General features: G+C 39.9%; 2 protein-coding genes, 1 long non-coding RNA gene and 2 other non-coding genes across 5 annotated transcripts; 4 read left to right on the plus strand and 1 right to left on the minus strand.

The window, feature by feature from the left end:
• Positions 1–51,065: 51,065 nt before the first annotated feature.
• LOC141658774 (uncharacterized) lies at positions 51,066–51,570 on the minus strand. Its single transcript, XR_012549414.1, has 3 exons — positions 51,483–51,570; positions 51,258–51,387; positions 51,066–51,150 (listed from the first exon to the last, which is right to left on the minus strand). It is a non-coding gene; the product is annotated as an uncharacterized LOC141658774 (long non-coding RNA).
• Positions 51,571–53,151: 1,581 nt separating this feature from the next.
• Positions 53,152–55,359, plus strand: LOC141588183 (protein FAR1-RELATED SEQUENCE 5-like). The gene is made up of 4 exons (XM_074409638.1): positions 53,152–53,194; positions 53,503–53,987; positions 54,590–55,053; positions 55,176–55,359. Exons 1-4 carry the CDS (start codon positions 53,152–53,154, stop codon positions 55,357–55,359), a joined length of 1,176 nt encoding a protein of 391 aa, XP_074265739.1.
• A 10-nt stretch (positions 55,360–55,369) lies between these two features.
• On the plus strand, positions 55,370–56,672 carry LOC141588184 (protein FAR1-RELATED SEQUENCE 1-like). The gene is made up of 2 exons (XM_074409639.1): positions 55,370–55,742; positions 56,032–56,672. The coding sequence occupies exons 1-2, from the start codon at positions 55,370–55,372 to the stop codon at positions 56,670–56,672; spliced, it is 1,014 nt and encodes a 337-aa protein (XP_074265740.1).
• A 249,949-nt stretch (positions 56,673–306,621) lies between these two features.
• On the plus strand, positions 306,622–306,730 carry LOC141588950 (small nucleolar RNA R71). The gene has a single exon (XR_012519915.1). It is a non-coding gene; the product is annotated as a small nucleolar RNA R71 (small nucleolar RNA).
• Positions 306,731–388,056: 81,326 nt separating this feature from the next.
• Positions 388,057–388,163, plus strand: LOC141588865 (small nucleolar RNA R71). Its single transcript, XR_012519832.1, has one exon. It is a non-coding gene; the product is annotated as a small nucleolar RNA R71 (small nucleolar RNA).
• Positions 388,164–576,716: the final 188,553 nt, after the last annotated feature.

Genomic DNA, 576,716 nt, shown 5'->3' on the forward strand with positions numbered 1-576,716 from the left:
CAACTCATTAAACATATCACTATATTATATCTCTACCTAAGGGTTCAGGGATCAGAAAGCCGCATGCATATCATCATATAATTCATAATTCACAACTCATGTCATCCATACACTAAAATTTCACTCAATTATTCAAATAAGTCAGCATGCCAATATCAACCATATTCTTTCATTGCACATCTTTAACCATGTATCACATCATTACTTACCTCATTCCGCTCCTGCAAAACTGTTAGTATAATATAGGCAAGGTCTGATCCTTTATTTTGTTACTACCCACTCTCTGCATCACTCAAGGTTTACCAGGTTAGACTGAAAGGGCCAGTGGCTTGGTTTGAGGGGGCCCCTAACTCATTCCAATCCTGGGGCTCCTAACAGTTACTAGCCTGGGTTCATTTTATTTGACTCTTCCTATGTTCATTATTTTTGTTCATTTGTTTTTAGGCCTGAGGATCGTTCGCTCTGATACCACTTTGTAACACCCCCATTTATTTAAGGGCCTGGACTAGGACTCCTCAGATAAAGAAGGGTGTTACCATCTCGGAAACCCGAGGCAGTAGATAACAAAGGAAAAATAAACAGTACTTTAAATAGAAAGTTATAAATGTTTACAACTCAAATGGAACATGTCTCAAAACTGAAAATAAGTCTGATAGCTAAACTGAAATAAAAATGGGCTAGCTCTAAGTCAGGTGATCCATGCTCGCTCCCCTGCCAGCTCTGTATGTCTCAACAACCTGTCAATCTGCTCCCCAGTAAATGGATCATCACAGGCGTACACGAATACACAGGGTCAACCGCGAGGTTGAGTAGGTAATACGATATAATAAAGAATGCAATTATATGATTCTCCAATCTCAACTCCATCACACACATCCCCGGAACGCCCAGCCATACCGATCCCCGGCAGACTATATCAATCGACCGTCGTCGATATACCAGCTCGTAGCTGAGGACACCAGGGCAAGTCCTGCAGAACCCGCCTGGGCCTTAATCGCAATAATCTCATCTCCTCCAACTCCAACTCCGATGCAAATGCAATGTATGAAACGTATGAAACAATAATGCTCAACAAGATAAATAAGATAATCAGATATGTCATATAATCACCGAACATGCCAACTCTTTATAATCGTAAGAACTCAATCAGTGTATTCCCTACCTCAAGATCTTGCAGTCAAATAGTCGGTGCTCAGTAATATTCCACAACAAACTCGCCCTCTCGATATATAGCAATAAGAATTTAATCCAGCAGCTCAGAAATACTTGACTCGGAAATCACCACCTAATATTAATAGCATACGATTACTAAACCGAAAAGAAACTTAACCCATTTTATCAATTAATCATGCACCTAAACAAGACTCATCATAACTCAATAGAAACTTTAACTTATAGGGCAAATTCGACTTTTCTTATTTTCCAGAACCGGACAGACTTGCTATAAAATACATAACTAATTCTAGGAAAATTAAATCGATGCGAGGCCAATTGGGTTGGAACCATAACACTCTAATCTACAGTTCTTATCTCATATACTTTTCCCAAATCCAAACATATCGATGGTTTCCAGACTGATTTCCAAAGGCTGACATAATTCGTCGCATAAAAAGTAAAGACTCATAAAACGAGTTTGAGAAATGATTTTTAAGTAAAACCAACGCCTAACTCATCTAAACTCTTTGAATGAAATATATGAAAAAGACCCAGCACCAACTCAATATCTAAATTATGTTTTAGAAGTAATCTTCTAGCCTCTACTGATTCGCGGACCTTTTAGATAGACGTTCACAAATAATTTATTCAGGAAAAAATACACGGTAAAATGCTACCAATTTTCACAGGCATAAACTAGGCTTGGAATAAACATGAGTCTCTTCTTTAACTTTTTGCATCCGACGATTTTAAGATAGGTAAAACACTCAAATAACACAGACCAACGAATCTGGAAATTGCTGTAACTATTTTATTCATTTATCTCATACAATTTATAATCAAAACCCCCAAACCAATTTCTAGGGTTACAAAAATTATTCCAATACTACTATAATTATTAATTATGCTAATAATTGAATAAAGAGGTAATAGGATAGTCTACTTACGAAAAATGATGAGAATAGGCTGAGAAATCGCCTCGCAATGCCTCACGAGTTCTTCACACACGGCTCCCTCTTCTCTCTTTTCTCTCTTTTCTCATGGTTAAAGTGAATATGGTGATAGGGAGATTAGGGTTTGGTTAGATGAGTTATACGTATAGAATAGGTGCTATTAAGACGATATGGGCCTAGCCTAGTTAGATTAATTAAAACCCGAGTCACATAGTTACCCGAGTCACAAATACACTACACGACCCAGCTGGTAACTCGGCCTAATATAATATCATATTAAAATACCGGGTATTACAGTCTACCCTCCTTAAAAGAAACTTCGTCCCGAAGTTTACCCTCTCCTACCAACCAACGCAAACGAATTATGAAACGCATATACAATAGTATGTAAGGCACCCACCAAATTGAATATTAAACGCAGTATTACATTCCACCCTCCTTAAAATAAACTTCGTCCCCGAAGTTTAACCATAACAGAAACCCATCATGAAACACTCCAACATAACCCACACAACGCATAACCAATATAGCCAAACTGAGAAATCACACATGAAGGTATAAAAATTTTACAATCCTACCCTCTTTAACATGGTTACGTCTTCGTAACCTTCATTATTATAACAAAAGTTCTCAAACTACTGCTAACAACTGAATGAGGATAAAAGATTCACAACTCACGCTCAAGTTAACTAATCCCTACTAAAGACAATCAATATACAAGCTCTCTCAAGGAAGCTACGATTCTTCTTTAAAGACATCGCCACGGATCGGAGCAAAAGCCACGTTGAATAACTTAAGACATTTCAGTATTAATCTAGACACTCTTCATACCAATCAATACATGCAATAACATTCACAGGATCTGCTTGTCAATCTAATTTATACATTACTACTCAGGTTACCAAGATGAAGATGCCTAGGTGCTCACATATGGTTCATGTCAAATAACATCGTTTCATTAAGGTTACTAAGCAAGATCACTAACGTAACATACCACGATAATCCTATCCGGCGTATTCTCGTGGCAGCATATTTTTCAAGAAATATTGGTAACATTTATTCATGTGAATAATCAAATTATGAATGGAACAATGCTTTACAAGGTTACCAGTAAAATCATTAGTAATTATTCATTTCACTAATCATTGTAATCTCATACCTTAGAAACATAGGGAATCAATCAACATAAGAAAAGAATTAGGGTCAAAACTTAATAAATCGATTTATGAAAATTTGTAACCTAATAGGTCCGATCGACTTTCCTTTACATAATCGTACGATTTAGGCCAAGACACGTAATCACCAATAAAATGAAGACAACCGCCAGTAGTACTTATCATCCTAGAAATATTTTTAATCCTCATAACAAAGGGTTTGGGATTTATTCACGAATGACGAATGCACATTGATTGGCAAATTTTACAAACTTATTGGTCGAATCAATCAAGCGAGTAAACAGCGATATTAGAAAGTTAACATACAAGACTATCATACATAAAATTTTGTTCTTGGTGTTAAATATATTTAAACTGCACCCAACACAATGACATAAAAGATTAAATGTATTTAACTACACCAATTTTACAAATATTCATTACATATCATGCTAATATCAACATACCATGTTAACACATAACTCACTTAAGTCACCACATTATATTTCCCGTTTTGACATTCGTAACTAACCACAACCCACCAATTCACTACATGAACGAACAACATGACTAAATTAACCCACTATTTGTGACTCCGTTCTAGCTTAATTCCTCCAGACTAGCAAATATCATGAAACCATACAACCGGATTAATCGGCCGGAAATCTCATTCTGAATTTATACTCACACGACAAAATTTAACTTCATTTTCAAAACTTTTACTTTCATCTTTGGACGGTGAATAACTTCTTAACATAAATCTTATAATGAGTCGTCCATAGAATCCATTTCTGACTTACTACGAAACTCAAAATCGATAAACTTAATTCAATTCCTTCAAACAATACAAGCTTAGGTGTCGACTCATATTTCATAATTTACAGGTTCATCTTATTCATTTCAGTCCTATCTTTACTAATGAACGACTATTACCTCAACATCGGGATTTTAGTTGCACTTCTTTACTCAGTTATATTCACGGCTAACACGACTACACCATTTAATCAGAGACCTTTTAGATAGTACACATTCCCTGGTGACGTCTCATCAAACCATACGATTCGTACCATAATGTAAAGCAAGTAACTACAAATTAACTGTGTTCAATCAAAATTTTACCTCTTTATTACAGATCTATTTATCACAGGTTGCATGGTCACACAAAAGTATAAGTACCAACTCAATCACATGTTAAATTTTAAAACGGTTTATCACGTCATAAGAACTAGACAAGAGTCTAACCATATAGTCAATATAAGAAGATTATTAGTTTAGATCGGAGGCACATTATAAAATTCCCAGTTAAACTCCTTACGGAACCATCGACAGTGCGTCATGAGTAATTAACTTAATAATGTAGAAGTCAAACAACTGAAATTCCAATTGAGTATTAATAGTTATATTACACATACTTACTTAATACAACTTAGTTCTTTGTTGCTTCACGGTATCTTATAACGATCACAATTATCAATTCGAAACATGGTATACTATTGGTATACAAATTAATCAGTTTGACTCGTGACTCACGGTTTGCTCTTCTCTACACTCTATTTTCACTGTCCATGTCAAACATTTTATCAAATAAATCCAAGATTAACATTCCTCATTACTTCATATAAATTTATAACCAACCAAGCTGCTTTAACATCCACATCACAATTGACAAGTTTCGAGGTCTCTAAACTAGCTAAACATCCTTAATATACACAAAATAAAGTTATCTCTCGGGATTAATTATGCATACTCATATTTAATAATCACACCAATCAGAATAGCTACTACCTTTAGACCAGAACCCAACACCTTGAGCCAACAAACATCCAAACATTTTTCATCATTTCCAATATCAAGCTTTATTCTTAAACTCTGAAATTCATTATTAGGTGATATCTAATCCTTCATGTCAGGGAACTATCCCGCATTTAATGTGCCACATCTTAAGCATACAATTTAAATAATATATTAACAACGAAACATCACACATTCACTCAATCCTACACCATATGCCAATTCATGTCCTCCTTAAAACATGGTTACATCACATAATTCATATTTGATTAACTTTTATATGAAACTCACATAACTTACAATTTCAACAATCAAACATCATGCAACAACTTTCAAAATTCATAACTAAATAACCGCTTAGCTATTTCGCGAGCTATTATCGTTTTTAGGAAATATAATGAATTAACTAATCATAGGAAAGAGAATCAATTACAAAGCTTAAGAAATTTATTTATAACAAATTTTACAACTCAGTTGGTCGGGACAAAAACTTTACAGCAATTAGACAGAAAATTGGGCAACTTGTAAAAATCACTATTAAATAACGACTCGTTAAGATTTTACGTGGCTTATCATTTTGAAAACGTGAATGAATATTCTAAACAGTAGAGTTGGAATTATGCATATACAATAAACACGTTTTAAATGGTTTCTTTCTCAAAAACATGGGTCGAAACAGAACTGTGCAGTAACAATCTGACCACTGTCAACTAAAATATTTATTTCTCTCAAAATATAATTCATATTAGCATGAAACTAAAAGCATTGGAAAGCTAAATCAGAATGTTATCACACATAAAATTTTCACCATCATATAGAGAACACATTTTAGATGGCAGCCTGTACAAACAAGGTAACATTCTGGAATTTATTAAAATTTTTGGTTCCTTTAAATTACTTCACATTATCACACAACCATTCTTCCTCCAACACATGTTACATATCATTTGAAGCATAGAAATCACGTTGCACCATATACACGTAATTGCGTTCTAGAAAACGGTAAAGATTGCGAAACCGAAAATAAAATCAACTAAATAACTCAATAATCATGTATGTATAGACAATGCATTAGTTTCTCATCGTAACAATCACAACTTATTTAAATACGAAAATATATCCTAGAAATCACTAAGGCGTCACTTATTGAATACTAACCTTATAACTAAATTAAATGTATATAATTAGACGTAAAAAAAATTGGCATGAAATTTTCAACACACAACTATATAACATTCATGGCTTAGGGCAACTCATTCCACATACCACTAGACATGGATTGCTAAGGCAATTAGTAAAATAATAACAATCATAAATCTCAAAATTCGATCACATTTGCCTAGTAAGCAAAACAGTAAACTCTTGCAAAGAATAAGACATTCAACAAGAAGTATATACACACTTAGAATAACAGCAAAACAATTATCAACGGACACGACACCCGTTTCGGTCTACTAGCTTTACACATAGGACTTAACTTGATTCTTCATCCTCAGAACAACATAGCCTGGTTGGCTCTACTAACCATTCCAGTCAATCAGGGTCATATCCCTCCTACATCTAACCTCTTAGGTAGCTATAGCTTATGGTGCCTCTATGATCAACTCATTAAACATATCACTATATTATATCTCTACCTAAGGGTTCAGGGATCAGAAAGCCGCATGCATATCATCATATAATTCATAATTCACAACTCATGTCATCCATACACTAAAATTTCACTCAATTATTCTAATAAGTCAGCATGCCAATATCAACCATATTCTTTCATTGCACATCTTTAACCATGTATCACATCATTACTTACCTCATTCCGCTCCCGCAAAACCGTTAGTATAATATAGGCAAGGTCGATCCTTTATTTTGTTACTACCCACTCTCTCGCATCACTCAAGGTTTACCAGTTAGACTGAAAGGGCCGGTGGCTTGGTTTGAGGGGGCCCCTAACTCATTCCAATCCTCGGGGCTCCTAACGATTTACTAGCCACGGGTTCATTTTATTTGACTCTTCCTATGTTCATTATTTTTGTTCATTTGTTTTTAGGCCTGAGGATCGTTCGCTCTGATACCACTTTGTAACACCCCCATTTATTTAAGGGCCTGGACTAGGACTCCTCAGATAAAGAAGGGTGTTACCATCTCGGAACCCGAGGCAGTAGATAACAAAGGAAAAATAAACAGTACTTTAAATAGAAAGTTATAAATGTTTACAACTCAAATGGAACATGTCTCAAAACTGAAAATAAGTCTGATAGCTAAACTGAAATAAAAATGGGCTAGCTCTAAGTCAGGTGATCCATGCTCGCTCGCCCCGCCCATTTCTGTATGTCTCAACAACTTGTCAATCTGCTCCCCAAGAAATGGATCATCACAGGCGTACACGAATACACAGGGTCAACCGCGAGGTTGAGTAGGTAATACGATATAATAAAGAATGCAATGATATGATCCTCCAATCTCAACTCCATCACACACATCCCCGGAACGCCCAGCCATACCGATCCCCGACAGACTATATCAATCGACCGTCGTCGATATACCAGCTCGTAGCTGAGGACACCAGGGCAAGTCCTGCAGAACCCGCCTGGGCCTTAATCGCAATAATCTCATCTCCTCCAACTCCAACTCCGATGCAAATGCAATGTATGAAACGTATGAAACAATAATGCTCAACAAGATAAATAAAATAAGCAGATATGTCATATAATCACCGAACATGCTAACTCTTTATAATCGTAAGAACTCAATCAGTGTATTCACCTACCTCAGTACTGCAGTCAAATAGTCGGTGCTCAGTAATATTCCACAACAAACTCGCCCTCTCGATATATAGCAATAAGAATTTAATCCAGCAGCTCAGAAATACTCGACTCGGAAATCACCACCTAATATTAATAGCATACGATTACTAAACCGACAAGAAACTTAACCCATTTTATCAATTAATCATGCACCTAAACAAGACTCATCATAACTCAATAGAAACCTTAATTTATAGGGCAAATTCGACTTTTCTTATTTTCTAGAACCGGACAGACTTGCTATAAAATACATAACTAATTCTAGGAAAATTAAATCGATGCGAGGCAAATTGGGTTGGAACCATAACACTCTAATCTACAGTTCTTATCTGATATACTTTTCCCAAATCCAAACATATCGATGGTTTCCAGACTGATTTCCAGAGGCTGACATAATTCGTCGCATAAAAAGTAAAGACTCATAAAACGAGTTTGACAAATGATTTTTAAGTAAAACCAATGCCTAACTCATCTAAACTCTTTGAATTAAATATATGAAAAAGACCCAGCACCAACTCAATATCTAAATTATGTTTTAGAAGTAATCTTCTAGCCTCTACTGATTCGCGGACTTTTTAGATAGACGTTCACAAATAATTTATTCAGGAAAAACTACATGGTGAAATGCTACCAATTTTCATAGGCATAAACTAGGCTTGGAATAAACATGAGTCTCTTCTTTAACTTTTTACATCCAACGAATTTAAGACAGGTAAAACACTCAAATAACACAGACCAACGAATCTGTAAATTGCTATAACTATTTTATTCATTTATCTCATACAATTTATAATCAAAACCCCCAAACCAATTTCTAGGGTTACAAAAATTATTCCAATACTACTATAATTATGCTAATAATTGAATAAAGAGGTAATAGGATAGACTACTTACGAAAAAGGATGAGAATAGGCTGAGAAATCGCCTCGCAATGCCTCACGAGTTCTTCACACACGGCTGCCACTTCTCTCTTTTCTCTCTTTTCTCATGGTTAAAGTGAATATGGTGATAGGGAGATTAGGGTTTGGTTAGATGAGTTATACGTATAGAATAGGTGCTATTAAGACGATACGGGCCTACCTAGTTACATTAATTAAAACCCGAGTCACATAGTTAATCGAGTCACAAATACACTACACGACCCAGCTGGTAACTCGGCCTAATATAATATCATATTAAAATACCGGGTATTACACTATGGCTCTCGATCGAACAATTCCAAAATAGCTCACTTCGATCGAGTACAGCAGGGACTCGATAGAACAACTTCAACTGCCAAATATACTCGATCGACCTCAAAACCTCTCGATCAAGAAAATAGCCACTAAAAACAGCACGGGCTCGTTTGGTTAGCTTCTAAGGACCTCCTTCACGCTTCCCGAGGTACGGCATTCTGCTCTAAATCTCCGTCTCCTCAAAATGCATGCTAAGAGGAACGAATATGGTACGATATCGCTACTTTAAGGTCCATTCCGGCAAATGAGACAAAACGAACAAAAGTAGCCAATTCGGGGCATTTTTCAATACAAAGCAATGAAATTGATATAGATATGCGTGCAATAAAAGGCCAAAAAGACTATATAAATTGCACGTATCATGTGTCCGGGTGGGTTGTCGCTGATGCTGTTCAGCATCAGTGTGCTATGTATGGGGATTTATACGCGGCAACTGGTTATGGTTTCCTTCCCTTCTCTTTCTATTCGCTTAGAGAACAAGGTTCGGATGCTGTTGTCTCGTTCAAGCGGATCCAGAAATTCTCGGTATCTCAGGATGTAGGGGCTCCGGTGGCCGCTTTTATTTTTACTAGACTTAGCTTTGCTGTTGCTAAGGGGGTGGGGGCCCAGATTGTCTCTCGGCTCCCCACCAATTTCATGTAAAATTTTATTTTTCTATCTATAAAAGCTGCGCGCATCCTTATAAAAAAAAAAGAAAAAAAAGAAAAAAAGAAGAAAAAAAAGAAAAAAAAAAGAAGAAAAAAAAAAATAATAATAATAATAAATTAGAACAGGCAGAGAATTAAACTAAGATTAAAGAGAAGGGAAAGATTACAAAGTTCGAAATCGGAAAAGAGAGACAAGCAAGAATTCCCAGCAGTAATTAGGAGTAAAGCAAAGTATGGTAAAGTGTAATTAAGATGTAAAACAGTATGTGTTAACCTAATGACGACTTCCTTTATATAGGGAAGCGTTTTATTAACATAAATAAATCTAACACGGAATAGAAATCCCGAGTATATAAGCTAGTCACTCGATCGAGGCATTTCATTCCTCTCGATCGAGTGATTCTTCAGCAATTCTTCTTGATCAAGCAACTATGGCTCTCGATCGAAAAATTCCAAAATAGCTCACTTCGATCGAGTACAGCAGGGACTCGATCGAACAACTTCAACTGCTAAATATACTCGATCGACCTCAAAACCTCTCGATCAAGAAAATAGCCACTAGAAACAGCACGGGCTCGTTTGGTTAGCTTCTAAGGACCTCCTTCACGCTTCCCGAGGTACGGCATTCTGCTCTAAATCTCCGTCTCCTCAAAATGCATGCTAAGAGGAACGAATATGGTACGATATCGCCACTTTAAGGTCCATTCATGCAAATGAGACAAAACGAACAAAAGTAGCCAATTCGGGGCATTTTGTAATACAAAGCAATGAAATTGATACAGAAATGCGTGCAAAAAAAGGCCAAAAAGACTATATAAAATGCACGTATCATGTGTCCAGGCAGGTTGTCGCTGATGCTGCTCAGCATAAGTGTGCTAAGTATGAGGATTAATGCGCGACAACTGGTTATGGTTTCCTTCCCTTCTCTTTCTCTTCGCTTGGAGAGCTGGGTTCGGATGCTGTTGTCTTGCTCAAGCGGATCCAGAAATTCTCGGTAACTCAGGATGCGGGAGCTCCGGTGGCCGCTTATATTTTTATTAGACTTAGCTTTGCTGTTGCTAAGGGGGTGGGGCCCAAATTCTCTCTCGGCTCCCCACCAATTTCAAGTAAACTTTTATTTTTCTATCTATGAAAGCCGCACGCATCCTTATAAAAAAAATAAACAAAAGAAAAATAAAATAAAAAATAAAATAAAATAAAAATAATAATAATAATAATAATAATAATAATAATAATAATAATAATAATAATAATAATAATAATAAATTAGAACAAGCAGAGAAATAAATTAAGATTAAAGAGAAGGGAAAGATTACAAAGTTCGAAATCGGAAAAGAGAGACAAGCAAGAATTCCCAACATTAATTAGGAGTAAAGCAAAGTATGGTAAAGTGTAATTAAGATGTAAAAAAGTATGTGTTAACCTAATGACGACTTCCTTTATATAGGGAAGCGTTTTATTAACATAAATAAATTTAACACGGAATAGAAATCCCGAGTATATAAGCTAGTCACTCGATCGAGGCATTTCATTCCTCTCGATCGAGTGATTCTTCAACAATTCTTCTCGATCAAGCAACTATGGCTCTCGATCGAACAATTCCAAAATAGCTCACTTCGATCGAGTACAGCAGGGACTCGATCGAACAACTTCAACTGCCAAATATACTCGATCGACCTCGAAACCTCTCGATCAAGAAAATAGCCACTAAAAACAGCACGGGCTCGTTTGGTTAGCTTCTAAGGACCACCTTCACGCTTCCCGAGGTACGGCATTCTGCTCTAAATCTCCGTCTCCTCAAAATGCATGCTAAGAGGAACGAATATGGTACGATATCGCCACTTTAAGGTCCATTCATGCAAATGAGACAAAACGAACAAAAGTAGCCAATTCGGGGCATTTTGCAATACAAAGCAATGAAATTGATAAAGATATGCGTGCAATAAAAGGCGAAAAAGACTCTATAAATTGCACGTATCATGTGTCTGGGCGGGTTGTCGCTGATGCTGCTCAGCATCAGTGTGCTAAGTATGGGGATTTATACGCGGCAACTGGTTATGGTTTCCTTCCCTTCTCTTTCTATTCGCTTGGAGAACTGGGTTCGGATGCTGTTGTCTCGTTCAAGCGGATCCAGAAATTCTCGGTATCTCAGGATGTGGGGGCTCTGGTGGCCGCTTATATTTTTACTAGACTTAGCTTTGCTGTTGCTAAGGGGGTGGGGGCTCAGATTGTCTCTCGGCTCCCCACCAATTTCATGTAAACTTTTATTTTTCTATCTATAAAAGTTGCGCGCATCCTTATAAAAAAAATAAAAAAAAAAAAAAAAAAAAAAAAAAAAAAAAAATAATAATAATAATAATAATAATAATAATAAAAAATTAGAACAGGCAGAGAATTAAATTAAGATTAAATAGAAGGGAAAGATTACAAAGTTCGAAATCGGAAAAGAGAGACAAGCAAGAATTCCCAGCAGTAATTAGGAGTAAAGCAAAGTATGGTAAAGTGTAATTAATATGTAAAATAGTATGTGTTAACCTAATGACGACTTCCTTTATATAGGGAAGCGTTTTATTAACATAAATAAATTTAACACGGAATAGAAATCCCGAGTATATAAGCTAGTCACTCGATCGAGGCATTTCATTCCTCTCGATCGAGTGATTCTTCAACAATTCTTCTCGATCAAGCAACTATGGCTCTCGATCGAACAATTCCAAAATAGCTCACTTCGATCGAGTACAGCAGGGACTCGATCGAACAATTTCAACTTCCAAATCTACCCGATCGACCTCAAAACCTCTCGATCGAGCAAATAGCCACTGAAAACAGCACGAACTCGTTTAGTTAGCTTCTAAGGACATCCTTCACGCTTCCCGAGGTACGACATTCTGCTCTAAATCTCCATCTCCTCAAAATGCATGCTAAGAGGAACGAATAAGGTACGATATCGCCACTTTAAGGTCCATTCCTGCAAATGAGACAAAAGAACAAAAGTAGCCAATTCGGAGCATTTTGCAATACAAAGAAATGAAATTGATACAGAAATGCGTGCAATAAAAGGCCAAAAAGATTATATTAATTGCACGTATCATGTGTCCGGGCGGGTTGTCGCTGATGCTGCTCAGCATCAGTGTGCTAAGTATGGGGATTTATACGCGGCAACTGGTTATGGTTTCCTTCCCTTCTCTTTCTCTTCGCTTGGAGAGCTGGGTTCGGATGCTGTTGTCTTGCTCAAGCGGATCCAGAAATTCTCGGTAACTCAGGATGCGGGAGCTCCGGTGGCCGCTTATATTTTTACTAGACTTCGCTTTGCTGTTGCTAAGGGGGTGGGGGCCCAGATTCTCTCTCGGCTCCCCACCAATTTCAAGTAAACTTTTATTTTTCTATCTATGAAAGCCGCACGCATCCTTATAAAAAAAATAAACAAAAGAAAAATAAAATAAAAAATAAAATAAAATAAAAATAATAAAAATAATAAAAATAAAAATAATAATAATAAATTAGAACAAGCAGAGAAATAAATAAAGATTAAAGAGAAAGGAAAGATTACAAAGTTCGAAATCGGAAAAGAGAGACAAGCAAGAATTCCTAACAGTAATTAGGAGTAAAGCAAAGTATGGTAAAGTGTAATTAAGATGTAAAATAGTATGTGTTAACCTAATGACGACTTTCTTTATATAGGGAAGCGTTTTATTAACATAAATAAATCTAACACGGAATAGAAATCCCGAGTATATAAGCTAGTCACTCGATCGAGGCATTTCATTCCTCTCGATCGAGTGATTCTTCAACAATTCTTCTCGATCAAGCAACTATGGCTCTCGATCGAACAATTCCAAAATAGCTCACTTCGATCGAGAACAGCAGGGACTCGATCGAACAACTTCAACTGCCAAATCTACTCGATCGACCTCAAAACCTCTCGATCGAGCAAATAGCCACTGAAAACAGCACGCACTCGTTTGGTTAGCTTCTAAGGACCTCCTTCACGCTTCCCGAGGTACGACATTCTGCTCTAAATCTCCATCTGCTCAAAATGCATGCTAAAGGAACGAATAAGGTACGATATCGCCACTTTAAGGCCCATTCCTGCAAATGAGACAAAAGAACAAAAGTAGCCAATTCGGAGCATTTTGCAATACAAAGAAATGAAATTGATACAGAAATGCGTGCAATAAAAGGCCAAAAAGACTATATAAAATGCACGTATCATGTGTCCGGGCAGGTTGTCGCTGATGCTGCTCAGCATATGTGTGCTAAGTATGGGGATTTATGCGCGACAACTGGTTATGGTTTCCTTCCCTTCTCTTTCTCTTCGCTTGGAGAGCTGGGTTCGGATGCTGTTGTCTTGCTCAAGCGGATCCAGAAATTCTCGGTAACTTAAGATGCGGGGGCTCTGGTGGCCGCTTATATTTTTACTAGACTTAGCTTTGCTATTGCTAAGAGGGTAGAGGCCCAGATTGTCTCTCGGCTCCCCACCAATTTCAAGTAAACTGTTATTTTTCTATCTATGAAAGCCGCGCGCATCCTTATAAAAAAAAAAAATAAACAAAAAAAAAAAAAAAAAATAATAATAATAATAATAACAATAAAAAAATAGAACAAGCAGAGAATTAAATTAAGATTAAAGAGAATGGAAAGATTACAAAGTTCGAAATCGGAAAAGAGAGACAAGCAAGAATTCCCAGCAGTAATTAGGAGTAAAGAAAAGTATGGTAAAGTGTAATTAATATGTAAAATAGTATGTGTTAACCTAATGGCGACTTCCTTTATATAGGCAAGCGTTTTATTAACATAAATAAATCTAACACGGAATAGAAATCCCGAGTATATAAGCTAGTCACTCGATCGAGGCATTTCATTCCTCTCGATCGAGTGATTCTTCAACAATTCTTCTCGATCAAGCAACTATGGTTCTCGATCGAACAATTCCAAAATAGCTCACTTCGTTCGAGTACAACAGGGACTCGATCGAACAACTTCAACTGCCAAATCTACTCGATCGACCTCAAAACCTCTCGATCGATCAAATAGCCACTGAAAACAGCACGGACTCGTTTGGTTAGCTTCTAAGGACCTCCTTCACGCTTCCCGAGGTACGACATTCTGCTCTAAATCTCCATCTCCTCAAAATGCATGCTAAGAGGAACGAATAAGGTACGATATCGCCACTTTAAGGTCCATTCCTGTAAATGAGACAGAACGAACAAAAGTAGCCAATTCGGGGCATTTTGCATACCAAGCAATGAAATTGATATGGAAATGCGTGCAATAAAAGGCCAAAAAGACTATATAAATTGCACGTATCATGTGTCCGGGCGGGTTGTCGCTGATGCTGCTCAGCATAAGTGTGCTAAGTATGGGGATTTATGCGCGGCAACTAGTTATGGTTTCCTTCCTTTCTCTTTCTCTTCGCTTGGAGAGCTGGGTTCGGATGTTGTTGTCTTGCTCAAGTGGATCCAGAAATTCTCGGTATCTCAGGACGCGGGGGCTTTGGTGGCCGCTTATATTTTTACTAGACTTAGCTTTGCTGTTGCTAAGGGCATGTGGGCCCAGATTGTCTCTCGATTCCCCACCAATTTCATGTAAACTTTTATTTTTCTATCTATGAAAGTTGCGCGCATCCTTATAAAAAAAAAAGAAAAAAAGAAAAAAAAGAAAAAAAGAAAAAAAAAGAAAATAATAATAATAATAATAATAATAATAATAATAATAATAATAATAATAATAATAATAATAATAATAATAATAATAACAACAACAGTAATAATAACAACAACAACAATAACAACAATAACAATAACAAGAATAACAATAATAATAACAATACTAATAACAATAATAATAATAATAATAATAATAATAATTTAATAATAATAATAATAATAATAATAATAATAATAACAATAATAACAATAACAATAATAATAAATATAACAATAACAATAAATATAACAATAACAATAACAATAACAATAACAATAACAATAACAATAACAATAACAATAATAATAATAACAATAACAATAATAATAATAAAAAAAAAAAAAAAAAAAAAAAATAATAATAATAATAATAATAATACATCTTAATGTCTCAAAGACGGAGGTCTTTTGTCCTGTTGAGGATCCTCGGAGCCGACTTCCCGGGGTTTTCCTCTCCTTCTATTGCTCGGCCCTTGCGTGGTGTTTCGGTTTTGAGTGGACCTGTCAGTAGTTGCCCTATTTTTGTCAGTGAGATTGTGGCGAAGAGAGTGACTAAGACCATTAAGCTTATGGACTTGGTTGCGAGGATTGAGGACCCGCAATGTGAGTTGCTTCTGCTTAGAGCTTGTACTGGTATTTCTAAGCTCTATTTCTCTCTTCGTACTTGCTCCCCCATTGTTTTTGGGTCGGTCCATCTTCCTTTCGATGCTGCTCTTTGTTCCAACTTGGAACGTATTGTTACCGCGTCTGGCCCGGGTTTTGGGGATTGGCAGTGGCGCCTTGCTACATTCTCTTTTCATCTTGGTGGTCTTGGTGTCTATGCGGCGGGAGATGTTTTACACTATGCTTTTATTGTGTCCCGTTTGCAGTCTGTTGATTTGCAAGCTAAGCTCCTCGGACCTTCTGGTATTGTAGATGCTGGCCCTGCTTTCGACGATGCCGCACGGGTGTTTTCTGCGACTACAGGTTCTGATATCTTATGTAAACCTAGTGAAATTGCTGCCCCCAAACATATGATGAAATTGGCAGATATATATTTAGCGACGGTTGCTATTGCTTCAGAGTCTGTTTTCTCTTTGACACCACGCCAGCTTGCTTTGTGGAAGTCTCAGCAGGGTGCCCACTCCTCTGATTGGTTGCGTGCGGTTCCTATCTCGGGGTTGGGTCAGACTATGAACGGGAGGACTTACCGGAGTGTGCTTGGGTATCGACTGGGTGTTCCGTTATTCACGGTATCTAGGCCTTGTCTTGCTTGCTCTCGGGTTTTTGCTGATGATGTTTTCGGGGACCACGCTATTTCTTGTACTGGTACTGTGGGAGTTAAGCTTCGGCACAACCTCGTTCGTGACACTCTATTCGACATCTGCTATAGAGCTGGTATTTCTGCGGGTAAGGAGGTTGATATCGGTTTAGTTGACGAGCATGGTGGTTCTCTTCGTCCTGCGGATTTGCTGCTATATTCCTGGGACAGAGGGCGTGATGTGTCCGTTGGCTTGACAGGGTCTTCTCCTTTGACTCAGACTGAGATGATGGATTTTGTGCCCGGCCAGGTTGTCGTTGATGCTGCTCAGCGTAAGTGTGCTAAGTACGGGGATTTGTGCGCGACAGCTAGTTATGGTTTCCTTTCCTTCTCTTTCTCTTCACTTGGGAGAGGGTCTAAGTCGTTGTTGCCTTGCTCAAGCGGATCCAGAAATTCTCGGTATCTCGGGATGCGGAGGCTCGGGTAGTCGCTTACATTTTTACTAGACTTAGCTTTGTGGCTAAGGTGTGGGAGCCAGATTGTCTCTCGGCTCCCACCAATTTCATGTAAACCTTTTATTTTTATTATAATGAAAGCTGCGCGCATTTTAAAAAAAAAAAAAAAAAAAAAAAAAAAAAAAAAAAAATAATAATAATTGATTGGGGCATATTCTGCACGATCCGACCAAGTCAACACATTGAGCAAGGTCAAGGATATCCACAAAGAAAGTCAACGACTTAGACAAATTTAGCCGATGAAGCCCGTCACTGTCACCTGGTCTCGGCGTGGCAACCACCAGCAGGACACATATCCGCGTACTCATATCCAAGACCCTCGGCCGGCCTGCCATGGGTCCAGCGGCCGAGGGTAGAACGGTCTTTCCACCTGCTAGCCACTTGGCCACTTGGCCACTACGTGACAAAAGGTGAAAGTCTATAAATACTCCTCAACCTTCATTGAGGAAAGGATCCAAGAATTAACCTAAGAATCACTATTCATCTGGTAATATCTTCCTTATCTCTCTACAATACATCCTTTGCCAAGTAACAACAACTTACCCCTCTAAGTTTACTGACTTGAGCGTCGGAGTGAGTACGCTTGGCACAAAGCCAAGCCCTCAGTTCGTTCATTGTTGCAGGAGAGGCCGAGAGGAACGATAGAGACGAAGAATCCAACTCAAGACATCATTCTACAAGCCACGGGTGGTAACAATACTTGCTCTGGAATTACACCCGGAACAATTGGCGCCGTCTGTGGGAAAAGACACTAGAAGCTAGTCACATTCATTCCCAAACAAAAAAAACAAACACAAAAAAAAACCCACCCCAAAAGCTAAGAAGATGTCGAAACAAGAAGAGGCGTTCGTGACTGACGAAACCGAATTCTACCAAGAGGATGCCGTCCACAATTCCGGAGTTGTGCAGCCCTCCACCGGCGGAGAAATCCAACCGGAATTCGGGATGCCGATGATACCAGACACGTCGCTGCCTGCCAACCAGGTCACCATCATGGGACACGTGGTTGACGTAGCAAGACTGAAGATGCTCCTGGACCTAATTGGTAGTACGCCTGCTCACACTGTCACGCCGACAAGAGCGGCGGAAACCGTCCAGGAGACCAGGGCCCAAAATGTGACCCCAAGAAACTTGGACGGAGCATTAGGAGAAGCTGACCCTGCCAAGACACCGGAGAAGCCCAAAGTGGTCGTGGTAGACCTAAGTCCTTCTCGCACTCGTGAGAAGGCGGCGTCGCCGCGGCACGAACGAGGCACACCCCGGAGGAGCGAAAGAAGCCCAACCCGTCAGAGTTGGAGAAGAAGCCCGACTCACCAGAGTCGTAGGAGAAGTCCTTCTCGCCACGAGGAGAGAGGCCGGACCAGGAATGTGAGGAGCCGATCGCCGCGTGTCGTTCGACATGTGGTCAGACAGCCCCTTAGCGCCTACGTCCTAGAAATCCAGGTGCCAACTAAGCTGAAGTTACCACCTATAGCATACAAAGGGGAAGGTGACCCGACCGACCACGTCGAGGCTTACGAGTCTCACATGTCAGTATGGGAGCAACCCGATGAGGTTTGGTGTCGAATTTTCCCAACGACACTGCATGGGATGGCACAGAGTTGGTACAAGGGGCTACCCGACGGTCGGATATCTTGTTACGCCCGATCCGAAGGACACGTTCCTAGCCCAAAGTATTCCGCAACAAGAGGAGGGCCGTGGAGACGTCGGACCTCCCGACTATCGACAGAGGGAGGCGAGTCTCTCCGGGTTATGTGAAGAGGTTCGACGCCAAGGTCCAAAGAAATTCGTGAGTGAACAATGAAATGGGCACCTTCGCGCTGATGAAAGGCCTCCCGAGGGGAGACCGAAAAACGAGCTCATCAAAAGCGGCGGCCGACCTTGACGCCGCAGAAAATGGCCGATCAAGCCATTAAAGTGGAGGACTATCACAAAACCTGGGTAGGCCCTAGCGAGGCAAAACCCTCAGAAAAGAAGAGCCGCCGGGAGGACAACCCGGATGAAGGACGCCATGACAATAATCGCTCACGGTCTGGTGAAAGACGCCGCGACAATAATAGGTCACGGTATGACAAGCCCGCCAGGAAACAGAGCTCGGCAGGCGCCGGGGGGAGATCGGTACCGTACTATCGAAAGCAGACAATAATCACACCCCCCGGTCGATCTCGCCGCCGAGGTCTTCGCCCTGAGCAAAAACGAAGGTCAAAAGTGGGAAAGGCCCCCTAGGGCGAGGAGCGACGTTGACACGAGCCGGTACTGTGAGTACCACGGCCACACCGGCCACTTAACAAACGACTGCCGGCACTTGAAAAATGCCATTGAAGATTTGATCCGAACGGGGAGTCTCGGCAAATACATAGCCGGAGGCCGAAAAACAGATGCCGACGGGTCAAATAGGAAATCCGTTTTTGAGCGGGTAGGAGTAGTCAATGTCGTCGTCAGGGACAACGAGAACGGTGGGTCCGCTCATGGGCACAAACGGCACCTGAATGAGCTATGTCAGGCCATCAACTTTGTGCCCAACACAGCAACCCCCGCTTCCAATATCACCGATATGACCATTGGGAAGAAAGACTACGAGGGAGTCATCGCTCCTCAGAGCGACCCAATTGTGGTCCACCTGGACGTAGCCAACCACTTGGTGAAGAGATGCCTGATTGACACGGGCGCCTACACAAACATTATGTACAGAGAATGTTTCCTCGGCCTCGGTCTGAAGGTTGAAGACTTGAGCCCCTACACCAAACCATTATACAGTTTTTCTGGGGCCGGCCTGGTACCCCTGGGATCAATCAAGCTACCAGTAACGTTCGGCGAGGGAAGTGCGGCCAAGAAAGTTACGTCCGAGTTCGTGGTTATTGACGGCTCGTCCGCCTACAACGTCCTCATAGGCCGGGTCACTTTAAGCGAAGCCGACGCTGTGATGTCCATCCGGGCCCTGACATTAATGTATGTCGCGGACCGGGGGGAAGCGCATAAGCTCGTCTCGAAGAAAGAGGAGGATCCCGGCGTATGGGAGGTTTACACTAACGGCCCTTCCAAGACGAATAGCTCGAAGGCCGGCATCGTTATTATCAGCCCAAACAGAGACGTGTTTGAGCACACCTTGAATCTTACCTCATCGGCCCCAAACAATGGATCCAAGTACGAGGCGGTGATAACCGGAGTTGAGCTAGCTAAAGCGGCCGGGGCGGAGCGTGTCATGGTAAAAACAGATTCGCTCTTAGTGACCAACCAGATCAGAGGAGAGTACGAGGCTCGGGACTACAGGACGATAAATTATCTAGAGAGGGTGAGAGCTGGCGCTTCAAAATTAAAATCCTTCCAGATACAGTACACCCCCAGACCCGGAAACAACCGGACCATTGGCATGGTCGAAGGAGCAGAGACCGAGGAGGTAGAGATTGATCCGGGCCGCACCGTAACTGTCGGTGTCAACCTGGAACCAAAATTCAGAGCCGACCTCCTGGACTCGCCGAGGAAGAATAAAGATGTTTTCGCCTACTCGCGGCCGAGATGCCAGCGTGAGGCGGGAGGTGATTGTTCACAAGCTGAATGTACTATCCACCGCCGCCCGATCAAGCGAGAGAATGAGGAACTCCTCGGCCGAGAAGGATGAGGCCATCAAAGCCGAAGTAGATAAATTACTAGCGGCGGGCTTCATCATGCCTTGTACTTATCCTGAGTGGTTAGCCAATGTTGTAATGGTGAAGAAGTCATCGGGGGCATGGAGAATGTGTGTAGACTTTACCAACCTTAATAAAGCATGCCCCAAAGATTGTTATCCCTTGCCTCGAATAGACAGTTTAATTGACGCCACCACGGCAGCTACACCATCGAGCCGCTGGACGCCTTCTCGGGTATCACCAGGTATTCATGGCCGAGGAAGACATGCCTAAATGCGCATTTATCACTGCTAACGGCACATACATGTACAAAATGATGCCGTTCGGTTTGAAGAACGCCGGAGCAACGTACACAAGGCTGGTGGACAAAGTGTTCCAAAATCAAAAAGGACGAAACATTGAGGCTTACGTCGACGATGCTATTGTAAAAAGCAAGTCTGACAGCGAGCACTTGGCCGATTTACACGAGACATTTTGTTCACTAAGGAAATACAAGATGAAGCTCAACCCAATAAAATGCAACTTCGGTGTCCGGGCAGGTAAATTCCTAGGTGTACTTGTCGATGCCGCAGGCATAGATGCCAATCCGACAAAGTCCGAGCAATCCTAGACCTGCCGGAACCAAGGAATCGAAAAGAGGTTATGATGCTGACCGGGAGAATGGCGGCCCTCGCCCGTTTCATCTCTCGGTCAGCCGACAAAAGCACTCCATTCTTCAAAGTGTTGAAGGGGAATAAAGACTTCAGCTGGGGGGAGGAACATAGCACAGCTTTCAAGCAACTGAAAGCTCATCTTCAGACTCTCCCAACTCGTCTGTGCCGGTCTTTGGGGAGACGCTATACCTATATATAGAAGATTACCTCGGCCACGGGTCTTTGTGATCATCAGGGAAGAGGACAAACAGCAACACCCAATCTACTTTGTCAGCCATACGCTGTTGCCCGCCGAGAGAAATTACCCACTAATTGAAAAAGCAGCTTTCGCCGTCGTCGTCGCCGCGAGGAAGTTAAAACCCTACTTCGACGCACACCCCGTGGCGGTCCTAACCGATCAGCCATTGGAGAAACCTTTGGAAAAATTCGAACAATCCGGTAGGCTCATCAAATGGGTAGTGGAACTCTCTGGCTTCGGCATTCAGTACAAACTAAGGCCTTCGATAAAGGGGCAAGCACTTGCAGATTTCCTGGCCGAATGCACATATCAAGAAGAGCCAAACCCAGGTGTATGGGAGGGTTACACGACGGCTCCTCCACGACGAACACTCAGAGCCAGCATCCTTATCATCGGCCCAAACGGGACGAGTTTGAGTATGCTTTGAAATTCACCTTCTCGGCCTCGAACAACGAATCCGAATACGAGGCGGTGATAACCGGAGTCGAGCTAGCTAGGGTCTCTGGAGCAGAACACATTGTGTTGAAGACAGACTCACCGTTGGTTACTAACCAAATCGAGGGGAGTTTGAGGCTCGGGACGACGGAATGGTAAGGTACCTAGAAAGGGTAAAAGCGACACATAGCAAAATTGAAATCTTTCCAAATCCAATGCGTTCCCAGATCCGAGAACAACCGGCCGACGCCTCTCGAAACTTGCCACCAACCATAAAAATGTCACCAACCGTCTTTGGTAGACATCAGAATGCAAAGAGCATCACCGAGACCGTCGGCATGGTGGGCAACATAGAGACCGAGACAACGTGGATGACTCCGATAATGAAATACAAACTTACAAATGAGTTCACGGGAGGACCGCAATCTCTCGGCCAAGATAAAAAGGATCGCCGCCAGGTACTTGGTGTTCGAAGGGGAACGTATGTAAGTTCCGTAATAAGACCACTCTTGAAGTGTGTCGGTCCACCCGACGCAGAGCCGATGAGCATCGACAGAGATTCACGAAGGCATCCGTGGACACCACATGGGGGCAAGAACACTAGCCCACAAAGCTCTCCGAGTGGCTACGGCCCACCATGCTTCAAGATTCAGAACAAAGACCAAGAAATGCACGAGTCAGATGCATTCCCCGGTTATACACGCTCCCTCCCGGACCTACAACCGGTGCTTAGTCCCCTTCCTTTCGCACAATGGGGGATGGACATGCTAGGGCCGTTCCCAACGGCCTCCGGAGGAAGGAAGTTCTTGATCGTCGCCATTGATTACTTCACCAAATGGGTTGAAGTCGTAGCGATCGGCGAAGACCACAATGCCGTCGAAAGGTAACTGGGAAAATGTTGTAACTCGTTTCGGATTACCCCAAGTTATGGTATTTGACCACGGCCGAGAGTTTTGGAGTGACTGATAATGAAGCTGGTTAGAAGAGCTTGGCATCAAGTTCGCATACTCCTCCGTATGCCACCCACAGAGCAACGGCAAAGTGAGGCAACCAACAAAACAATCCTCAACGGTTTGAAGAAGACAGTTGAAGACCTTAAGGGAAGGTAGGCCGATGAACTACCGGTGTCCCGTGGTCCTTCGGACCACGGAGAAAGAAGCAACGGATACACCCCTTCCACTTAGTCTACGGCCCGGCGATCCCGCAATTGAAGCGACGGTGCCAACATTCGTAACGGCTACCTTTAACCCAGTTGAAAACGAGGAAGGCCTGAGAGCCTCCCTAGACCTGGTCGAAGAAAGTCGAGATACGGCACGCCTCAACTTGGCAGTATACCAAAACCGGATGAAAAGAGCCTACAACCGAAGAGTCCACAAAAGGAACTTAAAAGTAGGAGATCTAGTACTAAGAAAGTCGGCCGCCACCAACAAAGGAAATATTCATGGTAAGTTAACGGCCAACTGGGAGGGACCCTACAAAGTAGTTGAAGAGATGAGGCCGGGTACATACCGGCTAACAGACATGGGGGGCGTGCCTTTGATGAGCCACTGGAACACTAACAACCTAAGAAAGTACTTTGTATAAGCGGCGGAGGTGTCCAAAACCATTGTCGGCACCCCAGCGCGTGTTTATATCTAGTGAAGAAACATCCAAGTTTTCCGTCGGTATTTATCCCCTCCGTGGTTGAGACGCAAGAATAAACGTATACTCAGTGCAGTTGAGACGCAAATCTAGCGATCAATATGCCTACACAGTTACGAACGCTGTCGAACCTCAACCCCGATTACCTCGGCCAAAGCCGAGAGCGACGGGGATACGTCGGTCGATACGCTATAAGAAACGTATACTCAGTACAGTTGAGACGCAAATCTAGCGATCAATATGCCTACACAGCGATTTTAATATTTGTCGAACCGCAACCCCGATTACCTCGGCCAAAGCCGAGAGCGACGGGGATACGTCGGTCGATACGCTAGAAGAAACGTACACTCAGTGTAGTTGAGACGCAAATCTAGCGATCAATATGCCTACACAGTTACGAACGCTGTCGAACCGCAACCCCGATTACCTCGGCCAAAGCCGAGAGCGACGGGGATACGTCGGTCGATACGCTAGAAGAAACTTATACTCAGTGCAGTTGAGACGCAAATCTAGCGATCAATATGCCTACACAGTTACGAACGCTGTCGAACCGCAACCCCGATTACCTCGGCCAAAGCCGAGAGCGACGGGGATACGTCGGTCGATACGCTAGAAGAAACGTATACCGGTGCGATTGAGACGCAAATCTAGCGATCAATATGCCTACACGATTCTGATTTAACGCTGTCGAACCGCAACCCCGATTACCTCGGCCAAAGCCGAGAGCGACGGGAACACGTCGGTCGACACGCTAAAGACGTTAAACACAGTTGGGATATGCATTCAAACTGCCTCGGTCATACCGAAGGTAAAAAAGAAGGCACTCAATTAATAACGCAAGAAGTCAAGTGAGAGATTGTGATCAAAGCCCCGGCCAAGCCGAAGGCCAATAAGACGAATTTCATTGAAAACAATTACAAAGAGAGTACAGACGACGGCCGTCCCCATAGGGATAAGCCTAGACACAACCTACCAAGAGTTTTACTGACAAAACAAGGGAAAGAAAAGCAAAAGATTACAAACATATCATTTGAAGCGCCAAAAATGGCAGGGAGGAAAGGCTCAATAGTTGGCTCCCGAACAGCTAAAACTATCCGAGATGCCGGGTGAGTCTGGAGACGACCGCCCGTCCCCTATGCCTTCGCCCTCCATCGTAGCAAAGCATCATCGGTGGCCGGCTCGAAGAGGGCTCGACGTTTTCAAGTGCCTTTAGCCTCTCGACCTCCTTCACCTTTGCATCATAGGCCACCCCGGCCTCGGCCTATCCGAGCCGCCTTCGCCGCCTCTCGCCTTCTCTCGCACAGCCGCTTCCGCAAAGATCGCCATCTCATCCAGGTTTGTTCAAATCTATCCCACGGGAAGGAGCCGTCGGGGATGAGCTTCTTGATTACCTCCCTGGTCGCCTCCTCGGCCTGGTCCCGGAATTGGGCGCACATTTTAGGGAGGAGAACATCTTGAAGCATTTCAATATCCTTCTCCCTTTGAGCAAGGGAGGCCTGCGTGTCCCTGAGCGCCCCCGCCTGGTTATGGAACAGATCCTTCCACTCTTCCCTCTTGGCAACCACGGCGTCATAAGCGCCCTTATACCTGTCCCGCTCCTCCATCATCTTGGCAGTGGCGGCATCAGCGTCCTCAACTTTGGCCCTCTCGGCCTCCAGCAGCTTCTCAGCTTCCTCCACACGCTTCTTGGCAGCAAAAAGGTCCAGCTTAGCCTTCCCGGCTTCCCCCTTTGCAGCGGAGAGATCAAGCTTAAGTTTTGCGATTAGCGGCGCAGCTTGGGCCACGGCCTTTTCCTGCTCCATGATGTGGGAGTTGGCTAGACGGGTCCACTTCGCCAGCCTCTTATATATTCTCTCAACCTCCGCCACGAGCTCGGTGGAAGGAATCTTCTGAACTGAGGAGTCAACGGTGACATTTCTATCACCCGTCTTCTCAGGCTGCTTCTCGAGCTGCCGCTCAGTGAGAACGGCACGCTCGCCAGGCGGATCTACAAAAAATTTACACGAGCATCCACGTCAACATGCATCGACACGTCGAGAGTCGGTCATCGGGAATGCCCAACGAACAGGCCTAAGTCCGAACCGCAAGTTAGATCCGTACTCGTCCAGGACCCTCTTAGGCGGAGGGACGGTTGGGGCGATCTTCTCCCGGCAACGGTGGAAGCAGGCGGTGGCACTTTTCTCTTCTTCAGAGGAGAAGGGTCCTTAGCAACGGTCACCACCCCCTCAGTAATATCGATGACCTCCAAATGACCCTTCTGGACCGCTGGAGTCGAAGAGGGGGTTGGCATTGATGCCGCCGCCAATTTGGACGCTGCCTTCTTTGTTCTCTTCGGCACGCCTCCGAGAACCCGTGCCTCGGGCCGCCTCCGGATCCAATGCCTTCTTGTTGCTTGTCCATCGCCTCCTTGGGAGCCCGTCTGCGATCACGCGTCACCGTAGGATGCCGTTGAACAACCTTCCCGTCCTTATCAAGCCCTAACCTCTTTAAGGTCCTCTCAGGCATCCTGGCCAAACCGGTCTGCAAGAAATCAAACAAGAGTTACATAAAGGAAGCAAAACAAAGCGCTAAAACAGGAGTACAACAGGAATACAACAGGCAAAGATGGGCCTCACACCGACCCCACTCACCCTGATTGAGGGCCGGTATGAGGCCGACGCGGCAAAGCAGCTCATCCTCGAAGGATAACCGAGTCGGGGGCCATCCCTTCTCAAAGATCAAACAATTTGCAGATCGCCGTTTCTCCTCCGTAGTAAGAGGGACCATCGAAGCGTCCATCTTAACCTTACCCCGGGAAATACATTTCTCATATTCTTCCTGGTTCTCACACCGCAAGTAAACAGGGCTCTGGAAGGACCGAGGCAATGGGTAGTCCTCCGGCACTTGGACGTACACCCATCGCCGCTGCCAGTCCTTACAAGAAGTAAGCTTGGACGCGGAGACGGCCTCGGCTCCCGTCCGCACGCGTACCACCCCACTTTACCGGGGATTGACGGCCGTAGATGATGAAGGCGGCGGAATAAGTTAACTGTCGGGACCTCCCCCCTAAAGAGACAGAGCCACACAAAGCCGATAATCGTCCTCATGGCCAACGGATGCAGTTGGGCCACAGCGACGTTCATAGCTTTGATGATAGCCAGGACGTATTCATTCAAAGGAAACCGGAGCCCATACTCCAGGTGCCTGATATACACGCCGATGTGACCCGGGGGAGGGCAACAGACCGCCTGACCCTCCTCAGGGATAACGATCTTGTACCCCTCGCCGAAGAAGAAATGACCTCCGAAAAGAGTCCCACCGGAACAGCTGGCGAATTTATTAGTCCAGACACGGTCAAGACTGGTCGTGCAGGCCTCGCCATGATCCGGGATAGACGGCCTCTCACCACCAGAAGGAGTCCTCTCACCACCATAAAGAGCCCTCTCATCATCACCAACATCATCATCCTCATCCTCCAACTCCTCCAAAATTGGTGGATCAACTACAGGAGAAGGAGACCTAGGGCCCCCAAACCTTATCGGGATGGCATCTAGTATCCCCTCCCCATCAAGACGCGACGGGGAACCCCCCGGCGCAGAAGTGCTAGTCCCAGCGTCAGCAGAAGACATGATAGCAATGATTATTTAACAAAATAAGAAGTGAGGAAATGTGTGTGTTTACCTTGAAGAAAAACACTCGCCGGAGTAACAACTCTGAAAATTAGAAGACAAAGAAGCCCTTGAAAGTTTAGAGAAGAAAATTTTAGAGAGAATGAAATTGGTGGCCAATTTCACGGAGTAACTGCCCTATTTATAGGGAAAAGCCCATGAAGAAGGACCAATCGAGAATGACCCATGAAGCGCCAAACCAATCAAGAAAGAGACACGTGTCGGACATGCAACCATGGAAAGTCAATCGTCGCAACAGCCAAACGTCAATCAATGCAACAGTGATCAAGTGTCTTCAACACGCCCCTTCACCTCTCTTCGCCTATTCATCTTCCTCAACAAACTCCTAGGTATCTGCTATCCGCCGGCCACATGATCAACCAAGCTAGGAAGGACCGGCCTGGGGGCAATCAAAAACAACCGGCGCTCCCAACCCTGGTCTCGGCCAGCGTCACTTTCTCTTCCACATCGGATGTCCTTTAAACACCCATGCGGAGGGGGAATATATATGGTACGGCCTAAAAAGAACCAGGCCGAGGTAGAAGAATCCGACACCAAAAAGAGTTTCAGAAATTACTTGCGCAGAATATACGCTCAGCATACATCGGAGCCCATACCACGGCATAGACTACGCTGGGGGCAAATTGATGGGGCATATTCCGCACCGCTGACCAAGTCAACACATTGAGCAAGGTCAAGGATATCCACATCAAAGTCAACGACTTAGACAACCTAGCCGATGAAGCCTATCGGCCTGTCACCTCGGTCTCGGCGTGGCAACCCGCCAGCCGGGACACATATCCGCGTACTCATATCCAAGACTCTCGGCCGGCCTGCCATGGGTCCAGCGGCCGAGGGTAGAACGGTCTTTCCACCCGCTAGCCACTTGGCCACTTGGCCACTACGTGACAAAAGGTGAAAGTCTATAAATACTCCTCAACCTTCCTTGAGGAAAGTATCCAAGAATTAACCTAAGAATCACTATTCATCTGGTAATATCTTCCTTATCTCTCTACAATACATCCTTTGCCAAGTAACAACAACTTACCCCTCTAAGTTTACTGACTTGAGCGTCGGAGTGAGTACGCTTGGCACAAAGCCAAGCCCTCAGTTCGTTCATTGTTGCAGGAGAGGCCGAGAGGAACGATAGAGACGAAGAATCCAACTCAAGACATCATTCTACAAGCCACGGGTGGTAACAATACTTGCTCTGGAATTACACCCGGAACAATAATAATAATAATAATAATAATAATAAGAGAAATTTACAAACAACCACCTCGTATTTGCGTATTTTTACAAATAACCACCATGTATTTCTATTTTTACAAATAACCCCCAAGTTTTTATGTATACTCCCCAATCACCACCGTATATTTGACCCAAGACTCATTTTTCATATTTTTCGACTCTTTAATTAACAATTTATCTGAAATACCCATATTACCCCTCATTAACTTAAAACAATACAACAAATCCCATTCTTTTTTCCCCAAATCATTCCCTTAACTCTAAATCCCGAAATTGTTTCAGCTAATCTCGATCTCCCCCTCCCTCTTTCTGGCAATTCATACGAACACATTAATACCCAATTCATCAAATTCCAAGGTTTATGCAATGCCAAATGATGATCGTCAAACCACATATAAGATAAATTTGAATGAGTATATGGTAAATTTAGAGAAACCCCTTGGAATTTATCTTGCTCTCTCTCTCTCTCTCTCTCTCTCTCTCTCTCTCTCTCTCTCTCGGGCAATGTCTTCGTCCACGCTCTCCGTATACTCATTGCCATGGAGAGAGGCCACATTAAGCTTAAAACGGTCTAATTTTTGAGTTTTATCTACTGCCATCACATTGAATTCTGATGGTTTTATATTGTTCTTGAAGATATTCTTGAGCTATCTAGTTGAGAGATTTTCATTTTTCTTGTAAATTGTCAGGAAAATGCAGACAAGTCTAGAATAGTTATGGTAGGTTGCCTTTTATGTTTCGTATGAATTGCCAAGGAGAAAGAGAGAGAGGGAGGGAGGGGGAGAAGGAGATTGCGATTAGCTGAAACAATTTGGGGATTTAGGGTTTAGGGGGGATGATTTGGAAAAGAAAGAATAGATAGGATATGTTGTATTGTTTTAAGTTAATGAGGGGTAATATGGGTATTTCAGATAAATTGTTAATTAAAGAGTCGAAAAATATGAAAAACGAGTCTTGGGTTAAATATACGGGTTATTTCATAAGAATAATCCAAACTATACCTCACCTTCTCATATTAATCCAAACTACAGTTTAACTCAGAATAATCCCAACTAATGCACGTCTCTACCCAAAACGCACCAAGTAACCAATTACCTGTGAATCAGGTCAACCCCTTCAATAAAAAAAAAACATTCCAAATAATAATGACTCCATCTATTTCTTCAACTTCTAAACTCCTACCGTCATCAACTCACCGCCATTCACCAAACACAAAAATCACCGCCACCCACACCTCCCCCTCATCACCGTCCTCACCACTATCTCCACCGCCCTCCTCCAATATGCATCCACTCTAATTACCAGTCCACGCATGTCCCCTTCCGAATGCACCACCATCGCATCCCCCCTCCTCTACCACTGCCACCCAAACTTCACTGACATCCACTTACTATGTCAACCATAACAACCGCCATCACTTTCGCACCGCCACCAATTTCCGCCGGCAAATTCTTCGCATTCCCCGATTGTTCCTCACCATTAATATGCAACCTTTTCAAATCATCTTCCTTATTACACCCTTTAAATCCCACCTTTCTGATTATCAATTTGATAAACAAGAGAGTGATTAGTTTTAATTATTGGGTTTTCGACTTTTCGCATCTAGATAATTCTCAAATTAATATCTTCCAAAAGAGGCTGCTATTTTGGTATGTATAAGAATGGCGGTGGTGTGAGGGTGCTGTTTTGGCGGATCATCGGTGGTGTGAAGGTGGATAGGGTGATGTTATGGCAAATTGGTGCGTGGGTAGGTGGTGGTAGTGTGGAGAAGTGAATGAGTGAATTGTGAGATTGTTGGGCGAATTGGAGTTGGAAAGATTTTTTTATTTTTATTTTTCTTTATTATAATTATTTTCATGCCACGTCATTAGCAGGTCATTTTTAACCTGATATAACAGGTTAAAATTAGCCGAGTCTATTTTGAGCAAAGAGTAAGTAAAGTTGGGATTATTCTCAGTTAAACTGTAGTTTGGATTAATATGAGAAGGTGAGGTATAGGTTGGATTATTTCTATGAAATAACCCTAAATATACGGTGGTGATTGGAGAGTATACATAAAAATCTGGGTGTTATTAGTAAAAACAGATATACATGATGATTATTTGTAAAAATACGCAAATAAAAGGGGGTGGTTTGTAATTTTTCCTAATAATAAATATCATACCCCCTCACCTCCAATTATAACCGACAAACCCAAAACAAAAGGGAGTATATACGGGTTGAACAAATCCAATAAAGAGAAAAACGGTAAAGAAATCAAAACGCAGCAGGGTTGCAGGAGCCGGCTAACCGGCTGCCGGTGGGGCGACTGTCTAGAAGTACTCTGGAAACTTCAATGAATTTGATGCGTGCTGTGAGCCGGTGGGGGTGTCGGCAGCCGGTGGCCCGACTGGGAGAACAAGATGATGCGACACGAGGGGTAGGCAGCCGGGTACCCGGCTGGGAGTACCTATGATGCAAATAAAGCGGGAACAAAATTATGCCGTGTTGAATGATAATGTTAATGGAGGTGCGGGTCTGTGGTGGTCGATTTGAAGGATGGTGACGGCTGAGTGGAGGATGATGGGTTGATGGCGACGGAGTTGCAATTGATGAGGATGGAGCTCGATTGATGGATGTTGATGTTGTTGCAATTGTGCATTGCAGGTGAGAAGACGGTGGATTTATGGGTTGAGGTTGAGGAGGAAACCACAGTGGTTCATTGTTGTTGTTGCTGCTGCCGATTATGGTGAATGACGGAGCAGCAGTTCAGGCGAATATGGGTGGTGATAGATTTTAGAAGGGGAGAGTATTTCATAAACGTACTTTGTTATTGATAATCTTGTATTATGATATGAATACATAAGACCGTATTTATAATACTAGCTCAAACCTTAACCCTAAATCTAGAATATTGTCCGTACTAACTTATTATGCAAGATAGTAATATAATACTTCTATAACTTATACGATAAGATATATGGTATATTCTCATATTATACCATATCTCTTATTTCCTTCCTAATACCCTCCCTCAAACTTATGGTAATTTGACCCAAATTTCCATGAGTTTGAAATTACAATACAATAATTAATAAGAAAAAAAATGTCGACTTTTCTTCGTCTTCATTATCTTCTTCTTCATCGGTGCGTATACGAACCGCCGGCCACGATAATGCGTAATCGACTCGCCAGTCAAGATAATTGCGTAACTCGCCAGTACATACGAGGGGTAACAACCTACCACTCAATTCAATATGTGCGTAACTCGCCAGTACTTTTGTGCGTAATCGACTCGCCAGTCAATACGTGCGTAACTCGCCAGTACATATGACTATACGAGGGGGTAACAACCTACCCACTCATATAAAGAAATACTCTTGTCTTACGACAAATAGATAAAAAATACGCCTCGTCTCACGACACGAGAAGAGCCGAAAACAATGGTTTATGGGTCAAAACCCACCAGCGATTTGTACGGACATTGAGTAACATACTCAATTATATATAGCAGAAACTTTAAGGCAAATATAGCACATGAACGAGATGAGCACTAACATCATCACACCATCATCTTTGTTTTCTTTCTTTACTTGTACAAATTCAAACGTACGAACGGCAAACACAATAAGGGTAACGTAGTTTTACTTTTCCTTTTTTTTGCTTTTTTTTTTTAAAGATAAATTTGACAGTAAATAACGAAATCCCGCCGGTAGGTCTCTTACGACATTATTAACCTACCGGCGAGGTAGCGGAAGCGATTTTTCTAGAGTCCTCCGGAAAGAGGCTCTGATACCATGATAGATTTTAGAAGGGGAGAGTATTTCATAAACGTACTTTGTTATTGATAAACTTGTATTATGATATGAATACATAAGACCGTATTTATAATACTAGCTCAAACCTTAACCCTAAATCTAGAATATTGTCCGTACTAACTTATTATGCAAGATAGTAATATAATACTTCTATAACTTATACGATAAGATATATGGTATATTCTCATATTATACCATATCTCTTATTTCCTTCCTAATAGGTGGCGAATTCGAGGCTAGTGACGGAGCAGGGGAGTGAAAATGGTGGTGGTCGTTGATGCTGCTGCTGCTGGCGGTTTAATGGAGGAGGTGATAGTGAATGATAATGGTGACTGGTGGTAATTGATGGAGGGAAAATATGGTGATGGATGATGGTAGCCATGGTGGTTGATTGAATGTTGTGAAGGATTTCTTGGGTCGTCTTTCTGATTGAAGTGCAGGGAAGCAAGTAGCGGACCATGGTGGTCGAATTGATGCAATATCAGGATGGTGGTCTTGAACTGGATTCGATTGTTGGCTGCTCGGAACTCCGACAAGGCAAACGGAGGAGCAGAGGAGTCGTGATGGTTGTGTGTGGCGATGTTGGTGTCGCCGCTGCTGGTGGATGCGTAAGGGCGAGGCAGAGGACGGAAATTATGGGGGTGGTTGAATTTGGAATTGGTTGTTTGTGTATGAAAGCTGAGAATGGTGATTGAATTGCTGTTGCAGGGTGTCGATGATAGTGATTGTATGGATGGGTTGATGGTGTTGGGTGAATATGGGGTCTTGACTGATAAGGTCAAATATTGACCTTCATTCTTTAATTTCCATTGACTTGCCTCCTTTCTAATTAACTCCCCGATCCGTATTGCCTTATTTAACCTCTCTCGCTTCTCGATCTTATTTCCTGTCACGAACTCGAACCTACAAATCAATCTAACAAAAAGTAGTACCAATTCTACTAGTATAATAATTATTTATAATAAATATAATTAAATTACTAATTAAGATAACAAAATGAGCTATTTAATCATAAAAGCACACAAAATCGAGTTAAAATAAGAGAATAAGACGGGGCTAAATCATCCAAAATTAGGACGATATGACTATAGAACACCCCGGTGTCATCTCCCGTTCCCTGCACCATACCGGCTGTGCAAGATCAGTCCCCACCCCCTTCTGATATGCCATCTTATGCATGTTCCTCAATACCAGCGTGGTAGATATCCGCTTCGTAAGCTCACTAATCTGCATACTAGAGTCCTGGACCGTAGGATAGGGCCAGTACTGCGTCGGGTAGAAGCTGGTGTGGTTAACGAAGGCCTAGTCTCTACCTCTCCGGTCATCCTACCTCCGCGGTGCTCGCAAGGTGACGGGACAGCCGTTTGCTTACCAGAAGCAGTGACCGGCTCAGGGAAGTCTAAAAGGATCTCGAGGTTGATCAGATAAAACTGGGGCTCAGGCCGGGGGTCTACACTACACGAGTCATACTCCTCTAAGTAGTTAATCACCGGCAAGTTCTCCGGATCAGGAAGTCTCATCCACTTGGTCCCCTTTACCCTCCAAGCTAAGGTCCCATCATCTAGATTCCTAAGACACTTAATGTGGCACCAGTAGTGCTCATCCATGGTGGGAGCAGTCTCAAACAAGGCAGTTCTCGACGCCGAAGGAGCTTCAAAGTCGGTCAGACTCTGGGCTAGGCGGGTCACTATGGCTCCACAACTAAGATAGCGGCTCTTGGAGCGAGCCATAAGTGCCAAATTGGCAAACACCACACCGAGAGCACCGTGGTAGAAGCGCTCCCTCCGAAGAGGGTTAAGGTAAGACACTAAGAGCATCACCTCATGGGAGTTCAACTTACTTACATTGTTCCGACCAAACAGCAAACAAGTCATCATCCTCAAAAACATGCGAAGAGACACATGTTGGACATCATTAATCAACTTGGCACTCAAGGTCGGGGTGGGTCGGCCGGTAAGATAAGGTAGGTAGTGAGGTGCCCCACTCTCATTCGCTACATCACTGATGTACTCATTCTTCTCAGGCTCTAGCCCTAGATGTTCATCAAACTGGTCGACAGTTAAATCATGGTCAATGTTCAAAAGATGGAATCTAACTGCTTTTCCATTCATATCATACTTTAAATAACTCGGAAATTTTAGAGCAAGGAACGGATAAAACTTTTTACGAAGGTGGTACAACCCATCCATCCCCAAAATCTCGAATATATGAGATATATCCGATTCTACACCCAAGTCCTTCAAGATCTCCAGGTCAACAGATCGGCTCGGCCTCATGGTACGACCCATTAGGGCTACGAAGCAGACCGCTGTTCCAAGTTAGCGAACATTATCGATGGATACTTGTCAACTTGAGGGACAAGTGGCTCCTCGCTCGATTGGCCTTCTTTGATCACAACATTAGCGCAAGTCCTGTTCTTAGGAGATGCTCTAGCTTTCGGCATGTTGCAAAAATACAAGTTCAACAAGAATTTTCTGGAAATTATATCATAATAAGTGGCATTTTTCAGTTTATACACTTTTAAGACGGAGTTTTAAGACGAATTTTTCTATCAAATGGCATGAAATATCCAACTTGGTAGAGCATTAACACTATGCATTGAACCTCTTAGAACATCCTATAAGCAATCTAACTGACCAAAATCAAAATTTTGGGGCAAAACATTAGAATTTTTCGGTACCAAATCTGAAGTTTTCGAGCTTAGAAACCATCTTTTGCATATGTAAATCAACTAATAAGAGCAATTACTACCAAATTAACACCATACAAACATGAATCTTTTAATTAAAAGAGTAGAAAATTTCAAATTTGGGGAAAATTACTCAATAGCTTTGATTGAAAGTAAGGAGCGCTTGAAAGTTGCATTACCTTAAGTCGGAAGTTGATTTGAAATAACGAAGGCAAGAAAAAATCTGAGAACAAAAGTATCACAAATCACCCAAGTTTATATTGAGAGATAAAATTTTGAGAAGTATGTGTGTAAAATAAGTGATATGAGGAGTGAAATAGAATCAAAAGGAGGTTATAGGGTTTCCGGAAAAGTAGAGCCGAACTGCGAAACGTTGGGGTACTCGGTCGAGTACTGGGCCTACTCGGTCGAGTACTTCGTCTACTCGGTCGAGTACTCAGAATTGGATTTTTAAATCAGCTACTGGCCTCTTAAGTACTCGGCGGAGTGCCTACATACTCGGTTGAGTTGCTCGTACGCGGTGGAGTACCCATGGTACTCGGTCGAGTACACCTGCACAGTAAAGAAAATTGAAGATTTTATGAATAATTTCCCTGCAAAACAACAAACATTGTTCGGAGTCCAACTCATTCGGAGCTCGTCACACTTAGAGGCTACTTCTATCATACACTAGGCAACTTATCAACTACACACCTCTACAAATTACTTGCACAACACATATCCTATTCACGAAATTCCTGTAACGGTAACTAACCATGTTACATGAACACATAACCTACTGAAGATCGATTATATCACCAACAATGTATAAGCAAGGTCATACGCATACAAGCATCTACTCCTTTTATACATATAATACCAACTCAAGTCATTCATACACCTTGTCATATCGTTACATGTTAAACCGTTACTATCTACCATCACTTCCTTTTTCATATCCAACCATACATAAAAATTTTAACCAACCACACAACTCATCCGTAAACACAAGCACACATCATCTCTTGCACCCTAGCTACTTCAACTTTTGACATCAAACACAAAGTATGGACACAGCCACCTACACGCTGAGCCGATCTATCGGACGTATAACGGTCTTTTTGAAAGCCACGCTCGGTGGCGTAAAAATGCTTTCGACCGGATCGTTCTAGATCGGTCGGTTTTATCTCGGTAAGGGTCTCGAAACGATTAAGAGTTTTTCAGAGTCGCCACCAAGCATTTGTGGGATGCTTGGAACCCGTACGAATCCACTTTATACCTCGGTCAAACGAAGCACAAAGCAGTGTTTGACATAGGTACTAAAGATAAGGAATCGTCCCTCTTTAGCATCCTATCTCTAGAATGACTCTCGTACGCCCTGGATAAGGTCGTCCACTATCCAAAGTTTCTGAGTAAGAGGTGAAGGTACGTATTGGGAAGCCCTTTAATCAGACACCCAATCCCGCCCGCGGTAGCTGCCTCTACTGATCGATCATGGTTGGTTGAATGCAAAAATTGATAAAACGGTTTAAATGCATGAATGCACATCCAGTAATTTTAAACCTAACATGTGAGAGCTTTCTAAGTCGGTTGATTTAATCCAAGTATCAAGTATAAGATGTCAAGTTGGATTTATGGTTTATTTGCATGCAAGACGGAAACTAAACATCCATTTACCGTATTAGGTTTATGGTGCATAACGTGATCCATTTGTCTTAGTAGGGCATTTTATAAATATGATTTTTGAATGAGCAAATAGTCATCTGATCCGTCCTATATCCGGGTTAATCGGAGTCGGGATCGTCCTAGACTAGTGCTGGAAGGGGAACAGACCCTGCTCCAGGCAGCCACATGAGGCGCGAGCATGCCGGCGGTGTAAGAGGGCCTCCCCTGGTTTTGAAAATGAAAAAGAAAAGGGCTGTTTAGGCACGGGTTAGTCAACGGTTATATGCCGTGCTCTGACCATTTGAAAAATGTTTATAAAACGCATTGAAAAATGGGTATTTGAACCCGTCTTGGCTTGAAAGGACCGTTTAGGTCGTATTTGTGTTGATTTGAGGAACGAGACTTGAATAATCATCATTGTTTTGACGATATTCGATGTCGGGTTCGACTTTATGAGCTTGACATGAATAGTATTGAAAATAATTATGAACTAATTTTTTTAAGTTCATTTGAATATAATTAGTCGATACTCGTCATCGTACTCGGGTTAAAATCCGACATGGTATGTAGAACTAAAGATGACTTCGTGTTGGTGACTAATACTTATTTTGGAAATATAAAGAAATGATGAAAGGCTTTAAAATACCTTCCAAAGTGTAAAGAAATGAAATAAAAGGCTTTAAAATACCTTTTAAATGTAATTAACCAAATATTATCACCGAAACACGGATTAAACCGTCATGGTATTAAGAACCAAGGATGAAAAATGTTTCATGGTTAAAACTTGTAAAAATAAATAAAAGAGTTTGAAAACATTCGAAATGGTAAAACCCGATTACAAATATGAAAATAGATTAAAGGGAAAAGGCGAGAACAAACACGGTTGAGTTCTGACCTGCACACCCCATTCAGGCGCGGGCCTCTGTGCAGCACAAGGGGCTTCTGTCTCAGACCAAAACTCAGTTTTGGCTCGTTTATCCTATGTTTTGGATCGTATTATACATGTTTTAGCATGTTATAGTCATAAAACAAGTAAAGACATGATAAAAGAAGGATTTTTAGACCCTCATACTTACATGTTTGGTTATGGCGAGAAACCGACGTAAGTGTAACAACTCGTTTGGTCGGAAAAAGACTCGGTTTAAAACCGTTTTGGTAAGTAAAAAGAGTGTTTTATTAAGTTTAGTGACGGTGTAGTGGTCAAAGTGGTCGGTCAAGTGATTTAATGCACGATGACGGTACCAAAAAATGTGTAAGACTTGTATTTACGATCGGTAGGTCGTAAATACGCGTCGGATTGTGACTTAGGAAGTCGAGTCGAGAATTTTAAGGGAGACAAGAGGGGGCGGACACTCGCGTAAGTTCTCAAATGGGGGCATTTGAGGGGTATTTATAGGAAAATGAGTGGTTGTGTGAGTTTTGAGCGACGTGGCCACCTGGGCTGCTCAAAGAGGCGCGAGCCACGTCACGGGTCTTCTAGTTGTCCTGTCACTTTCACACAAGTGCAATCATGACTTGTTCTATCCTAAGATTTTTAGTCATATGTTTGGTACTTGACCATTCATAAATCCAGAAAATCTTAGTATAGAAGGTTTGAAATGGTTTGTTTTTTGTGGTTGACTCGGTTTGACTCGTTTTTGGAGTCGGGATTTGAATTTTTGAGTCGGTTTTTGGTCCGGTGTCGGTTTTGACTCTAGTTAGTATCATTTCGACCCCGTCGTCATGCATTAAACACTCCAGGTACTTTCGAAAAGTTTTGAAAAGTTTTATTTTTGAAATCGTTTTAAGTTTTCCGACGTAAAGTTGTACACAAACTGTCGATCAAATGCCGCGATTCCAAAGCATGTTATAGTCCGATAATCATCGGGTGTTTGTTGGAGTCTCAGCAGATACTGGGTATCCACAGAGCCCCCACTTTGACTGAGGCTTGGACAGGGCGAAAGTCAAAGTAGAGCCCCCAGGTCAATCGAAGATTACAACCCAGAGACCCAAGCGACGTCAAGGCGTCTCGAAAGGATTCGGGCCAAGGACCTGCCTTCGGGAAGGGCGACGCCAAGGGGACTCAAGGGTACGAGCCAATGACCTGTCGTCGGGAACAGTTTAGAGTCTGTCGACTGTCCTGCGGGTCGTTTAAAGTACGTTAGACTACGTACAAAGGCTCGCCAGCCATAAGAAGGAGTCATACCTGAGGCATCTTCGGATATGTCCTCGCACGTTTGCGGACAAAGGCTCACCAGTTGTGGTGCGTACATGAGGAGGGCTCGCCAGCCGCGATGCATAGTAAGGCTCACCAGCCATGGTGCGTATCTGAGGAGGGCTCGCCAGCCGCGACGCATTGTAAGGCTCGCCAGCCATGGGGCGTATATGAGGAGGGCTCGGCAGCCGCGATGCGTAGTAAGGCTCGCCGGTCATGGGGCGTATATGAGGAGGGCTCGCCAGCCGCGATGCGTAGTAAAGCTCGCCAGCCATGGGGCGTATATGAGGAGGCCTCGCCAGCCGCGTTGCATAGTAAGGCTCGCCAGCCATGGTGCATATCTGAGGAGGGCTCGTTAGTCGCGATGCATAGTAAGGCTCACCAGCCATGGGGCGTATATTAGGAGGGCTCGCCAGGCGCGATGCGTATTAAGGCTCGCCAGCCATGGGGCGTATATGAGGAGGGCTCGCCAGCCGCAATGCGTAGTAAGGCTCGCCAGCCATGGGGCGTATATAAGGAGGGCTCGCCAGCCGCGATGCGTAGTAAGGCTTGCCAGCCATGGTGCGGTCGGTTGATCGACCGTGAGAGTATTCGTGTTGGATGGGCTTTTTTTGGAAATAGCGGACTCTTGATGCCGCCGTGGAAGTAGTGAATTTGAATTTTCACTACCGTTGTTTTTGAAATAAGCGGGTTCCGCGAGGGAGCCCCCTGTTGACATTTGAAGGAATAGCGAATTTTTAATCTTCACTACCCCGTTTTTTGAACTTGTAATGGCTGTATTAATCGCCGTTTGTTTGAATTTTGAAAGAAATAGCGAATTTTGAATTTTCGCTATTACGTTTGAGGTGACGGTTTATGTTGCCGCCGTTGACATGTGTGGTGAAAATAGTGGAATTTAATTTGCAACTATTATTTTGAAAATGACGGTTTGAAGAAATAGTGAATTTTGAATTTTCACTACTATTTTTGAAAATTGACGGTTTTAATTGCCGTCGTTTGAAATTTGAAGAAATAGTGAATTTGAATTTTCACTATTATTTTTGAAATTGAAAATGGCGGTTTTGATCGCCGTTTGCTTGAATTTTGAAAGGAAAATAGCGAAATTTGATTTCACTATTTGTTTTTGTATTTGAAGAATGACGGTCCTCAACGTCGTCATTGAAAACTTGAAGTTTGTTACGGGAAATTGGGCCAAAGCCCAAAATTTCGCTGAAAGAGCAGGGAGCACCTCATTGAAGCGCGAGCAACCTGGCGAGTTAAGGGAGCTTCCCTATTTTTCTGTAAAAGACGTGAGAATGGTTCGCATACCATTCACATATCGTCTTTAACCTTTCGACAAAACACAATAATCCGCCATTCTTGGACCTCTGCTCGCTTCCATTCGTGCCATTATCAACAATGTCAACTCAAGGTATGTATTTCCTCTTGAATCCATTTGAATTTGTTGGTCCTTTAGCTAAATTAAAATTGGGGCGAAAATTTTACCCTAGAAAATTGATTTGGGCGTTTTTGATTGAGCCCATTTCGAGTGAAATTGATGATTGCGGTAGGTTAGAAACCTGTTTAGGAGTATAGGGGTGCTTTTAGTTTGTATTTTGGTCCCCGTTCCCGCTCCCTATGCTCGAAAAATGTGAGTGAGCTGGAGAAACCGTCTCATCTCACAATGCCAAGTTTATTTGTTTGGGTAATGGGTCCCACTAGGTTGCATTGTAGTCGGAAAAGACCGTATTTGCCATTGTGGACCTTTGTTGAGTATTGTGGGCAAAATTGGAATTTTTGTCTTTTGTGACGGTCTTATGTCTGACAGAGTAAGCGTATGTTTGAGCTTGAATTGAGTCAGTTTGCCTTGAAATGGACCTTATTGATAGTTTAGGTCGCTTTGAGGCGTGATAAAATCACGTTGCCTTTTGTGGTCGTATTTTGAAATTTTGACCGGCTTGTGCTCAAATTGGTGTAAAAATTCCCTTTTTGAGTTGTAGAAAAATATCTCATTGTATTGGGAATGTATTTTGGTTTGTTGGCGGACCTTGTATGGGTCTTGGGGTACCGTTCTTTTTGTTGTGGTTGTTTTGACTCGTCTTTTGATTGAAAAGAACGACGGGTCGTTTTTTTGTAAATTTTTGTTTGTAAATTTTTTTGTTGTTTTTTTATGTGAATTGTTTTTGTCTGGTTGGGTTTGGGCGGGATTGCCCTTGTTCTACTTTGCAGGTTTTTTTTTTTTTTTGGATTTGCCCATTTTACGCCGTCGTAATGCCGAAATTTCTGCTGACGTTCTTTGTTTGCCTTTGGTTGCAGGGGACCATTTGGGACCTATGGGGTCTGTTGTGGAGGCCTTGGAGGAGGAGGATGATCCCGGAGGAGGAGAGACGACAGTGTTTTTTTACAGGCTTGGTTGTGTTTCTCCCTGGCGGCCTTTGCCCGGTCAATGATCGGGCATCGTTCGTTGGTCTGTGTCTGCAGATGTTCGGATGTCCGATGAGTGGTGTTCAGTACGGGCGTGTTATCCCATGTTGCCACTTTTGATCGTTGCTGAGTTCTGGTGATTGGGGGTCAACATCGGGGTGGCGTCCGTTGTCGTGGTCCCCTTTCATCCTTGAATGCTAACGATTGGAGGTCAACGTTGGGGTGACGCGCTAAGCTGCAATCCTCGGTTGTCGCGTCGTCCAAAATCTGCCAGGCATTATTTTTGTTTTTGTTATGGAGGAGGAGCGCGGTGTTCTCGTCATGGTAACCACCTCTGCTTCCGCTGTTGCTCCTTTGTTTCCCATGTTGCTCCTTTTCTTTTCCGATTGGAAGGATAAGGAGTGCTTAGTTCGATACGTGGCGGATAGCCCCCAGTTTGTTATCTTAGGCCAGTGTCTGTATGATAAATGTATGTACTGGATCCTGTTTGTATGGTCAGTCGTTTGTATTAAACGTGTGTCGATGTATTTTGCGTGAGGCGGTTTGTATATATGTGTTTTTGGATTGTGGTTCATTTTGTGATTTTTGGCTTTTTCTTGTTGTGTTTCGGAGAAGCGTTGTCGGCTGTTAATTCCCCTTCTGCTTTGCACTAGTTCCTGCATCGTTAGTGTAGAAAAACAAGCAACAGGTAGCATGTATACATAAACACAAACACGTAAAAGCATTTGATTGAAAACAAAATTTAACCGCGAAGACACGAAGTTAAAATTGAAATTTGGAATGAATTTTGAAAATTTTCGCGACAAGTCGTCACGTTTGGACTTCAAAAGGAATTAATTTGAAAATTTGAGCAATTAACTCGTGTTGTGAATAAAATTGCGTCGGAATTGTTGAGATTGATTTGTGACTCGAAAAATTCAAACTCAAACCGTCAGGGATGAATTTTTGGAAAAGAATTTTACGAGTGTATTTGATTTGATTTTTTTGTGAGATCAAGACTCGAATTTGTTAGTGCTTGAAATTTTGAGGAAAACTGATGTCGTGTTATCAATTTTCGATTTTTATTTTTGCTGGGAAAACTGCGAAAAAGCCAAAAATTTTCGGAATTTTGATTGACATGGAAACGATCCGTCACGGATTGGGGCGACTAGCCCTTCCCCCTTTAAAAAAAAGAAAGAAAAATATGTATGTTTAAAGTTGCGTCATGGAAACCGCGTCGGATTTCGTAAAACGCGAAAACAAGGAAATGTGAGTGTGTGGAAACACAAAATGTCCCGGACCGTACCGAAGAGGCGCGAGCGTTCTGGCGGGAGGTTTGAGGTGTCAGGAGAAAATACAACTTGAAAGTGACAAGTCAAAGCGAGAATCCTGGGAGAGGGCCTAAAGAGGCGCGAGCGGCCTGGCGATGGGAGCCAACTCCCTTTTTTTTCTGAAAAACACGCTGATTGTTTTTGTATAAATAGTGATGTTTGTGCTTCATTGTTTCATCATCCGAAACACAAAAACATCTCTACAAAACTTCTTCTTCTTCTTCCACAAAAATATTTCATGGATGCCTTTGAGAATGCGTTGCGACAATGGTGCCGGGATTTGTCGACTCTCGAAAAGTATCAACTCATTTGCATGGGAGTTGGTCAATTGTTGGTGCTTCGTCAAGTCAAGGTGCAACCCTTATTTCTTGAAGCATGCTCTCAGTTTTGGGATTCGAAACACCACGTTTTCGTTTTCCCGAAAGGTGAAATTTGTCCTCTTGCCGAAGAAGTTGGAGCCATTGGAGGGTGGCCGGGTTGTGTTCCGGTGCTTCCTCCGACCCGGTTGTGCTACAAGGAGAAATTCTGTTCAATGTTGGGTTTGTCGACAAGTCAAGTCAACTTCCTCCTTGCTCCACATGATGTGGATATGGTGGCTCTTATCAACATCTTTTCAAACCGATTAGATGCCAATGTTTCGGAGGTGGCTAGGAGAAGGGCTCTTGCCTTTTGCCTTGTCCATGTATACCTCTTTGTTGTTGCTTTGAAGAAGGAGGGGCCAAAATGCTATGGTAGGCCTTTATACATGTGGTTGAGCAAATGGAGCATGGTAGAGATCCGTTATGGTTGGTGCTTGGCGAGATTATCCAAGCTTTGGACAAGGAAGGCTCTTGTGGAGAAGCTCCTTCATTTGGCTCCCCAAGGATCCTCCAAGTGTGGTTATTGAAGAGGCTAAGGTATGTAGAGCCTCCGGTTGATTCTTCTTCTTATTCATTCCGTCACCTTACTATGAGGAAAAAGTTGTACTCGGATAGCTTTGCTTCTACCGAGGCGTATTGGGCCGCAAGATTGGCGGAGGAGGGTGGCCCTCACATCCGTTGGGTGGTGCCATGGTGGCACTTAAGGTCCTTCACGGGGTTGCCCGCTTCGGGTGCTAGTCCTCGTTCTTTGATGGTGGTGAATTTGAAGGTTGCTTCCTTCATTTATCCCGAAAGGCTTATGAGGTAAATGGGGCGTCAACAAAAGGTGCCCGCTCAAGATACCCTTGTCCAAGAGAATGTTTTCCGGAAATCCGAGCTTGAGGAGGTCTTCGAAAGGTGGTGGGCCACTCGGCCGCTTTGGGAGGTACCAAACCCCGTTGCTACGACATGGGTGACTCCCGCTTATGTCAAGTGGTCAAGAGCTCCGTCCTTGGAAGAGAGGTCCAAATCCCGTAAGGACGAGGTTGTCGACTTGAAGTATCGAGAGGTTGGCAAGGCCAACCGAGCCTTCTTTGAGGAGTATGTTGATGGAGCTAGCCCGGAAGTGATGAGGCCACCAAAGAGGAGAAGCTCGGGTCCCAAGAATATGGTGGGCCGTGCATGGGCTCGTTTCGGGCCGAACATGGGGTCTTGTGCTAGACCGGAGGCCGTTACCGTCTTAGATCCGTTGAGGATCCGTTCCGAGGAGGAAATCTATGCTAGGTGGGCCAACAAGAAGAACAAGGGGAAGATGTACCCCGAGGGAGAAGGCAAGGGTAGAATGGAAGAGTGAAGACCTCCATTACCCACTTTATTATTATGTTGTATTAGTGTTGTGAGTTTTTATTATGTTGTACTAGCTATGTTTTGTGTGTTTTGTGCTAGTTTTATTATGTGAGGTGTTTTAGCTGACACCTTAGCTTTGACAAGTGGTAGACTCGTCGAGCTTTATTTGTTGTTGAAATTGTAATCCCTCCCATTATTAATTAAATAAGAGGATTGCTCGTGTCGAAATCGTGAACGCTTGTTTCTTCCATCCATTTTGTAAAGGCAATTCGGCTTGAATCGTCCTAAACATTTGCACTTGGGAAGGTGGAATTTTTTTAGAAAAGGAGAAAGGCTTATCTCTGTATTTGATACGTGCATGTTATATAGTCTTTTTAGCCTATTTTAGCACGTATTTCTTTGCCTTTTTGTACTGTTTATATAGTATTATGCCCCGAATTGGCTACTTTGGTTCGTTTTGTCCATTTTGTAGAAATGAACGCGAAAGTAGTAGAATCGTACCCTTTTTTTGTCCTTTTTGCATGCATTTAGAGGAGACGGGATTTTCCTGAGTGAGATACTGCATTGGGAAGCGTGAAGGCACGGATTATGAGGCAGTCGGGCGTGGATTTGAGCTGAATTGAAGGCAGAAGACTCGATCGAGTAGTTTTACCACTCGATCGAGTGGTTTTCATGGCCCTAGTTGGTCGATCGAGTGCTTTTCTACTCGATCCAGAAGTGTTATAAAGAGGGGTTACTCGATCGAGTCATTATTCTACTCGATCGAGTAGATTATGCTGAGTTTTGCTCGATCGAGTGGCTTTATTCCACTCGATCGAGAGGTTTCTGTTTTCATGGGCTTTAATTAGCCCGTGAGTTGATTTATTTCGATAAAATTATTTATTTTCCTATTTAAGCACGCATTAGCTAGGTCATTAGTATCTATTCATTACTTAGCTTTTATCTAATTTTCATACTATCAGTTTATCTTTCATTCAAGACTGCGTACTTCTTCCTCTTTCACTGTAACTTTGCTTTGGGATTTATTTCGCTCGGATTTGATTGTTCTTTACGCCGGATTCGCACGATTGTAATCTCTTTCTCTTCTCTTAATAATAATCAATCGTTTGTTTTCTTTAATCTTTGTTTTACTTCGTTTATTTCTTTTGCCCTAATTTACTTTTTATGCGATTTAATCATTGTTTAAGTATTTTGAATGCTGGTTATTTATCTGCTGTTAGTTTCGATAGTTTAATTAGCGATATGAGTAGCTAAACTTCTTTCATGTTGGGATTAGGGGATCTACGGTAGAAATGTGACGATGTAGTAAATAGGTTAGATGAATTAATTGTGAGATTCTGTCACCATAGCAATTTAATTTATTTTACCGACTTAGTTGAGTGCACGCTTCTGAGTCATCCCTTTAATCTGGCTAAAATTAATCCTAGATCGAAAGATTGGACTAAATAGGCCTGCTATGAACAGTAGACTACCCTGACGAGGATGAAAGTTAAGTTAGTGGTATTTTAGGATAGAAAGTGGACCGAAAGGACCTTTCCGTATCCGTCTCGCATTAATCTGTCTAAGTTGTTTACCGTTGAGTCACTGGACTACCGTAGTGAACCGAAATCCTGACATGACCTCTCTCTATTTGATAGTTTAAATCTATTTTTCTGCTTTTACTGCTCTTTTCTCTACTTCTCTTCCTTTAAACCTTTAGTTTAGAAAACAATTCAAACAACCCCCCCCCCCCCCACCCCATTTGTGACCAAATAGACGGACTTTTACAGATATCTTGCCTCCCTGAGGAGATCGACCTGACTTCCCTAGCTATATAGTTAGTTTAGTGAGTTTATTTTTGATAGGTACACGACAGACGTTTCAAATTTTGGCTCCGTTGCCGGGGAGGCAATTGCCCTATCTGTCTTTGTTTCGTTTATTTTATCCGTCTCAGGGAATTTTATTCCTTGAGGCAGTTCTTATTTATTTTCTTTCAGTGTTGTTTATACCCAGGTCAGACAGGTTTGAGTTAGTTTCGCCGATTGAGCCGAGAGACTATCGGGCATAGACTCAGTCTTCAGAGAAAATCACGAAAGGAAGACTTAAGTACTTTCGAGCCAGAGCTACATCATTCTCTTTTCACAGAAGACATTCCTATTTTTGCCGATCAACAAGTAAAGATGCCAAAACTTTCCAGTCATTCGGTACCTAAAGCATCTTCAATTCCAAAGGGTTTGAATCTCCAGACTGAGGATGGGAATACATTCGACATCCGTCCTTTCTATATCAATCTGGTGGAGATAAATCTTTATAGAGGTGTGGCAGGTGAAGACCCGAGGAAGCACATGGAGATCTTTACAGACTACTGTTCTACTATCCCCGCCACAAAGGGGGTAACTCAAGACAAGATTAAGGAAGTTCTGTTTCCTTTCTCTTTGACCGACTCAGCCAGGGAGTGGCTGACTGATTTGGACCGCACATCTGCAGGGGTTACAGATTGGGAGTCTCTTGCTCTTGCCTTTTACAAGAGATATTTTCCTCCACGCACCAATCACCGAGGGCCAAGATTACCAGTTTCAAGCAGGCTCCCGATGAGACTTTATATGAGGCGTGGTCCCGATTCAAGAAATTGGTGAGGTCTATTCCTCACCATGGTTTTGACCCATGGTTTATATCTAACCAGTTCTACAATGGGCTGTATGATTACCACAGAGCCATACTTGATGCGTCATATAATGGGAGATTCCAGGAAAATACCGACGATGATAAGGGATGGGCCCTTATTGAATAGATGGCGAATCATAGTGCTGAGTATGGAAACCCGAGGGATGGTATTAGAACAGTTCATGCGGTTGATAAGCGAGGTTGTAGCTGTTTGGAAGCCATTAATGCTAGATTTGACAAGCTGGAGTTACATTCTGCTGGGGAGCCTCAGACGGTCCATGAGCTTACTAGAGGGGAGACCGTCACATGTGAGAGGTGTGGGAGCAATGATAGCCACACTACTGTTGGTTGTCTTATGGAGAAGGAACAAGTCCTTGCCTTTCAACAATATAGGCAAGGAGAGGGTTCCTATTACAACAACCAAGGGGCAGTCCATCCCAATTTGAGGTGGACTAGTCAAAATGTGCTCAATCCTATCCTTCCTCCGCACCAGCAACAACCGTATGTTCCTCCACATAAGAATCAACAAGGCTTTCAGAAGCCTCCTTCCTTCCCTCCTCCCAATCATGGAGCATCATCTTCTGGAGGGGTGAGTGAGATTGGTGAGCTAAAGACTATGCTGCAGTCTTTTACAAAGCAGTGGAAATTGAGTGATCAACAGAAAGATGCATCCATCAAGGCACTTGAAACTCAAGTTGCCCAATTAGCCGCGAACCAATCTACAAGGAAACCGGGTCATTTACCGTCACAAACTGATAAAAACCACATGAGACGGTAAAGTTAATCAATTTGAGAAGCGGTCGTTCATATGAGGGACCAGAAGTGTTGAAATCAGACCCGAGGAAGGAAATAATAGCTGATGAACAGTGTTCTGTCGAAGGAAATGAGCTGACGGCTAAGAAAGTGCTCGATCGACTAGTTTCTGGAGGTCGATCGAGCAGATTTGATGATGAAAGTACTCAATCGAGTAGAATTTCTACTTGATCGAGTGAACAGGAAAAGACAACTGCTCGATCGAGTGATTTTTCTACTCGATCGAGTGATGCTATTGAAGAAACTACTTGATCGAATGGGAATTTTGGTCGATCGAGTAGTATGGATGACGGACAGCTTGATCGAGAGCCTGCTAGTGCTCGATTAAGTGAGAAATCGCCTGAAAGACCTCGTTCGAGAGGAAAGAAGCGTCCAAAGGATACATAGCTTGATCCGGCTGACACATTGGAAGAGAGAAACAAAGGACTCGAGATACCCATCACGGTTCCCTTCCTGAGGCGTCTACAGAATACTAAAGCTAATCCACAATTCGGCAAATTTGCCGAAATCCTGAGAAGCTTGCAGGTCACTGTACCATTCGCCGAACTGCTGACACAGGTACCCTCTTACCTTAAATTTATGAAAGAAATTTTATCGCGTAAGAGGCATATTAGTGATAATGAGACGGTAGCCTTGATCGAGGTGGGGACAGCCCTAGTTTGAGAATAAGTTACCTCCCAAACAAGCAGTCGAGACCTGGTAGTTTTTCGATTCCGTGTCATATCGGTACCCATTTGATTGATAATGCGTTATGCGATCTAGGCGCTAGCGTGAGTGTCTTACCGTTGTCTCTAGCTAAGAGACTTGGTTTGACAAAGTTTAATTGCACCAACATGACTGTCCAGATGGCCGACCGTAGTATATCACGGCCACTAGGTGTAATAGAAGACGTGCCTGTTAAGATCGGGAGGTTCTTTATTCCCGTTGATTTCGTTGTACTTGACATCCCTGAAGATGCACATACCCCTATTATTTTAGGGAGACCATTTTTGTCATCGCCCCGTGCGGTAATAGACGTCGGGGTAAGACATTGACTTTTCGGGTTGGGGACGAGGAGCCGATATTCCATCGTCTAAGTTCGGAGGGCTCCCATGCAAGCTCGGCCTTGCAATGCCCTCTCTTCTATTGACCCTATTATTGACACTCCAAATGAAAATTTGGAGTATTGTGCTGCTATTGTTACCCCTCCGCCTCAGATTGAGAGCAAAAAGGAGGAAAGTTCGTCTGTTTTCCTTGCTGCAGGTACAGATGAAAACAATGAAGGAGCTGTCGAAGGGAATTGTGCAATTAACGTCGGTCAAGCTGGGAGTGATAGTGTTACAGCCGGTGAGAAAGGAGCAAGGGTGAGAAAAGTTCGAGCATATGTGGATGTGAACTATTCTCCTCCGAATGATTCAAGTTCAAGCTCATGAAAGCTGAAGAGGACGATCAATGTTGCTGAGGTGACGCACTACAAAATAAACACGGAAAACTGACGGAAAAAAACCGTTAGAACAGCCCCTTTTCCGTCAGGAATAGCCATTCCTGACGGTTTTTCCGTCAGGAATCAAGCGTCACTACAAATGGTCACAGAAAACAAGATTCTGAAGGCATTTCCGTCAGAAGTTGCATTACTGACGGTTATTCCGTCAAAACAGAACATTTAGGGGTGACGTAGCAAGTCAACATTTTGTTGACCAAACTGACGAAAAAACCGTCAAGAGATGGCATTCCTGACGGAATTTCCGTCAGATAAGTCAACAAATTGTTGACTTATCTGACGGAAATTCCGTCAGGAATGGCCATATCCTGACGGTTTTTCCGTCAGCTTGGTCAACAAAATGTTGACCTCTGTGATGCTATTTCCGTCAGATATTGCTCAATGCTGACGGTTTTTCCGTCAGGACTTATCTGGGCAGTAGCTAAAAACAGCAACTTGCTGGCCAGCCACAATGCGGATTTTGCATTGTTTTTATGCACCAAACCTGCAAAAACCAAATACAACCGTCGACCGCCAAGCGGGAATCCATTATCATGTCGACCGCATGAGCAGGAATCAAGAGTAGACAACGAAAGCATCGAAAGAAAAGCAAACACGATTGGAAGACCGAAGTTATTACATAAAAGCTAAAGGTCAAATTTTTACATGTCTCATAAAATAATGTCTTTTACATACCAACTAAACTACTAAAATCCATAATCATAAGTGTCCTAAGGTAGCCTTAACTAAACTACCAACATAAGATCATAGACGACGGTACTAATAATTACCTAGAGGCTCAATAAAGTCACTACCAAAGCCATGCCCGCCATCCTCATTGTCTTCTCTACGGAAAGGGCGGGCGAAACTGGAGCACGAGGGAGGGGGTTGAGATGCGCGCATCACAGCCATTGCTTGTTTCATTTCTGCCATTTGCTGAGCTTGGAGACGGACTGTTTCTTAAGTGGCGCGCATTTCTTCCTCAAGACTTTGTCGTGCGGCTTGCTCATTGTTTATTTGGGTGGCAAATTAAGTATACTGGGTAGGAGTGTAAGAGAAGGATCGACGAGTACCTTTGTTACACGGACGTTCATACCATTGTTCGGCCGCTACATCACCGTTCGCAAAAAATCTTCCACGATTGTCAAAACCATCGACCGCTGTGTAGAACGAACGGTACTCGTCTGGAGCCTCTCCGGGGGGCGTTGGTCGACTTATCTCTTCCTGATAAATGGCCTAAAAGAAAAACAAATAAGGAAAAAATGATGTTATATTTAAAAATGAGGAAAATATAATAAATATTAACATTATGAATTAGAGAAATACAATAAATATTAACTTACGTCGGTCTTAGCGGATCGAGGATTAACCCACTCCCCCTTCTTGTTTTTCTTGGTCTTTGTAAACAACTTGTATGGTGTGGCCGACTCACCCTGAAAGTAGCATAAAAACGTAAATTGATTATATTCGGCAATCAATACTTGTAACCAATTTGTGAAAAATAATAAATTTGGAGGGAGTATAATACTTACCAATTCCTTGAAAGCATCAGAGCAACTCTTAAGGCCTAGAGTATGAGTGCCTAGTGCTTTCCCGTCCTTAGCACCCGACATTCTATTTGCCTTATTTGTCTTAGAACCTTTGGCAAATTCAGGGTCTTTTTCTTCTCTTTCCTTCAGATTCACCCACCATGAGAGCGGTACCCAATCAGGTTTGTTCTTTAAATACTTGAGTCCATTAATAAGCTTGGTAATCCGCCTCGTGACCTCCTTTTGCCAATCGGGCTTAGGGTTATACTCTTTATCGACGGACTTCACATGTTTCTATTTCAAAAACAAGTATTTAATTAGTAATATAAGATGACTTTAATTAATAAAAATAGAATAAAAATTATTAACGTAAAGTAAATAATAGGTAACTTTTAAATTACCCTAAACCAATTCCACATCTTCAAACGCTGCGCTTGGCTCGCCTCACTCCATTTGGTGAAGTACTCTTCATCTGAAATGTTATTTGTGAATGACCAACTGACATATTTTTTTATGCACTTGTCACTCCACCTGAAAATTAAAACAAACATATATTGAAAATTTAAATAAAATGATTTGAATGATATATATTTCATAAAGCTAAAAATAAATTTTAGAACACTTACCATTTACCATCTGGTTTGTTTTGTGATAGAATTATCTGCATATTATCCATTTCCGGATTAAATGTCTGAACACCCTCGTCATCATCATTATCAATCTAATCGTTCTCCTCGTTACGGCGACTTCCCCCACTACTGCTCCCTATCAACTTTCGAATGAAACCTGCCATATACTAATCATAAACAACTGAAATTGTCAGTTGAATAAAAATCGTTAGTACAAATTGGAGTGTCATGAACAATATAATAAATAAATAATTAACACCGCAAATTGGTAGTCCAACAAAAATGAAAACAAAAATGAAGTGTCATGATTAAAATGCTTCAATTTGATTCAATGATTAAAATTCATACATAAAAATGCTTTCATTAAAATTCATACATTAATATAGTAGAATTACAACAACTCCCATCACTCATCACTATCACTATCACTATGAATCAAAAGAGGTTCATCATCATCTGAAAAAAGCATTCCAACTTCTTCATCTTCTTCCCCATTTTCCTCTATTCTATTTTCTTCAACTTCAACTTCATTATCCTCTTCTTCTCCGACATCCCCGTCATATTCCCTTTCACTCATTTCCACAACCACTTCATATTCATCTTCAGTTTCTGACTCTTCCACCAAAATTGGTGAAGATGTGTGATCATTGACAACCACATCCTCTTGGAAGACAATTTCGTCAACAGGAGCATCAACATGTGATCTTGCCTTGATTTTAAAAACCGCGGACCATTGCTTATTACCTTTCTTAGTGGTTGGATAAGGAGCATAACAAACTTGATTGACTTGAAAAGCTGCCACGAATGGGTTATGTCCACGAAACTTCTTTTTCTCATTTACATCTACAAGCCCGTATGCCTTATGGATATTAAGTCCTAGTTGAGAATTATCAAACCAATCACATTTAAACAATATCACCCTATAAACCCTTTTCTCGGTATAATAACCAAGCTCAATTACTTCATTTAGGGTTCCATAGTAGTCCAAACCTTCTGTAGAATTCACACAAACCCCATTACTTGAGATAGCTTTCGAAAGATCAACTCCCTCCTTAGAAGCTCGAAATTTATAGCCATTGATAGAATATCGTCTCCACGTCTTCACCTTGCTACTAGGACCTAATGCTAGAGCTACTATTAAAGGGTCCTTTAATCTATAAGACTATCAATAAAACAATATGTTAATTAATGTGTTATATATATATATATATATATATATATATATATATATATATATATATATATATATATATATATATATATAGAGAGAGAGAGAGAGAGAGAGAGAGAGCCAAGTTCAAATGAGTCCACTCAAATATATGAGTCCCTAAGTCCTTTTTTTGGCCCTTGGATTAGGTGAAACAAAGGGCTGAGATTTGTTTGAGCTTTACGTTAAAAAAAAAAAAGAAATCAAGTAATAATCATAATGAATACACTTTTTATTCTCCCAACACTGATTACCTCGTATTCATTAGCACAACTGTAATATCCCTTTCACGTTCAACTGTATCCTTCTCTCTAACCCTTTCTTCTTCCTCATATTACTCCCTAAAAAATAATTCTTCATACTGGTTTAATAACATCCTTTCATCCTTACTTAGTTCTTTAATATTTTCTTAAATTTTCGACCATATTCATCCTCTATTTTGTTCATCACTTATATTTCATGGCTGATATGGAGATTGTGGCTTATGAGGCTGTTGAGAACGGTAAGATGAGTACGTGTAATTTAATTGTTCTATAGAGATATTTTACTACTTATCATTGTTTAACGTTGTATAGTTAAACGGCTTATGAGGTTACAGATATTTTTTTTTTTAGACGATGGAGGGGAGACGAGTAGTCTTTTGCTTTAGTTTTTGGTTTAGGGTTATTAAAGTTTCAGTTGTTGTACATTAGGGTTTTTTTAGCAGATTTTTGGTAATGATATGTTTGTACGTTGGTTTAGTTTACTTTGATTAATGTTTTTTTTTTTTTGTACTGAACTTTTTTTTATTTGATTATTTTGTGTCGTCAGTTATAGCTGATGTAGATGATGAAACAATTCCACCGGTGTCAGAGGAAGACTTTTGTAAGCAGTTGGAGGATGTATTTACACCATACATTGGGATGGAGTTTGGGGATATTGAGGAAGCTATAACATTTTATAAGGTGTACGCACTTGGGGTTGGGTTCGATGTGAGAAAATACACGACTAAAAAGTGGCGTGACGGTACTATAAAATCAAAACTATTGGTTTGTAATAGGGAGGGGTTTACAAAATCAAGTAACGAAAGTCCGGGTAAGGAAGAAGATGGAAGTAAGCAGGAGAGAAGAAATAAGCTTAAGAGGATTGGTTGTAAAGCTCGGATGAGGTTATTTTTGAAGAATGGTGTGCTTTTAGTGGACCGGTTTCATGAAGAACATAATCACGAGCTTGTTGCTGTCAAAGATAGGGAGTTTCAAAAATTATCCAAAAACATTTCCAAGTATCACATGGGACTAATTGTCTCAAATTCAAGGGTTAGTAGCTTAAAGTTTTAAAATTTACGTTTAAAGTTTCACAATGTACTTTTAAAGTTTCAATAGCGAGTGTGTGTTATGGTGTCATAGTTTTTATGTTGTAAGTTGTTGATGTTTTAATTTTTGTATATTACAATTTCGTAGTTCACGCATAAAGTTCCATTACTGAAATATGTAGTTGAATTTCCGGAAATAGATTTAATGTTTCACAAAATGTGAATTAGAGTTTCAAAATTGCCTTTAAAAGTTTCAGTGCTATATGTGGCAGTTTGCAGACATGAACTGTGTTGAAGTTGCAAAATTTGTCGTTAAAATTTTAAAGTTAACCTCTAAAGTTTTAGTGCTCAGCTTGGGTGTTAAAAGTCAGGAAAGATAATGTTGTTATTTTTTTTTCCATGACCTCAGTTAAAGTTTCAGAAAAGAGTGTTGAAATTTTGAATGGAACGGTTAAAGTTTCATTGACAGTTACATTTGTGAGAGTGAATTTTACTTAACAGGGTTAAAGTTTGTACAACTGATAGGTAGAAATTATTAGTAGACGTTTGAATGTTCGAGTGTGAATTTAATTTCTGTTTTGAGGTTGGTTTGTTAATTCATTGCAGCTGAATATTGGAGCAACAAGGACTTACAGAATGTGTAAGGAGGTTGTTAACGGGTACCACAATATAGGGGCTAGTTTGAACGACTTCAAAAAATTTCAAAGAGACATAAAGTGTTTTATTCATGAAAGAGACGGACAACTTTTCATTGATCACTTCAAGAACATGGCAGAGACTCGGCCAGACTTCTACTTTGACTATGATGTTGACGTAGATGGTAGCCTACGACGCGCAATTTGGGCGGATGGCATTGCTAGGAGGAACTACTCTGTCTTTGGAGATGCGGTTTCTTACGACCCTACTTACTCCACTAACAAGTACAAGATGGTTTTCACTCCCTTCACAGGGATTGACAACCATAAACGATCAATAACTTTCTGTTGTGCCCTTATAGCAAAAGAAACTACGGAATCGTTTAATTGGGTGTTCGAGAGGTTTTTGATTGTTATGCGGGGAAAGGAACCACAGTACATAATAACAGATCAAGATCCTGGAATAATTGCGTCGATGCCGAAAAATTCAAGACAAAGACAAGACCTAGGTTCTGCATGTGGCACATTATGAATAAGGTTCCCTGTAATTATGGTAGCAAAAGGAAAGATTACCAGGTATTTCTAAAAAAGTTAAATGCTATTGTATGGGACGAGGAACTTGAAGCAGAGGAGTTCGACAGTAGATGGTCAGCAATAATGGAGGAACACGTACCCCGTGACATTGAATGGTTTACTGTTTGCTATGATATAAGGAGGCGATGGGTGATGGCGCCTTTGTAAGGACTTGAGAATGGGTGGTATTATGAGGGCGACACAGCGGTCGGAAAGTGAAAACAGTTTTTTAAAGAGGTTTGAGGCGAGAAATGGTACTCTTGTTGAGTTTTGGATGCGCTTTGAAAGTGCTTTGGACCAACAAAGACACAACCAGAAGAGGCTTGATAACGAAAACCGTCATTCAAACCCAAAGTTATGCAGTAAGTTGGCAATAGAGACTGATGGTGCGAAGATTTACACACATGATATTTTCGAGGAGTTTCAAGAGGAGTTAAAGAATGCAATTGGTGGATTTAGTTGCAAGGGTTTCTTGGAGTCGAACAACTTAGAGGTTACTACCTTGAAGGATTCATTGGGAGGCCGTAATTTTGATGTTCAGTATAACTCAGGTATGAGTAATTTAATGCGTAGCAGATTTATTACTTGTTAAGAAGCGTTTTACATAGTTGAAGTATTAGAATTTCATGAAATTGTCTTAAAGTTTCAAAGTTTAAATTTCATAAAACCATGTTTAAAGTTTTACATAGTTGAAGTATTAGTACGTTGATTTATTACTTGATAAGAATTGTTTTAGATAGTTGAAGTATTAGAATTTCATGAAATTGTCTTAAAGTTTCAAAGTGTAAGTAATAAAGTTTCTTTTAGTCATGAAAGTTTCAATTTCATTTGCTAACTCAGGGACTTTTGAGGCGAGCTGTTCCTGTAAACTTTTTGAGAGGAAGGGAGTACTCTGCAGACACATAATTTGGATTTATTCCGGTAATGGGGTAAATGAAATTCCGGAATCTGCGATTGCTAGGAGATGGACAAAGGATGCATTGCGAAGTGGTGACTATAGTACCGGGGAGTGTACAGATGACATGGATATTGTAGACACTAAGCAACTTCAGATGACAAAATTGTGGTCGGAAATTCACGAAACAATTGGAGTGCTTGTTGATAAGCAAAAGGAAGACGTTGAAGGTCTTACTAATTTAATAAGGGAATTTAGAGAGAAGCTAACACCGGTAGGTGAGAAGTTGAATAAACAACAGGAAATGGAGAAATTACTTGGTTGTAAAGCAAGTAAGGAGATTTCTATACTGCCACCTAAATATTCCAAAAACAAGGGGAGTGGGAAAAGGATTTTGTCTAGTAAGACGAAGGCCATTGTAATTGCCAGTAAGCCGAAACGCATGTGCAATAATTGCAAGCAAATGGCACACCATGACAAGAGGAACTGTCCTAACCCTTTTGCTGAGCATCCACCGCAATTGTCGGAATCATCTGAAGAAGAGGAGGAGGAAGAGGAAGAAGTAGAAGACTTGTCGGAGGAGTAGGAATTTTTTTTATATTAAAATGTATTCGTGAAGTTAATGTCCTAGTTTTTTTGGTAAAACTTTGAAGTTAATCTGTTGTATGCAACGGAAGTAGATGTTTGTGTAGTGAGGGTCTATGTTCGATTTTTTTTATTTTAAAATTCTGAAGTTTATGGTGAAATTTAAGGTAGCCAATTTTTGGATTGAAAAATTCCATGCAATGTAGAAGTTTCACAGTTATTCTTTTACAATTTCCAGGTTCAGGCATGAATTTTTAAAAATATTGCTTTGAAGTTTCAACATGAGTGAGTTGAAGTTTCACTGTTGGTGCATAAAGTTTCAGAATATGAAACTTTCTCATGAAATTGAAATATTATTGTCTGATTGTTTGAAATTTGTGAGGTGAAATTTCAAAATACTTCCTAAAAGTTTAAAGAGTTAATAGTTGAATTTAAAAAATATCTACATAGTTGAAGATTTAACATGAGGCAGTTGAAATTTCAAAGGTGAGGATTAAAGTTTCAGATTGTCGACAATTGAAATGGAATTTAAATATTATTGGATGGAGTTTCAAAGTTTGTGAGTTAAAATTTCGAAAAGCGTCGTCAAAGTTTCAGAAGATGTCTTTGAGATTTTATTATTGTATCTTTGATTGAAGTTTCAACTTGAGTAAATTGAAAATTCGAAGTTGATGTTTAAAGTTTCAGAATCTGGAGGAGTAACTTGAAATGTGAATAGCTTAGGTTAAAGTTTCAACAGTTATGAGTTAAAATTTCAGAAAGTGTCCTCAAAGTTTCAAAAAGTTACTTTGGATTTTTTTTTCATACGTTTGGTTGAAGTTTCAACTTCAGTGAGTTGAAATTTCAATGTTGACGGTTAAAGTTTCACAATGTGGAGAATTCACTTGGAAGTGAAATATTTTAGGTTGAAATTACAAAAGTTGTGAATTAAAATTTCAAAATGTGCAGTCAAAGTTTCAGTATTTGAAATTGGAATTTAAATATTTTAAATTTAAATATTGTTGGCTGAAATTTGAAAATTTCTGATTTAAAGTTTTAAAATTTCTGATTTAAAGTGAAATATCTTTGATTGAAGTTTCAACTTGAGTAAATTGAAATTTCGAAGTTGATGTTTAAAGTTTCAGAATCTGGAGGAGTCACTTGAAATGTGAATAGCTTAGGTTAAAGTTTCAACAGTTATGAGTTAAAATTTCAGAAAGTGTCCTCAAAGTTTCAAAAAGTGACTTTGGATTTTTTATTTTCATCCGTTTGGTTGAAGTTTCAACTTCAGTGAGTTGAAATTTCAATTTTATCGGTTAAAGTTTCACAATGTGGAGAATTAACTTGGAAGTGAAATATTTTAGGTTGAAATTACAAAAGTTGGGAATTAAAATTTCAAAATGTGCTGTCAAAGTTTCAGTATTTAAAATTGGAATTTAAATATTGTTGGCTGAAATTTGAAAATTTCTAATTTAAAGTTTTAAAATCTTTCGTCAAATATTCAGAAGTTTAGTTTGGAATTTTATTATTACATGCTTAGTTGAAGTTTCAACATGACTCAGTTGACATTTCAAAGTAGAGGCTTAAAATTTCAGACTGGAAAATTTAATAAAGTTACAAAAATTTTAAACTAACATTTCAAAAGATGGCCAAAAAGTTTCAACTGAAAACTTGCAGACTTTTTTCATTTAATGTTGATCCTGCTAGAAAAGTATAGCTAGTACAAATTTAAGTACATTCAAAACAGTACACAAGTTCAAACAGTAGTAGGCTACATGAAATATTAATAAAACATTGTTATTTTTTATTCAAGATCTTCGAAACTTTACGCCTAGCATATACGACTTGCCATAAGCTTTCCTTTTCAGCAATAAATTTCTTCTCATTGTCCATGGTTTCTGCTCGAACTTTGTTCATATCGGATAATACAAGGGTCGCAACCAGTTGGATACACAGAAAGCGCCGGCCAATCTTCTTCGGAAGGTCTTCGTGCTCGAAAGGGGCACCCTCGTAACATAACATGTGCATCATTGTAAATAATCCAGACTCGACTTCGTTAGGTTTTGGACTCTGCCAACTTAATTTGATCTGGCGGTGCCTAAACTTAGCAACCTCTTCTGCTCCGGATACGCCTCTTGATTCGAGGTAGTCACTCATTACCGGATCTGCACATAAGTAAGATGTAGTCATAAGTTAAGTTACATATTAGTTGCGTCGATATTCATCGTAGATATAGTAAGAAACTTACAATGATTTGAGACACCTTGAAGACTTTGGAATTCTTAAATTGCAGGTATAGCTGATGGTCAAGGACATCGATAGTACTTGCAATGAAATTGATACATATGCAAGCAAAATGATCGTCAATATTAACTGGTACGAAGATGAGCTCTGCATTCAAGTTGAAGGTATGACCACAGTGCTTGATGTACAAGTCCCAAATATGGAACAACGTATCGTAATACGCACTAGTCTGCGTCTCTTGTGTACCGTCTTCTTGGTTTTCCAACCATCGCATAACCACGTCCTGCGAAATATTTGTTCTTATAACTGGTTACAGAATATTTCCATTTGAATTATATAAATTTCATCCGCTAAATGTCATATGAATTTAAAAGTAGATGCGTACCGTGTGGCGTATGCCTAGGAAAGCCATTCTTGGTACTTCGTTTGCATCTGACTCTATCCGATTCAACAACTTGGACCAACATTCAATAACAGTTGAGGACATTTTGCTATCAGGTAGCATTGACATGATCCCATCCCTACAAAGGACGGCATTGACTCCGCAATCTGCCAATTGTTCCCTGCATGTGAAATAAATGCGTCGTAAAAGTTGACTTTGGGATATTAATATTATCTGCTTGGTTGAAGTTTGAACTTGAGTGAATTGAAAATTCAAAGTTGATGCTTAAAGTTTCAGAATGTGGAAGAGTCACTTGAAATGTGAATAGTTTAGATTAAAATTTCAAAAGTTGTGAGTTAGAATTTCAGAATCTGTTGTCAAAGTTTCAAAAAGTGAATTTGGTTTTTATTTTCAGCAGTTTGGTTGAAGTTTCAACTTGAAATAAAAATAATCAACCAATGCAACTTATATGGTGAGTGTGTACTCACATTACAAATATACTTTAATTGGCTATATGAACCAATACAGGTTAGACACCAAACTTACCTCGGGTCCAAATCGTGGTCGTCAAGGAAGCAGTAATCTGCTACGTGATTCCTTAGTGTGGTCATATCCTTCAATAGCAATTGGATGCACCTTAGAGTCTTAGATATGACAAGGGTAGTCAAATCAGCAACACCGCAGTCGAGAGAGCAACCAAGACCATCACCGCTCCCCCTAGGACGACTTTTAACAGCTGATAACTCAGTTGTCAGAGAATGAGCTAATGGGGTTGTTGGTTGAGGGGTAGTTGGATCAGGTACACTTAAACGGGGACGCTTGGATCCTTCAACTAGTGGTTGACTACTTCTTTTAGGGCCGATAGATTTAGAAGCTGATTTTTTGGACGTAAGTTTACCTTCTTTGAAGGATTTAGCCGCAGAAATAACCTCTTCCCTCGACTTGTTAATGTCACTAAGTACAAGCGTCGCAGCAATTTCAGCCCTGTACAAGTTCATTGCGTCCATGGTGCCTAGCCCATGATCAAAGGGTTTGCCATTATAAAGGAGCATGTGAATCATCATATAGGTACCACAGTCATTGGCTGAGTATCCTAGACCTTGCCATGCAAAGTTAATGTTAACAAGTTTAAACTCGGATACTGACTTGCCTTTGTCTAACCCTTTGGAAACCAAATACTTGCCCATTTCGATTGCCTGTATGTATTTGAAAATGGAAATGAATATAGATAATAAGCATTATATGTAGAAGGCAGATATATGAAATTCCTCAACAGCTTAAAGTTTTAAAAAAAACCAATTAAACTTTCATGAATAACAGTTAAAGTTTCTTTGAATTTGAGTTAAAGTTAAACTTTCATGAATAACAGTTAAAGTTTCAAATTTTGGGGGTCAGGTTTAGTTTCTGTATATTAGAATTTCTGGGAACAAGTTAAAGTTTCAAATATCATACTTAAAGTTTCAAAGTTCACGTTTAAAGTTTCAGTTTCAAGATTGGGTGTTAAAATCATTGGTAATTGTTAAAGTTTCATATTGTTGAATATAACATTTCAAAGTTGGCGGTTAAAGTTTTTGAGTCAAGTTTTGTTAGTGCAGTTTCAAACTAGTGGTTTAAAGTTTAAGAAAATGTCAGTTAAAATTGGAAGTTTCAGAAAATGTCAGTTAAAATTTTGAAGATGAGGTTTGAAGTTTCAGTAAATGTGAGTTAAAAGTGCAAAGTTCAGGTTTTAATTTTTTGTAGACTAGAATGTATGTCAACTGGTTTAAAGTTTCAAAAATTGTAGTTAAAATTTCAAATTCCACGTTTAGAGTTTCACTATTAAGATTATGTTAAAATCCATGTAGACTCTTGAAGTTTCATTTATTGGGGTATAAAATTTCAAAGTTCGCAGTTAAAGTTTCTAAACTAAATGTTGATTAAAGTTATCAAGCCTTTGGTTAAAGTTTGGACAATGTGTGTTAAAATTTGGAGTTGGACGTTTAAAGTTTTAATATCGTGTTTTTGCTAAATTTTCAAAAGTTGATGAATGACTTAAAGTTTTAATACTGTTATAGGAGTAGAATTAAAAGTACAAAGCTTGGGTGGAATGACTTACAGTTATAAATGCAATATTTGAGATACGTAAAGTATCAAAATCATCGCTATATGAACGGTTGTCAAGGTATTCAACCTGCTTTGCGGGGAAATTTATACATACACAACTATAGTGAGGCGAACCACCTGATAACCCAGGAATGAAGACCTGAGGAAATTGAACATAAACCTATTAATAAAACTTACAATTAAGAATATTAAAATTATAAATCGAGATAATAATGGGTTTAAAAAGGTTACACATACCAAATCAGAATCTAGCTGAAATTGAGATACACAATCACTGACCCAAATGTCTCATGTTGTGAATATATCTTTAGTTAGGTCTAGCACTTCCCCCTTTTGTTTGGCTTCCCAAATTTGGAGTACAAGACTCTGTCATAAGATAGGGAACAAGTAAAAATTTGACACTTTGTTGTGAAAAGTAAGTAACTGTAAAAAATGCGCACATACAGTGTGGGTAAGCCCAAAGAAACAGCGGGAAGTTGGGACTGGGGCAGTTGTATCAGTCATGATCTTGTTGAGTAACAGAGACCAGCAATCGATAACATTGTTCGTGATCTCAAGACCGGGTTCTAACGACTGAATGTCCTCCCTCGGAATGAAGTACAGTCTTGTGTAGGATACGATTGTTTCCCTACAAAGAATGTGCAACTAGGACGTCAATACAACAAAATAAAGGGTATACAGTTCTTATAAGTAAAACAATATCAACTAATATAAAGTTCTTATAGGTGACTTACAGTTTACTATAGTTCTCCGATTTATTGAAGATGTAATCCATTACATCCTTCCTCCTGCTAAAAACGGATGTGAATAGTGCATTTGTTGCGGCGTAAAACATCGACACAAAAACCTGGCTCGGATCGGGTCCACCACAATCAAAAGAGCAACCGAGGTTCTCAGGGACAATAGACTTGCAAGAAAGTTTGGTTTTTGAATGAAATAGGAATGGATGGTGAACACCATCAGTTTGAGGGACATATATTGCAGGAGCCTCTTTATTTGCCTCATCCAAACCTTGCACCATATCACCGAACGCTTTGTTGAGTCGTCTTTGCAACAACGGCCGCAACCACATCCCCCGGAGAAAGCAACTCAATCGGAATCTCTTCTTCTCGCACCTCCTGGAGAATGGCATTTACTTCAGCAGTAGTATAAACCGGCGCAGAACCAATTACTTGTGTAATAGACAAATCCGTTACTTTTTGTTGAATTCCTTGGACATCCCCAACAGCTTATACATCCATCAAATCGATAGCATTATCCTTGTTTTGAATGGGTGTAGAAATTTCTATGTTGTTCAAGTGTTGGTCTGATGAGTTTTCAAGGAACTCACCATCAGCTTCACCTTCCATCGTATCAACCCCTTCCTCTACACTTGCAGAATGGTGTATGTCTTTATCTCCCGAAGTAGTATAATAGTCATTGGTGATCATATGAAAGGGCGATAATTCTTTTTCAGCAGTAACAGACACTTCAACATTTTTGTCAGCAGAAAGTACAACAGCGAGGTCACATAAAACGCCACTAATCTGCTCCATTGATTTAGAAGCCTCATCTTGTCGATTTGGATTGGCCACAGGATCTTGCTTAAACACAGGTGCGTTGTCAAATACATCTTTCATTCGAACGGATATATCAGCTACCTCATCAACATGAAATTGAAGCTCATCCGATTGAAAGAAGGGTTGTGTTAATTTGTGAAGGAACAAGCTTGGTTGGATCAATCTCTGGAGTTGTTAGACGCTTAATCTTGAAATCGCATCGAGTACCATGCATGGAAGACGATTGAGTTCGTTTGCATCTGTAGGTAAAGCTCATGTACAGCCTGCAATGCAACAATACAATCCAAATGTATTATTAGAATTGCAAAGTTAAGGTTTCAAATTCTGTATACTAGAATTTATGCCACAGTGGTTTAAAGTTTCAGATAATGTTGTTAAAATTTCAAAGTACACAGTTAAACTTTCAGATAATGTTGTTAAAATTTCAAGTACACATTTAAACTTCAGTAGGAAGTTTGGGTGTTAAAATGAATGAAAATTGTTGAAGTTTCATATTGTGGTTATAACATTTCAAAGTTGATGGCTAAAGTTTCTAATGAATGCCCAAAGTTATCTGAAACTTTAAACCACCTGGCATAAATGAATACACATAGTTTTAATGAATGCTCATCAGATTTACTCATTTCTAATTAAACAGAACGATAGATTGACAAGCTTGACTTACATCCACGGCTCTAGCATGCAACTCCTGGTCATCCTCAACACCTGAAGGTAGTTCGATCTGAATGAACTTCTTCTCGTTATCAGAATGACGTGTGGAAGCCAACAACAACGGACGGGTGGCATTACTTGAGATGAGATTATTATTATAGGTAGGGTCAAGGCAGCGAGGATAGACAACTGGTGAAAATGTCAGCCGACCCAAAGACCCACCAACCAGCTCCCCATCTAATCTAGAATTAATACTACTTTGATCCCAATATTTTATCAGTGGGAGCTCATGAGGTGAACTTTTGCCGCGGAAGACAAACCTCTGGAAATAGGTAATCATAAGAAAAGGAAGACAACCACGTAAGCAGGTCTTATTATTCCTGGACTCGAGACCTAAGCGGTGGCAATGCCATCTAGCACATATGAACACCAGTCATATTGATTAATAAGACTAACATCTTCAACAACTGAGAGAAGCTTCCAGTCGACACCGTTTGAGGTAGGGGCTAGGAATTCCGACATACTGAACAATACAAACAGTCTAATAAAGTCGTCCCCCCCGTCCTTGTCTGCCCTCATATCATCATATAGCTTACCTAAAGGGATGTATTGAGATGCAGTTGTCACATTATATCTTTTCCTCCATCGTTCCTTCAATTGCTTATTTAAAAGCTCAGACGACTCCTTCTTACGACCAGTCACTACTAAATCAAGATCCCTAGGACCTAATGGTAATAGGAAGCAGTCGTGTACATCATGCTTCGACACAACAAACTCTTTAGATTCAGAAGCCCTAAACACATGTGAGCCGTCATTAAAAGCTTCTACAAACAGGTGCACATGATCACGAGGGTACTTGTCAAGACGTAACTCGAGCAACCCACCAAACCCGACTCTCTTTACCGCTTCTCTTTGTGCATTAGTAAGCTTAGATATCAATTTCACAAGCCTCTTACCTCGACATTTTACGATTGTGGAGGGGGTAGGTTTAACAGCGGCTTCTACGACCTCACAATCACCTTCACCATCCATCTGAATGGAAATTAAAAAAAATGGGTTAAAGTTAAATTTCTTTACAAATTGGTGTATTGAAGTTAAGTAATTGATGATGATTTATTTAAAAAAATTCTAAAACTTTAAGCCTCAAATTTGAAATTTCAACACACTCAAGTTGAAACTTCAACTAAGCAGATGGTATATTCAATTATGAAACTTTAAAACTTTAAGCCTCAATTTTGAAACTTTAATCCTTTAACTTTGAAATTTCAACTCACACACGTTCAAACTTCAACTAAGCAGATAATATTTAAATTCTAATTCAAACCCTTGAAACTTCAACTAACAAATTTAGGAACTTCAAACAATAATAAATCTATTTCAATACTTGATTAATAAATTCACAATATCAAAATCAATAGGGCATGAAAACTACGAATGCAGGTGAAGACAAAGATGGGCATGCGAGTTGAATAAAATGATGAAGAAGACAATAGAACTATGAAGGAGTTATGAAGATGAAACCTTTCAAGTTTTTGGCATGCAAAAATCGAGTTTTGAAGATGAAGATGAAGACAAAAACAGAAAAAAACAACAACGATAACAACAACAAAAACAACAAAAACAACAACAACAACAAAACAAAGACGATAAAATAATAATACAAGGATGAGGATTAATATAGAGTTAATGCAATTAAAAATAGAAGAAATTGAAGAATGATTAAGTATACCTGAAATAGGATGATAATGAATTTGCGAAGCGAGTTGATTGGGAGTTCACGGGATTAAGCAGACGGAATTTTTTCAAATTAATCGACGGTTTTTGAAATGCGAGAGGATGAAGAAGTTGAAACGTTGAAGAAAGTAAGAAAAAAAGAAAGAAAGAAAGAAGAAGAGTAAAAATTAATCAACGGTTTTGGTAAAATTAAAATTTAGTAAAGTGTGAGGTAATGTTTATGGGGAAGGGGTTATTTTGTTTTTCATCATTACTGCTGTGCATAGAAAATTGAGTTGGGTAATTATTTTGTTTTTCATCTTAGCCATTGATTTATTATGATCCAAGGGTGAGAAATACGACTTAGGGACTCATCTAAGGTAAGTGGACTTAGATGAACCTAATTCTATATAGAGCCAGGTTCAAATGAGTCCACTCAAATCAACAAAAACAACAAATCAACAACACCACAGTCGAGAGAGCAACCAAGACCATCACCGCTCCCCCTAGGACGACTTTTAACAACTGATAACTCAGTTGTCGGAGAATGAGCTAATAGGGTTGTTGGTTGAGGGGTAGTTGGATCAGGTACACTTAAACGGGGACGCTTGGATCCTTCAACTAGTGGTTGACTACTTCTTTTAGGGCCGATAGATTTAGAAGCTGATTTTCTGGACGTAAGTTTACCTTCTTTGAAGGATTTAGTCGCAGAAATAACCTCTTCCCTCGACTTGTTAATGTCACTAAGTACAAGCGTCGCAGCAATTTCAGCCCTGTACAAGTTCATTGCGTCCATGGTGCCTAGCCCGCAGTCAAAGGGTTTGCCATTATAAAGGAGCATGTGAATCATCATATAGGTACCACAGTCATTGGCTGAGTATCCTAGACCTTGCCATGCAAAGTTAATGTTAACAAGTTTAAACTCGGATACTGACTTGCCTTTGTCTAACCCTTTGGAAACCAAATACTTGCCCATTTCGATTGCCTGTATGTATTTGAAAATGGAAATGAATATAGATAATAAGCAAACATGTGAGCATTATATGTAGAAGGCAGATATATCAAATTCCTCAACAGCTTAAAGTTTTAAAAAAAACCAATTAAACTTTCATGAATAACAGTTAAAGTTTCTTTGAATTTGAGTTAAAGTTAAACTTTCATGAATAACAGTTAAAGTTTCAAATTTTGGGGTCGAGGTTTAGTTTTAGTAGATTAGAATTCTGGGAACAAGTTAAAGTTTCAAATATCATACTTAAAGTTTCAAAGTTCACGTTTAAAGTTTGGTTTCAAGATTGGGTGTTAAAATCATTGGTAATTGTTAAAGTTTCATATTGTTGAATATAACATTTCAAAGTTGGCGGTTAAAGTTTTTGAGTCAAGTTTTGTTAGTGCAGTTTCAAACTAGTGGTTTAAAGTTTAAGAAAATGTCAGTTAAAATTGGAAGTTTCAGAAAATGTCGGTTAAAATTTTGAAGATGAGGTTTGAAGTTTGGTAAATGTGAGTTAAAAGTGCAAAGTTCGGGTTTTAATTTTTGTAGACTAGAATGTATGTCAACTGGTTTAAAGTTTTAGAAATTGTAGTTAAAATTTCAAATTCCACGTTTAGAGTTTCACTATTAAGATTATGTTAAAATCCATGTAGACTCTTGAAGTTTCATTTATTGGGGTATAAAATTTCAAAGTTCGCAGTTAAAGTTTCTAAACTAAATGTTGATTAAAGTTATCAAGCCTTTGGTTAAAGTTTGGACAATGTGTGTTAAAATTTGGAGTTGGACGTTTAAAGTTTTAATATCGTGTTTTTGCTAAATTTTCAAAAGTTGATGAATGACTTAAAGTTTTAATACTGTTATAGGAGTAGAATTAAAAGTACAAAGCTTGGGTGGAATGACTTACAGTTATAAATGCAATATTTGAGATACGTAAAGTATCAAAATCATCGCTATATGAACGGTTGTCAAGGTATTCAACCTGCTTTGCGGGGAAATTTATACATACACAACTATAGTGAGGCGAACCACCTGATAACCCAGGAATGAAGACCTGAGGAAATTCAACATAAACCTATTAATAAAACTTACAATTAAGAATATTAAAATTATAAATCGAGATAATAATGGGTTTAAAAAGGTTACACATACCAAATCAGAATCTAGCTGAAATTGAGATATACAATCACTGACCCAAATGTCCCATGTTGTGAATATATCTTTAGTTAGGTCTAGCACTTCCCCCTTTTGTTTGGCTTCCCAAATTTGGAGTACAAGTGATACCTGTCGAAGTGAGTATCAAAAATAATATTTATAATTTCCAAACTACAACTAGCAAGCGGTAGTAAGGGTCGATCCGCAGGGAGGTAGGGAGTTCTAATTGTCTTATTTGATCTATGAATTTTACGGGGGTTTTGATTTGGATTATTTCTAAGTCTAAATGCATAAATAAAAGGCAAGTAATAAAAAGAGATGTAAACAATAATAAAAAGAATGCTAAGACGGTCGGTTCACTGCAGCTACGACGATGGTATCTAAGTAAGTCTGATAAATCACGATAGGTGGGAAAATAAGAAGTCCTCTCGGTCCATTCTTAACTAGTAGCGCCTCTCGGCCTATACTCTTTGGTCCCTAGGTCTCACTAATACTAGCTCTCGCCCTGAAAAGTGATTCCTAATGCCTAAATTACTTATCTTTCGATCTTAGCAATTTAGTCGTCTAAATTTATTAATCTATTTTCCCTCCCCTATCTCTCGATCTTGTTGGTCGGTTAAATACTAAGCATTTAACAAGTCTCCTCTCGGTCTCGTTGTCAAATATTGCAATTAAAACATTGAAACGGTGCTAATCTATCGCGCGTCAGTCGATCGACCAGCTAAGCCGATCTATCGACCAACGAGTCGATCGATCGGTGACTAATCGATCGATCGACCAAAGGCCGACATCAGGTTTACTAATCTACGTCGTCTTCGCTACAGCTCCCCTCACATCTTAGCAAAGGTACTTAGCTGCTCATAATAATTCTAACTACAACTACGAAAGCAATTAAAACAGTAAACGAAAGCATGATTAAAACGATTTAACGGTGAATTCGCAATAATAAAAATTACGGCTTTAGGGAACTAATCTAGCAATTCTAACTACGAAGATAATAAACTTAAAGACTGAAATTATGATTGAAAACCAAAATCAAGGCCGAAAGGAAATCCAGATGCAAAATAGCGAACTTTATTGAGAAACTAAAGTATTTCAATTGAATGTAAACTATGCTAAAATCGAGACCTAATGTCTCTCCTAAAAACTGATGATTATTCTGAAAACATAGGTTAGTTTATATAGGAAAAATCCTGCGTAACCTTTATTCCTAAACCTAATCACAATGGGCTTTGGAATTCTCGATCTTTTAATTTGCGCATCAGACCCGTTGTTCGGTCGATCGACCTTAAGCATCAGTCGATCGAATAAGTAGCAGCGAACAGTAGCTACTGGAACCCGTGGGGTGGTCGATCGACCACTTGGACCAGTCGATCGACCAACAACATTGTCTGTGCATTCGACGAATTCTGCATCGCGCACCGATCTTAAAACAGATGCCATTTCTTTGTTCCTAGGTCAAATTAGGCGTTCTACGCGGCGTTGGAAAGCTAAGAGGATAAGCTTTCACCTCCAATTGGAATCACTCGATTATCAGGTATAGAACTCAAGATATAGCCATCTGAAGCAGGCTGCAATGTCGAGAAGCACTTCTTTGCTTGTTAAACTCGTACGCACCCATGCTTTTGCTATCTTTAGGCCTTGAAATGCGCACCAAGCTCATTCCTCGAGTCAATACTTCATGTCAAATGCAATGTCAATTACTTAGGGATGGATTCGGCTCGATTTCCGCTCAATTCTTCATATTTTACGCAATAATAGACAAAAACACAAAAGTAGAGGAAAATAGGGAAATAATGGCATATATTGCACATTTGAGCTCTGAAATGCGTGTAGAATAAAGTGTGAAACATCATATTTTAGACACGCATGAAATCTCCCCAAACCAAACCTTGCTTGTCCCCAAGCAAGAACTAGACTCGATCTAATGACCTAATGGAACGAGTCAAATCTCAGAGCGAATTGTCAACTGTAAAGCCTAAACCAGTTTAATGCATAGCCAACAATCAACTAGTGTGTGAATCATGCAAACGAATTATAAAGTCGTTAAAAACTGCTGAACCGTCAACTGTAGAGACTTATCAAATTGGACTCTCGCGGGTCGCTCAAATCTCTCATAAGAACAGGTGAATATGTGAAAGATAGAAAGAATTAAATTTGTAAAGACTCTCACCTAACTACGACCTATGAAAACATGCCAGCAATAAAATATGAAAATGATCTCTATAACCGTACATATGCGTTCCAACCAACAGATGACCAATGACACATGCCGAGGTATAAATATGGAAATGTGAGGTATGGGTAAGAAGAGGCAAAACGTTTTATGGTAAAGTGGAGGTACAGGTGATCAAGCTAGTACCAAAACGGAACCAAATGGCAACATCCAACTTCTTGCTCATAATCAAACGAAACGGTGCTATAGCAAGCACAAGACTCACAATCTCCAAACTAACAAATCACTAAACTCCCCATAGGATATAAATGAAACATGGGAGCAAAAATCGCCAAAAGATAAGGATTAAATTATGCGAATTGATTTCTTTCTCGGATCTTCAGTCGATCGACTATAATTGCGATCGATCGATTTGCCTTGAAAAAGATCTGAGAGGTCTTTTTTTCTTTTTTCTTTTTTTTTCTTTTTCGAATCTTTTCTCATTTTTTTTTCCACTTTGTTTCTTTCCCTCCTTTATTTCATCTTCCCAATAACGTCTCAACAGAGCATATGCCACCAAAAATGAGTAACAACCCCAAGAAAACAGACTACTAGCTTGACAAAGGACAGGCTAAATGTAGGATGTAGTAAATGGGACAAAAAGGATATTTTTGGCAGTGTGGAGTTTATGGGCAAAATGAATAAAGGGAAACCTCTACCACATGTGTCGACAATCCACAAACCGAACGCATACAGGTATTAAGTAGATCAAGTTCATATTTATGCAAATTAAGGAAACATGTCTCATAAGGAGTACTACTCACATTCCTAGATAAACCGGTCATGAATGTCACCAGTTATAGGCTCTAAAACTCAGAAATATGATGTAGCTTGCCAATTTTCAAAGTCAAGTCTCAAGTCCAGCAAATGATTTAACGAAAACTCGTAGATATGCAATTACGATTCCACTAATAACATGATGATAAGCAAGGCTCAGGCAAAACAGGTGCAAATGCAAAATCATCATAGAAATACTACCGTTACGACTCGACCTATATGCTAAAATAAACGTGCATTTTATGGAATTTTTTTGAAATTTTTTTTGAATTTTTGTATATATAAGAGAAATGAAATAAAACAATGCAAAACAAAATTAAACGTGAATGCAAACAAATGAAATGCGACGCAAAACCCTTCCCCAAACCAAATCACACAATGTCCCCATTGTGCAAAATCATGTAATGAAGAAAAGAGAAATGGGAATTTGCGAGAAAATGAAGTAAATAAGACATGAAGTAAAGAAATCAGGAACTCACAAGACTTTAAGCGCAGCAAAAAGGAAACCTCCCCAAACCAGCGTGAGCTAGGAGGTTTCGGTAGCCAGCAGTGCTACTAAAAAGTACCTAAAAAGACAAACAAAACCACGCATAAAATCGAGAAAACAATTTTGGGACGGTAAAATTATGTGCAAAATGAAGAATATGGAAGAAATCGGAAATAAGACGGAAAATAAAGTGGAGGAAGACTCCTTAATTCCGCAAAATGATCAAACTCAGCGGGGAATGATCGCGAGCAGTGCACAAGCGACGAACTTGGTCGATCGACCACATCACCCGATCGATCGACCAAGGTGAAAGGAACAGTAGCTCCGGAAGCTGCAGACGATCGATCGACCATAGAAGCGATCGATCGACCGGGAAAACCATTGTAACTTCAGATTTCTTGAATTAGCTTAATTACTCGAGCTAATGAGGTCTACAAGCCTGCAAATGCACAATAATATGCGCCCAAAATTGCGCAAAACCCAAAGTAAAAGTCTATAGACGGAAATTAAACTAAGCACACACTAAGAGTTTTTATTTCTAAATAACTATGAGGTTTTATTCAAAACAAAAACAAAACACATCCGGGTTGCCTCCCGGCTAAGCCGGTTTGAGACAGTCCCGCTCGACCTCTTTTTCTTCAGCAGCTCACTCTAATTGAGCCCAATCAAAACAACTCAAGGCTCTCAGTAACCTATCATACATCTGCGCATGTGCTACACAAAACTGTAAGTAGCACCATAAGATAGAAATAACATAGGAAATCAAAATGTAAAAACATTTAAGCCTAACAAATTTCCTATGACAGCTCCTAAAATTGTCCACAAAATAATTCTGCCCTCCAGCTAAGGGCGGAATATAAAAGCTCAAGTTAACCACAGGTGATAAACAAAGGAGCTCTATAGCATTTGACTCAAAAACAACGCGAGTAGAATCCAGATGCTCAGACGGGTAAGAACTGTGAGATGGAGGAGTCTGGTCAACTAAGGGAGAAGGTGGATAATCGTCCCAAATGCATGGGGCGGTAAAGTCAAATGGGTCAATCGGGTCCTCTATAATAGGTTCATCTATAATATCATCATACACATCCCAATTAACCTCAAGACTGTCAAAATTTTCCTCCTCACTCTCCTTATCGCTAGACTCGTCAAGTTGGAGATTCTCAAAGAGATCCTCCAAATCGACCTCACTATCAGTGCCAGAATCATAAAGGGGTTCTAAACTATCCTCATAAAAAGGATTGTCAACCACGCTAATGGTCTCCTCTATGTCTCCGTCAGCATTTCCTAGATCGGTTTCTAAGGTCTCACCCACCCCCTCATCTGAGTCAACATGAAGAGAAAAAGTAGGTTTAAGAGATTCAGTAGCAAACCAATTAAAGAATTCTAATACCTCAATGACGGGGATTCCTTCGAAATCCCACTTACCTATAGACTCGAGGTATGCTCGCGTAGGGTCATTCATTTGCCGGAAAATGGTGCAGCATATTTGGAGATCAGAGAAGGCATCTCGTCTGGGCTCAATAAACTCCCAAAGTCTGGCTAAATAAACACCAAAGATTTCGTTCTCTTCCTGCGGAAAACTCAGAAGGAACGACATGAGAACGGTCTCAAGGAACCGAAGTTCCCTGAGACTAAAGAAAGAAAGACTAAAATTAAAGACAACTAAAACTAGCGCTGCCTCCCAGGCAACGGCGCCAAAATTTGATACCTGTCGAAGTGAGTATCAAAAATAATATTTATAATTTCCAAACTACAACTAGCAAGCGGTAGTAAGGGTCGATCCGCAGGGAGGTAGGGAGTTCTAATTGTCTTATTTGTCTATGAATTTTACGGGGGTTTTGATTTGGATTATTTCTAACTCTAAATGCATAAATAAAAGGCAAGTAATAAAAAGAGATGTAAACAATAATAAAAAGAATGCTAAGACGGTCGGTTCACTGCAGCTACGACGATGGTATCTAAGTAAGTCTGATAAATCACGATAGGTGGGAAAATAAGAAGTCCTCTCGGTCCATTCTTAACTAGTAGCGCCTCTCAGCCTATGCTACTGGTCCCTAGGTCTCACTAATACTAGCTCTCGCCCTGAAAAGTGATTCCTAATGCCTAAATTACTTATCTTTCGATCTTAGCAATTTAGTCGTCTCAATTTATTAATCTATTTTCCCTCCCCTATCTCTCGATCTTGTGGGTCGGTTAAATACTAAGCATTTAACAAGTCTCCTCTCGGTCTCGTTGTCAAATATTGCAATTAAAACATTGAAACGGTGCTAATCTATCGCATAGCGTCGTCGATCGACCAGCTAAGCGATCGATCGACCAACAATCGATCGATCGATCGACTAATCGATCGATCGACCAAAGGCGACATCAGGTTTACTAATCTCGTCGTCTTCGCTCTGGCTCCCCTCACATCTTAGCAAAGGTACTTAGCTGCTCATAATAATTCTAACTACAACTACGAAAGCAATTAAAACAGTAAACGAAAGCATGATTAAAACGATTTAACGGTGAATTCGCAATAATAAAAATTACGGCTTTAGGGAACTAATCTAGCAATTCTAACTACGAAGATAATAAACTTAAAGACTGAAATTATGATTGAGAAATACCGAAACTGAAGGCCGAAAGGAAATCCAGATGCAAAATAGCGAACTTTATTGAGAAACTAAAGTATTTGAATTGAATGTAAACTATGGTAAAATCGAGACCTAATGTCTCTCCTAAAAACTGATGATTATTCTGAAAACATAGGTTAGTTTATATAGGAAAAATCCTGCGTAACCTTTATTCCTAAACCTAATCACAATGGGCTTTGGAATTCTCGATCTTTTAATTTGCGCATCAGACCCGTTGTTCAGTCGATCGACCATAAGCATCAGTCGATCGACTAAGTAGCAGCGAACAGTAGCTACTGGAACCCGTGGGGTGGTCGATCGACCACTTGGACCAGTCGATCGACCAACAACGCGCTATCTGAATTGCATTCGACGAATTCGCATCGCGCACCGATCTTAAAACAGCTGCCATTTCTTCGTTCCTTGGTCAAATCAGGCGTTCTACGCGGCGTTGGAAAGCTAAGAGGATAAGCTTTCACCTCCAATTGGAATCACTCGATTATCAGGTTTAGAACGCAAGATATAGCCATCTGAAGCAGGCTGCAATGTCGAGAAGCACTTCTTTGCTTGTTAAACTCGTACGCACCCATGCTTTTGCTATCTTTAGGCCTTGAAATGCGCACCAAGCTCATTCCTCGAGTCAATACTTCATGTCAAATGCAATGTCAATTAATTAGGGATGGATTCGGCTCGATTTCCGCTCAATTCTTCATATTTCTGCAATAATAGACAAAAACACAAAAGTAGAGGAAAATAGGGAAATAATGGCATATATTGCACATTTGAGCTCTGAAATGCGTGTAGAATAAAGTGTGAAACATCATATTTTAGACACGCATCAACAAGACTCTGTCATAAAATAGGGAACAAGTAAAAATTTGACACTTTGTTGTGAAAAGTAAGTAACTGTGAAAAATGCGCACATACAATGTGGGTAAGCCCAAAGAAACAGCGGGAAGTTGGGACTGGGGCAGTTGTATCAGTCATGATCTTGTTGAGTAATAGAGACCAGCAATCGATAACATTGTTCATGATCTCAAGACCGGGTTCTAACGACCGAATGTCCTCCCTCGGAATGAAGTACAGTCTTGTGTAGGATACGATTGTTTCCCTACATAGAATGTGCAACTAGGAAGTCAATACAACAAAATAAAGGGTATACAGTTCTTATAGGTAAAACAATATCAACTAATATAAAGTTCTTATAGGTGACTTACAGTTTACTATAGTTCTCCGATTTATTGAAGATGTAATCCATTACATCCTTCCTCCTGCTAAAAACGGATGTGAATAGTCTGTTGTTGCGGCGTAAAACATCAGACACAAAAACCTGGCTCGGATCGGGTCCACCACAATCAAAAGAGCAACCGAGGTTCTCAGGGACAATAGACATGCAAGAAAGTTTGGTTTTTGAATGAAATAGGAATGGATGGTGAACACCATCAGTTTGAGGGACATATATTGCAGGAGCCTCTTTATTTGCCTCATCCAAACCTTGCACCATATCACCTGAACGCTGTTCAGGTACGTCTGCTGCAACAACAGCCGCAACCACATCCCCCGGAGAAAACAACTCAATCGGAATCTCTTCTTCTCGCACCTCCTGGAGAATGGCATTTACTTCAGCAGTAGTATAAACAGGCGCATTACCAATTAGTTGTGTAATAGACAAATCCGGTACTTTTTGTTGAATTCCTTGGACATCCCCAACAGCTTGTACATCCATCAAATCGATAGCATTATCCTTGTTTTGAATGGGTGTAGAAATTTCTATGTTGTTCAAGTGTTGGTCTGATGAGTTTTCAAGGAACTCACCATCAGCTTCACCTTCCATCGTATCAACCCTTTCCTCTACACTTGCAGAATGGTGTATGTCTTTATCTCCCGAAGTAGTATAATAGTCATTGGTGATCATATGAAGGGGCGATAATTCTTTTTCAGCAGTAACAGACACTTCATCATTTTTGTCGTGAGAAAGTACAATGACCGGAGTCACATAAAACGCCACTAATCTGCTCCATTGATTTAGAAGCCTCATCTTGTCGATTTGGATTGGCCACAAGATCTTGCTTAAACACAGGTGCGTTGTCAAATACATCTTTCATTCGAACGGATATATCAGCTACCTCCTCAACATGAAATTGAAGCTCATCAGATTGAAAGAAGGCTTGTGTGGACTGTGAAGGAACAAGCTTGGTTGGATCAATCTCTGGAGTTGTTAGACGCTTAATCTTCGAAATCGCATCTGATTACCATGCATGGAAGACGATTGAGTTACGCTGCATCTGTAGGTAAAGCTCATGTACAGCCTGCAATGCAACAATACAATCCAAATGTATTATTAGAATTGCAAAGTTACGGTTTCAAATTCTGTATCCTAGAATTTATGCCAAAGTGGTTGAAAGTTTCAGATAATGTTGTTAAAATTTCAAAGTACACAGTTAAACTTTCAGATAATGTTGTTAAAATTTCAAGTACACATTTAAACTTCAGTAGGAAGTTTGGGTGTTAAAATCAATGAAAATTGTTGAAGTTTCATATTGTGGTTATAACATTTCAAAGTTGACGGCTAAAGTTTCTAATGAATGCCCAAAGTTATCTGAAACTTTAAACCACCTGGCATAAATGAATGCACATAGTTTTAATGAATGCTCATCAGATTTACTCGTTTCTAATTAAACAGAATGATAGATTGACAAGCTTGACTTACATCCACGGCTCTAGCATGCAACTCCTGGTCATCCTCAACACCTGAAGGTAGTTCGATCTGAATGAACTTCTTCTCGTTATCAGAATGAGGTGTGGAAGCCAACAACAACGGACGGGTGGCATTACTTGAGATGAGATTATTATTATAGGTAGGGTCAAGGCAGCGAGGATAGACAACTGGTGAAAATGTCAGCCGTCCCAAAGACCCACCAACCACTCACCATCTAATCTAGAATTAATACTACTTTGATCCCAATATTTTATCAGTGGGAGCTCATGAGGTGAACTTTTGCCGCGGAAGACAAACCTCTGGAAATAGGTAATCATAAGAAAAGGAAGACAACCACGTAAGCAGGTCTTATTATTCCTGGACTCGAGACCAGCGTGGCAATGCCATCTAGCACATATGAACACCGGTCATATTGATTAATAAGACTAACATCTTCAACAAGCGAGAGAAGCTTCCGGTCGACACCGTTTGAGGTAGGGGCTAGGAATTCGACATCTTGAACAATACAAACAGTCTAATAAAGTCGTCCCCCCGTCCTTGTGTCGCCCTCATATCATCATATAGCTTACCTAAAGGGATGTATTGAGATGCAGTTGTCACATTATATCTTTTCCTCCATCGTTCCTTCAATTGCTTATTTAAAAGCTCAGACGACTCCTTCTTACGACCAGTCACTACTAAATCAAGTTCCCTAGGACCTAATGGTAATAGGAAGCAGTCGTGTACATCATGCTTCGACACAACAAACTCTTTAGATTCAGAAGCCCTAAACACATGTGAGCCGTCATTAAAAGCTTCTACAAACAGGTGCACATGATCAAAAGGGTACTTGTCAAGACGTAACTCGAGCAACCCACCGAACCCGACTCTCTTTACCGCTTCTCTTTGTGCATTAGTAAGCTTAGATATCAATTTCACAAGCCTCTTACCTCGACATTTTACGATTGTGGAGGGGGTAGGTTTAACAGCGGCTTCTACGACCTCACAATCACCTTCACCATCCATCTGAATAGAAATTAAAAAAAATGGGTTAAAGTTAAATTTCTTTACAAATTGGTGTATTGAAGTTAAGTAATTGATGATGATTTATTTAAAAAAATTCTAAAACTTTAAGCCTCAAATTTGAAATTTCAACACACTCAAGTTGAAACTTCAACTAAGCAGATGGTATATTCAATTATGAAACTTTGAAACTTTAAGCCTCAATTTTGAAACTTTAATCCTTTAACTTTGAAATTTCAACTCACACACGTTCAAACTTCAACTAAGCAGATAATATTTAAATTCTAATTCAAACCCTTGAAACTTCAACTAACAAATTTAGGAACTTCAAACAATAATAAATCTATTTCAATACTTGATTAATAAATTCACAATAACAAAATCAATAAGGCATGAAAACTACGAATGCAGGTGAAGACAAAGATGGGCATGCGAGTTGAATAAAATGATGAAGAAGACAATAGAACTATGAAGGAGTTATGAAGATGAAACCTTTCAAGTTTTTGGCATGCAAAAATCGAGTTTTGAAGATGAAGACAAAAACAGAAAAAAACAACAACGATAACAACAACAAAAACAACAAAAACAACAACAACAACAAAACAAAGACGATAAAATAATAATACAAGGATGAGGATTAATATAGAGTTAATGCAATTAAAAATAGAAGAAATAGAAGAATGATTAAGTATACCGAAATAGGATGATAATGAATTTGCGAAGCGAGTTGATTGGGAGTTCACGAGGATTAAACAGACGGAATTTTTCAAATTAATCAGACGGTTTTTTGAAATGCATAGGATGAAGAAGTTGAAACGTTGAAGAAAGTAAGAAAAAAAGAAAGAAAGAAAGAAAGAAGAAGAGTAAAAATTAATCAACGGTTTTGGTAAAATTAAAATTTAGTAAAGTGTGAGGTAATGTTTATGGGGAAGGGGTTATTTTGTTTTTCATCATTACTGCTGTGCATAGAAAATTGAGTTGGGTAATTATTTTGTTTTTCATCTTAGCCATTGATTTATTATGATCCAAGGGTGGGAAATAGGACTTAGGGACTCATCTAAGGTAAGTGGACTTAGATGAACCTAATTATATATATATATATATATATATATATATATATATATATATATATATATATATATATATATATATATATATATATATATATATATATATATATATATATAATCTCCATAACTAATGATATGGACAAACAAAATAAATGGATTGGTATATGAAAGTATGAGTCAAACGTATTACTTACTTTATTTCGGAACCATTTCGGATAACTTTTGTCATGTTTGCTCCAAACATCATCAGAGGACATGACATCAGGAAATGTGAGTTTGATATGTGTCTCAAATTCCCTATATATAGCAAGAAAATGTTTTAATTATGTATTACCAATAATTTTGATCTTATTTGATAATTAAAAATGTATTGAGTAATGACGAAATAATAACTTACTTTTCATAAGGCTCTAACAATTTCCCACAATTCCTTAGCACATAAAAATGAGAATCTTCATACTCTTTCTGACTAAAGTGCCTCTGAATACATTTCCCAGTTGTAGTTCCCATGTCAGCATTGAATAACTCGGGTAATTTCATTGAATCTATGTCGTCATCGGAATTCACACCAACATCTAAATCTTTCGCTTTTGTGTCAATGTGACTTTCAAAATATTGGGAACAAAAATTTGCAATTTCCTCTAACAAAAAAGAATTGCATATGGAACCCTCCACCCGAGCTTTGTTGCCAATCTTTCTTTTTATATGATTAAGAAATCTCTCAAATGGATACATCCATCAATATTGAACAGGTCCTCCAACCTTCGCTTCATAAGGTAAGTGAATTGGCAAATGCTCCATGGAATTGAAAAAAGATGGGGGAAATATCTTCTCTAACTTGTATATTATCTCCGCAATGTTATTATCTAGACGTTCCATAGAATCAAATCTAATCGTAGAAGTACACAGGTCTCTAAAAAATTAGCTGATCTCAGTTATTGCATTCCAAGATTTAGTTGGGAGCAACTCTCTCAAGGCAACAGGGAGTAGCCGTTCCATAAAGACATGATAGTCATGACTTTTCATGGAATGCAACACCTTATTTTTATGGTCAACACACCGACTCAAATCTGAAGCATAACCATCCGGGAATTTCAATTTAGCAACCCATTCACATAGAGCCTTTTTCTCTGCAGTTTCTAAAACAAACCTAGATGATATTTGTCGTTTATTACAAAGTTCATTAAAGTGTAGTTTTTCCTTAGGGCCAAATTTAGTTTTACCTGGTACATCCATCATCGTGTTGATAAGTTGTTCGAAAAAGTTGTTCTCAATGTGCATAACGTCTTTAGCTTGTAACATTTTTCTGTATCGTGTCCCTTACCTCTATGATATTTGCAGTATGAATTCTCGTCCCAGGACTTGGATTTCTTTTCTGGTTCAGGTGTAGGCCCTATGGTTTGGAGCTTACCTTGTTTCATCAATCTCTTTAGAGCGTTGGAGTATGTATCCCTAATGTTTGTGAATTTTCTTTGTGGGTTATTCTTCTTTGACGGTTCGAGAAGGTTAACCTCATCAGTCTTGCTAGTAGAGCCGTAAGAACGACTTGTTGAGCCTTGATATCCACGACCTACCATTTTGGACAAGAGTCCCTTACGGATGTCATCTTCGATCCTTGTTCCTAGTACAGTTAAGTCCTTGACGGTTTTGATGTTTTGGTACCTCAAATGACTTGCATAAATAGGCTTCAAGTTGTCCACGAATTTTTCCACGAGGGTAGCTTCATCTGGACGCTCGACGAGTTGGATACTAGTCTTCCTCCACCTACTTAGGAAGTCGGTGAAACCTTCTTTCTCATTTTGGGTAAGAACCTCTAAGGTGCGCATATTGACTTGGATCTCAGCATTATCCGCATATTATTTAGCGAACTCAATTGCGGCGTCATTCCATGTAGCAATCTTCTTATGCTCTAGGGAATAGAACCACTTCTTAGGGATGGTGTCAAGATATGAAGGAAAGATCCTTAATAACATCTCGGGTTTGATGCCTTTGATAGACATGTAATCCTTGAAAGCACGGATATGGTTCAAAGGGTTTTCATGCCCCTTGAATTTCGGGATATCCATCATGTTGAACTTGGTTGGCAATTTGGAACTCACGGCCTCATACTTGGGATTGTTTCCCTTATAGATATCATCCCCTTTGAGGTACATCAATTGTTCTTCCAAATATTTCAGTTGTTTTTCAGCTTCAGTCAGACCTACGGGAGGGTTGACTTCTTGTGGTCCCATATAAGGTGGAGGGTTGTCATTCACGAAATCATTCACAAATTCATGAGGCACTTCATTTTCTGCGGGAGGTCGCCTAGTTTCTACAGCAACAATTCGGCCCTCGATTGTGTTGAGGCGATCATACACTTGGTCTTGGCTAGCTTAGAGACGAGTTAGCGCGGCTAAGATTAGATCATTACCATTCGGTGGTTGTCCATTGACACTTGCGTGACTAGTTCCAGGCATCTTGGAAACTGGATAAGAGATCGACGATGAATCAAAACACGATCGACCATTCTACCACACTTACTGAAAGAAAGGTTTGACTCATGAAGTGGGAGTGTGCAACTTGTGTCAAGTGAGGTTTGAAGAAATGACAAAGTTTGGAAATGTTGGTCCTAGTCAACTATAGCGTAGTTGTAGGAGTGGACTCGAAGTGAGGTTTTGAAATAGGCTTTGGGGCCCGAATTTTTACTTGACAATTGGACAGAGTTTCGACTGGCTTTGCGCTAAATGTGGCATTTTTCGAAAATTTTACATTTTTAAAAGAGGTTTTGATTTTATAAAATTCGTCATGGTTTCGTTTAGAAAATGGCGATCACATATAATACAAGCATTATAACGGGATGCTGAGTGCATTTAAAAGGGTTTTGGTTTAAAGGGTGGGTTGCCATACCGAACAATCAAACCCGGGGTCTGTGGAGAGGCTCGTACCAAATAGGAGTAAGGCCGATTCCTAGTCCATTTCCTCGAGTAGTGAAAGCCCTTGATACAAACAGGAGTAAGCACCATGGTATGGTTGACGTTAATCGCTATCCATCCTTAGGCCCAAATAAGAATTTGGACTGTCCAGACGGGATGATTGGTCGAATGGGTTGGGTTGGGCCTAGGAAGGCCGAATAAAACGATCTAGGAAGACCGAGTTATGAAAACCAACAACTGTCTCATATAAACTATTCCCTAACCTAGTTCAAGTTTCACCCTTGGCAACACGTACGCCAAACTGCGGACGCGGGCCCACGGGTTCGCTTGGGAAAAACAAGCGTTTGCATTTGTGGAGTCGCCATCAATTTATTGTGGAAAATTGGAAACCGTTCGAATCCTTCGTGTCATGTCAAGACACAAAGTAATGACATAGACACTAAGAACCCGTTACCCTTAGCGTTCTATGTCTAGAATGACTCTCGTGGATGCCAATGAACGCGGATGTTCACGGAGATCTGGAGTAAGGGGTGAGGGTACGTATTAGGAAGTCCTTTTAATGAACACCTAATCCCGCCCGCCTCGATAGCGACCTCTACTAATGATTAGGGAAAATCATCTATACTTGATATGTTGTCGATTATATGCATGCAATGCAACAAACAAATAGATTAATCCTAGCATGTGAGAATTAACTAAGTCGGTGAACATGTAATTTAACATACAATTGGGTCGAAGTAGGAATTTAATGTAATACTACGAATGTCTTGAGTTATTGTTGTGATACTTTATGATAAGATTGGCGTGGTTGATAATTGTAAATGGATGATTGTGGATGATTATGTTTGATGGTGCTTAGTTGTGAGGATGTTAATAAGTGTTGTGGTAGAAGTTGTGGGCGAACTTCGGGATGAAGTTCATTTTAAGGGGGGAAGACTGTAATACCCCGTATTTTGATAGTAATTTATGAGAATAATTTATGTAATTTAATAATTAGTTAAAGGCATTTCTAATAATAATTTCAAGTAAGACGATAATTAATTAATAAATTAATAATCCAAGTCATGAATTGGGCTTAGTTGATAATCGAGTGTGGGCCGTGTGCCATTGTTAATTGGACCGAAACTTATTAAATTGGTATGAGTGTAATCAGGATTTATATCGGAAATTAATAATAATATGATACAGAAATAATAATAATTATATTAATAATTATCCTAATAATATTTGTGTATGGCAATAATTAAATTAGTAAAAGAGATATATGGTAATCCTAGTTATGGTAAGACTAGTAACATATGATAATAATAATAATAATAATAATAATAATAATAATAATAATAATAATAATAATAATAATAATAATAATAATAATAATAATAATAATAATAATAATAATAATAATAACAATAATAATAATAATAATAATAATAATAATAATAATAATAATAATAATAATAATAATAATAATAATAATAATAATAATAATTACCTTAAAGACGGTTTCCTAAAATAATACGGACAAGCCTAAGCCTACTCTATAAAAGGGGAGCAATCTACCATCCTATCTTACCTTTCAATTCTGAAAATTTACATAAAGAGAGAGAGAGGGAGATTAAGAAAGTTTAAGAAAGTAGTGGTGACGGAAGTAGCAAGCGATAATTAATTCAAGGTAACAACTTCTAATCTCGCTTTTTATTTTCTTATTAAGCTGAATGTGAGACGTTCTTAAGACGCTTAGAAACTGACCCAAACCTTGACGGAATCGGACCAAACTTTGGGAAGTGGTACGTGGGATTGCAAGGCTTGGATTAGGTGTGGTGGTGGTGTTAGGGAAGGCTTAGGGCAGCGGTGGCAGGCGGGTTTCGAGGGCTGTGGAGGCGGGTTGAAAACAGGGGAGTAGTGGACTTCGACCCTAATAGGACCCTTATTCGGGTTCGCCTTGACCTTGGGAAGGTGGGGTTGGGTCCTGGTGTTTGTGTCGACCAAGGTGTAGGTGTTGTGGCGGTTGTTGGTGGTGGTTCGTGACGATGATGGCCGTTTTAGCGTGAAACAGTGGAGGGGGTGTCGATTGTGTTGCTGCCGGTGTTGGGTAGTTCTGGGGTGGTGTTGGGATGAGTAAGGGCGGTCAATGGTGGCGTGTGGTGGTGTCGTGGTTGTGCTGGTGGGGTGTGTCGTGTGGTGTGTTGTTGTGGGTGTCGGGTTTTCGGTAATTGGTAGGTTATGATTATTGTTACTAGGGCATGAATTTGCAGGCTATAGGGGGTTGGGTGGTGGTGTTGGTGGTTTGTAATTTCGGGAAAGAATGGGTTTAGAAGGGGTGTTGGTGAGGGGTTTACACGGGTAATGGAGGGAGCTTGTCGTGGTTTTTTTTGGGGAATTTGGGTATGGGTTGGTTATTTAATCATTCATACGGGTGTTACGTAATAATTTGTGCGGGAAATATTTAATTTGAATATAATAAATAATTAAATTGGCTGAATTAATGTAATGAGTTAAATAATAAATAATTGAATTGAATTATAATATTTTGAGTAGGTGACGGTTGTGAAGAATTATAATCGGATCGGATTGCTTTATTTATTGGATTGCTTGAGCTGCTTAATTGAAATTGCTTATCAGGTAGGGATAAATCCTACTCAACTTTTACACGAAAATATTCGGTTTGTTGTATGACACTTTGTGCTGGAATATATGTTGGATGAATTTAAGCCTTTGGTTGGTTGGATTAGTTATGATGGAGTTACTGTTATTGCATTGGTTATTCAATTTAATACTGGCAGACATCCCTTCGTGGTGATGTAGATTATTATTGAGGTTATTTTGGCAGACGTCATGGTAAGAGCCTTCGGGTGACGTATTTCAGATTTATTATGGCAGACAATTTTAAATCGTGATTTCTCGAGGCAGGCCCCAGATTGGTCTGCAGGCCATCTGTTGGAAATTAATCAACTATATGTTGAGGCAGGCATTACCTTTGGTAATGTAGTGTGTGTTTACTTACCTTCGGGGTGAGGCTGCCCCGGCCAGGGATTGGCGGGATGATTAGTGTAACGATTAAGTAAAAGAAAGGAGCACGTTGTCAGGGGGTTGTGCAATGAAAAAGGAAATTGGATTATTTATCGTATGTTTTTGTTGTTAGTATTTATTCATACTCAACCTCGCGGTTGACTGTGTATTCATGAACACCTGCGGTGAACCATTTTATGGGGAGATGATTTGACAGGTACTAAAGATTAGTTGACTTGGGAGCATTGGGAGGAGAGCTCGACTTGGACCATAGTTGAAGTCTAGATCACCTAGAACAATTACATCACTTTATTTATTTCCGCTGCGAGATGTATTCTATTTTATATTAAGTTTTAGTTGGTTAAGTTGTAATAAACATGTAATCATTCAGTTTTAATTTAAAGTACTTTGGTGAGTTGGACTTTGTTATTCACTACCTCGGGAAACCGAGATGGTAACTGTCCTTTTTATTTGGGAATGTCTAGCTAAAGGCTCCTAAATAAATGAGGGTGTTACAAAGTGGTATCAGAGCAAAACGATCCTCAGGCCTAACTAATGAATAATAATGAACTTAGGATGTGTCTAAACAAAATGAACCCCGGGTAGAAATTGTTAGGAGCCCCTCTTAATGCGGTTAAGAAGCGCGCCTTAATTCGTACCTTGGCCCTTCCAGTTTTGAACTGGGAACCCTGGGAGAATACTTGAGATTGTGGGTAATTTAAAATGAATATAGTATATTTCTCTTAGGAATTTTGTTTGTCTTGGTTGCATATGTTGCTACGTGGACGTAACTTTGCTTTTACGGTGAAGGGATGTGATATGATTTTCTTTTAAGCATTGGTATAAGAATATTGATATGGGGAAAGTATGTTGGCTTGTATGTGGGAGGTGTGAGTATGATTAACATTAATTATTGTGTGAAATTGTGAAGGATGTGGTTTTGGTTGATTTCGCAATAATTTACCCTTGATTGTTTTGGCTGCCATTAACTACCTGTTTGAAGTCCTTGTACGAATATTTTACGAGAAATAGCTTTGTGAGTTAGTTTGCATATGCCACTGGTTTCATGTTCAAATAATATACGGTTTAGGAGAAATAAATATTTTAGTGGACAGTGGTCGAAGTTTTCCTGTACAGTGATGTTTCCGAGCCATGTTTTTGTAAAATTTGTTTTTTAAAAACTACTTATCGATTTGGTGTAATTCCAACTCCACTGTTTAAAAGATTCATATATGTTTCTTAATTGATAAGCCACGTTGCAAGGAAAAGTTCTAACAATTAATAGTGCTTTTTACAAGTTGACCTAAGTTTCTGACAAGTTGCTGTGAAATTTCTGTTTCGACCATATAAATTGTAAAATGCATTATAAATTGACCTTATGAGTTTTTGACTTGATTCTTTCTCTCATGCGTTTTTAACTCTCTATATTTTCTAAAACGTATAAATGCTCAAGAATTAATTATGTTATTATTTATTTATGATTTTTAGAAGTTATAACATGTTTTTCCTAGCCTTGAAGAGTATAAGTTTTGATTCTTATCTCTTGTACATTATATTTAATGTTGCAACTATGTGAAGTAGGATGATATGTCTAGTGATATGCGGAATGTGTTTTCCTAAGCCTATATATATGATTACAATAATTGCATCCATGTTTAAGTTAGATATCATTATTAAGAAAAGATTAACTAAATAATTATGCGTATTTTTGTTGTGAATTATTATTTATCTTGGCAATGTATTCGCAAATAGTTAAGTAAGGAAGTTGAAGTTCAAATAAAAATTAGTTGGAATATAGGTTTTGCTATTTGGAAGTAAATCAAAGGTTTTGTTATTCATTTAACCATTAATTCGTGTTGGAAACAATAATTGTTTTATATTACAACGTGTGTTTTATGTTTTATGACATTACAATAATGATTTGATTATTCCTATTACTGATATTTTAAACTTCGAGGATAAAGTTTATTTTTAGGGGGAAGGAATGTAATACTACGAATGTTTTGAGTTATGGTTGTGATAAGATTGGTGTGGTTGATAATTGTAAATGGATGATAGTGGATGATAGTGGAATTTGGGTATGGGTTGGTTATTTAATCATTAATATGGGTTTTACGTAATAATAATTTGTGCGGGAAATAATTAATATAATTAATTTATATTTGAAATAATAAATAATTAATTTGAATATAATAAATAATTAAATTGGCTGAATTAATGTAATGAGTTAAATAATAAATAATTGAATTAAATTATAATATTTTGAGTAGGTGATGGTTGTGAAGAATTATAATCGGATCGGATTGCTTTATTTATTGGATTGCTTGAGATGCTTAATTGGAATTGCTTATCAGGTAGGGATAAATCCTACTCAACTTTTACTCGATAATATTCGGTTTGTTGTATGACATTTTGTGCTGGAATATATGTTGGATGAATTTAAGCCTTTGGTTGGTTGGATTAGTTATGATGGAGTTACTGTTATTGGATTGGTTATTCAGTTTAATACTGGAAGACATCCCTTCGTGGTGGTGTAGATTATTATTGAGGTTATTTTGGCAGACGTCATGGTAAGAGCCTTCGGGTGACGTATTTAAGATTTATTCTGGCAGACGATTTTAAATCGTGATTTCTCGAGGCAGGCCCCAGATTGGTCTGCAGGCCATCTGGTGGATATTAATCAACTATATGTTGAGGCAGGCATTACCTTTGGTAATGTAGTGTGTGTTTACTCACCTTCGGGCTGAGGCTGCCCCGGCCAGGGATTGGCGGGATGATTAGTGTAACGAGTAAGTAAAACAAAGGAGCACGTTGTCAGGGGGTTGTGCAATGAAAAAGGAAATTGGATTATTTATCGTATTTTTTTGTTGTTAGTATTTATTCCTACTCAACCTCGCGGTTGACTATGTATTCGTGAACACCTGCGGTGAACCATTTTATGGGGAGCAGATTTGACAGGTACTAAAGATTAGCTGACTTGGGAGCATTAGGAGGAGAGCTCGACTTGGACCATAGTTGAAGTCTAGATCACCTAGAACAATTACATCACTTTATTTATTTCCGCTGCGAGATGTATTGTATTTTATATTAAGTTTTAGTTGGTTAAGTTGTAATAAACATGTAATCATTAAGTTTTAATTTAACGTACTTTGGTGAGTTGGACTTTGTTATTCACTACCTCGGGAAACCGAGATGGTAACAGTCCTATTTATTTGGGAATGTCTAGATAAAGGCTCCTAAATAAATGGGGGTGTTACAAAGTGGTATCAGAGCAAAACGATCCTCAGGCCTAACTAATGAATAATAATGAACTTAGGATGTGTCTAAACAAAATGAACCCCGGGTAGAAATTGTTAGGAGCCCCTCTTAGTGCGGTTAAGAAGCGCGCCTTAATTCGTACCTTGGCCCTTCCAGTTTTGAACCGGGAGCCCTGAAAGAATACTTGAGATTGTGGGTAATTTAAAATTAATATAGTATATTTCTCTTAGGAATTTTGTTTGTCTTGGTTGCATATGTTGCTACGTGGACGTAACTTTGCTTTTACGGTGAAGGGTTGTGATATGATTTTCTTTTAAGCATTGGTATAAGCATCTTGATATGGGGAAAGTATGTTGGCTTGTATGTGGGAGGTGTGAGTATGATTAACATTAATTATTGTGTGGAATTGTGAAGGATATGATTTTGGTTGATTTCGCAAAAATTTACCCTTGATTATTTTGGTTGCCATTTACTACCTGTTTGAAGTCCTTGTACGAATATTTTACGAGAAATATCTTTGTGATTTAGTTTGCATATGCCACTAGTCTCATGTTCAAATAATATACGGTTTAGGAGAAATAAATATTTTAGTGGACAGTGGTCGACGTTTTCCTGTACAGTGATGTTTCCGCGCCATGTTTTTGTAAAATTTGTTTTTTAAAAACCACTTATCGATTTGGTGTAATTCCAACTCCACTGTTTAAAATATTTGTATATGTTTCTAAATTGATAAGCCACGTTTCAAGGTAAATTTCTAACAATTAATAGTGATTTTTACAAGTTGACCTAAGTTTCTGACAAGTTGCTGTAAACTTTCTGTTTCGACCAAATAAATTGTAAAATGCATTATAAATTGGCCTTATGAGTTTTTGACTTGATTCTTTCTCTCATGCGTTGTTAACTCTCTATATTTTATAAAAAAGTATAAATGCTCAAGAATTAATTACGTTATTATTTATTTATGATTTTTAGAAGTTATAACATGTGTTTCCTAGCCTTGAAGAGTATAAGTTTTGTTTCTTATCTCTTGTACATTATATTTAATGTTGCAACTATGTGAAGTAGGATGATATGTCTAGTGATATGCGGAATGTGTTTTCCTAAGCTTATATATATGATTACAATAATTGCATCCATGTTTAAGTTAGATATCATTATTAAGAAAACATTAACTAAACAATTATGCGTATTTTTGTTGTGAATTATTATTTATCTTGGCAATGTATTCGCAAATAGTTAAGTAAGGAAGTTGAAGTTCAAATAAAAATTAGTTGGAATATAGGTTTTGCTATTTGGAAGTAAATCAAAGGTTTTGTTATTCATTTAACCATTAATTTGTGTTGGAAACAATAATTGTTTTATATTACAACGTGTGTTTTATGTTTTATGACATTACAATAATGATTTGGTTATTCCTATTACTGATATTCTAAACTTCGAGGACAAAGTTTATTTTTAGGGGGAAGGAATGTAATACTACGAATGTTTTGAGTTATTGTTGTGATAAGATTGGTGTGGTTGATAATCGTAAATGGATGATAGTGGATGATTGTGTTTGATGGTGCTTAGTTGTGAGGGTGTTTATAAGTGTTGTGGTAGAAGCTGTGGGCGAACTTCAGGACGAAGTTCATTTTAAGGGGGTAAGACTGTAATACCCCGTATTTTGATAGTAATTTCTGAGAATAATTTATGTAATTTAATAATTAGTTAAAGACATTTCTAATAATAATTACAAGTAAGACGATAATTAATTAATAAATTAATAATCCAAGTCGTGAGTTGGGCTTAGTTGATAATCGAGTGTGGGCCATGTGCCATTGTTAATTTGACCAAAACTTATTAAATTGGTATGAGTGTAATCGGGATTTATATCGGAAATTAATAATAATATAATACGGAAATAATAATAATTATATTAATAATTATCCTAATAATATATGTGTATGGCAATAATTAAATTAGTAAAAGAGATATATGGTAATCCTAGTTATGGTAAGGCTAGTAATATATAATAATAATAATAATAATAATAATAATAATAATAATAATAATAATAATAATAATAATAATAATAATAATAATAATAATAATAATAATAAGAGAAAATTGTTGATTACAGCCTTTTATAAATCTCATTTTGAAAATTACAGCCTTATATAATTTTTTTTGAAAATTACATACAAAATATTACTTTTCTTCTAAAATTGCACCAACTTGAGGTTTTTGGTGATTTTTGATGATGTTTTTTATGATGTACCCTTTATTATTTGAGAGCCTACTTACCCAAATTTCTTACCTCTCCTTAACACAAACCAATTAATCACCCCAAACATCATAAAAACATCATAAAAATTCACCGGAAAACTCAAGTTGGTGCAATTTTAGAAGAAAAGTAATATTTTGGATTTAATTTTCAAAAAAAATTATATAAGGCTGTAATTTTCAAAATGAGGTTTATAAAAGGCTGTAATCAACAATTTTGTCTAATAATAATAATAATTGGGAGCCCAGATTGTCTCTCGGCTCCCCACCAATTTCATGTAAACTATTATTTTTATTTTAATGAAAGCTGCGCGCATCCTTCTATAAATAATAATAATAATAATAATAATAATAATAATAATAATAATAATAATAATAATAATAATTATAATAATTACCTTAAAGACGGTTTCCTAAAATAATACGGACAAGCCTAAGCCTACTCTATAAAAGGGGAGCAATCTACCATCTTATCTTACCTTTCAATTCTGAAAATTTACATAAAGAGAGAGAGGAAGATTAAGAAAGTTTAAGAAAGTAGTGGTGACGGAATTAGAAAGCGATAACTAATTCAAGGTAACAACTTCTAATCTTGCTTTTTATTTTCTTATTAAGCTGAATGTGAGACGATCTTAAGACGCTTAGAAACTGACCCAAACCTTGACGGAATCGGACCACACTTTGGGAAGTGGTACGTGGGATTGCAAAGCTTGGATTGGGTGTAGTGGTGGTGTCAGGGAAGGCTTAGGGTGGCGGTGGCAGGCGGGTTTCGAGGGCTGTGGAGGCGGGTTGAAAATAGGGAAGTAGTGGACTTCGACCCTAATAGGACCCTTATTCGGGTTCGCCTTGACCTGGGTAAGGTGGGGTTGGGTCCTGGTGTTTGTGTCGACCAAGGTGGAGGTGTTGTGGCGGTTATTGGTGGTGGTTCGTGACGATGATGGCCGTTTTAGCGTGAAACAGGGGAGGGGGTGTCGATTGTGTTGCTGCCGGTGTTGGGTAGTTCTAGGGTGGTGTTGGGATGAGTAAGGGCGGTCAATGGTGGCGTGTGGTGGTGTCGTGGTTGTGCTGGTGGGGTGTGTCGTGTGATGTGTTGTTGTGGGTGTCGGGTTTTCGATAATTGGTAGGTTGTGATTATTGTTGCTAGGGCATGAATTTGCAGGCTATAGGGGACGGTTGGGATGGTGGTTTGTGGTTGTACGTAGTTGTGGTATTGGGGGTTGTTGGTGACGGGGTTGGGTGGTGGTGTTGGTGGTTTGTAATGCCGGGAAAGAATGGGTTTAGAAGGGGTGTTGGTGAGGGGTTTACACGGGTAATGGAGGGAGCTTGTCGTGGTTTTTTTTGGGAATTTGGGTATGGGTTGGTTATTTAATCATTAATACGGGTTTTACGTAATAATAATTTGTGCGGGAAATAATTAATATAATTAATTTATATTTGAAATAATAATTAATTAATTTGAATATAATAAATAATTAAATTGGCTGAATTAATGTAATGAGTTAAATAATAAATAATTGAATTAAATTATAATATTTTGAGTAGGTGATGGTTGTGAAGAATTATAATCGGATCGGATTGCTTTATTTATTGGATTGCTTGAGATGCTTAATTGGAATTGCTTATCAGGTAGGGATAAATCCTACTCAACTTTTACTCGATAATATTCGGTTTGTTGTATGACATTTTGTGCTGGAATATATGTTGGATGAATTTAAGCCTTTGGTTGGTTGGATTAGTTATGATGGAGTTACTGTTATAGCATTGGTTATTCAGTTTAATACTGGCAGACATCCCTTCGTGGTGATGTAGATTATTATTGAGGTTATTTTGGCAGACGTCATGGTAAGAGCCTTCGGGTGACGTATTTAAGATTTATTCTGGCAGACGATTTTAAATCGTGATTTCTCGAGGCAGGCCCCAGATTGGTCTGCAGGCCATCTGGTGGATATTAATCAACTATATGTTGAGGCAGGCATTACCTTTGGTAATGTAGTGTGTGTTTACTCACCTTCGGGTTGAGGCTGCCCCGGCCAGGGATTGGCGGGATGATTAGTGTAACGAGTAAGTAAAAGAAAGGAGCACGTTGCCAGGGGGTTGTGTAATGAAAAAGGAAATTGGATTATTTATCGTATGTTTTTGTTGTTAGTATTTATTCCTACTCAACCTCGCGGTTGACTGTGTATTCATGAACACCTGCGGTGAACCATTTTATGGGGAGCAGATTTGACAGGTACTAAAGATTAGCTTGTAATACTCCGTATTTATATGTCTTGGGGTACTCTATCGAGTAGCCCTTACTCTGTCGAGTAAGGGTAAGTTGCGAAATAAAATAGTTTCTGACCTGTTGGGTACTCGATCGAGTAGTTGGGGTACTCGATCGAGTATGGGGGTACTCGATCGAGTACCTTGGGTACTCGATCGAGTGTCCGGTTTTACGGGGAGTTTTCTCGGGTTTTGTTAATTATGCGATTAAGGTATTTAAACATACTCGTCATTGTTTTAAATCACTTTTACAAAACCTAAAACCCTGTTTAAGAGAGAAAGCAGCCACTTCATCTTCCTAATCGCATTCTTAGCAATTCCCGGAGTTCAGACGGTCAGTTCTTGTCGTAATTCGTATCGTTGAGTTCCTTGCGTCAAGGGTAAGCTTTTAACATAATTTTTATAATGCTTTGTTAAGATTGGTTAAACCCTAATTTAGGGATTGGGGGTTTTGTGTGTAGTATGTGATGTGTAGTCTCTATGTGTTATGTGATAGGAGGAGGATTCGTAGAAGAGGCGTTTTGATACTTTGTAGATACCGTCTGCTTGTTGTGCTTTCGGGTAGGATTTCTACTCGTATTAGTCCCATAATGGGATATTGGTGATGTCTTGTAGTTAGTTGTTTGATGTGATGATTGTATTGTGTTTGTGGTTGTGATTCTTTGTTGATGGTTCTCGAGATGCGTTCTCGGCTGAGTGGGGTCACTTGCGGGAGTGACTTCACGCCCTAGTTTCGCCCTTCGTGGAACCCGCCACGGGAGGGGATGTGCACATTAATGGGACAAGGTTATCGCTCGGTATGATGAGCGGGGCTTAGGTGGGAACGGTGCGGTCCCCCATTTGGCGGTATGGGTCCAGTGGACGGTCGGTGTTGAGATGATGGGAGTTGGTGGTGTGTGTGTGTGTGTGTGTGATTTAATTTGTCTGTTTATCTTATTGTTGTTATCTATATTGATTGTGTGATTAGTACCGACCCCGGTGTTGTTTTGTAAACCTGCGGTGATCCATTCGGGGATGGTGAGCGGATATTGAGCGAGTATTGAGATGAGTACTTGGGATAGCTGGGATGCCACGACATGACGATAGGAGTCTTCATTCGTAGCCTTAGTTTATTTACTTTTGATTAGACAGTCATTTGAGAATAATGTATCGCACTTTTAGTTGGTTTCATGGATTGTAACTATTCGTTAAACTATTTATAATAAATGTTGTTTCTTTATTGTTGTTTGATTATCATTGCCTCGGGTAACCGAGATGGTAATGTCTTCATACCTGAGTGGTCCTGGTAAGGCACTTGGAGTATGGGGGTGTTACAAATGGTATCAGAGCCACGATCCTGAAACCTGTAACCAATGAACTTAATGAACATAGGGAGTCAATTAAAATGAACCCGGGGTAAAAGTTGTAGGAGCTAGTGCAAAGGCTTGGGAGACGTCCTAAAGTCGCGGGGGTCGCCCTACAACTTTGAACCGGTCACATGGGGGAAGTGTTTGTCGAGTCGTATGTGTGTTTGGTTAACTTGTTTACAAATGTGATGGGATGTGTTGATTGTTGGATGTTCGAATTGGAAGTTGAGGAGGTGAAAGAAAAGTGATGATGTATATAGAAACTGTTGATGAAATGATAGCATGTTGAATGTTTTACAACGTGGCAATTAATAGCATGATTGTTATGATATAATATGTGATTTATAAAGTTAGCATGTTAGCATATGACGTAATATGCGGGTAGCTCTTACGAGTTAGTGTTACTCGATCGAGTGAGACTGACTCGATCGGGTGCGTTTTTGGCGAGTTTGAGTCCAGAATCGAGTTTTGGGACACTCGATCGAGTAACTAGGGGTACTCGATCGAGTAGGGGGTCACTCGATCGAGTAGCCTAGATACTCGATCGAGTAGGAAAGAGATCAGAAGGTCTGTTTGGTTCTGGAGTTTGGGTACTCGATCGAGTACGTGGGGCACTCGATCGAGTGGGTTTGGAAACTCGATCGAGTAGGTTCTGGGGGTCGCGTCTTCGTGTTTTGAAGTTTAGTACGTATGTTTATATCTACCCCTTTTCTTATATATGTATAGTTTCAAGATGCCGCCCAAGAGAACTGCTTTGTACGCGAGAGCTGAGCTTATGACCGTGGATGACATCGTTAAGATGTTAGAGCACCAGGATGCTCTTACTGAGACCCTGAAGAGAGTGAATGAGGACAAGGATAAGAGTAAGGAGAAGGAGGTTGATCATTCAAAAATCAGCCTCTACATTGCGAGGTTTAACCCGAAGGAATACAAAGGGGTTGGGGAACCTAACCTTCTTGATAGTTGGCTGAGAGAGATGGAGAACATCTTAGACTTGGTTCATTGTCCTGATGAGATGAGAGTGGAACATGCTGCGTTCTACCTGAGGGAGGCAGTAGGCAAGTGGTGGGATTCAGTGAAGGTGAGTGCTAAGGAGATATACACCAACCAAGGCTTACCTGTTATACCTTGGGAGGAGTTTCGTAGGGCTGTGAGGAAGGAGTTCGTACCGGAGCATGTGAGGAGTAAGTTGAGGGAAGAGTTTGATAAGTTTAAGATGACCATTTGAGATGTCGGTAGCCGAGTACTACGAGACAAGTTCAATGAGAAGTCCAGGTATCGAGGATATGGGCTTGAGTGAGGAGAACACGGCATTGAGGTTTGAAAGAGGGTTGACTACCACGATTATGGATAAGTTACCCGTGGGGATCCTTACCGATGTTAAGGAAGCTTATGAGAGGGTGGAAGAGCGAGAGGTTGGTGGAGATGGCTCGGGAGAGGTCGGTGGTGAGAAGAGGAAGTCCGAGAGCGAGGGTGGTGGCCAATCGAATCACAAGAAAGGCAACCACGGTCGTCTAAGGGATTTTCTGCTGGTGGGTTTAGTCTTTGGGGCTTCCTTTGGGCGTGGCCGTGGGAGTGTGAGTAATAGTTGGGGAGTGACTGCTTTGGTTGTGGTGTTGTAGGCCACAAGAGACATGAGTGCACGAGCGCACCGGGATCTTTTCGAGAGACGCACGAGCTTCGCAAGCAATAGACCGGCTGGATCATGGCCAAACCGGGAAGTCGAGTTACAGAGTGAAGGAAACCGCAACGGCGGTAATTCTTATCGAAGACACCGACGAACAACAACAACAATCAAGGGTCGGGTGCTAAGCCGACCGCATCGCCCGCAATCTTGTCCGGGGAGGTGGGCGAGAACACCGATGGCAAGTTGTTCATGATGGAGAAGAAGGCGACTTAGGAGGATGCGCACGTTATCACCGGTACATTCCTTGTTAACGGTATTCCTACGTTTGTTTTGTTTGATTCGGGGGCTTCTCGGTCGTTTGTGTCTTCGAGTCATGTTAAACAGTTGGGTTTGAGAGTATATGAGTGCACGTTAGCGAGCAAGTTTTCATACCTTCGGGTGAGTCCGTATCGTGTGGGAGGTTGTTTAGAGATGTATCTTTGATAGTTGGGCAAGTTGATTTCCTGTAGACTTGCTAGAGTTTCCTTTTAATGGTTTTGAGATGATAGTTGGGATGGATTGGTTAGGAAAGTATAAAGCTAAGATAGATTGTCATCAAAAGAAAGTGTCCTTACGAGGTCCTAAGGGTGTTAGTGTGTCTTATCGTGGGTTTCTAGTCAAACCCAAAGTTAAGTTGATTGCATCTGTCACCTTGAAGTCTTATCTGAGGAAGGGATGTCCGTTGATCTTGTGTCATGTGAGAGATGATCGGATAGAGAGTCCGACGATTGATGAGATACCGGTGGTGGGAGAGTTTGCGAGATGTTTTTCAGAGGAGATTAAAGGTTGCCACCGAAGAGGGAGATAGATTTCACCGTAGAGTTGAAGCCAGGGACGGGGCCAATCTCTAAGGCACCGTACCGTATGGGTCCTAAGGAGATGGAGGAGCTTAGGAAGCAGTTGGATGATCTGATAGAGAAAGGGATACATTAGACAAAGTGTATCGCCTTGGGGAGCACCAGTTCTTTTCGTGAAGAAGAAAGATGGGAGTTTGAGGCTATGCATAGATTACGGGAGAGCCGAACCGTGTGACGATAAAGAACAAGTATCCTTTGCCAAGGATAGATGACTGTTTGATCGGTGAGCGGTGCAACGAGTCTTTTCTAAGATTGATTTGAGGTCGGGGTACCATCAGGTGAAGATTAGAGAGATGGATATACCAAAAAGACGACTTTCACGTCAAGGTATGGCCATTATGAGTATGTGGTGATGCCGTTTGGGTTGTCTAATGCGCCGGCAGTGTTTATGGATTTGATGAATAGAATCTTCAGACAGTTCTTGGACCAGTTTGTAGTAGTGTTTATCGATGATATCTTAGTCTACTCTAAGACTAAGGAGGAGCATGAGGAGCATCTGAGGATCGTGTTGCAGACTTTGAGGGATCATGAGTTGTATGCTAAGTTGTCCAAGTGTGAGTTCTGGTTAGAAAGTTGCTTTTAAGGGCATGTAATCTCTAAAGATGGGGTAGTGTGGATCCGGCGAAGATTGAGGCGGTGACAAAGTGGGAAGCATCGAAGAATGTTCCGAGGTTAGGAGTTTCTTGGGTTTAGTTTGGATACTACAGACGGTTCGTGAAAGATTTCTCCAAGATAGCTAGACCGATGACAGCGTTGATGAGGAAAGAGAACAGGTTTCGTTGGGATGAGAGTTGTGAGACGGCGTTCCAAACATTAAAGGAGCGTTTGACCACAGCTCCTGTCCTCGCATTGCCTGAAGGGAGCGAGAATTATTTTGAGTTTTATACGGATGCCTCGAAGAATGGGTTGGGATGTGTGTTGATGCAGAATGGTAAAGTGATTGCCTATGCTTCTAGGCAATTGAAGCCTTATGAGGAGAACTACCCTACCCATGATCTGGAGTTGGGTGCAGTGGTGTTTGCTCTCAAGATTTGGAGACATTACCTTTATGGAGCAATCTTTAAGGTATTTTCTGATCACAAGAGTCTTAAGTACATCTTCACGCAGAAGGAGTTGAACATGAGACAGAGGAGGTGGATGGAGTTGATTGGCGACTACGACATGGAAATCATCTACCATGAAGGGAAGGCCAACGTTGTAGCTGATGCTTTGAGTAGGAAGAGTGTACATTCCTTGTGTACGACTTTATCTTTGATGAGGTGAGGATGAGGTAGCGAGCTTTGGGATACATATGATGCGAAAGGAGATGCCATGGGCGATATGACAAGATCTGACTTGAGTTTTATGATGATATTCGGGATAAACAGGCCTTGGATCCTAAGATAGTGGAGTAGAGAGCTGGAGTAGAGAAAGGGACAGTGTCCCGGTTTTCTATTCATACAGATGGTAGTTTGAGGTTTGATGGTAGGTGGTGTGTTCCTAATGATGAGGAGTTGAAAAAGACGATCATGACAGAGGCGCATTGCACACCATACTCAGTTCATCCAGGTGGAGACAAGCTATACAAGGATTTGAAGAAAACGTTTTGGTGGCCTGGGATGAAGAAAGAGACAGCTGAGTTTGTGTCCCGTTGTTTGACATGCCAAAGAGTTAAAGGGGAACAGAGAAGACCACAAGGTAAGATTCAGTCTTTAGAGGTGCCTGAGTGGAAGTGGGAATCCATTTCCATGGATTTCATTGTGGGTTTGCCTAAGAGTCAACAAGGTAACAACATGATTTGGGTGATAGTGGATCGTCTGACCAAGTCAGCTCACTTTGTTCCAATGAAAGATACATGGACTAAGGCACAATTGGCTATGGCCTATCGAAAGAACGTGCTTAAGTTACATGGAGTCCCTAAGGACATAGTGTCTGACAGAGATGCGAGGTTTATATCAAGGTTTTGGAAGGAGTTGCAGGAATCGTTGGGAACAACTTTGAAGATGAGTACAGCATTTCATCCTGCGACAGACGGGCAGACTGAGAGAACAATCAAGACTCTTGAGGATATGTTGCGAGCTTGTGTGATTGATTTTGGTGGTAGCTGGGAGCAGAGGTTGGATTTGATAGAATTTTCTTACAACAACAGCTATCACACCAGTATTGGTATGGCACCGTTTGAGGCTTTGTATGGGAGGAGATGTAGGAGTCCAATCTGTTGGGACGATAGTGCTGAGGCAGTGGTTTTAGGACCAGAGATGGTGCATGAGATGGTGGAACAGATTAAGATGATCAGGGAACGGATGAGAGCAGCCCAGGATCGACAAAAGAGTTATGCAGATCTACATCGTCGGGACATAGAGTTTCAAGTTGGGGACAAGGTTCTTCTGAAAGTGTCTCCGATGCGTGGAGTTATGAGATTTGGGAAGAAAGGAAAGTTAAGTCAGAAGTTTATAGGGCCTTATGAGATCTTAGAGCGAGTTGGGGAAGTTGCTTATCGTTTGGCTTTACCAGCTGCGTTGGAGAGAGTGCATAATGTGTTTCATGTATCGCAGCTGCGGAAGTATGTGTGTAACACCCCGCACTTTCTTAATATTTTTAAATAAACTTTTAAGTAATTTTTATTAAATAATTATTATTTAAAGCTTATTTTCATAAAATATCGTAACGGTAATAATAGTGTAGATTTTTAATAATATTATTCTCCGTCTCGAGTTATAGTAGACTTGGGACGAAAATTCTAGTGGATACCGACTCATTTTGAGTTATTGGGCTTAACTTGGCTCATGGGCCTTTTTCCTCCTCTTTTCTCTACACAAAACCTCAACTAAACCCTCACAACTTCATCTCCCTCACTTCTAATTTCTGAAATTTCCCAACAACCACATCACCATTGTTAAACCCTTGCTCTCAACCCTAAAATCACCATAATTCACTCAATTCTTTGCTAATCTCGTTCCTTTTCGCGCCATTCTCTTCCTTTTCTCATTTCCCTTCTTTCTAAGTAAGAAAGTTGTCATCTTTTCCTCTTTTTCGAAATTCTCATCTTTCAAGGATGTGGATTCTTGACTTAATATCTTTATTTTTGTGTTTAGGGGAGAACTTGGACAACCCGGAGGAGGATAGCTACATTATTGACGAGTCTTTAGAAGATTGAAGTGCAAAAAGGTAACGGTGATGGGTTACTCGACTGAAGGTTTTATGTGTTTTTGAAATTTGGCCGTATTCCCAGCCGGTGGACCGGCAGCCGGTCTACTGACCGGCTGGGAGCGCACTGTAAGTTTTATTAAATTTCTGTTTTTGGCATGTTGTCCCAGCCGGTGGTGGCGGCTGCCCAGACACCTCCCTACGGTGGGAGTCCCCTGTTTGTTCTATTTCACTTGCGACTTCTAATAATGATTGAGCTATGCATGCATCTTCTTTCCTATCGATAATTAGTTACATTAAGACTCATTAATTTTATGAACATGCAAAATGGTTATGGTTCTTGTTCGGACCCGAGTGTGACGTTTTACATTGTGAGACTACTCGACATTCCCTATTTGTTTGCCCTCGGACATTGGGTCACGGTTAGGTGCCATTGTTTCCGAGTTGGGCTATTTTTCCTTCCGCCTCTTCGGACCGGGGGTCACGGTTAGGTGACAGGGTTCCGCTTGAGGTTACTCGACTTTCGGGCACGGTTAGGTGTACCATATTTCGAGTCTTGGATACGATTTGGTATCGTTTGTCGAATCGGGTGTCGTCCATCCCGAGAGTCTGGCCAGGTTTAGACTAGGACCGTATTATGATCGTCGTCCTACCAAGAGGTTGGAGTCTAGAGGGTTGTCTTGTTTGAGTCTATACTTTGTAATTTGTCTTACATTTGAGTCGGGTTGATATGTGACAGTTTGACCCAATAATTCTTCTCTCATTGTGCTTTACCATTCCTATTTTCTTGTGCCCACTAATCATGATTTTCTTAATACCGTAAGTATTTACTCTTATGCTTGTTTGCTTAATTAAATTCTTAATTACTTGCATTTTGACATATGGTGGCTGGGAGAACCCTGAGTTACTCCCCACTGACTGTGGCTTTCATATCTATTATGAATGACAGGTTGGTGATGAAGCTAAGTGGGGAAGACCGTGTGAGCTAGCGAGTTCTTACCTCGGACCTTATTTAGTTATCACATAATAGACTCACCTACTTTTCGAATCTATGTTAATTCGTGGGATATCTTTTCCCCAATAAATAGACTTGTGTTGTAAACTTAAATTTAACTAACTAAACTTATTTATCGTGTTGGTGATGCCTCGCGTTGGACTTCATTAGAAGCCTTAAAAGTTTTAAAAATCTCGTGTTTCCGCCACGATTTACTAGTTACTTTTAGTTACCTCATCGAGGGGTGTCACAATGTGAGTGACCCGTCACATGTGTTGGAGGCAGAGAGCTTAGAGCTAGATGAGTCTTTATCATATCTGGAGGTGCCTAAGCAGATTCTAGACCGAAAGGTTAGGAAGACTAGGAGTGGTGAGACAGTTTTGCTTAAGATCCTCTGGTCTAACCACGAGACTGAGGAAGCTACATGGGAGGCAGAGGATATCATGAAAGAGCGTTACCCTTTCCTTTTTTATCAGGTATGTATGGTTACGGGGACGTAACCTTGTTTCTTTTAGGGGGGTAGGAGATGATCGCGAGCAGTTTTAAGAGTTTTATACACCTTTTATAGGTAGTGTCGGTATGTTTGTCGGGATGAGTTGGGTTAGTATCATGTTTTATGTTATGTTAAAATTTTGTTTGGCTTTTGAGTCGGGAATGTTGTGGGAGTACCTTTGTTTGGTAGTGGTTTGAACTTCGGGGACGAAGTTCCTTTTAAGGAGGGAAAACTGTAATACTCCGTATTTATATGTCTTAGGGTACTCTATCGAGTAGCCCTTACTCTGTCGAGTAAGGGTAAGTTGCGAAATAAAATAGTTTCTGACCTGTTGGGTACTCGATCGAGTAGCTGGGGTACTCGATCGAGTAGTGGCCACTCGATCGAGTACCTTGGGTACTCGATCGAGTGTCCGGTTTTACGGGGAGTTTTCTCGCGTTTTGTTAATTATGCGATTAAGGTATTTAAACATAATCGTCATTGTTTTAAATCACTTTTACAAAACCTAAAACCCTATTTAAGAGAGAAAGCAGCCACTTCATCTTCCTAATCGCATTCTTAGCAATTCCCGGAGTTCAGACGGTCAGTTCTTGTCGTAATTCGTATCGTTGAGTTCCTTGCGTCAAGGGTAAGCTTTTAACATAATTTTTATAATGCTTTGTTAAGATTGGTTAAACCCTAATTTAGGGATTGGGGGTTTTGTGTGTAGTATGTGATGTGTAGTCTCTATGTGTTATGTGATAGGAGGAGGATTCGTAGAAGAGGCGTTTGATACATGTAGATGTAGATACCGTCTCGCTTGTTGTGCTTTCCGGTAGGATTTCTACTCGTATTAGTCCCATAATGGGATATTGGTGATGTCTTGTAGTTAGTTATTTGATGTGATGATTGTATTGTGTTTGTGGTTGTGATTCTTTTGTTGATGGTTCTCGAGATGCGTTCTCGGTGAGTGGGGTCACTTGCGGGAGTGACTTCACGCCCCGATTTCGCCCTTCGTGGAACCCGCCACGGGAGGGGATGTGCACATTAATGGGACAGGGTTATCGCTCGGTATGATGAGCGGGGCTTAGGTGGGAACGGTGCGGTCCCCCCCGGGCGTATGGGTCCAGTGGACGATCGGTGTTGAGATGATGGGAGTTGGTGGTGTGTGTGTGTGTGTGTGTGTGTGAGTTCAAAATTGTCTATTTATCTTATTGTTGTTATCTATATTGATTGTGTGATTAGTCTTGACCCGGTGTTGTTTTGTAAACTGCGGTGATCCATTCGGGGATGGTGAGCAGATATTGAGCAGGTATTGAGATGAGTACTGGGATAGCTGGGATGCCACGACATGACGATAGGAGTCTTCCGCTGTAGCCTTAGTTTATTTACTTTTCAGTTAGACAGTCATTTGAGAATAATGTATCGCACTTTTAGTTGGTTTCATGGATTGTAACTATTCGTTAAACTATTTATAATAAATGTTGTTTCTTTATTGTTGTTTGATTATCATTGCCTCGGGTAACCGAGATGGTAATGTCTTCATACCTGAGTGGTCCTGGTAAGGCACTTGGAGTATGGGGGTGTTACATAGCTGGCTCGGGAGCATTGGGAGGAGAGCTTAACTTGGACCATAGTTGAAGTCTAGATCACCTAGAACAATTACATCACTTTATTTATTTTCGCTGCGAGATGTATTGTATTTTATATTAAGTTTTAGTTGGTTAAGATGTAATAAACATGTAATCATTAAGTTTTAATTTAAAGTACTTTGGTGAGTTGGACTTTGTTATTCACTACCTCGGGAAACCGAGATGGTAACAGTCCTATTTATTTGGGAATGTCTAGCTAAAGGCTCCTAAATAAATAGAGGTGTTACATTTAAGGTGGATTACATTTGAAAACATACAAACAAACGATAATAAAGAATACGAGAAAATACAATAATTGAAAATACAATAATTACATTGGTTTGATTGATTTACGTCGAAAATACACTTAAAACGGATAATTTGAGAAAAGAAAAGGAAAATATATTAGGTTAGAAAATACGAACAGATTAGTGGTGATATTACGGGTAATAGTAGAATAATACGTAAACTAATAATTAGGTCAATGCAACAACGGAAGTTCAGAGGCAGAACTCAACCCGACACAGGCGCAGCAGAGCTGCGTCCTTTGGAAGAGGCGCAGTGCTCAATGCGTCTGTTCCTGAGGTGAATTCTAGCTGTGAAGCCGGAATTGCATATCTTTAATATTCATCGGTAATTTAATGCTTGATTAATAATATTTGACTCGGATAGAAGTGATTTAACGGATTACTTACATGCAATTTGGTCATAAAAACAATAAAAACATGAGACAAAACTAATTAGAACAAATTAATTACAATATTAATATGAATTAAATACAAACTAAGCTTATTAAAACAAACCAGTTAGGCTTAAGTTAATGACAAATTAATGATGATGATAACGATAAACAGACGAAAATATAGAAAAGATGAATTTCAAAGACTTGATATTGATGAATCGAATCTCTAAAATCCGGATTGATTTTAATGACGAAAACCCGCAAATATTAATTACTTGGGATTTAAGTCGGGAATAAAAAGGTGATAAATTACTAATAAGATTATATGCTAAGATTATTATACGAATGAAATAAGAGCAATGATAGGACAAGAGTTGGTCGTCAAACATCCAATCAAACACATTTATAATACTCAACAAACAACTAGTTAGTGGTAAGTCGAGGTCGATCGATGGGACGGTGTGCTTTGGGTTTTAAGTCTATCTATCTCAATTTATACTAGTGTCACAATTTGTTTGGGTTTGTAGCTGTGTTCTAGACTAATGCAATCAGTAAAGTAAGACAAGCAATAAAAGGGAGATGTAAACAAATGACTAAAAGCACTAGGATATCATGGGGTCATAGGGGATTCATGAGAGTTGACCATACAAACATGTTCACAAAGTTGCAAGCAATTACTGTTGTAAAGGAACCGAGTTGGTTTATGTCTTACGGTTCTTAGGAAGAGTTGGGTCCCGGAGCCGAATCGATTAGAGTGTACAACACCTACAAGTCGACTTACTTTCCCCCTAATCACTTCTATGCATGGTCTAATAAGACTCGAGTTGGTTTATGTCTTACAAGTCAAGTTGAATAGATCGGAGATGGTTGTAAATGCAAGGATTCATAGGCTTAGCATTTCATCAAACATAACATATGCATAGGTTGACATCACAACAAGCAAGCAATTTAATCATGGAAACATATTATATTAAGCATGGTTAATCCCCATGTTTACTTCCCTTAATTACCCACTAATCCTAGCTAAAGGACTACTCACTCATTATCATAGAAAACATGTCAACAAGGTTGTCAATCATATTAACAAGTATAAATATGATAAGAGCTTAAGGAAATAAACAATACAGAGTAGATGGTAAAAGAATTATACCAACTTAAGATGATCCAAATAATAAAGCAAAGATTAATAGAAGAAACTTGATTGATTGATGAAGGGTTGTCAATCCTCCAATAATAACCCAATAATCTTCAATTACCCAAAAGTAACAAACTTGAACAATAATTAAAGAGAGATTAATGTGAGATTTTTCGAAAGATTAAAGAGTCATCTATTCTAATCTACTCCTAATCTAATCTAAGAGGAATTTCTAATGTGGAAGCCCCCTTTGATTATCATCAAAATGGGGTATTTATAGTAATGCTTCATTAGGTTAACTAAGGCTAAACTAGTAATTAACAATTCTAAGTTCTAAGCAGGGAATCGCTAGTATTTCGGAGAGATGGGCATCTTTGCTGAGGACGCCACGATCCGTTCGTCCAAGAGGTGAATCCGCTCGGATTGTTGCATGGAGGGACGAGCAGCTGAAAGGCTTGGACCCTCAGATTTCAGGCTTCTTGGACGGGCGTCTTGGCTTCTTCGACGCTTGGATTCTTCTTCAGAATCCTTCTCTACGCAAATTCCTTATTCTTGCAATGTTAGTCTTTGGTTCTTTCCCTTCCTTCAATACCCGCTCAACCAAGATCGTCAATGTCCTTCCGAATAGGCTCAAGAGACGGGAATTTTCCGCCTAATTGTCTCATTTCCTACAAATGAAACACAAAGTAATAAGAAAGCAAAATAGGAAGCATTTGACGGGTAAAATGGCTATGAGACGCTATAATAATATGCAAAATAGGTTCAAGTTGGGGACTAAATGTGCGCAAATAATGGTCACATCAAATATCCCCAAACCGAACATTTACTCGTCCCGAGTAAAGAGGTGACAAAAACTAGACCTTTATTTAAACTAACATACTAATATAGCCGATGTGAGACAATTAGCGGGTCTCACTCCGCCCCTTCAGCTCACAACAAGACAACCTTGAGGTAGGATGCCTTCTTGTAAGGCAAGGTGGGTCTTGCCAAAATGGCGACATATCCAAACATTAAAGCACATAAAATCAAGTAATGGATGCATCTACAAAAGAATAACCACTTTCCTCATCTAAGTGGCGGAAATTATCTAAAGGGGAAGTAATTCAAGGGTACACACTCCTTTATAGATATGGTTTCTTCAAACTACTAAGCCTAGGAGGATACCAATAAATCACTTCCAAGTTGTGTCAAGCTAGGGTACCTTTGTCCTCAATCGTTAAATGCTTTTGTCAAGAATAGACTCCCTATGGTGTTAGAAACACTGGAGGATCGCGGAATTCCCCTTCTTGCCTAGACAAGAAGAAGGGTAAATCCCTCTCTACCATGCACAAAAATGGATACGATGGATAAAGGGATCGACAGTATTTTAGTTTCATTTGGGTGTTTGCTTTTGTTGTTGTCCCCCCCCCCCCCCCCCCAATTTCTTGTGGCATATAACATTTGAGAATACTTTCTTTTTGCCATTTCTTTTGATGTTTGGCATTTAAATACTTGACAATTTTTCAACTTTTTGCATTTTCTTTTGAACATTTTTAAATTCACCCCAATTAATAACGAGGGTGCCTTATATTTGAAGCATAGGAGTTTTATTTTTGTTACTCCTCTTTTCTTTTTGATGCATTTTTCAAACTTTTTCTTTTCTTTTCTTTCCTTGAACTCACATTTTTGAACAATTTGTTTTTGTGCCCATTCCCTTTGATGACAAAAATATGGTAGAACATGGATGAATGATGGTTGCATGGTTTCAAGGGTCACCTTGGAATAAACGGTAGCCAAGGAGTTATCACACCACAAGGTACTCTTGACTAGGCCCTAATCCATGGGTCAAAGGATACTAGCATGACAAATCCTAGGGTGTTTTACAAGCATTCTAACAAGCAAAGTCTTAAGAAGAAAAAGCATCTACTAGGGCATATATACACTTGTCAAGCTTCCCAAATAGATGGTTTTCACAAAAAATTTCTAACATGCAAACTACATGCCATGATGCAACTAACATATATACAACCTAATGCATCTGATTCTACCAACTAGTATGCCAAATAATCTAAATGCAAGTCCTAAATTCACATTGTTTATACCGCATCAATCAAAATAAAGCCACATAGTCATTAACATAAAGAGGAAAAGGAGATTGGAAAGATCATACCATGCGGTCTTCTATATCCTCATGTCTCGGATATGGCGTAGTCAATCAATGTGAAAAAGGATAGACAAACAACCAAACAAGTGTATACAATACATACAATTCTACACTAAAAGGGAATGAACATGTTTTTTTTTTGTTTTTGAAAGTTTTCAAATTTTTATGGGTTTTGTTTATGAAATTAAAGAACATATTTTTGAGATTTTCGAAATTTTTCAATTTTTATCATTTTTGGAATATAAATTCCCATCCCCCACTTTATTTTGGACATTGTCCTCAATGTACTTGTAGGAGTAGGAATGAAAAGGAAATACATTTTTATGGATTTTTGGTTTTTATGAAATAAAGTACAAATGCAATGATATGATATGAATGAATGCATGCTCTAACTAAATGCAATTCTAAATGACTGTAATACCCCGTATTTTGATAATAATTTATGAGAATAATTTATGTAATTTAAATAATTAAATTAATGGCATTTCTAATAATAAATACAAATAAGACATTAATTAAATAACAAAGCAAGTAGTGAGTCGGGAATTGAACTTAAAGCCAAATGAGCGTTGGACCGTGTGAAATAGTTACGGGCTGATTATGTTAGGCCTAGTATGTGTAGTAGTCGGGATTTGAAGCGGGATTTAATAATAATATATAATGGTAATTATATAATAATGGCAATTCCTAAGATAATTAGAATAAGGTAATTATAATAGTTTTCTAATTGGCCTCATATACTCTCTAAATATAGACTATAAATACCATGCTAGCTGAAACATAATTCATAAGAATAGAAGAAGGAGTTTTAAGAGACGGAAAGAGCGAATAAAGCGATAAAAGGTGACGGTTGTGAAGAGACTATAATCGGGTTGGATTGCTTTATTTATTTGGATTGCTTGAACTGCTTTATTGGAATCGCTTCCCAGGTAGGAATTTCCTACTCAACTCGGTTTTATTGTTAAGTGAATGAATGTTTAAATGTGACGATTTATGAGGTTAAGGTTAATATTGTGATTCATTATTGGAAGTAGAGTAATGGAGTATGTTAAGATGTTGGTTGAGATTGATGACGGGATTTTTATTGAGTTTTGTTGTTGGGTTATATTTGGTATGGAGAGTTGATTATTCAGTTGAGCATAACACGGAGTGTGTTACTGCCAGTTGTGCATAACAAGTGATTGTTACTGCCAGTTGTGCATATCAAGTGATTGCTACTGCCAGATAGTTGTGCATAGTAAGTGATTACTATCGCGATTTGTGCATAGTACGGGGTACTACGCGATTGAGCATGGTACGAAAGTACTACGCGATTGTTGATTGAGCATCGCACAGTGTTAAGGGAGTTGTGCTACTGCCAGTGATGTAAGTGAGTTGTACGGATGAAGTTATGAGAATTTAAAGGATGTTTAATTTGGTTGGATTATTATTGTTGTTTAGTTTATTCCTACTCAATCTCGTGGTTGACTGTGTATTCGTGAAAACCTGCGGTGAACCGTTTTATGGGGAGCAGATTTGACAGGTACTAAAGATTAGCTGACTCGGGAGCATTGGGATGAGAGCTCGACTTGGACCATAGTTGAAGTCTAGATCACATAGAATAATTATATCACTTTATTTATATCCGCTGCGAGTTGTAATTATTTTTATATTAAGATTTAGTTGGTTAAGTTGTAATAAACATGTATTCACTAAAGTTTTAATTTAAAGTAATTTGGTTTGTTGTACTTTGTTATTCACTACCTCGGGAAACCGAGATGATAATGCTCTCATTTACTTGGGAATGTCTAGCTAAAGGCTCCCGAATAAATGGGGGTGTTACAAAGTGGTATCAGAGCAAAACGATCCTCAGGCCTAACCAATGAACTCTAATGAACATAGGATGTGTCTAATAAAATGAACCCGGGTAGAAACTGTTTAGGAGCTCCTTATTAGGTTAGGGAGACGTCCTTGATCTGGCCCTTACAATTTTGAACCGGTTACCTTGAGTGATATTATATTGTGGGGTAATTTAAATGAATATAGATTATTTCTCTTAGGAGTTTTGTTGCCTTGTTTGTATATTATTTTCATGATTGCGTTTACGGGACGTAACCTTGCTTTTACGATTAAGGAATGTGATATGATTTCTTTTGAGCATTGTTATATGCATGTTGATATGGGGAAAGTATGTTGGCATATATGTGGGAAGTGTGAGTATGATTAATGTGTGAAGTATTAAGGAAATTGCGTGGAATTATGAAGAATGTCATTTTGGTTGATTTCTCGAAATTTTACCCCTGATTGTTTTGACTGCCATTTACTACCTGTTTAAAATCCTTGTACGAAAATTTTATGAGTAATAGCCTTGTGAGTTAGCTTTCATATGTCATTCGTCTCATGCTTAAATATTATACGGTTTGGGATAAATAAATATTTTAGTGGACAATGGTCAGAATATTCCTGTACAGTGATGTTTTCGCGCCATGGTTTTGTAAAAATTGTCATTTAAAAACTACTTAATAATTTGGTATAATTCCAACTCCAATGTTTAATAGACTCATATATGTTTCTAAATTGATAAGTCACGTTGCAAGGAAATATTGTGACAAATTATAGTAATTTTTACAAGTTGACCTAAGTTTCTGACAAGTTGCTGTAAAATTTCTATTTCGACCAAGTAGTTGTAAAAATGCATTATAAATTGCTCTTATGAGTTTTTGACTTGATTCTTTTTCTCATGGTTTAATAATTCTCTGTATTTTTCTAAACAAATATAAGTGTTCAAGAAGTAATTATTTTATTATATATTGATGATTTTTGGATATTGTAACATGTATTTCCTTATTATTGAAAATGTACTTGTGCTAAAATTTCTAAAGAATTGTTTCTTGGTTATCTCACCTTGGCATTTTGATGTTATGATCTATGTGAAGTAGAATAACATGTCTAGTGATATGCGGAATGTGTTGCCCCTAAGCCTATACGTATAATTACATTAATTGCATCCATGTTTTAGTTAGAATTCGTTAGTAAGAAATAAACGCGCAAGTAGTAAATCTAAATTAATTCAAAGGTTGTAGTTATTTAATTTCTGTTTTGTAACTTTTATTACATCATCAATCGATAATATGTCGAAAATAATAGTTGGCTCATTTTACAATGTATGTTAGATGTTCTTGTGGTGTTACCGTTATGATTTTGATGATCTCGTGGCTTGGAAAGAGAAGTAGTTGTTTGATATCTCGAACTTCGAGGACGAAGTTTATTTTTAGGGAGGAGGAATGTGATACTACAAATGTTTTGAATAATTATTGAGGTATCTTTTGACAAGTACGATATGGTTTGATAATAATTAAGTAAATTGATTGTGTTGCAATGATCATAAGTTGGAATGAGGTTTAGTTGTGTAGATGTTTGTAAATGTTGTTGTGATAGTTGTGGGCGAACTTCGGGACGAAGTTCATTTTAAGGGGGGAAGACTGTAATACCCCGTATTTTTATAATAATTTATGAGAATAATTTATGTAATTTAAATAATTAAATTAATGGCATTTCTAATAATAAATACAAATAAGACATTAATTAAATAACAAAGCAAGTAGTGAGTCGGGAATTGAACTTAAAGCCAAATGAGCGTTGGACCGTGTGAAATGGTTACGGGCTGATTATGTTAGGCCTAGTATGTGTAGTAGTCGGGATTTGAAGCGGGATTTAATAATAATAATATATAATGGTAATTATAATAATGGCAATTCCTAAGATAATTATAATAAGGTAATTATAATAGTTTCCTAATTGACCTCATATACTCTCTAAATATAGACTATAAATACCATGCTAGCTGAAACATAATTCATAAGAATAGAAGAAGGAGTTTTAAGAGACGGAAAGAGCGAATAAAGCGATAAAAGGTGACGGTTGTGAAGAGACTATAATCGGGTTGGATTGCTTTATTTATTTGGATTGCTTGAACTGGTTTATTGGAATCGCTTCCCAGGTAGGAATTTCCTACTCAACTCGGTTTTATTGTTAAGTGAATGAATGTTTAAATGTGACGATTTATGAGGTTAAGGTTAATATTGTGATTCATTATTGGAAGTAGAGTAATGGAGTATGTTAAGATGTTGGTTGAGATTGATGACGGGATTTTTATTGAGTTTTGTTGTTGGGTTATATTTGGTATGGAGAGTTGATTATTCAGTTGAGCATAACACGGAGTGTGTTACTACCAGTTGTGCATAACAAGTGATTGTTACTGCCAGTTGCGCATATCAAGTGATTGCTACTGCCAGATAGTTGTGCATAGTAAGTGATTACTACTGCCAGTTGTGCATAGTACGGGGTACTACGCGATTGAGCATGGTACGAAAGTACTACGCCGATTGTTGATTGAGCATAGCACGGTGTTAAGGTAGTTGTGCTACTGCCAGTGATGTAAGTGAGTTGTACGGATGAAGTGATGAGAATTTGAAGGATGTTTAATTTGGTTGGATTATTATTGTTGTTTAGTTTATTCCTACTCAACCTCGTGGTTGACTGTGTATTCGTGAACACCTGTGGTGAACCGTTTTATGGGGAGCAGATTTGACAGGTACTAAAGATTAGCTGACTCGGGAGCATTGGGATGAGAGCTCGACTTGGACCATAGTTGAAGTCTAGATCACATAGAATAATTATATCACTTTATTTATATCTGCTGCGAGTTGTAATTATTTTTATATTAAGATTTAGTTGGTTAAGTTGTAATAAACATGTATTCACTAAAGTTTAATTTAAAGTAATTTGGTTTGATGTACTTTGTTATTCACTACCTCGGGAAACCGAGATGGTAACGCTCTCATTTACTTGGGAATGCCTAGCTAAAGGCTCCCGAATAAATAGGGGTGTTACAATGACATACATAACAAATGAATGCAATCTAAACTATACTATATGATGCATGTTTTCTATTAAGCTATGGTCACTTATGATCAAACCTCCCCAAACCGATTTAAACACTATTTCTAGTGTAGAAAAGAATAGGATTGGTCATTAGTGACTATGCATGAATTCTAGTCTATATGCAACTATCTACATGGGGTATATCACAATGCAAACTATACTACATGAAAGTGCAATATGAAATATAATACAAGTGCAAGTGAAGGCTAAACTAAAATGCAATGCACCATACAAAAGAGAGAGGGAGAGAAGAGTATCATACAAATGGAGGTGGTGAGGTAGGCATGTCTCACTCGTCATTATCATCTTGGGGGTAGCCATACCTACTAGAGCTTCCTCCTTGGTCATACCCTCATCCTTGACCAGAGTATCCTCCACCTTGACCACCAAAGTTCCCGGCTTGGTTCCCTTGATTAGGGAACAAAAGATGTGGTTGAGCCCAAGATGGTCGAGGGCCATTAGGGTCGATGTACCCTTGTTGTGCCATTTGATAATACTGAGGATAAAGGGCCATGTAGTTATCGACCCTCCCTTCATGCATCTCAAGATCAACTATATTCATAAGGTTCATCAAGTCATGAATACCCGGGGTATCGGTGATTTGTGTTTCGAATGGCGTATGAGGAGTAGGGTACGGTGGGATAGGCACATAAGATGGTGGGGGAATGGGCCTTACCGGTATCCCACGAGGTTGTGATGGTTGGCGGGGTACTTCTTCTCTTAGAGGGGGGTTGCCGAGGATTTGGATGTCGAGAAGGTAGCTCGTCCTAGGCGAAGACGGGCTCAACCTTGGGTCGGTACCGAGTATATTCTACCCCGAAAGAACAATAGAAGTGCACCCTTTTGTGAACCATTATACACTCCCTTCTTGAGTGTAGGCACACCACCGGTGGTGGTTGAAGACGGTGTCCTCATCAAACAAAGTACTCCCCTCAAGGGGTGTATAAGTCCCATATTGGTTGAACCCGGGACAAAGGTAGTTTGCCAAGATAGTAATTAGACCTCCCATCACGAAGGTCTTAAGTTGGGTGTTCCCTTAAGAGAAATCAAAGAATCTCGTAAGCATCTCAAGGGGGGTATTGAAGTTGTACCTCCTTGTCCCCTGAACATTTAGATAGGACTCAAGGAATGTCAAATCGAGGAGAGTGCACCTATCTTGCTCATATCTCCCATTAATTGTGCCGGCTACGAAACGTTCGGTGATCCGAATCACCGGGTGTTGAATAGCAAAGGTGTAGCATTGTTTTTGGTGAATGAAATCCGTCCCGGAAATAGCCTTCCATAATAGGTCCACATCAAAATCGGAGGGTTTGTTGATGTTGTTTGTTGGCACTGTAAGACCAAAAATTTGAGCAAATTGGTCAAGTGATAGGCTATGGTCAATGTTGCACAACCTAAACTTCATACCAACATCCACCCTTGTGTTTGAAACAATACGAAGGCTACTCAAAAATTCCGAGGTGAGGCTAAGGTACGTCTCTTCATGGGCATGGAATAGTTTCCCTATCCCTAGACCGTCAAAGAACATTTCGGTCTAGTACCTTATCCCTAGGGTTTCTAGCACCCTAGTATCAATAAACTGAGTCGGTTCATAATACTTACCTAGCAACTTGACGAACTTGGTACGGTGGGCATCGGATGTGAAGAGTACCTCTGGAAAGTGCTCAAGTTGCTCCACCCCTCCTCTTATCACGGGATGAAAGTTTCTTGGTATCACCATTTGTTGAGGGGATAAAGAAGATGAGCCCTTGCGTTTCTTGGTAGCGGCTTCAACAAGTTTCTTGGCTTTTCCCTTGATGTTCCATCATTTTCGATTTGGGAAAGTTAGGGTTTTGTTGTTTTTGTTGATAAGGGAGTGTTTTGGGGATGAAGGTGAGTAGATTGTGTTTAGATAAGATGAGGAAATGAGGGATGGTGGGGGTAGTTTTATAGAAAAGAGGGCAGGACGAGCGGCTTCGGGTCGGGCCTGGGCGGATAATCTGATAAAAATGCAGGAATCCGAGCATCTTCGCGTGTGGGACGAGCGTCTTCTCCTAGGTGGTCCGAGCGTCGTGTGAAGATTCCGCACGGATTTCGTTACAGGGTCTTACCTTTTCTGGGAGCAGCAAAAGACGAGCGTCTTTGCTTTGGGATGAGCGGCTTAATCAGGACGGGCGTCCTCTTTTGAATCCGCTCGGATTTTTTTTTTACGGTCCCGAAATTTTCTTCATGTGTCAAGCAGGACGAGCTTCCTACAAGGAATACGGGCGTCTTTTTCAGGACAAGCGTCTTGTGCTACAATCCGCTCGGATTCTGCTACAAAACTGGACACCACATTGAGGGAGGCTCAGGACGAGCGTCCAGGCCTCGGGACGAGCGTCTTTCGCTGCTCTTCCAACTTTTCTTTCTTTTCTTTTGCAAGATTGTACCCTTGCACTCTTTTGATTTTCCTCCTTATCTTTTCTGAAATTTGGCTCAATAAGAATGTAAGAAAACTCTCTCTCACTACTCTCATGTAAGAAATTGTAAACGAAAATGCGAAAATGTACAATATTATACAAAGTAAAGGTCCTAGAAATATCTTACAAATGGTGGTTTGAGATAGGACTCCACCAAACTAGTTTAAATTGTAGAAATTCTTGTCCATAGAGCTCAAGGCTCTTAGTAGAAGATCAAAAGCTTGTGAACAAGCTCCAAATAAGCATAAGTATGGTTTGCTTAACTTCAAGACGAAGCTTGGCCAAAGGAATTTGTCATTCATTCTTGTTTTCTTCCTCTTCTTGGCACTTGAAGAATATTCACGATGCTTCAAACCAATTAGCCCATGATTCTTGTCATTATAAGGTAAGAAGTATGGTCCATGGTTGTTCGAAGACTTCCACTCACTACCTTCTTGTTCAACTTTGGTGACGATGATAGCATTTGAATTTATCAATCCTTCAAGAGTAGAAGGAGAATTCTCATAACCTTGATGACCGAGTTCCTTAGAAGTTGACATTGTGGGTGCCAAATTTCCACAAGTAGCTTCACGTGCAAGTTTCTCTTTGAGCTTTTCCACCAAGTACCCTTTGTATGATACTTTGACCTTTTGAAGAAGATCCACCATATCCTCTCCAACAATCATTGGCTCCATGGTAGGTGTCAAGTAGTCTTCAAGAGAAATAGGGAAAGGACATTCATCTTCATGATAAGATATCTCGAATGTCTCAAGGATAGGCTTCTTAAGCAAGGTGATATCACAAGTCCATTCCTCTCTCTTATTCCAAAGGTCCTTGTAAGACACGTATTCTTTGTAAGCCTCTTTTATGGTATTGTCATCATTGCTATCTTCATATGAATCATAAGTGGGCGCTTCATGCAATTCTCTCTCCAACATCCCAATGTTCACATCAAAAGACACACCCTCATACTCACAAAGGTTAAAAGTATTTGGCTTACTCAACCTCATATCTTCTTCATCAAATACCACACTTTCATACTCACAAGAGCTCAATGAGGCTGTCCCTTCCCATTTTTCATTTTCCATGTCAAAAGTTACTACTTCAAATTCACATTCATGATCAATGTCCAAAGAATGGTGGGGACTGATTTCTTGGGATTCTTTCATTTGGGCAATTTGAATCTCCAATTCCTCACCTTGGGTAACAATGCCTTGAAGAACATTGTCCCTCTTTTGGCTCTCCTCTAGCATTTGTTTGAAGAAGTTTTGTTGATCTCCCATCATTTGGAGAATCACATCTTGAATGGGTTCATCATCTTGTTGTGGGCATGTGTGAAAGTGGTTGTACTGTGGCAATTGAAATTCATTGTAAAGTGGGTTTTGGGTGGATGGTTGTTGTGGATATTGGGTGTGAGGATTTTGGTCGGAAAAATTGGGGTAGTGGTTAGGATTTTCATTGTACAAATAGTAAGGTAGGTTTGTGTTGACTTGCTCCTCAAACTCCCCATACCCATAGTCATACTTAAAAGATTCACCACATACTCCATATGTCAAGTATTGGGTCATCATCATAGCTAAGATAAAGAAAAAACTACAAGCATGGAAACTACACAAAGATGGTAAGAAAAATCCTTGAGGAACAAGTTCCTCAAGGTGAAAGCACAATTAGAATAGACAAACAAGTAAGAACTTAATCACATAGCACCATCCCAGGCAACGGCGCCATTTTGATAGGACAAGAGTTGGTCGTCACACATCCAATCAAACACATTTATATTACTCAACAAACAACTAGTTAGTGGTAAGTCGAGGTCGATCCATGGGACGGTGTGCTTTGGGTTCTAAGTCTATCTATCTCAATTTATGCTAGTGTTACAATTTGTTTGGGTTTGTAGCTGTGTTCTAGACTAATGCAAGCAATAAAGTAAGATAAGCAATAAAAGGTAGATGTAAACAAATGACTAAAAGCACTAGGATATCATAAGGTCATAGGGGATTCATGAGAGTTGACCATACAAACATGTTCACAAAGTTGCAAGCAATTAATGTTGTAAAGGAACTGAGTTGGTTTATGTCTTACGGTTCTTAGGAAAAGTTGGGTCCCGGAGCCGAATCGATTAGATTGTACAACACCTACAAGTCGACTTACTTTCCCCCTAATCACTTTTATGCATGGTCTAACAAGACTCGAGTTGGTTTATGTCTTACAAGTCAAGTTGAATAGATAGGAGATGGTTGTAAATGCAAGGATTCATAGGCTTAGCATTTCATCAAACATAACATATGCATAGGTTGACATCACAACAAGCAAGCAATTTAATCATGGAAACATATTAGATTAAGCATGGTTAATCCCCATGTTTACTTCCCTTAATTACCCACTAATCCTAGCTAAAGGACTACTCACTCATTATCATAGAAAACATGTCAACAAGGTTGTCAATCATATTAACAAGTATAAATATGATAAGAGCTTAAGGAAATAAACAATAAAGAGTAGATGGTAAAAGAATTATACCAACTTAAGATGATCCAAATAATAAAGCAAAGAATAATAGAAGAAACTTGATTGATTGATGAAGGGTTGTCAATCCTCCAATAATAACCCAATAATCTTCAATTACTCAAAAGTAACAAACTTGAACAATAATTAAGGAGAGATTAATGTAAGATTTGTGGAAAGATTAAAGAGTCATATATTCTAATCTACTCCTAATCTAATCTAAGAGGAATTTTAATTTGGAAGCCCCTTTTGATTATCATCAAAATGGGGTATTTATAGTAGTGCTTTATTAGGTTAACTAAGGCTAAACTAGTAATTAACAATTCTAAGTTCTAAGCAGGGAATCGCTAGTATTTCGGAGAGATGGGCATATTTGCTGAGGACGCCACGATCCGCTCGTCCAAGAGGTGAATCTGCTCGGCTTATTGCATGGAGGGACGAGCGGCTGAAATGCTTGGACGCTCGGATTTCAGGCTTTCTGGACGGGCGTCTTGGCTTCTTGGACGCTCGGATTCTTCTTCAGAATCCTTCTCTACGCAAATTCCTTAATCTTGCAATGTTAGTCTTTGGTTCTTGCTCTTCCTTCAATACCCGCTCAACCAAGATCGTCAATGTCCTTCCGAATAGGCTCAAGAGACGGGAATTTTCCGCCTAATTGTCTCCGTTCCTACAAATCAAACACAAAGTAATAGGAAAGAAAAATAGGAAGCATTTGAAGGCTAAAATGGCTATGAGACGCTATAATAATATGCAAAATAGGTTCAAATCGGGGACTAAACGTGCACAAATAATGGTCACATCAAGCAAGCAAAGACGAAACAAAAACAAACAAACGAAATAAACAGAAGACAAAGGAAGAAGAAGGAAAGCAGGAACTGCGGCAGCCTCAGGAAGAGGCGCAGCAGGTACTGCGTCCCTTCGAAGAGGCGCAACAGTTGCTGCGTTCCTTCTCGACGTTTGTCTCCCGTTAATCCGTAAAAAGGGTTTGAATATAGGTTTTGTAAATTGGTTTTGAATATATTTTCGACGTAAACCTTACAATATAATGATTACAAAAATAAAAACAATAATAAAAGATGGGATTTACACCCTCAGACTTACATGTTTGACGAAGCGAGATTAACTAAGTTAACGTTTAGTGATGCTCGACTCGAATGTACGACGAAAGTGCCCTCTAAGAGGAAATTAAACAAAGTTGATTAAGTTGATTGAGGTGGAGTTGGTCAAATTGGTCGGTCATGCAAAACTAGGCTGGCACTCAGAAGGATCCCAGCTTACGTGGTCGAAAGTTCAAGCACGTAGACGCTAAAAAGCAAGAGCGTGGTTTTAGAATGCAAAGGGAGAAGAGAAGGGCGGACACTCGCGTGAAAAATATGAGGACCGAAGGTCTCCATTTATACTAATCACACGGAGGAATTAGGGTTTCGGTAAAACTTTGGAAGTAAATATCGAAAAGATCTTAAAATACGCAGAAAGGAGTTGGGGAATAGGCGCAGCAACCACTGTGGCTCTTGGAAGAGGCGCAGCAGGTGCTGCGTCCTTTCCCCAAGGGTTTCCTTCTGCAGAAGAAAGATTTTCCGCGTTTCTATTATGGAATTGCGGTTAATCTTAATTTCCTTATTATTTAAAATATAATTTCGGGATATAATTTACCAAAAGATTGAAAATATGGAATAGAAATCTCCGGAACATTCCAGAATATTATGACTCAGTATTTTAAACGGTTATTAGAAACTGAAGACGGTTTTTGACCCGGACTCTAAATGTACTCTAATTACTGTCAATACGACTGTGACGGCGCGTAGATGACCACCAAAGGAGTAGACACAGGTATTTGAGCTATCACTTGAGGATAAACTTACGAATTGTCATAAATCGTTCCGTGTACCAAACATGCGGCCCAATCATCACAGGGTGGCTTGCGGGAGGTGCAGAAATGAGGTATCTACAAGATGATGACCAAGGGGTATACACAAGTGTTTGAGCTATCACTTGACGATAAACTTAAGAACTGTCATAAATCGTTCCGCGCACCAAACATGCGGCCCAATCATCACTGGGTGGCTGGCGGGAGGTGTAGAAACGAGCTATCTACAGAGCCCCCACTTAGACTGAGGCTTGGACAAGGCGAAATTCAAAGTATAGCCATCAGGTCAATCGATGATTACAACATGACGACTATGTCGACGCGAGGCGGGTAAAGGGGTCTAAACTAAGGACCTATCATCGGGAACATTTTAGAGTCTGTCGACTATCGGGGAGGGTAGTTTAAAGTACATTAGAGTACGTAAGGAGGCTCGCCAGCCATAAGAAGAAACCATACCTGAGAACCCACCTGCCTCTGTTTTCACGAAAACTCTCGTTGGGGAACATATAAATTCTCGATTGTCGACATCAACACTGCAAAATATCGGTGGAGAAAGACACATATCGACGACCAGAAACATCTTGATCATCATGAAAGAAATCTTGAGCGAGCAATACTGCAAATTACTGTTGCGCTGGGGAAAATGAAGACACGAACGATACAGCAAAATACCACTGCACTGGGCATAACAATTTGAGCAACATTGCAAAATACTGCTCCACTGGACATACAAAAGACTTTGTCTGCGTTAAATCACTTTCGGGGGGAATCTGCTTGTGTCTGTTTCCAAACAAACTCCGCTTCTCGAGAAGTACAGTATACCGACTATAATGAACTCTCACTCGGGATATAAATATATTGACAAAAGTGTATTTTAAAACTGTTTGAGGAAAATAAAGAGGCTTGACTGATAACGGCGTGTCCTAAGCATTGTTCGGTTGTTCCAAACGAAAATACGGGCGAGCCCGTGATAGCTTGGTAGTCCGCATGAAAAATAATGTGAGTCTGGACGAAAAGAACGCCCAAAAAAACCAAGTATATAATATAAGATGTCGGAGAAGAGGCGCACAAAATTTGGGCCCACAAATAACAAACTTATAACGAATTTTTGAATTTGGCTGGAAACGTACTGGAGAACAGGTGCAGCAAGAGCTGCGTTATTTGGAAAGGGCGCAGCTAGTGCAGTGTCATTTCTTGGGCTTGTCCCTGTCTGAGTAAAAACACGATAAACCGTGTGTTTTATTTCATTTATACAAAACACAAAACCTTCTCAAATTCTCTCAAATTCCAACCGAAATCCGTCAAAACTTGATCAATTCGTGCCATAAATCATGACTAATCGAGGTATATATCTTATCCTTGCTTTAAATTTGCGTTTTTGATTGAACTAGGGCTGAAAATTAGGGTTCCTTCCCCTTTAATGTCGAAAAAATTGGGGGTTTTGCCTCAAATGGTGCCTCCTCCTCCTTGCACTGTTGAGTAGAGGGCTCGTTTGTGGCTGTGGTGGTTCTTGTCTTCGATTTACCTCGGAGACAAGGGGGAGAGGTTGTCGACGAAGCTCTTTCTCTTCCTTTCTGATTTGAGTAGCCTAGGTCGGTGGGACTGGGTTACTCCTGGCTTTGTGGTCCTCACTTGCTACATGAGGGCCATGGTACGTCCAGAGCTGATGGAGAAGGGGACTTCTCCTGCTACTGTCGGTCCTGGACTTTTGTTTGAGGTATGAACCTCTCCTTTGCATTTATGAAAGATCATTATCTCTTCATTTTTTATTTCTATTGAATTATGAAAGATCATTATCATAGAGAGTAAATGATTATCTTGTCTGCAGGCATGGGTGTACTCCTACTGTCCCAGCTTCGCGCCCAAGAGGACGGAGCCCGAGCCGAGGGCGTACCCCGTTGTGAGGGACTGGATGGTGGGCCGTAGGAAGACCCAGCGCTCTTTGTACGACGTTTGTCAGAGTGGCATGAATGCCCTGAAGTTGGAGGACGTAAGTGCCTTTGATCCTTATTTGATTACTTTTCTTTTTCTATCTTTCATTTTGAACTGCTCATAGGAGTGATCCCCCTCCCCGCTTAGAGCCGATCATAGGAATAACCCCTTGTCTCCTTATTTTAGTGGATGCCTAGACCTTGGGAGGACTACCCTGACGCTCCGTCTTTCGTGGCCTAGGTCCTTCGTCCTAGGAGCTCGAGTCGGTTGTTGCTGAGGACGTCCATGGGACCTGTGTGGTACCTGGGCGAGCGTTTCACTCGGCAGTGCTCTCGTGACACCTTCACGGTTCCCATCGATCCTCCACGGACGATGTTTAGGGAGCCTTCACAGGCTGAGAGAGAGGTCGACTTGGCTGAAGCTAGTGGTGACACCCTCCTTCTTCCTGGCGATGAGTACTCCGAGTTCGTTCACCAGAGGTTGGCGTACTGGCCGATTGTGGTAAGTATCTTATCTTTTCCTTGCTTTTGAATCGATTTGACAAATGGCGAACGATCGTCAAATAAAGAGCCATTTGAACCTTGTAGGAGATCGAGATGGCAAGCGTCGAGCCCCTAGCTTACCCAGAGGTGCTCGAGTACACTGATGCGGTGGGCATGACGACGATCTCAGAGCTCCGCGACTTCGGCGAGGAGGTGACGGGCGCGGATTTGGAGGAGTGACAACACTTGGTGAGGAGGGTAAGCCCCCAGCTTTGGCTGTCTTTTTGTTATTTTATCGCATAGGAATGCGTTTGCTGTCTTTTAAAACCTTCTTTACATTTAAATGCAGGTGGCACCATCTCGGTACGTGGCGTTGTGGAGGATGGCCAACCGGTTGCGGGCTACAGCCATCGAGGCACTCGTAGGTGGCCGTGGACGACAGGTATGAACCTCTCATTCCTTTTCTTATTTCATTTTTTAATTTTGTTGCAATTTCTTGTATTTTTGAAATGATTTAAATGTTGCATTTCTTTATTCGTACGCAGAGAAAGCATGACCTGGAGCGCGAGCGTGACCTGGGGAAATTAGGAAATTAGGAAATATCGAATAGTATAAATAGAAACTTCGGGGAAGCTTTTATTCACACAATTCCTTCTTCTTTCTTCCGTCTATCACATAAAAGCTCTCATACCCTCTCAAAAAAAATTTCAAAATTATGGATGCCTGTAGATACCCAGTATCTGCTGAGACTCCAACAAACACCCGATGATTATCGGACTACAACATGTTTTGGAATCGCGGCGTTTGATCGACAGTTTGTGTACAACTTTACGTCGGAAAACTTAAAACGATTTCGAAAATAAAACATTTCAAAACATTTCAAAAATACCTGGAGTGTTTAATGCACGACGACGGGGTCGCAATGACACTAACTAGAGTCAAAACCGGCACCGGACCAAAAACCGACTCAAAAATTCAAATCCCGACTCCAACAACGAATCAAACCGAGTCAACCACAAAAACCCAAACATTTCAAACCTTCTACCTTAAGTTTTCCCGGATTCATGTTGGTCAAGTACCAAACATGTGAATACAAAACCTAGGATAGAACAAATCATGATTGCGTTTGTTGTGAAAGTGACAACACAACTCGAAGAACCGCGACGTGGCTCACGCCTCTTTGAGCAGCCCAGGTGGCCACGTCGCTCAAAACTCACACAACCACTCATTCTCCTATAAATACCCCTCAAATGCCACCCATTTGAGACTTACGCGAGTGTCCACCCCCTCTTTTCTCCCTTAAAATTCTCGACTCGACTTCTTATGTCACAATCCGACGCGTATTTACGACCTACCGATCGTAAACACGAGCCTTACACATTGTTTGGTACCGTTATCGTGCATTAAACCACTTGACCGACCATTTCGACCACTACACCATCACTAAACTTAAAACACTCTTTTTATTTACCAAAACGGTTTTAAACCGAGTCTTTTCCCATCAAACGAGTTATTACACTTACGTCGGTCACTCGCCATAACCAAACATGTAAGTATGAGGGTGTAAAAATCCTCTTTTATTATGTTTCATGACTCTAACATGCATAACATGAACCAAAACATGGAATAAACGAGCCAAAACTGATTTTTGGTCTGAGGCAGAAGCCCCTTAGGTCGCCAACTTGCTCGCGCCTAAATGGGGTATTCAGACCAGAGATCAACCGTGTTTGTTCTCGTTATTTCCCTTAATCCATTTTTCATATTTGTAATCGGTTTTCACCATTTCAAGTATTTTCGAACCATTATTACTTTATTTCACATGTTTTAACCATAAAGCATTTTTCACCCTTGGTTCCTCATTCCATGACGGTTAAATCTGTGTTTCGGTGATAATATTTGGTTAATGACATTTATAAGGTATTTTAAAGCCTTTTATTTCGTTCCTTTACATTTTTAAACAAACATATTAGTCACCAACACAAAGTCATCCTTGGTTCTACATACCATGCCGGATTTTAACCCGGGTACGATGATGAGTATCGACTAATAACATTCAAATGGACTTAAAATAATTAGTCCATAATCATTTTCAAAACTATTCATGTCAAGTTTGTCAAATCGAACCCGACACCGAATATTATCAAAATGATAATGATTATTCGAGTCTAGTTCTTCAAATCAACAAATGTGGTCTAAACGACCCCTTCAAATCAAATCGGGTTCAAACACCTATTTTCAACACGTTTTATAACGTTTTCTAAAATATCAGAACACGGCACATAAACCGTGGGCTAATCCGCGCCTAAACAGGCTCTCAATTTCTCATTTCAAAAACCAGAGGGAGGCCCCTTACACCGCCGGCTCGCTCGCGCCTCATATAGCCGTCTGGTACAGGGCCCGTTCCCTTCCAGCATTAGTCTAGGATGATCCCGCCTCCGGTTAACCCGGATATAGGACGGATCAGATGACTATTTGATTATCCAAAACCATATTTGCAAAATGCCTTACTAAGACAAATGGATCATGTTATGCACCCTAAACCTAATACGGTAAATGGATGTTTAATTTCCGTCTTGCATGCAAATCGACTATTTAATCCAACTCGACATCTTATACTTGATACTTGGATTAAATCAACCGACTTAGAAAGCTCTCACATGTTAGGTTTAAATTATTGGATGCGCATTCATGCATTTAAACCGTTTTATCAACTCTTGCATTCAACCAACCAAGATCGATCAGTTGAGGCCGCTAACGCGGGCGGGATTGAGTGTCTGATTAAAGGGCTTCCCAATATGTACCTTCACCTCTTACTCAGAAACTTTGGATAGTGGACGACCTTATCCAGGCGTACGAGAGTCATTCTAGAGATAGGATGCTAAAGAGGGACGATTTCCTTATCTTTAGTACCTATGTCAAACGCTGCTTTGTGCTTCGATTTGACCGAGGTATAAAGTGGAATTCGAACGGGTTCCAGGCATCCCACAAATGCTTGGTGGCGACTCCGAACATCTCTAATCATTTCGAGACCCTTACTGAGACAAAACCGACCGATCTAAAACGGTCCGGTCGAAAGCATTTTTACGCCGCCGAGCGTGGCTTTCAAAAAGAACGCTATACGTCCACATATTGGCCTGGCGTGTAGGTGGCTATGTCCACAGATTGGCGACTCCACTGGGGAAAACTAGGACACTTACGTCTTTGTGATCCCTAGATGGTGAGACACGAAAGAGGTCTTGGTTGGAATGCATTGATTGATATTACGGTCACAGTCGGGTTCCTTGTCCGGGCCCACAACCTAACCCTTTTCGACCAATTGGCTCGTTTCGTCGGCGTGAGTTTTCTCATCCCCGCGTTTCGAATCCCGATTGAGTCAAGCATACCATTGACGTTACATATTTCTGTTTCGTCAAAGAGCTTTCATCACTTTCGAGCACGAGTCTAGGGCACCTTCCTTACACATTTTGTTTGGATTGGTATCCCTCTCGCAAATCGGGGTTTGATTGCTCGGTGTGTAACCCACCCTTTTAAGCCAAAACCCGTGTCAGCATAATGCATAATATAATGAAACTGTGAGTGCTTATGTGCTATCTGATCATAAGTCCTTCCGTGTCATTTTCAAATTTTCAAAAACACCTTTTTCGCGCCGTTATAATGGCCATTTTAAACCTCGTTCTTTCGCCGACCGTTGCACGCCTTTCTAGGCCGTCGTAATGATGATTTTCAAACCCGGTTTTGTATAACCGTTTCAACACGCCTTTCTAGGCCGTCGTAATGACGATTTTCAAACCCGGTTTTGTATAACCATTTCAACACGTCTTTCTAGGCCGTCGTAATGACAATTTTCAAACCCGGTTTTGTATAACCATTTCAAATCACCTTTTTACGCCGTTATAATCGCCGCGTCTAGACACGGATTTTAATCCATTTCGCGTCGACAAATGGGTCTTTCAAAACCCGAGAAAAGCACACGCCCTTTTCTCGAGACACTTTCGGGATCCCGAGGACCATGCACCATCCCCGAGACCTCCTCAAACCTTTCAAACTCGATTTTCAAAGCATACAATTTTGAATTTCAAAAACCGTCTTGGGAAACAATGCACTGTTTTCCGAGCCGACTCAAACCCAAACCGCCTTTTGCAAATAAACTTAAGACAACCCTTTCAACTGATCGACTTGCGGAGATCTCTATCTTCGGAAGCCGCCCATTAAAGCGACAAACGAATCTTTTTGGAAATTTCTATTTTCGAAAACTTCAGTCCACCGTTCCAATTCCGCCTCGTGTCTATCGAGTCAAAGCAAACGTACTTATGGGTCTTTACTTATGAGTCGTCTCACCACGAGACCCGTCCAATGGCGTCACGCCGTCATGTTGGACTCGTGTCAAAGGTTCGTTCAAACACCGTCACGTCATAAATCGAGTCAGCACCGAGGGACCACACACGGTCACCCCGTCTTGTTGGGTTTGATCTCCGTCTCGTCCTTTGTGTTGTCTGCGTTCAGTCTTGGAACCGTGTCGGATTGAGTTATAATGTGAGCCGTTTTTCTGCCTCAGAGCCATGGCCCCGTCTTCAGCTTCGTCCAACAACAACAATGATAACAACAGAGATGTCACAACCGATCGCCTAGCACCGCTTACCGCTCTTAAGGTCACCCTGGATCGCGTCGAGACCCGTATCGACGCCCTGGAGAACAAGGAAACTGGGGAACATAATACCCCACCTTTGACTGAAACTGGTAAGAGACTGAAACTCTTAGAAGAACAGCTCCTAGCCCGGGGTAACAATATCCATCTTGAGAACAACCGAAGGTTCGAACTGTTGGGACCATTACGACAACTTCACACCCCGACCGATGTGCCTAAGTTCAAGGGAGTGGAGGACCCACTCAACCATATCCGTGCTTTCAAGGACTACATGGCCATTAAGGGGGTCAAGCAGGAGATTTTTACCCGGATCTTACCATCCTCTTTGGAGCCGATTCCTCGCCAATGGTACTACTCCTTGGACCCAAAAAACCTTACTACTTGGGATGAGATCACAGTTGAGTTTTCCAAACAGTATGACGACAACGTCGAAATCCAGGCCAACACCCGTACTCTCGAAGTGTTAACCCAAAACGACAAGGAAGGGTTTACTGAGTTTCTGACCCGTTGGAGGAGGGTGAGTACTCAATTGGTCAGTAAGCCGAGTGAATCAACTCTGGTGGAAAAATTTGTCAACAATCTCCGCCCGGTTTATGCCAACTTACTGAGGTATCAGAATATCAAAACTTTTCAAGATCTGTAGATTCTGGGGACGCGTATTGAGGACGACCTCCGAAAGGGTGTCTTAGCCAAGACCACTGGCAGAGGTTACCAGGGATCCACCTCAACCGGATCTCGCCCTTACGGTCAGACAAACAATATTGATGAGGTTAACCTCGTCGAACCATCTGCTAAGAAAACTGAGCGCCCCTAGAGAGTGTTCACCAACATAGGGTCGACTTATACAAGTGCCCTGAAAAGGCTCATGGACCAAGGGAAGCTACAACTGATCGGACCCACCCCGGATCCGACCGACGCCAAGAAGTCCCGATTCTGGAACCCCAATGCCTACTACCAGTATCACCGAGGGAAAGGGCATGATACCGAAAATTGCTTCAAACTCAAGCACCTCATTCAAGACATGATTGAGAAGGGAAATTTGCCTCTACCCCCACCAACTAAGACGAATCCTTCGGGAATTCACTCCATTTCTGATGATGAGCCGACCCTAGACCCCTCTCACCTCATCCTGCCAATTGACGACGAGGTGAATGCTTTGGAAAAGGATCTTTCAGACGGAGTGTTTGTGTTTAGTGCTTCCACTATGCTCACTATGTTTCAGCAAGTTGAAGAGGCCATGGCCAGCCTCTCTGAAAGAATCACCCGACTCGACGACGCCTACCGTCGACTCATCTTCAATCCCCCAACACCGCACCCAAGGGAGAATTCCCCAAGCATTCAAAACTACCCACCCCAGGATGGATTGCTCCCGCGACCATTCTGGCATAGACCTCACGAAAATCACCCTCAAAATAATCACCCTCAAAATAACTACCTCCATAAAAATCGCCCTCACAAAAATATTCCCCACAAGAACTACCCACCGAGGAATACCCCTCCAAGGTATCCTCGAGACTCCAAAATTAACGGCATATAGAGGGATGATGTTGAGGATGTCTATATCCTCCCAGGGAAGGAGAAGCGGACGAAATAAATCGGACATCTCACCCGGTCCGGACGTCCCTATCAGAATTCGAACAATCCAACGGTCGTTCCAACAACGAATGACCGAATCGTCCCAGAGGTGGACACTCAACCAAAGGCCCCCGAGAACTCAATCCTGAAACTACCCAGAAAGCAAAAGCCGAAATCTCAATTTGGCAACTGATCGCAACGTCTTTTGAGCATCGACAGGCCTTGTTGCAGGCCTTGGGAAAATTAACCGTGCCCTCCACCTCTTCCCCAGAAGAAATAGTGGCGCTCATGACGAGAGACGCCCCTGATCTTAACAACCCGGTCGTCTTCTCCGACGAGGACATCCCTCCGTTCGGAGCCAATCATAACCTGGCCCTGTACATCAACGTACAATGCCTCCAGAAAAATATACCCATGGTCCTCGTGGATGACGGTTCCACCGTGAATGTCATTCCTCTCAAAACTGCCGAGAGGCTGGGTATCAAGGAATCTGATTTGACCCCAACGAATCAAGGAGTATGCGCCTACGACGGCACTCGTCGCAAGGTCGCCGGGCTTATCACTTTGACCGTCGCAACCGGAGCATTGGAAAGACAAACCAGTTTTCAAGTAGTCGACATCGACGCGTCCTTCAGCATGCTCCCGGGGCGTCCCAGGATTCACGCCGTTAGTGCGGTCACATCAACTCTCCACTATAAGTGTAATACCCGTCCTTTTAGGGACCTTTTGACCAGCGTTGACTGACCTTGGGAGCGGGAATAGTCTTAGAAGTAAGTGCTGAAGTCATCTTGGGTTGCGTGTTAAGAGTGGTACTCGATAGAGTAGAGGCTACTCGATCGAGTAGCTAGGTTACTCGATCGAGTAGGGGGCTACTCGATCGAGTATGTTGGGTACTCGATCGAGTACCTAGTTTTCAGCGAGGGTTTTATATCGCGTTTTGTTAAATCCGCATATCACTTCCGCCACTTTCCTCCTATCTTTCAGTCGCCTCTTTCCCTTCCCTTCACCTCAAAACCTCCATGGAAACCTTTGTGAAGATCCTTGTGCCTTAGGAGAGCGTCTCTTGAGTCGGGTAGCGGTCTTTTCTTTGAGTTTCTCCCTATAGGTATGTCATAATCATCATCCGTGTTCTTGTTCTTCATAGTTAGGGTTTGCTTGTTAGTAATCTAGAATTGTATTCTGGTTATAGGCGTTGCTTGATCGCTGGACATGTTATCTGTCGGCATGGATTGGTTGCGATGGCTTAAAGGTAGGTTCGCCTACTCAGTTTCTGTAGATCGTCTAGTGTGTCGGTCGTTGTGATAGTATGGTGATTGTTTGTCATAGTAATTGTATCGTGATGATGGTGATTGTGGTTGTGACTGCTGTCTGTGGTTCTCGAGGCGTGTCTCGGGCCGAGTGGGGTCACTTGCGGGAGTGGCTTCACGCCCTAGTTTCGCCCTCCGTGGAACCCGCCACGGGAGGGGATGTGCACATTAATGGACGGGGTTATCGCTCGGTGTAGTGAGCGGGGATTTGGTGGGTACGGGCTGCGGTCCTCCATCGGGCGGGGACTGGTCCAAAGTGGACGATCGATGTGAGAGATGGGATGAGTTGTTGTGATTGCGTGTGCGAAACCGATAGCGTCGTATTGTGTTGTTAGTTGTAGTTGTTGTTCTTTGCGTCTTATCTCGCATCGACCTTGTGTGGTTGTTTGTTTGTTATGTGTCCGCCGTGATCCCTTATGGTGAGCAAATCGGTCTTAGCAGTATAGGTGTTGATGATAGCTGGAGTCCGGGCAGGGATGAGTCCTCACGAGATATGGCAGTCTTAGCGCGTAGTCTTTGAGTTGTACCTTTGTATCGTATTTTGGTTTAAAACGCTTGTAATATAACTTAATAGTTCTTTTATCGACATTTGATTATTGCTATCCTCGGGCAACCGAGATGGTAACGCCCTTATATCCTAAGGAAGGCCTAGTTAAGGCTCCTCTGAATATGGGGGTGTTACAAAGTGGTATCAGAGCGACGATTTTGGAACCTGTAACAAATGAACATAATGAACGTAGGGAGTCTAATAAAATGAACCTGGTGTATGTGTCATGGGAGCCCCAGCTGATGCTAGGTTTTGGGTGAGTAGGCGCCCTCATTTCGAAATCTTGGCCCCATGATACTTAAGCCAGTCACGTGGTACGGGAATGTGGAGTCCGTGTGTATATGTGTGATGTGTATGTTAAGTGTACCGGGGCTGCCTCCGGTTAAGTCTTTGTTAGAGTTAATAGAGGTGTGATAGCGATATTTGGGCCGTGTATGGTAAGTATTGATGAAATTATTGAAGTTCTTTGGATGATTACTGAGCTTATATGATGGTTATGAGATATGTGACGAAAGATTACGTAATTGTTATGATGATAGTTATAGTATAGTGAGTCATGATTCGAGACACAGCATATAGTGATGCGTTTATGCCTTATGGGATGGTCGAAATTCTTCCGCTGCGTAATACTTGATTGGTGCAAAGTGAATTAATTATGATAGAATGTGAAACATGGTAGATTAATTTGCTTTGGAAAGTATGCATTTATGTGATACGTGAAAGAAAGAATTAATGTTAATCATACGCTTCAAATTGAGGTAAACATGAGTTTAGTAGTAACATGTAAAGTAACTTTAAGTGTATTAGGATGGTGGGATTATGTTTAGAAATGAGTCGAGTTGGACAATTTGTATGGTGTAATGTAATGTATGCTTTAATAGTTGAGGTGGTGCGTAGTAATGATAGTGCATGAACAAGTACGATAATTAGTGCCGAATTCCGAACGTAGTTTGGACTCGACACGTGGTGTTGTTTTGCAGGTATTCTCGGTTTGCTACGTACCTCTGACCGAGTACTTAACTATACTTTACCGAGTGCGAGTGCTTACTTGACCAAGTAGACCTTACTCGATCTAGTTAGGAGGTTATGGCGTCGGGATATGGTGAAATTTCCTACAGGTAGTCGACGAAATAGCTTCTACTCGATCAAGTAGGGTGGTACTCGATCGAGTATCCAAGGCACTCCATCGAGTAGGGTGGTACTTGATCGAGTACCCCAGGTACTCGATCGAGTAGGTTACTGTGCAGTAATTCCTACGGGTTTCTTAAAACCCCTAATCTTTCTATTTCTTCTACTTCTTTCCCTATATTTCGACACACCTAAACCTAATCTTCTCTCAAGTTCCTTATTTCCTCTCAAACCTTCTCATACTCTTGGGTTAGTGGTGATTCTTGGGTTAATTTCTTTGCTTAATTTCGTTTCTTTACTTTGTTAATCAATCAAGGTATGCTTTCCTTCCTAATTTATGCGATTTATTGCTTTGAATGTGTAAGAATGGTGAAATAAACTGAGATTTTCGGTTCACATGGGTAGGTTATTATTTTTGATGGTTGAAATATAATTCACATGCCTTCTTTTCATGCTTATTGGTGACTAATTGCTGTAAATTAGATTAGAAATTGCTAAATTTGAAATCGAAATTTCTAGGGTTTCCCAAAATTGAAATTAATTTTTGGTTGTTTTACAATGGTTAGATAGTAGAATTGAGCCTTAAGTATTGTTTATATCATGTTGGAGGATAGATTTTGATGATTTTACCCTTAGAAAGTTGCCTTAAAACTCCGTCTTAAAAGTGCCTCAAATGGAAATTCGTGATTTATAATTGAGAATTGATGTTGTAATTGACATTATAAGTATGAGTTGAACTTCAATATGGAAATAGAAACAATAATTGATGAAAATATGCCAAAATTATCACAGGTGTAAAGACCGTCTGAAAATTCTAGTTGAGTTGTTGTTCATAATAGTGAAGGGTGATAATGATATGTTCTAAGCTATTCTTGTTCATGAACTAGTAAGGATGACTCACATGTGATTAGAAGTGTGTTTGGAACAACATTTAGAAGCATGCTAGGATATTCGAATTTGTTGAACATATGTAATCACCATGATAATTTCTTTCACAACTATGGCTTATGAGTAGTAATAACCTGCGCTTACATATCAAATTTTGGAAACTGCTGGTGAATGTGTGTACTTAGTTTAATGTTTAAAGCTAACAGGCGTAAATTATGTGCTTCACATGTTGAAAGTTGTTGATAAATTGGTATGCCTAGCTGAGTATATCGAATTCGAATTACATGAAATAAATGCTTGAATGTTTATGCAAGTTGTTAAACTTATGCCTAAAGCAGATGCCGAGACTGAACCTTGGAATCCGCCAAAGTAAGCGGGGAGGGTAACCCACCCGAGACGGGGAGGGGAGTGGATGTGGTACCCCATGATCCCGAATACCCTACAGTTGTTTTTGTTGATTTCAAGCAGAGGGAGCGTTTTGTAGCCTTACAAAAACGCAAAATGAGACCTACGAAGTGTATAGACACCATTGTATTAGAGGAGTTGGAGATAGAGACGGATGTCCGTCACATATTCGAGACCTTGGGTTTTACGGGTTTGTATAGGCTGAGGAAGCATACTTACCCTTTTCTTAACTTGGAGTTCATAAGCTCTTTTAACTATGACCCAGCGGGTCAGACTGTTGAGTTTAGATTGATGAATACCAGTTTTCTGTTGACTATGGATCTGTTTGCCTCTCACCTTGGGTTGGCCAAGCCTCCCAAGGACTCCATCACCGATATTCCAGCTGAGTGCGGCGTCTGCCGCCTAATGCCTTGCTTGACTGGGAAGCAAGCTCCCACCTCGAGCAACATGCTGATTAATGACGTTCAGCATATTACCTTGAGAGTCTTTCTCCGTTCCCTTTCGAACCTCCTCTATGACAGAAAGGATATCAGTAAATTGAATAATCATGAGGTCTTACTTCTGATGTCGTACCTCAACCCGGAGCGGGCCAGGAAAGTGGTCTTTAATGCTCCTTCTATAGTTTGTGCTGCCCTTGCCTTGATGGCTTCTTCCTCTTCCCGGTACCTGAGTTGTGGTGCTATTGCCACTCGGTTAGCTGAAAAGCTAACCTCTTTTGAGGCTTCTTCGGCGTACGTGCCTCTAGCTACCCCAGTGCCTACCATGGATCGTGACTATCTCGACCTGAAATGGTTGAGGACCTTGGCTGACGGTAGCCTAGCGTGGAGGGTGTGGGGCATGAGTTGGATGAAGATTCCAGCTCCTGAGCACCTCCCACCCACGGAGCCCTTGGAGCCGACAGTAGTGACGGTGGACTCCGACGATGAGGAGGAGGAGGATGATGACAGACCCCGCCAGCTACAGACCTATCTCATCGACGGCACCATCCTCGAGGAGATGCCGGAGCCGACGAAGGACGAAAATGCGGGAGTTCAGGTGGTGGAGAGACCCAGAGTGGTGAGGGGACCCCGTCGAGTGAGGGAGAGGGCCTCGGAGACTAGGCCACAGCCAGTAGCACCGCAGCAGCAGCAGTCTTTTCCATGCTACCCTTACCTCGACACCCCGGAGACGCGATCCAGTTACCTGGCGGAGAGAGTGTCATCTACCTTGATACTCCGGAACATGCACGAGATGGCGTACGCTCAGGGGATAGGGACCGAGGGACCGCATCCAGTTTGGTGGAGTGGAGTTGGGGACTACTCGGGGTTTTCCATTCCTACGGGGTGGATCGATCGACGTGGGGGCACCTCAGTCCTTCCCCTACGGTGGCTTGACTCCATGGTACGTGGGCCCAGGAGAAGGAGCGGGAGTGGATGCGGGGATCGGGTCATCGGGAGCAGGTACTTCGGGTGGTGGTGATGATGAGGTGATGTTTGAGCAGCAGCAGCAGCAGGAGGAGGACTGATACTCCTTGTACTTATCTTTGTTAGTGGTAGTTGATTTTAGGTGTTAGTATCGTTGTTAGACATTAGTAGTCGTTTTATTGAGACTTTGTTAGACTTGTATTGTTGGCCATAAGGCCGGATTTGATACTTTGACTGGTTGCAGGATGTTAGAAGTCGGGGGGAGTCGTCCCGACTCGATCTTTATGTGACAAAGATATGCATGCACGTGATCTATGGCAGGTTTTATAAAACACCTTGACCTGTAGGTACTCGACAGAGTACCTCGTACTCTATCGAGTAGCTGCAGGAAGGAAGGAGGAAAAAGTTTCTGACCTGTAGGCCACTCGATCGAGTAGCCAAGACACTCGATCGAGTAGCCAAGACACTCGATCGAGTAGCATGGCACTCGATCGAGTATCGCTAGTTACTCGATCGAGTAGCACTGTTACAGGAGGTTTTCGAAAAATATAAAATGTTCAATTGTTTTATAATTGCAAGTTTAATGTTTAATGTGGCTATTAGTGCGTAGTTACACCTTTGAACCATTAATTTTATATGTTGGAAGTCAAGTTTCGGTTTTATATACATCTTGATAACGATTAGTGAAGTGGTGACGGTTTCTTGTTGTTCTAACATTACAATATGTCATTTTATCATTTATTCATTGAAGTTACATTTCGTAAATACGCATTTTGAGCGTGCAATGTTAACGTGCTTTATCGTTGGTGACTAGTTGTCCCGGAGAGTTATGTATGATTTATAATTTAACGAGTTTAGGCTTAGCGAGTAATGTCTACAATAAATAATATGCTTTAACCCATGTTTTGAATTAAATAATAAGTAAAATGCGTGGTAATTTGGGTGGTGAACTTCGGGGACGAAGTTCCGTTTTAGAGGGGAAGAGTAATATCGCGAAATAAAAAGGTTGCTTTTGAATAATGTTTTGCTTGTTTATAACGTTGTTGGTAGTTGTTTATAATGTTGTTGGTATTATGTTCTGCTTTAGTATAGCGAATTACTTTAGTTCTTTAAAGTGAATGTGGTGGTATGTTTCAAAAGACGGTTAAAAAAAAAAAAAAAAAATAGTTATAGTGCGATGAATCGTATTTGAACCACGTTGCCAAGTAACATGGTGGCATTAGTCGTACCACATGAAGGTTAATATGAGACACGTGCTAGGTTGATAGTTGGATAGTGATTACTGTATGTTGGGCGATCGTGAGTGGCGATTCGCATTGCGAGTCAGATGTTTTATATATATATATATAGAATAACGGTTGACGGTGGTGACGCTTGCATGACAGTAGTAAGAATCGATATGTATAAATGTGGACGGTGATGATGATGACATGGGGGGGATGGTATTTCCAAGAGATAGTGGTTTGACCGGGAAGGTTGGTGAGATGGTGTTGGTTCCGTGTCATGAGCGGGAGAGATGAGTTGAACTTCGGGGACGAAGTTCTTTTTAAGGGGGGAAGACTGTAATACCCGTCCTTTTAGGGACCCTTTGACCAGCGTTGACTGACCTTGGGAGCGGGAATAGTCTTAGAAGTAAGTGCTGAAGTCATCTTGGGTTGCGTGTTAAGAGTGGTACTCGATAGAGTAGAGGCTACTCGATCGAGTAGCTAGGTTACTCGATCGAGTAGGGGGCTACTCGATCGAGTATGTTGGGTACTCGATCGAGTACCCAGTTTTCAGCGAGGGTTTTATATCGCGTTTTGTTAAATACGCAAATCACTTCCGCCACTTTCCTCCTATCTTTCAGTCGCCTCTTTCCCTTCCCTTCACCTCAAAACCTCCATGGAAACCTTTGTGAAGATCCTTGTGCCTTAGGACAACGTCTCTTGAATCGGGTAGCGGTCTTTTGCTGAGTTTCTGCCTATAGGTATGTCATAATCATCATCCGTGTTCTTGTTCTTGTTCTTCATAGTTAGGGTTTGCTTGTTAGTAATCTAGAATTGTATTCTGGTTATAGGCGTTGCTTGATCGCTGGACATGTTATCTGTCGGCATGGATTGGTTGCGATGGCTTAAAGGTAGGTTCGCCTACTCAGTTTCTGTAGATCGTCTAGTGTGTCGGTCGTTGTGATAGTATGGTGATTGTTTGGCATAGTAATTGTATCGTGATGATGGTGATTGTGGTTGTGACTGCTGTCTGTGGTTCTCGAGGCGTGTCCTCGGCTGAGTGGGGTCACTTGCGGGAGTGGCTTCACGCCCTAGTTTCGCCCTCCGTGGAACCCGCCACGGGAGGGGATGTGCACATTAATGGACAGGGTTATCGCTCAGTGTAGTGAGCGGGGATTTGGTGGGTACGGCTGCGGTCCCCATTGGCAGGATCGGTCCGGTGGACGATCGATGTGAGAGATGGGATGAGTTGTTGTGATTGCGTGTGCGAAACTGATAGCGTCGTATTGTGTTGTTAGTTGTAGTTGTTGTTGCTGCGTCTTATCTCAGTACTGACCTTGTGTGGTTGTTTGTTTGTTATGTGTCTGCCGTGATCCCTTATGGTGAGCAGTCAGTCTTAGCAGGTATTGGTGTTGATGATAGCTGGAGTCCGAGCAGGGATAAGTCCTCACGAGATATGGCAGTCTTAGCGCGTAGTCTTTGAGTTGTACCTTTGTATCGTATTTTGGTTTAAAACGCTTGTAATATAACTTAATAGTTCTTTTATCGACATTTGATTATTGCTATCCTCGGGCAACCGAGATGGTAACGCCCTTATATCCTAAGGAAGGCCTAGTTAATGCTCCTCTGAATATGGGGGTGTTACAATAAGATCAGGGTCCCCTTCAACGGAAAAACGATCACGATTCCCGCTTCCCCAATCAAAGCAGTTATGAGAAGGGGGATAGCCTCACAAGCCATTGAGGAGGACGACAATGAAATGTGGGGTTTCCAAGCCGTGAACGCCATAACTGATGAATTGGCGCCCTCTGATTGTGACCCGTTCACCAACCTCACGGTCAACCGTATTATGATGCGTCAGGGTTACTTCCCGGGTTTGCCGCTCAATCCACTGAAGGACCCGTTGCCTCCCTTGAAACAAAGCTAAGGTCCCCAACATTCCCTTTGGGTGGGGTACGAACCCTGCGACGAAGATATCCGGGAGATGAACCTCCTAGTCCGAAAACGCAAGAAGCACGGGGTTATCCTCCGTCCCTACCACCTGACTCTCAACGGATACTTTGTCCCCGAGGGAGAGTCCGAGCTCCACCACGGTTTTCCGGAACCAATCTATGACTCTGTGGCGAAGGCTAGGTACCCGGGAGTGGAAGTCTTCCAGGACTGCTAATGTATCCCCGACAACATCGAAGTCGCATCTACTGAGTCCAAGCCGTCACCATGTCTTGACGGACAAGCTGTCACACTCCTCTTTGGGGAAGATAACGTCGAACACCTCGACTATGAGGATATCATCAACATCGCCCTGAAAGACAATTAATTTTATCCAACCGCCTTGATCTCCGATACTGACCCGGAGAAAGTTACCCAAGGCTGGAGGAAAACCATCAAGTGGACCGATCGCTAGGGCCGCATTCTCAAGATAACAACTAGAGAAGGCCCTATGTTCAAGGAGGGAAGTGAAGAAGGATCTGAGTCTGAGTCTGAGTTGGAGTCAGAGTCTGTCGTAGCTCCTAACGCTCCTGATGTTCCGGTCAAGGTCCCCTTCCCACTGTTTTATCACAAAGTCGTGGCTGATTTAGAGGCTGAGTCTACTAGGTCACCCCCACTCCCATAAAAGGTGACAACCTGGAGCCTGTTCCAGGGGCCACTTCCTCTGTTGTGTCGCCTCTGACGGATCACGAGATTTCTGTCATTTCTGAGATTTTCGATCGTGTCAACTTAATGAACGCTAAGTTTGCTTATGACTCGTCTTAATTTAACTGCAATGCAATTCTGAATGACTACGAGGAATTTGACTTGAGTGACTACCCAATTCACTTAGCCAAAGAACTTGACAAACGGGAAACCAGAACCTTCATCATTGAGGAGACCGAACCTATTAACGTAGGAACCGAAAATACACCTCAAGAACTTAGGATAGGGACAACCCTGGACCCCTCGGAAAGACAACAGTTCATTGACCTCCTCCACGAATACAAGGACGTGTTCGCCTGGTCTTACAGAGACATGCCTGGGATTGACAGAGAAATTGCAGAGCACCGGATACCCATTAAACCTGGGGCTAAACCTGTGAAACAGAGGCTACGCCGGATGCGTCCTGAGTGGGCCCTAAAAATCAAAGAAGAAGTAGACAAACAGTTCAAGGCTGGGTTCATCAAAGTGTCTGAATACTCTGACTGGGTGGCCAACATTGTGCCCGTACCAAAGAAAGACGGAAGAATTCGAGTTTGCGTCGACTTCAAGGATCTGAACAAGGCGAGTCCAAAAGACGACTTCCCTTTACCACATGTTGACATTCTGGTGGACAATACTGCCGAACATGCTCTCCTATCATTCATGAATGGGTATGCTGGGTACAACCAGATTAAAATGGCTGAGAAAGACATGCACAAGACTGCGTTCACTACACAGTGGGGTACATATTGCTACACGGTTATGTCTTTCGGCCTCATCAACGCCGGAGCAACCTATCAGAGAACCGCTACCACTCTCCTACATGATATGATGCACAACGAGGTAGAGGTGTATGTCGATGACATGATTGTCAAATTAAAAGAACGGGACGGCCACATAAGTGCCCTCCGGAAATTCTTCGCTCGTCTGCGGAAATATAACATGAGACTAAATCCTCAGAAGTGTGCATTCGGGGTCACCTCCGGAAAACTCTTGGGACATGTCGTCAGCAAGAGAGGCATTGAGATTGATCCAACCAAAATCAAAGCCCTTCAACAAATGCCTCGGCCTAGGAACGAGAAGGAGATTCGGGGATTTCTCGGTCAGGTCCAATACATCAGCCGCTTCATTGCCAAGCTCACTATGATTTGTGAACCAATATTCAAAAAGCTTCGAGCCTCCGATCACACCGATTGGGACGACGACTGTCAGAAAGCCTTCGACAGGATAAAGGAAATCCTATCCAATCCTCTTGTCCTCATGCCACCTCAACCGGGATTCCTATCCTATCCTTGACTGATTTTACCAACACAGCCATGGGAGCAATGCTAGCACAAACAGTTGGCAATGAAGAGCGAGCCATCTACTACATCAGCAAAAAGTTCATTGAGTACGAGACAAGGTATACCTAACTGGAAAAGACATGCCTTGCCCTAGTATGGTCAACAAAGAAGCTGTGGTATTACATGCTCAGCTACACGGTCCACATCTACTCCAAGATGGACCCGGTTAAATACATCTTCGAAAAACCCGTACTAAACGGAAGGCTGTCTAGATGGACACTGATGCTGTCCGAGTTCGACCACAAGTTTGTACTCCTCAAGGTTATCAAGGGAAGAGCAGTTGCCGACTTCCTAGTAGAAAATCCCGTCAACAAGGATCTAACGACCGACACATGGTCACTTCCTGACGAAGACATCGTTTGTGCCGACTTCGACGCATGGGACCTATACTTTGATGGTGCATCTAATCTGAGAGGCTTCGGGGTAGGAATCCTTCTAATATCATTAGAGGGAGAACATGTTCCGATCTCGGTCAAGCTAGACTTCGCCGTCACCAACAATGCCGCTGAATATGAAGCATGTCTCATCGGCCTACAAGCAGCCATCACACTTGGCATCAAGAGATTGAGGGTCCACGGCGATTCCTCGTTCATCATCAATCAGGTGTCCGGATCATGGAAAATCCGATCTGACAGCTTAGCTCCCTACCGACCAAAGATCAATCAAGAGGCCGAGTTCTTCGACCAAGTCGACTACTTCCACTTGCCACGAGAAGAAAATCAATTTGCTGATGCCCTGGAAAAACTTGCCGCGCTCGTCAACATACCTGACGACATGACATCAATGCCCCTATGTGTCGAAAGACGGAGCGAGCCAGCTCACATTTGTGCCATTATCGACGACGAGGAAAGCCATGATGAACCTTGGTACCAAGCCATCCTCAATTACAAAACCAAAAACGAATTCCCTCCCAACTCTGATCAAAGAGGACAAAGAGCCATCCGTTTACCTGCATCACAATTCGTGATAAACAAAAACCAACTCTACAAAAGAAAACCCCAAGGAATTCTTCTCCTTTGAATTGACCATCACAAAGCCAAAAAAGTCATGGGAGAGGTTCACGACGGAGAATGTGGCCCTCACATGAGTGCAATGATGCTTACACGGAAAATCATGCGGCTAGGTTACTACTGGACCACCATGGAAGCCGATTGCCGTAACTACATCAAACATTGCCACAATTGCCAAATCTTCGCCAACATACAACACGTACCACCATCCCTTTTGTACACCATGACGTCACCCTGGCCTTTCTCAACCTGGGGCATCGACATCATCGGGAAAGTCAACCCGATAGGCACCAAGGGGCATTGCTTCGTCCTCGTCGCCATCGACTACTTCACCAAATGGGTGGAAGCGCAGTCATATGCAGTCTTGACCGCCAAACAAGTGGCCAAATTCATTCAAAACAACATCATCTGCCGATATGGGGTACCCCATGAAATCATCAGCGATCAAGGCTCTCACTTCCGGGCAAAACTCAAGCTTTGCTGGACAAGTACAAAATCAAGCGACATCGATCATCCCCCTACTGTCACCAAACCAACGGAGCAGTGGAGGCAGCGAACAAAACTCTTGTCACCATTATCAAGAAAATGCAAGACAACTACCGCGATTGGCCGAGCAAACTCCCATTCGCACTCTGGGGATACCGAACCTCCATTCGAACACCGACAGGCGCCACACCCTTCTACCTAGCATACGGTATGGAGGCGGTTCAACCGGTAGAATTAGAGGTCCCATCTCTATGCATCCTACTGGAGAGTCAAGTCCCTGAGGCGGAATGAACCCGTCGAAGGTACGAACAACTCACTCTTCTAGACGAACGACGACTCAACGCCTTGCACAACGTCCAGCTATACCAACGACGTATACAACGGGCATTCAACAAGAAGGTCAAACCCAGAAACATCCAAGAGGGTGACTTGGTCCTCAAGTCAATGCGAGCACCATTACCCGTCGATCCGAGGGGGAAATTTATGTAATACCCCGTATTTTATATAATCGATTAAACGGATATTATTATATACTAGTTATTATACATTTTATATTGGTTGCATCGTAATATCGTGAATGTTATTAAGTCGGGTTTATATCGTATATGTTGAGTCGGGCTACATCACATTTTGTCTTTTGGGTCAAGAATCGTATCACCCATTTACCCATCTATATTTACCCAACGACCATACCCGTTTAACCCATTTGCCTTACCCGGAACATGTAACCACTATTTACCCTAAACCTAATCTAAGAGCCGCTCTCCCTCTCCTCTCTTTTCATTTTATCATTCATAAAACCACTTCTAAACCTAGAGAAAGGGAGAGGAAGAAGATTGTCGAGCCTTTCATTTGATTGAAGATTTCTCATCGATTCCAACCTAATTCGATTTCCCTGTTTGTAAGTCGATTTCATTCCATTGTTTATACTATTTTAAAGTGTTCTTCTTCAAAAAGTTTGAAAAGAGAGTCTTGTTTATTTGATGTCTAGTTTATGCATATAAAATCTCGTAGTCAAATTCTTTATGGTTTGTCCTAGGTGATTTATTTATGAACATGTCGCTGAAAAGTCCGCGAATCTGATATGGTTGTGGAAAATGTTTTGAAACCCTAATTTTTATGTCGATTCAGTTATTAGGCTTCTTCATACATCATCTTTGTATAGTCTAGAGGATAATAGGATTTGGAATTACTGCAAAATAATGTTTTAAACTCGTTTTATGAATCAATACTTTTTATGCGACGGTTTCTGTCAGTTTTTGGAAATCAGTCTGAAAACCCTTCATAAGTTTGGAATTTGAGAAAAACACGTTCGATATAATTTGTAGCTAAGACTCATGGGGTTCCAATCCAATTGGTCTTGTATCCATTTGATTTTTCTGGAATTAGTTATGTATTTTATTCCGAGTCTGTCATGTGCTGGAAAATCAGGAAAAATCGTGTTTGTTCTTTAAGTTGATATTCCTATTAAGTTATGATGAGTCTAGCTTATGTGCATGATTATTTGATTGAGTAGGTGGTAATTATACATAATTATGTTATGTAGGTGATGGATATGTGAAGGATCATAATTGATTGCTTGTGTGCTTAGATTGCAAAAAGGTAGGGAAATACATTTGACTTATTATCGTTGTTGTTGAATTGTGTTGACTTGTTTGTGTTTCATATGACCAAACTGTGAACGTTGACTTGATTCGTGGTTGTTGATTCATGTTATGATTCATATCCTGGAATGTGCTTGACTGAATTGATCGTATTGGGTATATTATCACAACATTCGGTAACCGGCATGATTCTATGATTTACCAGTTCAATGATATACATATTGTGTTGCATTAATTTCTTGAGCATTCATATGCATTGGAGATGGAGGATGTTGTGGTGACGTGGTGTGGTGATGATGATGTTGTGATAAGGCCCAGGCGGGTTCTGCAGGACTTGCCCTGGTGTCCTCAGCTGCGAGCTGGCAGATCGGCTTCGGTCGATATATAGTCTACCGGGGATCGGTATGGCTGGGTTGTACGGGTTATGAGATATGAGTTGAGATGGAGATGGAGGTGACGGAGGAGCATGCATATCATACTTTGTTGTTTCATTGTATTCCCTACTCAACCTCGTGGTTGACCCTGTGTATTCGTGAACACCTGTGATGATCCAATTATTGGGGAGCAGACTTGACAGGTTTATGAGATAGGATGGGAGCTTGATGGGCGTGAGACACTGGATCAGAAGACTTAGTAGCTAGATCATTATTTAGAAGACCTTCACTTTTATTTATGCTAGTTCTTTGTAATTTGATGTAAAAGAGGTTTTGTAACAATTAAGTTAAAGTAATTATATAATCTGCCTTGGAGTTTAATTTGTTATTCACTACCTCGGGAAACCGAGATGGTAACAGTCCGGTTTATTAGGGAATGTCTTGCTAAAGGCTCCTTCATAAATCGGGGTGTTACAAAGTGGTATCAGAGCGAACGATCCTCAGGCCTAAACTAATGAACCCAATGAACGTAGGAAGTGTCTAAATAAAATGAACCCCTGGGTAGGAACTGTTAGGAGCTCACAGTGTGGTTAAGAAGGCGCCCTTAATACGTGCTCTCTTGCCCTCTCAGTTTTGAACCAGGTAACCCGAGAGAAATTGAGTGAATGGGGTAGTTAGAAGGAAAACCTTGGATATAATCGAGTGGATGTACACCTTGAGACCCATATATTCTAACCATGCTGCAGGACAACGTTACGGTAAGTATTTTGTATGAATGATGGCGTGATCATGTGATGTTGTGGAGATGAGAAATAAATTTTCGTGTTCTGGTTGATAATCAATGAAGTGTTGGATTGTGGTAATCGTGAGCGTGAAAATAATTGCGAATTGATGATATTTATTTGGATGGATGTTGAATGACGTGTTGATAGAGCTAATATGTCTAGCGATATGCGGTTATGTGATCCCGAAGCCATGCTAGTATAGTATTGTGATAGTAATCTGAAACACTATTGAATTACATGTTTCTAGTCATAGCAATCGTGATTTAGATGTCAGGAGTAGATCGAGATGCGAGGGGATTCTATGGGATAGATTTTTACGTAAGTAAAAAGTGTGAGATTTAAGTTGGGATGGGTTAGTATACATAGTATGTTCATAAGAGCTTGTAACATAGTAAAGAATGACCTAGTGCTGAAACTCGTTTTGTTTGATTTCACTCTTTAATTCACCTTACTGCCATTTCTTTTCTGTTTATTGCCTATGGATGAAAATTTTATGAGAGATAGCCTCGTGAGTTGGTGTTCATTTGGCGTTGGTTTCATGCTTATAGAATATAGGGATTAGGAGTAATAAATATTTTAGTGGGCTGTGGTCAGGAAGTTCCTGTGCAGTGATGTTTTGACCAACGATTTTGTAAAAATCCTCATTTAAATTGTATTAATAATTTTTGCATAATTCTAACGCCATCGATCATAAGATTCGCATATGTTTTCAAATTGATAAGCCACGAAAATTCTTGATGTTTCTATATTAAATGGTAAGTTTTGCAAACTGACCCAAGTTTCGGACCAATTGCTGTCACATACTTGTTTGGACCAACTGAGTTGTAAAATTCTTTAAAAATAGAATTCTTGTGCTTTAGACCTAATTCTTTTTCCCCTGTGTTTGTAACTCTCTGTATTTTATAAAAGTAATATGAATCAAGTTTAATCGAACGGTTATTTGTTCGTGGTCTTGGAAGTTACAACGTGAATCATGACTTGTAAAATGTGCGTTCTATGTTGAGTTTTCATACAATTGTTTGGTTATTTCATGAGCCTTATTAATGTGACCTTATAATTTTTTTATATGACGATAGTAGCACGCATGTTCAGTAGTTATGTATCTTAACAAGTGATAAAATTAAAGCTTAGTTGATAACATTGTTGGTATGATAGTATGAGTGAAATTGAATAGCTTAATTTGATCCGTAACCGAGGGTGAAATGTTTATTACGAGTCCGGTTGTTTGCATATTTTATATATGTTTGGCATGTTGTAATATCTCTGGTGTTCATCATATTTGTATGGTGGTCGGATATATATAAATGTAAAGCTATATTGTCATATCTTGGTAAAGTTGGTGGCGTTAAATGTTAACTTGATTGTTCTAATATACTCGCATGAATATTTATAATAATTATGTTTAAATGTTTACACATGGATGGTAGTAATGAGTATGTCTAAATGTTCACACATGTAGTATGCCATCTGAGTTCTAATGTCTTTAATGTGAGTTTGTGTGCCCATAGTTATATTTAATACCTTCATCGCATTAAATTATTTCAGTTGAACCTAAACCTATGACATGATAATAAACAGTGTTGTTATTCCTTATTGGATATGTTCTTTATTATATTGTCATAAAATGTTAAAGTGATTCTTGCAATTGTATGGGCGTGATATGAAGGAAACTGTTTGATGTAACATGACATTTGACATAGCTATATTCTCGAGTCGTTGCTATCAATTATATTCTAATGAAGATTGCTTATGATAACTATGTTGGCAATTATAATGGGATAACCCTTTGATGATTCACATGATATGCGTTGGTTTAAATGATAGTTGTTATAGTTACATTTAATTGAGCCTACGAGTTGCCTAATTATTCAAATCGTGCAAATCAGAGAAGTTGTTCAAGTTGCTAATCTTTTATCATAGATAATATTCTACAAAGTATATGATGGCAAATGTATATGTTTAAGTTAGTTATGCGATATCTTTTGTTTTGCTGAAAATGAGTTATACTAAGTTGCTGGACACAACTGAATGATATGGTTGCTAAAATGTTAAACACATGTGTGATATGGGAGTAATGTTGTTGGTGTCATGGACCATATGTTGTTACATTTATTGGGAAATATGTTTTCAGAATTGATATCGTGCAAACAATTTTGATAATTTAAAATATATGAATTATGAGTATGTTGTTGATTGTTTAAATTCATCGGCCTAATTCGTGACCTAAACCAGTGAGTGAGTAAATGGTTGTATTGACATGTCAATAAGATCCTGTGATTGTGGTGGATAGTAGTGGTAGATCTATTTTCTGTGATATGTTTACAAATGTGAGAAGTTTCTTAAATCGTCTTGTTATTTTTTTTACCCTTCTATATGATGGTGAAAATTTTATGTGTGATAACATTCTGATTTAGCTTTTCAATGCTTTTAGTTTCATGCTAATATGAATTATATTTTGAGAGAAATAAATATTTTAGTTTGAGTGGTCGTTGTTACTACACGGATTGCATTTCGACCCATGTCTTCGTAAAAAAAAAAAAAAAAAAAAAAACCCATTTAAAACGTGTTTATTGTTTATGCATAATTCCAACTCCACTGTTTAGAAGATTCATTCGCGTTTTCAAAATGATAAGCCACGTAAAATCTTAACGAGTCGTTATTTAATAGTGACTTTTGCAAGTTGCCCAATTTTCTGTCTATTTGCTGTAAAGTTTTGTTCCAACCAACTGAGTTGTAAAATTTGTTATAAATAAATTAGTTAAGCTTTGCAATTGATTCTCTTTCCTATGATTAGTTAATTCATTATATTTCCTAAAAACGATAATAGCTCGCAAAATAGCTAAGCGGTTATTTAATTATGAATTTTGAAAGTTGTTGCATGATGTTTGATTGTTGAAATTGTAAGTTATGTGAGTTTCATATAAAAGTTTAATCAAATATGAATTATGTGATGTAACCATGTAATACTCTGATATGAATTCTGTAGCATGAACGGTAGGCATATGATATGAGTATGAACCTTGTTATATGATAATATAATCTTATTTGTTTCGGTGAGTTTTATGTAAAGTAGTCTCAATTATACAAACGCTATTACATTGCTTGAATTTTGCCTAGTGTCTTTCTCTAAACCTGATTTACCGAAAATATGGATTTTACTTCTATGATATGATTACTGATACGAAATATTTTAATTCGTCAAGTATGAACTATGAGTTAGTTGATTGTCTACATTGATGTAAACGTGTTAAATTGGTGTCAAAGCATCCAAGTATTTGTTACCTTGATTTTGTGTAATGCGTAGCATGAAATGGACAAGTGTATTTTGTTGCTTGAAAGGACTGATGCTAGTTGCCAATATAGAGTAATTAGCTTATCAGATGATTTGTGTCTATTGTTTCAGTAATCTTCTTAAACTGGACGTGGAATTTTATAATGGGGTTACGGGGACGTAACCATGTTTTAAGGAGGATAGGATTGTAAAATTTTGATGGTTTATGATCTGGCTAAGCAGTATGTTATGATTGGCTGACTGAGAATTGACCATGCATGAAGTCTGCTGTTTTAATTTGTTATTATTCGGTCAATGTTGTGATTCTTTAAGTGTCACATACTTCTGTCGTATGTTCAACTTTGGGGACAAAGTTTCTTAAGGGGGATAGAATATAACACTTCGCGTTTTAGAGCTTATGTATATGTACTACTTGTGTTTGTCTTATGCTTGTGGATGTTTGGTTATCATTAAGGGGTGGCGAAATTCGGGACGAAAATCATTTTAAGGGGGAAAACTGTAATACCCCGTATTTTATATAATCGATTAAACGGATATTATTATATACTAGTTATTATACATTTTATATTGGTTGCATCGTAATATCGTGAATGTTATTAAGTCGGGTTTATATCGTATATGTTGAGTCGGGCTACATCACATTTTGTCTTTTGGGTCAAGAATCGTATCACCCATTTACCCATCTACATTTACCCAACGACCATACCCGTTTAACCCATTTGCCTTACCCGGAACATGTAACCACCATTTACCCTAAACCTAATCTAAGAGCCGCTCTCCTTCTCCTCTCTTTTCATTTTATCATTCATAAAACCATTTCTAAACCTAGAGAAAGGGAGAGGAAGAAGATTGTCGAGCCTTTCATTTGATTGAAGATTTCTCATCGATTCCAACCTAATTCGATTTTCCTATTTGTAAGTCGATTTCATTCCATTGTTTATACTGTTTTAAAGTGTTCGTCTTCAAAAAGTTTGAAAAGAGAGTCCTGTTTATTTGATGTCTAGTTTATGCATATAAAATCTCGTAGTCAAATGCTTTATGGTTTGTCCTAGGTGATTTATTTATGAACATGTCGCTGAAAAGTCCGCGAATCTGATATGGTTGTGGAAAATGATTTGAAACCCTAATTTTTATGTCGATTCAGTTATGAGGCTTCTTCATACATCATCTTTGTATAGTCTAGATGATAATAGGATTTGGAATTACTGCAAAATAATGTTTTAAACTCGTTTTATGAATCAATACTTTTTATGCGACGGTTTCTGTCAGTTTTTGGAAATCAGTCTGAACACCTTTCATAAGTTTGGAATTTGAGAAAAACACGTTAGATATAATTTGTAGCTAAGACTCATGGGGTTTCAATCCAATTGGTCTTGTATCAATTTGATTTTTCTGGAATTAGTTATGTATTTTATTCCGAGTCTGTCATGTGCTGGAAAATCAGGAAAAATCGTGTTTGTTCTTTAAGTTGATATTCCTATTAAGTTATGATGAGTTTAGGTTATGTGCATGATTATTTGATTGAGTAGGTGGTAATTATACATAATTATGTTATGTAGGTGATGGATATGTGAAGGATCATAATTGATTGCTTGTGTGCTTGGATTGCAAAAAGGTAGGGAAATACACTTGACTTATTATCGTTGTTGTTGAATTGTGTTGACTTGTTTGTGTTTCATATGACCAAACTGTGAACATTGACTTGATTCGTGGTTGTTGATTCATGTTATGATTCATATCCTGGAATGTGCTTGACTGAATTGATCGTATTGGGTATATTATCACAACATTCGGTAACCGGCATGATTCTATGATTTACCAGTTCAATGATATACATATTGTGTTGCATTAATTTCTTGAGCATTCATATGCATTGGAGATGGAGGATGTTGTGGTGACGTGGTGTGGTGATGATGATGTTGTAATAAGGCCCAGGCGGGTTCGCAGACTTGCCCTGGTGTCCTCAACAAGGAAATGCGGATCGGCTTCGGTCGATATATAGTCTACGGGGATCGGTATGGTGGGTTGTACGGGTTATGAGATATGAGTTGAGATGGAGATGGAGGTGACGGAGGAGCATGCATATCATACTTTGTTGTTTCATTGTATTCCCTACTCAACCTCGTGGTTGACCCTTTGTATTCGTGAACACCTGTGATGATCCAATTATTGGGGAGCAGACTTGACAGGTTTATGAGATAGGATGGGAGCTTGATGGGCGTGAGACACTGGATCAGAAGACTTAGTAGCTAGATCATTATTTAGAAGACCTTCACTTTTATTTATGCTAGTTCTTTGTAATTTGATGTAAAAGAGGTTTTGTAACAATTAAGTTAAAGTAATTATATAATCTGCCTTGGAGTTTAATTTGTTATTCACTACCTCGGGAAACCGAGATGGTAACTGTCCGGTTTATTAGGGAATGTCTTGCTAAAGGCTCCTTCATAAATCGGGGTGTTACAATTCAAACCCAACTGGGCCGGGCCATACCTGGTCAAGAAAATACTTTCGGGGGGCGCAGTGAGACTGAGTAACCTAGACGGGGGGGGGACTTTACAAACCTGACCAACCTAGACCAACTCAAGAAATACTACCCTTAAACCCTAGCAACCAACGACCTAGCCTAGTTTTACAACTAGCAACGACCTCAACCCTTTTCAAGTCAAGTTCCTCAACGTGTTCTGATTTGAAATTGCATGTTTTATCGAGTCTAAGCTGCGGCACCTTGCCCGTTTCGAATGTTCTTTGACCTGTCAAAGGCAACATCCATTTGCACTAAAACAACAAAATAACCCCTGAACTACGAGCATGGTTTGATTTCACCTCTTCAGGTGGATACGTAGGCAGTCCCTCTTATGCCTGAGGGATACAACCACAAAACCCAATTCAAATTCACAAAACATTCAGAACTACGATCTGGTTTGATTTCACCTCTTCAGGTGGATATGTAGGCAGTCCTTCCTTACACAAGGAGGATACAACCATTCCCATAATAAAAAAAAACATTACCCACATACAAAAAACATCCCAAAAAAAAGGAGAAAAGGAAAAACCATTCCCCTTTTCCACAAAAATACAAAAATGAGCCTTTTTCCCTTCCCACAAAATACCACTTTCCCAAGTGCAAATGTTTAGGACGATTCAAATCGAATTGCCTTCACCAAATGGATGGAAGAAACAAGCGTTCACAAATTTCGACACGGGCAATCCTCTTTATTAATTAATAATGGGCGGGATTACAATTTCAACAACAAACAAAGCTCGACGAGTCTACAACTTGTCAAAGCTAAGGTGTCAACTAACACACCTCACATAATAAAACTAGCACAAAACACACAACAACAAGCTAGTACGATATAATAAAAACTCACAACAATAATACGGCATAATAATAAAGTGGGTAATGGAGGTCTTCACTCTTCCATTCAATCCTTGCCTTTTCCCTCGGGGTACATCTTCCCCTTGCTCTTCTTGTTGGCCCGCCTAGCATGGATTTCCTCCTCGGAACGGATCCTCAACGGATCTAAGACGGCGATGGCCTCCGGTCTAGCACAAGACCCCATATTCGACCCAAGACGAGCCAATGCACGGCCCACCATATTCTTGGGGCCGGAACTCCTCCTCTTCGGTGGTCTCATCACATCGGGAGTAGCCCCATCAACATACTCCTCAAAGAAGGCACGGTTGGCCTTACCAACCTCTCGGTACATCAAGTCAACAACCTCGTCCTTACGGAATGTGGACTTCTCTTCCAAGGACGGAGCTCTTGACCACTTGACATAAGCGGGAGTCACCCATGTCGTGGCAACGGGGTTTGGTACTTCCCAAAGCGGCCAGTAGCCCACCATCTTTCGAAGAACTCCACAAGCACGGAATTCCGGAAAACATTCTCTCGGACAAGAGTATCTTGAGCGGGCACCTTTTGTTGACGCCCCATTTGCCTCATGAGCCTTTCGGGATATATGAAGGAAACAACCTTCAAGCCCACCACCATCAAAGAACGAGGACTAGCACCCGAAGCGGGCAACCCCAAGAAGGACCTCAAGTGCCACCATAGCACCACCCAACGAATATGAGGACCACCCTCCTCCGCCAATCTTGCGGCCCAATAGGCCTCGGTGGAAGCGAAACTATCCGGGTACAACTTCTTCCTCATAGTAAGGTGATAGAAGGAGTAAGAAGAAGGACTAACCGGAGTCTCTACATAACTTAGCCTCTCCAATAGCCACACTTCGAGGATCCTTGGGGATCCGAAAGAGTGAGCTTCTCCACAACAGCCTTCCTTGTCCAAAGCATGGATAATCTCCCCAAGCACCAACCATGATGGATCTTTACCATGCTCCATTTGCTCAATCACATGGATAAGGGTCATGCTACCATGGCATATTGGCCCCTCCTTCTTCAAGACATCAACAAAGAGGTACACATGGACAAGGCAAAATGTAAGAGCTCTTCTCCTAGCCACCTCCGAGACATTAACATCTAATCGGTTCGAAAAGATGTTGATAAGAGCCAACATATCCACACCATGTGGAGCAAGAAGAAAGTTGATTTGGCTTTTTGACAAGCCCAACATGGAACGGAATTTCTCCTTGTAGCACAACCGAGTCGGAGGAAGCACCGGAGCACAACCCGGCCACCCACCAATGGCTCCAACTTCTTCGGCAAGAGGACAAAGCTCGCCTTTCGGGAAAACGAAAACATGGTATTTCGAATCCCAAAACCGAGAACATGCTTCAAGAAACAAAGGTTGCACCTTTACTTGACGAAGCACCAACAATTGACCAACTCCCATGCAAGCGAGTTGATACTTTTCGGGAGGCGACAAATCCCGGCACCATTGTCGCAATGCGTTCTCAAAAGCATCCATGAAATATTTTTGTGGAAGAAGAAGAGGTTTTGTAGAGATGATTTTGTGTTTTGGATGATGAAACAATGAAGCGCAAACGTCCCTATTTATACAAAATGATCAGCGCATTTTTTCAGAAAAAGAGGAGAGCCGGCTTCCATCGCCAGGCTGCTCGCGCCTCTTTGAAGCTTCTCCAAGATTCCCGCTGTTGGCTTGTCTCTTTCAACATGTGTTTTCTCCTGACACCTCAAACCTCCCGCCAGGAAGCTCCCGCCTCTTCGGGATGATCCGGGACATTTTGTGTTTCCTCACACTCACATTTCCTTGTTTTCGCGTTTTACGAAATCCGACATGGTTTCCATGACGCAGCTTTAAACATACGGATTTTTCTTTCTTTTTTTTAAGGGGGGAAGGGCTAGTCGCCCCGATCCGCGATGGATCGTTTCCACGTCAGTCGAAATTCCGAAAATTTTTCGCTTTTTCGCAATTTTCCGTCAAAAATCAAAATCGAAGATTGATAACACGACGTCATTTTCCTCAAAAATTCAAGCACTCACAACTTCGAGTCTTCACCTCAAAAATCAAAAATCAAATATACTCGCAAAAATCCTTTTCTAAAATTCTTTCCTGGCGGTTTGAGTTTGAATTTTTCGAGTCAACTTCAATAATTTCGAAGCAATTTAATTCACGACACGAGTTAATTGCTCAAATTTTCAAATCAATTCCCTTTGAATTCCGAACGTGACGATTTGTCACGGAATTTTCAAAATTTCAATCTTAACTTCAAGTCGTCTTGGTTAATTTGATTTTCGATCACATGCTTTACGTGTTTTCAATCAAATGCTTTTACGTGTTTGCGTTTATGCGTATGTGCTATCTGTTGCTTGTTTTCTACACTAACGACGCGGGAACTGGTGCAAAGCAAAAGAAGAATCAAACAGCCGACATCGCTTCTCCGAAACACAACAAAAAAAGCCAAAAATCACAAAATAAACCACAATCCAAAAACACATATATACAAACCGCCTTACGCAAAATACATCGACAAACGTCTATCATACAGACACTGGCCTAAAACAAACGTCTACCATACAGACACTGGCTTAAAACAAACGTCTATCATACAGACACTGGCCTAAAACAAACGTCTATCATAAAGACACTGGCCTAAGACAACGAACTGGGGGCTATCCGCCACCTACCGAACTAAGCACTCCCTACCCTTCCGATCAGAAAAGAAAGGGAGCAACATAGGGAACAGAGGAGCAACAACGGAATCAGAGGTGATTACCATTATGGTAATACCCCGTTCCTGCTCCACGACAAAAAAGAAGACAGTGCCTTGCAGACTTTGGATGATGAGGAGGCCAAGAACCATGATGCGATGCACCACTCCGATACTTAACCCCACTCATCAGCCACCCTGTCTATGAGCCACAACGAAAAGGACAAGTCGGTCATATCAGCCGCCTCTCCTCCTCTACGGAAGCATCCTCCACCACCGCCTCGAATACGGCAGCCTCCTCGGCCGCTACAGCCCCTCCAGGATCGACTTCCTCCTCCAAAGCCTCAATGACGGACCCCATAGGTCCCAGACGATACCCTGCGATCAAAAAGCAACAACAAACAAAAAACGTCAGCCGGAATTTCGGCATTACGACGGCATGAAATGGATAAATCCAAAAAAAAACACAACCTGTAATGCAAAACAAGGGAAATCCCGCCCGAATCCAACCAAACCATTCACAAAAAAAACAAACACAAAAAGGACTCGCCCCTCTTTTCAAGTAAAAGACGAGTCAAAATCACAAAAACGGCATTTCAAGACCCATACAAGGTCCGCCTACAAACCAAAATACATTCCCGACACAATGGGGTATTTTTCTACGGCTCAAAAAGGCAATTCATACGCTAATTTGGGCCCAAACCAGTCAAAAATTCGAAAACGACCGCAAAAAGGCAAACGTGATTTTATCATGCCTCAGAACGACCTAAATTACCAGTAAGGTCCATTTCAAGGCAAACTGTCTCAATTCAAGCCCAAACAGGCGCTTATTTGGTCAGACGTAAGACCGTCACAAAAGTCAAAAATCCAATTTTGCCCACAAATATCCAACGAAGGTCCATAAATGGCAAATACGGGTTTTCCCAACTACAATGCAACCTAGTGGGACCCACTACCCAAGCAAATAAACATGGCATTGTAAAATGAGACGGTTTCTCGCCTCACTCACGTTTTTCGAGCATAGGGAGCGGGAACGAGGACCAAAATGCAAACTAAAAGCACCCTTATACTCCTAAACAGGTTTCTAACCTAATGCAACCATTAATTTCACTCGAAATAGGCTCAATCAAAAACGCCCAATTCGATTTTTAGGGTAAAATTCGCCCTAATTCAATCAAGCTAAAGATCAACAAATTTGAATGGATTCAAGAGGAAATACTTACCTTGAGATGACATTGTTGATAGTGACACGAGTAGAAGCTAGCAAAGGTCCTTCAAATGGTGATTTTTGCGGGTTTTTCTGTCGAAAGGAAGAAGATGAAGTGAGGTTGATATGCGGACCAACCTCGCATCTTTTACAGAAAAATAGGGAAGCCCCTTGGGTTCGCCAGGTGGCTCGCGCCTAAACCAGGCCTCCCCTTTGCTCTTTCAGCGGATTTTGGGCTTTAGCCCCAATTTCCCGTGATAAACTTCAAGTTTTCATTCGACGATATATAATGTCGTCATTTTTCTTGAAAACAAATAGGGAAAACTTAAATTCACTATTTTCGAAAGCTTTAAACGACGGCACATAAACCGTGCCTCCAATCGAATAGTGAAAATTTAAATTCACTATTTTCGAAAATTTTCAAGCAAACGGCGATCAAAACCGCCAATTTCAAAAATAATGGTGAAATCAAAATTCACCATTGCCCTTCAAAATTTCAAAAAAATAATAATGGCGAAAATTCAAAAACCGTTATTTCTCCAAATTTTAAGCGACGGCAATTAAAACCGTCATTTTCAAGATAATAGTTGGGAATTGAATTCCAGTATTTTCATCAAATGTCAACGACGGCACATAAACCGTAACTTCAATTAATAGTGAAGATTCCAAATTCATTATTTCCATCAAATGTCAACGGCGGCATATAAACCGTCACTTCAAAACGCAATAGCAAACTCAAATTTGCTATTTTCCTTCAAAATTAAAACAAACGGTGATCAAAACCGACACTTCAAGTTCAAAGAAGAACGACGAATGGTGAAGATGCCAAATTCACTATTCTTTCAAATGCCATCAGGGGGCTTCCTCGTGGAACCCGCTCATTCCAAAAACGGTGATAATGAAAATCCATACTCACTATTCCCACAGCGGCATCACGAGTTCGCTACTTTCAAAACAAGAGCATTCGACGCGGCTACACCCATGGTCCATTAACCGACCGTACCTTTGGCTGGCCAGCCTTTGCCCGCAACCTTCCAAGGACACATCCCGAAGATGCCTCGGGTACATTTCCTTATCATGGCTGGCGAGCCTTTGTCCGCAAGCATTCAAGGACACATCACGAAGATGCCTCGGGTACATTTCCTTATCGTGGCTGGCGAGCCTTTGTCCGCAAGCATTCAAGGACACAACCCGAAGATGCCTCGAGTACATTTCCTTATCATGGCTTGCTAGCCTTTGTCCGCAAGCATTCAAGGACACATCCCGAAGATGCCTCGGGTACATTTCCTTATCGTGGCTGGCGAGCCTTTGTCCGCAAGCATTCAAGGACACATCCCGAAGATGCCTCGGGTACATTTCCTTATCATGGCTGGCGAGCCTTTGTCCGCAAGCATTTAAGGATAGTTCCCAAAAATGCCTCGGGCACATTTCCTTACCACTGCTGGCGAGCCTTTGTCTGCAAACGTGCGAAGACATATCCGAAGATGCCTCATGTATGACTCCTTCTTATGGCTGGCGAGCCTTTGTACGTAGTCTAACGGACTATAAACGACCCGCACGGACAGTCGACAGACTCTAAACTGTTCCCGACGACAGGTCTATGACTCGTACCCTCGAGTCACCTTGGCGTCGCCCTTCCCGACGGCAGGTCCTTGGCCCGAATTCTTTCGAGCCACCTCGACGTCGCTTGGGTCTCCAGGTTGTAATCTTCGATTGACCTGGGGGCTCTACTTTGACTTTCGCCTTGTCCAAGCCTCAGTCAAAGTGGGGGCTCTGTAGATACCCAGTATCTACTGAGACTCCAACAAACACCCGATGATTATCGGACTACAACATGTTTTGGAATCGCGGCGTTTGATCGACAATTTGTGTACAATTTTACGTCGGAAAACTTAAAACGATTTCGAAAATAAAACATTTCAAAAATACCTGGAGTGTTTAATGCACGACGAGAGGGTCGCAATGACACTAACTAGAGTCAAAACCGGCACCGGACCAAAAACCGACTCAAAAATTCAAATCCCGACTCCAACAACGAGTCAAACCGAGTCACCCACAAAAAACCAAGCATTTCAAACCTTCTACCTTAAGTTTTACCGGATTCATGTTGGTCAAGTACCAAACATGTGACTACAAAACCTAGGATAGAACAAATCATGATTGCGTTTGTTGTGAAAGTGACAACACAACTCGAAGAACCGCGACGTGGCTCACGCCTCTTTGAGCAGCCCAGGTGGCCACGTCACTCAAAACTCACACAACCACTCATTCTCCTATAAATACCCCTCAAATGCCACCCATTTGAGACTTACGCGAGTGTCCGCCCCCTCTTTTCTCCCTTAAAATTCTCGACTCGACTTCTTAAGTCACAATCCGACGCGTATTTACGACCTACCGATCATAAACACGAGCCTTACACATTGTTTGGTACCGTTATCGTGCATTAAACCACTTGACCGACTATTTTGACCACTACACCATCACTAAACTTAAAACACTATTTTTACTTACCAAAGCGGTTTTAAACCGAGTTTTTTCCGATCAAACGAGTTATTACACTTAAGTCGGTCACTCGCCATAACCAAACATGTAAGTATGAGGGTGTTGAAATCCTCTTTTATTATGTTTTCATTTGTTTCATAACTCTAACATGCTAAAACATGCATAACATGAACCAAAACATGGAATAAACGAGCCAAAAATGATTTTTGGTCTGAGGCAGAAGCCTCTTAGGTCGCCAACTAGCTCGCGCCTAAATGGGGTATTCAGGCCAGAGATCAACCGTGTTTATTCTCGTTATTTCCCTTAATCCATTTTTCATATTTGTAATCGGTTTTCACCATTTCAAGTATTTTCGAACCATTTTTACTTTATTTCACATGTTTTAACCATAAAACATTTTTCACCCTTGGTTCCTCAAACCATGACGGTTAAATCCGTGTTTCGGTGATAATATTTGGTTAATGACATTTAGAAGGTATTTTAAAGCCTTTTATTTCGTTCCTTTACATTTTCAAACAAACATATTAGTCACCAACACAAAGTCATCCTTGGTTCTACATACCATGCCGGATTTTAACCCGGGTACGATGATGAGTATCGACTAATAACATTCAATTGGACTTAAAATAATTAGTCCATAATCATTTTCAAAACTATTCATGTCAAGTTTGTCAAATCGAACCCGACAACGAATATTATCAAAATGATGATGATTATTCGAGTCTAGTTCTTCAAATCAACAAATGCGGTCTAAACGACCCCTTCAAATCAAATCGGGTTCAAACACCTATTTTCAACACGTTTTATAACGTTTTCTAAAAGGTCAGAACACGGCACATAAATCGTGGGCTAATCCGCGCCTAAACAGGCTCTCCATTTCTCATTTTCAAAACCAGAGGGAGGCCTCTTATACCGCCGGCTGGCTCGCGCCTCATATAGCCGTCTGGTACAGGGCCCGTTCCCTTCCAGCATTAGTCTAGGACGATCCCGACTCCGGTTAACCTGGATATAAGACGGATCAGATGACTATTTGATTATCCAAAACCATATTTCGAAAATGCTTTACTAAGACAAATGGATCATGTTATGCACCCTAAACCTAATACGGTAAATGGATGTTTAATTTCCGTCTTGCATGCAAATCGACTATTTAATCCTACTCGACATCTTATACTTGATACTTGGATTAAATCAACCGACTTAGAAAGCTCTCACATGTTAGGTTTAAATTATTGGATGCGCATTCATGCATTTAAACCGTTTTATCAACTCTTACATTCAACCAACCAAGATCGATCAGTAGAGGCCGCTAACGCGGGCGGGATTAGGTGTCTGATTAAAGGGCTTCCCAATACGTACTTTCACCTCTTACTCAGAAACTGTGGATAGTGGACGACCTCATCCAAGGCGTACGAGAGTCATTCTATAGATATGATGCTAAAGAAGGACGATTTCCTTATCTTTAGTACCTATGTCAAACGCTGCTTTGTGCTTCGATTTGACCGAGGTATAAAGTGGAATTCGAACGGGTTCCGGACATCCCACAAATGCTTGGTGGCGACTCCGAACATCTCTAATCGTTTCGAGACCCTTACCGAGACGAAACCGACCGATCTAAAACGATCCGGTCGAAAGCATTTTTACGCCGCCGAGCGTGGCTTTCAAAAAGACCGCTATACGTCCACAGATTGGCCTCACGTGTAGGTGGCTATGTCCACAATGCCTTTGAAAACCCTCTCAAGGAGTGGACGAATGAATTCACAAATGTTGAGAAACATGACATGGGTGTTTTTAATCTTGGATCGATTTTGAGTCTCAAATTAGTGAAAGTTGTGAAACCTGTTTTAGATGCTTGTCTTGAGTATTGGGACCCAAATTTTCACATGTTTGCCTTTCCTGGAGGCGATATTTGTCCTTTCCCTGAACAAATAGCCGCTATTAGAGGATGGGACCCAGAAAATGCACCGTTGTACCCATTAGCTCTCAAGGATATAAGAATATATTTAGCGACTTGCTTGGATTGACCAAGGCTGAGGTAGACCGTCTTGTGACCTCAAAAGGTGTCCGCATGTTTGACTTTATCGATCGATTTATAAATAGGGAGGACCCGTCTATTTCTTATGTTGCGAGGCGCAGGGCCTTCGGGTTTTGTCTACTTCATTGCTATGTCCTTCAAGGGCATGTTGATAAGGAGATGAGAGGGGATCCTCGTTTTCTGAGCCTAGTGGAGCAAATGGAGCTGCGCAAGAGCCCATCATGCCTTTGCTTATGGGAGACCATTCTTGGTTTGGATAACATAAAGGACAACCGTGAGCTTCCTTATCTGGGAAGTCCCGTCATTCTGCAGGTAAGAACCTACTTTTTCTTCTTTTTTTTGTCGTTTCTTTATTTTCATTTTTTTTACTTTTTTTTTGTGGTGAAACATGGGCAATAATTCCCGTTTTCTTTTGTAGGTTCGGCTGATGGAACAGCTGCGGTTGATCGAGCCCCCACTTAATGTGCCAGGATACCATACTCGATCAATTGCAATGAGAACTAGGCTCTATATGGTGGACTTTACTCGGGTATGCAACTACTGGGAAAATAAGTTGAAGAGTGAGGGTGGTGTTAGGTTCATATACTGATTATTAGACATCTCTAATAGTGAACTAATTAACATATTAATATGAGTTCATTAGATCTAGTGCATGCATAACTAAATAAGTGATTAAATGAGAAAAATAATGTCCCTTACATTGTTAAATGGCTCGAAAAATGGGCACAAACAAGGTCACCTTCCTTATTTGTTCTTGAGCTTAAATGTAATGGATAATCCTCCAAAATCCCAATGTAGAGATCTTCCTCTTGAATGCACCCAAAACAAATCCCTTAAACTAATATATTAATTAACTAGATTAATACACTAGTATCCTTAAAATGATTCTAATAATATTCTTATTACTACACTAGTAATCTAATATTGTGATTAGAATTTAGGATGAACAATCTTTTGATTTTCTAAAACTAGTTTAGAGAGAAGTAAGAGAGAAGGAGGTAAGAATGCATGTGAATAATGAATGGATAAATGAATAGCAAAATAGAGAAAATAGTTTCTCTATTTTTACTAAGGGGAGCCGGTTTTGGAGGGCACCCAAAGCCAATGCATGACTCTTACTTTAGCTTTTGTTCTTCACAAGAAATAGCATGTGTAAGACAAGTTAGAGTAGGTCTGTAAGGCTAGATAGACTAGGTTTGATTATATATATTTTATCTCATAAAATAAATCAACCACAATCCACTACTACCCCCTCCATTTCGGTCCATATATATAAAATGGACTACCATTTTATATTGTCAATTTGTCATTTGTCACACAATATGTCACATATAGTATGTTACATGTTATTAATTAGTTTAATGCATATTTATCAAATAAATATCATTTTATAAATTAATTAAATTACATACAACAAATTGACTAGTGATTCTTGATCACATAAATAAAATGGGTCATATAATTATAATTCACAACATATTGTAATTATAATTAACTATTCATTCTTATCTCAATTGTTTCACAAACAATAATCGATTTCAGTAATAAGGTATTTCAATTACTAAAATAAATCTTATTTAATCAAATTACAATAAGATATAAATATTCTCTCTCACAAATTGAATTGTTCAATTTTAAGGAATTGATTAACTTGTATCGTCATACAATTAATCAATATGTCTATTAAGGGAATTTGTCCTATAGGTGTGACCTTAGGGGATCAACTGATCACCACCGTCAAATGACAGTAATGTCAAAATCTAGTTAGCCAATCATTACTGATTAATGTTGATTAGTTGACTATATAAATGAATCATCCCTTACGTATTCTTAATAAGAGATTTGATTATGATATTAAATCATGTGATCGCACTATTGTTGAGGACACATACTCCAACAATCTCCCACTTGTCCTAGACAAGTGTGTGTCACCGATTCTCTTGTCCTATTACAATCTCCCACTCAATGCAAGGTGTCTCGCAGGTCGTACTTGTATTTGATCATATCTTGAGTGGTTTCCTCGATCTGGAGAGTAACTGGCTGACCGGAATTATCTAACGTAGATACCTTCCGAGCGTGGCCACGCATTTACAGTTCACTACTCCTCGAGTGGCCTTGAGATTTCAAACAACCCTAACAAGGGGGTGGACATTCCTATCGCACTATTCCCTTCGTTTAGCCAAAGTTCATCATAACCCAAAATATACTCATTTGACCTCAGTTACGACAGTCGTAGAGCATAAATCAAAGCCAATCAGAAATTTGTGCTAACTTGGGCGAATAGTCTCTAGTCAAAAGAATTGACTCATAAGAATACAATAGTAGCTCTTGCCATGACCAGGCTTTATGAATTACCAGAACTCTATAAGCGATCACTGCCCGACAGAGTGTCCCATACAGTCTGTCTATGTGATCGACTAGTCATCCCATATGACTCTATGGCACTTGAACATGCCATCAATCGCATCACACTCTAGTTACTTTGAGATGTCACCTCCTTTAAGTAACTAGGGGCGAATACTATGTCAATGCAGTTCACTTCAATGGGGTTCAATTTGTCTCAACAACCCATTTGGATTTAACAAAGTAATGGATGAGTTTAAAGAAACTCAAACGATAAATGCGATTATCATATATGAATAGTCAATACACTATTACTACTTCATATCTTATAATCTATAGTGTACCTTTTACACTAGTTGAAATGCAATAAAAGCTTGGCAAATGGATATACCATATATCCATATATTCCAACTTTATTAATTGATATTTCCTTCTATTCAATGTTATTTCTAATAACATGAATTTATCTAAGTATATGTCTAGTCTTCTTACTAGACTTGGGCTCTTTAGCTTGAAAGATGCTCCCACTGTTATCATATAACTTGTGATAAAGTCTTTGGTAGAGGGATTCACTGTCATTCCCTATGTTTACCATTTTATCACAATTTACTTAGTTTCCTTTTGTAGAATTTGCAATGTACGAAACTAAAATACTTCTCTAGTCTCTTACTCCTAAGTAAATAAAAACAGCCTAGGCTATCGACAAATCCTTTTTGAATTGGAAACTAAAGTTTGTGCAACCTTTCAACACATGATTCATCATGGCATGTGCATTTGATAAATTTTTTATAAACTTAGTATATCATCCAAACATAAGAATGAATCCTCAATTCTTCTCAAGAATCATAAAGGATGTTCTTTAAGGCTTTCACAAGACCATCTTATGAATTAACTTGTTTTCGACTTATTATGCTCTAAGCATATAATTCATCATGGCATGTGCATTTGATGGCATAATCGTTCTAATGGCGGAAACATTAGCAATCGATTTAATATGATCAACAACTTATTAGGTTTAGTGAATGACTATGACTCTATCATAGCAATTCCACTTTCATCAACATGAATAACCTACTCAACTTTGTTGATGTTAAACAGATATGAAAGATCTTATCATCATAAGACTCTCAACTCTATGCCAATATTCTCTCGAATTTAACACGTAGATTCGGAAATCTAGAATACATTACACCTCTTCCTAGTCTCCCAATCACTCTTTCACTGAGTAGAGCATTGGTACATTATTCTCAATAAGTAATATGTTATCAACATATAAGACATGGGAAAAATAGCTTTGGCTCCCACTTAACTTCATGTATAAACATGATTCTTCAACAATGTGAATGAAACCATTCTCAATTATCACATGAAGGAAAAGTATAATCCTTTGATACTTGCTTAAGATCATTCTAGGATTGATTAAGTAAGCTTTGCATAATATGTTAGGATTCTTAGATCTTTATCTAAGGTTTTGTGTTCCATACACATCCTTTTCTAAATTCCCATTTTAGAAAAACGAATTTTTTAATATCATTTGTCATTCTTCATCAAAATGAAATGTGGCAATTCCTAACATAACTTATCTTGATCAACATCTTCATGTCAATCTATGCATTTAGGTACTCTAAAGCTCTATTTACTTTAAAGAGACCATCGCCTTAAAGTAAATCAACTCTTGAGATTGTAATGCTATGGCTATTATGCAACAAATTTGATTTGGAACTGCTCGCAATTGATCATTCAAAAGGTCATAATTCCATTACTTTCGAAAAGTAACATATTAACAATAAGACATGTGTTCTTTACTCCCACTCTATCTCAATAGATTATAGTTCCATTACTTTCAAAAAGTAACACATTAAATATAAGACATGTTTGTGACGATCTACTCCCACTCTTTCTCTTAGAAATACTTCTATCTTCTTAAGAGATAGCTTTGTGAGACACAAACATATGCGGTGAAGTAACACTAGTTCCTCTAGACTAATGCGTTGGCTCATAAATAGACCAACTCTATAATGGCAGTTTGATTCACGTAATATGCGTGTCTGATCCATGTCATATGTAAAATAGACTCTCTATTTTAGGTATCTTTAGGTTGACCCTCCGGATTAGAATAAAAATCCCCAAAAGTGAGTTCAACAACTCAACCCGACTCATGTTAGTTTGATCTTATGGGTAGTGACACAAGGTCATAATCCATATATAATAAATCAAATTCATTACTTTGATCTTTGCCACCACGATCGGATCGTAATGCTTTAATTCCTTTTGCACAATTAGTTCTCTACTTCATTTTAAAATTCTTTAAATTCCTCAAAAGCTTCACTTAATATTTGATCAAGTAAACATACCCATATTTACTTAAATCATCGATAAAAGTGACGAAGTAGTCATAATTTCCCCTTGCGGTGATGCTCATTTGACCACATACATCGGCAATATTAGTCCTAACAAATCACTTGCTCGTGTTTCTTTACCACTAAAGGGAGTACGAATCATTTTGCGAAGGAGACAAGATTCGCATATTCCATATGATTGAAAATCAAACGGTCCAATAAATCTAGTCGACACTAGCCTTTTAATGCGTTTCTCATTTATGTGACCAATCGAAAAAGGCCAACAAATCATTTGAATCACTTGTTATGAGTCTTTTGGATTGTATGTTACAGAGATCTTTGTTTGAGTTTAAAGTTTCAAGAACATAAATGCCATTAATTGAAGTGCGTTGGCCTATGGCTAAGTTATTCTCTGAAATTTCACAACAATTATTCTTAATAGCAAAAGAAAGTCCTTCCATGTCTAACATGTCAACGGAAACGATGTTCTTTGATAAAGAAGGTACAACATAACAATTATGTATGTATAACTCAAAGTTATTAGCTAAAACAAGTACATAAGTCCCTCTTGAAGTGGCGGCTACCCTAGCTCCATTTCCTTGTCGGAGATCTACATCACCCTTGTTTAGCTTTTCCACATTTCCAAGCCCCTGTATACGATTACAAAGGTGAAAACCACAACCATTATCCAATACCCACGTTGAGGTGGAATTATAATTTATATCAATAACAAAGATTTCGGCAGAATAGTACCAAGTGGAGTGACAATTCCAACATTGATATCTTCCAAATACTTGGGGCAATTACGCTTCCAATGGCCCATGACATTACAATAATGACATTCGTCGTAGGATTGGGCACCCTTCTTGGTATTGGTTGTGGTAGTCTCACTAACTACTTCCAATTCACTATCGGGTTTGGGTTTCTTACCCGTCTTTGCCTTTCCTTTATTAATACCATTGTTCGTTTTAGTTGCAAGGACATTCTTGCTAGAACTCCCACTTAATATGATATTTCTCCTTGCTTCTTCAAACAAGGATACCTTGGAATTTGTGAGATTCTCCTCACAAGATTCTCTTACCAAGGAGGTATGCATCAATATGGGAGTGGGAGATGTGGAAGTGGTAAGGTAGCAAAGATTTTCATCCTTACCTATGCCAAAGCGTAGTTCTCTAATCGGGTCATTGTCATACAAGGAGCATTTTTTCATTGAATGATTGGAGCCACGAATAAATAGTGATCGGTGCAAGATTATAAGATTAATCTATTGCGGAAAAATAACTACAAAAACAGAGATGAATGAAACAATTCACATTTATCGTTATAATACTCGTAAATTTTAATACAAGTATTTCATTTATATAGTGACCTCTACCCAACTATTATAAATGATTCCGAGATCCAAATTCATATGAATTCGGGCACGGTGAGCCGATTCATCCCTAATCAATATAACTCGGTGGATTAACTCTTTATTCGATTCTACTTCTAGAACTCTCGGTCCATAAAATTACTTTAATATTTATCTTAGCCCGGAACACATGCGGCTACGGTCGCGAATACTTCCGTTGAGCTCAATCCAAATTTTGATGTAATAACAATTTACTACCCACTTACCCAACGTAACAAGTTTAGTACCTCGGTGAGCCAAGCCTACTTCCTTATAAAATTGGGATTCATGGTTCTACTATTTGGTAAGGCTAATTCTCACTTATTATTTAGTGAGAGGTCTTGTCAATTTATTATCTATCATGTTTTAAGTGAACTAAAGCAGTGAACTACGATAATTATAATTGACACGGTCGATGACTCAATAAAAAGATATTCATGTGTACTTATGGCGGTTTGGCAATGCATGCAACATATTAAAAGAAATGCAAAACAAAAATAAATCCCTAGTATGGCCTTCCTAAAATAGAAAATCAAATAATCTATTACATATTCGGAAACCAACTCCTTTGGTTCCTTGAATCTTCAAGTGGCACGCCTCCCAAGAACACCGTCTTTGTCGGAACGCCTTTCCGAATGGCACCATCTTGAAGAAACTCCATGATTACAAATAATAATAAAAATACAAAGTTATTCATATTATAAATTTGTAATGTAAAACTAGTAAAAATAAAAGTGATACGAGATCACATTAAATTACAACCGAATCAATATTCCCTTTCATTACGGGTAATATCGATTAAGACTAAGGCCATACTAAGATAAAATTACATAATTCAAAATTATATAAATAAAATGACATTCAACAATTGAAATATGCAGCATTATAATATATGTCTATCATGCCAAATTATGGGCCAAATCGCCCTATTTAACTTATATCGTTTATATAACCCAATTTTATGGAAATGCGTGATAATAACTTATTAAAATCACTAATCAATACTTAAATCAAATTTAAGCTCATGTTAATTATCAAAACACTCTTAGGACTCAAACATTAGTCATCACTCCATTTTCAAAATAATTCAACTTGATATAATTTTATGCTCATTTTGACCTTAAAATCATAACTATTATGAAATAAATCCAAATTTAATTACAATAATTTCAAATTTCGAATTTTAAATTTTTGAATATTCTGGAATATATCCATGACACTCATAATGTCAAAAATTATGGTTAAAATTTTCGAATTTATTTCGAGAAAATTTATAGTTGCGATTTATCGATTTTATCAAATAAAACATCTAAAGTATACAAAAATTAATCCAATCAATTTTACAACTTTAGATCTTATAAGTGGGATATAAATTATACCTAAAATAATTTTCTCATGCCATGTAATTCGTTTTAACTATTTATGCTAAAATAGTCACTATTTATGCCATTTTTACACTAAAAATTCATAATTCATGCAAAATGAATCAAGTTCATTTCAAATTTTCACACAGTGAGTAAAATATACATGTGACAACATATTAAAATTTCATGGTCTATTTTGAAGTTTAACTATATTTAACTATTATACCTCCATTTAATTCATTTTTGTTTCATAAAAATCATAAATCATGAAATATTAATCACATTAATACGAAATTTTACATACAATACTTAAAATATTCATGTGAGGTCATACTAAAAAATCACAGCCAGTAATGAAGTTTAACTATTTTTAGTAAATAAAAGTTCATTTTACTCATAAAAATGTAATTATTTCACTAAAAATCATTAAAATGAGCAATAAAATACCATAAATCATAAAAAAGACCTAAATACATTTTAGGACCAGAATATATAACATGCATCATGATTTCGTGACTTTATCTAATAAATCACAAAATGCTTTTTTTTTAGTTTTAATTAATTTACTAATAACTCGAAAAAACTATAAATCGATTATGCATGCAACATCCTATGCTCTGATACCAATTTTTAGGTTCATATACCTATTATTAGACATATCTAATAATAAACTAATTAACATATTAAGATGAGTTCATTAGATCTAGTACATGCATAACTAAATAAGTGATTAAATGAGAAAAACAATGTCCCTTACATTGTTAAGTGGCTCGAAAAATGGACACAAATAAGGTCACCTTCCTTGTTTGTTCTTGAGCTTAAATATAATGGATAATCCTCCAAAATCTCAATGTAGAGATCCTCCTCTTGATTGCACCCAAAACAAATCCCTTAAACTAATATATTAATTAACTAGATTAATACACTAGTATCCTTAAAATGATTATAATAATATTCTTATTACTACACTAGTAATCTAATATTGTGATTAGAATTTAGGATGAACAATCTTTTGATTTTCTAAATTAGTTTAGAGAGAAGTGGGAGAGAAGGAGGTAAGAATGCATGTGAATAATGAATGGATGAATGAATAGCAAAATAGAGAAAACAATTTCTCTATTTTTACTAAGGGGAGCCGGTTTTGGAGGGCACCCAAAGCCAATGCATGGCTCTTACTTTAGCTTTTGTTCTTCACAAGAAATAGCATGTGTAAGACTAGTTAGAGTAGGTCTGTAAGGCTAGATAGACTAGGTTTGATTATATATATTTTATCTCATAAAATAAATCAACCACAATCCACTACTACCCCCTCCATTTCGGTCCATATATATAAAATGGACTACCATTTTATTTTGTCATTTGTCACACAATATGTCACATGTAGTATGTTACATGTTATTAATTAATTTAATGCATATTTATCAAATAAATATCATTTTATTAATTAATTAAATTACATACAACAAATTAACTAGTGATTCTTGATCACATAAATAAAATGGGTCATATAATTATAATTCACAACATATTATAATTATAATTAACCATTCATTCTAATCTCAATTGTTTCACAAACAATAATCGATTTTAGTAATAAAGTATTTCAATTATTAAAATAAATCTTATTTAATCAAATTACAATAAGATATAAATATTCTCTCTCACAAATTGAATTGTTCAATTTTAAGGAATTGATAACTTGTATCGTCATACAATTAATCAATTTGTCTATTAAGGGAATTTGTCCTATAGGTGTGACCTTAAGGGATCAATTGATCACCACCGTCAAATGACAGTAATGTCATACTCTAGTTAGCAAATCATTACTGATTAATGTTGATCACTTGACTATATAAATGAATCATCCCTTAAGTATTCTTAATATGAGATTTTATTATGATATTAAATCATGTGATCGCACTATTGTTGAGTACACATACTCCAACAGGTGGTCCCTTGATCTGATGGATTGTGACATGGTGGCATCTCGAGTCAGTCACGGGAGTTTCATCTCTGGACCCTACACGGTCAGTTCGTTCTATTTACATTTTAATATATTAATGGGTTGTATCATGTGAAGGACTGCTTACGTATTCATTAGAAAAAATGAAATCAAACCTTGTGCGTAGTTCGAGTAAATGTAAGAGAATAATTGTTCGAAGCAAGAGCTTCTAATGAACTTTAGAAAAATAAGCATGTGCTTTTTATTTACTCCTAAAGGGAGTACAATTCAATTTAATTTATGATATGAGGATGTCGAAAGGTCAAAACGCAAGAGCATAGAGACATAAGCTTTAGCTAGCCAGGGGCCGGTTTTACTCCGTGTCGCATGAACGGCACGTAAGTTACGCGAGGCGCGTTTTCTGTCTTATGCTAAGGGTAGTATCGTTTCAATTGGTCGAGGTTGGTAGGGTTAGAAAATTCATTCCCATCTAGGTCTGTAAACCTAACCGCACCCCCCGAGAGTATGGACTTGATTAAGAAAGGTCCGACTCAGTTAGGCTTAAACTTTCCTCGTGGATCGACACGTAGGAGAGCTCTAACTGATTTGAGCACTAAATATCCTTCTTTGATGTTCCTGGGCATAACCCATTTATTAAAGGCTCGTTTGATACATGCCTGATATGTCTGCACATTATGTAATGCGTGCAACCTTCGTTCGTCCAAGAGGATGAGTTCTTCATACTGATCTCTCTTCCAATCAGCTTCTGGAATTTGACTTTCTAAAAGAATGCGTAGAGGGTATTTTGCTGATAATTATATTTTGCTAGGCCAATCACGGTAATTGTCGATCATTTTCTTGAAGATTGTGACGACATTCTTATTAGCTGCCTCCACCGCACCGTTAGTTTAAGGTCTGTAAGGCGAGGAATGGTGGTGCTTGATTTTGTATTTGGCTAGCAATTATGCAGCTTTGGCCTGGAAATGTGATCCATTGTCACTGATGATCTCATATGGGCAACCATATTGACAGATGATATTGGTTTGTATGAACTTTGCCACGTGTTTGGCGGTGAGACTAGTGTAAGATGCTGCTTCGACCCAATTAGTAAAATAGTCGATAGCTACTAAAATGATACAGTGACCTCCTGTTCCGGCTAGAGTGATCTTCCCAATGATGTCGATTCCCCAAGCAGAAAACGGCCAAGGAGAGGTCATGGTGTAAAGCATCGAGGTAGGAACATGTTGCACATTCCCGAAGATCTGGCAATTATGGCAATGTCTGACGTATTTAATACAATCTGACTCCATTGTCGTCTAGTAATATCCCAGACGCGTGATTTTCTTTGCCATCATGTGTCCACTTATATGAGGACTGCATTCTCCATCGTGAGCTTCTTCCATCACCTTCTGTGCATGTGAATGATCAAGGCAACGCAAGACGACACCAAGAGGTGTTCTTTTGTACAATTCTCCTTGCATGAGGAGGTATTGAGAGGCTAGTAGGCGTATGGCGTGTTGTCCCCTCTTATCCATATCTGGTGGGTATGCACCATTAAGTTTATAATTTAGAATGGCTTGGAACCAGGGTTCCTCTGGGCTTTCTTCCTCATTTGTAAGATGATGTACATAGGCTGGTTCTGACCGTCGTTCGATGCATAAAGGCATTTCGATCATGTTATCCGGCATATTGATCAAGGCTGCAAGTTTCGCAAGAGCGTCTGCAAATTGATTCTCTTCACGAGCTAGGTGTAGATAAGTGACTTGATCGAAGAATTGGGCGACTTGATCTATCCTAGCCTGGTAAGGTGCTAGACTTTCACTTCGAATTTTCCAAGATCCTGTAACTTGGTTAATTATCAAGGATGCGTCTCCGTGAACTCGAAGATTCTTAATGCTTAAACTTACCGCTGCTTATAGACCAATGAGGCAAGCTTCATATTCAGCTGCATTATTTGTCACCTCGAAGTCGAGTTTGACAGAAAGTGGTGTATGCTTGCCTTCAGGAGAAATGAGCAACATTCATATTCCAAATCCTCTTAAATTCGATGCTCCATCAAAATAAAGGTCCCAAGAGTCTACACTGGTCTGTAGGATGTCCTCGTCAGGAAATGACCACATGTCTATTGATTGGGTATCGTTGATTGGATTGTCTGCAAAGAATTCAGCAACGGCACATCCCTTTATGACTTTCAGAGGTACGTACTTGAGATCGAACTCTGAGAGCATTAAGGTCCACCTTGTCAAATGTCCGTTGAAAACGGGTTTCTCAAAGAGGTATTTGACGGGATCCATTTTAGAATACACTTTTATAGAGTAGCTAAGCATGTAGTGGCGTAGCTTCTTTGTTGCCTGCACAAGAGTGAGGCATGTCTTTTCGATAGCCGTGTATTTACACTCGTATTCTAAGAACTTCTTAGTAAGGTAGTAGATAGCTCTTTCTTCTTTTCCAACAGTCTGTGCGAGCATAGCCCTCATGGCTGTTTCGGTGACTGTGAGATATAAACCAAGAGGTTGATCTCATTGAGGAGGCATTAGCACTGGTGGCTTAGCCAATATCTCCTTAATTATGTCAAATGCCTTTTGACATTCGTCGTCCCATATGGTATGATCTGTTTTCTTGAGCTTTTTGAAAATAGGTTCTCAGATCATAGTGAGTTTCGATATGAATCGGCTTATATACTGTACCTTGCCCATAAATCCTCTAACTTCCTTCTCTGTTTGGGGTTGTGGCATTTCGATTAAGGCTTTGATCTTGGATGGATCAATTTCTATTCCCCTCTGGCTGACAATATATCCCAGAAACTTGTCTGACGTTATTCCAAATGCGCATTTCTGAGGATTGAGCCTCATGTTGTAATTTCGCAGTCTTAGAAAGAATTTGCGAAGGTTATCGATGTGCCTTTTCCTATCTTTGGATTTGACAATCATATCAGCCACGTACACTTCTACTTCTTTATGCATCATATCATGTAACAATGTGGTTGCACTGCATTGGTATGTAGCTCCAGCATTAATTAGCCCAAATGGTCGTCTTATGCATATCTTCTATGGCCATCTTGATCTGATTATACCCTGCATACCCGTCCATGAAGGAAAACAACGCGTGATCTGCTGTATTATCTACCAATATGTCGATGTGTGGTAGAGGGAAGTCGTCCTTGGGACTTGCTTTGTTCAAGTCTTTGAAATCAACACAATTTCGGATTCGCCCATCCTTTTTGGGTAAGGGAACTATGTTAGCCACCCAATATGAATACTCGGAAACTTTGATGAACCCGGCTTTGAATTTCTTATCGACTTCTTCTTTGATCTTAAGAACCCATTCTGTCCTCATCCGACGGAGCTTCTGTTTTACAGGTTTGAAACCTGGTTTAATTGGAATTCAATGTTCTGCAATATCCTTGTCGATCCCTGGCATATCTTTGTAAGACCAATAGAAAACGTCCTTGAACTCGTGTAGGAGGTCAATGAAATTGGCCCTTTCAGTTGGGTTTAAGCTCGTCCTTATCCTAAGTTCTTAGGGTTCTAGTTCGGTTCCTACATTGATGGGTTCGGTGTTCTCTATAACTGGTGCCCCTTCCCCCTCTTGTAGTATTTCTTTAACTATATAAGGAGGTAATTCGACTGAGTCTGGGTCAGGGTCATCCTCATTATCATCGTAAATAGAACTGCATTCAGAAAAGCACAAAGAGTAAGCAAAATCTGATTTATTCATATTAAATTTTGAAAATAGCTGAAACAAAGAAGCCATTTGTTCAGTAGTTAGTGGCGGTAAAGGGACAGTTGCTGGGACATTTCCCAAGCTGTTGTTACTATTTGGTGTTATGCTAGGAGAAACAAGGGGATTGGGAGTGACGACAGAAGAAGACTCTCTAGCGACTTCTCTATACTCAGACTCTGATTCCGACTCCGACTCCGACTCTGACTCGAATTAGTTGATACGTGCATTTTATATAGTCTTTTTAGCCTATTTTATGCACGTATTTCTATGCTTTTATCGTAGTTTTATGCTACGAAATGCCCCGAATATGCTACTTTGTTGTATTTTGTCTTATTTGCAGGAATGAGCCATAAAGTAGCGAAATCAAGCCATTTACCGCTCGTTTTGCATGCATTTGGAGAAAGAGTAGATTTGGAGCGGGAAATATTGCTGTCTTGGGATACGTGAAGGTGTTTCGGGAGCTAAAAGGACAAGTCAAAGTCAAATTAACGAGAATTGTAGCTGCTGAAGTCAATTATCACTCGATCAAGTGCTATTCTAGTCGATCGAGTGGCTTTAGGTTGAATAATCAGTCGATCGATCTCTAGCCTAAGTCGATCGACCAGTTTCTTTATGCCCTTGCTCGATCGAACAGTTTCCTTAGTCGATCGAGCTGTTTCCTGGCTGAGTTTGCTCGATCGAGTACTTTCTCTACTCGATCGAGTGTACTTTGCTACGGGTTGGGCTTTTTAGTCTAATTTTCCGTCATTAGGTTTAATCCTACCCCTAATTTCTTATAAATAGGAGTTAGGGATGTCATTTGTATCCATCTCTTTTATCCGGAGAGACCCTAATTCTCTCTTTTCTTTCCCTTGTCACGTTACACTGTTACTGTCGTTCTCCCATTTACGGATCTTAATCTAGTAATTCTTCTTCCCTTTTTCTTCTTCCCTTTTAATGTTTATTTGTTATTATTTATTTTATTCTTGTTTCCCCCATTCCCATGAGTAGCTAATTCCCTTAGTATGTTAGGATTAGGGAAGCCGTGGTAGCGATGCTTTAACTGTATTAAATAGATTAGTCTTGCGATAGGAATTGTATTAGGCAATTTAATTGTTATCTGGTCGAATGTATGCATGCAGGAGACCCATAATCCTAGTTAACCCCGACCTAGATCGAAAGATTGGAAGGGAAGGCTTGCTTAGTTACAATAGGGTATTGCAGTGAGGGCGAAAGTTAAGCTGTTTACACTCTAGGGCGGTTTAAGGACCGAAAGGTGACGACCATAGCTCTTCTTATCAATAGTCTAATCGCCTTAATATCCCTGATATAATAGATCTGACAGCTGCCACGGTGGACCGACTCTTAGCATACTTCTTTCTTTTACTGTTAATTCTTTTCCCTTGCCTTAATTTCTAGTTTAGTTGAATCAATTCAAAACCCCCATTTTGTGACACCCTGACAGACCGAATTAGACAGATAGATAGCAACTTAGCCTCCCTGTGGAGATCGACCCTACTTGCCGCTGACTTCTGTTAGCAGTAATCTAGGTAATTTATTTTTGGTGTAGAAACGACCGCATCAAATTTTGGCGCCGTTGCCGGGGAGGCGACGCTTTTTATCTGTTTTATTTTTGTTTGTCTTTTCGCCTCAAGGGAAGACTAAGTACCTTGAGGTTGTTCTTATCTTTTTCTCTAGCATTGTTTTGATAGGCCTACAGGTTTATTAGACAGGCTACTGAGGGAGATTATCGAAGGGAAGGCTTGAGTACCTTCGATCCCTCTTGCCAAGATGGCATCTGTCTCCGACCGATTGCTCGGTTTGAAGCCCAGCCGAGAAACCCGCTAGTTGGGAAAGGAAGAAATCTTGGGGATGTGGTGCTGCTGAGCACAATGCATTTTGTAGTTGTGCCGCCACATCCACCCCATCAATGGCCACCGCAACAAGATCCTCGTGATGTAGAGAAAAAGAAACCGCGGAGTGAAATCCTTAATTCGAATTTGGTAGACATGTGGGTGCTCAAGTCACCGAAATTGCCGAGTTACAGATCCGAAATTGCTCGGTTAACGGTACTGGGTTGGATGAACGGAAATCAAAAGAGGTGTGCTTGACCAAGAGCGGTTCTTCCCATGAAGAACCCGCGTTGCCCAATGCGGAAAATGATTTCTATATTTCGGATGACGACTTTCTATCGTATTTCCAAAACGTATGCAGGGATGTCGTCTTTGACACGGGGAAGAAAGTCCTCGATCGAGTAACATCTCTTCTCGATCGAGTGACATGCATGAGGAAAGTGCTCGATCGAGTGAACATTATGCTCGATCGAGTGACAGACAGGAGGATAGTACTCGATCGAGTGATTTTGTTACTCGATCGAGTGAGGTGCGGAAGGAACTTGGTCGATCGAGTGAGCAATTTGCTCGATTGACTGAATTGGCCATTGATGGGAGCTTTTATTCGTCACTTGGGTTCATATTGGATGACGAGTTTGACGATGATGAGGATTACGGTGAACCTCCCTTATTCACAGCCGAGTCGGATACACTTGAAGCTGCGATTTACGGGATGGATTCCACTGAGGAGGTTGACGAAGAAGCGGCTGAGACGGTAATTGTTCCTAGCACGGATGAGGTAATCCATTCCTTTGTCAGTGATTCCGTAGTTGAGAGCAACCAACCTGAGGTAGTAAACGGTAATTTTATTATTGTCTGTATATTACCTCGCCCCGATTCATGCATGTCCTTTTAATGCTTTACCCCCTCCCATGTGGACATATAAGTTAACTAATTTCCACCGTACATGTCATCTCAAAATCGCTAATTTGAATTCAACCCATAATGTATTGACGATTGCTCCCGCGCTCCTTTATTTTGTGGATAAATTTAGGAGCGCCCATAGGAAATTTGTCCGGCTTAAAAAGTTAAACATTTTTATTTCCTATTTTGTTATTCCACTCTGGTGCTACTTACTGTTCTGTGTAGCACATGCGCAGGTTTATGATTTGATGCTGCGCGCCTTGAGCTGTTTTGATCATGATTAATTATAGTGGCTCGAAGAAAAAGAAGGTATTTGGGACTGATGAAGCTAGCGCTACCGGGAGGCAACCGGCGATTTTATTTTTGTTTTTATTTCTTTTCAGTTGTAATAAATGGTTTTTGAACCATAGACTTTATCAGTTGCTTGTCTAGTTAGTTTACGGGCTGTTTTTCATTGTGTTTTGCAGGTACACGCTGAGATCCACTCGATCGAGTAGTTTCTCTACTCGATCGAGTACCTTTGCTGATGAATCCAGTCGATCGAGTGAAGATGTTACTCGATCGACCGCCTGCAGAACTGAAACCACTCGATCGACCTAGTTTCCATTCGATCGAGCAGTTTTTGAGCGCCCATTCATTCGATCGACCACTGTTGGACGGCCATCGAGTGTTTTTGACTTGGATTAGCTTCTTGAGACGGTTTTCCGGACCTTTAGCAACCTCCCATGTTCATGGTCGGTTTGGGGAGGCCCCCTTATTCGCGCTATCTTGTAAGTTTTCCGCTTTTACTCTCTTTTTCCTTTAGTTTGCATTTCCTTTCCATGTTTTGGTACAATGGGGGCATTGTACGGTTTGGTTTGGGGAGGTTATGCATCCATATCTGTGTCTGCATATTGTTTTTAATGCATTTCTGTTATCACGTTTTATTTATGTTTGCATTGTTGTTTATTTTTGTTTAAATGCATAAAATTCTCATAAAAATTGAAAATTGTTAAAAAAATTCAAAAAATTTCACGTTTATTTTAGCATATAGGTTGAGTCGGAACGGTAGATTTCCATGATGATATTGCTCTATAATTGTCTTTTTGCTTAAGCCTTGCATTAAACTGTTATCTTTTAGCTTTGTCTTATTGCATAATCTACGAGTTTATGTTTAAATTTAGCTGAACGAATAGACTTGACCTGAAATTTTGGCAACCTACTTATAATTTCTAAGATTAGAGCCTTATAAGCTGGTGTCATTTGTGACCAGTTTCATGTAGGATTGTGAGTAGTGTACTCCTTGCATAACATGTATCATTAATTTGCACGTATATGAGATTCAATTGCTTTTTGCCGTCATACATTCGGGTTAGTGGTTGGTGTCACATGCAGGGAGGTGCTTACATTTTCCCTTTCTTTCATTTTTACCCATAAACTCCACATTAGCCAAATTTGCCAGTTGACCTTTAGCTACATCCCAAATTTAGCCTGCCTTGTCAAGCTAGTTTAGATTGCTTTGCGGTATATTTTCTATTGTATCAAATTTTGGCTCATATCATATTGATTTGGAGTTGGTAATTTATGAAGAAAGGAGGTTGATGAGAAAAAATAAGACGTGATGAAAAAGAAAAAAAAGAAATGAAAAAAAAAGAGAATTCAGAAAAGAAAAGAAGAAACCGAAAAAAAAAATAGAAAAAAAATCGAAAAGAAAAAAAAAGATGTTGTTAGTTGACGGTTTCTACTCCTATGTTCTATCTTACATTATTTGAGGAGTATGTTCAGTTTGGTTTGGTGAGTTTTATGCCAAATGAAGGGCATGTGCTTAATCCCATAATTGCTTAAGAATTGGATATGTCTCATATGGTTCTGTTTAGGTACTAGCTTGATCACCTATACCCCCACATTCCCATAAATGTTTTGCCTTTTCTTACCCATTGCCTCACTTTACCATATTTTTGTAAGCCCTCAGCTGTGACGGGACCTTGTTTGGTTGGAATGTGTGTACGGTAGTTAGAATTGTCTATCATATTAGTTGCATGCATGTTATGTGGGTCGTAGTCTAGGTGAGCGACTATTTTTCTTCTTCTCTCTTACATATATATGTTCACCCTTTGCTTCATGAGAGAAAGAGTGACCCGTGAGAGTCCATTATTAAAGGTCTTGCAAGGTCGACGGTTCAGCTTTATTTATAAACATCTTACAACTCGTTTGCATTTGACTGTTTAGCTATAAGTTTTAGTTTACTTGCATTAAATTGGCTTAAGCGGGCATTTGTAGCTAGCTCTGAGTTATTTTTTCCGTTCCATTAGCGTATAGTTTTGAGTTTACTCGAGGACGAGTAAAGGTTTGGTTTGGGGAGATTTGATACGTGCATTTTATATAGTCTTTTTAGCCTATTTTATGCACGTATTTCTATGCTTTTATCGTAGTTTTATGCTACGAAATGCCCCGAATATGCTACTTTGTTGTATTTTGTCTTATTTGCAGGAATGAGCCATAAAGTAGCGAAATCAAGCCATTTACCGCTCGTTTTGCATGCATTTGGAGAAAGAGTAGATTTGGAGCGGGAAATATTGCTGTCTTGGGATACGTGAAGGTGTTTCGGGAGCTAAAAGGACAAGTCAAAGTCAAATTAACGAGAATTGTAGCTGCTGAAGTCAATTATCACTCGATCAAGTGCTATTCTAGTCGATCGAGTGGCTTTAGGTTGAATAATCAGTCGATCGATCTCTAGCCTAAGTCGATCGACCAGTTTCTTTATGCCCTTGCTCGATCGAACAGTTTCCTTAGTCGATCGAGCTGTTTCCTGGCTGAGTTTGCTCGATCGAGTACTTTCTCTACTCGATCGAGTGTACTTTGCTACGGGTTGGGCTTTTTAGTCTAATTTTCCGTCATTAGGTTTAATCCTACCCCTAATTTCTTATAAATAGGAGTTAGGGATGTCATTTGTATCCATCTCTTTTATCCGGAGAGACCCTAATTCTCTCTTTTCTTTCCCTTGTCACGTTACACTGTTACTGTCGTTCTCCCATTTACGGATCTTAATCTAGTAATTCTTCTTCCCTTTTTCTTCTTCCCTTTTAATGTTTATTTGTTATTATTTATTTTATTCTTGTTTCCCCCATTCCCATGAGTAGCTAATTCCCTTAGTATGTTAGGATTAGGGAAGCCGTGGTAGCGATGCTTTAATCAGTATTAAATAGATTAGTCTTGCGATAGGAATTGTATTAGGCAATTTAATTGTTATCCGGTCGAATGTATGCATGCGGGGAGACCCATAATCCTAGTTAACCCCGACCTAGATCGAAAGATTGGAAGGGAAGGCTTGCTTAGTTACAATAGGGTATTGCAGTGAGGGCGAAAGTTAAGTCAAGTTTACACTCTAGGGCGGTTTAAGGACCGAAAGGTGACGACCATAGCTCTTCTTATCAATAGTCTAATCGCCTTAATATCCCTGATATAATAGATCGGCAGTGCCACGGTGGACCGACTCTTAGCATACTTCTTTCTTTTACTGTTAATTCTTTTCCCTTGCCTTAATTTCTAGTTTAGTTGAATCAATTCAAAACCCCCATTTTGTGACACCCTGACAGACCGAATTAGACAGATAGATAGCAACTTAGCCTCCCTGTGGAGATCGACCCTACTTGCCGCTGACTTCTGTTAGCAGTAATCTAGGTAATTTATTTTTGGTGTAGAAACGACCGCATCATTAGTTGTCTTCAAGTTCTCCTATGAACATCTCTCCTTCTCCAGTAGTGACCTTGAAGAGCTTTCCTTGGTTGTTAGTTAACTTGATCGACTTCTTCCATCCTTTCTGCTGATTCGGGCTTGTGTCAGTGATCAATGTTGTGGGGTTGAAATGGTCATCTTGAAATATCATGCTAATGATCTCATTCTGCGCAGCTCTGATGAATCGGTCTTCTCCGAACAAAAGGCTAACAGCTTGTTAATCTAAACAAGGTGTTTGACGAGTTTTGACGGAAGGAACCGTTTCTAAAGGGATGAAGTAGCAATCGTTGAAGACCATGATTCTAGCTAGTTGTACTCCCTTATAATGCCAAGGTTCGGGAAACCCGTAAAAGTATTCTTGACTCCCCTCGCTAACGAAGTATCCATTTAGGGTAGGGAGATAGGGTCGCATCTGGATTCCTTTGTTTTTACGATTTTGGAACTGAGTAAGCATTTATAAGGCTTCTGCTTTTGTGGCCTTGTATCCCAATCCCAATGGTATCCTTTGAGAGTTTCCTTCATTGTAAGGTGCAAAGGTATTCTTCTTAGTGGGGTTTAATGGCATTCCTGGGAAGTAACCCTGGGACTTGAGTATGTGGTTGACCGCCGAATTGGAGTATGCGTTGAAGTATAAAGGTGCCAGTTCGCTCTCTACGAGATTTATGCTTTGAAATCCTCGAAGCTCATATACTGGGTATGTAACCACTTGGTTGTTTGACATTTTCTCTATCACAGCCTTGATGGGTGACGAAGTGATTGTCACTACTTTGCCATCTAGAGGAATTTTGATCTTCTGGTGCAAGGTGGATGTTACCGCTTTGGAAGCGTGAATCCAAGGTCTTCCCAGAAGTATATTGAAGGATGCCTCGATGTCCACTATTATTTAAAATTAACCTTTCGGTCGATTTGTCATGTGGCTATAGTGAGGTTGACGAGCCCTACTACTTTACGTCGTGTTCCATCGTATGCTCGAACACCTTGGTTGGTAGGAGTCTAATCTGATTCTTTGATGCCCAACTTATGTGCTGTCTTTAGTGGTATGACGTTGACTGCAGAGCCATCATCCACCAAAGTCATTGGTACATTCTTCTTTAAGTATGTGACTGTGATGCATAGAGCGAGGTTATGACTGGCGCCGAAAGGAGTCAAATCCTCGTCTGCAAAAGTAACTGGGTACTTAGTTTAACTGAGTCTTGGAAGACTAGGTTGACTACGTCGTCATGCGTAGAGTTGTGCGCTACGTTCAACTTAGCCAATGCTTGCAGTAAAGCTTGACGATGGAGAAATGAACTCGCAACTGATTGCCAGACTGAAAGATCAGCCTTTGTCTTCTGTAGTTATTTTAGTAAGTGGTCAGTAGATGTATCTTCGCCATAATTTGGTGTGATGACATTGGTGTTAGTAACTGGACCGTTAGCCGTTGGACCGTTCTGAGAGACATTTTGATATGGACGCCCTGAGCGAGTAAGGTGGTCTATATCTTGATCTTCGCTAGCCTTGACTATGTCCTCACTGACCTTGACTAGATAATGTTCTGTGAGGTATTCATCTTCATCGTCATCAGCCCATATTCCGTTGACGATACTGAGTTCTCTCAACCTAATGATTCCAGCTTCCAGACTGATTATTTGCTCGACTAGATTGTCAACTACTGCGATCACCTCTTGCATCGTAGACTCTTGAGATAGACTTGGACATAGTGGCACGTTTTCCCTAAGTACAATGCCTGGATTGCGTAGAGATGCCACTACAGCCTCTAATTCTGAAACTTGCCTACTCACACTCTTTTCCCATGCGATGAAATCGGCAATGGTAGGAGAGATGGTGGAATACCTCCCTTCATTTTCTAGTGCATGAATCTCATCCTCGACTGGAGAAATGAGGTGTGAACAATCCAAGGTGGATTCTTCATTTGTGATCATCAGAACTCCAAGAGGATTCTGAGTATTGTTAGGCTTACCTCCGGGAGATATGGGTAAACGACCATCTTCAATCATATCCTTGATGACATGTTTCAATTTGAAGCATCTCTCTGTATCGTGTCCTTTGCCTCTATGATATTCACAGTATGCATTCTCATCCCATGATTTAGATTTCTTCTCCGGGTCAGGCGTAGGTCCTATAGGTTGGAGCTTACCTTGTTTCATGAGCCTTTTCAGAGCGTTGGAGTATGAATCACCAATGTTCGTGAATTTCATTGCTGGGTTATTCTTCTTAGATGATTCGACGAGGTTAAACTCATCGGTCTTGCTAGTGGAGCCATAAGAACGACTCGTTGAACCCTGATATCCGCGACCTACCATTTTGGACAAGAGCCCCTTTCGGATGTCGTCTTCGATTCTTGTTCCTAGCACAATCAAATTCTTGAAGGACTTTATGTTTTGGTATCTCAAATGGTTTGCATAAATAGGTCTCAAATTATCCACGAACTTTTCCATAAGAATGGCTTCATCTGGGCATTCAACAAGTTGTGTGCTAGTCTTCCTCTACCTACTTAGGAAGTCGGTGAAGCCTTCTTTCTCATTTTGGGTAAAAACCTCTAGAGTGTGCATATTAACTTGTATTTCGGCATTATCCGCATATTGTTTAGTGAATTCAATTGCGGCATCGTCCCAAGTGGCAATCTTCTTGTGTTCCAAAGAGTAAAACCATTGCTTAGGAATAGTGTCGAGAGATGAAGGAAATATCCTTAGGAACATCTCGGCTTTGATGCCTTTGATAGACATATAATCGTTTAAGGCACGAATGTGGTTCAAATGATTTTCATGCCCCTTGAACTTTGGGATGTCAGTCATGTTGAAGTTGGTAGGCAGTTGAGCATTTACTGCCTCATACTTGCGATTATTATCCCCGTAGATGTCATCTCCCTTAAGGTACATCAGTTGCTCATCCAAGTATTGGAGTCGCTTTTCAGCTTCAGTAGGACCCAGTGGGGGGTTGACTTCTGGTTGTCCCACAAAGGGTGGAAGGTTATCATGCACACTCATGTTGGGAACATCATTCTCTGCAGGAGGAAGCCCAGTTTCTATAGCAACAATTCGGCCTTCAATAGCATTGAGGCGAGCATAAGCTTGGTCTTGGCTTGTTTGGAGACGGACAAGCGCAGCTAGAATTAGATCATTACCATTTTCGGGTTGTCCATTAACACTTGCGTGACTAGTTCCAGACATCTTGGAAACTGGGGATAAGAGATCGATGACGAATCAAAACACGATCGACCATTTTAGCACACTTACTCAAAAAAGACTCAACATGTGAAGTGCATGGGAGTGTGCCACTGTGTTAAGTGAGGTTTGAAAATGACAAAATTTTGAAATGTTTGTCCAAGGCAACTGTAGTGTAGTTGTAGGAGTGCTGACTCAAGGTGAGTTTTTTTTAAATGGGTTTTGAGTCCCGAGTTTTGACTGGACACTTGGACAGAATTTCGACTCATTTTGCGCTATTTTAGGCCACTTTTAAAACATTTACATTTTGAAAAGGATTTTATTTTATTGAAATTTCGTCATGGTTTTATTTACAAATTGTGATCACGTATATGGTACAAACATTCATACAGGCATTATAACGGTATGCTGAGTGCATTTAAAGGGTTTTGGCTTAAAAAGGTGGGTTGCCATACCAAGCAATCAAACTTTGGTCTGTGGAGAGGTTTGTGCCAAACATGAGTAAGGTCGGTTCCTAGTCCACTTCCTCGAGTAGTGAAAGCTCTTGATACAGACATGAGTATGTACCACGGTATGGTTGACGTCAATTGCTATCTATTCTTAGGCCCAGATACAAATTGTGATGTAACAGCCCAAGGTAACCTGCTAACGTGATATTGTCCGCTCTGGGAGACACAACCCCCTCACGGCTTTAAAACGCGTCACATTAGGAAGAGGTAGCCACATGATTATAAACCATGCTTCGTTCCCCTCTTCTACCGATGTGGGAAGGTCACCTTCCCTCCTCCCCAAAGGAGAAGGCAGCGTCCTCGCTGCCCACCGGCACAGGCCCCGGCTCTGATACCATTTGTAACAGCCGAAGGTAACCTGCTAACGTGATATTGTCCGCTCTGGGAGACACAACCCCCTCACGGCTTTAAAACGCGTCACATTAGGAAGAGGTAGCCACATGATTATAAACCATGCTTCGTTCCCCTCTTCTACCGATGTGGGTATAGACTTGAGTTACAAAGTGACTATTGACGGTGCTAAGAACTTATGCCTGTCTTTGATATATTGCCCTTTCTTGTATGGTGATTCTATGAATCATAGAAGGTGAGATGCAAGCCGGCTATGGTTGATAGAGTTTGGATTCCTGGATGTTATGTGATTCACATGATAGTGTAGTATGAGTCGGTCTAGTTTTCACATGCTAGGACTATGTGTTGTTATATTGTTGTTCACATGATAAGCACGATTGTCTAGCATCTATATGCTAAGGCATTGTGTGATTCGTATTCATATTCTTATGTTTACATGTTATATTAATTATGACATTTCGTGGCTGGGAGAACTCGGAGTTACTCCCCACTGACTGTGGCTTTCGTATTTGTATAAAATGCGAATGACAGGTAGGTGAAGCATATATGGGGTACATGGACGAGCTAGCGAGCAAAGTAACCTTGGGACCTAGACTGGTTTTATTTCATTGTGACCCTTAAACCCTTTTTATGTCACATACATTTTAGGGACATATGTCTCCCTTTCTATTTTGGGTTTGTATCATTATGTATTTTCTTACCTTTAGCGGTGTTAAGTAAATTAGATTGTAGCAATTGCAGGGTTTTTGACACTCTTCTTGAGTTGGAATGGTTGTGAATGGTTTAGGAAGAAAATTTTTGAAATTGCAGGTTTTTGGACTAGTTGAACCATTTACAAACATATCCTACCAGGTTTTTGTGGAAGGTGACCTTCCCACATCGGTAGAAGAGGGGAACGAAGCATGGTTTATAAGCATGTGGCTACCTCTTCCTAATGTGACGCGTTTTAAAGCCGTGAGGGGGTTGTGTCTCCCAAAGCGGACAATATCACGTTAGCAGGTTACCTTGGGCTGTTACAAGTGGTATCAGAGCCGGGGCCTGTGCCGGTGGGCAGCGAGGACGCTGCCTTCTCCTCTGGGGAGGAGGGAAGGTGACCTTCCCACATCGGTAGAAGAGGGGAACGAAGCATGGTTTATAAGCATGTGGCTACCTCTTCCTAATGTGACGCGTTTTAAAGTCGTGAGGGGGTTGTGTCTCCCAAAGCGGACAATATCACGTTAGCAGGTTACCTTGGGCTGTTACAAGTGATCACGTATATGGTTGACGGGATGATTGATCGAATGGGTTGGGTTGAGCCTATGAAGGCTGAATAAAACGACCTAAGAAGGTCGAGTAATAAAAATCGTCAACTGTCTTAGATAAACTATTCCCTAACCTCATTCAAGTTTTACCCTGGGTAACACGTAAGTGTATAATCCCCAGCGGAGTCACCAAACTGTGGACATAGGTCACGCCATGGCGCGCGTGGAGGCGCTTGGGACAAGCATTGCATTTGTGGAGTCGCCACCATTTTCTATAGGAAATTAGAACCGTTCGAATACCTCGTGTCATGTCAAGGCACAAAGTAGTGACATGAATACTAAGAACTTGTAACCCTTAGCATTCTATGTCTAGAATGACTCTCGTGGATGCCAATGAACACGGATGTTCATAGAGATCTGGAGTAAGGAGTGAGGGTATGTATTAGGACGGTCTTTAATCGAGCACCTAATCCCACCCGCCTCGATAGCGGCCTCTACTAATGATTAGGGAAGTTATTCATATTTGATATGTTGTCGATTATATGCATGCAATGCAACATCCAACGCTTTAATCCTAGCATGTGAATTAAACTATGTCGGTAAACAAGTAATTAACACTCAATTATGTCGAATTGGAAATTAGAATTAATTACATATGAAAAACCAAGTAAATAAATCATACAATAAACAATAAATAACGATAAATAAATAGCAATAATTAAAATTACAATGATTACGTGATTTACGCCAAAAATACACTCGAAACGGAAATTTGAAGAGAGAAAATGAAATAAAAAAAAGGTTAGAAATTAAAGCGACAAAATAGGATAGATTAGAGGTGATATTACGATTAGTAGCTAATTAATTACATAATCAAAGGCTACGTCAAAGCGAAAACGGAAGTTCAGGGACAGAAATCACCTCAGAACAGGCGCAACATCTACTGCGTCCCTTAGAAGAGGTGCGGCTATTCCTGCGTCTGTTCTTGAGTTGAGCTATCGCTGTGAAGTCAGAACCGCGGATAGTTAATGTTCTTTGGTATGTTTTATGATTGATTATCGATATTAGACTCAAGTGAAAGTGTTTTAGCAGGTTAATTACATACTGACATCGTCATAAAAGCGATAAACACAAATTAAACGAATTAAAACGAGTTAAAAATGAATTAAATTTATTTACGATATCAGAAACACAAAAGGAACAAACTTTGAAAGAAATTTGATAAACTGAAAATAAGCAATGGAAATATATACAAAGAACGAATTCCAGAAACTTGAGATGGCCGGACAAATCGAGTCTCTAAGATCCGAGTTTGATTTAGTGGCAAAAACCCGCAAATATCGATTTATAAGGGATTTAAGTCGAAAATAAACGTGATAATTGAAAGCAGTGATCAAAACATGGTTTATATACAAAGGAATGAAAGGAAATAAGGAAAATAAGATGAAAAAGACAAAACCACAGAAACCCGAGGAAGAAGAAGAAGAAGAAGAACAGCAGGAGCAGCGATAGTCTCTGGAAGAGGCGCAGCTGCTGCTGTGTTTCTTCTCGACGTCTGGTAACTGTTGTTTCGTAAAAACAGTTTGTAATAAAGTTTTTTAAAATCGGTTTTAAATGTATTTTTGATGTGAATCTTACAGATACAAAAAAAATAAAAAATACAATAAAAATATTGGATGTAACACCCTCAGACTTACATGTTTGACGAAATGAGATTAACTAAGTTAACGTTAGTGATTGCTCGACTCGAATGTATGTAGAAAGTGCCCTCGTTGGAGGATTTTAGATTAATTGATTGATTGATGTGTAGTGGTCAAATTGGTCGGCCATGCAACGTGATTGGTACTCAGAATGATCTGAGCTTACGTGGTCGATTGATCAAGCACATAGGCGTCGAAAGCTTAGAGCAAGGTCTAGAATGCAAAGGGAGAAGAGAAGGGCGGACACTCGCGTGAAAAATATGGAGACCGGATGTCTCTATTTATACTAAACAATGTGAAGAGTTTTGGAATGACTCAAACTTTAGAAATAAATCACGAAAAATTTCTGTAAATAGCGAAAACGAGCTGGAGAAGAGGCGCAGCAGCTGCAGCTGCGATCCTTCCAAGAGGCGCAGCACCTGCTGCGTCATTTCCCCAGGGGTTTCCTCACGCGGAAGAAAGATCTCCGCGTTTCTATTATGGAATTGCAGTAGATCTATACTTCCTTATTCCTTAAAATATGATATACGGGATATATTTTACCAAAATATATAAATTTAATTTATGGAACAAATATCCGGAATATTCTAGAGCATTCCGACTCGGCATTTTAAACGGTTTCTTAGAAAATGAAGTGGTTTTTAACCCGGACTCCAAATGAACTCTAATTACTGTCAAAACGACCATATCGGCCCGTAGATGACGACCAACGGGTAGACACAAGTGTTTGAGCTATCACTTGACGATAAACTTATGAACTATCATAAATCGTTCCGCGTGCCAAACATGCGGCCCAATCATCACTGGGTGGTTGGCGGGAAGTGTAGAAACGAGGTATCTACACATGTTCGCCTCTTGTGGCTTCCGTCATAAGGGGGATTTTCACATTAATGACCTGGGTGCCCTCGTTGTGATGAGCGAGGCTTAGGTGGGTATGGCTGCGGTCCCCACTAACGACGAGGATTACCTATTACGATGGGTAATCTGGCAGGACTACACATTTAAATGTGTAGTCGGTTATTGACTAGTAATGGGGTTGGTGAATGTTATTGCATTCGGGGATAGTGAACAGTTGGTTTAGCAGGTGTTGGTTGATATGTTTCTTGCGGGATATGGAGGAGATCGAGTCATCACGCTGTCTAGTTAGTTGCCACAGTCACTTATGCTTAGTAGTTTCCTTCAGTTGAATCAGAGTTGTATTCCTTTTGTTATGTTTGTATAAACTGTAAGAAACCTTTGATAAATGTTCTGTTACGGTCTATTTGATATACATTATCTCGGGCAACCGATATGGTAATGCCCTTACTTATTGGGAAAGGTCTTGTTAAGGCTCCTTTGTAAGTAGGGGTGTTACAAAGTGGTATCAGAGCGTCGGTTTTGGAACCTGCTGAGACTCCAACAAACACCCGATGATTATCGGACTATAACATGATTTGGAATCGTGGCGTTTGATCGACAATTTGTGAACAAATTTACGTCGGAAAACATAAAACGATTTCAAAAATAAAACATTTCAAAACTTTTCGAAAGTACCTAAGATAGAACAAATCATGATTGCACTTGTGTGAAAGTGACAGGACAACTCGAAGACCCCCGACGTGGCTCGCGCCTCTTTGAGCAGTCCAGGTGGCCACGTCGCTCAAAACTCACACAACCACTCATTTTCCTATAAATACCCCTCAAATGCCCCCATTTGAGAACTTACGCGAGTGTCCGCCCCCTCTTTTCTCCCTTAAAGTTCTCGACTCGACTTCCTAAGTCACAATCCGACGCGTATTTACGACCTACCGATCGTAAATACAAGCCTTACACATTGTTTGGTATCGTCATCGTGCATTAAATAACTTGACCAACCACTTCGACCACTACACCGTCATTAAACTTAATAAAACACTCTTTTTATTTACCAAAACAGTTTTAAATCTAGTCTTTTTCCGACCAAACGAGTTGTTACACTTACGTCGGTTTCTCGCCATAAACAAACATGTAAGTATGAGGGTGTAGAAATCCTTCTTTTATCATGTCTTTACTTGTTTTATGATTATAACATGCTAAAACATGCATAATACGGTCCAAAACATAGGATAGACGAGCCAAAACTGAGTTTTGGCCTGAGACAGAAGCCCCTTGTTCTGCATAGAGGCTCGCGCCTCAATGGGGTGTCCAGGTCAGAACTCAATCGTGTTTGTTCTCGCCTTTCCCCTTTAATCTATTTTCATATTTGTAATCGGTTTTTACCATTTCGAATGTTTTCAAACTCTTTTATTTATTTTTACAAGTTTTAACCATGAAACATTTTTCACCCTTGGTTCTTAATACCATGACGGTTTAATCCATGTTTCGGTGATAATATTTGGTTAATTACATTTAAAAGGTATTTTTAAGCCTTTTTATTTCATTTCTTTACACTTTGAAAGGTATTTTAAAGCCTTTCATTATTTCTTTATATTTCCAAAATAAGTATTAGTCATCAATACGAAGTCATCCTTGGTTCTACATACCATGTCGGATTTTAACCCGAGTACGATGACGAGTATTGACTAATTATATTCAAATGAACTTAAAAAAATTAGTTCATAATTATTTTCAAGACTATTCATGTCAAGCTCATAAAGTCGAACCCGACATCGAATAACGACAAAACAATGATGATTATTCAAGTCTCGTTCCTAAAATCAACACAAATACGTCCTAAACGGTCCTTTCAAACCAAGACAGGTTCAAATACCTATTTTTCAATGCGTTTTATAAACATTTTTCAAATGGTCAGAGCACGGCATATAACCGTTGACTAACCCGCGCCTAAACAGGCCTTTTCTTTTTCATTTTTAAAACCAGGGGAGGCCCCCTTACACCGCCGGCATGCTCGCGCCTCATGTGGCTGCCTGGAGCAGGGTATGTTCCCCTTCCAGCACTAGTCTAGGACGATCCCAAATCCGATTAACCCGGATATAGGACGGATCAGATGATTATTTGCTCATTCAAAAATCATATTTGCAAAATGCCCTACTAAGACAAATGGATCACGTTATGCACCATAATCCTAATACGGTAAATGGATGTTTAATTTCCGTTTTGCATGCAAATCAACCATAAATCCAACTTGACATCTTATACTTGATACTTGGATTAAATCAACCGACTTATAAAGCTCTCACATGTTAGGTTTAAAATTACTGGATGCGCATTCATGCATTTAAACCGTTTTATCAACTTTTGTATTCAACCAACCAAGATCGATTAGTAGAGGCCGCTACCACGGGCGGGATTGGGTGTGTGATTAAAGGGCTTCCCAATACGTACCTTCACCTCTTACTCAGAAACTTTGGATAGTGGACGACTTTATCCACGGCGTACGAGAGTCATTCTAGAGATAGGATGCTAAAGAGGGACGATTCCTTATCTTTAGTACCTATGTCAAACACTACTTTGTGCTTCGTTTGACTGAGGTATAAAGTGTATTCGAATGGGTTCCAAGAATCCCACAAATGCTTGGTGGCGACTCCGAACATCTCTAATCGTTTCAAGACCCTTGCCGAGACGAAACCGACCGATCTAAAACGATTCGGTTGAAAGCATTTTTACGCCTCCGAGCGTGGCTTTCAAAAAGACCGCTATACGTTTGACAGATCAGCTTGGCGTGTAGGTGGTTGTGTCCACAGATTGGCGAATCCGCTGGGGAAAACTATGACACTTATGCCTTTGTGATCCCTAGATGGTGAGACTCGAACGAGGTCTTGGTTGGAATGCATTAACCCGATAAAACCACACACCCTTTTCTCGAGACACTTTTGAGATCCCGAGGACCATACACCGTCCCCGAGACCTCTTCAAGCATTTCAAACCCGATTTTCAAAACATACAATTTTGAATTTAAAAAAAACCGTCTTTGGAAACAATAAACTGTTTTCCGACCCGACAAAAACTCAAAACCGTCTTTTGCAAATAAATTTAAGACAACCCTATCAACTGACCGACTTGCGGAGATCCCTGTCTTCAGAAGCCGTCCATAAAGCGACAAATGAATCTTTTGAAAATTTCTATTTTCGAAAATTTCAGACCACCATTCCAATTCCGCCTCGTGTCTATCGAGTCGAAGCAAACGTACTTATGCGTCTTTACTTATGAGTCGTCTCACTGCAAGACTCGTCCAATGGTGTCACGCCACTACATTGGACACGTGTCAAAAGTTCGGTCAACACCGTCATGTCATAGATCGAGTCAGCACCGAGGAACCACACACGGTCACCCTCGTCTTGTTGAGTCTAATCTTAGTCTCGTCCTTTGTGTTGTCTGCGTTCAGTCTTTAAGCCGTGTCGGATTGAGTTGTAATGTGAGCCATTTTTCTGCCTCAGAGCCATGGTCCCGTCTTCAACTTCGTCCAACAACAACAATGATAACAACAGAGATGTCACAACTGATCAACTAGCCAGCCTGCTCACCGCTCTTAAGGTCACCCTAGATCGCGTCGAGACTCGTATCGACGCCCTGGAAAACAAGGAAACTGGAGAACATAATACTCCACCTTTGACTGAAACCGAGAAGAGGCTAAAGCTCTTGGAAGAACGGCTCCTAGCCCGGGGTAACAATATCCATCTTGAGAACAACCGAAGGTTCGAACCTGTTGGGGATCAATTACCCGATAACTTTACCTTAACTGATGTGCCCAAGTTCAAAGAAGTGGAGGACCCACTCAATCATATCCGTGCCTTTAAAGACTACATGGCCATAAAAGGGGACAAACAGGAACTTTTCACCCGGATCTTTCCGTCCTCTTTGGAACCGATCCCTCGCCAATGGTACTACTCCCTTGATCCGAAGAACCTTACTACTTGGGATGAGGTCGCAGTTGAATTTGCCAAGCAATATGCTGACAATGTTGAAATCCAAGCCAACACCCGTACTCTTGAGGTCCTAACCTAGAACGACAAGGAGGGATTCACTGAGTTCTTAACCCGTTGGAGGAGGGCAAGTACTCAGCTGGTCAGCTAGCCGAGTGAATCAACCTTGGTGGAAAATTTCGTCAACAATATCCGCCCAATGTATGCCAACCTACTGAGGTACCAGAACATTAAGACCTTCCAAGATCTGCAAATCCTCGGGACGCGCATTAAAGATGACCTCCGGAAGGGTGTCTTGGCCAAGACCACTAGCAGAGGCTACCAAGGATCCACCTCAACCGGATCTCGCCCTTACGGCCAAACGAACAAGATCGATGAGGTCAACCTCGTTGGACCATCCGCTAAGAGAGTTGAGCGCCCCCAGAGAGTGTTCACTAATATAGGGTCAACTTATGCAAGTGCCCTGAAAAGGCTCATGGATCAGGGGAAGTTACAACCAATCGGACCCACCCTGGATCCGACCGATGCTAAGAAATCCCGCTTCTGGAACCCCAATGCCTACTGTCAGTGCCATCAAGGAAAAGAGCATGATAAAAAAACCTTCTTCAAACGTAAACACATCATCTAAGACATGATTGAGAAAGGGGAATTGCCTTTACCCCCGCCGACTAAGCCAAACAACAAAACAAACCCTCTCGGAATCCACGCTATCTCCAATGATGAGCCAACTTTGGATTGCTCTCATCTCATCCTGCCAGTCGATGACGAGTTGAACGCCTTGGAGAAAGATCTATTGGACGGGGTATTTGTATTCAGTCCCGCCGAGACGATCACCCGACTTGACAATGCCTACCGCCGACTTATCTTCAATCCTTTACCACCACGCCCAAGGGAGAGTCCCCCGAGCGCCCAAAACTACCCTCACCAGGACGGATTTCTCCCCCGACCATTCTGGCATGCACCTCACAATAATAACCCTCACAATAATCACCCTCACAATAATCAGCCTTACAAAAACTACCCTCACAAAAACTACCCTCACAAAAATATCCCTCACAAAAACTGCCCACCTAGGAATACCCCTCCAAGGTGCCTTCGAGATCCCGAAATCAATGGCATCTGGAGAGATGATGTTGAAGATGTCTATATTGTCCCAGGGAAAATGAAACAGGCGAAAGAGATCGATCACCTTACCCGGTCCGGACGCCCCTATCAGAACCCGGACAATTCAATGGTCGCTCCAACAACGAACGACCAAGTCGTCCCGGACATGGACACTCAACCAAAAGCTCCTGAGAGTTCAATCCTCAAGCAGCTTCAAAAGGCAAAAGCCGAAATCTCAATCTGGCAACTGATTGCGACATCCTTAGAGCATCGGTAGGCTCTGCTACAAGCCTTGGGAAAATTAAATGTGCCCTCTACCTCTTCCCCTGAAGAAATAGTGGCACACATGACAAGGGATGCCCCTGACTTGAACAACCCGGTCGTCTTCCCTGACAAGGATATCCCTCTCTTCGGAGCCAATCATAACCTTGCCCTATACATTACCGTACAATGTCTCAAGAAGAATGTGCCCATGGTCCTTGTGGATGATGGATCCGCAGTGAATGTCATTTCCCTTAAGACTGCTCACAAGCTGGGTATTAAGGAAGCTGATTTGGTCCCGACAAATCAAGGAGTACGCGCCTACGACGGCATTCGTCGCAAGGTCGCGGGGCTTATCACTTTAACTGTCGCAACCGGACCACTGGAAAGGCAAACCAGTTTTCAAGTGGTCGACATCGACGCCTCCTTCAATATGCTCCTGGGACGTCCCTGGATCCACGCCGTCAAGGCAGTTACCTCAACTCTCCACCAGAAAATCAGGGTCCCCTTCAACGGGAAAACAATCACGATTCCTGCTTCCTCGATCAAAGTTGTCATGAGAAAGGGAATAGCCTCCCAAGCCATCGAGGAGGATGACAATGAAATGTGGGGATTCCAAGCCGTGAATGCCATAACTAATGAATCAACACCCCTTGATTGTGACCCATTCGCCAACCTCACTGTTAGGCCCAGATTAGCCTGGCCTGACTGTAGCCTGGCCTGACCTTGCAAGGCTGATTGAGACAAACAGGGACCGGACAAATCTAACCACTGCCTGGCAGATGAAGAATATAACGGGATAAATAGGCTTCTTAATCCCAGAAGAAAGGCCTGATGGTAAGCACGGAATAACCTGGCAGCACACCTAGGCAGGCTGGATTAAGAGCAGCGAAACAGTTATATAAAGATTAATGTTCATGTCCTATTCTCAAGGAAGACCAAGTCTAACTATGAAGCTATATCACCCATGAACCTGGACGTACAAGAGGGGAATGAGTTGAAGAATAATCAAAGGAGAACGAGTCAACCGAATTAATAGGGAATATGCCCTATTAATCCGGTAACAGCTCCAACAAAAGAGGAAGACGTTGGAGATCAATACAACGTTCATATTTGCATGGCTATAAATATTGTAATCTGATATTTGTAATTCATTCATCATTCGTTGAGTAAACTTGATAATTTGTCTTACATTATTTCCCGAATATCCAATTACTTACACAAATTTGTATTTAGCTTATCAAAGTAATATAAGCATTATTCTTTATACTCAATCTTTCCTTGTTATTCATCCACAACATTCCAAACTTATAGAACTAGATACCCTGACTACTCTATAATCAAGCCGGATCCTCTCAGGAAAATCCTGCTAAAACAATTGGCGCCCACCGTGGGGCATCTAGTTCTTCAACCAATAAAATTCTCCTTATCATCTTTCATTTAATATTCACACACAAAAATGGTGGAACTCACCGCAGAACAACAATTAGCGGCTGCCCTGGCCAAGATCAAAGAATTGGAAACAATCCAAGAGAAGGCACTCAGTCAAGCCGAAATCGAGAGGGTGAAGGAATGCGAGTCTAGCTCTGAAGAAGAAATTGGAAAATCAGGCCGGGCTCCAAGACCAGATTCGAACCAGGAACCCCATTCTCATCCATTATCAAAAACATAGACTTCTCTAATTTTGGAACCCCGGAGAAGGATACATTATCCAGCACTCCAACCATTCCCAATGATGAGACAAAAACAAAATCAAGCAATAATGATGGCTATGCTTCAGGAAATCCAAAAACTCCACAACAAAATAGAAAATATACCCGAGTGCCGGACCACGTGGTCAAGTAGAAGTTGACAGCTTTGCAGATTCACCCTTTGCAGATGAAATTGCAAAGATTGATCTCCCAAGAAATTTCTTTGTTCCATCCATGAGAACTTATGATGGAACCTCGATTCACAAAATCATGTTGCCATATTCAAACAAAAATGTTGGTCGCCTCAATACCAGTGAACTCAGGCAAGTCCGCATGTGTAAGGGCTTTGGTACAACCCTGATGGACAAAGATTACAATGGTTCATCAATCTCCCAAATAGAGGTATCAAGAATTTTGCAGAATTGATCAATGCCTTCAATCAACAATTCGCAAGTAGCGGAGATATGGCCAAGAGACCCAAAGAACTGCTTAGGGTAAAGCAACTTCTGAAGAATCTCTCAAAGAATTCCTGGCCAGATTTGTCAAAGAAAAGGTGGCCATTCCCAGATGCGATGAAGAAACAGCGGTAGAAGCATTCAGGCAAGGAGTCCTGCTTGACAGTGACATCTATGCAGATCTGACCAAGAAAGCATGTCCAACCTTTGCCACTGTTCAATACATTGCTTTAGAGCATGTCAGATTGGAAGAAGATCTCAACTTTAGAACGAATTCATCCGGAGGAAAGCAAGGCTATGGACACACTAACAGGAAAAGTTCCTACCAGAAAGGAAGCAATCCCCGATCAGCACCCTATTCCAGGCCTGAACGATCTGAAGTCAATATGGCACAAGAACATAAAGGTAACCTTTCTAGCCTCCCAACTATTCCTGAATATAACTTCTCTATTAATACTGCAGGATTAATCAAACGCCTGGAAAACCTGGGAGATACAGTTAGATGGCCAAAGAAATCTGATAACCCCAGGAAAGATCCAACGAGATGGTGTGACTTCCATCAGGATATCGGACACACAACGGAAGAATGCATCCAACTCAGGAAACAGGTGGCATATCTCCTAAAGAAAGGCTACTTGAAAGACATAATCCAAAGAAGCCAAAGAACAAAGATGAAGGACAAAACAAGAGAGACCAGGAAAAGCAGAGACCTTCCTCCTCCTCCCCCATCTATGAAGTCAAATTCATAAATGGAGGATCGAAATCGTGGTCTAACCACTCGGCCGCCAAAAGAATATCCAGGGAATCCAGACTCCAACCTCCTCCCAGGCCCAAATCATTGCCTGCTATTACCTTTGATGACTCGGACCGCAAGGAATATCGACCTACACCATGACAGCCTGGTAATCACCATGCAAATCGGCACAAAGAAAGGTGTCAAGAATCCCGATAGACGGAGGCGATTCAATCAACCTGGTGATGCTTGACGTCCTCAAAGCTATGAAGATAGACGAAGGGAAGATCATCAAGAAATCCAGCGTCCTGGTTGGATTCAAAGGAGAAACAAAGAACACCTTGGGAGAAATCACCGCCTACCTATGTGGAGGGCGTGGCTTCATATGAGAAATTTGGAGTAATGGATTGCCTATCCTCGTATAATGTAATCCTGGGCAGACCATGGATCCACAATGTCAAAGCAATCCCATCAACATACCATCAATGCGTGAAAATTCCAACAGAATGGGGGATAACCACCATCAGAGGAGAACAAAGGACGGCTCAGGAATGTTACACTCAGGCTTTGAAACCCTCAAAGTCAGGTAAGTCCCTCGCATAGCAATTAAAATCACCTGTCAGGGAAGAATATGTAGCACAATCACAGATGGAAACAGGAGAAGTCATATTAGATCCAGAATTCCCTGACAGGAAAGTACTCGTAGGGTCGAGATACACTGACTCAATCGGACCAAATCTGGTCGACTTTCTCAAAACTAAAATGTCTTGTTTTGCTTGGTCACATTTTGATATGACTGGTATAGATGCTAATGTTATTACTCATAAGCTGAACATTGACAAATCCTTTAAGCCCGTGACAAAGAAAAGAGAAGAAAATTTTGTGCAGAGAGGCATGAAATCATCAACCAAGAAGTTGACAAGCTATCGGACATGGGAATGATCGGGGAAGTAATGTACCCGATCGCTTGCAAACGTGGTAGTCGTCCAAAAGAAAAATGGCAAATGGAAAGTCGTGGTAGATTACACCGACTTAAACAAAGCTCGCCCAAAAGATCCATTTCCCCTACCACACATCGATGCAATGGTAGATGCCACCGCAGGCCACGAAATGTTGACATTCATGGATGCCTCCATGGATTCAATCGATAAAAATGCACCCAGCAGACCAGGAAAGCACAGACTTTCATCACCGAAAGAGGTATATATTGTTATCTTGCTATGCCCTTTGGATTAAAAATGCGGGGCAACCTACCAAAGGCTAGTCAACATGATGTTCAAAGATCAGATAGGAGACACCATGGAAGTCTACATAGATGACATGGTAGTCAAATCAAAAAAGGCAGAAGACCACGTCAAAGACCTGGAAGTAGCCTTTCAAATACTGGAAAAATTCAATATGAAGCTCAACCCACAAAAGTGCCACTTGAGTCTCAAGGCAAATTCCTGGGCTACATGGTGACAAAAAGAGGAATAGAAGCCAGCCCTGAACAGATCAAAGCTATCCTGGAGCTAGAACCACCAAAAACAGTCAAAGACATACAAAAGTGACTAGGAAGAATAGCGAGCCCAATGATTCATTTGAAGATCATCAGAAAGATGCAAATCGTTTTATAACCTGCTAAGGAAGAACAAGGACTTTCAATGGACCCCTGATCATCAGGCTGCCTTTGAAGACCTGAAAATATATCTATCCTCTCCCCCCTTGCTGGCAAAACCAGTCAAAGATGAACCCCTGACAGTATATCTATCAGTCACAGAAACTGCTGTCAGTGCAGTCCTGGTCAAAGAAGCAGACGGACAACAGCACCCTGTCTATTATGTAAGTAAAAGTCTACTGGATGCAGAGATCAGGTATGGCTTACTTGAAAAATATGTTTTAGCTTTAATTATGAGTTGCACAAAATTAAGACCATATTTTGAAAGTCACCCTATAATAGTCAGAACCAATCTCCCTATCAAGTCTGTACTTAGGAAACCAGAATTGTCCGGACGAATGTGCAAATGGTCAGTCCAGCTAAGCACATACAATATAACATTTAAGCCAAGGACAACAATTAAGTCACAAGCATTAGTTGATTTTGTGGCTGATTTTAGTCCGACCCTAGAACCCGACCTAATAAAAGAAGTGAATAAACTGACCAGCGACCAAACAGACCTAGAATGGACCCTATTCGTCGATGGTGTAGCCAACATGAGGGGCACAGGAATGGGGTTAGTACTAAAATCGCCACGGGGGATAAGATAGTACAAAGCTATAAGTGTGCATTTGAGGCTACCAACAATGAGGTAGAATATGAAGCCCTGATAGCCGGATTAAAGGTATGTATTGACCTGGGTGTGCAAAACCTAAAGGTACGTACTGATTCCCTTCTTATCTCCAACCAAGTAAATGGGATATATACTGCAAAAGACCCCAAAATGATGCTTTATCTGGACGTTGTCCAGATTTTAAAAAGAAAATTTCGAAATTTTAATATTGACCAAATTCCCAGGGATTTAAATACCCAGGTCGATGCCTTAGCCGGCCTATGATCCAACTTTAGTCCCCTTGACTTCGACAAAATACCCATCGTGCATTTATTAGAACCTACAATAAATAAACAAGATGAGAGTTTCCCAATCTATATTGCTAATTCTTGGACAAAACCTTACTATGACTGGCTACAACAGGGAATCCTTCCCTTAAATAAGCAAGATGCCAAAGCACTAAAAATAAAAGCTGCTTCATATATTATTATTGACAACGTGCTTTTTAAGAAATCGCAGGCCGGGCCGTACCTCAGATGCCTGGAGCCACAGGAAGCTGAGCAGATATTATCAGAAATCTATGAAGGATACTGTGGAAATCAAAAAGGTGGAAGAAGCCTGGCAAGCAAAGTACTCAGAACAGGTTATTATTGGCCTACCTTGAGAGCCGATTGCCTGGATTTTAGCTCTAAATGCAAAGCTTGTCAGATTCACGGACCATATATCCATCAGCCATCTGAAGAACTACATTCCATATCCGCACCATGGCCATTTATGAAGTGGGGCATGGATATAGTAGGAAAACTACCTCAAGCACCCGGACAAAAGGTTTTCATGCTAGCAATGACTGATTACTTCTCCAAATGGATAGAAGCTGAATCATACAGGCAAGTCAAGGAGAAGGATGTCATAGCATTCATCAAACACAACATCATATATAGATATGGCATCCCCTCTGAAATATTATGTGATAATGGCACGCAATTTGTGGGAAAAAGAACAGCAGCCTTCTGTGCTCAATGGAACATCAATCTGGTGACATCCACACCAGGATATCCAAAAGCTAACGGTCAAGCAGAGTCCAGTAATAAGGTGGTAATCAGCTGCATAAAGAAAAAGCTGGAAAGAAGGAAAGGCAGATGGGCTGAAGAACTCCCCCTGGTCCTTTGGGCTGACAGAACCACACCTAAAACATCCACAGGCCAAACCCCCTACTCCTTGGTCTATGGATGTGAAGCAGTAATCCCAGCTGAGGTGGACGTTCCATCAGCCGGATGCGGCCTGAATACAATAACAAGCAATATACCTCTAATGGAGGACAACCTGGACTTAACGAAAGAGCTAAGAGATGCAGCCAAAGATCAGATTAGCAAACATATCGCAAAGAGTTGCGAAAAGCTATAACAAGACTGTCAAAGCCAGGGTATTCAGGGTAGGAGACCTTGTCCTAAGGAAAGTCTTCCAAAACACAAAAGAAAAGAATGCTGGCAATTTGGCCCCAACCTGGGAAGGTCCCTACCTAATTGACTCAGTAGTCGGCCAGGGAGCCTACAGATTACAAACCCTGGAAGGCGAAATGATCCCAAGAGCTTGGAACATTGCACACCTAAAATTATTTCACATATAAAATATATCTCCCGGTTCAGGTATAATTTTTGCGTTCACATTTCCTGCCTAGCTTGATATGAAATTACATGTATGATACTTGCCATTACGTGAATAAATGCAATATATGATTTCTTCAAAATTGCGTACCAAATCTTGATCTATGTTCCCATATCTTTACCAAGTAGAATCTTCAATACTTGTTTTTACATACTGCATTTTATTTAAAACAAATCTTAAAGATTGGGGGCCACCCCCACCAACATTTAACTAATACTCAACTGATATCCAAAATTCAGTTGCAAAACAGGCCTTATAATACTGAGCTCAACATAACATACAAACCTGGAAAATCTATTCTGGATCAGTATGACATAAATGGGTCATAAGCCCTCCGCATGGCAAGGGACATAAGCCCTCCAGACAGGCAACAACCCCACCCATAACACATTAAACTGGCCAGATCCAGCACAAAAACTGGCCTGATCCAGTCAAATAACTGGCCAGATCCAGTAGACAGTCAACATCACCTTTTCAAAACACAAGAAGAAAATTTGACCAAATATTTATTCATCCAAAATAATTGGCCTTACCACACACCTAATAACCATCCATTCCAGGGACATTCCCCCTGGATGGGCCAAAAAATGTTTCTAAATATTCATTCCAGGGACATTCCCCCTGGATAGACCAAAACCAAAAAGAAAAACAAAACTAAGTTATTTTTGAGCCGAATGAGACTCACGACCATCCGCCATTTCCTGGTCACGGACTTTGCCTTGGAAGGAGGAGAATCCACTTCTTCTTCTTGACCCATATCGGCCAAATCAGGATGCGAGCGTCCAAAGCTATCTCATCCCGGTCCGGATTCCATTAGCCCGGTCGGATTCTGGATCTCTCATAGCATCAACCCGGCCTTTCCCGAAGAAGTATTGAGCAAAGATCGCCCAACCTCGCCTCCACCAATTCCTTTTCAGCAACAAGCTCCTCATTCTTTCTCAATCGATCCGCATTGCCTGCTTCTCACCTCCAACTCTAGCCCGACAGACCTTCTCAAAGCATTTTTCGCACCACCTCACAAACTATAGCAGCCCTGGTCGCCTCCCTAGCTGTCCCCAACTGAGATTGAAGCACTACTTCATTACCCCTGGATGTGTGCAGGTCACGGTTTAGCCTATCCAGTTTTTCCTCCAAATTAGCAACCTTGGCCTGGGCATCATTGAACTGACAGGCAGCAGCCAAACCAACATCCAATCCCTACAACAGAATGAAATCAATCAGCCAAATACAAAACAAAACGAAAAACGCATGGACAATTAAAAACATTCCTTCACAACCAACCTCCTTAGCACGAGAAGCAAGTTCAGCAGACCTTTGTTACAAGAGAAGTCGAATAGAAACCACTACGGTAGATGACTCAAGAGTATTAGCAGACAAGAGCTGACCGCTCATTTTGGCAGAAAACTCGTTTATCTGTGCCCGGGCAGCATCCATGTCATCAATCCTGGCAGGCACCTGTCTTACTCCTGAGAGGCTGAGCTTGAATAGGCTCTTTCTCTCCCTCCTCCTCTTCCGGGATAACATCTTCCCTCTTCCTTTTTTGAGCCGGGACAACCTCCGGTGACGCTATTCTGGGTGGATCTTGGGAAGGCTGAATATCAGAAACCAGGATATCAAGCGTCTTGTCACTCCCACTAGCCTCCTGGCTCTTGGACTGCTCAGCAATCCTAGCCACCCCAGCCTTCAAATCCTTTGCAGAAAAGCTGGCTAGCCTAGCAGAGGACCTAAATACTGAATATATAAAAAATATATACGTGAGTATCAAACAAGAAAACGACAAGAAGATAACGGATAATATATAAACATATAGAAGACGTACAGGAAAGAGCAGTAGAGCTAGGCTTGCCTTTGGGTACTTTGACCCCAGTCAACTTGGTCTTCATATACCGGGGCAACAATTCCCTGCCTAAACAAGCTGGCCAGGTCCTCTCTTCCTCAGGAATAGAAAGGAAAGCATCTATCCTTGCGACAGCCTCCTCGTCAAGAGGATCATGATTCCAATCAGGAGCTACAAACATTACAAGAACAAAATATACAGGTAAGACTTATATGCCTCACTCTCATTCAATATAACTACAAATTAAGAGTACAGGAAACCTACCACTCTCCAAGGGAGGATATCTCAGATAATCAAAGCCTGATCCCGCAGTCTCGGTCCGGATAAACGGGAAAGTCTTTGCCCAACCCTTGTCATCTCCGAGTCCAGGTTAGTAATTAGTGGAGACATCTTTGACTTAATTCTCAAATTAAAACGACCAACAACAGAATTTTTAAAACGATATACCGCCTTGATATCATTAAGAGTAATCACAAGATTGTGTTTAGCACATAAATTTTCTATGGAATGAACAAGTTTCCAAACCATCGGCATAATCTGAAAAGGTGACACTTCCATAGCACGAATGGTGTCAATCATTAAGGGAGTAAAAGGTAACTTACAGCCTGCTTTGAATGCCCATTCGAAAATACAAAACCAACCAGGTGATACCCAGTTAGCTCTGACTGGACAAGACTCAGGAATCCATACCTCAGTCGACTCAAGAATTATTTTCTTCTCCCTTAATATCTTGTCATAATTTGTTTTCAACAAGTTCTCTTCAGGAAAGTAAGGATCCAAAGATTGAAGGGCAGTGAAAACAGAATCCTAGTAATTAAAAGCCACAGCACGAGCAGGAGGATCAATCTCCATCACCTCTTCCTCCTGGACGTCTATAGGGTCAGGTTCAGCAGCAGCTATCTGAGATGCAGCAGTCTTTTGAGATACAGGACATTTTTTGGCTCCCATATCTTTTATTGTCAGATTTATTGTGATGAAGTTAAATTTTTTAAAGAGTATATATTAACAGAACAGGATTGCTGAGAAGTAGGGAAGAATTTCAGAAGAAAATTTAGCAAAGAAAGTAGAGGAAAATTGGTGGAAAATTATCTCATCCCAAATAACCGTATTTATAGAAGATGAGCAACGACATGAAAACCCTAGAAATTGCAAAACCCTCAGCATGACATCACCTAGCCGTTACAGTGTCCAACGGTAACTAGGAGTCTAAGAGTCATTGATTAAGTATAATTCTCTTTATTATTTAACCCGGTAAAAGTTGACATCTCACTCCTGGCCTGGTCCAGCACGGGTAAAATGTCAAGGGGCAATTGTTAGGCCCAGATTAGCCTGGCCTGACTGTAGCCTGGCCTGACCTTGCAAGGCTGATTGAGACAAATAGGGACCGGACAAATCTAACCACTGCCTGGCAGATGAAGAATATAACGGGATGAATAGGCTACTTAATCCCAGAAGAAAGGCCTGATGGTAAGCACGGAATAACCTGGCAGCACACCTAGGCAGGCTGGATTAAGAGCAGCGAAACAGTTATATAAAGATTAATGTTCATGTCCTATTCTCAAGGAAGACCAAGTCTAACTATGAAGCTATATCACCCATGAACCTGGACGTACAAGAGGGGAATGAGTTGAAGAATAATCAAAGGAGAACGAGTCAACCGAATTAATAGGGAATATGCCCTATTAATCCGGTAACAGCTCCAACAAAAGAGGAAGACGTTGGAGATCAATACAACGTTCATATTTGCATGGCTATAAATATTGTAATCTGATATTTGTAATTCATTCATCATTCGTTGAGTAAACTTGATAATTTGTCTTACATTATTTCCCGAATATCCAATTACTTACACAAATTTGTATTTAGCTTATCAAAGTAATATAAGCATTATTCTTTATACTCAATCTTTCCTTGTTATTCATCCACAACATTCCAAACTTATAGAACTAGATACCCTGACTACTCTATAATCAAGCCGGATCCTCTCAGGAAAATCCTGCTAAAACACTCACAGTCAACCGCATTCTGATGCGCCAGGGTTACTTCCCGGGTCTACCCCTCAATCCACTGAAGAGCACCTTACCTCTCTTGAAACAAGCTAAGGTCCCCAACATCCCCTTCGGACTGGGATATGAGCCTACCGATGAAGACATCCAGGAGATGAACCTCCTAGTTCTGAAGCACATGAAGCGCGGAGTTATCCTCCGTCCATATCATCTGACCCTCAATGGATACTTTGTCCCCGAGAGAAAGTCCGAACTCTACCATGGCTTTCCGGAGCCGATCTATGACTCTGTGGCCAAGGTCAGGTACCCGGGTGTAGAAGTCTTCCAGGACTGCTACTTCATCCCCGACAACACCGGAGCTGCATCAACCGAGTCTAAGCCGTCCTCATGCCTCGACGGACAAACTGTCACTCTCCTCTTTGGAGAGGATAACATCAAGCACCTCAACTATGAGGACATCATCAACATCGCTCTGAAGGACAACCAATTTGACCCGACCACCTTGATCTCTAATACTGACCCGGAGAAAGCTACACAGGGCTGGAGGAAAACCGTCAAGTGGACCGATCGCCAAGGCCGCATTCTCAAGATAACAACTGAAGTAGGCCCAATGTTCAAAGAGGGAAGTGAAGAAGAATCTGAGTCTGAGTTGGAGTCAGAGTCTGTCATAGCTCCTAACACTCCTGATGTCCCAGTCAAGGTCCCTTTCCCGCTGTTTTATCACAAGCTTGTGGCTGGTTCAGAGGCTGAGTCCACTAGGGTCACCCCCAATCTCATAGAACGGGACAACCTGGAGCTTGTTCCAGGGGCCACCTCCTCTGTTGTGTCGCCTCTGACTGACCATCAGATGTATGTCCTCTCCGAGCTTTTCGCTCGTATCAACTTAATGAACGCTAAGTTTGCATATGACTCGTCTCAATTTAACTACAATGCAATTCTGAATGACTATGAGGAATTTAACTTGAGTGACTACCCACCTCACCTAGCCAAAGAACTTGACAAATGGGAAACCAAGACCCCCATAATTGAGGAGATCGAACCTATTAACGTAGGAACCGACAACACACCTCAAGAACTTAGGATAGGGACAACACTTGACCCCACGGAAAGACAACAGTTCATTGACCTTCTCCACGAATACAAGGACATATTCGCCTGGTCCTACAGAGATATGCCTGGGATTGACAGGGAAATTGCGGAGCACCGGATACCCATTAAGCCCGGAGCCCTAAAAATCAAGGAAGAAGTAGATAAACATTTCAAGGCTGGTTTCATCAAAGTGTCTGAATACTCTGACTGGGTGGCCAACATTGTTCCCGTACCGAAGAAAGACGGGAGAATTCGGGTTTGCGTCGACTTCAGGGATGTAAACAAAACCAGTCCAAAGGACGAATTCCCTTTTCCACATGTTGACATTCTGGTGGACAATACCGTCGAGCACGCCCTCCTATCATTCATAGACGGGTATGTTGGGTACAACCAGATTAAAATGGCTAAGGAAGACATGAACAAGACTACATTCACTACGCAGTGGGGTACATATTGCTACACGGTCATGCCCTTCGGCCTCATCAATGCCGGAGCAACCTATCAAAGAACCGCTACCACTCTCCTACATGATATGATGCACAAGGAGGTAGAGGTATATGTCGATGACATGATTGTCAAATTAAGAGAACGGGACGGCCACATCAGCGCCCTTCGGAAATTCTTCGTTCGTCTGCGGAAGTATAACATGAGATTAAATCCTCAGAAGTTTGCATTCGGGGTCACCTCCGGAAAACTCTTGGGACATGTCGTCAGCAAAAGAGGCATTGAGATTTATCCAACCAAAATCAAAGCCCTTCAACAAATGCCTCGGCCTAAGAACGAGAAAGAGATTCGGGGATTTGTCAGTCAGGTTCAATACATCAGCCGCTTCATTCCCAAACTCACCATGATTTGTGAACTGATCTTCAAGAAGCTTCGTGCCTCCGATCACACCGATTGGGACGATGATTGTCAAAAAGCCTTGGACAGGATAAAGGAAATCTTATCCAAACCTTATGTCCTCATGCCACCTCAACCGGGGATTCCTTTATCCCTATACCTAACTGTCACCGGCATAGCTATGGGAGCAATGTTAGCACAAACAGTCGACGGTGAAGAACGAGCCATCTACTACATCAGCAAAAAGTTCATTGAGTACGAGACAAGGTACACCCAACTGGAAAAGACATGCCTTGCCCTAGTATGGTCAACAAAGAAGCTGCGGCATTACATGCTCAGCTACACGGTCCACATCTACTCCAAGATGGACCCGATCAAATACATTTTCGAGAAACCCATACTAAACGGAAGGCTGTCTAGGTGGACACTCATGCTGTCCGAGTTCGATCTTAAGTTTGTACCCCTCAAGGTTATCAAGGGAAGAGCAGTCGCCGATTTCCTAGCAGAGAATCCCGTCAACGAGGATCCAATGACAGATACATGGCCACTTCCTGACGAAGACATCCTTTGTGCCGACAGCGACGCATGGGACCTATACTTCGACGGTGCATCAAATCTGAGAGGCTTCGGAGTAGAAATCCTTCTAATATCACCAGAGGGAGAACATGTTCCGATCTCGGTCAAACTAGACTTCACCGTCACCGACAATGCCGCTGAATATGAAGCATGCCTCATCGGCCTACAAGCAGCCATCACGCTTGAAATCAAGAGACTGAGAGTCCACGGCGATTCCTCGTTCATCATCAATCAGGTGTCCGGATCATGGAAAATCCAAAGTGACAGCTTAGCTCCCTACCGAGCGAAAATCAATCAAGAGGCCGAGTTCTTTGACCAAGTCGACTACTTCCACTTGCCACGAGAGGAAAATCAATTTGCTGATGCCCTGGCAAAACTTGTTGCGCTCGTCAACATACCTGAGGACATGACATCAATGCCCCTAGGTGTCGAGAGGAGGAGCGAGCCAGCTCACATTTGTACCATCAACAACGACGAGGAAAGCCATGATGAACCTTGGTACCAAGCCATCCTCAACTACAAAACCAAAAACGAATTCCCTCCCAACTCTGATCAAAGAGGACAAAGAGCCATCCGTTTATTTGCATCACAATTTGTAATGAACCAAAATCAACTATACAAAAGAACATCCCAAGGGATTCTTCTCCTTTGCATTGATCATCACAAAGCCAAAAACGTCATGGGAGAGGTCCACGATGGAGAATGCGGCCCTCACATGAGCACAATGATGCTTCCCCAAAGATCATGTGTTAGGTTACTACTGGACCACCTAGGAAGCCGATTGCCGTAACTACGTCAAACATTGCCACAATTACCAAATTTTCGCCAACATACAACGCATACCACCATCCCTTTTATATACCATGACATCACCCTGGCCTTTCTCAACCTGGAGCATCGACATCATCGGGAAAGTCAACCCGGTAGGCACCAAGGGGCATTGCTTCGTCCTCGTCGCCATCGACTATTTCATCAAATGGATGGAAGCGCAATCATATACAGTCTTGACCGCCAAACAAGTGGCAAAGTTCATCCAAAACAACATCATCTGCCGATATTGGGTACCCCATAAAATCATCAGCTATCAAGGCTCTCACTTCCGGGCGGAAACTCAAGCCTTGCTGGACAAATACAAGATCAAACGACATCGATCATCCCCTTACCGTCCCCAAACCAACGGAGCGGTGGAGGCAGCTAACAAAACTCTTGTCACCATTATCAAGAAAATGCAAGACAACTACCGCGATTGGCCGAGCAAACTCCCATTCGCACGCACTGGGATCTGAGAACCTCCATTCGAACACCGACAGGCGCCACACACTTCTACCTAGCATACGGTATGGAGGCGGTTCAACCGGTAGAGTTAGAGGTTCCTTCTCTACGCATCCTACTGGAGAGTCAAATCACTGAGAGGGTATAAACCCGCCGAAGGTACGAGCAACTCACTCTTCCAGACGAGCGGCGGCTCAACGCCTTGTACAATGTCCAGCTATACCAACGACGTATACAACGGGCATTCAACAAGAAAGTCAAACCCAGGAACATCAAGGAAGGCGACTTGGTCCTCAAGTCGGTCCAAGCACCATTACCCGTTGATCCGAGGGGAAAATTCAAACCCAACTGGGCTGGGCCGTACCTGGTCAAGAAAATACTTTCAGGGGGCGCAGTGAGACTGAGTGACCTAGACGGGGAGGATTTTACAAACCCTACCAACCTAGACCAACTCAAGAAATATTACCCTTGAACCGTAGCAACCAACGACCTAACCCTAGTTTTACAACTAGCAACCGCTTTAACCCTTTTCAAGTCAAGTTCGTCAACGCGTTCTGATTTGAAATTGCATGTTTTATTTAGTCTAAGTTGCGGCACCTTGCCCATTTCGAAGTCCCTTTGATCTGTCAAAGGCAACATCCATTTGCACTGAAACAAAAACCCTTGAACTACGAGCATGGTTTGATTTCACCTCTTCAGGTGGATACGTAGGCAGTCCCTCTTATACTTGAGGGATACAACCACAAAACCCAATCAAATTTACAAAACATTTCGAACTACGAACATGGTTTGATTTCACCACTTTAGGTGAATACGTAGGCAGACCTTTCTTACACAAGAAGGATACAACCATCCCCACAATCAAAAACAACCATCCCCACAATCAAAAACAACCATCCCCATAATAAAAAAAAACCACATACAAAACGTCCACATCAAAAGAAAGGGAAAACCATTCCCTTTCCCACAAAAATAATGATACGTCTGTCGTGTACCTATCAAAAATAAACTAACTATATAGCTAGGGAAGTCAGGTCGATCTCCTCAGGGAGGCAAGATATCTGTAAAAGTCCGTCTATTTGGTCACCAATGGGGGGGGGGGGGGGTGTTTGAATTGTTTTCTAAACTAAAGGTTTAAAGGAAGAGAAGTAGAGAAAAGAGCAGTAAAAGCAGGAAAATAGATTTAAACTATCAAATAGAGAGAGGTCATGTCAGAATTTTGGTTCACTACGGTAGTCCAGTGACTCAACTGTAAACAACTTAGACAGATTAATGCGAGATGGATACGGAAAGGTCCTTTCGGTCCACTTTCTATCCTAAAATACCACTAACTTAGCTTTCATCCTCGTCAGGGTAGTCTACTGTTCATAGCAGGCCTATTTAGTCCAATCTTTCGATCTAGGATTAATTTTAGCCAGAGTAAAGGGATGACTCAGAAGCGTGCACTCAACTAAGTCGGTAAAATACAATTAAATTGCTATGGTGACAGAATCTCACAATTAATTCATCTAACCTATTTACTACATCGTCACATTTCTACCGTAGATCCCCTAATCCCAACATGAAAGAAGTTTAGCTACTCATATCGCTAATTAAACTATCGAAACTAACAACAGATAAATAACCAGCATTCAACATACTAAAACAATGATTAAATCGCATAAAAAGTAAATTAGGGCAAAAGAAATAAACGAAGTAAAACAAAGATTAAAGCGAACAAACGATTGATTATTATTAAGAGAAGAGAAAGAGATTACAATCGTGCGAATCCGACGTAAAGAACAATCAAATCCGAGCGAAATAAATCCCAAAGCAAAGTTACAGTGAAAGAGGAAGAGGTACGCAGTCTTGAATGAAAGATAAACTGATAGTATAAAAATTAGATAAAAGCTAAGTAATGAATAGATACTAATGACCTAGCTAATGCGTGCTTAAATAGGAAAATAAATAAGTTTATCAAAATAAAACAACTCACGGGCTAATTAAAGCCCATGAAAACAGAAACCTCTCGATCGAGTGGAATAAAACCACTCGATCGAGCAAAACTCAGCATAATCTACTCGATCGAGTAAAATAATCACTCGATCGAGTCCCCTCTTTATAACACTTCTGGATCGAGTAGAAAAGCACTCGATCGGCCATCTGGGGCCATGAAAACCACTCGATCGAGTGGTAAAACTACTCGATCGAGTCTTCTGCCTTCAATTCAGCTCAAATCCACACCTGACTGCCTCGTAATCCGTGCCTTCATGCTTTCCAATGCAGTATCTCACTCAGGAAAATCCCGTCTCCTCTAAATGCATGCAAAAAGGACAAAAAAGGGTACGATTCCACTACTTTCGCGTTCATTTCTACAAAATGGACAAAACGAACCAAAGTAGCCAATTCGGGGCATAATACTATATAAACAGTATAAAAATGCATAGAAATACGTGCTGAAATAGGCTAAAAAGACTATATAATATGCACGTATCAAATCTCCCCAAACCGAACCTTTACTCGTCCTCGAGTAAACTAAAATGCAACTAATGGAACGGAAATGAAAACTCAGAGCTAGCTTAACTTGTCTACTTGAACCAATTTAATACAACAAAAACTAACAGTTAAATCTAAGCAGTCAATACGCAAACGAGTTATAAGCTGTTCAGAAATATAGCGAACCTATCGACCTTGCAAAACCAACAAAATCAGACTCTCTCGTGGTCACTCTTCTCTCATGAAGCAAAGGGTGAATGTTATATATAAAAGAGAGAAGAAAAGGCAGTCACTCACCTAACTGCGACCTACACAGCATGCATGCAACAAAAATGAAAGACAATTCAAGTACTAATGCACACACTCCAACCAATAATGTCCGTCACAGTGAGGGCTTACAAATAATATGGGAATAGTGAGGTTCAGGTGAGAAAAGGCAAAACAAGTTATGGTAATGTGGAGGTAAAAGCGTCAAACTAGTTCCTAACAGGACCATATAAGACCATCCGAATCTCAACTGACTGAAAAACTAGGTACAAGTGCCCTTCATTTGGCACACAACCCACTAAACTCAAACACAATCTCCTCAAAAATATAGAATAAGAATGGAGGAGTTAGACGGTCACAAACTTTCCTTTTTTAAACACCGTCTAAATGAATCACAACAAACAAATCAAACTTATTTTTTCAACTCTTTCTTTTCTATCTTCACGTTCACTGTACACGTGAATTTTTCCTCTTTTTTTTCATTTTTCATTTTGTTTTCTTCTTTTCTTTCACGTTGTTTTTTTCTTTCTTTTTTTTCTTTTTCCTCCCTCCTCTATTTACACCAACTCCATGCAAATAAATATGGTCCAAACTGCAGATGGAAAATCATACCACATAAGACATACTAAAACTAGCTTGACTAGGCAGACTTAATTTTGGATGTAGCTAATAGGTCAAAAAGGCAAGTTTTGGCTTATGTGAAGCTAAATGGGTGAAAGATATAAGAAAAGGGGAAAATTTGCAAGCACCTCCCTGCATTTGACACCAACCACAAACCCGAATATGTGCATTTGACAAGAAATTGAATGTCATAAAAGTGCAAAAATGATGAACATGCTATGGAAGGAGTACTACTCTCAATTCCTAATAAACTGGTCATGAATGTCACCAGTTATGGGCTCTAAAACTCAGAATTTATGGAGTAGTTTGCCAATTTATCAGGTCAAGTCTAAACAGTCAGCTATATTTGAACAGAAACTCATAGGTTATGCGTATGACAAAGCTAATAACTATCAACAGAAGTGCAAGGCTCAAGTGAAATGACAAGTTATAGTGCATTATCATCACGGAATTCTACCATTCCGACTCAACCTATATGCAAAAATAAACGTGAATATTTTTGAATTTTTGAAATTTTCTAATTTATTTTTGATTTTTTTAATGAAATAAATAAACAATGCAAGCTGAAATAAATAAACGTGAATGCAAAACAAATGCAAATGCAGACTCAAAAGGATGCAATAGCCTCCCCAAACCAAAACGGACAACACCCTCGTTCTCCTCCAGCATACACCAGCAGATATATACAAGGGAATGGGAATATACAACCAATAAAGAATAAAAACAATAAAATAAAAGGAGACAAAATAAAAGAGTAAGATATACATACAAAACACGAACTTCCCCAAACCAGCCAGAAAACTGGGGAAGTGAGTAGACCAGTAGCTACTCATCAACCTCCTCATCACAGATGGCCTCCACCCTGAACTCCGGATCCTCCTCCTCCTCTCTCCTCAGCGCGAGCTCTCTCCACAGCCACCGCAGGGTCCTCGTCCTCGTCCTCCTCCTCAGCAGACTTCGGGTACCCCTCAGCTGGGTACCGGTAAAAGGAAGGGTGTGGCCAACCCTCTGGGATCAGACGGTGTCGCCTCAAGTGGTACTCGTACAGAGGGTGCAAGATAAGAGCTAAGTCCCTCTCCATACGAGCCTGTCGCTCTGCAATCTCAAGCAACAAACCGTCACGGCGCCCTTGGTCCATGACCGTGGATGCCACAAAGGATGGAGGTGGTACGAAAGTAGCCGGAAAAACCGGCTGTGCCTGTGTCTGGTCGGTGGGTGTAGGAGTAGGAGTAGGAGTAGGGGTCGGGATGGGAGTAGCCGTGGAGGGCTGGGTACTCCCAGAAGGTGTAGACCCCTCTCCAGTCTCAAGTCTACGCCGCTTCTTGGCGGCAGGTAAAGTGGGAGGTGGTCGGAGTGGAAGGTGGTAGTCCGGTGAAGGTGGCAGTCGGTCGCCCCTAGCGACAGTAGGTAAAGGGGCTACACGGGGGAGAGTGTCACAGGGTAAGTCCACGGATAAGGAACCGTCTATCTTCCATGTCTGGTAGTCTGGGGTCAGCCAATGCTGAGAAAGCATGGCATCCAGACTCAGAAACCTCTCTCCCTCGAGGTACTGCAAGTCACGAGGCCAGACGGGGATGAGGAAACGGGCAAGAATGGTGGCTATGCCACCACAGGCAATATATCCCGTCTCCTTCAGCCCCTAGGCCTGAAAGTACTGGGCGGTCAAGTAGGCAATGTTGAGGGTAAAAGGACCCTCACAGTCAACGTTCAGGTAACCGCCCAGGATGGAGATCTCGGTGTTGGTGATGTTTTTCGGCTCCTTTCGGCCGAAGATGGTGCTCCCCATCAATCTAAGAGAGTAACAGGCAGGGGGAAGGTGGACCTGTGCAAGCTTTCGCTCGGGAAAGGTGGTCTGGGCCAAGGTCCTCCAAAGCTGACGGATGACCCTCCTTGGGGCGGTAGCGTCGCCCGTAGAGGAAAGGCCAAGTCTGCGTCCAAACTCCTCTAAAGTCATCAGAAAAGTCCGGTTGAACAACCGGAAAGACACCGAAGAAGTAGTAGGGGCAGCATCGTGTGCCCCGGAGGAGAAGGTGAAGAAGCTGAGGAACTCATGACTCGGCTCCAGAAAGGTACGGCCACTCATAGTGATGAGTCCGGCCATCCTCGTGCCTCGTAGAAGCTCACAAACTGACTCGTAGATGCCGAGTCTCTCAAGTGCCGGTTTATCTAAAAACCGGGAAGGTACAAACTCGCAGCCTAGGAGGTGATAAAACCTCTTACGATGTGTGGCGTTAATAAAAATTACCTACGGGTAGTCTGGGTGAGAGTCGAGGGAGTTATCCCCTCGAACAGTAACTGTGCCAAAAGGAGAAACAGCTGAAGTGGAGGGAGCGGCAGCAGTAGAGGTGTCAGGAGCTGGTGTAGCACGAGCACGTCCACGACCTCGGCCCTGGCCTCTAGAACCCGAAGTAGAAGCCCGTCCAGTGACGGTGCGAGGAACTAGGGCCGCTCTAAAGGCATTTGCAGAATCGCAGTGAGTCCGCCAGTGTAAAACGGCGGGCGGAGTAGAGGGTGGTCGCTGTGGCCACCACTGACGAAGAAAGACTAGCAACAGTGCTAGCAGTGGTGGTGGCCGTAACTGAAATGGCAGCCGAAACAGAGCTAGCAGCAGTGCTAGCTGGCGAAAAGACAGTACCGATAGCGGAAACTAGGATCACAGGGGCTGCGGTACTAACAGAAGTGGAGGCGGTGGTAACAGCAGGGACCACCGTCTCAGTCAGAGATGGAGTAGAGGTCTGGCTAGTAGAGGGCAGTGAGCTAGTATCCATCCTGTATACCAAGGGCATGGGATTTTATAAGAAAAACAGCTGCTTATAGCAAGAAAACCAGCATGGTAACAGCATGACAAATCCCAAATAGTCGAGAAAATTCGACTTCAGCATGAGAAATTCCCAATTCTCCTCAAAATTTTCGAATTAAAGCATGTAAACAGCGATAGGGGCGGGATAGCAAGTATCAACAACAGCAATTAAACAACAACTGAAGTAAATTAAGCATGAAAACCCAGTATGACAGTCGAAAATTTCGACTGTAAAGACCCCTTGACGCAAATCTCGCGCAAAACTCGAATTTAAACATGTTTAAGCAATGAGGAAAGGGGATTGATCATCAAGTAAAGACAAATAAGGGCAAGCATAGACAGTGTAAGTCGAAAAACTCGACTAGGCAAGCAATTTCGAAGCCCTAATTCCAATTTACCTCATAAAAATGCAAAAAAGATGAAATTAAAATGCAAAGAGATGTAGGAATCACATACTTGATGAGAATGAACCTACAAAATGCAATAAATCTTCAAATAACAAGCAAAAGTGGCGATTTTTTTGATCGAAAACCGCAAACCCTAAACCCGCTAATAAACCGTGAAAACTAGCACAAAACAAGGGGGAAACAAGGGGCTTTGAATGATTAATTAACAAAGAACAAGATGTAGGTGACGGATTTGATATGAGGGCAAGAAATATGAGGGATTTGGGGGATTTTGTGTCGCAAATAGGGAGTAGAGTCGAAAAATTGGGGAAGAATGAAATAATAATCAAAAACAAAGAAGTTAAGGAGAAACTCCCTGCGTCCCTTGCGTTTTCACTCGATCGAGTGGTTTAGAACTACTCGATCGAGGACTTTATGGATCCATTTACTCGATCGAGTAAAAATTTACTCGATCGAGAACTCCTCATTTGTGCTTTACTCGATCGACTGAACTGGAATCACTCGATCAACCTCATTTCACTCGATCGAGTACAAAAAGTACTCGATCGAGCTCTTTTCTCGTGTAAGCTCTTTAATTCGTCATTCTTCCTTTGAACTTGCGTAAAAATTCCCCAAACCTGCATAAAAACACGTGCAAAAATATCCCAAAATACCAAATACGCAAAGTAACAGTCTATAGTCTTAAATCTATGCTAAAAATTGTCTAAAATCTAAATGTCCTAATTAAAAGCAATAAAAGAAATTCGACGGAAAATTAAAATATGTTTTTACAAGGTGTTATACGGGGCATTTACCCGCTCACTTCCCAAAGCAATTCAGTAGCCCCACGGAGGGCTCCTGACTGGAGGACGTTACTACAAAAAAAAAACGCGGAAAACTGACGGTACATGTGACGGAATTTGAAGTTCGTCAGATATTTAAAAAAAGTGACGGAATTGTGACGGAAAATCCGTCAAATATCTCATAGTGACGGAATATCCGTCACAGTACGTCAGATAATACTGGCGCGTTAAAAAACCAAAGGCGCCATTATATTTTGACGGAAAAGCCGTCAGGAGTGATGCCCATTCTCCCCAATAAGGATCTCTGACGGATATTCCGTCAATTAATTTCCCTCAATTATTACCCAACAGCAATAATTGAGAGAAAATTCGTGACGGAAATATCGCCCGGATTCCGCTTTTTTGGAGAGTCCTGACGGAATTTCCGTCAGATAAGTCAAACTTTTTGACTTATCTGACGGAAATTCCGTCAGGACACTCCAAAAAAGCGGAATCCTGACGGTATTTCAGTCAGGAGTTTTCTAAATACCGCGACAGCCATTCTCATCGTCATTATTTTCCCCCAAATCGATTTTTAATGTCTTTCTCCCCAAACCCGCCGACCACCACCACCACTCTCTCCTGCCGCCGTCCACCACCACCACCACCCCAGGTTTGTCATTTATCTCTTGTTTTTCCTTTTCCTTTTCCTTTTTTCTTTTCTTGTCTTTATTTATATTTTTTGTATAGGTTAACGCCACGCCGCCGCCACCGCCGCCGTCCACCACCGCCGCCGTCCACCACCGCCGCCGCCGGTTCCATCCACCCCTCCACCTTCTTTCTCATCCTTCCTTTTTACTTATTAGTAAAGTTAATTAGGTATTTTTAATCTCTTTTTTAATTAATTTTTTTGTTTAATTATCTTAATTAGTATTAGTTGGTGTTGATGCATGTTGAATTAGGATAGAAGCCATTTTGTTGTAGTTTTTTTGTGAATTGTTAAATTTTGTTTAGTAGTTAGTAGTAGTTAGTAGTAGCTTAATTAGTAATAGTTAGTAGTAGTTTTGTGAATTGTTAAATTTTGTGTAATGTTAATGTTTTTAAAATGATAATTTGAATTAATGTTAATTAGATTAAATATTTAAAATAAAAAATTTGTCATGTTACTTAGTTTTTGTTAATTGACATTATTAAGAAAGTAGTCAGTCATTGTTGTATGTTTTGTTTTTAATATTATTGAAACTAATGTTCACATTGACTTAGTACCCGTTCAAAAATTACTCATTAGGAGTAATTTTTGAATAGTCCCCGTTTTGGGACTGTCTTTGTACGTTTCAAGTCACTTAGGTAGTAAACATGTATTTGTGATTTGTTAATGAGGAAAGAGCTCGGTGACAATTCCTTTAATGTTCTCTGAATGCATATGTGGATTAATTATTTATTCTACATTGTGTATTTGGAGAACTAAGGGGAATTGCTGCCGAATTTTTTCCTCATTAATAAATCACAAGTGTGTGTTTGCTAGTGACTTGAAACGTACATTGATGGGTTTAGGTTGGAGTGATAAGGACCCAATTCAAAAAAAAAAGATTACTTGTTGACAATAGTTATTTGTTGGTGATAATGTTTATTGAGTATTATTTTTGGTTGTTATTGTGTTTTTATGACATATATACAAACAAATTGAATTGTAGATATATATAAACATGAAAAGATTAGAACGACAATGGATGTATGAAACATTAGACGAAAAAAAGAACCTGAAGCGTGAATTTGCAAAGGGGGTGAAAGAGTTTATTAACTTCGTGGAACAAAGTAGTATGTATAAGAATTTTGGTGAAATAAGATGTCCGTGTAAGAAATGCAATAACAGAGCTTTTAAAGGGAAAAAAGTAGTTGAAGATCATCTTTGGTCGAATGGTTTTGCCGATAATTACTATGTATGGACGTATCACGGTGAGGAAATGCCTACCGAAGGAAGTTCAAGTAGTATCGTAATTAGTGAAAATCCTTACCATGAGCTCGTGGAAAATGCATTACGTGATAATGTTGAACAAATATTGGTGGAGCAACTGAATCCTAACGACGTTAACGATGAAGAAGTGCGTTATGAAACCCCAAACCCCCAAGTTTCTTCCTTCTATAAAATGCTAGAAAAAGCCGAACAACCAGTGTATGAGGGAAGTAATATGAGTTTGTTGCAAGCGGCAGCTAGGTTGGTAATACTCAAATGTGAGAATAACATATCTCTTAGATGCGCGAATGGGTTTGTGTCGTTCGTAGGTGACATTATTCCAAAGAATAATGACATGCCGCGCAATTTTAATGAGATTAAGAATGTGCCTAAGGGACTTCAACTACCCCACCAGAATATTGATGCATGTCCTACTGGATGCATGTTTTTCTGGGAGGAAAATGCTAATCTTGAGGAATGTAAAAAGTGTCATGCATCTCGGTATAAAAGTACAAAAAATTCAAGTGGAAGGCGAATTCCTTGTACACCGTTAACTTATTTCCCGATTGCGCCAAGGTTACAACGATTATATGCAACCAAGCAGATAGCAGGTGAGATGAGTTGACATCATAGAAACTCTCGATTAAGAGAAAGGGGGACAATGGCACACCCAAGTTATGGAGAAGCGTGGAAACATTTTGATAGAGAGCATCCAGAATTTGCAAGTGAGCCTTGTAATGTTCGGCTTGGTTTGTGTACAGATGGATTTAATCCTTATGGGAAATTTGGGAGGAATTACTCATGTTGGCCTGTGATTGTCACTCCATACAGCCTACCTCCTTGGTTATGTATGAAGCGACAATTTATGTTCTTATCTCTGCTCGTTCCAGGTCCTAAGAACCCTAAGACAAATTTGGATGTGTACCTGCAACCGTTGATTAAAGAGTTGAAAGAACTTTGGGAAACCGGCGTGTATACTTACGATGTTTCTAAGAAACAAAATTTCCAATTAAAGGCTGCATTAATGTGGACGATCAATGATTTCTCGGCATATGGCATGCTTTCCGGTTGGTCCACAAGTGGGTACCGTGCTTGTCCTTATTGTCAAGAAAAAGAACATAGATCTTTTTGGCTTAAAAATAGCAAAAAGGTTTGTTGGTTCGATTGTCACCGTGAGTTCTTAAGACCTGATCATCCTTTCCGCAACAATTGTAAGCATTTTCTAAAGAACATAAAAACTGAAAACCGCATAGCCGCGTCGAAATTAACAGGTGATGAAGTGTGGGATTCCTTTAAGGATTTGCCAAAAATAGTTGATGCTTCTGATCAAGAATTGAAAAGATTGAAAGACAAGAATGAATGTACTTCAGGATATGATTAAAGACAGTCGCCTACCAATACCGCCTGGAGGTAAGCCTAACAATACTCAGAATCCTCTTGGAATTCTGATGATTCCAAGTGAAGAATCTACCTTAGATTGTTCACACCTTATTTCTCCAGTCGAAGATGAGATCCATGCAATAGCAGGTGAAGGAAGTTACTTCACCATTTCCCCTACTATTACTGACTTTATCGCATGGGCAAAGAGTGTGAATAAGCAAGTCTCAGAACTAGAAAGTATAGTGGCAACCCTACGTAATCCAAGTACAACACCTAAAGAACGTGAGCCAGTAACTCTCCCTCAAAATGCTACAATGCAAGAGGTAGTAGCCGTGGTCGATGAGCTAATCAACCAAATCATCCACTTGGAAGCCGAAATCATAAGGTTGAGAGAACTTGCTACTATCAATGGAGAGTGGGCCGTTGATGATGAAGATGAATACCTCACTGAACACTACCTAGTCAAAATCAGTGAGAAAATAGTCAAAAATAGTGAGGACCAAGATATAGACCACCTTACTCGTTCAGGGCGTCCGTATCAAAATGTTTCTAAAAATGGCCCCATAGCAAATGGTCCAATTAACAATACCAACGTTGTCATGCCAAATGATAGCGAGGATACCTCTACTGACCATTTACTAAAGCAACTACAGAAAACAAAGGCTGATCTTTCAGTCTAGCAACTAGTTGCAAGCTCATTCCCACATCGCCAAGCATTACTGCAAGCCTTGGCCAAATTAAATGTGGCACATAACTCCACACCTGATGACGTAGTCAACTTGGTCTTCCAAGATTCAATTAAGCTAAGTAACCCAGTTAATTTCTCGGATGAAGATTTGCCACCTTTCGGCGCTAGTCATAACTTGGCCCTATACATTACTGTTATTTGCTTAAAGAAGAATGTGCCAATGACTTTGGTAGATGATGGCTCGGTGGTCAACGTCATACCATTGAAAACAACATACAAATTAGGCATGAAAGAGTCGGATTGGACCCCTACCAATCAAGGGGTTCGCGCATATGTTGGTACACGACGAAAAGTGGTAGGACTAGTTAACCTTACCATAGCCACATGCCCGATCGAGCAAAAGGTTAACTTCCAAATAGTGGACATCGAAGCATCCTTGAACATACTTCTGGGAAGACCTTGGATTCACGCTTCCAAAGTGGTAACATCTACCCTCCACCAGAAAATCAAGATCCCACTAGATGGTAAAGTGGTGACAATCACTTCGTCACCCATCAAGGCGGTAATAGAAAAGAGGTCAAGCAACCAAGTAATTGCAGATCCAGTATATGAACTTGGGGGCTTCCATAGCATAAACCTTGTAGAGAGTAAGTTGGCACCTTTGTACTTCGATCCCTACTCCAACTTAATGGTCAACCACATGCTCAAATCTCAGGGATACTTCCCGGGAATGCCATTGAATCCTGTCCAGAGAAATACCTTTGCACCTTACAAAGAAGGTAACTCACAAAGGATAACACTAGGATTAGGATACAAACCCACCAAAGAAGAAGCTCTAGAGATGCTCACTCAATTCCAAAACCGCAAGCACGTGGGAATCCAAATGCGACCCTACCTCCCTACCCTAAATGGATACTTCGTTAGAGAAGGGAGTCAAGAACGCTTTCACGGGTTTCCTGAACCGTGGCACTACATGGAAAGGCGACTAGCTGGCTTCGAAATCTTTTATGATTGCTACTTTATCCCTACGGAAATGGTTCCTACGGTCAAGACTCGTCAAGCTCCTTGCTTAGACGAACAAGCTGTTAGCTTACGGTTTGGAGAAGATCGATTTGTTAGAGCCGCGCAGGACGAGATCATTACCATGATACTTCAAGACGATCACTTCAACCTTACCGCATTGATCACAGAAACCAGTTCGAATCAACAGAAAGGATGGAGAAAGTCGATCAAGTGGACGAATAACCAAGGAAGACTCTTCAAGCTCACCACTGGAGAAGGAGAGATGTTTAAAGGAGAACCAGAAGACAACGAATTCTAGTCAGAGTCAGAGTCGGAATCAGAGTCGGAGTCTAGAGAAGTCCCTAGAGAGTCTCCTCCTTTCGTCACTCCCACTCCCCTTGTTTCTCCTAGCTTATCATCGAGTAGTAACAGTAGTTCGGGAAATGTCCCGACAGCTGTCCCTTTACCGCCACTGACTACTGAGAAGATGGCTTCTTTGTTTCAACTCTTATCAAATTTTAATATGAATAAATCATGTTCTGCTTACTCTTTGTGTTATTCTGAATGCAATTCTGTTTACGATGATAATGAGGATGACCCAGACCCAGACTCAATCGAAATACCTCCCTACATAGCTAAAGAAATGCTACAAAAAGGGGAAGGGGGACCAGTTATAGAGAACACCGAGCCCATCAACGTAGGAACCGAACTAGAACCCCAAGAACTTAGGATATGGACGACCTTAAGCTCCACTGAAAGGGCCAGTTTTATAGACCTCCTACACGAGTTCAAAGACGTTTTGCTTCGTCCTACAAAGACATGCCACGGATCGACAGAGATATTGCAGAACAGCGAATTCCGATCAAACCAGGTTTCAAACCTGTAAAACAAAAGCTTCGTCGAATGAGAACAGAATGCGCTCTTAATATCAAAGAAGAAGTCGATAAGCAATTCAAAGCCGGGTTCATAAAAGTATCCGAGTACTCAGACTGGGTAGCCAACATAGTACCCGTACCCAAAAAGGATGGGAGAATCCGTGTTTTTGTTGATTTCAGAGACTTAAACAAAGCGAGTCCCAAGGACGACTTTCCTCTACCACATATCGACATATTGGTAGATAATACAGCAGATCACGCATTGTTATCCTTCATGGATAGATACGCGGGATATAATCAGATCAAGATGGCCATAGAGGACATGCATACGACCGCTTTCATCACTTAATGGGGCACCTATTGCTAGACGGTTATGCCGTTTGGATTAATCAATGCTGGAGCAACATATCAACGCACCGCAACTACACTACTACATGATATGATGCATAAAAAAGTGGAGGTATACGTAGATGATATGATCGTCAAGTCCAAGGATAGAGAAGGTCACATTAACAACCTTCGCAAATTCTTCTCAAGACTACGAAAGTACAACATGAGGCTCAATCCTCAGAAATGTGCATTTGGAGTAACATCCGGCAAACTCCTGGGATATGTCGTTAGCCAACGAGGGATAGAAATAGACCCTTCCAAGATCAAATCTCTAATAAAAATGCCGCAACCTCAAACAGAGAAGGAAGTTAGAGGATTCTTAGGCAAGGTGCAATACATAAGTCAATTCATATCGAAACTCACCATGATTTGTGAACCTATCTTCAAAAAGCTAAAGAAAACAGATCACACCATGTAGGATGACGGCTGCCAAAGGGCGTTCGACCGAATCAAGGAGATACTAGCCAAACCACCAGTGCTCATTCCTCCTTAATGAGATCAACCTCTTGGTTTATATCTCACAGTAACCGAAACAGCCATGGGAGCCATGCTGGCACAAACCGTGGGAAAAGAAGAAAGAGCTATATACTACCTTAGTAAGAAGTTCTTGGAATATGAGTGCAAGTACACACCACTCGAAAAGACATGCCTCGCTCTTATGTGGGCAATAAAGAAACTACGGCATTACATGCTTAGCTATTCCGTCAAAGTGTACTCCAAAATGGATCCTGTCAAATACCTCTTCGAAAAACCCGTTCTCAATGGACGCCTAGCGAGGTGGACTTTGATGTTCTCAGAGTTCGATTTCAAATATGTACCTCTGAAAGTTATAAAAGGACGCGCTGTCGCCGAGTTCTTCGCAGAAAATCCCATCAATGATGCACAAGCAATAGACACCTGGTCGTTTTCGGATGAGGATATAATCCAAAATCGATGTAAACTCCTGGGAACTTTATTTTGATGGAGCGTCGAACTTAAGAGGATTTGGAATAGGAGTGTTGCTCATTTCTCCTGAAGGTGAGCATACACCATTCTCTGTCAAACTCGACTTCGAGGTGACAAGTAACGCAGCAGAATACGAAGCTTGCCTCATTGGGCTACAAGCAGCAGTAGATTTAGGCATCAAGAATCTTCGAGTACATGGAGATTCATCCTTGATCATCAGCCAAATTACGGGGTCTTGGAAAATTCGGAGTGAAAGCCTAGCACCCTATCAAGCCAGGATAGACAAAGTTGCCCAATTCTTCGATCAAGTAACTTACCTACACCTACCTCGAGAAGACAATCAATTTGCGGATGCTCTTGCAAAACTTTCATCTTTGTTTAATATGCCGGATAATATGGTAGAAATGTCTTTCTGCATTGAACGACGGTCAGAACCAGCTTATGTGCACCAAATTTCAGATGAAGAAGAAAACCCAGAGGAACCTTTATTCCAAGCAATTTTGAACTTCAAACTCAATCTCACCTATCCACCAGATATGGATAAAAGGGGACAACGTGCTATACATTTACTAGCCTCTCAGTACGTCCTCATGCAAGGAGAGTTGTATGAAAGAACACCTCTTGGTGTAGTCTTGCGTTGCCTTGATCGTTCACAAGCACAGAAAGTGATGGAAGAAGTCCATGATGGAGAGTGTGGCCCTCACATGAGTGGACCAATAATGGCAAAGAAAATCACGCGTTTGGGATATTACTAGACCACAATGGAATCCGATTGCATCAAATATGTCAGACATTGCCACAACTGCCAAATCTTCGGGAATGTGCAACATGTCTCTCCTTCATTGCTCTACACCATGACGTCTCCTTGGCCATTTTCTGCTTGGGGAATCGACATCATCGGGAAGATCACCCCAGCCGAAATAGGCGGTCACTATTTCATTCTAGTAGCAATCGATTATTTCACCAAATGGGTAGAAGCGGCTTCTTACACTTGTCTCACAGCCAAGAACGTGGCAAAGTTCATACAAACCAATATCATCTGTCGATACGGTTGCCCACATGAGATCATCAGTGACAATGGGTCACATTTCCAGGCTCAGACTGAACAATTGCTAGCCAAGTATAAGATCAAACACCACCATTCCTCGCCATATAGACCACAAACTAATGGCGCGGTAGAGGTAGCAAATAAGAATGTTGTCACCATCCTCAAGAAAATGATTGACAATTATATAGATTGGCCGAGTAAGATACCATTTGCCATATGGGGATATCTCACATCCGTTAGGACACCCACTGGGGCCACTCCTTTCTATTTGACTTACGGCATGGAATCCGTGCAACCAGTCGAGCTAGAAATACCATCCTTGCGCATCCTACTCGAAAGTCAAATTCCAGAAGCTGATTGGAAGAGAGATAGATATGAAGAACTCATCCTCCTGGATGAGCGAAGATTGCATGCATTACACAATGTGCAAACATATCAGGCACGTATCAAACTAGCCTTCGACAAAAGGGTTAAGCCTAGGAACATCAAAGAGGGAGTCTTAGTCCTCAAATCAGTTAGAGCTCTTTTACCTGTCGATCCACGAGGAAAGTTCAAACCCAACTGGGCTGGACCATTCCTGGTCAAGTCTATACTCCTTGGGGGTGCGGTTAGAATCACAGACCTAGATGGGAATGAATTTGCCAACCCAACTAACCTCGACCAATTGAAACGATATTATGCCTAGAATAGGAACAAAAACGTGCCTCGCGTAACCTCACGTGTCGCTCATGTAGCACGAAATAAAAAACGGCCCCTGGCCAGCTGAAATAAAGCTTACATCACTTTGCTCTTGCATTTTGACAGTTCGTCATCCTCATATCATCGAATAAACTGAATTATGCTTTAGGAGTAAGTAAAGCTCATGCTCATTTTGTAGTTGATTACAAGCTCTTGCTTAGAACAATTATTCTTTTACATTTACTTGAACTACGCGCAAGGGTTTGATTTCATTTTTAAAATGAATACGTAGGCAATCCTTCACAGGATACAACCCATTAATTTAAATGTAAATAGAAAGACATTTGCATATGCATTTGGAATTCGACAAGAATAATAAAAGAAAATCACAACGGTTTCATAACCAATTAATCTTTTATTCATTTCCTTACATAATAATAATAATACGCCACTAATAAAAATAATTCTAAAAATAAATAGGCTTGGATTCTAAAAACCCCACCATTTGATTACAAATAATATTAATAATAATAAATAATACTAAGACTTAGGCTATTCTTCCATCTTCCCCTTGCCTTTGTCATTTTTGTCATATTTCTTATCTAGACGACGAGCCGGGCGCTCTTGCGCTATCTCAGACCTAATCACCAACGGTCTCTCTCGCGGTCTAGTCTTACCATTCCTATCCACCTCCTTTTCGACGACAGGAGAGGTCTTCGGTTTCTTTGACGGATGAACAACTCGGAATCCGGCTTCTTCCTCTCCCTCGGTCAAGTACTTCTCTTTCTCCTTCGCTACATCACGAACCTTGTAATCAATAGGCTCGCGCTTCCTTAACTTCTCGCGCTCCTCAGGAGTAGTAGCCTTCCTCCACTGCAAGTAGGAATCCGATACCCATAATGCGCTACCGAAGAGTTTAGGAACCACATGTTTCTCTGAGCCCATTTGAGGGCCCACTCTCTTCGACTCTCGGTAGTAAGTGCCACGGCAGTCTGAGGAACAGTATCAAGCTTAGGAATCAACTGTTTTAAACCAACCTGCCTCATCAGTCTCTCTGGGAAGATGCATATCATGAATTCCAAGCCAGGAATGCGCACCGATCGAGTAGGATCCAGAGACGATACTCCAATAACAGACTTGAGATGCCACCATGGTACAATCCATCTGATTAGGGGACCATCCTCATTCTTCAACTTGTTCTCCCAATAGTTGCAAACCCGAGTGAAGTCCACCATATAAAGCCTGGTCCTCATTGCAATCGAGCGAGCATGGTAAGCAGGAACATTAACTGGGGGCTCGATCAGCCGCAGATGCTCCATAAGCCAGACCTACCAAAGCAGGTATTAGTATCCAACCAACGAAAAAAAAGAGAAAAAAACGAAAAAAGAAGGCTGTACTCTTTTTACCTGCAAGATGATGGGACTTCCTAAATAAGGAAGGTCGCGGTTGGCTTTCTTGTTGTCCAATCTCAATAGTATCTCTCCTAAACATAGGCAATCTGGGCTCTTGCGCAGCTCCATTTGCTCAACTAAACACAGATAGCGAGGATCACCTCTCATCTTCTCGTCAACATGCCCTTGGAGGACATAACCATGCAATAGGCAAAATCTGAACGCCCTACGCCTCGCAACATGGGAGACATAAGGGTCTTCCTTATTTATGAACCGATCGATAAAATAAAGCATTCGAACTCTTTTTGAGGTCATAAGAAGGTCAACCTCGGCTCTTGTCAATCCAAGCAAATCCCTAAACTTGTTTTTATACCCTTGAGAGGTAGAGGGTATAACAGGCATACATTCTGGGTCCCATCCACCAATTGCAGCAATTTCTTCGGGAAACAGACAGATGTCTCCTCCAGGGAAGGCAAACACGTGGAAATTAGGGTCCTAATACTCAAGACAAGCATCCAAGAATGGCTTAACAACCTTAACTAGTTTCAAGCTCAAAATCGATCCAAAGTTGTAGGCACCCATATCATGTTTCTCCACGTTTGTGAATTCATTTGTCCATTCTTTGAGACGGATTTCCAAAGCATCCATGTTGTATGATTAATTAGAGAGTTTTATGTAATAGACGGAAGAAAGACGTAAGAATTATGTGAATAAAACCTCCATCGACGTCTATATTTATACTAAAAGTTGTTTCCTAAAATCCGTCAGAACAGACACACTGGGGAAATGGCGCAGCACGTGCTGCGCCTCTTCGAAGGGCCGCAGCTCATGCTGCGCCTCTTCCTCAGGGATATTTCAGTGATTTTTCGCCTTGGATATTTCGTAATTCCTTAAACATAATTTCCTATTCGTATAGGATATTATTTTTGGTAATCCCGTCGAATTACCATATTTCGAGTTTCCTAATCTTACGGGCACGCTTTTCGAGGCAAAATCGGCATTTTTGTCAAACAAGCACACTTACCCATTTCTTTTTATTTTTCTTTTTAGGGAATCATTTCACTAATTTAACTATTTATTTTCAAACTTACCCATTTTCTTTTTATTTTTCTTTTTGGGGGAATCATTTCACTCCCGTTTCATATTTCATTTTTTTAGGGGGTAGCCTTCCCTACCGTCCGGTCATTTTCGGCAACTTTTTTGCATTTTTCTCGAGTCTTGTCTTGAGCTAATTTAGGCCATGTGTATAAATACGTGTTTTATGTGCAATTTCTATGTATATTTCGGCAGCATGACGGCATAAAGAGTCATCTACCAAACCTGTTCAATGCAAACCTGCAAGTACAAGCAAGACAACCAAGTAGCAAAGGCACTCAGGCCGTCATATATACAACCAAAAGGACATATGTACACCAAACTGGGAGCTCATGCCCGAAACGAAGTTTGAAAGTCCAAAATGAAAGTCCTAAAATGTACAAAAACAAACTACTACAGGTCGCCGCCTAACTCAGTAACTCTCACCTCAAGAGCAGCGATCTTGGCGTCGCGGACCTCCAACTCCCTCAACAGGCGAGCCGTCTCCTCCTGGGACTGCGCCAGCTCCCGCTCCAGGTCGCGCTCCCTCTGCAAATGACAAAGGATTGGCTCATGTCAATCATTTCAAACATAAAGAAAGTTAGAAAATTAAAAAATGAAGTAAACGGAATGTTCATACCTGACGCCCTCGACCACCAGCGAGCGCCTCGACGGCAGTAGCCCGTAGCCGGTTGGCTACCCTTCACAAAGCCACGAACCGAGATGGCGCTACCTGTATTTCAATAAACAAGGATTCTCAATGATTGGACAAAATTAAACAAATGTATTCTTATACAAAAGCTAATCAAGTCGGGGAACTTACCCTCCGAATCAGATGCTGCCACTCGTCCAGGCCAGCATCTGTCACCGCCTCGCCAAAGTCACGAAGCTCAGAGATCGTCGTCATCCCCGCCGCATCAATGTACTCGAGGGTCTTGGGGTACGCTGGGGGCTCGACGCTCGACGCCCGCCACCTCAACCTCCTGCAAAATCCAAATGGTCTGAGTAATCGGTGATCATTCATCATGATTTCAAGCCAATTCGAAAGAAAAAGTGAAGCAGTTACCACGATCAGCTAGTACGCCAACCTCCGGTGAGTGAAAGCAGAGTAGTCCTCATCGGGAAGAAGGAGAGCGTCACCGCCGACGTCTGCCAGGTCAGCCTCCCTCTCAGCATCGAAAGGCTCCCTAATCATCGTCTGAGGAGGATCGATGGGGACCATGAAGATATCTCGAGAGTACTGGTGAGTCAAACGCTCGCCCAAGTACCACACAAGACCCATCGACGTCCTCATCAGTAACCGGCTCGAGCTCCTAGGTCGAAGGACCTCAGCCACAAAAGGAGGGACGTTAGCGTAGTCCACCCAAGGCTTGAGCACCAACTAAGACAAAACAAACAAAAGGTTATTCTTATGATCGTTTCTGAAATAAATGATGAAGCAACAAACAAAGGAAAGTGAGTAAAGGGTACTCACGCCATCCTGCTGTAGGGCGTTCACGTCCCGTCGACAGACATCGTAAGAAGAGCACTGGCTCTTCCTACGGCACATCACCCAATCCCTCACAACGGGATAAGCTCCCGCTCCCGGCTTCGTCCTCTTGGGTTTGAAGCTCGGAAAGTAGGAGTACACCCACGCCTGCGACACAAGATCATCTATGACAATCTTTTGTGTTTCAATAAAGGAAAAGGAATGATCTTTTATGATACGAAATGAAGGTTCATACCTCCAGCAGCAGTCCAGGGCCGATAGTAGCAGGAGAAGTCCCCTTCTCCACCAGCTCCGGAAGAACCATGGCCCTCATGTAGCGAGTGAGGACCGCAAAACCAGGAGTGACCCAGTCCCAATGACCTAGGTCACTCAAGTCAGAAAGGAAGGGAAGAAGCTTCGTCGACAGCCTCTCCCCCTTGTCTCTAAGGTAGAGTGAAGACAAGAACCACCAGAGCCACAGACAAGCTCTCTGCTCCGCAGTGCAAGGAGGAGGAGCCGTCTCCCTTTCATCGATTATCACCATCGTCGGGATCTTCCCAACAAAGTAATCCCTGATGTAGGAACTCAACACCAACCCGGGAACCGCAGCAGCTTTCATCGCCAGGTTCCAACCGATCAGCCTACTAGCCTCAGCCGAGTCCACTATCATGGCCGTCGACGGCCACACCACAGCCTCAGTCCCACACGGCAAACCAGAAATCATGTCGTAATCCTCCAACACAACCTCGCTGAAAGGCATGTGAAAGGTCGAGGTCGTGTCCCAGAACCGATCAGGTTAAGCTCGAACCAGGCAAAGTTTAGCCCGAATATTCCTCCCCTTGATATCCCTCCATGCTCGTACCAAGGCCCCAAAAGCTCCCAACTCGATGATGGTTTGCTCCTCCGCTGACAGCCTCCCGTAAGCCTCCATCATCATAGTGTAGCTAGAAAAGGACTTGATGTTCCTGACCTCCTATTTTGATTCAATGCGAAAGCTATCTTTAGTTCAAATGAAAGAGAAAATGAATGGCGAATGAAAGACAAGAAAGAAGGTAAATGAAAGAATGATGAATTCAATTTACCAAGCTCTTCACCGTCCTGTAGGACAGGTGACTCTCCGCTTCCCAGATGAGATGTCGACTATCCCATCTCTCAACCCACTCCGGTGCTCCCCTCAGCTGATGACCACCTCGTCCAACGTTGGCCCGCCTCGTGGCCTCCTCCTCAACAACCTCCTCCTCGACGACCTCGTCCTCAGCAGCCGCCGTCGCAGCAGCAAAAGCCTCCTCTAATGCCTCCTTAAGCGTAAGAGAAGGGTCAAGAACAGTGTCCACGTCAATGGGATCCATACCTGATGTAGAAGCCTCGTCACCTGCAAAACTAGAGTAAATTAGGCCGCGTCAAGTGACGACGAGCCTTAGTTAGGGGATTTTCAAGCTCCAAAATAGCTCTTTTCTCGCAATCTTTGGCCATTTCTCCCGAAACCCGACCGCTCATTTGGTAATATGGGCCAGGTCAAGCCTAAATTCAAGCCTAATCATGGGCTCGAGTCGGAATTTCGACAGCGTTTCGTTATAACGGTGATTATGCACTAGAAAAGTGTCCTAAAAAATTCGTCACAAATCAAAAATCCGAGATGTTAGGAAGTTTACCCAACACACAAGGATTCCAAATAGTAAGTTTCGTCACAAATGGGCAATCCTAAGGCTATTTTCGAAGCAATTTACGACTCAACTGTGAGACCGTCACAATTTCACTCAAATGCTCAATGCTCAATGAAAATTCGAAATGAATGCATGGTTATGATCCTTATACTACCAATTATCCATTTACAAAGTCAATTTTACAAGGCAAGATCATTTGGGGGAAAAGCCCCAAATTTTTCGACATTTAGGGTTGGAAACCCTAATTTTGTCGGTCCAAATTGCGCAAATACGGAAGTTTAATGCAACAATAAAACACATACCTCTATTAGTGATGGCAAATGCAAGATCTTGATCAAAATTTAACGAGATATGGTTGGAATTTGAGAGAGTTTTGATGATTTGTGTTTTGTTATTATGAAATAAAATACGTCCTCTGTCGAGTTTTTACTCGGATAGAGACAAGCCCAGGAAAAGACGCAGCAGGTGTTGCGCCTTTTCCAAGAGTCGCAGCTCTTACTCCGCCTCTTCCTCAGCTTCCCTCCAAATCAATTTTCGAAAATTCGTTACAAGTTCGTTATTTGTGGGCCCTACTTTGGTGCGCCTCTTCCTCAACACCATATATCGTATATTTGGTCCATTTGATGTTTATTCTTCATCCGGATCCGTATTTTCGAGTAAACTGCAAACTGTCGCAGTACTTTATCAAAACTTCGCTTGAAACAACGAGCGAATTTTATCTGACAGGTGTTTCGACACGCCTCAATTATGTTCCCCCAGCGAGAGTTCAAGACAGCCAATTGTTCCTCTCAAGACGTGGAGTTCAACCTCAATCTCAAGTTTTTACCGAAGTTTGTTTGAAGACCGACCCAAGCAAAATTCTCTCAGCAGTTTCTACCGATGTCCTGCTGCCCCTTCAATCCTTCAATATTACATTTTGTTTCCCCTTGAAGTCCGACAGAGTAAGGAGTCTCAAGGAATCTCAGGTATGGTCTCTTCTTATGGCTGACGAGCCTCCTTACGTAGTCTAATGGACTTTAAACGACCCTCCCAGATAGTCGACAGATTCTAAAATGTTCCCGACGACAGGTCCTTGGCTCAGACCCCTTGAGCCGCCTCGCGTCGCCATAGTCGTCAGGTTGTAATATTCGATTGACCTGATGGCTATACTTTGACTTTCGCCTTGTCCAAGCCTCATTCAAAGTGGGGGCTCTGTAGATACCTCATTTCTGCACCTCCCGCAAGCCACCTGGTGATGATTGGGCCGCATGTTTGGTACACAGAACGATTTATGATAATTCGTAAGTTTATCATCAAGTGATAGCTCAAATACTTGTGTCTACCCCTTTGGTCGTCATCTAAGCGCCGTCACGGTCGTTTTGACAGTAATTAGAGTACATTTGGAGTCCAAGTCAAAAACCATCTTCATTTTCTAATAACCGTTTAAAATGCCGAGTCAGAATATTCTGGAATGTTCCGGATATTTCTATTCCATATTTTCAATCTTTTAAATCTTTTGGTAAATTATATCCCGAAATTATATTTTAAATAATAAGGAAATTAAGATCAACTGCAATTCCATAATAGAAACGCGGAAAATCTTTCTTCCGCAAGAGGAAACCCTTGGGGAAAGGACGCAGCACCTGCTGCGCCTCTTCCAAGAGTCGCAGTGGTTGTTGCGCCTCTTCCCCAGCTCCTTTCTGCGTATTTTAAGATCTTTTCGAGATTTACTTCCAAAGTTTTACCGAAACCCTAGATTCTCCGTGTGATTAGTATAAATAGAGACCTTCAGTCCTCATATTTCTCACGCGAGTGTTCGCCTTTCTCTTCTCCCTTTGCATTCTAAGACCACACTCTTGCTTTTTGGTGTCTACGTGCTTGAACTTTCGACCACGTAAGCTCAGATCCTTCTGAGTACCAGCCTCGTTTTGCATGACCGAACAATTTGACGAACTCCACCTCAATCAACTTAATCAACTTTGTTTAATTTCCTCTAGGAGGGCACTTTCGTCGTACATTCGAGTCGAGCATCACTAAACGTTAACTTAGTTAATCTCGTTTCGTCAAACATATAAGTCTAAGGGTGTAAATCCCATCTTTTATTATTGTTTTTATTTTTGTAATCATTATTGTAAGGTTTACGTCGAAAATATATTCAAAACCGATTTACAAAACCTTTATTCAAATCCTTTTCACGGATTAACGGGAGATAGACGTCGAGAAGGAACGCGACAACTACTGCGCCTCTTCGAAGGGACGCAGTACCTACTGCGCCTCTTCCTGAGGCTGCCGCAGTTCCTGCTTTCCTTCTTCTTCCTTCGTCTTCTGTTTATTTCGTTTGTTTGTTTTTGTTTCGTCTTTGCTTGCTCTTATTTCATTTGTATGATAATCTTAGCATATAATCTTATTAGTAATTTATCACCTTTTTATTCCCGACTAAAATCTCAAGTAATTAATATTTGCGGGTTTTCGTCATTAAAATCAATCCGGGTTTTAGAGATTCGATTCATCATTATCAAGTCTTTGAAATTCATCTTTTGTATATTTTCGTCTATTTATCGTCATCATCATCATCATCATTATTTTGTCATTAATTTAAGCCTAATTGGTTGTTTTAATAAGCTTAGTTTGTATTTAATTCATAATTAATATTGTAATTAATTTGTTCTAATTAGTTTTGTCTCATGTTTTTATTGTTTTTATGATCAATTTGCATGTAAGTAATCCGTTAAACCACTTCTATCCGAGTCAAATATTATTAATCGAGCATTAAATTACCGATGAATATTAACGATATGCAATTCCGGCTTCACAACCAGAATTCACCAAAGGAACAGACACAGTGAGCACTGCACCTCTTCCTAAGGACGCAGCTCTGCTGCGCCTGTTCCGTGTTGAATTCTGCCTGCGAACTTCCGTTGTTGCTTTGACCTATTATTAGTTTACTTATTATTCTACTATTACCCGTAATATCAACACTAATCTGTTCGTATTTTCTAACCTAATTTATATTCCTTTTCCTTTCTCAAATTATCCGTTTTAATGTATTTTCGACGTAAATCAATCAAACCAATGTAATTATTGTAATTTCAATTATTGTATTTTCTCGTATTCTTTATTATCGTTTGTTTGTATGTTTTCACATGTAATCCACCTTAAATTCCTACTTCGACCCAATTGTATGCTAAATTACATGTTCACCGACTTAGTTAATTCTCAAATGCTAGGATTAATCTATTTGTTTGTTGCATTGCATGCATATAATCGACAACATATCAAGTATAGATGATTTTCCCTAATCATTACTAGAGGCCGCTATTGAGGCGGGCGGCATTAGGTGTTCGTTAAATGGACTTCGTAATACGTACCCTCACCCCTTACTCCAGATCTCTGTGAACATCCGTGTTCATTGGCATCCACGAGAGTCATTCCAGACATGGAATGCTAAGGGTAACGAGTTCTTAGTGTCTATGTCATTACTTTGTGTCTTGACATGACACGAAGTATTCGAACGGTTTCCAATTTTCCATAATAAATTGGTGGCGACTCCACAAATGCAAACGCTTGTTTTTCCCAAGTGAACCCGTGGGCCCACTTCCACACATCTACGCGCCGATACGGTCGTTTTGACAGTAATTAGAGTTCATTTGGAGTCTGGGTCAAAAACCACTTCATTTTCTAAGAAACCGTTTAAAATGTCGAGTCGGAACGCTTTAGAATATTCCGGATATTTTTTCCATAAATTAAATTTATATCTTTTGGTAAAATATATCCCGTATATCATATTTTAAGGAATAAGGAAGTATAGATCTACCACAGTTCCATATTAGAAACGCGGAAATCTTTATTCCGCAGAAGGAAACCTCTGGGGAAATGACGCACCAGGTGCTGCGCCTCTTGGAAGGATCGCAGCAGCTACTGCGCCTCTTCTCCAACTCATTTTTGCTATTTATAGAATTTTATGTGATTTCTTTCCAAAGTTTAAGTCATTCCAAAACTCTTCACATTGTTTAGTATAAATAGAGACCTCCGGTCTCCATATTTTTCACGCGAGTGTCCGCCCTTCTCTTCTCCCTTTGCATTCTAGACCTTACTCTAAGCTTTCGACGCCTACGTGCTTGATCAATCAACCACGTAAGCTCAGATCATTCTGAGTACCAGTCACATTGCATGACCGACCAATTTGACCACTACACATTAATCAATCAATTAATCTAAAATCCTCCAACGAGGGCACTATCTACATACATTCGAGTCGAGCAATCACTAACATTAACTTAGTTAATATCGTTTCGTCAAACATGTAAGTCCGAGGGTGTTAAATCCCATCTTTTTATTGTATTTTTTATTTTTTTGTATCAATTAATGTAAGATTCACGTCAAAAATACATTTAAAACCGATTTTAAAAACCTTTATTACAAACTGTTTTTACGAAACAACAGTTACCAACGTCGAGAAGAAACGCAGCAATAGCTGCGCCTCTTCCAGAGACTGCCGCTGCTCCTGCTCTTCTTCTTCTTCCTCGGGTTTCTGTGGTTTTATCTTTTCCATCTTATTTTCCTTATTTCCTTTCATTCCTTTGTATATAAACCATATTTTGATCACTCCTTTCAATTATCACGTTTATTTTCGACTTAAATCCCTTATAAATTGATATTTGCGGGTTTTCGTCACTAAATCAAACTCGGATCTTAGAGACTCGATTTGTCCATATCATGTTTCTGGAATTCGTTCTTTGTATATATTTACATTGCTTATTTTCAGTTTATCAAATTTCTCTCAAAGTTCGTTCCTTTTGTGTTTCCGATATCATAAATAAATTTAATTCATTTTTAACTCGGTTTAATTCGTTTAATATGTGTTTATCGCTTTTATGACGATGTCAGTATGTAATTAACCTGCTAAAACACATTCACTTGAGTCTAATATCGATAATCAATCATAAAACATACCAAAGAACATTAACTATCCGCGGTTCTGACTTCACAGCCAGAGCTCAACTTAAGAACAGAGGCAGGAATAGCTGCGCCTCTTCTAAGGGACGCAGCTGATGCTGCGCCTATTCTGAGGTGATTTATGTCCCTGAACTTCCGTTTTCGCTTTGACGTAGCCTTTGATTATGTAATTAATTAGCTACTAATCGTAATATCACCTCTAATCTATCCTATTTTGTCGCTTTAATTTCTAACCTTTTTTATTTCATTTTCTCTCTTCAAATTTTCGTTTCGAGTGTATTTTGGCGTAAATCACGTAATCATTGTAATTTTAAGTATTGCTATTTATTTATCGTTATTTATTGTTTATTGTATGATTTATTTACTTGGTTTTTCATATGTAATTAATTCGAATTTCCAATTCGATATAATTGAGTGTTAATTACTTGTTTACCGACATAGTTTAATTCACATGCTAGGATTAAAACGTTGGATGTTGCATTGCATGCATATAATTGACAACATATCAAATGTGAATAACTTTCCTAATCATTAGTAGAGGCCACTATCGAGGCGGGCGGGATTAGGTGTTCGGTTAAAGAGCTTCCTAATACCTACCCTCACCCCTTACTCAAGATCTCTATGAACATCCGTGTTCATTGGCATCCACGAGAGTCATTCTAGACATAGAATGCTAAGGGTAACGAGTTCTTAGTGTTCATGTCACTACTTTGTGTCTTGACATGACACGACATATTCGAACGGTTCTAATTTCCCATAAAAATTGGTGGCGACTCCACAAATGCAACGCTTGTCCCAAGCGCCTCCGCGCGCACTGCGGCGTGGCCATGTCCACAGTGTGGTGACTCCGCTGGGGATTATACACTTACGTGTTACCCAGGGTGAAACTTGAACGAGGTTAGGGAATAGTTTATATGAGACAGTTGTCGATTTTCATTACTCGACCTTCTTAGGTCGTTTTATTCGGCCTTCATAGGCTCAACCCAACCCATTCGACCAATCGTCCCGTCTGGACGGTCCAAATTCTTATCCGGGCCTAAGGATAGATAGCGATTGACGTCAACCATACCGTGGTACATACTCATGTCTGTATCAAGAGCTTTCACTACTCAAGGAAATAGACTAGGAACCGACCTTACTCATGTTTGGCACGGATCTCTCCACAGACCAGGGTTTGATTGCTTGGTATGACAACCCACCTTTTTAAGCCAAAACCCTTTAAATGCAATCAGCATACCGTTATAATGCCTGTATGATGTTTGTACCATATAAGTGATCTTAATTTTGTAAACAAAACCATGACGAAATTTCTATATAATAAAATCCATTTCAAAATGCAAAATGTTTTAAAAGTGGCCTAAAATAGCGCAAAATGAGTCGAAACTCTGTCCAAGTGTCCAGTCAAAACTCGGGCCTCAAAACCCATTTAAAAAAAAAAACTCACCTCGAGTCAGGACTCCTAAAACTACACTACAGTTGTCTAGGACAAACATTTTAAAATTTGTCACTTTCAAACATCACTTAACACAGTGGCACACTCCCACTTCACAAGTCGAGTATTTTTTGAGTAAGTGTGCTAAAATGGTCGATCGTGTTTTGATTCGTCATCGATCTCTTATCCCCAGTTTCCAAGATGTCTGGAACTATTCATGCAAGTGTTAATGGACAACCCCAAAATGGTAATCATCTATTTCTAGCTGAGCTCATTCGTCTCCAAACAAGCCAAGACCAAGCTTATGCTCGCCTCAATGCTATTGAAGGCCGAATTGTTGCTGTAGAAACTAGGCTTTCTCCTGCAGAGAATGATGTTCCCGACATGAGTGTGCATGATAACCTTCCACCCTTTGTGGGACAACCAGAAGTCAGCCCCCCACTGGGTCCTACTGAAGTTGAAAAGCGACTCTAATACTTGGAGGAGCAACTGATGTACCTTAAGGGAGATAACATCTACAGGGAGCATAATCGCAAGTATGAGGCAGTAAATGCTCAACTGCCTACCAACTTCAACATGACTGACATCCCAAAGTTCAAGGGGCATGAAAATCCTTTGAACCAAATTCGTGACTTCAAAAATAATATGTCTATCAAAGGCATCAAACCCGAGATGTTCCTAAGGATCTTTCCTTCATCTCTCGATACTATTCCTAAGCAATGGTTTTACTCTTTGGAACACAAGAAGATTGCCACTTGGGACGATGCCGCAATTGAATTCACTAAACAATATGCGGGTAATGCCAAAATACAAGTCAATATGCGCACTCTAGAGGTTCTTACCCAAAATGAGAACGAAGGCTTCACCGACTTCCTAAGTAGGTGGAGGAAGACTAGCACACAACTTGTTGAACGCCCGAATGAAGCCACTCTTGTGGAAAAGTTCGTGGATAATTTGAGACCTATTTATGCAAACCATTTGAGATACCAAAATATAAAGTCCTTCAAATATTTGACTGTGCTAGGAACAAGAATCGAAGACGACATCCGAAAGGGGCTATAGTCCAAAACGGTAGGTCGTGGATAGCAGGGTTCAACGAGTCGTTCTTATGGCTCCACTAGCAAGACCGATGAGGTTAACCTCGTCGAGTCATCTAAGAAGAATAATCCACCAAGGAAATTCACGTACATTGGTGATTCATACTCCAACGCTCTGAAAAGGCTCATGAAACAAGGTAAGCTCCAACCTATAGGACCTACGCCTGACCCGGAAAAGAAATCTAAATCATGGTATGAGAATGCATACAGTGAATATCATAGAGGCAAAGGACACGATACAGAGAGATGCTTCAAATTGAAATATGTCATCCAGGATATGATTGAAGATGGTCATTTACCCATACCTCCCGGAGGTAAGCCTAACAATACTCACAATCCTTTTGGAGTTCTGATGATCACAGATGAAGAATCCACCTTGGATCGTTCACACCTCATTTCTCCAGTCGAGGATGAGATTAATGCACTAGAAAATGAAGGGAGCTATTCCACCATCTCTCCTACCATTGCCGATTTCATCGCATGGGCAAAGAGTGTGAGTAGGCAGGTTTCAGAATTAGAGGTTGTAGTGGCATCTCTACGTAATCCAGGCTTTGTACCTAGGGAAAACGTGCCACTAACTCCAAGTCTATCTCAAGAGTCTACGGTGCAAGAGGTGATCGCAGTAGTTGACAATCTAGTCGAGCAAATAATCAGTCTAGAAGCTAAAATCATTAGGTTGAGAGAACTCAGTATCGTCAACGGAATATGGGCTGATGACGATGAAGATGAATACCTCACAGAACATTATCTAGTCAAGGTCAGTGAGGACATAGTCAAGGCTAGCGAAGATCAAGATATAGACCACCTTACTCGCTCAGGGCGTCCATATCAAAATGTCTCTCAGAACGGTCCTGCGGCTAACGGTCCAGTTACTAACACCAATGTCATCACACCAAATGATGGTGAAGATACATCTACTGACCACTTACTAAAACAACTACAGAAGACAAAGGCTAATCTTTTGGTCTGGCAATTAGTTGCGAGTTCATTTCCCCATCATCAAGCTTTACTGCAAACATTGGCTCAGTTGAACGTAGCGCACAACTCTACGCCTGACGACGTAGTCAACCTAGTCTTCCAAGACTCAGTTAAACTAAGTAACCCAGTTACTTTTTCAGACGAGGATTTGACTCCATTCGGCGCTAGTCATAACCTCGCTCTATACATCACAGTCACACGCTTAAAGAAGAACGTACCAATGACATAGGTGGATGATGTCTCTGCAATCAACGTTATACCACTAAAGACAGCACATAAGTTGGGCATGAAAGAATCAGATTAGACTCCTACCAACCAAGGTGTTCGAGCATACGATGGAACACGACGTAAAGTAGTAGGGCTCGTCAACCTCACTATAGCCACATGACCAATCGAGCGAAATGTTAATTTTCAAATAGTAGACATCGAGGCATCCTTCAATATACTTCTCGGAAGACCTTGGATTCACGCTTCCAAAGCGGTAACATCCACCTTGCACCAGAAGATCAAAATCCTCTAGATGGCAAAGTAGTGACGATCACTTCGTCACCCATCAAGGCTGTGATAGAGAAAATGTCAAACAACCAAGTGGTTACAGACCCAGTATATGAGCTTGGAGGATTTCAGAGCATAAATCTCGTAGAGAACAAACTGGTGTAGATACCCAGTATCTGTTGAGTCTCCAGCAAACACTCGATGATTATGGGACTACAACATGCTTAAGAATCGCAGCGTTTGATCGACAGTTTGTGTACTACTATACGTCGGAAAACTTAAAACGATTTCGAAAATAAAACAATTTAAAACTTTTCAAAAGTACCTGGAGTGTTTAATGCATGAAGACGGGGTCGCAATGACACTAACTAGAGTCAAAACCAACACCGGACCAAAAACCGACTCAAAATTCAAATCTCGACTCCAGCAACGAGTCAAACCGAGTCAAACACAAAAAAACAAACCATTCAAATGCTTCCATGTTAAGATTTCCCGGAATCCTAAATGGTCAAGTACAAATCAAGTTCTTCTAAATCCTAGGATAGAACAAATCATGATTTCCCCGTGTGATAGTGACAAGACACCTCGAAGACGTGCGACATGGCTCGCGCCTCTTTGAGCAGCCTATGCGGCCACGTCGTTCAAAACACACACAACCACCCATTTTCATATAAACACCCCTCAAATGCCACCATTTGAGAGTTACGCGAGTGTCCGCCCCCTCTTTCTCCCTTAAAATCTAGACTCAACTTCTCAAGTCACAATCCGACACGTGTTTACGACCTACCGATCGTAAACACAAGCCTTACACATTGGTTGGTACCGTTATCGTGCATTAAATCACTTGACCGACCATCTCGACCACTTCAGCATCACTAAACTTAACAAAACACTCTTTTACTTACTAAAACGGTTTCTAAACCAAGTTTTCCGGCCAAACAAGTTGAAACACTTTCGTCGGTTTCTCGGCACAAGCCTAGCATGTAAGTATGAGGGTGTAAAAATCTTATTTTATCATGTTTTCATTTGTTTCATGATTATAACATGCTAAATCATGCATAACATGGTCCAAAACATGGGAAGAATGAGCCAAAACCGGATTTTTGGTTGAGGCAGAAGCTACTTATATAGCACATAGGCTCGCGCCTAAAGCACCCTGCTCAACATAAATCCAAACCGTGTTTGGTCTCTTCATCTGCTTCATTTTTATTTCATATTTGTAATCGGTTTTTACCATTTCAAGTATTTTCAAATCTTTCAAACCATTTTTTATGACAAGTTTTTAACCATAAAACATTTCTCATCCTTGGTTCCTAATACCATAACGGTTTAATCCGTGTTTCGGTGATAATACTTGGTTAATTACATTATAAAAGGTATTTTAAAGCCTTTTATTTTATTTTTTTACATTTTGAAGGGTATTTTAAAGCCTTTCTCATTTCTTTACATTTTCAAAACAAATGTATTAGTCACCAACGCAAAGTCATCCTTGGTTCCACGTACCATGTCGGATTATAACCCGCGTACGATGATGAATGTTGAATAATTACAAACAAATGAACTTAAAACACTTAGTTCATAATCATTTTCAAAACAATTCATGCCAAGCTTGCAAAATCGAACCCGACATCGAATATTGTCAAAACAGTGACGATTATTCAAGTCTCGTTCTTCAAATCAACACAAAAGCGGCCTAAACGGTCCATCTAAATCAAGATGGGTTCAAATACCCATTTTTCAATACATTTTACAAACTTTTTTCAATGGTCAGAAGACGTCTTCCATCGTCTGTTGATCCGCGCCTAAACAAGCCACTCACTTTTCTATTTTCAAACCAGGGGAGACCCCTTTGCATCGCCAACAGGCTTGCGCCTCTTCTGACTGTCTGATGCAGGGTCTGTTCCCCGTCCAGCATTTGTCCAGGACGATCCCGAATTCGGTTAACCCGAATACAGGACGGATCAGACGACGAATCCGCTCATTTTACTTTACATATAAAAAACGCCTTACTACGACAAATGGATCACGTTATGCACCATAAACCTAATTTGGGAAATGGGTGTTTAATTTCCGTCTTGCGTGCAATTCAACATTAAATCCAACTTGACATCTTATACTTAATACTTATATTAAACACACCGACATAGAAAGCTCACATGTTAGGTTCAAACTAGTGGATGCGCATTCATGCATTTACCCGTTTTATCAACTTTTGCATTTAACCAACTAAGATCGATCAGTAGAGGCCGCTACCGCGGGCGGGATTGGGTGTCTAATTAAAGGGCTTCCCAATACGTACCTTCACCTCATACTCAAAAATTTTGGATAGTGATCTTATCCAGGGCGTACGAGAGTCATTCTAGCGATAGGATGCTAAAGAGGGACGATTCCTTATCTTTAGTACCTATGTCAAACACTGCTTTGTGCTTTGTTTGACCGAGGTATAAATTGGATTCGAATGGGTTCCAGGCATCCCCCAAATGCTTGGTGGCAGCTCCGAACATCTCTTGCATCGTTTCGAGACCCTTGCCGAGACGAAACCGACCGATCTAAAGCGATCCGATCGAAAGCAGTTTTACGCCGCCGAGGGTGGCTTTAAAAAAAAAGATCGTTGCCGTTGTCCACAGAGCGGCTGGGCATACGCAGGTGGGCCCACGTCCAAAGATTGGTGACTCCGCTGGGAAAAAATATGACACTTGTGTCGTTGTGATCCCTAGATGGTGAGACTCGAATAAGGTCTTGGCTGAAATGCATTAATTGATATTACGGTCACAGTCGGGTTCCTTGTCCGGGCCCATAACCTAACCCTTTTCGACCAATTGGCTCATCCCGTCGGCGTGAGTTTTCTCATCCTCTCGTTTTGAATCCCGATTGAGTCAAGCATATCGTTGACGATACACATTTCTGTTTCATCAAAGAGCTTTCATCACCTTCGAGCACGAGGCTAGGGCACCCTCCTTACACATTTTGTTTGGATCGGTATCCCTCTCGAAAATCGGGGTTTGATTGCTTGGTGTGTAACCCACCCTTTAAGCCAAAACCCGTGTCAGCATTATGCATAATATAATGAAACTGCGAGTACTTATGTGTTACGTGATCATAAGTCCTTCCGCGTCATTTTCAAACTTTCAAAAACACCTTTTTGAGCCGTTATAATGGCCATTTCAAACCTCGGTCTTTCGCCGACCATTTCTAGGCCGTCGTAATGACAATTTTCAAACCTGGTTTTCTATAACCATTTCAACACGCCTTTCTAGGCCGTCATAATGACGATTTTCAAACCCGGTTTTCATCAACCATTTTAACACGCCTTTCTAGGCCGTCGTAATGACGATTTTCAAACTCAGTTCTCTACAACCATTTCAAAACACCTTTTTACGCCGTTATAATCGCCGCGTCAAGACACGGATTTTAAACCATCTCGCGCTGACAATGGCACTTTTAAAACCCGAGAAAAGAACACACCCTTTACTCGAGACATTTTCGACGTCCCGAGGGCCATAGACCGTCCCCGAGACCTTTACAAACATTTTAAAACTCGATCTTTAAAACATACAATTTTGAATTTCAAAAACCGTCTCTGGAAACAGTACATTGTTTTCCGAGCCGACTCAAACTCAAACCGTCTTTTGAAAACAAACTTAAGACAACTCTTCAACTGACCGACTTTCGGAGATCCCTATTCTCCGGAAGCCGTCCATAAAGCGGAAAACGAACCTTTTTGGTAATCATTATTTTCGAAAACTTCAGTCCACCATTCCAATTACAGCTCGTGTCTATCGAGTCATAGCAAACGTACTTATGGGTCTTTACTTATGAGTCGTCTAACCATGAGACTCGTCCAACGGCGTCACGCTACTACATTGGACATAAGTCAAAAAGTCCGGTCAACACCGTCACGTCATAAATTGAGTCAGCACTGAGGTACCACATACACACGGTCATCCTCGTCTTGTTGAGTCCGATCTTTGTTCCGTCCTTTGTGTTGTCTGCGTTCAGTTTTTGAACCGTGTCGGATTGAGATGTAATGTGAGCCGTTTTTCTGCCTCAAAACTATGGCCTCGTCTTCAACTTCGTCCAACAACAATGACAACAGAGATGTTACAACTGCTCAGCTAGCCAGCCTACTCACTGCTCTTAATGTCACCCTGGACCGTGTCAAGCGCTGTATCAACACCCTACAAAACAAGGAAACCGGAGAACATAACACTCCGCCCTTAACTGAAATTGAGAAAAGACTTAAACTCTTGGAAGAACAACTCCTATCCCGGGGTAACAACATCAACCTCGAAAACAATAGGAGATTCGAACCCGTTGGGGATCAACTACCCGACAACTTTACCCCGACTGATGTGCCCAAATGCAAGGGAGTGGAGGACCCACTTAATCACATTCAAGCCTTCAAGGACTACATGGCCATAAAAGGGGTCAAACAGGAACTCTTCACCCGGATCTTTCCATCATCTCTGGAACCAATCCCTCGTCAATGGTACTACTCCCTTGACCCGAAGAACCTCATTACCTGGGATGAGGTCGCAGTCGAATTTGCTAAGCAGTATGCCGATAATGTCGAGATTCAGGCAAACACCCCTACTCTGGAGGTCCTAACCCAGAATGATAAGGAGGGATTCACGGAATTCCTAACCTGTTGGAGAAGAGTAAGCACTCAATTGGTTAGCAAGCCAAGCGAGTCAACTTTGGTGGAGAAATTTGTCAACAATCTCCGCCCGGCATATGCCAACTTGCTGAGCTACCAAAACATCAAGACATTCCAGGATCTACAAATCCTTGGAACCCGCATCGAAGATGACCTCCGAAAGGGTGTCCTAGCCAAAACCACCGGTAGAGGCTACCAGGGATCTACATCAATCGGATACCGCCCCTATGGTCAAACAAACAAGATTGACGTGGTCAACCTCCTCGCGCCAACCGCGAAAAGAGCCGAGCGCCCTCAAAGAGTGTTCACTAACCTAGGGTCAACTTATGCAAGCGCCCTAAAACGGCTTATGGACCAAGGTAAATTACAACAAATCGGACCCACCCCGATCCGTTTGATGTTAAGAAGTCCCGTTTCTGGAACCCTAATGCCTACTACCAATACCACCAAGGGACAGGTCATGACACGGAAACATGTTTCAAGCTCAAACACGTCATTCAAGACATGATCGAGAAGGGGGAATTACCTTTGCCTCCACCGACAAAACCAAACAACAAAACGAACCCTTTTGGAATTCATGTTATCTCCAATGACGAGCCAACTTTGGATTGCTGAAACCTCATCTTACCAATTGATGAAGAAGTGAATGCCTTGGAGAAGGACAACTCGGACGAGGTATTCGTGTTCAGCGCCGCAATAATGCTTGCCATGTTCCAACAAGTTGAGGAGGCTATAGCCAGTCTCTCGGAAAGGATTACTCGACTTGACGATGCCTACCGCCGGTTGATTTTCAACCCACCAACAACAGCACCGCGCCCGAGGGAGGGTCATCCAAACACACAAAACTACCCTCACTAGGAAGGATTGCTCCCGCGACCATTCTAGCACGCACCCCACAATAATCCCCCCCACGATAATCACCCCCACAATAATCAACCTGTAGATACCCAGTATCTGCTGAGACTCCAACAAACACCCGATGATTATCGCACTACAACATGTTTTGGGATCGCAGCGTTTGATCGACAGTTTGTGTACAACTTTACGTCGGAAAACTTAAAACGATTTCGAAAACAAAACATTTCAAAACATTTCAAAAATACCTGGAGTGTTTAATGCACGGCGACGGGGTCACGATGACACTAACTAGAGTCAAAACCGACACCGGACCAAAAACCGACTCGAAAATTCAAATCCCGTCTCCAACAACGAGTCAAACCAAGTCAAACCCAAAAACAAAATATCTCAAAGCCTTCTATGCTAAGTTTTCCCGGATTCATGTTGGTCAAGTACCAAACATGTGACTACAAAACCTAGGGTAGAACAAATCATGATTGCGTTTGTTGTGAAAACGACAACACAGCTCGAAGACCCGCGACGTGGCTCGCGCCTCTTTGAGCAGCCCAAGTGGCCACGTCGCTCAAAACTCACACAACCACTCATTCTCCTATAAATACCCCTCAAATGCCACCCATTTGAGAGTTATGAGTGTCCGCCCCTCTTTTCTCCCTTAAAATTCCCGACTCGACTTCTAAAGTCACAATCCGACGCGTGTTTACGACCTACCGATCGTAAACACGAGCCTTACACATTGTTTGGTACCGTCATCGTGCATTAAACCACTTGACCACTTCGACCACTACACCATCACTAAACTTTTAAAACACTCTTTTTACTTACCAAAACGGTTTTAAACCGAGTTTTTTCCGATCAAACAAGTTGTTACACTTACGTCGGTCACTCGCCATAACCAAACATGTAAGTATGAGGGTGTAAAAATCCTCTTTTATTATGTTTTCATTTGTTTCATGACTCTAACATGCTAAAACATGCATAACATGAACTAAAACTTGGAATAAACGAGCCAAAACTGATTTTTGGTTTGAGGCAGAAGCCCCTTAGGTCGCCAAATGGCTCGCGCCTAAATTGGGTACTCAGACCAGAGATCAACCGTGTTTGTTCTCGTTATTTCCCTCAATCCATTTTTCATATTTGTAATCGGTTTTTACCATTTCAAGTCTTTTCGAAACCTTTTTGTTTCATTTCACATGTTTTAACCATAAAACATTTTTCACCCTTGGTTCTTCAAACCATGACGGTTAAATCCGTGTTTCGGTGATAATATTTGGTTAATGACATTTAAAAGGTATTTTAAAGCCTTTTATTTCATTTCTTTACATTTTCAAACAAACATATTAGTCACCAACACGAAATCATCCTTGGTTCTACATACCATGCCGGATTTTAACCCGGGTACGATGATGAGTATCGACTAATTACATTCAAAATGGACTTAAAACAATTAGTCCATAATCATTTATTTCAAAACTATTCATATCAAGTTTGTCAAATCGAAACTCGACACCGAATATTATCAAATAATGATGATTATTCGAGTCTAGTTCTTCAAATCGACAAATGCGGTCTAAACGACCCTTTCAAAATCAAACCGGGTTCAAAAACCCATTTTTAACACGTTTTTTTTAAGTTTTCTAAACAGTCAGAACACGGCATACAACCGTTGGCTAACCCGCGCCTCAAGCATGCCTTTTCTTTCTCATTTTCAAAACCAGAGGGAGGCCCCTTACACCGCCGGCTGGCTCGCGCCTCTTATAGCCGTTTGGTACAGGGCCTGTTCCCTTCCAGCATTAGTCCAGGATGATCCCGACTCCGGTTAACCCGGATATATGACAGATCAGATGACTATTTGATTATTCAAACCACATTTGCAGAATGCCATACTAAGACAAATGGATCATGTTTTGCACCCTAAACCTAATACGGTAAATGGATGTTTAGTTTCCGTTTTGCATACAAATCAATCATTAATCCAACTCGACATCTTATACTTGATACGTGTATTAAATCAACCGACTTGGAAAGCTCTCACATGTTAGGTTTAAATCATTGGATGCGCATTCATGCATTTAAACCGTTTTATCAACTTTTGCATTCAACCAACCAAGATCGATCAGTAGAGGACGCTAAACGCGGGCGGGATTGGGTGTCTGATTAAAGGGCTTCCCAATACGTACCTTCACCTCTTACTCAGAAACTTTGGATAGTGGACGACCTTATCCAGGGCGTACGAGAGTCATTCTAGAGATAGGATGCTAAAGAGGGACGCTTTCCTTATCTTTAGTACCTATGTCAAACGCTGCTTTGTGCTTCAATTTGACCGAGGTATAAAGTGGATTTCGAACGGGTTCCAGGCATCCCACAAATGCTTGGTGGCGACTCCGAACATCTCTAATCGTTTCGAGACCCTTACCGAGACGAAACCGACCGATCTAAAACGATCCGGTCGAAAGCATTTTTTACGCCGCCGAGCGTGGCTTTCAAAAAAGACCGCTGCCATTGTCCACAGATCGGCTGGGCATACGCAGGTGGGCCATGTCCTGATTGGCGACTACTGGGAAAACTAGGACACTTACGTCTTTGTGATCCCTAGATGGTGAGACTCGAACGAGGTCTTGGTTGGAATGCATTAATTGATATTACGGTCACGGTCGGGTTCCTTGTCCGGGCCCACAACCTAACCCTTTTCGACCAATTGGCTCGTCTCGTCGGCGTGAGTTTTCTCATCCCCGCGTTTTGAATTCCGATTGAGTCAAGCATACCATTGACGTCACACATTTCTATTTCGTCAAAGAGCTTTCATCACTTTCGAGCACGAGGCTAGGGCACCCTCCTTACACATTTTGTTTGGATTGGTATCCCTCTCGCAAATTGGGGTTTGATTGCTTGGTGTGTAACCCACCCTTTTAAGCCAAAACCCGTGTCAGTATGATGCATAATATAATGAACTGTGAGTGCTTATGTGCTACTTGATCATAAGTCCTTATGTGTCATTTTCAAACTTTCAAAAACACCCTTTTTGCGCCGTTATAATGGCCATTTCAAACCTCGGTCTTTCGCCAGCTGATGCACGCCTTTCTAGGCCGTCGTAATGACGATTTTCAAACCCGGTTTTGTGTAACCATTTCAAAACGCCTTTCTAGGCCGTCGTAATGACGATTTTCAAACCCGATTTTGTATAACCATTTCAAAACGCCTTTCTAGGCCGTCGTAATGACGATTTTCAAACCCGGTTTTGTATAACCGTTTCAAAACGCCTTTCTAGGCCGTCGTAATGACGATTTTCAAACCCGGTTTTGTATAACCGTTTCAAATCGCCTTTCTAGGCCGTCGTAATGACGATTTTGCAAACCCGGTTTTGTATAACCGTTTCAAATCACCTTTATACGCCGTTATAATCGCCGCGTCTAGACACGAATTTTAACCCGTTTCGCGCCGACAATGGCTCTTTCAAAACCCGAGAAAAGCACACACCCTTTTCTCGAGACACTTTCGAGATCCCGAGGACCATGTACCGTCCCCGAGACCTTTTCAAACATTTCAAACTCGATTTTCAAAACATACAGTCTCGAATTTCAAAACCGTCTTGGGAAGCAACACACTGTTTTCCGAGCCGACTCAAACTCAAACCGTCTTTTGCAAATAAACTTAAAACAACCCTTTTCAACTGATCGACTTGCGGAGATTTCTATCTTCGGAAGCCGCCCATTAAAGCGACGAATGAATCTTTTTGAAAATTCCTATTTTCGAAAACTTCAGTCCACCATTCCAATTCCGCCTCGTGTCTATCGAGTCAAAGCAAACGTACTTATGGGTCTTTACTTATGAGTCGTCTCACCACGAGACCCGTCCAATGGCGTCACACCGTCATGTTGGACTCGTGTCAAAGGTTCGGTCAAACACCGTCACGTCATAAATCGAGTCATCACCGAGGGACCACACACGGTCGCCCCATCTTGTTGAGTCTGTCTTTGTCTCGTCCTCTGTGTTGTCTTCGTTCAGTCTTGGAACCGTGTAGGATTGAGTTGTAATGTGAGCCGTTTTTCTACCTCAGAGCCATGGCCCCGTCTTCAACTTCGTCTGTTAACCACAACAACAATGATAACAACAGAGATGTCTCGATCGGCTAGCCGGCTTGCTTACCGCTCTTAAGGTCACTGCGGATCGCGTCGAGACCCGTGTCGACGCCCTCGAGAACAAGGAAATTGGGGAACACAATACCCCACCTCGGCGGCGAGAAGAGGCTGAAACTCTTGGAAGAGCAACTCCTAGCCCGGGGCAACAATATCCACCTTGAAAAGAACCGAAGGTTCGAACCTGTTGGGGACCAGTTACCTGACAACTTCACCTTGACCGATGTGCCAAGTTCAAGGGAGTGGAGGACCCACTCAACCACATCCGTGCTTTCAAAGACTACATGGCCATTAAGGGGGTCAAACAGGAGCTCTTTACCCGGATCTTCCCATCCTCTCTGGAGCCGATTCCTCGCCAATGGTACTACTCCTTGGATCCGAAAAACCTTACCACTTAGGATGAGATCGCAGTTGAGTTTGCCAAACAGTATGCCGACAATGTCGAAATCCAGGCCAACACCCGTACTCTCGAGGTGCTAACCCAAAACGACAAGGAAGGATTCACTGAGTTTCTAACCCGTTGGAGGAGGGTGAGTACTCGGTGGTCGATGAAGCCGAGTTAATCAACTCTAGTGGAAAAATTTGTCAACAACCTCCGCCCGGTTTATGCCAACTGTGAGGTATCGAATATCAAAACTTTTCAAGATCGCAGATTCGGGGACACGTATTGAGGACGACCTTCGAAAGGGTGTCTTAGCAAAGAGCACCTTTGGCGGGGGTTACCGAGGGGATCCACCTCAACCGGATCTCGCCCTTACGGTCAGACAAACAAGATTGATGAGGTCAACCTCGTCGAACCATCTGCCAAGAAAACCGAGCGCCCCCAGAGAGTGTTCACCAACATAGGGTCGACTTATGCAAGTGCCCTGAAAAGGCTCATGAACCAAGGGAAGCTACAACCGATCGGACCCACCCCGGATCCGACCGATGCCAAGAAGTCCCGATTTTGGAACCCCAACGCCTACTGCCAGTATCATCTAGGCAAAGGGCATGATACCGAAAATTGCTTCAAACTCAAGCACCTCATTCAGGACATGATTGAGAAAGGAGATTTGCCCATACCCCCACCAACCAAACCGAACAACAAAACGAATCCCCTGGGAATTCACGCCATCTCAGACGACGAGCCGGCCCTAGACTGCTCTCATCTCATCTTGCCAATTGACGACGAGGTGAATGTTATGGAAAAGGATCATTCACATGGAGTATTTGTGTTCAGTGCTGCCACCATGCTCACTATGTTTCAGCAAAATGAAGAGGCCATAGCCAGCCTCTCTGAGAGAATCACCCGACTCGACGACGCCTACCGTCGACTCATCTTCAATCCCCCAATACCGCGTCCGAGGGAGAATTTCCCAAGCATTCAAAACAACCCACCCCAGGATGGATTGCTCCCGCGACCATTTTGGCATAGGCCTCACGAAAATCACCTTCAAAATAACTACCCTCAAAATAACTACTCCCACAAAAATCGCCCTCACAAAAATATTCCCCACAAGAACTACCCACCGAGGAATACCTCTCCAAGTTATCCTCGAGACCCTAAAATTAACGGCATATGGCGGGACGATGTTGAAGATGTCTATGTCGTCCCAGGGAAGGAAAAGCGGACGAAGGAAATCGGACACCTCACCCTGTCCGGACGTCCCTATGAGAATCCGAGCAACTCAACGGCCGTTCCAACAACGAATGACCAAATCGTCCCAGGGGTGGACACTTAGCCAAAGGCCCCCGAGAACTCAATCTTCAAACAGCTCCAGAAAGAAAAAGTCGAAATCTCAATTTGGCAACTAATCGCAACGTCTTTTGAGCATCGACAGGCCTTGCTGGAGGCCTTGGGAAAATTAATTGTGCCCTCCACCTCTTCTCCAGAAGAAATAGTGGCACACATGACGAGAGACTCCCCTGATCTGAGCAACCCGGTTGTCTTCTCCGACGAGGATATTCCCGTGATCGGAGCCAATCATAACCTGGCCCTGTACATCACCGTACAATGCCTCCAAAAGAATATACCAATGGTCCTCGTGGATGACGGTTCCGCCGTGAATGGCATTCCTCTCAATACTGCCCACAGGCTGGGTATCAAGGAATCTGATTTAATCCCAACAAATCAAGGAGTACGCGCCTACGACGTCACTCGTCGCAAGGTCGCTGGGCTAGTCACTTTGACCGTCGCAACCGGACCCTTAGAAAGACAAACCAGTTTTCAAGTGGTCGACATCGATGCGTCCTTCAACATGCTCCTGGGACGTCCCTAGATTCACGCCATCAAGGCGGTCACATCAAAGGTCCACCAAAAGATCAGGGTCCCCTTCAACGGGAAAACGATCACGATCCCCGCTTCCCCAATCAAAGCAGTTATGAGAAGAGGGGTAGCCTCCCAAGCCATTGAGGAGGACGATAATGAAATGTGGGGTTTCCAAGCCGTAAACGCCATAACTGATGAACCTGCATCCTCTGAGTGTGACCCGTTCACCAACCTCACGATCAACCGTATCATGATGCGTCAGGGTTATTTCCCGGGTTTTCCGCTCAATCCACTAAAGGACCCATTGCCTCCCTTGAAATAGGCTAAGGTCCCCAACATTCCCTTTGGGCTGGGATACGAACCTACCAATGAAGATATCCGGGAGATGAACCTCCTAATCCGAAAACACAAGAAGCACGGAGTCACCCTCCGTCCCTACCACCTGACTCTCAACGGATACTTTTTCCCTGAGGGAGAGTCTGAACTCTACCACGACTTTCCGGAGCCGATCTATGACTCTTTGGCAAGGGCTAGATACCCGGGAGTGGAAGTCTTCCAGGACTGCTAATTTATTCCCGACAACATCGAAGCTGCATCAACTGAGTCCAAACCGTCACCATGCCTTGACGGACAAGCTGTCACACTCCTCTTCGGGGAAGATAACATCAAACACCTCGACTATGAGGACATCATCAACATCGCCCTGAAAGACAATCAGTTTGATCTAACCGCCTTGATCTCCGATACTGACCCGGAGAAAGCTACCCAGGGCTGGAGGAAAACCATCAAGTGGACCGATCGCCAAGGCCGCATTCTCAAGATGACAACTGGAGAAGGCCCTATGTTCAAGGAGGGAAGTGAAGAAGGATCCGAGTCAGAGTCTGAGTCGGAGTCAGAGTCTGTTATAGCTCCTAACACTCCAGATGTCCCAGTCAAGGTCCCCTTCCCACTGTTTTATCACAAAGTCGTGGCTGATTCAGAGGCTGTGTCTACTAGGGTCACCCCCACTCCAATGAAAGGTGGCAACCTGGAGTCTGTTCCAGGGGCCACTTCCTCTATCGTGTCGCCTCTGACTGACCACGAGATGTCTGTCCTTTCCGAGCTTTTCGCTCGTATCAACTTAATGACCGCTAAGTTTGCTTATGACTCGTCTCAATTTCACTGCAATGCAATTCTGAATGATCATGAGGAACTTGACTTGAGTGACTACCCACCTCACTTAGCCAAAGAACTTGACAAGCGGGAAACCAGAACCCCCATCATTGAGGAAACTGAGCCTATTAACGTAGGAACCGACAATACACCTTAAGAACTTAGGATAGGGACAACCCTGGCCCCCTCGGAAAGACAACAATTCATTGACCTCCTTCACGAATACAAGGACGTGTTCGCCTGGTCTTACAGAGATATGCCTGGGATTGATAGAGAAATTGCAGAGCACCGGATACCCATTAAACCCGGAGCTAAACCTGTGAAGCAGAAGCTACGCCGGACGCGTCCTGAATGGGCCCTAAAAATCAAGGAAGACGTGGATAAACAGTTCAAGGCTGGGTTCATCAAGGTGTGAGTACTCGGATTGGGTGGCCAACATTGTGCCGGTACCGAAGAAAGACGGGAAAATTCGGGTTTGCGTCGACTTCAGGGATCTGAACAAGGCGAGTCCAAAAGGCGACTTCCCTTTGCCACATGTTGACATTCTGGTGGACAATACTGCCGAACATGCTATCCTATCATTCATGAATGGGTATGCTGGGTACAACCAGATTAAAATGGCTGAGGAAGAGATGCATAAGACTACGTTCACTACACAGTGGGGTACATATTGCTACACGGTTATGTCTTTTGGCCTCATCAACGCCGGAGCAACCTATCAGAGAACCGCTACCACTCTTGTGGACAAGGCCCTTGGGAACTGCGTCCGCGGGATCCACACTAGGCATAATCGACTCGAGGTTCTTTCGAATTGAATTAAGACAAACTAGAGTCGCCACCAAGTTTTTTGGGAACTTGGAACCGTTCAAGTCAACTTTACACCTTTCATCGAAAAGCATAAAGCCAATCGACTATGAGTGATTAAAGATAAAGACTTGTACCCTATATCACTCGATTTGAATGACTCTCGTAATCCAATGGTATTTAGACGGATCCACAAACCATAGATCTTGAGTAAGTGGTGAGGGTACGTGTTAGGAAGCCCGTAAGGACACCTAACCCCGCCCGTCAATAACGGCCTCTACTAAGTCAAGTGTCAGATTTCAAACAAGGTCGTAGCTACTACGATATATGATATGCAAACATCGTTTTAAAACCCTAACATGTGACAACAATTTCTATGTCGTTTTAGATGCAACTAAACTAACTTTGTCAAAGTTGTAATTTAGCATGTGGGTTGATTTATCTAACAACATATAAATGAAACAAACAAGGCTCGATGGGAATTCGGTTTGCACATAGCTGCTGTCCCGTAGCTTTTGTGAGGGTTTGAGAGCGTTTGTGAGGGGTTTTCTTGGTGGTTAAGCTAAGGTAATATGGGTAGGATACTAGGGTATGGGTTAGGGTTAATTGGCACGGGTTTTGGTGGTGTTTGGAGCGGGTTTTGGGCTCGGGATTTGGCACGCAAAACAGGGGGCTGCTCGTGTTTTTTATGCGGGCTGTTGGGGAGTGTTTGGGACGGGATTTGGGCCGTGGTTAAGGGGGTTCGAACTGGGGTTGGATGGGTAGAGACCTAGGTTGGTTAGTGTACTCGAGATTCGTGCCAACTCGTAAAGAAAACGGGCTCAAAAAACCGAGCTATAATCGAGCTCCAAAACGCGTGTTTAAAACGAGTTATTTTCGATTTTTAAATCCATTTTTCAAATCGATTAACACATTAAAATAAATGATTTTTCAAATAAAAAAATATACTCATAAAATGAATTTTCAAATCAATTATTTATTTTATTTTCAATAAAACAAACTTGAGAAAATAAATTCAAAATAAAATAAAATGAATTTACCTTAAAAAAGCTTTAATTTAAATATCATTTAAATTAATAAAATACTCCGTCGACAACGCTCATTCTACATCGTAAAACGAAACCCAAATAATGACAATGACAACTAATAAATACATGTGTCCTATCATCATCGGGTGTTTGTCGGGTTCTCTATAAATTCCAATATCAACGGATACGGGTATCTACAGAGCCCCCACTTTGACTGAGGCTTGGACAAGGCGAAAGTCAAAGTACACCCCAGGTCCTTCTCGACCTGAGGATTCTTCGGGTCGTTTATAGTCCATTAGACTTGCGTATATAAGCTCGCCAGCCATAAGAAGAGATCATACCTGAAACTTCGTCGGGGATTAACTCTTGCTTCTGTTGCGTCAAATTATCATCGCTGGTCGTCGACCCATAAATTGCATATATGGTGGATTGAGCCTTGTCCTTAGGCGCCTACGTATCCGTTTCTGACGGAATCAAACCCGCATCGTAGTTCGGCAGCTGCTGACACATGCCCAAAGTTTATCATCTGCTGGCATTTGTCCAAAATTCATCATCTGTTGACATTTGCCCAAAGCTTATCATCTGCTGGCAGGTGCCCAAATGGGACGGGACTTTCCAAGGAGGTTGCCGCCGCTTTCATCATTTGCTTTCAGCTACGGAATTCTTCCATTTCTTACTCTTGTATTTGAATTGAATTCTTGGTGGATGTCATCCTCTACATCTTGATAATGGTCTCTGAAGCCAACGGCTTCAGAGCCCCCAGTTTGTGATGGCTCTAAAGTCGAAGACTTTAGAGCCCCCAGTTGAAGCATATCCTGCTATATTTGAAACACAAAAACGCACTAGTAATAATCATCACATAAGCACATTTGGATCATCGATCTTGAAATTGGATTATTTGAAATACTGGGTCATCGACCCGAGAATTGAATTTAAAAATTTTGAATAATTGGGCCATCGACCCGAAGTTTAAATTTGACATCACTTGGTATGCTGGGCCATCGACCCTTCAAAAATTGCATTGGAAAATTTTGAATGATTGGGCCATCGACCCGCAAAGATTCTATTACTTGGATCATCTATCCGCAATTCGCAAAAGGTAGTTTTTGAAATTTTGAAATTTTGAAATTTTTGGAATATTGGAATTTTTGAAATCAAACCTTGATGGGTGAGCTTGAAATACGACACAGACGCTCTGTATGACTCCTAAACAACGTGGGCGTAGCCCGCTACCGTAAAACAAAAAAAGAAAATAAAACCCTAAGTGCGCACGGGCTTTAATTCAAATATGCACTTGCTGGGGGTAGAAATGTAAATGGGCCACTCTGGTGCCAAAAGATGCGATGAATGAGCGAAAACCTGGCGCATCGTGCTAAAGACTGGTGTGAACCGGGGCGGGCCTAGGAGGCGCGCGACCCGAGGCCCATACGGCCAAAAAAAAACGCCACCCTAGGGGTTTCACCCTAGGTGTTTCCTTCCCTTATACTTTCTATATATAAGGAAGAGTTGCACTGCATAATTTTATTCCGCTTTCCCAAACTGGTGCAAACGACATAAATCATTATGAATAATTTAGTGAGTGCTATGCGAGCATGGGAAACAGACTTCACTGTTGCAGAAAGACAAGAATTAAAGACCGCTCAACTGGCGCAATTACTTCCCTTACGCCAGATCCGCCTTCAACCTGCTTTGCTATAACACTGCCTTAGCTATTGGGATCCTCGTAACCATGTCTTTGCTTTTCCTGAGGGGGAGATCTGCCCTTTACCGGAAGAGTTTTCTGCCCTGGGAGGATGGGATGCTGAGGCCGTACCGGCTATACCAAAATTTCATTCGGGGTGGCGTGGAATATATCTAGACTGTCTTGGCCTCTCCAGGACGGAGTCTGAGGATATAGTTACTGGTGACGAAGTCAACCTTCTTGCTATTCATCGGAAATTTTGCATCTTGCGAAACAGTACTTCACTGCCAACGTACTGCCGCAGGGCCTTTGGATTGATCATGTTACATCTTTATGCCTTCGAAGGTAGGATGAACAAGACAACTTGCGTAGGACAAGCGAAGCTTCTGTCTATTGTGTCTCAGATGGAGACGGGACATAACTCTTCTTGGATTATTCTTGCTGAAACCATTAGGGGTTTAGATGCTAAGAAAATGAACCTTGGTGCTGATTGGTCGGGATGCTCCCGTCTATTGCAGGTAACAAAATCTTATCCTCTTGATTCCGCGTTCTTGATTTTTACCACGATTCTTGTGTTATTGCCACGACTTATCTATATTTTGCCACGATTTTGTTGCATTCTGCCACGATTCTGCCACGATTTTGTTGCATTCTGCCACGATTTTGCTGCGTTCTGCCATGATTTTGCTTCTATTGTCTTTTTCGTTTTTTTTTCTTTCTTTTTTTTTCTCGTTTTTTCTTTCTTTCTCTTTTTTTCACGTTTTTTTTTCTTCTCTTTTTTTTCCTCTTTTTTTTTCACGTTTTTTTTCTTTCTTTTTTTTTTTTCAGGTGTGGCTTTGTGAGATATTTTGGCTCTTTGCCCCGCCGCGTGAGCCAAACTCGTACCTCACCCGTATGCTGACTATGCGTGCTAAGAGGTATGAAGACAAGCATCAAAATGACCTTGCTTATTGGCGAAACAAAATGACAGAGGGAGGAGGTCGCCCTCTTTGCTGGTTTATGCCTTGGCTTCGCCTCAAATATTTTACTATCCTTCCGGAAGATGATAAGACCAGACGTTTGCAAGTTATTGGGTTTGGAAAGGTCTATTCATATTTACCCCGACCGCGTCTTGCGTCAGATGGGCCGTAGACAAGTAATTACCAAGTGCGAGGCTGTTCTGGGACGAGCAAGAGAACTACATCCCTCTATTTGTGATGACTGGCTCGAAAGATGGCACCAAAGGCGTCTTTGGTACGTATCTGCGCGCCCTCAGACTACCTGGGTATCCCCGTCCTACACTAAGTGGCTTAAAGAGAAGACTGAGTCAGGTAAGGACTTGTGTCGGAAGGATGAGCTTGTCGACATCAGATATTATGACAATTGCAGAAGCAGTCGCAACTTATTCGCTAACGATCTTTTGTCTGCATCTGGACCTGAAACTAAGACTGAGAAGACTCCTAAGACTGACTCACAGGCGACAGGTGTGTGGAAACGGTTGGGTTCAAAGGCACACTCGGGCTCAGCCTTGGAAGGAAGACTTGGTCCTCGCTTGAGTGTAAAAGATAGGCTGGGCCCTCGGGAGGAAATGATGATCCCTCCTAAGAAGCGCGCTAGACAGAACGCAAATACCCCTCCTCCGCAGGAGCCTCGATCACGTGACCCAATAGGCAAAGGGAAAAAGAAGATGTAGGAGCCTTCGACTCCAAACTATTATTTAATACTACTACTTATTATTTGTTGCTGGCTGTTTTTTTTTTTAAGGTTGTAATGGGCATTGCCCGATTTTAAAAAGACTTACTATCTATTAAAATTCCCAGTTTCTGCATAAAATTTCATTTTATTAAAGGAAGGGTCGGTTGTACTCTTATAAAGAGCTGCGTACGTATCTGTTATCAACAGAATCAAACCGAGCTCGTAGTTCCACAAAACAAATGCGCTACAACTATCAGTTTATAACGCACAAAAAGCAGCGAAGCAAAAGTGCCGCGGCCTAGACTCGCTCACGAGCACTGCAATTCAAAATTTTATTTTACGACATTGAGAATGAGTTCTAAGGATAGTATTTCTTCAGTTGATCCAAATTCGTCGGATTTGCAAAGTCGTTTCCATCTAGATCTGTTAGTCTGACTGCGCCTCCCGATAATATTTTCTTTACCAGGTAAGGACCGGCCAAGTTCGGCTTGAATTTTCCCCTCGGGTCAATTGGTAGTAAGGCTTGAATTCCTCGAGGCTTCACCTTCTTGTTAAATGCCCTTTGTATCCTTTTTTGATAGAGTTGAACATGGTGTAGCGCATTTAACCGTCGCTCATCGAGCATGACCAAGGAATCATACCTGGCCTGTAGCGAGTCAGCTTCAGGGACCTGACTTTCTAACAGGATTCTCAAAGACGGTACCTCTAATTCGATAGGCTGAACTGCTTCCATCCCATATGTCAAATAGAACGGAGTTGCTCCAGTGGCTGTGCGATTAGACGTCCTGTATCCCCATAGTGCGAATGGTATCTTCTCTGGCCATTCGCGATAATTATCGGTCATTTTCCTGAGAATCAGAGTGATTGTCTTGTTGGCGGCTTCCACCGCGCCATTTGTTTGAGGTCGATAAGGTGACGACTTATGGTGCTTGATTTTATACTTTTCAAGTATTACAGCAGTTTCAGCCTGGAAGTGAGTGCCATGGTCGCTAATGAACTCATGCGGCACCCCATATCTGCAAATGATTTCATTCTGAATGAACTTTGCTACCTGCTTCGCTTGTAGCACTTTGTATGATTTCACTTCTACCCACTTCGTGAAGTAATCGATGGCGACTAGCATGAAACAATGCCCACCTGTTCCAGATGGGTTGACCTTTCCAATAATGTCGATTCCCCATGTTGAGAAAGGCCATGTTGATGTCAAAGTATACAATAGTGATGGTGGCACGTGTTGTATGTTCGCAAAGATTTGGCAATTATGGCAATGTCGGACATATTCGCGACAATCTGTCTCCATCGTGGTCCAGTAATACCCTAATCTCATGATTTTACGAACCAGCATATGGGCATTCATGTGTGGGCCACACTCCCCGTCATGGACTTCTTCCATGACTCTTTTTGCAGTTGGTGAGTCTATGCATCGCAGAAGGATATTTTGCGCGGTCTTCTTGTACAATTGTCCATCATTGGTTCTAACGAACTGAGCGGCTAACATTCGAATAGCGCGCTTTCCGCGGTTATCCATGTCGGGTGGATACTCTCCTGATTCTTTAAATTTCAGAATAGCATGATACCAAGGTTCAGCTTCGGTTTCTTCTGTGTCTCCGATTGCGTTAACGTAAGCAGGTGATGATCTTTGTTCGACACATATTGGCATAGTATCCATATGATCAGGTATGTTGATCAGAGCAGCTAGCTTTGATAGTGCATCAGCAAACTGGTTTTCATCTCTGGGGAGGTGCACGTATTTGACATCGGCGAACAACTTTTCTAGTTCCTCGATTTTAAGCAGTACGGAGCCAGGCTATCACCGGGTTTTCACGTCCCGGCCACTTGATTGATCACTAGTGACGAGTCCCCATGTACTACAAGCTTTTTGATGCCTAACTCGAGAACCTTTGTGTAAACCGAGTAGGCACGCTTCATATTCGGCCGCGTTATTAGTAACATTAAAGTCCAACTTGATCGAAATGGGAACATGTTCACCTTCTGGTGAAATGAGTAGCACTCCTATCCCGTAACCCCTGCAGTTCGATGCTCCATCAAAATAGAGGTCCCAAGTATCGTTGTCTATATGAACGATATCTTCGTCGGGAAACGACCACGTATCTACAATCTCAGTTTCTTCTATCGGGTTATCCGCCAGGAAGTCTGCAACTGCCCTTCCCTTTATCACTTTCAGCGGTACGTATTTTAGATCAAATTCGGAAAGCATTAAAGTCCATCTCGACACCCTGCCGTTTAGAACTGGTTTTTCATACAAGTATTTGATTGGGTCCATCTTCGAGTGGATGCGGACACACTATGTTGAGCATGTAGTGTCGTAACTTCTTTGTCGCCCACACTAAAGCCAAACATGTCTTATCGAGCCGAGTATACTTGATTTCATACTCCAAGAACTTTTTACTAATGTAGTAAATTGCTCTTTCCTCTTTATCGACTATCTGTGCCAGCATTGCCCCCATTGTAGTGTCCGTAACTGCAAGATACAACAAAAGTGGTAACCCCTTTGTTGGCGGGCTGAGCACGGGAGGGGAAGATAGTATTTCTTTGATCTTATCGAACACGGCTTGGCAGTGATCATCCCATACTACGTGTTCTCCGACTTTCAACTTCTTAAAAATTGGCTCGCATATCATAGTTAGCCTTGCCACGAACCGGCTTATATACTGGATTCTTCCTAGGAAACCTCGAATTTCCTTTTCGGTTTTCGGGTGAGGCATTTCCATTATGGCCTTTATTTTTGATGGGTCCACCTCGATGCCACGGTGGCTAACGATGTGACCCAACAGTTTGCCGGATGTGACTCCGAATGCGCATTTTTGGGGATTCAACCTCATGTTATACTTGCGCAATCGTTCAAAGAATTTGCGTAGTGTACCAAGGTGGCCATCACGCTCCTTTGACTTGACAATCATGTCGTCGACATAAACCTCGACTTCCTTATGCATCATATCATGTAACAACGTTGTCGCGGTCCTTTGGTACGTAGCCCCTGCGTTTATCAACCCGAAAGGCATTACTGTGTAGCAGTAGGTTCCCCATTGCGTTCTGAACGCAGTCTTATGCATGTCTTCTTTCGCCATCTTGATTTGATTATAGCCGGCGTATCCATCCATAAAGGATAGTAACGCGTGATTTGCCGTGTTGTCAACCAAGATGTCTATGTGAGGTAATGGGAAATCGTCCTTCGGACTTGCCTTGTTTAGATCCCGGAAGTCGACACAAACCCAAACTTTGCCATCTTTCTTTGGCACCGGTACGACGTTAGCCACCCAGTCTGAGTATGCTGACACCTTGATGAACCCAGCTTTGAGTTGCTTGTCGATTTCTTCCTTGACTTTCAAAGACCAATCTGTGTGCATTTTGCGGAGCTTCTGCTTGACTGGCTTATATCCCGGCTTGATTGGGATCTTGTGCTCCGCAATTTCTCTATCAATGCCTGGCATGTCTTTGTAGGACCACGCAAAAACATCTTTGAACTCATATAACAACCCAACGAACCCTTGTCTCTCGGTGGGACTTAAAGTAGTTCCTATTTTAAGCTCCTGCGGTTCTAAGGTTGTACCCACATTGATGGTTTCGGTATCTTCGATGATCGAAGTTTTCTGTTCGTACTCTTCCAACCCTTTTATCAACTGTAGAGGTGGTTCCATTTCTTCTTCTTCTTCTTCGACCAACTGTTCATCCTCGACCTCAGTCTCAATGTCATTATTAAAACAATCATATTCAAAGTTTGAATTGCAATGTAAGTGAGACAAGTCGTAAGCAAACTGGTTCTTATTATTATTGATTTGGAATTGCACGAAATGCGCTAACATTTGAGCCAACTGGTCGGAGCTCAGTGGCGAGATAGGGGTATTCGGGACAGGCCCCGGAATACCACCATTAGGAAAAGGTGCATAGGAAGGGAAAGCTAGGGGAGGGGTATTTTCAACACCTGACTCCTTAGACTCAATCTTAGGACCTAACTCAGACTCAGACTCAGACTCAGACTCAGACTCAGAATCGGTAACATCATCTGGTTTGAACATCTCTCCTTCTCCCGTTGTCAACTTGAAAAGAAGTCCCTTGTTGTCAGTCCACTTGATTGTTTTCCGCCATCCCGTGTTGGTCCTAAGAGGATCTACATCGGTGATGACGGTAGATGGGTCGAACCGCTCGCTTCTCAGGATTATGCTTACCAAATCTTCATTTGGTATTGGTGATTTCTTCTCTTCACCGAAAAGAAGACCCATAGCTTTCTCATCATTTATTGGATCTGGTTTAGTCCCTACTGGCATCACAGTCAGAATATCTTCAGGGATGTAGTAGCAGTCTTGGAATACTTCGATTCCCGGGACCATAAGGTTTTTTTTTGGGTCAAAGATAGGTTCGGGGAAGTCCATGCAAGGGAGTTCTTCCCCAGCTCTCACGAAGTGACCGTTTAGAGTTAGGTGATACGGTCCCATTTTAATATCTCGATCTTCGATCGTTCTTCCCCTCCTTTCCAGCAGATCTTTCCCAGTGGGCTCATATCCAAGCCCGAAAGTTACTCCTTTAGCTACTGGCGGTTTCAACTCGAATGTACCTTCCTTTCTAGGATATAAAGAGAAACCGAAGTACTTCCCAGTCTTGAGAACCACCTCGCATGCCTGACTTCCCGTGTATAGGTCCATATTCTCTGCTTCGGAGTTCAGCTCGATCATGTTAACAATCTCGAAACCACATGCGTCATTAGCAGCTTCGACCCTTACTTCAGAAGTAATGTCTCCTCCTGCCACGGTAATTGGCGTGGCGTTAATAGTGATGGTTTCACCGTTGAGTGGGACCTTGATCTTTCGATGCAGCGTTGACGTTACGGCCCTTGTAGCGTGGATCCAAGGCCTTCCTAACAATAAGTTGAAGGATGAGCAAATGTCAATTACTTGGCAACTTATTTTCTTTTCCACTTGCCCCGTCTGTAATACTAGATCGACAAGTCCACTCACTCGACGCACAGTGCCATCGAATGCCCGAACTGTCTGTGTAGTGGGAATAAAGTCATCCTTCTCCAGGCCCATAATATACGCCGTTTTCAAAGGGAGTACGTTGACAGCCGATCCGTCGTCAATCAAAGTCATAGGGATATACTTGTTGAGACACACGGTAGCAACATAGAGGGCCAAGTTATGTCGGGGCCCGAACGGTGGTAGATCTTCGTCGGAAAATGTCACGGCGTTGGTAATCTGAGGCCGATTCTGGGCGATGTGAGTGACCATGTCCGCAGGAGTAGTATTTGACGACACGGTCATGTTCATCAAAGCTTGTAACAAAGCTTGACGATGTTCGAAATAGCTCAAGATAAGTTGCCAGATAGACACGTCGGCCTTAGTCTTCTGGAGTTGCTTGATGAGGGAAGCCTCGGAGCTCGACCCTTCACCAAGAACCTCGACCACTACCGGCTCCTTGGGAGGTGTCTTGCTCGGGATATCCTTAGCTTTCTCCACACGGTACGGGCGCCCTGATCTAGTCAGATGGTTTGACTCTAGGGCATGTTGCCTCACTTTTAAGATTTCTTCTTGGGTGTGAGGGATTGTCGCACCTTTGACGAGGTAAACATCATCTTCGTCATCAGCCCAAACGCCATTGATTTCATTGCCGCTTCGGAGTATGTAAGGAGTGCAATCGACAACAAAATCCCCGAATGTAATCTCGTTTCTCGAGCTTGGTAGGAATTTGGAGCAATCCACGAATATTCTTCCGATGAAAACCCCTTTTAGACGACATGGGCGAATCAAGTGAGAGTAATCAACACTATCTTCGGTAGAGACAAAGTTAGTGTGGTCCCCAAAGGGGTTGGTGACGTTGTTGGGCTTTATGGCCGGGATTGGGAACGTTCCGTTCTCAATCATGTCTTGAATTTCGTGCTTTAGTCTAAAGCACCTTTCAGTATCGTGTCCCTTCCCTTGATGAAAGGCACATTAGGCATTAGGTTTGTACCATTTGCCTTGTTGTTCAGCAGGTGGATCCGGAGTTGGACCAATGGGCTTCAACTTTCCTTGGGCCATGAGCCTTTGGAGAGCGTAGGCGTAAGTGCACCCGATATCGGTGAATACCCTCGGAGTTTGGCGCGGAGGCCTTTTTGACTGTCCATCTAAGAGATTGACAGTTTCAACAAAGTGGGCCGCTGCTGGTGCTTTTGCTTTAGATGACGAGGCCCCTTGGTATCCTTTTGGCTTCTCAGCTTCAGCCATTCGGACATCATCCTCTACCTTTATCCCGATTCTTATCAATTCTTTGAAAGAACCAAAATTCTGGTAGTATTTGAGCATTACGGTAAACAGGTCGTAAATTCTTCACGAACTTATCTACCATTTCAACTTCATCAGGCTTCTTAGCTAGTTTCACGCTTTCAGCGCGCCATCTTGCGAGGAATTCAGTAAAGCCCTCTTTTTCCTTCTGTGTCATTACTTCCAAAGTCCTTATGTTGGTTTGAATCTCAACATTGTCAGCATAGTGCTTACAGAACTCCACCGTAATATTTTTGAAAGTGGGGAAGTTCTTAAGGTCAAGATTATAGAACCACGCCTTCGGGTGTTCATCCTGAGATTGGGCAAAAATTTCAGAGAGCATGTCAGGAGGTACTCCCTTCAGTGCTAAGTACCCTTTATAGGCCTTAACATGGTGGACTGGATCTTCGGTGCCCTTGAACTTTGGGATGTCAGTGAGTACCATGTTCGTGGGCAACTTATCCTGAACTGGGGCATAGGCCCTAGCATTCTCATAGTGGATGTTCTTCCCCTGGGAGAGTTTCAAACGGTCTTCAATGAACTTGAACCGTTTCTCCAGATCAGTCAGAGGTGGGGTAGATAGAGGGGAATCTTCACCCAGCTTAGATTCGATTGCATCCATTCGGGTCATCATGAGGTTCACGGCCTCAGTGAGCTTGTTGACAGCATCTTCCATTGCTTGACGTCGGGTTTTGGGCGGCCTTTCTACAAGAAAACCCCGAACCGAGTCAATATTTAAAGTAAGAACCCCTGCACACTTAAGGACACGACACCAACTCGACTCAAGCAAAGACTCGACTCGAGACTGACTAACCAAAAGGTTCGACTCACGGTTGGATTTAGACCTTGATTCATTTTAGACTCGATAAGACGACATGACTCAAGCTGTCATAGCTCGATTCTAAACTGGACTCGGTGGGACTAAACCCGTGATTGGACCAACATAGTCCTTAGGTTCGAGTGAAACGTCCTAAAGGGCCTAGCTTGGACGTTTCTGTGGACTATCCTAGACAAAAAGGTGGACCAACATGACTCAAAGCCCAAGAGGTGAGCTTGGGTGACCCAACAGGGTCGTGTTCTAGACTCTTGGAACGAAAAAACGCCTGGCCTAACACGGCCATGACCCGGACACGACTCGACGCATTTCATGCTTGGTTAAGGTTCGAGAAATATTTTGGATTGAATTTGAAAAAAACGAAGGATCGATTTGAAAATGAGATTTGAAATGGGCGACATCTGGCTATAAAAGCTTATTTTGGCCGAAAATTCTAGTCCTATTTGGGCAAAGCATTCGCGTTTTGAAAATCACGCTATTTGAAAGTAAGTTGTTCAAAAGTTCGGTTTTGAAATTGACATGGAAAATTTTGAAAAGACTCGGGAAAACACCTTGCACATTGTCATTCTCATGTTATAAGGATGTATGCTCTTAGACATCTCTAAGTCTCGGGAAGTCTTCTACAAGAAGGTCTATGCCCTCCATCCTTTTGCGGTCTTATAGAGCAAGGGCCTTTAGGTAGAGTACCTAGAAGAGCATCCCCACCATCAAGAACCACGCGAGGCGAAGCGGACGCAAGCAATGTGCGAGTTCCTGGCATAGTGGGACGTCGCCCCCCACGCATCACAAAGAAACGCTGGGACGGCCCGGGAAAATCCTTAAGGGTTTATGCATGAATCGTAGCACTATGAGTAATGTTTTACTTTTCAATACTTTATTTTCAAGTTTCACCTCGGAGGAAAAGACCCTAGAAACAAAGTGTAACTAGTCCTCTTTTCCCCAGCGGAGTCGCCAAACTGTGGACAAGGCCCTCGGGAACTGCGTCCGCGGGATCCACACTAGGCATAATAGACTCGAGGTTCTTTCGAATCGAATTAAGACAAATTAGAGCCGCCACCAAGTTTTTTGGGAACTTGGAACCGTTCAAGTCAACTTTACACCTTTCATCGAAAAGCATAAAGTCAATCGACTACGAGTGATTAAAGATAAAGACTTGTACCCTATATCACTCGATTTGAATGACTCTCGTAATCCAATGGTATTTAAACGGATCCACAAACCATAGATCTTGAGTAAGGGGTGAGGGTATGTGTTAGGAAGCCCGTAAGGACACCTAACCCCGCCCGTCAATAACGGCCTCTACTAAGTCAAGTGTCGGATTTCAAACAAGGTCATAGCTACTACGATATATGATATGCAAACATCGTTTTAAAACCCTAGCATGTGACAACAATTTCTATGTCGTTTTAGATGCAACTAAACTAACTTTGTCAAAGTTGTAATTTAGCATGTGGGTTGATTTATCTAACAACATATAAACGAAAGAAACAAGGCTTGATGGGAATTCGGTTTGCACATAGCTGCTGTCCCGTAGCTTTTGTGAGGGTTTGAGAGGGTTTGTGAGGGGTTTTCTTGGTGGTTAAGCTAAGGTAATATGGGTAGGATACTAGGGTATGGGTTAGGGTTAATGGGCACGGGTTTTGGTGGTGTTTGGAGCGGGTTTTGGGCTCGGGATTTGGCACGCAAAACAGGGGGCTGCTCGTGTTTTTTATGCGGGCTGTTGGGGAGTGTTTGGGACGGGATTTGGGCCGTGGTTAAGGGGGTTCGAACTGGCGTTGGATGGGTAGAGGCCTAGGTTGGTTAGTGTACTCGAGATTCGTGCCAACTCGTAAAGAAAACGGGCTCAAAAATCCGAGCTATAATCGACCTCCAAAACGCGTGTTTAAAACGAGTTTTTTTCGATTTTTAAATCGATTTTTCAAATCGATTAACACATTAAAATAAATGATTTTTCAAATCAAAAAATATACTCATAAAATGATTTTTCAAATCAATTATTTATTTTATTTTCAATAAAATAAACTTGAGAAAATAAATTCAAAATAAAATAAAATGAATTTACCTTAAAAAAGCATTAATTTAAATATCATTTAAATTAATAAAATACTCCGTCGACAACGCTCATTCTACATCGTAAAACGAAACCCAAATAATGACAATGACAACTAATAAATACATGTGTCCTATCATCATCGGGTGTTTGTCGGGTTCTCTATAAATTCCAATATCGACGGATACGGGTATCTACAACTCTCCTACATGATATGATGCACAAGGAGGTAGAGGTGTATGTCGATGACATGATTGTCAAATCAAAAGAACGGGACGGTCACATCAGTGCCCTCCGGAAATTCTTCGCTCGTCTGCGGAAATATAACATGAGACTAAATCCTCAGAAGTGTGCATTCGGGGTCACCTCCGGAAAACTCTTGGGACATGTCGTCAGCAAGAGAGACATTGAGATTGATCCAAACAAAATAAAAGCCCTTCAACAAATGCCACAGCCTAGGAACGAGAAGGAGATTCGGGCATTTCTCGGTTAGGTCCAATACATCAGCCGCTTCATTGCCAAGCTCACTATGATTTGTGAACCAATATTCAAGAAGCTTCGTGCCTCCGATCACACCGATTGGGACGACGACTGTCAGAAGGCGTTCGACAGGATAAAGGAAATCCTATCCAAACCTCCTGTCCTCATGCCACCTCAACCGGGGATTCCTCTATCCCTATACCTGACTGTTACCAACACAGCCATGGGCGCAATGCTAGCACAAACAGTTGGCAACGAGGAGCGAGCCATCTACTACATCAACAAAAAGTTCATTGAGTACGAGACGAGGTATACCCAACTGGAAAAGACATGCCTTGCCCTAGTATGGTCAACAAAGAAGCTGCGGCATTACATGCTCAGCTACACGGTCCACATCTACTCCAAGATGGACCCGGTTAAATACATCTTCGAAAAACCCGTACTAAACGGAAGGCTGTCTAGATGGACGCTCATGCTGTCCGAATTTGATCTCAAGTTTGTACCCCTCAAGGTTATCAAGGGAAGAGCAGTCGCCGACTTCCTTGCAGAAAATCCCGTCAACGAGGATCCAACGACCGACACATGGTCACTTCCTGACGAAGACATCCTTTGTGCCGACTCCAACGCATGGGACCTATACGTTGATGGTGCATCTAATCTGAGAGGCTTCGGGGTAGGAATCTTTCTAATATCACCAGAGGGTGAACATGTTCCGATCTCGGTCAAGCTAGACTTCGCCGTCACCAACAATGCCGCTGAATATGAAGCATGCCTCATCGGCCTACAAGCAGCCATCGCACTTGGCATCAAGATATTGAGGGTCCATGGCGATTCCTCACTCATCATCAATCAGGTATCCGGATCATGGAAAATCCGATCTGGCAGCCTAGCTCCTTACCAAGCGAATATCAGTCAAGAGGCCGAGTTCTTTGACCAAGTCGACTACTTCCACTTGCCGCGAGAGGAAAATCAATTTGTTGATGCCCTGGCAAAGCTTGCCGCGCTCGTCAACATACCGGACGACATGACATCGATGCCCCTATGTGTCGAGAGAAGGAGCGAGCCAGCTCACATTTGTGCCATTATCGATGACGAGGAAAGCCATGATGAACCTTGGTACCAAGCCATCCTCAATTACAAAACCAAAAACGAATTCCCTCCCAACTCTGATCAAAAAGGACAAAGAGCCATCCGTTTACTTGCATCACAATTCATGATAAACCAAAATCAACTCTACAAAAGAACACCCCAAGGAATTCTCCTCCTTTGCATTGACCATCACAAAGCCAAAAAAGTCATGGGAGAGGTTCACGACGGAGAATGTGGCCCTCACATGAGTGCAATGATGCTTACACGGAAAATCATGCGGCTAGGTTACTACTGGACAACCATGGAAGCCGATTGCCGTAACTACGTCAAACATTGCCACAATTGCCAAATCTTCGCCAACGTAGAACACATACCACCATCCCTTTTATACACCATGACATCACCCTGGCCATTCTCAACCTGGGGCATCGACATCATCGGGAAAGTCAACCCGATAGGCACCAAGGAGCATTGTTTCGTCCTCGTCGCTATCGACTACTTTACCAAATGGGTAGAAGCACAGTCATATGCAGTCTTGACCGCCAAACAAGTGGCCAAGTTCATTCAAAACAACATCATCTGCTGATATGGGGTACCCCATGAAATCATCAGCGATCAAGGCTCTCACTTCCGGGCGGAAACTCAAGCTTTGCTGGACAAATACAAGATCAAACGACATCGATCATCCCCCTACCGTCCCCAAACTAACGGAGCGGTGGAGGCAGCGAACAAAACTCTTGTTACCATTATCAAAGAAATGAAAGAAAACTACCGCGATTGGCCGAGCAAACTCCCATTCGCACTCTGGGGATACCGAACCTTCATTCGAACACCGACAGGCGCCACACCCTTCTACCTAGCTTACGGTATAGAGGCGGTTCAACCAGTAGAGTTAGAGGTTCCATCTCTACGCATCCTACTAGAGAGTCAAGTCCCTGAGGCGGAATGGACCCATCGAAGGTACGAACAAATCACTCTTTTAGACGAACGGCGACTCAACGCCTTGCACAACGTCCAGCTATACCAACGACGTATACAACGGGCATTCAACAAGAAGGTTAAACCCAGGAACATCCAAGAGGGCGACTTGGTCCTCAAGTCAGTTCGAGCACCATTACCCGTCGATCCGAGGGGAAAATTCAAACCCAACTGGACCGGGCCATACCTGGTCAAGAAAATACTTTCGGGGGCGCGGAGGGCGAGTGACCTAGACGGGGAAGACTTTACAAACCCGACCAACCTAGACCAACTCAAGAAATACTACCCTTGAACCATAGCAACCAACAACCTAGCCTAGTTTTACAACTAGCATCGACCTCAACCCTTTTCAAGTCAAGTTCCTCAATATGTTCTGATTTGAAATTGCATGTTTCATCGAGTCTAAGCTGCGGCACTTTGCCTGTTTCGAATGTCCTTTGATCCGTCAAAGGCAACGTCCATTTGCACTACAAAAAACCAAACCCACTGAACTACGAGCATGGTTTGATTTCACCTCTTCAGATGAATACGTAGGCGGTCCCTCTTATACCTGAGGGATACAACCACAAAACCCAATTCGAATTCACAAAACATTTCGAACTACGATCATGGTTTGATTTCACCTCTTCAGGTGGATACGTAGGCAATCCTTTCTTACACAAGAAGGATACAACCATTCCCGCAATCAAAAACAAACATCCCCATCAAAAAAGAGAAAGGGAAAACCATTCCCTTTCCCCACAAAATACAAAAATGAGCCTTTCTCCCTTTCCACAAAATACCACTTTCCCAAGTGCAAACGTTTAGGACGATTCAAATCGAATTGCCTTTACCAATGGATGGAAGAAACAAGCGTTCACAACTTTCTACACGAGCAATCCTCTTATTTAATAAATAATGGGAGGGATTACATTTTCAACAACAAATAAAGCTCGACGAGTCTACAACTTGTCAAAGCTAAGGTGTCCACTAACACACCTCACATAATAAAACTAGCACAAAACACACAACAACTAGATAGTACAACATAATAAAAACTCACAACAATAATACAACATAATAATAAAGTGGGTAATGGAGGTCTTCACTCTTCCATTCTACCCTTGCCTTTTCCTTCGGTGTACATCTTCCCCTTGTTCTTCTTGTTGGCCCGCCTAGCATGGACTTCTTCCTCGGAACGGATCCTAAACGGATCTAAGACGGCGACGGCCTCCGGTCTAGCACAAGACATTATATTTGACCCAAGACGAGCCAATGCACGGCCCACCATATTCTTGGGGCCGGAACTCCTCCTCTTCGGTGGTCTCATCACATCGGGGGTAGCTCCATCAACATACTCCTCAAACAAGGCACGGTTGGCCTTGCCAACCTCTCGATACTTCAAATCGACAACCTCGTCCTTACGAAATTTGGATCTCTCTTCCAAGGACGGAACACGTGACCACTTGACATAAGCGGGAGTCACCCATGTCGTAGCAGCGGGGTTTGGCACCTCCCAAAGCGGCCGAGCGGCCCACCATCTTTCGAAGAACTCCACAAGCTCGGAGTTCCGGAACACATTCTCTTGGACAAGAGTATCTTGAGCGGGCACCTTTTGTTGACGCCCCATTTGCCTCATGAGCCTTTCGGGATAAATGAAGGAAACAACCTTCAAACCCACCGCCATCAAAGAACGAGGACTATCACCCGAAGCGGGCAACCCCGTGAAGGACCTCAAGTGCCACACGGCACCACCCAACGGATATGAGGACCACCCTTCTCCGCCAATCTTACGGCCCAATAGGCCTCGGTGGAAGCAAAACTATCCGGGTACAACTTCTTCCTCATAGTGAGGTGACAGAAGGAGTAAGAAGAAGGATTAACCGGATGCTCTACATACCTTAGCCTCTCCAATAGCCACACTTGGAGGATCCTTGGCGATCCAAAAGAGGGAGCTTCTCCACAAGAGCCTACCTTGTCCAAAGCTTGGATAATCTCTCCAAGCACCAACCATGATGGGTCTCTACCATGCTCCATTTGCTCAATCACATGGATAAGGGTCATGCTACCATGACATCTTGGCCCCTCCTTCTTCAAGACATCAACAAAGAGGTACACATGGACAAGGCAAAATGCAAGAGCCCTTCTCCTAGCCACCTCCGAGACATTAGCATCTAATCGGTTTGAAAAGATGTTAATAAGAGCCAACATATCCACACCATGTGGGGCAAGAAGAAAGTTGACTTGGCTTGTTGACAAGCCCAACATGGAACGGAATTTCTCCTTGTAGCACAACCGAGTCGGAGGAAGCACCGGAGCACAACTCGGCCACCCACCAATGACTCCAACTTCTTCGGCGAGAGGAAAAATTTCACCTTTCGGGAAAACGAAAACATGATGTTTCGAATCCCAAAACCGAGAACATGCTTCAAGAAACAAAGGTTGCACCTTGACTTGACGAAGCACCAACAATTGACCAACTCCCATACAATCGAGTTGATACTTCTCGGGAGGCGATAAATCCCGGCACCATTGCCGCAAGGCGTTCTCGAAAGCATCCATGAAATATTTTTGTGGAAGAAGAAGAGGTTTTGTAGAAGATGATTTTGTGTTTCGGATGATGAAACAATGAAGCGCAAACGTCCCTATTTATGCAAAATGATCAGCGCATTTTTCAGAAAAAGAGGAGAGCCGGCTTCCATCGCCAAGACGCTCGCGCCTCTTTGAGGCTCCTCCAGGATTCCCGCTGTTGACTTGTCTCTTTCAACATGTGTTTTCTCCTGACACCTCAAACCTCCCGCCAGGAACCTCGCGCCTCTTCGGGATGATTCCGGAAATTTTGTGTTTCTTCACACTCACATTTCCTTGTTTTCGCGTTTTACGAAACCCGACACGGTTTCCATGACGCAGCTTTAAACATACGGATTTTTCTTTCTTTTTTAAGGGGGGAAGGGCTAGTCGCCCCGATCCGCGATGGATTGTTTCCATGTCAGTCGAAATTCCGAATTATTTTTTTTTTCGCTTTTTCGCAATTTTCCGGCAAAAATCAAAATCGAAAATTGATAACACGACATCAATTTTCCTCAAAAATTCAAGCGCTCCTCCGAAACACAACACAAAAAGCCAACAATCACAAAATAAACTACAGTCCAAAAACACATATATACACCGCCTCACGCAAAATGTAAATATGTACAGACAAGAGTCCAAGACACGGACAAACCACAACGATTACTCGACGTCTCCCGTCGGACCAGTCCTGGTCTCACTAGGAGTCGCCGTCAACGCAGACACCACCACCAGCTCAGACTCCCTCTCCGGGGAACTCTCTAGCGTCTCACGCTCCATCTCGATGTGAAGCTCCTCCGCTGCAGCCAACTGAGCCTTCAGAGAGGCAATCTCCCCGTCTCGGCTCCGCAGCTCGTCCTCGTGACGCCTCAAGTCCTGGTCCCGACGGATGATCCCCAGCTCCTGGCCCGCAATCGTCGACCTGGCTGCCTCCAACTCAGCACGGACCCGAGCAAGCTCCGCCGGATCCGCAGTGCCCTGCAAAACATAATAACAGATCCTCAAGATCTAAAAACGTGAAACACAACACCAAATACACGAAATACAACACACAAAACGTACCTGAGAAAGCCGAGCCTCTCTCGTAGCCAGGTCACTAGCCAGCGCCCTCCAGCGGTTGGCCATCCACCATAAGTCCTGGTGACTGACAGTCGTCACCTGCAAAACAAAAATGTCCTTCAAAACAATGTAAGGCAAAGTATAAATGGAGAGAATGTTCAAGTCAGGAACTCACCCTCAGAACAGTCAACCTCTACTCCATGCCGGCATCGGCCACCTCGGCCACCGCGGGCTCCGGTAAGCGCAACTGAAGCTCCTCGCCACCCGGCCCTTGAAAAGTCGTCTCTGTCGGGAAAGCTGGGGGCTTAGTCCTCATCAGCGGGTCAACTCCCTGCCATTTGGATCCACATTAAAAATGACAAACCCTCCTATCAAGAAAGGCAATGAAAACAAAAGAAAAGAGGAAAACATACCTCGATCGGGTACCAAGCAAGCCTCGAAAACCGGAAGGTGTCGTAGTCGGCGTCCCGCAGCAACAACTCCTCACCTCCCCGACCGTGAAGGTGCTCCTCAACCTCATCAGGAGTCGACTCCTGGAACAACACACCAGGCGGGTCAACCGGCACGACGAAGGTCTCGGTAAAGCACTGGCGAAATAGACGCTCGCCTAAGTACCAAACCGGCTCAATCGCCGTCTCCAAGTACAAGCGCAGGGAGCTGCGAGGTCGCAAACGCTCCGTGATGGCACCCAACACACCCATGTAGTGCTCCCAGGGCCGCCCAACAAACTGCATTCGAAACAAAGCTACTCAGCTAGCTGGGGGCTTCACAAGCTACCTAATCATCCTATCTCTGTCTATCTCTATCTAAGGGAGAAGGGGGAAGAGAACAAGAACTTACATCGGCAACCCGAAGCTTGTTCACACGACGCCTGCAGTCCTCGTAAGTCGACTTGGTCGTCTTCTTTCGAGACACCGTCCAACCCCTCACAGCAGGGTAAGCCGAGGGAACACCGTCTGTAGTCCCCGGACGCAGAGGAGTGAAGTAAGCATACAACCAAGCCTGTAATCAAACACAGCAAACACAAATTAGCCAATTTCTCAAAAATTGCCAAAATCAAAATCAAAATCAAACTCCAAAAAAAACTACCACAAAAAAAAACGCTCGTATCTCAAAGATGAGGCCGGGACCAACCAGAGCAGGAGCACTACCCGCTCCCACTGTCTCCGGACGCACCGCCGCGTGCAAGTACCAGGTGAAACTCGCCAAAGCCGGCGTAACCCAGTCAAACCGACCCAAAGTGTCAAGGTCGGCAAGAAGAGGAAGCACCTTGGTCGACAAGCGCTCGCCCTTGTCACCAAAGTACGTGGCACCCAAGAAGTACCACAACCATAGCCGCGCCTCCCTCGCGTCGGCCTCAACCTCTGCCTCCGGGCTCGCCAACGGCGCCAGAACAACACCTGCCACCCTCTCAGTGAAGTGGGCCTTCACGTAAGAACTCGCAATCAGGTACGGAGTGAAGTCGGATGGCTCCGGCAAAGCAGTACCGATCAAAGCAGTGACCGCAGGAGAGGACACTCTCTCCGGAGTCGCGGTAAACTCAATGGGCAGCTCACCACAAGGAAGGCCGGATACCATGGCAAAGTCCTCTAGAGTCACGCCGGCCTCCCCAAACTCCATGTGGAACAACGACGTCGTGTCCCAGTACCGATCCAACATAGCGCGGATCAAACACAGGTTCGACCTAATCGAGGACCTGTGAATGTCCCGCCAAGCGGCCACCAACGGCCCAAAAGCCGATCTCTCTATCAACGCCCTCGACCCAGCTCGGAGAACGTCGTAGAGGCCCAGGCAGGTAGAAAAGCCCGAGAAAGTCCTCATGGTGCCGATCTCCTAAAATCAAAAACAGACAAGGTCAGAATGCCTATTTAGGCTCGACATTTCAAAAATGACAAAATTCAACCAGGGAATGCGACTCACCATGCCCTCGTGAGCACGGTAGAAAAGGTGCCGGTCCAGTCGAAACAACAACTGGCTACCGTCAAAACCCTCAGCCCACTCAGGCGCCGCCCGTAAAAGCAACCCCCGCTGGGCCGTAACTCGCCTGGCTCTCCAGGTCGCGACGTTAGCATCATCCTCAGCCGTCTCCGCTCTCCGCCTCTTGTGACCGCGAGACTCAACGTGGTGGATAGGCCCCAACTCAACAACCCTGTTGACGTCCCGCAACGTCCGCCTAGTCGCCCGAGGACGTCGCTCTCTCAAAGAAACCCTCCTCCTGGAGGTACTCGCCTCAGCCCCAGTCTGAGCTCTACCGGCGCTAACAGCCCCAACAACGGGCTCCGCACGCTCCTCGACGGCCCCTGAGGCCCCATCAATCTGCTCAGGAGGTATCTTCTCCTCAGTAACGTCCTCCACGACCACGACGGGCGTGCTAACCGGAGTAATAACCGGGCCCGACCCGAACAACTCCTCTAGGGTCGCAGCGACAGACCCAGTCTGTCCCGAACACTCTCCTACAAACAAAAAAACGTCAGCCGAAATTTCGGCATTACGACGGCATGAAATGGATAAATCCAAAAACAAAAGAACACAACCTGCAATACAAAAACAAAGGGCAATCCCGCCCCAAACCATTCACAAAAAAACACACAAAAATGACTCGCCCCTCTTTTCAAGCAAAAGACGAGTTAAAACCACAAAAACGGCATTGCAAGACCCACATAAGGTCCGCCTACAACCCAAAATGCATTCCCGACACAATGGGGATTTTACATTCCCGACACAATGGGGATTTTTTTACAGCTCAAAAAGGCAATTCATACGCTAATTTGAGCCCAAACCTGTCAAAAATTCAAAAACGACCGCCAAAAGGCAAGCGTGATTTTATCACGCCCCAAGGTGACCTAAAATACCAATAAGGTCCATTTCAAGGCAAACTGACTCAATTCAAGCCCAAACAGGCGCTTATTTTGTCAGACGTAAGACCGTCGCAGAAGGCAAAAATCCAATTTTGCCCATAAACATCCAACGAAGGTCTTTAAATGGCAAACACGGGTTTTCCCAACTACAATGCAACGTAGTGGGACCCACTACCCGAGCAAATAAACTTGGCATTGTGAAATGAGACGGTTTCTCGCCTCATTCACGTTTTTCGAGCATAGGGAGAGGAAACGGGGACCAAAATGCAAACTAAAAGCACCCCTATACTCCTAAACAGGTTTCTAACCTAATGCAAACATCAATTTCACTCGAAATTGGCTCAATCAAAAACGCCCAATTCGATTTTTAGGGCAAAATTTGCCCTAATTTAATCAAGCTAAAATCGACAAATTTGAAAGGATTCAAGAGGGAATACTTACCTTGAGATGACATTTGTTGACAATGGCACGGACGAAAGCAAGCTAGAAGGTCCTTTAATGGCGGTTTTGCGAGATTGTTGAGGTTGAAGATGAATGATCATCCGCAGCTCAACCTCGCGTCTTTTTTAACAGAAAATAGGGAAGCCGGCTTCTATCGCCAGATGGCTCGCGCCTAAACTAGGCCTCCCCTTTGCTTTTTCAGCGAAAATTGGGCTTTGGCCCGATTCCCCACAACAAATTCGAATTTTCGTTGACGATATTGAATGTCGTCAATTCCTCGAAAAACAAACAAAACCAAATAGTGAAAATTCAAATTCGCTATTTTCAAAAACTTCAAGCAAACGGCGATCAAAACCGCCAACTTCAAAAATAATAGCGAAAATTCAAAATCGCTATTTTCTCAAAATCCGAACGACGGCAATTAAAACCGTCAATTTCAAAAATAATAGCGAAAATTCAAAAACCGCTATTTTTCAAGCAACGGCGGCACATAAACCGTCACTTCAATCAATAGTGAAGATTCCAAATTCACTATTTCTTTCAAAATGTCAACGGCGGCATATAAACCGTCACTTCAATCAATAGTGAAGATTCCAAATTCACTATTTCTTTCAAAATGTCAACGGCGGCACATAAACCGTCACTTCAATCAATAGTGAAGATTCCAAATTCACTATTTCTTTCAAAATGTGAACGGCGGCACATAAACCGTCACTTCAATCAATAGTGAAGATTCCAAGTTCACTATTTCTTTCAAATGTCAACGACGGCACATAAACCGTCACTTCAAACGCTATAGCAAACTCAAAATTTGTTATTTTCCTTCAAAATTAAAACAAACGGCGATCAAAACCGCCCCTACAAATTCAAGCCGACGAATGGTGAAAATTCCAAATTCACTATTCCTTCAAATACCAGCAGGGGGCTTCCTCGCGGAACCCACTCATTCCAAAAATAGTGGTAATGAGAATCCATACCCACTATTTCCCCAGCGGCATCACGAGTTCGCTACTTTCAAAACAAGCCCATTCGACGCGGCTACTCCCATGGTCCATTAACCGACCGTATCATTGGCTGGCGAGCCTTTATCCGCAAGCATTCAAGGATACATCCCGAAGATGTCTCGGGTACATTTCCTTATCACCATGGCTGGCGAGCCTTTGTCCGCAACCTTTCAAGGACAGATCCCGAAGATGCCTCGGGTACATTTCCTTGTCTCGGCTGGCGAGCCTTACAACGCATCGCGGCTGGCGAGCCCTCCTCACATACGCACCATGGCTGGCAAGCCTTTGTCCGCAACGTTTCAAGGACAGATCCCGAAGATGCCTCGGGTACATTTCCTTGTCTCGGCTGGCGAGCCTTACAACACATCGCGGCTGGCGAGCCCTCCTCACATAAGCACCATGGCTGGCGAGCCTTTGTCCGCAACCTTTCAAGGACAGATCCCGAAGATGCCTCGGGTACATTTCCTTGTCTCGGCTAGCGAGCCTTACAACGCATCGCGGCTAGCGAGCCCTCCTCACATACGCACCGCAGCTGGCGAGCATTTATCTGCAACCATGCAAGGACATATCCGAAGATGCCTCAGGTATGACTCCTTCTTATGGCTGGCGAGCCTTTGTACGTAGTCTAATGGACTTTAAACGACCCGCACGGACAGTCGACAGAATTTAAAATGTTCCTGACGATAGGTCCTTTGACTCGTACCCTCGAGTCGCCTTGGCGTCGCCCTTCTCGACGGCAGGTCCTTGGCCCGAATCCTTTCGAGCCGCCTCGACGTCGCTTGGGTCTTCAGGTTGTAATCTTCGATTGACCTGGGGACTCTACTTTGACTTTCGCCCTGTCCAAGCCTCAGTCAAAGTGGGGGCTCTTTAGATACCCAGTATCTGCTGAGACTCCAACAAACACCCGATGATTATCGGACTACAACATGTTTTGGGATCGCAGCGTTTGATCGACAGTTTGTGTACAACTTTACGTCGGAAAACTTAAAACGATTTCGAAAAAAAAAACATTTCAAAACATTTCAAAAATAGCTGGAGTGTTTAATGCACGACGACGGGGTCGCGATGACACTAACTAGAGTCAAAACCGACACCGGGCCAAAAACCGACTCGAAAATTCAAATCCCGACTCCAAAGAGTGTTGAACCATATAGATATATGATTAAGTTTTGATAATGACAAGTGTGTGCTTCGTTTTATATATACTCTTGCTTGTAATCGTTTGTTTAGTCTTTGTTAGAATAACTTAGGATTACAAGTTTAGCAAGTAATGTTATAGCTCTCTTAGCTATAACATTGAAGATTTGTGAAGCATCATTCAAGTCATGTTATAGCAGCTTGAGCTATAACATTGAAGGTTCTTAAAGCATCATAAGCAACTGTAACAAGTTTCAAGTATGATGATCATTCAAGCAAAAGGCTAGATCAAGTCTTTAAGAAAGCTCAAGATGAAGAGCTTTTGGTCAAGATAAAGAGAAGATCCTTTACTGAAGATCTCCAGGAAGATTAGTTAGTATAGGTCTTCATCTAATGACGGTATCTTAAGATAAGAGTATTGGGAAAGTAAAGTTATAGCTATTTCACCTATAACTTTACTAACCAAACTTAAAGTTATAGCTGTTTCTACTATAACTTTAGGTAGCATTTTAATGGCACGATTTTAATAGTTTTTAAAATCATTTTTCAAAGGATAAAATTCTTTAAACATATTTCGAAATCATTTGTGTATATAGTAGAGCTGAATTATGGGTTGTTATAATGGATGACTTGCATATCCCTATTGGTTAGTAAAACGATTTATGGGTCGTCATGCTACCTAGGGTTTGCTAGTCTATTTAACATAACCCTAATTCATGAAGATAGGTTTTTATCCAAGATGGGCACGGGCCTAGGGTTTGGTAGTGAGCGCAAACCATTGGGGCGTGTGAGGTTGTTGTGCTTAAGTAAACTATCTAATCAAATCTAGCTTATATTTATATAAGATATTTTCCTATCTTTATAATATATGATTTGATTTGTTTACTTATTCTAACTTCTTAAAAGATATAGTTTTAGATAACAAATAAGATTTACTTTTATCTTATTTACCTAAACTATAATATCTTGGATTTAATTAGGAAAGACATCAAGATTTATCTCTTGAAATCTTTGCCGCCTATCTCACGGCATCCTAGGGTTTCGTGCAAACCCTAGTTTCCTCTTCTACTATAAATACAATTGATCATTCCTTGTTTAAGTAAGCTTTTCGAAATACTACAATCCTTGCAAAACATATTTGAGTTTAATTCTTAATTGTCTTATTGTTTTGTTTTTGAAAATATTGCGAAAAGTCGTGCTCATCAAATTGCTTATCTTTCTTAAGATTACGTCATAAGATAATAGTACTTCATATTGTTTCTTACTTGTTCAATTGTGTGATCACTTAGAAGAACAATCAAGTGCTTTCTTAGTAACTTAAGATAGTCAAATCGAATATCTAGTGATATTCAAATCGAGTTATAGTTAGAGTTAACTATACGAGTTGGGTTGATAATTTTGTAATCCGGAGTAAGGTACTAAAATTATTAATCGAGAATAGTGGACGTAGGCTTCGACGTGTGAAGCTGAACCACTTCAAATATCGTGTGTCTTTGCATCTTTCGTTTCAGTCATTTCATTACGTTCATAATCAATTAGTTAATTAGTTAAAGTTTAATCAATAAACTTTAAGTAATTAATTACCTTGATATAAAATAAAAAGTAGGCATAATTTTTAAATACTCAATTCACCCCCCCCCTCCTCTCGAGTATTTCGGGTGTGATAGACTCTTCAATTGGTATCAGAGCCTCGTGCTCTTGATTTCCTAACCGCAAAGAGGCTAGATCCGTCTATCTTTTTATCTTTTTATTTTATTTTTATTCCATTTGCCTTACACGTGTGAAATGGATTCCAAGTATCTTAAGTGTCCAGTCTTTGATGGGAAGAATTATGGACTTTGGAAAAACATGATGACACACTACATAAAAGGACATGATTGGGAGTGCTGGACGATTATAAAGAACGGACCACATAAAATCTTGGTCGCATCTTCGGAAGGCACTACCTATGAGAAAAAAGAAGAAGACTATGTTAATTTGATTACATGAAGGCCGAGAAAAACTCGAAAGCGATAAGCCTGTTACAAAACGGCATGACATCGACTGAATTTGATCGTTTTTCTTCTTGTACTTCGGCCAAGGAAATATGGGATGGTCTTGAGTTGGCCTATGAAGGAACATCGGCTGTAAGGAAATATCGCATTGACTTGCTAATTCAAAAATATGAACTTTTTAGAATGGAAAATAATGAATCACTTGATAGCATGTCAGCACGATTTTCTACTATAGTCAATGAGCTCAAAAATCTTGGTAAAACCTTTAACTCCAAGGATATTGCTAGAAAAGTACTTAGGAGCCTAACCAAGAAATGGCGTCCCAAGCTCACGGTTATGGAAGAAGTCAGAGATCTCACTTCTCTTCCTTATGCATAACTTATTGGTGCTCTCATGGCTCATGAACTCATCCTGGATGACGATGAGGCCGAGTCCAGTAATAAGAAGAGCATGGCTCTACAAGCTTCTTCTAAAGAAGAAGATGATTTAGAAATAGAGGACGAAACGGTCTTGTTTGCTAAACGATTCAACAAACGCATTTTCAGAAATAAGCAAGCAAAATCGTTCAATAACAATAATAAGTTCTCTAATAAGAAAATTTCAGAGTCAAAGAATACGTTTGCTAATAGAGGATGCTTCAAGTCTGGAGAATCCGGTCATATGATTAAGGATTGTCCCACATGGGAGAAAATTAAAGACAAAGCAAAACGTGACAAGACTAAGAAGGAATTCAAGCAAGTGATGATAGCATCTTGCTGGGGAGATCTAGACCCTGAGGACGACGAAGCATCAGAAGAAGAAGAAGTTGCTAACCTATGCTTAAGCAACGTCAGTCTTGACCTCTTCTCAGACGATGATAAAGATAGTGTGGACTCCTACTGCTGCATCCTAGGAGATTCTGATTCAGAAGAAGAAGAAGAATAGGTAAGCTATCTTGAACTTAAGAAGAGCGTTAAGAAATTGTCTAAGAATGCCTTAATAGAATATTTTGAGCAATCTCTTGATAAGTGTCACGAACAAGAGATGTAATTGAAAGACTTGAAAGAACAAATTCTCGATATTGCTGAAGAGAATCAACTCCTTAAACCAAAAGCCAAAAAGCTCAAATCTAAAGTTACAGCTAATACGGCTACAACTTCAGATACGACAAATGCTGAGAAGAAGGCTCTTGAGTCTAAAGTTATAGCTAATGAAGCTATAACCTCAGACCTAAAACTCAACATTAAGCATCTGCAAGCCAAAGTTATAGCTAGTGAAGCTATAACATTGGAATTGAGGAAAGTCAAAGAGCTTCTTGAGACCAAGGCTACAACTAGAGAGGCCGTGATCTCAGATCAAAAGAAGGAGATTGAATCTCTAACTCAGCAATTAAAGGAATCTAAGACTGTTCTTTCAAATACTAAAAGAACGCATACCGAGATGGTTCGAGTTCTTAATGATAGATTCCAGAACTTTCGTGACAACTATGAAGAGACTCATCCTCCCAAAGTCGTAGAGTCAGACCATTAGCTAGGAAAGTTCATGAGAAATGGGAAGGTAGCACACGTGTCCTAAATTTCCTAACTGAGCAATCAAATAATAATATGAAAATGGGATTAGGACATTAGTGCTATGGTCGTAGAGATCACTCTAAATGGAAATCAACCCCTTCCGAACAAGATTTAAGAAGGAGAAAATATACGAATTTACCAGAATATTTGATTTGCAATTACTGTGGTCATACTGGACATATCCAAGAAAATTGTGTCAAATATGCTCAGGATTTAAGAAAAGGAATCAACTTTGTTAAAGCATCTGACACTATTTTCGAAGATAATGATTGTACCCCATCAGAACCAAGTACAAGTGAGGAACGCAACAATGATCGTCGTTGGTTCTACGATATGAGCTTCGATTTCAAGAAGGCTACCAAATCAAAACAAACACCTAAATCTAAAGAGCCCTTCGAAACCAAAGCTCCCCCCAAACAACCTGAAAGACCTCGACATAAGGAACCCACAACTCAACCTAAGACGGTTCCTAAACAAACCCATTCGCCTCCAAAACGTAAAGTCATAAAAAGGGTTTGGGTTAGAAAAGATCTAGTTTTTAGAGTGACTAACGTCAAAGAACCCTACTTAGCTTGGGTACCTAAAAACTGTATCTAATCATTTTGCAGGTTGTGGTGAAAGAAAATAACCTTTGGTACCTTGATAGTGGATGCTCAAGGCACATGACTGGAGATGTAAATTTATTTCTTTCACTTGAACCCTTCGATGGAGGTAAGGTCACATTTGGTGATAACAAGAAGGGTCAGATCATCGGTGTTGGTAAAGTTGGAATATCCTCTTCTCATGCAATTAGTGATGTTTATCTTGTTAGTGGTCTCAAGCACAATTTACTGAGTATCTCTCAATTGTGCGACAAAGAAAATAAAGTTGTCTTTCATTCAGATTCCTGTCGAATAATAATTGAAGGAACGAGTAGTGTTGTGCTTGAAGGACACCGTAGAAGGAATGTCTATATGATTGATTTAAATAATATTCCTACTAATTCATTCACATGCATGAAAGTAACAACAGATGATCCGTGTCTTTGGCACAAAAGATTTGCTCACATAAATTCAACAACGTTGGATAAGCTAAAGAAATGGGATCTGGTTGAAGGACTTCCATCAATCAAATTCGATCAAGAAACCCTATGTGATTCTTGTGCTCGTTGCAAACACGTTAGGTCATCGTTCAAACCCAAGAGAATAGTAAGTACCAAAGAACCACTAGAACTCGTGCATATGGATCTTTGTGGCCCAATGAAGGTAAGAACTAGAGGTGGATCCAGGTATGTCTTTGTTCTAGTTGATGACTATTCTAGATTTGTTTGGCCAATCTTTCTCAACTCTAAAGATGAGACTTTCGAAGAATTTGAAGTTCTAATGAAGCTTGCCCAAAATAAATATAAATCAAAATTAGTTTCCATTCGTACGGATCATGGCACTGAATTTGATAATCAAGCTTTTATACAATATTGTAGGGAGAATGGTGTTGGGCATAACTTCTTGGCACCACGAACCCCACAGCAAAACGGTGTTGTTGAACGTATGAATAGAATATTGGAGGATATGGCACGCACAATGTTATTGTGTAGTGGGCTACTTCGAAATTTCTCGGGTCAAGCTATTAGACTTGCATGCTATGTTCATAATCGAGCTTTAATTAGACCCATCCTCAAGAAGACTCCTTATGAGCTTCTCAGGGGACGTAAACCTAACATATCACATCTACGTTGCTTCGGGAGTAAATGTTTTGTCCATAATAATGGTAAGAATAGATTAAGTAAATTCGATCTCGAAGTGACGGCGGTGTTTGTCGGTTATTCTAATCATAGTAAAGCATATAAGGTTTTCAATAAAAGAACCTTATGCATTGAAGAAAGTGTTCATGTCGTTTTTGATGAGAATAATATGTTTGACAAAGCTGAACAGGATGAGGAAGAAGATATGAACGAACACGATTTCCGATTATCCAGGGATGAACTTCCAGAGTGGATGAGGAAGATAAAGAAATTGAGGGCACAAATGATGAACAAGGAAGCCCTTCGAATGATAAAGGAAAGAGTACTGAGAGTTTAGTTGATGATACTAAAACCTCTTATCAATCCAAGCAATTGGAGGATAAAGTTATAACTGATGAAGCTATAACTTCAACTTCTAATCAACGAACTAAGTCCAAAGTTATAATCGATTTTGTTATAACCCCGGACTTGGATTCGGGGGAACAAGGCTTGAACCCCAATCATTCAAGAAGGCGAGACAAGTTCGATGAAGATGTGCCTCCTGTTTCTAAGAAATGGAAATATAAAGATTCTCACCCAATGGAAACCATCCTAGGAAGTCTGAATGAAGGCGTTCGAACTCGTAGAAGACTTAACAACTTTTGCTCATTCTACTCCTTTCTTTCAACCATTGAGCCAACAAATATCAAAGAAGCACTTGCCGAACCAGATTGGATCGTTGCTATGCAAGAAGAGCTTCAACAGTTCGAACGAAACAAAGTGTGGCATTTGGTTCCAAGACCTAAAGACCGAACAGTTATCGATTTGACGAGATGGGTGTTTAGGAACAAGTCGGGACGATACAGAGTTATTGTTCGAAACAAAGCTAGATTGGTTGTAGAAGGGTATAATCAACAAGAAGGAATTGACTACGATGAGACCTTCGCTTTTGTAGCCAGACTTGAGGCTATTAGATTATTAATAGCATTTGCTGCTCATAAAGGAATTAAACTTTTTCAAATGGACGTTAAAACAACTTTCCTTAACGGTTATTTGAATGAGGAGGTTTTTGTTGAACAACCCCCAGGATTTCTCAATAGCAAGTTTCAAAACCACGTTTTCAAATTAGATAAAGCCTTGTATGGTTTGAAACAAGCTCCGAGATAGTGGTACGACAGATTGTCAAAATATCTTCTTGAAAGTGGTTTTAAAAGAGGATCTGTCGATAAAACCCTATTCCTGAAAACTGAGGTTTCTGATTTATTAGTTGTACAAATATACGTTGACGATATTATTTTTGGTTCAACTAATAATCGGTTATGCAAGTATTTTTCAGATTTAATGACCTCAGAATTCGAGATGAGCATGAAGGGAGAACTCAAGTTCTTCCTTGGACTCCAAATCCAACAAACTCCTAAAGGGATTATGATACACCAACAAAAATACATCAAGGAGCTAATCAAGAAATTCGGTATGGAAAATTCTAACTCTAAGCCAACTCCTATGGGCACTGAGAAGAAGTTGACCTTGGATGAGAACGGTAAGTCTGTCGATGAGACAACTTATCGAGGTATGATTGGCTCACTCCTTTATTTAACTGCAAGTCGTCCGGATATTATGTTTAGTGTTTGCGTATGTGCTCGATTTCAATCGTGCCCTAAAGAATCGCATATGATCGCAGTTAAGAGAATCTTGAAGTATTTGATTGGTACATCTAAATTATATCTGCGGTATCCTCTTGAGTGTAATTTCGATCTCATAGGGTATTCACTTGACAGAAAAAGTACTTCCGGCATAGCGACGTTTGTTGGACCGTGTATCATCACGTGGGGGTCAAAGAAGCAAAATTCCGTTGCATTATCTACTGCTGAAGCCGAGTACATTGTTGCTGGACTGGTATGTTCTCAACTTTTATGGCTTAAGCAACAACTATGTGATTACGGTGTTAATGTAGGGTGTATACCTATTTTATGTGACTACACAAGTGCTATCATTATATCTAAAAATCATGCACAACACTCACGAACTAAGCATATAGACATTAGACACCATTTTCTACGGGATCATGTAGATAAGGGCAACATAAGACTGAAATTTTGTAGTACAGAGAAACAATGGCTGACATTTTTACCAAAGCATTGGCTATAGAACGTTTTGAGATTTTACGATTGGAAATTGGTTTAATTGGTGGCAACTAAACTTGTCACAAATATTTTGTTCTCTATATGACTGACTGGATTTGACGAGATTGTATGATTGTGTCCGTATTTTTCGTTGCACGTTTATTTATGTCAAATTTATATTATATTATGAGAATATTCCATTTTCTAGTCATATATATCTTAAGTTTTATTATGAGCCAAAAGTCGTAACCAATTGTTCCAATTTCTTGCCAAAACCGAAATTCCCACAAATTTATCTCTTACCATATCTTACCATATCTTACCATATCTCAATATATCTTGTCATATCTTCTAGAAAAATTACCCTAACCACTTGTTTATATTATGGTAAATATTTTTTTGTTAAAAAAAAATCAAAAACTTACCTAAGTCATCTCCACACGCCACCTCCACTATCCTATTTCCCTTAAACCACTATTACCATAATTAATTCCATGCTCCCATAAATACTTTCTCCTACCGTCACCATCACAAACACAACACCCAAAGACCTTCCTTTTAGACTTTTCTACACACTCAGCCTCCAAAATCCTTTCATCATCATGACTCCTCCCTCAACCCGTTTTCACTCGCCATCAACTCGGTCCACAATTCAAACCGGGTCCTCCAAACCTTCATGCAACAAAACCTATGTCCCTATCAAAACTCCCTCACCTTCATCAAACCAAAAACCAACTAACCCCGATCATAACCGGGTTGATCCTAACTTAGAAGGGAAAAGACGGAAATTAAATAGAGGGAAAAAGAAGGTCGTGGGGTTTGAAGATTCGGTGGAAGAAACTGAGGTTGTAGCTAATCAAGAAGGTCATCAAAGGACGATGTTTCGAGAATACATGCCGAATGCAACATCAATGGGGCTTGATAAGCTTCGACTCACCGCGGATGAAAGAACCCGTGTCAACTATGTTATGAGGTACGGTATTCTTGGTGGTCGTATTTATTACGAAAAGTGGTATGGAAAAATCGAAGCCTTACAATTCTTTAAGGACTTCTTGAATTGTCAAGAATGGAAGAAAGTTTGTTCCTTTGTTGGTCTGGTTTATCCTATTGAGGTAATCCAATTTTATTCTTCCGTCTCTGTCAAAAATAATGTGTTGCATGCGGTGGTGAATGATACCGAAGTCAAAATCTCCCTTACCGATTTTTGTACTCTGTTTTCGGTACCTGATGATGGGATCGAAATAAATCCGAGTGCGGAATGGGGGGATGTGACAGAGGAAGAGAAGCTTATAATTAAAAAGTCGTTTGATGTTGATGCTACGGGGTCAAGTAACATGCTTGCGGGGTCATTTACCCCAAAATTGAAATTCTTTCTTAATTTCATTTGGAACACGGTTGTTCCGAGAAGGGGTGGTCGTGATAAGTTGTCTAGTTATGAGATGGTGTTGTTGTCTAAGTGGCTTGAAGGATCTAAAGTTAGTCCTCCTCGTCTCGTGTTTCATAAAATCGTTCAAACAAGTGTTTGTGTCACCGAGGAAAAGTTTTATACAACTTTGGATTTGCCATATGGTATGTGGGTCTCTCGGCTCTTGGAACAAAAAGGGGTGATTGGAATTTCTAGCTATGGTGTCAAGGTAAAAGATGAGATGTGTGACACTCATCTTAAATTGATGAAAGTCGGTGCTATTGGACCCGATTTGGTGTTTTTGGCAAAAGGGAATGTGGTGGAAAAATCGTCGGATGTGGTCTCGGTTGTTGAACAAAAATTGGAAGTGTTTATGGCAAGTATTTGTGAGAAATTGGATGCACAAAATAAGATGGTTGTGGAGTTGGTCTCGGGTTTGGGAAAAGACAAGAGTGCGGCTTCGGGTTCGAAGGGTTCGGATCATGGTGAAGTCTTTGCTTATTTGCATGGCCTTGAAGCACGGATTGATGCTATGGCTAAGGATGCGGCTAGGGCGGCCAAGGAGTGTGTTCGTCATTCTAGTTCGTTTGCTAACTTAGCTAGTCAAGGTGGGGCTTTGTGGAAGGAAGGGAAGGCTATGCATGAGGATATGCGGGTTGTGTACGAGGCTACTCAAGCCTTGTCAATGAAGGTGCTTAATTTTGAGCGGTGTCTCACGGCACAAGCTAACCATGTCCGTTCATGTTTTGATCGTCTTGACTCTCTTGAGTTTAGGACCCGTCCCGGTTATGTCAACCCCAATGTCGTGAAACGTGACATTCCTTAAACCCGTCCTCCTCTTTTTCTTGCCTTTTCTTTTGTTAGACTTTATATTTTGAATAATTGTCTAATTCGGCCCATTTTGGCTTGCTTTTCATTCGGCCCATTTGGCTTAAATACTTGTTCTTATTCGGCCCAATTGGCAATTAGACTAGTTTGGTTTGTAGTACACTTATTTTCTATTTGGCTTGTTTATGTAGATTACTTTCTCGTTTTCTAATATTTCCTTGCATGATTAATCCGTGTCTCAACTCATATCATTCTAGTTGTTTTATGTCTTTTCTCGTCTTTTCGATGATGTCAAGAGGGGGAAGAAATCTTCGTGACTTAAGTATTTGCCTGAGCTTGCTCCTTGTCGGAATCTTTAATCTCTTAAGGTCCTTAGATGCTATACTTTGTATATAAGTGATTGTTCTTGCGTTCAACTGTCTATGACTTTTTATAGTATTATGTTGAGGGGGAACTTACACTTAGTCACAAATATTAAGAGACTTGTCATCATCAAAAAGGGGGAATTTGTTGAACCATATAGATATATGATTAAGTTTTGATAATGACAAGTGTGTGCTTCGTTTTATATATACTCTTGCTTGTAATCGTTTGTTTAGTCTTTGTTAGAATAACTTAGGATTACAAGTTTAGCAAGTAATGTTATAGCTCTCTTAGCTATAACATTGAAGATTTGTGAAGCATCATTCAAGTCATGTTATAGCAGCTTGAGCTATAACATTGAAGGTTCTTAAAGCATCATAAGCAACTGTAACAAGTTTCAAGTATGATGATCATTCAAGCAAAAGGCTAGATCAAGTCTTTAAGAAAGCTCAAGATGAAGAGCTTTTGGTCAAGATAAAGAGAAGATCCTTTATCAAGATCTCCGGGAAGATTAGTTAGTATAGGTCTTCATCTAATGACGGTATCTTAAGATAAGAGTATTGGGAAAGTAAAGTTATAGCTATTTCACCTATAACTTTACTAACCAAACTTAAAGTTATAGCTGTTTCTAATATAACTTTAGGTAGCATTTTAATGGCACGATTTTAATAGTTTTTAAAATCATTTTTCAAAGGATAAAATTCTTTAAACATATTTCGAAATCATTTGTGTATATAGTAGAGCTGAATTATGGGTTGTTATAATGGATGACTTGCATATCCCTATTGGTTAGTAAAACTACTTATGGGTCGTCATGCTACCTAGGGTTTGCTAGTCTATTTAACCTAACCCTAATTCATGAAGATAGGTTTTTATCTTAGATGGGCACGGGCCTAGGGTTTTTTGTGAGTCGCAAAACCATTGGGGCGTGTGAGGTTGTTGTGCTTAAGTAAACTATCTAATCAAATCTAGCTTATATTTATATAAGATATTTTACTATCTTTATAATATATAATTTGATTTGTTTACTTATTCTAACTTCTTAAAAGATATAGTTTTAGATAACAAATAAGATATACTTTTATCTTATTTACTTAAACTATAATATCTTGGATTTAATTAGGAAAGAGATCAAGATTTATCTCTTGAAGTCTTTACCGTCTATCCCACGGCATCCTAGGGTTTCGTGCAAACCCTAGTTTTGTAATACCCCGTATTTTAATTATATTTTTATTAGTTATATTGATTAGTTATGTTTAATAATTATAATAATTGCGGATTATGTTGTTAGACGGAATTAATTAATAAGTTAATAGAATAATGAGTCGGGATGACAATCGAGTAATAACAATATATCATAATTCATAAAATAATAATAATACTCGATAATTATATAATAATAATAATAATAATAATAATAATAATAATAATAATAATAATAATAATAATAATAATAATAATAATAATAATAATAATAATAATAATAATAATAATAATAATAATAATAATAATAATAATAATAATAATAATAATAATAATAATAATAATAATAATAATAATAATAATAATAATAATAATAATAATAATAATAATAATAATAATAATAATAATAATAATAATAATAAGAATAATATTTCATAATAATAATAGTAATAACTAATAAGGTAATTACATAGTTTCCTAATTGTTCCCTTATAGATCTAAACTTACCCTATAAATAGAGATAAATACCTTGACCTAGTTTATCATATGCAAAACTGAAAATTTGGGAGAAGAAGAGGAGACACGTAGAAGGAATTAAGACGGAATCTACATCGCTAATTAACTCAAGGTAAGACCGTCTCATGTATACTCTTTGCTACGCTATAACTCGTAAACTAGAACATCATAGCACAAGCCGTGACCGTCATTGTGATCGTGGACCACCAGAGACTTTATTTTACCCCCGTGGACCGCCGTTGACCGTCAGGGAAGGGGTGTTTGACCGACCTTTAGTGGTAGCGTTTGTTAGGGTAAATTATACGTAAGAATCGGTTTCAACCCTTATTTCGTGTGACCCAGACCTGGACGGAGCTTGGGTTGAGATCATGGGTGAGGTTCGACCATAGGGGAGCTGTCGTGGGTGTTGTTGCGGGTGTTTTGTGCGGTGCTTGCCGGAAAACTCGAGTAGGGCTAAATTACTGTTTAAACACGTTATACTCGTTGCCTTGACCTGGGTATGGTGGGGATGGAACCGGGTGGTTGGGTCGGACATAGTGGGAGTGATTTGGCAGCTGCAGGTGGTGGTTGGTGATGGCGGTGGCCGAAAAACGCGAAACAGAGGAGGATAGGGGTGTGCTGTGACCATTTTTAGACGCCTGCCTTGGCCGGTAGGGTGACGGTGAAGGGAAGAGAGACCCACCCCTGGAACCACCGTCGGTCAAAGGTGATAATGGTGGTGGCCTGAGGTGGTGTCGTGCGCTATGGTGGCCGTGTTTATGGGTAGTTGTGGACTGGTTGTGTTATGTGTGTTGGGTTTGTTGTTGTTGTTGAAGGTCGTGGGTGTTAAGGGCATGGTGGTGAGGCTAGTATGGTGGTTTTGGCTGGTGTGTGAGGGAGTGGTTGGGTTGTTGGCAGAGGGGTCTCACGGTAGGGCAGGTGGCGGATGTGGTTGTGTCGGGTGCGGGCATAACACACGGGCTTTGTGGGTGTAGTGTGACGGGTTTAAACCATTGAGTGTTTGAGTGTGTTATGTGACGGGTTGACACGGGATCATGATGTTTGTAAAACGTGTGTTTACACGTGAATTATGTGAGTCATTGCTATATTGAGGGGTTTGTTAATTGGGTTTGAGACGGGTTTTTAATTAGTAATTGACGTAGTAATATAAATATTACAATTAATATAATTATAATCAAATAAATTAATGTAATGAATTGAATAATGATTAAATAATTAAATTATAATATTTATGTTAGGTGACGAGTTGTGAAGGATTTATAATCGGGTTCGTGTCCTTTAATTATTTGGAGCACTTTGAGTTGCTTAATTGGATTTGCTTGCAAGGTAGGAAACTACTCAATCTTGACTTCTTTATGTTATGACTAAAAGATGGATTAATTGTATATTGTGGAGGATTGGTGAAGAATGTGTTTAACTGTTTACAACGATATTATTATCTTGTTGGGTTTTCTCTCTTATGCCATTATTCTATATCACGTTGGTTTGGCTATATTATTGAGACTATCATTATTATCGATTGTTGTTGAGGTTGGGGGATGAGATTGTGTGTATCCAGACTGTGTGTCTGAGGCGGGACTGTGTGTCCAGTATAACCAGTGTGTGTCCGAGGCGGGGATCGTGTGTCCTGGAGTATGACTGTGTGTCTAGAAGTGGAGTATGGTGTCTAGAAGTGGGTGTGTGCCGTGATGGGAAGTGGGCGAAATGTGATTGTGGAATCTATTTTTGCAGGTTCTTTGTATTTTTATTCATTGTTTAGTTTTCTACTCAACCTCGTGGTTGAGAGTGTATTCGTGAACACCTGTGATGAACCATAATGGGAGCAGATTTGACTGGTACTAAAGATTAGCTGACTCGGGAGCACTGGGATGAGAGCTCGACTTCGACCATAGTTGAAGTGTAGATCACATAGAACAATTATATCACTTAATTTATTGTCGCTGCTAGTTGTAATCATTTTATATTAAGTTTTAAGTTGGATTAAGTTGTAATAAACATGTAATCGCTAAGTTTTAATTTAAAGTACTTTGGTATTGTTGTACTTTGTTGCTCACTACCTCGGAAAACCGAGATGGTAACAGTCCTATTTCTTTGGGAATGTCTAGCTAAAGGCTCCTGAATAAATGGGGGTGTTACAAGTTTCCTCTTCTACTATAAATACAATTGATCATTCCTTGTTTAAGTAAGCTTTTCGAAATACTACAATCCTTGCAAAACATATTTGAGTTTAATTCTTAATTGTCTTATTGTTTTGTTTTTGAAAATATTGCGAAAAGTCGTGCTCATCAAATTGCTTATCTTTCTTAAGATTACGTCATAAGATAATAGTACTTCATATTGTTTCTTACTCGTTCAATTGTGTAAACACTTAGAAGAACAATCAAGTGCTTTCTTAGTAACTTAAGATAGTCAAATCGAATATCTAGTGATATTCAAATCGAGTTATAGTTAGAGTTAACTATACGAGTTGGGTTGATAATTTTTTAATCCGGAGTAAGGTACTAAAATTATTAATCGAGAATAGTGGACGTAGGCTTCGACGTGTGAAGCTGAACCACTTCAAATATCGTGTGTCTTTGCATCTTTCGTTTCAGTCATTTCATTACGTTCATAATCAATTAGTTAATTAGTTAAAGTTTAATCAATAAACTTTAAGTAATTAATTACCTTGATATAAAATAAAAAGTAGGCATAATTTTTAAATACTCAATTCACCCCCCCCCCCCCCTCTCGAGTATTTCGGGTGTGATAGACTCTTCAAACAACGAGTCAAACCGATTCAAACACAAAAACAAAATATCTCAAAGCCTTCTATGGTAAGTTTTCCCGGATTCATGTTGGTCAAGTACCAAACATGTGACTATAAAACCTAGGATAGAACAAATCATGATTGCGTTTGTTGTGAAAGCGACAACACAGCTCGAAGACCCGCTACGTGGCTCGCGCCTTTTTGAGCAGCCCAGGTGGCCACGTCGCTCAAAACACATACAACCACTCATTCTCCTTTAAATACCCCTCAAATGCCACCCATTTGAGAGTTACGTGAGTGTCCGCCCCCTCTTTTCTCCCTTAAAATTCTCGACTCGACTTCTAAAGTCACAATCCAACGCGTGTTTACGACCTACCGATCGTAAACACGAGCCTTACACATTGTTTGGTACCGTCATCGTTCATTAAACCACTTGACCTACCACTTCAACCACTACACCATCACTAAACTTTTAAAACACTCTTTTTACTTACCAAAACGGTTTTAAACCGAGTTTTTTCCGATCAAACAAGTTGTTACACTTACGTCGGTCACTCGCCATAACCAAACATGTAAGTATGAGGGTGTAAAAATCCTCTTTTATTATGTTTTCATTTGTTTCATGACTCTAACATGCTAAAACATGCATAACATGAACTAAAACATGGAATAAATGAGCCAAAACTGATTTTTGGTCTGAGGCAGAAGCCCCTTAGGTCGCCAAATGGCTCGCGCCTAAATGGGGTACTCAGACCAGAGATCAACCGTGTTTGTTCTCGTCATTTCCCTCAATCCATTTTTCATATTTGTAATCGGTTTTTACCATTTCAAGTATTGTCGAAACCTTTTTGTTTCATTTCACATGTTTTAACCATAAAACATTTTTCACCCTTGGTTCTTCATACCATGACGGTTAAATCCGTGTTTCGGTGATAATATTTGGTTAATGACATCTAAAAGGTATTTTAAAGCCTTTTATTTCATTTCTTTACATTTTCAAACAAACATATTAGTCACCAACACGAAATCATCCTTGGTTCTACATACCATGCCGGATTTTAACCCGGGTACGATGATGAGTATCGACTAATTACATTCAAAATGGACTTAAAACAATTAGTCCATAATCATTTTTTTCAAAACTATTCATGTCAAGTTTGTCAAATCGAACCTGACACCGAATATTATCAAATAATGATGATTATTCGAGTCTAGTTCTTCAAATCGACAAATGCGGTCTAAACGACCCTTTCAAAATCAAACCAGGTTCAAAAACCCATTTTTAACACATTTTTTTTAACGTTTTCTAAACAGTCAGAACACGGCATACAACCGTTGGCTAACCCGCGCCTCAACCAGGCCTTTTCTTTCTGATTTTCAAAACCAGAGGGAGGCCCCTTACACCGCCGGCTGGCTGGCGCCTCTTATAGCCGTTTGGTACAGGGCCTGTTCCCTTCCAGCATTAGTCCAGGACGATCCCGACTCCGGTTAAACCGGATATAGGATGGACCAGATGACTATTTGATTATTCAAACCACATTTGCAGAATGCCATACTAAGACAAATGGATCATGTTTTGCACCCTAAACCTAATACGGTAAATGGATGTTTAATTTTCGTTTTGCATACAAATCAATCATTAATCCAACTCGACATCTTATACTTGATACGTGGTTTAAATCAACCGACTTAGAAAGCTCTCACATGTTAGGTTTAAATCATTGCATGCGCATTCATGCATTTAAACCGTTTTATCAACTTTTGCATTCAACCAACCAAGATCGATCAGTAGAGGCCGCTAAACGCGGGCGGGATTGGGTGTCTGATTAAAGGGCTTCCCAATACGTACCTTCACCTCTTACTCAGAAACTTTGGATAGTGGACGACCTTATCCAGGGCGTACGAGAGTCATTCTAGAGATAGGATGCTAAAGAGGGACGATTTCCTTATCTTTAGTACCTATGTCAAACGCTGCTTTGTGCTTCGATTTGACCGAGGTATAAAGTGGATTTCGAACGGGTTCCAGGCATCCCACAAATGCTTGGTGGCGACTCCGAACACCTCTAATCGTTTCGAGACCCTTACCGAGACGAAACCGACCGATCTAAAACGATCCGGTCGAAAGCATTTTTTACGCCGCCGAGCCTGGCTTTCAAAAAAGACCGCTGCCATTGTCCACAGATCGGTTGGGCATACGCAGGTGGGCCATGTCCACAAAACCTCACCAAAATTACCCTCACAAAAATTTCCCTCACAAAAACTGCCCACCAAGGAATACCCCTCCAAGGTACTCTCGAGATCCCAAAGTCAATGGTATCCCAAAGGCAACCAACAATGAAACGGAATACGAGGCCTTGATATTGGGAATGAAGCTAGCTCTGGAGTTAGGGGTCAGACACCTGCTCATATCCAGTGACTCTTTGTTAATAGTCAACCACGTGAATGACGAGTTTATAGCCAGAGATTCGAAGATGATAGCATACCTAAAAGCAGCAAAGGAATTAAAACAAAAATTCGAATCTTGCAAGCTTAAACAGGTCCCCAGAGATCAGAACGTGGAAGCAGATGCCCTAGCAACCCTGGGGGCAACATTCAAGCCAACAGAGCTATCCAGCATTCCAATAGCACATATGCTGGAACCCTCTATCCAGAAGGAAGACGGAATAGACAGGGGTGAACTGGAGGATCCACAAAGCGAAAAGGAAATCCAAGAAGTTACAGAGGAAGGTGAGAGCTCTCGGTCAAACGGGCAGGCGCCTAACCAAGTAGCCGATCAAGCAGACGACTGGCGCACACCTTACCTAGACTGGCTGCGCCATAAAAAGTTACCATATGATAAGAAGGAAGTGAGAGCTTTTAGAATAAAGGCTTCCAGGTTCATACTCATTGATGATACACTATTCAGAAAATCGCTAGCAGGTCCCTACCTACGGTGTCTGGACATGGAAGAAGCACAGACTGTGTTACATGCTCTCCACAGTGGCGAATGTGGAAACCATGCAGGGGGCAAAAGTCTGGCAAATAAAGCCCTCATACAGGGATACTATTGGCCTACAATGAAGGCAGATGCAGCAGAGTATGCACGAAAATGTGACGCCTTTGCCGACTCTCGGACCAATGATTCACCCGGCCACAGAGCCCCTGCACCCTATTATTTCTCCCTGGCCATTCATGGCATGGGGGATGGACATAGTAGGCCCTCTACCACGGGCCACAGGAAACAGAACCTGGATGCCAGCAATGACAGATTACTTCTCCAACTGGATAGAGGCAGAAGCATTCACGGAAGTAAAGGACAAACAGGTCCTCTCATTCATAAAACGAAACATCAGCAGCAACAGCATGCAAACAGAAGTGGTTACAGAAACCTTACCAGAAGACATACTGTGGGCTGATTGAGGAGGATTGGAGGAAGAAGCGGGTGAGAAACCAGGAAGCAGGTCTGGGAACTTTCTCTCAGACTCAGAGATACTGAACAGCTTGCTGCAGGCAGGGATCTTGGCGTCGATACGGGTGAGGTCGCAGGGGCCTACACGAAGACGATGAACTAAGCTAGTAAGCAGCGAGATAAAATAAATCAGGTAACAGGAAAGCTACTTACTCGAAGTCAGAACCCATTTCTCGAAAATATAATCGGCAGGAGGCTGGATGGAGTCCTTCCTCACATAGAAGAAGTCCTCGAACCATTTCTCATCGCGAGATTTTGACACATGTTTGAAGGGAGCCTCTCCACGGCCCCGGAAGGAGAATTGACCCCTGCCTAGGGACCTGATGTTGTACATATGGGCCAGATCGCCCAGAGTGACAGCTTTGCCAGTACTCTGACCAGAGGCCAGAGAGTAGAGAAGAACTCTCCAAATGGAGGCAGAGATTTGTGCCATGGCGAAATTGTTGGTGAAGATAAAATCTTGAACGAGTTTCGGGAAAGGGAAACGGAGGCCATATCTAAACAGATATAAGTAGAAGCAAACCCACCCTGCACGGAGGGCATCAGCTTTCTGTCCCGGTTCAGGGATGGCAATATCCACCCCATCACCAAGACCAAGCAGGTTCTTGATCGTCGCAATGTCGGCCGGAGTTAGGACGGAGTCACAATCATGTGGGTGTTTGAAAAGTCTCCGAGAAGGGAAAGTAGGGTCAAGATTACGGTCGGAGGGTGTAGGGGTTGACGAAGACTGCCGAGTTTTGCCCATGGTGGAAAGAGAAAATGAAGATTAAAAAGGGAAGGGAAGATGGATTACCTGATGATGAAGATGGAGAAGGGGAACAGTGAAGCCGGCGAGGAGTGAAAAAGAAGGAAGATTGAGGGTTTAAGAGAGGAGAGCTTTTGAAATCATTTGAAGTGATTAAATGAAAGTGGAAGAGAGACGTTGGGGTTATAAAGAGGACAGAGGGAGTTGGGTGCGGAGAAAGAGGAATAGGTATTTGGAAGTGATGGGTTGCATGGGAAGAAGAAAAAGACGGCGTAGGGTTTTTAACATTTGGTTACGTAAATTCCTTGTTCGATACTTGAGAGCGTACTTCACAAGAAATTTGGGGCAAACTGTTTGGGCTAAAAATAGCATAATAAAGAAAGCCCACTTGGTAAAATAAAGATTATAAAGAAGAGGTGTGGAGGAAGGGAGCCCGCGGTCTGGAGAAGGGGGAATGCGCTTGAGAAGGATCAAGAGCCCGTCATAAAAGGTGCCCGCGTTAAGGAAAATAGTGTTAGGGAGAAGTTAGGGAGAAGTTAGGGAGATCGGGGAGAATTGGTAAGAGAGTCCGGGTTTGGAAAGAAGTCCTTATGGAAATAATATTCCCTTTCCATATTCGAGGTAGGACATATCTAGGGTTCTTATCCTATAAATAGCTAAGGAAGCAAATCAAAGAGGGGAACTCATTCTACACGTCCGTATTCATACAACAATAATCAAGATCGTATCTCAGCAAATAATATACGCTCATTCTGGATCTTGTAGGCCTGACGCCTAGGGCCAGCAGGATTAGCTACGCATAACAATTGTAATCATCCTCCAATTCATATAGTGCATTACTTGGCAGGGTACCGTCCCTCCCGCGGTTGTTCCCACATTGGGTTTTCCGCGTCACCAAAATCTTACGTGTCAATTTACATTACGTACTTTATTTTCCGTTTACTTATTGACATACAAATCATCATACAATCGACCAACGAATATAGACTACATTGACCCTAATTAATCGACTTAGGTAAAAAAGACCTAAACAACCGCCGTCATCCAACTTAAACTTGAGTTGGACCGTCATCGGATTCCTCCACACCGCCACCATACAACTCTTCTCCGCGTTCATTCCTGAAGATTTTATGCGCTGCTTCGTCTTGTTGTTCATTCTATCTGCTCGTTACACTATTACATCTTGTCCTTCATCATTTTTGGTCTCTTCAATTGGTAAGTTTGTTATTCTTTGTCGAATTTTTTGTTTTCAATTTCAATTAAAGTAAACCCTAATTCCCAATTTGTTTTCATTATAATGTAAATTTGATAATTTTATTGCTCCGATCCATATACTATCAATCATATTAATTGGTCATGTTAGATTGTTCATATCTTGTTGGACCTTATCATACCTTGCTATATTCATCTTATTAATTGTATATGGAGCATGTATTATTCTGATTTTAGGGTGGTAGTTTGATATTGTGGGTCTGCTAGATTATGTGAAGGTTGAAAAAATCTGATGGTATTAGGCTGAAACATTAGACAAAGTAATGTGGCATTAGGTTGATCATCCGCAATGCCATCTGAGCCAAAGGGCAGCTTAATTGTTTTGAAATATGAATAACTAGCTTCGAGTGTGGGAAACTTGACTGCTGTGACAATAAGAATTATTGCTTGATTTGCTACTGGGATCTACAGAAATAGCAACAAAACCAAAAATAGACAACAAACTTTGATCATTGTAATAAACTAATAACCTTTCTACCATGTTTTTTATGATCAGACATATCAGCAAAATAGAATATTGATTCTCAATGTAGTGAAATGTCAAAAACTAGACATGGCAAAAATGTTGTGAAATATCGAGAATAGAATACGATCGTCAATAAATAGCTTGTCTTTTACTAAGGATGTGAATAGCAAGAACAAGTAAACCTGTAACACCCCGTAAATTTGAAGACCTTTATTTTATTTTAAAAGTAATATTTTAATCTATTTTAATTTAATATTAATTTATTTGAAATAAAATTTATTTGATAAAATATAATCTTACTTTATTTTGAAGAAATGTAATTATTTTTGATAGTTTAGAAATGTTTAAAAGTGATTTAAACTATATTCTAACCTTTTACTTTGATAAAATAGATTTCGGATAAAAGTCGTAAAATTGGAATTTTCCCATTTCTTACGGTCGTTGGGTAAACGAGTTTGGATATTGGGCATATGAGTACTTAATCTTTTAGTAAAATCGTGTTTAAGAACTTTAATATCCTCAGAAATCGCGTTCGACGAATATTTCTAATTACCATCGAAGCAAACCCCAAAATGTAAACAAATGACCCATCTCCCCATGCCTTTTGGCTGGCCACCTACCCTCCATTGTCCCCTCTTTCAATTCTCATTTCCTTCCATAATTCACTCTCTCTCTTACTTTCATCAAACATCAAATTCATCTCAAAAATCCTCCTTACAATCCCTAAATCCACCATAAATCCTTCATTTCTCCACCAAATCTCATCAAAATTATAGATTTGGAATCCTCTCTTCAATCCTCATCTACTAGTAAGCTTTATTTTCATTTCCCCCAATTTTGTTTTAAGGCTCATCTTTTAGGGCTTCGAATTTAAGCTTAATAATTGTGTTTTTGTTGTTCTTATAGGTGAAGAATTTGAAGATGAGTTAGGTGACTCATATGTTGTTGAAGATGAAGAGTAATTTTGGGTTTTAGAAGCTTTCTCAAGTTATTACTTGTCTCTTTGCTAGCTTAAGGTAACTATTCCGAGTTACTCGACGATTTAATGTCACATTAGTACTTGTATTTGTTGTTTGTTGTTGTTTGTTGTTGTTTGTTGTTATTTGAGACGATCTCGTTGATAAATAAATGAATGGAGTAAGATGAGTATGCTTATGTTTAATTTATGTTACCCATTTGTATATTATTGTTTGGAACAAATTTGGATGAGGAATTATATGTTGTGACAAGTCCGTGTTTTGGCTGAACGCATCAGTACCGGACCGAGACGGATTCCAATGTTTCCAAAAATATGACAGATTGAACGGCATCGAAAAATTAGGTGGTTTAGCCACTTGAATCACTCAATTCGGAGTCCGTATGAGTAAATGGCGTCGTTTTATCGATTAAAAATTTATAGAAAAGTTTAACCTTGTGTGAGGCGGTTATTTATGCTATTTTATTATGCGAGAATTTTGTGGAACTAGTTATTTTGTAAGTTGGAATGTTTTCTTTTTGTTGATAGTGTTCACATGATAGAAATTGGAATATTGCATGAGAATGATATTGTAATGAATGTTGTGATTTGGGCCAAAATGGGCCAAGACTCTGAGCTGGGCCAGATTGACCGAACGAGTTTGGTCAAACTAGGTTTAAACCGGTCAGTCTCGATTTTACCGATGACCCGTCGCAGGACTCGGGTCGAGGGTTTGTCTTTGAGGTGAGATTGGTTGTTATTGGATGTTTTATGTTGATGCCTTGATATTTGTGATTATCATTTCACATGTTGGTTGTTGGATGCTTTTGATGCCTCATGCTTGAGTCTTGTTGCCTCTTTGCCATTTTAGCTTGTTCTCATTGATTATGGTACTGTTGGTTAGTTGGAATTTGGATTATTATTGATATTGGAGATATTGTTGGATTGTCAGCTGAATATGCTCTTGGGTAGCCTTCCATATGCTAGGGTGTGTATGATCATTTATATGTGCAAGTTTGGACTCTTTGCCCCTGTTATGGTTAATTGGGTGTCCTACTTGTCTTGTGTGGTATGGACTAAAGTATTCAAGCTGGGACTAGGTCCTAGGTGAGTATTTCGGCCTTCATCATAGATAGGCCATTATAGTCTTTGACGAGTGTATGTTCATCGCTTAATAGCCTTTGTGTCTTAGCTTGGTGGGTTTATATCCAAGTTAGGGCATGACCTCCTGACGTACTCTTAGAAGTATGTGGTCAGCTTAAGTACTAGCCAACCCTTTGGTGGACTCCTTAGGGGTACTCATGTGTTGTTATCATGGGTCTTGGATGCGGTAGTTTTCCGCATGTCGCTAGGTCTGCGCAGGTTTAGGACTAGGGTGTTTACCTTACCTCGTGGTATAGACTCGAGTTACAGAGTGACTATTGACGGTACTAGGAACTTATGCCTGTCTCTAGATATATTGTCCTTTCTTGTTTGATGATTCTATGAATCATAAAAGGTGAGATGCAAGTGATACCGTCGTTTTGTATCAAAATTAAATTTATAAATCCGAACTAAAACTATAGCTAGTAATAGTAAGGGTCGAACCACAGAGAGACAAGATCTATCCTATTTGCTATTTTCAGTCTATAAAAGTAACAATTAAATGGGGTTTTTGAATTTGTTTGTTTCTAGTGACTAATTGCTAAAATAAGAAATTTCTCAAACAAGATAAAAAGAAGATCAGGAACTTCAGTTCACCATGGCTAAGGTCAGGTCAAAAAGGTAGCAGAGGTCTTGTATTACGGTCTCAGGAAATATGAGCAAGCCTTTTGATCAATGCTCAAAATTAACCTTACGGTCTTCTAATTCCCTAGAATTTCTCAAAGCTTTCGCTCAAAGGAAATTCCAAATCTAATAATAACCTAACCTACTAATCTTTCAATCTAGCAAGATGGGTTTATCAAAAGAAACAAGATCGATATGGAAGAAAATCATACTAATGAAATTGACCCTAATTTATGCCATGGCTCACCTAGTTCCCAATAAAGATAATTAGCTATGCATGATTAAAACTATAACAGTTGCAAAATTAAAGGCTAAGAATAAGATTGACATGATTGAAATTGAATATAAGACAAGGAATTAAAACTGAAATAATTGAATGTAAATTGGTAACAACAAGAATTAAATTGGCAAGAGTAAAGGAAGATTGAAATTGAATTAAAGCTTACTAGAGAATTGATGAACAAAGTAATTGAAATTGGAATCCGTCGTCTCACTTTCTTGTCTAAAACTAGATCTCAAATTCAGTTCTTGAATAATGAAAAGCATACTCTCAATTAATGCTGCGTACTACTGATAAACGTTCTACCCGAAAGTTAATTATAATTGGCCTTTCAAAAGTCTAAAGCATAAAATAAACATCAGCCTCGCAGCCTGGTCGATCGACTAAGTGGCATGGTCGATCGACCAGCCAGTACAGTGCAGTCTCTTCTGCTGAACATCCACGGTCGATCGACTGGAGGTGCTGGTCGATCGACCAGCTACGTTGTGCAGTGACTTCCTTTCTCTTCCAAATAGCCTCTTCACTCCACGCACGCATCCCGAAGTGAACAAGTCCGAACTCCCATCTTCCAAGCTTCCATAAAGTTGCTTCCGGAGGACGATTTAAGCTTGATTTAGCTTACTTCTACTCATTCCTACAATAAATCATAGAAATTCCAAAGTAAACCGTTTTGGGAGAAATAGTAGCTTTAAGCTAACAAATACGCATAGAAATACGTGCCAAAACTGCAAATAAAGTGTATAGAATATGCACGTATCAAATCTCCCCAAACCAAACCTTGCTTGTCCCCAAGCAAGCACTATGACCCGACTAAAAACTTCTAATGGAACGGATTTCATGCTCAGAGCTAATACAAACCATCATACCAACCAATTTAATGCAACTATTAACATTCAAGTATTTTGTCAAATGCAAACGAGTTAACCATGTTAAAGAATTCGCTAAACCTTCGACCTTGCAAGACTCGTATATATCGGACTCTCACGGGTCACTCATTCGCTCATTAAAGTACAAGGTAAGATATATTGTGCAAGACAGAAGAGTGATAGAAATAAGACTCTCACCTATCTACGACCCATAAGAACATGCCTGCAATCTAACATGAATAAAGTCTCTACAACCGTGCATATGCATTCCAACCATTTAATGACCATGACACATGCCGAGGCGATTTGGGATTGTGAGGCTAGAGGTAAAAAGAGGCTAAAATGAATTTGGGAAAGAGGGGTTAAGCCGAGCTAATAACCACTAAACCAAATTATAAGCAAATCCACTTCTTACTTCCACTTACCGAAAATAACAATTCCCCAAAATAATATGAAAAGCACATGGGAATTAAGAAATCACCACCCGAAAATCAATATAAACATGTGATCTCTCTTTTTTTTCTTCATTTCTTCTTTCTTTTCTTTTCTGACTTTTTTTTTTTTTTTTCAGTTTCTGGACTGGCAGTCGATCGACCAGCAACAGTAGTCGATCGACCACCCCTGCAAAACCAGTGTTCTCTGCCCAGTACAGCTTCCTCTTTTTTTTTCATTTTTCTGAGTTTTTTTCTTTTTCTTTTTCTTTCCTTTCCACCATTTCACCTCCAACTTCTCATGAAGAACAACATAACCAAAAGACATTCACGAAATTCCCAAACACTAACATTACTAGCTCAGATAGGGTAGGCTAAGTATAGTATGTAGCTAAATGGGACAAAATAAGCTATTTGGCTATGTGAGGTTTATGGGTAAAATGAGAAAGGGGAACCTCTACCACATGTGTCAACAAACGACGGACCCGAATGCATATAGGTATCAAGTGGACTAGACTCATGCTTATGCAAATTAATGTGACATGTCTTATAAGGAGAAACTACTCTCATTCCTACATGAAATCGGTCATGAATGTCACCGATTTATTGAGCTCTATCCTCAGAAATTTAAGTAGCTTGCCAATATTGAGTCAAGTCTATTCGTTTAGCAAAATTCCAACAAAAACTCGTAGACTATGCAAGTGACATACTTGGAAATGTTCAAAGTGCAAGGAAAGGGCAATGAGACAATATGTAATGCAAACTCATCATTGAAATCCTTCCGTTCCGACTCGACCTAAATGCGAAAGTAAACGTGATTTTTTTTTGAATTTTTGGTGGTTTTTCAATTTTTTTTTTTTGAATTGAAAAACAAATGCAAGCTGAAATGCAATAAACGTGTGACTGAAATGCAATAAAAAACAAATGAACATGCAGTAGACATATGCAAATACCCTCCCCAAACCAAAACGCACAATGCCCCCATTGTGCTCAGCAGCAAATCACCAGCATCAACAGCAATAATGGGAAGAATAGAAGCAACAACAAAAGAAAGGAAGCGAACAAAAAGGAATTGGGAACTCACAAAAGAAGACCTCCCCAAACCAGCCAAAAATGGGGGAGGTCAGAATGCGTCTAGTCACCACCGTCATACTCAGAACCACTCTCCTCCTCGTACTCCGAGTCGTCCTCCTCTTCCGCCTCAGCAGCAGCGACAGTAGTAGTAGTGGGAGCAGATCTCGTGGCAGGCTGGGGGTAACCGCCCACGGGGGGAACAAAGAAGGACGGGTGAGTCCAGGCACCTCGTGGGAGCATCCCAGTCCCAGCGTACTCCTCATAAAGCGTATACGGGGGCGAGCCGTGTCTGTCTGTCTTGATCAAAACTCCTGCACAGGTCACCCAACACACGTGAAACCGCCCTTTGGTCCATGACCGCAGGGATAACCATAGGTGGAGGGGGGCGAAAAGTGGCCGTAAAACCCGTGGGAGCAGGAGTAGAGGAGGGGAGGCCTGTGAAAAGGAGGCACGAGCTCACCTCGAGGTGCTAGTAGTAGCGGTGCCCGCCCTAATAGAGAGCCTGTAGCTAGGCAAGGGCGGGCGAGTTGCCCCCAAAACTGTGGTAAGGGGCAAGATAGGAGGGAGGCCAAGGATAGGGATGCGGTCGCAGATGAAAGAGTCAATCTTCCAACGACTCCGACTATCGACCCACTTCACAGACCTGGCGTAGGCAAGGTCCATGAAGCGTGCGTCAGGGTCAAGAGGGGCCTCCTCTCGAGGGAAAAGAAGAACTAGACGGTTGGCGATACGCGTCACCAACCCACAACAAACAATAATGGCCAAAGTGCCCTCACTTATAGTGTGAAAGTGAGAGGCAGTCAAATAAGTGATGTTATAAATACGGGCTACCCGACTTTCAATGTTCAGATAGCCCGCAAAGATAGACAATTCAATGGTATTCACATTATTTGACTCCTTGCGGCCGAAAATGGTATTACCCATCAGCCGGAAAAAATAACGAAAAGGGGGTAAGTGGACGGAAGTGCTCGTCCTCTTAGGGCCGTTCCAGTCAGAGATACACGACCACATTACCCTTTGCACATCAGAAGTTTCCGAGGTGTTGCCCTCGAAATGAAGACCCAAATAACCAGCAAAATCAGCTAATGTCAAGGAGTAGGTGACATTGAACAGCCGAAAAGAAATGCAAGGGCTACTCCTGTTGACTTCAAAAGAAGCCTGGTCAAAGACAAAAGACGAGAAAAACTTGAGGGTCAAAGTATAGTAAGTGAACTCAGCCATGTCCACAAGTCCCGACATTCCTGTCCCATTTAGCAGAGACACAACAGACTCAAAACAACCTAGTTTATCTAAAGTTGGCCTATGAAGAAAACGAGTGGCCTGAACTTTTACTTTTTCGACCATGTTAATGAATTTAGCACGCTGAGTAGAGGTAGAGAAAGTAACCTGCGGATAGTCAGGTAAACTATCTGTGGTTGCCTCGATCATCAATGGCGGACCTCGCGGCCGTTTTGCTGTGCCTTGACTGGACTGACCTCCGAACATCGCCTGCTTTCCTTTTGTCATTATTGCTTCCTACAAAATTAACAAATTAACAACTGGCTCCCCATAATTTGAACAATGAGAATTCACAAACCCAAACAAAATCAGAATTCGAAGACGAAATTAGGGTTTCGAAAAATTGGGGAAAACAGAATTAAGCATTTCCTAGTTGCTAAGATGGCTGGAAAATCAAGGGAATAGGATAGCAAAGGCAAGTAAAGCACAAAAATCGAAAGAAATTGGCTTGAAATCAATTTTCCCCAAATCGATTTTTCGATCAAAATGTAACATTGCTCGAAATAAGGGCATAGAAATTCAGCGAGAATCGAACATAAAGGATTAAAAAGGGATTAGAGACATACCTTTGATGAGAACTCTGGAATTTGAGCAAGATAATTCGAGATTAAAGGTAGAGTAGCAAGAATCGCGAAAAGGGGAAGAAAACTTAGGGTTTCTCTGATTTTTGATCAAATGAGTATAATGAATGAATGAGAAAAGAGTTAGAACTTCCCTTATTAAGGTGCCCACTGGTTTCGCGATGTGGTCTATCGACTATATGACCCAGTCGATCGACCAATCTTCCCATATATAGCTCTTCTGCCTTCTCGTGGTGGTCGATCGACTATCCTACCCAGTCGATCGACCAATCTCCCTATGAAACAGCTTCTGCCTTTTTCTCCTTAGTCGATCGACTGATGTACTTGGTCGATCGACTGCAGGTACTGGCAACAAATCTTATTTACGTGAAAATTGCTTTGCCAACATAAATTTCCTGTCTTTCTCTCACAAACATTCAGTAAATCACCCTACGCACTTTGCATAAAATAATCACCTGCAAAAATTCTCAAAGGCGCACGTCTATCCATAAAAGTGAATGCTAATAAAAATGAAATAAGAAAGCTCCTAATGCAAATTAAATGAAATAAAACTGTAAACTTCCTAATTACAAAAAATTACAAGCCGGGATGCCTCCCGGTTAGCGCTGGTTTAAGAGGTCTCGCACGACCTTCTTACCTCAATTTGCAACTTCTAAAATTGGGTCAAAGTACAGATGCCGACCTGCCCAACAAATTAAATGCACGTGATAGTGATAGTGTTTCACGTATTGACCGTTCACTTTGAATCGGTCTCGGATGAGGTCTCTAATTCAACTGATCCGAATTTTGTAAGCTCTTTGTGACCGTATAAGGGCAGTCCACTGGATTTCGACTTACCAGGAAATAAAGGGATACGAGCATTAAAAAGAAGTACCTTATCGCCAATATGGAACTCGCGCTTAATGATTCTCTTGTCGTGTGCCGTCGGTTTCTCTTTGTAGATCCTAGCATTATCATAGGCAGTGACCTAAATTCCTCCAACTCATTCATTTGTGTCATACGTTTCTCACGAGAGAGGTTAGAATCCAAATTCAAATCACAAATAGCCCACCAAGACTTACGCTCCAACTCAACAGGTAAATGACATGTCTTACCATAAATCAATCGGAATGGTGCATCCCAATTGGCGTTTTAAACGCGGTCCTATAAGCCCATAAGACATCATCTAACTTAACACTCCAATCTTTCTGTGATTTAGAAACAACTTTAGCTAAAACTTCTTTCAATTCCCGGTTAGAAATCTCAACCTGACCACTAGTTTGGGGATGATACCCCAAACCTCTACGATGGTGGACACCGAATTTAGTCAATAAAGCACTAAGTTGTTTCTCTTTAAAATGCATTCCACCATCGCTAATGACAACCCTAGGGACACCAAAATGAGGGAAAATAATATTTTTAAACAGTTTAATCACGGCCTTTGCGTCGCAATGGGGAGTAGCGATAGCTTCTACCCATTTGGACACATAATCTACAGCTACGAGGATATATTTATTACCTTGACTGCTGGAAAAGGTCCTTGATAATCAATGCCCCAGACATCAAAAATCTCAACCTCTAGAATGCCTACCTGTGACATCTCATGTCTCCTTGAAATATTCCCCGATCTTTGACAAGCATCGCACTCAGCAACAAAATTGCGACTATCTGCATGCAAAGTTGGCAAATAGAAACCAGATTGGAGTACCTTAGCCACAGTCCGGGATGGACCATTGTGACCACCATAGGCAGAAGAGTGGCAAGCTTCTAGGATATCCTTCACCTCCCACTGAGGTACACATCTCCGGATAAGACCGTCTGCGCATTCCTTGAAAACATAAGGATCATCCCAAAAGTATTGTCTAGCATCATAAGCAAACCGCCTCTTCTGCTGCCATGAAAGCTCGGGTGGTATCTTACCTGTGACAGCACAATTAGCATAATCAGCAAACCACGGAGGTGGATAAGACCCCAAATTAGTAATAGCTAACAGACTCTCATCAGGAAAAGAATCATTAATGGGAAAGAGTCCTCCCTTTCTGCCAGCTGCAGACGAGATAAATGGTCAGCCACCGCATTCTCTGCACCTTTCTTATCTTTGATCTCCAAATCAAACTCCTGCAAGAGGAGTATCCACCTCAAAAGCCTCGGCTTCGCATCCTTCTTAAGAAAGAGAGTCTTCAGCGCTGCATGGTCAGTATAAACAACAACCTTAGAACCTAACAAATAAGACCGAAATTTGTCTAAGGCAAAAACTACAGCTAGAAACTCCTTCTCAGTGGTGTAATAATTGACTTGAGCCTCATCCAGAGTTCGGCTCGCATAATATATGGCATTCAAAACTTTATTTTTCCGCTGTCCCAAAGCGCACCAATCGCATAATCATTGGCATCACATAATCTCGAATGAGAGGTCCCAATCAGTAATTTGAATGATTGGCGCAAAAACTAGAGCCTCCTTCAACCTGTTAAAAGCTAAAAGGCACTCATCAGTAAACTCAAAGACATCATCCTTAAGGAGCAATTGTGTAAGTGGTTTAGCAATTTTTGAAAAATCCTAAATAAAGCGCCGATAAAAACAAGCGTGACCAAGGAAACTCCTCACTCCTTTAACATTCACGGGAGGAGGCAATTGCTCAATCACCTGCACTTTTGCCTTATCAACATGTATACCCTTATCAGAAATCAGATGCCCTAACACAACTCCCTCATTGACCATGAACTGACATTTTTCTCAGTTTAAAACAAGATTAACATCAATACAACGCTGCATGACTTTATCAAGATTAGCTAAACAACGATCAAAGTCATTACCATAATCTGAGAAATCATCCATAAATACTTCCATGATGTTTTCTATATAATCCGAAAAAATCCCCAGCATGCACCTCTTAAAGGTAGCTGGGGCGTTACACAATCCGAAAGGCATCCTGCGGTACGCGAAAACACCCTGTGGATAGGTAAAAGTGGTCTTACTTTGATCATCCGAATGAATAGGGATCTGAAAGAACCCTGAATATCCGTCTAGAAAACAGAAAAATTTGTTAGAAGTAAGTCTTTCAGTCATTTGGTCAACAAAAGGGAGGGGGAAGTGGTCTTTCTTGGTGGCGGCATTCAACTGTCTATAATCAATGCACATCCGCCACCCTGTCACAACTCGTGTTGGTATTAATTCATTTTTCTCCTTTTTAACCACGGTAGTCCCTCCTTTCTTCGAAACTACCTGAACTGGGCTAACCCACTTGGAGTTGCCAACTGTATAAATAATACCTGCATCGAGTAGTTTCATCACCTCAGCCATAACAACTTCCTGCATCTTCGGGTTCAACTTGCGTTGACCTTGTCTGTAAGCCTTGTGGCCTTCCTCCAGCTCTATCCCGTGCATACAAATATCAGGGCTGATGCCCTTAATATCATCCAAAGAGTAACCTAGAGCCTTCCTGTTTTTCTTAAGCACACACATCAAAGCAGAAAGCTGGTCATCATTAAGCTTAGCACTAACAATAGTTGGGTACTGCTCCGTGTCATCTAGAAAAACATACTTAAGATTAGGAGGAAGTGGCTTACGCTCTGGCACCTTTACCTCTACAGGATAGGCAGAATCAGCTTCAATGGTATAGCAAGTGTTTACCAAATTCTCGTTGGCCAGGCTTAGGAGCATCTCATCTTCTTCCTCTGTGAGCTCGTAGCTTTCCATTGAGGCTACCAAAACATCTAGCTCCTCGGCATTCACCATTTGTATTATCTGCACACTCATCTAAACGGGTTAGATCAGCTAAGGGATCCTTAGCTAAGGATTCCCTCCAGTTATAATTAACAGCCCTGTCAACAATATCAATGGAATAACACGTATCATCATCAGCCGGTTTAGTAGCCTTACGAGCAAGACTGAACTCAATGGTGTCATCCCCTACCTCTAAGGTTATAATTCCGCGTTTGACATCTATTACAGCCCCAGCTGTATGTAAAAATGGTCTACCTAAAATAATAGGTATCTGACCGTCCTCTGCAATGTCCAAAACAACGAAATCGACAGGAATAAAAAACTTACCCACTCGAACAGGTACATCCTCTAAGACTCCTAAAGGTCTCTGAGTCGATCTATTTGCCATATGAAGGGTAATATCAGTCACCTTAATTCTACCAATATTTAGCCTTTCGCAAACGGAATATGACATAACACTGACACTGGCCTCTAAATCAGAAAGGGCCTTTCCAATTTAGTGGTTACCTATAATGTAGGGAATTGAAAAGCTACCCGGGTCCTTTAATTTAGGTGGTATATTAATTTGCGAAATAGCATTGCATTCTTCCACAAAAGAAACATTACCATCATCATGAAAATTTCTCTTACGATTTATAATGTCTTTCATAAATTTAGCGTAAGAGGGTACCTGGGTAATTAGATCAGTGAAAGGAATGGTTACCTCAAGATTCTTGACCATCTCCAAAAACTTACCAAACTTGCGCTCCAGCTTAGTATTCTTTAAACGCTGCGGATATGGGACTGCAACATTGGTCGTAGGATCAGCAACCTTCGGCTTCCGTAAATTTAAAACCTCCGTCAAATCATCAATGAGTATAGAATCATGCAAATTAATTGACGGATTTGCGTCCTGTACTGGAGACCCAGTCGATCGACCATTGGTCTCGGTCGATCGACCAATCACAGGCATGAATAGTTTCGGTCGAGACTCCTTAAATCGGGAACTTGATCGATCGTTTGGTAGTGTTGGTCGATTAACCACCTATCTTTGGGCTCAATTAGTTTACAGTGAAACATTTTCATCGACATCCTGGTCGATCGATTGCTTTGTTGTTGGTCGATCGGCCATTATCTTGTGAGAAAGCTCATTTTCGCACCAGAAATTAAATTCGTCTTTTCATCCTTTCCCGAGTCTTCTCTTGGCTTATCGGGACCATCATAAGAAAGGCCACTTCGGAGATTATTGGCATTAATGGTTTCAATTGGCCCCTCACATTTGCTTGAAGAATTGGCGACTTGCTTAGCCTCTAAATTCTCCAACTGCTTCACAAAATTCTTTGCAGATTCAATCCCAACTTCTTCTATTTTCGTGACTTGAACCAAAAGAGCTCGGATTATTTCTCTCAATTCCGCGGTCTCATCTGAGTTATGGACAGAAATTTCAACTCTTTCCTTGGAAGCTTCAGAGGTCTCGAGCTTCTCGAGACGGGCTGCAATAGAAGTTATGAGTGTCGTAACGGCATTCATTTCATCACTTTGCTTTCACGAGTTTCCACGCGAACTTCCAAACTCAGCTCTATGGACTGCCATCGCCTCAATAGTGTTCCAACCTTTATTCTGACCGGTATTATTTTGGAACCTACCATTCGCAGCTGCGTCCAGGATAACCTTGTAGTCATCATATAAAGAGTTGTAGAATAAGTTGCACAGGTACCACTGTGGAAACCGTGGTGAGGGACAGACCGAACAAAACTCTTGAAACGTCCCCATGCTTCGCAAAATTCCTCATCAGGTCCTTGCTGGAAATTTGTAATTTTGCTTCTCAAGGCATCAGTCTTTGCAAGTGGGAAGTATTTTTTGTAGAAAGCTAATGCTAAAGATGTCCAATCGTGACTCATTTGCTACCCTATCAAGGTAGCGATACCAATCTCGCGAGAGAATCCTTCAAGGAGTATAAGAACATCATCCCCTTTACTTCATCTTGGGTCACCCCAGTAGAGTACAGGTATGGAGCAATGATGAGTACGTGAAAATTTCCATATGCTTCAAAGGATCCTCGTCCGGTAGACCAACAAACTGATTTCGCTCCACTAAATTGATATAGGAGGAACGAAATTCGAAGCGACCACTAGTAGGGGTGGGTAATTCGTATCCCTTGGGAACATGCTGCTTTTGTGGCTGAAGATTGTCATATATTGTAGTCATGTTCGCAAAACTGAGAGTACTCAAGTCTCCCTCTCAAAAACCTGTCTTCTAACTGTGCAAAAGCAAAACTAGAAGCAAGAGTAAGCAACGGCCTCAAGGAACCAAAGTCCCTTGAGACAAGAAAAATAAACTAAAAATAAATCAAACAGAATTACACCGTCTCCCCGGCAACGGCGCCAAAATTTAATACCCGCCGTAAGGTGTCAAAATTAATATTTATAATTCCAACTACAACTATAGATAGCGGTAGCAGGGTCGAACCACAAAGAGGCGGATGTAATTTATAGTTGTCTTAATTTAGTCTTAATGAAACGAATAAGTGGGGGATTTGATTTGGTCTATAACTAACTAATAGCAATAAAAAATAAAAGCTACAACTAAAGCAATTAAATAAAAGGTGTAATCAATAATAAAAAGGATGCTAAGACGATCGGTTCACTGTAGCTACGATGACGCAAGTCCTAGGTAAGTCTGAAATAGTCACGTAAGATGGGAAAATAAGAAGTCCTCTCAGTCCAACTTAACAAGTAGCGCCGCTCAGCCTAAGCAACTAGTCCCTAGGTCTCACTAATACTAGCTCACGCCCTGAAAAGTGATTCCTAATGCCTAAATTTTACTTATCTTACGATCTTAGTATAATTTAGTCGTTCAATTAGTAGTCTATTGCCCTCCCCTCTCTTTCGATCTATTGGGTCGGTCAATTCCTAAGTATTTAACAAATAGCCTCTCGGTCTTTTACTAAAAATTGCAATTAAATCAATTGAACAGTGTTGATTCTTACGTGACGCAGTCGATCGACTAGCAAGGCCAGTCGATCGACCAGGTTCTCAGTCGATCAACTATTGACATCAGTCGATTGACCAAGACCCGTATCAGGTCTACCTATTCTACGTCGTCTACGCTACAGATCCCCTCAGATCTTAGCAAAGGGTGATTAGCTATGCATATTAATATTGATAACAACAACGAAATTGAAATAAACGATATGGGAAAACATAATTTGAATGATTAAAGCAATAAAACGCAATAAAGAGGCTATGGTTCGGGATTCTAATCTATCAATTCTATGCTAATGACAAAATAAAATAGAAACTGAAATTAAGGACAAAATAATACCGAAGTAGGAAGCAAGAGTTGAATCCAAAAGCAAGCAAGGAACTTTATTGAATACGATGAACAAAAACTAAACTAAGGCTTTATGTAACTTATGAGATCTAAAACTAAAATGATAAGAACTGAATGGTCCCCGTAAGCAGCAGGTAAAGTTACGTTATATAGGAAATTAACATAACCTATTCCTAAACCTAATTACAATTGGGCTTCGGCCTCTCGTCTTTTAAATTGCGCATCATCTCGTGGAGTGGTCGATCGACCACTGAGGCCAGTCGATCGACCACATGCGCTGTACAGAATTGCATTCTGTCGATTTCTGCAGCGCACACTGATTTTAAAACAGCTGCCATTTCTTCGTTACTTGGTCAAGTCAGGAGTTCTACGCGGCGTTGGAAAGCTAAGAGGATAAGCTTTCACCCCCAATTAGAATCACTCGATTATCTGTTCTAGAACTCGAGATATAGCCATCTGAAGCAGCCTTCAATGTCGAGAAGCATTCTGACAGTCTATAGACCATGTAGGTCAGTCTATAGACCACTGTAGCTGGTAATCCGCTTCTAAAACTCTCGCATATATGTCTTTCAAGCCTTGAAATGCACACCAAGTTCGCTTCCTGAGTCACTACTCCATGTCAAATGCAATGCTAAGTACTTAGGGACGGATTCGGCTCGATTTCCGCTGGATTCTTCACATTTCTGCAATATTATACAAAAACACGAAAGTAGACGAAAATAGGGAAAATAGTAGCATAAACTACATAATTGAGCTCTGAAATGCGTGTGAAATAGGGTGTAAAACATCATATTTAGGACACGCATCAATAATATTTATAATTCCAACTACAACAATAGATAGCGGTAGCAAGGTCGAACCACAGAGAGGCGGATGTAATTTATAGTTGTCTTAATTTAGTCTTAAATAAATGATTAAGTGGGGGATTTGATTTGGTCTATAACTAACTAATAGCAATAAAAAATAAAAGCTACAACTAAAGCAATTAAATAAAAGGTGTAATCAATAATAAAAAGGATGCTAAGACGATCGGTTCACTGTAGCTACGACGACGCAAGTCCTAGGTAAGTCTGAAATAGTCACGTAAGATGGGAAAATAAGAAGTCCTCTCAGTCCAACTTAACAAGTAGCGCCGCTCAGCCTAAGCAACTAGTCCCTAGGTCTCACTAATACTAGCTCACGCCCTGAAAAGTGATTCCTAATGCCTAAATTTTACTTATCTTACGATCTTAGTATAATTTAGTCGTTCAATTAGTAGTCTATTGCCCTCCCCTCTCTTTCGATCTATTGGGTCGGTCAATTCCTAAGTATTTAACAAATAGCCTCTCGGTCTTTTACTAAAAATTGCAATTAAATCAATTGAACAGTGTTGATTTTTACGTGACGCAGTCGATCGACTAGCAAGGCCAGTCGATCGACCAGGTTCTCAGTCGATCAACTATTGACATCAGTCGATTGACCAAGAGCCGTATCAGGTCTACCTATTCTACGTCGTCTACGCTACAGATCCCCTCAGATCTTAGCAAAGGGTGATTAGCTATGCATATTAATATTGATAACAACAACGAAATTGAAATAAACGATATGGGAAAACATAATTTGAATGATTAAAGCAATAAAACGCAATAAAGAGGCTATGGTTCGAGATTCTAATCTATCAATTCAATGCTAATGACAAAATAAAATAGAAACTGAAATTAAGGACTAAATAATACCGAAGTAGGAAGCAAGAGTTGAATCCAAAAGCAAGCAAGGAACTTTATTGAATACGATGAACGAAAACTAAACTAAGGCTTTATGTAACTTATGAGATCTAAAACTAAAATGATAAGAACTGAATGGTCCCCGTAAGCAGCAGGTAAAGTTATGTTATATAGGAAAATAACATAACCTATTCCTAAACCTAATTACAATTGGGCTTCGGCCTATCGTCTTTTAAATTGCGCATCAGGTCGCGGAGTGGTCGATCGACCACTGAGGCCAGTCGATCGACCACATGCGCGTATGCACTGCATGCAGCGTCGATTCTGCAGCGCACACTGATCTTAAAACAGTTGCCATTTCTTCGTTACTTGGTAAAATCAGGCGTTCTACGCGGCGTTGGAAAGCTAAGAGGATAAGCTTTCACCTCCAATTAGAATCACTCGATTATCTGCTCTAGAACTCGAGATATAGCCATCTGAAGCAGCCTTCAATGTGGAGAAGCATTCTGACAGTCTATAGACCATGTAGGTCAGTCTATAGACCACTGTAGCTGGTAATCCGCTTCTAAAACTCTCGCAAATATGTCTTTCAAGCCTTGAAATGCACACCAAGTTCGCTTCCCGAGTCAATACTCCATGTCAAATGCAATGCTAAGTACTTAGGGACGGATTCGGCTCGATTTCCGCTGGATTCTTCACATTTCTGCAATATTATACAAAAACACGAAAGTAGACGGAAATAGGGAAAATAGTAGCATAAACTACATAATTGAGCTCTGAAATGCGTGTGAAATAGGGTGTAAAACATCATATTTAGGACACGCATCAATAATATTTATAATTCAACTACAACTATAGATAGCGGTAGCAAGGTCGAACCACAGAGAGGCGGATGTAATTTATAGTTGCCTTAATTTAGTCTTAAAGAAACGAATAAGTGGGGGATTTGATTTGGTCTATAACTAACTAATAGCAATAAAAAATAAAAGCTACAACTGAAGCAATTAAATAAAAGGTGTAATCAATAATAAAAAGGATGCTAAGACGATCGGTTCACTGTAGCTACGACGACACAAGTCCTAGGTAAGTCTGAAATAGTCACGTAAGATGGGAAAATAAGAAGTCCTCTCAGTCCAACTTAACAAGTAGCGCCGCTCAGCCTAAGCAACTAGTCCCTAGGTCTCACTAATACTAGCTCACGCCCTGAAAAGTGATTCCTAATGCCTAAATTTTACTTATCTTACGATCTTAGTATAATTTAGTCGTTCAATTAGTAGTCTATAGCCTCTCCTCTCTTTCGATCTATTGGGTCGGTCAATTCCTAAGTATTTAACAAATAGCCTCTCGGTCTTTTACTAAAAATTGCAATTAAATCAATTGAACAGTGTTGATTCTTACGTGACGCAGTCGATCGACTAGCAAGGCCAATCGATCGACCAGGTTCTCAGTCGATCAACTATTGACATCAGTCGATTGACCAAGACCCGTATCAAGTCTACCTATTCTACGTCGTCTACGCTACAAATCCCCTCACATCTTAGCAAAGGGTGATTAGCTACGCATATTAATATTGATAACAACAACGAAATTGAAATAAACAATATGGGAAAACATAATTTGAATGATTAAAGCAATAAAACGCAATAAAGAGGCTATGGTTCGGGATTCTAATCTATCAATTCTATGCTAATGACAAAATAAAATAGAAATTGAAATTAAGGACAAAATAATACCGAAGTAGGAAGCAAGAGTTGAATCCAAAAGACGGCAAGGAACTTTATTGAATACGATGAACGAAAACTAAACTAAGGCTTTATATAACTTATGAGATCTAAAACTAAAATGATAAGAACTGAATGGTCCCCGTAAGCAGCAGGTAAAGTTACGTTATATAGGAAAATAACATAACCTATTCCTAAACCTAATTACAATTGGGCTTCGGCCTCTCGTCTTTTAAATTGCGCATCAGCTCGTGGAGTGGTCGATCGACCAATGAGGCCAGTCGATCGACCACATGCGCTGTACAGAATTGCATTCTGTCGATTCCTGCAGCGCACACTGATCTTATAACAGCTGCCATTTCTTCGTTACTTGGTCAAATCAGGCGTTCTATGCGGCGTTGGAAAGCTAAGAGGATAAACTTTCACTTCCAACTGGAAACACTCGATTATCTTCTCTAGAACTCGAGATATAGCCATATGAAGCAGCCTTCAATGTCGAGAAGCATTCTGACAGTCTATAGACCATGAAGGTCAGTCTATAGACCACTTTAGCTGGTAATCCGCTTCTAAAACTCTCGCAAATATGTCTTTCAGGCCTTAAAATGCGCACCAAGTTTGCTTCCCGAGTCACTACTCCATGTCAAATGCAATGCTAAGTACTTAGGGACGGATTCGGCTCGATTTCATTTGGATTCTTCACATTTACGCAATATTATACAAAAACACGAAAGTAGACGGAAATAGGGAAAATAGTAGCATAAACTACATAATTGAGCTCTGAAATGCGTGTGAAATAGGGTGTAAAACATCATATTTAGGACACGCATCAATAATATTTATAATTCAACTACAACTATAGATAGCGGTAGCAAGGTCGAACCACAGAGAGGCGGATGTAATTTATAGTTGTCTTAATTTAGTCTTAAAGAAACGAATAAGTGGGGGATTTGATTTGGTCTATAACTAACTAATAGCAATAAAAAATAAAAGCTACAACTGAAGCAATTAAATAAAAGGTGTAATCAATAATAAAAAGGATGCTAAGACGATCGGTTCACTGTAGCTACGACGACGCAAGTCCTAGGTAAGTCTGAAATAGTCACGTAAGATGGGAAAATAAGAAGTCCTCTCAGTCCAACTTAACAAGTAGCGCCGCTCAGCCTAAGCAACTAGTCCCTAGGTCTCACTAATACTAGCTCACGCCCTGAAAAGTGATTCCTAATGCCTAAATTTTACTTATCTTACGATCTTAGTATAATTTAGTCGTTCAATTAGTAGTCTATAGCCCTCCCCTCTCTTTCGATCTATTGGGTCGGTCAATTCCTAAGTATTTAACAAATAGCCTCTCGGTCTTTTACTAAAAATTGCAATTAAATCAATTGAACAGTGTTGATTCTTACGTGACGCAGTCGATCGACTAGCAAGGCCAATCGATCGACCAGGTTCTCAGTCGATCAACTATTGACATCAGTCGATTGACCAAGACCCGTATCAAGTCTACCTATTCTACGTCGTCTACGCTACAAATCCCCTCACATCTTAGCAAAGGGTGATTAGCTACGCATATTAATATTGATAACAACAACGAAATTGAAATAAACAATATGGGAAAACATAATTTGAATGATTAAAGCAATAAAACGCAATAAAGAGGCTATGGTTCGGGATTCTAATCTATCAATTCTATGCTAATGACAAAATAAAATAGAAATTGAAATTAAGGACAAAATAATACCGAAGTAGGAAGCAAGAGTTGAATCCAAAAGACGGCAAGGAACTTTATTGAATACGATGAACGAAAACTAAACTAAGGCTTTATATAACTTATGAGATCTAAAACTAAAATGATAAGAACTGAATGGTCCCCGTAAGCAGCAGGTAAAGTTACGTTATATAGGAAAATAACATAACCTATTCCTAAACCTAATTACAATTGGGCTTCGGCCTCTCGTCTTTTAAATTGCGCATCAGCTCGTGGAGTGGTCGATCGACCAATGAGGCCAGTCGATCGACCACATGCGCCGCATGCAGTGCATTCGCCGATTCTGCTGCGCACACTGATCTTAAAACAGCTGCCATTTCTTCGTTACTTGGTCAAATCAGGCGTTCTATGCGGCGTTGGAAAGCTAAGAGGATAAACTTTCACTTCCAACTGGAAACACTCGATTATCTGCTCTAGAACTCGAGATATAGCCATATGAAGCAGCCTTCAATGTCGAGAAGCATTCTGACAGTCTATAGACCATGAAGGTCAGTCTATAGACCACTTTAGCTGGTAATCCGCTTCTAAAACTCTCGCAAATATGTCTTTCAGGCCTTAAAATGCGCACCAAGTTTGCTTCCCGAGTCACTACTCCATGTCAAATGCAATGCTAAGTACTTAGGGACGGATTCGGCTCGATTTCCGCTGGATTCTTCACATTTCTGCAATATTATACAAAAACACGAAAGTAGACGGAAATAGGGAAAATAGTAGCATAAACTACATAATTGAGCTCTGAAATGCGTGTGAAATAGGGTGTAAAACATCATATTTAGGACACGCATCAATAATATTTATAATTCAACTACAACTATAGATAGCGGTAGCAAGGTCGAACCACAGAGAGGCGGATGTAATTTATAGTTGTCTTAATTTAGTCTTAAAGAAACGAATAAGTGGGGGATTTGATTTGGTCTATAACTAACTAATAGCAATAAAAAATAAAAGCTACAACTGAAGCAATTAAATAAAAGGTGTAATCAATAATAAAAAGGATGCTAAGACGATCGGTTCACTGTAGCTACGACGACGCAAGTCCTAGGTAAGTCTGAAATAGTCACGTAAGATGGGAAAATAAGAAGTCCTCTCAGTCCAACTTAACAAGTAGCGCCGCTCAGCCTAAGCAACTAGTCCCTAGGTCTCACTAATACTAGCTCACGCCCTGAAAAGTGATTCCTAATGCCTAAATTTTACTTATCTTACGATCTTAGTATAATTTAGTCGTTCAATTAGTAGTCTATTGCCCTCCCCTCTCTTTCGATCTATTGGGTCGGTCAATTCCTAAGTATTTAACAAATAGCCTCTCGGTCTTTTACTAAAAATTGCAATTAAATCAATTGAACAGTGTTGATTCTTACGTGACGCAGTCGATCCACTAGCAAGGCCAGTCGATCGACCAGGTTCTCAGTCGATCAAGTATTGACATCAGTCGATTGACCAAGAGCCGTATCAGGTCTACCTATTCTACGTCGTCTACGCTACAGATCCCCTCAGATCTTAGCAAAGGGTGATTAACTATGCATATTAATATTGATAACAACAACGAAATTGAAATAAACGATATGGGAAAACATAATTTGAATGATTAAAGCAATAAAACGCAATAAAGAGGCTATGGTTCGGGATTCTAATCTATCAATTCTATGCTAATGACAAAATAAAATAGAAACTGAAATTAAGGACAAAATAATACCGAAGTAGGAAGCAAGAGTTGAATCCAAAAGCAAGCAAGGAACTTTATTGAATACGATGAACGAAAACTAAACTAAGGCTTTATGTAACTTATGAGATCTAAAACTAAAATGATAAGAACTGAATGGTCCCCGTAAGCAGCAGGTAAAGTTACGTTATATAGGAAATTAACATAACCTATTCCTAAACCTAATTACAATTGGGCTTCGGCCTATCGTCTTTTAAATTGCGCATAGGTCGCGGAGTGGTCGATCGACCACTGAGGCCAGTCGATCGACCACATGCGCGATGCAATTGCATTCGTCGATTCTGCAGCACACTGATCTTAAAATAGCTGCCATTTCTTCGTTACTTGGTCAAATCAGGCGTTCTATGCGGCGTTGGAAAGCTAAGAGGATAAGCTTTCACCTCCAATCAGAATCACTCGATTATCTGCTCTAGAACTCGAGATATAGCCATATGAAGCAGCCTTCAATGTCGAGAAGCATTCTGACAGTCTATAGACCATGTAGGTCAGTCTATAGACCACTTTAGCTGGTAATCCGCTTCTAAAACTCTCGCAAATATGTCTTTCAGGCCTTAAAATGCGCACCAAGTTTGCTTCCCGATTCACTACTCCATGTCAAATGGAATGCTAAGTACTTAGGGACGGATTCGGCTCGATTTCCGCTGGATTCTTCACATTTCTGCAATATTATACAAAAACACGAAAGTAGACGGAAATAGGGAAAATAGTAGCATAAACTACATAATTGAGCTCTGAAATGCGTGTGAAATAGGGTGTAAAACATCATATTTAGGACACGCATCAATAATATTTATAATTCCAACTACAACTATAGATAGCGGTAGCAAGATCGAACCACAGAGAGGCGGATGTAATTTATAGTTGTCTTAATTTAGTCATAAAGAAACGAATAAGTGGGGGATTTGATTTGGTCTATAACTAACTTATAGCAATAAAAAATAAAAGCTACAACTAAAGCAATTAAATAAAAGGTTTAATCAATAATAAAAATAGATGCTAAGACGATCGGTTCACTGTAGTTACGACGACGCAAGTCCTAGGTAAGTCTGAAATAGTCACGTAAGATGGGAAAATAAGAAGTCCTCTCAGTCCAACTTAACAAAGTAGCTCGCTCACCTAAGCAACTAGTCCCTAGGTCTCACTAATACTAGCTCACGCCCTGAAAAGTGATTCCTAATGCCTAAATTTTACTTATCTTACGATCTTAGTATAATTTAGTCGTTCAATTAGTAGTCTATTGCCCTCCCCTCTCTTTCGATCTATTGGGTCGGTCAATTCCTAAGTATTTAACAAATAGCCTCTCGGTCTTTTACTAAAAATTGCAATTAAATCAATTGAACAGTGTTGATTCTTACGTGACGCAGTCGATCCACTAGCAAGGCCAGTCGATCGACCAGGTTCTCAGTCGATCAACTATTGACATCGATCGATTGACCAAGACCCGTATCAGTCTACCTATTCTACGTCGTCACGCTACGGATCCCCTCGGATCTTAGCAAAGGGTGATTAGCTATGCATATTAATATTGATAACAACAACGAAATTGAAATAAACGATATGGGAAAACATAATTTGAATGATTAAAGCAATAAAACGCAATAAAGAGGCTATGGTTCGGGATTCTAATCTATCAATTCTATGCTAATGACAAAATAAAATAGAAACTGAAATTAAGGACAAAATAATACCGAAGTAGGAAGCAAGAGTTGAATCCAAAAGCAAGCAAGGAACTTTATTGAATACGATGAACGAAAACTAAACTAAGGCTTTATGTAACTTATGAGATCTAAAACTAAAATGATAAGAACTGAATGGTCCCCGTAAGCAGCAGGTATAGTTACGTTATATAGGAAATTAACATAACCTATTCCTACACCTAATTACAATTGGGCTTCGTCCTATCGTCTTTTAAATTGCGCATCAGGTCGCGGAGTGGTCGATCGACCACTGAGGCCAGTCGATCGACCACATGCGCTGTACAAAATTGCATTCTGTCGATTCCTGCAGCGCACACTGATCTTAAAACAGCTGCCATTTCTTCGTTACTTGGTCAAATCAGGCGTTCTATGCGGCGTTGGAAAGCTAAGAGGATAAGCTTTCACCTCCAATCAGAATCACTCGATTATCTGCTCTAGAACTCGAGATATAGCCATATGAAGCAGCCTTCAATGTCGAGAAGCATTCTGACAGTCTATAGACCATGTAGGTCAGTCTATAGACCACTTTAGCTGGTAATCCGCTTCTAAAACTCTCGCAAATATGTCTTTCAGGCCTTAAAATGCGCACCAAGTTTGCTTCCCGATTCACTACTCCATGTCAAATGGAATGCTAAGTACTTAGGGACGGATTCGGCTCGATTTCCGCTGGATTCTTCACATTTCTGCAATATTATACAAAAACACGAAAGTAGACGGAAATAGGGAAAATAGTAGCATAAACTACATAATTGAGCTCTGAAATGCGTGTGAAATAGGGTGTAAAACATCATATTTAGGACACGCATCAATAATATTTATAATTCCAACTACAACTATAGATAGCGGTAGCATGATCGAACCACAGAGAGGCGGATGTAATTTATAGTTGTCTTAATTTAGTCTTAAAGAAACGAATAAGTGGGGGATTTGATTTGGTCTATAACTAACTAATAGCAATAAAAAATAAAAGCTACAACTAAAGCAATTAAATAAAAGGTTTAATCAATAATAAAAAGGATGCTAAGACGATCGGTTCACTGTAGTTACGACAACGCAAGTCCTAGGTAAGTCTGAAATAGTCACGTAAGATGGGAAAATAAGAAGTCCTCTCAGTCCAACTTAACAAGTAGCGCCGCTCAGCCTAAGCAACTAGTCCCTAGGTCTCACTAATACTAGCTCACGCCCTGAAAAGTGATTCCTAATGCCTAAATTTTACTTATCTTACGATCTTAGTATAATTTAGTCGTTCAATTAGTAGTCTATTGCCCTCCCCTCTCTTTCGATCTATTGGGTCGGTCAATTCCTAAGTATTTAACAAATAGCCTCTCGGTCTTTTACTAAAAATTGCAATTAAATCAATTGAACAGTGTTGATTCTTACGTGACGCAGTCGATCCACTAGCAAGGCCAGTCGATCGACCAGGTTCTCAGTCGATCAACTATTGACATCAGCCGATTGACCAAGACCCATATCAGGTCTACCTATTCTACGTCGTCTACGCTACAGATCCCCTCAGATCTTAGCAAAGGGTGATTAGCTATGCATATTAATATTGATAACAACAACGAAATTGAAATAAACGATATGGGAAAACATAATTTAAATGATTAAAGCAATAAAACGCAATAAAGAGGCTATGGTTCGGGATTCTAATCTATCAATTCTATGCTAATGACAAAATAAAATAGAAATTGAAATTAAGGACAAAATAATACCGAAGTAGGAAGCAAGAGTTGAATCCAAAAGCAAGCAAGGAACTTTATTGAATACGATGAACGAAAACTAAACTAAGGCTTTATGTAACTTTTGAGATCTAAAACTAAAATGATAAGAACTGAATGGTCCCCGTAAGCAGCAGTTAAAGTTACGTTATATAGGAAAATAACATAACCTATTCCTAAACCTAATTACAATTGGGCTTCGGTCTCTCGTCTTTTAAATTGCGCATCAGCTCGTGGAGTGGTCGATCGACCAATGAGGCCAGTCGATCGACCACATGCGTTGTCTGCACTGCATTCGTCGATTCTGCGCAGCGCACACTGATCTTAAAACAGCTGCCATTTCTTCGTTACTTGGTCAAATCAGGCGTTCTACGCGGCGTTGGAAAGATAAGAGGATAAACCTTTACTTCCAATTGGAATCACTCGATTATTTTCTCTAGAACTCGAGATATAGACATCTGAAGCAGCCTTCAATGTCGAGAAGCATTCTGACAGTCTATAGACCATGTAGGTCAGTCTATAGACCACTGTAGCTGGTAATCCGCTTCTAAAACTCTCGCAAATATGTCTTTCAGGCCTTGAAATGTGCACAAGTTTGCTTCCCGAGTCACTACTCCATGTCAAATGCAATGCTAAGTACTTAGGGACGGATTCGGCTCGATTTCCGCTGGATTCTTTACATTTCTGCAATATTATACAAAAACACGAAAGTAGACGAAAATAGGGAAAATAGTAGCATAAACTACATAATTGAGCTCTGAAATGCGTGTGAAATAGGGTGTAAAACATCATATTTAGGAAACACATCAATAATATTTATAATTCCAACTACAACTATAGATAGCGGTAGCAGGGTCGAACCACAGAGAGGCGGATGTAATTTATAGTTGTCTTAATTTAGTCTTAAAGAAAAGAATAAGTGGGGCATTTGATTTGGTCTATAACTAACTAATAGCAATAAAAAATAAAAGCTACAACTAAAGCAATTAAATAAAAGGTGTAATCAATAATAAAAAGGATGCTAAGACGATCGGTTCACTGTAGCTACGATGACGCAAGTCCTAGGTAAGTCTGAAATAGTCACGTAAGATGGGAAAATAAGAAGTTCTCTCAGTCCAACTTAACAAGTAGCGCCGCTCAGCCTAAGCTACTAGTCCCTAGGTCTCACTAATACTAGCTCACGACCTGAAAAGTGATTCCTAATGTCTAAATTTTACTTATCTTACGATCTTAGTATAATTTAGTCGTTCAATTAGTAGTCTATTGCCCTCCCCTCTCTTTCGATCTATTGGGTCGGTCAATTCCTAAGTATTTAACAAATAGCCATTCGGTCTTTTACTAAAAATTGCAATTAAATCAATTGAACAGTGCTGATTCTTACGTGACGCAGTCGATCGACTAGCAAGGCCAGTCGATCGACCGGGTTCTCAGTCGATCAACTATTGACATCAGTCGATCGACCAAGACCCGTATCAGGTCTACCTATTCTACGTCGTCTACGCTACAGATCCCCTCACATCTTAGCAAAGGGTGATTAGCTACGCATATTAATATTGATAACAACAACGAAATTGAAATAAACGATATGGGAAAACATAATTTGAATGATTAAAGAAATAAAACGCAATAAAGATGCTATGGTTCGGGATTCTAATCTATCAATTATATGCAAATGACAAAATAAAATAGAAACTGAAATTAAGGACAAAATAATACCGAAGTAGGAAGCAAGAGTTGAATCCAAAAGCAAGAAAGGAACTTTATTGAATACGATGAACGAAAACTAAACTAAGGCTTTATGTATCTTATGAGATCTAAAACTAAAATGATAAGAACTCAATGGTCCCCGTAAGCAGCAGGTAAAGTTACGTTATATAGGAAAATAACATAACCTATTCCTAAACCTAATTACAATTGGGCTTCGGTCTCTCGTCTTTTAAATTGCGCATCAGCTTGTGGAGTGGTCGATCGACCACTGAGGCCAGTCGATCGACCACATGCGCTGTACAGAAATGCATTCTGTCGATTCCTGCAGCGCACACTGATCTTAAAACAGCTGCCATTTCTTCGTTACTTGGTCAAATCAGGAGTTCTACGCGGCGTTGAAACGCTAACAGGATAAGCTTTCACCTACAGTTGGAATCACTCGATTATCTACTCTAGAACTCGAGATATAGCCATATGAAGTAGCCTTCAATGTCGAGAAGCATTCTGACAGTCTATAGACCATATAGGTCAGTCTATAGACCACTGTAGCTGGTAATCCGCTTCTAAAACTCTCGCAAATATGTCTTTCAGGCCTTGAAATACGCACCAAGTTTGCTTCCCGAGTCACTACTCCATGTCAAATGCAATGCTAAGTACTTAGGGACGGATTCGGCTCGATTTCCGCTGGATTCTTTACATTTCTGCAATATTATACAAAAACACGAAAGTAGACGGAAATAGGGAAAATAGTAGCATAAACTACATAATTGAGCTCTGAAATGCGTGTGAAATAGGGTGTAAAACATCATATTTAGGACACGCATCAATAATATTTATAATTCCAACTACAACTATAGATAGCGGCAGCAGGGTCGAACCACAGAGAGGCGGATGTAATTTATAGTTGTCTTAATTTAGTCTTAAAGAAACGAATAAGTGGGGCATTTGATTTGGTCTATAACTAACTAATAGCAATAAAAAATAAAAGCTACAACTAAAGCAATTAAATAAAAGGTGTAATCAATAATAAAAAGGATGCTAAGACGATCGGTTCCTTTGTAGCTACGACGACGCAAGTCCTAGGTAAGTCCGAAATAGTCACGTAAGATGGGAAAATAAGAAGTTCTCTCAGTCCAACTTAACAAGTAGCGCCGCTCAGCCTAGGCTACTAGTCCCTAGGTCTCACTAATACTAGCTCACGACCTGAAAAGTGATTCCTAATGTCTAAATTTTACTTATCTTACGATCTTAGTATAATTTAGTCGTTCAATTAGTAGTCTATTGCCCTCCCCTCTCTTTCGATCTATTGGGTCAGTCAATTCCTAAGTATTTAACAAATAGCCATTCGGTCTTTTACTAAAAATTGCAATTAAATCAATTGAACAGTGCTGATTCTTACGTGACGCAGTCGATCGACTAGCAAGGCCAGTCGATCGATCGGTACTCGATCGATCAACTATTGACATCGATCGATCGACCAAGATCCGTATCAGGTCTACCTATTCTACGTCGTCTACGCTACAGATCCCCTCACATCTTAGCAAAGGGTGATTAGCTACGCATATTAATATTGATAACAACAACGAAATTGAAATAAACGATATGGGAAAACATAATTTGAATGATTAAAGAAATAAAACGCAATAAAGAGGCTATGGTTCGGGATTCTAATCTATCAATTATATGCTAATGACAAAATAAAATAGAAACTGAAATTAAGGACAAAATAATACCGAAGTAGGAAGCAAGAGTTGAATCCAAAAGCAAACAAGGAACTTTATTGAATACGATGAACGAAAACTAAACTAAGGCTTTATGTAACTTTTGAGATCTAAAACTAAAATGATAAGAACAGAATGGTCCCCGTAAGCAGCAGGTAAAGTTACGTTATATAGGAAAATAACATAACCTATTCCTAAACCTAATTACAATTGGGCTTCGGTCTCTCGTCTTTTAAATTGCGCATCAGCTCGTGGAGTGGTTGATCGACCACTGAGGCCAGTCGATTGACCACATGCGTTGCATGCACTGCATTACGTCGATTCTTTGCAGCCGCATCGATCTTAAAGCTACCATTTCTTCGTTACTTGGTCAAATCAGACGTTCTACGCGGCGTTGGAAAGATAAGAGGATAAGCTTTCACCCCAATTGGAATCACTTGATTATCTGCTCTAGAACTCGAGAAATAGCCATCTGAAGCAGCCTTCAATGTCGATAAGTATTCTGACAGTCTATAGACCATGTAGGTCAGTCTATAGACCACTGTAGCTGGTAATCCGCTTCTAAAACTCTCGCAAATATGTCTCTCAGGCCTTGAAATGCGCACCAAGTTTGCTTCCCGAGTCACTACGCCATGTCAAATGCAATGCTAAGTACTTAGGGACGGATTCGGCTCGATTTCCGCTGGATTCTTTACATTTCTGCAATATTATACAAAAACACGAAAGTAGACGGAAATAGGGAAAATAGTAGCATAAACTACATAATTGAGCTCTGAAATGCGTGTGAAATAGGGTGTAAAACATCATATTTAGGACACGCATCAATAATATTTATAATTCCAACTACAACTATAGATAGCGGTAGCAGGGTCGAACCACAGAGAGGCGGATGTAATTTATAGTTGTCTTAATTTAGTCTTAAAGAAACGAATAAGTGGGGCATTTGATTTGGTCTATAACTAACTAATAGCAATAAAAAATAAAAGCTACAACTAAAGCAATTAAATAAAAGGTGTAATCAATAATAAAAAGGATGCTAAGACGATCGGTTCACTGTAGCTACGACGACGCAAGTCCTAGGTAAGTCTGAAATAGTCACGAAAGATGGGAAAATAATAAGTTCTCTCAGTCCAACTTAACAAGTAGCGCCGCTCAGCCTAGGCTACTAGTCCCTAGGTCTCACTAATACTAGCTCACGACCTGAAAAGTGATTCCTAATGTCTAAATTTTACTTATCTTACGATCTTAGTATAATTTAGTCGTTCAATTAGTAGTCTATTGCCCTCCCCTCTCTTTCGATCTATTGGGTCAGTCAATTCCTAAGTATTTAACAAATAGCCATTCGGACTTTTACTAAAAATTGCAATTAAATCAATTGAACAGTGCTGATTCTTACGTGACGCAGTCGATCGACTAGCAAGGCCAGTCGATCGACCGGGTTCTCAGTCGATCAACAATTGACATCAGACGATCGACCAAGACCCGTATCAGGTCTACCTATTCTACGTCGTCTACGCTACAGATCCCCTCACATCTTAGCAAAGGGTGATTAGCTACGCATATTAATATTGATAACAACAACGAAATTGAAATAAACGATATGGGAAAACATAATTTGAATGATTAAAGAAATAAAACGCAATAAAGAGGCTATGGTTCGGGATTCTAATCTATCAATTATATGCTAATGACAAAATAAAATAGAAACTGAAATTAAGGACAAAATAATACCGAAGTAGGAAGCAAGAGTTGAATCCAAACGCAAGCAAGGAACTTTATTGAATACGATGAACGAAAACTAAACTAAGGCTTTATGTAACTTTTGAGATCTAAAACTAAAATGATAAGAACTGAATGGTCCCCGTAAGCACAGGTAAAGTTACGTTATATAGGAAAATAACATAACCTATTCCTCAACCTAATTACAATTGGGCTTCGGTCTCTCGTCTTTTAAATTGCGCATCAGCTCGTGGAGTGGTTGATCGACCACTGAGGCCAGTCGATTGACCACATGCGCTGTACAGAATTGCATTCTGTCGATTCTGCAGCGCGCACTGATCTTAAAACAGCTACCATTTCTTCGTTACTTGGTCAAATCAGACGTTCTACGCGGCGTTGGAAAGATAAGAGGATAAGCTTTCACCCCAATTGGAATCACTTGATTATCTGCTCTAGAACTCGAGATATAGCCATCTGAAGCAGCCTTCAATGTCGAGAAGTATTCTGACTGTCTATAGACCATGTAGGTCGGTCATAGACCACCGTAGTGTAATCCGCTTCTAAAACTCTCGCAAAAATGTCTCTCAGGCCTTGAAATGCGCACCAAGTTTGCTTCCCGAGTCACTACTCCATGTCAAATGCAATGCTAAGTACTTAGGGACGGATTCGGCTCGATTTCCGCTGGATTCTTTACATTTCTGCAATATTATACAAAACCACGAAAATAGACGGAAATAGGGAAAATAGTAGCATAAACTACATAATTGAGCTCTGAAATGCGTGTGAAATAGGGTGTAAAACATCATATTTAGGACACGCATCAATAATATTTATAATTCCAACTACAACTATAGATAGCGGTAGCAGGGTCGAACCACAGAGAGGCGGATGTAATTTATAGTTGTCTTAATTTAGTCTTAAAGAAACGAATAAGTGGGGGATTTGATTTGGTCTATAACTAACTAATAGCAATAAAAAATAAAAGCTACAACTAAAGCAATTAAATAAAAGGTGTAATCAATAATAAAAAGGATGCTAAGACGATCGGTTCACTGTAGCTACGACGACGCAAGTCCTAGGTAAGTCTGAAATAGTCACGTAAGATGGGAAAATAAGTAGTCCTCTCAGTCCAACTTATCAAGTAGCGCCGCTCAGCCTAAGCTACTAGTCCCTAGGTCTCACTAATACTAGCTCACGCCCTGAAAAGTGATTCTTAATGCCTAAATTTTACTTATCTTACGATCTTAGTATAATTTAGTCGTTCAATTAGTAGTCTATTGCCCTCCCCTCTCTTTCGATCTATTGGGTCGGTCAATTCCTAAGTATTTAACAAATAGCCTCTCGGTCTTTTACTAAAAATTGCAATTAAATCAATTGAACAGTGCTGATTCTTACGTGACGCAGTCGATCGACTAGCATAGCCAGTCGATCGACCAGGTTCTCAGTCGATCAACTATTGACATCAGTCGATTGACCAAGACCCGTATCAGGTCTACCTATTCTACGTCGTCTACGCTAAAGATCCCCTCACATCTTAGCAAAGGGTGATTAGCTACGCATATTAATATTGATAACAACATTGAAATTGAAATAAACGATATGGGAAAACATAATTTGAATGATTAAAGAAATAAAACGCAATAAAGAGGCTATGGTTCGGGATTCTAATCTATCAATTATATGCTAATGACAAAATAAAATAGAAACTGAAATTAAGGACAAAATAATACCGAAGTAGGAAGCAAGAGTTGAATCCAAAAGCAAGCAAGGAACTATATTGAATACGATGAACGAAAACTAAACTAAGGCTTTATGTAACTTATGAGATCTAAAACTAAAATGATAAGAACTGAATGGTCCCCGTAAGCAGCAGGTAAAGTTACGTTATATAGGAAAATAACATAAACTTGATCCTAAACCTAATTACAATTGGGCTTCTGTCTCTCGTCTTTTAAATTGCGCATCAGCTTATGGAGTGGTCGATCGACCACTGAGGCCAGTCGATCGACCACATGCGCTGTACAGAATTGCATTCTGTCGATTCCTGCAGCGCGCACTGATCTTAAAACAGCTTTCATTTCTTCGTTACTTGGTCAAATCAGGAGTTCTATGCGGCGTTGAAAAGCTAAGAGGATAAGCTTTCACCTCCAATTGGAATCACTCAATTATCTGCTCTAGAACTCGAGATATAGCCATATGAAGCAGCCTTCAATGTATGTCTTTCAGGCCTTGAAATGCGCACCAAGTTCGCTTCCCGAGTCACTACTCCATGTCAAATGCAATGCTAAGTACTTAGGGATGGATTCGGCTCGATTTCCGCTGGATTCTTCACATTTCTGCAATATTATACAAAAACACGAAAGTAAACGGAAATAGGGAAAATAGTAGCATAAACTACATAATTGAGCTCTGAAATGCGTGTGAAATAGGGTGTAAAACATCATATTTAGGACACGCATCAAACTTCCCCAAACCAAACCTTTGCTTGTCCCCAAACAAACTAAATGCAAAACTAAATCTAGATAGAAAGGAGCAAAACATGGACAAACTGAAAATCGTCTACTTAAACCAATTTAATGCATACGAATCAACTACTAATAGCTCAATGTCACGCAAACGAATTTATGCATATTTTGAAAAGATGTTGAACGTTTGATCTTGCAAGACTTTCAAGATTAGACTCTCCCGGGTCACTCTTCTCTCAACAAAGCAAATGGTAAGCAATTTATATGTAAGAGAGAAAGAGACAAAAGTCACATAGACTCAACCAACATGATCATGCATGCAATATAGTATGATAAGTAATTCTAGCTACCGTGCATATACATTCCAACCATTCAGGGTCCATCACATGCCGAATACTTGCAAAGATTTGGATAAGTGAGGCTATGGGTAAGAAGAGGCAAAACAATATGGGAATGAGAGGGAAATAGCCAAGCTAGCATCCTAACAAACCGAATAAAACATCCACTTCTAACTCAATGAAATAAGCTCAAATGCCTTAATGAATTGGGCAAACACTTCACTAATCCAAATAACACTCCTCATAAAATATAAAGCAAACATAGGAGTAAACTTTTTTTTTTACTTTTTTCTTTGCCGTTTCTTTTTCTTTCGTTTTCTTTTTTCCGTTTTTTTTTTCCGGCAGTCACTATTTTTTTTTCAATTTTTTTATTTTTCTTTTTCTTTTCTCCTTCATTCATTACCAACTTCATAGAGTGCAAATCGAGCCAAAATTGATACAATACAACGAACACCACTAAAACTACTAAACTAGCTCAGCAAAGGGCAGGCTTAGTTTATGGATTGTAGCTAAAGGGTCAACTGGCAATTTTTGGCTAATGTGAAGCTAATGGGTAAAATGAATAAAAGGGATTTTCCCAAGCATTCTCCAAACATGCAATACCAACCACTAACCCGAATGTATGCAGGCAAAAAGCAATTAAATTTCATACTTGTGCCAATTAATGTTACACGACATGCAGGGAGTAACTACTCACAATCCTAAATGAAACTGGTTCTGAATGACACCAGTTTATAAAGCTCTAATTCCTTAGAAAATTTTGTAGTTTGCCAAAATTTCAAGTCAAGTCTACTAGTTCAACAAAGTTTGAAACGAAATTCGAGATATTGCAAAAACTTTTGCTAAAACATGTGATAAAATGCAGGGTTTAAGCAAATGACAACTATCAGTAACGAATACTCCAATCTGAATCAACCTAATATGCAAAATTAAACGTGATATTTTTGATTTTTTTTTGTTGTTGTAATGTTGTATATATGGAAAATAAAAAACAATGCAAGACAAAAATGTAAACGTGAATGCAAAACAGAATGAAATGCAACGCAAAACCCTTCCCCAAACCAAATCACACAATGCCCTCATTGTGCGAAATCATGTGTATAAATAAGCAAAGGGAATTGGGATTTTGCGATAAGAAACTAAATAAGACATGAAATTGGGACTCGGAAACTTACAAGATTTTAAGCGCAAAAGGAAACCTCCCCAAACCAGCGTGAGCTAGGAGGTTTCAGTAGCCAGCAGTGCTACCATAAAGTACCTGAAAAGAAACAAAATATCGCGCGTAATCCGAGAAAACAAAATTGAAACGGTAATTATGTGCAAAGAATTAAAAGAACGAGGTATAGCAGCTACAGTGGTCGATCGACCGCTCTAGCCAGTCGATCGACCAAGTTACCTGGAACAATAGCTTCTGTGCTGCGCGTATCAGTCGATCGACCACTCTAACCAGTCGATCGACCAAGTTACCTGACGTGAACAGTTCTTGCTCACGAATTTACTCAATAAATTGAGTTAATTTGGTCTTAGTACCTGCAAGTGCACATAATAACGCGCCCAAAATTGCGCTGAACCCAAAGGTAATAGTCTAAAGACGGAAATTAAACTAAGCACACACTAAGAGTTTTTATTTTTATACTACTATGAAGTTTTATTCAAAACAAAAAAACAAAACACATCCGGGTTGCCTCCCGGCTAGCGCTGGTTTCAGTCCGGTCCTGCTCGACCTCTTTTTCTTCAGCAGCTTACTCTAATGGAGCCCAATCAAAACAACTCAAGGCTCTCAGCAACCTATCATACATTTGCGCATGTGCTACACAAAACTGTAAGTAGCACCACAAGATAGAAATAACATAGGAAATCAAAATGTAAAAACATTTAAGCTTAACAAATTTCCTATGGCAGCTCCTAAAATCATCCACAAAATAATTCTGCCCTCCAGCTAAGGGCGGAATATAAAAGATCAAATTATCCGCAGGTGGAAAATTAGAGAGCTCAGGAGCAATTGACTCAAAAATAACGCGAGTAAAATTAAGATGCTCAGACGGGTATGAACTGTGAGGTGGAGAAGTCTGGTCATTTAAAGGAGAAGGTGGATAATCATCCCAAATGCAAGGGGCGGTAAAGTCAAATGGGTCAATCGGGTCCTATATAATAGGTTTATCTATAATATCGTCATACACATCCCAATTAACCTCAAGACTGTCAAAATTTTCCTCCTCACTCTCCTTATCGCTAGACTCGTCAAGTTGGAGGTTTTCAAAGAGATCCTCCAAATCGACCTCACTATCAGTGCAAGAATCATAAAGGGGTTCTAAACTATCCTCATAAAAAGGATTGTCAACCACGCTAGTGGTCTCTGATGCGTGTTATTTATATGATGTTTTACATCCCATTTTACACGCATTTCAGAGCTCATTCTTGTAGTTTATGCTACATTTCTCCCCATTTCCGTCTACTTCCGTATTTTGTACATTATTGCAGAAATGTGAAGAATTCAACGGGAAATCAAGCCAAATCCGTCCCCGAGTAAAATCTGCATTGCAAATGACGTAAAGGAATCACTTAAGGAACGAGCTTGGTGCGCAATTCAAGGCCCAAAAGACAAGTCCACGTGTTTTGAGAAGTCAAGTAGCAGCTCCATTAGTCGATCGACCATCACCCTCAGTCGATCGACCAATGTTCGGAGTTCGAAGCTCATTTTTTCTTTGAGGAGCGATCGATCGACCACCTTATCGGTCGATCGACGATTGCTATTCCACGCGAATTAAAAGACCGAGAAAGCGCAAGCCCATGATGCTAGGTTTAGGAAATAAGATGTTACGTTATTTGCTATATAACGTAACATAAAACATTCAGTTTGGGATCCAAGTTTTATCTCAGTTTTTACCTAAGTTCACATTCAGTCTTACATTAAGTTTATTAGGGTTTGGAATATTGTAAGAATTGGGATTTTGGCTCTTGTTCTTAATCATTCTTCTGCTATTCTTGGTATTCTTCTGCCCTATTTCAATTCATCTCTTTCGTCATTAGATTAGAATTGCTAGATAGATTCCCGAAACCATCCTTATTATTGCATGTTAATTATTTGTTTTACCGCTTTAATCATGAATTCAGTACCTTATTGCCCTAGTATTATTGTTGTTATCACTTTCATCATGAGTAGCTAAATAGTCAGTGTTAGGATGTAGGCGATTTATGGCATAGGCGGCAATAGATTTTACACGGACTGTCTCGCGTGTTGGTCGATCGACTGACATTGTCAGTCGATCGACTGACCTCGTAGGGTTTTATATTCGTTTTAATTGTTTTAATGTTGTATTTAACGAATCGAATGCATGCGACCAGTTAGATACCTATTTTGTGACTGACCCATTAGATCGAAAGATAGGGGAAGTTATTTGACCATCAATTAAATCGACTAAACTGTGCTAAAGATCGAAAGATAGGTATAGTTTAGACCGTTAGTCACTTTTCAGGACGAAAGTTAGTATTAGTGACATTAGGGACCTATAGCGAGATCGAAAGATGCTATTTGTTAAGAGTGGACCGAGAGGACCTCTTTATCTCCCGCCTTACCTGTGTTTGATTCAGACCGACTTAGTTTGCTGTCGCCGAAGCTATAATGAACCGATCATCCTAGTACCCTTCTTTTATCTGTTTAAATCGTTTATTTAGTTTATTATCTTTATCCACTTTTAGCTGTAGACCAAATCAATTCAACCCCCACGATTGTTACCTTTGACTGAATATAAATCAACTAAAATTTACATCTGCCTCCTTGTGGTTCGACCCTGTTACCACTAGCCTAGGTTAGTCTTAATAGGAATTATAAATTTTATCTTTGGTACTCACAACGACGGGTATCAGTCTCCTCTATGTTTCCGTCGGTATTTCCTAGATTGGTTTCTAAGGTCTCACCCACCCCCTCATCTGAGTCAACATGAAGAGAAAAGTTGGGTTTAAGAGATTCAGCAGCAAACCAATCAAAAAATTCTAATACCTCTTTTACGGGCATTCCTGTGAAATCCCCCTTACCAATAGAATTTAGGTATGCTCGCGTAGGGTCAGTCATACACTTGAAGAGAGTCATGAACATTTGGAATCCAGAGAATGCATCTCGTCTGGGCTCGACCCACTCCATAAGCCTGGCGAAATAAGCGCCAAAAATTTCTTCCTCTTCCTGCGGAAATCTCAGAAAGAACGACATGAGAACGGTCTCAAGGAACCGAAGCTCCTTGAGACAAGAAATAAACTAAATAAAAACAACTAAAACTACGCTGCCTCCCCGGTAACGGCACCAAAATTTGATACCGTCGTTTTGTATCAAAATTAAATTTATAAATCCGAACTAAAACTATAGCTAGTGATAGTAAGGGTCGAACCACAGAGAGACAAGATCAATCCTATTTGCTATTTTCAGTCTATAAAAGTAACAATTAAATGGGGGTTTTGAATTTGTTTGTTTCTAGTGACTAATTGCTAAAATAAGAAATTTCTCAAACAAGATAAAAAGAAGATCAGGAACTTCGGTTCACCATGGCTAAGGTCAGGTCAAAAAGGTAGCAGAGGTCCTATATTACGGTCTCAGGAAATATGAGCAAGCCTTTCGATCAATGCTCAAAATTAACCTTACGGTCTTCTAATTCCCTATAATTTCTCAAAGCTTTCGCTCAAAGGAAATTCCAAATCTAATAATAACCTAACCTACTAATCTTTCAATCTAGCAAGATGGGTTTATCAAAAGAAACAATATCGATATGGAAGAAAATCATACTAATGAAATTGACCCTAATTTATGCCATGGCTCACCTAGTTCCCAATCAAGATAATTAGCTATGCATGATTAAAACTATAACAGTTGCAAAATTAAAGGCTAAGAATATGATTGACATGATTGAAATTGAATATAAGACACGGAATTAAAACTGAAATAATTGAATGTAAATTGGTAACAACAAGAATTAAATTGGCAAGAGTAAAGGAAGATTGAAATTGAATTAAAGCTTACTAGAGAATTGATGAACAAAGTAATTGAAATTGGAATCCGTCGTCTCACTTTCTTGTCTAAAACTAGATCTCAACTTCAGTTCTTGAATGATGAAAAGCATACTCTAAATTAATGCTGCGTACTACTGATAAACGTTCTACCCGAAAGTTAATTACAATTGGCCTTTCAAAAGTCTAAAACATAAAATAAACATCAGCCTCGCAGCCTGGTTGATCGACTAAGTGGCATGGTCGATCGACCAGCCAGTACAGTGCAGTCTCTTCTGCTGAACATCCACGGTCGATCGACTGGAGGTGTTGGTCGATCGACCAGCTACGCTGTGCAGTGACTTCCTTTCTCTTCCAAATAGCCTCTTCACTCCACGCACGCATCCCGAAGTGAACAAGTCCGAACTCCCATCTTCCAAGCTTTCATAAAGTTGCTTCCGGAGGACGATTTAAGCTTGATTTAGCTTACTTCTACTCATTCCTACAATAAATCATAGAAATTCCAAAGTAAACCGTTTCGGGAGAAATAGTAGCTTTAAGCTAACAAATACGCATAGAAATACGTGCCAAAACTGCAAATAAAGTGTATAGAATATGCATGTATCAGCAAGCCGGCTATGGTTGATAGAGTTTTGATTCCCGGATGTTATGTGATTCACATGATAGTGTAGTATGAGTCGGTCTAGTATTCACATGCTAGGACTATGTGTTGTTATATTGTTGTTCACATGATAAGCACGATTGTTTAGCATCTATATGCTAAGGCTTTGTGTTATTCATATTCATATTCTTATGTTTACATGTTATATTAATTATGACATTTCGTGGCTGGGAGAACTCGGAGTTACTCCCCACTGACTGTGGCTTTCGTATTTGTATAAAATGCGATTTGATGTAGGTGATGCATATATGGGGTACATGGACGAGCTAGCGAGCAAAGTAACCTTGGGACCTAGATTGGCTTTATTTTATTGTGACCCTTAAACACTTTTTATGTCATATACTTTTAGGGACATATGTCTCCCTTTTTCATATTTGGGTTGTATAACTTTGTTTCGCGACTTTAGCGATGCTTTATTTATGAGATTTATTTTAGACGTTGCATGTTTGACACCTTCTCATTTGGATACTTTTATAACAGGTTCATGTTTTAAAAATTACAGGTTTTTACCCAAATGAACCTATTACAAACATATCCATGCAGTTTTATTCTAGAATTGCGTGTTTATTTTTCCGCAATGAATGAGGGTGTCACAGTTGGTATCAGAGCATATTTGCTCCCGACGCACGTTTGTGCACCCCCAATATAAATAACTTGACCTTAAAATAATAAATTGGAGAGATGGGTAGGATGGGTAGACTTAGGACCATATGTTGTAGTCTCTTTGTGATTGCTCTTTGGTAGGTTCTAACATGTTGGTTGATTGTCATTTAATCATTGTTATGCCCTTGGATCGATAACCGTAAACCTACCGACGTAAAGAACAAGATTTGGTACCTATTGCCGAGGATTGAAGATTTGTTCAACTCTTGAAGGATGATTCTACTTCCTCGAAGATGTTTCTCATTCTTTGTGTCCCTTGCCTTACTCTTTACTTCTTAATGCTTGCTTCTTTTTCTAAACTCTCTTTTCTTTCCTTAGGAGTGACTCTTGTACCCTCCCAACTTGTGTTTTGTTCCTTGCTTATCTTCCCTTAACGCCGTTTTATAGTACTCTTTCTTTTGAGGAATGTTGGCCTTGGTTGGAGAATTTGACTTTTGAGGAGATTGTTTGTGGTTAACCCATAACCCTGGTTTTGAGAGGTTGTGATGTTAGAAAGACCTAGGTAGTGTGATGAGACATACTTAATGATTATTAGACATAGATCCTTAATAAAGTGAGTATTCTTGATTGGTGGATTTTGTGTTGTCAAGTGTGAGTTGCGTTTGTTACTAAGGCTATAGAACTTGGCTATGTTGTTTAGGTTTGGGATTTGAGAGCCTTGGGAAGTGTAGTGACACTAAGCTACATTGTTGGTAAATCTTAGCACTTGTTTTAGTAACTAGAAAGGATAACGGCATGGTTGACGCCAATTGTTAAGTAGAAGGACATAGTTTTAATTTATGGTGTTAGAATGTGGGAATTTAGAGATTGGAATTAGGAACCTTGATTGAAGATTTTATCATTTTGAGAAACCCATGGTTGACACTAGTTGGATATGAGTATAGCTTTGTTGGAAACCCTGACCTTGATCTTGTGGAAGTTGTTTGTGGATGTTTGAGGATTTGGAGTGATGAGATCACACTTATAGTGGAGTACCTTGTTTCACGGAATTGCTTAGGATGAAGTAACATGAGTGTTTTGAGGAAATCCTTGGGAGTGTTTTGGTCATAAGTTTTGTTGTTGGGAAGTTTTCGGAACCGTTTAGGCTGATATTGTAATTCGGGATTCGAGTACTTGGCGTTTCCTTCTTGTCTAATTCCCTTCTTCTTTGACCATGAGCGTTACCGTTCATACCTCCTTTCCTCGCTTCATCTTGCTCCTCCCTTAAGTTTGATGCTAGTGACCTATTAAAACTCTATCTTTGACATCCTTGTTGACCTTACCTGAAGATGGTGTGGACTACGATATTTATTGTGATGCTTCAAAGCATGGCCTAGGTTGTGTCTTGATGCAAAACCGAAGGGTTATTGCTTATCCTTCTCGACAATTGAGGGTTCACGAGGTGAATTATCTGACTCATGATCTTGAATTAGCCGCCGTGGTACATGCCTTGAAGATATGAAAGCATTACCTTATTGGAGTTCATTGCCGCATTTATACCGATCATAAGAGTTTGAGGTGTATCTTTACCCAGAAAGAATTGAATATGAGGCAAAGAAGATGGCTAGAGTTGGTGAATGATTATGATGCCGAGTTGATTTATCATGAAGGGAAAGCAAATGTGGTGGCTGATGCTTTGAGTAGGAAGACTAGTCACTCTTTGAGCACTATCCGTGTGTTACCTGATGAACTTACCACGGAATTTCAAAAGTTAGGGATAAGCCTTGTTGGGAAGGGCTTTGACTATCTTAGTGCCTTGAGTGCAGAACCCGACTTTTACCGTGAGATCCGTACTTGCCTACCTGAGGATGCTACTTTCAAGTCTATTCAAGCAAAAATCCAACTTGGGCGAGCTAAGGATTGTGTGGTGGATAGTGATGGATACCTTCGTTACCAAGGTAGGATGTATGTTCCGAGAGTAGCCGAGTTGAGGAAGAAGATCCTTGATGAAGCTCACCTTTCTCCTTACTCTATTCATCCTGGTGGTGACAAGATGTATAAATACTTGAGATTACAGTTTTGGTGGCCTAGGATGAAGATTGATTTTCTAGAGTATGTTAGCAAGTGTCTTACCTGTCAGAAAGTGAAGATTGAGCATCAGAAACCCGGGGGTTTGCTACAACCTTTGGATGTTCCCCTTTGGAAATAGGAGTCCATCTCCACGGACTTTGTGATGGCTTTCCCTAAGACTGCTAGCGGAAAAGATGCGGTTTGGGTGGTTGTAGATCGATTGACCAAATGTGATAGGTTTATACCTATCAAGGAGACATGGAGATTAGATGTCCTAGTTGGTGCCTACGTGAAGGAGATAGTACGCTACCTTGGAGTGCCTAAGGATATAGTTTCAGATCGTGACCCGAGATTCTGTTCCCGTTTCTGGAATGCTTTGCAAGAAGCCATGGGTAGTAAGCTACTGATGAGTACCGCTTTTCATGCCGCTACAGATGGACAGACTGAGAGGACTATCCAGACTTTAGAGGACCTCCTTCGTGCTTGTGCTTTAGACTTCCACACTTCTTGGGAGAAATTTTTACCTCTTGTCGAATTCTCCTACAACAATAGCTATCATTCCTCTATCAAGATGTCACCTTATGAGGCTTTGTACGGTAGGAAGTGTCGTAGTCCTGTCTGTTGGGATCAAGTCCAAGAAGCTCACGTGTTGGGACCCGATTTGGTGACTGACACCATCAATCAGGTTCAGATCAATCGAGAACGTATGAAAACCGCTCAAGACCGACAGAAATCTTATGTCGATGTCCGTCGACCACTTGCCATTGAGGTTGATGATCGAGTGTTCCTTAAGGTATCACCTATGAAAGGGGTGAAACGGTTTGGTGTGAAAGGAAAGCTGAATCCCAAATACATTGGACCTTTCCGTGTGCTTGAGAAGATTGGTCCCGTTGCATACCGTTTAGAGTTGCCTCCGAATTTGAGCAAGGTTCATAATGTCTTCCATGTTGAGGAAGTACATCAGTGATCCGAGCCATGTTATTCAAGAAGAAATCCCAGATTTAGAACCTAACTTGGCTTTGAAAGAAAGGCCGATCCGAATCCTCGAAAGGGCAAACAAGCAACTTAGAAACAAAGTTATGCCCCTAGTTCGTATCCTTTGGCGTTGTGGAAATGTCTAAGAAGAAACTTGGGAGCCTGAATCTTCTATGTTAGCTAAATATCCCGAACTTTTCTCGTGAGGTAATTCTATTTCCTTTTTCTAATTCTTGTGAGTTTTAGTTATCCTTTCTAGTGTTCCTCTCCTTCTCTTAAATACCCTCCGCGTTAGTAGTCCTTGCTTAGTTGTTTAAAAGTCGTAGTTAGAGTTTGGTCATAGCTAGTGGAGTTATTATCCTTTTTATAGAGTTTCGAACTAAAATTTTTTTTTTTGAAAATGTTTTAATATTTTCCACTGGTTTTAACGTCAATGAGTGGTAAAGCTCGTTATTGGAGACGTCCGATAATTGGTTTTCTCATTTGTTGGTGTAAAAATATATATTTTTATGTCTTGATTTGGAATGTTGATGTTCTTGAACGGCCGACGAGGATATTCCGTTCCATTGAAAAGACACTTATACTTCATACGTCCATAATTTGAAGATTTTGTTTACTTGATTTTAAAGAGATAGACCTACATATATACAATGTTCCTTCTTCTAAGTTTCGGGGACGAAACTTCTTAAAAGGAGGGATGATTGTAACACCCCGTAAATTTGAAGACCTTTATTTTATTTTAAAAGTAATATTTTAATCTATTTTAATTTAATATTAATTTATTTGAAATAAAATTTATTTGATAAAATATAATCTTACTTTATTTTGAAGAAATGTAATTATTTTTGATAGTTTAGAAATGTTTAAAAGTGATTTAAACTATATTTAAACATTTTCCTTTGATAAAATAGATTTCGGATAAAAGTCGTAAAATTGGGATTTTCCCATTTCTTACGGTCGTTGGGTAAACGAGTTTGGATATTGGACATATGAGTACTTAATCTTTTAGTAAAATCGTGTTTAAGAACTTTAATATTCTCGGAAATCGCGTTCGACGAATATTTTTAATTACCGTCGAAGCAAACCCCAAAACGTAAACAAATGACCCATCTCCCCATGCCTTTTGGCTAGCCACCTACCCTCCATTGTCCCCTCTTTCAATTCTCATTTCCTCCATAATTCACTCTCTCTATTCCTTTCATCAAACACAAAATTCATCTCAAAAATCCTCCTTACAGTCCCTAAATCCACCATAAATCCTTCATTTCTCCACCAAATCTCATAAAAATTATATATTTGGAATCCTCTCTTCAATTCTCATCTACTAGTAAGCTTTATTTTCATTTCCCCCAATTTTGTTTTAAGGCTCATCTTTTAGGATTTCGAATTTAAGCTTAATAATTGTGTTTTTGTTTTTCTTATAGGTGAAGAATTTGAAGATGAGTTAGGTGACTCATATGTTGTTGAAGATGAAGAGTAATTTTGGGTTTTAGAAGCTTTCTCAAGTTATTACTTGTCTCTTTGCTAGCTTAAGGTAACTATTCCGAGTTACTCGACGATTTAATGTCACATTAGTAGTTGTATTTGTTGTTTGTTGTTGTTTGTTGTCGTTTGTTGTTGTTTGTTGTTGTTTGTTGTTGTTTGTTGTTATTTGAGACGATCTCGTTGATAAATAAATGAATGGAGTAAGATGAGTATGCTTATGTTTAATTTATGTTACCCATTTGTATATTATTGTTTGGAACAAATTTGGATGAGGAATTATGTGTTGTGACAAGTCCGTGTTTTGGCTGAGCGCATCAGTACCGGACCGAGACGGTTTCCAATGTTTCCAAAAATATGCCAGATTGAACGGCATCGAAAAATTAGGTGGTGTAGCCACTTGAATCACTCAATTCGGAGTCCGTATGAGTAATTGGCGTCGTTTTATCGATTAAAAATTTATAGAAAAGTTTACCCTTGTGTGAGACGGTTATTTATGCTATTTTATTATGCGAGAATTTTGTGGAACTATTTATTTTGTAAGTTGGAATGTTTTCTTTTTGTTGATAGTGTTCACATGATAGAAATTGGAATATTGCATGAGAATGATATTGTAATGAATGTTGTGATTTGGGCCAAAATGGGCCAAGAATCTGAGCTGGGCCAGATTGACCGAACGAGTTTGGTCAAACTAGGTTTAAACCGGTCAGCCTCGATTTGACCGATGACCCGTCGCGGGACTCGGGTCGAGGGTTTGTCTTTGTGGTGAGATTGGTTGTTATTGGATGTTTTATGTTGATGCCTTGATATTTGTGATTATCATTTCACATGTTGGTTGTTGGATGCTTTTGATGCCTCATGCTTGAGTCTTGTTGCCTCTTTGCCATTTTAGCTTGTTCTCATGGATTATGGTACTGTTGGTTAGTTGGAATTTGGATTATTATTGATATTGGAGATATTGTTGGATTGTCAGCTGAATATGCTCTTGCATAGCCTTCCATATGCTAGGGTGTGTATGATCATTTGTATGTGCAAGTTTGGACTCTTTGCCCCTCTTATGGTTAATTGAGTGTCCTACTTGTCTTGTGTGGTGTGGGCTAAAGTATTCAAGCTGGGACTAGGTCCTAGGTGAGTATTTCGGCCTTCATCATAGATAGGCCATTATAGTCTTTGACGAGTGTATGTTCATCGCTTAATAGCCTTTGTGTCTTAGCTTGGTGGGTTTATATCCAAGTTAGGGCATGACCTCCTGACGTACTATTAGAAGTATGTGGTTAGCTTAAGTACAAGCCAACCCTTTGGTGGACTCCTTAGGGGTACTCATGTGTTGTTATCATGGGTCTTGGATGCGGTAGTTTTCCGCATGTCGCTAGGTCTGCGCAGGTTTAGGACTAGGATGTTTACCTTACCTCGTGGTATAGACTCGAGTTACATAGTGACTATTGATGGTACTAGGAACTTATGCCTGTCTCTAGATATATTGTCCTTTCTTGTTTGATGATTCTATGAATCATAGAAGGTGAGATGCAAGCCGGCTATGGTTGATAGAGTTTGGATTCCCGGATGTTATGTGATTCACATGATAGTGTAGTATGAGTCGGTCTAGTATTCACATGCTAGGACTATGTGTTGTTATATTGTTGTTCACATGATAAGCATGATTGTTTAGCATCTATATGCTAAGGCTATGTGTTATTCATATTCATATTCTTATGTTTACATGTTATATTAATTATGACATTTCGTGGCTGGGAGAACTCGGAGTTACTCCCCACTGACTGTGACTTTCGTATTTGTATAAAATGCGGTTGACAGGTAGGTGATGCATATATGGGGTACATGGACGAGCTAGCGAGCAAAGTAACCTTGGGACCTAGATTGGCATTATTTTATTGTGACCCTTAAACACTTTTTATGTCATATACTTTTAGGGACATATGTCTCCCTTTTTCATATTTGGGTTGTATAACTTTGTTTCGCGACTTTAGCGATGTTTTATTTATTTGATTTATTTTAGACCTTGCATGTTTGACACCTTCCCATTTGGATACTTTTATAACAGGTTCAGGTTTTAAAAATTACAGGTTTTTACCCAAATTAACCTATTACAAACATATCCATGCAGTTCTATTCTAGAATTACGTGTTTATTTTTCCGCAATGAAAGAGGGTGTCACAAAACCAAAGAAAAACATAGGGAATCAAGCACACTGTATAAATTAAACTCCCTCTGTCTCATTCAATTGTTTACCTTTTATATTCTTTGTGAGAGATTTTAATTATAGGTAAGCAAATGAATGAGACGGAAGGATAATGTAATAATAACTAGACAACATGTTAATGTTCTTGTGAAAGCAATTAATAAAAAGAATGGCATTTTCAAAACACATTAATTAAACTAGAACTAAAATACCATAAAGTTTAGCTTTTTTACCGCTTCATATACAGTACAGTCCGTCTCTTATAAGACATTCTCTCATGTGAGACAAATACCTCATTTAGTTATAGGTTTAATTTGTTAGTCTCACGTGAAAGACCGTCTCAAACTCAAAGTCAGAGGTCTTGTAGAGAAATGGGAGCTTGAAATTTCCCCAACTTTCTGTCAACCTCGGTCTAACAGAGAACAAAATGCTCTAATTTCTAACTTTCTGTTGTAACTTTAACAAAGTTGTTGCCTTTTTTAACTCATTTCGTTGCCCAAAGTGATTTTTCTTGTAGTGAGTGTTGTTATTTACTTGGATGAAGTAGTCTATGATTATCTGAAAAAAACAATTAGCTACTGCGTACTGTGATTACTTGTTATGCAATGCAATCATACTCGTTAAAACAGGATGATGCTAGTTGACAATGATGTCTTAATATTGAGAATTTTGTTGTTTTATGGTATGGAAGATTATAATTGGGTTTTGTTGTTGTTGGTAAGCTACGAAGTATAAGCTCAAGGACACGGTGTTGCATTATGAAAAAATTCAAGCTTGCCCAAACAATTGCATACTATATCGAGATCAATTTGAATCATTACAAAGTTGCCCTCTGTGCAATGTGTCGAGGTACAATAAAAGGGAAGGAGTTCCGGCTAAGGTCATGTGGTATTTTCCTATAATACCAACGTTTAAACCATTTCTGAAGGTAAAGTGAAAGTCTTAAATTCTCATTTTTTCCAATTTTTTATGTCTTAAATTCTCCATTTTTGTTTTTCTTGTGCAACCATTCTTATATTCTAAATAAATAATTTTATATATATTATATATGTCAAGCAGGACAAGCAAGTCCCAAAGAACTCAATTCAACATTATCCGATAGTAATAAAGTTCCTTCCAAGTATTCTCAACAAATGATTGACGAGCTTAGCGAGGTGTGGATTTCATATGTTAGTGAAAATGATCAGCCGGGTGACGACAACGATGATGATCTATTTGAGTTGTATCTTGATGGTATTTTTTCTTGGTTTTGATTTACTTTTTATCATAGAGCATTTTTTTTCACTAGGAAAGTTTGAGTTTATTTTTCGTACTTCTATTAGATGTTTATTGGCCTGTCCAATACCAAATCCAATACCATCGAGTGGCGTCCTAGCATTATCTTTAAACTATTTTGCATTAATAATAAATTGTTTATTTGTCTATTATGATTATTTTTAAGACATTTTGTTTCTTCAGCTTGCTTCTGAATAGCGACAAATTAAAGTATGCTCTTATTTCAATCGTCATTGGTCTATGGTAGGATAGTCATTCATATTCTCTAACTCATCCCATACTAGTTGTAGCTGGATAAAGTATTCCTTATTCCTCAATGCTGCTATTTTTTATATTAATTTCACAGGAGTCTCTGTTTAAGTTGAATTTCCATACTCCATTTGTGACTATGTTCCTTCTTTCCACAGTATCGCATACTTCATGAGTTTATTTATATGAAGACAATGCAAACTATAAAAGTACTTCAATTTCATTTCTCCTTCTTAATTGTTCTAAATTGTAGTTTATTTCTCTTTCTAAGTTGTTCTAAGTTACAACTTAGCTAATTATTATTTTGTTCTTGTTTACAGTTTGTTTCTGGTTCAACAATTATTGAAGAAATGAACGGGGTTCGGGAGCTTTAGGCTTTATATTGTGAAGAAAACATATGAAGTAGAGAGGATGATTTAGATACTTTAATAGTTAAGAGTTTTTTTATGTATTTGATTGTGTTGGTGGATACAAAATGTTGAACAATTGTATTGGATTTGGTTTTGTTGGTATCCAAACTTGGTTTTGCAGGTTGTAATTAAATTTGGATTGTTCAATTTATAGGCAGATGTTGCCAAATTTTCTATAGCTTTTTTTATTATAAAATGCACGTCATATAATTTATTTTTGGTCACGAAAAAAGAAAAATGGCATTGTTGTAATCGATGATTAACATCAGTTCTTATGGTAAGACCGAATCCATCAGTTCTTATGGTAAGACCGAATCCAAAATCTGTAAATTGGCATCGGTTTTCTGTCAACAGCCGTTCCCAATATGTGTAAATTGGCATTGGTTTTAAACCGATGCCAATTGAAAATAACTGATGCCAATATGTGTAAATTGACACCGGTTGTAAACCGATGCCAATTGAGAAAAATGTCATTGGCATCGCCCGCATTGGCATCGATTGGGAACCGATACCAATCACTGTTTATGTGACACCCTCATTTATTGCGGAAAAATAAACACGTAATTCTAGAATAAAGCTGCATGGATATGTTTGTAATAGGTTCAATTGGGTAAAAACCTGTAATTTTTAAAATCTGAACCTGTTATAAAAATATCCAAATGGGAAGGTGTCAAACATGCAAGGTCCAAAATAAATCTCATGAATGAAACATCGCTAAAGTCGCGAAACAAAGTTATACAACCCAAATATGAGAAAGGGAGACATATGTCTCTAAAATGTATGTGACATAAAAAGTGTTTAAGGGTCACAATAAAAAAAACCAATCTAGGTCCCAAGGTTACTTTGCTCGCTAGCTCGTCCATGTACCCCATATATGCATCACCTACCTGTCAATCGCATTTTATACAAATACGAAAGCCACAATCGGTGGGGAGTAACTCGAGTTCTCCCGGCTACGAAATGTCAGAATTAATATAACATGTAAACATAAGAATATGAATACGAATCACACAATGCCTTAGCATATAGATGCTAGACAGTCGTGCTTATCATGTGAACAACAATATAACAACGAATAGTCCTAGCATGTGAATACTAGACCGACTCATACTACACTATCATGTGAATCACATAACATCCAGGAATCCAAACTCTATCAACCATAGCCGGCTTGCATCTCACCTTCTATGATTCATAGAATCATCAAACAAGAAAGGACAATATATCAAAGACAGGCATAAGTTCTTAGCACGGTCAATAGTCACTTTGTAACTCGAGTCTATACCACGAGGTAGGGAAGGTAATCGAACCGGTATCCTGGCTCAGAGGTTCTATAAAAACATGGCCAAGACACAACACAACCCTAGTCCTAAATCTGCAGACCTAGAGACATGCGGATACACACCACCGCACCCAAGACCCACAATTTTATAAAACCATGTGAGTACCCTAAGGAGTCCACCAAAGGGTTGGCTAGTACTTAAGCTGACCACTTACTCTCAAAATAAGTAACGAGGTCATGCCCCAACTTGGATATAAACCCACCAAGTCAGGAACACAAAGGCTATTGAGCAGTGAACATACACTCGTCAAAGACTATAATGGCCTATCTATGATGAAGGCCTAAATACTCACCTAGGACCTAAATAAAACCAATCTAGGTCCTAGCTTGAATATTTTAGCCCACACCACACAAGACAAGTAGGACACCCAATTAACCATAAGAGAGGCAAAGAGTCCAAACTTGCACACTCAAATGATCATACACACCCTAGCATATGAAAGGTTACGCAAGAGCATATTTAGCTGACAATCCAACAAAATCTCCAATATCAATAATAATCCAAATTCCAGCTAACCGTTAATCTCATAACTCATGAGAACAAGCTAAAATGGCAACAAGGCAAGAAGACTCAAGTATAAGGCATCCAAAGCATCCAACAACCAACATGTGAAATGATAATTACAAATATCAAGACATAACATAAAACTTCCAATAACAACCAATCTCACCTCAAAGACAAACCCTCGACCCGAGTCCCGCGACGGGTCATCGGTCAAATCGAGGCTGACCGGTTTAAACCTAGTTTGACCAAACTCGTTCGGTTAACGGCCCACTCGTAGTCTTGGCCTACTTTGGCCCAAATCACAAATTTTATCGCAATATTATTCTCATGCTATTTCCAATTTCTATCATGTGAAAAACGAAAGTAATACATTGTCAATCACCTAAACACTTATCAAACAACAAACACAACATCTATTACTAATGTGACATTAATTCGTCGAGTAACTCGGAATAGTTACCTTAAGCTAGCAAAGAGACAAGAAATAACTTGAGAAAGCTTCTAAAACCCAAAATTACTCTTCATCTTCAACCACATATGAGGCACCTAAAATAATTATGTGAAAGGACGATATTAACGAATTATCTTTATATAAAAATATGAGACGGAAATTAATTTAATTATATTTTAAATAAACCAAACTAGCGTCAAAACAAATTATAGACACAGCTCTAAAATTATTATGACAACCTCAAACTCGGCCTAACCACCAACTACACATGGCCTCAAACTCGTGACTTAGCTAGGCCACTGCCTAGGCCACGGCCAAAGCCACTTTGCTAAGCTCTGACCAAAACAACCAGCTACTACTCCACCTAATGGACCACCCAACCATAAACAAAGGAAAGGAAGAAAGGGGAAAAAAGGGGTATGGGTACCCCGTGTCCAACCCAACACCACCCCGTTCAACTCTCCCTCCCCCGGCCGCTAAGCGACCAAAGAACCATCCCTACCAACACCTATTATGGTGACCAGACAGGCCATTTCTACCGCCTTCCACCATCCCAAAACAGTCCTAGCAATGTATACAACCATCTCCAAGTCTCACCCAATATTCATCCCAAAACAATCCCTCGCATGTCGGTATAGATACACCGTCTTAAATATACCACTTACTAACTAGCATCCCAAATGATCCCTAGAGGTCGGTATACACCGTCTCAATCATCTCCACATATCAGGATACACCGTCTCAACTATACAAATGACTAATTAACATCCATAAGGATCCCTATATATAATTATACACCGTCTCAATTATAAAAAGACTAACCAAAGATTCGAAATAAACATATTTTACAAGTAATATCGAGTAACCTATAATTGTTACCTTTTCCGATTGAACTAATCATTTATGACTAACAAATCTTATACAAGACCGTCTATCTCAGCATCTACAACCGTCTTATAATAAATAAAGCTGAAAGTATAAATTGGGTTTGTAAAAATACATGACGAAAATGAATGTTACTTACATCGGAATGACGAGAACGATTTAAAGCAAAGACTATGGAACGAAAATCATTGATAACGGATGACAAACGGGAGGGGGGATCAATTTAAAATCGATAAAAATTAGAACAAGCGAAAAGAAGAAAAAAAGAAGGAAGAAGAAGGGATGATCGTGAGAAATGAGGGAGCAACCAGACTAGCTAGCTATTTATTATACGTCGTTTCTTCATCGTTAAGAAATTTCGCTAGTTTTAAAACCGTCTCGAGTTAATAAAATCGGTTTTAGTAAAAGTTTGATAATAAAACGGAATCAATAATAAATAAATTTAATGAGTGAAAATAAAATAAACTCAGCTAGTTAACGTAAATAATACAATATCAGCTTGAATCGGAATTATTAGCGATTTTTACGAAACTAACGGATATTAATAAAAATTGCTAATTTAGTGAAATAAGCTCAAAATAGCTAATTGGACGGTTTTGTTCCCAAAATTCATCTCGGGTTCACTTAAAACAACTTTCATAAGGACTCGTAAAGAAACGGAAATTATTAAATAAATAAACCCGAACTAACTTCAATAAACTCGAACTAACTTTAAATAAACTTATTAATGATTATTAAAATTAACGTATCGAATTATGAAGAAATTAATTAATTAGCTAAGCATATATATATATAAATCGTTAAATGTTGTAATTAAATTCAAAATAGCAATTAAAAGAATTTTATCCAACTTAATAAAATACGGGGTGTTACAATCACCTCATCTTTTAAAAAGTTTCGTCCTCGAAACTTGAAAGTATAAATGAAAAGCTATAAAAATAAAACTGGAATTGGAATCTGTAACCAAAACATTTTAAAGGTTATTTATCGTAAGAATCAAAATTCTTTCCAGAGCTTCAACTAAAATTTTCCGACAGAACCAGACTCTCATCAGAGGAACGGAAGTGTTCTCGTTACGTATTCAAGAACATCTCATTCCAAATCAAAGATAAGGTCAAAAGGCAAATCATTTGTATATATCAAAAATCAAAATACCTTCAAAAACATTAATGAAGAGTTTTCAAAAATATAAGTCTCATTCATGGAACGGAATTGCTCTTGTCGTGCACACAAGAACGCTAACTTTCCAAGTCGAAGACAAATTTAAAACAAAAACTATTCGCCGACAAGCGTAGAACAAGTTATCAAACGCCTCCAATAACTAGTTCTAACATCCGATCAACGTTAAAATCAAAATAAGAGAAAGGTAATCTACTCAAATTTTCTTTTGCAAAAAGCCAAAATAGAAATAAAGGTTTCACCTTTAAACTAAAAGGGAGTTAAATTCCTGAAATATAATATTAAACTTTGACAAAGGCATCATGATTAGATCAAAGTGAATAGAAATTGGATAAAATTTACAAAAATCTCAGGTTTAGCAACTCAAAAACATGATAAAGAAGTCTATACTTAAAGAACAATTAGAGAATTAAATCGAATTTTCGTTTTCCAAATCTTTACAGGTAGGGAAAATTTTGTAATAGTAACATAAATTTTTAACAACGAACCAAAAATGGTAGCATGAAATATTTAGAAATTGTGCGAAATGAAAAGTAAGTTAGACATCATGGATACAAGTATGCTAAGAGGGTCCAAGCTTAACCAACAAAAGAGGTATGATGAACTTCCTAGGAATAAGAATTGAAGTCAAATTTACAAGGTTGTCAAAGATAGAGTTTCACAAGATACGAGTGTCAAACTTAAAGGAGGAGCAAGATGAAGCGAGGAAATGAGGTATGAACGGTAACGCTTATGATCAAGGAGAAAGGGAAATTAGGCAACAAGGAAACGCCAGATACTCAAAGCTCAAACAACAATGTCATCACTCCACTAAGGAAACAAAGGGTAATAACCAGGTCAGGAAATGATAGGAAATTTAAAAAGGGATATATGAACATGTCAAGATGTGAGACTAAAAGAGTCGAATCATAAAGATAACTAGTTACCAACCAGTAAGAGATATTAGAATTAGGGAGGTATTTAAGACAAGGAAATAACGAGTAAACTTTTATACTTAAGAATCAAATCCAACCAAGGTATGAACGAAAGGGAGGAAAACGATTAATGGTATGAAAGAAGATTTTAAGGCTTAATTCATACGCTTCCTAAAACTTAAGGTTCTCTCTAACAAGGTCACGTCTATTAGGGTATTGTACCTTTATAACACAACGACCAAATCCCAAAACAAGGGTCAAGGTAAAATAAATGCTCGCTTAAGGGGTGATAAATCGGTTAGATACTTCTTCCACCTATCTTATCACATTTTAGGATTTCCCTAAAGCAAATCTACCACTCAAGTATAAAAGCATCTCTGTATCTCAAGCACTCGACACAACCTTAATGTTTTAAAAAACCAAAGAATGAATTGACAAAGACTTCTCAACAAAGTTCTCAAGGAACAACTAACACCAAATCACATTCCCAATCTATACGGGATTGTTAACATCAAAAAAATGGGTTTTCTTCCAAATTCATATTCTAAACTTATCTCATGTTTACTCCTAAGGTGACGACGCTCAACCTACTAAGCTTTCAAATCCCAAACATAAACAACAAAGCCAAGTTCTATAACTTTAATTACATAGGCAACTCATTCCTAGCACAAAGAATCCACCAATCGATTATACTCACTTTGTCAAGGAACTAGGTATAAGAATCACTAAGTATGTCTCATCACATTACCTAAGTCTTTCTAACATCACATCCTCTCAAAACCAGGGTTAAGGGTCAGACACAAACAATCTCCTCAAAAGTCGAATTTTCCAACCAAGGTCAACATTCCTCACAAGAAAGAGTACTATCTAATGGCGTTAAGGGAGGATAAGCAAGGAACAAAGAACAAGTTAGGAGTACAAGAGTAGCTTTTAAAGTAAAACAGAAGGGAGTTTAGAAGGAGGATAAGCACCAAGAGATTAAGAATAAGGCGAGATACAAAAAGAATGAGAAACATCTTCAAGGAAGTAGAAGCATTCTTCAAAGGTTGAACAAATCTTCAGTCCTTAGCAATATGCACTAAATCTTAATCTTCGTAAAATATAAGTGTCCTTTCAATGGAACGGAGATACTCTTGGCGATCACTCAAGAACATCAATATTCCAATTCAAAGACATAAAAATACATTTTTACACCAACCAATGATAAAACTAATTATTAGACGTCTCCAATAACAAGCTTTAACACTAATTGACGTTAAAACCTGTGAAAAACATTAAAATATTTTCAAAACCTTTAGTTCAAATTTTTTTTTTTATAATAAGGGTAATAACTCCATTAGCTATAGATAAGCTCACGGTCATTGATCCAAGAACGCAACAATTATTAAATGACAATCAACAAACAGGTTAGTACCTAACAAAGAGCAGACACAAAGAGACTACAACATAAAGTCCTAAGTCTACCCATCCTACCCATCTCTCAAGTTTATTATTTGAAGGTCAAGTTGATACGTGCATTTTATATAGTCTTTTTAGCCTATTTTATGCACGTATTTCTATGCTTTTATCGTGGTTTTACGCTACGAAATGCCCCGAATATGCTACTTTGGGTTATTTTGTCTTATTTGTAGGAATGAAACCGAAAGGAGTGAAATCAAGCTATTTACCGTCCGTTTAGCATGCATTTGGAGAAAGAGTAGATTTGGAGCGAGAATTATAAGCTGCAGAAGTCAAGACCCTCCTGATCGAGTAGTTTTCCACTCGATCGAGTGGTTTTAGGAGAATAATCAGTCGATCGAGTTGTTTCCTTAGTCGATCGACCAGTCCCTTATGTGTAATCAGTCGATCGAGCACTATTCTTGGTCGATCGAGCTGTTTTCTGGCTGAGTTTGCTCGATCGAGTTGTTTCTCTACTCGATCGAGTGGATTTTTGCTTCGGGCTGGGCTTTTTAGGTTTAATTCCGTCATTAGGTTTAATAAACCCTATTTTCTTATAAATAGGGAGTCAGGATGTCGATGTAAACTCTCTCACACTCTATACTCTCCCTTTCTCTCTGGTTCGAATACACTGCTACTCTTTCTACTGTTACTTTTGTTCTTTCATTTCCGGATCATTTATTTACAGTAATTTCTCTCCCTTCTTCTCTTTAATTACTTAATGTTTATTATTGTTCTTCTTTTATTTCTTGCTTCCCCTTTAATTATGCATAGCTAATTTCCCCTAGTATGTTAGGATTAGGGAAGCCGTGGTAGCGATGCTTTAACTGTATTAAATAGATTAGCCTTGCGATAGGAATTGTATTAGGCAATTTAATTGTTATCCGGTCAAATGTATGCATGCAGGAGACCAATAATTCTAGTTAACCCCGACCTAGATCGAAAGATTGGAAGGGAAGGCTTGCTTAATTACAATAGGGTATTGCAGTGAGGGCGAAAGTTAAGCTGTTTACGCTCTAGGGCGGTTTAAGGACCGAAAGGTGACGACCATAGCTCTTCTTATCAATAGTCTAATCGCCTTAATATTCTCGATAGTATAAGATCCAATAGCTGCCGCGCGGTGGACCGACTCTAGCATACTCCCTTCTCTCTTCTTTGTTAATTTCTCTTATTTCTTTCTCTCGCCTATTAGTTTAGTTCAACAATCAATTCAAAACCCCTATTCCTGTGACACCCTGACAGACGAAATTAGACAGATATTTAGCAACTTAGCCTCCCTGTGGAGATCGACCCTACTTGCCGCTGACTTCTGTTAGCAGTAATTTAGGTATTTATTTTTGGTGTAGAAACGACAGCATCAAATTTTTGGCGCCGTTGCCGGGGAGGCGACGCTTTTTATCTGTTTTATTTTGTTTGTCCTTTCGCCTCAAGGGAAGACTAAGTACCTTGAGGCTGTTCTTATCTTTCTCTTTAGTGCTGTTTTGATAGGCTCACAGGTTTATTAGACAAAGCTGCGAGGGAGATTATCGAAGGAGGGCTTGAGTACCTTCGATCCCTCTTGCCAAGATGACATCTGTCTCCCGACTAATTGCCCAGTTTGAAGCCCAAGCTGAGAAACCTGCTAGTTGGGAAAGGAAGAAATCTTGGGGATGTGGTCCTGCTGAGCACAATGCAGCCGTAGTTGTGCCGCGACATCCACCCCTTCAATGGCCACCGCAACAAGATCCCCGTGATGTAGAGAAAAAGAAATCGCGGAGTGAGATCCTTCGCTCTGGAATTTGGTAGACATATGGGTGCTCAAGTCGAGATTGTTGAGTTGCGATCTGAAATTGCTCGGTTAACGGTAGGGTTGGTTGCTCGGCAACCAAAAGAGGTGTGCTTGACCAAGAGCGGTTTTTCCCATGAAGAACCCGCGTTGCCCGATCTTTGAAAATGATTTCCATATTTCGGATGAAGACTTTCTATCGTATTTCCAGAGCGTATGCAAGGATACCAGTATTTGTACGGGGAAGAATCACTCGATCGGCGACATATAATGGTCGATCGAGTGAATTTCAGAAGACGATCCTCGATCGAGTAATATCTCTTCTCGATCGAGTGACATGCGGGGAGGGGAGTGCTCGATCGAGTGATTTTGTTACTCGATCGAGTGAGATCTTGGGAAGAAGGTGGTCGATCGAGTGATTATTCGCTCGATCGACGGAAATGGCCATCGGGAGCTTTGGTTCGTCATTTTGGTTTGATATGGATGACGAGTCTGACGATGATTACGGTGAACCTCCCTATTCACGGTAAGTCGGATACACTTGAAAGCTGCGATCTCTGGGCGCGATTCCACCGAGGAGGTTGATGAAGAAGCGATTGAGGCGGTAATTGCTCCTAGCACGGAAGAGGTAATAAACTCTTTTACCTATGATTCCGTCATTGAGAGCGACCGATCGGAGGTAGTAAACGATAATTTTATTATTGTTTGTTCTAATAGTATTTTGCCTCGTTTGACTCATGTTGTTCCTTTTAAAGTTATACCTCCTCTCATGTGGTCGATTAATTTAAAGATTTTTCACCGTCCTCATCATTTCAAAAGCGTTAATCGAATCGGGACCCCATATATTGACGATTGCTCCGCGCTCCTTTATTTTGTGGATAAATTTAGGAGCGCCCATAGAAATTTGTCAGACTTAAACGGTTGTTTAATTTTATTTCCTATTTCTGTATTCCACTTTTGTGCTACTTATGCTTTTGTGTAGCACAAGCGCAGCCTATTTGTGATTCTTTGCGCGCTTTGAGCTGTTTTGATTGTGACTAATTAGAGAGGCTCGAAGAAAAAGAAGGTCATTTGGGACCGGGTTGAAGCTAGCGCTACCGGGAGGCAACCCGGCAATTTATTTCTGCATTTATATTTCCCTTAAGTTGTAATAAATGGTTTTATACCATAGACTATCTCAGTATGCTTGTCTTGTTAGTTTGCGGGCTGTTCTTATTGCGTTTTGCAGGAAATACGATGAGAAGTACTCGATCGAGTGCTTTCTGTACTCGATCGAGCACTTGTGCTGCCAAATCCTCTCGATCGAGCTAGTATCTACTCGATCGAGCACCTGCAGAATGAGAAACCACTCGATCGACCCAGATTCCAGTCGATCGAGCATTTTAGATGGCCATGTTACTCGATCGACCACTGTTGGACGGACATCGAGTGTTATTGACTTGGATTAGCTTCCTGAGACGGTTTTCCGGGCCCTTAGCAACCTCCCATTTCATGGTCGGTTTGGGGAGGTCCCTTTATTCGCGCATTCTGTGAGTTCTTCCGCATTTACTCTCCTTCTCCTTTAGTTTGCGTTTCCTTTCCATGTTTTGGTACAATGGGGGCATTGTACGGTTTGGTTTGGGGAGGTTTTGCATCCATATCTGTGTCTGCATATTGTTTTTTATTGCATTTCAGTTATCACATTTAATTTATGTTTGCATTGTTGTTTATTTTTGTTAAAATTCAAAAAATTCAATAAAAATTTGAAAAATTGTTAAAATTCAAAAAAAAATATTCACGTTTATTTTAGCATATAGGTTGAGTCGGAACGGTAGATTTCCATGATGATATTGCACTGCGTTTGTCTTTTTGCTTAAGCCTTGCATTGAACTGTTATCTTATTAGCTTTGTCTTTTGCATAATCTACGAGTTAATGTTTAATGTAGCTGAACGAATAGACTTGACCTGAATTTTGGCAACCTACTTATAATTTCTAAGGATTAGAGCCTTATAAACTGGTGTCATTTGTGACCAGTTTCATGTAGGATTGTGAGTAGTTACTCCTTGCATAACATGTTCATCAATTTGCACGTATATGAAATTCAATTACTTTTTGCCGTCATACATTCGGGTTAGTGGTTGGTGTCACATGCAGGGAGGTGCTTACAAATTCCCCTTTCTTTCATTTTTACCCATTTAACTCCACATTAGCCAAATTTGCCAGTTGCCCCTTAGCTACATCCAAATTTAGCCTGCCTTGTCAAGCTAGTTTAGATTGTTTTGCGGTATATTCTCTATTGCATCAAATTTTGGCTCATATCATATTAATTTGGAGTTGGTAATTTATGAAGAAAAGGAGGATGATGAAAAAGACGTGAAAAAGAAAAAAAAAGTTGAAAAAAATAAGGAATTCGAAAATGAAAAAGAGAAAAAATTCGATGAAAACGAGAAAAAATTCGAAGAAAAAAGAAAAAGAAACCGAAAAAAAAAATAATAAAAATAGAAAAAGAAAGAAAAAAAAGATGTCGTTTGTTGACGGTTTCGCTCCTATGCTTTATTTATATCATTTGAGGAGTATGTTTGGTTTGGTTTGGTGAGTTTTATGCCAAATGAAGGGCATGCGCTTTATTCTATAATTGCTTAAGAATTGGATGTTGATATATGGTTTTGTTTAGGTACTAGCTTGATCACCTATACCTCCACATTCCCATAAATGTTTTGCCTTTTCTTACCCATTGCCTCACTTTACCATATTTTTGTAAGCCCTCGGCTGTGACGGGACCTCGTTTGGTTGGAGTGTGTGTGCGGTAGCTAGAATTGTTTATCATATTAGCTGCATGCATGTTTATGTGGGTCGTAGTCTAGGTGAGCGACTATTTCTCTTTCTCTCTTATACATATATGTTCGCCCTTTGCTTCATGAGAGAAGAGTGACCCGTGAGAGTCCATTATTAAAGGTCTAGCAAGGTCGACGGTTCAGCTTTATTATAGACATCCTATAACTCGTTTGCATTTGACTGTTCTGCTATAAGTGTTAGTTTGCTTGCATTAAATTGGCTTAAGTGGGCATTTGTAGCTAGCTCTGAGTTATTTTTCCGTTCCATTAGCGTATAGTTTTGAGTTTACTCGAGGACGAGTAAAGGTTTGGTTTGGGGAGATTTGATACGTGCATTTTATATAGTCTTTTTAGCCTATTTTATGCACGTATTTCTATGCTTTTATCGTGGTTTTACGCTACGAAATGCCCCGAATATGCTACTTTGGGTTATTTTGTCTTATTTGTAGGAATGAAACCGAAAGGAGTGAAATCAAGCTATTTACCGTCCGTTTAGCATGCATTTGGAGAAAGAGTAGATTTGGAGCGAGAATTATAAGCTTCAGAAGTCAAGACCCTCCTGATCGAGTAGTTTTCCACTCGATCGAGTGGTTTTAGGAGAATAATCAGTCGATCGAGTTGTTTCCTTAGTCGATCGACCAGTCCCTTATGTGTAATCAGTCGATCGAGCACTATTCTTGGTCGATCGATGTTTTCTAATTTGAGTTTGCTCGATCGAGTTGTTTCTCTACTCGATCGAGTGGATTTTTGCTTCGGGCTGGGCTTTTTAGGTTTAATTCCGTCATTAGGTTTAATAAACCCTATTTTCTTATAAATAGGGAGTCAGGATGTCGATGTAAACTCTCTCACACTCTATACTCTCCCTTTTCTCTCGGTTCGAATACGCTTTACTCTCTTTCTTGTTACTTTTGTTCTTACATTTCCGGATCATTTATTTACAGTAATTTCTCTCCCTTCTTCTCTTTAATTACTTAATGTTTATTATTGTTCTTCTTTTATTTCTTGCTTCCCCTTTAATTATGCATAGCTAATTTCCCCTAGTATGTTAGGATTAGGGAAGCCGTGGTAGCGATGCTTTAACTGTATTAAATAGATTAGCCTTGCGATAGGAATTGTATTAGGCAATTTAATTGTTATCCGGTCAAATGTATGCATGCAGGAGACCAATAATTCTAGTTAACCCCGACCTAGATCGAAAGATTGGAAGGGAAGGCTTGCTTAATTACAATAGAGTATTGCAGTGAGGGCGAAAGTTAAGCTGTTTACGCTCTAGGGCGGTTTAAGGACCGAAAGGTGACGACCATAGCTCTTCTTATCAATAGTCTAATCGCCTTAATATTCTCGATAGTATAAGATCCAATAGCTGCCGCGGTGGACCGACTCCTAGCATACTCCCTTCTCTCTTGCTGTTAATTTCTCTTTTTTTCTTTCTCTCGCCTATTAGTTTAGTTCAACAATTAATTCAAAACCCCTATTCCTGTGACACCCTGACAGACGAAATTAGACAGATATTTAGCAACTTAGCCTCCCTGTGGAGATCGACCCTACTTGCCGCTGACTTCTGTTAGCAGTAATTTAGGTATTTATTTTTGGTGTAGAAACGACAGCATCACAAGTTATTTATATTGGGGTGCACAAACGTGCGTCGGGAGCAAATATGCTCTGATACCAACTGTGACACCCTCATTTATTGCGGAAAAATAAACACGTAATTCTAGAATAAAGCTGCATTGATATGTTTGTAATAGGTTCAATTGGGTAAAAACCTGTAATTTTTAAAACCTGAACCTGTTATAAAAATATCCAAATGGGAAGGTGTCAAACATGCAAGGTCCAAAATAAATCTCATGAATGAAACATCGCTAAAGTCGCGAAACAAAGTTATACAACCCAAATATGAGAAAGGGAGACATATGTCTCTAAAATGTATGTGACATAAAAAGTGTTTAAGGGTCACAATAAAATAAAACCAATCTAGGTCCCAAGGTTACTTTGCTCGCTAACTCGTCCATGTACCCCATATATGCATCACCTACCTGTCAATCGCATTTTATACAAATACGAAAGCCACAGTCAGTGGGGAGTAACTCCGAGTTCTCCCAGCCACGAAATGTCAGAATTAATATAACATGTAAACATAAGAATATGAATACGAATCACACAATGCCTTAGCATATAGATGCTAGACAGTCGTGCTTATCATGTGAACAACAATATAACAACACATAGTCCTAGCATGTGAATACTAGACCGACTCATACTACACTATCATGTGAATCACATAACATCCAGGAATCCAAACTCTATCAACCATAGCCGGCTTGCATCTCACCTTCTATGATTCATAGAATCATCAAACAAGAAAGGACAATATATCAAAGACAGGCATAAGTTCTTAGCACGGTCAATAGTCACTTTGTAACTCGAGTCTATACCACGAGGTAGGGAAGGTAATCGAACCGGTATCCTGGCTCAGAGGTTCTATAAAAACATGGCCAAGACACAACACAACCCTTGTCCTAAATCTCTTGAGACCTAGACATGCGGATACACACCACCGCACCCAAGACCCACAATTTTATAAAACCATGTGAGTACCCTAAGGAGTCCACCAAAGGGTTGGCTAGTACTTAAGCTGACCACTTACTCTCAAAATAAGTAACGAGGTCATGCCCCAACTTGGATATAAACCCACCAAGTCAGGAACACAAAGGCTATTGAGCAGTGAACATACACTCGTCAAAGACTATAATGGCCTATCTATGATGAAGGCCGAAATACTCACCTAGGACCTAAATAAAACCAATCTAGGTCCCAGCTTGAATACTTTAGCCCACACCACACAAGACAAGTAGGACACCCAATTAACCATAAGAGAGGCAAAGAGTCCAAACTTGCACACTCAAATGATCATACACACCCTAGCATATGAAAGGTTACGCAAGAGCATATTTAGCTGACAATCCAACAAAATCTCCAATATCAATAATAATCCAAATTCCAGCTAACCGTTAATCTCATAACTCATGAGAACAAGCTAAAATGGCAACAAGGCAAGAAGACTCAAGTATAAGGCATCCAAAGCATCCAACAACCAACATGTGAAATGATAATTACAAATATCAAGGCATCAACATAAAACATCCAATAACAACCAATCTCACCTCAAAGACAAACCCTCGACCCGAGTCCCGCGACGGGTCATCGGTCAAATCGAGGCTGACCGGTTTAAACCTAGTTTGACCAAACTCGTTCGGTCAATCTGGCCCAGCTCAGAGTCTTGGCCTACTTTGGCCCAAATCACAAATTTTATCGCAATATTATTCTCATGCTATTTCCAATTTCTATCATGTGAAAAACAAAAGTAATACATTGTCAATCACCTAAACACTTATCAAACAACAAACACAACATCTATTACTAATGTGACATTAATTCGTCGAGTAACTCGGAATAGTTACCTTAAGCTAGCAAAGAGACAAGAAATAACTTGAGAAAGCTTCTAAAACCCAAAATTACTCTTCATCTTCAACCACATATGAGGCACCTAAAATAATTATGTGAAAGGACGATATTAACGAATTATCTTTATATAAAAATATGAGACGGAAATTAATTTAATTATATTTTAAATAAACCAAACTAGCGTCAAAACAAATTATAGACACGGCTCTAAAATTATTATGACAACCTCAAACTCGGCCTAACCACCAACTACACATGGCCTCAAACTCGTGACTTAGCTAGGCCACCGCCTTTGCACTAGGCCTGGCCAGGCCCTTTGCTAAGCTACGACCAAAACAACCACTACTACTCCACCTAATGGACCACCCAACCATAAACAAAGGAAAGGAAGAAAGGGGAAAAACAGGGGTATGAGTACCCCGTGTCCAACCCAACACCACCCCGTTCAACTCTCCCTCCCCACGGTGCTAAGCGGCCAAACAACCATCCCTACCAACACCTATTATGGCTGACCAGACAGGCCATTTCTACCGCCTTCCACCATCCCAAAACAGTCCTAGCAATGTATACAACCATCTCCAAGTCTCACCCAATATTCATCCCAAAACAATCCCTGCATGTCAGTATACACCGTCTTAAATATACCACTTACTAACTAGCATCCCAAATGATCCCTAGAGGTTAGTATACACCGTCTCAATCATCTCCACATATCAGTATACACTGTCTCAACTAAACAACTGACTAATTAACATCCATAAGGATCCCTATATATAATTATACACCGTCTCAATTATAAAAAGGACTAACCTTGACATTCGAAATAAACATATTTTACAAGTAATATCGAGTAACCTATAATTGTTACCTTTTTCCGATTGAACTAATCATTTATGACTAACAAATCTTCTACAAGACCGTCTATCTTAGCATCTACAACCGTCTTATAATAAATAAAGCTGAAAGTATAAATTGGGTTTGTAAAAATACATGACGAAAATGAATGTTACTTATATCGGAATGACGAGAACGACGAAAGCAGCACTATGGAACGAAAATCATTGATAACGGATGACAAACGGAGTGGCAGGATCAATTTAAAATCTGATAAAAATTAGAACAGAACGAAAAGAAGAAAAAAGAAGGAAGAAGAAGGGATGATGCGTGAGAAATGAGGGAGCAACCAGCTAGCTAGCTATTTATTATACGTACGTTTCTTCATCGTTAAGAAATTTCGCTAGTTTTTAAAACCGTCTCGAGTTAATAAAATCGGTTTTAGTAAAAGTTTCAGTAATAAAACGGAATCAATAATAAATAAATTTAATGAGTGAAAATAAAATAAACTCAGCTAGTTAACGTAAATAATACAATATCAGCTTGAATCGGAATTATTAGCGATTTTTACGAAACTAACGGATATTAATAAAAATTGCTAATTTAGTGAAATAAGCTCAAAATAGCTAATTGGACGGTTTTGTTCCCAAAATTCATCTCGGGTTCACTTAAAACAACTTTCATAAGGACTCGTAAAGAAACGGAAATTATTAAATAAATAAACTCGAACTAACTTCAATAAACTCGAACTAACTTTAAATAAACTTATTAATGATTATTAAAATTAACGTATCGAATTATGATGAAATTAATTAATTAGCTAAGCATATATATATAAATCGTTAAATGATGTAATTAAATTCAAAATAGCAATTAAAAGAATTTTATCCAACTTAATAAAATACGGGGTGTTACAGTTTAAAACCGATGCCAATTGCGTTAATTGTACTAGTGACATGAAATAACTTTAGGTGGGAAAAGTTCCAGGATCTGGGGATCATTTCTCCGTCCAAAGTTTACAGCATGTAAGCTCCATGTCCTACTATTGTATCAATCAGGTATAGCCCTTCCCATGTGGGGGCTAGCTTTCCTGCATTTTTGTCCCTGGTGTTAGGGAAGACTTTTCTTAGAACTAGGTCTCCTTCCCTGAACACCCTAATGTTGACATTCTTATTGTAACTTCTGGCTACTGGTTGCTGGTAGGAGGCTATCCTGATTTTGGCTGCATCTCTCAGTTCTTCAGTTAGGATCAGGTTGTCTTGTAATAGTGGCTTGTTTCCCTCTATGGTATTTAGGCTGCTTCTGGTGGTTGGTACATGAATTTCTGCTGGGATTACTTGCTTCACAGCCATAGACCAGGGAGTAGGGAGTTTGGCCTGTGGCTGTTTTAGGTGTAGTTCTATCGGCCCAGAGGACTAAGGAGAGTTCTTCAGCCCATCTGCCTTTTCTTCTTTTTAACTTCTTCTTCAGGCAGTTAATTACTACTTTGTTACTAGATTCTGTCTGACCATTGGCTTTTGGGTAGCCTTGTGTGGATGTTACTAGGTTAATATTCCATTGTGCACAGAAAGTTGATGTCCTCTTTCGCACAAACTGTGTACCATTATCACAGACTATTTCTGAAGGTATCCCATATCTACATATGATATTGCGTTTAATGAATGATATGATATCCTTCTCTTTGAGTTGCCTGTATGAATCTGCTTCTATCCATTTGGAAAAGTAATCAGTCATTGCTAGCATGAAAACATTGTGTCCAGGTGCCTGAGGTAATTTGCCTACTATGTCCATGCCCTAATTCATGAATGGCCAGGGAGCTGAGATGGAGTGTAGTAGCTCTGATGGTTGGTGGATATAAGGAGAGTGGATTTGACAGGCTTCACATTTGGAGCTGTAGGCTATGCAGTCAACTCTCAGGGTTGGCCAAAAGTAGCCTGTTCTTAGAACTTTACTAGCCAGGCTTCTGCCACGCACCTTTGTGATTTCTACAGTATCCATCGTGTATATCCTCTATGACCTGTTTAGCTTTATGAGGTTCCAGGCAGCGCAGGTAAGGTCCAGCCTGTGACTTTTTGAACAACATGTTCTTGATAATGGTATAGGTAGAGGCTTTGATTTTTAGGGCCCTTGCTTCGTTCTTATCATTAGGGAGTATCCCCTGTAAGAACCAATCATAGTATGGTTTGGTCCAAGAAGTTGTGTCCTCGTGGATAGGACAAGTTTGATTAGGTTTTTCTATGGTTGGTTCCAACATGTGGACAATGGGTATTTTATCAAACACAACAGGGCTGAAATTTGATCCCAGGCTGGCTAGGGCATCATCCCGAGTGTTCAAGTCCCTTGGTATTTGGTCAATGTCAAATGAACTAAATTTTTTGCAAAGGTTTTTGGCATATTCTAGATAGAGGACCATTTTTGAATCCTTTGCTGCATATGTTCCTTTGACTTGATTGGAAATTAATAGAGAGTCAGTTTTTACCTTCAGGTTTGTCACACCAAGTTCTATACATACCTTAAGTCCAACTATCAGGGCTTCATCTTCAGCTTCATTGTTTGTGGCTTTGAATTCACAACTAATAGCCTGTGCAATTAGGTCTCCCTGTGGTGATTTCAATATTAGTCCTAGGCCAGTCCCTCTCATATTTGTCGCTCCATCTATGTGTAAGGTCCATTCCTGGCCTGACTTATAGGTGTCTAGATGGTTGACCTCTTTTATGAGGTCTGGTTCTAGGTTAGGGCTGAATTCAGCCACAAAGTCTGCCTGAGACTTAATTGCTCTCCTCAGTTCAAAGGTTATGTCATAGGTGCTAATTTGTACTAACCATTTTGCCATTCTGCCTGATAGCCCAGGCTTTCTCAGGACAGATTTGATAGGCATGTTGGTTCTAATAATGATTGGGTGACTTTCAAAGTAAGGTCTGAGTTTAGTGCAAGACATGATTAAAGCAAGTACATGTTTTTCAAGTAGACCATACCTTGTTTCTGCATCTAGGAGACTCTTACTTACATAATAGACTGGATGCTGTTGGCCTACAATCTCCTTGCTTAGGACTCCACTTACTACTGTTTCAGTGACAGATAGGTAGACCGTCAGGGGTTCTCCTTTGTTTGGTTTGGCTAGTACTGGAGGTGTAGTCAGGTATGTTTTGAGATTCTGGAAGGCTGCTTCATGTTCAGGCGACCATTTGAATGATTTGTTCTTCTTGAGGAGGTCATAGAAAGATTTGCATCTTTTTGATGATCTGGATATAAATCTGTTCAGGGCTGCGACTCTTCCTGTTAGCTTTTGGATGTCTTTGACTGACTTGGGAGATCCTAGTTCCAGGATAGCTTTTATTTGTTCTAGGCTGGCTTCTATTCCTCTTTTGGTTACCATGTATCCCAGAAATTTGCCTGAAGAAACTCCAAAATGGTATATGGAAGGATTGAGCTTCATTTTGAATTCTTCTAGGATCTTGAAAGCTGCTTTTAGGTCCCTGACATGATCTTCAGCTTTTTTTTTACTTGACCACCATGTCATTAATATAGACTTCCATTGTATCCGCTATTTGATCTTTGAACACCATATTGACCAGGCGTTGGTATGTTGCCCCTACATTCTTCAGGCCAAAGGGCATTGCTGTGTAGCAGTATATGCCTCTTTCTGTGATGAATGCAGTGTGTTCCTGGTCAGATGGGTGCATCTTGATTTGGATGAATCCACTTGAGGCATCCATAAATGTTAGGAGTTCATGTCCTGCTGTGGCGTCTACCATTGCATCTATATGAGGAAGTGGGAACGGGTCTTTTGGGCAGGCTTTGTTGAGGTCTGTGTAGTCTACACAAACTCTCCACTTACCATTCTTTTTCTGTACTACTACCACATTAGCCAGCCAGTCAGGGTACATGACTTCCCTTATCATTCCCATGTCCAGTAGTTTGTCTACTTCTTCATTAATAATGGCATTGCGTTCAGAGGCAAACTTTCTTCTTTTCAGTTGCACAGGCTTATAAGATTTGTCAATATTGAGTTTATGTGTAATGATATCAGCATCTATACCAGTCATATCAAAATGAGACCAGGAAAAATGATACCGTCGTCAGGTACCAAAAATAAATACCTAAGTACTACTAATAGAAGTCAGCGGTAAGTAGGGTTGATCTCCACAGGGAGGCGGTCACTATCTACTCGTTAATCCTAGTCTGTCTATAGTCACGGTTAGGGGTTTAAGTTGTTTGAACTAAAACGAAAGGAGATTAAAGTGAGAAAAGAGTAAGAGAGATTAACAATAAAGGAAGAGAACTAGGATTGTTGGGTTATCGATGAATATCGGTTAATTGCAGCTAAGGTCACAGATCGGTCGCGTGTATCAGTCTAGGGGGCATTGAATATCTCCTTCCGGTTTCAATTCACCCTAAAATACTATTAGCTTAGCTTCCGCTCTCACTAAAGCATCCTAATGTTCACTGCAGGTCTCACCCCTTCTAACCTTCCGGTCTAGGTCAAGGCTTACTAAGGTTAATTAGCTAAGTGCATCGATTCAAGTAGCTATTTACAGTTAATTACAGTCATTAACAACAAAGACATGATAACACCGAAAGATCTGTAACCTAATTAGCAACTAACAATAAATCATTTAATCCCCTAAATCCTAGCAGGAGATTTAGCTATGCATAATAATGAACAAAGTTAGAACAAGAGACGAAGAAGAAACAAACATTGCAAATTAAAGAGAATTAAAGAGAGTAAAGGGAGAATTACAACTTAAGATCTGGAACAATAGGGAGAAGCAGCGTCCAACAGAGAAAAGGGAGCAAAAAGGAGAAAAGAAGAGAGTTTTGACCTAATGACGTCTTTTCTATTTATAGGAAAGACAATTATTAACCTAAACGACATTAAAACCTTGCGGCAAATAGAAAAGTACTCGATCGAGTGGTTTAAAACCTCTCGATCGAGTACAATATAGCAAAACCCCTCGATCGAGTAGAAAACCTACTCGATCGAACACTATCTAAAATAAGCTATTTGATCGAGGACTTTAAACTACTCGATCGAACACTATATACTCGATCGACTAGTTTTCAGCGCATAATTCCTACTTCGCGCACTGAATTTCAAATGGCTGCCATTTCTTTGTTACTTGGGAAAACAGAGCGTTTCTGGTGGTGTTGGAAAGCTAAGAGGACAAGCTTCCATCACCAATTATAATCACATGAAAATATGTTGTAGAACTAGAGATATGGGTCTCCAAAAAAGGCACTACTAACTTAAAGTTCTTCCTTTACTCGCCTAGCTATCTTACTTCTTTGCGCATCACAAAATAGTAGTTTCCTAGCTCCGACTCAACCCATCTCCTAAATGCACGCATAGGGTCATGTTTTAGGCTTGATTATGCTCCTCTCCGGTACATTTGTAGCTAAACACCACTAAATATGCATGGAGATGCGTGCAAATGAAGTACAAAAAGTCTATATAATATGCACGCATCACAAAACATGAAGATTTGTTCCTAAGAAAGCTTACTATTTCTGGTCTGCTATTGTCAGGAACATCAGATCCTACCAATACATGCCTGTCAGGATACTCAGGGTCTAAAATGACTTGATTTGTTCCATTTTGGTTTCTGCCACATAAGTTGTCCTGACAGGGTACTGTAATTGCTAAGCGAGGGACTTACCTGTCTTGGAAGGCTTCAATGATTCAGTGTAACATTCCTGGGTAGACTTTTGTTCACCTTTTATGGTTGCTACTCCCCATTCTGTTGGTATCTTGACACATTGGTGGTAGGTGGAGGGTATAGCTCTGACATTGTGGATCCATGGTCTTCCCAGGATAGCATTGTATGAAGACAGGCAGTCCAAGACTCCAAATCTCTCATATGAGGAGACTCCTTCCACATATGTTGGCAGATGTATTTCTCCCAGCGTGGTCTTTGTTTCTCCACTGAATCCCACTAGGACATTAGATTTCTTTATGATTTGGCTTCCATCAATCTTCATTGCTTTAAGGACATCAAGCATGATCAGGTTTACTGAGCTGCCTCCATCTACTAGAATTCGTAGGACATGTGCAGTTCCTATTTGCATGGTGATAACCAGGCTATCATGGTGTAGATCAGGAATTCCCTGCATATCAGTGTCGTCAAAAGTACTTTGAGGGAAATTTCTAGGTTTAAAAGGAGATTTTATTTTTGACTCCCTGGCAATTTTCGTTGCAGCTGAACTGGTCAGGCCACAGATCTCATATCCTCCATTGATGAATTTGACCTCATAGATGGGTGGTGCTGGGGGTAGGTCACATTGTTGTCTTTCTTGATTCTTTCTTGCTCCATCATCTTCCCTGTTTTTTGATGGCATCAGGTCTTTCAGATATACTTTCTTAAGTAGGTAGGCTACTTGCCTGCGCATTCCCAGACATTCTTCTATTATGTACCCTATGTCCATGTGGAATTCACACCGTTTTCTAGTGTCTTTCCTTGAGTTGGGATTGTCTGTCTTCTTTGGCCATTTGACAATGTCTCCCATATTGTTAAGTCTTTTGATCAATCCTGCAATATCAACAGAGAAGTTATACTATTGGATAGGGGGATAAGTATAGGAGTTACCTCGTTGTTCTTGTGCATAGTTGACTTCTGATCTGTCAGGTCTTGTATAAGGAGATGGCCTGGAATCGCTCCCTCTGTGGTTGGAACTTTTTCTATTGACTTTCTCATATCCTGAGTTATTGTCAGTGTTGTCTGCTTTGAAGCCCTTATCTTCTTCCAGCCGAATATAGCCTATGGCTAATGCCTGGACATCTTCAAAGGTATGACAGGGCTTCATAGTCATTGCATCGTAGAAATCACTGTCTAGGAGTAGCCCTTGCCTGAAAGCTTCCACAGTTGTTCCAACATCACATCTGGAGATTGACACCTTTTCTTTGTTAAATCTCGCCATGTAAGATCCAATTGATTCACCAGGCTTTTGCTTGATCCTGTATAGGTCACTGGATCTCTTCTCAAGTTCCCTGCTGCTGGCAAACTGATGGTAGAAGGAGTTGACTAGGTCAGCAAAGGATTTGATGCTTCCATTTGGCAAGTTTATGTACCATTGTAGGGCAGGCCCATTCAGGGTTGTCCCAAATCCCTTGCATATGCAGACTTGTCGTAGTTCACTGGGAATAGAGGCTGCCAACATCCTTTGCTTGTAATAGGCTACATAATTTTGGGGCTCTGTGGTCCCATCATAGATTCTCATTGAAGGAACCACAAATTTCTTTGGCAAGTCTATCCTTGCTATTTCATCCACAAAGGGTGAATCAGCATAGCTTTCTGGATTTTCTTCCTCAATTGGAGTAGGTACTCCAGGATTCTTTTCAAATCTTTCATGGAGTTTTGGAATTTCTTGGAGCATGGCCATCATGATTGCTGCATTGGTTTGATCCGGTGGAGCTTCTTCATTTTAAATTTCTTCTGAGTCTGTTTCTTCTCCTGCTTTGGACTTTGGTGGAGTAGGAGTACCAAAGTTGGAGAAATCAATGTTCCTGATGATCAAGGAGAATGGTTTGCCAGGTTAAACTTTCAGTTTTGATCCTGAAGCTTTTTCTCATAGCCTTAGTTTTAAGCTGGACTCTGATTCCTTTAATTTTGCAACTTCAGCTTCAGCCTGGACCATTTTCTGTTTCAGCTGTTCCATTTCCAACAATTGTTGTTGGGCGGCAGCCAGTTGTTGTTCAATACTGTCTCCTGTCATTTCTTGAGTTTTTGTGCTATTTGGTTTTGGGTTTTGATTATTTTTGAGCTAGATGCCCAACGGTGGGCACCAATTGTTTTGGCAGGAATTTTACAAACTATCAATATCCTGCCAGGGGAAATGTTAAGGGGTGATCTAACTCAATTTGACTCGCCTAACTTGTATAATTAGACAGGAAAACAAATAGAATGTAAAGACACAAGGATTTATACGTGAAAAAACCCTGGGAATAAGGGAAAAAACCACGGGCACCAAGCCAGGAGAGGATTTTACTATGATTTTGGTTTGCCTGACAGGGGATTTGTATACCAGGCGTTTTACTAAATAAGACTGATGGTAAATAATTAGATATTGTTTACAATAATGTGAGTAATACTGTGTTTGCACGAATGAATGATGATCTGCCTCTTCTTCCTTCCTTCATGCTATTTATAGTGATATTCCAACGATGCTTCCTGAGTTTGTTTAGGGTTTCCTGGTAAATAGGACTCGTGGCCTATTTACCCGGTGGTGGTTGTGTGTTCTTGTTCTATGTTCCAGCTCCTGCCTTTGACTATTTCCTTTATATTCTCTTCTCGTTTGTTTGAATAGGTCTTCCTTGTTTATAGGGAGTTTGTTCATAGCTTGATTGTGCTCTTCTTGGCCTTTGACCAGCCTTAATGGTCTTTGCCTTCGTACTGTTATAGTCTTTCTTTGGGTCAGGCTTTCTAGTTGCCTTACCTTGTGCTCCCCTCCTGCTTGGTGCCTGCCCAGGCACTCCAAATGCCTGGCTTTGAGTATTTTTTCTTCAGGTTCAGCCTTGGACGTTGCCCGATTCTTGTCTGGTTAGATAGGACAATTTTGGGCCCAACACCTATTATTTGACCCTCAATGGATACTTTATCCCCGAGGGAGAGTCCGAACTCTACCACGGATTTCCTGAGCCGATCTATAACTCCGTGGCCAAGGTCAGGCACCCGGGTGTAGAAGTCTTCCAAGATTGCTACTTCATCCCCGACAACACCGAAGCTGCATTAACCAAGTCTGAGTCGGCCCCATGCCTCGACAGACAAGCTGTCACTCTCCTCTTCGGAAAAGATAACATCAAGCACCTCGACTATGAGGACATCATCAACATTGCTCTAAAGGACAACCAGTTGGACCCCACCGCTTTAATCTCGAGCATGCGACCTGCAGAAAGCTACACGAAGTGGAGGAAAACTGTCAAGTTGACCGATCGTCAAGGCCGCATTCTCAAGATTACAACTGGAGAAGGCCCTATGTTCAAAGAGGGAAGTGAAGAAGAATCTGAGTCTGAGTTGGAGTCTATCTTAGCTTCTAGCATCCCTGATGTCCCAGTCAGAGTCCCCTTCCCACTGTTTTATCACAAACTTGTGGCAGCTTTCAGAGGCTGAGTCAACTAGGGTCATCCCCACTCCCATGGAAAGTGATAACCTGGAGCTTGTTCCAGGGAGCCACCTCCTCTGCTGTGTCGCCTCTAACTGCCCATGAGATGTCTGTTCTATCCGAGCTCTTCGCTCAAGTCGACTTAATGAACGCTAAGTTTGCTTATGACTCGTCTCAATTTAACTGCAATGCAATTCTGAATGACTATGAGGAATTTGACTTGAGTGACTACCCACCTCACCAAGCCAAAGAACTTGGCAAATGGGAAACCAAGACCCCCATCATTGAGGAGACCAAACCTATTAACGTAGGGACCGACGACACACCTAAAGAACTTAGGATAGGGACAACCCTTGACCCCTCGGAAAGACAACAGTTCATTAACCTCCTACACGAATACAAGGACGTATTCGCTGGCCATACAGAGACATGCCTGGGATCGACATGGAGATTGCAGAGCACAGGATACCCATTAAGCCCGGAGATAAACCCGTGAAGCAAAAGTTGCGCCGAATGCGCCCTGAATGGGCCTTGAAAAAAAAAAGAGGTGGATAAACAGTTCAAGGTTGGGTTCATCAAAGTGTCTGAATACTCTAACTGGGTGGCCAACATCGTGCCTGTACCCAAGAAAGACGGAAGAATTCGGGTTTGCGTCGACTTCAGGGATATGAACAAAGCAAGTCCAAAGGATGACTTCCCTTTGCCACATGTTGACATCCTGGTGGACAATACCACCGAGCACGCCCTCATATCATTCATGGACGGGTATGCTGGGTACAACCAGATCAAAATGGCTAAGGAAGACATACACAAGACTGCATTCACTACACAGTGGGGTACATATTGCTACACAGTCATGCCCTTCGGCCTCATCAACGCCGGAGCAACCTATCAAAGAACCGCTACCACTCTGCTATATGATATGATGCACAAGGAGGTAGAGGTATTTATCGATGGCATGATCGTCAAATCAAAATAACGGGATGGCCACATCAACGCCCTTTGAAAATTCTTCACTCGTCTGCGGAAATACAACATGAGACTAAATCAATAGAAGTGTGCATTCGGGGTCACCTCCGGAAAGCTCCTAGGACATGTCGTAAGAAAAAGAGGTATTGAGATTGATCCAACCAAAATCAAAGCCGTTCAACAAATGCCTCGGCCTAAGAACAATAAGGAGATTCGGGGATTTCTCGGTCAGGTTCAGTACATCAGCCGCTTCATAGCCAAGCTCACCATGATTTGTGAACCAATCTTTAAGAAGCTTCGCGCCTCCGATCACACCGATTGGGACGACAACTCTCAAAAGGCCTTCGACAAGATAAAGTAAATCCTATCCAAGCCTCCTGTCCTCATGCCACCTCAACAAGGGATTCCCTTATCCCTATACCTGACTGTCACTGACACAGCCATGGGCGCTATGCTAGCACAGACAGTCGACGACGAAGAACGAGCTATCTACTACATCAACAAAAAGTTCATCGAGTATGAGACAAGGTACACCCAACTAGAAAAGACATACCTTGCCCTAGTATGCTCAACAAAGAAGTTGCGGCACTACATGCTCAGCTACACGGTTCACATCTACTCCAAGATGGACCCGATCAAATACATCTTCGAAAAACCCGTACTAAACGGAAAGCTATATAGATGGACATGCATGCTATCCGAGTTTGATCTCAAGTTCGTACCACTCAAGGTTATCAAGGGAAGGGCAGTCGACGATTTCCTAGCAGAAAATCCCGTCAACAAGGATCCAACGACCGACACATGGTCACTTCCTAACGAAGACATCCTTTGTGCCGACTCCGACGCATGGGACCTATACTTCGATGGTGCATCTAATCTGAGAGGCTTCGAGGTAGGAATCCTTCTAATTTCACCAGAGGGAGAGCATGTTCCGATCTCGGTCAAATTAGACTTCGCCGTCACCAACAATGCCACCGAATATGAAGCATGCCTCATCGGCCTACAAGCGGCCATAACACTTGGCATCAAGAGACTGAGGGACCACGGCGATTCCTCGCTCATCATTAATCAGGTGTCCGGATCATGGAAAATACGAAGCGACAGCTTAGCTCCCTACCGAGCAAAAATCAATCAAGGGGCCGACTTCTTTGACCAAGTCGACTACTTCCACTTGCCACGAGGGGAAAATCAATTTGCTGATGCCCTGGAAAAACTTGCCGCGCTCGTCAAGATACCTTACGACATGACATCGATGCCCCTATGTGTCGAGAGAAGAGCCAGCTCACATCTGTACCGTCAACAACGACGAGGAAAACCATGATGAACCTTGGTACCAAGCCATCCTCAACTACAAAACCAAAAACGAATTCCCTCCTAACTCTGATCCAAGAGGACAAAGAGCCATCCGTTTACTTGCATCACAATTCGTGATAAACCAAGAACAATTATACAAAAAAACACCCAAAGGGATTATCCTCCTTTGCATTGACCATCACAAAGCCAAAAAAGTCATGGGAGAGGTCCACGACGGAGAATATGGCCCTCACATGAGCGCAATGATGCTGACCCGAAAAATCATGCGGTTAGGCTACTATTGGACCACCATGGAAGCCGATTGCCGCAACTACGTCAAACATTGCCATAATTGCCAAATCTTCGCTAATATACAACACATACCACCATCCCTTTTATACACACCATGACATCACTGATGTGACTCATAATTGCGCACATTTAGTTCCCTAATTGAGCCTATTTTGCATACTATTATAACATTCCATAGCCATTTTATCCGTTAAATGCTTTCTATTTTGCTTTCCTAGTGCATTTCGTATGTTTTATAGGAAATGAAATAATAAGGCGGAAATTCCCGTCTTTCATGCATATTTGGAAGCTTGTTGACGATATTTGATGGACTAAGTATAAAGAGGAGGCAAGAATGATGACCAAGGAAGAAGAAATAAAGAGTATATAGAGGCATCTTAGGCTTAAAGGAAAAAGAAAGGGAACAACAACCCAACCCGCGCGGGTCAAACTTATCTGGAGCGGGACACTGCTCAACCCGCTCGGGTCAAATTCAACCCGCTCGGGTTGAAGCTCAGGATGCTCATTTTCAGCTCGGGACGAGCATATTGTTGGACAAGAAGATTTTCCTTGCTACGTGATCCATAATCCGCGCATATTTCTTGAAAGACTAGCAAAAAAGAGACTCGCATCATTTTTGAGAGGAGCATTTCCCTACCCAACAATTAGCATTGTTATTTACTAAATTACCCTTGTTTAACCTAATGATGTACTACTATATATACCCCATTTATAATAATCAAACCATCAAGTTTTCATTAGATTAAATCAATCCTTCTTTAGATTAGGTTAAGTTTTCATTAGGAGTAGATTAGAATAGATTACTCTTTAATCTTTCCATAAATTACACATTAATCTTTCCTTAATTATTGTTCAAGTTTATTATTGAGTAATTCAAGTTTATTATTGGGTAATTAGAAGATCATTTGGGCTTATTGGGAGATTGACAACTTTCCATCAATCATCAAGTACTTCTATTATTCTTTGGATTATTATTTTGGAATCTCCATAGGTATATTTCTCTTAATCCTTATTTTAATTATTGTTAATCTTTCTTACTTGTTCATCATGTTTTGCCTTGTTAATATGATTGACAACCTTGTTAGCATGTAAAACTTGATAATGAGTGAGTAGTCTCTTAGCTAGGATTAATGGGTAATTAGGGAAACCAACATGGGGATTGATTCATGCTTAATCTAATATGTTCACATAATTAATTTGCTTGCTTGTTGTGATGTCAACCTATGCATATGTTATGTTTGATGAAATGCTAAGCCTATGAATCCTTGTATTTACAACCATCTCTTATCTATTCAACTTGAATTGTAAGATATAAACCAACTCGAGTCTAGTTAGACCATGCAAAGAAGTGATTAGGGGGAAAGTAAGTCGGCTTGTAGGTGTTGTACAATCTAATCGATTCGGCTCCGGGACCCAACTCTTCCTAAGAACCGTAAGACATACACCAACTCGGTTCCTTTACAACAATAATTGCTTGCTTATAATAGAGAACATGTTTGTATGATCAACTCCCATGAATCCCTTATGAACCCATGATATCCTAGCATTTTTAGTCATTTGTTTACATTTCTTAATTATGTTGCTTGTTTACTTTCTATTGCTTCTATTAGATTAGAATCATCAACCCATTGCAATTGTGACAAACCCAAGCATAACCATATATAGATTGAATAATTTGAGTACCACCATCCCATGGATCGACCTCGAATTACCACTAACTAGTTATTTGTTGAGAATATAAATGTGTTTGATTGAGAGCCCCAACGACACTCTCATCAAAATGGCGCCGTTGCCGGGGACGGTGTTGTGTATTTGAATTGTTCTTTTGTCTAGTTTTAGTTGTGCTTCTTCTTGAGGAATTTTTTGTTCATTAGGAATTTTATTTCTTGTACTTGTTCTATTTCATATGTTTAACATGTCTACATTCACTTTTTGGCAATATAAAAATGAGTCTTTTGATAAGTATATTGCAAGATTTGAAGATTATATGACTCATGCTTGGCATCATGGTTTTACTCTTTCAAACTATGAAGCATGTTGTGTTGTTTATAATGGCATGAACTTTGAAACCCGCAACTTGGCATTTCATGGTAGGATTTGTGAGATGAGTTGTGAGGAATTTTGGGAATTTGTTGAGTTTATGACCACCCATTGTCTTAAGCAAACTATACATGACATCTTTGAAAGTGCCAAGGAAGGTATGGAAGCGATAAAAGCCACATTTCAAAACTTAATTGAGGAAAACTATGAAAATGAGATTTGTGAGGATGAGAAACCTTCCTATAACCTTGAGCCAACCCACTATGCCCACAAAATTGCCCCACCTTGGGAAGATGGAGTGCTAGATGAGGAGAGTGATGATGAGGAGGAGTACATTCTTGATTGTGAAACTAATGCTTGGATGTCGTCCTCCTACTCTTCTTATGTTTCAATGAACTCAATCTCCATGGAATTTGATGTTAATGGGCAAAGTGAGAATGATATGGATGTGAGCTTGAGTGAAAACTCACCCTTTGAGGATGACATATTTGAGGGAGACAATTGTCTTGAACTTGGTGAGCCTTGTTACGACAACCCCTTTGATAATGGACCTTGTTGGGATGAGGAATATGATGAGGACATTTTGGAACCCCAAATAGACACCCCTAAAATCACCTTGGATGATATTGAGAGTACTTGTATTGAATGTGGTGATTTTGACTATTTGGAGGATGAGTTGAGTGAATTGCCAACCAACTACCCATTTCATGTTTCTACCATCCATCATTTCTCTTATGATTTTTGTCATAATGCTATTGACATGCTTGTTCGGTCTCTTACTTGGGCATTATTTCATTGCATAATCTTGTGTTGTTATCCATGCCTATTTATTTCTCACTCCCAAGAATTTGATCGACTTCTACGTGCTTTGAGTGCTAGTCATAATCTTCTATAAAGTTGTTAATTTTCAATCTTTGGTTTGATGGAGTTCCTTAATAACCATTAATTTCTATATATGCATTTAGTGTAGTTTTGCATTCATTTAATTGCATGAGAGATGAAAGGGAGGGATCTCATATTTTAATTGCATTTTTAAAGAAAATTAATGAAAATGAGAAGATGAAAAATGTAAAGAAATGAAGAAAACAGAGGATTTGGGCTTATGAGTAACTTTGTTATCATAAGAAAGGTGTTGGATCGAAATTCCAAAAAATATGCGCATCTCGAGACAAATCCGAGCGGGTTGAAGGACAAGAAAAGAAGAAAAGTTCTCTGACAAAGAATCCGCGCAGAGTTTAAGAAAAATGCTCGTCTTCACTGTCAACCCGAGCGGGTTCAATTCATCTGGAGCGGGTTCTCTGATAACCCGAGCGGGTCCAGCCTCTGATTGCAGAATATGCCCAGAATCACGGGCAGGATACCTCCAACCCACCCGTGTCCAGCCTTATAGCCCGTGTATGCCTTTGTTTTCAGCCACAATTTTACTCTACACTCCAATCTCACCTACCATCTTCATTTTCTACCTTCAAGCTCAACCTCAACTCACAAAACTCACCCAAATAACCATAAAATCCAACCAAATCACCATCAAATTACTCTAAAAATCATTCTAATCCATTTATACACAATAAAAACAAACTTTCCAACCTTCTACTTACTCAAAATCACCCATTTTCACCATTTAAGAAATTGGAGCTCCAAAAATCCGTGAGCAACAATTGACTTTCAGGTTTGATTTTTGCCTTCGAGCTTCACTACATTGCTTTTAGTGTTCTGGTAAGACATTTTCAAGGTTGTTTGGCTCTTATTTGTGGAAATTTAAAGCATTCTTGGGTAGTGATACTTGGTGGATTTCAAGACTACAACAATGAGTTTTTGGGGCAAGAGTAAGGCTACTACTACTAAGGGATCAAAAAGAAGGAAACGAAGCAATTCTAATGCTCCACCAGAGTTCCAAATGCAAGAAGAGGAGCTAGTACCGGAGATAGAGCAACTTGATGATTTCCCGGAGGTAGTATTCATCAAAAATGAGCATAGGAGGCGATTTTTGAAACTACTTGGTAAGGAATTCGAGCCTACTCGTTTCATTTGTCGTCAAATTTTGGATAAACTTGGTATTGAAGAACAAACCGAGTCTTTGTTTAGAGGAATGGGTCTTGAGACTTTATTTAATATGCATGAGGAAACATATCTTAGCCTGAGCTTGGAATTCTTGTGTAGTCTCAAAGTATTTGAAGGAGAAAGATATGGGGTGTCTTTGGAATTTAAGTTGTGTAATGAGACCCATCAAATACATTTGGGTACCTTTGGTGAAATTTTTGGACTTGCGATACCCGAGACCGACCTTGAGAAACCCGTGGGATTCACGGAGTCACATTTGTGGAGAGCAATCACCGGGTTAGAATTAGATGGTTTTAAGAGGTGTCATGCCTTTTACATTCATCATCCGGTTATTAGGATGTGGCATCAATTTATAGCGGGGACTATTCATGGTAGAAGTGACATAGGATGTGTGAGTCAACTTGACATGACTTTTCTTGAGTAATATTTGAATGTCGAAGGTTTGTCAAAATACAACTTTAATCCCGTTCTTGAATTACTTGTCCGATTTCGAAATCTATCAAGGGGTGCCACAAAATCAAAGGGAATTGTGATGGGTGGTCTTGTGACTAGGATGGCCGATGTTTTATGTCCGGGGTTTAATGATGATGGGAGGTATGTGGCTCTACCCGGAGATACTTTACTTGATGAGAAGGTCATATTTAGGCATCACAAATGGTGCAAATATAATGATTTGGGAGGCATTGATTGGTACACCAAGGAAAGCTCTACATTCACCCTTCCTTGTTGGGACCTTCCTCCTACCACACCTAGGTCGAGCTACCTTGCACCTATGCCAAGCTACCTCCTCCCCATTGATAGGATTGCGGCTCCACCACCTAGGAGACGTGAGGAGGCACCTTTTACTCCTTCCCATGCACCACCACCGTCCCAAGGTCCAAGCCTTGGATTTCCACCATTCCTTCATGGTGTTCGGCCCTCTTATGCGGAGATACCTCCATTCCCCCATGTCTACCGACCCTACACACCTCCTCCTCCTCCTCTGAGCTCACCAACATAGGCCATGGATATATTTATGGGTATGATGAACAACATGGATTTTAGGATCCACCGAGGGCAAGAAGACTACTATTTGGTCCTTTATCCTCAATACTACCATATGGCACAACAAGGGTTTATTGATCCTAATGGTCCTAGGCCTTCTTGGGTGAAACCACACCTTGTGTTCCCAAACCAAGGCATGGATGAAGATGACCAAAGAGGAGGAGAGGAAGAAGAAGAAAGTGAAGATGATGATAGCCTTAATGATAGAGGCTTTGATTGAGATTGTGATTGTAAGACCCTTCTTTCCCTATCTCTCATGTATAGTTTGCATTGTAATATATCTCACATGATTAGATTAGTTTGCATTGTATTTATCTCAATAGATTAGAATTCATGCATAGTCACTAATGGTCAAACCTATTCATTTCTACACTAGAAATAGTGTTTAAATCGGTTTGGGGAGGTTTGATCATAGGTGACCATAGCCTAATAGAAATCATGCATCATATAATATAGTCTAGATTGCATTCATTTGTTATATATGTCATATAGAATTGCATTTAGTTAGAGCATGCATTCATTCATATCATAGCATTGCATTTGTACTTTATTTCAAAAAAAAATCAAAAATTTCAAAAACATGTATTTCCTTTTTATTCCCACTCCTATATGTACATTGAGGATAATGTCCAAAATAAAGTGGGGATGGGAATTTATATTCCAAAAATGCATAAAAATTGATTTTTTTTTAAAAAAATACAAAAACATGTTTTTTGTTTCATAAACATAAAAATTTGAAAAATTGAAAAAACCAAAAACAAGTTCATTTCCTTTGTAGTGTAGTCTTGTATATATTGTGTTTGTTCATCCGTTTTCACATTGATTGACTACGCCACATCCGAGACATGAGGATATTGAAGACCACATGGTATGATCTTTCCAATCTCCTTTTTCCTCTTTATGTTAATGTTTATGTGGCTTTATTTTTATTGATGCGGTATAAACAATGTGAATTTAGGATTGCATTTAGATTATTTGGCATACTAGTTGATAGAAGCATATGCATTAGGATGTATAAATGTTAGTTGCATCATGGCATGTAGTTGCATGATTAGAAAAATTTTGTGAAACCGTCTATTTGGGAAGCTTGACAAGTATATATAGGCCCTAGTAGATGTTTTTTCTTCTTAACACTTTGCTCATTAGAATACTTGTAAAATACCCTAGGATGTGTCATGCTAGTATCTTTTGACCCATGGATTAAGGCTTAGTCAAGAGTACCTTGTGGTGTGATAACTCCTTGGCTGCCGTTTATTCCAAGGTGACCCTTGAAACCATGCAACCATCATCCATGTTCTACCATATTTTGTCATCAAAAAGGGAATGGGCACAAAAATTGTTCAAATTTTTAGTTCAAGAATTGAAATGGAAAGTCAAAAAGTTTGCAATTGCATCAAAAAGAAAAGAGGAGTAATATAAATAGATTCCTATGCTTCAAATATAAGCACCCTCCTTACTAATTGGGGTGACTTTGAAAATGTGTAAAAGAAAATGCAAAAGTTGAAAAGTTGTCAAGTATTGAAATGCCAAACATCAAAGAAATGGCAAAAGAAATGTTCTCAAAATGTCAAATGTCATAAGAAATTAGGGGGAAAATAAACAACAAAGCAAACTCCCATATGAAACTCAAATACTATTGATCCCTTTTCCATCGTATCCACTTTTGTGCATGGTAGAGAGGGGACGACCCTTATTCTTGTCTAAGCAAGAAGGGGAATTCCGCGATCCTCCAGTGTTTCTATTCTTGACAAAAGCATTTAATGATTGAGGACAAAGGTACCCTAGCTTGACACAACTTGGAGGTGATTTATTGGTATCCTTCTAGGCTTAGTAGTTTGAATAAACCGTATCTATAATGGAATGTGTACCCTTAGATTGCTTCCCTTGTAGATAATTTCCGCCACTTAGATGAGGAAAGTGGCTATTCTTTTTGTAGATGCATTCATTACTTGATTTTGTGTGCTTTAATGAGTGGATGCATCGCCATTTTGGCAAGCCCCACCTTGCCTTGCAAGAAGGCATCCTACCTCATGGTTGTCTTGTTGTGAGTTGAAGGGGCGGAGTGAGACCAGCTAATTGTCTCATATCGGTTATATTATTAGGATAGTTTAAATAAAGGTATAGTTTTTGTCACCTCTTTACTCGGGACGAGTAAAAATTCGGTTTAGGGATATTTGATGTGACTCATAATTGCGCACATTTAGTCCCCTAATTGAGCCTATTTTGCATACTATTATAACATTCCATAGCCATTTTATCCTTCAAATGCTTTCTATTTTGCTTTCCTAGTGCATTTCGTATGTTTTATAGGAAAGGAGATAATAAGGCGGAAATTCCCGTCTTTCATGCATATTTGGAATCTTGTTGACGATATTTGATGGACTAAGTATGAAGAGGAGGCAAGAATGATGACCAAGGAAGAAGAAATAAAGAGTATAAAGAGGCATCTTAGGCTTAAAAGCAAAAAGAAAGGGAACAGCAGCTCAACCCGCGCGGGTCAAGCTTATCTGGAGCGGGACACTGCTAAACCCGCTCGGGTCAAATTCAACCCGCTCGGGTTGAAGCTCAGGATGCTCGTTTTCAGCTTGGGACAAGCGTATTTTTGGAGAGGAAGCTTTTTCTTGCTACGTGATCCATGATCCGCGCATATTTCTTGAAAGACTAGCAAAAAGGAGACTCGCATCTCTTTTGAGAGGAGCATTTCCCTACCCAACAATTAGCATTGTTATTTACTAAATTACCCTTGCTTAACCTAATGTTGTACTACTATATATACCCCATTTGTAATAATCAAACCATCAAGTTTTCATTTGATTAAATCAATCCATCTTTAAATTAGGTTAAGGTTTCATTAGGAGTAGATTAGAATAGATTACTCTTTAATCTTTCCACAAATTACACATTAATCTTTCCCTAATTATTGTTCAAGTTTATTATTGAGTAATTCAAGTTTATTATTGGGTAATTAGAAGATCATTTGGGTTTATTGGGAGATTGACAACCTTTCATCAATCATCTAGTACTTCTATTATTCTTTACATTATTATTTTGGAATCTCCATAGGTATAATTCTCTTAATCCTTGTTTTAATTATTGTTAATCTTTCTTACTTGTTCATCATGTTTTGCCTTGTTAATATGATTAACAACCTTGGTAGCACGTTAAACTTGATAATGAGTGAGTAGTCTCTTAGCTAGGATTAATGGGTAATTAGGGAAACCAACATGGTGATTGATTCATGTTGGAGTTAGTGTACTCCACAATAGTGCGTTTACATAATAAATCTCATTAAAGGAATATCATCAGATATTTAATTATTTGATCCTCGTCAGTTGATTAACGTAAATCGATAACGGTTGGCTGACTAGAGTTTGACGTTATTGTCGTGAGACGGCGGTGATCAACTGACCCTTTTCGGTCACACCTAAAGGAACGAACCCCAATCGACAACTAATTAATTGTATGAGATACAAGTTATTTAGTCCCTTGATTTATAGACTAAAAGGTTAGTCGATTATTTTTTAGAGAGATTTCGAGTTGCGAACTCGAGGCACGGTAGTTATTATTTAATTATGCGATAATTGAATAATAAATTTTGCGAGACGGGTTTTAGAATTGTTAATTCACTAAAATTGTACTAATTGATTAATGGGATTGATATTAATATGTAAATAATATGTGTAGCGGTACATGTATATTTACGGAGTGATTTGAACGAATTAATTATGGAAGTATTTAAACATGAAACGATATTTAAAATAAAATTACACGTATTTGTGCGACAAATATAAGAACCAATATGGACCCGTAAATGGGCAAGTGGACCGTGTAAAATAGAGTTGTGGATGATTAGGAGCATAATCATTTCACCTTACTTTATATTCTTCCATAAGTTATCTTATAATCTTTTTTGCATGTGATGTATGATTGACAAAAACATAAGAAAATCACTCCCACACTCCACCTCCACCTACCCGGCCTCATCCCCCATATACACTCCATCATTTGTTCATTTTTTCATTACAACACTTGAACATTTGCATGTGTTCATCTATCTTCTCTCTAAAAATAATAACCATCATTTTACTAAGTTGTTAGTAAACTAAAAATAATAACTAAGATTGTTAGTATTATTTACATATTATCATGGGTTTATTTTACAAGTTTCTAGTTAGTATTTGTAAGATAATTTGTGGGTGTAGTTCTTGGGTGCAACTTGAAGGAGACTTTCTTTTTGAAGGTTTTTCAAGGAGGATCATCCATATCTTTTTAACTCAAGAACAAACTAGAAAGGTGATCTAGTTTGTGCCCATATTACCATAAAATCAATGTAAGAAAATTGTTTTTCCTTAAACTTTCATTTTTATGCTTTTATATTTGCATGCATGTTACATAGATCACCAAAATGATAAATTATGAGATAATTTAATTTTTATTAGAGAGTCTAATATGGATCTATGATCTTTCAAGTGGTATCAAAGATTAGGCTTGTAATTTGCATGTTGATTTTAAAAATATTAATGAATTATGAGATAATTTATAAAAACTCAAAAATTGTGTTAGGAGAGGTTTTAGCACGAAATATTTGGGACATGCATACCTACTGATCTCAAAATATTTGTGGTAAAGTTTGGTGATTTACGAAGTTATTTTGATATTTTTAATGATTTTTGGTAGAAAACCGAGTCAATATGCCGTATTATAGTTAAAAATTGACTAAAAATAGTTAAGAGTTGATTCGGGGCATGGGATTTTTATGGTATTTCATGCATGTTTTCTACTGATTGTATGCAAAAGGTTGAAGGTTGTTTTGAATTTTTTGCATGTTTATTGATTTTATGAGATAAAAGTCGATAAAAGTGAAATAAATTAATCATAATTTCGAAATAATTGATTCTGCCATTGATAAATTTATGTAAATTTAAAAATATTATTTAAATGTTAAAAGTGAATTTTAAAATGTGTTTTCACCTGGTTTTGATGTTTATTGGTTTTAGTGGTTAAAATTCGATAAATATGGATCTTTTTCTTCATAAATTTTATCCGGATTTTTGGGGCAATTTTTATGACATTTTGGTGTTCTTGGGAGTGTTTCAAAATACTCAAAATTTTTGTTTCAATTTTTTGGGTAATTTTTCAATTATTTTGGATTTTTACTTAAAAATTATGATTTTACCGATTAAATTAGCAAAATATCACCAAATCAAACTAATTATTCATCATAAAATTAGTGAGGACTAATTTTGAGGTTCAAAACAGTTTGGACAATTAGTTTGGAATTAAATGAGATTTAAGAGTTGATTATTGATTTTTACATGTTAAAAATCGATTAAATCCACAAAAACCGAGATGGAAACCAACGACTGATAGATAGGGCGATTTTGGCATCATTTTACAGCATTTTTAAATATATTTATTTAAGTTTAATGAATTATTGTCATTTATTTAAAGTATTTATCTTGTTGTACCTAGTATGGCCTAGTTTATTATATCGTTATTACCCGAAATGAATGAGAATATCGATTTGTTTGTAATTAAATACGATCTCGTATCGTCGGTTTGTAATTAATTAATAGTTTTATTTATTTTATTAATTAATGTATAATAGGAACATCTATGTAATTCATTTGTAATTGTTATTCTTACCGGCGTTTCCGAAAGACGGATTACATCGAGACAGAGTCTATTTTTGGAAGGTGTTCCAAATCCCACAAGAAGGAGCCACTTTTGGAATGAAGAGGTGGTCGGACTCTCGAGGAGGTTTAATTTTCGGTACTTGTCGTTAGGAGCACCTAGACCAAAACACAATTTATAACTTCACAAACAACTCTACAATTAGTAAAGAGGCAAGTAAAGGTCGGATCCCAAGGGACGGGAATTGAGATGAGATTTTCTATTGCAACTAGTGGTGTCTAAGGGTGTCAAAATTTGGGGTTTGAAGTAGAAGATCACTAAACTAAATAGCAATGAAAGTAAACAAGCAAGATGAATTGAAAAGAGATGTAAACAATTGATAAAAGGCACTAGGGTGTCATAGGGGATTCATGGGAATTGATCATACAAACATATTCTCAAATTATAAGCAAGCAATTATTGTTGTGATGGATCGAGTTGGTTTATATCTTACAATCCTAGGAAAGTTAGGATCCCGGAGCCGAATCGATTAGATTGTACAACACCTAGAAGTCGACTTAATCTTCCCTACTCAACTATATGCATGGTCTAATGAGACTCGAGTTGGTTTATGTCTTACAAGTCTCATTGAAAAGATAGGTGATGGGTAAAAAATGCAAGGATTCATAGGCTCGCATTTCATCAAACATAACATGTGCATAAGTTGAGATCACAACAAACAAGCAAATAAACTATGAAAACATATTAAATTAAGCATGAAGCATCCCCCAAGTTGGTTCCCCTAATTACCCATTAACCCTAGCTAAGGAAACTACTCACTCATTATCATGTTGAACATGCTAGCAAGGTTGTCAATCATACCAACAAAGTGAAACATGATGAATAAATGAATATAATTAGCAATAATTAAAAAGGGATTAAGAGAATTATACCTACTAATGATTCCAATAATAAAGCAAAGAATAATAGAAGTACTTGATGATTGATTGGAAGGTTGTCAATCTCCAAATAATAACCCAAATAATCTTCAATTACCCAAAACAAAGGATGAACAAGAGAGAGATTAAGGAAATCAAACTTGTATTAAAACTTGATTAAATGTTGATTACAAGATTAAAGAGAGATTTGATTGATATTAACTACACTAGAGATTTCTAAGAAGAACATGCTAATCTAATTAGACTAATGGGGTATTAATAGTGGGGATTAGTTGCATAAATTAGAGTTTACTAAGGGCTTAAATGACGATTAAGTCCTTGAGGAATCGCCGGTCTCTAGGGAGACTCCGGTCTCCTTTTCGCCGGTCTTAGAAAAATATGCGCATTCTTCCTTGAAGCTTGTAGAAGACGAAATGGCTGTTAGAGAATCCGGGCGTCCAGGGCACGGCACGGGCGGATTCTGGTTATTCTGGACGGGCGTCCAGATGGGGAAGACGGGCGGATTTGGGGTGTTTTGGATGGGCGTCCACAGGGAGAAGACGCTCGGATTGCCCCTCTTGGACGGGCGTCTTGTGGACAATCCGCTCGGATTGTCTTACAGCTTCTGTCTTACTTCTTTTCTTTCTTTTTCTTCATAAAATCCTTGAGGATTTCCTCGGGGATGCAAGGAACTTTTCTCATCATTGCCCATCTACTATAATATATACAAAGGCCTTCTAATCTTGTATTCTCTTTGATGCTTGGTCATTGAATTCAATCAATTTAGCTTCATTTTGCCATGAAAATGCAAAGTTTGCACTCCTTTCCTACGAAGGACACAAAACCTCAAAGAATATGCAAAACAAAGGACTAAAGACAATAAATGACCCAAATATGCACTAAAAAGCATGGGAACAAGGCTAATTCGGGGACTAAATATGCTCTAATTATGGTCACATCAAATATCCCCAAACCGAACCTTTGCTCGTCCCGAGTAAAGAGGTGACAAAGACTAGGACCATTATTTAAACTAACCTAATAGCATAGCCGATATGAGACAATTAGCGGGTCTCACTCCGCCCCTTCAACTCACAACAAGACAACCATGAGGTAGGATGCCTTCTTGCAAGGCAAGGTGGGTTTTGCCAAAATGGCGACACATCCAAACATTAAGCACATAAAATCAAGTAATGGATGCATCTACAAAAGAATAGCCACTTTCCTCATCTAAGTGGCAGAAATTATCTACAAGGGAAGCAATTCAAGGGTACACACTCCTTCATAGATGCAATTTTTTCAAACTACTAAGCCTAGAAGGATACCAATAAATAACCTCCAAGTTGTGTCAAGCTAGGGTACCTTTGTCCTCAATCGTTAAATGCTTTTGTCAAGAGTAGACTCCCTATAGTGTTAGAAACACTGGAGGATCGCGGAATTCCCCCTCTTACCTAGACAAGAAGAAGGGCCGTCCCCTCTCTACCATGCACAAAAATGGATATGATGGATAAAGGGATCAATAGATATTTGAGTTTTATTTTGGGAGTTTGCTTTGTTGTCGTTTTTCCCCCCAATTTCTTGTGGCATATAACATTTGAGAATACTTTGTTTTGCCATTTCTTTGATGTTTGGCATTTCAATACTTGACAACTTTTCAACTTTTCTTTGCATTTATTTTTTGAACATTTTCAAAGTCACCCCATATGTAGTGAGGGTGCCTTATATTTGAAGCTTTAGGAGTCTATTTTTGCTCCTCTTTACATTTGATGCAATTGCAAACTTTTTCACTTTCTTTTCATTTCTTCGAACTCAAATCAATTTCTTTTTGTACCCATTCCCTTTGATGACAAAATGTGGTAGAACATGGATGAATGATGGTTGCATGGTTTCAAGGGTCACCTTGGAATAAACAGTAGCCAAGGAGTTATCACACCACAAGGTACTCTTGACTAGGCCTTAATCCATGGGTCAAAGGATACTAGCATGACACATCCTAGGGTGTTTTACAAGTATTCTAACAAGCAAAGTCTTAAGAAGAAAAAAGCATCTACTAGGGCCTATATACACTTGTCAAGTTTCCCAAGTAGACGGTTTCGCAAAATTTTTCTAATATGCAAACTACATGCCATGATGCAACTAACATATAAACATCCTAATGCAAATGATTCTACCAACTAATATGCCATATAAACTAGATGCAAGTCCTAAATTCACATTGTTATACCGCATCAATCAAAATAAAGCCACATAGTCATTAACATAAAGAGGAAAAAGGAGATTGGAAAGATCATACCATGCGGTCTTCAATATCCTCATGTCTTGGATGTGGCGTAATCATTCAATGTGAACAAGGATAGAACAAATACAATATGTACAACAATATATACAACTCTACACTACAAAGGAAATGAACTTGTTTTTGGATTTTCAAATTTTTCAAATTTTTTGATTTTTTCGAAACTTTTTTATTTTTTTTGGGTTTTTGAATAAAAGTTAAGTTAGAATTCCCCATCTCCACACTAATATGGGCATTCTCCTCAATGGCCAAAATGATGGTAAACTATGCAAGCATGATGCATGAATTCTACACTAAATGCAAGCTACACTAATCTACACTACATGATGCATGGGTTTTTGTTTATGACGGAGTGCGTAATTTAGATTACCTCCCGTTGCGTATGCATGTACTTCCCTAAACCGAGATAGACATTATTTATAATGTCCTAAAGTATGGGGTAGTTCATGCACACAAGATGCAATGCATGAAACTAAATTGTCATTTTGGATTTTCAAAATGGGAACAATGAAATAAGAACACCTCAATGGGGCCGAGGTGTTAGTCCTCATGTTGCTAGGACTCTACAACTATGATCAAGATAAAAATAAATAAAAAAAAGAAAGAAGTAGACAAACCTCAAGAGGGTGGGAGCCTCCAAAGCTTGCTAGTCTTCCACCATATCATCATTGTCATCATCTTCCTCAATAGAAGTGGACTTATCACCACTCCCCTCTTTACTTCCTTGCTCACTTCCTTCATCACTTTCTTCGTCATCTTCATTAGCCTCTTCTTCTTCATCATCTACCTCTTTATCAATGCCCTTATCATCAACAACCTCATCACCGACAACCTCATCGTCACCCGGTCTTTCACCCCTAGATGCACTTGGAAAGAAAACTTCCCTATCCCCCCAACTAGGCAAAGGACATGAAGGATCAAGTAGTCCTTGCCTAGCTAAATGAAGGAGGGGTGGATATTGGGCCAAGTATGCATCTTCCCGATCCTTATAAGCTTGTTTGTGCATCTCTTGCATAAGTAGAGTCATGTAGTCATTGCCCACTTCAACACCTTCGGGTTTGAACTCTTGCTTTTTGAATGGATAGGGTGGTGTGACAATGGAGGAGGAGGGCATTTCAATTTCACCCCTTTGTTGACGGATGATGTACTCGGCTTCCTTTGAGAGGGGAAGAAGGTAGTTTGTTCTATGAACACTCAAGCGGCATATCTGGGAAGGCAAAGTAAAATATCTAGCATCATTGGTGAGCCACCCATATTTGGTGTCAAGAGGATTATGCTTGACCCACTTGTACTTGTTAATTATGGCATCCATGTCAATGAGATGACCCCCTCTTTTCGCCACATACTTGCTATCCTTGTTGAAATTCGGATCAAAGTACTTGGCCAAAAGAGTAACTAGACCTCCATTTACGATAAAGCGGTGCCTTCCTTTCCATAATCAACATTGAGCCATCTTTCCACCAAAAGCCTTAGAGCATTGTAAGGCTTGGTGAATTCCCTTTCAATATTTAAGGCCGACTCAAGTAGAACACAATCGAGCTTGGTAAAGTGGTTAGTGTCTTTTCTTGCAATGATAGTATTCCCGATGACCTTGTGCCACACTCTAATGCCCGGATGGTGGACTAATAGAGCGCGACAAGCATGAAAGTTCTCAAATTTCTTCCCGGAAATCGCCTCCTAAAGAGGAGCGGGGTCATATTTTTCGGGCTTCTTATAGTAACGAGGTGTATCACTAAGACCTAATGCTTTACTCAAAACATCAAAGGTGATGCGCCTATTCACATTGGCAAGGCGAAACTCGATGTATTTTCTGGTCTCTACCTTAGTCACTTTCAATGAACTTAAGAATTCCAAGGTAAGGGAGGGGTATGTCAATTCTCTTGTAGTAAACAATTTTCCCAACCCCATGGCTTCAAAGAAGGCTTTTGTTTGCTCAAGGACACCCAATTTGTTCAAGGCATCTTCACATATGAATTTGGTGGGTAGAATGGATTTCTTAGCATACTTGGCAAATGTATCCCTATGGGAGTTAGAAATGAAAATTACCTTCGGATAGTTTGATAATTGAGCAATTTACGGAGTTGTTGTTGTTGTTGCTTCCAAGGGAGGATTTTGTTGTTGTTGAACTTCCAAGCTTGCACTAGCAACCACCATAGCCATTGAGGCTTTCTTTGCTTGAAGACATTGTTGCCTTTTTGAGAGTGCCTTTGCCTTGAGTGCCTTTGTTGATCCTTTTGTTCTTGCCATTGATGATTATACCAAGAAAATATTGTCAATCTTTAATTTCCTATTATACCCAAATCGATTTTAAGATGAAAGGATTTGCCTTTGTAATTCAAAAATCGACTCAAAGGTTGAAGATTTTGGTGCTTGGATTGATTATTGTTGGAAAAGGAGTAATTAATTGTTGTTGTAAGGAAGTTTGGATTTGATTTTGTTGAATTTGGTTGAGGAAATCTTGTTTTGGTGATGGAGAGGATGAGGGTTTTGGGGTTTATGGTAGTGTTTTGAATGTATGAATGAAGGAATGAATGTGGGAGGGGTATTTAAAAACACCCGAAATTTTCGAACTGTAGGGGGAAGACGAGCGGATTCCCTTCGGGACGCTCGGATTCCGCTTGTTCTGGGTTCAGGAATTCTCGCCTAAAGACGAGCGTCTTTCACCGGGGCTTTCGATTCTTCGATTGCGGGACGAGCGGATTCCAATAAAGACGGGCGGATTCTATTACAGCGAGTTTTCTTATTTTGCACTGGCAAAAAGACGGGCGTCTTTCTGCAAAGACGAGCGGATTCTTCCAGACGAGCGTCTTCTCTGCTGGGACGCTCGGATTCAACAACATTCCCAAATTTTCAATTTTTCAGTTCAATTGGACGGACGGATTCTGCAACAGACGCCCGGTTTCCCATAAGACGAGCGGATTCCCCTTAAGGACGCTCGGATTCCTCCTAGTCTACCCGGATTCAGTTCCATCCGTGCACTTGCATATCCCGTGTCATTTTCATTCTTCAAATCCCGTGTTATTCATTGTAGGGGCACTACTAAGGCATGAATAGCCTAGGCAATTGCTATCCCCACACTAAGCTAAAGCACTACACATCAATTAAATCATTAGTCCCTCCCTTACTTCTCTCAAAAATGATAAATATTTTGATCAAAGCATAAAAATCCAAAAATAACAAAAATGCAATGTAAGAATTAAAATGCAAGTTAGGGAGTTAGAAATATTTACAAATGGTGGTTTGGAGAGGACTCCACCAAACTCTCATCCTTAGTGAGATGTCATGGGGGCATGTCCAAGGTGTTGTTGATGTTACTCAACACCTTGAAGAATAGTCAAAAGCTTGTTCATTGTCATGATAAAGATCTTCAATAGATCTTTGCCCTTGTTGTCCTTCATGTTGGTCTTTATCGATAGCATTACCAATGTAGGGATTGAAGACCCCTTCAAACTCATCGTCCCAAAGACCACAAACTTCATCTACTTGGTCACTAAAGATCTCTTGAGTTGATAGAGACAACTCTCCCACTTTCTTGTCTTGGCCAATGAGGCCATCCTCTTCATTGCTTGACTTTGGTGAGCTTTTCAATCTCTCTTTGTTACAATTCACTTGCTCTTTGAATGGAGCTTCATCAACTTTCTTCTTCCATTAGAATTCCGACTTCTTCCTATCATCCTTCCGGCTATAATGATCAACCATAAAACATGGTTCATGCAAACGGGGAGCTCTCATGGTCTTGTCAAGATTGAAAGTTATGCTCTCATGTCCCACTTCTAGAGTGAGCTCTCCATGCTTCACACCAATCACCGCACCCGCGGTGTGCAAGAAAGGTCTACCTAGAATGATTGGAATATTGGAGTCTTCTTCCATGTCAACAATGACAAAGTCCACCGGGATGAAAAATTTCCCAACTCTTACGGGAACATCTTCCCATATCCCTAATGGTGTCTTTGTTGATCTATCGGCCATTTGGAGTATGATATTGGTGCATTTAAGCTCTCCCATCCCTAACCTTTTACTCACCGAGTACGGCATAACACTCACACTAGCCCCTAGATCACATAAGGCTTTGTTGATTGTGGTGTCGCCAATGGTACACGGTATTTTGAAGCTTCCCGGATCTTTAAGTTTTGGAGGTGAACTCCCTTGAAGTATTGCACTACTCACCTTAGTGAAGGCGATAGTCTCAAGCTTCCGGATCGACTTCTTCTTCGTAAGGATGTCTTTCATGTATTTTGCATAGGCCGGCACGTGATTGATTAATTCCGTGAAAGGAATCGAGACTTCCAAATTCTTCACAATCTCCATAAATTTTCCAAGTTGGTCATCAAATTTGGGCTTGGCTTGACGACTTGGAAAAGGAAGTCTAATCACAATGGGCTCCTTCTCCTTGTCCTTGTCTTCATTTTTCTTTGAAACTTCTTCTTTTGATGGTTCTCCATCCTTGGAGTTTTGCACAACTTCTTCTTTGTCACTAGCTTCCACAACTTCATCCTCAACTTGCTTCTTTGGTGCCTCATACCTTGTACCACTTCTCAAGTGAATGGTACTAACCGTTTCATGTCTTGGGGGATTACTTTGAGGTGGTAATTGCCCCTTTTGTCTTTGTGAGTTTGAAGATGCTAGTTGAGTCAATTGGGTTTCCAACATTTTGGTGTGGGCTAGGATGTTGTTGATGGTGATTTCCTTTGCTTGACTATCCTTTTGCATTTGAGTGAAAAACTCTTGTTGATTCTTTTGCATTTGGAGGACCGCTTTTTGAACATCAAAACCTTGGTCATTTTGTTGATTGTATGGAGTTTGATTTTGGTAGCCTTGGTTTTGGTTGTAAAAGGGTCTTTGATTTTGGTTTCTCATGGGAGGTGGGGTGTATGTTGGTTGAGGGTTTTGAACATTTTGGCTTTTGTATGAGAGAATTGGGTGGAATTTGGTGTTCTCATTATAATAGTTTGAATAAGGGGTACAACTCTTGTATGCTTGAAAAGCATTTACTTGTTCATTTGTTCCCCTACATTCACTCTGGTCATGTCCCAAAGTTCCACAATTCTCACATATCCCACTTGGGATTGATGAAGATGCCGTCATGGCATTAACATGATGCTTTGGTGATTTTGAGGCTTCTTCAAGCCTAGCCATAGCTTTTTCGAACTTCAAATTGATGGTATCAATGTGAGCACTAAGTTGAGAACCCAATTGAGTAATAGAGTTCACTTCATGCTTTCCTCCTCTAGTAGCCTTGCGAGGCCTACTATATTGTGAATTATGGACCACCATCTCCTCAATTTTGTTCCAAGTTTGATTGTCGTCAACTTCGGTGAACATTCCATTTGATCCCATGTTGAGAATGTTTCTTGAGTCTTCATAAAGACCGTTCAAAAATTGTTGTACCAAGAACCACTCGCTAAGTCCATGGTGAGGACATGAGCGACAAATTCCCTTGAATCGCTCCCAAGCTTCATACAAAGATTCTTCATCTCTTTGCTTAAAGCCAGTAATTTGAGCTCTTAGCATGTTAGTCTTTTCCGGTGGATAGAACTTTTTGTAGAAAGCTAGAGCCAATTTCTTCCAAGAATCAATTCCGAGAGTAGCCTTATCAAGGCCTTTCAACCATTGTTTTGCCGTGGCAATTAGAGAAAAAGGAAATAAGACCCATCAAATTTGGTCTTGAGTTACACCGGTTTGAGATATCGCATCACCACAGTCACAAAAAGTCTCCATGTGAGAGTGAGGGTCTTCACTAGGCATCCCCCCAAATTGGCTTCTTTCGACTAATTGGATAAATGCGGATTTGGCAATGAAATTTCCGGTTAAGTGTTGTGGTGTGGGAGTACCATTGGGTAGGTTCTCCTCTTTTGGTACGGAATGTGATGAAAATTTAGGCATTGTGGGTTGATTTTGTGTTAGATATTGTGTTGGGTTCTCCTCACCTTCTCTTGCAAAAGAGTTGATGAACTTAATAGTGTTTGGTTGAATATCTACAACCTCACCAATACTTCTCAAAGTTCTCCTAGCAAGTCTTCTATTGGTTGTCAAAGTCCTTTCAATTTCGTGATCAAAGGGTAACAAGTTACCTTGTGATCTTCTAGACATGCAAAATATCAAACAACTCGAAAATAATTAGAACAAACCTTGAGGAGTTTTACTTCCTCAAGGCAAAGAAAGACACAACTAATAACAATATAAGAAAATCTAAATCAAGTTAACACCGTCCCCGGCAACGGCGCTATTTTTGGTCGGACTCTCGAGGAGGTTTAATTTTCGGTACTTGTCGTTAGGAGCACCTAGACCAAAACACAATTTATAACTTCACAAACAACTCTACAATTAGTAAAGAGGCAAGTAAAGGTCAGATCCCAAGGGACGGGAATTGAGATGAGATTTTCTATTGCAACTAGTGGTGTCTAAGGGTGTCACAATTTGGGGTTTGAAGTAGAAGATCCCTAAACTAAATATCAATGAAAGTAAACAAGCAAGATGAATTGAAAATGGATGTAAACAATTGATAAAAGGCACTAGGGTGTCATGGGGTCATAGGGGATTCATGGGAATTGATCATACAAACATATTCTCAAATTATAAGCAAGCAATTATTGTTGTGATGGATCGAGTTGGTTTATATCTTACAATCCTAGGAAAGTTTGGGACCCGGAGCCGAATCGATTAGATTGTACAACACCTACAAGTCGACTTAATCTTCCCTACTCAACTATATGCATGGTCTAATGAGACTCGAGTTGGTTTATGTCTTACAAGTCTCATTGAAAAGATAGGTGATGGGTAAAAAATGCAAGGATTCATAGGCTCGCATTTCATCAAACATAACATGTGCATAAGTTGAGATCGCAACAAGCAAGCAAATAAACTATGAAAACATATTAAATTAAGCATGAATCATACCCCAAGTTGGTTTCCCCTAATTACCCATTAACCCTAGCTAAGGAAACTACTCACTCATTATCATGTTGAACATGCTAGCAAGGTTGTTAATCATACCAACAAAGTGAAACATGATGAATAAATGAAGATAATTAGCAATAATTAAAAAGGGATTAAGAGAATTATACCTACTAATGATTACAATAATAAAGAAAAGAATAATAGAAGTACTTGATGATTGATTGGAAGGTTGTCAATCTCCCAATAATAACCCAAATAATCTTCAATTACCCAAAACGAAGGATGAACAAGAGAGAGATTAAGGAAATGAAACCTGTATTTAAACTTGGTTAAATGTTGATTACAAGATTAAAGAGAGATTTGATTGATATTAACTACACTAGAGATTTCTAAGAAGAACATGCTAATCTAATTAGACTAATGGGGTATTTATAGTGGGGATTAGTTGCATAAATTAGGGTTTACTAAGGGCTCAAATGACGATTAAGTCCTTGAGGAATCGCCAGTCTCTAGGGAGACTCCAGTCTCTTTTTCGCCGGTTTTAGAAAAATATGCGCATCCTTCCTTGAAGCTTGTAGAAGACGAAATGGTTGTCAGAGAATCCGGGCGTCCAGGGCACGGGACGGGCGGATTCTGGTAATTCTGGACGGGCGTCCAGATGGGGAAGACGGGCGGATTTGGGGTGTTTTGGACGGGCGTCCACAGAGAGAAGACGCTCGGATTGCCCCTCTTGAACGGGCGTCTTGTGGACAATCCGCTCGGATTGTCTTACAGCTTCTTTCTTTCTTCTTTTCTTCCTTTTTCTTCCTAAAATCCTTGAGGATTTCCTCGGGGATGCAAGGATCTTTTCTCATCATTGCCCATATACTATAATATGTACAAAGGCCTTCTAATCTTGTCTTCTCTTTGATGCTTGGTCATTGAATTCAATCAATTTAGCTTCATTTTGTCATGAAAGTGCAAGGTTTGCACTCCTTTCCTACCAAGGACACAACCTCAAAGAATATGGAAAACAAAGGACTAAAGACAATAAATGACCCAAATATGCACTAAAAAGCATGGGAACAAGGCTAATTCGGGGACTAAATATGCTCTAATTATGGTCACATCAAGAGGCAAGGGACCAAAGAGTTGGTTTCCGAAATGTAATAGACTAGATTTTATTAACTAGGTGGCCATACTAGGATTTATTCATATGCTTACTTGTTTGCTTGTTTTTATTTTCGCGCATGCGAAAATCGCCATTCACACACATTTTATTTTCGCGGTTGTCAATTCACGTCATTTACATTCACCGACTTTGTTCACTGATAGGGAATTTATGACTAAATTGACAAGATCTCTGACATAACTATAATTGAGATTATCCTTACCAATTAGTAACACCTATGAATCTCTTGTTCATTAGAGCCACGCTCGCCCAAGCGGGGTGTTCTCTTTTTACCTTGGGTAAGTAGGGTGGTAAACGGTTATCACACGCTAAAATTGGTTGGACTCAACGGGATATAAGACGGTCTTGTGTTCCGGGGCTAGTAGATGGATTTAATGAAATTCGTCGACCAAGAGTTCTAGAGGTAAAATTAGTCAACGTGACTTACCGAATTTACACAATTATGGGATGTTTCGCCCAAGCGATGCTCATTTTTGTTTAATATTTGGGTCTTGGAATCATTTATATAATTTAGTGGGAGATCATTATATAAATGCTAAAACTTGTTAAACATGTTTTCACAATTTTTTAAAACAATGGATGTTAATTTTTCCTTTTTGTTGTAGAATTTTAATTCGCAATGGCAACTTCATCAACTCCATCGACTACTTCACTAGGCAAAGATTCATGGCTAAGGTCCGTAATGGACAAATGTATCTTAAAAGATGACGGTAGTAACTTTCTTGAATGGGAATCCAACATCAAAAGTGCCGCGTTGTCCGACAATGTGCTCATTTACTTGACCGAAGCTCCTCCCATCGAGCCCGGTCCAAGGGCTTCATCGGCGGTGCGGACCACCTATGATGACCATGTGAGGATGTCGAATGATATCAAGAATGTGTTGATATGGTCAATGTCCCAAAAGCTCAAGCTATCACGCATTTCTTTAAATACGTACGAGATATTCACTCGTATGATCACTATGTTTTCACAAACACCTAAAGTCCGTCAATACGATGCGGTGGCACGCTTCTTTGAAGCTAAGCTTAAGAGGGGCCAAAAGGTTGGTCCCCATGTACTCAAAATGGTCGAATATGTTGACATCCTAGAGCGTCTAGGGTGTAACATTCCTAAGACTCTTGTGGTGGATCGAATCCTCCACTCACTTCCCACCAAGTTTGCCCACTTTAGGGTAAACTACAACATGAATGGCATGGATAAGAGTTATCATGAAATTCATGTACTCCTCACCCAAGCGGAGAGGGATATGGAAGCTAGTGGGAGTGACAAAGGGGATGTTTTAACCATGAAGTTAAAGAACATGTCCCTTGGAGTTAAGAAAGGAAAAGGGAAGGAAAAGTCCCAATTTAAGAAATCGTCAAAGAAACATGACAAGGGAAAGGGGAAGGCCATTGTGAATGGCAATCCCAAGGCAAAAAGTGTCAAACTCTCCGAGGCCGAATGTTTCCATTGTAATGGGAAAGGGCATTATAGGAGGAGTTGTCCCAAGTACTTGGAGGATCTCAAGGAAGGGCGTGTGACGCCTATTGGTATGATTTCCTCTCTCTATGTGATAGACGTTAATTATGCTTGCACTTCCACTGGGGTACTTGATACCGGATGTGGCCCTTACCTTTGTAATCATTTGCAGAGTTTAAGGGACGTGCGAGCACTAGAAAAAGGTGATGTGGATCTTCGCATGGGCAATGGAGCTAGAGTAGCCGCCGTTTCCGTGGGGACCTATGTGCTCACTTTAGCTAGTGGTCTAGAGTTGTATTTAAATAAGTGTTATTTTGTACCAACTTTAACCAAGAACATCATCTCCATTTCCGCGTTGGACGCGGAAGGCTTTTGTTTTATGATTAAGGACAAGTGTTGTACTTTTTCTTTAAATGATGTGGTTTATGGCAAGGCCATTTCAATTGGAGGCATTTATGTTTTAAATGATGTTAATGACGTTTATCATGTAGAAACTAAAAAGCTCAAAACGGGTGATCCAAATGAATCCTACCTTTGGCATTGTCATTTAGGCCACATAAACGAAAGACGCATTAAGAGACTTGCTTCATCAAAAGTGCTCAAACCATTTGGTTTTGAATCTTATGGTACATGCGAGTCTTGCGTTCTAGGCAAGATGACTCGTGCACCTTTTGTGGGAAAAAAGACACGAGCTAGTGAGGTTTTGGCTCTCATACATACGGATGTGTGTGGACCATTAACCATCACCGCTAGAGGAGGTTTTCACTACTTCATTACTTTTACTGATGACTTAAGTAGATATGGGCATGTCTACTTAATGAAGAACAAGAGTGAAGCCTTTGACAAGTTCAAAAAGTTCCAAAATGAAGTAGAGAACCAATTGGATAAAAAGATTAAGACCCTACAATCCGATCGTGGTGGTGAATATCTAAATTATGAATTTGATTCACACCTAAAAGATTGTGGTATAGTATCACAATGGACTCCTCCTGGCACACCACAATTAAATGGTGTGGCCGAAAGGAGAAACCGAACTTTACTAGATATGGTTCGGTCTATGATGAGTCTAACTGAGCTTCCTAGTTCATTTTGGTGTTTTGCCCTCTTGTCTGCAACATTTCCACTAAATCGAAGCCCGACTAAAGCGGCCGATAAGACTCCATATGAGATATAGACAGGAAAAGTCCCTCATTTGTCATTCATGTGTATTTGGGGTTGTAAAGCGTACGTCAAGATCAAGTATGACAATAAGCTTGCACCCAGGTCTGACAAATGTCTTTTTGTAGGATATCCAAGGGAAACATGTGGCTATTACTTCTATAATAAACATGAGAACAAAGTGTTTGTGGCTCGTGATGCTGTGTTCCTAGAAAAGGAGTTTATTTCTAGGAGACAGAGTATGAGAAAATTTGAACTTGAAGAAGTTTGAGAGCCACAAACCGAGAATGAGGTAAAGGAGAACGTGGAGGATAGCATTCCCTCTTCCTCTGAAACGGTAATTGTTCCTAGAAAGTCGAGTAGGATTTCTAATCCACCTGACCGCTACCTTGGTAACATCGAGGAGGATGGTGTTTTGTTACTTTTGGAAAGTGATGAACCCACTATCTACAAATCGGCCATGTCTAGTCCCGACTCCTCGCTTTGGCTAGAAGCCATGCGATCCGAAATGGATTCCATGTACGAGAACCAAGTATGGGACTTGGTGGATTTACCTGAGGTAGTGCGACCCCTTCAGTGTAAATAGATATATAAAATTAAGCTCGGCGTGGATAAACATGTGGATGTTTACAAAGCTAGATTAGTGGCAAAAGGTTTCACCCAAGTTCATAGTTTACACTATGACGAAACCTTCTCTCCAGTCGCTATGCTTCGGTCCATTAGGATAATCTTAGCGGTTGCCGCATTTCATGATTATGAGATTTGGCAAATGGATTTCAAAACCGCCTTCTTGAATGGGATTCTAGAAGAATAGGTATACATGATACATTCTGAAGGTTTTGTGGATACATCTAACCCTAAGAAGGTGTGTAAGCATAAAAAGTCCATCTATGGTCTTAAGCAAGCATCTAGGAGTTGGAATCATCGCTTTGATCATGTTATTAAACAATACGGTTTTACTAGAAGTGTGGAAGAACCGTGTTTATACATGAAGTTTAGTGGGAGTAAGGTTGCATTCCTTGTCCTATATGTGGATGACATATTGCTCATCGGGAATGGTGTTTCATCGCTCACTTCTGTTAAGGAGTGGCTAGGGAAACACTTCCAGATGAAGGACTTGGGAGAGGCACAACGAATCTTGGGTATCCGGATCTATAGGGATAGGTCCAAGAGGATACTAGCATTGAGTCAAGAAGCTTATATTGACAAAGTTCTTGACCGGTTCAATATGAAAGACTCCAAGAGAGGATTTCTACCTATAGGCTAAGGGATTACTTTGAGCAAGTCACAGTCTCCCTCCACCCCTAAGGAAATTGAACACATGAAGACCGTCCCTTATGCTTCCGCTGTTGGGTCTATCATGTATGCTATGATTTGCACTCGTCCCGACGTTGCGTATGCCTTGAGCATGACAAGTCGTTATCAAGCCAAGCCTGGTGAGAGTCACTTGATAGCCGTAAAGAATATCCTTAAGTACTTGAGAAGGACTAAGGATTCGTTCTTAGTGTTTAGAGGAGAAACTGAGTTGCATGTAAGAGGTTACACGGACGCAAGTTTCCAAACCGATTGGGATGACATGAAATTCCAATCCGGCTATGTGTTTATGCTAAATGGAGGAGCTGTTTGCTGGAAGAGCTTCAAGCAAAGCGTTACCGCGGATTCTACAACAGAGGCTGAGTACCTTGCAGCGTCCGAGGCTGCGAAGGAAGCTGTTTGGATTAGGAAATTCATGGAGGGGCTAGGAGTAGTCCATTCCGCCAAAGATCCGATCACTCAATATTGTGATAACAGTGGAGCTGTTTTTCAATCCAAAGAGCGGAAGTCTAGTAATAAATATAGACACATTGAAAGGAAATACCACGCTCGAATGTAATCTGTGAGAGATATTTCCGGTCAGGTAGTCACACTCCCGATCGAGAAAACCACTCGCGATATGTTCATGTGCAAGTGCGACCTGAAAGACACCTTGCATTGAGTGGGAGATTAAAACGGACAAGAGAATTGGTAGCGCACACCTTGTGTCGGACAAGTGGGAGATTGTTGGAGTTAGTGTCCTCCACAATAATGCGTTTACATAATAAATCTCATTAAAGGAATATCATCAGATATTTAATTATTTGATCCTCGTCAGTTGATTAACGTAAATGGATAACGGTTGCCTGACTAGAGTTTGACGTTATTGTCGTGAGACGGCGGTGATCAACTAACCCCTTTCGGTCACACCTAAAGGAACGAACCCCAATTGACAACTAATTAATTGTATGAGATACAATTTATTTAGTCCCTTGATTTATATACTAAAAGGTTAGTCGATTATTTTTTAGAGAGATTTCGAGTTGCGAACTCGAGGCACGGCAGTTATTATTTAATTATGCGATAATTTTATAATAAATTTTGGGAGACGGGTTTTAGTTAATTAATTGATAATTCACTAAAATTGTACTAATTGATTAATGTGATTAATATTAGTACGTAAATAATATGTGTAGCGGTACATGTATAGTTACAGAGTGATTTGAACGAATTAATTATGGAATTATTTAAACATGAAACGATGTTTAAAATAAAATTACACGTATTTGTGCGACAAATATAAGAACCAATATGGACCCGTAAATGGGCAAGTGGACCGTGTAAAATAGAGTTGTGGATGATTAGGAACATAATCATTTCACCTTACTTTATATTCTTCCATAAGTTATCTTATAATCTTTTTTGCATGTGATGTATGATTGACAAAAAATATAAGAAAATCACTCCCACACTCCACCTCCACCTACCCGGCCTCATCCCCCATATACACTCCATCATTTGTTCATTTTTTCATTACAACACTTGAACATTTGCATGTGTTCATCTATCTTCTCTCTAAAAATAATAACCATCATTTTACTAAGTTGTTAGTAAACTAAAAATAATAACTAAGATTGTTAGTATTATTTACATATTATCAAGGGTTTATTTTACAAGTATCTAGTTAGTATTTGTAAGATAATTTGTGGGTGTAGTTCTTGGGTGCAACTTGAACGAGACTTTCTTTTTGAAGGTTTTTCAAGGAGGATCATCCATATCTTTTTAGCTCAAGAACAAACTAGAAAGGTGATCTAGTTTGTGCCCATATTACCATAAAATCAATGTAAGGAAATTGTTTTTCCTTAAACTTTCATTTTTATGCTTTTATATTTGCATGCATGTTACATAGATCACCAAAATGATAAATTACGAGATAATTTAATTTTTATTAGAGAGTCTAATATGGATCTATGATCTTTCAATTCATGCTTAATCTAATATGTTCACATAATTAATTTGCTTGCTTGTTGTGATGTCAACCTATGCACATGTTATGTTTGATGAAATGCTAAGCCTATGAATCCTTGCATTTACAACCATCTCTTATCTATTCAACTTGACTTATAAGTTATAAACCAACTCGAGTCTAGTTAGACCATGCATAGAAGTGATTAGTGGGAAAGTAAGTCGACTTGTAGGTGTTGTACAATCTAATCGATTCGGCTTCGGGACCCAACTCTTCCTAAGAACCGTAAGACATACACCAACTCGGTTCCTTTACAACAATAATTGCTTTCTTATAATTGAGAACATGTTTGTATGATCAACTCCCATGAATCCCTTATGAACCCATGATATCCTAGCATTTTTAGTCATTTGTTTACATTTCTTAATTTTGTTGCTTGTTTACTTTCCATTGCTTCTATTAGATTAGAATCATCAACCCATTACAATTGTGATAAACCCAAGCATAACCAAAATTAAATTGAATAATTTGAGTACCACCGTCCCATGGATCGACCTCGACTTACCACTAACTAGTTGTTTGTTGAGAATATAAATGTGTTCGATTGAGAGCCCCAACGATACTCTCATCAATCACCCTGGCCTTCCTCGACCTGGGGCATCGACGTCATCGAGAAAGTCAACCCGATAGGCGCTAAGGGATATTGCTTCGTCCTCGACGCCATCGACTATTTCACCAAGTGGGTGGAAACACAGTCCTATGCAGTCTTGACCGCCAAACAAGTGGCCACGTTCATCCAGGACAACATCAACTGCAGATATGGGGTACCCCATGAAATCATCAGCGATCAAGGCTTTCACTTCCAGGCGGAAACACAAGCCTTGCTGGACAAATACAAGATCAAACAACATGGATCATCTCCCTACCGTCCCCAAACCAACGGAGCGGTAGAGGCAACAAACAAAACTCTTGTCACCATTATCAAGAAAATGCAAGATAATTACCGCGATTAGCTGAACAAACTCCCATTCGCACTCTGGGAAAACCGAACCTTCATTCGAAAAACGACAGGCGCCACGCCCTTCTACCTAGCATACGGTATGAAGGCGGTTCAGCCGGTAGATTTAGAGGTCCCTTCTCTACGCATGTCACTAGAGAGTCATGTTCCCGAGGCGGAATGGAACCGTCGAAGGTTCGAACAACTCACACTCCGAGACGAACGGCGGCTCAACGCCATGCACAACGTCCAGCTACCAACGACGTATACAACGGGCATTCAACAAAAAGGTTAAACCCAGGAACATCAAGGAAGGCGACTTGGTCCTCAAGTCAGTTCGAGCACCATTACTCGTCGATCCGAGGGGGAAATTCAAACCTAATTGGGCCGGGCATTCCTGGTCAAGAAAATACTTTCGGGGGGCGCAGTGAGAATGAGTGACCTAGACGGGGAGGATTTTACAAACCCGACCAACCTAGACCAACTCAAGAAATACTACCCTTGAACCGTAGCAACCAACAATCTCACCCTAGTTTTATAACTAGCGACCACCTTAACCCTTTCAAGTCAAGTTCCTCAACGCGTTCTGATTTGAAATTGCATGTTTTATCGAGTCTAAGTTGCGGCACCTTGCCCGTTTCGAATTCCCTTTGATCTGTCAAAGCCAACATCTATTTGCACTCAAACAAAAACCCTGAACTACGAGCATGGTTTGATTTCACCTTTTCAGGTGGATACGTAGGCAGCCCTTTCTTATACTAGAGGGGTACAACCACAAAACCCAAATAAATTTACAAAACATTTTGAACTACGATCACGGTTTGATTTTACCTCTTCAGGTGGATACGTAGGCACTCCTTTCTTACACAGGAAGGATACAACCACCCCCATAATAAAAAAAAACATTCTCTTATGTTTACCCACATACAAAACATCACCCATATCAACCTTTTTAAAAAAAGGGAAAAACATTCTCTTTCCCACAAAAATACAAAAAAGAAGCCTTTCTCCCTTCCTACGAAAATCCCATTTCCCAAGTGCAATGTTTAGGGTAATTCAAGCCAAATTTCCTTTGCAAAATGGATGGAAGAAACAAGCGTTCACGACTTGTTTGACACAAGAAATCCTCTTATTTAATTAATAATGATAAGGATTACAAATTCAACTACAAATAAAGCTCGGCAAATCTACAACTTGTCAACGCTAAGGTCTCGACTAAGACACCTCACATAGTAAAACTAGCAAAAAACACACAAGACATAGCTAGTACAACATAATAAAAACTCACAACATTAGTACAACATAATAATAAAGTGGGTAATGGAGGTCTTCATTCTACCATTCTACCCTTGCCTTTTCCCTCGGTGTACATCTTCCCCTTGTTCTTCTTGTTGGCCCGCCTAGCATGAACTTCGTCTTCGGAACGGATCCTCAACGGATCTATAACGGCGACGGCCTCCGGTCTCTTGCATGACCCCGTATTCGGTCCAAAGCGAGCCCATACAAGGCCCACTACATCTTTGGGACCCGAGCTTCTCCTCTTTGGTGGCCTCATCACATCCGGGCTAGCTCCATCAACAAAGTCCTCAAAGAAGGCACGGTTGGCCTTGCCAACCTCTCTATACTGCAAATCAAAAACCTCGTCCTTACGAGATTTAGACCTCTCCCCCAAGGTTTGAGCTCTTGACCATTTGACATAAGCGGGAGTCACCAATGTCGTGGCAACGGGGTTTGGTACCTCCCAAAGCGGCCGAGTGGCCCACCATGTAATACTACGGTTTTATGAGTCTATGGGTACTCTATCGAGTAGGCCTTACTCTGTCGAGTAAGGGTGTGTTGCGGTTTTAAAATAGTTTCTGACCTGTTGGGTACTCGATCGAGTAACCTTGATACTCGATCGAGTAAGGGGGCACTCGATCGAGTACCTCAGCTACTCGATCGAGTAGCTCGGTTGACGGGTTATGTTTTGACGGGTTTTGTTAATAACGCGGATTAGTATATATAATATGTCGTCATCTTTAGTAAACACTTTTATAAACCTAATTCAGTCAAAAAGGAGATTGAAACTACGTAGTTCGCTTCATCCGCATTATTGGCAAATCCCGGAGCTTGAGAGGTCGGATTTTATTGTTCTTTATACCTTTGTGATCCTTGCGTCGAGGGTAAGATCTACATACCAATTTTATAGTATTTCTTTAAGTTTCGTTAAACCCTAATTTTGAGAATTGGGAGTTTTTATGATTTGTTAAGGTTAGATTGTGATTATGTGATTATGTGATAGGAGAAGGATTTGTAGAGGAGAGGTTTTGAGACAGCTGCTAGATCGTCTGATGACTGTTTTGCTTTTCAGGTAGGGTTTCCTACTCAAAAGATTACTTACATAATGTGTGGTGATTGTCTTTGTAATTAGTGTAATTGGTTGATTCAGACGGTTGTTGATATTGTGATTGTGATTGTTTGTCTGTGGTTCTCGAGATGCGTTCTCGGCTGAGTGGAGTCACTTGCGGGAGTGGCTTCACGCCCTAGTTTCGCCCTTCGTGGAACCCGCCACAGAAGGGGATGTGCACATTAATGGGACAGGGTTATCGCTCGGTATGATGAGCGAGGCTTAGGTGGGAACGACTGCGGTCCCCCATCGCGTAATGGGTCCCGGTGGACGATTGGTGACGGAGATGGAGTGGAGTGCCCGATTGTGTATGATTGCTTGAATTTGTGTTGGTTCTTTGTCGATTGTTGATATATAACTTGTGTAAATAGATCGACCCCGTTTAAATGTTTTTAAAACGTGGTGATCCATTCGGGGTGGTGAGCAGATTATTGAGCAGGTATGATATGACGCGTATGGGATAGCGGGATGAGTCATCACGTGGCGTTAGAAGTCTTCTCGTGTCGATGATGCTTTATAGCTTTGATAGTCTTAGCGAAGAGACCGTCCGAGAATGTTGTATTTCAGTTTATCAGTTTTGGTTTTGATCATGTATTCACTTAAACTATATTTACTTTTAAAGTACGTTTCTTTATTATCTTATGATCATCATTGCCTCGGGTAACCGAGATGGTAGCATCCTTCTACCTGTGTGGTCCTGGTAAGGCACTTGGAGTATGGGGGTGTTACAAATGGTATCAGAGCGACGATCCTGAAACCTGTAACCAATGAATCTAATGAACCTAGGGAGTCTAATTAAAATGAACCCGGGGTAGAAGTTGTAGGAGCTAATGCAAAGACTTGGGAGACGTCCTAAAGTCGCGAACTCACCCTACAATTTTGAACCGGTCACATGGGATATGAGTCGGGATCGCTATGTGCATACTTTGTGTGTTGTGTATCTATATAGTAAGGTGTTGTATGAATCAATGGATGTATACATGTGGAGGATGTGAGATGTGTAGTGAAGGATAATGATGATATGATTATAATTGTCATTGATAGAATACATGAATTGCCAGACGGTTGGTTTATAATGTTGTTTTGAATTGGTTGAAAAGATGAGTTAAGGAATTGCATGAGAATATGAAATTCATGTGGAGGACATGTTTATGTGATGGAAGTGGATTTTCTACTTTTGCTATGTTAGTAACATGTGAATAGGGGATTTCATGTCTTTTTTTATGTTATTGTGTACGTGAAGTTATAAAATAAGAGCGTGTGGGTAAATCATGATTGACAAGTTAAATAATCTATGTGCATGATGAATGTTGTTGCTTGGCTTTGAACATAGTAACATATGATTAGCAATACTGGTTTTATGAGTACTGAGTCGTTTTGTCTACCTTGTGGTTGTTTAAGTCGTTTGGGAAGTAAAAATCAATAGTTGTGTTTTTTCGATTATAAAGAGGTTGTCTTTAAACTGTTATAACATGAGATGCATAAATGATTTTTATGTGATTCCAATTGGAGGTGATAGCTTGTCCTTTTACGATTCTAACGATAGGTCACACGCCCAAATCGACCAAGAAACGAGTGAGTTATGACTGTTTTACGAAAACTGGACAATGCTGAGAATTGCGTAGGGTACTCGATCGAGTAGCCTTGGAACTCGATCGAGTAGGGGCGCACTCGATCGAGTAACTCAGTTACTCGATCGAGTAGCACTGGTGATTTGTTTTACGTGCTTCTGATCTTCACCTACTCGATCGAGTAAGTCACTTACTCGATCGAGTGGCCTGTACTCGATCGAGTGACCCCTGTTTTGGGTCATATGCTTATCTTTTGAATTCGTTGCATGTTATATTTAATTCAAAGGTGATATTTTGCTTCTTTATGCATTGTTTTACATGTACGTTGGTCTTGACGCGTAAGTTACCCAATCTTGTGGTGTAGTGAGTGGCACCTGTGGTGAGTATGAGTTCGGTGGGAGGACATGAGTTATATGTGGTTGTGATAGATAGTGGAAAAAGACAAGAAAGATCGTTATGGCTTAATTGAGACATAGAGCATGTTTTCTGAGATGAGATGAGTGATATGAGTGTGTGTTAAATAATGTAAGAGTAAGTGAATGTGGGCAAGGGATGATGTGAGTCTAAGGAACGTGAGAATAAAATTGAAAGTAAGGAGGTGGATAGTGGCAGCTTGAGATGTGTAAAGAATTATAAAGGGGGATAGTTAGGAGTCGTGTGGGTTAAGGATATATGTAGTGAAAGTTCGTTTTAAAGGGGTTGAGAAGAGTGGTATACAGTGAATTTTATGGAGACATGTCGCGAGGTAGATTTGTACACAGTGAGTAAGTTTGGGAGATTTGGTTTATCAAGAGGTGAAACTACATGTGATTTCTTTGGGCATTTAACAGTATGAAAGGAATTTTGATTTCTAGAGAGGTACAAAGGAGATGCAATTGTTTGAACAGTGAACGTTGATTTTATGGATAGATTAGTGGCAAGTGTGAGTGATACCATAATAAGAGAAAATTCATGGTAAGAAAGAGTGAGAAGATATCGATATAAAATAATGAGATGTGAGTCTTGGAGCAATGAGAAAGTAACCGGAACACTAAAGAGTTAGGAAGAAGTAATAAGGAGTTTTATGGTTAATTAATTTTGCCGAGAGTAAAAGAAAAGAATGAGGGGAGTAAAACTAGGAAGATGTTGACCAGAGTTATGTGACATAAAAGTGAGGAATTGTCGAGATGTATGATACTATCAAGAGTAAGTAAGTTAATGGTTATGCAGGAGTCTCGGGACAACATGATTATTCATGGGCTTTGAGGAATTAAGGGAGCAAGAGGTTGATAGAGTAGCTGCACGATATGAGATATTGGTGGAGAGTTAGATGACGCTACGGTCAAGGATAGTGTTGAAAAGAATGTTGAGGTAAATTTTGTTGGTGGATTTGATGTCCGTTATTTGGAATGTTAACCAAAGATAGGAAAGAAACCGTGATGTTTAGAGATGAGTGTAAGAGGTTTGATGTCCGAATAGTGGTAGTGTTATGGTTTGTGACTAATGGTTAAGAGTGATGGTATATTAGAAAGGTAGCAATTCTAAAGAGGTTGATTTGGTAGGGACCTTATTGTTGTGTATGATTGTGAGAGGGTATAAGATGTGGCTAGATGAGGCGGATGTTAATAGTTGAATAGTAATGGTATGGTTATATTTGGCAGGAAGTGATGGTTGTGCGAATGGGGGAATATGTTATGAGGGGCATATGAGTTAAACTCGGAGCTGACAGGTAACCTATGTTGAGTGGTAACTTACGTGATTAGGATTATTTGGTTGGATGTGATTACGGGTCCGTGATATATACAAATGTTTGTGTGAGGTTTTGACCTCACAAGAAGTGGTATGGTGTGATTATTATAAAGTTGTATTTGAATGTTCTGTAATGCATGTTGGGTACGCTAATCTAGTTGAATGATATTCAAAAAGGCAATAATTGGAGTGATCTGGCGTGACTGGTTATACTTGTATGCATTCATGATATATGTTATTCGGTGATATGGTAAGGGGATGATATTCATGAGGTTATTATCTGTTTAATTCATAAAATATGTTGCGTTGTGATTTAGTAAAGTGGATTTGAGTAAGTTTTTCTTGTCCGAGAAGTTATTCGAGTCGTGTTTATGGGATCGTGTATGTTGTGATGACTATCGATGTGGTTGTGGGGCCTCGAGTGGTGATCCGGGCACGGTGTTTAGTGTTGTGATGCGGGTATTTTCGCACCTGCGGTGTGTTTGTTGGTGGCGGTGTTGCGATCGTCACCGGTTGTGGTGGAGTAGGCGGGATGATTATGATTCGAGTTTCGAAAGTATATACCGATTATACATAGATTGTTGTTTTGTTTGTTGTTGTTTCTGTGAGTTTCGAGTTTGAGCAGATTGATCGTCGTTTTGTTTGTTTATGTTTCTTACCGATTTGGTTTGGGAATGAGGGTAGAGAGTGATATAAAATAGAGTTGTATATGTTTTCGTTGTAGTCATGGTATAGTGATATTCTGTTGATGGGACACGGTTGTGAGAGGTTGTTACAGTAATTTTGATCTTGTTCTAGATAAGGCTTTAGTAGACATGGTAATGACAAGTGATTCGTAAAACATATGTGGTAATGATCTGAAAGATGCAGGTGGGTCATAATCTTTGGTTGAGATAGTCAGTGCAGGGTATTGGGATTTGGTGTCATGTTAAGTTATGTATGAGTTTTGTGGTAATGAAAGAAAAGAACTTGAGGAGCTAGTGTGAGTGTACGTAACAAGTGTGGATCGTGAGTTATACGTTTGACGATGGTATTTTTATATAGTTTATATAGAGAGGTATGTCATGTTGCGGTAATGTGGAAAAGTTGAAGTTTTGGGTTAAGCTAAAGATTTTGAGGTATAGGTTAGGTGGTGTGACGAGTGAATTGAAGTATGAGAATTGTTTAAGTAAGAGAGCCTTGGATATCTGCATGGCGAGTGTTCAGAGTATAGGTGGTTATCTATGACATGTGATGGTGATGAGAATAATGAGAAGATATAACTAAGGATATAGTATTAGTGAGTTACGAGGACGTAACATTTGTCTTAAGAGGAGTAGGATGCGATAAAAGAGATTTTTAAAGTTGTGCATATGGAAATATAACTACAAGTTTGAGTCTGGATGTAGAATAAAAGATTGATTCGTGTTATGGGTGATTTTATTAAAGGTCATGACCGTACTTGTAGTAGTTTGATATTTAGGAGTGTGAGAATATTTCACGAGTGTTGACAGTTGGATGATGATTTTAGAGTGTAAGTAAACTTCGAGGACGAAGTTCCTTTTAAGGGTGGTAGAATGTAACATTCCGTTTGATGTCTATGAGTGTCTCGATTTTGGATTTGATAGTGGATGATATTGTGGAGCTAGCAGCGTTAGAGGATGGTAGTTGGTTATGTATGGAGTTGGTGTCATGAGAGATATATATGTGGTGGATACGATATCGTGAGTCATGTTAAGGAAGTAAACATAGTTGGTGGAGTGGGTGTTAAGAGTTCATGTTTTATGTTTGGTCGAGTTCTTGAGTTCTTAGCTATGTAGTTGTGTCTTAGTCAAGTTGGTAGGCTTGTTTTGTGTATGGGTTGAACTTCGGGGACGAAGTTCTTTTTAAGGAGGGAAGACTGTAATACTACGGTTTTATGAGTCTATGGGTACTCTATCGAGTAGGCCTTACTCTGTCGAGTAAGGGTGTGTTGCGATTTTAAAATAGTTTCGACTGTTGGGTACTCGATCGAGTAACCTTGATACTCGATCGAGTAAGGGGGCACTCGATCGAGTACCTCAGCTACTCGATCGAGTAGCTCGGTTGACGGGTTATGTTTTGACGGGTTTTGTTAATAACGCGGATTAGTATATATAATATGTCGTCATCTTTAGTAAACACTTTTATAAACCTAATTTAGTCAAAAAGGAGATTGAAACTACGTAGTTCGCTTCATCCGCATTATTGACAAATTCCGGAGCTTGAGAGGTCGGATTTTATTGTTCTTTATACCTTTGTGATCCTTGCGTCGAGGGTAAGATCTACATACCAATTTTATAGTATTTCTTTAAGTTTCGTTAAACGCTAATTTTGAGAATTGGGGGTTTTTATGATTTGTTAAGGTTAGATTGTGATTATGTGATTATGTGATAGGAGAAGGATTTGTAGAGGAGAGGTTTTGAGACAATTTTGCTAGATCGCCCGATGATCGTGTTGCTTTCGTGTAGGGTTTCCCTACTCAAGTATTACTTACATAATGTGTGGTGATTGTCTTTTGTAATTAGTGTAATTGGTTGATTCGGACGGTTGTTGATATTGTGATTGTGATTGTTTGTCTGTGGTTCTCGAGATGCGTTCTCGGCTGAGTGGAGTCACTTGCGGGAGTGGCTTCACGCCCTAGTTTCGCCCTTCGTGGAACCCGCCACGGAAGGGGATGTGCACATTAATGGGAGAGGGTTATCGCTCGGTATGATGAGCGGGGCTTAGGTGGGAACGACTGCGGTCCCCCACTGGCAGGGCTGGTCCAGTGGACAGTCGGTGACGGAGATGAAGTGGAGTGCCTGATTGTGTATGATTGCTTGAATGTGTTGGTTCGATCTTGTTGATATATAACTTGTGTAAATAATCGACCCGTTTAAATGTTTTTAAAACTGTGGTGATCCATTCGAGGGTGGTGAGCAGTTATTGAGCAGGTATGATATGACGCGTATGGGATAGCTGGGATGAGTCATCACGTGGCAGTTAGAATTCTTCCGCTGTGTCAGATGATGCTTTATAGCTTTGATAGTCTTAGCAGTAGACCGTCCGAGAATGTTGTATTTCAGTTTATCAGTTTTGGTTTTGATCATGTAATCACTTAAACTATATTTACTTTTAAAGTACGTTTCTTTATTGTCTTATGATCATCATTGCCTCGGGTAACCGAGATGGTAGCATCCTTCTACCTGAGTGGTCCTGGTAAGAGACTTGGAGTATGGGGGTGTTACACACCACCTTTCGAAGATCTCCACAAGCTCAGAGTTTCGAAAAACGCTCTCTTGGACAAGAGTATCTTGAGCGGGCACCTTTTGTTGACGCCCCATTTGCCTCATGAGCCTTTCGGGATAAATGAAGGAAGCAACCTTCAAACCCACCACCATCAAAAAACGAGAACTAGCAACAGGAGCGGGCAACCCCGTGAAGGACCTCAAGTGCCACCATGGCACAACCCACCGGATGTGAGGACCACCCTCTTGTTGGAGTAAGTGTCCCCGACAATAATGCGATCACAATTGTCGATCATATTGATCACATGTTTAAATCTCATTTTAAAAATACGTAAGGGATGATTCATTTTATAGTCAACTGATCAACATAAATCGGTAACGATTGGCTTGCTAGAGTTTGACGTTACTGTCGTGGGACGGTTGTGGTCAGTTGATCCCTTAAGGTCACACCTAAAGGATGATGCCCTTATCTGTAAAGTTGAAAAATTGTATGATGATACAAGCTGATCAATTCCTTAAAATTGAACAATTCAATTTGTGAGAGAGAATAATCATCTTATTGTAATGGGATTAAATGAGATTTATTTTAGTAATAAAATGCTTTGTTACTAAAATTATTTATTGTTTGAGAAACAATAGAGATAAGAATGAATGGTTAATTATAATTACAAGAAGTTGTGAATTATAATTATATGACCCATTTTATTTATGTGATCAAGTATCACTAGTCAATTTGTTGTATGTAATTTAATTAATTAATCCATGAAATGATATTTATGTGATAAATATGCATTAAATTAATTAATAACATGTATCATACTACATGTGACATATTGTGTGACAATTGACAAATTGACAAAATAAAATGGTAGTCCATTTTATATAGAAGGACCGAAATAAGAGTGTAAAGGGTGTTAGTGGGTGAATTATTTTATGAGATAAAATAAGCTAATGATAACTAACCTACACCTAGCCTTACAAGCCTAAGGTATAGAAAAGAACAAAAAAAAAAGTGAAGGACCATATATTAGTCCCTCTCCTCACCAAAACCGGTGGCCACTCTCAAAAAGGAGAGTTGTTCTCTTATATTTTCTAATACACTCAACCACTCAATATACATGCAAAAACTCTCTCTTTTGTTCATCTTTTTCTCATAAATTAGAGAAATAATGATCAAATTGTTCAAACCAAATTACTAATATTATTAGTGTAATATATGAGTGTTAGTAATCAATTTTAAGGTAAACTACTAAACTAATATCTAGCTAATATTATTTAGTTGGGATAAGGGATAATCTTGGGTGCAATCAAGAGGAGAATCTCTATTTTGGGATTTTGGAGGATCATCCTTATATTCATGGAAAGCTCAAAAACTAACAAGAAGGAGATCTTGTTGGTGCCCAATATGACCGAAATTTTGTTGGTGATAAAACGATTTTCTCATCTTTTGTTATTAAGTTTACATGCATAAGATTTGTAATTAATTTTATGACTAAATTAAAATGCAACATATATGCATATGTAAAATAATGAGATATAGATTTCTAACAAGCGGTATCATGAGCCTTGGTTGTTTGCATGCAAATCGGTTATAGTTTTTCCGAGTTATACGATTGACATATAAAACTTTTAAATTTGTGTTATTATTGTATATCACGAAATAAATTATGTATGTTAAAGTTTTTGATCCTAAAATGTATTTAGGATATTTTGGTTAATTTATGGATTTTTATTGTTCATCTTTTATAATAATGGCATTAAAAATGTGATTTTATGATTAAAATGTCATTTTCGGACTAAAATTTGCTAAACTTCGAATTTTCCAGTGGTTTTTGGATATGTTTTCACATATAATATTTTTAGATGACCTGTAAATATTCAGAATTTTTGGAGTTTTTATGCTCGAAATATGGATTTTTCAAGATACAAATTGAATTTAAATGAAAAATAGGTTAATAGGAGAAATATTTCGAATCTGGTCATAGAAATTTAGTATATTGTCACATGCAATTTTAAACGATATGTGTAAAATAATAGGCTATAATGAAGTCTTCATGCATGATTTATGAATTTTTGATGAAAAATAGCATAAATAGTGACTTAATTAGTGAATAATTGCTAAAACATACTTCATGACTAAGGAAAAACGTCACATGTTGAATTTTATTACCTATTTCAGATCTAAAATTGAAAAGTTGATAAATATAATTTTTCCCATGTTTTTATGATTATATTTGATAAATCCGATAATCCGCAACATAGTTTTTCCGATAATTTTTCGAAATTTTAACCTAAGTTTTTGGACATTATGAGTGTCATGGTATTTTTCCAGAATGTTCATGAGTTTAAATTTCAAATTTTGAATTTATTTGAAATTTTTGTGATTTATTTGAAGTTTATAGCATTTTATTGTAAATTTTGAGTCCATTAATGAACAATTTTAAGAAATATAAGTTAATTATTGTAAATATGTTAGTGGAGACTAATTTTGAGTCCTAAGTTGGTTAGGGTAATTAAATTGTGCATAAATATGATTTTATGTAATTTGTTGTGATTTTAAAAGGTTGAATCACGCAAATCCGTAAAAACCGTTTAATATACGATATTGGCTCCTTAAAGGCGATTTAGCATAAAATTGGGCATGTTCATACATATTATAATGCTGCATTTTATTTATGATTGTCATAATTTTATTTTATGTAATTTTTGAATTATGTAATTTTACTTAGTATGGCCTTAGTTTTTAATTGGTATTACCCGAAATGTATGGGAATATCGATTCGGTTGTAATTTATTGTGATCTCGTATCACCGTTTTGTAATTTAATAGATTTATTTTTATTTTAATTACAAATGTATAATAGGAAATTATGTAATTTGTTATGTAATTTATTTATTTTGGAGTTCCTTGAAGACGGTGTCACTCAAGGAAGACGATACATAAAGACGGTGTTACCTCGAGATGCGTGCCAAAACCAAAGTTCAAGGGACCAATGGAGGTGGTTTCCGAATATGTAATAGTTAATTAGATTTTCTATTTTAGGAAGGCCATACTAGGATTTATTTTATGCTTTGCATTTTATTTATATGTCGCATGCATCGCTAAATCGCCGTAACTAAAACATGCATCATCTTTTAATCGAGTTTATCGACCGTGTCAATTAGAATTATCGTATTTCACCGCTTTAGTTCACTTAAAACGTGATAGATAATAAATTGACATGACCTCTCGCTAAAATAATCAATTGAGATATAGCCTTACCAAATAGTAGAAACCATGAAAACCTATTTCGCGAGGGAGTGCACTCGGCCACCCCGGAGTACAAACCTTGTTACGTAGGGGAAGTGGGAGATAAATGTCTATCCACCGAATTCATGTTGATGAGGGTTTCATCGGCTACCTCGTGCCCAAGTTAATGTGAATTTGGATCATGGACACATTTATTCGAAATTTGGATTGACCTCAACGGAAGTATTCGTGACCGTAGTCGCATATGTTCCGAGCTATAGATAAACATTAGAGTAATCTTATCGACCAAGAGTTCTAAAAGTAGAATCGATTAAAAAGTTAATCCACCGAGTTATATTGATAAGGGTTTCATCGGCTACCCCGTGCCCAAATTAATATGAATTTGGATCTTGGAATCATTTATCATAGTTGGGTAGAGGTCACTATGTAAATGTTATACTTGTTTACAAGTATTAATAAAACGATAAATGTTAAGTTTTCCACTATTCCGTTATTATATTGTTCTATTTCTTTACCAAAATTCATATGCGATATCATTTCGATTTTAATTCAAATATCCATTAAAACATCGTAACTAAAAACAAATATGAATTTTCTTCTAAAACCTCATATGAACCATTGCTAAGGATCTCTTGTAAAGAGTATAGATTAAAGTTATTCATTATCAAACAGGTTTTTGATCCTTGACTAACATGTCTAATTACAATGGATTGTTTTTCATATACTTAATTGAATTAAGTACCTTGAAGCGATAAATTGTTTTGGTAATTAGATTTGTCGGAAATCGTAATAGACCAAAATACCGCAACCACTTCAATGAAAGTTTTAAGACTAAACAAACGAATGAAGAGTAGTCTTCATGAAATTCAATTTTGCTTCTCTAAGCAAAGATTCATTGAAATGAGTGGGAGCATTCTCTTAAACCGTTAAGAAAGGGATGAGGTTCAAAGAAGTAAAATTAGAATGGCATTGATACAAGGTAATGTTAAAAGTAACGTTATTGAGAATAACAATACTAAACCTATCAATCCCGACCGATAAAGTTTCCATTGTCTTAATTGTTAGACGCTAGAAAGGAAACTACCCCAAATTTTTGAAGAATCAACAAATTAGTTGTGTGACATCTAATGGGATCTTCTTCTTTAAATGTTTATTTGATTGACATAAATTTTGCTAGTACCATTTCGTCAATATTAGAAATCGATGGTGGTTTTCATCATTGTATGCGATACATAGAATGATTAGAATATGACGACTAGCAACAATAATGTTGAGAGATAGAGTCATTGTGTACTCAATCTAGTTTTGGGTTTAGAGTTGTACTTAATTGTGACTATTAAGTGAATAAACTCTAAATAAGAATATAAACTTGTTAAGATACAAAAAGGAGGTTTCACTTTTGTGACCCTATACACCATGATTTGATGTATGGCTAGCCCATTATCAAGGTAAATATATTCTAAACCAAACTAGAATGATATATCATGTAGATGATGCAAGACTCAAATTGGTATCCCAAGATTAAACCTTAAATTCTGGAATGATGAACGCAAAGAGTTATCGAGTACTCTTAGAACCATTAGATTGTTAATCTTATGGCATATGCGTATCTTGTATTCAAAGCAAGATGTCTCGTGCTTTTTGGTTGAAAAGGAGATCGAGAATGAAAATCATTGATACAGAATAGGTTGATCATTTACTTTTACCAACGATTTAAGTTGACCCTAATGTGTTCACTTAATAAGGTAAATAGAGAAATCTTTGAAGAAGGAGTTCAAGGAATCACGATTTAATCGCGATGGGATTATCAAAGTGAAGACTTTGATATAAGCCAAAAGAAATGTGATATAGTATCACAAGTTAATCTCTCTTAACACACACTATGGGATAATGTGTGATTGGATAAGAAATCAAACGCTATTCGATATGGTTTGAACTTCAATCAAGTTACTTTGAGTTACTTGATCTTTTTGGGGATGTTATCATTTTGTCTAAATTATTTTTCCACTAAATCTAAAACGAATCATATGATTTATGATATGGTAGGGTACCATGCTTGTAAGTTTTCACAAGAAACAAATGCTCATTTTTCCTTCCTATAATCACGAGTACAACGAGTTTGTGGCTCGTGAAACTGTCTTCCTAAAATACAAGTTTATTTCTAGAAGACAGAGTGGGAGAAATTATTCAAAGAGCCATAAATAATGTTATTCAAAGAGACACAAAGAATGTTATGTTGCAAGAAACTGGTCTTTCTTGGCTACATGAGACCTTTTGTGTAAGACGTTGTTTCTTCAAAACCTAGGAGGTTAAAGTCATCACTTGTTGAAGATGATGAATTAGTGTTACTTTTAGAAAGTAAAGAGCTTGCAACTTACAAAGAAATTGTTTGATTCAAGTTGATTACTTCTGGAAAGTAATGAACATATGACTTACATGAGAGTGTTTAAGTCACAACTCAATACAAGGCTTAGTGCCATGAAAATCCGAAATAAATTCCAAGTGAATTGTTAGATATCAAAGCTTGATTGGTTGCAAAGGGTTTTGCACTAGTTGAAATGCTTAAGTCTATTTGGATCTTCTTAGGGATTGTGTTTCATTATGATGACATACATATAGCAAGTGAATCTAAAACCCGCTTCTTCGATTAGAAGGAATGTATTCAATACAAGTCTTGAGTTTTGTAGATTCTTGCAATCCTAAGATAATGTGAAACATAAGAGAGGGTCTTAAGTAGGACATCAATGAGTTGTAATCAACATTTTGATCATGTGATAAAACTTTTCTCAATAGGTTGAGAAATTGTGATTATACATGGAGTTTAGTGGGAGTTACGAAAATTTTAATTAGTCTTATATGTGGATGAGACATTGATCATTGGGAATGATTTAAGACTTTTGGAAGTATAATAATACATCTTGAATATCCGGTTTTATGGAGATAAATCCACATGATATTAGCGTCAAATAAGAAGTCTTATGTTGATAAGATTCATGACTAGTTCAATCAAATTGAACATATTTGATTGATTCCATTTGCTTCCGCTGCCGAATCAATTAAATAGGAAATGATGTATAAACACTTCATATACTTTGAGTGTGATGAATTGTTTCAAATCGAATTTAAGTAAGAGTTACCAAGTAAGCCATAATGATTACCCTTAAGTGCTTGCAGAAGCATTAAGGATGTAATGCAAAGTGTTTTTGATGCAATTTTGTGTAAGGGTGTTACACAAATGACAATTGACAATTGAGATTGCGCATGGTTTTCGACAAAACCATAATCAAAACACATTAGGATGGTTAAGATACCATTGTGGCTACGTTATTTAAGAAATGGATTTTCTAGAATCATTCTAGGCAATGAAGAACAATGAGAAATATTTACAACGGAAATTGAGTACACTTCCAATCATGGGATGTGCAAGAGGGATGAGTTCCGCACACTATGAAAACAGTGGGAGCTATTTTAAGGCAAGAAAGCCTATGTCTTGATTGGATCTAGACACGTACTCAGAAAGTTTTGTAATGCAAATGTATACATTACAAAGGAAAACGAGTATGTAGTAAGGTTGAGTAAGGTACAAGAAGTTGATAAAACCTACTAACCAAAGCCTTCTCATGGGCTTAACATGATGAGTCATGTCATATGTCATTTCAATTGCATTGAGATGAATAACTACATATAATATGAACATGAATTATAAAATTATGAAGTAGTAATCAGGTATTGACTATTCATATGATAATCACATTTGTCGTTCGAGTTTTTAAATCTAAAAACTCCTTTTATACTTTGTTACATCCAAACGGGTTGTAGAGACAACATTGAACCCCGTTAAAGTGAACCCGGATTAACATGGTATTCGCCCATAGTCACTTGTATGAGGTGACGTCTCGAAGTGACTAGAGTGTGATGCGATTGATGGCAAGTTCAAGTGCCATAGAGTCATGTGAGATGACCAGTCGATCACATAGGCAGACTGTTAGGAACACTTTGTCGGGCAGTGACCGCTTATAGAGTTCTGGCAAATTTATATAGCCTGGTCGTGGCAAGAGCTACTATAGTATTCTAATGAGTCGATTCTTTTGACTAAAGACTGTTCGCCTAAGATGGCACAGTTTCAGATTAACTTTGATTTGTGTTACTACGACCTTCGTAAATGGTGTCAAATGGGCATATTTTGGGTTATGATGGCTGTGGCTAGTCAAAGGGAATAAGTGCGATAGGAATTGTCCACCCCCTTGTCAGGGTTAAAACAATATCTCGGGGCCACTCGAGGAGTAATGAATTGGAAATGCGTGGCCATGCTCGGATGCTATCTATGATAGATAACTCCGGTCAATCAGTTATTCTCCAGATCGAGGAAACCACTCACGATATGATCACTTGCAAGTACGACCCGAAAGACACCTTGCATTGAGTGGGAGATAGTAATAGGACAAGAGAATTGGTGACGCACACTTGTCGAGGACAAGTGGGAGATTGTTGGAGTAAGTGTCCCCGACAATAATGCGATCGCAATTGTCGATTATTGATCACATGTTTAAATCTCATTTTAAGAATACTTAAGGGATGATTCATTTTATAGTCAACTGATCAACATAAATCGGTAACGATTGGCTTGCTAGAGTTTGACGATACTGTCGTGGGACGGTGGTGGTCAGTTGATCCCTTAAGGTCACACCTAAAGGATGATGCCCTTATCTGTAAAGTTGATTAATTGTATGACGATACAAGCTGATCAATTCCTTAAAATTGAACAATTCAATTTGTGAGAGAGAATAATCATCTTATTGTAATGTGATTAAATGAGATTTATTTTAGTAATAAAATGCTTTGTTACTAAAATTATTTATTGTTTGAGAAACAATAGAGATAAGAATGAATGGTTAATTATAATTACAAGAAGTTGTGAATTATAATTATATGACCCATTTTATTTATGTGATCAAGTATCACTAGTCAATTTGTTGTATGTAATTTAATTAATTAATTCATGAAATGATATTTATGTGATAAATATGCATTAAATTAATTAATAACATGTATCATACTACATGTGACATATTGTGTGACAATTGACAAATTGACAAAATACAATGGTAGTCCATTTTATATAGATGGACCGAAATAAGAGTGTAAAGGGTGTTAGTGGGTGAATTATTTTATGAGATAAAATAAGCTAATGATAACTAACCTACACCTAGCCTTACAAGCCTAAGGTATAGAAAAGAACAAAAAGAAAAGTGAAGGACCATATATTGGTCCCTCTCCTCACCAAAACCGGTGGCCACTCTCAAAAAGGAGAGTTGTTCTCTTATATTTTCTAATACACTCAACCACTCAATATACATGCAAAAACTCTCTCTTTTGTTCATCTTTTTCTCATAAATTAGAGAAATCATGATCAAATTGTTCAAACCAAATTACTAATATTATTAGTGTAATATATGAGTGTTAGTAATCAATTTTAAGGTAAACTACTAAACTAATATCTAGCTAATATTATTTAGTGGGGATAAGGGATAATCTTGGCTGCAATCAAGAGAAGAATCTCTATTTTGGGATTTTGGAGGATCATCCTTATATTCATGGAAAGCTCAAGAACTAACAAGAAGGAGATCTTGTTGGTGCCCAATATGACCGAAAATTTGTTGGTGAGAAAACGATTTTCTCATCTTTTGTTATTAAGTTTGCATGCATAAGATTTGTAATTAATTTTATGACTAAATTAAAATGCAACATATATGAATATGTTAAATAATGAGATATAGATTTCTAACACCTCCTCCACCAATCTCGCGGTCCAATAGGCCTCGGTGGATGCAAAACTATCCGAATACAACTTCTTCCTCATGGTAAGGTGACGGAAGGAATAAGAAGAAGAATCAGCCGGAGGCTCTACATACCTTAGCCTCTCCAATAGCCACACTTGGAGGATCCTTGTTGATCTAAACGAGGGAGCTTCTCCACAAGAGTCTTTATTGTCCAAAGCTTGGATGATCTCGCCAAGCACCAACCATGATGGATCCCTACCATGCTCCATTTGCTCAACCACATGGACAAGGGTCATACTACCATAGCATTTTTTCCCCTCCTTCTTCAAGGCATCAACAAAGAGGTATGCATGGACAAGGCAAAAGGCAAGAGCCCTTCTCCTAGCCACCTCCGAAACATTGACATCTAACCGGTTTGAGAAAATGTTGATAAGAGCCAACATATCCACACCATGAGGAGCAAGGAGAAAGTTGACTTGACTTGTTGACAAGCCAAACATCGAACGGAACTTCTCCTTATAACATAACCGAGTCGGGGGAAGCACCGGAACACCACCCGGTCATCCACCAATGGCTCCTACTTCTTCGGCAAGAGGACAAATTTCACCTTTCGGGAAAACGAAAACATGATGTTTCGAATCCCAAAACCGAGAGCATGCTTCAAGAAATGAGGATCGCACCATGACTTGACGAAGCACCAATAATTGATAAACTCTCATAACAACGGGTTGATACTTTTCGGGAGGTGACAAATCCCGACAATAATGCCGCAACCTATTCTCGAAAGCATCCATGAATAATTTTGTGGAAGAAGAAGAAAGGTTTTGTAGAGATGTTTTTCGTGTTTTGAATGATGAAACAATGAAGCACAAACGTCCTTATTTATAACAAAACAATCAACGCGTTTTTCCGAAAAGAGGGGAAGCTGGCTTTCTATCGCCGGTGTACCCGCGTCTCTTTGGGCTGCTCCTTAGGATTCCCACCTTGAATTGTCCCTTTCAAGTTGTGTTTCTTCTTGACACCTCAAACCTCCCGCCGCAAGACTCGTGCCTCTTCGGGCCTATCCAGAATGTTTTGTGTTTTCTCGCACTCACATTTCCTTGTTTTCGCGTTTTACGAAATTCGATACGGTTTCCATGACGCAGCTTTAAACAAACAGGGTTTTCTCTCCTTTTTTAAGGGGGGAGGGCTGGTCGCCCCTATCCGCGACGGATCGTTTGCATGTCAGTCGAAATTCCGAAAATTTTTCGCTTTTTCGCATTTTTGCACAAAAATCGAAAACTGATAAACACAACGTCAGTTTTCTTCAAAATTTCAAGCCCTCACAAATCCGAGTCTTGATCTCACAAAAATCAAATCAAATACACTCGCAAAAGAAAATCTATCCTAAAATTCACCCCTAGCAGTTTGAGTTTTATTTTTTTTCGAGTTACGAATCAATTTCAACAAATTTCGATGCAATTTAATTCAAGACATGAGTTAATTGCTCAATTTCCAATCCAATTCTTTTTGAGAAATCCAAACGTGACGACTTGTGGCGGAATTTTCAAAATATCATTCCAAATTTCAATTTTAACTTCGAGTCATCGTGGATAATTTTGTTTTCAATCAAATGCCTTTTATGTGTTCACATTTATGCGTACGTGCTACCTGTTGCCTGTTTTTCTACACTAACGATGCAGGAACTAGTGCGAAGCAAAGGGGAACTAACAGCCGACAGCGCTTCTCCGAAACACAACACAAAAGAGCCAAAAATCATAAATAAACCATAATCCAAAAACACATATATACCGCCTCACGCAAAATGTGAATATGTACAGACGAGAGTCCAAAACACGGACAAACAACTGCAGCTACTCAAACACCTCCCGGTGGACCAGTCTCGGTCTCACGAGGAGTCGCAGCCAAGGCGGACACCACCCCCTGCTCAGGCCCCCTCTCCGGAGAACTCTCCAACGTCTCGTGCTCCATCGTGACGTGAAGCTCCTCCGCCGCAGCCAACTGAGCCCTGAGAGAGACAATCTCCGCATCTCGGCTCCGCAATCCGTCCTCGCAACACCTCAACTCATGGTCTCGACTGATGATCCCCGACCCCTGGGCCTCAATCGTCGACCTGGCTGTGTCCAACTCAGCCCGGACCCGAGCGAGCTCTACCGGATCCGCAGTACCCTACAAAACACAATACAGATCATTGAGATCTAAAAATGTGAAATGCAACACAAAAATACACAAAAAACAACCTACAAAAGAACCTGAGCGAGTCGAGACTCCCTCGCAGCCAGGTCACCAGCAAGTGCCCTCCACCGGTTAGCCATCCGCCACAAAGCCTGATGACTAGCGGTCAACACCTACAACCAAGAAGGTCCTTTAATACAATGCAAGGCAAAACATAAATGAGGAGGAGCTTTCAAATCAGGAACTCACCCTCAGAACAGTCAAACTCCACTCCATGCCAGCATCGGTCACCTTAGCGACCGCAGGCTCTGGCAGATGCAGCTGTAGCTCCTCGCCACCCGGCCCCTGAAAGGTGGTCTATGTCGGGAAAACTGGGTACTGGGTCCTCATCAGCGCATTAACCCCCTACAATTCGGGTCCACATCAAAGGTAACAAACCGTCCTACTCAAAAGAGGCAAGGAAAACAAAAGAACAGGAGAAAACATACCTCGATCGGGTACTAGGCAAGCCTCGACAACCGGAAGGTGTCGTAGTCAGCCTCCTGCAACAACAGCTCCTCACCTCCCTGACCGTGAAGGTGCTCCTCAACCTCGTCGGGGGTCGACTTCTGGAACAACACCCTAGGCGGATCGACCGGTAACACGAAAGTCTTTGTAAAGCACTGACGAGCTAAACGCTCGCCCAGGTACCAAACCGCCTCGATCGCCGTCTCGAGGTACAAACGCTGGGAGCTGCGAGGTCCCAAATGCTCCCTGATAGCGACCGACACGTCTGTGTAGTGCTCCCAAGGCCACCCGACAAATTGCTCTCAAAAATGGGCCAATCAATTAACTGGGGGCTTTATAAGCTACCTAGTCATCCTATCTCTATCTGTTTCTACAAGACAAAAGGGATAAGAGGCAACAACTTACGTCAGCAACTCGGAGGGCGTTCACCCGACGCCTGCAGTCCTCGTAAATCGACTTAGTCGACTTCTTCCGAGCCACCTTCCAGGCCCTCTCATCAGGGTAGGTCGAAGGAACGCCACCGGTAGTCCTCGGGCGTAGAGGGACGAAGTAAGCGTACAACCAAGCCTGTAATCAAACACAGCAAACACAAAACAACCAATTTTTCAAAAAATTGCCAAAATCATAATTCTAAATCAAAATCAAAATCAAAAAATCAAAATCAAAATCAAACTCAACAAAAACAAAAACACTTGTATCTCCAAGATGAGGCCGGGGCCAACCAAAGCAGGAGAACTACCATCTACCATCGCCTTTGGACGCACCGCAGCGTACAAGTACCGGGTAAAACTCGCCAGAGCCGGCGTAACACACTCAAACTGACCCGAGGTGTCGAGGTCAGCAAGAAGAGGAAGTACCTGTTGGAATATGTGTCCTCCGATAATAATGCGATCACAACTGTTGATCATGATGATCACATGTTTAAGTCTCATTTTAAAGAATACAATTGGGAAGTAATATTTTACTGTAAACTGGTCCACACATATCGGTAATGATTGGCTGGCTAGAGTTTGACATTACTGTCGTGAGACGGTGGTGACCGATTGATCCCCTTAGGTCATACCTAAAGGGTAACACTCTTAATTGATCATTTAATTGATCGTATGACGATACGGGTCAATTAAATTACTTAAAATTGACGGACGATTTTGGAAGTAAAATTTACGTATCTCATTATAATCTGATTAAATAAGATACGGTCTAAGTAATCGAATTGTTTCATTACTTGGATGAAATTATTGTTTAAGGAAACAATTGAAATTGAATGAATTATTATAAATACAAGTTATTGTGATTTATAAATTGGTAAAATATTTTGGTACAAGCAATTATGAATTGCTAAGTCGATTTTGTATATGACGTATTTTTATTAATACGTTGATTTTTAATATGTTAAAAATACATAACAAATTTATGTAACATATGACATGTGACATAAGACAAATTGACATTTTGACAAAGATAATATGGAGTCCATTTTATCTATGTAAACCGAAATTAAGGGGAGTATTAGGAAGATTTTGTGTTGATTATGTTAGTGGTAAACATAATCATTTCCTACTAAACTAGCCATGCAACCCTAATAGTCATTGTGAAGACCAACTTGTGCATGCAATTGCTCCCTTCCCTTCCCCATTCCACCCGGTTTTTAAGAGGAGAAAAACCATGGGTTTTTCTCATCTTTTTACCATATACACTACTAATTGTTAGTGTATGCATTATTCATTCATTCATCATAAAAAATATTTTAGAGAGATAAAATATTTCTTCCTTTTTCTTCCTCCTCTCAACCGAAATATAGAGAGACAAGATTATATTTTGGGTCAATTTTTATACAAAATTAGTATTATTCTAGTAATAATAATATTAATTTTATTAAGATTGTTATCTTGGGTATTTTACTTTGGGAGGGATTCTACACTTGGATCCTAGTTCATCCATTAAGGAGAGCACAAGAACAAGAAAGAAGGAGAATTCTCTTGTGCCCATATAAACCGAAATACCAATGTAAGATGAAGATTTCTTCTTTAAATTGTTTATTGTTTGCATGCATAAGATCACCATTTAATTTTATGACTAAATTAACAAAAACATATATGAATATGTTAGTAAAGAGATCTAGATTTCTAACAAGCGGTATCAAAAGCCTTGGTTGTTTGCATGCAAATCGGTTATTGTTTTTCCGAGTTATACGATTAACATATAAAACTTGTAAATTTGTGTTATTATGAAATATCACGAAATAAATTTATGCATGTTAAGTTTCTGGTCCTAAAATGTTTTTAGGATATTTTGGTTATTTTATGGATTTTTATTGTTCATCTTATAATGTAATGGCATTAAAAATGTGATTTTATGATTAAAATGTCATTTTCGGACTAAAATTAGCTAAACTTCGAATTTTCCAGTGATTTTTGGATATGTTATCACATGTATTATTTTGAGATGACCTGTATATTTTCATAATTTTTGGAGTTCTTATGCTCAAAAAATGGATTTTTCATGTTTAAAATCGAATTTAGATGAAAGATAGGTTAATATGAGATAAATTTCGAATCTGGTCATAGAAATTTAGTATATTGTCACATGCAATTTTACAAGATGTGTTTAAAATAATGGGCTATATTGAAGTCTTTATGCATGATTTATGGATTTTTGATGAAAAATAGCATAAATAGTGACTTAATTAGTAAATAATTGCTAAAACATACTCCATGACTAAGGAAAAACGTCACATGTTGCATTTTATTATCTTTTTCAGATCTAAAATTAAAAAGTTGATGAATATAATTTTTCTCATGTTTTTATGATTTTTATTGATAAATCCGATAAACCGCAACATAGTTTTTCCGATAATTTTACGAAATTTTAACCTAAGTTTTTTGAACATTATGAGTGTCATGGTATTTTTTCAGAATGTTCATAAGTTTAAATTTCAAATTTTGAATTTGTTTGGAATTTTTGTGATTTATTTGAAGTTTATTGCCTTTTTTATTGTAATTTTAAGTCCATTAATGAACAATTTTAGAAATATGAGTTAATTATGGTCAAATAGTTAGTGGAGACTAATTTTGAGTCCTAAGAGGTTAGGGTAATTAACTTATGCATAAATATGAATTTATGTATTTTATTGTGATTTTAAAACGTTGAATCATGCAAATCCGTAAAAACCGTGTAATATACGATATTGGCTACTTAAAGGCGATTTAGCATAAAATTGGGCATGTTCATACATATTATAATGCTGCATTTTCTTTATGATTGTTATAATTTTATTTTATGTAATTTTTGAATTATGTAATTTTTACTTAGTATGGCCTTAGTTTTTAATTGATATTACCCGAAGTGTATGGGAATATCGATTCGGTTGTAATTTATTGTGATCTCGTATCACCGTTTTGTAATTTAATAGATTTATTTTATTTTAATTACAAATGTATAATAGGAAATTATGTAATTTTGTTATGTAATTTATTTATTCAGGAGTTCCTTGAAGACGGTGTCACAAAAGATGGCGATTCATAAAGACGGTGTTACCTCGAGATGCGTGCCTCAACCGAAGTTCAAGGGACCAATGGAGTTGGTTTCCGAATATGTAATAGTTAAATAGTTTTTCTATTTTAGGAAGGCCATACTAGGATTTATTTTTATGCTTTGCATTTTATTTATATGTCGCATGCATCGCTAAATCGCCATAACTAAAACATGCATCATCTTTTAATCGAGTTTATCGACCGTGTCAATTAAAATTATCGTAGTTCACCGCTTTAGTTCACTTAAAACGTGATATATAATAAATTGACATGACCTCTCGCTAAAATAATAAATTGAGACATAGCCTTACCAAGTAGTAGAAACCATGAAAACTTATTTCGCGAGGGAGTGCACTCGGCCCGACCGGGGTACAAACCTTGTTACGTAGGGGAAGTGGGTGATAAATGTCTATCCACTGAGTTCATATTGATGAGGGTTTCATCGGTCATACCGTGCCCAAGTTGATGTGGATTTGGATCATGTACACATTTATTCAAAATTTGGATTGAGCTCAACGGAAGTATTCGTGACCGTAGTCGCATGTGTTCCGGGCTAAAGATAAATGTTAATGTAATTTATCGACCAAGAGTTCTAGAAGTAGAATCGATTAAAACGTTAATCCACCGAGTTATATTGATAAGGGTTTAATCGGCCCTACCGTGCCTAAATCGATATGAATTTGGGTCTTGGAATCATTTATCTAAGTTGGGTAGAGGTCACTAGATAAATGCAATAAAACTTGTTTAAATTAATTTTTAAGAGTATTATTATTAAAACGACATTTGTTTTACTCCTTATATCTTGTTTTGTAGACCACTTCTTTTTCTCATAACAAATGGCTACACCAAACCCAAACGCCACGCCTCTCGCTAATTCATCATGGCTCCGATCCTTCATGGATCGATGTAAACTTGAAAATAATGGGTCAAATTTCTCCGATTGGGATGCCCAACTCAAACTAGCCGCCCAAGGTGACGACAAGCTTCGTTACCTTACCGAGGCCTCTCCACCCGAACCTAATACTAGGTCGACCGCCGCCACTAGGGAAGCATATGAGGCTTACCATAAGGAGTCCGCCGCAATGAAAAACGTGTTGATCTTTGCGATGGAGGCGGATCTCCAAAGGACAGCCTTTAAGATGGGCACCGCTAATGAGATTTACTCCAAGCTTGTGACAATGTTTTCACAAACTCCGCGGAGCGTCCAATATGAGGCGGTCGCGGCATTCTTTGATCTCGACTTCAAAGAGGGCCAAAAGGTTAGCCCTCATGTGCTCAAATTAATGGAGCTAGTCGAGACCTTGGAAAATTCAAAAGGTTGAAATCCCCAAAGAACCCATTGTAGATAGGATTCTACACTCCTTATCCAAAGTCAAGGCATATGTTCAATTCCGGGTGAATTTTAACATGCAAGACAAGGATGTGTCTCTTGAAGAATTGCACAAGTTACTTGTGCAAGCTGAAAGGGACATGGGGTTAAATGTGAACCCGCCCAAGGATGTGCTTAACATTAGCACCAAAAGTAAGGGGAAGTTCAAGAAGAATGGAAGGAAGGGCAAGAAACAAGCTCCCACTTTCACCAAAGCTAAGACTTATGAAGCTAGCACTTCAAAAATCAAGAAGGGTCCTCTTGATAAATGCCATTATTGTAATGGTGTTGGACATTGGAAAAGAAATTGTTCCAAATACCTTGGTGATATTAAGGCTGGAAAGATTACTCCAGTAGGTAAATGACTATCCTTTCTTTTATGTTTCTATTTCAACTATGGTATTGTGATACAAAGTTGTGATAATGTATCTCCCTTTTTATTGTAAATAGGGCCTCCACCAAGCAAAGACAAGGGAAAAGAAAAGCAAGCTTGAGAAACCATCAAGAAGCTAGGAATAGCTTTCATGGAGCTTCGCTTTTTATTGTCTTATTTTAAATTATGTTTCGGATTTAAGAACCTTTTAATTTCCGTGTTCGACATGGAAGTATATTTTGGATAATTGGTTGTATTTTGGATAATGATGGCTTGGTTTGCAACCCAAGTCACCCGTTTTATCGTTTTATCCTTGTTCTAAAATTCGTCTTTACTTGCTTGCTCTTAGAAACATATGATTATTCACTTAAAGTGATCTAATAGACAATTATAATGATGAGATTCATTATATGAACACATGCTTAAGGCTTGTGTATGATCATTTACAAAGTGTCATTGAGTTTATGAACTTTCTTAAAGGAATGTCAATCACCAAGTACACTTACAAAATCTAAAACTATTAGTCAAACCTATGAGATAGTCCTCCTTATACTTCAAATCATTATTTGTGTCCCATCAGCTATCTTTGAATCTCTAGTGTATTTATTCTAAAGATAGAGTGGGAGAAATGAGGACACAACACCAAGATAAATCTATATACTTGTGTATACGAGATCTTTGCAAGGAAGAATGATTTGAATAAAGGTATATCTATTTATATAGTATACCCAATAGATAAGATCTATGGTCTCGAATAAAACTACATGACAAAAGAGACCAAGTGAAGTAATCAAAGGAATATTTTCTCACGATAACTACACGAGGAGACCAAAAGAAAGTTTTGGAAGAAAAAGACTAATGTAAAGTCTTAACAAGAGTTTTGACTAGTTTATGATAAATTTTGACCAATAGTTTCAACCTTGATATTTACTTAAGAGCCTAAATGAATCAAAGTAACATCCTAGAAAATAAACAAGATTTATGACTAGAGGTTGCAAGGATTGATATACCGATATCATCAATAGCTAAGTTTTAACCACGCAAATGTCATTACTTAACCTCATTGTGAAAATGTAATGGTTAAACCTCCTTCCAAAAGGGTATTTCGAAGGACGTGTTTTAGATATTATTTATATTTGAATAATGACATTGCTACACATCATTATAATATGAATAAGTTTGAGATTAAAATCTCTTTCCATAAGGTTAAGATGAGACCACTTCAAAATGAGTATTTTGAAAGGATATGATGGGAACATATATGGTTTTATCTCAATAACTTAGCAAAGCAATAAATTTCAATTCTTGAAATATCTCAATTGAGTAGTCAATTGCGGATCATGTGGAATTAAGTGGGAGTTGGAAATTATCATGTGAAGACATGGAATTTAGTGGGAGTAATCATCTTATAAAAGTCTATAACTCATCACTCATCGAAGAATGACGAGCTAATACCTTCCTTCACAAAGGAGTATTTGAGTTTTCAATTCTGGATAAAAATGGACTATGATGAATCCAATCACATTATGAGATGTTGGATAAGTATTGAGACATGCACATCGAATCAACGAGAAACGTAGGTTATTCATGTAAATGAAAACGGAATTGCCATTAGCAGTCATGGTCGTTCCTTGAACCTAAGAATGGTTGATCACATGATTATTAGTTACTAATGTTTCCGCCATTGGAATAATCATGCACATGTTCAAAATGAATCATATGCATAAGAACATGATGATTCATTGGTAAGCCATAGAAGAAACGTCATGAATTCTCGAGGAGAATCCGATGAGCGTTTTTAGTGTTGGACGAAAGACTCTGTTATGTGTCAAGAGGTTGCACATATTAAAGGAATCCAAACACGCGTAAGGATTTATGAAAATCCTAAACTTTTCAAGCTAAAAGGAGAAATAAGAAGTTTGGAAAGATAATTTTTTTTTTTTGGTTAAATGTGAGCTTTTGTATTAATAGAAAAGATATTACAAGCTAAAGCATTCATGTGTTAGTCATATGAAAACCAACACCATTACATGAGACAAAGATTTAACTTAGCTAACCAATCTCTATTCTTTAACTTCTCTATGCTATCTATCTTGTGAATAATTCTTTGACGAACTTGTGCTATGATCTCAGCTACAACATGTTCAGGCTTCTTCGTTTGGAAAGATACTTAGTTAAATAAGAAGTTACTCAAAACTAATCTTTTCTAAAATGCTAGGACTTGTGAGAAGTGCTAGGCAAATCATCTTGACAAATTGTTGCAAGACTCTACAAAACATATACCTAGTGCATTGTGTGTGGATGGAGTACTTGAACAGTACAAGTTATATCATTCACCACAAATTCGTTTGTTATGTGATAATCGACAAGGAAGTTCTTTCAAGATAAAGAACTGAATCCGAGGTTGTGAACCTAGATTTGTACTTGGTAAGGTTCATGCCATGATAGATAACATGAACGTAAAGGAAAATGCGATAAAAAGAAATTTGAACACAAGGACACTTGATATGTTAAACTTCTATTGCAATTAACAAGTGTTTACACACTTACGATATGCATCACAAGGTTGTAATATAGTATTGACCACCCGAGTGTGATGTCGACATTTGTCGTTTGAGTTGTTATTAACTCACCTTATACTTTGTTGTATCCAAACGGGTTGTAGAGACAATTGAACCCCGTTAAAGTGAACACGGATTAGCATTGTATTCGCCCATAGTTGCTTACATGAGGTGACGTCTCGAAGTGACTAGAATGTGATGCGATTGATGGCAAGTTCAAGTGCCATGGAGTCATATGAGAATGACTAGTCGATCACATAGGCAGACTGTTAGGAACACTTTGTCGGGCCTTATGACCGCTTATAGAGTTCTGGCAAATTTATATAGCCTGGTCGTGGCGAGAGCTACTATAGTATTCTTATGAGTCGATTCTTTTGACTAAAGACTATTTGCCTAAGATGGCACAGTTTCAGATTAACTTTTATTTGTGTTACTACGACCTTCGTAAATGGGGTCAAATGGGCACATTTTGGGTTATGATGGATGTGGCTAGTCGAAGGGAATGAGTGCGATAGGAATTGTCCTCCCCTAGTCAGGGTTATAACAATATCTCAGGGCCACTCGAGGAGTAATGAACTGGAAATGCGTGGCCACGCTCGGAATGAATCCATGGTGCATAAATCCGGTCAATCAGTTGTTCTCCAGATCGAGGAAACCACTTTTGATATGATCACTTGCAAGTACGACCTGAAAGACACCTTGCATTGAGTGGGAGATAGTAATAGGACAAGAGAATTGATGACGCACACTTGTCGAGGACAAGTGGGAGATTGTTGGAATATGTGTCCTTCGACAATAATGCAATCACAACTGTTGATCATGATGATCATATGTTTAAGTCTCATTTTAAAGAATACAATTGGGAAGTAATATTTTACTGTCAACTGGTCCACACATATCGGTAATGATTGGCTGACAAGAGTTTGACATTACTGTCGTGAGACGGTGGTGACCAGTTGATCCCCTTAGGTCATACCTAAAGGGTAACACTCTTAATTGATCATTTAATTGATCGTATGACGATACGGGTCAATTAAATTACTTAAAATTGACGGACGATTTTGGAAGTAAAATTTACGTATCTCATTATAATCTGATTAAATAAGATATGGTCTAAGTAATCGAATTGTTTCATTACTTGGATGAAACTATTGTTTAAGGAAACAATTGAAATTGAATGAATTATTATAAATACAAGTTATTGTGATTTATAAATTGGTAAAATATTTTGGTACAAGCAATTATGAATTGCTAAGTCGATTTTGTATATGACGTATTTTTATTAATACGTTGATTTTTAATATGTTAAAAATACATAACAAATTTATGTAACATATGACATGTGACATAAGACAAATTGACATTTTGACAAAGATAATATGGAGTCCATTTTATCTATGTAAACCGAAATTAAGGGGAGTATTAGGAAGATTTTGTGTTGATTATGTTAGTGGTAAACATAATCATTTCCTACTAAACTAGCCATGGAACCCTAATGGTAATTGTGAAGACCAACTTGTGCATGCATTGGCTCCCTTCCCTTCCCCATTCCACCCGGTTTTTAAGAGGAGAAAAACCATGGGTTTTTCTCATCTTTTTACCATATACACTACTAATTGTTAGTGTATGCATTATTCATTCATTCATCATAAAAAATATTTTAGAGAGATAAAATATTTCTTCCTTTTTCTTCCTCCTCTCAACCGAAATATAGAGAGACAAAATTATATTTTGGGTCAATTTTTATACAAAATTAGTATTATTCTAGTAATAATAATATTAATTCAATATAGAGAGACAAAATTATATTTCTTGCTTGGGGGACACCTGGGGGGGGTTTGCAGTTGTTACAGGAGTGCTTTGATGAGGGTCCTTCTTCTTTTTCTGTGGATGAGGATCTCGAGTTGAGTGACCTTAACCTCCGCCAATGCCGGCGGAAGATATCGATGGTCATTATCTCGCGCCGTACGGGTGCTTTCTTCCTCGGGGTCGCCCCTACTCCGATGCCACTCTTGTGGCCCTGCGTGAGAAGCATCCTGTCGCCCCGCCTCCTTCATTGCCTCCCTTGTCTGGGGATCATCATCCTCTGGTTGCCTCTTCGGCGGTGGTCTTGGATATGATTCGGAGCTTCCCTCGTGGTACTTCTTGTGGGAGGGATGGTTTTCGGGCTCGACACCTTATGGATCGTTTGAGTGGCGCTGCTTTGTGGCTATCTCCGATGATTTGATCACTTCTATTACTAGGGTGGTTAATCTTTTTCTTGAGGGTCGGTGCCCTCTTCCTCGGGGTGAGTACATTGCCAGCGCCCCTCTCACGCCTCTCGTTAAACCGGGTGGTGGAGTTCGTCCTATTCTTTGTCGGTGACGGTCCGGAGACGGCTTGTCTCTAAGGTTGGTGCTTCTATGGTTGGCCCGTCTTTATCTTCTTATTTTGATGGGCTTGATTCGGGGTGGGTGTGTCCGGTGGAGGAGAGGCTATCTTGCATGCCTTGAACCGGCTCATTGAGGCTCGGGGGGGACAGGTGGGGCTTTCCATGTTCTTTGGTTGATTTCAGAATGCGTTCAACCTTGTTGACCGTTCGACCATGCTTCGGGAGGTCCGCCTTCGGTGCCGGCTCTCTCCCGTTGGGTGGAGTTTTGTTATTCCGGCCCGGCCCGCCTTTTTATGGGGAGCACCGCTTGTGGTCTTGTCGGGGTGTTCAGCGGGGTGATCCGTTGGGGCCTTTGCTTTTCGCGTTGGTTTTGCATCCCTTGGTTTGCAAGATCAGGGACACTTTTGACCTCACTTTGCAGGCATGGTACTTAGATGATGGCACCATTGTGGGAGATACTTTGGAGGTGGGGAAGGTGTTGGACTTGATTAGGTTGGATGGCCCTCGTTTTGGTTTACACCTAAATGTCTCCAAGACGGAGGTCTTTTGGCTCGTTGAGGATCCACGGAGCCGGCTTTAGGGGTTTTCCCCACTTCTATTTCTCGGCCATTGCACGGTGTTACGATTTTGGGAGGACTGTCAAGACTTGTCCTGGTTTTAGCGGTGAGATTGTGGCGACGAGAGTAACTAAGACCATTGAGCTGATGGACTTGGTTGCGAGGATTGAGGACCCGCAGTGTGAGTTGCTTCTTCTTCGAGCTTGTACTGGTATATCTAAGCTCTACTTCTCTCTTCGTACTTGCTCCCCTAGTGTTTTTGGGTCTGTCCATCTTCCTTTTGATGCCGCTCTGCGTTCTAGCTTGGAACGTATTGTCACCGCGTCGGGCCGGGTTTTGGGATTGGCGGTGGCGCCTTGCTACATTCCCTTTTCATCTGGGTGGCCTTGGTGTTTATGCGGCCGGAGATGTTTTGTTCTATGCTTTTATTGCGTCCCGCTTGCGAGTCTGGTGGTTTTGCGAGGCTAAGCTCCTCGGCCCTTCTCGTGTTGTAGGCTGGCCCCTGCTTTTGATGATGCCGCACGGTGTGTTTCTGCGACTACGAGGTTACGATATATTAGGTCGCCCTAGTGAAATTGCTGCCCCCAAACTTATGAAGAAATTGGCAGATATTTATTTCACGACGGTTGCTACTGCCTCAGAGTCTGTTTTTTCTTTGACACCTCGCCAGATCGCTCTATGGCAGTCTCGGCGGGGGTTCTCACTCCTCGATTGGTTGCGTGCGGTTCCTATCTCAGGGTTGGGGCAGACTATGAACGGGAGGACTTACCGTAGTGTGTTGGGGTATCGTCTGGGTGTTCCGTTATTCTCGGTATCTAGGCCATGTCCTGCTTGCTCTCGGGTTTTTGCTGGGGATGTTTTTGGGGACCACGCTGTTTCTTGTCTTCGGATCTTGTGGGCGTTAAACATCGGCATAACCTTGTCCGGGACACTCTCTTCGACATCTGCTATAGATCTGGTATTACTGCGGGGAAGGAGGTTGATATCGGTTTGGTTGATGGGCATGGTGGCTCTCTTCGTCCTGCGGATTTATTGCTTTATTCTTGGGACAGGGGGCGTGATGTGTGCGTCGACCGACGGAGTTCTTCACCTTTGACTCGGATGGGTTGGCGATTTTGTGTCGGGCCGGGTTGTCGCCCGATCTTTGCTCAGCGAAAGTGTGCTAAGTATGGGGATTTGTGCGCAATAGCGGGTTATGGTTTCCTTCCTTTCTCCTTCTCTTCACTTGGGGAGCTGGGGTCGGATGCTGTTGCCTTGCTCAAGCGGATCCAGAAATTCTCTGTATCTCAGGATGCGGGGGCTCGGGTGGCCGCTTACATTTTTACTAGACTTAGCTTTGCTGTTGCTAAGGGTGTGGGAGCCCAGCTTGTTTCTCGGCTCCCCACCAATTTCATGTAAACTTTTATTCTTATTTTAATGAAAGCTGCGCGCATCCCTTCATAAAAAAAAAAAAAAAAATAATATTAATTTTATTAAGGTTGTTATCTTGGGTATTTTACTTTGGGAGGGATTCTACACTTGGATCCTAGTTCATCCATTAAGGAGAGCACAAGAACAAGAGAGAAGGAGAATTCTCTTGTGCCCATATAAACCGAAATACCAATGTAAGATGAAGATTTCTTCTTTAAATTGTTTATTGTTTGCATGCATAAGATCACCATTTAATTTTATGACTAAATTAACAAAAACATATATGAATATGTTAGTAAAGAGATCTAGATTTCTAACAGTACCTTGGTCGACAAGCGCTTGCCCTTGTCACCGAAGTACGTGGTACCCAAGAAGTACCACAACCACAACCACGCCTCCTGCGTGTCAGCCCTGGCCTCCGCCTCCGGGCTCGTCAACGGCGCCAGAGCGTAGCCCACCGCTCTCCCCCTGAAGTGGTCTCTCACATATGAGGTCGCGATCAAGTACAAAGTGATGTTAGTGGGCTCGGGCAAAGCACTGCCGATCAAACGAGTAACCGCAGGGGAAGACACTCTCTCCGGCGTCTCCGAGAACTCAACTGGCGTCTCGCCACAGGGGGAGGCCCGATATCATGGCAAATTCCTCTAAGGTTACACCGACCTCCCCAAAATCCATGTGGAACGACGACGTCGTGTCCCAGTAACGGTCTAACATGGCCCGGATAAAACACAGGTTCGACCTAATCGAAGCCCAGTGAATATCCCACCAAGCAGCCACCAACGGCTCCAAAGCCGACCTCTCTATCAACGCCCTCGTACCGGCTCGGAGAATGTCGTAGAAACCCAGACAAGTGGAGAAGCCTGAGAAAGTCCTCATGGTACCGATCTCCTAAAATCAAAAACAAACCACGTCAGAACACCTATTCAGGTCTGAAATGTCAAAAACGACGAAAAAGCTCGACCAAACGGTAAACTTACCAGGCCCTCGTGTGCACGGTAGGAGAGGTGGGTGTCTAGCCGAAGCAACTGCTAACTACTATCAAAGCCCTCAGCCCAAGCAGGTGCCGCCCGCAGGTTCAGCCCCCGTGGGGCTGTAACCTGTCTAGCCTCCCAACCCGCGACGTGAACGTCGTCCTCAACCGTCTCCGCCCTTCGTCTCTTCAGCCCATGAGACACCACACGACGGGGAGGAAGCCTCTCAACGACCCTAACGACGTGTTGCAACTCCCGTCTAGACGGCCGGGGACCCTTCCTCCTAACAACCCTCCTCCCGGAGGTACCAGCCTCAAACCCTATCTGAGACCTCTCAACAACGGGCTCCTTCCGAGCCCCAGCGGCTCCCTCAGCCCTGAAAACCTCCTCGGTAGGCTCCTCCTCCTCGGGAGCGTCCTCTACCACCACCTCAGGTGCACTAGCCGGAGTACTAGCCGACCCAGTCCCAAACAGGTCCTCCAAAGTCTCAGCAATGGACCCAGTAGACCCCGAACACTCCCCTGCAATCAAAGGCGAAACAAAAACGTCAGCCGGAATTTCGGCATTACGAAGACGCAAAATGGACAAATCAAAAAAAGAGAAACCTGCGAAACAAAACAAGAGTGATCCCGCCCGAACCCAGCCAAACAAAATAATTCGCAAAAACCGCACAAAAAGCGACTCGTCCTTCTTTTCAAGTAAACGACGAGTCAAAGCAACAACAACAAAAACGGCACCTCGAGACCCACACAAGGTCCGCCAATAACTTATATATTCCGGACACAATGGGATATTTTCCACGGCTCAAAAGGGCAGCTTTACGCCAATTCAAGCGCAAATAGATCAAAATTTCAAAATGCGACCACAACAAAACAACGTGATTTTATCACGTCTCAAAGCAACCTAAACTACCAATAAGGTCCATTTCAAAGCAAACTGACTCAATTTAAGCTCAAACAGATGCTTATTTTGTCAGACATAAGATCGTCGCAAATGGCAAAAATTCCAATTTTACCCACAAATACCCCGACAAAGGTTCAAGATGGCAAACACGGTCCTGCCCGACTACAATACAACCTAGTGGGACGCACAACTCGAGCAAATAAACTTGACATTGTGAAATGAGACGGTTTCCTCATCTCATTCACGTTTTTTTAAGTATAGGGAGCGGAAACGGGGACCAAAATGCAAACTAAAAGCACCCATATACTCCAAAACAGGTTTCTAACCTAATGCAATCATCAATTTCACTCAAAAATGGCTTAATTAAAAACGCCCAATTCAATTTTTGAGGGTTTAGGGCTTCGCCCTAATTCAATCAACATAAAGACAAACGAAAACAAATGGATTCAAGAGGATTTACATACCTTGAGATGACATGTTGACAATGGCACGAAGGCAAGAAAGAAAGGAGACCCAAAAATTGCGATTTCTTTGTATTTGTCGGGTTTATTTGGAGAAGACGAAGTAAGAATGACGAACAGCCTGTTCTCGCGTCTTTTCTACAAAAATAGGGGAGCTCCCTTCTATCGCCAAAGGACTCGCGCCTCAATAAGGCGTCCCTTTTGCTTTGTTCACCGAAATTTTGGGCTTTGGCCCAATTTCCCACGTGAATTACCAATTTCAACGGCGGTAATAAAAACCGTCATTTAAAAAACAATAATAGTGAAATTCAAAATTCACTATTTCTTCAAATTTCAACGACGGCAATAAAAACCGTCATTTCAAAAACAATAATAGTGAAATTCAAAATTCACTATTCCCTCAAATATTCAACGACGGCAATAAAAACCATCACTTCAGAAAACAATAATAGTGAAATTCACAATTCACTATTTCTTAAAATTTCAACGACGACAATAAATACCGTCACTTCAAAAATACAATAATAGTGAAATTCAAAATTCACTATTCCCTCAAATATTCAACGACGGCAATAAAAACCGTCACTTCAAAAAACAATAATAGTGAAATTCAAAATTCACTATTCCCTCAAATATGCAATGACGGAAATAAAAACCGTCACTTCAAAAAACAATAATAGTGAACTTCAAAATTCACTATTCCCTCAAATATTCCACGACGGCAATAAAAACCGTCTTTTTTCATATTTCAACGACGGCAATAAAAACCGTCATTTCAAAAAAACAATAATAGTGAAATTCATAACTCACTATTTCTCCAAATTTCCACGGCGGCATTAAAAGCCCATCTATCTAAAAACAAAACCGATAGCAGGATTCAAACCGCTATCTTCACAAAATTTTCAACAACATTCATCAAATCTCAAATTGTGGAAAGACGAAATTGAAATCGTCCTCCCCAAACACACATAAAATGACAGAACACGCATCTGTCCCTTTCCTACAAAACCAACGGTAGTAAAAACCGCTATCTCTCCTCGAGATTCAAAAATCGCTGCCGACCCTGGGGGCTAGGCTCACGAACCTATCCCTTTCCGACACCACAAACATTCAATACAAACACCGAAATTCCCCAAAAGGATATCGGAGGCTTCCTCATGAAGCCCGCTGACACGTCTGTCGCGTACCTGTCAAAAATAAACCAACTGGTTCCAACTAACTAATATAGCTAGGGAAGTCGGGTCGAATCCACAGAGAGGTAGGAACTTTTCTGCTAAACTAAGTTCGCCAAGGTAACCAAAATGGGGGTTTAATAATTGTGATTTCTAAACTAACGGAGTAAAAAGAAAGAGAAATAAAGGAAGGAGTTTAACAGATAAAAGAGAATAGCTAAGACAAGCGGTTCGCCATAATCATCAGGTTGAGTAATCTAGGTCCCAAGTTAATGCAGTACAGTCTAAGGGGTAGCGAACGTCACCTTTCGGTCCTTAATTCACCCTAAAGTGTAAACAGTTTAACTTTCGCCCCTTGCAATACTCTATTGTTCGCTACTAGTCTCCCCCTTCCAACCTTTCGGTCCAGGTCAAGGTCCACTAAGAATAAGGGTCTAATTGCGTCGACTCAATTAGGCAATTACAGTTATTTGTAGCATTTTAACAACAAAGACGGTACCGGTATTAACCTAGTAATTCGATTACTCTCCCTTCAAATCATGGGTCCCCTATAGTCTTAGCATAGGGACTTAGCTACTCATAATCACCAAATTAACGAAAACAATAACGGATAACAATTCAAACTAAACATGATGAATAAACTAAATGATTAAACGATTATCAAGTAAGAGGGAAAGGGATTAAAAGCAATAAAAACGATAAAGAAATAATCAAATTGATAATACCGAATCCGAGTAACAAGGTAGAGAGTAGAATTCCCAAAGAACAGTGACAAAAGTAAGAGAAGAAAATGTACGTAGTAAAAGTGATCGGAGTAACGTAGTGTACTCCTCGTCTTATCTTGTAAAATGTTTAAAACCTAATCTATGGACTGATTAACAAAGCCCATAAAAGATTAGGCGGAAAAGACTAAAAGCACACGAAATCCTCTCGATCGAGCAGAGATATCACTCGATCGAGCTCCAAGTCACTCGATCGAGCTAGGGTAACCTCTCGATCGAGCACTGCTTGCTGGTCCTCCTCGATCGACTCCTTCAGCTGGTCGATCGACCAGCCTTGAGTATGTAAAGCATTCGATCGAGCACCAAAGTACTCGATCGAGCTATATAGGCGCATTCAGGACTTGAATTCCTTCCTTAACTCAGCTCATACGTCCTCCAAGTGTAAGATTCCTTAACTCCGGCTCCTTATTTCCCATGAATGCATACAATTGGGACAATTAAGGCTCGATTTAGCTCCTCCTCGGTCAATTCCTGCAAATTACAATAAACAGACCAAAGTAGAATATTCGGGGGTATTTGTAGCCAGATGCTACATAAAAAGCACGGAAATGCGTGTAAAAATGAGGTAAAAACCTTATATAAAAGACACGCATCAAATCTCCCCAAACCAAACCTTTGCTTGTCCCCAAGCAAATATGAATGCAACTAAGGGTGAACAAAAGAACGGGACCAACGCATCAGCTACAAATCATCCAATAGAACCAATTTAATGCAACAAAATGACAAGTGGCAACTGAAAAGTGCAGACGAGTTAAATTAATGTTTCAAGCTTACTGAACCGTCGACCTTGCAAGATTCAAAGATGTCGGACTCTCACGGGTCGCTCGTCACTCAAAATCAGGTACAAGGTGAGTATATATGTGAAAGATAGGAAGAAGTAAGACACTCACCTAACTCGACCTATAAGAGCATGCATGCAGCTAACATGAATAAAGTCTCTACAACCGTACATATGCATTCCAACCATACTAATGACCAAGACACGTGCCGAGGACTTACTTTTGGGTTAGTGAGGTAATGGGTAGAAGGGGCTAAATGAATTTGGATATGTGGGGTTAATAGCTAGGCTAGCAACAACGGATCCAAATATAAACTGCATCCCAACTTCGTACTCATAACAGCAAAATGAAACGGTGCATAATTATGCACTAAACTCACTAAACACCAAAAAACGTCAACTCCCCATAAAATATAAATAAGGCATGGGAGTGTGAAACAATGTGCAATTCTCATTCTTTTTCATTCTTTTTTTTTCTTTTGAATTTTCTGTCTCTTTTTTTTTTTCACCTTTTCTTCCGTTTTTTTTCGTTCCATTTTTTCTCTTTTCTCAATTCGACACATTTTTCTTTTCTTTCCCTTCAATTCTTCCACCATCTGCTGAAATGAGCTGAAATAACCATATTGCAATAACACATTCCAAGAACTACTCGTTACTAGCTCAGCTAGGGTAGGAAATATTATAGAAAGTAGTTGATGGGCAAAAAGGGCAATTTGGCTATGTGAAGCTCATGGGTAGAATGAAATAAGGGGAATTGCCTCTCCTAACACGTGTCACCATCCACAGACCGAATGCATACAGGTATTAAGAAGACTAGACTCATGCTTATACAAATTAATGTTACATGTCTTAAAGAGAGTACTACTCACATTCTAAAAGAAACCGGTCATGAATGTCACCAGTTTAATAAGCTCTAACCTCAGAATGTATTGTAGCTTGCCGACATAAAGAATCAAGTCTATTCGTTCAGATAAAAGAGAAACAAAAACTCGTAGATTGTGCACATAGTCATGCCAGCTAAATGTCAAGAATATGCAGGGCTCAAGTGAGGATTCAAAGTAGCGTCAAAGTTCAAACGTTCCGACTCAATTTAAACATGAAAATTATGAAATTTTTTTGAATTTTTTGAATTTTTATGATTTTTTGGAATTAATTAAAACAACAATGCATGCGGAAATAAATAGACTAAAACAAGCAAAAATGCAAGAAACATGCAGACACAGATATGGATGCATACCTCCCCAAACCAAACCGTACAATGCCCTCATTGTACCAAAAATAGGGAAAGACATGCAAACTAAAAAGAAAAAGAGGAGTGGAGTCGGAAAACTTACAAAACGTCAAATAGCGGGACCTCCCCAAACCGACCATGAACATGGGAGGTCAAAGAAAGTCAAACAGCGGCCTTGCAGACGTAAAAAAAATGGGTGGAAATCATAGCTACTCGATCGAGTAGCTGGGACAGTCGATCGAGTGAACAGTGTAAAGAAGGGGTCGATCGCCGATAACCCACTCGATCGAGTGGGTCCAGTTATGGATCCGATCGATCGAGGACATCATTCCTCGATCGAATGGTAGCCGATCGAGTTTGCTCGATCGAGCTCAAAAGCCCTCGATCGAGTACTTCACCGCAAAGGACGCATGAAAGCAAGGAAAGAACAAAAATTGTTCAAAAGCAGCGTCTAAAGTTAACTTAAGGTGTAAAGAAAAACAAATAAAATGAAAAACAAAAAGTTCAACAAAAGCACAAATAAAGTCCGGCCGCCTCCCGAGAGAGCTGGTTTAAGGGGTCCCGCACGACCTTTCGGTATCAAGTTATCGGCGCGTCGAGCTCGTCGAAGTGCAGGACTTCAACGGGTTGTCCGCTTCACTCGCCTCATAGTAATGCTTCACATATTGGCCATTCACCTTGAATCTGTGGCCCTCGGAGTCTTCAAGTTCCACGGATCCAAACTTAGTGACGACTGTCACCGTATATGGGCCACTCCACCTGGACTTGACTTGCCAGAAAAGTCTCAACCGGCATTAAACAAAGAACACCTTAGCCCCACATGAAACTCCCGAGGTAAGATTCTCTTGTCATGCCATCTCTTCGTCTTTTCCTTGTAAATGCGGGAGCTGTCATAGGCATTAAGCCTAAACTCCTCTAATTCATCAAGCTGCAAAAGACGATTCTGACCACACAATTTAGGATCATAATTAAGCTCACGAATTGCCCACCAGGCCTTACATTCATTTCAGCGGGTAAGTGACACGATTTCCCATAAACTAACCTATAAGGTGATGCACCAATTGGTGTCTTAAAGGCAGTTCTATAAGCCCATAATGTGTCATCTAGCTTAAGACTCCAGTCTTTCCGTGATTTAGAAACTACTTTGGACAAGATCTCTTTCAGCTCGCGATTAGAGACCTCTACCTGACCACTAGTTTGGGGATGATACCCCAAACCACGCCGGTGTTGGACACCAACTCTAGACAGTATGGAAGTGAGTTTCTTTTCCTTAAAATGCATCCCCCCATCACTAATGACGACCCTAGGGACACCAAAAAAACGGGGAATATGATCTTTTTGAACATCTTTATCACGGTCTTACCGTCACAATGAGGTGAAGCAATTGCCTCAACCCACTTTGACACATAGTCTACAGCTACTAAAATGTACCTGTTACCTTTCTTTGGATGGGAACGGTCCTTGGAAATCGATTCCCGGACATCGAAAACCTCAACCTCTAGGATGCCGTTTTGTGGCATCTCATGTCTCTTCGAAATGTTCCCCGATCGTTGGCATGCATCACAAGTCGAAACAAAAGACTTGGCCAAAGCAAACAAAGAAGGCCAAGTAAAAACCAGATCGGAAGTACCTTAGCCACGGTGCGCGATGGACCGTGGTGACCACCATATGAAGAGGAGTGACAGCCTTCCGGGACTATTTTGGTCTCCCACTGCGGAATACACCGTCTGTAGAGACCGTCGGCACATTCCTTAAAAGGTAAGGATCATCCTGTAAATCTTGTTTAGCGTTATAGAGGAAACGCTTCTTTCATTGAGAAGAAAGATCGGGCGTGACTTTGCCACCGACAACGAAGTTAGCTATATCGCATACCAGGGTTCTGGTCAACAATAGACGATATAACGATAAGCAATTAAAGTATCGTCGGGGAAAGAATCATTAATAGGGAGAGAATCTTCCCCTTCTTGTCGCATCACCGCGACGAAGTGATCGCCTTCAACGTTCTCGGCTCCTTTCTTGTCTTTGATCTCCGCAAATCAAACTCCTGAAGAAGGAGTATCCATCTCGATAGCCGTGGTTTAGCCTCCTTCTTAGCAAGGAGATGCCTCAAAGCTGCATGGTCGAAAAAAACGGTGACTTCGACCCAACTAAATAAGTACGAAACTTTTCTAAGGCATAAACTACGGCTAAGAGCTCCTTCTCGGTGGTAGTGTACTTCACTTGAGCCTCATCCAGAGTTCGGCTCGCATAGTAAATAGCATTCAAGGCTTTGTCTTTCCTCTGACCTAGCACCGCTCCTAATGCATAGTCACTCGCGTCGCACATGATCTCGAACGGCAAGTCCCAATTGGGAGGTTGTATGATCGGGGCGGAGACTAAGGCCCGCTTTAACTGTTAAAAGCGAAAGACAAGCATCGATAAAAACAAAAGGGGCATCTTTAGCAACAACAGTTGTGTAAGTGGTTTAGCAATTTTGGAGAAATCCTTGATGAACCGGCGATAAAAGCCAGCGTGACCAAGGAAGCTCCTCACCCCCTTAACATTAACAGAGGCGGTAATTCTGAATCACTTCTACCTTTGCCTTGTCAACTTCTATTCCCCTATCAGAAACTAAGTGCCCTAGGACAACTCCCTCGTTGACCATGAAGTGGCACTTCTCCCGATTCAAAGACAAGGTTAACCTCAATACAAACGGCCGCAACACTTTCTCAAGGTTAGACAGATGTCGGAAAAATCACTTCCATATACGCTAAAGTCATCCATAAAAACTTCCATGATAGACTCAATATACTCGGAAAATATCCCCATCATACACCTTTGGAAGGTGGCGCAGGGCATTGCATAAACCAAAAGGCATTCATGCGGTACGCAAAAACGCCCTTGGGACGGGTAAATGTAGTCTTGGCTTGATCGTCTGGGTGGATAGGGATCTGAAAGAACCCTGAATACCCATCTAAATAGCAGAAAAATTTATGAGAAGCTAACCTTTCTACCATTTGATCAATAAAAGGAAGGGGGAAGTGGTCTTTCTTGGTGGCGGCATTCAGCTGTCTGTAGTCTATGCACATCCGCCAACCAGTCACTACTCGGGTAGGTATTAATTCATTTTTCTCATTCTTAACTACAGTTGTCCCTCCTTTCTTCGGGACTACCTGTACTGGGCTTACCCATCTAGAATTACCTACCGAATAGATAATACCTGCATCTAGCAGCTTCATTACCTCAGCCATCACAACATCCTGCATCTTCTGGTTCAGCCGACGCTGACCCTGCCTGCAAGGTTTGTGATCCTCCTCCAGCTCTATCCTGTGCATACAGATATCGGGACTAATCCCCGTGATATCATCCAGTGAATAGCCCATTGCCTTCCTGTTTTTCTTAAGTACAGCTAACAAGGAAGTTAGCTGATCATCACTAAGCTTGGCACTAACGATGACGGGATACTGCTCTGTATCGTCTAGAAAAGCATATTTAAGATGAGAAGGGAGAGGCTTACGTTCCGGTACCTTTACCTCAATGGAGCAAAGAGTGCTGATCATTTGCTCCACCTGCTCTCCGTCATGCTCATCCAAATCATCAACAAGTAAATCCAATGCAGGGTCATCGTCCTCTGGGCTATCTGCACACTCATCAAAAAGCATGAGAGCTTCCAGTGGGTCCTTCATAAAAGAACCCGACCAGAAGTCATAAATAGACTCATCAATGATATCGACCGAATAGCAAGTGTCCTCTATCATTGGGTGGGCTAAAAATCGGGCAAACGAATGTGATAGCGTCATCCCCTACTGCAAGAGTCAGACGCCCTTGTCTGACATCAATGACGGCCCCAGCTGTACAAAGGAACGGTCTTCCTAAAATAATTTGGGTCCGGGTGTCCTCAGCTATATCCAAAACAATGAAATCTACGGGGATGTAAAGCTTGCCTATTTTCACAGGCACATCCTCCAAGACACCTAAAGGTCTCCTAACAGATCTATCGGCCATCTGTAGGGTAATGTTAGTCACCTTGAAGTGACTCATCTTCAATTGCTTGCAAACAAGAAGGGGCATGACACTGACACTGGCACCCAAATCACAAAGGGCGTTATCAATAACCAAATTACCTATGACACATGTAATAGAAAAGCTGCCCGGGTCTTTCATTTTTGGAGGGGCCTTATTTAACAGTAGGTTACTAGACTCTTCCATAAACGAAATCGTCTCAAATTCGCTCAAATTCCTCTTACGCGTCACAATATCCTTCATAAATTTAGCGTAAGTAGGAACCTGAGTGACAAGTTCGGAGAAAGGAACAGTTACCTGAAGGTTCTTCACGATATCCACGAACTTACCGTCATGTTGTTGCTCGATCCTTGCGTCCTTCAGACGACTTGGGAAGGGTACCCTGGTAGCAATGAGCGGTCCCGCAACCTTTCCTTTACCCTTATCAATGCGTGACGTCTCCACAGCAGGGGAAGGTGACACGGTGGTGGTACTGGGTAGTAAATTGGAATTTCCGCCACTTACAGCACTGGATCGAACACTTCCACTGGTCGATCGACCAGTTTCTTCTTCAACATCACTCGATCGACCTGTCTTGATGCTCGATCGAGTGTCTTCTTCAGCATGGTTATTCGATCGACCAACTTGGAGTTTCGTACCTTTCGATCGACCGCCACTTTGTCACTCGATCGAGGACGGATGATTAGAGCCGCTCGATCGAGTGGATGAGTTGCTCGATCGAGTGGTGACTTCACACGCAGCAAGCATTTCGCAGAACTCGTCTAAATCATCGTCTGAATCATCATTAGCCGCCAATATTTTGTCTTCTTCATGATGGAAGTTCATTGCAGACCGGGGTCACAAATTGGAAAAAACTTGGCTTGATCCGTGGCTGTGTCAATGTGCGACTTGTTCCTTCAATTTCGATATAAATGAATCGATTTCGTGACATACTCAAAGATAATGGACTTCAACTCGGCAATTTCTTCTCTTGAAGAGGAGAAGCGGTCGTGATATGGCGTAGAAGGGGCGGCAACGCTCTTTATCTTCTTATAGCTGGGAGAAAGGAACTCCCGCTTGAACTTCTTATATGCGAGAGCGCGCTCTATACTCGCTACACATTCGTAGAGATCGTGCCCTTCTTCACCACATCTTCCACATGGCTCTGTATGCTCTGTAATCGTAGGCATCTTGGCAAACGGCTAATCTGCAAAACTTATCAAAACTTCGAGAAAGTGAGATCACCTCAAGGAATAAATTCCTTGAGACAAAAGACAAACTCAATTTAAGCAACAAAATTGCGCCACCTCCCTAAGAACGGCGGCGCCAAAATTTGACACGTACGTCGCGCACTGTCAAAAATAAACCAACTGGTTCCAACTAACTAATATAGTTAGGGAAGTCGGGTCGAATCCACAGAGAGGTAGGAACTTTTTCGCTAAACTAAGTTCGCCAAGGTAACCAAAATGGGGGTTTAATAATTGTGATTTCTAAACTAACGGAGTAAAAAGAAAGAGAAATAAAGGAAGGAGTTTAACAGATAAAAGAGAATAGCTAAGACAAGCGGTTCGCCATAATCATCAGGTTGAGTAATCTAGGTCCCAAGTTAATGCAGTACAGTCTAAGGGGTAGCGAACGTCACCTTTCGGTCCTTAATTCACCCTAAAGTGTAAACAGTTTAACTTTCGCCCTCGCTGCAATACTCTATTGTTCGCTACTAGTCTCCCCCTTCCAACCTTTCGGTCCAGGTCAAGGTCCACTAAGAATAAGGGTCTAATTGCGTCGACTCAATTAGGCAATTACAGTTATTTGTAGCATTTTAACAACAAAGACGGTACCGGTATTAACCTAGTAATTCGATTACTCTCCCTTCAAATCATGGGTCCCCTATAGTCTTAGCATAGGGACTTAGCTACTCATAATCACCAAATTAACGAAAACAATAACCAGACAATTCAAACTAAACATGATGAATAAACTAAATGATTAAACGATTATCAAGTAAGAGGGAAAGGGATTAAAAGCAATAAAAACGATAAAGAAATAATCAAATTGATAATACCGAATCCGAGTAACAAGGTAGAGAGTAGAATTCCCAAAGAACAGTGACAAAAGTAAGAGAAGAAAATGTACGTAGTAAAAGTGATCGGAGTAACGTAGTGTACTCCTCAGTCTTATACTGTAAAATGTTTAAAACCTAATCTATGGACTGATTAACAAAGCCCATAAAAGATTAGGCGGAAAAGACTAAAAGCACACGAAATCCTCTCGATCGAGCGGAGATATCACTCGATCGAGCTCCAAGTCACTCGATCGAGCTAGGGTAACCTCTCGATCGAGCACTGCTTGCTGGTCCTCCTCGATCGACTCCTTCAGCTGGTCGATCGACCAGCCTTGAGTATGTAAAGCATTCGATCGAGCACCAAAGTACTCGATCGAGCTATATAGGCGCATTCAGGACTTGAATTCCTTCCTTAACTCAGCTCATACGTCCTCCAAGTGTAAGATTCCTTAACTCCGGCTCCTTATTTCCCATGAATGCATACAATTGGGACAATTAAGGCTCGATTTAGCTCCTCCTCGGTCAATTCCTGCAAATTACAATAAACAGACCAAAGTAGAATATTCGGGGGTATTTGTAGCCAGATGCTACATAAAAAGCACGGAAATGCGTGTAAAAATGAGGTAAAAACCTTATATAAAAGACACGCATCACCCGCTAATTCAAACAAACTTCCTGAAATAAGCCCATCTAACATGGCTATTTTCCACAGTCGACCATTCGACATTCAATATGGCTAGCGAGCCTTACAACGCACATTTGATATGGCTGACGAGCCTTACTACGCATTGCGGCTGGCGAGCCCCTTTCATATATGCACTGCGGCTGGCGAGCCCCTTTCATATACGCATCGCGACTGGCGAGCCCCTTTCGTATACGCACCGCGCCTGGCGAGCCTTTTTCGTATACGCATCGCGGCTGGCGAGCCCCTTTCATATACACATCACGGCTGGCGAGCCCCTTTCACTTACGCACCGCGGCTGGCAAGCCCCTTTCATATGCGCATCACAGCTGGCGAGCCTTTGTCCGCAAACAAGATACGACTCAAGGACATATCTCGAAGATGCCTCAGGTATGACTCCTTATTATGGTTGGCGAGCCTTTGTACGTAGTCTAACGGACTTTAAACGACCCGCATGGATAGTCGACAGACTCGAAACTGTTCCCAACTACAGGTGCTTGGCTCGTACCCTCGACTCGCCTTGGCGTCGCCCTTTCCCGACGGCAGGTCCTTGGCCCGAATCCTTTCGAGCCGCCTCGACATCACTTCGGTCTCCAGGTTGTAATCTTCGATTGACCTGGGGTCTCTACTTTGACTTTCGCCCTGTCCAAGCCTCAGTCAAAGTGGGGCCTCTGTAGATACCCCGTATCTAATGAGTCTCCAACAAACACCCGATGATTATCGGACTACAACATGCTTAGGAATCGCAGCGTTTGATCGACAGTTTGTGTACAAATATACGTCGGAAAACTTAAAAAGATTTCGAAAATAAAACTTTTCAAAAGTACCTGGAGTGTTTAATGCATGACGATGGGGTCACAATGACACTAACTAGAGTCAAAACCAACACCGGACCAAAAACCGACTCAAAATTCAAATCCCGACTCCAACAACGAGTCAAACCGAGTCAAACACAAAAAAACAAACCATTCAAATGCTTCCATGTTAAGATTTCCCGGAATCCTAAATGGTCCAGTACAAATCAAGTTCTTCCAAATCCTAGGATAGAACAAATCATGATTCCTCGTGTGATAGTGACATGACACCTCGAAGACGTGCGACATGGCTCGCGCCTCTTTGAGCAGCCCATGCGGCCATGTCGCTCAAAACACACACAACCACCCATTTTCCTAGAAATACCCCTCAAATGCCACCATTTGAGAGTTACGCGAGTGTCCGCCCCCTCTTTCTCCCTTAAAATTCTAGACTCGACTTCTCAAGTCACAATCCGACACGTGTTTACGACCTACCGATGGTAAACACAAGCCTTACACATTGTTTGGTACCGTCATCGTGCATTAAATCACTTGACAGACCATCTCGACCACTACACCATCACTAAACTTAAAAAAACACTCTTTTACTTACTAAAACGGTTTTTAAACCGAGTTTTCCGGCCAAACAAGTTGATACACTTTCGTCGGTTTCTCGCCACAAGCCTAGCATGTACGTATGAGGGTGTAAAAATCTTCTTTTATCATGTTTTCATATGTTTCATGACTATAACATGCTAAATAATGCATACCATGGTCCAAAAGATGGGAAGAATGATCCAAAACCGGATTTTTGGTTGAGGCAGAGGCTACTTATGTAGCACATAGGCTCACGCCTAAAGCACCCTACTCAACGTAAATCCAAAACGTGTTTGGCCTCTTCATCTCCTTCATTTTTATTTCATATTTGTAATCGGTTTTTACCATTTCATGTATTTTCAAATCTTTCAAACCATTTTTTATGACAAATTTTTAACCATTAAACATTTCTCACCCTTGGTTCCTAATACCATGACGGTTTAATCCGTGTTTCGGTGATAATACTTGGTTAATTACATTATAAAATGTATTTTAAAGCCTTTTACTTCATTTCTTTAAAATTTGAAGGGTATTTTAAAGTCTTTCTCATTTCTTTACATTTCCAACACAAATTCATCCTTGGTTCCACGTACCATGTCGGATTTTAACCCGAGTACGATGATGAATGTTGACTAATTACAAACAAATAAACTTAAAACAATTAGTTCATAATCATTTTCAAAACTATTCATGTCAAGCTTGCAAAATCGAACCCGACATCGAATATTGTCAAAACAATGATAATTATTCAAGTCTCGTTCTTCAAATCATCACAAAAGCGGCCTAAACGGTCCTTTCAAATCAAGACGGGTTCAAATACCCATTTTCAATACATTTTACAAACTTTTTTCAATGGTCAGAAGACGTCTTCCATCCTCTGTTGACCCGCGCCTAAACATGCTACTCAATTTTCTATTTTCAAACCAGGGGAGACCCCTTTTCATAGCCAACAGGCTCGCGCCTCTTCTGGCTATCTGATGCAGGGTTTGTTCCCCTTCCAGCATTTGTCCAGGACGATCCTGACTTCGGGTAACACGAATACAGGACGGATCAGACGACGAATCCGCTCATTTTACCCTACATTTGCAAAACGCCTTACTAAGACAAATGGATCACGTTATGCACCATAAACCTAATTTGGTAAATGGATGTTTAATTTCCGTCTTGCATGCAAATCAACATTAAGTCCAACTTGACATCTTATACTTGATGCTTGGATTAAACAAACCGACATAGAAAGCTCACATGTTAAGTTCAACCTAGTGGATGCGCATTCATGCATTTACCCGTTTTATCAACTTTTGCATTTAACCAACCAAGATTGATCAGTAGAGGTCGCTACCGCAGGCGGGATCGGGTGTCTAATTAAAGGGCTTCCTAATACGTACCTTCACCTCTTACTCAGAAAGTTTGGATAGTGGACGACCTTATCCAGGGCATACGAGAGTCATTCTAGAGATAGGATGCTAAAGAGGGACGATTCCTTATCTTTAGTACCTATGTCAAACACTGCATTGCGCTTCGTTTGACTGAGGTATAAAGTGGATTCGAACGGGTTCCAGCCATCCCCCAAATGCTTGGTGGTGACTCCGAACATCTCTTTCATTGTTTTGAGACCCTTGCCGAGACGAAACCGACCGATCTAAAGCGATCCAGTCGAAAGCATTTTTACGCCATCGAGCATGGCTTTCAAAAAAAAGACCGCTGCCGTTGTCCACAGATGGGCTGGGCATACGCAGGTGGGCCTACGTCCACAAATGGCACCTCCATACTTCAACCCATACTCCAATTTGGTGGTCAACCACATACTCAAGTCCCAGGGTTACTTCCCAGGAATGCCATTAAACCCCACCAAGAAGAATACCTTTGCACCTTACAAAGAAGGAAACTCTCAAAGGATAACATTGGGATTGGGATACAAGCCCACGAAAGAAGAAGCCTTAGAAATGCTTACTCAGTTCCAAAATCGTAAAAACAAAGGAATCCAGATGCGACCCTATCTCCCTACCCTGAATGGATACTTCGTTAGCGAGGGGAGTCAAGAATACTTTCACGGGTTTCCCGAACCTTGGCACTATAAGGGAGTACAACTAGCTGGAATCGAGGTCTTCCACGATTGCTACTTCATCCCTTCAGAAACGGTTCCTACCATCAAAACTCGTCAAACACATTGTTTAGACGAATAAGCTGTTTACCTTCTGTTCGGAGAAGACCGATTCGTCAGAGCTGCGCAGAATGAGATCATTACCATGATACTTCAAGATGACCATTTCAACCCCACAACATTGATCACTAACACTAGCCCGAATCAGCAGAAAGGATGGAGGAAGTCGATCAAGTGGACTAACAACTAAGGAAAGCTCTTCAAGGTCACTACTGGAGAAGGAGAGATGTTCAAAAGAGAACCTGAAGACAACGAATTCGAGTCGGAATCAGAGTCTGAGTCTAGAGAAGTCGCTAGAGAGTCTTCTTCTGTCGTCAGTCCCCATCCCCTTGTTTCTCCTAGCATAGCATCAAATAGTAACAGCAGCATGGGAAATGTCCCAGCAGTAGTCCCTTTACCGTCACTGATTACTGAACAAATGGCTTCTTTGTTTCAACTATTTTCAAAATTTAATATAAATAAATCAGATTTTGCTTACTCTTTGTGCTATTCTGAATGCAATTCTATTTACGATGATAATGAGGACGACCCTGACCTAGACTCATTCGAATTACCTCCTTATATAGTTAAAGAAATACTACAAGAGGGGGAAGGGACACCAGTTATAAAGAACACTGAACCCATCAACGTAGGAACCGAACTAGAACCCCAAGAACTTAGGATAGGGACGACCTTAAACCCAACTGAAAGGGCCAATTTTATTGACCTCCTACATGAGTTCAAGGACGTTTTTGCTTGGTCTTACAAAGATATGCCAGGGATCGACATGGATATTGCAGAACATTGAATTCCCATCAAACCAGGTTTCAAACCTGTAAAACAGAAGCTCCGTCGGATGAGGACAGAATGGGCTCTTAAGATCAAAGAAGAAGTCGATAAGGAATTCAAAGCCGGGTTCATCAAAGTTTCCGAGTATTCAGATTGGGTGGCTAACATAGTCCCCGTACCCAAAAAGGATGGGCGAATCCGAGTTTGTGTTGATTTCAAAGACTTGAACAAAGCAAGTCCCAAAGACAACTTCCCTCTACCACACATCGACATATTGGTAGATAATACAGCAGATCACGCGTTGTTATCCTTCATGGACGGGTATGCAAGGTATAATAAGATCAACATGGCCATAGAAGATATGCATAAGACGGCCTTCGTCACTCAATGGGGCACATATTGTTATACATTTATGCCATTTGGGCTAATTAATGCTGGAGCTACATACCAATACACTGCGACCACCTTATTACATGATATGATGCATAAAGAAGTAGAAGTGTACGTGGATGATATGATTGTCAAATCCAAAGATAGGAAAGGGCACATCGATAACCTTAGCAAATTCTTTCAAAGACTGCGAAAGTACAACATGAGGCTCAATCCTCAGAAATGCACATTTGGAGTAACGTGTGGCAAGCTTCTGGGATATGTCGTCAGCCAGAGCGGAATAGAAATTGATCCATCTAAGATCAAAGCCTTAATCGAAATGCCACAACCCCAAACAGAGAAAAAAGTTAGAGGGTTTCTGGGCAAGGTACAGTATATAAGCCAATTCATATCGAAACTCACTATGATCTGCGAACCTATTTTCAAAAAGCTCAAGAAAACAGATCATACCATATGGGACAACGACTATCAAAAGGCATATGACAGATTTAAGGAGATATTGGCTAAGCCGCCAGTGCTAATGCCTCCTCAACGAGATCAACCTCTTGGTTTATATCTCACAGTCACCGAAATAGCCATGGGGGCTATGCTCGCATAGACTGTTGGAAAAGAAGAAAGATCTACCTACTACCTTAGTAAGAAGTTCTTAGAATACGAGTGTAAATACACGCCTCTCGAAAAGACATGCCTCGCTCTTGTGTGGGTGACAAAGAAGCTACGCCACTACATGCTTAGCTACTTGATGGAGAGTGTCGTCATGTCTCCCAATCAAACACATTTATAATTCTCAACAAACAACTAGTTAGTGGTTAAGTCGAGGTCAATCCACGGGACGGTGTGCTTTGGGTTCTAAGTCTATCTATGTCAATTTATGGTAGTGTCACAATTGATTTGGGATTGTAATTATGTTCTAAACTAATGCAAGCAACAAAGTAAAATAAGCAAGTAAAGGTGTAGACAAATAATAAAGGATACTAGGATGTCATGGGGTCATATGGGATTCATGGGAGTTGATCATACAAACATGTTCTCGATTAAATAGCAAGCACTTATTATTGTGAAGAGATCGAGTTGGTGTATATCTTACAATCCTTAAGAAGGTTTGGATCCCGGAGCCGAATCGATTAGATTGTACAACACCTACAAGTCGACTTAGTCCTTCCTATTCAACTATATGCATGGTCTAATGAGACTCGACTTGGTTTATGTCTTACAAGTCTCATTGAAAAGATAAGTGATGGGTAAGAAATGCAAGGATTCATAGGCTCGCATTTCATCAAACATAACATGTGCATAAGTTGAAATCACAACAAGCAATCAAATTAATTATAAAAACATATAAGATTAAGTATGAATCATTCCATATATTTGTTTCCCTTAATTCCCCATTAATCCTAGCTAAAAGACTACTCACTCATTATCAAGTTTAACATGCTAATAAGGTTGTCAATCATATTAACAAAGCAAAACATGATGAACAAATGAAAAATGATTAACAATAATTAAATAAGAGTGAAAGAGAATTATACCTATGAAGATGATTCCAAATAATAAAGCAAAGAATAAAAGAAGAGAACTTGATTGATTGATGAAGAATTGTCAATTCTTTAATAATAACCCAATAATCTTCAATTACCTAATAATAATAAACTTGAACAGTGATTAAGGAAAGATTAATGTGTAATTTTGTGGAATGATTGAGATTAATCTATTCTAATCTACTCCTAATCTAATCTAAGGAAGGTTTTTCTCCTCTAAGAGGGCTTGGTTTCTTGATTATTATAAATGGAGTATATATAGTGGTGCATTACTAGGTTAAGTAAGGATAGATTAGTAAATAACAATGCTAAGTTTTAAAGTGGAGAAATGAAAGTCTTTCAAGAAGATGAGCATATCGCGCTAGTGTCGTCACCATCCGCTCGGATTAAGGAGGGAGACGCTCGGATTGTGAGGTGAGGAGACGAGCGTCTTTTGCATGGGACGCTCGGATCATGAGAGGGGGAGACGAGCGTCTTCTGCCTAAGTCGCTCGGATTGTTCCTCAGAGTGGTCCTGGCTTTACCTCCTTTTGTATTCTCCTTATTCTTGTGTTGTTGGTCTTCGTTCTTGCCTCCTCTTTCATACTAGTCCATCCAATATCATCAACAAGCTTCCAAATATGCACGGGAGACGGGAATTCCGCCTAATTATCTTCCTTCCTACAAGACATACGAAATGCACTAGGAAAGCAAAATAGAAAGCATTTGATAGGTATAATGGCTATGGAATGTTATAATAGTATGCAACATAGGCTCAATTAGGGGACTAAATGTGCGCAATTAAGAGTCACATCAAATATCCCCAAACTGAACCTTTACTCGTCCCGAGTAAAGAGGTGACTAGAACTAGACCTTTATTTAAACTATCCTAATAATATAGCCGATGTGAGACAATTAGCGGGTCTCACTTCGCCTCTTCAACTCACAACAAGACAACCATGAGGTAGGATGCCTTCTTACAAGGCAAGGTGGGGCTTGCCAAAATGGCGATACATCCAAGCATTAAGCACACAAAACAAGTGATGGATGCATCTACAAAAGAATGGCCACTTTTCTCATCTAAGTGGCGGAAATTATCTATAAGGGAAGCAATCTAAGGGTGCACATTCCTTCATAGATATGGTTTCTTCAAACTACTAAGCCTAGAAGGATACCAGTAAATCACCTCCAAGTTGTGTCAAGCTAGGGTACCTTTGTCCTCAATTGTTAAATGCTTTCGCCAAGGGTAGACTCCCTATGGTGTTAGAAACACTGGAGGATCGCGGAATTCCCCTTCTTGCCTAGACAAGAAGAAGGGTCGTCCCCTCTCTACCATGCACAAAAGTGGATTCGATGGAAAAAGGGATCAATATGTTTTGAGTTTCATATGGGAGTTTGCTTTTGTTGTTATTCCCCCCAATTTCTTGTGGCATTTGACATTTGAGAACACTTTCTTTTTGCCATTTCTTTTAATGTTTGGCATTTCAATACTTGACAACTTTCAAGTTTTTGCATTTTCTTTTGAACATTTTCAAAGCTACCCCATTTGTAGGGAGGGTGCTTATATTTGAAGCATATGAGTTTTCATTTTCGTTACTCCTCTTTTCTTTTGATGCATTTGAAAACTTTTTGACTTTCATTTCAATGTTTGAACTCAAATTTGAACAATTTTTGTGCTCGTTCCCTTTTTTATGACAAAATGTGGTAGAATATGGAAGATGGTTGCATGGTTTCAAGGGTCACCTTGGAATAAATGGTAGGCAAGAAGTTATCACACCACAAGATACTCTTGACTAGGGCTTAATCCATGGGTCAAAGGATACTAGCATGACACATCCTAGGGTGTTTTACAAGCATTCTAACAAGCAAAGTCTCAAGAAGAAACAGTATCTACAAGGGCCTTATATACACTTGTCAAGCTTCCCAAATAGGCATTTTCACAAAATTTTCTAACCATGCAACTACATGCCATGATGCAACTAACATTTATACAACCTAATGCATATGCTTCTACCAACTAGTATGCCATATAATCTAAGTGCAATCATATAATCACATTGTTTATACCGCATCAATCAAAATAAAGCCACATTGTCATTAACATAAAGAGAAGAAAGGAGATTGGAAAGATCATATCATGCGGTCTTCAATATCCTCATGTCTCGGATGTGGCATAGTCGATCAATGTGAAAAGGGATAAACAAACATGTATATACAATTCTAAACTAAAAAGGAATTAACATGTTTTTGATTTTTTCAATTTTTCAAATTTTTATGGTTTTTGATTTTATGAAATAAAGACATGTTTTTGTATTTTTCAAAAATTTTCAATTTTTATCATTTTGGAATATAAATTCTCATCCCCCACTTTATTTTGGACATTGTCCTCAATGTACATGTAGGGGTAGGAATGAAAAAGAAATACATGTTTTTGGATTTTTAAAGTTTTATGGAAATTGAAGTGCAAATGCAATGTTATGAATGAATGCATGCTCTAACTAAATGCAATTCTATATGACATATATAACAAATGAATGCAATCTACGCTATACTTGATGATGCATGCTAAATGCTTAAGTCACCTATGATCAAACCTCCCCAAACCGATTTAAACACTATTTCTAGTGTAGAAATGAATAGGTTTGGTCATTAGTGAATAAGAATTCTAGTCTATATGCTACTAACTATATGAATATATTACAATGCAAATTATACTATATGAACTAACTAATGTGAATGCAATATGAAATATAATACAAATGCAAGCTAAATGCATATGTATATAACTAAATGCAAGTGTAAATGTAATGCAAAGTCAAAGGAAAGGATATCTTACAAATGGTGGTTTGAGGGAGGACTCCACCAAACTCATTCCTTGTTGCCATGGTTATTCATGTTGTCCATGTTGCTCAATGCTCTAAATAATTGGTCAAAGGCTTGAGCACAATCTTCAAACAAGCATGAATACGATTTGTTCCAATTCAATATTAAGCTTGGCCAAGGGAGCTTGTCACTTACTCTCTCATTCACCTTGCCCTTGGCACTTGAGCCTTTGCAATGCTTCAAACCAACAAGCCCATGATTCTTTTAAACACAAGGTATGAAGTATGGCTCATATTCGTCCGGAGACTTCCACTCACCAACTTCTTCTCTAATTTTGGTGATGATGATAGCATTTTGATTTTTCAATCCTTCCAAAGTGGAAGGAGAATCATCGTAACATTGATGGTCGGATACCTTAGGAGTTGAAATTGTGGGTGCCAAATTTCCACAAGCAAGTTCATTTGCAAGTTTGTTCTTGAGCTTTTCCACTAAGTACCCTTTATATGATGATTTGACTCTTTGGATAAGGTCCACCATATCATCTCCAACAATCATAGGTTTCATGGTGGGTGCGAAAAGGTCTTCATGGTCAATAGGAAAGAGACATTCATCTTCCTCATGGAAGCATACCTCAAATTTCTCAAGGATGGGCTCCTCAAGTGAGGCAATCTCACAACTCCATTCCTCTTCTTCAATGCAAGACACATATTCCGTATAAGCTTCTTCTATAGGCTTTTCATCATCGCTATTTCCATAAGAGTCATAAATGGGGGCTTTGCTTCTCTTCAATAATTCTTCCTCCACCATCTCAATGTTCACATCGAAAGTCACACCCTCATACTCACAAAGGCTAGCAGTATTTGGCTTACTCAACCTCATATCTTTCTCATCAAATACCATACTTTCATATTCACAAGAGCTCAAAGATATTGGCTCTCCCCACCTCTCATCTTCCATATCAAAGGTCACTCCTTCAAACTCGCATTCATGGACAATGTCTAAGGGATGGTGAGGAGTAGTTAGTTGGGTTTCTTTTATTTGGGCAATTTGAATCTCCAACTCCTTACCTTGGGTAACAATGCTTTGTAGAACATTGTCCCTATTTTGGATCTCCTCTAGTATTTGTTTGAAGAAGTTTTGTTGATCTCCCATCATTTGGAGAATCACATTTTGAATGGGCTAATCTTCTTGGTCTTGGTGGGTGTGAAAGTGGTTGTATTGTGGTATTTGAAATTCATTGTGAAGTGGGTATTGGGTGGGTGGTTGTTGTGGATAATGGATGTGGGGATTTTGGTGGTAAAATTTGGGGTAGTAGTTAAGATTTTCATTGTATGAGTTGTAAGGTAAGTTTGTGTTGACTTGCTCCTCAAACTTCCCATACCCATAGTCATACTCAAAAGATCCACTACATACTCCATATGTCAAGTCTTGAGCCATCATAGCTAAGACAAGAAAACGACTACAACCAAGGCAACTACACAAAAACGGTAAGAACGACCTTGAGGAACAAGTTCCTCAAGGTTAGAGCAAAATTAAAATAGACAAACAAACAAGAACTTAATCACATAACACCGTTCCCGGCAACGGCGCCATTTTGATGGAGAGTGTCGCCGTGTCTTCCAATCAAACACATTTATAATTCTCAACAAAGAACTAGTTAGTGGTAAAGTCGAGGTCGATCCACGGGACAGTGTGCTTTGGGTTCTAAGTCTATCTATCTCAATTTATGCTAGAGTCACAATTGACTTGGGTTTGTAGTTGTGTTCTAAACTAATACAAGCAACAAAGTAAAACAAGCAAGTAAAGGTGTAGACAAATAATAAAGGATACTAGGATGTCATGGGGTCATATGGGATTCATGGGAGTTGATCATACAAACATGTTCTCGATTAAATAGCAAGCAATTAATATTGTGATGAGATCGAGTTGGTGTATATCTTACAATCCCTAAGAGGGTTTGGGTCCCGGGGCCGAATCGATTAAATTGTACAACAGCTACAAGTCGACTTAGTCCTTCCTATTCAACTATATGCATGGTTTAATGAGACTCGAGTTGGTTTATATCTTACAAGTCTCATTGAAAAGATAAGTGATGGGTAAGAAATGCAAGGATTCATAGGCTCGCATTATATCAAACATAACATGTGCATAAGTTGAAATCACAACAAGCAAGCAAATTAATTATGAAAACATATTAGATTAAGCATGAAACATTCCCGATGTTTGTTTCCCTTAATTTCCCATTAATCCTAACTAAAAGACTACTCACTAATTATCAAGTTTAACATGCTAATAAGGTTGTCAATCATATTAACAAAGCAAAACATGATGAACAAATGAAAAATGATTAACAATAATTAAACAAGAGTAAAAGAGAATTATACCTATGAAGATGATTCCAAATAATAAAGCAAAGAATAAAAGAAGAGAACTTGATTGATTGATGAAGAATTGTCAATTCTCCAATAATAACCCAATAATCTTCAATTACCCAATAATAATAAACTTGAACAATGATTAAGGAAAGATTAATGTGTAATTTTGTGGAATGATTGAGATTAATCTATTCTAATCTACTACTAATCTAATCTAAGGAAGGTTTTTCTCCTCTAAGAGGGCTTGGTTTCTTGATTATTATAAATGGGGTATATATAGTGGTGCATTACTAGGTTAAGTAAGGATAAATTAGTAAATAACAATGCTAAGTTTTAAAGTGGAGAAATGCAAGTCTTTCAAGGAGATGAGCATATCGCGCTAGTGTCATCACCATCCGCTCGGATTAAGGAAGGAGACGCTCGCATTGTGAGGTAAGGAGACGAGCGTCTTTTGCACGGGATGCTCGGATCAGGAGAGGGGGAGACGAGCGTCTTTTGCACGGGACGCTCGGATCATGAGAGGGGGAGACGAGCGTCTTCTGCCTAAGTCGCTCGGATTGTTCCTCAGAGTGGTCCTTGCTTTACCTCCATTTGCATTCTCCGTATTCTTGTGTTGTTGGTCTTCGTTCTTGCCTCCTCTTTCATACTAGTCCATCCAATATCATCAACAAGCTTCCAAATATGCACGGGAGACTGGAATTCCGCCTAATTATCTTCCTTCCTACAAGACATACGAAATGCACTAGGAAAGCAAAATAGAAAGCATTTGACAGGTAAAATGGCTATGGAATGTTATAATAGTATGCAAAATAGGCTAAATTAGGGGACTAAATGTGCGCAATTAAGAGTCACATCACTACTCTGTCAATGTGTATTCTAAAATGGATCCCGTCAAATACCTCTTTGAGAAACCCGTTCTCAACGGACGTTTTGCAAGGTGGACCTTAATGCTCTCAGAGTTCGATCTCAAGTACGTACCTCTGAAAGTCATAAAGGGATGTATTTTTGCTGAATTCTTCGCAGACAATTCTATCAACGATACCCAATCAATAGACATGTGGTCATTTCCAGACGAGGACATCCTACAGAGACTAGTGTAGACTCTTGGGACCTTTATTTTGATGGAGCATCGAATTTAAGAGGATTGGAATAGGATTGTTGCTCATATCTCCTGAAGGTGAGCATACACCATTTTCTGTCAAACTCGACTTCGAGGTGACAAATAATGCAGCTGAATATGAAGCTTGCCTCATTGGTCTACAAGCAGCGGTAAGTTTAGGCATTAAGAATCTTCGAGTTCACGGAGACTCAACCTTCATAATTAACTAAGTTACAGGATCTTGGAAAATTTGAAGTGAAAGTCTAGCACCCTATCAGGCTAGGATAGATCAAGTCGCCTAATTCTTCGATCAAGTCACTTATCCACACCTACCTCGTGAAGAGAATCAATTTGCAGACGCACTTGCGAAACTTGCAGCCTTGATCAATATGCCGGATAACATGATCGAAATGCCTTTATGCATTGAACGACGGTCAGAACCAGCCCATGTACACCATCTTACAAATGAGGAAGAAAGCCCAGAGGAACCCTGGTTCCAAGCCATTCTAAATTTCAAACTTAATGGTACATACCCACCAGATATGGATAAGAGGGGACAATGCGCCATGCGCCTACTAGCCTCTCAATACCTCCTCATGCAAGGAGAATTGTACAAAAGAACACCTCTTGGTGTCGTCTTGCGTTGCCTTGATCATTCATAGGCACAGAAGGTGATGGAAGAAGTTCACGATGGAGAATGCGGTCCTCACATGAGTGCACCCATGATGGCAAAGAAAATCACGCGTCTGGGATATTACTGGACGACAATGGAGTCAGATTGTATTAAATACATCAGACATTGCCATAATTTCCAGATCTTCGGGAATGTGCAACATGTTCCTCCCTCGATGCTTTACACCATGACCTCTCCTTGGCCGTTTTCTACTTGTGGAATCGACATCATTTGGAAGATCACTCCAGCCGGAACAGGAGGTCACTGTTTCATTTTGGTAGCTATTGACTATTTTACTAAATGGGTCGAAGCAGTATCTTACACTAGTCTCACCGCCAAACACGTGGCAAAGTTCAAACAAACCAATATCATCTGTCGATATGGTTGCCCACATGAGATCATCAGTGACAATGGATCGCATTTCCAAGCCGAAGCTGTACAATTGCTAGCCAAATATAAAATCAAGCACCACCATTCCTCGCCATACAGACCTCAAACTAACGGCGCAGTGGAGAAAGCTAGCAAAAATGTCGTCACAATCCTCAAGAAACTGATCGACAATTACCGCGATTGGCCTAGCAAAATACCCTTTGCGTTGTGGGGATATCGCTCATCAGTTAGGATGCCCACTGGGGCCACTCCTTTCTATTTGACTTACGGGATGAAAGTTGTACAGCCAGTAAAGCTATAGATCCCGTCTCTACGCATTCTTTTAGAAAGTCAAATTCCATAATCTGATTGGAAGAGAGATCGGTATGAAGAACTTATCCTCTTGGACGAATGAAGGTTGCGCGCATTACATAATATGCAGACATATCAGGCACATATCAAACGAGCCTTTAATAAACGGGTTAAGTTCAGGAACATCAAAGAAGGAGATTTAATGCTCAAATCAATCGGAGCTATCCTACCTGTCGATCCACGAGGAAAGTTTAAGCCTAACTAGGCCGGACCTTTCTTAGTCAAGTCTATACTCTCGGGGGGGAGGGGGGGTGCGGTTAGGATTACAGACCTAGATGGGAATGAATTTTCTAACCGTACCAACCTCGACCAATTGAAACGATACCACCCTTAGCATAAGACAGAAAATGCACCTCGCGTAACCCACGTGCCGCTCATACGACACGAAATAAAACCGGCCCCTGGCCAGCTAAAGCTTATGTCTCTATGCTCTTGCGTTTTGACATTTCGACATCCTCATATCATAAAATAAATTGAATTGTACTCCCTTTAGGAGTAAGTAAAAAGCACATGCTTATTTTTCTGAAGTTCATTACAAGCTCTTGCGTCGAACAATTATTCTTTTACATTTACTCAAACTACGCACATGGTTTGATTTCATTTTTTCTAATGAATACGTAGGCAATCCTTCACAGGATACAACCCATTATTATTTTAAAATGTAAATAGAAGGACATTTGCATTTGCATTTGAAATTCGACAAGAATAATAAAAGAAATTCATAACGGTTTCTTAACTAATTAATCCTTTATTCATTGTTCCATAAATAATAATAATACGCCAAATACATATAAAATAAAATGCTGAAATAAAAGCTAGGCTAGGATTCTAAAAACCCCGTCGTTTATTACAACTTAAATAATAATGAATAATACTATAATAAATGACTAAGGCTATTCTTCCATTTTTCCTTTGCTTTTGTCACCTTTATCATACTTCTTGTCTCGACCACGAGCCGGGCGCTCTTGTGCTATCTCCGACCTAATCACCAAAGGTATTGCTCGCGGTCTAGCCTTACCATTTCGATCCATCACCTTCTCTACGACAGGAGCAGCTCTCGGTTTCTTCGACGGACGAGCAACTAGGAATCCGTCTTCTTCTTCCTCTTCAGTCAAATACTTTTGATTCTCCTTTGCTACTTCATGGATCTTGTAATCCATAGGCTCATTTTTCCTCAACTTCTCACGTTCTTCGGGAGTACCAGTCTTTCTCCACTGCAAGTATGAGTCAGATACCCATAAGGAGCCAATAGGAACTGGTATGAACCACATGTTCCTCTGGGCCCACCGAATTACCCACTCTCGACATGACTCCGAAGTATGTGCCAAGGCAGTTTGAGGAACGGTATCCAACTTCGGAATCTTCTGCCTAAGGCCCACTTGCCTCATCAATCTCTCCGGGAAAATGCAAATCATAAATTCCAAGCCAGGGATGCGAACTGACCGCGTCGGGTCCAGAGATGAAACTCCAGTGACTGACCCGAGATGCCACCACGGCACAATCCATCCCATCAAGGGACCACCCTCACTCTTCAACTTATTTTCCCAATAGTTGCATACCCGAGTAAAGTCCACCATATAGAGCCTAGTTCTCATTGCAATTGATTGAGCATGGTATCCTGGCACATTAACTGGGGGCTCGATCAACCGCAGCCGTTCCATCAGCCAAACCTGCAAAAGAAAACGGGAATAAATGACCATGTTTCACCACAAAAAAAAGAAAAAAAAAGGAAGAAAAAAAAAGACGAAAAAGTAGGTTCTTACCTGCAGAATGACGGGACTTCCCAGATAAGGAAGCTCGCGGTTGGCCTTTGAAGGTCTCCCCTAAGCAAAGGCATGTTGGGCTCTTGCGCAGATCCATTTGCTCCACTAGGCTCAGAAAACGAGTATCCCCTCTCATCTCCTTATCAACATGACCTTGAAGGACATAGCAATGAAGTAGACAAAACCCGAAAGCCCTACGCCTCGCAGCATAAGAAATAGACGGGTCCTCCCTATTTATAAATCGATCGATAAAGTCAAACATGCAGACACCTTTTGAGGTCACAAGACGGTCTACCTCAGCCTTGGTCAATCCAAGCAAGTCCCTAAATTTATTCTTATATCCTTAAGAGCTAAGGGGTACAACCGGTGCATTTTCTGGGTCCCATCCTCCAATAGCGGCTATTTCTTCAGGGAAAGGACAAATATCGCCTCCAAGAAAGGCAAACACGTGAAAATTTGGGTCCCAATACTCAAGACAAGCATTCAAGAAAGGCTTCACAACTTTCACTAATTTGAGACTCAAAATCGATCCAAGATTAAAAACACTCATGTCATGTTCTCAACATTTGTGAATTCATTCGTCCACTCAAGGAGACGGTTTTCAAAGGCATCCATAATTTTGAAAAAAAAAGTGAGAGGATATGAGAGCTTTTATGAGATAGACGGAAGAAAGAAGAAGGAATTGTGTGAATAAAAGCTTCCCCGAAGTCTCTATTTATACTATTCGATATTTCCTAATTTATGTCGAGGTCTGTCAAGCTGGAGAAATGACGCAGCATCTGCTGCGCATCTTCCCCAGGCCCTTTTCCTTGTTTTTCAGCTTTGGATCTTTCGTAATTTGCTTCCGGCTATAATTTCCTATTCCTATAGGATCTCAATTTGGTAATTCCGTGAAATTACCAAGTTTTATGTTTCCTAATTCTTTTCGGGTTCGCTTTTCGAGACAAAGTCGACATTTTCGCCAAACGAGCACACTTACCCATTTTATTTTATTTTTTTAGGGGAATCATTTCACTCCTCTTTTCAATACATTTCACACTTATACATTTCTTTTAATTTTCTTTTTTTGGTGGTAAGCCTCCCTACTGTCCGGTCATTTTGCTCATTTATGGGCATTTTTTGTCATTTTCCTCATTTCTGGGCATTTTTTGTCATTTTTCACACTTATACATTTCTTTTAATATATTTTTTTAGAGGGTAGCTCTCCCTACCGTCAGGTCATTTCGCTCATTTCTGGGCATTTCTGCGCATTTTCGCGCATTTTTTGTCACTTTTTGGCATTTTGTCATTTTTGGGTACTTTTTTTTCATTTTGCGCCAGTTTAGGCAAGAAATTGCAACAAAACTTTTAAGTGTAAATTCTATATAAATTTCGGCAGCATGACGGCACAAACCGTCATCTACCAAACCTGTTCTTTTAAGCTAACATGCAGGAACAGAAAACACCAAGCAGTAAAGGCACTAAGGCCATTATATGCACAATCAAAAGAAGGTAAATACATCCAACTGGGGGATCTCGCCCAAAACAGAGTCCGAAAGTCCAAAATGAAGTCCAAAATGTACAAGATATATACAAGACAACAAAAGAAGGGTAGCTACTTCTGGTCCCACTCAACTCAGCCACGAGCGCTTCAAGGGAAGCGATCTCGGCGTCTCTGACCTCGAGCTCCCTCAACAGACGAGCCGTCTCCTCCCGGGACTCCGCCAGCTTCTGCTCCAGGTCACGCTCGCGCTCTGGGTTACGCTCTCTCTGCGTACAAATAAAGAAATGCCTCATTTCAATCATTTCAAAAATGCAAGAAATTGCAACAAAATTCAAAAATGAAATAAGAAAGGGAATGAGAGGTTTATACCTGTCGTCCTCGGCCACCTACAAGTGCCTCGATGGCTATAGCTCGTAGCCGGTTGGCCACCCTCCACAACGCCACGTACCGAGACGGCGCCACCTGCATTCAAATGTAAAGAAGGTTCAAAAAGACAGCAAACGCATTCCTAAGCGATAAAATAACAAAAAGATAGTCCAAGCTGGGCGCTTACCCTCCTCACAAAGTACCGCCACTCCTCCAAACCCGCGTCCATCACCTCCTCGCCGAAGTCGCGGAGCTCTGAGATCGTCGTCATGCCCACCGCATGAGTGTACTCGAGCACCTCTGGGTAAGCTAGGGGCTCAACGCCTGCCACCTCGATCTCCTACAAGGTTCAAATGGCTCTTTATTTGACGATCATTCGTCATTTGTCAAATCGATTCAAAAGCAAGGAAAAGGTAAGATACTTACCACGATCGGCTAGTACGCCAACCTCCGGTGAACGATCTCAGAGTACTCCTCGCCAGGAAGAAGGAGGGCGTCACCACTAGCTTCAGCCAAGTCGGCCTCTCTCTCAGCCTCAGAAGGCTCCTTAAACATCGTCCGTGGAGGATCGATGGGAACCGTGAAGGTGTCACAAGAGCACTGTTGATTCAAACGCTCGCCTAGGTACCACATAGGTCCCATGGACATCCTCAGTAATAGCCGACTCGAGCTCCTAGGACGAAGGACCTAGGCCATGAAAGCTGAAGCGTCAGGGTAGTCCTCCCAAGGTCTAGGCACCCACTAAAATAAGGAGACAAGGGGTCATTCCTATAATCGGCTCTAAGCGGGGAGGGGGATCACTCCTATGAGCAGTTCAAAATGAAAGATAGAAAAAGAAAAGTAATCAAATAAGGATCAAAGGCACTTACGTCCTCCAACTTCAGGGCATTCACGCCCCTCCGACAAACGTCGCAAGAAGAGCGCTGGCTCTTCCTACGGCACACCACCCAGTCCCTCACAATGGGGTACGCCCTCGTCTCGGGCTCCGTCCTCTTGGGCACGAAGCTGGGAAAGTAGGAGTACACCCACGCTTGCAGACAAGATAATCATTTATTCTCTACGATAATGATCTTTCATAATTCAGTAGAAATAAAAAATTAAGAGATAATGATCTTTCATAAATGCAAGGAGAGGTTCATACCTCCAACAAAAGTCCAGGACCGACAGTAGCAGGAGATGTCCCCTTCTCCATCAGCTCTGGACGTACCATGGCCCTTAAGTAGCGAGTAAGGACCACAAAGCCAGGAGTTATCCAGTCCCACCGACCTAGGCTACTCAAGTCATAAAGGAAGGGAAGGAGCTTCGTCGACAGCCTCTCCCCTTATCTCCGAGGTAAATCGAAGACAAGAATCACTATTTTAGGAAGGTCATACTAGGATTTTATTGCTTTACTTTGCATTTATTTTATATGTTTGCATGCATAGCCAAATTGCCATAACAACACATGCATATCTTTTTATCGAGTTATCGACCGTGTCAATTATAATTATCGTAGTTCATCGCTTTAGTTTACTTAAAACGTGATAGATAATAAATTAAAAATACCTCTCACTTAGTAATAATTGAGAATTAGCCTTACCAAATACTAGAACCATGAATCCCAATTTCATAAGGAAGTAGGATCGGCTCACCGGGGTGCTAAACTTGTTACGTTGGGTAAGTGGGTAGTAAATTGTTATTACATCGAAATTTGGATTGAGCTCAACGGAAGTATTCGCGACCGTAGCCGCATGTGTTCCGGGCTTAAGATAAATATTAAAGTAATTTTATCGACCGAGAGTTCTAGAAGTAGAATCGATTAAAGAGTTAATCCACCGAATTGTATTGATTAGGGATGAATCGGCTCACCGTGCCCGAGTTAATATGAATTTGGATCTCGGGATCATTTATAATAGTTGGGTAGAGGTCACTATATAAATTGTTAAAACTTGTTTAAAATGTCAAGTATTATTAAAACGATAGATGTTTATTAATTCCTTCACTTCCAATTTTTGTAGTCAAAAAATTGTTTCTCAATTACAATGATAACTCCAAATTCATCCATCAACATTAGCTCAAACACTCTCAACAATGTTTCTTAGCTCCGATCCTTCATGGATCAATGTAAATTAGAAAATAATGGGTCCAATTTCGCCGATTGGGACGCACAACTTCGCTTAGCCGCGGAGGGTGACGACAAGCTTCGTTACCTTACCGAGACCTCTCCCACCGCACCTACCGCAAGGTCTACCCCCGCCGCTATGCAAGCCTACGAGACTTACCAAAAGGAGTCGGCTGTGATAAAAAATGTGTTGATCTTCTCTATGGAGGCCGAACTCCAAACTAGTGCTATAAAGATTAGCACCGCATATGAGACCTATACGAAGTTTGTGACCATGTTTTCACAAGCTCCGAGGATCATTCAATATGAAGCGGCATCCGCATTCTTCGATCTCAACATTAAGGAGGGCCAAAAAGTTATCCCTCATGTGCTCAAGTTGATGGAGCATGTTGAGACTCTAAAAATGCAAAAGGTAGAAATTCCCGAAGAACTCATCATTGACCGAATTCTTCATTCCTTGAACAAGTTTAAGGCATATGTTCAATTCAGGGTGAATTTTAATTTGCAAAACTTGAAAGTTTCCCTCGATGAATTGCACAAAATGCTTGTGCAAGCCGAGAGGGACATGGGGCTAAGTATTAGAACCACCAAGGATGTGCTCAACATTAATCACAAGAGCAAAGGGAATTTTAAGAAAGCTGGCAATAAAGGAAAGAAGCAAACTCCCTACAAAAACAAAGGAAAGGCTTTTGAAGCTAGCTCCTCTAAGCCCAAGAAGGTTGCCCCGCCCGGGGATAAATGCCATTATTTTAATGGTGTTGGGCATTGGAAGAGGAATTGTTCAAAGTACCATGGCGATATCAAAGCTGGAAAAGTTGTTCCAGTAGGTGAATAGCTATCCCTATCTTTTATGTTTCAATCTCAACTTTGGTATTTTGATACAAGTTGTGATTTTTTACCCTTTTTATTGTAATTAGGGCATCCGAGCAAGGACAAGGGCAAAGAAAAGCAAGCCTAGAAGATCTTGAGGGAAGCTATATGTAGCCGCCCATGGTGCTAGATCTATGGAAGCTAGGGCTTACTTTGTCTTTATTTTCATGTTGTATTTTGAAGTTTTAGAACTATTTTGATTTCCTCGTTCGACTTGGAAATTTGTTTGTTTCCTTTAAACAATGGTTGTATTTTTGATATTAGTGACTTAGTTTGCAACCCAAGTCACTCACTTTATCGTATCATTTGTTTTAAAATTTGTCATCATACACTACTTGCATCGAGAAACATAAGATTATCGACTTAAATTGATCAAATAGACAATTATAATGATTGAATTATTATATGTCCATAAGCTATGAATTCAATTCTCCTTATGCCATTGTTACTAAAAGTAACAACTTACTTATGTAAGATCAATTATAAAGTTATGTTGAGCTATTGAACTCACATATTAGGGAACTAAAATGTATTTACAATATGTCTCAAATGGGTCACTAAAAGTTATCATGTGTAATATTTCCCTCCTTTAATATCATAAGTACAAAGTTGTTTGTGGCTCATAAAGCTATCTTTGAAGAAAATACATGTATTTTTCTGAAGATAGAGTGGGAGTGAATTTAGCCACAAACCTTGACTAGATGGGATCTACGTGAGGAGACCAAAAGAAGATGTTCTTAGGTTAGACTCTTGACGTGAGGAGACCAAAAGAAAGCGTTCTTAAGATAACTTAAAACTTATGAAAAGACAAAAGCATATGTTCTTGGAAAATAAGATTTTGATCTATGAAGTGGATATACCTAGAGATTTTAAAATTCCACATTTTACTTAAGAGCCTTATGAAACCAAAATGGTATCTATGCAAGCAAATGGATTTATTTGGGATTGTTGAGACCAATCCAAAGTAAATAGAAATTTATGATTAAAAGTTTCATAGAGAGGCATGTCGATGTCTACAAAAGCTATGTTAATTAGTAACTAAGCAAAAGATTTAAATCATTGTTATACCTCATTATGAAAATAAATAAGGTATTAAAACCACTTTCCAAATGGGTATTTTGAAAGGGATATGTGAATGACATATATGGTTTTAACTAATACTTAGAAAAGCAATGATTATTCCAAATCATGTAATGTTTCGAATAAGTTGTCAAAGAAGAAACATTTATATACATGGACTTGAGTGGGAGTCAGTAACAGTCATGTTTAGACATGAAATTAAGTGGGAGCAATCATCCTTCATTAATTGCATAACATGTTACTCATTAAGAATGACGTGCAAATACTGTCTTTTATAAAGAAGTATTTAGGTTTTCAATTTTGGATGAAATTAGACATTATGCAAATCTATTATAACATAGGATGTTGGATTGGCACTTAGATAGGCATCTTATGTTGATAATGATCCTTCATCTTAAAGATATCAACAAGTTAAGTAGGTTATTCATATCGATGAATATTGAATTACCATGATAGAGTCATGGTTATTTGCTGCACCTAAGAACTGTTGTCTACATGAAATCGATTACTAATGTTTCCGCCATTGGTATAATCATGTATGCCATAATGCACATGTCCTAGATGAATCACATGCTTGGAGCATGATGAGTCGATAACAAGTTAACCCCATAAGAGAGTCATTGGTAAGCCTCGAGGAGCCGTCATGAATTCTCAAGGAGAACTAATGGTCTGTTTTGGAGTTTGGAAGTATACTAAGTTGTGTGTTAAGGATACACAAACTCAGGTTTCCGAACTCATTAGGATCTGTGAAAATCCTAGGCTGATTTTATTGACCTAAGGAGTAAATGACTAGAAAGAGTGTTTTATTGTCAATCATTGCAAGATTCTACAAGAGGAATCTAAGTACGTTGTGATTAGGTGGTGTACTTTAAAAACTACAAGTAGTGATGTCCCCCGAAACCCACATCACAAGTTATATGATAATAGCAGGAGCTTCTTTCAAGCTAAAGAACCTAAGTCTAGCATGGAGTCTAGACATGTACTTAGTAAAGTTCATGCTATAAGAGATAATATGAAATTGAGGAAATCGCAATTCATAAAGTTTGAACACTTGAACATATGGTATGTTCACAAGCTAAACTTTTATTGCATTTGGCAAGTGTATAAATACACTTATGATTATAAGACATAGAGTAGTAATATGGTATTGACTACTCGTATGTGATAATCACATTTATCGTTTGAGTTATTGTTAACTCATCGTATACTTTGTTACATCCAAATGGGTTGTTAAGACAATATTGAAACCCATTAAAGTGAACTGGATTAACATAGTATTCGCCCCTAGTTACTTATATGAGGTGATATCTCGAAGTAACTAAAGTGTGATGCAATTGTTGGCGAGTTCAAGTGCCATAGAGTCATAAGAGATGACTAATCGATCATATAGGCAGACTGTATGGGACACTTTGTCGGGTTAATGACCGCTTATAGAGTTTTGGAAATTTTTATAGCCTGGTTGTGGCGAGAGCTACTATAGTATTCTTATGAGTCGATTCTTTGACTAAAAACTGTTCGCCGAAGTTGGCACAGTTTTAGAGTGAGTTTGATTCATGTTCTACGACCTTCATAATTCGGGTCTAATGGGCATGTTTTGGGTCATGATGAGCTGTGGCTATTCAAAGGGAAGAGTGCGATAGGAATTGTCCATCCCCGTCAGGGTTATCTTATATATCAAGGCCACTCGAGGAGTAATGAAGTGGAAATGCGTGGCCACGCTCGGAAGGTATCTATGGTAGATAATTCCGGTCAGACAGTTATTCTCCAAATCGAGGAAACCACTCATGATATGATCAAATGCAAGTACGACCTGCAAGACACTTTGCATTGAGTGGGAGATAGTAATAGGACAAGAGAATTGGTGACGCACACTTGTCGCGGACAAGTGGGAGATTGTTGGAGTATGTGTCCTCGACAATAATGAGATCACATGCTTAAATCTCATATTAAGAATGCTGAGGGAAAGTAATATTTTATTGTCAACTGATCCACATTAATCAGTAATGATTGGCTGGCTAGAGTTTGACATTACTGTCGTATGACGATGGTGATCAGTTGATCCCTTAAGGTCATACCTCTAGGGTAACACTCTTAATTGATTAATTAATTAATTGTATGTTGATACAAGTTAATTAATTCCTTAAAATTGAATAAATGATTTTGTGAGTGAGACTACGTATCTTATTGTAATTTGATTAAATAAGATTCGTACTGAGTAATTAAATTGTTTTATTACTTAGGTTTATTTATTGTTTATGAAACAATTAAAATAAGAATGAATGGTTTATTATAAATAGAAGTTGTTGTGATTTATAATTCTATGTCCCATTTTAAGTACTTGTAATCATGAATTACTAGTTAATTTTTGTATGTGATTTATTTTATTAATATAATGATTTTTAATAAGTTAAAAATGCATTATTTAATAACATGTCTAGTAACATGTCCAATATGTCACACTACACAAATTGAACATTTGACAAACTTAAAATGGAACCTTGTTATCATAAGGGTGTCGTGTAAATGGGATGGATAGGGAGTTGGTTGTGTTCTTGTTCATTTAATTAGAAGAAACACAATGATGCCCTACTAATCATAGGCTTGCATGCCTAAATCTTGAGAAGAATAAACTTGAGCCTTGATAGGGCATTCCTACCCATGCCACCCGGCCACCCATATGAAAAGGAAGAGTTTTCTCTTCTTTTTCTTATTCATTCATTTTAACTAATAATTATATAGATAATTTTTATACATTTTCTCTCTAGATCTTGTGAAGAACTAATAAGAAATAAAAACTCAAAAATCACTAATATTATTCTACCATTACTAGAAGTATTAAACTAATAATATTAGTTGTTAATTTTAGGGCACTTATACTAATTTCTAGTAACAAAATTAGTAAAAGTATTAAGTGGGTTATCTTGGTACAAATCCTTGAGGAGTAGATTCTATTATTGAATCTAAGATTTTCTTGGAGCACTAGGATTTTCTTAAGAAGACTAATTTGGAAGGTGTCCAAATTAGAATACCCATTTCGGCCCTCCTTGTAAGTTGATTGATTTCTTCTTACTTTGTTTTAAAAAATATTATGCATGCATAAGATCTTATTAGTTTATGACTAAAATAAACTTACAAAGTTATTAGAAGTGTCTAATAAGAGGTTATTGAATCTTTCATTATTGTCCCAATATATGGTCTTATTTCAAGAGTTGCATCGAGTATAGGCCCTATTGGTTGTAGCTTGTCCTGGTTTATCAGGCTTTTCAGCGCATTAGAGTATTTGTCACCAATGTCAGTGAATTTCCTTTGAGTAGTATTCTTCTTTGAAGCTTCAAAGAGGTTAACTTCGTCGGTCTTGCTTGTGGAACCGTAAGAACGAGTTCCCGTAGATGTCGAGGCTTGATATCCGTGTCCCACAGTTTTGGACAAGAGTCCTTTGCAAATATCATCTTCAATTCTTGTGCCTAGCACGGTTAAGTCCTTGAAAGACTAATGTTCTGGTATTTCTTGTGATCCAGAGAGTAAAACCATTGTCTAGGAATGGTGTCGCGAGATGAAGAAACGATCCTTAGAAACATCTCAGGTTTGATGCCCTTGATGGACATATAATCTTTGAAAGCACAAAAATGGTTCAAAGAATTTTCATGTCCCTTGAATTTTGGGATGTCAGTCATAGTGAAGTTGGTAGACAACTGAGCATTGACAGCTTCATGCTTCTGACTATTCTCTCTATAGATGTCATCTCCCTTAATATACATGAGTTACTCCTCTAAGTACTTGAGGCGCTTTTCAGCTTCAGTGAGCACAAGAGGGTTGATTTCAGCATTTCCCACAACTTCAAAATTTGGTTGGGGACTTTCACAAATGGGGTCTTCTTTCAAAGGGAGTTGTATTCTACCGCAAAGATGTGGTCTTCGATTAATTGCAGACGGATGTAAGCGACATCCTGACTGGTTTGGAGGCGAAGGTTTGCAGACAAGATTTCAACATTACCATTACCAAGATTAGGGTTGGGTTGACTATTAATACTTATATTGCTTCCGACATTTTCAGTCATCTTGGACTGAGAAGAACCTGACGGCGTATCAATACTCATTCAACTACGGCACACACTTACCCATAAAGACAAAACATGAAAACTAGCATGAAAGGATGACTCGGCGTGGATTTGACACAGACTTGACCCTCGAACATGTGTGGGTGTTCGAAAGACTCGTGTAAAACGTGTAAAAAACACAGGTTTTGAAATTCGATTTTGAAATGTGATGCCTAACAAACCATTTTGTTTGATTTTAGGCATTGTGACTCGAGGTGATTAAACTCGAGAGTTCAAAATGACGGTGTAACGCCTAAGACTCAACTTGAGGACTCAAAATGTAATGGAAATGGATTGTGAGATCCTACGGAAATTTGACTTGGTCTAATTTGATTTGAGCTATTGTAGAGCCTAACACAATTGATAATTTACATTTTAATAAACGATTTTTATACATAAAAAAACGTTTTTAATTTTTTATTTACTTGAAATTTTCGAAAATTTGAAAGAAAGGGGATTTTGAAAACTCTGACATGGTTTTGTTTACAAAAGGTGATATAAAAAACTCGGAAACGCATAGCATGTATACATACAAACAGGCATTATAATAGTATACAGAATACTAGTAACGGGTTTTGGTTTAGAAGGGTGTTTGTATACCAAGCCATCAAACCCCGGTCTGTGGAGATGTCCGCACCAAACATGAGTACGGTCGGTTCCTCATTCCATTCGCGCGAGTAATGAAAACTATTGATACAAACATGAGTATGCATCATGGTGTGGGTTACATCAATCGATATCCATCCATTAGGAATAAATAAGAATTTGCGCCATCGATACGGGAAAATTGGTCGATTTGGGTTTGTTTAGAGCCTATGAAGGCTAGATAAAACGATCGAAGAAGATTGAGTAATGAGAATCAACAGTTGTCTTATATTACCTATTTCCCAATCACGTTTCGCCAAGGGTAACACTAGATCGAGTCTAAGTGTATCATCCCCAGCGGAGTCGCCAAACTATGGACCAACACCACCCGCACCGCGCGCACCCACGCGTTGTTTGTTAAAGTGGGGCACTTCTTCCTACGGAACTTTGTTAACAACGCACATCATGGACCGTAAACGATTTGAAAGGCTTAGAAACTGGTGAAAGGTTGAATAAACCTACATTTGAGGAGTTGCCACCAATTTTGTGGAAAATTGGAAACCGTTCGAATACTTCATGCCATGTCAAGATATAAAGTATTGACATGAACACTAAGAAATTTGTTACCCTTAGCATTATTTGTCCAAAATGACTCTCGTGATGCCAGTGAACATGGGTGCTCACAGGTATCTGAGTAAAGAGTGAGGGTACATAATAAGAAGTTCTTTAATCGAACGCCTAATCCCGCCCCCCTCGATAGTGGCCTGTACTAATGATTGGGAACGTCGTTTATACTCGATATTGTTGATTATATGTATGTGGCAAACATTGGGTTAAGTCCTCGCATGTGAAATTATACTATCTCGGTGAACAATCAATTTAGAATTGACGATCAAAGTGAGTATTTATATTGATTACATGTGAGAAAGTCAAGCAATAAATAATACAAATACATGAAATACAAAATATAAATTATAATGCGAAAAGTATCGAATTTACGTCATAAAGATGCTCGAAAAGAAGTTTAAAAGATAAAGAAAATAAAATAAGGATCAAGAATAAAATATATTAGAATTAGGTAATAAAGGCGATAAATAAGGATATTAGTTGATTTGTAAAGGAAATACATGGATTACGTCGAGACAAGCTGAGTTCAGGGTCAGAATCCAACTCGAAACAGGTGCAGCATATGATGCGCCTTCTAGGAGAGGCGCAACATCCGTCGTGTCTGATCTAGGGGTGGGCTCTGACCGTGAAAGTCAGACCCGCATCCGTTAAAATTCGTTGGTTGGTTTAGTCAATTGTTTTATCTACTACAACTCCAAGGATGTGATTTAGACATATTTTAGCATTCTTGGATTGTCTCAAACTCGTCAAAGTTGAATTATTAAAGATTATAGAGCGGTTTTACAAAGAGAATAGAAATCGAAATCGACTTACGGATTACAAACTCGACAAATTATGAACAATAGGTGGAATTAGTCAATTTATTAAGTTCAATTTTAGTGAATTTAGTCGATTACAAGATAAAACGAAATAAAACATGTACAAAGGTCGAATTTGAGAGATTTGTCATGATAAAATCGAAGCTCTCAAACCCGAATTCGATATTAATGACAGAAACCCTCTAATATTGATTATTAGGAATCTAAGTCGAGAAGGGATTGATGAAAATAATTTACAGATATTAATTTGAAAGAATTAAGCGAAATGGAGGAAAAAAACGAAGAAAAGGAAAGAAAAGGCGAAACAACAAGGACTCGAGGAAGAAGAAGAAAAGCATCAACTGATAAGCTGCCCCTGAAAGAGGCGCAACAAGGGTTGCGTCTGCTCCAAAAGGTGCATTAGTTGATGCGATTATTCTCCACGTCAATTCTCTGTTGTTTCGGCGAAGCGGATTTAAAACTTGATTTTTATGAAATATTTATGACTCATGAGCATCTCTACGACATAAATTCTTCCAAAATATTACATAAGTATAATTAAAAAATTAAAATATGGGATTACACCCTCAGACTTAAAGGTTAGCGAAGCGAGATTTAACAAAATCGTCTTTTAGTGGTAACTCGACTCGATTTAATGTATGGTTGAAAGTGCCCTCGATTTCTCAAGGAATTTAGCAAGATTGATTAGGATTGATTAATGATGTATGTGTAGTGGTCAAATTTGGCCAGTCATGCAACAAGACGGGTATCACGAAATGATTCGGGCTTATATGATCGAATTGATCAAGCACGTAGATGTCAAAAGCAATAGCATAGGTCTAGAATGCAAAGAGAGAAAAGAAGGGCGGATACTCGCGTGAAAAATATGAAGAACGAAGCCCTCTATTTATACTAGTTACAAAAAGATCTATAAAATATTCGAAGCTGCTTGGAAGCAGGCTCAGAAACAGGCGCAGCAGGAGCTGCGGCCCGTCTAAGAGGCACAGCAACCACTGCGTCCTCTCTCGAGGCCTTTCCTCCTCAACAAGAGAGATTTCCGCGGTTTTAATTAAGAAAGAGAAAGATATATGACTTCCTTATTCCGCAAGGTAATATATTTCTTATAAACTAATACTAAATTAATCTTTGCGCGACGAATTTCCAGAATATTCTGACTCGGGTTGAGACGATTTTAGAAAATGAAGACGGTTTTTTACCCAAATTCCAAATGAACTCTAATTACTCTCAAAACGACTGTCTCGGCACGTAATGATGACCAAGGGGTTGACACGAGTGTTTGAGGTACCACTTTTCAACGGATTTACGAAATGTCATAAAATCGCAACGTATGCTAAACATGCGGCCCAATCATCACCGGGTGGAAGGCGAGAGGTGTAGAAATGAGGTATCTAGAGCTACCCGCGGGAGTCCCTACCGATCCTAAGGAGGTATTTGGAAGGGTTGGTCATGCGGAAAGAATGGTGTAGATGACCAAGGAGTTGAGGAAGGCTAAAGAAAAGCATGGTGAGAAGAGGAAGTCCGAGAGTGAAAGAGGTGGGAAATAGCACCACAAGAGGCTAAGAGTTATCCAAACTCGCGCCTACTCCACCGGGGGATTCGGATTCGTGGGAGGAATAAGGCAAGGCAAATCTTGGGGAAGGGCAATGAACATTGACAAGCCATTTGGAACTCAATGTTATGGTTGTGCAAAGTATGGTCACAAGATGATGGAGTGTAGGATCTCATAAAGGAGTGGCTACGGAGGATCACCTAGAGTAAACTTTACTAGGGGATCTTCTCAAACCACCAGGAGTAAACGAAATTCGGGAACTTGGAACAACATGTGAGGCTACAATCAAGAATTCATGCAAGGTGGAGGCTCACAACCAAGCAATGCCAACAATGGAGGCAAGCTAACAACATCAAATAGCATCATTTAAGAGGGGTGAGGAACCAAGTCCTATGGTGAATGTTTCTTGATGAACCGACAAGAGGCGAAGGGAGATGCTCATGTGGTTGCCATCACTTTCTTAGTAAACCTTAAACCCTCTTATATTTTGTTTTATTTGGGAGCCATACACCCTTTTCATCTCTAGTAAACATGCATTAGTTTTGGGATAGAGACCTTTAACCCCATAAATGATGAGGCGAAAGTACCTTCGGGGAGTTGGTGTCCTGCACCAAGCTATTTAGAGACATACCTTTGATTATTGGTGGGGTAGAATTTCGTGTAGACCTACCAGACTTTCCACTAGAAGGCTCTAAGATAATCTTAGTAATGGATTTGTTGGGTAAACATAAGGCAAGCATATATTGTTATCAAAAGAATGTGACCTTGAAAGGACCTAAGGGAGTGAGAGTGTCATATAAAGAGGTAGTGATTAAACCTAAGGTTAAAATAACTGCTCCCATCACCTTGAAGTCATACCTACGGAAGGGAGGTCAAATTATATTGTACCATGTACGAGATTTAAGGGTAGAAGAACCAAGAGCGGTGGATATCCCCGTAATAAATGATTTCAAGGACGTTTTTCAGGAGGAACTACCAGGTTTGCCACCTAAGAGGGAACTCAACTTTAGCGTGGATTTAAAACCGGGAACGGGACCCATTTCTAAAGCTCCTTATGGAATGGGACCCAAGGAGCTAGAGAAATTAAAGGAGAAATTGGGAGAGTTGTTGGAGAGCGCGTACGTTAGGCCGAGTGTATCGCCTTGGGTGTCATGTAGAAGGACGGGAGTATAAGGTTGTGCATCGACTACTGCGAATTGAATAATGTAACGGTGAAGAATAAGTACCCTCTACCTAGGATAAGCGATTTTTTTAACCAATTAAGTGGGGCCGAAGTCTTTTCCAAGATTGACCGAATGTCGGGATACCACCAATTAAGGATCACGGAAGGTGATGTACCTAAGACAGCGTTTAGGACCCGCTATGGGAACTATGAATTTGTGGTCATGCCATTTGGTTTGACCAATGTGCCGGCCGTATTTATGGAATTGATGAACCGAGTATTTAGCCCTTATTTGGATAAATTCATAGTGGTTTTCATTGATGACATCCTAGTGTATTCGAAATCCAAGGAAAAACATGAGAAGCATTTGAGTTCAGTGTTGCAAATCTTAAGGGATAACGAGCTTTATACCAAGTTGCCCTAGTGAGAGTTTTGGTTGGAGAGAGTTTCATTTTTGGGACATATGATATCAAAGGAGGAAGTGTCAGTGGACTCAATTAAAATTGAGGCGGTTGCAAATTGGAGATCTCCAAAGAATATGTCGGAAATTAGGAGGTTCTTAGGAGTTGCGGGATACTATAGAAGATTTGTGAAAAACTTTGCAAAGATAGAAAGGTCGATGAGGACATTAATGAGGTAAGAGAACAAGTTCAAGTGGGATGAGGGTTGTGAGAGGGCATTCCAAATCTTAAAGGAACGTTTGATCACGGCCCCCGTCCTAGCGGTTCCGGAGGGTAGTAATAACTTTGAAGTATACGCCGATGCTTCCCAGAATGGTCTAGATTGCGTGTTGATGCAAAACAAGAGGGTGATAGCATATACATCAAGAGAATTGAAATCCTATGTGGAGAACTATCCAACCCATGATCTAGAGTTGGGAGTCATAGTGTTCGCATTGAAGTTGTGGAGACATTACTTATCTGGAGCCACTTTCAAAGTGTTCTTGGATCACATGAGCTTAAAGTATATCTAAACCCAAAAGGAGCTCAACATGAGACAAGGGAGATGGATAGAGTTAATAGGCGTAGACACCTCGTTTCTGCACCTCCCGCTAAACACCCAGTGATGATTGGACCGCATGTTTAGAATATGTCGTGATTTTATGACATTTCGTAAATCGGTTAATAAAAGGTAACTCGTACACTTGTGTCTACCCCTTGGTTGTCATCTAGGTGTCATTACGGTCGTTTTGGCAGTAGTTAGAGTACATTTGGAGTCCGGGTCAAAAACTGTTTTTATTTTATAAACCGCCAAATCCCGAGTCAAAAATCAATGTGCTTGTCTACCTAAGGTTAGGATGTCATAAAATGTTAGGTGTATATCTCATTTCGAGTCCCACGTCGCTTCTTTAAGCTAAACTTAAGTGCATTTCATTTAGCTAAAATGACAACTCAACCTTTAGGCCCGTTTTACGAGGTGATAACGACTTTTTTGCTGTGGCCTTTTTTACATAAAGTTCTAGATCTTTCTTTTAGCTTTCCAACACCACCAAAATCACCTTAATCCGAGTCTTGTAGAGAAAGTTATGCCTAAAATACGACAGGCTGTCAAACGCGTTTTTTTGCGCAGAAGAACACTATCCGAGAAAGGACGCAACAAATGATGCCCCCCTTCTGGGAAGCGCGACACCTACTGCGCCTTTTCTCAAGGCTTTCTTTTCATCCAAGTTTCCGTGTTTCAGCCTAAGTCGGTTATTCCTTTCCTATTTTCTTCCATATCCCTTTCCTAAACCCCTCCTCGTGGTTAGTATGAATAGAGGCCTTCGCCTCACATATTTTTCACGAGAGTGTCCGCCCCTTCTCTTCTCCCTTTGTATTCTAAGACCGTGCTCTTGCTTTTCGATGCCTACGTGCTTGCTCTACACGACCACGTAAGCCCAGATCATTCTGGGTACCAGTCACGTTGCATAGACCGACCAATTTGACCACTACACAATCAATATCTCAATCTTTTAAAATCCTTTTTCAGGGGCACTTTCATTTTTTCATAAATCGAGTCGAGTTACCACTAAAAACCGATTTAATTAAATCTCGCGACGCTAACATGTAAGTTTGAGGATGTAAAATTCCACTTTAATTTTGTTTTATTTTTGTATTATATTTTTGCAAGAATATATGTTATAAACATGCTTAAAACCGTCTTTAAAAGCATCTTTTCAAACCTATTTTTTTCAAAACAGCAGAGAAACGACGTGAGGAAGAGACCGATGCGCCTTTTGGAAAGGTCGCAGCATATGATCCACCTCTTCCAGAGGCTGCCTTTAGTCACTGCTCTTCTTCTTCTTCCTCGAGTTTTTGTTTCGTCTTTTCCTTTTTTTTGTTTTTTCTTCTTTATTTCTCCAAACCTTTTCGAGTATCTGTTTCTATTTATTTTATAAAATCTTTATTTAATAACTTGCGACTTAAATCTCATATAATCTATATTTGCGGGTTTTCGTCACTTAATTCAAACCCGGATTTTAAAGGTTTGATTCTTCCATATCGAGTCTTTAGAATTCGACTTTTGTCCATAAACATGCTAAACCACTTTTACTCGAGTCATATATCAATAATCAGCGTAAATTAACCAACGAACATTAACAAACTGCGAGTCTGACTTTCACAGTCAGAATCCAACTCGAGAACAGTCGCACAAACTGATGCGCCACTTCTAGAGGACAGACACAGTTTATGCTGCACTTGTTCTCAGATGACTTCTGCCTCTGAACTCGTCTCGCTTTGACGTAGGCCTTTCTTATTCGGATTTTAATCAACTATTATTCTTATTATCACCATAATTCACCATATTTTTCATATAATTCATATTTTCCATACTTTCTATTTTATTTTTATTTCTTTATTTTTATTTTACTAATTTATTTTATTTCCTATTTTCTTTTAATTTACTTATTTCAGTCAATTTTCTTATTTCCTTATTTTTCCTATTTCTTTATTTTTCCAATTTCCTTATTTTTCCAATTTCCTTATTTTTTTTCCTATTTCTTTATTTTTTTCCAATTTCCTTATTTTTCCAATTTCCTTATTTTTTTTCAATTTCCTTATTTTTTTCAATTTCCTTATTTTTCCTATTTTCTTTTAATTTCCTTATTTCTTTTTGTATTATCTTTTTTATTTCTTTCCTAAAATCTTTTGGTATGTTTATGACATAGATCATTTGTCACTTGTAATTTCATTATAATTTGTAATATTTCATATTTATCTTGTATGACTTATTTCTCTGGCATATTCACATGTAATAAATCTAATTCCAACTTCGACCCAATTGAGTGCTAAATTGTTTGTTAACAGACATAGTTAATATTCACATGCTAGGATTAATCCAAGTTTGTTGCATCTCATTCATACAATTGACAACATATCGAGTATAAACAACTTCCCTGATCATTAGTAGAGGTCGTTATCGAGGCGGACGGGATTAGGTGTTCAAATAAACGCGCTTCCTAATACGTACCCTCACCCCTTACTCAAGATCTCTGTGAAAATCCGTGTTCATTGGCATCACGAGAGTCATTCTAGACAAAGAATGCTAAGGGTAACGGATTCCTTAGTGTTCATGTCACTACTTTGTGTCTTGACATGGCACAAGGAATTCGAACGATTCCAATTTTCTATAAAAATTGGTGGCGACTCCACAATGCAGGCTTGTCAAACGTTTCACCGGATTCAATGCCTTACAAATCGGTAACGGCCCATGACGTGCCTCGGCCTCGCGTCGGAGTTCCATGGGAGAAGTGCCGCCGCCTCAAAACAAACGCGCGGGTGCGCGCGGCGCGGGTGGCTGTGTCCACAGTTTGGCGATTCCGCTGGGGATGATACACTTAGACTAATTCTAGTGTTACCTAGGGTGAAACTTGAATAAGGTTAGGAAATAGTTTATATGAGACAGTTGTCAATTTTCATTACTCGACCTTCTTAGGTCGTGTTAGCTAGCCTTCCTAGGCTTAACCCAACCGATTCGACGAATCGTCCCGTCTGGAGGGTGCACATTCCTATTTATGCCTAAGGATGGATAGCGATTGACGTCTACCATACCACAATACTTTCTCATGTTTGTATCTAGAGCTTTCACTACTCGAGCGAATGGACTAGGAACCGACCCGACTCATATTTGCACAGACCTCTCCACAGACCAGGGTATGATAGCTTGGTATGGCAACCCACCCTTTTAAGCCTAAATCTATTAAATGCACTCAGCATACTGTTATAATGCATGTTTGTATGTGTACATTGTGTGTGTTTTCCAAATCCATCACGTGTCCCAATTCCTCATTTATAAACAAAATAATGTCAATTTTTTGTATAAATAAGATTCATTTTCAAACCTTTAAAATGTCGCTTTAGTAAACCAAACTATGTCAAATTTTCTATAGCCAAAATTTCAACTTTCAAAATTCAATTTTCTAAAAATTTTAACTTTCGAAAAGTATAAATATAAAAAAAAAACATTCTGAAAAAATCTTTTTCAAAATAAAAATCATTTTGCAAATTAAATAATGTCCAATCCTCTGTAAATCCATTTCCAAATTTTCCAAAACAATGAAAGGATTCTTAAACCTCTAACTAAACTCTTTTAATTATTAATCTAAATTACTCATTAAAATAGATGTTGATCTAGTGCATGCATAACATTATATAAATATAAAAGTAAGAACAAAGTTCCTTACATTTGAAGAAAATGGTTTTAGGGCACAAGTGAGGACTCCTTCCCACACTTGTTCTTGAGCTACAGAATAATGGATGATCCTCCAAAATCCCAATATTAGAGATTCTCCTCTTGATGGCATCAAGACTACCCTTTTATTCTAATTAATATATTAACTAGATATATTATTAGAAACCTTAAAATTTTATCTTAATATTATTTTTATTACTACTTTTAGTAATCTTAAATTAATATTTGATTTTGAACAAATGTAGATTCTAAAACTTAGTTTAGAGAGAATGTGAGAGAAGTAAGAGAAGTAAAAAAATGTAAGAATGAATTTATTTGAGAATAAGAACAATTCTTATTGTTGTAGTGGAGAGGAAAACCGGTGGGAGGGGTGGTCTAAAGACCCAATGCATGCCCTCCAACTTTTTAGAATTGTTCTTATCAAAAGAACTAGGGTGTAGTCTAGGTTTATATGTTAATCATTGTCTTTTTAACAATTAAAAACAATTAACCATTTTTAAATCCTAAACACCTCTAAAAACCGGTCCATTATATAATATGGACTCCATTTTATTTTTGTCAGTTGTCATTTTTTGTCATATAATGTGTAACTGATGTGTCTCATATTTGAGCACATTTAGTCCCTGAATTAACCTCGTTCCTATGCTTTATAGCACATAATTGGGTCATTTACTATCTTTACTTTCCCATTTTGCATATTCTTTTAAGTTTTGTCCCCTTGGTAGGAAAGGAGTGCTAACCTTGTATTTATGAGGTGAAATGGAGCTAAATGGATCGCATCTAATGACCAAGCATCAAGGAGAAGACCAACACTAGAGGCCTAAGTAGATAATAAAGTTAAATGGGCAATGATAAAAGGATCCTTGCATCCCCGAAATGATCCTTGCGGATTGTTAAGGAGGAAAAGAAGAGAAGCAGTCTGCCTAGGAATCCGAGCGGATCAGGCACGATTCGGGCGTCTCACAACACTAAGATCCAGGCGTCTTGTGCCCAAGACGAGCGGATTGCAGCGCAAGGAGCCGAGCGTCTTTCCCCTGAATCCGAGCGGATCCTAAGACAGAAGAGCCCGTGCCTTACCTCAAGACGAGCGGATCGTGGCAAGACTAGCATGGGAATCCGCTCATTTCCTTCGGGATGAGCATTTCCTCAACTTTTCTTAGGGTCTTAATAGTCATTTAAGCCCTTAGTAACCCTAATCTTTGTACCTAATCTTTAGTATAAATAGCCCTTTGTACTACCAAGATTAGCATGCTCTCCTAATCAATCTCTTATGCACCCTTAATCATATCTTATACTCTCTTAATCTCATCAAATTAGTCTTAATTTAGTTGTAATACAATTTTTCAATATTAATCACATCTTAATCTTTCCTTAATTTCTCTATTGTTCTTCCTTTATTTTGGGTAATTAGAAGATTATTTGGGTTTATTTGGAGGATTGACAACCTTCCATCAATCATCAAGTACTTCTATTATTCTTTGCTTTATTATTTGGAATCATCTTCATAGGTATAATTCTCTCTTAACCTTGTTTAATTATTGTTAATCACTTTCATTTATTCATCATGTTTTATCTTGTTAGTATGATTGACAACCTTATTAACATGTTAAACTTGATCATGAGTGAGTAGTTTCCTTAGCTAGGGTTAATGGGGAATTAGGGGAAACCAACATGGGGATTGATTCATGCTTAATCTAATATGTCTTCATAATTAATTTGCTTGCTTGTTGTGATTTCAACTTATGCACATCTTATGTTTGATGAAATGCGAGCCTATGAATCCTTGCATTTTTTGATCCATCACCTATCTCTTCAATGAGGCTTGTAAGCTTATACACCAACTCGAGCCTCATTAGACCATTCATATAGTTGAATAGGAAGGATTAAGTCTACTTGTAGATGTTGTACAATCTAATCAATTCGGCTCCGGGACCTGTGGACATGGCCCACCTGCGAGCCCACTTCGATCCGTGGACGTACAACGGTCTTTTGAAAGCCACGCTCGGCGGCGTAAAAATGCTTTCGACCGGATCGTTTTAGATCGGTCGGTTTCGTCTCGGTAAGGTTCTCGAAACGATTAGAGATGTTCGGAGTCACCACCAAGCATTTGTGGGATGCCTGGAACCCTTTCGAAATCCACTTTATACCTCGGTCAAATCGAAGCACAAAGCAGCGTTTGACATAGGTACTAAAGATAAGGAAATCGACCCTCTTTAGCATCCTATCTCTAGAATGACTCTCGTACGCCCTGGATAAGGTCGTCCTTTATCCAAAGTTTCTGAGTAAGAGGTGAAGGTACGTATTGGGAAACCCTTTAATCAGATACCCAATCCTGCCCGCGTTAGCGGCCTCTACTGATCGATCTTGGTTGGTTGAATGCAAAAGTTGATAAAACAGTTTAAATGCATGAGTGCGCATCCAATAATTTAAACCTAACATGTGAGAGCTTTCTAAGTCGGTTGATTTAATCCAAGTATCAAGTATAAGATGTCGAGTTGGATTAATGATTGATTTGCATGCAAGACGGAAATTAAACATCCATTTACCGTATTAGGTTTAGGGTGCATAACATGATCCATTTGTCTTAGTAAAGCATTTTGCAAATATGATTTTGAATAGTCATCTGATCCGTCCTATATCCGGGCTAACCGGAGTCGGGATCGTCCTAGATTAATGCTGGAAGGGAACAGACCCTGTATCAGGTGTCTATATGAGGTGCGAACCAGCCGGCGATACAAAGGGCCTCCCTATGGTTTTGAAAATGAGAAATGGAGGGCCTGTTTAGGTGCGGGTTAGCCCACGGTTTATGTACCATGTTCTGACCTTTTAGAAAACGTTATAAAACGCGTTGAAAATGGGTGTTTGAACCCGGTTTGATTTGAAGAGGTCGTTTAGACCGCATTTGTTGATTTGAAAAACTAGACTCGAATAATCATCATTATTTGGATAATATTCGGTGTCGGGTTCGATTTGACAAACTTGACGTGAATAATTTTGAATGTAATTATGGACTAATTTTTTTAAGTCCGTTTGAATGTTATTAGTCGATACTCATCATCGTACCCAGGTTAAAATCCGGCATGGTATGTAGAACCAAGGATGACTTTGTGTTGGGATCTAATATGTTTGTTTGAAAAATGTAAAGAAATGAAATAAAAGGTTTTAAAATACCTTTTAGATGTCATTAACCAAATATTATCACCGAAACACGGTTTTAACCGTCATGGTATGAGGATCCAAGGGTGAAAAATGTTTTATGGTTAAAACAAATAACATAAAATAAAAAGGGTTCGAAAGTATTTGGAATGGTAAAAACCGATTACAAATATGAAAATGAATTAAAGGGAAATGACGAGAACAAACACGGTTAATCTCTGGTCTGAACATCCCATTTAGGCGCAGGTAAGTTGGCGACCTAAGGGGCTTCTGCCTCAGACCAAAAATCAGTTTTGGCTCGTTTATTCCATGTTTTGGGTCATGTTATGTATGTTTTAGCATGTTATAGTCATGAAACAAATGAAAACATAATAAACGAGTATTTTTACACCCTCATACTTACATGTTTGGTTATGGCGAGTGACCGACGTAAGTGTAACAACTCGTTTGATCGGAAAAAACTCGGTTTAAAACCGTTTTGGTAAGTAAAAAGAGTGTTTTTAATGTTAGTGATGGTGTAGTGGTCAAAGTGGTCGGTCAAGTGATTTAATGCACGATGACGGTACCAAACAATGTGTAAGGCTTGTATTTACGATCGGTAGGTCGTAAATACGCGTCGGGTTATGACTTAAGAAGTCGAGTCGAGAATTTTTAGGGAGAAAAGAGGGGGCGGACACTCGCGTAAGTCTCAAATGGGTGGCATTTGAGGGGTATTTATAAGAGAATGAGTGGTTGTGTGAGTTTTGAGCGACGTGGCCACCTGGGCTGCTCAAAGAGGCGCGAGCCACGTCGCGGTTCTTCGAGTTGAGTTGTCGCTTTCACAACAAACGCAATCATGATTTGTTCTATCCTAGGTTTTGTAGTCACATGTTTGGTACTTGACCAACATGAATCCGGGAAAACTTAAGGTAGAAGGTTTGAAATGTTTTGTTTTTGGTGGTTGAATCGGTTTGACTCGTTGTTGGAGTCGGGATTTGAATTTTTGAGTCGGTTTTTGGTCCGGTGTCGGTTTTGACTCTAGTTAGTGTCATTGCGACCCCGTCATCGTGCATTAAACACTCCAGGTATTTTTGAAATGTTTTGAAATATTTTATTTTTGAAATCGTTTTAAGTTTTCCGACGTAAAGTTGTACACAAACTGTCGATCAAACGCCGCGATTCCAAAGCATGTTGTAGTCCGATAATCATCGGGTGTTTGTTGGAGTCTCAGCAGATCTTTGGGTATCTCTGAGCCCCCACTTTGACCGAGGCTTGGACAGGGCGAGAGTCAAAGTAGAGCCCCCAGGTCAATCGAAGATTACAACCTGGAGACCCAAGCGACGTCGAGGCGGCTCGAAAGGATTCGGGCCAAGGACCTGCCGTCGGGAAGGGCGACGCCAAGGCGACTCGAGGGTACGAGCCAAGGACCTGTCGTCGGGAACAGTTTAGAGTTTGTCGACTGTCCGTGTGGGTCGTTTAAAATCCATTAGACTACGTACAAAGGCTTGCTAGCCATAGGAAGGAGTCATACCTGAGGCATCTTCGGATATGTCCTTGAACGTTTGCGGACAAAGGCTCGCCAGCTGTGGTAAGGAAATGTACCCGAGGCATCTTCGGGATGTGTCCTTGAAATGGTTGCGGACAAAGACTCGCCAGCCATGATAAGGAAATGTACCCGAGGCATCTTCGGGATGTGTCCTTGGATGTGTTTGCGGACAAAGGCTCGCCACCCATGGTAAGGAAATGTACCCGAGCCATCTTCGGGATCTGTCGTTGGATGTTTGCGGGCAAAGGCTCGCCAGCCAATGGTAAGGAAATATACTCGAGGCATCTTCGGGATGTGTCCTTGAAATGGTTGCGGACAAAGGCTCGCCAGCCATGATAAGGAAATGTACCCGAGGCATCTTCGGGATGTGTCCTTGGATGTTTGCGGACAAAGGCTCGCCAGCCAATGGTAAGGAAATGTACCCGAGGCATCTTCGGGATATGTCCTTGGATGTTTGCGGACAAAGGCTCGCCAGCCAATGGTAAGGAAATGTACCCGAGGCATCTTCGGGATGTGTCCTTGAAATGGTCGAGGACAAAGGCTCGCCAGCCATGATAAGGAAATGTACCCGAGGCATCTTCGGGATGTATCCTTGGATGTTTGCGGACAAAGGCTCGCCAGCCAATGGTAAAGAAATGTATCCGAGGCATATTCTGGATCTGTCCTTGATGTTTGCGGACAAAGGCTGGCCAGCCATGAGGCGGTCGATTAATGGACCGTGAGAATAGCCGCGTCAAAAGGGCTTGTTTGAGGGCAGCGAACTCGCGATGTCGCCGTGGAAATAGTGACTTTGAATTTTTACTATCACTGTTTTTGAAATGAGCGGGTTCCACGAGGATGCCCCCTGCTGGTACTTGAAGGAATAGTGAATTGGGAATATTCACCATTCGTCGTTCTTTTTTGAATTTGGAGCGGCGGTTTCGATCGCCGTTCGTTTGAATTTTGATGGGAAATAGCAAATTTTAAGTCTGCTATTACGTTTGAAGTGACGGTTTATGTGCTGCCGTTGACATATGATGGAAATAGTGAATTTGGAATCTTCACTATTATTTGAAATGACGATTTATGTGCCGCCGTTGACATTTGATGGAAATAGTAAATTTGGAATCTTCACTATTAATTGAAATGACAGTTTATGTGCCGCCGTTGACATTTGAAAGAAATAGTGAATTTGGAATCTTCACTATTAATTGAAATGACGGTTTATGTGCCACCGTTGACATGTGGTGAAAATAGTGGAATTCAATTTCCAGCTATTATTTTGAAAATGACGGTTTTAATTGTCGTTGCTTGAAATTTGAAGAAATAGCGAATTTTGAATTTTCACTATTATTTTTGAAATTTTTGAAGGAAAATAGTGAATTTCGATTTCACCATTATTTTTGAAATTGGCGGTTTTGATCGCCGTTTACTTGAAATTTTCGAAAATAGCAAATTTTAAATTTTCACTATTTGTCAATGAAAATCCGAATTTTGTTATGTGGAAATTAGGCCAAAGCCCAAAATTCGCTGAAAGAGTAAGGGACGCCTGATTGAGGCGCGAGCCACCTGGCGAACCAAAGGGGCTTCCCTTTTTTCTGTAAAAAGACGCGAGGTTGGACTGCATCTCATTCACCATTTCGTCTTCTTCATTTTTCGACAAAACAAGCCAAAATCGCCATTGTTGGACCTTCTAGCTCGCTTGAATTCGTGCCATCATCAACAATGTCATCTCAAGGTATGTATTTCCTCTTGAATCCATTTAAATTTGTTGATCTTTAGCTTGATTGAATTAGGGCGGAATTTTACCCCAGAAAAATCGAATTGGGCGTTTTTGATTGAGCCCATTTCGAGTGAAATTGATGCTTGCATTAGGTTAGAAACCTGTTTAGGAGTATAGGGGTGCTTTTAGTTTGCATTTTGGTTCCCGTTCCCGCTCCCTATGCGCGAAAAATGTGAGTGAGGTGAGACACCGTCTCATTTCGCAATGCCAAGTTTATTTGCTTGGGTAGTGGGTCCCACTAGGTTGCATTGTAGTTGGGAAAACCCGTATTCGCCATTTTGGACCTTCGTTGGGTATTGTGGGCAAAATTGGATTTTTGCCTTTTGTGACGGTCTTATGTTTGACAGAATAAGCGTCTGTTTGGGCTTGAATCGAGTCAGTTTGCCTTGAAATGGACCTTATTGGTAATTTAGGTCACCTTGAGGCGTGATAAAATCACGTCTGCCTTTTGCGGTCGTTCTTGAATTTTTGACCGATTTGGGCTCAAATTAGCGTAAGAATTGCCTTTTTGAGCCGTAGAAAAATACCCCATTGTGTCGGGAATGTATTTTGGTTTGTTGGCGGACCCTGTAGGGGTCTTGAAATGTCATTTTTGTGGTTTTGACTCGTCTTTTGCTTGAAAAGATGGGCGAGTCGTTTTTTTGTGTTTTTTTTAATTGTTTTGTTCGGTTGGATTTTGGGCGGGATTACCCTTGTTTTGTATTGCAGGTTGCAGTTTTTTTTGGATTTATCCATTTCATGCCGTCGTAATGCCGAAATTTCGGCTAACGTTTTTTTGTTTGTTCTTTTGATCACAGGGTATCGTTTGGGACCTATGGGGTCCGTTGTTGAGGCTTTGGAGGAGGAATACGATCCTGGAGGGGGAGAGACGGCTGTTTTTTGTTACAAGCTTGGTTGTGTATCTGCCTGGCGGCCTTTGCCCGGCCAATGATCGGGTACTGATCGTTGGTCGTTGCCTGCGGAGGTCCGGACGTACGATGAGTGGGGTTCAGTACGAGTTTGCTATCCCACGTTGCCGCTTTTGATCGTTGTTGAATTCAGCTGAGTGGGGTTCAACATCGGGGTTGCATCTGTTGTCTTGATCCCTCTTCACCCTCGAATTCTAACGATTGGAGGCCAACGTCGGGGTAGTGCGCTGAGCCACGAGCCTTGGTTATCGCGTCGTCCAAAATCTGCCAGGCACCATTTTTCTTTTTGTCTTGGATAAGGAACGAGGTATTACCGTTGTGGTAACCACCTCTGCTTCCGTTGTTGCTCCTCTGTTCCCTATGTTGCTCCCTTTCTTTTCTGATTGGAAGGGTAGGGAGTGCTTAGTTCGGTAGGTGGCAGATAGCCCCCAGTTCGTTGTCTTAGGCCAGTGTCTGTATGATAGACGGTTGTTTTAAGGCAGTGTTTGTATGATAGATGTCTGTATTGGATCTTGTTTGTACATATTTACATTTTGCGTGAGGCGGTTTGTATATATGTGTTTTTCGATTGTGGTTTATTTTTTGGCTTTTTGTGTTGTGTTTCGGAGGAGCGTTGTCGGCTGTCGATTCTCCTTTTACTTCGCACTAGTTCCTACATCGTTAACGTAGAAAACAGGCGACGGATAGCACATATGCATAAATGCAAACACGTAAAAGCATTTGATTGAAAACAAAATTAACCAAGATGACTTAAAGTTAAAATTGAGTTTTGAAATGAATTTTGAAAATTCCGTGACAAATTGTCATGTCGGAATTCAATAGGAATTGATTTGAAAATTTGAGCAATTAACTCGTGTCGTGAATTAAATTGAATTAACTCGAATTTGTGAGTGCTTGAATTTTGATGAAAATTGATGTCGCGTTATCAATTTTCGATTTTGATTTTTTGATGGAAAATTGCGAAAAAGCGAAAAAATTTCGGAATTTCAACTGACATGGAAACGATCCATCGCGCATCGGGGCGACTAGCCCTTCCCCCCTTAAAAAAAAGAAAGAAAAATCCGTATGTTTAAAGTTGCGTCATGAAAACCGTGTCGGATTTCGTAAAACGCGAAAACAAGGAAATGTGAGTGTTAGGAAACACAAAATATCCTGAATCATCCCGAAGAGGCGCGAGCTTCCTGGCGGGAGGTTTGAGGTGTCAGAAGAAAGCACAAGTTGAAAGAGACAAGTCAACAGCGGGAATCCTGGGGAAGGCCTAAAGAGGCGCGAGCAGCCTGGCGATGGAAGCCGGCTCTCCCCTTTTTCTGAAAAAGGCGCTGATCATTTTGTATAAATAGGGACGTTTACGCTTCATTGTTTCGTCATCCGAAACACAAAAACATCTCTACAAAACCTCTTCTTCTTCCACAAAAATATTTCATGGATGCTTTTGAGAACGCATTGCGACAATGGTGCCGGGATTTGTCTCCTCCCGAAAAGTATCAACTCGTTTGCATGGGAGTTGGTCAATTGTTGGTGCTTCGTCAAGTCAAGGTGCAACCTTCATTTCTTGAAGCATGTTCTCGGTTTTGGGGTTCGAAACACCATGTTTTCGTTTTCCCGAAAGGTGAGCTTTGTCCTCTTGCCGAAGAAGTTGGAGCCATTGGTGGGTGGCCGGGCTGTGTTCCGGTGCTTCCTCCGACTCGGTTGTGCTACAAGGAGAAATTCCGTTCTATGTTGGGCTTATCAACAAGCCAAATCAACTTTCTTCTTGCTCCACATGGTGTGGATATGTTGGCTCTTATCAACATCTTTTCAAACCGATCAGATGCTAATGTCTCGGAGGTGGCTAGGAGAAGGGCTCTTGCATTTTGCCTTGTCCATGTGTACCTCTTTCTTGATGTCTTGAAGAAGGAGGGGCTAAGATGCCATGGTAGCATGACCCTTATTCATGTGATTGAGAAAATAGAGCATGGTAGAGATCCATCATGGTTGGTGCTTGGAGAGATTATCCAAGCTTTGGACAAGGAAGGTTCTTGTGGAGAAGCTCCCTCTTTCAGATCCCCAAGGATCCTCCAAGTGTGGCTATTGGAGAGGCTAAGGTATGTAGAGCCTCCGGTTAATTCTTCTTCTTATTCCTTCCGTCACCTTACCATGAGGAAGAAGTTGTACCCGGATAGTTTCACTTCCACCGAGGCCTATTGGGTCGCCAGATTGGTGGAGGAGGGTGGTCCTCATATCCGTTGGGTGGTGCCGTGGTGGCACTTGAGGTCCTTCACGGGGTTGCCCGCTTCGGGTGCTAGTCCCGGTTCTTTGATGGTGGTGGGTTTGAAGGTTGTTTCCTTCATTTATCCCGAAAGGCTCATGAGGAAAATGGGGCGTCAACAAAAGGTCCCCGCCCAAGATACTCTTGTCCAAGAGAATATTTTTCGGAACTCCGAGCTTGTGGATGTCTTTGAAAGGTGGTGGCCACTCGGCCGCTTTGGGAGGTGCCAAACCCCGTTGCCACGACATGGGTGACTCCCGCTTATGTCAAGTGGTCACGTACTCCGTCCTTGGAAGAGAGATCCAAATTCCGTAAGGACGAGGTTGTTGACTTGAAGTATCAAGAGGTTGGCAAGGCCAACCGTGCCTTCTTTGAGGAGTATGTTGATGGAGCTACCCCCGATGTGATGAGACCACCGAAGAGGAGGAGTTCCGGCCCCAAGAATATGGTGGGCCGTGCATTGGCTCGTCTTGGGTCGAATATGGGGTCTTGCGCTAGACCGGAGGCCGTCGCCATCTTAGATCCTTTGAGGTTCCGTTCTAAGGAGGAAATCCATGCTAGGCGGGCCAACAAGAAGAACAAGGGGAAGATGTACCCCGAAGGAAAAGGCAAGGGGAGAATGGAAGAGTGAAGACCTCTGTTACCCCTTTTATTATTATGTTGTATTAGTGTTGTGAGTTTTTATTATGTTGTAGTAGCTATATTTTGTGTGTTTTGTGCTAGTTTTATTATGTGAGGTGTTTTAGTCGACGCCTTAGCTTGGACAAGTTGTGGACTCGTCGAGCTTTATTTGTTGTTGAAATTGTAATCCCTCCCATTATTAATTAAATAAGAGGATTGCTCGTGTCAAAAATTGTGAACGCTTGTTTCTTCCATCCATTTTGTAAAGGCAACTCGGTTTGAATCGTCCTAAACATTTGCACTTGGGAAAGTGGGATTTTTGTGGGAAGGGAGAAAGGCTTATTTTTGTATTTTTGTGGGAAAGGGAATGTTTTTCCCTTTTTTTCTTTTTGGAAGTTGATGTGGGTGATGTTTTTTTTTGTATGTGGGGTTTTTTGTATGGGGATGGTTGTTTTTTATTGTGGGGATGGTTGTATCCTTCTTGTGTAAGAAAGGATTGCCTACGTATTCACCTGGATAGGTGGAATCAAACCATGATCGTAGTTCGAAATATTTTGTGAATTTTGATTGGGTTTTGTGGTTGTATCCCTCAGGCACAAGAGGGACTGCCTACGTATCCACCTGAAGAGGTGAAATATAACCATGCTCGTAGTTCAGGGGGGTTTTGTTTTAGTGCAAATGGATGTTGCCTTTGACAGATCAAATGACAATTGAAACGGGCAAGGTGCCGCAGCTTAGACTAGATAAAACATGCGATTTCAACTCAGAACACATTGAGGAACTTGACTTGAAAAGGGTTGAGGTCGTTGCTAGTTGTAAAACTAGGCTAGGTCGTTGGTTGTTATGGTTCAAGGGTAGTATTTCTTGAGCTGGTCTAGGTTGGTTGGGTTTGTGAAATGCTCCCCATCTAGGTCACTCAGTCTCACTGCGCCCCCCGAAAGTATTTTCTTGTCAAGGTATGGCCCGGCCCAGTTGGGTTTTAATTTTCCCCTCGGATCGACGGGTAATGGTGCTCGAACTGACTTGAGGACCAACTCGCCCTCCTGGATGTTTCTGGGTTTGACCTTCTTGTTGAATGCCCGTTGTATACGTCGTTGGTATAGCTGGACGTTGTCCAAGGCGTCGAGTCGCTGCTCGTCTAGAAGGGTGAGTTGTTCGTACCTTCGACGGGTCCATTCCGCCTCAGGGGCTTGACTCTCCAGTAGAATGCGTAGAGAAGGGACCTCTAACTCTACTGGTTGAACCGCCTCCATACCATATGCTAAGTAGAAGGGCGTGGCGCCTGTCGGTGTTCGAATGGAGGATCGGTATCCCAAGAGTGTGAATGGGAGTTTGCACGGCCAATCGCGGTAGTTGTCTTGCATTTTCTTGATAATGGTGACAAGAGTTTTGTTCGCTGCCTCCACCGCTCCGTTGGTTTGGGGACGGTAGGGGGATGATCGATGTCGTTTGATCTTGTATTTGTCCAGCAAAGCTTGAGTTTCCGCCCGGAAGTGAGAGCCTTGATCACTGATGATTTTATGGGGTACCCCATATCGGCAGATGATGTTGTTTTGAATGAACTTGGCCACTTGTTTGGCGGTCAAGACTGCATATGACTGCGCTTCCACCCATTTGGTGAAATAGTCGATGGCGACGAGGACGAAGCAATGCCCCTTGGTGCCTTCCGGGTTGACTTTCCCGATGATGTCGATGCCCCGGGTTGAGAAAGGCCAGGGTGATGTCATGGTGTATATAAGGGATGGTGGTATGTGTTGTATGTTGGCGAATATTTGGCAATTGTGGCAATGTTTGACGTAGTTATGGCAATCGGCTTCCATGGTGGTCCAATAGTAACCTAGCCGCGTGATTTTCCGTGTAAGCATCATTGCGCTCATGTGAGGGCCACATTCTCCGTCGTGAACCTCTCCCATGACTTTTTTGGCTTTGTGATGGTCAATGCAAAGGAGGAGAATTCCTTGGGGTGTTATTTTGTATAGTTGGTTTTGGTTTATCACGAATTGTTATGCAAGCAAACGGATGGCTCTTTGTCCTCTTTGATCAGAGTTGGGAGGGAATTTGTTTTTGGTTTTGTAATTGAGGATGGCTTGGAACCAAGGTTCACCATGGCTTTCCTCGTCGTCGATAATGGCACAAATGTGGGCTGGCTCGCTCCTTCTCTCAACACATAGGGGAATTGATGTCATATCGTCAGGTATGTTGACGAGCGTGGCAAGTTTTTCTAAGGCATCAGCAAATTGATTTTCCTCTCGCGACAAGTGGAAATAGTCGATTGGGTCAAAAAATTTGGCCTCTTGATTGATCTTTGCTCGGTAGGGAGCTAAGTTGTCAGATCGGATTTTCCATGATCCGGACACCTGATTGATGATGAGCGAGGAATCTCTGTAGACCCTCATCCTCTTAATGCCAAGTGTGATGGCTGCTTGTAGGCCGATGAGGCATGCTTCATATTCAGCGACATTGTTGGTGACGGCAAAGTCTAGCTTGACCGAGATCGGAACATGTTCTCTCTCCGGTGATATTAGAAGGATCCCTACCCCGAAGCCTCTTAGATTAGACGCACCATCGAAGTATAGGTCCCATGCGTCGGAGTCGGCACAAAGGATGTCTTTGTCAGGAAGTGACCATGTGTCGGTCGTTGGATCCTCGTTGACGGGATTCTCTGCCACGAAATCGGCGACTGCTCTTCCCTTAATAACCTTGAGGGGTACAAACTTGAGATCAAACTCGGATAGCATGAGTGTCCACCTAGACAGCCTTTCGTTTAGTACGGGTTTTTCGAAGATGTATTTGACCGGGTCCATCTTGGAGTAGATGTGGACCGTATAGCTGAGCATGTAATGCCGCAGCTTCTTAGTTGACCATACTAGGGCAAGGCATGTCTTTTCCAGTTGGGTATACCTCGTCTCGTACTCAATGAACTTTTTGCTGATGTAGTAGATGGCTCGTTCCTCGTTGCCAACTGTTTGTGCTAACATTGCTCCCATGGCCGTGTTGGTAACAGTCAGGTATAGGGATAGAGGAATCCCCGATTGAGGTGGCATGAGGACAGGAGGTTTGGATAGGATTTCCTTTATCCTGTCGAAGGCCTTCTGATAGTCGTCGTCCCAATCGGTGTGATCGGAGGCGCGAAGTTTCTTGAATATTGGTTCACAAATCATGGTGAGCTTGGCAATGAAGCGGCTGATATATTGAACCTGACCGAGAAATCCCCGAATCTCCTTCTCGTTCTTAGGCCGAGCCATTTGTTGAAGGGCTTTGATTTTGGTTGGATTGATCCCAATGCCTCTTTTACTAACGACATGTCCCAAGAGTTTTCCGGAGGTGACCCCGAATGCACATTTTTGAGGATTTAGTCTCATGTTGTATTTCCGCAGACGAGCGAAGAATTTTCGGAGGGCACTGATGTGGCCGTCCCGTTCTTTTGATTTGACAATCATGTCATCGACATATACCTCTACCTCCTTGTGCATCATATCTTGTAGGAGAGTGATAGCGGTTCTTTGATAGGTAGCCCCGGCGTTGATGAGGCCGAAGGGCATGACCGTGTAGCAATATGTACCCCACTGTGTAGTCAATGCTGTCTTGTGCATGTCTTCCTCAGCCATCTTAATCTGGTTGTACCCAGCATACCTGTCCATGAATGATAGGAGAGTATGCTCGGCAGTATTGTCCACCAGAATGTCAACATGTGCCAAAGGGAAGTCGTCCTTAGGACTTGCCCTGTTCAGATCCCTGAAGTCGAAGCAAACCCGAATTCTTCCGTCTTTCATTGGTACGAGCACAATGTCGGCCACCCAGTCAGAGTATTCAGACACTTTGATGAAGCCAGCCTTGAACTATTTATCCACTTCTTCCTTGATTTTCAGGCCCCATTCAGAACGCATCCGGCGTAGCTCTGCAATTTCTCTGTCAATCCCAGGCATGTCTCTGTAAGACCAGGCGAACACGTCCTTGTATTCGTGAAGGAGGTCAATGAACTGTTGTCTTTCCGAGGGGTCTAGGGTTGCCCCTATCCTAAGTTCTTGAGGTGTGTTATCGGTTCCTACGTTAATAGGCTCGGTCTCCTCAATGATGGGGGTTATGGTTTCCTGTTTGTCAAGTTCTTTGGCTAGGTGAGGTGGGTAGTCACTCAAGTCAAATTCCTCATAGTCATTCAGAATTGCATTGCAGTTAAACTGAGACGAGTCACAAGCAAACTTAGCGTTCATTAAGTTGACACGAGCGAAAAGCTCGGAGAGGACAGACATTTCGTAGTCAGTCAGAGGCGACACAACAGAGGAGGTAGCCCCTGGAACAGGCTCCAGGTTGTCACCTTTTATGGGAGTGGGAGTGACCCTAGTAGACTCAGCCTCTGAATCAGCCACGACTTTGTGATAAAACAGCGGGAAGGGGGCCTTGACTGGGACATCACGAGTGTTAGGAGCTACGACAGACTCTGACTCCGAGTCAGACTGAGATTCGGATTCTTCTTCACTTCCCTCCTTGAACATATAGGGCCTTCCCAAGTTGTGGTCTTGAGAATGCGGCCTTGGCAATCGGTCCACTTGACGGTTTTCCTCCAGCCTTGTGTAGCTTTCTCCGGGTCAGTATCGGAGATCAAGGCGGTGGGATCAAATTGGTTGTCCTTCAGGGCGATGTTGATGTTGTCCTCATAGTCGAGGTGCTTGATGTTATCTTCCCCAAAGAGGAGAGTGACAGCTTGTCCGTCGAGGCATGGTGACGGTTTAGACTCAGTTGATGCAGTTTCGGCATTGTCGGGGATAAAGTAGCAGTCCTGGAAGACTTCCACTCCCGGGTACCTAGCCCTGGCCACAGAGTCATAGATTGGCTCCGGAAAGCCATGGTGCAGCTCGGACTCTCCCTCAAAGACAAAGTATCCATTGAGAGACAGATGATAGGGACGGAGGTTAACTCTGTGCTTCTTGCGTTTTCGGACTAGGAGGTTCATCTCCTGGATATCTTCATCGGTAGGTTCGTATCCCAGCCCAAAGGGAATGTTGCGGACCTTAGCCTGTTTCAAGGGAGGCAATGGGTCCTTCAATGGATTGAGCGGCAAACCCGGGAAATAACCTTGACGCATCATGATACGGTTGACCGTGAGGTTGGCGAACGGGTTACAATCAGAGGGTGTTGATTCATTAGTTATGGCGTTTACGGCTTGGAAACCCCAAATTTCGTTATCGTCCTCCTCAATGGCTTGGGAGGCTATCCCCTTTCTCATGACTGCCTTGATCGGGGAAGCAGGAATTGTGATTGATTTCCCATTGAAGGGGACCCTGATCTTCTGGTGGAGAGTCGAGGTGACTGCTTTGACGGCGTGAATCCAGGGACGTCCCAGGAGCATATTGAAGGAGGCGTCGATGTCGACCACCTAAAAACTGGTTTGTCTTTCCAGTGGTCCGGTCGCGACAGCCAGAGTGATAAGCCCCGCGACCTTGCGACGAGTGTCGTCGTAGGCGCGTACTCCTTGATTTGTTGGGACCAAATCAGCTTCCCTAATACCCAGCTTGTGAGCAGTCTTTAGGGGAATGACATTCATCGCGGATCCGTCATCCACGAGGACCATGGGTATATTTTTCTGGAGGCATTGTACAGTGATATACAGGGCCAGGTTATGATTGGCTCCGAACGGAGGGATATCCTCGTCGGAGAAGACGATTGGGTTATTCAGATCAAGGGCGTCCCTAGCCATGTGCACCACTATTCTTCTGGGGAAGAGGTGGAGGGCACTGTTAACTTTCCTAAAGCCTGCAGCAGAGCCTGCCGATGCTCAAAAGACGTTGCGATTAGTTGCCAAATTGAGATTTCAGATTTTGCCTTCTGAAGCTGTTTAAGGATTGAATTCTCAGGAGCCCTTGGTTGAGTGTCCACCTCTGGGATGACTTGGTCATTCGTTGTTGGAACGACCGTTGGATTGTTCGGGTTCTGATAGGGACGTCCGGACCGGGTGAGATGTCCGATCTCTTTCGCCCGTTTCTCCTTCCCTGGGATGATATAGACATCCTCAACATCATCTCTCCAGATGCCGTTAATTTCGGAGTCTCGAGGGTACCTTGGAGGGGTATTCCTCGGTGGGCAGTTCTTGTGAGGGATATTTTTATGAGGATGGTTTTTGTGAGGGTGATTTTTATGGGGGTAGTTATTGTGGGGGTAGTTATTTTGAGGGTGATTATTTTGAGGGTAGTTATTTTGAGGGTAGTTAATTTGTGGGTGATTTTCGTGAGGTCTATGCCAGAATGGTCGCGGGAGCAATCTATCCTGGGGTGGGTAGTTTTGAATGCTTGGGGAATTCTCCCTCGGGCGCGGTGGTGGAGGATTGAAAATGAGTCGACGGTAGGCGTCGTCGAGTCGGGTGATTCTCTCAGAGAGGCTGGTTATGGCCTCCTCAACTTATTGAAACATAGTGAGCATAGTGACAGCACTAAATACAAACACTCCGTCTGAAGGGTCTTTTTCCAAAGCATTCACCTCGTCATCAATTGGCAGGATGAGGTGAGAGGAGTCTAAAGTCGGCTCATCGTCAGAGATGGCGTGGATTCCCAGAGGGTTCGTCTTGTTGTTCGGCTTAGTTGGTGGGGGTAAAGGAAAATCTCCTTTCTCAATCATATCTTGGATGATGTGCTTGAGTTTGACGCAGGTTTCGGTATCATGCCCTTTTCCCTGATGGTACTGACAGTAGGCACTGGGGTTCCAGAACCGGGACTTCTTGGCATCGGTCGGATCCGGGGTGGGTCCGATCGGTCGTAACTTCCCCTGGTGAACACTCTCTGGGGGCGCTCAGTCCTCTTAGCAGATGGTTCAACGAGGTTAACCTCATCGATCTTGTTCGTCTGGCCGTAATGGCGAGATCCGGTTAAGGTGGATCCTTGGTAGCCTCTGCCAGTGGTCTTGGCCAAGACACCCTTTCGGAAGTCATCTTCAATACGTGTCCCCAGAATCTGCAGATCTTGGAAGGTCTTAATATTCTGATACCTCAGTAGGTTGGCATAAACTGGGCGGAGATTGTTGACGAACTTTTCCACCAAAGTTGATTCGCTGGGCTTACTGACCAGTTGAGTAGTCACCCTCCTCCAACGGGTCAAGAACTCAGTGAACCCCTCCTTGTCGTTTTGGGTTAGCACTTCGAGAGTACGGGTATTGGCCTGGATCTCGACATTGTCGGCATACTGTTTGGCAAACTCAACTGCGATCTCATCCCAAGTAGTAAGGTTTTTAGGATCAAGGGAGTAGTACCATTGGCGAGGGATTGGTTCCAAAGAGGATAGGAAGATCCGGGTAAAAAGTTCCTGTTTGACCCCTTTAATGGCCATGTAGTCCTTGAAAGCACGGATATGATTGAGCGGGTCCTCCACTCCTTTGAACTTAGGCACATCAGTTAGGGTGAAGTTGTCAGGTAATTGATCCCCAACAGGTTCGAACCTTCGGTTGTTCTCAAGATGGATATTGTTGCCCCGGGCTAGGATTGTTCTTCCAAGAGCTTTAGCCTCTTCTCAGTTTCAGTAAGAGGTGGGGTATTATGTTCCTCAGTTTCCTTGTTCTCCAGGGTGTCGATACGGGTCTCGATGCGATCCAGGGTGACCTTAAGAGCGGTGAGCAGGCTGGCTAGCTGATCAGTTGTGACATCTCTGTTGTTATCATTGTTGTTAGACGAAGCTGAAGACGGGGCCATGGCTCTAAGGGAGAAAAACGGCTCACATTACAACTCAATCCGACACGGTTCCAAGACTGAACGCAGACAACACAAAGGACGAGAGAAATATCAGACTCAACAAGACGGGGTGACCGTGCGTGGTCCCTCGGTGCTGACTCGATTTATGACGTGACGGTGTTGACCGAACTTTTGACACGAGTCCAACATGACGGCGTGATGCCATTGGACGGGTCTCGGGGTGAGACAACTTATAAGTAAAGACCCATAAGTACGTTTGCTTTGACTCGATAGACACAAGGCGGAATTGGAATGGTGGACTGAAGTTTTCGAAAATAGAAATTTTCAAAAAGATTCATTTGTCGCTTTAATTGACGGCTTCCGAAGATAGAAATCTCCGCAAGTCGATCAGTTGAAAGGGTTGTCTTAAGTTTATTTGCAAAAGACGGTTTGAGTTTGAGTCGGCTCGTTAAACAGTGCATCGTTTCCCAAGACGGTTTTGAAATTCAAAATTGTATGTTTTGAAAATCGAGTTTGAAATGATTGAAGAGGTCTCGGAGATGTTGCATGGTCCTCGGGGTCTCGAAAGTGTCTCGAGAAAAAGGTGTGCTTTTCTCGGGTTTTGAAAGAGCCATTGTCGGCGCGAAACGGGTTAAAATCCATGTCTAGACGCGGCGATTATAACGGCGCAAAAAGGTGATTTGAAATGGTTGTAGAAAACCGGGTTTGAAAATAGTCATTACGACGGCATAGAAAGGCGTGTTGAAATGGTTATGAAAAACCGGGTTTGAAAATCGTCATTACGACGGCCTAGAAAGGCGTGTTGAAATGGTTATAAAAACCGGGTTTGAAAATCGTCATTACGACGGCCTAGAAAGGCGTGTTGAAATGGTTATGAAAAACCGGGTTTGAAAATCGTCATTACGACGGCCTAGAAAGGCGTGTTGAAATGGTTATAAAAATCGAGTTTGAAAATCGTCATTACGACGGCCTAGAAAGGCGTGTTGAAGTGGTTATAAAAACCGGGTTTGAAAATCGTCATTACGACGGCTTAGAAAGGCGTGCATCGATCGGCAAAAGATCGAGGTTTGAAACGGCCATTATAACGGCGCAAAAAAGGTGATTTTGAAAGTTTGAAAATGACACGAAAGGACTTATGATCAAGTAGCACATAAGCATTCACAGTTTCATTATATTATACATCATGCTGACACGGGTTTTGACCTAAAAGGGTGGGTTACACACCAAGCGATCAAACCCCGATTTGCGAGAGGGATACCAATCCAAACAAAATGTGTAAGGAGGGTGCCCTAGCCTCGTGCTCGAAAGTGATGAAAGCTCTTTGACGAAACAGAAATGTGTAACGTCAATGGTATGCTTGACTCAATCGGGATTCAAAACGCGGGGATGAGAAAACTCACGCCGACGAGACGAGACAATTGGTCAAAAAGGGTTAGGTTGTGGGCCCAGACAAGGAACCCGACCGTGACCGTAATATCAATTAATGCATTCCAACCAAGACCTCGTTCGAGTCTCACCATCTAGGGATCACAAAGACGTAAGTGTCCTAGTTATCCCCAGCGAAGTCGCCAATCTGTGGACATGGCCCACCTGCGTAGCCCACTTCGAACCGTGGACGTACAACGGTCTTTTGAAAGCCACGCTCGGCGGCGTAAAAATGCTTTTGACCGGATCGTTTTAGATCGGTCGGTTTCGTCTCGGTAAGGGTCTCGAAACGATTAGAGATGTTCGGAGTCGCCACCAAGCATTTGTGGGATGCCTGGAACCCGTTCGAAATCAACTTTTTCCCTCGGTCAAATCGAAGCACAAAGCAACGTTTGACATAGGTACTAAAGATAAGGAAATCGTCCCTCTTTAGCATCCTATCTCTAGAATGACTCTCGTACGCCCTGGATAAGGTCGTCCACTATCCAAAGTTTCTGAGTAAGAGGTGAAGGTACGTATTGGGAAGCCCTTTAATCAGACACCCAATCCCGCCCGCGTTAGCGGCCTCTACTGATCGATCTTGGTTGGTTCAATGCAAAAGTTGATAAAACGGTTTAAATGCATGAATGCGCATCCAATAATTTAAACCTAACATGTGAGAGCTTTCTAAGTCGGTTGATTTAATCCAAGTATCAAGTATAAGTGATGTGAACATTATTTGCGCACATTTAGTCCCCTAATTGAGCCTATTTTGCATGCTATTATAACATTCTATGGCCATTTTATCCGTCAAAACCTTCCTATTTGCTTTTCTATCGCATTTCATATGTTTTGTAGAAAAGGAGATAATAAGGTGGAAATTCCCGTCTTTCGTGCATATTTGGAAGCTTATTGATGATATTAGATGGACTAGTATGAAGAGGAGGCAAGAATGATGACCAAAGACGTAGGAATAAAGTGTATATAGAAGGATCAAAGGGTTAAAACTAAGAATGACGAGAGGGAAGGCATTACAAGAAGAAATCGCTCGAAAACGGAACCAAAGGTTGCTCCTTTGGCTCTGAAAATATGTTAGATGGAACGGCGTCGAAAAAACAAGTGATCTAGGATTTTGAATCACTACAATTGGAGTCCGGATGAGAAAATGACGTCCGTTTTACAATCCGAGCTCAAACAAAGAAGCTGTTCGCCAAGACGCCCGTCTTCCCCTCAAGACGCCCGTCTTCCCCACAAGACGCCAGTCTTCTGGCTGGGAAAAACAAGAAAATTCACTGGAAGAGAATCCGCCCATCTTCTCAGGAATCCGCCCGTCTTCTCAGAAGACGCCCGTCTTCCCCCAAAGACGCCCGGGCAGAATCTCCAGAATCCGCCCGTCTTCTCTCAAAGACGCCCGGGCAGAGACCGTTGAATCCGGCCGTCCCGTGCCTAAGACGCACGGATTCCAGTCCAGCACAAATCCGTTTCTTCAAGCTTCAAAGAAAGATGCCCTTCCTTCGAAAAATACCGGCGTCTCCCTGCTCAAATCTAAAAAGTGTAATTACTAATTTAGCCGTAGTTAACCTAGTGAATCCCTACTATATATACCCCACTTGTAAATAATCAAAGGACGATCCTTTTACACATCTTTTTAGCTAGAAAAATCCTTCCTTAGATTAGATTAGGAGTAGATTAGAATAGATTACTCTTTAATCTTTCCACAAATTACACATTAATTTTTCCATAATTATTGTTCAAGTTCATTATTCAAGCTTATTATTGGGTAATTGAAGATTATTGGGTTATTATTGAGAGATTGACAACCTTCCATCAATCATGAAGTTCTTCTATTATTCTTTGCATTATTATTTTGGAATCCCCATAGGTATAATTCTCTTAATCCCCTTTTTAATTATTGTTAATTACTTTCATTTGTTCATCATGTTTGGCTATGTTAGTATGATTGACAACCTTATTAACATGTTAAACTTGATAATGAGTGAGTAGTTTCTTTAGCTAGGATTAATGGGTAATTAGGGGAAACCAACATGGGATTGATTCATGCTTAATCTAATATGTTCACATGATCAAATTGCTTGCTTGTTGTGATGTCAACTTTATGCACATGTTATGTTTGATGAAATGCTAAGCCTATGAATCCTTGCATTTTTACCATCTCTTATCTACTCAACTTGACTTGTAAGATATAAACCAACTCGAGTCTTGTTAGACCATGCATAGAAGTTGAATAGGAGGAAAGTAAGTCGACTTATAGGTGTTGTACAATCTAATCGATTCGGCTCCGGGACCCAATTCTTCCTATGAACCGTAAGACATAAACCAACTCGGTTTCTCCACAACACTAATTGCTTGCATATAATTGTAAACATGTTTGTATGATTACAACCATGAATCCCCTATGACCCCATGATATCCTATCACGTTTAATCATTTGCTTACATCCTTCCTTTTATTGCTTGTTTTACTTTATTGTTTGCATTAGTCTAGACATAACTACAAAACCCATCAATTGTGACACTAGCACAAATTGAGATAGATAGACTTAGAGCCCAAAGCACACCATCCCATGGATCGACCTCGACTTACCACTAACTAGTAGTTTGTTGAGTTTATAAATGTGTTTGATTGGATGTGACCAGACGACATCACACGATCAAAATGGCGCCGTTGCCGGGGACGGTGCTATGTGATTAAGTTCTTACTTGTTTGTCTATTTTAATTGTGCTTTCACCTTGAGGAACTTGTTCCTCAAAGATTGTTCTTACCGTTTTTGTGTAGTTTCCGTGCTTGTAGTTGTTTCCTTGTCTTAGCTATGATGGCTCAAGACTTGACATATGGAGTATGTGGTGGATCTTTTGAGTATGACTATGGGTATGGGGAGTTTGAGGAGCAAGTCAACACAAACCTACCTTACAACTCATACAATGAAAATCCTAACTACTACCCCAACTTTCCCCACCAAAATCACCACATCCAATACCCACAACAACCAACCACCCAAAACTCACTTTACAACCAATTCCAAATGCCACAATACAACCACTTTCACACCTACCCACAACAAGAAGATGAACCCATTCAAAATGTGATTCTCCAAATGATGGGAGATCAACAAAACTTCTTCAAACAAATGCTAGAAGAGAGGCAAAGAAGGGACATTGTTCTTCAAGGCATTGTTACTCAAGGTGAGGAGTTGGCAATTCGAATTGCCCAAATGAAAGCAACCCAAACAAACACTCCCCACCAATCCTTGAGCATTGAACATGAATGTGAATTTGAGGCAATGACCTTTGATGAAGAAGATGTGAAGTGGGAAGAGCCAATCTCCTTGAGCTCTTGTGAGTATGAAAGTGTGGTATTTGATGATGAAGACATGAGGTTGAGTAAGCCAAATACTCTTAGCCTTTGTGAGTATGAGGGTGTGACATTTGATGTGAACATTGAGGTGTTGGAGAAAGAGTTAATGAAGAGGAGTGAAGCCCCTATTTATGATTCATATGGAGAAAGCGATGATGATACATCTATGGAAGAAGATGATGAGGGAAATATGGACTCAAATGATGAATGGAGTTATGGGATTAGCTTTCTTGAGGAACCCATCCTTGAGAAGTTTGAAGATTGCTTCGATGAAGCGGAGGAATGCCTTCATGAGAACCTTTTCGCACCCACTATGGAGCCCATGATAGTTGGAGATGACATCATGGACCTTCTCACGAAAGTCAAATCGTCATACAAGAATTACTTAGTGGGGAAGCTCAAAGAAAAGGTTAAGAAGGAGTCTATATGTGGAAATTTGGCATCCACTATCCCAACTCCTAAGACATCCTATCATCAATGCTATGAAAGTTCGCCTTCTATCCTTGGAGAATTGACTAGTCCAAGCATTTGCGTCATCAACTTTGGAAGAAATAAGAGCAACCGGAAAAGCCCCCGTGACAAGAATCTCAAGTTTGCTAGTTTTAAGAGCCGGGAAGGCCATCATCACAAAGCAAAAGAGAAGGGGAAGGAGTTCAAAGGGAGGTCCCTCATGGATTGGCCCTACTTCATTTTGAAATGGTTCAAGACTTATTCATGCTTACTTGAGAACCATTCACAAACCTTTGATCAACTATTGAGAGCATTGAGCTCCATGGATAATGGAATATGAATGAGTTTGGTGGAGTCCTCCCTCAAACCACCATTTGTAAGATACCCTTTCCTTCAACTTTGCATTACATTTACACTTGCATTTAGTTATATACATATACATTTAGCTTGCATTTGTATCATATTTCATATTGTGTTTATATGAGTTAATTCATATAGTATAGTTTGCATTGTAATATATCTCACATGATTCATGTTGATAGTTGCATATAGACTAGAATTCATGCATAGGCACTAATGACCAAACCTATTCCTTTTCTACACTAGAAATAGTGCTTAAATCGGTTTGGGGAGGTTTGATCATAGGTGACCATAGTCTACTAGAAAACATGCATCATATAGTATAGTTTAAATTGCATTCATTTGTTATATATGTCATATAGAATTGCACTTGGTTAGAGCATGCATTCATTCATATCATATCATTGCATTTGTATTTCAATTTCCATAAAATCAAAAAAATCCAAAAACATGTATTTCCTTTTTATTCCTACTCCTACATGTACATTGAGGACAATGTCCAAAATAAAGTGGGGGATGGGAATTTATATTCCAAAATACATAAAAATTGAAAAATTTTGAAAAATCACAAAAATATGTCTTTTTATTTCATAAAATCAAAAACCATAAAAATTTCAAAATTGAAAAACCAAAAACAAGTTTATTTCTTTTGTAGTGTAGTCTTGTATATATTGTTGTATATATTTTGTTCTATCCTTGTTCACATTGATTGACTACGCCACATCCGAGACATGAGGATCATGAAGACCGCATGGTATGATCTTTCCAATCTCCTTTTTCCTCTTTATGTTAATGACTATGTGGCTTTATTTTGATTGATGCGGTATAACAATGTGAACTTAGGACTTGCATTTAGTTTATATGTCATATTAGTTGGTAGAATCACTTGCATTAGGATGTATACATTAGTTGCATCATGGCATATAGTTGCATTTAGATAAAATATTTTGAAAAGTGCCTAATTGAGAACTTTGACAAGAGCAATTAAGCCATTACAAATACTTTTTCAACTTAAGACTTCGCCTACTAGAATGGTTGTAAAACACCCTTGATAGTGTCATACTAGTGTCTTTTGACCCATGACCCAAAGCCTAGTCAAGGGTTTGCATGTGAGTCACCTATTCCAACCCCGTGATACGATGTGGACTTGGTTAACTTGTCTAGGTGACCTTGATTGACCTTGTGGTAAGGCAACCCAAAAATACTTTCTATCAATAAGTTTGAAGTGCTCATTTCAAGGATTTTGTATGTGGAAGTAATTTATTGCCAAGGAAACCTCAAATGTTATGAAATGTTGAAATATTGAGAATTTTAGTTATTTTGATGGAGGCGTACCACTTCGATGTGCTTTGGAGAGGGATCCATTGAATTGGGCCCCCACACGGTTGTGAATTCAACCGCCCAGAGACAGAGTGACTATCACCCCGAAAAGCTATTGTTTAGAGGTTAACCGGTTGCCTAATAAGCGATTGGCGAAAGCAAAGGACACTAGCCCGGAAGGGACAAACCCCATCTCTAATTTTTGAAATGTGAAAGTTGAATGAGGTCAATTTTTGAATACTAGTCATATCCACCCTTGTTTATAAAGATTTGAGCATTTCATTCCCAAAAAGCCTTTTTGTCAAGCCACTTTGTCGACCTTGGGACGATCCATGACCTTTACTTTTGTAGAGAACTCGAGACTTGTCATGTCATATGCTACTAGCATCATGGGGATCATCATTCCATAACCATCCGATCGCTCTTGACGAAAGTATTTGGAAATTGAGGATGAAAGTAGTCTAGTTTAACACCATTTGGAGGTGATTTAGTTCCATCCTCTTAGCCTTAGTAATTTGTTGAACTAGTATTAGTGACGGAATATATGCTCTTAAATTTGTTCTCTCTTAGTTGCCTCTGCCACTTGATGAGGAAGTGGCTATTCCTTTTGTAGATGCATCCATTACTTGATTTTGTGTGCTTTAATGCTTGGATGTGTCGCCATTTTGGGAAGCCCCACCTTGCCTTGCAAGAAAGCATCCTACCTCATGGTTGTCTTGTTGTGAGTTGAAGGGGCGGAGTGAGACCCGCTAATTGTCTCATATCGGTTATATTAGTAGGTTAGTTTAAATAAAGGTCTAGTTTTTGTCACCTCTTTACTCGGGACGAGTAAAGGTTCGGTTTGGGGATATTTGATGTGAACATTATTTGCGCACATTTAGTCCCCTAATTTAGCCTATTTTGCATACTATTATAACATTCTATGGCCATTTTATCCGTCAAAACCTTCCTATTTGCTTTTCTATCGCATTTCATATGTTTTGTAGAAAAGGAGATAATAAGGCGGAAATTCCCGTCTTTCGTGCATATTTGGAAGCTTATTGATGATATTAGATAGACTAGTATGAATAGGAGGCAAGAATGATGACCAAAGACGTAGGAATAAAGTGTATATAGAAGGATCAAAGGGTTAAAAGTAAGAATGACGAGAGGGAAGGCATTACAAGAAGAAATCGCTCGAAAACTGAACTAATGGTTGCTTCTTTGGCTCTGAAAATATGCTAGATGGAACGGCGTCGAAAAAACAAGTGATCTAGGCTTTTGAATCACTCCAATAGGAGTCCGGATGAGAAAATGACGTCCGTTTTACAATCCGAGCTCAAACAAAGAAGCTGTTCGCCAAGACGCCCGTCTTCCCCTCAAGACGCCCGTCTTCCCCACAAGACACCCGTCTTCTGGCTGGGAAAAACAAGAAAATTCACTGGAAGAGAATCCGCCCATCTTCTCAGGAATCCGCCCGTCTTCCCCCAAAGACGCCCGGGCAGAATCTCCAGAATCCGCCCGTCTTCTCTCAAAGACGCCCGGGCAGAGACCGTTGAATCCGGACGTCCCGTGCCTAAGACGCACGGATTCCAGTCCAGCACAAATCCGTTTCTTCAAGCTTCAAAGAAAGATGCCCTTCCTTCGAAAAATACCGGCGTCACCCTGCTCAAATCTAAAAAGTGTAATTACTAATTTAGCCTTAGTTAACCTAGTGAATCCCTACTATATATACCCCACTTGTAAATAATCAAAGGGGGATCCTTTTACACATCTTTTTGTTGGGAAATGTGTCCTCAACAATAGTGCGATTACATGATTTAAATATCATTATCAAATCTCATTTTAAAGAATACAATTGGGAAGTAATATTGTTACTGTCAACTGGTCAACATATATCGGTAATGATTGGTGACTAGAGTTTGACATTCTTTGTCGTGTGTGTGACGGTGGTGATCAGTTGACCCCCTAGGTCATACCTAAAGGGCAATACACTTAATTGATTATTTAATTAATCGTATAACGTTACGAGTTGATTAAATTACTTGAAAATTGACGGGCGATTTTGGAAGTAAAATTTACGTATCAAATTGAAATGTGATTAAATGAGATACGGTCCAAGTAATTGAATTGTATCATTACTCGGATGAAATAATTTTTTAATGTAACAATTGAATTGAATGAATTATTATAAATACAAACTGTTGTGATTTATAAAGTGGTAAAATATTTTGGTACGAGTAATTGTGAAATTACTAAGTCAATTTTTGTATGTGACGTATTTTTGATAATACGTTGATTTTTAATATGTTAAAAATTACATAACAATATATGTGACATGTGACATGTAACATATAGACAATTGACAAAAAAAAAAAAAAATAATATGGACACCATGTTATGTAAAGTGCCGAAAATAAGAGGGGAATGGACTTAATATTGTGTTTATATTTTAAATAAGAAAACATAATGATTGTAAAGTTATCTAGCCATGCAAGCCTATGAACATTGTTAAGAACAACAATTTCATGCATTGGCTCTTTCCTTCCTCCACTCCCACCGGTTTTGGGAAGTAAAAACACTTGAGTTTGTTTTCTTATTTTTGCCTAATATTCACTAAGAGGTAGTGGATGCTCATTCATTCTTTTACTCATCAAAATATAAGATTTCTAGAGAGACAAAACTCACTCTTCTTCTTCTCTCCCATATGCCGAAATTATTAAGTGTATATAATAATTTTGGGTCATTTTTCTACTAGATTAATATTATACTAGTATTCATAATATTAATTAGATTATGTGTTAAGCCTTGGGTATAAAGCTTAGGGAGAGATCTTATACTTAGATCTTGTTCATCCATTTGGAAAGCTCAAGAACAAAAGAGAAGGAGATCTCTTTTGTGCCCATAAAACCGAATCATCCATTGTAAGAATATGATTTCTTCTCTATTTTATTATATTGTTTGCATGCATAAAATCCGTATTTAATTTTATGACAAATTAATTTTAACATATATGAGTATGTTAGTATGTATATAGATCTACATTTCCTTCAATCGGTATCAGAGCCACGGTTGTTTGCATGCAAATTGGTTAAAAGTTTTTCCGAGTTATATGAATAACAAAATAAAACTTGTAAAATTTGTGTTATTATGATATATCACGAAATAATTACATGCATGTTAATATTTCTGGTCCTAAAGTGTTTTAGGATTTTTGGTTAATTTTTCGGATTTTTATTGTTCATAATTTACAATAATGACATTTAAATGTGATTTTATGAGTAAAAATGTCATTTTTGGTCGAAAATTAGCTATACTTCGAATTTTAAATTGGTTTTTGGATATGTTGTTACATATATTATTTTGAGATAACCTGTAAATTTTCATAATTTTTTCACTTGTTATGCTCGAAAAATGAATTTTTCATTATTAAATTCGGATTTAAGAGAAAAATAGGTTAATATGAGTTAAATTTCGAATATGGTCATAGAAAATTTATATGTTGTCACATGCAATTTTACAAGATGTGTGTAAAATAATTGGCTATAAAGAAGTCTTTTAGCATGATTTATGAATTTTTGAAGAAAAATGGCATAAATAGTGACATTATTAATGAAAATTAATAAAATATAATCTATGACTTAGGAAAAACGTCTAATGTTGCATTTTATTATATTTTTCAGATCTAAAATTGAAAATTTAATGAAAATAATTTTTCCATGTTTTTATGATTATTTTATTAAATATCGATAAACCGCAACATTGTTTTTCCGGAAAATTTTCGAAATTTTTAACCTAAGATTTTGAACATTATGAGTGTCATGGAATTTTTCCAGAATGTTCATGAATTTAAATTTCAAATTTTGAATTTATTTGGAATTTTTGGATTTATTTGAAGTTTAATAGCTTAATTTTGTATTTTTTGGCCCATTTATGAACAATTTTGTAAATAAAAGTTAATTATGGTCAAATTATTAGTGAAGACTATATTTTGAGTCCTAAGAGGTTAGGGTAATTAACTTATGCATAAATATGAGTTTATGTATTTTTGTGATTATAAAACGTTGAAATCACGCAAATCCGTAAAAACCGAGTAATATATGATATTGGCTATTTAAAGGCGATTTAGCATAAAAATTGAGCATGTTCATAAATATTATAATGCTGCATTTTCTTTATGATTGTCATAATTTTAATTTATGTAATTTTTGAATTATGTAATTTTAATTAGTATGGCCTTAGATTTTAATTGGTATTTCCCGAAATGTATGGGAATATCGATTCGGTTGTAATTTTTATTGTGATCTCGTATCACCGTTTTGTAATTTAATAAATTTATTTTATTTTAGTTACAAATGTATAATAGGAAATTATGTAATTTATTATGTAATTTTATTCATTCCGGAGTTCCAAAAGACGGATTTCTTCAAGAATGGCGATACATAAAGACGGTGTTACCTCGAGATGTGTGCCACAACCGAAGTTCAAGGGACCAATGGAGTTGGTTTCCGAATATGTAATAGATTAATAGTTTTTCTTTTTTTTAGGAAAGGCCATACTAGGATTTATTTTTCCTTTATGCTTGCATTTTATTTTATGTCACATGCATCGCTAAATCGCCATAACTAAACATGCATTGTCTTTTATCGAGTTTATCGACCGTGTCAATTAGAATTATCGTAGTTCACCGCTTTAGTTCACTTAAAACGTGATAGATAATAAATTGACATGACCTCTCGCTAAAACTATCAATTGAGACATAGCCTTACCAAATAGTAGAAACCATGAAAACCTATTTCGTGAGGGAGTGCACTCGGCCACACCGGGGTACAAACCTTGTTACGTAGGGGAAGTGGGTGATAAATGTTAATCCACCGAATTCATGTTGATGAGGGATGTATCGGCCCCACCGTGCCCAAGTTAATGTGGGTTTGGATCATGGACACATTTATTCGAAATTTGGTTTGAACTCAACAAAAGTATTTGATAAGGGATGTATCGGCCCCACCGTGCCCTTGTCGATGTGTTTTGGGCTAAAGATAAATGTTAATGTAATTTTATCGACCAAGAGTTCTAAAAGTAGAATCGATTAAAGAGTTAATCCACCGAGTTATATTGATAAGGGATGTATCGGCCCCACCGTGCCCAAGTTAATATGAATTTGGATCTTGGAATCATTTATCATAGTTGGGTAGAGGTCACTATGTAAATGCTATACTTGTTTACAAGTATTAATAAAACGATAAATGTTAAGTTTTCCACTATTCCGTTATCATATTGTTCTATTTCTTTACCACAATTCATATACGATATCGTTTCGTTTTTTGATTCAAATCTCCTTTAAAATATCGTAACTAAAGACAAATATGAGTTTTCTTCTAAAGACCTCAAATTAACCATTGTTAAGGATCTCTTGTAAAGAGTATAGATTAAAGTTATTCATTATCAAACAGGTTTTGATTCTTGACTAACACATCTACTTACAATGGATTGTTTTTCATATACTTAATTGAATTAAGTACCTTGAAGCGACAAATTATTTTGGTAATTAGTTTTGTCAAGAATTCGTAATTGACCAAAATAACGCAACCACCTCAATGAAAGTTTTTAAGACTAAAACGAACAAATGAAGAGTGTTCTTCATGAATTCAATTTTGCTTCTCAAAGCAAAGACTCATTGAAATGAGTGGGAGCATTCTCTTAAACCGTTAAGATGAGAACGAGGTTCAAGAAGTAAAGATAATAATGGAATTGATACAAGGTAATGTTAAAGGTAAAGTTGTTGAGAATAACGATACTAAACCTATCAATCCCAACCGATATAGTTTCCATTGTCTTAAATGTTGGACACGAGAAAGGAAACTACCCCAAATTATTGAAGAATCAACAAGTTAGTTGTGGGACATCTAATGGGACCTTCTTCTTTAAAAGGTGTTTATTTGATTAAACATAAATTTTGCTAGTGCCACTTCGTCAATATTAGAAACCAGTGGAGGTTTTCATCATTGTATTCGACACATAAGATGATTAGAATATGACGACTAGCAACAATAATGTTGAGAGATAGAGTAATTGTGTACTCAATCTAGTTTTTGGATTTAAAGTGGTACTTAATTGTGACTATTAAGTGCATAAACTCTAAATAAGAATATAAACTTGTTAAGATACAAAAGAGGTTTCACTTTTGTGACCCTATACACCACGATTTGATGTATGGCAAGCCCATTATCAAGGTGATTATATTCTAAACCAAACTAGAATGATATATCATGTAGATGATGTAAGATTCAAATTGGTAACCCAAGATTAAACCTTAAATTTTGGAATGATGAACGCAAAGAGTTATCAAGTACTCTTGAAACCATTAGATTGTTAATGGTATATGCGTATCTTGTATTCAAAGCAAGATGTCTCGTGCCTTTTGGTTGAAAAGGAGATCGAGGTTGTATATCATCGATCCAAAATAGGTTGATCATTTTCTTTTACCAACGATTTAAGTTGACGATAATATGTTCACTTAATAAGGTAAATAGAGAAATCTTTGAAGAATTTCAAAGAGTTCAAGGAATCACGATTTAGTCGTGATGGGATTATCAAAGTGGAGACTTTGATATAAGCCAAATGAATTGTGATATAGTATCACAAATTAATCTCTCTTAACACGCATTATGGGATAATGTATGATTGGATAAGAATTCAAACGCTATTTGATAAGGTTTGGACTTCGATCAAGTTACTTTGAGTTACTTGATCCTTTTGGGGATTTTATCATTTTGTCTAGATTATTTTTCCACTAAATCGAATCATATGTGATATGAAAAGGTAAGGGTACCATGTTTGTAAGTTTTCACAAGAAACAAATGCTCAATTTTTCCTCTTAAATAATCACGAGTATGACGGGTTTGCGGCTCGTGAAGCTGTCTTTCTAAAATACAAGTTTATTTTTAGAAGACAGAGTGGGAGAAATTATTCAAGAGCCACAAAGAATGCCACAGAGAATGTTATATCGCAAGAAACTGGTCTTTCTTGGCTACATAAGACGTTTTGTGTAAGACATTGTTTCTTCAAAACCTAGGAGGTTAAATTCGTCACTTGTCAAAAATGATGAATTCATGCTACTTTTAAGAAAGTAAAGAGCTTATAACTTACAAAGAAATTGTTTGATTCAAGTTGATTACTTCTGGAAAGTAATGAACATATGACTTACATAAGAGTGTTTAAGTCACAACTCAATACAAGGCTTAGAGCCATGAAAATCCGAAATAAAAAGGGCTTGATTAGTTGCAAAGGGTTTTGCACTAATAAAGAGAGATTTCAAGGTTTGATTGGTTGCAAAGGGTTTTGCACCAATTGAAATGCTTAAGTCTATTTGGATCTTCTTAGGGATTATGTTTCATTATGAGGTCATGAAATACATAGCGAGTGAATCTAAAACCCACTTCTTCAATAGAAGGAATGTATTCAATACATGTCTTGAGTTTAGTAGATTCTTGCAATCCTAAGATAATGTGAAACTTAAGAGAGGGTCTTAAGTAGGACATCAATGAGTTGGAATCAACATTATTGGATCATGTGATAAAACGTTTCTCGATAAGTCAAGAAGTTGTGTTTATACATGGAGTTTAGTGGGAGTTACGGAAATTTTAATTAGTCCGATATGTGGATGACATATTGATCATCAAGAATGATTTAAGACTTTTGGAGTATTATAATACATCTTTAATATCCGGATCTATGAAGATAAATCCACATGATATTAGCGTCAGTAAGAAGTCTTATGTTGATAAGATTCATGACTAGTTCAATTAAATTGAACATATTTGATTGATTTCATTTGCTTCCGCTACCGGATCAATTAAATGAGTAATGATGTATAACACTTCATATGCTTTGAGTATGATGAATTGTTTTCAAAATCGAATTTAAGTAATCTTTACCAAGTAAGCTATAAAGATTACCCTTAAATGCATGCAGAAGCATTAAGGAAGTAAAGCAAAGTGTTTATGATGCAATCTTGTGTAAGGGTGTTACACAAGTGACAATTGACAATTGAGATTGCGCATGGTTTCCGACAAAACCATAATCAAAACACATTAGGATGGTTAAGATACCATTGTGGTTATGATGGTTAAGATACCATTGTGGTTATGATAATTAAGAAGTAGATTTTCTAGAATCGTTCTAGGCAATAAAGAACAATGAGAGATTTTTATAACGGAAATTAAGTACACTTGCGATCATGAGATGTGCAAGAAAGATGAGTCCGCACACTTTGTGAAAACAGTGGGAGCCATTCTTAGGCTAGAGGGCCTATGTCTTGATTGGATCTCGACACGTACTCAGGAAGTTTTGTAATGCAAATGTATACATTACAAAGGAAAACAAGTATGTAGTGAGGTTGAGTAAGGTACAAGAAATTGATAAAACCTACTAACCAAAACCTTCTCAAAGGCTAAACATGATGAGTCATGCCATTTCAACTGAATTGAAATGAACAACTACATACAAGATCAAATTAGATTATAGATTATGAAATAGTAATCAAGCATTGACTATTCATATGTGATAATCGCATTTGTCGTTCGAGTTTTACTTTAAAACTCTTTTATTATACCTTGTTACATCCAAACGGGTTGTAGAGACAATTGAACCCCGTTAAAGTGAACACGGATTAGCATGGTATTCGCCCATAGTCACTTGTATGAGGTGACGTCTCGAAGTGACTAGAGTGTGATGCGATTGATGGCAAGTTCAAGTGCCATACAGTCATGTGAGATGACTAGTCGATCACATAGGCGAGATGTTAGGAACACCTTGTCGGGCCTTATGACCGCTTATAGAGTTCGGCAAATTTATATAGCCTGGTCGTGGCGAGAGCTGCTATAGTATTCTAATGAGTCGATTCTTTTGACTAAAGACTATTCACCTAAGATGGCACATTTTCAGATTAACTTTGATTTGTGTTACTACGACCTTCGTAAATGGGGTCAAATGGGCATATTTTGGGTTATGATGGCGGTGGCTAGTCAAAGGGAATAAGTGCGATAGGAATTGTCCACCCCCTTGTCAGGGTTAAAACAATATCTCGGGGCCACTCGAGGAGTAATGAATTGGAAATGCGTGGCCACGCTCGGAAGGTATCCAGAGTGGATAAATCCGGTCAATCAGTTATTCTCGAGATCGAGGAAACCACTCTCGATATGATCACTTGCAAGTACGACCGAAAGACACCTTGCATTGAGTGGGAGATAGTAATAGGACAAGAGAATTGGTGACGCACACTTGTCGAGGACAAGTGGGAGATTGTTGGGAAATGTGTCCTCAACAATAGTGCGATTACATGATTTAAATATCATTATCAAATCTCATTTTAAAGAATACAATTGGGAAGTAATATTATTCTTGTCAATGGTCAACATATATCGGTAATGATTGGTGACTAGAGTTTGACATTCTTGTCGTGTGACGGTGGTGATCGATTGACCCCTAGGTCATACCTAAAGGGCAATACACTTAATTGATTATTTAATTAATCGTATAACGTTACGAGTTGATTAAATTACTTGAAAATTGACGGGCGATTTTGGAAGTAAAATTTACGTATCAAATTGAAATGTGATTAAATGAGATACGGTCCAAGTAATTGAATTGTATCATTACTCGGATGAAATAATTGTTTAATGTAACAATTGAATTGAATGAATTATTATAAATACAAACTGTTGTGATTTATAAAGTGGTAAAATATTTTGGTACGAGTAATTGTGAAATTACTAAGTCAATTTTTGTATGTGACGTATTTTTGATAATACGTTGATTTTTAATATGTTAAAAATTACATAACAATATATGTGACATGTGACATGTAACATATAGACAATTGACAAAAAAAAAAAAAATAATATGGACACCATGTTATGTAAAGTGCCGAAAATAAGAGGGGAATGGACTTAATATTGTGTTTATATTTTAAATAAGAAAACATAATGATTGTAAAGTTATCTAGCCATGCAAGCCTATGAACATTGTTAAGAACAACAATTTCATGCATTGGCTCTTTCCTTCCTCCACTCCCACCGGTTTTGGGAAGTAAAAACACTTGAGTTTGTTTTCTTATTTTTGCCTAATATTCACTAAGAGGTAGTGGATGCTCATTCATTCTTTTACTCATCAAAATATAAGATTTCTAGAGAGACAAAACTCACTCTTCTTCTTCTCTCCCATATGCCGAAATTATTAAGTGTATATAATAATTTTGGGTCATTTTTCTACTAGATTAATATTATACTAGTATTCATAATATTAATTAGATTATGTGTTAAGCCTTGGGTATAAAGCTTAGGGAGAGATCTTATACTTAGATCTTGTTCATCCATTTGGAAAGCTCAAGAACAAAAGAGAAGGAGATCTCTTTTGTGCCCATAAAACCGAATCATCCATTGTAAGAATATGATTTCTTCTCTATTTTATTATATTGTTTGCATGCATAAAATCCGTATTTAATTTTATGACAAATTAATTTTAACATATATGAGTATGTTAGTATGTATATAGATCTACATTTCCTTCACTTTTTAGCTAGAAAAATCCTTCCTTAGATTAGATTAGGAGTAGATTAGAATAGATTATTCTTTAATCTTTCCACAAATTACACATTAATCTTTCCATAATTATTGTTCAAGTTCATTATTCAAGCTTATTATTGGGTAATTGAAGATTATTGGGTTATTATTGGGAGATTGACAACCTTCCATCAATCATCAAGTTCTTCTATTATTCTTTGCATTATTATTTTGGAATCCCCATAGATATAATTCTCTTAATCCCCTTTTTAATTATTGTTAATTACTTTCATTTGTTCATCATGTTTGGCTTTGTTAGTATGATTGACAACCTTATTAACATGTTAAACTTGATAATGAGTGAGTAGTTTCTTTAGCTAGGATTAATGGGTAATTAGGGGAAACCAACATGGGATTGATTCATGCTTAATCTAATATGTTCACATGATCAAATTGCTTGCTTGTTGTGATGTCAACTTTATGCACATGTTATGTTTGATGAAATGCTAAGCCTATGAATCCTTGCATTTTTACCATCTCTTATCTACTCAACTTGACTTGTAAGATATAAACCAACTCGAGTCTTGTTAGACCATGCATAGAAGTTGAATAGGAGGATAGTAAGTGATACGTGCATTTTATATAGTCTTTTTAGCCTAATTTATGCGCGTATCTTTATGCTTTTATCGTGGTTTTATGCTACGAAATGCCCTGAATATACTACTTTGGTGTATTTTGTCTTAATTGCAGGAATGGACCATAAAGTAGTAGATTCAAGCCTAAAACATGTCCCTACGCATGCATTTAGGAGATGAGTTGAGTCGGAGCTTGGAAAGTGCTATTTTGAGATGCGCAATGGAGTAAGGAAGTTAGGCGAGCCAAGAGAGTGCTTCAATTTGCTAGTTCCTGCTTGTAAGAGCCATATCTCGAGTTCTACAACAGTTATTAAGGTGATTCCAGTTGGAGGTGAAAGCTTATCCTCTTAGCTTTCCAACGCCACCAACCACGCCTTATTTGTCCAAGTAACGAAGAAATGGCAGCCGTTTGAAGTTCAGTGCGCGAAGCAGGAATTACTTATTTGAGAAGTGCTCGATCGAGAACTACTTCTATTCGATCGAGAGCCACCTATTCTGGATCGAGTGATTAAAGGGAAAGAAGTCCTCGATCGAGAGGAATTGTTCTCGATCGAGAGGAATGCCAAGGAATATCACTCGATCGAGTGCTTTAGTAAGTCGATCGAGTGGATTTTTGCTTTGGAAATTTGGGCTTTTTAGGTTTAATTCCGTCATTAGGTTTAATAAGCCCTATTTTCTTATAAATAGGGAGTCAGTATGTCGATGTAAACTATCTCTCACACACTCCACTTCGCTACTTTTCTTCTGTCACTTTCACTGTTACTTTTATTTCTTCATTTCCGGACTTAATTCAAAAGTAATTCTTTCTTCTCTTTTCTTCTTTAATTATTATTTAATGCTTATTATTCTTGCTTTAATTCTTGTTCTTACTTATTCCATGTCTAGCTAATTCCCCTAGTATGTTAGGATTAGGGAAGCCGTGGTAGCGATGCTTTAATTGTACTAAATAGATTAGCCTTGCGATAGGAATTGTATTAGGCAATTTAATTGTTATCCGGTCGAATGAATGCATGCAGGAGACCATAAATCTAGTTAACCCCGACCTAGATCGAAAGATTGGAAGGGAAGGCTTGCTTAATTACAATAAGGTATTGCAGTGAGGGCGAAAGTTAAGCTGTTTACGCTCTAGGGCGGTTTAAGGACCGAAAGGTGACGACCATAGCTCTTCTTATCAATAGTCTAATCGCCTTAGTATTCCCGATAGTATAAGATCTGATAGCTGCCACGGTGGACCGACTCCTAGCATACTCCCTTTTCTTTTGTTAATTTCTCTTTTTTATTTCTCTTGCTTAGTCTTTAGTTTAGTTAACACAACCCTTTCAAACCCTCATTAGTGACATTAGACAGATAAACAGACAAATAGATAGTACACCGCCTCCCTGTGGAGATCGACCCTACTTACCGACTTGTTAGCGTAATCTAGGTATTTTATTTTTGGTGTAGAAACGACCGCATCAAATTTTGGCGCCGTTGTTCTTGGGGGCAATCTATTTATTTATTTGTTTAATTTTACTGTTTTTAGCCTCGGGGATTTTTCCCGAGGCCGTTTTAATCTTTTGTTTAGTCTTTGTTTTGATAGGCCTTGGTACTACCTAGACAGTTCTAGGTGAAAGACGATCAAAGGGAAGGCTTGAGTACCTTTGACCCATCACCGATGTCCCATTATATGGAACAAATGTAGGTGATCCGCTCTGAGGAGATGTGGTTCTCTGAGCCGAGCACAATGCATGTAGTTGTGCCGCCACATCCGCCCCTATCAATGGCCACCGCAACAAGATTCCCCGATATACAAGAAGAAGACATTGCGGAGTGAAATCCTTGATGGAGGCACTGGCATTCCAAGTGCAAGAATATGTCTCGGGATTTGATGAGCTCGAGTCTGCAGTTGCTCAATTAGCTTGGTGAGATGGAGAGAGAAGAGGTCGCGGGTCGACATATTTAATGAGAATGCTTGTATCACAAATGCAAGAGAGTGATAGGTATATGGACGCTCGAATCCCTCGAACCGGAGTCACAAATAGCTCGGTTAGCGGTGAGATGCAAGAAGAAGAGGTTTACCTTGCTGAGAGCGGTTTTTCTCCTGAGGAAACCGTGTTGCCCAATGATGAGGATGACTTCTATGACTCGGACGACGAGTTCCTTTCGTATTTCACTGCCCCACGTGAAGATTTCAGCTCTATGCAGGAAGAATCACTCGATCGAGTGACTTATAATGGTCGATCGAGTGAATTTCCAGAAGACAGTCCTCGATCGAGTAATATCCCTTCTCGATCGAGTGACATGCAGGAGGATAGTTCTCGATCGAGTGATGTTGTTACTCGATCGAGTGAGATGCGGGAGGAAGTTGGTCGATCGAGTGATTATTCTGCTCGATCGATCGAAATGGCCATTGGGAGCTTTGGTTCGTCATTTTGGTTTGATTTGGATGACGAGTCTGACGATGATGAAGGTTACGGTAAACCTCCCCTATTCACAGCCGAGTCGGATACACTTGAAGCTGCGATTTACGGGATGGATTCCACTGAGGAGGTTGATGAAGAAGCAGTTGAGACGGCAATTGCTCCTAGCACGGAAGAGGTAATAAGCTCTTTTACCTATGATTCCGTCATTGAGAGCGACCGATCTGAGGTAGTAAACGATAATTTTATTATTGTTTGTTCTAATAGTATTTTGCCTCGTTTGACTCGCGCTGTTTCTTTTAAAGTTATACCTCCTCTCATATGGTCGATTAATTTAAAGAATTTTCACCGTCCTTATCATCTCAAAACAGTTAATCTGAATCGGGACCCCCATATATTGACAATTGCTCCCGCGCTCCTTTATTTTGTGGATAAATTTAGGAGCTCACATAGGAAATTTGTTAGACTTAAATGCTTACATAATTTCATTTCCTATTTCTGTATTCCACTTTGGTGTTACTTATCTTTGTTGTGTAGCACATGCGCAGCCTATTTGACAAATTTGTCGCGCGCTTTGAAAGCTGTTTTGATTGTATTTAACCTGAGAGGCTCGAAGAAAAAGGAGGTCGAGCGGGACTGATCTGAAGCTAGCGCTACCCGGGAGGCAACCCGGAGATTTTATTTTGCTTTTTTATTTACTTTCAGTTGTAATAAATGGTTTTATACCATAGACTATCTCAGTATGTTTGTCTTGTTAGTTTGCGGGCTGTTCTTATTGCGTTTTTGCAGGAGATACGATGAGAAGTACTCGATCGAGTACTTTTTGTACTCGATCGAGCACTTGTGCTGCCAAATCCTCTCTATCGAGCTAATATCTACTCGATCGAGTACCTGCAAAGTAAGAAGGCACTCGATCGACCTAGTTTCTTTTCGATCGAGCTGTTCTTGGATGCCCACTCACTCGATCGACCACTGTTGGACGGATATCGAGTGTTGTTGACTTGGATTAGCTTCCTGAGACGGTTTTCCGGACCTTTAGCAACCTCCCATTTCATGGTCGGTTTGGGGAGGTCCCCTTATTCGCGCTATCTTGTAAGTTTTCCGCTTTTACTCTCTTTCTCCTTTAGTTTGCATTTCCTTTCCATGTTTTGGTACAATGGGGGCATTGTACGGTTTGGTTTGGGGAGGTTATGCATCCATATCTGAAATCGCATCTTGTTTTTCTTGCATTTCGTTATCACGTTTAATTTTATGCTTGCAGACCGTTGTTTATTTTCGCTAAAATTCAAAAATTCAATAAAAATCAGAAAATTGTTAAAAATTTAAAAAATTTCACGTTTAATTTAGCATATAGATCGAGTCGGAACGGTAGATTTCAATGATGAAATTGCACTGCAACTGTCTTTTTGCTTAAGCCTTGCATTAAATGTTATCTTTTAGCTTTGTCTTTTGCATAATCTACGAGTTAATGTTTAATTTAGTTGAACGAATAGACTTGACCTGAAATTTTGGCAACCTACTTATAAATTCTAAGGATTAGAGCCTTATAAACTGGTGTCATTTATGACCAGTTTCATGTAGGATTGTGAGTAGTACACTCCTTGCATAGCATGTATCATTAATTTGCACGTATATGAAATTCAATTGCTTTTTGCCGTCATACATTCGGGTTAGTGGTTGGTGTCACATGCAGGAGGTGCTTACAATTTCCCTTTCTTTCATTTTTACCCATTTAACTCCACATTAGCCAAATTTGCCGGTTGACCCTTAGCTACATCCAAATTTAGCTTGCCTTGTCAAGCTAGTTTAGATTGTTGTTTTGCGGTATATATTTCATTGTATCAAATATTGGCGCATATTCTATTGAATCGGAGTTGGTAATCTATGAAGAAAGGGAGGATGATGAAAAGAAAAAAAAAACAACGTGAAAAAGAAAGAAAAAAGAATCGAAAAAAGAAAAAAAAACGTGAAAAAGAAAGAAAAAAAAATCGAAAAAAGAAAAATGAAAAAAAAAGGGAATGAAAAAGAAGAAACCGAAAGAAATAGAAAGAAAAGAAAAGAAAAAAAGATGTTGTTTGGTTGACGGTTTCTACTCCTATGTTCTATCTTATATCATTTGAGGAGTATGTTCAGTTTGGTTTGGTGAGATTTTGTGCCAATTGAAGGGCATGTGCTTAGATTCATAATTGAGTTGGAAATGGATATGTTTCATATGGTTTTGTTTAGGTACTAGCTTGATCACCTATACCTCCACATTCCCATAAATGTTTTGCCTTTTCTTACCCATTGCCTCACTTTACCATATTTTTGTAAGCCCTCTACCGTGATGGGGACCTCGTTTGGTTGGAATGTACGTTTGGTAGCTAGAATTGTCTATCATATTAGTTGCATGCATGCTATGTAGGTCGTAGTCTAGGTGAGCGACTATTTTTCTTCCTCTCTTACATTTATATGTTCACCCTTTGCTTCATGAGAGAAAGAGTGGCCCGTGAGAGTCCATTATTAAAGGTCTTGCAAGGTCGACGGTTCAGCTTTATTTATAAACATCTTATAACTCGTTTGCATTTGACTGTCTTGCTTTAAGTGTTAGTTTGCTTGTATTAAATTGGCTTAAGTGGGCATTTGTAGCTAGCTCTGAGTTATCTTTTCCGTTCCATTAGTTGCATTTTAGTTTACTCGGGGACGAGTAAAGGTTTGGTTTGGGGAGATTTGATACGTGCATTTTATATAGTCTTTTTAGCCTAATTTATGCGCGTATCTTTATGCTTTTATCGTGGTTTTATGCTACGAAATGCCCCGAATATACTACTTTGGTGTATTTTGTCTTAATTGCAGGAATGGACCATAAAGTAGTAGATTCAAGCCTAAAACATGTCCCTACGCATGCATTTAGGAGATGAGTTGAGTCGGAGCTTGGAAAGTGCTATTTTGAGATGCGCATTGGAGTAAGGAAGTTAGGCGAGCCAAGAGAGTGCTTCAATTTGCTAGTTCCTGCTTGTAAGAGCCATATCTCGAGTTCTACAACAGTTATTAAGGTGATTCTAGTTGGAGGTGAAAGCTTATCCTCTTAGCTTTCCAACGCCACCAACCACGCCTTATTTGTCCAAGTAACGAAGAAATGGCAGCCGTTTGAAGTTCAGTGCGCGAAGCAGGAATTACGCGCTGAGAAGTGCTCGATCGAGAACTACTTCTATTCGATCGAGAGCCACCTATTCTGGATCGAGTGATTAAAGGGAAAGAAGTCCTCGATCGAGAGGAATTGTTCTCGATCGAGAGGAATGCCAAGGAATATCACTCGATCGAGTGCTTTAGTTAGTCGATCGAGTGGATTTTTGCTTCGGGCTGGGCTTTTTAGGTTTAATTCCGTCATTAGGTTTAATAAGCCCTATTTTCTTATAAATAGGGAGTCAGTATGTCGATGTAAACTATCTCTCACACACTCCACTTCGCTACTTTTCTTCTGTCACTTTCACTGTTACTTTTATTTCTTCATTTAGGACTTAATTCAAGTAATTCTTTCTTCTCTTTTCTTCTTTAATTATTATTTAATGCTTATTATTCTTGCTTTAATTCTTGTTCTTACTTATTCCATGTCTAGCTAATTCCCCCTAGTATGTTAGGATTAGGGAAGCCGTGGTAGCGATGCTTTAATTGTACTAAATAGATTAGCCCTGCGATAAGAATTGTATTAGGCAATTTAATTGTTATCCGGTCGAATGAATGCATGCAGGAGACCATAAATTTAGTTAACCCCGACCTAGATCGAAAGATTGGAAGGGAAGGCTTGCTTAATTACAATAGGGTATTGCAGTGAGGGCGAAAGTTAAGCTGTTTACGCTCTAGGGCGGTTTAAGGACCGAAAGGTGACGACCATAGCTCTTCTTATCAATAGTCTAATCGCCTTAGTATTCCCGATAGTATAAGATCTGATAGCTGCCACGGTGGACCGACTCCTAGCATACTCCCTTTTCTTCTGTTAATTTCTCTTTTTTATTTCTCTTGCTTAGTCTTTAGTTTAGTTAACACAAACCTTTCAAACCCCCATTAGTGACATTAGACAGATAAATAGACAAATAGATAGTACACCGCCTCCCTGTGGAGATCGACCCTACTTTACCGACTAAAGTTAAGAAATCAGGTATTTTATTTTTGGTGTAGAAACGACCGCATCAGTAAGTCGACTTGTAGGTGTTGTCTAATCTAATCGATTCGGCTCCGGGACCCAACTCTTCCTATGAACCGTAAGACATAAACCAACTCGGTTTCTCCACAACACTAATTGCTTGCATATAATTGTAAACATGTTTGTATGATTAAAACCATGAATCCCCTATGACCCCATGATATTCTAGCACTTTTAATCATTTGCTTACATCCTTCCTTTTATTGCTTGTTTTACTTTATTGTTTGCATTAGTCTAGACACAACTACAAACCCCATCAATTGTGACACTAGCACAAATTGAGATAGATAGACTTGGAGCCCAAAGCACACTGTCCCATGGATCGACCTCGACTTACCACTAACTAGTAGTTTGTTGAGTATTATAAATGTGTTTGATTGGATGTGACCCGACGACATCACACGATCAATAAGATGTCGAGTTGGATTAATGATTGATTTGCATGCAAGACGGAAATTAAACATCCATTTACCGTATTAGGTTTATGGTGCATAACATGATCCATTTGTCTTAGTAAGGCATTTTGCAAATATGATTTTGAATAGTCATCTGATCCATCCTATATCCGGGCTAACCGGAGTCGGGATCGTCCTAGACTAATGCTGGAAGGGAACAGACCTTGTATCAGGTGGCTATATGAGGCGCGAGCCAGTCGGCGATACAAAGGGCCTCCCTCTGGTTTTGAAAATGAGAAATGAAGGGCCTGTTTAGGCACGGGTTAGCCCACGGTTTATGTACCGTGTTCTGACCTTTTAGAAAACGTTATAAAATGCGTTGAAAATGGGTGTTTGAACCCGGTTTGATTTGAAGGGGTCGTTTAGACCGCATTTGTTGATTTGAAGAACTAGACTCGAATAATCATCATTACTTGGATAATATTCGGTGTCGGGTTCGATTTGACAAACTTGACGTGAATAGTTTTGAAAGTAATTATGGACTAATCATGTACCCGGGTTAAAATCTGGCATGGTATGTAGAACCAAGGATGACTTTGTGTTAAGGACTAATATGTTTGTTTGAAAAATGTAAAGAAATGAAATAAAAGGTTTTAAAATACCTTTTAGATGTCATTAACCAAATATTATCACCGAAACACGGATTTAACCGTCATGGTATGAGGAACCAAGGGTGAAAAATGTTTTATGGTTAAAACAAATAACATAAAATAAAAAGGGTTCGAAAGTATTTGGAATGGTAAAAAGTGATTACAAATATGAAAATGAATTAAAGGGAAATGACGAGAACAAACACGGTTGATCTCTGGTCTGAACACCCCATTTAGGCGCGGGTAAGTTGGCGACCTAAGGGGCTTCTGCCTCAGACCAAAAATCAGTTTTGGCTCGTTTATTCCATGTTTTGGTTCATGTTATGCACGTTTTAGCATGTTATAGTCATGAAACAAATGAAAACTTAATAAAAGAGGATTTTTACACCCTCATACTTACATGTTTGGTTATGGCGAGTGACCGACGTAAGTGTAACAACTCGTTTGATCGGAAAAAACTCGGTTTAGAACCGTTTTGGTAAGTAAAAAGAGTGTTTTTAATGCTAGTGATGGTGTAGTGGTCGAAGTGGTCGGTCAAGTGATTTAATGCACGATGACGGTACCAAACAATGTGTAAGGCTTGTATTTACGATCGGTAGGTCGTAAATACGCGTCGGGTTGTGACTTAAGAAGTCGAGTCGAGAATTTGAAGGGAGAAAAGAGGGGGCGGACACTCGCGAAAGTCTCAAATGGGTGGCATTTGAGGGGTATTTATAGGAGAATGAGTGGTTGTGTGAGTTTTGAGCGACGTGGCCACCTGGGCTGCTCAAAGAGGCGTGAGCCACGTCGCGGTTCTTCGAGTTGAGTTGTCGCTTTCACAACAAACGCAATCATGATTTGTTCTATCCTAGGTTTTGTAGTCACATGTTTGGTACTTGACCAACATGAATCCGGGAAAACTTAAGGTAGAAGGTTTGAAATGTTTTGTTTTTGGTGGTTGACTCGGTTTGACTCGTTGTTGGAGTCGGGATTTGAATTTTGAGTCGGTTTTTGGTCCGGTGTCGGTTTTGACTCTAGTTAGTGTCATTGCAACCCCGTCGTCGTGCATTATACACTCCAGGTATTTTTGAAATGTTTTGATATATTTTATTTCGAAATCGTTTTAAGTTTTCTGACATAAAGTTGTACACAAACTGTCGATCAAACGCCGCGATTCCAAAGCATGTTGTAGTCCGATAATCATCGGGTGTTTGTTGGAGTCTCAGCAGATACTGGGTATCTACAGGACCTAAACCTTCTTAGGGACTGTAAGCTTATACACCAACTCGATCCCATCACAACAATAAGTGCTTGCATCTAATTGAGAACATGTTTGTATGATCAACTCCTATGAATCCCCTATGAACCCATGACACCCTAGTGCCTTTAATCAATTGTTTATATCCCTTTTTAATCATCTTGCTTGTTTTCATTGCTTTACTTTTATCTTGTTAATTAGTTTAGACCAATCTCATCTCAACCCAAATTGTGACACCCTAAGACACGACCATTTGCAATCGAAAATCATACATCAATACCCGTCCCTTGGGATCCGACCTTTACTTGCCTCTTTTCTAAGAGTAGTTTGTGAAGTTATAAATATTGTTTTGGTTGGTAGCTTTTGACGACGAGTTTTAATCCGAACCAGTAACATGTAACATGTAACATGTTATTAATAATATTATGCATATTTAACAATTAAATATCATTACATATATTAATTCAATTATATATAACACTTGACTAGTAATTCATAATCATAAGTATATAAAATGGGTCATGTTAATATAATCTACAACACATTATAATTATAATTAATCGATCATTCTTAATTTAATTGTTTCATAAACAAAATTTTAGTAATATAACATTTTAATTACTAAAACGAATCTTATTTAATCGAATTACAATAAGATTAATATTCTTACTCACATATGTAAGTTGTTCAATTTTAAGGAATTAATTAATCTGTATCAATATAGAATTAATCAATTTATCTATTAAGAGAATCGTCCTTTAGGTGTGACCTTAAGGGATCAACTGATCACCACCTTCAAACGACAGTAATCTCAAACTCTAGTCAGCCAATCATTACCGATTAATGTTGATCAGTTGACTTATATAAATGAATCATCCCTTTATGTATTCTTATTATGAGTTTCAATAATGTGATCGCAATATTGTTGAGGACACATACTCCAACAATCTCCCACTTGTCCGAGACAAGTGTGCATCTCCAATTCTCTTCTCGTATTACAATCTCCCACTCAATGCAAGGTGTCTTGCTGATCGTTCTTGAAAGTGATCATATCAAGAGTGGTTTCCTCGATATGGAGAGTAACTGTCTGACCGGAATTATCTACCGTAGATAACTTCGGAGCGTGGCCACGCATTATTCAGTTCACTGCTCCTCGAGTGGCCCTGAGATTTTTAAATAACCCTGACTTGGGGGTGGACAATTCCTATTGCACTATTCCCTTTGTTTAGCCACGGCTCATCATGACCCAAAAGATGCCCATTTGACCTCAATTACGAAAGTCGTAGAGCAATATTTAAAGTCACTCAGAAAATGTGCCAACTTGGGCGAATAGTCTCTAGTCAAAGAATTGGGTCAAAAGAATACCATAGTAGCTCTCGCCACGACCAAGCTATAAAAATTACTAGAACTCTATAAGCGGTCACTGCCCGACAGAGTGTCCCTTACAGTCTGTCTATGTGATCGACTAGTCATCTCTTATGACCCTATGGCACTCGAACTAGCCATCAATCGACTCACACTCTAGTTACTTAGAGCGTCACCTCAAGTAAGTAACTAGGGGCAATTACTATGTTAATCCAGTTCACTTTAATAGGGTTCAATATTGTCTCAACAACCTATTTGGATAAAACAAAGTAATAAAATAAAAGAGTTTAAAATAAAACTCAAACGATAAATGCGATTATCATATATGAACAATCAACACAATATTATTACTTCATATCTCATAATCTAATACAATTCAGGCATATGCTTAAGACCCATGGAAACTACATGTTGGTCATGTGTAGCCTGCGGTAGATTCTCGGTTAGAGGATCAGCAATTTTATCATCTGTCCCAACCTTACAAATCGTTATTTCCTTCCTTTCAATGTAATCCCTAATCATATGGAATTTTCTGGGTACATGTCTAGACTTGTTGCTAGACTTGGGTTCTTAGCTTGAAAGATGGCCCCTCTATTATCACAATAAAGTGTGATAGGATCTTTGGCGGAAGGGACTACCCTTAGTCCTTTTAAGAATTGCCTAATCTATTGTAACACCCGCCATTTTTGTAATCTATTTTCGTAACCGTATTTTATTTACGATTACGATTTGATTTGTATGATTCAGAATTTATCTGTGAGCCATTTCTTTTCTTCCTTTGAATTCTTAAGTTCTCTTATGTCTCGAATATTTCCTTGTTTTCGAGAATTATTGTTATTTCTAACTATTTCAGCTTCGCCTTATTTATTCATTTAATTCGTATTCTAATTCTACTCCGAGTTAATTTGTTGGACTTCGGAAATTATTTCTATTGAACCCTATTTTTATTTTTATTCATTTCTAATCTCATATAGTTTAATTCTTATTTATGAGATTTATTTTTTATTCTTTGATTTACGGTTTTGATTTAATTAAATCCGTTCTTAGTGGATTTGCAGTCCAATTTCTCAAATGGACCGAGTTTTATTTAAATGATCATTTTAAGATCAAAGCATAGGCCTTTTGTCGAGATATGTTGAAAAGTGTCTAGCATCTTTTTATTTTATTTGTTCACATAATATCTTATCATTCACATATCTATCCCTTTTGCAAAAAAAATATGGAACGTAACCCTACTTCCGCCGTTCTCTGCTGCTAAACAAATCTACGTACGTGCTTGCCTTCTTGCTTCTTTATTTACGTTTTACAAATCATTCTACGTACGTGCTTGCCTTCTTGCTTCTTTCTTTGGATCGACATTCTCTCATCATCCGTTTATCCTATTCTAAGGGTTAGTAGAGGAGATATTGAAGGCTAGCATATGTGGATTCGGATTCGTAACAAGGTAACTACGGCGTTACTCGGTATTGCATTGATTAATTGTTGTAGTTGTATGTATTATTGCTTTTTTTGTGGTTTTATAAAGATTTATTGATACATATGATTTTCGAAACCTTTACTTTCTGATCTCTTGATATCCATAATTTATTTTGACTATGTATAAATTTTATTTTGTCAATAGGAATTTATTTGGTTGATTTGCAAGTTTTATGATTAAACTGATTAATATGATATAAAGATGGTATAAATTCGTTTTTATGATTTCCAAGAGGTTTAAATTATTTTTCTGGGTTAAATGATAGATTTTAAAATACCATGAATTTTCGTGGTATTTATTTTGGAATTTAGTATTTATTTCGTAATTTAAAGTATTGACGCAGTTTCTGCGATTATAGCGATTCTGTTCGGTTTTAATTATGTTAAAAATACTAAATAAAATTGAAAATTTACAATATTTTAGTATATGGCAGAGACATGGAGTATTAGGTTGTGTATAAATTTGTAGGTCTTCAATCATTATTTTCGATTTATGGTGTATTTTACAAGTTTGATGAAAATCGTTGTTAAATTTGTCAAATATGTTCGTCTGTTTGAAAAAATCATATCACCTATTTCTATTTCGAATTTGCAAAAGTGTAAAGAATAAACTCCTATTATTTTAAAGTGTAGAGTCTGCATAAAAAATTTCATAAGATGTAAACTTACGGTTTTGTCAAAATAAATTATTTGTGAACAGCTCGCCTGTAAAACGCGTTTCTGACTTCTCTCAAAGATTCATTTTTAAAAGATATTTTGCTTTTGATACAGTAGCTAATCTTTTTCTCAATGAAGATTTATCATATTTAATTATTTTTAAAATTATGTCTTGCCTTAAAATGTTTTCTAAAAGTGGATTTATGAACTGAAACATTATGGGTGATGTTTTCTGACAGTTTTTAGAAATGATTTTTTAGACCCCTGATACTTTCCCAATTTAAAGTTTGTTAAAAAAATGAAAGTTGTAGCCAAAAGCTACAGGAAACCATGAAATTTGGCCTTGCGTCATTTCGATTTTTCTTTAATTAATTATGAATTTTACAATACTGCTTTTCAGTTTTATAAACTAATGTAGAGCTCCGTCTCATTTAAGCCTAAGTAATAAGTCTTTACTAAAGTACCTTAAGTCAAAGGATGGTCTTTAAAGTTTAATTTCAGTAACTTAATTTATTTAAAGTCCTTAAATAAATTTTATACTTTTGGTTTTAAGTTTAATTTTTCTAATTCGAAGAAAATAAAAGTGTAGTTCACTTACAAACCATTTGAATAATATACTATATCACTTGGGATATTTTTAAGTTTGGAGTAATGAAAGTAAAGGCAATGAATAATAAACTAAGGCATACGGTTTTACTAAAACAGCTATATGGTTGGGTATCCTGCGGGCGGTACAGATCGTCGTAGAGTCATGTACATGTACTTAGACTAGGACTTCACACTGCGTGGTAAGTCGTGTCCTATTATAGTTTGTTGTCTAGTTAGTGAGCTTGGAGTTGGTCATCTTAGCGTGACACTGGGTTCCCGAAACTAGTAAAGATGTTGCGGTGTCAAAAGTATAGCTAAAGTAGATATCTAGCCTGAACTAAATTATTTCCATTCTATCATTTGAATATTTTGCTTTTAAGCATGCAGCACGTTGGTTTTAACGTGATTTGGTAATCATATTTTGTTACTTATGTTTTATAACATTTCAATTTACTTTTGATATATTATTTGCACTGTAACATTTATATCATGTGATATGGCTGGGAGAACGTCGAGTTACTCCCCACTGATTGTGGTTGTTATGTTTATAACATGACAGGTATTAGCTTTGCTGGGGATTTCTGTGTGAGCTAGCGAGTAGTTTGCAGATCCTACTCTGTTTTCTGCTTTCTTTTATGGTTTTTAGTTTTAACACTTTTGAGGAATTTTATTTTCGCCCTTTTTATAAAAGTGGAATTTGTTTAGACTTAACCATTTAATTTTATCCTTGAGAATTTTATACATTCTCAATTTATAACAACTGGAACGAACTTTTATCTTTGTGTATTTAATCCCATTCGACAGTGTTTCCGCCACTGTTTTGCACTAGATTTTATAGGGGATTACAGTTGTTTGCCTTCTTGCTTCTTTCTTTGGATCGACATTCTCTCATCATCCGTTCATCCTATTCTAAGGGTTTGTAGAGGAGATATTGAAGGCTAGCATATGTGGATTCGGATTCGTAACAAGGTAACTACGACGTTACTCGGTATTGCATTGATTAATTGTTGTAGTTGTATGTATTATTGTTTTTTTTGTGGTTTTATAAAGATTTATTGATACATATGATTTTCGAAACCTTTACTTTCTGATCTCTTGATATCCATAATTTATTTTGACTATGTATAAATTTTATTTTGTCAATAGGAATTTATTTGGTTGATTTGCAAGTTTTATGATTAAACTGATTAATATGATATAAAGATGGTATAAATTCGTTTTTATGATTTCCAAGAGGTTTAAATTATTTTTCTGGGTTAAATGATAGATTTTAAAATACCATGAATTTTCGTGGTATTTATTTTGGATTTTTAGTATTTATTTCGTAATTTAAAGTATTGACGCAGTTTCTGCGATTATAGCGATTCTGTTATGTTTTAATTATGTTAAAAATACTAATAAAATTGTAAATTTACAATATTTTAGTATATGGCATAGACATGGAGTATTAGGTTGTGTATAAATTTGTAGGTCTTCAATCATTATTTTCGATTTATGGTGTATTTTACAAGTTTGATGAAAACCGTTGTTAAATTTGTCAAATATGTTCGTCTGTTTTTAAAAATCATATCACCTGTTTCTATTTCGAATTTGCAAAAGTGTAAAGAATAAACTCCTGTTATTTCAAATTGTAGAGTCTGCATAAAAAATTTCATAAGATATAAAACTACGGTTTGGTCAGAATAAATTATTTGTGAACAGCTCGCCTGTAAAACGCGTTTCTGACTTCTCTCAAAGATTCATTTTTAAAAGATATTTTTCTTTTGATACAGTAGCTAATATTTTTCTCAATGAAGATTTATCATGTTTAATTATTTTTAAAATTATGTCTTGCCTTAAAATGTTTTCTAAAAGTGGATTTATGAACTGAAACATTATGGGTGATGTTTTCTGACAGTTTTTAGAAATGAATTTTTAGACCCCTGATACTTTCCTAATTTAAAGTTTGTTAAAAAATGAAAGTTGTAGCCAAAAGCTACAAGAAACCATGAAAATTGGCCTTGCATCATTTCGATTTTGCTTTAATTAATTATGAATTTTACAATACTGCTGTTCAGTTTTATAAACTAATGTAAAGCTCCGTCTCATTTAAGCCTAAGTAATAAGTCTTTACTAAAGTACCTTAAGTCAAAGGATGGTCTTTAAAGTTTAATTTCAGTAACTTAATTTATTTAAAGTCCTTAAATAAATTTTATACTTTTGGTTTTAAGTTTAATTTTTCTAATTCGAAAAAAATAAAAGTGTAGTTCACTTACGAACCATTTGAATAATATACTATATCACTTGGGATATTTTTAAGTTTGGAGTAATGAAAGCAAAGGCAATGAATAATAAACTAAGGCATACGGTTTTACTAAAACAGCTATATGGTTGAGTATCTATGGGATGATACGGATCGTCGTAGAGTCATGTACATGTAATTTGACTAGGACTTCGCCTTTGCGTGGTAAGTCGTGTCCTATTATAGTTTGTTGTCTAGTTAGTGAGCTTGGAGTTGGTCATCTTAGCGTGACACTTTGGGTTCCCCGAAACTAGTAAAGATGTTGCGGTGTCAAAAGTATAGCTAAAGTAGATATCTAGCCTGAACTAAATTATTTCCATTCTATCTTTTGAATATTTTGCTTTTAAGCATGCAGCACGTTGGTTTTAACGTGATTTGGTAATCATATTTTGTTACTTATGTTTTATAACATTTCAATTTACTTTGATATATTATTTGCATCTGTAACATTTATATCATGTGATATGGCTGGGAGAACGTCGAGTTACTCCCCACTGATTGTGGTTGTTATGTTTATAACATGACAGGTATTAGCTTTGCTGGGGATTTTTGTGTGAGCTAGCGAGTAGTTTGCAGATCCTACTCTGTTTTCTGCTTTCTTTTATGGTTTTTAGTTTTAACACTTTTGAGGAATTTTATTTTCGCCCTTTTTTATAAAAGTGGCATTTGTTTAGACTTAACCATTTAATTTTATCCTTGAGAATTTTATACATTCTCAATTTATAAATAAATCGGAACGAACTTTTATCTTTGTGTATTTAATCCCATTCGACAGTGTTTCCGCCAATGTTTTGCACTAGATTTTATAGGGGATTACAGTTGCTTGCCTTCTTGCTTCTTTCTTTGGATCGACATTCTCTCATCATCCGTTCATCCTATTCTAAGGGTTTGTAGAGGAGATATTGAAGGCTAGCATATGTGGATTCGGATTCGTAACAAGGTAACTACGACGTTACTCGGTATTGCATTGATTAATTGTTGTAGTTGTATGTATTATTGTTTTTTTTGTGGTTTTATAAAGATTTATTGATACATATGATTTTCGAAACCTTTACTTTCTGATCTCTTGATATCCATAATTTATTTTGACTATGTATAAATTTTATTTTGCCAATAGGAATTTATTTGGTTGATTTGCAAGTTTTATGATTAAACTGATTAATATGATATAAAGATGGTATAAATTCGTTTTTATGATTTCCAAGAGGTTTAAATTATTTTTCTGGGTTAAATGATAGATTTTAAAATACCATGAATTTTCGTGGTATTTATTTTGGAATTTTAGTATTTATTTCGTAATTTAAAGTTTTGACGCAGTTTCTGCGATTATAGCGATTCTGTTCGGTTTTAATTATGTTAAAAATACTAAATAAAATTGTAAATTTACAATATTTTAGTATATGGCATAGACATGGAGTATTAGGTTGTGTATAAATTTGTAGGTCTTCAATCATTATTTTCGATTTATGGTGTATTTTACAAGTTTGATGAAAACCGTTGTTAAATTTGTCAAATATGTTCGTCTGTTTTTAAAAATCATATCACCTGTTTCTATTTCGAATTTGCAAAAGTGTAAAGAATAAACTCCTGTTATTTCAAATTGTAGAGTCTGCATAAAAAATTTCATAAGATATAAAACTACGGTTTGGTCAGAATAAATTATTTGTGAACAGCTCGCCTGTAAAACGCGTTTCTGACTTCTCTCAAAGATTCATTTTTAAAAGATATTTTTCTTTTGATACAGTAGCTAATATTTTTCTCAATGAAGATTTATCATATTTAATTATTTTTAAAATTATGTCTTGCCTTAAAATGTTTTCTAAAAGTGGATTTATGAACTGAAACATTATGGGTGATGTTTTCTGACAGTTTTTAGAAATGAATATTTAGACCCCTGATACTTTCCTAATTTAAAGTTTGTTAAAAAATGAAAGTTGTAGCCAAAAGCTACAGAAAACCATGAAAATTGGCCTTGCGTCATTTCGATTTTTCTTTAATTAATTATGAATTTTACAATACCGCTGTTCAGTTTTACAAACTAATGTAGAGCTCCGTCTCATTTAAGCCTAAGTAATAAGTCTTTACTAAAGTACCTTAAGTCAAAGGATGGTCTTTAAAGTTTAATTTCAGTAACTTAATTTATTTAAAGTCCTTAAATAAATTTTATACTTTTGGTTTTAAGTTTAATTTTTCTAATTCGAAGAAAATAAAAGTGTAGTTCACTTACAAACCATTTGAATAATATACTATATCACTTGGGATATTTTTAAGTTTGGAGTAATGAAAGTAAAGGCAATGAATAATAAACTAAGGCATACGGTTTTACTAAAACAGCTATATGGTTGGGTATCCTGAGGGCGGTACAGATCGTCGTAGAGTCATGTACATGTACTTAGACTAGGACTTCACACTGCGTGGTAAGTCGTGTCCTATTATAGTTTGTTGTCTAGTTAGTGAGCTTGGAGTTGGTCATCTTAGCGTGACACTGGGTTCCCGAAACTAGTAAAGATGCTGCGGTGTCAAAAGTATAGCTAAAGTAGATATCTAGCCTGAACTAAATTATTTCCATTCTATCTTTTGAATATTTTGCTTTTAAGCATGCAGCACGTTGGTTTTAACGTGATTTGGTAATCATATTTTGTTACTTATGTTTTATAACATTTCAATTTACTTTGATATATTATTTGCATCTGTAACATTTATATCATGTGTTATGGCTGGGAGAACGTCGAGTTACTCCCCACTGATTGTGGTTGTTATGTTTATAACATGACGGGTATTAGCTTTCTTTGGGGATTTTCTGTGTGAGCTAGCGAGTAGTTTGCGATCCTACTCTGTTTTTGCTTTCTTTTATGGTTTTTAGTTTTAACACTTTTGAGGAATTTTATTTTCGCCCTTTTTATAAAAGTGGAATTTGTTTAGACTTAACCATTTAATTTTATCCTTGAGAATTTTATACATTCTCAATTTATAACAACTAGAACGAACTTTTATCTTTGTGTATTTAATCCCATTCGACAGTGTTTCCGCCACTGTTTTGCACTAGATTTTATAGGGGATTACAGTTGGTATCAGAGCATCACTGCTCCCGACGCTCACACATTGATCTTTAGGAAAGTGCCTAATAAATGATTTGACTAAATAAATGATTTAGTGAGAGATGGGTAGAAACCATAAGGACTTGAATGTTAGTTTATGTGTTCCTGCAAAATCAATGACTAGCATTGAATCTATGTTTTGTTTTTATTTTCTCCGACAAAGAAGATGAAAGAAGGTGGATGTGAACGTTTGTTTTTCCGGACTAGAACGCGATCATTATGGTGATATTGAACTCGCTCAACAACCTAGCTAACCGCTTGGAGAACTTGATGCCATAAGGAAGAGACAATGGTTGTTCCAGCCCAGATTCAGTTTTGCTCAAGCTACAGACCAGTTGGCCAAGAGAGGACTCAAGTTCCATAATGGTGTAGTACACCCAGAGTAATTACACTGTGGATCCGTCAGATGGAGCAACCCAAGACTGGTGTGTTTGTTTTCTCTACAAGGTGATGGAGTGATCCAACGAGCCATATTGCGTACTCTGGATGCCTGAAGATTCCTTCTCTGATCTTAGACTTTATTAGTCTGCAATCATCATTCTTATTCCTTCAATCTTTTTTCAGTCTTAGCTGATTCCTATGTCCTTATTATAAAGTTTCATCTCCTATTCTGATGAATTAATCCTTCTTTGTGATTCCTCCACATTGGTATCTATTCTCTTGAGATTCATTGGTTAAACTGACTCTTTCTTGGAGAAATGTGATGGAAGTTAAGTAGGTTTGAGGTCTAGTGAAGCATTGTTATTTATGGTTTGAGGATAGTGAGTTTTACCCTTAATGTCTATCTTGTAAGAACTGTTATTTCTTGAGGATTAACTTGAATGGTGAGTAGTGGATTATGGAGTTAGAATTTTGGCGTAGTTAATGGTTTCGGATTATAGCTAATTTGCATATTTTGGTCTAGATGTGATAAAGGTTTTTATAGTAACCATGTATCATTGTTGGTTGACCTAGATTAATCTCAGTTTTGATTCTTATGGATTTAGATTGTTGAGTTCTGATGTAAGGTTGTAGCCTTGGAACTTTTGGTTGTGTGACTTAACTTTATTTGGGTTGTTTAGTGTTAACCTCGAGAGTAAGGAGTGTCTTAGCCCAACTGCAGTTTGGATTGATTATATTGATTTGAAGAATTATGAACCCGGAGTTGGGAATTATGTATACGTATCATATCTTAATGTCTTAACCCTAGTACATGTATTTTTCTGAAGAATATTTTGGTCTGTATTACCTTAAAGGAAATTGTTCTTTGATGACCTTATATGATCGAAATTGTTGTTTGGTTGAGTTCTTAACCCCTAACTGTTGTCGTGTTAGGATTGGGAATTTTATGAACTGCTAAGAGACCTTTATATTCATTTGATGGACTTCTAAGAGAGCTTTATCTTCGTTAGATTGTACTTGTGGATGTTAGAGGCATTGTTGCTTTCAGTTCAGAGGAATTCTCATCAGAGCTTTATTAGACGATGTTTTCTGTTTGGTGTTTCGAGGAGTCTTATAGATTTGATAACTTGAGGAATTTAGTTAGTCGGTTGGATGTTGAAGTACTTGATGGACTTTTACCATGATGTTTTGGAGGATGTAGACTAGGAAGTTTGACAATTCTGAGCTTGTCAACTTAGTTGCCTAGTGTTAATAGCCTTGGTTTGTTTTCGATGGAAATAGGAAAAAGCTTGGGTTCCATAGAGGAGTCGTACCAAGAATCTTGAGATCTTCAACCGCTTCTGTAATCCTTGAGAGAGCTTTGTATAGCTCTTGAATCTCTCATTCCCACTTCTTCACCTGAGCATCTGTTACTACCTTAACCTTGGCTTAAGTTTGAAAACTTTTACCTTTAGTCTTTTTCCTTAAATATTTCTTTTTATACAAGGTTTGACTCCAAAGTTTTGATTATCTTGAAAATTTATGATTTCAAAGTGTTAAACTTCTATTTTCGTTTTACTCTTAGTTAGTATCTAAATTTTGTCTTGTCTTGAAATGTTTTTAAAACTCGTTTGAAAGTATTTCGGAATTGTTTCCAAAAATTTTGTTTGGATGCTTCTAAAACTTTCAAAAGTTATGTTGTATTTACAAATTCGATTTGTAAAAAGGTTTTAAGTAAAATTTGCACTCCCTCTTTTGAATCTCGAGATGTTTATCCCCTTTCATAATCCTTGAGAGAGTTATATATGACTCTTAAATCCTTCTCTCCCTTGCTTTAGTTTCAAAACTTTTGTCTTGATTTACCGTTGACCTTTTTTCTCGGATATTTCCATTTTATACAAGAGTTTCGGCTTTTACAAAGTTTAGTTCTCGGATATTTTAATTTTGAATTATGACTAGCTTCAAAGTTTTGAACTTCCCTTTCTCTTTTAGTTTTGGGTTATCATTTAAATTTGGTTTTGTTTCGAAATAACTTGAAATTCGTTTGAAAATACTTCCGAATTTTGGTTTTCAATACTTTGGTGCCTTTATAAACTTTCAAAGTGGTGTTGTATTTTGAAAATTTGATTTGTTCAAAGGTTTTAAGTAAAATTGGCACATTTACTTTTGAATTTCGACATTGGTGGATGCTAGGACTTGTCATTAAAGACGTCTAATGACCGGTTCAGTACTTGCTGATGCATGGGTGTAAGATTTGATTTTTCCAATGTTGACTTACCCTTATCTTGGACGACAGAATCCTGGTTCGCGACAGTATTCCCTCGTTCCATGAGATGAGACAAGTGATTTTTAATAGTTCAATTTTGAAAACTGGTTTAAAAATTGTATGACCTCAACGATGATTTCTCGAATTTAAGTGTTAAATGAAATGATTTAAAAAAAAAAAAATTCTTGTTCTTTAAATTTTGTTTTCTACTTTTAAGTTTCGAGGACGAAACTCTTTTTTTTAGCGGGGGAGGTTGTAACACCCGCCATTTTTGTAATCTATTTTCGTAACCGTATTTTATTTACGATTACGATTTGAATTGTATGACTCGGAATTTATATGTGAGCCATTTCTTTTCTTCCTTTGAATTCTTAAGTTCTCTTATGTCTCGAATATTTCCTTGTTTTCGAGAATTATTGTTATTTCTAACTATTTCAGCTCCGCCTTATTTATTCATTTAATTCGTATTCTAATTCTACTCCGAGTTAATTCGTTGGACTTCGGAAATTATTTCTATTGAACCCTATTTTTATTTTTATTCATTTCTAATCTCATATATTTTAATTCTTATTTATGAGATTTATTTTTTATTCTTTGATTTACGATTTTGATTTAATTAAATCCGTTCTTAGTGGATTTGCAGTCCAATTTCTCAAATGGACCGAGTTTTATTTAAATGATCATTTTAAGATCAAAGCATAGGCCTTTTGTCGAGATATGTTGAAAAGTGTCTAGCATCTTTTTATTTTATTTGTTCACATAATATCTTATCATTTACATATCTATCCCTTTTGCAAAAAAAATATGGAACGTAACCCTACATCCGCCGTTCTTTGCGGCTAAAACAAATCTACGTACGTGCTTGCCTTCTTGCTTCTTTATTTACGTTTTACAAATCATTCTACGTACGTGCTTGCCTTCTTGCTTCTTTCTTTGGATCGACATTCTCTCATCATCCGTTCATCCTATTCTAAGGGTTTGTAGAGGAGATATTAAAGGCTAGCATATGTGGATTCGGATTCGTAACAAGGTAACTACGACGTTACTCGGTATTGCATTGATTAATTGTTGTAGTTGTATGTATTATTGCTTTTTTTGTGGTTTTATAAAGATTTATTGATACATATGATTTTCGAAACCTTTATTTTCTGATCTCTTGATATCCATAATTTATTTTGACTATGTATAAATTTTATTTTGTCAATAGGAATTTATTTGGTTGATTTGCAAGTTTTATGATTAAACTGATTAATATGATATAAAGATGGTATAAATTCGTTTTAATGATTTCCAGGAGGTTTAAATTATTTTTCTGGGTTAAATGATAGATTTTAAAATACCATGAATTTTCGTGGTATTTATTTTGGAATTTTAGTATTTATTTCGTAATTTAAAGTATTGACGCAGTTTCTGCGATTATAGCGATTCTGTTCGGTTTTAATTATGTTAAAAATACTAAATAAAATTGTAAATTTACAATATTTTAGTATATGGTAGAGACATGGAGTATTAGGTTGTGTATAAATTTGTAGGTCTTCAATCATTATTTTCGATTTATGGTATATTTTACAATTTTGATGAAAACCGTTGTTAAATTTGTCAAATATGTTCGTCTGTTTGTAAAAATCATATCACCTGTTTCTATTTCGAATTTGCAAAAGTGTAAAGAATAAACTCCTGTTATTTTAAAGTGTAGAGTCTGCATAAAAAATGTCATAATATGTACACTTACGGTTTGGTCAGAATAAATTATTTGTGAACAGCTCGCCTGTAAAACGCGTTTCTGACTTCTCTCAAAGATTCATTTTTAAAAGATATTTTGCTTTTGATACAGTATCAAATCTTTTTCTCAATGAACATTTATCATGTTTAATTATGTTTAAAATTATGTCTTGCCTTAAAATGTTTTCTAAAAGAAGATTTATGAACTGAAACATTATGGGTGATGTTTTCTGACAGTTTTTAGAAATGAATTTTTAGACCCCTAATACTTTCCTAATTTAAAGTTTGTTAAAAAATTAAAGTTGTAGCCAAAATCTACAGAAAACCATAAAAATTGGCCTTGCGTCATTTCGATTTTTCTTTAATTAATTATGAATTTTACAATACTGCCGTTCAGTTTTATAAACTAATGTAGAGCTCCGTCTCATTTAAGCCTAAGTAATAAGTCTTTACTAAAGTACCTTAAGTCAAAGTATGATCTTTAAAGTTTAATTTCAGTAATTTAATTTATTTAAAGTCCTTAAATAAATTTTATACTTTTGGTTTTAAGTTTAAGTTTTCTATTTCGAAGAAAATAAAAGTGTAGTTCACTTACGAACCATTTGAATAATATACTATATCACTTGGGATATTTTTAAGTTTGGAGTAATGAAAGTAAAGGCAATGAATAATAAACTAAGGCATACGGTTTTACTAACACAGCTATGTGGTTGGGTATCCTACGGGCGGTACAGATCGTCGTAGAGTCATGTACATGTACTTAGACTAGCACTTCGCACTGCGTGGTAAGTCGTGTCCTATTATAGTTTGTTGTCTAGTTAGTGAGCTTGGAGTTGGTCATCTTAGCGTGACACTGGGTTCCCGAAACTAGTAAAGATGCTGCGGTGTCAAAAGTATAGCTAAAGTAGATATCTAGCCTGAACTAAATTATTTCCATTCTATCGTTTGAATATTTTGCTTTTAAGCATGCAGCACGTTGGTTTTAATGTAATTTGGTAATCATATCTTGTTACTTATGTTTTATAACATTTCAATTTACTTTGATATATTATTTGCATCTGTAACATTTATATCATGTGATATGGCTGGGAGAACGTCGAGTTACTCCCCATGATTGTGGTATTATGTTTATAACATGGGTATTAGCTTTCTTTGGGGATTTGTGTGAGCTAGCGAGTAGTTTGCAGATCCTACTCTGTTTTCTGTTTTCTTTTATGGTTTTTAGTTTTAACACTTTTGAGGAATTTTATTTTCGCCCTTTTTATAAAAGTGGAATTTGTTTAGACTTAACCTTTAATTTTATCCTTGAGAATTTTATACATTCTCAATTTATAACAACTAGAACGAACTTTTATCTTTGTGTATTTAATCCCATTCGACAGTGTTTCCGCCACTGTTTTGCACTAGATTTTATAGGGGATTACATCTATACAGCTTCCTTGGCAGCTTCAGATGCTGCAATGTACTCAGCCTCCGTTGTAGAATCCGCAACAACTGGTTCTTTGAAACTTCTCCAACTAACGGCACCACCGTTGATCATGAAAAGGAAGCCAGCCTGGGACTTTAAGTCATCCCTGTCAGTTTGGAAGCTCGAGTCGGTGTAACCCTTCACACTTAGCTCGGTGTCACCTCCAAACACCAAGAATGAATCCTTAGTCCTTCTCATGTACTTAAGGATATTCTTGACGGCTATCCAGTGACTTTCACCTAGATTGGCTTGATATCTACTTGTCATGCTTAAAGCATACGAAACATCGGGACGAGTGCGTATCATGGCATACATGATTATTCCAACAGCGGAAGCATACGGGTTCAATTTCATGCGTTCAACATCTTCAGGTTCAGTGGGTGACTGAGACTTGCTCAAGGTAATTCCACTACCCATTGGAATAAAACCCCTTTTTGATTTTTCCATGTTGAAACGTCGAAGAATCTTATCAACATAAGATTCTTGACTTAATGCCAATATCCTTTTAGATCTATCTCTATAGATTCGGATACCTAATATGCGTTGTGCTTCTCCTAAATCTTTCATCTGGAAATGATTTCCCAACCACCCTTGACATAGGTAAGCATTGGCACATCATTTCCAATGAGTAGTATATCATCCACATACAAGATAAAGAAGACGACATTGCTCCCACTGAATTTCATGTATAAACATGGTTCTTCGACAATTTGAGTGAAACCATTCTCCTTTATAACATGATTAAAATGATGATTCCAACTTCATGATGCTTGCTTAAGCCCATAGATGGATCGCTTAAGTTTGCATACCATGTTAGGATTTTTCGGATTTACAAACCCTCTGGTTGCGTCATGTACACTTCCTCCTCTAAATATCAATTTAGGAAGGCGGTTTTGACATCTATTTTCCATATTTCATAATCATGAAATGCGGCAATCGCTAACATAATCAGAATAGATCTAAGCATGGCCACGGGGGCAAACATTTCATCATAGTGTAAACCATGAATTTGGGTGAAACCTTTTGCCACTAACCTTGCTTTGTAGACATCATCATGCCCTTCTATGCCATTCTTTATCTTAAAGATATATTCACATTGGAGAGGTTTTACACCTTTAGGAAAATCAACCAAGTCCCAAACTTGATTTTCATGCATAGAGTTTATTTCGGATTGCATGGCATCTTGCCATGAAGTTGAATTTGGACTAGAGATTGCAGCTTTGTAGGTTGCAGGTTCGTCACTTTATAAAAGTAATACGTCTAAGTTGCCATGTCCCTCGATAATACCTATGTATCTATCAGGTTCGCGACTAACTCTCCCTAATCTCCTAGGTTCGGAAGGAACAACGTTTGTGTTAGATGACGAAGGAACATCTTCTTGCGTCCTCTCTTCAGTTTGTGGCTCTTGAACTTCATCAAGTTCAAACTTTCTCCCACTCTGTCTTCTAGAAATAAACTCATTTTCTAAGAAGACAACCTCACGAGCCAGAAACACTTTGTTCTCGTGACGAATGTAGAAGTAAAAGTCATATGTTTCCTTTGGATAACCTACAAATATACACCTTTGAGACCTTGGGGCTAGCTTATTGTCAGTCTTAACCTTAACATGAGCATCACAACCCCAAATCTTAAGGTAAGACAAATTAGGGACCTTCCCTTTCCACATCTTATATGGAGTCTTCTCGGTTGCTTTAGTTGGGCTACGATTGAGTGAGTGAACGGCCGATTGAAGATTAAATCCCCAAAAGGAGTCAGGTAAATCAGATTGACTCATCATTGATTGAACCATATCAAGTAAGGTTCGATTTCTCCTTTCGGAAACACCATTCAGTTGTGGTGTTCCTGGTGGAGTGAGTTGTGACACAATGCCACATCTCTTTAAGTGTGAATCAAATTCATTACTAAGATATTCACCACCACGGTCGGATCAAAGTTCTTTAATCCTTTTGTTCAATTGGTTCTCTACTTCATTTTGAAATTCTTTGAATTTATCAAAAACTTCACTTTTATACTTGATTAAGTAGACATACCCATATCTACTTAAGTCATCGGTAAAAGGGACGAAGTAGTCATAATTTCCTCTAGCGGTGATAGTCATTGGTCCACATACATCGGTATGTATTAGACTCAACGAATCACTTGCTCGTGTGCCTTTACCAATAAAAGGATTTCCAGTCATTTTCCATAGAAGACATGATTCGCATATACCAAATGATTGAAAATCAAATGATTTAATTACACCAGTCGACACTAGTCTTTTAATGCGCTTTTCATTTATGTGACCTAATAGACAATGCCAAATGTAAGATTCATTTGGGTCACTTGTTTTGAATCTTTTTGATTGTATGTTATAGATATCTTTGCTTGAGCTAGAAGTTTCAAGAACATAAATGTCATTAATTGATGTGCCTGGGCCTATGGCCAACTCATTTCTAGAAATTACACAACAATTGTTCTTAATAGCAAATGAAAAACCTTCCATGTCTAACATGGCAACGGAAATGATGTTCTTAGATAAAGAAGGTACAAAATAAAAATTATGCAAGTAACACTCAAAGCCATTAGCTAAACCAAGTACATAAGTCCCTCTTGAAGTGGCGGCTACCCTAGCTCCATTTCCAAGACGGAGATCTACATCACCCTTTTTTAGCTTTTCCACGTCTCTATGCCCCTGTAAATGATTACAAAGGTGAGAACCACATCTGGTATCCAATACACATGTTGAGGTGGAAGTAAGATTTATATCGATAACAAAGATTTTGGAAGAAATATTACTGTAATACTACGGTTTTACGAGTCTTTGGGTACTCTATCGAGTGGGGCTTACTCTGTCGAGTAAGTATGTTTTTATACGAAACAGTAGTCTGTCTAATGGGTACTCGATCGAGTATGTATGGCACTCGATCGAGTAAGGGGCACTCGATCGACTAAGTTACTTTTACAGGTTTTTTTAGTCGGGTTTTGTTAGTAACGCGTGATAGATATATTAAGCTTTCCGTCACTTTCTTCATCATTTGTACTTTTTATAAAAACCTTTTAAAAGAGAAAAGAAGTTACGTTGTCTACGTCGTCGCGTTACCATCAAATCCCAAGGGCTATTGTTGTCGGATCGTCACGTTCTTTACGCCATTGAGTTCGTCGTGTCGAGGGTAAGATCCTTGTACAATTTTTATGTTGTTTCATTGATTTTAGTTGAAACCCCAATTGGGTAATTTGGGGGTTTTGGGAGTATTGTGTTTATTAGATGTTGATTGTATGATTGTGTGTTTGATAGGAGGTGATTGTATTGAAGAACGATTTTCATTAGCTGCTAGACCGTCTATGGTGATTGCTTTTCCAAGTAGGGTTTCCCTACTCAGTATTAGTTACATGATTGTGGTGATTGTGCTGTGGTTAGTAATTGTTGATTGTTTCAGACGGTTGTGATTTCATATTGTTGAATGTTTCAGACGGTTGTTGAGGTTGTATTGTGATTACTGTTTATCTGTCTGTGATCTTCGAGGTGCGTCCCTGGCTGAGTGGAGTCACTTGCGGGAGTGGCTTCACGCCCTTGATTCGTCTTCTGTGGAACCCGCCACAGGAGGGATGTGCACATTAAGGAACATTGGTTTATCGGTCGGATGAGATGAGCGGGGCTTAGGTGGGAACGGTTGCGGTCCCCCACTGGCGGTGTGGAGTATCTGTTGCAATGGGTACTCTGGTAGGGCTACACACTTTAGTGTGTAGTCAGTTGTGTGGAGATTGATGATGGAGACTAGGGATTGATGTGTTGATTGAGTTGCTTGGTATTTGCTTCATGTTGGTTTGTATCGTGTAATTAGTACTGACCCCGTTTAAATGTTTTAAAAACTGTGGTGATCCATTCGGGGGTGGTAAGCAGTTGTTTGACAGGTATATCTTGGATACGCGAGGGATCTAGCTGGGGATGGAGTCATCACATATCGAGTCTTTAGTCTTCCATTGTGTTTGTTAAGACAGATTTCATTGGTTGGTTTATAGTTGAGAATAGTTGTATTTTTACTTTACAGTTGGTTTTGTTATGTAATCACTTAAACTTATTTAATAAAGTACGTTTCGTTATTGTCATTTGGTTATCATTGCCTCGGGTAACCGAGATGGTGACGTTCTCATACCTTAAGTGGTCCTGGTAAGGCACTTGGAGTATGGGGGTGTTACAAAATGGTATCAGAGCGACGATCCTGAAACCTGTAACTAATGAATCTAATGAACATGGGGAGTCAATTAAAATGAACCCGGGGTAAAAGTTGTAAGAGCTAATGCAAAGGCTTGGGAGACGTCCTAAAGTCGCAAACTCGCCCTACAATTTTGAACCGGTCACATGGGATATGATTCAAGATCGCTATGTGTTTACCTTATGTGTTGTGTATCTATATAGTAAGGTGTTGTATGAATCGAGGGATGCATGCATGTGGAGGATGTGAGATGTGTAGTGAAGGATAATGATGATATGATTATGTATGTTGTTGGTTGAATATATAAATGGCATGATGGATAATTTATGATCTGGCATAATAAGGAACATGTGATCAGGAATGTTGTGTCGTATACGTATATTGTGGTTGCGTAAAGTCATATAATGAAGTTATATAATTGTTTTCTGCTGTTTCATATGCACATGTTTGATGAATTGATTGGAAAAGATGAAGTAGCAATTGCATGAGAATATGAATTTCGTGATTATGAATATAGGTTTAGGTGACAAAGTGGATTTGTAATATATAGTAACATGTAAATATGATTTGTAATGTATGAGTATGTTTTATTTGACGAAAAGTTATCAAGTTAAAGTATGTGGTAGTACATGAATGATAAGTTGAATGTTATATGAGCATCATAGATGTCAATGTCTGGCTTTTATTAGGTAGTAACATGTGGTTGGAGATAGTGGTTTTACAAGTATTGAGTCGCTTTTGTTCACCTTGTTGATGTTTAAGTTGTTTGAAAGAAAAAAATCAAATAGTTATGTCGTCTGATTACAACAAAGTCGTCTTTAAACGGTTATAACTTGAGATGCATAAATGATGTTAATGTGATTCCAATTGGAGGTGATATATTGTTCTTTTACGATTCTAACGATAGGTCACACGCCCAAAACGACCAAGAAACGAGTGAGTTATGACCGTTCTACGAAAACTGGACAGTGCTGAGAAATGCGTAGGGTACTCAATCGAGTGGCCCTCACTCGATCGAGCACCTCTTGGTACTCGATCGAGTAACCCTTACTCGATTGAGTAACCCTTACTCGATCGAGTAGCCCCGGTAAATTGTTTTACGTACTTCTGACCTTCACCTACTCGATCGAGTAAGTCACTTACTCGATCGAGTGGCATGTACTCGATCTAGTGACCCTTGTTTTGGGTCATATGCTTATCCTTTGACTTCGTTGCATATTATGTTTAATTCAAAGGTGTTATTTTGCTTCTTTATGCATTGTTTTACATGTATGTTGGTCTTGATACGTAAGTTACCCAATCTTATGGTGTAGTGAGTGGCACCTGTGGTGAGTAGGAGTTCGGTGGGAGGACATGAGTTATATGTGTTGTGATAGATAGTGGAAAAAGAAAAGGAAGATTGGTATGGTTTATTGAGGCATGAAACATATTTTGTGAGATGAGATGAGTGATATGATTGTGTGTTGAGTAATGTAAAAGTAAATGAATGTGGGCAAGGGATGATGTTAGTTTATGGAACGTGAGAATGAAAAGATTGAAATGAGGGACGCAAATGGTGGTAACTTGAGATTCGGAAGGGATTATGGAGGGAGATGGTTAGGAATTGTGTTGGTTAAGAATATATGTAATAAAAGATCATTTTAGAGGGATTGAGAAAAGTGGTATATAGTGAACTTAATAGAGATATGGCGCGACGTGGATTTGCAGATAGTGAGTGAGTTTGGGAATTTGTGTTATCAAGAGGTGAAACTAATGTGTGATTTCCTTGGGCAATTAACGGTATAAAATGAGTTTTGATTTCTAGAGATGTAAAAAGGGAGATGCAATTGTTTGAACATTAAACGTTGATTCTATGGACAGATTAGTAGCAAGGGTGAGTGATAGCATAATAAGAGAATATCTATGGTAAGAAAGAGGGAGATGATATCGATATAAAATAATGAGATGTGAGTTTTGGAGCAATGAGAAGGTAACCGGAGCACTAGAGAGTTAGATAGAAATAATGAAGAGTTGAATTATTAAGGGATTTTGTCGAGGGTAAAAGAAAAGAATGAGGGGAGTAAAACTAGGAACATGTTCACCGAGGTTATGTGATATAAAAGTAAGGAATCGTCGAGATGTATGATACTATCATGAGGATTTGAGTTTCTGATTATATAGAAGTTCAGGACAACATGATAATCATGAGTTTCGAGGAATTAAAGAAAGTAAAAGTTGGGTAAAGAATTTGCACGATATGAGATTTTGGTGGTGAGTCGGGTGACGATACAATTAAGGATGGAATTGGAAATAGTGTTGAGGTGATTTTTGTTGATGTATTTGATGTTCGTTATTTGGGATGATAACCAAATATAGGAAAGAAACTGTGATGTTTAGAGATGAGTGTAAGAGGCTTGATGTCCGAACGATGGTAGGGTTGAGGGGTTGTCACTAATGGTTAAGAGTGTTGATAAATAGGAAAAATGGCCATTTTAAAGGGGTTGATTTTATAGAGACCCGATGGATGAGTACGGTTGTGAGGAAGTATGAGGTGTGGTCTTAGGAGGCGGTTGCTAGTAGTTTAGTATTAGTTGAATGGTTATTCTTGGCAGGAGGTGATGGTTATGCGAATGGGGAAATATGTTATGAGGGGCATATGAGTTAAGCTCGGGCGACAGGTAACCTTTGTTGGGTAGCAACCTACGTGATCAGGATTGACTAGTTGGATGTAATTATGGGTCTATGATGTGTATAAACGTTTGTGTGAGGTTCTGACCTCGCGATAAGTGGGTATTGTGTGATAGACATAAAGTTGTTATCTGAATGCTCTGTAATATATGTTGGATACGGTAACCTAATGGAATGATGTTTAAAAAGGTAATAATTTGAGTGATTTGGCATGGCTAGTTATACTTGTATGTATTCATGATATATTTTATTCCGTGATATGGTAAGGGGGATGATATTCATGAGGTTCTTATCTGTTTAAATTCATATAATATGTTGCGTTGTGATTTATTAAAGTGGATTTGAGTAAGTCTTCTTGGCCGAAAAGTTATTTCCGAGTCAGTGTTTATGGGATTGTGTAAGTTGCGATGGCTATCGATGTGGTGGTTGTGCCTCGGTTGGTAATCCGGGCACGGTGCTTCGTGTTGTGATACGGGTGTTTTCGCGCTGCGGTGCGGCTGTTGGTGGCGGTGTTGCGATGCCGTCACCGGTTATGGTGGAGTAGGCGGGATGATTATGATTCGAGTTTGGAAAGTATATACCAGTTATACATAGATTGTTGTTTTGTTTGCTACTGTTCCTTGTGAGTTTTGGTTGAACATTTAGACTGTTGTTTTGTTTGTTGATATTTCTTACCAGTTTCAGTTTGGGAATGAGGGTAAAGTATGATATGAAAGAGAGTTGTATATGTTTTCGTGTTGTCATGGTATAGTGATATTCTGTTGATGGGACACAGTTGTGAGAAGTTGTTATAGTAATTTTAATCTTGTTTTAAGATGAGGAATCGGTAGACATAGACATACCAAGTAATTTATGGGACATGTGTTGTACTGATATGGACGCTGCAGGTGGTTCATAATCAGATTTTGGAACATTGAGAGTAGGGTGTTGGGAATTAGTGTCATGTTAAGTTATATGTTAGTTTTGTGATAATTAAAGAAAAGAACTTGAGGATCTAGTGGGAGTGTATGTAATAATTGTGGATCGTGAGTTATGAGTATGGAGATAGGTGCAGGTATAGAGGATTATGTCGTTTTGGCAGTAATAGGGAATAATTGAAGTTTTGGGTTAAGCTAAAGATTTTGAGGTATAGGTTAGGTGGTGTGACGAGTGAATTGAAGTATGAGAATTGTTTAAGTAAGAGAGCCTTAGATATATGCATAACGAGTGTTTAGATTATAGGTGGTTATCTTTGACATACGGTGGTGATGAGGATAATGAGAAGATATAGCTAGGATTTAGTATTAGTGAGTCTTAATGGAGAATAAAGGATGGTTTTCTGTTGTGGTTGATTTTGTTAAAGGTCATGATCGTGCTTGTAGTAGTGTGATGTCTAGGAGCGCGAAAATATTTCAATAGTGTTGACAGTTGAATGATGATGATTATGAGTTCGATAGTTTTGAAAGTTGGAAGATGATGTTATGAGTGTGAGTAAACTTCGAGGACGAAGTTTCTTTTAAGGGTGGTAGAATGTAACATTCCGTTTGATGTCTATGAGTGTCTTGATATTGGATTTGCTAGTGGATGATATATTACGGAGCTAGCAGGGTTTGTAGACGGTACTTAGTAGTGTATGGAGTTAGTGTTGAGAGAGATATAATGGAGTTGATACGATATCGTGGGCCATGTTGTGGAGGTAGGAATAGTTAGTGGAGTTGGTGTTACGAGTTCATGTTTGGTTGGAGTTTTGTTTTGAGTTCTTAGTTACGTTGTTGTGTCTTGATCGAGTTAGTATGTTTGTTTTTTAGTATGGGTTGAACTTCGGGGACGAAGTTCTTTTTAAGGAGGGAAGACTGTAATACTACGGTTTTACGAGTCTTTGGGTACTCTATTGAGTGGGGCTTACTATGTCGAGTACGTATGTTTTTATATGAAACAGTAGTCTGTCTGATGGGTACTCGATCGAGTATGTATGGCACTCGATCAAGTAAGGGGCACTCGATCGAGTAAGTTACTTTTACGGGTTGTTTTAGTCGGGTTTTGTTAGTAACGTGTGATAGATATATTAAGCTTTCCGTCACTTTCTTCATCATTTGTACTTTTTATAAAAACCTTTCAAAAGAGAAAAGAAGTTACGTTGTCTACGTCGTCGCGTTACCATCAAATCCCAAGGGCTATTGTTGTCGGATCGTCACGTTCTTTACGCCATTGAGTTCGTCGTGTCGAGGGTAAGATCCTTGTACAATTTTTATGTTATTTCATTGATTTTAGTTGAAACCCTAATTGGGTAATTTGGGTGTTTTGGGAGTATTGTGTTTATTAGATGTTGATTGTATGATTGTGTGTTTGATAGGAGGTGATTGTATTGAAGAACAATTTTGATTAGCTGCTAGACCGTCTGTGGTGATTGCTTTTCCAGGTAGGGTTTCCCTACTCAATATTAGTTACATGATTGTGGTGATTGTGCTGTGGTTAGTAATTGTTAATTTTTTCAGACGGTTGTGATATCATATTGTTGAATGTTTCAGACGGTTGTTGAGGTTGTATTGTGATTACTGTTTATCTATCTGTGATCTTCGGGGTGCGTCCATGGCTGAGTGGAGTCACTTGCGGGAATGGCTTCATGCCCTTGATTCGCCTTCTGTGGAACCCGCCACAGGAGGGATGTACACATTAAGGAACATGGGTTTATCGCTCTGATGAGATGAGCGGGGCTTAGATGGGAACGGCTGCGGTCCCCCACTGGCGGTGTGGAGTATCTAATGCGATGGGTACTCTGGCAGGGCTACACACTTTAGTGTGTAGTCAGTTGTGTGGAGATTGATGATGGAGACTGGGGATTTATGTGTTGATTGAGCTGCTTGGTATTTGCTTCATGTTGGTTTATATCGTGTAATTAGTACTTACCCCGTTTAAATGTTTTAAAATTTGTGGTGATCCATTAGGGGGTGGTGAGCAGTTGTTTGACAGGTATATCTTGGATACGCGAGGGATCTAGCTGGGGATGGAGTCATCACATATCAGAGTCTTTAGTCTTCCGCTGTGTTTGTTAAGACAGTTTCATTCAGTTGGTTTATAGTTGGGAATAGTTGTATTTTTACTTTACAGTTGGTTTTGTTATGTAATCACTTAACTTATTTAATAAAGTACGTTTCGTTATTGTCATTTGGTTATCATTACCTCGGGTAACCGAGATGGTGACGTTCAGGCGAAGAAAAAGGTCTTAGATCAATTCTCCAAGGCTCCACCCCTTCCTTTATTCCTCCCTTTTATTCTTTGAGTCTCATTTAAGTCAAGCTAGTGCTCGGTCCAGGCGAAGAAAACGGTCTTAGATCAATTCTCCAACTTATCGTGCATCGAGAGGGGTCTCTTTTACAGCAAATGATTTCAAAGGATGTCCAAAGAAGACAGTTTGATCCATACCCATTGCAATTCTTCTACCTTTGGAGTTGATATGCGTTGTCGCCCACACATGGCTAGGGGTTGTGCATGCCTAAACAAAGTCTGTTAAGGTCATCCATGTGTCGCGTCAAATCTAAGTCAGTGTTGCGTCAATCTGTTTGCGTCCCAGTGAGTCGATGTCGTGTCAAGTCATATGTCTAAAGCCCATTGAATATGCATAACGCATTACAAGCAACAAATTTCAAGTTTTAAACAATTTTATAAAGAGAAGATTTTTCCAAATTTGTGTGTTTCCTCATGTGTTATGTGCTATTTGCCTGTTCGATTGCGTTCTTGTGTGGCTACTAACCATTCAGATGAGTATAAGAAGCATAGCTCGCTCCAACTAGGGGCTTCGCCCAAGTCTTCATTCTCCCCAACGGCAGTCAATATATTCCCTAGCAGTATTCTCAGTGATGCTCAAGGTTTCTTCCATGACGATCAAGATGTTCCTAATCGCCGATGTGTTCCCTAGCAAGAGTTCATTGCTGATATATAACCCATGCATTCCTAGACCAAAAGTTGATTATTATTCGGCGGTTCTCGAAAAGTCTCACTTTCGACCAAAATTTATTATTTCTATTAGCAGTTCTCGGAAAGTCTCATCTTCGACCAAAATTTATTATTTTCAATCGGCAGTTCTTAGAAAGTCTCGCCTTCTACCAAGTCAAGTTTTCTATTGGCGGTTCTCAGAAAGTCCTGCCTTCTATTCAGCAGTTCTCAGAAAGTCATGCATTCCACACGGCGGTTCTCGGAAATTCATGCCTTCTACAAAGTTGATTATTTATTCGGCGGTTCTCAGAAAGTCCTGCCTTCGTCCCCGGCAGTTCTCAGAAAGTCATGCCTCTGTCACAGCAGTTTCTACCAACGTTCTGTTATCTGCAAGCCCGTTTTCCCCGGCGGTTCTTAGAAAGTCCTGCCTCTGTCCCCAGCGGTTTCTTCCAACGTCCAGCTCACCCTCATATGGTTTCCCACGAAGTTCGAGATAAACAACCCCCGAAGAGTTCTGTACCTTCAAATCTTTCAGAAACTTGTCTTAATCCTTTAGAGTCAACTCTTTAGATAATCCTTTCAAGATAACCTTCACATGTTTTTCCTTCAGATAACCTTCAGATAACCTCTTCAGTAATTTTCAGAAGTTCTTTTCAGTTACGTCCTCATGTTCAGTCCTTCGGAGAATTACCCTTCAGCCTTCCCTTTAGAGATAACCTTCAGAGTTAGCCTTCAGAAGTGTTAAGAAGTTTCTTTAGAAACCATGTAACCCCTAATGCCTTCAGACACCAAATTATCTTCGGACAAAAGAGTTTTATCAAAGCCCCTTCAGTCTTGTTTCACCCAGGGGTGTCTCGGGTATGATTTCTTCTTATTATTGGCGAGCTTTCCTTATGTCGTCAAATGGACTTTAAACGACCCTCCCCGAAAGTCGACAGACTCTAAAATGTTCCCGACGACAGGTCTTTGGCCCAGTCCCTTTGAGCCGCCTCGCGTCGCCATAGTCTTTAGGTTGTAATCTTTGATTGACCTGGGGGCTATACTTTGACTTTCGCCTTGTCCAAGCCTTATTAAAAGTGGGGGCTCCGTAGACACCTCGTTTCTGCACCTCCCGCCAAACACCCAGTGATGATTGGGCCACATTTTTAGCATATGTCGCGATTTTATGACGTTTCGTAACTCGGTTTGTTGGAGTATGTGTCCTCTACAATAGTGCGATCACATGTTTAAATCTCAAATTAAGAATACGTAAGGGATGATAAATTATATAGTCAACTGATCAACATTAATCAGTAACGATTGGCTGACTAGAGTTTGACGTTACTGTCGTGTGGACGGTGGTGATCAGTTGATCCCTTAAGGTCACACCTATAGGATGAGACCCAAACAAATAATTAATTGTATTCGATACAGATTATTTAATCCCTTATTTATATGAGTTGGCTTTTATATCTTATTATAATGTGATTAAATAAGATTCGATTTAGTGGATTAATATATTAATTCACTAAATTATGTTGAGGTGTTATAAATATTTTGAGGTAGAGGTAATTAGTTATTTACATTTACAAAAGATTGTAAACTTAACTAACTAGCTATTATAAGACCCTTTATATGTTGATAAAATGGTAAAATATTACTCAATAAGTTGAGTGAATATATGTTTATTAATGTCACATAATTGTTGTATGATCAAATTAATATTTAATTATGTAAGATAATTAAACATAAGACTTATAAGCATTTGTGGGACAAATATTATAAGACAAAATGGACCAAAATAAAGCATAAGCACCGGTTTTTAGAGGAGATAGGACACTTGTCCTAAGTCTTCTATTTTGTCTAAAAATCTTATGACACAAGCACCACTTGTGATGTTGCCTCTACCTAATATGACACTACCAATAAAGCATTTGCATGTGATTTTAGAGAAGACCAAAAATGCTCTATAAAGAGCACAATGGCCGGAACTTTCAAGGGTGGAGAAGAACACTTTGTTGTTCTCTTTTTCTCATACTTATTCTCTCTAAAATGTTCATCTCATCCTCGCATGCAAAAACCTCAAAAACCACTTAAATACTAATATTTGTGATATATTACTAGTGTAGTAGTATTAGTAATATTAGTAATAATTAAGGGTACATTACTACATAATATCTAGTTACCATTAGTAGTAATTTTTGGGTTAAATCTTGGGTGCAATCAAAAGGAGGGCTCATAATATAGAGTCTGGGAGGATCATCCTAATAATTATCATGGCTCAAGAACAGTGAAGGTAGAAGACCTTACTTGTGCCCATTTCGAACCATTTAACAATGTAAGGAACATTGTTTTCTCCTTTTATTTCTTATTATTCTTAAGAACTCATATTAATATGTTAATTAGTTTACCATTAGAGATGTATAATAATAGGTATATGAACCTAACAAATAGTATTAGAGCATAGGATGATGCATGCATAATCGATTTATAGTTTTTTCGAGTTATTAGTAACTTAATTAAAACTATAAATTTGTGATTTATTAGATAAAGCCACGAAATATTAATGCATGTTGTATATTGTGGTCCTAAAATGTATTTAGGTCATTATTATGATTTATGGTATTTTATTGCTCATTTTAATGATTTTTAGTAATTTTATTACATTTTTATGATTAAAATGGTATTTAAAATGCTAAAAATAGTTAAACATAGTCTATGACCTTAAAATTTTTATATGACCACACCTATATATTTTACTTATTGTATGTAAAATTTCGTATAAATTTGATTTATTTTGCATGATTTATGATTTTTTATGAGATAAAAATGAATTAAATGGAGGTGAAATGGTTAAACATAGTTAAACTTCAAAACAGGCCATAAAATTTTAATATGTTGTCACATGCACATTTTAATCACTGTGTGTAAAATTTAAGATGAACTTGATTCAGTTTTCATGATTTATGAATTTTTAGAGTAAAAATAACATAAATAGTAACTATTTTAGCATAACTAGCTAAAACAAATTACATGGCATGAGAAAATTATTTTAGGTTGAATTTATATTCCACTTATCAGATCTAAAGTTTTAAAATTGATTAGATTAATTTTTGTATACTTTAGATGTTTTATTTGATAAAACCGATAAATCGCAACTACATTTTTCTCGAAATAAATTCGAAAATTTTAACCATAATTTTTGATAATATGAGTGTCATGTATATATTCCAGAATATTCAAAAATTTAAAATTCAAATTTTTAAATTATTGTAATTTAATTTGAATTTATTTCATAAATGTTATGATTTTGGAGTCAAATTGAGCATAAAATTATATCAAGTTGAATTATTGTCAAAAAAATTGAGTGATGACTAATTTTTAAGACCTAAGAGTGTTAGGATAGTTAACTTGGATTAAAATTAGATTTTAGTATTAATTTACGATTTTAATAAGTTAAAATTATGAATTTCCATAAAACCGGGTTATATGATTGATATAAGTTAAATAGGGTGATTTGGCACATAATTTGGCATGATAGACATATATTATAATGCTTCATATTTCATTGTTGAAAGTCATATTTTATTTATGTAATTTTGAATTGTGTAATTTTATCTTAGTATGGCCTTAGTTTTACTCGATATTACCCGTAATGTAAGGGAATATTGATTCGTTTGTAATTTAATGTGATCTCGTATCACTTTTATTTTTTACTAGTCTTTCATATTACAAATGTATAATAGGAATAGCTTTGTATTTAATTATTATTTGTAATTCTGAAGTTCCTTCAAGACGGTGCCATTCGGAATGGCGTTCCGACAAAGACGGTGTTGTTGGGAGGCGTGCCACTTGAAGATTCAAGGGACCAAAGGAGTTAGTTTCCGAATTTGTAATAGATTATTTGATTTTCTATTTTAGGAAAGTCATACTAGGAATTTATTATTTGCTTTGCATTTCTTTTAATATGTTGCATGCATTGTCAAATCGTCATAACAATACATGCATATCATATCGAGTCATCGACGGTGTCAATTATGATTATCAAGAATTCGACTTTTAGTTCACTTAAAATAGATAGATAACAAATTGACATGACCTCTCACTAAATTTTAAAATTGAGATTAGCCTTTGATAGGCTTATCGTGTACCTATGCAAAGATAATATTTATACCCTAGGTAACAAGTTAATGTAGTACTTAGGGGTCGAACCCAAAGGAGACGGGAGTTTATGATTTAGTTGTTATGGATTGAATTTTACCTTGGTGGATTAACGTTATCTTTGGTTGATTGGTTTGATGTAAAGTAAAACAAGAATAAAAAGAAAATGTCTAGGAGGTCGGGTCACACATGCTAATTATGTAAATTATCATGTCAAGTTAGTAAGTTGATTATACGATAAATGTTTAGGCTTAAAAGACACCCACCTTACGATATTAGTGTCAATCATAGACCGGGTCCTAGAGAAACTCTCGTTCATGACTAGGTCGTCCTACTACACATGCTTAGTCTAATTCAATTCTGTGCCTCTCGACTTTTAGAACGAATGAACAAACTTAATCAACGATTACGACCAATAACCAAAGATTAAACGTTGTGGCGCAAACATGTGATAGAAACAATTATACAATATTAACTTATCCTCATTTTGACATTTACATATTACTTAATCATTCATGGCTTCCTTTATTTCCTAGACAAATGTAACTACTCAAACATGATGAAAAATGTAAACTACACTAATGATAATTAAAATGATAAACATAATGGAAATGTAAATAGAAATTACCTTGCAATATGGAAATGAACTAGAAATGGAAGAACAATGCTTGTGATGAAATAACTTGAAATGAAACTTTGGAATATAACTTGATGGAAATTGTATTGAAATGTTTATAATATAAAGTAAATCTAAACTAAGCTAAGCTAATAACTAAACTAATCTAACTACTAAATTTAGAGAGAATTATGAGAAATTGTGTATGTGATGTGGGGTAATATCCGTATAAGACCCTTTAAACTTAAGAATTATAACGTAAAATTAATATGCGATTATCGTCATAAAACATAAATACAATGAACAATAAAGATTAAGTAATAACCTTCGGTCCTAGTGCAATATGGCAATGAGAGATCAAAGTAGACCTCCTCCTAAATGATGCACCCAAGATTGTCCGAGAAATGCCCTTGTGCTAGAATCAATCCTCTAATTGCCTTGCAATATTGAGAGGATGGTTTTGTGAGTTTTCGTTGGATGAGAGATCCGAATTTCGAGAGGCACTTTTCTCGAAACCCTAGAAATATTTTGCAAATGAATTAGGTTACAAGTGAAGGAGAGAGCTCTCCTTTTGTCTCCTCTAATTCGGCCAAAACCGAGTGGACAAGGGGGAAATGGGCTTCCATTTTCTCCTTATTTTTAACTCGTGGTCCGAGGCTAAAATGTATACAACGCGGTGTTTATTATAGACTGTCATCGGTTATCGGATATTAAATCATCAACTAATAACACGGATTAGTTGAATTATTAATGCATGTCCGACAAAGACAATATTGTATAATTATATTCAATATACATTTAATTAAATATAAAACGCTTATATTCAATTTTACGAATTAACCGCTTAATTCGTCTTAGCCATTTTTATTTAATCCGTATTAAATAAAATATCTCAACATCACATTTTGACTAATTATTAGTCAAATAACTCAGACTAACTGGTTAGTCAAATTTGGCATCTACATTTGTATTTTCATCTTCATCACGTCTCTAAAACGTATCCTATAGGTGTGACTTTTAGGGACCAGTTGATCACCGCCATCTGTATGACAATAACGTCAAACTTATCTAGCAAGCCAACCGTTATTGATAAACGTGGATCAACTGATAATAATACCAAAAGTATGCCCTTTGATCCTTTTAGAGATTTATAAGTCCTTGCACTAACTGTTAAGGACACCAGCCCCAACAAGCTCCCACTTGTCCGTACAAGTGTATGTGCAATGACGTTATCCGCACTAACTGGAGGACACAGCTCCAACAAACTCCAACTTGTCCGTACAAGTGTATGTGCGATAACCGATTCTCATATTCATTTAAAATTTCTCCCACTCAATGTAAAACAATTTGCAGATCTGGATCCACAAAGGTCGTATTTTACAATCGATCTGTATCATGAGTGGTTTCCCCGACTAGAGAGTAACTTAACTGATAAAACAAATCCGTATCCGAGCATGGCCATGCATTTCGATTCTGACTCCTCGAGTGGCCCTGAGAAATATCGAGTACCTGATAAAGGCTGAATATTTCCTTCAACTCGAACTCCTTCCGATCTAAGCACAGCATGAAATGACCCAGAAAAAATCTACTTGGCCCCCTGTTACGGATGACCGTGAGAAAGAAACCAAAGTCACCCAAAATCTGCCTTAGTCTCAAGAGACAGTCGATAGTCAAAAGAATCGACTCTTAGGATCACCATGGAAGTCCTATCCACGACCGGGCACCGAATGTTATAAAACATTTAGGACTCCACGTCGATGTCACAATGGTGTCCTACGAAATATCCGTATAAATCGCCTCTTTGATTGGTCAGTCAACTGGTTGACTTATGGCTCGTTGAACCCACCATCAACCAACGTCACAAAATAATTGCCAGAGTTATCAGCTCATGTGGGCAATTAAGGACTGAAAAATATAATGTTCGTTCAGTTCACTTTGTGGTGTTCAAAAATTGTCGTACAATTCCACATGAAAAACAAAATATATAAATGTCAAAACGATGATGTCGTATAGAGTACAAAAAGGAATGAATCTAATCCATAAAAGAGTACTACAACTTAGGAACACGTTTAATTCCCATGGAATTAACGTGCCCTTCATGCTTATCTTGTCGTAATGCTTTAGTGAGAGGATCTGCTATGTTATCATCTGTAGCAATCTTTTCTATCACTACTTCCTTTTGCTCCACGTAATCTCGGATTAGATGAGCTTTCCGTTGTACATGTCTAGACTTGTTGCTAGACTTTGGCTCCTTAGCTTGGAAGATGGCACCACTATTGTCGCAATAGATGGTGATCGGGTCATTCGAACTAGGCACTACAGATAGCCCATGTAAGAATTGACGCATCCATATCGCTTCCTTTGTAGCTTTAGACGCGGCATAGTACTTGGACTCGTCGTAGAATCTCTGTAACAGATTTGTTTGGAACTCTTCCGGTGATCTGCAGCGCCATTAAGAGTAAAAACGAATCCGGACCGAGATTTTGAGTCATCACGATCCGTTTGGAAGCTAGCATCTCACAGAACCGGTTGCGCATAGCTTTTGATCGCCTCCATAAGTCAATGCCCAATCTTTAGTCCTCCGTAGGTACTTAAGAATGTTCTTGACTGACCACGCCAATGTGATTCATCCGGATCTTTGTTGGAATCGACTTGTCATACTCAATGCATATGCCACGTCGGGACGTGTGCATATCATGGCATACATGATAGATCCTATTGCCGAAGCATAAGGAATCCGTGTCATGCGCTCTTTCTCTTCCGGTGTCTCTGGTGCCTGAGACTTGCTCAAATGCACCCCTGGAGCCATAGGAAGGAACCCCTTCTTGGAGTTAGTCATCATCTTTGAATCTCTCTAGGACTTTGTCTATGTAAGACTCGATCGAGAGATAGCATCCGTCGTGATCTATCTCGATAGATACGGATGCCTAGAATTCTTTGTGCCTCTCCCAGATCTTTCATCTGGAAATGGTTTTTCAACCGTACTTTCACCGAAGTTAAGAGAGGTATGTCATTCCCAATCAGGAGTATGTCGTCAACATACAATATTAGGAAGACAATCTTGCTCCCACTCGACTTGATATATAGACATGGTTCCTCGACCGATCGAGTGAATCCATTTTCTTTTATCACTTGGTCGAAGCGATAATTCCAACTCCTTGATGCTTGCTTAAGTCCATAAATGGAACGCTTAAGCTTGCACACTTTCTTAGGATGTTCGGATCGATGAAACCTTCGGGTTGTACCATGTACAACTCTTCCTCAAAAAACCGTTTAAGAAGGCGGTTTTCACGTCCATTTGCCAAATTTCATAGTCATGAAAAGCGGCAATCGCTAAGATAATCCGAATGGAACGCAGCATGACTACGGGTGCAAAAATCTCATCGTAGTGCAAACCTGGCACTTGGGTGAAACCTTTAGCAACTAGTCGTGCTTTGTAGATATCTTGTTGACCTTCCACAGAATGCTTTATCTTGTAAAGCCATTTGCATTGAAGGGGACGAACCTTAGCAGGTAAGTCAACAAGATCCCATACGTTGTTCTCATACATGGAGTCCATCTCGGATCGCATGGCCTCAAGCCATAGCTTTGAGTCAGAACTAGTCATGGCACCTTTATAGGTTGCGGGTTCACTACTCGTTAAAAGTAGAACGTCATCTATGTCATGTTCCTCGACCATACCAATGTATCTGTCCGGAGGAATAGAGACTCTTCCCGACCTCCTAGGTTCATCAGGAATGTTAACCGCAGCCGGGATTGAAGGAATTGGTTCCTCCAATGGTTGCTCGGTACTTGGTTCTGGAATCTCCGCAGTTCGAAGGTTCTATCACTCTTTGCATTCTCGAGGAATTCCTTCTCTAAGAATGTCGCACTAGCCGCAACAAAAACACGTTGTTCGGTTGGCGAATAGAAGTAATGACCAAGTGTTCCTTTAGGATAACCTATAAAGTATGTCTTGACCGATCGCGGGCCGAGCTTATCCTCGTGTCTCCACTTGACATAAGCCTCGCAGCCCCAAACCCGTATAAAGGACAAGTTAGGGACCGTTCCTTTCCATAGTTCATATGGAGTCTTGTCACTTGACTTTAGACGGACTTCGGTTAAGTATTAGAGCGGTGACAAAAGAGCATAACCCCATAATGAATCGGTAATACCGTGTGACTCATCATGGATCGAACCATATCAATAAGTGTTCGATTTCTCCGTTCGGACACACCATTCAACCGAGGTGTTCGGTGGAGTTAAGCGTAAGGCAATCCCTGACCTTTAAGGTGTTGATCAAACTCGTGAGAAATATACTCGCCACCACGATCTGAACGTAGTGTTTTAATCTTTCCGCCTTGATGAGGTTCGTACCCTATTCTCGGTATTCTTTGAATTTCTCAAAGGATTCACTTTTGTGCTTCATCAAGTAGACATAGCCATATCTACTTAAATCGTCCGTGAAAGTGATGAAATACCTATAGCCTTCTCGTGCGGTGATTGACATAGGTCCACATACATCCGTGTGTATGAGTCCTAATAGGTCAGCAGCGCGCATTCCAACACCTTTGAAGGAAATCCGAGTCATCTTACCGATGAGACATGATTCACACGTGCCAAATGATTGAAAATCAAAGGCCGAGATAGCTCCATTCTTGATGAGCTGTTTAACGCGTTTCTCATTAATGTGTCCCATTCGGCAGTGCCATAGATACGTTTGATCTTTGTCACCAACCTTTAACTTTTTATTCATTACGTGTAATATTTCGGTTGTCTGATCTAAAACATAAATTCCGTTCATGGAGACTGCCTTGCCATAAATCATATCGTGTAAAGAGAAAATGCAAGTATTATTCTCTATTACAAATGAAAAACCAAGTTTGTCAAGTGCAGAAACTGAAATAATGTTTTTCGAAAGACTAGGTACATAATAGCAGTCATATAATGACAACTCAAATCCGCTAGGAAGCTGGATCACATATGTCCCCTTTGAGATGGCAGCCACTCTTGCTCCATTCCCAACACGCAGTTCCACCTCACCCTTTACGAGGGGTTCGATGTTTGAGCCGTACATGATTACACAGATGAGAACCACAACCAGTATCAAGTACCCAAGTTCCGTAACTTGCGTGGTTAATCTCAATCATATGAATAAAAGTAGAAGAGAGAGAAGACATACCAACAGGTTTAACACGACCTGCCTTTAAGTCCTCATGATAAACAGGACATGTACGCCTCCAATGCCCAGTCTTGTGGCAATGATGGCACTCCATGTTTTCATTCTTGCTCTTTGTCGCGCCTGATGAGGTGCTTGACTCACCAGGCCCACTCTTACCTGAACCCGACTTCTTAAACTTCGGTTTGCCCTCGCTAGGCACGGGTGAACCTTGCCCTTACCCTTGCCCTTGTTTGACACAACGAGAACATCTTGTTTCATGCTCCCACTGAACTTCATGTCCTTCTCGGCCTGTACGAGAAGGGAGTGCGATTCGTGGGGACTTTTCTTCAAATCATTCATATAGTAATTCGCTCTAAATTGCGAAAAACCATCGTGGAGTGAATGAAGCATGCGGTCAATCACGATGTTCTCGCTGATTTTACAATCAAGCGTCTCCAGGTTCTCGACATTCTCAATCATGCTGAGAATGTGTGGGCTAACCGGTTGGCCCTTCTGGAGTCTCGCATCAAAGAAGCGAGTGGTATGCTCATAGGTCACGATTCTCGGTGCTTTCGAGAATTCCTTGGTGAGCGTGGTGAAAATCTTGTTTGCACCTTGGGCTATGAAGCGTTTCTGCAACTTGGGTTCCATTGCAAAAATGATTACGTTTTTAATCGCACCCGCTTCCAAGGCGAAATCGTTATACTTGTCGATCTCGTTAATTCGGCCGTGGGGCCGGGTTTAACGGCATGGGCTCAAGCGAGATATTTGAGCTTCCGTCGCCGGCGGCGACATTCCGTAATGTTGCCTCCCAGTCCGCGAAGTTTGATCCATCATTCTTCAGTCGAGTTGACTGATTCATCTGATTCATGAAGATCCGAAGCCAGGACTCACGGTCCAATGTGGCACTTGGCATTGGGTCGTTCAAGTGACCAGCCATTTGTTATTAGCAGTTTAAAAGTTCGTGATCTACACTGAAAAAGAAAGAAAAACAAAAACGAAATAAGCAACTCATCAAGGTGATTTAAGTCTATTTAAAATTCATTTTAACGTGTAGACTCATGGCACTTGCATAATTGATCTCCCTCAAGAATAATACAAGTGATCCCAAGACTCAATTTCCGTAAATTGATAAGCCAACTGTTTAGCTAATTCTTCCGTAAGAATTCTTGGTCGATAGATTTCCGTAAATCCTATCTATAGTCCACCATGATCACAGGATCGTACGAGTGACCATAGTGTTGAGATAAAATAGGTCAATCGGTTCCAACTTACCCGACGTAGAAGGGGTCATATTATGCCTACCGACGAAGAAGGGACTCATTGGAGTTTGACCTATAAAGACCGTTCTCAATTTTTGTTTATACGAGGAAGATCCCATCAACTAAATTATAATTCATTTTAAGTGAACGAATAACTAGCGTCTGCGTGAATGAATTAATTTGGGTGATGGCTTAAAAACATGTGACATGAGAATGTCAAAGAAAACTAACTCGTGACCTCTATATGTGTCAGTTTTCATGCAATAAATAGGTGGTTTGGTTTTTAGGCGGAAAATGATGCATATTATCGTTACGAAAAAATAAAAAAATAAAAAAATGCAATACGTAAATAAAATTCCTAGTGTGGCCTATCCTAATAAAAAGAACATAAAACAACTTTGGAATCCACCGTTGGACCCGAGAAGCTTGTCTTGATGTTCCATCTTGATCCATGTAGCGGGAGTGAGCATCCGGTCTCCATCTTTGGTCTTCTCAAAAATTACAATTAAAATTACAAAATATAAACCTATTTACATTCTAATTAAAACTGTAATTACAAGTGAAAAATCCAAAATGGAGATACAAGATCTCAAAATACAACCAAGACCGTGTTCCATCATTACGGTAACACGTTCTACTAAGGCCACACTAAGTTACAACCGTTTGTAAAATAAATAAATACGTAATATAAAGCATTCACGGCATTCAAGTCAACGATAAAAGAAAATGCATCAACTAAAACAAATTCATTCGTGACATTAAAGCCTAAGTAATAAGTCTTTACTAAAGTACCTTAAGTAATATAGAACTCCGTCTCATTAAAGCCTAAGTAATAAGTCTTTACTAAAGTACCTTAAGTCAAAGGATGGTTTTTAAAGTTTAATTTCAGTAACTTAATTTATTTAAAGTCCTTAAATAAATTTTATACTTTTGGATTTAAGTTTAAGTCTTCTAATTCGAAGAAAATAAAAGTGTAGTTCACTTACGAACCATTTGAATAATATACTATATCACTTGGAATACTTTTAAGTTTGGAATAATGAAATTAAAGGCAAAGAATAATAAACTAAGGCATACGATTTTACTAAAACAGCTATATGGTTGGGTATCTGGGCGGCACTGGATCGTCGTAGAGTCATGTACATGTACTTAGACTAGGACTTCGCACTCTGTGGTAAGTCGTGTCCTATTATAGTTTGTTGTCTAGTTAGCGAGCTTGGAGTTGGTCATCTTAGCGTGACACTGGGTTCCCGAAACTAGTAAAGATGTTGCGGTGTCAAAAGTATAGCTAAGGTGGATATCTAGCCTGAACTAAATTATTTTCATTCTGTCTTTTGAATATTTTGCTTTTAAGCATGCAGCACGTTGGTTAACGTGATTTGGTAATCATATTTTGTTACTTATGTTTTATAACATTTCAATTTACTTTGATATATTATCCAATGCTATAATAATTATATCATGTGATATGGCTGAGAGAACGTCGAGTTACTCCCCACTGATTGTGGCTGTTATGTTTATAACATGACAGGTGTTAGCTTTGCTGGGATATCTGTGTGAGCTAGCGAGTAGTTTGCAGATCCTACTCTGTTCTTTCTGCTTTCTTTTATGGTTTTAGACTTGAACACTTTTGGAGGTTTTCTTTATTTTCGCCCTGTTGATATAAGTGGCATTTGTTTAGACTTGACCATTAAATTTTACCCTTGAGAATTTTATATATTCTCAATTTATAACATTTAGAACTTTTATCTTTGTGTATTTAATCTCATTCGACAGTGTTTTCGCCACTGTTTTGCACTAGATTTTATAGGGGATTACATCTCCGATTAGCAAATGGATCTAGAGTAGCCGCCATTTCAAAGGGAACCTTTGTGATTGCCTTAGCTAAGTGATTTTAAGTTGCGTCTACATAATTGTTATTATGTACCCACTTTGTCTAAAACGTTATTTCCATGTTAGACATGAAAGGATTTTTCTTTTGCCATCAAAAACAATTGTTGTATTTTGTTTAAGATGACTTGGTCGTGAGCCAAGCCACTTCTATAGATGGTATTTATGTTTTAGACACTTTCAACTCAACTAAGGATATCTATTACATAAAATCCAAAAGACTCAAAACAAATGACCCAAATGAATCGTACATTTGGCTTTTTCGATTAGGTCTCATAAATGAGAAACGCATTAAAAGGCTAGTGTCGACTGGAATTATTGAGCCATTTGATTTCTAATCATATGGAGTATGCGAATCTTGTCTCCTTGAAAAATGATTTGTGCCCCCTTTAGTAGTAAAGGGACACGAGCAAGTGATTTATTGAGACCAATGCATACCGATATATGTGATCCAATGAGAATCAACGCAAGGGGAAATTAGGACTACTTTGTCACTTTTACCGATGATTTAAGTAGATATGGGTATGTTTACTTAATCATATATAAAAGTGAAGCATTTGAGAAATTTGAAGAATTTCTAAATGAAGTAGAGAACCAATTGATCAAAAGAATTAAAGCATTACGATCCGATCGTAGTGACGAATGTCTAAGTAATGAATTTGATTCTCACTTATGGATTATGACCTTGTGTCACTACTTATAAGATCAAACTAATATGAGTCGAATTGAGTTGTCGAACTCACTTTTGGGGATTTACAATCCAAAACGGACACATTATTTTAAACGAAAGGTCAACCTGGAGATACCTAAAATAGCAAGTCTATTTAACAAATTACATGGATCAGACACGCATATTACATGAATCAAGCTGCCATAATAGAGCTGGTCTTTCATGAGCTAACACGTCAGTCTAGCCGAAATTCTATTACTTCACCATATATGTTTGTAATTCTCAAAGCTATCTCTTAAGAAGATAGAAGTATTTGTAAGAGATAGAGTGGGAGTAGATCGTCACAAACATGTCTTATAGTTAATGTGTTGCTTTTTGAAAGTAATGGAACTCTAATCTATTAAGATAGAAGGGGAGTAAATTACACATGTCGTATTGTTAATATGTTACTTTTTGAAAGTAATGGAATTATGACCTATTGAATGATCAATTGTGAGTAGTCCCAAATCGACTTCGTTGCATAAAAGCCATAACATTACAATCGAACAAAAATTTTTACTCAAGAGTAGATTTACTTTAAGGCGATGGTCTCTTTAAAGTATAGATTGACATGAAGGTGTTAATCAAGATAAATCATGTTAGGAATAGCCACATATCATTTTGATGAAGAATGGTAAATGATATTAAAAAAAATCGCTTTTCTAAATTGGGAATTTAGAGAAGGATGTATACGGAACATAAAACCTTAGATAAAGATCTAAGAATCCTAAAACATTATGCAAAGCTTACTTAAGGGATCCTAGAATGGTCTTAAGCAAGCATCAAAGGATTGTAATAGTCATACTTTTCGTTCATGTGATAATTGAGTATGATTTCATTCACATTGTTGAAGAATCATGTTTTCTTCCAGCAGTTTCTACCAACGTTCTGCTATCTGCAAGCCCGTTTTCCTCGGCGGTTCTCAGAAAGTCCTGCCTCTGTCATAGCGGTTTCTTCCAACGTCCTGCTGACCCTCATATGGTTTCCCACGGAGTTCGAGAGAAACAACTCCCAAAGAGTTCTGTACCTTCAAATCTTTCAGAAACTTGCCTTAATCCTTCAGAGTCAACTCTTTAGATAACCTTCAGATAATCCTTTCAAGATAACCTTCACATGTTTTTCCTTTAGATAACTTTCAGATAACCCCTTCAGTAATTTTCAGAAGTTCTTTTCAGTTACGTCCTCATGTTCAGTCCTTCGGAGAATTACCCTTCAGCCTTCCCTTTAGAGATAACCTTCAGAGTTAGCCTTCAGAAGTGTTAAGAAGTTTCTTCAGAAACCATGTAACCCCTAATGCCTTCAGACACCAAGTTATCTTCGGACAAAAGAGTTTTGTCGAAGCCCCTTCAGTCCCGTTTCACCCAGGGGTGTCTCGGGTATGGTTTCTTCTTATTGTTGGCGAGCTTTCCTTACGTAGTCAAATGGACTTTAAACGACCCTCCCTGAAAGTCGACAAACTCTAAAATGTTCTCGACGACAGGTCTTTGGCTCAGTCCCTTGAGCCGCCTCGCGTCGCCATAGTCCTCAAGTTGTAATCTTCGATTGACCTGGGGCTATACTTTGACTTTCGCCTTGTCCAAACCTTAGTAAAAGTGGGGGGCTCCATTGACACCTCGTTTCTGCACCTCCCGTCAAACACCCAGTGATGATTCGGCCGCATGTTTAGCATATGTCGCGATTTTATGACGTTACTGTCCTGTTGACGGTGGTGATCAGTTGATCCCTTAAGGTCACACCTATAGGATGAGACCCAAACAAATAATTAATTGTATTTGATACAGATTAATTAATCCCTTATTTATATGAGTTGGATTTTGTATCTTATTATAATATGATTAAATAAGATTCTATTTAGTGGATTAATATATTAATTCACTAAATTATGTTGAGGTTTTATAAATATTTTGAGGTAGAGGTAATTAGTTATTTACATTTACAAAAGATTGTAAACTTAACTAACTAGCTATTATAGGACCCATTATATGTTGATATAATGGTAAAATATTACTCAATAAGTTGAGTGAATATATGTTTATTAATTTGTCACATAATTGTTGTATGATCAATTTAATATTTAATTTTGTAAGATAATTAAACATAAGACTTATAAGCATTTGTGGGACAAATATTATAAGACAAAATGGACCAAAATAAAGCATAGGCACCGGTTTTTGGAGGAGATAGGACACTTGTCCTAAGTCTTCTATTTTGTCTAAAAATCTTATGATACAAGCACCACTTGTGATGTTGCCTCTACCTAATATGACACTACCAATAAAGCATTTGTATGTGATTTTAGAAAAGACCAAAAATGCTCTATAAAGAGCACAATGGCCGGAACTTTCAAGGGTGGAGAAGAACACTTTGTTGTTCTCTTTTTCTCATACTTATTCTCTCTAAAATGCTCATCTCATCCTCACATGCAAAAACCTCAAAAACCACTCAAATACTAATATTTGTGATATATTACTAGTGTAGTAGTATTAGTAATATTAGTAATAATTAAGGGTACATTACTACATAATATCTAGTTAACATTAGTAGTAATTTTTGGGTTAAATCTTGGGTGCAATCAAAAGGAGGGCTCCTAATATAGAGTCTTGGAGGATCATCCTAATATTTATCATAGCTCAAGAACAAGTGCAGGTAGGAGACCTTACTTGTGCCCATTTCGAACCATTTAACAATGTAAGGAATATTGTTTTCTCATTTTATTTCTTATTAAGTTATGCATACACTAGATCTAAAGAACTCATATTAATATGTTAATTAGTTCACCATTAGAGATATCTAATAATAGGTATATGACATAACACGATTAACAAAAGGTAACTCATACACTTGTGTCTACCTCTTGGTTGTCATTTAGGTGTCATTACGGTTGTTTTGGCAGTAATTAGAGTACATTTGGAGTCCGGATCAAAAACCATTTTTATTTTATAAAACTGTCAAATCTCGAGTAAAAAAGCAATGTGCTTTTTTACCTAAGGTTAGGATATCATAAAATGTTAGGAGTATATCTCATTTTGAGTCTCATGTCGCTTCTCTAGGCTAAACTTAAGTTTACATTGCAAAATGTGCATTTCATTCAGCTAAAATGACAACTCAACATTTAGGCCCGTTTTACAAGGTGATAACGACGTTTTGGGTCTGGCCTATTACAGAACGTTCTAGATCTTTCTTTTAGCTTTCCAACGCCAGTGAAATCACCTTAATCCAAGTCTTGTAGAAAACGTTATGCCTAAAATACGACAGGCTGTCAAACACATTATCTTACGCAGAAGAACACTATCCGAGAAAGGACGCACCAAATGATGCGCCCCTTCTGGGGAGCGCGACACCTATTGCGCCTTTTCTCAAGGCTTTCTTTTCATCCAAGTTTCCGTGTTTCTACCTAAGTCGGTTATTCCTTTCATATTTTCTTCCATATCCCTTTCCTAAACCCCTCCTCGTGATTAGTATGAATAGAGGCCTTCGCCTCACATATTTTTCACGCGAGTGTTCGCCCCTTCTCTTCTCCCTTTGCATTCTAAGACCGTGCTCTTGCTTTTCGGCGCCTACGTGCTTGCTCTACGCGACCACATAAGCCCAGATCATTCTGGGTTCCAGACACATTGCATAAACCGACCAATTTGACCACTACACAATCAATATCTCAATCTTTTAAAATCCTTTTTCAAGGGCACTTTCATATTTGCATAAATCGAGTTTAAAATCCCTTTCTATAGCCATGAATTTATGTTATAAACATGCTTAAAACCGTCTTTAAAATCATCTTTTCAAACCCATTTTTTCAAAACAACAGAGAAACGCCGTGGGGAAGAATCGCACTTACTGATACGCCTTCTAGAAAGGTCGCAGCATATGTTGTGCCTCTTCCAGACGCTTCATTCAGTCACTGCTCTTCTTCTTCTTCTTCCTCGAGTTTATGTTTGTTTCGTCTTTTCCTTTTTTTCGTTTTTTCGTCTTTATTTCCCCAAACCTTTTCGAGTTTTTTTTCTATTTATTTTATAAAATCTTTTTTTAATAACTTGCGACTTAAATCCTTTATAATCAATATGTGCGGGTTTTCGTCACTTAATTCAAACCCGAATTTTAAAGGTTTGATTCTTTCATATCGAGTCTTTAGAATTCATCTTTTGTACATAAACATGCTAAACCATTTCTACTCGAGTCATATATCAATAATCAGTGTAAATTAACCAACGAACATTAACAAACCGCGAGTCTGACTTTCACAGTCAGAATCCAACTCGAGAACAGTCGCACAAACTGATGCGCCTCTTCCAGAGGACGCATTTTATGCTGCACCTGTTCTGAGATGGATTCTGCCTCTGAAATCGTCTCGCTTTGACGTAGGCCTTTCTAATTCGGATTTTAATCAACTATTATTCTTATTATCACCATAATTCGACATATTTTCCATATTTTATTTTTTATTTTTTTTCCTTTATTTTTATTTTACCAATTTATTTTATTTCCTATTTTCTTTTAATTTCCTTATTTCAGTTAATTTCCTATTTCCTTATTTTTCCAATTTCCTTATTTTTTCCAATTTCCTTATTTTTCCTATTTTCTAATTTTTCCAGTTTTTTTATTTTTCCTATTTCCTTATTTTTTCCAATTTTCTTATTTTTCCTATTTCCTATTTTATTTTAATTTCCTTATTTAATTTTCTTTTATCTTTTTTATTTCTTTAGTAAAATCTTTTGGCATGTTTATGACATAGATTGTTTGTCACTTGTAATTTCATTATAATTTGTAATATTTCATATTTATCTTATATGATTTATTTCTCTGGCATGTTCACATGTAAAAAATATAATTCCAACTTCGACCCAATTGAGTGTTAAATTGTTTATTAACCGACAAGTGCTAAATTGTTTGTTAACCGACATAGTTAATATTCACATGCTAGGATTAACCCATGTTTGTTGCATCTCATGCATACAATTGACAACATAACGAGTATAAACAACTTCCCTGATCATTAGTAGAGGACGCTATCGAGGCGGCCGGGATTAAGTGTTCAAATAAACGAGCTTCCTAATACGTACCCTCACCCCTTACTCAAGATCTCTGTGAACATCCGTGTTCATTGGCATCATGATAGTCATTCTAGATATAGAATGCTATAGGTAACGTATTTCTTAGTGTTCATGTCACTACTTTGTGTCTTGAACTGGCACAAGGTATTCGAACGTTTCCAATTTTCTATAAAAATTGGTGGCGACTCCACAAATGCAGGCTTGTCAAGCCTTTCACCGGTTTCAATGCCTTACAAATTGGTAACGGAACATGACGTGCCTCGGCTTCGCGCCAGATTTCCGTGGGAGAAGTGTCGTCGCCTTGAAACCAACGCGCGGTTGCGCGCGGCGCGGATGGTTGTGTCCACAATAGGAGACTATGACATGGAGATCGTTTACCATGAGGGAAAGGCCAGTATAGCGGCAGATGCCTTGAGTAGGAAACGGTGCATGCCTTGTGTACCACCATGTCAAGAGTAAAGCTAAGAGAAGCAGTGGAGAAAATGGGAATCCATTTGATAAGGAAAGGAAATGTCATTAGCAATTTGACCCTCGAGCTAGAGTTATATGATTAGATTAGGGAAAAGCAATAGGTTAATGACAAGATTTCGGGTTGGAAAGCAAGTGTACAGAGGGGTGAACATTCACAATTCACTTTGAACTAATATGGTTGTTTGAGATTCAAAGGGAGGTGGTGTGTACTGAATGATGAGGAATTAAAAAGAAAGGTTCTGACCGAGATTCATTGTACACCATATTCCGTGCATTCGGGTGGGGATAAGCTATAGAAAAACCTAAAGAAGACCTTTTGGTGGCTCGGGATAAAGAAGGAGATTGCGGAGTTTGTGGCTAGGTGTAAAAATCATGATTTGGGTTATTGTGGACCGACTCACTAAGTCATCACATTTTATACCCATAAAAGATACTTGGAGTAAGGACGGCCTAGCCATGGCTTATCGGACGGGCATCCTGAAATTACATGGCGAACCTAAGGACATTGTGTTGACCCGGAATGCAAGATTCATATCTAAATTTTGGCAACACCTCCAAGACTCGCTTGGAACCCAATTGAAGATCAGCACTGCATTCCACCCGGTAACTAATGGACAAACCAAGAGGACCATACAAAATTTGGCCCATATCACGATCAGCAACAAGCCCAAAACCTGTAATCTAACTTCTACCCATATGACCAGAAATATCATATGGATCATCACAGGCCACCCTAATTAAATAAAGTGACAGTTTTCAAATAACCAACACACTTCATTTACAATAATACAAATGCTCATGACATGATATAAGAACAGTGCAATACAACGAATGAGATGCACATAGATCACAAGTCACCTCCGGCCTCAACTCCACAACCACCTCACCGGTACTGGGGACGTACCCAAAGTACCAAACAACCCGGACCCGTGGTCCGTAAAAAGATACCCGGGACGCCTTGAAGTTCTGAGCCCGGGTGCTAACCGGACCCCTACCAGATTCGGGACGCACCCGAATCCCTCCGTCCTCAAGCTATTAACGTGGCGGTCCTCCTTGGAGTGGTAAACTCCAAGGCGCGACTCAAGCGTAAGATGGTCTCCCATATTACCTTACGTCTCCTCAACAACCACACACACAGAACTCCACCACAACCTCCAACCTCCACCAACAATAATCACATGTATCACAATATGCAACACAATATTCCAAGTATGCAGCCTTCAAATGGAATATGAATCTCAAACATGTCAAGAATACATGTACCCACAATGACTCATTCTCATGTTATAATGAACTTCCATCAATAATGTGAGACTAACCATAATTACCCATTATCATGTTATAATGCAATTCCATCAACAATATGAGACTAACAATAATTCCCATTAACATGTTATAATGCAAATCCAACAATTACAACAATCCTTTATAAAAAATCAAATAGGAAGCAATTGCCTAGAAAATTGGTTATAAAAGACCATAAAAGCATGCAAAATGAGGTTCAAAATGGGGTTAAAAGTGCGCTATTTTGAAACGCATCAGACGCCCTTCACGACGGCAGGTCCTTGGCTCAAACCATTTCGAGTCGCCTAGACGTCGCAATAGTCTTCAGGTTGTAATCTTAAATTGACCTGAAGGTTATACTTTAACTTTCGCCTTGTCTAAGCCTCACTAAAAGTGGAGGCTCTGTAGATACCCAATATCTGTGGAATCCCCAACAAAACCGATGATTATCGGACTATAACATGTTTCGGAAATCACTGCGTTTAATCGCCAATTTGTATGACAGTGCATCGGAAAGCTCAAAACTCGATTTCGAAAATAAAAGGTATTTGAAAACATTTTGAAAATACTTAGAATGCTTTATGCACGACGACGGGGTCGCAACGACACTAATTAGAGTCAAAACTGACACCGGGCCCAAAACCGACTCAAAATTCAAATCCGGACTCAACAAGAGTCAAACCCGAGTCAAGCACGCAAAAAACTCACCCCAAATAATACCCACATACTAATGTACATGGTACATTAATATAAACCACAAAACATATCCTAATAAAACCTAGGATAGAACAAAGAGAAAAATCCAAATTTGCGAAAAGGACAGGACGACCCCTTGTGTCGCATAAGAGCTCGCACCCCAACCAGAGCTCCTTGTGGCCACGTTACCAAAAACGCACCCAATTCAACCAACACAACTCATTACTCAATAAATACCCCTCATGCACCCCCATTTACAACTACGATAGTGTGATTTTATATTTTTTTAGGAACCGACTTTGTAGAGGAGCCTTCTTGAAACTTGTTTATTTGAAGAACTTGATAAAGGTAGAGACTTTCTCTACTTAACTATGTGAATTTGGGTGTTTATGTGTTTATTATGTTTTGTGGTGGAATTGTAGTATTTATTCTTAAGATCCATTTTGTGATTATTATTTATGAGATGATGGTTATAGCATTTGGACTTGAGTTTCGGAACCGATACGGGTAACCTGGTTCTCGAACACACCGTCGTACGTGGAGGGCCGCCCGGAGTCTCATCTTGTATTCTTGTGGGCCCGCCACAAGAGGGATGTGCACATTTACGATCTGGGGTTTGTTAGTGATCAATCACGTTCGCCGTGTGAGTTGAGTACCACTTGTTGCCATGTGATTTGGAGCACGCATGTTGTGTCCACTTGCTTTGTTATTGTTGATCTCATATCATTGGATGAGTCGGAGTTTGGTGATTATAAGGTATTTGGCTGTTAGAGGACTCACTATGCTTTATATAATCATATTCATACATATGTTGACTTGATGTGCTTTTCCTTTGTCGAATCCTTTTTAAAACTATCTACCGTGATCCATATGATATTTCCGATCATATGGTGAGTAAGCAGACTTTCAGGTACTTGAAGAGGCTTGGGATGCTTGTGGGACATTGGGATGAGATTGACGCTGAGTCGAGAGTCTAGCTTGAGCTTTAGTAGTTTTGATAGGGACTCGTTGACTTCCACTACTATTTTGAAACTATGTATTGTGGAGAGTTTGTTTTGTATTAATCATTAAACTTGGACTTTAAATATCGTTTCTTGATTAACGCATTTGACGCACTACCTCGAGACATCGAGATGGTATCATCCTTGTTTATCTTATCCGGGTAAATGGGGGGTTACAATGGGTCGGGTCGAGGTCGGATAAGTTCAAGTTAGGTACGTGTTTGAACAAATAATGTTGTTATTGGTTAACCGGTTTTGCCTTAACACTAAGTCGGGTCTAGTCGTTTTCAATTTACTCAATTTTTGGGTTCTATCAAGTCGGATTTTGGGCAGATTGGGTCATATTACTTGAGTTAGGCCATCTTTTGTTAGCTCTACCATCATCAAATCGCAGACCTGTATTTCATCCACTAAGGATCAATTCGCACCCTAATATTGTAATACTCGTCAATTGCAGGGCCGCTCGATCGAGTACGTGCAAGTGCACTCGATCGAGTGACCTGTGAGAGATGGATAATTTTGATTCTGGAACAGTAGCACTTGATCTAGTCGACCCTTTTTCTCAATGCAGCTACACGTGATTTTTCATATTGCTTGGGCTCGTGATTAGTGTTGTGTTAGGACCCATAAATCCTACTCTTTTTCTAATTACTCCAATAACTACATAAGCCTTAGAAAATTATAACTTAAGACTCTTTGTTTCATAATTTTATTCTCTTAAAGCTTGAAGCATATATTTTAGAAAGAGGAAGGGTGAATTCTTCATCAAATCGATTTGGGGGAAATTCCCCTTGCTTCTAATCTAGCCTATTCTAATTGTAAGTAACTTTTACTTTCTAAGTACGATTATTCATCTTCTCTTCTAAGTTTATTATGATTCTAATTTATTAACTATCCTCTTAATTAGTTATGCAATAAGCCTAGAAATTTGTTGTTTCTTTTCAAATGAGGAGCGGTAAATCTTGCAGGTAAATAAGTTGATGTTTATAGTTGTGGATGCATGATCGGGATGGGCAATACGATGACGGACATTTATAGTAGTCGACTATTTATTATGAATAGTAGTTTAATTCAATTTAATAAAGACTTCCGTTATATTAAATATTTATCTTTTGAGTTATTAAGTATTGTAAGACATTTACATTGATCGATTAATGTTAAATCATGCAACGGGCCTGGGCCGCACCAAAATGGAGGAGAGAGAGTCCGCTTCATAAGGTCAAGGAGGTTCCACTCTAAAACCAATTGGCTATAGAGGGACTAGCTCATTGCCTTATAAAGTGGTAACTCCTCTCCTTTTCTATCAATGTGGGACACTCACATGTGGGAATATATGCGTGGTTATCTTCACACTCCCCCTTCACATGTGAGGCCCATTTAAATCGGTTTGGGGGCAAATAGGCCTCTCTTCCAGCCGTCAAAGCAAACCGTGTTATTTTCCAACGTTTGCGAATAATAAGCTCAGTTAATTCATCATACCCAGGATAATAACCGTGGGCTCTGATACCATGTTAAATCATGCAACGGGCCTGGGCCGCACACAAATAGAGGAGAGAGAGTCCACTTCATAAAGTCAAGGAGGTTCCACTCCAAAACCAATTGGCAATAGAGGGAGTAACTCATTGCCTTATAAAGTGGTAACTCCTCTCTTTTTCTATCAATGTGGGACACTCACATGTGGGAATATATGGGTGGTTTTCTTCACAATTAATAAAGTATTCTTAAATTGTTCTATTATTGTTGCAATGATATTCGCTACCTCGTTTTACCGAGATGGTAACTCTAATATTTATCTGAGAAGGTCTAGTTAAACTCCTGAATAAATAAGGGTGTTATAAGTATTTTCTCATTTCCCCGCCGATCTGCGTATACCCTTCAAGAGAATCTCCAGGGACTCCCAATGCCTCGCCATGTATAGCTGGATTATTGTTCCAAAACTCCGTTGTCATAAAGACCCTCTGGGAAAGTACTTATCTCGCAACATACGAGTTATAAATTATAAGAGTATCCACTTAAATAATTCAATGTTTTAAACCCTTCAAGCACGTAGATAATACAAATTCTTGCGTTAAGTATATTTAACTTCAATATCTTCACAAAAGAAGTTACCAATAACCACCATAATTTTCTTGAAATAAATAACCACCATGGTTTTTGAAAAGGGATACCTGACTTTAAACTTTGGTTGTAAGTGAATTGTTTCTCACAAAGCTATTAAATACTAAATAATTTTGATATTCACTTAGCTCAAAAAAAATATATACTTTTTTAGTCAAATTAAAACTTCTAATCACTATTTTTGGACTTTAAGAAATATTTAAGTAGTCACTCGCTTATCATCTTACTCCCGCTCCATTCACAAAGGATGGAATATGCATGTGGTGACTCTGTGAGTTTGACCGATGACGAATATTAAATAAATTAGGGGGAGTTTGGTTAGGATCGGGGAAAGGAAAAAAAATAGAAAAAAGGAAAAGGGAAAGAGAGGTTGACCATCTATTTTCTGACTTATTTGGTTTGGGGGGGGGGGGGGTAATGGAATGAAAAAATAAAACTCAAATTCAACAATCACCAACACCACCCTCGAAACACCTCATTAGTGCCCTGGTAAACCCTCGTCGAAAGGGGGGGAGACAGTGTTTTGCGGATGTGAGAGGGTTTTTATTTTTGTTATTGGTATGGTGTTAGGTATTGATGGTAGATGTAAAGGGTTGAATTGATGGCCATAGTATGTAGTAGGGAAAGCTTACGAGAAATCATTGGGGTGCGGGAATTAGTTTAAAGGGTTTGTTGGACCTTATAGCCATATAGGTTTATGTTTTGATGATGACAAGAGTGTTATAAATTGTATATACTTGTTGCTCGTAATTGTTTGTTAGTCTTTATAGATTGGACTCAATTACAATTTGACAATATGATGATTTGTGATCCAAGTGAATTCAAGTAAACAAGCTAAGTTCCCAAGTAAAGCTACTAGTTGATCAAGTTCTTATTAAAGAAGATTTCATGATCACGTAGCAAAGTCAACGATTAAGTTTGAAGATTATGTTCTCAAGCATTGATCAAGTGAAGCTCAAGATGAAGAGCTCAATATAAGCTCAAGATGAAGAGCTTATGATCAAGATGGAAGAGATGAACCTCATACTGAAGATCTCCAAGAAGATTAGCTAGTATAGGTCTTCAATCTATAACGGTAATTTTAGAAGTAATTTTGACAAGTAATGTTATAGCTGTTTTAGTTATAACTTTACTAGTTGAACTCAAAGTTATAGGTGATTCTACTATAACTTAGAGCTGCAATATGAAGAATATGGTTTTTATGTTTTGAAAATATATTTTTCAAAACTTAAATCTTAAAATATTTAAGGAAAAGTATGTTTATAGTAGAGTGAGATTTGGGATATGATTAGATCGAATGAGTTTGAGATTAACATATTGATTAGTAAAACAACTTAAGAGTTGTCATGCTATCTAGGATTTTCCTTCTATTTTTATCTAAACCCTAATTATCTAACCTAATATCTTACCTAGGGTTTCGAGTTGGGTGGCCGGCCTATTAGCCATTTTTCCTCCTTGTTCGAATACTCCTTGTACAAGTTAGGGTTTGGAATAAATCTTAGTGATAATATTTGATTATAGATTTGTTATCTCTTTTATATTATTAATATTTATTCTTTCCTATCTTTTAGGATATTATTGTTGTAAAGATAGAAGAATAAGATTGAGTAAATATCAAGGATAATATTTGTTAGAGATTTTTTTTCTCTTTACATTATTTGATTTATTCTTTCCTATCTTCTAAAATATTGTTGGATTAAATATAAGAAGATTAGATTGCTTTCTTGCTCTCTACTTCACACGAGATCCACGGCTATCTAAGGTTTAGGTAAAGATCTAGATAAATATTTGTTAGAGATATTTTATCTCCTTATATTTATTTTATATCATTTGCTAAGATATTATTGGATTAAATAAAGAGAATAAATCTCTTTCTTGCCCATTTATCTACACGACACATCTAGGGTTTTGGAAAGAAACCTAGATCTCCTCTCTAATATAAATACAAACACTTATTCATTCTTTTAAAACACTTTTCTTCAACCTTGAGCTTTAAAATATCCTTGCAAACAAATTAAGTTTATCATTGTTTTGAAAGCCGTGTTGTTCTTTATTGCAATTTGTGGACAGCGGGCCGCCCACGGGGGCGCTTTGTGAGAAACGAAACAAGCGTTTGCATTTTGTATGGAGTCGCCACCAATTTTTATGGGAAATTGGAACCGTTCGAATACCTCGTGTCATGTCAAGACACAAAGTAGTGACATGAACACTAAGCAATCGTTACCCTTAGCATTCTATGTCTAGAATGACTCTCGTGGATGCCAATGAACACGGGTGCTCACGGAGATCTGGAGTAAGGGGTGAGGGTACGTATTAGGAAGCTCTTTTGATCGAACACCTAATCCCGCCCGCCTCGATAGCGGCCTCTACTAATGATTAGGGAAGTTATTCGTACATGATATATCGTCGGCTATATGCATGCAATGCAACATCCATAGATTAATCCTAACATGTGAGAATTAGACTAAGTCGGTTGACACGTAATTAGCATACAATTGGGTCGAAATAGGATTTAATGCTCATTTACATGTGAAAACATACAAACAATAAAAGAAGAGCAATAATTATAAATTACAATAATGAAAATTACATTAATTACAACAGAATAGGCGATTTATGTCGAAAATACCTTTAAAACGGATAATTTGAGAAAAAGGATAAAAGAAAGAAAGAAATAAATCAGTGTGATAATACGAATAATAGTTAATTATACGTAGACTAAATAACTAAGTCAAGGCAAAAACGAAGTTCAGGGACAGAACTCCGCCAGGAACAGGCGCAGCAGAGCTGCGTCCTTTGGAATAGGCGCAGCAGACACTGCGTCTGTTCCGGGGCTCAATTCTGGCTGTGAAGCCGTAATTGCAAGCCGTTAATGTTAATTGGTGATTTAATGATTGATTAAATTATTTACTCGGATGAAAGTG

This window comes from Silene latifolia, chromosome 6, assembly GCF_048544455.1.
Source record: "Silene latifolia isolate original U9 population chromosome 6, ASM4854445v1, whole genome shotgun sequence".
NCBI classification, from domain to species: domain Eukaryota; kingdom Viridiplantae; phylum Streptophyta; class Magnoliopsida; order Caryophyllales; family Caryophyllaceae; genus Silene; species Silene latifolia.

Excerpts from the sequence above, each read along its gene's own strand:
- LOC141588183 (XM_074409638.1), top strand. The coding sequence starts at position 53,152 with ATGGCTGATATGGAGATTGTGGCTTATGAGGCTGTTGAGAACG. Across the intron at positions 53,195-53,502 it reads TTATGAGGCTGTTGAGAACG|TTATAGCTGATGTAGATGAT; the intron begins GTAAGATGAGTA and ends TTGTGTCGTCAG. Across the intron at positions 55,054-55,175 it reads ATGCGGGGAAAGGAACCACA|CAAAAGGAAAGATTACCAGG; the intron begins GTACATAATAAC and ends TAATTATGGTAG.
- LOC141588184 (XM_074409639.1), top strand. The coding sequence starts at position 55,370 with ATGGGTGGTATTATGAGGGCGACACAGCGGTCGGAAAGTGAAAACAGT. Across the intron at positions 55,743-56,031 it reads TGATGTTCAGTATAACTCAG|GGACTTTTGAGGCGAGCTGT; the intron begins GTATGAGTAATT and ends TTGCTAACTCAG.